This window comes from Vulpes lagopus, chromosome 9 (genome assembly GCF_018345385.1).
Source record: "Vulpes lagopus strain Blue_001 chromosome 9, ASM1834538v1, whole genome shotgun sequence".
NCBI classification, from domain to species: Eukaryota; Metazoa; Chordata; class Mammalia; order Carnivora; family Canidae; genus Vulpes; species Vulpes lagopus.
Window position 1 is genome coordinate 15,420,281 of NC_054832.1, and position 525,799 is coordinate 15,946,079.

At 42.3% G+C, this 525,799-nt stretch overlaps 6 protein-coding genes and 1 pseudogene across 30 annotated transcripts; 4 read left to right on the plus strand and 3 right to left on the minus strand.

The window, feature by feature from the left end:
• The first annotated feature begins 14,965 nt into the window (after positions 1-14,965).
• Positions 14,966-176,157, plus strand: MTSS1 (MTSS I-BAR domain containing 1). Of its 14 annotated transcripts, XM_041768930.1 has the most exons (17): positions 14,966-15,537; positions 37,624-37,685; positions 41,526-41,599; positions 139,533-139,617; positions 141,999-142,090; positions 143,455-143,529; positions 148,168-148,179; positions 159,910-160,067; positions 161,319-161,426; positions 162,900-162,997; positions 165,145-165,355; positions 169,489-169,608; positions 170,293-170,487; positions 171,401-171,574; positions 171,948-172,110; positions 173,213-173,566; positions 173,675-176,157. In XM_041768930.1, exons 1-17 carry the CDS (start codon positions 15,466-15,468, stop codon positions 173,911-173,913), a joined length of 2,292 nt encoding a protein of 763 aa, XP_041624864.1. In that variant the 5' UTR covers positions 14,966-15,465; the 3' UTR covers positions 173,914-176,157. The 14 variants fall into 14 exon arrangements, with proteins under 14 accessions (XP_041624864.1, XP_041624862.1, XP_041624868.1 ...); XM_041768928.1 differs by having other exon boundaries at positions 165,148-165,355; positions 173,213-176,157; XM_041768927.1 differs by having other exon boundaries at positions 14,967-15,537; positions 173,213-176,157.
• Positions 176,158-176,837: 680 nt separating this feature from the next.
• Positions 176,838-184,184, minus strand: NDUFB9 (NADH:ubiquinone oxidoreductase subunit B9). The gene is made up of 4 exons (XM_041768942.1): positions 184,026-184,184; positions 181,096-181,288; positions 180,383-180,496; positions 176,838-177,060 (listed from the first exon to the last, which is right to left on the minus strand). Exons 1-4 carry the CDS (start codon positions 184,124-184,126, stop codon positions 176,929-176,931), a joined length of 540 nt encoding a protein of 179 aa, XP_041624876.1. The 5' UTR covers positions 184,127-184,184; the 3' UTR covers positions 176,838-176,928.
• A 29-nt stretch (positions 184,185-184,213) lies between these two features.
• Positions 184,214-249,395, plus strand: TATDN1 (TatD DNase domain containing 1). 10 transcript variants are annotated; one of them, XM_041768949.1, is made up of 13 exons: positions 184,237-184,291; positions 191,708-191,807; positions 200,808-200,873; positions 203,135-203,184; positions 208,045-208,108; positions 209,921-210,064; positions 210,163-210,205; positions 216,265-216,350; positions 216,443-216,483; positions 219,095-219,171; positions 232,463-232,533; positions 233,744-233,870; positions 236,881-237,065. In XM_041768949.1, exons 2-13 carry the CDS (start codon positions 191,771-191,773, stop codon positions 236,975-236,977), a joined length of 903 nt encoding a protein of 300 aa, XP_041624883.1. In that variant the 5' UTR covers positions 184,237-184,291; positions 191,708-191,770; the 3' UTR covers positions 236,978-237,065. The 10 variants fall into 10 exon arrangements, with proteins under 10 accessions (XP_041624886.1, XP_041624883.1, XP_041624885.1 ...); XM_041768951.1 differs by lacking the exon at positions 184,237-184,291 and adding an exon at positions 184,870-184,888; XM_041768952.1 differs by lacking the exon at positions 191,708-191,807 and having other exon boundaries at positions 184,214-184,291.
• Positions 237,233-249,979, minus strand: RNF139 (ring finger protein 139). The gene is made up of 2 exons (XM_041768943.1): positions 249,391-249,979; positions 237,233-239,717 (listed from the first exon to the last, which is right to left on the minus strand). The coding sequence occupies exons 1-2, from the start codon at positions 249,569-249,571 to the stop codon at positions 237,904-237,906; spliced, it is 1,995 nt and encodes a 664-aa protein (XP_041624877.1). The 5' UTR covers positions 249,572-249,979; the 3' UTR covers positions 237,233-237,903.
• An 11,239-nt stretch (positions 249,980-261,218) lies between these two features.
• On the minus strand, positions 261,219-265,900 carry TRMT12 (tRNA methyltransferase 12 homolog). Of its 2 annotated transcripts, XR_005989895.1 has the most exons (3): positions 264,384-265,900; positions 262,349-262,433; positions 261,303-261,357 (listed from the first exon to the last, which is right to left on the minus strand). XR_005989895.1 is itself a non-coding variant. In XM_041768944.1 (2 exons), the coding sequence occupies exon 1, from the start codon at positions 265,734-265,736 to the stop codon at positions 264,417-264,419; it is 1,320 nt and encodes a 439-aa protein (XP_041624878.1). In that variant the 5' UTR covers positions 265,737-265,900; the 3' UTR covers positions 261,219-261,357; positions 264,384-264,416. The 2 variants fall into 2 exon arrangements, 1 of the variants encoding a protein (XP_041624878.1); XM_041768944.1 differs by lacking the exon at positions 262,349-262,433 and having other exon boundaries at positions 261,219-261,357.
• Positions 265,901-313,444: 47,544 nt separating this feature from the next.
• TMEM65 (transmembrane protein 65) lies at positions 313,445-391,128 on the plus strand. Of its 2 annotated transcripts, XM_041768956.1 has the most exons (8): positions 313,445-314,279; positions 333,802-333,882; positions 369,996-370,040; positions 372,825-372,892; positions 377,192-377,246; positions 378,107-378,149; positions 380,227-380,332; positions 386,682-391,128. In XM_041768956.1, exons 1-8 carry the CDS (start codon positions 313,967-313,969, stop codon positions 386,781-386,783), a joined length of 813 nt encoding a protein of 270 aa, XP_041624890.1. In that variant the 5' UTR covers positions 313,445-313,966; the 3' UTR covers positions 386,784-391,128. The 2 variants fall into 2 exon arrangements, with proteins under 2 accessions (XP_041624890.1, XP_041624891.1); XM_041768957.1 differs by lacking the exon at positions 333,802-333,882 and having other exon boundaries at positions 313,451-314,279.
• Positions 391,129-456,313: 65,185 nt separating this feature from the next.
• On the plus strand, positions 456,314-457,610 carry LOC121498564 (annotated as a pseudogene).
• The last annotated feature ends 68,189 nt before the right edge of the window (positions 457,611-525,799 follow it).

A 525,799-nucleotide genomic window follows, 5' to 3' on the forward strand; every position in this document is an offset into this window, starting at 1 on the left:
ATAATGCACAGGACAGTTCCTCACAGCAAAGAATTGTCCACTACAAAATGGCAATAGCCCTGAGGCTCAGAAACTCTGAACAAGCTCATGACACAATTCTTATTGCTATGGAGGAAGAGATGTACACAGCTCGCGTAGGCTCACACAAGGTAGGAAGGGGTGGGGTTGAGGTTTTAATTCAAAGAACTTGCTTCTATTTAGTGACTGCTGAACTTGGCCCTGGAACTCAGCGTCCTTCGCTCACACAGTAAATTCTGGCTCAGTGGGTCAGGGCCCCCAGGACTCAGGATAATGGGATCACAGGTGATGCTACGGTTTGAGCAGCTAACTGATGAGCATGTGCAAGACACACACAGCACTGGGAGTTGGGGAGGCAAAGATGCATGATTTCTGGAGGAAACAGACTTGTGGAAAACCAGGACATACATTTCACTCCTCCACTCTTTGCACATGCTTTTCTGTCGCTTGGAATTCCTTCTTCCCTCCCTTTTCTGGCCATTCAGCCGTTACGCTCATCTAGAAAGCTCGCCTGACCTCCCATCTCTTCAGTCCATTGTAGGTGATCTGCCTCTGGGGATCTGTAGATGGATCTGCAGCCTGAACACAATTCTGTTCCACCCATCACACTACACTGTCATTAGTGGTTTCCTTGACTGTCTCGTCCAACAGGACTGTAAGTTGCCCGAGGACAGAACCCACACCTGCGTACTGGGTGCAGAGCCCAGTACTGGGCTTTGGGCTATTTGTCCACAAATTACTATCTGTTGCCTATTCCAGGAGTCAGCAAACTTTCTCTGTAAAGTCTCAGATAGTAAATAGGGTGCATCTCATCACAACTACTTAACTCTGCTGTGGTAGCACAAAAATAGCCGTAGAAAATATGTAAACGAATGAACTTGGCTGTGTTCCAATAACACTTGGTTTGGAAATCAGGCGGTGGGCCAGACTTGGCCTGCAGGCCACAGCTTACTGATTCCTGATCTTTTACAATATCCATTCTTCCATTAGTAAGTCCTCATTTTTAGCTGGGCCTATTTGTGTCCAGCAGCCTCCCTTAGTATAAGAATAATTCTTGACCACTCCTGCAGTCAAATGTGACCATTTGAATAAATTCCAGCTGATGGGATGTAAGTGGAAGCATTAGTTGGGATTTCTTGAAAGGCTGTTTAAAAGTAGCTGATTCATTGGGGAAGGACCCCTTTCTGCTCTTCTTCTTTTCCTCCTTCTTCCGTCCTAGTGAGGGCCCTGGCAACCTTCTTGGGCCATGAGGTGGCTTTGAGGAGGAAGCCACAGCCAGGCCGAAAGAGAAGAAAGATAGAGTCTGTGCCCCTGATGGCATCAAGGAGTCGCCATACTTGTCCTGCACGGCCAACATGTAGACCTCTACATGTCAGAAAGATAAACTTCTGCCCTGCTTAAGCCACCATGTGTGTCTGTGTTCTTATGTGCAGTAGAACCTACTCTCAACTCTATGTCAACATGTGGAAATGCTCAACAAATAGTTGATAGTGAAAGGAATGCCTAGAGCGTAAGGGAGCACCCTGGGGAAACTCATTCTGCAGGGATGGGTGGGGAGTCATGGAAACAAACAAACACCAGGTCCTCCTCAGACTTTTTGTGGTTCAGTACCCATGATGACTCAGGTCTCCGGCCAGCTCCTCCTGCTAGCTTTCTTCTTCCTCATGGAGGACTTTCCTTGTTTCATGCCCACTGTCAACTCTGTCTTCTGAGGCACCCTTCCCTGCCAAGATTATCATAGAGAATCCAGTTTCCTACAAGAGAATGTGCTGTTCCTTCGTGTTTGAAAGGAGTTTTACCACCAGACACCAAGGGGATGCAGTCAGGGGCATCTCCAAAATAACAAAAAGAGCAATGTCTACTAAACTGAGGAAATGCAACAGGTCCTTATTGTCATGGTCTCTGCTTTGTTTGCCTTTCATGGACAGGGTGTGGATGACACAGAGGGAAAACTTGGCTTTGGCACCCAGCAACCTTGAATTTGATTAGTGACTCTGTCACTCAGTAGAGTGACACTGGCCATGCTGTGTAATTTCCCTGAGTGTCACTTTCCCCAAGTACAAAATAAGGCCACAGCAACTTTCTCATAGCAGCCATGTGAGAATTAAAAAGGAAATGAGCCTGGCACAGAGAAGGAGCCCAAATTAGTTCAGAAACTTCTCCCAGCCTGCCATCCTGATGATCAAGATGGAGTCACAGTGGGACAATTACCTGGGATTTGAGTGGATCCCCTGCCCTGCTTTGGAAGGGCAAAAATCTTCCAGACTTCAAGCCAAACACTTCCTTTTCTCTTAGTCTGCCCCTACCCAAAGGCACCTGCTTTTTTTTATCACCCCACCCTACTTTTTTTTTTTTTAAGATTTTATTTATTTATTCATGAGAGATACAGAGAGAGAGGTAGAGACATAGGCAGAGGGAGAAGCAGGGTCCCTGCGGGGAGCCTGATGTGGGACTTGATCCCAGGACCCTAGGATCATGACCTGAGCCAAAGGCAGACACACTCAACCACTGAGTCACTCAGGTGCCCTACCCCCTCCCTACTTTAAACAGCTGGCAGATCAATTCTTTGAATCAGTACAATTCCATTTCTTCGACATGATTTCAGCCACGCTGGAGTCGTGCGTGAACATCCAGTGCCACAAGGACATTCACAATGTCACACTTCCCACGCGATTCCACTTTCCGATGAACAAGGCCTTGACACGTCTCCGACTGAACAAGTGGTCACGGGGCACTTCAAACCTGCAGGCCCTTTCCATAAAGGTGGCTTACAAATGCAAAATAGTCCACATCCCTGGAGATGTCTGAAAAAGCTATTAGTGCCATGCAGGGGAAATGAACAACCCAAAAAAAGCTGCCAGCAGCGAACAGGATCCCACAGCATTCAGCGCTTGCGAATTGGGTTCATAGAGCCGCTGTTCATGAGGCTGTAAACTTAGCACGGCCTCCTGTAAATGGTGTCAAGGAGAAGTGGGTGAGCTCTAGAGTGAGAGTAAGGGGACCCATAGGAGATGGCTCTTTGGAAGCGATCACGGCAGAGCCACTAATTGGGCAGTAAAAACAACACACCCAGAGGGAGAGAAGAGCTATAGATCTGGGTGGGAAAGAAGCAAATAATCTCTTTTTTTTTTTCTAGCACCTATTGAGACAAATGGTCCTTTTCATCCAACAGGGCATTGAAATATAACAAAAGACATGACTAGACATCAGGTAAATAGGAACAAAAGCCTGGTGGGGGTGGGGCAAACAAACTACTGTTTGTGTTTAGTAAAGCCTTTCTCTTTGGTTGTTAACCATAAAGAGGGAGCAGCTGAACACAGGGACATCGAAGACTATTAACTTCTGATGTGTGTGAAATGTTTTGTTAGGCCCTGAAGATTAGATAGAGGCCATTCACTGGTTCCATGAGTACCTGCTAGGCATGTACAATGCACTAAGCATTGAGGTAGGTGCTGGAAATGTGGGGGAGAGCAGGCAACCGTGGCCTCTGCTCACGTACTACTGTCGTGGCAGGGGAGTAGACCTGTAGCAGTGAGGAGTCCAGATCCTGGAAGTCAAAATGCCTGTGTTAGAGTCTTGGTTCCATCACACCAGCTCCGTGATCTTGAACAAGTGACTTCACCCTGCCATACTTCAATTTCCCCATCTGCAGAAAACAGACGCAGCTAACATCCTCCTCGTGGGGTTAGCCAGAGGCTTCCCTGAGATCAGACACATGGAGTACTCAGAACACAGCCTGCCATTCTGTGTGTTTTGTTGCGACGGTCACTGTTGCTGTCATTATAACTGCAGGCCAGAGGGGCCAAGAAGGCCAGCGTTGAGCAAGTAATGACTCCAAGAGGTAGGAAGGAGAAGAGTAGAGCTGTGTGTGTTGGAATCACATCATAACAGCAGCTACAAATATTGGAAGGGAGTGGTATGTGTATGAATGAGCCATGTTACATCTCTGATTTATACCCTGCAAATAGGGAGCCCTGGTGGCTCAGTGGTTGAGCATCTGCCTTCAGCTCAGGGCCTGATCCCACGGTCCTGGGATTGAGTCCATCCCACAGGGAGCCTGCTTCTCCCTCTGCCTGTGTCTCTGCCTCTCTCTGTGTGTCTCTCATGAATGAATAAATAAAATCTAAAAAAAAAAAAAAAAAAAAAGATTATACCCTGCAAATAAACGAAGACCAACCAAATGAGAAAAGCAAAGGCTATTTCTATGCGATCGCAAGAAAGTGGGCCGCTGTCACTTGTATTTTGGGAGACTGACAGGCAGGCAGGAGAGTTGGAGGGTTCTTTTTTTTTTTTTTTTTTTTTTTTGAGTTGGAGGGTTCTTGATGTGCCCTGATTGGAGGCTGTTGGGAAGCTGGAGGCGGGCTAATTATAAGCAGGGGATCCTGCTGGTTAGGAGTGCCTTTGTAGCTTTCTCTGATTGGTCCAAGTTGGAAGCAAGGGGTAGGGGGGAAATACAGGGAAGGTACCAGTTATCAATCAATTTCTGGACATTTGGGGCTGATTTTTACAGAATTACGGGTTCGCCCACTGGATTGCCACTAGAGAGGGCAATCTGTTTTCTTGCAAATCTGACTTAGGGCAGGCTGGCTACCTGGGTTGTTTATTGATAGAGGTAGATAAAAGATGTATTCCCTTGGCAGGTTGTGGCTCAAAGGTTTTATTTTTTAAATATGATCTGGCCACTGTCTGTATATTCAGTCAGTCTCTCTGTGCATAGGCTTGTCAGTTCATGAGGACATGTGGATCCCTTGCAGTAAATTCCATGAAGATCCTACAGAAAGGAACCCATTCCTTTGAAATATCGGAAAATAATGCTGTCATGCATCGTGGGACTTAGATGCTATTTGTATGTTGCAATCTTGCTTGGACTTCTGGGCCCCCCCATTGGCCAGATACTTCCAAGGCTGTGTGCCCTTTTCTCCTGAGTGGGAGATGTCCAACGAGGCGGTTTTAGCTGCATGCTCAGGAGACTGGGAGATTAAAATTAGAGTCCTGGGTTCTGGTGCTACTTCTGTCACTTCCTAGCAGGGTGTCTTTGGGGAGTCAACAGCTCCAAGCCTGCTGCCGTTCCTGGGACACGAGTTCAGCTGAGGACTTTCAGGGCCATCTGCCTCCCAACCCCCAGCCTTGTCCACCCTCTTCTGACACTGTGAGAGCTGTGACAATATTTGTGAAAATGCTTTATAAACTGTGCAGAGTTATGCAAATCTAAGTGCATATTATCAAAATTATGGAAATGTTATTGTCTATCATGCATCCAGTATTTAAAGATACCCATTAATGTGGGGGCACCTGGGTGGCTCAGTGGTTGAGCATCTGCCTTCGGCTCAGGGCATGATCCTGGGGTCCTGGGATAGAGTCCCCCATCCTGCTCTCCATGGGGAGCCTGCTTCTTCTTCCTCTGCCTATGTCTCTGCCTCTCATTCTGTGTCTTTCATGAATAAATAAATAAAATTCTTAAAAAATAAAGAAAAAATCCATTAATGAGATTCTTCAAAAAAAAAAATTTCCCCTGGCTTTGTTCTTAGCCAGGCTACGATGTGAGTTCTTACTTGATCAGCTATTAGGTTTTTAAAGTGGCACATCATTTTCAAGTGAGTTATATAATTAATCATTTCTGTCATAACTCCAATGTCCCTTTGGACTATGTGCTTCTGGAAAGCCATTGTAGCTGGAGGGGTGGCCCTAACTCTCTGCTTATCTGGGATGGAGGGAGGGAAGCACCATTAATGACCAAATGAATTAGTAGCAAGTTGGGGAAAGAAACCAGAGAGCCAAATGGTCACCAATACAGTTTACCTTCTTTTACACAGTGAGGTGGTCCAGTAATGCAGCTAAATGGGATTGCTACAGATGGAATCAAAATGGGGAGATTGCTATTTAAAGGCCCCCCAGGGGGAAATTACTTGACAAAAGAGCTTTCCATTTTCATGAATGAGTCCCCTGAGAGAACCGCTTTTTTCTAAATTAATCCAGTTTTCAAATTATTTTTATGCAATATATATTAAACTATAAGCAGAGATTATATTATAGAATAGAATATACAAATTTAAAGAGAATATAATTTATATAATATATGTAATTTCTTATAATAATAAGTTACTGAGACTCAGTGGCTAATACGTATGTAAATTGTGTGGCTATTTACATATCTCCTCTGAGAGATGGTGTTGAGGAAAGATGGTGCCTTGATTAAAGGTCCTTAAGAAAATTCACTTCAACAAAGGGTAAAGGAATCCAACTCAGTGTAAAGATATTATTTCAAATAAATAGCTATGACCAACAAGGGGATGGTTGCCATTTGAAGTATTAAGCTCTCGATCAGAAAAATTTAAATTATGAGGAACAACTTCGTGGAAATCTGTTTTCATTTGATGATTGGATTTGAATTTGTTCCAGAAAATACATGTCTATGGAATGTGTGCGATGGGTAGGCCTCACCTTCTTCAATATATTTAGGTTAAAATAGCCTTAGAGTAAAATGTAATATGGACAACAAGTTTTGTTGGGAAAGAGGACCCCCTGTTGCAGCTGGGCAAGCTGATGGATAATGCTTACTTCCGCTTTGTTGAGTGACAGACGAAGTGATAGGGAGAGTCCAAGAATCCAAGGGGGAGGGAGGCTGAGCAGGCATTTAGCAATTAAGCATCATCTGGAAAGTGACTTTCTTTTTTCCCTGAGAATGCATCCCTGAGTCACTGCCTGGAGCAAACAGCACTCATCTCTTCCCTAATTTCTTTTTCCAGCTGTTTCCAAAACATAAATATATATGTACCCACAGAGACAGACATACACACCTACAAACGTAAAACCAGCAGAGATCAAGAGTGAGCCTGAAATCAGGCCTGAAAGTCAACCATTGTCACGTGGAAGACACTTTTAACATCACCTGGAAGGTGCCAACCTTCTCATTTTACCCAGGAAAAGTCAGGCCCAGAAAGGATCTCTGAATCCCAGGAGATCACACAGCCAGTCAAGTCCAGGTGGGCAGGTTCTTTTTTCTCCCTCTCTCTCCTGATGGGCTTCTCTGTGGAGATATTACACAATATTGTTCCTGCCTCAGGGCCAGGGGGTCAGGAGGCGTCGTGCTCATTAGTTAGGTAATGCTTGCCACCACCTTTGAAGCTGCTGGATAGGATCGCAGGTAAATATCATTACCCTCTGCAAATGAATGTTTCCCTGCACATGACCTGTTTTCACTTGTTGCCTGTGGCCGCTGGCCACTTGTGGCTGCAGAGATTGTTGCTGAGTGCCAGTTCATAAGCACCCATTTGCTACCCAGCTTCAGAAAATAGAAGGGCTAGGTCTGGGTCTTATTATTAAAAGCAAACAAACCCATTATTAAAAGTAAACAAGGCAGACTGCTTTGAAACAATTGATTAAATGTCTCTGGCTCAGTGGCCTAAATTCACCCCTGTTATGCCAAACAAAGCTTCCCATATTGAAAATCTAAGGACAGAATGCCAACAGTCTGGTTGAGAACCACACACACATGCACACACACACACACACACACACGCGCGCACACACATTTTTGAGTGCCTGTTACAGCTTATGTTCAGTAACCACCTTATCTCTAATCTTCAAGATCTAGAAGTAAGAATATTTTGCATTTTATCAATGACATGGGTAGGTCAAGTAATTTGCCCATGGACACGGCTGTAATATGGAAACATGAGCATTTGAACTTAAATCTCTGTGACTCCAAACCCATGCTTAATCTACCTTAACACATTACAGACAGGTGTCCCATGCCCGGTGTTCACTGTTGATTTAAAGAAAAGCCCAATTGGGATCCCTGGGTGGCGCAGTGGTTTGGCGCCTGCCTTTGGCCCAGGGCGCGATCCTGGAAACCCGGGATCGAATCCCACGTCAGGCTCCCGGTGCATGGAGCCTGCTTCTCCCTCTGCCTGTGTCTCTGCCTTCTCTTTCTCTCTGTATGACTATCATGGACAAATAAATTAAAAAAAAAAATAAAGAAAAGCCCAAGATCCAGGAGAAGGAAGTGTGCATCTGCCCTGGCAAAACCTCCTGAAATCTTAGGCATGCTGGGGGGTTGCTGGAGAAAGGAAGCCCCGAGCCACCTCCATCACTTAAATGTGCAAAGTGGGCAGAGCAAAAACAATAGATGCCAAATGGCTGGGGTTTAGTATCTTGCCCCAATGCAGGCCTAATTTCTGAGCCATTTTATATTCTCTGCTATCCAAACAAACCAGAATGCCAGGTTTGCGGGTGCAGAATCTTGGCCTTGTCAGTGAGTTAATGGACTCTCAGTAATAGACTCCTGCTAGCCAGATTTATGAGAGACAGATGTATAGACAGAATGTTAATTGACTACAATAGAATTTTGTTTACCTGGGAGTCTTAGTCCTAGAAACATCTAAACAATGGGATTGTTCTAAAACAAATTTTAAAGTTCCTCAAATCACATTACTGGAAGAAACAATAAACAATTTGTTATGGGTGCAATGCTAGGTAATAGATTTACCCTACGACCAGTGATGAGTTGGGGATGATACAGCAGCCAAATCTCTTGATACAGATAGATGGTATCATTGTTATGAATAGATTGACATTGACTTCATCAGAGCTACTTCGGGTTGTGAAAACCTTATGAATTATATGGAATAAAAACAAATCCAGACTATGTACTGGAAAATAGTCCGACAATTTCCCAAAAGTTTACAAGTAGATATACCATATGACCCAGCAATTCCACCAGAAGTATGTACCCAAGAGAACCGAAAACACATGTCCACACAAAAACTCATACATGAATGTTTATAGCACCTTTATTCATAATAGTCAAAGTGGAAACAATTCAAATGTTCATCATTGGATGGATGGATAATGTGGTATGCCCATACAATGGATTATTCAGCCATAAAAAGGAATGAAGTAGAGAAACATGCTACACCATGGATGAACCTTGTAAACATGATGCTAAATGAAAGGAGGCAGATAAGAAAGGCCAATATATGATTTCCTTTATATTAAATATCCGGAACAGGCAAATCTATAGGTATAGAGAGATTAATGGATGTCTAGGATTGGGGATGGAGAGGCATGGGAAAATGATTGCAAATGAGTGGGGATTGCTTTGAAGAAAATTTTGTAAAATTGATTGTGGTGATGGCCACACAACTCTGTGAATCTACTAAAAAATCACTGTAAGATGTTTACACAGGGAAATGTTGGGTTTTGGAGAATGTGTAATATTTTCCATTTTTACATCAACTCAGATGCCTCTGATTCATTAGATATAATCAGATGTTTTTCAATTGCTTCACATGGTATATTAAAAGTAAAGTGTTCTAATATGCTCTTCACTCTTTTGCTGCTGCTCTAACCAGAACTCATATCTTACTTCCTAAATGCTCCTTTTTCTCATTGTGCTTGTTTGGAACAGAAAAAGCTATGCTCAAGAAGAGGAAGAGATGAGATCTTGGACAATCTTGTTCTGTAATTTGCAATGGGGATGTCTGCTCCCCTGCAAGCCCTATTCTCAATATCAAGGTAATTCAATATCAAGGTAACTAATTTTGCCAAATTAGTAGTTAGCAGGCAGCTTGGGACGATATAAACAAGGAGAAGGAAATCAGACGCTTCTGGGAGAACAAGTGTGTCTTGGCACAGAGCAGATGCTCAAGAAATGTCTCCGGAATGGACTGAACCATCCCTACCCGAGTACAGGGCAGGCACACTTTCTTGGTGACCTAGAACCATCAGATAGGGTCTCTCCTCCTTAAACAGTCCCAGAGAAATGTAAATTCTTTACTTTGTCCCTCTTCTACATTTTCCCTGTGACCCAAACCCTACATGTGTTGCCATGATCGGGAACTACAAACTGGCTGCAAAGGAGATTTTAAAAACTGGGGAATTTAAAAATAGTTAGATTTTGGAAAACTTCACATCAAGATGCAAAGTTTCAGGCCCTTGGAAGGACTGGAACAGGCGGCAATTAAGAGCACACATTCCCACTTGGCCTGGGACGGGGGAGCAGCTGGCTCTCGGAGGGAGCACTTTGCTCTCCAGGACTCTGCCATCCACCCACCTCTTAGGAGCTTACAATTGGCCTGCCTCACACAGGTTTGCTGCCTGCCCCCCTCCTACCCCCACCACAGACATGATGGGCTTGTGATCCTGCCATTCCAGCCTTACTCTGGCCTGGCTACCAATCGGTTCCTGAGGGCAGACCTTCTTCTTTCATTAGTTTCCTGCCTCAGTGACACATTCTGCACTTTGAGGTTATTATATTATTCTTGGTTGTATCCCAGGCCACCGTCTACAAACAGACATAAAATATCTCTTAGGGTGAGTCACTGCAACAGGTATTATCTGTTGATGCTTGCTGGTTTCGTTTTTAAAAAGGCCTTCCGTTTCTAAATTTGAGACACTTCTATATACTGACAACTCCCCCGTTTTTTCTAAGGGATTTAGTGGTTTGGGGCTCATAAAACATTCTTCTAATAGGTCATGAGGGGGACTTTAAGCCAATTTTATTTCATAGATGAGCCATTGGTAACGATCAATACATATTAATAGCTAACCTTTATGGAAGACTTGCTGTGTGCCAAGTGCTGGAGTAAGTTATCCCATTTAGGCCTCACATACCCTTAGGACTTTGCACTTCCATTATCTATTTTATAGATGGAGAAACTGAGGCATGAAAAGGTGGGGAGCAAAGAAGTCAGGCATAGGCATTCGTACCGAGACAGCTTGACTCTGAGCCTACCCTCTTAAACCACCTGGCACAGCTGCCCCTGCGTGAGGATCCCCTTACAGAGGTCAGAAGCCTCACAGAGGATTGCCTGAAATTTTGTAGCATCCCTGAGGCCTCCTCTAGCAACCGGGACACACATTAGACTCTTGTGGGGAGACTTTTTTTTTTTTAAAGATTTTATTTATTTATTCAGAGAGACACAGAGAGAGAATGAGAGGCAGAGACACAGAGAAGCAGGCTCCATGCAGAGAGCCTGACGTGGTACTCGATCCAGGGTCTCCAGGATCACACCCTGGGCTGCAGGCGGCGCTAAACCGCTGCGCCACCGGGGCTGCCCGTGGGGAGACTTTAAAAGTGCAGGGAGACACAGAGAAGATACCACAATGGATTAACATTTAGGGGGTCTAATGAAAGGTGAATGTGGAAGTCTCTGCACCCTTCTTGCTCGTTTTTGTACGTCTGAAATTGTAGCAAATTAAAAAAAAATTAAATGAAAAAATGTATTGGGATAATATTAATTCACCTAGAGGGCTTTCTATAGGAATTATTTCTTCTTAAGTTTTTTTATTTACCTATTTTAGAGAGAGGGAGGCTGGAAAAGCAGAGGGAGAGAAAGAACCCAAAGCAGACTCTGAGCTGAGCATGGAACCCGATGTGGGGCTCCATTCCTGCAACTGTGAGATCGTGACCTGAACCGAAACCAAGATTCAGATACTTAACTGACTGAACCACCCAGGTGCCCCAGGAATTGTTGACTGTAAGAAGTATTAACAACAAGATCCAGAAAAGCAAGTGGGATGTGATCCTATTTGTGTAAAGCAAATAATGACAGCATATGCACACACACATACATATGCACACATTCATATATGCCTGTATGTCCTTATATGAGGATGGAATAAAGTATGTATAATATATTAAAAAAATCTGGAGCCCAGTCTCCAGAGAGGACTCTTTAACTCTTTAGGGGTAGGACCTGAGCATGGGTATCTTCTTTTAAAGTTCCTCAGATCAAAGTTCTCAAATTTGCTTTATGTTAAAATCATTTGGGAAGTTTTAAAAAGTCATGTTGCCCAGGCTACGACCCAGATGAATTAAATCAGGCTCACTGGTCATGGAGCTCAGGCACAGGTGATTTAAAATTCCCCCAGGGGATTACAATTGCCAAGTCTGAGGACCAGGCGGAGCTCCTGGTGCACCTGGGGCTGAGAATCACTTCTGAGAGGGAAGGGAAGTCCTATGGGTAGCACTACGACCTGATAGGTGTTTGCTATCTACTTCAAGCTTGGCAACAGGCCACGAGTTAGGAACCTGCAAGGAACCAAAGATCAAACAACCTGCCAGGAGTCTCGGAGTTAGGAGATGGTGGTGGGCACCCCAACCCATGGTCTACCAGGCAAAGGAGGATGATGGGAATGGCTTTGAGAAGGCTTCATTGCTTCTCAATCTCTCCAAGATCACAGGATTTGAAATTTTTTTTAGTAGAGCTTCATTCCACTGGGTTCCTCCTCCTAGGAGCTATTAAAAAAAAAAAAAGGCAAATACTCCTGAGAGGAATTGCATGTTAATCAGATTGCGATGTCTGCCCAGTGAGTGCTGGGTATTTTGAAGGGAGGAAAAAGCTTGAGGAATGCTTAAATATGGGGAAAGAATGTGATTGTAGGATGTGTAAATCTGATGTTGTCCCTTTCCTATTCAAAATCCCCCATTCACTAGACTTACCTCATCTTGTATCATTGAGATTTCATGCCCATTGGTTAGCAACTCCCCATTACCTCCTTCCCCGAATCCCAATACCTGGCAACTATTCTATGAGTTTGAGTATTTTAGCTAGTACTCAACATAAGTGGAATCACACAGTATTTGCTTGTAACTGGTTTATTTTACTTATCATAATGTCTTCAAGTCGCATTTATGCTGTTACATATTGCAGGATTTCTTTCCATCGAGGCTGAAGAATATCCCACTGTATGTACATACCACATTTTCTTTATCCATTCATCCATTATGGACATTTAGGTTTCTCCACATCTTGGTTATTATGAACAAGCTACTTCTGTAAGATTTATTGTTTATTTACTGTATGCCAGGAACTGCTTTAAATGCTTTAAAAAAATGCTTCACAGGGATGCCTGGGTGGCTTAGCAGTTGGGCGTCTGCCTTTGGCTCAGGGCGTGATCCTGGAGTTCCCGGATCGAGTCCCACATCGGGCTCCCTGCATGGAGCCTGCCTCTCCCTCTGCCTATGTCTCTGCCTCTCTCTCATGAATAAATAATAAAATCTTTTTTTTAAATGCTTTACATATATTAGTGAAGGTAAAAGTCACTACAGCCCTATGAAGTCCTTATCCCCACTTACAAATGAGGAAACTGAGGTCCAGTTAATTTGGCCCAAGGTCATACAGATAGTAGGTTGCAAACTGGACTTTAGACCTAGTACAATCAGGCTCTATAAACAATGACCTTATCACTATAATACCAATAGTGTTAAATCCATCATGATGATGATTGACAGCAAATTGTAAGTCAAATGCTATTATTGGCAAGGTGAAGCTGTGACTGCCTTACACATCCAAATAACCTTGGGGACAGGATCCATCAGGGTTGTCCAAGAGATTGGTTAATTCCAGAAGTAACACTGCTCCTTATCATTTTTGGGAGAGGGATGGAGAAGGGTCGTGATTAAGAGTTGGGCAGAAAAAAAAAAAAAAAGAGTTGGGCAGAATGGCCCAGGGTTAAAATTATCTTCTGTGGCTGTGATCTGTCCCTTCATGCATCTCTTTGATTCTTGCAGTTTTTCAAAGCCAGAACTTGACCTATTACCAAGTGAGTCTGACACAAGTCTACAGCATTTTGTATATGGTTTCTTCTGTCTCCTTCCCAGTATTTTCCTTTTGTTCTATTTTGTGCTTTGCATGGTCAGCTCAAGGGTCAAGGGAGTCAGGTGCTTATGTTTTAAGGTCTTTTAAAAGCCGCTCATTTGATTACCTTCTTCCTTGCCGATATGGCGTTAATATGTATATATATATATATATTATATATATATAGTAAGATTTTATTTATTTGTTCATGAGAGACACAGAGAGAGGCAGAGGGAGAAGCAGGCTCCACGCAGGGAGCCGGATGTGGGACTTGATCCCGGGATTCCGGAATCACTCCCTGAGCCAAAGGCAGATGCTCACCGGGGGAGCCACCCAGGCGTCCCTATTTGGCCTTAATCTAAATGAGGGATCCGACTATGTGCAATTAGGCTTCATAGTGGAGCTATGAAAATGAGCCCCCAGCCTCCACATCAACTCGGGTACATTTGCGCTTTCCTCGTTAAAGCTCCCAACAGGGCTCTCTGCAGTGATGCCAACACCCAATGCCCTCAGTGGGCATGAAAAAAAAACAAGTCACGGGCAGTCAAAAATATCCATAAGCCAAAGAACAGTATGCGAAAGCTCAATACCATTCATCTTGCAATGGCAAATTAATCTACTTTCCCAGCATCCTGCAACTTTTATTGAACTGGGCATCCCGCCATGGGATACGCCCCCAAACTCTCCTTAATTGCATATTTGTTCATTACAAATTAATGACAAATTACGATTTTGTTTGCAATCGTGACTGGCGTTGCAGTCCTGATATCACAGGACGGGCTTCTTCTCAAAAGGCTGCAGGAGCAGCAGCAGCAGGAGCAGGAGCAGCAGCAGCAGGAGCAGGAGCAGCAGCAGCAGCAGCAGCAGGAGCAGCAGCAGCAGCAGCAGCAGCAGCAGCAGCAGGAGCAGCAGCAGCAGCAGCAGCAGCAGCTTTCCCGCCCTCCTGAGCGCTCGCTGTAACACGCCGGGCGCTGCGCTAAGCTTGCCACCCTGCAAGTCCCCGGGGAGCGGCGGTGCACCCTCGGCTCCCGGCGCTCGCAGCCATTGTGGGGGGTGGGGGGTGGGGGGTGGGGGTGCGGGGCGCCCGCCAGCCGCGTGCCGACCCGCCCTCTCGGCGCCGCGACCCGCGGCCGGGGCAGGAGCGGGTGCTCGGCGCGCGCTCCGGGGAGGGGGCGGCTCCCGCGGGGGCGGAATCCTCGCCGCGCCGCCCGCGGTCCTCCTCCCGGGCACGCGCCGCTCCCTCGCCCCGCCCGCGTGCGGCGGACGCACGGCCCCGAGCGCGCGCCCTCCCCGCGCCCCCGCGGCGGACGCACGGCCCCGAGCGCGCGCGCGCCCCTCGGAACGTCCCCGGGAGCCGCGCCAGAGCGAGCGCCGGGGCCGGGCGCGCAGGAGTGAAAAGGAGGCGGCGGCCGCGGCTGCGAGCAGCAGCTCCGGACCGCGCCGGCGGACGCGTCCTGCCGCGGGGCGATTCTTTTTTTTTTTTTTTTTTAAATTAAATTTGAAGCAATATCACTGAATCAGAAAGCCTCGCGTTTTTCAGTGGCGCCGGCCCCAGGTCAGCGAGCGGTTTTCTCCGCCTCAGGATGGGCTCTGCCGTCCCCGTCGCGGGCACCCGTGGTGGCCTGGTCGTCAGCCTTCTCCGGGCATTTTCGGGGCCAGACGCCGAGCGCCGCATGTAGGCGAATCACCCTGCGGGGCGGCTCGGCTTTTAAACCATCGTTTATTATTTGGGGGCGGAGAAGAGCCGGCCTTGGGCGCTCGGTGCCTCGGCAGCCGAGGCTGTGAGTCGGAGGTGGGGTTGCTCGCCCCGGCCCCGCGCTCAGTCCAGCGGCCCCGACAGTGTCCTCCTGCCGGCGCCGGGAAAATGGAGGCCGTGATAGAGAAGGAATGCAGCGCGCTCGGAGGCCTCTTCCAGACCATCATCAGCGACATGAAGGTAGGACGCCGGGGGCGCGGCTGCGGTGGCCGCGCTGACCTCGCCGCGGCCCCCGCCTGCGCCGTGGCCGCCGCCACCTGCGGGAGCGCTCGGGCCGCGGGTCACCTGCGCCCCCGCGGCGCCGCCCCGGGCTCTGCCGGGCCGGGCCGGGCCGCTCCCCGCATCCGCGCGGGTGCCAGGTGCCCCCTGCCCTCTCCGCGCTCATTGTCCCAGGGGGCGGCACCACCTCGCCTCCCCGGGGGCGCAGGGCCCCGGCTCCAAGTTTCCCATTGTCTGTCGCTGGACCGAGTGGAGGCCGGTGCCCGGGCGGACACCTGGTTCCCCCGAGGCCGGGGTGGGGGCGCCTGGCGCGGTGGCCGGGGAGGGCCGCGGGGGCTCTGCGTGGCCGCGGGAACGGGCCCTCCGGCCGAGAGCCTGCGAGGGAGGCTCCCCCCTTCTCCCCTCCTTCTTGGCTTCTTTCAGGTCCACCTGGCGGGCGGGCGGGGGGGGGGGTAGTTGGGGTGGATCTGAGCAAATTAGGCATTAATTAGGCAGTTCCAAAGCTGCTGAGGGTGTGCAAGCCTTCCCTCAGCCCTCCCGGGGGCGCGGAGCAGAAGTTCCCAGAGCAGCCTTGCTGGGGACCCTCCTCCACCGGGCTGAGGCGCCCAGTCTGAAGGCAAGATTGGGGTCCCCTAAACCGCTGTATTCCCCACCCCCCCAACACACACAGCCTCCAGGTTTTCTCTTGGACGGATTGTGAAGATATTGTGTGTGTGTGTGTGTGCGCGTGCGCAAGCGTGCGCGCGCCTGTGTGTGTGTGTGTGTGTGTGTATTGCGGGGCGGGGAACAACACCCGGTTTTTTTTTTTTTTTTTTTCCTGCAAAGGGTGGGACTGGGGATAACCTGATCTAGGATGTGGATTTTCTGCTGCATAGAGGTAGATCAGGGCCCTGTGTTACTCACCCAAAGGAAATAGATCCAACCTCCCGAGCTGGCTGGAGGTGGGAATTGGGGGCGGTGGGGGGATTTTTTTTTTTTCATGTGTATTTAGGGAGCTTCTCTTTGGCTCTAACCCAGCCCCAGTTTGCCTCAACAGATCCGGGGAGGTGGTGTTTAATTAAAAGCTCGGCTTCCAAAACGAGTAGGCAGGTTTGGAAAGCTGTACAGCCGGTGGGTGTGGACGGCCCCTCTTCAGCCGCTGCCTGGGCGTTTGGAGGAGCTTTTGTCTGATCAAGTGTGGGGTTTAGAGAGGGTTTGGACTGGGAGATGGACTTAGCGAAGGAATGCTCAGCTGTCACGCTTGCTCCCCCCTCCCCCTTTTAGAATCAAGTGCCATCTCCCCAAGGGTGAACTTTTCCAAGGTGCCTCCATGCTGGCCTTGTCCCTCCTACAGAGCCTGTGCCCTTTTTTGGGGGGGGGGGAGGGAGGAGGTGAGAAATTGACATTCGTGGAGCGTTATCTTCAGCTAGACCCTGCTTGTCCAGGAATGCCTCTAATCCAGCCACTTGGAATTAGATGGATTATTCCCTGTTCAAAGACAGCCTCTTTCATTCCTTTGCCCTCAATCCACATTGACTTATTGAAGTGCTCTCTTGAGACAAAGATTGGTGTCCCCCGCCTTGGACTCTGGGGTATTTTTTGTTAAATTCTCTACGCCTTATAATCAAACATTTGGTTTGAGGCACACGTGCATTTTGATCATCAGGGGAAGAATTTTGAGATGGGTTGGTAAACCTGCTTGTGTGTTTTTTATTTTTGTGAAGCGAAATGGGTGTTTCCAGTCCCTGAGTAGTAACAAGGATCCAGTGACCTAAAAGTTCTTCTGCTCACTGCAGTCCCAGGGGAAAAAAAAAAAAAAATCTAGGATTTTTATTTTTCTCTCCCTCTTTGTTCCTTAATCCAGAATCCATCCAGTCTTGGTTCTTTGCATTTATGGGTTTGAACCCAAAGCCCTTCAGAAGTTTTCCACCTGCGATCCCGTGGCTGCCCTGGAGCATTCTGGTGGATGGAGGGGGGTGGGGATTGTGAGTGCTGAGGTGGCATGTTTTTCCCTCTGCAAGATTCTAGTTAAAAATAAAGATATGTTTAATGCCCTCTCAGTGCTGAATCTCTAGTTTATGGTTCCTGACACTTCTTTCCCTTTGAATTTAGTAGAGTTTGTTCAACATCCTGTGGGAAGGCATTTATTTTAAGGTTGTTTGTTTTATTTTGGCAAGGATTTGAGAAGTAAACTGGAGGGGAAGACTAAAACCTGTCTTGAGGTCTGTAGGGTTCCAGGCTTTTGGGGAGCAGAGATAAGGAAAAAGACGGGTAGATTGATTTCCAAGAATATTTATGCAGAACTCAGTTGTTGAATATTTTAATGGAGTTTTCTTTTTAAAAGACTTCTTTGTGGGTTGGATGGCCGTGATATTTTAAAAGGAAATTAAAAAAAATTGGGCATATAGAATAAGAAGTATGTAGTATGCATAATTCATGAAGTCACCACCAATAAAAGTCAGTGTTCAATATCTGAAGTCAGCTGGCTTTCTAATGACCAGTTTATCCTTTTTTTCTTCTTTGAACTGCCATGATGGGTTTCTCATGTCTTTGGTCTCCTTTCTGTTTGCTTTGAAGGACAAGTGTAAATGTTGGAAACCCATTTTGGAAGGCCATCTTGAGAAAATTTTTAGGTTATTTTCCCAGAAATAATGTTGGACTGGGGTGAGGAAAGGGTAAGGAATTTTTTTTTTTTTTTTTTTAAGTAGCATTTGATTCTCCCAAACGTACAGCAGCACAGGAAGGGAGTCAATTTCCTCTTTGGAGGAAGAAAAAAAAAAAAACAAGAAAGAAAGAAAACAAAACTAAACAAAAATGAAGTAATTTCAAAGCCTAACACCGTACATGTTCCAAAACCAAAAAACCTCAAGATGTTGAAAACCTCCACTGACACTGGAGACGAATCTTTCTGCTTTTTTCTAGTGACCCTTCATCTGGTTAAATCCTCTGCTGTATGGGTGTGGGTTTTTCCTTTGGGGGGGGAGGGGCAGGAAAGGTGCGGAAGAAACCCTAACTCTTCTTCCATTGGGATCCAGCAGCAGCTGTTAAATAACTTATTGATTCCTTGATGAGAGGAAACCTTGTGTTTTTTTTCCCCCCCATCTTCCACCCTCTTGTGGTGGTGGTCACTAATGATGGTGGTGTGCAGAATCGCTTACTGGCTGCCTTTCGGCCCATCCACATAAATCAAGTTGTCTGGTGTGCACTGGTCCCAAAGCTAAAGGGAGATGAGATTCACGTGGTTGGAGGCTAGGGCCTATTGCCCGTTTGTCTGGGGGAACGAACAGTAGCTTGGAAGTGACTGCGTGGGAAGGCCAGTTGGCCTCTGGTGTTTGACGGTGGTTAGACATTAAAGAGGCTCTAGAATCTTTTTTGGAGTTTCTATTCATGTGCCAAGAAAAACAGGCTAAATGCTGCAAACAGCAGATTTGAGCCATTACTTCTTTTTAAATTGAGATATAATGGACATATCACATTATAATTAGTTTTAGATGTACAACACAGCGATTTGGTACTTGGAGTTTTTTTTTTTTTTTATGATAGTCACAGAGAGAGAGAGAGAGAGAGAGAGAGAGAGAGAGAGAGGCAGAGACACAGGCAGAGGGAGAAACAGGCTCCATGCACCGGGAGCCCGACGTGGGACTCGATCCCGGGTCTCCAGGATCGTGCCCTGGGCCAAAGGCAGGCGCCAAACCGCTGCGCCACCCAGGGATCCCTGGTACTTGGAGTTTTAAAAAAAAGTTTATTTATTTTAATGTTTAGGTAATTGAACCAGCAAAGAATTTGTTGATGTTTGGGGGAGCTTGTAAGACCAGGCCACTGGCCAAACTCAAGGGCAAGTCACTGTGGATATCTTTCTTCTTTTAATAATTAACTTAGTTTTTTTTTTTTTTAAGTTGGATGCTAAAACCAAATATTTTCCTCAGCCTTGTTATTGCTCAAGAATCAGCATGTGAGGAGCTGAATTGGGCCTGATGCAGGGAGAACTTTGTACTAGGTTCGGGAGCGTGCTGGGGGTTATGTAATGGGGCTGGGGGGTGAGAACACCCAAGCACACCTTGAATTCCCTACCCCACCTCTCGCTGGAGAGAGGGGTGTCCTGTTACCAGCACCTGTGCCGAGCAGAATAGGAGCCTTGTTCAGTTCTGCTTGGCTCCCCACCTCCGTTTGCACCAGTATCCTCTCTCCTAAGTCCTCCCTAAAATTAGAGCTGGTCAAGGGACTTCTTGAATTCCATGGAAATCTTTTGTGGTTCGAAGGCATGACATGCTATTTTCTCTCACTTATCCTAGATCAAGAATGTGCGTATTGGGTCCAGCGCCGGATAATGATTTCAGGGTTGTTTTTCCCCCTTGCTACTGCTTTGGCTCTGGGGTTTCTGTCAGACAGACTCACTCCCTCGCTGTTTATCCAGGGCTTGTTATGTGGACGGTCTTTTGCTGGCCAGCGAGGAGCCAGAGAGCCACAAGGCCTGCCCTTGGAGAGCTGCTTGTCCGTGGGCCGCAAGTAGGTAACGTGAAGTACCATATGGTGGCCACGAAGGAAGGGCCACAGTCAGTTCTTGAAGAACTTCCCTTGGACTCTTAAAACTAAAAAAAAAAAAAAAAAAAAGTTTTCTCTAGGAAGAGAACGAAAATCCAGTGAAGGCCTCCAAAAGCGGCCCGGTGCTCTGAGGGAGGTGGGCAGCTCTGTATATGGTGACATGCAGAGGCAGGACAGACCAAGCCCTTATAAAGTACAGATGGGCCCCATGTTGGTTTTTCTCTTAGCAAATGGCTGTGTTTGCCCAGGATTTTACAGCTTCCTCAGTTTGGGCCTGTGGGAGAAGAAGGTGAAGTGAAGATGTCATGAAAATGGCGGTGGGGAACTGCTCAGAATGGGTGCCTGGTCAGAGATTGAGGGCCTATTCTAGGTCAGTCCACCTGGTTTTTTAGGTGCGGATCTTATCCAGGTCTAGAAAGAAATCATTTTTCTTTGGTCTTGGCTTGAATGTTTCTGTGGGTAAGTCCCGTACACATCATATTTAACCAAATCGGGTAGGGCTTTGTTGCTTGACAGTGTGAAGCTTTATGTTCTGAGTTTCCAGTTAGGGATGCCCCAGATGGAGGGAGAAGGTCAATCCTAAGTCATGGTTTGCGTGGAAGATGAGCTGAGTTTGAATTTTGCCTGGTTCAGCTGTCATTTCTTAGGTGAGTAACATGTACTCCTAACTCGATCTTATTTATTGAGCACCAGGGAGGTTGCAAGCACTGAGCTCAGTGCTATGATGCAGCACGTAAAGATACAGAATTTCCATTTAAATTTGAATTTCAGATAAACAGCAAACAACTTTTTAGTATAAGCATGTTCTGTGTATACAGAGGCTTCTCAGCTACTGACCTCTTGTAGTTTGTACTGTTCTTTTGCATCCAGGAAAAGAAAAAAAAGCTAAAATGATATCTGTCAATAATGGCCAGCTCATTTGAGGTGGTTAAAATGTTTGGAGGATGAAAAGGTTGAAACTATTGATCTATTAGACACCTTATCTACAATTTTCATCTAGGCTTTTCCATCTTCCTGGGGATAGGTGAAAGCTGGCAAGATTCCATCTGCAGGAGACTATTTAGGTGCTCAGACTGGGAATGGAAAAATGAGATCATTTTGAGGTCTCCATTACTTCTTGGAACTGCCTTCAGGACACTCACACCCTTAAACTCTCACCTCTGCAAAAACAAAGAAAATACCTCTCCTGGAACCAAACAAAAGCCAAAGGCAGACATAGCTGCCTAGGACATCAGACTGAGAAGTATTTGGGGCTCCTTAGAGGGAACTCATGGATGCCTTAAGCAGTTTAACTCAGATTTGTAGATCGCGCTGCTGATATGCCCTTATTAAGTAGCAAACCGGAGAGACAAATAGAGTAAATTAATTGGCTGAGCATCAAGGAAGCCCATTGTATTTGATTGCGGAGGTTCTCTTCTTGAATTAGTTGGGAGGCTGTGCAAGGTTCCCTCTGAGTATCTGACACACAGACACACACAAAACCCCCCAAACCCACGTAGCATAGGTTCCAGAGCAGCCCTTCCATTGTCAGTGTTTCTCACCTCTTAGACCAGGGAGGACCTGGTCTGTGTGTCTTGGGCTGCTTCCAGATTTAAGATACTCTTGTGGGCCCCCTGTACATAGTAGGTGCTTGGTGTTCATTGCATATGGTGAACATGGGGCAGGAAGGGACTTGATGAGAACCTGCCACGTGCTGGGCATTGTGCTAAGTGCTTGGTGCTTCTGGTTCACGTCCTCCACCTTTCTGTCCCACTTTACAGATGAGAAAACTGAGGCTCTTTGAAGAGCCTTATCCAGGGCCATGGTGAGGTGGATTGGTTCAGACCTTGGCCAATTTGATCCCAAAGCTGGAGCTCTTTGGAACATGTTGAAGGTAGAGAGAGGGGAATGGCTTTATCTCTGGAGGACAGCATACAGAATTCCACTTTCCAGAATTCTGCAGGAGGCTCAGAGAGGCAGTCAGGTTCTTATCTCTGTGCCCTGAGCCCAGAGCCAGCCTGGAGGTGTGAATTTGAACTGAGATGTGCAGTGGGCGTCTCCCATCTGGCTGTCACTTTTGTGGAAGTCATTTAATTTATGATCTATTGACATATTGTGGCTTCCTTCCCTCCCACTCACCAGACTTCTCTGACAGACAAACCTGGAGTTCTCCTTTCCTCTTCTTCTGGGTGTGCAGATAGAGCAGAGGCTTTCCGGCCAGGCTGTGGCCTGTCACCCTTGGCCTCTGTCCTTGTCCCCCTACAAAGTGCCTGCAGTCTTCTCCGTGGCTGGCCAGAGGGCCACGTTTCTATGTCTGGGGAGCCCATCAGTCCCTGAGACTGGGTGACTATGCAAGCCTGGCAACCCTCTCTAATTATATGAATTAAGTAAGTTCACCCAAAGTTCAAATGACGCCTTTAAGGGAACTCCTTACCTTGAACTCATTTTGTGTCCAGCCCTGGAACTCTCTTGTAAAAGAGCTTTCTGTATTTAATTATGTCCCGGTAGCTCTCCAGTTTGGTTGAGTCTGTAGAGCCATTTCAGGTCTATGTTTGGAGAAGTTGATGGGATCGCCAAAAAAAAACTCCTTCCTGTGCTGATTCTTGGCATATACGGCCTTTGGTCATAGTTTCTAAGTGGTTTTTCTTTTCCTGTCTAGTTTAAGTGGGTTTAAAAAAAAAATCAATCGAGTGCCTTTTGAGCTGTGTGTCTTTTCATTTGCTTTCTTCCTCTTCAAGAATCTGGGCAGAAGTAAAATATTAGCTTGCTCAGCATGAGTGGCCTCCGAAGTCCTGGAGGTGGACGGCAGGTTTTGCTTGGGATTCCCTTCCCTGCCACCTCTGGCAGGACGGGTTTCTAGGGGGCCAGAGGAGTGGTCTGGCCAGAGGAGGAGGCTCTAGGCTGGTTTGCCCCTTATAGTAGAATGCCCGTGGTTACAGGCACATAAGCATCAGATTTCCTGCGAGCCTTTAAGACACAGATACCTGGACCTATTCCCTGGAGGCTCTGATTCGGTGTTTCCGGAGCACATCCTGGGCATTCAAATTTTTTAAAGCACCCCCAGGTAATTTGAACGTGTGGCCAGAGAACCACTGAGTTATACACAATTTTAGCACCCTCAAAAGTACTTTCTCAACCTTACTGAACTCTGAGGAAGAGCATGTTTAGATGTTTGTAAGACAACGTGACTATGCTAAACACTATTGAACTGAACACTTCAGAATGGCCTAGATGATAGATTGCATGTTATATGTATTTTGCCTTGATTAAGAATAAAAATAAATTGGTAGTGAAACATTACATAAATTGGAATGTAAAAATAATAGAAAAAGCATCTTTAGAATACGTAACGATTTAAAATCTTGGACAATGACCCTGTCCAATATGATTTTCTACCATAATGGAAATTGTCAAAGATGTTAGCCACTAGTCACATGTGACTGTTGAGCACTTGAAGTGTGACGAGTGTGACCAAGGAACTGTTTTTAAGTTTTATTCACTTTTGTGTAGATAGCCGTATGTGACTAAAACTGCTGTCTTGGACAGTGTAGATTTATAACACACCATCTAAGTAAAAATAGTGAGCTTCCTGCACACCTTCTGGTTCCTTCGTTGCCTCCAAACCCCTCCTGTGGAAATTCCAGAGCTACTGCTGACCTTGGAGTCAAAGGGATCTGGTTTTCAGTCCTGTGGGCAAGTTACTTAATTGCTCAGCCTCCTTTTTCTCTTGTGTACGTGGGTCTGAGAAAGTACCCACTTTCGAGTATTCAGAAATCAGACTGTGCTTGTGAGTGCTCCACACCAGGGCCTTGCGCACCAGGGCGCTGGGATGTTTGCTGCTGTTATGGTTCCAATCAGGGTAGTCATTCTTTCCACCACTTAGGGCAAATGCTACCCCACCCTTGACCTAGCTGCGTTTAGAGTTTACAGTGAAGTTGCAGGAAATGGAGAAGTTGAGTTTTTTTTTTTTCTTGCTAAGTCAATTATTCTGGAGTTCATTATAACCTCCTCTGCCTCAGCTGGGCCTATTTGCATTTCTCTGTTTGCAAACCCACTGTATGTAAAGGGAGAGGAAGGGCTGGGTGCCGGGCTAGGTCCTCAGGGCATTTAATGCTTAATAAAGACAAAATATCTTTTCAGAGATGTTTATAACAGGTTAAGGGGAGAGGTGCTGCTTTGTAAGGGTCATCTTTTTCTGTCTATGCTTTTGAGTTCCTCCCCCTTTTTCTGGAGTGACCCCCAGGAAGAGTGGCCTCATTTGCCTACTATTGCAGCAGCTTGGCACCTGATCTCCCTTTTTTTTGTTTTTTGTTTTTGTTTTTTGTTTTTTTTTTTAAGATTTTATTTACTTATTCATGAGAGACACAGAGAGAGGCAGAGACAGGAGAAGCAGGCTCCATGCAGGGAGCCCGATATGGGACTGGATCCTGGGACTCCAGGATCATGCCCTGAGCCGAAGGCAGATGCTCAACCACTGAGCCACCCAGGTGTCCCGGCCCCAGATCTTCCTACAAGATCCCCGCGGTTGGCCCCTAGCTGAGTGTCCTGCTGATGTCTCATGCTCCCCATCCTGGAGTCCTGGGCTTCTTTGAACACATCCCATGCCTCTCATTCTTGCTGTTCTGCTTGGATGATTTTCTGCATTGTTGTCCACTGAAATCTTTCTCATCCTTCAAGGTCCCACCACGAAGTTATCTCCTTTCTGGTCTCTCCTCTTTCCACCAAGCCAGATACCCTCAGGCATTCTTCACATTCTAGGTTGAGTCCACCTAGTATTTATTACATTCTACCTTAAGCCTGGCTTTGCCACTTCCAAACTGGATTACTCTGGATGAGTAATCCAGATTTGATTTTTCTTGCTTGTAAAATGGGAGAAATAATACTTTCCTCTTAAAGTTGTAGAGGCTTCAGTGAGAAAATATATATAAAGGGCTTGGCATGAAATAAATGCTAAATAAAATGCTCTTGTGCATCTGAATGAGCTACCCTGGGAGTTTTCTAGTGAAGTACCCTGCAAAAATGGCACTCAGATGTTTCAAAAATACAAGAAACCTATAGCTCCACTTTGAAAATGCAATAGAGATAACACTGCAGTGCTTTTCAAGCTTTCAACATGAATAATTTGAGAGAACACGGTACATGTGTATTCTGCAGATATGATGTGCCTACTAGGGGCCAGGCATTGCTGGGGGTGGAATACATCTGTGAACAAGACAGATACAGCCCTCGCCCTAAAGTTTTGTCCAGAAGAGCAGAAAGGCAGCAGGATCTTGGTGAGGGCCTCTGATTCTTGTTTGGAGTGGGAGGACAGTCAGGGGAGGCTTTGGTAGAGTGAGAACCTAAACTGATAACTACATTTTAATTTTACCTGTTTAATCAGCTTTTATATGGCACACCCAGGCATTATTCTAGTTCCTTACAAATAGACTCTTATCCTCCCAACAACCCACTGAGATAGTTACTGCTATCATTCCCACTTTAGAGATTGGAAAACTGAGATTCAGAGAGGTCAAGCCATTTGCCCACGTCCTACAGCTAAAGGAGAGGGAAGGCTGGGATTTGAACCCAGGTGGTCTGGCTCCAGGGTCTTTGCTCATCTGTTGCCGTGGACTGTCTCTCACAGTGAGACCTTTTAGGATTTCCTTTTTAGATTCTGTAATGGGTGTGTCTCCTTGATCTCTCTGATTGTTCTATTTGGATCTTTAGAGTCAGGATGAACCTTAGAGCATAGCAATCGGAGGTTCTCTGAACTGGTACAAGAAGCTCAAGGGACCTCTCTCTTTTGAAAGCCATTTGACCCAGCTGAGCAGATGTTGGGTTGGGTGTTGACTCACCCTACGGGTGTCAGCAGAGGGAAGTAGGTGGGGAGCGGGCAGGGTGTGAGTCTAAGGGTCTGATGCGGTTGTTGAAGGTGACTACCGGAGCAACACATGTTTGTTTTCCTGAAGAAACCCCCTCCACCAGGGTCACCCCAGTAACAGCTCCGCACCCCACATGCCTGGGTGCAAAACAGGAAGGGGGGATATTTGCGGTAGGAGGGCTGGAAATGCTTGAGATTAGTTTCCAGGGAGACCTCAGTTTCACTTCTGAGGCCCAGTTCTCTTGCTCCCCGGCTCCTGCAGCTGAGCACAGGAGTCATTAAGGAAGTCTTTGAGTTTGGTTTAATGGTCGCTCTTTGTTTTCAAGTGATTGTTTACTGAACCTTCAAAGCCAGCTCTCCAGCAGGATGTGATCTCGGGCCTGAATAATTGGATGAGGCACCCCAATAGGAAGCAAGTAGCGGGTAGCAGAGCCAGGAGGAGCTAACTGGTGGCCAAGCCTTTGGCATCCCAGCGCTCAGAAGCTCTGCAAACTGCCGCTGGAGGGACCGAGGTCGCCCCGCAGCCAGGAGTAGGCCCGAGGCAAGGGTCCCCTGGAACCTGGCCTCTTTGATGTTGTGCTGGGCTTAATTAGGAACACCCTAATTAAGTCACGAAGGAGGAAGCTTATTCCTTAAAAAAAAAAATTAGCACGTGTTTTGAGAGCATTTCATAAGGGATTACTTGTCCGATTATGCAAGCAGTATAAAGTTAATGGAAGAAAAACCGAAATCTCTGTTAGGTAAAAAATAAAACTCCCCCATAACCTGCTTGATTACAAAGTGGGTTACACACACGCACATTTTAGACAAAGGTTCATGCGGCTTACACTGTGCCAGAAGTTTCTTTTTTCACTTAGCTTTTCACTTAACATTGCTTATCTGTGTATGTAATTATGAGCCACGTCAGTTTTAGTGTTGTGTGGTGTTCCATTGTGTAGGATATGTGCAGTTAATTTATTCAGTTGACCTGTATTTGAGGACTGGCCGTATGCCAGGTTGTATGCTAAATGCTGAGGGTACAGCAGTAAATAAAACGGACACAATCCCTGCCCTCCTTGGAGCTTATGTCCTAGGGCAGTGGGGACAAATGAAGTCAGTTCTGCTGTATATTAGAAAGATTATGTGCGGTGGGGAAACAGAGCAGGGGCAGTGCTATTGTTTTAAGTAGAGTGGCTAGGGAAGGCCTCACAGAGCAGGTGACCTTTGAGCAACACCTTAGGAAGTCTGTGGGTATCAGGGAACGAATGTTCCAGGCCAGGGAAGAGCATGCGGGCACCAGTTCCATAGGTTCTGTGCCGATTCATGTTTAGGCTGTGTCCAGTTTTTCACTAATTATAAGGAACGCTATGATGAGTGTATCCTTGTAGCTAGATGTTGATTTGCAGTGACAGTTTGGCCCGAAGGCTTTATCCTGGGTCAAAGCTACCTATTCTTCAAGGCTTTTCAAACACGTTGCTCAATGCCATTCAGAAAGCACCCATATTCTTCTTGTGAGCGGGGTTGCTCAATGCCATTCAGAAAGCACCCATATTCTTCTTGTGAGCGGGTGCTCATCACCAGGAGATTATTTCTCAAGGAGCTAGACTTGAATATGGGGTCTGGGAAATTGAGGCCATAGCTTGTCGGGCCTCAAAGGGACGAGGCAACTTATTTGGCGTGGTGATTCTCAAATCTTGCTGCGTGTGGTTTTAGCAAGAAGGTACAAGTGTCCGCTGGGGAGAGTGTTCAATGCAGGTATGTGGGCCCCCTCCCCAGAAGTTTCCATTGTGTAGCTCTGGGGTGGGGCTCTGGCATCTGCAGTTTTAGCGGACATCTTAGTGAGTCTCTAGTAGATTGCGATTATCCTGGGAACAGGTGGCAGTGGAGTGGTTGTTGGGCCTCCTTTGCAGCTCATTAGGTAAGCTGAAGGATCTCCCTGTTCCTGTCTCCTGTGCCCCCAAATAAGACCCCAGAATGACTCTCATGCAGCATGACCTTCTGTATTTCCTTTCCTTTGCTAATTACTTTTATTGCATGGAAAACTTTTTCCTTCTTTACTTACTTCCTTCCTCTTTGCCAGAGAAACCCCCCTTTGTCCTTAAAGACCTATGGGAGGGCATCACCCCCGTCTGGAAGCTTGCACCAGCCATACTGCCTAGTACTTTATATTTGGAGCGTGGTGCCCTCTGATTGGTGGCTAACACATCCGCTTTCCACTAGCCTGAGTTCCACAGTGCTTTGGCTCCTTATCTCTGTATGGCCTCCACCCCACTCCATACCTGTCCATAGTAGGTGCTCATTAAATGGCCAAGATAGGGTGGCTGGCATCGGATGTACAGTACTGAAAATAGCAGTTGCTGGGATTTAATCGTGTTCTAAGTGTCAGTCACCCTTCTGAGCACCTGCATGATTTCCTGTACCCTCATTACCATCCTTAGAGATTACCATCCATGGAGATGGGGACTAGCATGGACGTCATTTACACATGAAGACAGGGTAGTTTTGGGTGACTCCGTGACCTCGGTTGCCCAGTGTGTAGATGTGAAGTCGGGCAGTCTGACTCTAGCACTCTGCTCTTAGCCAGTACATCACATGGGTCCTTTCAGACTTGGGAGTACGGCTGTGCATCAGGGCGCTCCATCCAGGAAGACTGAAAAGAGGATGGCGACTGCAGAAATATCAAACACAGTTATTGCCTTTTTTCCGTGATGCCTGTCAGGGTGTCATTCCCAGCAGCCTGGGGTGGGGCTCAGGGCTTATGGAAGAGGCACTGTTTCCTGGAAGGTGGTGGAGCACACAAAGTGTGTCCAAGGTGGCGAGGCCATGGCTCCTCGGTGGATTTGACAAATTGCAGACTCCATTTGGGGGTTGGGTGAAGACAAGGCAGAGAGGGCATTTCCCGGGAGAAGTGGGTGAGTACAGGTGTGCAAATACGAAATAATGGTAGTAGCAATCCTAACATTTTTATAGGGTGTGCCGATTGCCACATATTCTGTTCATTATCTCCTGCGGACATTTATACACAATAATAAGCAAATGGAACTGAAGCTTTGGATTCCACATAGTGGGACAAAGATTAGAGGGCGTAGATCTGCAGTTATTACTGGGGGTGGGACCTTACATGCACCCAAACATCTGTCACTTGCACCTGGGTGAGAGCAGCCAGCCCTGTATGAGGTGGTGAGATACTGAGTTCCCAAGGGTCCAGTTGTGGAGAAGGAAATATGTTTTAGGGGAATCTATGGGACAATCTTATTTGCAACAGAACTGGGCAAACTAAGGAGCACTTCATGATATAAACCAGGTGTGAGGGCAAACCCTTCCCTGACCTGAGGCAGATTACTTCACCTTCTGTGCCTTATTTTCCCACGGAAAAAGGAAGTGTTAACTTCCTGTTCTGCTGAGTGCCCTGGCAGGGTTGTCCTGGGAGCCCCTTGTACCATGAAGTGCTACGTGAATGTGAGATGCGGTTCTTAATGATGATCGTGAAGTAGAGTTGGACTCCTACTGGATGGCCTCATGTGACCACCTGAAATAAAGGACCTATGGTAGTATGGATTTGGGCGAGGGGAGGGTGAATTTGGGGAGCAGGGAGGGGTTCCATTTTCATAGAAGTTGTAGAGCATGGTACACACACCAATTTTGCAAAAGCGAAAAAATGGAACCAGAAGCCTGGTTGAGGCTGCAGAACAACGGAGGGGTGCCCAGAGTAGCTTTGGCACCTGGTGGCCGACCCTGTCCAATAGACCCGTCTGCAGCAGAAGAGGTGTTCCGCATCTGCACGATCTGGTTCAGCAGCCACTGAACCACCACATGTGGTTCTCGAGCACTTGTGTGAGGATCTGAACTTTATGTTTTATTTAATTGTAGGTAATTTAAATTTAAGTCCATGTGGCCAGTGGCTCTTTTATTGGAAGGCTCAGGATAGACAAAGGAATGCCCCTTGGGAGAACATGTAAAAGAATTCTTTGAAGATGCAGTTGACATATTTGTTTGGTTCTTCTTTTATTTTGAGTGGAGACCTACCCATGTGTCAGAAAATGGGCATTCTGGCCACAGAACCTCATAGCCCTGGAGGAAGAAGACCCTTGATGTCCTTGACTTAATTAGGGTGTTATAGTTCAAATGGAGCAGTTTGTGAGGGGAGGTTGGGTGGAGGGAGCACCTTTTGTGGTTAAATCTTCTTTTCATAGGCGTATTTATTGCTGGTGAGCTTGGGCAAGTGGGTGAGGGTGGGCGTGTGAGGAAGCAACCATTGATTATCGTCAAGGCTGTCATCCAGTTGATGGACAGGGATAATTAGTGGATTAGGCAAGCCCCAATCAGAGAATAAAAGCCCAGGAATGGTTTTTATGATGGATGGGCTTACCCAGTGCCTTTCATCTGAGGCCCTCGGGAGCCCTTCCTCTTACAGGATAGGGTGGGGAAGGGTGGTTTTGGGGACAAAGTCAGGGGCCCTGTCTGTCCTGCACACCCACTTCCAGAAGCTGCAGATGCTTGCCTCATGCTTGTAGAAGCACGGGATCCAGAGACCACTGCTGCTCAGATCAGAAGCTTCTGGAAACTTTGCTTTTCATTTCCCTGAAGTCCACACCTCGGGGTGACCTGGAAGAGGAGGAGGAGAGATGCTGTGGGCTGCACTGCTCATGCTCACCCTGAGGAGGTTCCTGCAAACCTCCCGAGGGACCTGGTGTCTGGAGTGGTGGCAGCAGCAGCCTATGGAGATGTTCCACACTGTCTCTGTAACCTGGTAGAAGCAGATCATTTCCGATGTCCATAGAAAACCTGAAGATGTGATCTAGTTACCTGTAATCGCACCACTACTGACAGCAGCTGGGAACATTTCTGGCTCATTCCTTATCAGACCTTTTTCTCCATGAAGGGTTTTTCTTTGTTTTGTGTCTTGTGTTTTCTTTTTCACACAGGTGAGGATCATGACCATTTCTAGGGCGACATTACAGCTCTCCCAGAGCATTTGCAGTTGTAATTGGGGCAGGGGGCTACTGTGTGTTTGGGGAGCCCTTGCACCTTCCTTCATGGACCAAGCAGGACCCAACCTGCTGGCTGAGCGGCCCCCTGCAGCCCCAGGGCTGGGCTGGGTCAGTTCATCTTGTCGCTTGTCCTTCTCAGAGTCAGGGTAGCACTTGAGCCATAAAATCGGTCCTCCCATTTCTCCCTCGGCTGCAAAATAACAATGGCACCTGCCTGGTCAGGTTGTTGTGAGCATTGGACAGAGGATGAACCGGGCTGTGCTGCTTGGTGTGGTGTGTGTGGCATCAGCCTCAGCATCACTTAGGTTGAACATGCACCATCCAGGCCCCACCTCAGACCAAGGGAATCAGAACCTGCGTTTCTGCAAGATCCCCAGGGGGTGGACCTGGAAGTGGAAGTGTGAGAAATGCTGATGGATGGACCTGGCTCCAAGCAGCTGTTTAGAAACTGGTGATGCTTCAGGCTGACATTAAGCATTATGGGGACAGTGACATTCAAGTCAAGAAAGAGCACTTGGGAGGTGACCATCCCGTCGTGCCTGTCATGTGCCCAAGACTTGAGTTCTCCGCAGCATGAGCACTGGTGAGCCAGCTTCCATCTGGAACCTATGCCCTGGACAGAAGCCTTTAGGTGGAACCCCACTCTCTAGAGCCTGCCCCTCCTCACCCCCAGGCTCCGGTTTATTTTCAGCTCCACTGAATTCTTCCTCCTTGTGAGAGCCTTTCTAGCTGTGGCTCCTCTCAAGTCACCCCTTCTGTGCCTGTGACTCCTGGCTCCTCCGTGTTCCCTGTGTGGTGGCACGGGTGTCTGATTCCCTCAGCTGTCCCCTGAGGTCCCGCTGTCACGGCGGGCTGGGCTGGGAGATGCAGTTGCTGCATTATTTATGGGGCATCGTTAACCAGCCTTGCCGATGAGTTACACACAGTTTATTCTTCTACTCCGTGTGTGGGATGCCATCCTGGGTCTCTGTTTAACACAGAACAAAACAAAGCAAAACAGAACCCCAAGCCAAAACAGCCACTGGCTGAGTCCTGCGCCCTGAACTGGGCAAGGGGCCTGTCCAGCCTTCTAGCTGTGGGGGAAGTGGTGCAAGGGGAGGGAGGAGAGGAAAGAGACTGGGGGTGTTCCCAGAGCTCAACTTTGAGGTTGGGGGTGGGGAAGCCAACTCACATATTTGCTTAAGTGGCCACAAATTCTTGGGGAATTGACAGAGATTTGGTGGGTCATTTATGGGTGGCTCAGTGGTTGCGTGTCACGATCCCAGGGTCCTGGGATCAAGTCCCACATTGGGCTCCCCGCAGGGAGCCTGCTTCTCCCTCTGTCTGTGTCTCTGCCTCTCTTTATCTCTCATGAATAAATAAATAAAATCTTTAAAAAAAAATAAGAAAAAGACTTCATCTCCTCCCTGCCCTGTGCCCCTACCCCGCCCAGGGGACCAGGCTGTTGTTAGGTATGTGACTTATCACTCAGGTGGCTTGGGATTTAATATCACTCACTGTCTGCCTGGTCTTTCGCTGTCTTACTTGTGGTCACAGTGACCTTGCCCTTGAAGCTGCTCATGGTCACCTTGTCCATTCTCCCCATGTCCTGCATCTCCCCAGTGTAAGTGCCCTACCCCAGTGTCCCTTGGAGAGAGCCCACTTGTGTCCTCTGCTTCCCTGTTTTGTGCCAACTGTTGCTCTTACTAGAAATGTTTTTCCTTCCTTCCTCCATTTCTCTGTTCTCGAGCTCACAATGCATTTGGGGAGATTCAAGCTCATAGATGATGAATTGCATGATGGGAGGGAAGTAGGTGCATTTGAGAATGCTTTGAAAAGAGGTGACATTTGAGCTAGACTGGTGGTGATGGCTGAATAGTTTCTTAGATTGTTGAATGTCCCTGGAGGTTAGAAGAGAGAACAGCCATCAGTGGTGGTGTCTGTGGTGTGGGGAGCGTGGTGGGCTGCAGGGGTGTGAGCTGTAGCCTGTCTTCAGGGAAGCCCCACCCATCTTGCTGTAGGAAGGGGGGCAGTCTTGCAACTTGATTAAGGGAGTCCTTTAACTGTTTTTACACAAACTTGTTTTTGGAATGAGGACTTGACCTTTCTCTCAGAATCCAGTGTGGTGTGAGTTCTGTTTTCAACAAATTGTCTGGGATTCAAAACCTACCTTCCTTCTCCAAAGAAAGTCAAGGGCTTCCAGGGAGACGAGAGTCCTGTTGCCTGTGACTTTGGATTTGGGAGAGTCTGGGTGGCTGGCGGGAGTCTTCTTTTCTTTGATTCTGGTTTGTCTGGAAAGTTGTGAAACCTTTATGTGTTCTTGGGTGAACCCCACAGGGGTGTCTATGTGGAGACTTTCACAGCCCCAGGAATGCATTCCTTTGGGATTTCCTCAAACTGTGAACTGAGCCGGGTCAGAACCAGTGGCCTGGCGTGAGAGCTTTCTGGAACTCCTTAGTGGGCGGTGCAGATCAGAAAATTAAGGACTGTGTTGGAATTGTTTTTTGAAAGGGTTCTCAGTGGATATGGCATCTTGGTCTGCAGATCTCTTTCAAAACTTGAGTATATTCCCTTTGGCTCAGTTTTAGAGCCTAGAATAGGCCCAGGCTACCTTTGACTCTTCAGGTTCTTTTCTCTCCTTTGCCACTTCCTCCAAGCTTTTGAATTTTTATAGTAAAGCTATTTTTCAGGTGGGTAGAAACTTTTTTTTTTAACCTTGAAAGAAACTTAAAAAAAAAAAAAAAACTAGATCGATCCAACATCACCTCACCTTTAAATTTTAATAACATTTACACATTTAAAAAAAAATTCTCAACAAGGAGGTTTTGTCTTCTGTTCTTAGAAGTTCATTTTTCTTTTTTTTTTAGAATCCATTAAATTATATATTGCCTAAAACAGGTGGGCCTGACACTCTTTGATAGACTGTCAAATATCATTAAATCAAGAGAGCTGCTTTTGGCAGCCTTCTTCTGGCTGAGTGGGTGTTCGTGGGTGGAGCGCTGTGTGCTGCACCCCTTGACTGGAGAGGGGTCCCTCCTTTTGTTGCTAATTTGGCGAAGACTGAAATGAGGCTTCCGAGTGGTGGGGGCAGATAAGTAGTTTTTTAAGTGCTTTGAGCAGTTGATTTCAGGCACATTCACGTCGATTTGAGTACTCCTCCTGCGGTATACTTAGGAACAGCACAGACTAGTCTGACACTATACCCCCAACTGGTTAACTGGTGCGAGATGCAGCTGGTTCTGTACTTAGGATGCAGCATGCAGGATTCCAGCCTGCATGGACAGTGTGAATTAGAGGCTTTAATATCTCTGCCAGCATCCTGAGTGAGATTCCAGGGGCCTGCAAACCCTTGGATCAATCCTGTCAAATGTTTCTTGGACACTTGACAGAGTGCCCACCACTGCATGGAGCACTTTGGATGTCTGATCTCAGTGATTTCCTCACACCTACCCTGAGGTTGTAGTGACTTAGCCCTCGTAGAGGTTGAGCGATTGTCTGAGGTCCCATTGCAGACCGGAGAGCTAGATTCAATCCAGAAAGCCGGATTCCTGAGCTTGTGTCCCTTATTCCTTCCCTATATTCTTTCAGTGTTCTGTGATGGTGGTGGAATTGTTTGTTTTTATTATTTGTCTTTATAAGGAACAGGCCTTGAGAGGTAAAGTGATTTCCCCTAATACTTGACTGGCACACTCATGGCTAGCAATCAGGACTGTGTGCTCACTGCACAAACCTGTTGCCATTCTGGTGTGTTCTCAATGTGCCTCAGCTTTTTCCTAAATATTCTGGATCATCTCAAAGGATCTTCCCTGGGAACCCCTGCATGGGAGTTTTGGTTGGTGCTGGGAAAAGGAAGGCCCAGCGGTCATGGTCTCCTTTGTGTAGATGTGGTACCTTTTGGCTAGAAGTTGGTGGTCAGTATGTCTGAACATCTTTAAGCTTTTAAGAAAGCTTCTCCTACTTTCTTGTGGATCTGAAAGAGAAGAGAAAAGGGTAGGTGAAGCTGTAATTGGTTGGTTGAACCTTGTGCTCTTAAGGATGCTGATGTCTATCTGGACAGAGATCTCCAGTGGCCGCCAGAGGACCTTGATCTCAGCCCTGACCCCTTTAATTACTTGGATATAGGTGTAGAAGGGGTGTTCATATTTGATAAGAAAATGGTAAATAGATTTGGTGTTGTGATTGGAATTCCCCATAATGTTTTGATGGGCCTGGAATGGTAGCCTGACCCGTCAAAGGTTCATTCAGCATAAGGTAAAATAAAGTTATGCTCTTGGGCAGAAGAAGCCCTCTGGGACACAAAGATGAGCTGGAGGCTATGTGGTTTAGCAGTATGGTGATCTGTGCATGGGAATTGGCATCAGTAGCTCAGGTGTAGCTGCCAAAGGAGTTCTGCCAGGATGGGGGCAGACAGGATCCCTTGCCCCATGCAGTTTAAGTGCCCCGAGGGAGCAAATTGTCTCTTGGGGGAATAAATCCAGAGACCTGCAGTTGGGCCAAGCAGGGCTCAAATGCAGAGCTGATGGATGTGCTCTAGTGGCATCTGTGAAACAGACTTTAGGCTTTGGCAAATTCTTGGTGCTCTGGTTGCCAGAACCTCTAGTTTGATCTTAAAAAATATATATGATCACTGTTGTTTTCATAAAAATGATACGTTACCCTTATTTAAAACACACACACACACACACACAAATAAGAAACTATGATCATACAGGAAAATACAAACAAGAAAGCGACACATGGGTCCACATTTTAGCTTCTAAAAGTAGCCCATTTTAACTTTGGTAAGACAATTTTCCAGATCTTTCTCTGCCATTTTCAGACACACTTGATAGCTAGAGAAATGTAGAAGGAGACGCTTTTATGGGAAGATGTAAAACAAAAATATATTTTGCTTTCATTTAACAGGAAAATTGAAACTGAAATGAAGTAATACTGAAGAAATTACTGAACTTCAGATGACTGTTTCTTCACCAAAAGAAATTAGTTTCCAAAGCATCCCTTTAAAGCAGTGGTTCTTCTTCTTTTTTTTAAAGATTTATTTATTTATTTTAGATAGAGAGAGTGCATGCAAGTAGGGGGAGGGGTAGAGAGATGGGGAGGGCATGGGGCTCCATCCCAACACCTTGAGATACTGATCTGAGCTGAAATCAGGAGTCAGACATTTAATGGGCTGAAGCCACCCAGGCCCCCTTAAAGCAGTGGTGGTGCTGCTTTAACTGGGGATGATTTTGTCTCCTCTGGCATCTGGCAATGCCTGGAGACATTTTTGGTAGTCCCAACCAGTGACCTCTCTGAAATGTTACTGGCGTTTTGTGAACTGCGGTCAGAGATGGTGCCAAACACCCTATAATGCACCCCACAGTCCCCCCCACACACAAAAAGAACCATCTGGCCCCAAATGTCAGTAGTGGCAAGGTTGGAGAAACTGCACCCTAGGGTTAAGCAACTGAGATTATTAAAACCAGTAGGAAGACGAAATCATTGTGTTTTAGCTCAGTTTTAGACTGTTTTGATTGGGCTTCTCTAATGAAAGAGGAAATGATTAACTTCATTAGAATTTTCCTCTCCTCTCCTTAAACCACAAACTCAGGAGGTGGCTATGTTATGTCCACCATGTCAAGGTTCATAGCACTTTACATTCTGTCCTGCAACTATTGCCCCCACCCCCACCCCAGATGTTTAGTCTTAGCTTCATATTTAAATGATTCTGTGCCAAACTCCACTCTTGTAGCCATGGCTTCTCCTTTTATGGGCTTATTTTGCAATCCGTCTTGCTTAGCTACTGATCTTAATATAAATTGAATGTGTATGTGTGGGGAGGTGTCAAACCCAACTCAGGTTTGCTCCACTTGGAATTGCACGTGCAGTTTTTAGTTTGTGTCTGAGTACCACGCTTTAAAGAGTAGAGAGCTACTGGGCGGTGGCCCTAGGACTCTGCAGGGACATGCTGCAACAGGGTCCTGGATAGAACATGAACTGCACTTGGGGAGAGAAGGGAAAGCTGTGGATGAATGTGTTGGTTATCCTCCATTCTTTGAAAAGATTTTCACACGGCAGCAAGGTTGGTCATCACCATGAGGGTCCCCAGAAGGTTCAAGCTAGTGCCGCATGACATGAAGGACACGGTGGCAGGTAGAGGCTGCCAGAAGAGAGTGTTGAGCTCCCTGTGAGCTGACGTGTGCTGGCGAACCACATGTTGTCCTGGTGTGGGTAGATGCTGGGTTCAAGCCATCAGCTGGGTGGCTCCATTTAAGTAACTTCTCAATCTTGAGATTCTGATCATCTACTAATGCTTCCCACGAGCCACCCATCCTGGGGAGGAGCTCCTATCACTCTGGTTCCCTCCTCCTGGCCCTTTGGGGATAAGGGGAGGGGGGAAAGCCACGGCTGCAGTCAGGTGGTTCAGGGCAGAGCCCTAAACGTTCTGTGGATCTTCTTGAATTTCTGAGTAATAGATGGTAGGTCCCTAGTGATCTATCAATGTATGCGTTAGATTCTGGTAAAACTGTTCCAATTGGCGTTTGTAGTATTAACAAGATAACAGGGCCTGAGCATATCCTAAACCTATTTCTGAGCCAGTACATTTGTATATAACCTGGGCAGCATATCCTAGACTGCAGAGGAAGAGAGCACACACAGATTGTTTCCTGTGTAATTGGACTTGGGTGTTCTGTTATTGTCTTAATCAGATGTCTATCACAGCATGCCTTACTGATTGATGACTTTGTTTTGTTGTAGGGGAGCTATCCAGTGTGGGAAGATTTCATAAACAAAGCAGGAAAGCTACAGTCCCAGCTTCGGTAAGTAGAGAAGCATGTCATCCCCAGAAAAATGACAACATCCCTTAGACAATGGATTGAAGAGGATAGACCGAGGCTGCTGATTGAGGTTAACTTTGGAAGCGTTACAGATACAGGAGCATGTAATGGGTTCTAATTTGAGCATTGCCACTTATTAGCCTTGTGTCTTGACCCCCGATTCCCATGTGTAAAAGCGAACTCCTATCTGCTCTGCCTTCTTCCACAGGAATTTTGAGAGTCCAGTGAGGTATTGTATGTAAGGTAATAATGGGCAGCATTTATGTAATGCTCACCATGTGCCAGGCATATTTTTTTTGTGTGTGTCTGCCAGGCGTATGTTAATTAAAGCTCACAACCCCAGGGGATAAGTATAGTTATTATCCTCAATTTACTGATGAAAAAATCTGAGGCACAGATAAGCTAAGTAACTCGTCCAAACTCACACAGCTAGTAAATTGCAGAGCAGGGATTTTAATCTGAGTCTGGCTGCATAGTCTGTTCTGCTCACTGCCTATTCCTTATAAAGAGTTTACGGCTTACTGTTGTATAATTCCATGTGCGTGAAATGTCTAGAAAACACAGATCTGTAGAGACAGATGTAGATTAGTAGTTGTCTGGGACTAGGGGAGGAAAAGGAGATTGAGTACAAATGGGCAGGAGAATCTTTTTGGGGGGATGGAAATGTTCTAAAATTGGCTTGTGGTAGTGGTTGCAGAATTCTAAGTTTACTAAAAAAATTGTTGAGTCACACAACCAAAAAGGGTGGATTTTATGGTATGCAAATTATGCCTCAATAAAGCTGCTTAAAAAAGAACAGGATCTAGGGCTGAGCTGCTCTATGGGGGCTATTATTGTTGCCTTGTCTTGTGCTTGTTCATGTATCATTTGATATGAAGTAGGAAATTTGTTAGCATCTTCTTGTGACAGCTATGTGCTTTCAGTCAGTGGGGAGAAGGGCTACCCACCTAGTGGGTGCTCCATGAGGGATGGGACATTTTAAAAAGCAATTAATTTTCATGATTCCTGTTCATGGCATAAGGGGGATGACATCAGTTGGTTTGGATGTATGGTGGTGGTTTTCCAGAGGACAAAGCAGGTAGATGTTTTCTAGGATACAAAGCCACATGGACAACCTGATGCTCTTGATCCTTTGCCCATGGATGTCAGGGGTTACTGCCCAGGACTTTAGCCATAAGACTGGACATTCCATGGCACCTCTGTAGATCAGGAGAGAACTCTAGAAGTAAGGATCTTTCCTCTTCCATCCTGGTGGCTTTGTGGGTCCTGGGAATTCTATCCTGTGAACCTAGGATTTCTCAAGCCATGAGTGGTCTTCCAGATGGACAGTCAACTTGGGCATACGATCCCTTCTCTGCTTGTCAAATCCTTTACCATTTTGGTGCATAGGAACTTGTACAGACAAAAGAAGAAAACCCCAAAATCTTGTAAAGGATTTCTGCTGGGCCAGCTCCAAACTCCTTTGTCTGCAAACCCCTGGGGAGGCCTTCACTAGCCTCACGTTATCCAACTACACCTACCCTTCCGTTTCTGCTACTATTCTGATTAATTTCCAACAGTTAGTCTCCCTCCTGTAGGAGGTCCCTCCTAGAATAAACCAGAAAAACATTTAAGTATCCCTCCTCCACCACCCTGCCTTGTTTCTTATCTGGCCTCATTTAATTGTCTGGCAGCCTTTTAGGGTTGACCAAGGAGAAGATCCTCTCTTCCCCTTTTACCAAAGAGGAAGCCAAAACTTAAAGTAATTAAATGTTTATTGCAGCCTAATCAGTTACAATAAAACTTAAAGCAATCTTTTTTTTTTTTTCCAAAGGATTTATTTTAGAGAGTGGGAGAGGGGCAAAGGGGGAGAGAATCCTGAAGCAGATTCCCTGCTGAGCTCAGAGTCTGCATGGGGCTAGATCCCAGGACCCTCAGATCATCATGATCTGAGCCCAAATCAAGAGTCGGCCACTTAACTGATTGAGCCATCTAGGAGCCCCAAACTTAAAGCGATCTTATCCTCATTGGTACAAAGAACATTTTATATTCTTTGACAACATTTAGGCCTCCTGAGGACAGGGACCATTTATTTTGTCAAACTAGTAGTACCCAACTGAGAGCCTCATGCTCATGGTTTAGTTTTCTGTAGTAAAGAACGGATAAGAAGACTGTAGAAGAGATGAATAAGCTTGGAGTATATACATGAATCACTCTCTGCTGCCGGTACTTGCATGTTGGCTCTGTCCCATCAGAGAACTAAGTGTCTCATGACAACAGCAGACAATGAAAATTGTACTCATGGGAAGGTAGTATTTAAAAGTTCCTGATTCCTTACACTTGACCACTATCCTCATTTTCAGGGGAGCCCTGGTGACCATGTAGTACGCAAGGCACCTCTACAGCTGGCTCATTAAATTGGGATGATTGGCAGTGACTTGAACTAGAATAAATCAAGCCATTGTGTCAGATATTAATTGTAAATCAGAATGAGCTATTTATAAATCCCAGGATGTTTGATAAAGCTAACTTTTTCCAGGGTTTGCATTTGATGTCAGCTCTTTGAAAAATATGCTTCAAAGGGTTTTTTTTTTTTTCTTTTGGTTCTGTGAGTTTGTCATTTTTTTTTTTTAATTTGAGCAGAATATTTTCTTGCTCTACTGGAAAATATCAGGCCTCATTCTGCAGTTTGGCACTAAGGGACTGTTGCTGGATGTTTTTTGGGGGGCGAGGGGGAATCACTTCCAGCTCCTTCCAGAACCTTCTGTGTCAGAGCTATTGCTGCTAAGATACAGGGTCATTTCTTCAATTCCGTCTTAAACTCTTTTTTTTCTAGTCCTTATTCTCATGTTCTGCCTTCAACAGCTTTACATTCTTAAGAATGCAGAGTAAAGACTAGATTTATATATGAAACACTTGGTGATGAGCTTTATGCTCCATGTTGGATTGTGAAGTCCGTGTGGTGAGTCTTGGGGCTGGCTGGTATGTTCTAGCTCTCCATGGCCCTTGAATGGAGCGGAGCTTACTCTTCATTGGATGACATCTGGGGATCACAGCACTAGGAACCGGTAGACCACAGAGTGCTCAAGAGGACGTGAAGAACTCAAAATAATTTCTAGGACAGAAGATGAGTATAGTGACTTCTCCTCAATCTCAGCTTTGAGGAATTCAGAAGATGCAGTTGAGACAGCCTTCTAAGGTTGAAAAAATAGTGTCTTTGTTTCATTATAAGTACGATTTAGGGGGAAAAGTCACACGGCTCAGAGCTTGTCTTGAGGCAGGATGAGCACAGGACCATGCATCCTGCTGGGCTACCTGTTCCAGTTCTGAGACGAACTGGTGATCTTGAAAGTCACTCTGAACTTGTCTCAGTTTTCTCATCCCTAAAATGAATTATTTGAAGCAGAGGCTCTCTCTCCAAGATCCCATCTCCCAGTCCATGTATAGATGCCATTTGCCTACTCTAAAATTAATTTCACCTGTACCATTTATAGTTTTTAATGATGTTTTTCTTTGAGGTTAGAAACACCTGTCTTTCCTCCTTTGTGAAATTTGGCCCGGTAATTATGTTACGTTCTCAGGTGGAACGGGATGGGAAGAATTGCCAACATTTACCGCCCAGCACCCAATGCGCTGGTTATTTTTGGGAGAATGCGCTAATAGGAGGAGAAATGCTTCCTGAGAAAACAAGTGGGCCTTCATTCAAAGCCAGTCCTCGTCCATGTTCATTTGAGTCATTTCTCCTAGAAGGTCACATTCAGTTCCCTGCAAAGGTGTTAACCCTTTAGCTGTAATGAATTTGTGTGAGAGATTCCTCATGCTTCTGTTATGTTTGCGTTTTAGGACCACAGTAGTAGCAGCAGCTGCCTTCTTGGATGCCTTTCAGAAAGTGGCCGACATGGCGACCAACACACGTGGTAAGCAGATGGAGGGACAGCTTCTAGTGCCAACCAGATCCAGCCTGTGGGCTCTTACCCCTTGGGTGACTTCACGATGGGTTAGAGCTGAGCTGACTCATGGTTTTAACTTCCTAGAAAACTGTGGGATTCCACATATTAGAAGTTGCAGATAGTTCTCCAGATAACGAAGCATGTGAGAAGAAGAATGAAAAATAGAGAAAAGGAACCACAGTTTGTGCAGGAGGTGCCTTGATATGTTATGTAGATCGCTTTTAATGACATGCAGGTTGCAGAGCCTTGAACTGTGTGTTCGGTTGCAGTTTGTTTTTTCCTTCCTCACACTGGTTTTCCCAAGGCTTTCCTTACTTACTGCCTTATGGTGAGGGAAGCAGTGAGAATGATTGGACAGACTATTTTTCTGCAAAGAACACTTGTGTACTTCAGGTCCTGTTTTGTTGGATCTGTGTGTCTCCCACGTTTGACTGCAAACCCCTTGAGGCTATGACTATGACTTATTCATCTTGGAACTCCTCCCCCAAAATAGTGCCTAGGACATAGCAGGTATTTTAAAAGTATGTGTATTAAGTCAATGAACAAAGGGAAATCTTTGCAATTTTTAATAGTTTCAATGACTATAATAAAATATGTGAGAGGTATAAAGAAGAAAATGAAGCTCCTTTACCCGCCACCACTGTCAGAAAGACATTACCCCATCATAGAGACTTTGTCCAACGGGGGTTGCTTTCCTTTTGATTACCAGGCAGAGAAGCTCTCTTGCCTCTCTCTTTTTTTTTTTTTTTTTTGTGCCTTATTTTTCTGTTTGCTTTGTATACTGTCTGTTCATTATCTTGGTAACATTGGAAAACGTGTGTGTCAGGGGTAAGTTTTGGGAGTTTGCTCTAAGTCACACAAGGGTTTATCTTTTAACTTCTCTGAAACACATGATAGATCCCTCCTGTGGGTTTCATTTGGCACCCCTTTACCATTGGTGCTTCAATATTCCAATGAATTTGCAGTAAGGACACTTATTCATTCGAGAAACTTGAGAACTGCTATTATTTTAGATATTATTATGGGACCACAAAAAACAATATATTATTTATTCTCCTTGTTCTGGAGGGACTTGCATTTGAGTTGGGGGAAAATGGAATATGTGAATAGAGAATTTTGAGATAGAAGTAATATGTTTGGTATGGTAATAGTCATAGAACAGCGTGCTGGGGGAATATAGAAAGTGAGCAATTAGCTCAGCTCAGGGAATCGAGGTTCTCCCAGGGGAGGTAATATTTCCCCTTATTTCCAGCGTGGGCACACGATGTTCCCTCAGAGAATGTGATGGAGATACCAGAGCACTGGTTGGAAGAATTTGATCTGGCTGGTCAGCTTGATATGGGTCTTAATTCATATATTTTCTTATTCACTTAAAAAATCATTACATAGTTGACAGGTGTCCATTATACCCTTCCTGCTTGCACATTCTAAAGATTCTGTAATGTTTCACATGATCTTGGCCAAAAGGTCGAGAAGCAATATTCTGTAATGTTTAAGCCAGCAATCGTCACTATTAGTGTTTTTGAGTCTGTTTTAGAATATTCTACTTCAGTCTCTGGAACTGGACTTGTCCGTCATTTTGATGTCTTTCTAGGAAGCCATCAGAATGTGTCTTCCTGAAAAGATTTGCTCTACTATCTGAAAGAACTGAGATAGTTGGCATTGCATTTTTGAGACCCTTTGATTCTTAATAAGTTTTTATATTTTCATATTTAATTACTGATTGGATCCTAAAGGATGGAATAGAGCAATACCCCCGAGTTCCCATAATTGCCAACAGCAGGAACTGGGGTTTCTGCAGAGGCTGTTCTCCGGAGTGGCTCTCTATGGGAAACCAGAGAGCCTGCAGGTCTTGTGGTTGCAGGGAGGAAAAACAGAGCAATCGTCTGTGGGAAAAGAAACCAGAATAGCTTCTCTGTGGTGGTGATGGAGGTAGAGTCGCAGCTTGGAGGTGAAGTATTTGACAAAAGACAAATAATGTCACGGTGAACAGACCCTTGCTTTGATGTATTTTTAAACCACTTGATTTCAGGTCATTTTTAGCGATGCCAGAATAACTTTACATCTTGCCGTCTCTATAATCCATATGCACTGGGGGAAAAGAACTTTGTCTTGAGTGTAAGAACTCTCAAATGACCTCAAAAGGGTATGGCTGATAGAAAGAAGGTATATTTTGTGGAGATAAGGGGGAAACATGAAGGTACTTCTCATATGGTCAACAAGCATCAGAAGTGATTTTTATGAAGTTATTTTTAACTTAAAAATTGAAAAACGTAGACCATGTGCTTTTTGTTTAAAAAATTCCTTTAACGGATCCCTGGGTGGTGCAGCGGTTTGGCACCTGCCTTTGGCCCGGGGCGCGATCCTGGAGACCCAGGATCGAATCCCACGTTGGGCTCCCTGCGTGGAGCCTGCTTCTCCCTCTGCCTGTGTCTCTGCCTCTCTCTCTCTGTGTGACTATCATGAATAAATAAATAAAATCTTTAAATAAAATAAAGATTTATATAAAAAAATAAAAAAAAATAAAAAATTCCTTTAACAAAGTCTATAAAGTAAAATCTACCCTCCCAGTACCCCTTGCAGAGATTAGGTTGAGTGTCGTTCATAGACTGGGGGTTTTTTGTTTGTTTTGTTTTATTTATTTGCCTATATAAACATGTCTGGGAGGAAAAAAGGTAGTTGCAGAACAATGTGTAGAATGATACATGGAGTAAAGTACATCTAGATGATCTGAAGGTAGCCTGTATGGAGCACATTCCCATGCTTTTACTCCATGGTATGTTGTAATTATCTTTCTACATCCATACCTGTGGATCTGCCTCATTCCAGCGCCCAAATGGAATTTCATTATCTGGACACAGCACAATTAATATCACTCTGCTGTTGATGGAAATTTAGGATATCTCCTTATTTATTTGCTGTTATAAGCCATGCAGCAACTAATGCCCAAGTTATACATCCTTTGGGAGATCTGTGTGTAATCTGTTTTTAATAGTGTGTGCATCTCTACGGAAACAATCAGTAGAAAATGCTTCATGGTTTTCATACTGTTTTGGTCAGTGGCAAATACATTTGGACTTATGGTCATTATAGGCTGTGATTCTGTGGTTTGCAGTTTGATATCTACCCTCTACAAAAGTCCTTTGTAAAAAAAAAAAATTTATTATTTTTTTGCTTAGAGCTTTTGGATGTATTTTTGAGTTCTTCTTGCTTGAAGTGATAGAGGGGAATTTAAGTACATCTCTTTTGGGCAGGCATCCAGAATCTCAAGTTAGTATGTCTCTGGTTTCCAAAATATTAGCATTCCATATTGTCTCCCAAAGCTCTGAAATTCCTTGGTCCTTTCTAGCTAATATTTTGCACTAGCTAGTAATACAATTTATTTAGGAAAAACTTTTAAAGCTACTCATTATAGGAGCAAAATTAACGGAGTCATTATATAACTTGTTAAATAGGATGTGGAAATATGTTAGAACTCTATTTTGTTAATTATACAAGTGCATATAAGTTGCTATTATAATGCACACATTATATTATTGTATTGTTGTATTTAGATTAATAAATAATTAAGCCATAATGGAGTTTGAGAATTTATTAGCACCATTGTACAGCTTCATATTTTGTTGATTGTGTACTCTGAAATGAACATACAATTTGTAGTTAGCATGAAAGTACACCTTTTCCCATGTTACTGGCTACAAAGAATTAGTGTCTAGGCACTTGCTAGGCATGGAATGCCAGACTTTGTGGAGCAGGTCCCCATCTTCTTCGTGTCCATAATGGACCAGCAGATGGCCTGTCATTGGAGTTGTGAAATGTTTGGACTGACTGGTATGCAATTGTCTGAGTTACTTTAAAAAAAAGAGAGAGAGAGGGCAGCCCCGGTGGCGCAGCGGTTTAGCGCCGCCTGCAGCCCAGGGCATGATCCTGGAGACCCTGGATCGAGTCCCACGTCAGGCTCTCTCTCTGCATGGAGCCTGCTTCTCCCTCTGCCTGTGTCTCTGCCTCTCATTCTCTCCCTGTGTCTCTATGAATAAATAAATAAAATTTAAAAAAAAAGTAAATTCGTTTAAAAAAAAAAAGAAAGAAAAGAAAAAGACTAAGGGTTGGGGGGTTGGGGTGGAGGGCTTTCTCAGCTCTGGACAGCAGAGGCACCATCTTGGGGAATAGCATTCCACTACCTGTGAGCATGCCCTTGCACACTGGACCCTGCTCCCTGTTTCACTGGAAACTAGGAATACTAAGCTGATGGAGAACCCCCTGCCTTAGTCAGCACTGGCCTTTCACACCACTGCATTGTTTGCTTGTGTCAGCAAGGGCCTTTGAAGAGCATAATGCTGTGTGACTTTCATTTCTGACTGCCTCTATGTGCCTGTGTAATTTCTTTATAGCTTTGAAAAACCATCTCAGGGCTGTTTAGATAATGATACACCAAACCCAGAGTGAGGACTTTAAGATTTTATGAAGAAAGGAAATGGATCCCTAGCTGACTAGATCATCTTTAATGTCCAGAAGCCTTTGTATTATCACTTGAAAAAATGGGCCTGGTTTCAATACTGGAAATCATAATAGCTAACCTTTATTGAATAGTAATACGGTGGGCTCTGTTCTAAGAGCATCATGTATGATGTGTCTATTCTCACAATGTGAGATACGTTCTTGTGATCTCCATTTTAGGTGATGAAATCGGGTTGAAGAGAACTTAACCTAAACCTCGGTTACATGGCTAGTGAGTGATAAAAGGAGTCTGGCCCAGAGCCTAGATTTTAACCATTAAATTATGATTCCTTATGTAAGGAGCTCCTGGATTTAGTAAAAGCTTATATTTGTTTTTAAAGTTACTCAATCCTGAATGCATTAAAAAAAGATTTTATTTATTTATTCGTGAGAGGCAGAAAACTAGGTAGAGGGAGAATCAGGCTCCCTGAGGGGAGCCCAATGCAGGACTTGATCCCAGGACCCTGGGATCACAACCTGAGCTAAAGGCAAATGCTCAACCACTGAGCCTTTTAATACAGGTTCCCCCCATTAGAAGAATCTATGCTCAACCACTGAGCCTTTTAAACCACTGTTCCCCCCATTAGAAGAATCTATGTAGCACCTTAGAGTAACTTAGATTGGGAGCTGTGATGCCTGGGTTTGTCTTCTGGCTTTGCCAACTCTGCAGGCCTGAGTAAATTACCAACCCCCACCCCCGACCCCTTATCCACAGGGGATATGTTCCAAGACCCTCAGTGGATGTCTGAAACTAGGAATTGTCCTGAACCCTATATATACTGTTTTTTCCAATATGTATGTACCTATGAGATATTTTAATTTATAAATTAGGCTCAGTAGGAGATTAACAACAAAAACTAATAAATTTTATTAGAACAATCATAATATGCTGTAGTAAAAATTATGTGAATGTGGTCTCTCTGTCTCTCAAAATATTTTCATGTCCCCTACTTGTGATGATGTGAGATGATAAAATGCCTATGTGATGAGATGAAGTGAGGGGAATGATGTAGGCACTATGCCATAGCATTAGGTTCCTGTTGGACCTCCTGACAGTTTGTCAGAAGGAGGATCAGCTGCTTCCAGACCACAGTTGGCTGTGGCTAACTGACACTGCACAGAGCAAAAACCACGGATGGGGGCGGGGGGACTACTATATATTTCACTTTTCTGGGCTTTAATTTCCCCAACTCTAAAAGGGGTTTTCCCAGGACAGAGTCCTAGATGATCACGAGTAACCTTTCTCGGCTCTAATATTCTATGATTTGAAAAATCTCATTTGGCCCTATTAAGTCCATAAAATATGAATGAAGTTGGACATCCAAATTCTCTCCCCTAGGTTATCTTTAGAGTTTCCAATTTTTGCCCTGGAGACGAAGTGGAGGAAGCAATGTTAAGGATAGGATAATGAAAGAGAGAGGGTTAGAAGAGAAAAATAAAGGTCCTGCTCAGACCTGCAGTGTGTGCTTGAGAAGAGCAGTTGGAAGCTAGAACTTTTAGGACTGCCATGAAGGTTCAAAGGACCAGAGGTGTGCTTCATTCAGCGAGCCTGGATTGCCGAGGTTCTGTGCATTGGTGAAGAAAGTCTTCGTGGCTTACAATGGATAAAGCAGTCATGGTTCTTGCAAATAGTTACGTGTTTTTAGTATATGTTACCTATTTTTAGTATACATTTTGTTAAATGCCAGGATCTTCAGATCTTGCTGTATGGATCATAATCACTCAGGAAGTTGGTTTTTTGTTTTGTCTTGGTTTTTTTTCATAGAGATGGGGAGAGAAGAAGGGAGAGAGAATCTCAAGCAGACTCCATGCTGAGCTTAGAGCCCAACATGGGGCTTGATCCCACAACCCTGAGATCATGACCTGAGCCAAAACCAAGAGTCAGATGCCTAACCGACTAAGCCACCCAGGTGCCCAAGAAGTTGGTTTTGAAGATTTCAGGGCCCTCCCTTATATCTGTGGAATCAGATGGGTGTGGGTGGGACCTGGGAATCTCAGATTTTTTTTAAAGTTCCTCAGGAGATTTTACTCCCTGGTGAGGTTTGTGCCTCTTGCCATGAGCCACCTGTCCAGTGGCATCTCTGCCAGTGGCTGGCAGTTCCACCCACAAAGAAATGCTCATGGCTCCCTGAAACCCATAAAGCCTTTGATCCCTGTTTTCTTGTACATGTGCATTCCAGATCTGGAATGTCCTCACTCCACCCCCTGTCCGCCTCCTTTAGATGCTCAAGGATTTGCTGCTTGTTTTCCCAGAGCCAGGTTAACAGTCACATCACCCATGACACTTCTGGCCCCAAGGTAGAGGGAGACTTCAGGCCTCAGGGCTCTGTAGCGCATGCTTGTGCCAGTGTGTATGTGGCTCACCGTGTCGTCACTGGCTTCCTACTAGAATGCACGCCCCTCTAGGACAGGCCTGCAGCCTGCTCCTCTTGGAGGATCCCAGGCACCTAGATGCTCAGTGTCTGACATTTGGCAGGGTGCAGACAATGTTTGATGAACAAATGACTGAACGTGGACAACTGTTAGCATTCTTGCGTGGCCCTCGGTGAACCTGAGTGAGGAAGGCTGTCCTTATTGGGGGCACGAAGCTGGTGGGATGGAATCTTGGTTGGATAACATTTGAGGGTTCAGAATTCAGATTTTAGCTGCCCCCTCCCTGAGGTCCAGCCTGCTGTGGAATATGTGACTCCTCTATGATGTAGCTGAAGAGGGCCTGGCAATCCCATGATGCAGCCACAGGAAGGGGCAGGTGGTGGGCTGGGCCCAGGGAAGAGAGGGAACCTCCTCAGGGAGGAGGTGCTGGGCTGCTGTTTCCAAGAGGCAGCCAAACTGGTTTTGTTTGCCTCTGAGTTTTATTTTAACTAGGCGATTTGAGATTTCACTGGCCCTTAACTTCTGGATTGACTTTGGTATTTAAATGAGACTCTTTCCATATGAGAGCCTTATGATTTCTACCTAGGAAGCTACTTAGCCACACTCAGGTGGAGGGTGGGGGTGGGGTTGGGGGTGGAGGGGATGGGAGGATTAATTATTTAAAAAAAAAATCATAAAACCCTTCTCACAGGCCTGGAAGCTGAATATTCTTTGAATACGACCTTAAAGGAATATCGACAGATCCATTCACTGATTTGAAATAAAAAGGTCTAAAATTGTAATCTGATCCCTAGATAAGGTGGTAGATCATGAACTGTTATTTTTGATTACTGTCTTTGAGATTTTATTGCCTCTAGGAAAAGAGAGAACTTAAAAAGTATTTGGGAAACAAGCTCAGTTGTGATTTTTCTTTAAGAGCTTAGCTTGTTTTGAAAAGTTCAAGGATTGCATATTAATTTTTCTGATGATCTTATTCTGAGGGTTTACAGATAACAGGAGAAAAAGGAGTCTAGCATAAAGCATCTTCTGGAGCCTGGAGAGGTTTAATTTTGCTGAGAGCCTGTATAGAGCCAGAAGAGGGGCACCTTAGCTCTAATTTTCCAGAGCCTGGCACATCTTCAGTGCCCAGGAAACAGTTGCTGATGTATTAAAAATTTTTGTAGAGTCAAACGCTTCATAGCTTGCAGAGAGGGTGGATGGACCATCAGCTGTATTCTTTCATATTTTTAAACATGAGCCTAGGTATGCTGGATGGAAGATGACCTAGAAACTTGCCATTGCTTTTTGTTTCCAGAGTTTTGAACTTCTTGATTTTGATTCATATGAATTATACCGAGGAAGCCCTAAGCAAATTTTGCCCCACTCATGGTTAAGTCTTCACTGGTCTGATGTTGGTGGATGTGGGGAGTAAGAACATTTGTATTTGGTTGAAGTGGGAAATTGGCTGGGCAAAGACAAAGTCACCTTTTCTCTCCCATTTCTTTTGTTTGTTTTGTCTTTAGTTGCAGGCCCAGTGCCAGGACTGGACAGGTGCTGTGTATGCCATGGGGTCCTGGCCCTGTGTGGAGCTTTTGGGCCAGGCTGTTCTGTGAGATGCTGGAAATGTTCTGTGTTTTCACTGCCCAGTATGGTAGTTACTTGCCACATGGGGTTATTGAGCACTTGAAATGTGGCTAGCATAACTGAGGCACTGAATTTCTGATTTTTAAAAATTTGAATTAATTTAAATTATATATATAACTAACTGCATTGCTGAGGACTGTGGTGGTGGTACCAGGATCTGTGATGGTAGCTTCGGGAACTTCCATCAACTTTTCAAGCCACTCCATACTTAAATGGGTATCTGTGTAGGAGTACATATACATCTATTTTTGTATTTAATATCTGTCATCAGGGATCCCTGGGTGGCGCAGCGGTTTAGCGCCTGCCTTTGGCTCAGGGCGCGATCCTGGAGACCCGGGATCGAATCCAACGTCGGGCTCCCAGTGCATGGAGCCTGCTTCTCCCTCTGCCTGTGTCTCTGCCTCTCTCTTTCTCTGTGTGTGACTATCATAAATAAAAAAAAAGGGGGGGGGCGTGGAATCTTAAGTGAGGAGTATTGAGACAAACTAGAAACCATTAGAGCGAGAATGGCTCTACCCAGTACATGTAATAATGTTTATGACACATGGGTCAAAAGAAAATAGAACATGCAAATTATGTGTGCACTAAATGGAAAAACACAAATCATGCAGTCTTTTAAAAAAAGAAAAAAAAAGAAAAAAATGTCTATCATCATAGTCTCAATCTCTCATGAAGTCCAAATAAAAAATTTGTAAGTTGTTGCTATTTATGGTGATATTTAACCTAGCTCAAAAGTGTGTGCCTATGGGATCCCTGGGTGGCGCAGCGGTTTGGCGCCTGCCTTTGGCCCGGGGCGCGATCCTGGAGACCCGGGATCGAATCCCACGTCGGGCTCCCGGTGCATGGAGCCTGCTCCTCCCTCTGCCTATGTCTCTGCTTCTCTCTCTCTCACTGTGTGCCTATCATAAAAAAAAAAAAATTTTTTTAAGATTTTTATTTATTCATGAGAGACACAGAGAGAGAGAGAGAGGCAGAGACACAGGCAGAGGGAGAAGCAGGCTCCATGCAGGGAACCCGACGCGGGACTCGATCCCAGGACCCCGGGATCACGCCCTGGCCTGAAGGCAGGTGCCAAACCGCTGAGCCATCCAGGTGTCCCAATGCACTACTTTTAGCAACCTATCTGTGGCCTAAAGTGAGAATCACTTGGAGTTTTTTTGTTTTGTTTTGTTTTTTTAAAGATTTTATTTATTTATTCATAAGAGGCACAGAGAGAGAGAGAGAGGCAGAGACACAGGCAGAGGATGAAGCAGGCTCCATGCAGAGAGCCCGACGTGGGACTCGATCCCAGGTCTCCAGGATCACACCCTGGGCCGAAGGCGGCGCTAAACCACTGAGCCACCGGGGCTGCCCTTGTTTTGTTTTTTAACCTAACAATCTGATCTTTCAGATTTTTAAGATGGTACAGGGTTTTTCTTATAGACCACCTAATGTCTGGTTCAACCTTTTCATTTTTATGGGGCAAAATCACTTACCCAAGGCCACTCAGCTCCGAAGGGGCTCACAGGGGATTGTCCTGCTAGCACAGTGCTATCTCCTGGTTTCCTCTGAAAGCTGCATGGTGAACCACTTATTCACTTTGACCCTTGGTTTAATGTGGAGGATATTCAAGTAGGAAATAATATGAGCTGTGAAAAAAAAATTCTTCTGTGCTTTTAGTACATTATTTGTAAGGATTTTTGTTTGCTTATTTGTTTCCACAAGATCCTTAGTTAACTGGTTTTTTTTTTTAACAGAATTCTTTTTTAATTTATTTTTAATTTTATTTTTATTTTTATTTTTATTTTTATTTATGATTGTCACACACACACACACAGAGAGAGAGAGGCAGAGACATAGGCAGAGGTAGAAGCAGGCTGCATGCACCGGGAGCCCAATGTGGGATTCGATCCCGGGTCTCCAGGATCCCGCCCTGGGCCAAAGGCAGGTGCTAAACCGCTGCACCACCCAGGGATCCCGGTTAACTGGTTTTTTGAGGGCCAATTCCCACTTCTATATTTAGTCTTTCATTTTTCTATGGAAGTTGCTTTTGTTTCTTCTAGCGCTGTGTGTGTTGGGGGGACTGTTTTACGTATATTTGGAGCAAAAATATATTATTATATTTGACATGGGCATATTTATCTGTAAGAATAACAAGATTTCTTTTGTCGGCGTTGTCTTAGTTTTGCAAATATATGTCCATCTATGCATGAGTGCTCGTACACATGCGCACGCATACATGCACACACACAATATGTTTTTTGATTCCCAAATGTCTAAAATTGCTACGGGACTCTTATTTCTAGTAGAAGATACTGCTGTGGAAGTCTGCAGCATTTCCTGCTGTGTGTGCCAGGGCTCAGGGACCCTGGTTGTCATGGAAACTAATATCCAGCCGCTGTGTGGTACTTTCCTTTGGAGCTGCATTTGAGCGCATTTCACAGTTCGATACAATGCTGCTGCTTCTCCCTTTAAAATAAGAAGCAGGGGTGGGAAGGGGGGAAGCTGAGTGGCTTACACATTAAAAAAAAAATGCTGTTTCTGCTAAGGCAGAACGAGACTTTAATATGCACCCTTTTCATGTGATTGTCAGTAGTAGGATAGCACGGTTTTCCCCAATGGTGGCCAGAGGTATCTGACAAAATACAGAAGAATTTTGGAGGAGATTGTGAAAGCGGAACCTTCTTTCTGAGCTGGGGATCTGGAGGCTTCTCTTTGGGAATGACGGGCTGGCCAGGCTGACACGGGCTTTTATCCTATTGACTCTGGCTGAGTCCATTTGATTTGTCCGAAGGGCTTGGGAGCAGATAAAAGACCTTCAGCTTTCCACATGTTCCTCTACCTACCCCCGCATTTCCTGACCCCACTCTCTCTCGGAACCTGCCCAGAGAACCGGATCAGAGAGCCTGGAGAGCTCACCCCAAATATGAGCCCTTGATCTGCTGCCTGAGCACGTGGTTGCCACCTGTGCTTGTTGAACGGCGGATGCTGTTGATGAGACTGAGACTTCACTTGGATAATATGGTTTAAAGCCAAGCACGAGAAGTGTCGCTTGTACGAGAACTCGAAGAACTCATGAGCCGTGTGAACGCACCCCCTGACCTCCCAGGGGTGTTTGGTGGCCTGTCGATCACTGGCCACAGGTGGGCCTGCGGCACATCTATGCAGCAGGTGGCAGATTCCCATCCCCAGGTTCCCACAGACTCCTGTTGCATAAGATTGAGGGAGAGTAAGATTGGCCCTCACCTTGTTTAAGTGGATGCCTCGTGCTCTGACATTTGTTTTTCCAAATGTGTTTGTACAAAGCAAATGCTGGGAGTGTATGTTCCTCAGAAACGGTGGGATACCCTAGAGCCTCTGCCTATCACAGGTGGTGGGGATCTCAGTCTAGCCGGGGCCTTGGGGATTTGCTGAGGGCTCTCTACCTGTTGAAGCACCCAGCTACCCCTTCAGCTTCTCTATCTTGACGAGATAAGGGAAACCAGCTTAGTGACTTGCAGTGACTTGGTTAAAATGTCACACAACTTTGCAGCAGCAGAGCCTGGAGTGTATCTGCTCTGCGTGACCCTCAGCCCCACATTCTTTCCCGAGAGATCAGTTGTATATGTAGAACCATCTCAGGATTTAGACCAGCATTTCTTTTTTTTTTTTTTTTTAGACCAGCATTTCTTAATCTTGGCGCTGTTGGCTGACATTTTGGGCTGGATAATTCTTTGTTCTGAGGACTGTCCTGTGCATTGTGGGGTGTTCAACAGCAGCCCTGGTCTCCATCCCCCAGTTGTGAAAACTGAAAATGTCTCTAGACATTGCCCAGTGTCCTCCAGGGGGTCAAACTGCCTTAGGTTGAAGACTGCTCAACTGGACCCTTCAGGTGTTTTCCTATGGCAGTTTGATGGAATCAGGGCTGTGCCTTTTCTTGATGCAGTTGTGGAGAACTTGGTTCATTGAAGCAAGGTTTTACGTGATTTATAACCGTGTTTTGATTTTAGAAATTTGACCGTTCATGCCATTGTTTCATCTGAGAAATGACCACTGTGCTAAGTCGTGGATAAAACTTTGTGAAGAGTCCACATCTTACCAAAAGAGATTGCTCCTTTTTAGCAGAGGGTCATTTCCCAGCATGAAAATAGGCATAGTATTTTATTTTTTTTTTATTTTTTATTTTTTTTTAGGCATAGTATTTTAAAAGATTAAGTTGAATAAGAACAGTGATGGAGATGAACAGAGGGTTTTCATTCCTGCTGAGCTGGCTTCCTTCGTGGAGAGGTGGCTTGACCAAGGCAGAGCCTGGGTCGGGAGGCTGCCTCGAGGTCCCTTTGCCTGGGCACAGCCGTGTGGCCTCGGTGGGTCAGCCCGATTGGACACACCTCAGCTTTGTTGTCTGCTTGAGAATAGTTGGGTTGGCCACACCTGCCTGTCAGGGTGATCATAGAGCTCGCCTGACACCATGGCTCTGAAAGCCCCAAACAGCTGTGACACAAGGTCATGTGCTCCTGTGTCACAGAATTTCTGGGAGTCCTGCCCACGTCAGACCCATGGCTCCTCGGCTTCTTCTTAGACACCAACACTCATGTCTGATTCCACTGTTGCTTGCCCTGTCTTCTACCTCTGCCCACACCTCTAGATCTGTTTACATCACTGTTTTTCTTCCAAAAGACTTCTGACATTTTAAAATTCCTGTTTAATTCTCTGGGCTTTGTTATTATTTTATTACTATCCAGTTTATTATTTTTATAAATGAGTATTTACATAGTACAAAAATTATATGTAGCCATAACAATTATTTTATAATGCTATTAGATTTGGGATATTGTAATAGTAACTTAAATGAATTTTTATTTTTTATTTATTTTTTTAAGATTTTATTTATTTATTCATGAGAGACACAGAGAGGCAGAGACATAGGCAGAGGGATAAACAGGGTCCCAGCAGGGAGCCTGATGCAGGACTTGATCCCCAGACCTTGGGATCATGACCTGAGCCAAAGACAGATGCTCAACCACTGAGCCACACGGGTGCCCCTTTTGCAAAGATTTTTTAAAGATTTATTTTATTTGAGAGAGGGAAAGAGGGAGTACAGGAGTAGAAGGGAGGGGCAGAGGGAGAAGCAGACTCCCCACTGAGCAGGGAGCCCAAAGTGGGGCTCAATCCCAGGACCCTGGGATCACAACCTGAACCAAAGGCAGAGACTCAACCACTGAGCCATGCAGGCATCCCTATTTTATTTTATTTTAATTTTTTTAAAAGATTCTATTTATTTATTCATGAAAGACAGAGAGGCAGAGACACAGGCAGAGGGAGAAGCAGGCTCCATGCAGGGAGCCCGACGTGAGACTCGATCCTGGGACTCCAGGATTAGGCCCTGGGCTGAAAGTGGCGCTGGACTGCTGAGCCACCCGTGCTGCCCTTTTTAAATTGTAATAGTGTTTTATTTTTTCAAGCTTTATTGAAATATGATTGACAAATTATGTATTTAGGTTGTGATTTTTTTAAGGTGTATATGATGACTTCATATACTTAGATGTGTGACGTTGATGAGCACAATTAAGTTAATTAATAAACCCATCACCTGACATAGTTACCATTTTTTTTTTTTCATAGTTACCATTTTTAAGAAATGAATTGTGAGATGTTCAGTCTCCTCTCACATGCCCTGGGTCTGTGGTATCTGTTACCTTCCCCACCTTGGCATTCCCTTGGAATGTTCCTTTCCTTCCCTCACACAGACCCTGGCTGATCCTCTAAGGTTGCTCTCAAGTAGTTTCTCCTCTGGAAAGCCTCTTCTTGGTCCTTAAGTGGGTTAGAGGCTGCCCCACTTTGCTCCAGGCCCAGAACCTGGGATCCCGCCTGCCTATCACCATCCCCTTACTAACCTGTGAGCTTCTTCGAGGCAAGAACTCATTCATTGATTGTACTAGTGAGCAGTCTGGTGTGCCCTGTTTTTTCTTTTTCCTTAATTGAGATGGCATTCATATGACATAAAACAGTTTTAAAGGGGATAATTTGGTGGTGTTTCATTTATTCACAATGTTGTATGACTGCCATCCCTGTCTAGTTCCAGAGCATTTTTATCACCTCAAATTAACCCTGCCCCCAGGGTAATGCAAAAGTTGTAGAGGTGGGTGTTGGTGATGGTTGTACAACAGTGTGAATATACTATAACACCATTGAACTGTACCCTTAAAAATGGTTATAATGCACAGAGGGTTTTTAGGGCAGTAAAAATACTCTTGTGTTATTAACGTAATGATGGCTACATGACATTATATACCTGCCCAAGTTCACAGAATGTACAACACCAAGGACGAACCCTAATATAAACTGTGCACTTCGGGTGATAATGATGTACCAGGATAAATTCATCAGTTATAAACACATGTACCACTCTGGTGGGGAATATTGATAATGGGAGGTTGTGCATTTGTGGTGATAAGGGATTATGGGAAATCTATCCCTTTTCCATTTTGCTATGAACCTAAAACTTCTATAAAAAATTAAAATTGTAATTAAAGAGATGGTTATAGGGGCACCTGGTTGTCTCAGTGGTTGAGTGTCTGCCTTCAGCTCAGGTCGTGATCCCAGGGTCCTGGGATTGAGTCCCCACACCAGTCTTCCCACAGGGAGCCTGCTTCTCTCTCTGCTTATGTCTCTGCCTCTCTCTCTGTCTCTCATGAATAAATAAAATCTTAAAAAAAGAGATGGTTATGATGCTAAATTTTATGTTAGGTATATTTTACCACAAAAAATAAAAAACCCGTATACATTAAGCCCGTAATTCCTATCTTCCTCTTGTCCACTCCCACTGCTAGTGTCTCGTAACCACCTTGCCAGTGTATTGTATTTTTTTCATCATTATACCCTTAGCCTCCAACATTGTTGTTGCTGAATAAAACTTTCGTTCAGTGAATGAAGAGAGCTTTTACTTTTTTTTTTTTTTTTTAAGATTTTGTATATTTATTTGAGATAGACTGTGTGTGTGAGAGAGAGAGAGAGAGAGAGAGCATGAGTGGGCAGGTAGGGGCAGAGGGAGAGGGAGAAGCAGACTCCCTGATGAACAGGGAGCCCAATGCAGGAATCAATCCCAGGGCCCTGAGATTATGACCTGAGCCAAAGGCAGACACTCAACTGACTGAGTCACCCAGGTGCCCAGAGCTTTTCCTTTAACACTGATTTCTCGTTATGTATTTAATAGATGCATAATGAGAAAAGTTATCTTTAAGGAGATTTCTTTGAAATGTTTCACTAGTATTTATTTGTTTTCTACTTGTCTACTGATTTCTGCATTGAAGTGCCTCTGAAACCAAAGCTACTTTTGTGGTTTATCTGCCTATCTTGATTAGTTTTAGTCGATGTTTTGAGCTGATAATGGTGGTCCTGGGCCTGTACCTGGAGGCATCTGTCTGGCACACTCAGAAACATTTACTGAATCTTTCAAATACATGTAGCAATGGCCAAGTATGTGCTGCTTCTTAGGATGTTAAAATTTTCAATTTCTGTTTCTTTTATGGAAGAGAAGAAAGTGTAGCCATCCTTTCAGAAATTAATATTTTTAAGCCAATTTCTTCCTTGAAGTATGTTAGTCCTTTTCTTTATGTTCACAACTCATAAAATCTTTTTCTTCCCTGCTGCTCTATAATTTATAAAATTGTATTGCAGTTGGCTTTGGTAGAATTTACTTAAGCATAGTTGAGCCTTTAGATTTTCTTTCTGGCATGGACAAAAGCCTCATTAATTATGAATATGAATTCGTTTTGCAAAATGACAAGATTGAACATTTCCTCATGCCAATATCCCAGCTGTCTCATTCTGATGCTCAACAAAGACTTTTAGAGATTGTCTATAACGGCCGTGCTATTGGATACTTAAAAAAAAAAAAAAAAAGGAAACTAAAAAGAATGCAAAATAGCTTACAGTTTTGTTTGTCTGGAAAAAATAATGAAAGGTTTTTGTTTTACTGTGGATGTTTTCTACTCTGTGATGCATTTGTGGGCTTGAAGATTTGGCTATGGCCACAAGCCAAAGGATCATTTCTATTCTCTCAAGTGTTGCTACAAAATTCCATTTGTTTAGATGATCAGTACTTAGAGTTCTTAGGCTTAGGTCCTCTTTCGCCCTCTGACCAACCAAAGTTCACTCTTGGTTTGATGATGGAGATGGGAGTGGGTGTTGGTAACCACCAAGGGCTGAGCCCTCCTTGTGCTAGTGCTGATTTGTTATGACCTCCCCATGTTCACAGGGTAGCTTCTGTTACCACCCCTGGAGGGGTTGGTGAATTGGGGTCTCATTCCAGAGCCTTTAGGCTTAGAACCACCATGTTCTATTGCATCAGTCCTGAGTGTGTCTGTTCAGCCATCAGTGGACCAACTCAGCAAGATAATTTTTCACATTGTCACTTGCTCTGTATCCTGTAGTGGTTGCTGTCAGAGAAATTGACCCAGATATGACCACTGGTTCTTTGGAGTAGGAACCCTTGGGAGAAGTTGTTGCACCTTGGCCCCCAGCTGTGGTTTTCTCTTCTGGAGATGGACCTGTGTTGTTGCATTCCTTCCAGGCTGGCTGTCAAAGAAGCCAGCACTCTGGGAATTCCCTATGAAGTTTAGAGCCTGAGGCCCAGGGAGTATGTGCGTATGTGTGTGCATGCCAGTGTTTAATAATACACTGGCTGCTGGAAACTTCTTTTCTGCTCACAATTCCTCTTCTCTCTCTCTCTCTTTTTTAATTTATTTATTCATAGACACACACACACACACACACACACACACACAGAGAGAGAGAGAGAGAGAGAGAGAGGCAAAGACACAGGCAGAGGGAGATGCAGGCACCATGCAGAGAGCCCGACGCTGGACTCGATCCTGGGTCTCCAGGATCACGCCCTAGGCTGCAGGCAGCGCTAAACCGCTGCGCCACCGGGGCTGCCCCTCTTCTCTTTTTTAATTAAAATTTGTTGTTTATTGTTACTTTTTTTGTTTTGTTTAGTTTAACTGGAACCAAGATGGTCTGGGTATGGCCATGGGCTGAGGAAGGAAGGGTGGATGACCATTTGTCAGTGTTAGAAAAGCAAGACAAAGCAGTCAGCCATAGTTCAAACCTGTCCATTTTTGTGTTTTTTTTAAATAAAGATTTTATTTATTTTATTCATAGAGAGAGAGAGAGAGAGGCAGAGACACAGGCAGAGGGAGAAGCAGGCTCCATGCAGGGAGCCCGATGCGGGACTCGATCCTGGGTCTCCAGGATCACACCCCAGGCTGCAGGCAGTGCCAAACCGCTGTGCCACCGGGGCTGCCCCATTTTTGTGTTTTGACAAGAAGATGGTTAGGGTTGTGACTTGGCTTCAGAAGCCCTTGTGTTTTCTTTGATGGTGTTTAGTATAACTTCGGCTACACGTGCTGTTTCACATTGTTGTGTGTGTTCATGTGCTGTGTGCTATGGTGTTGCTCCTCGTTGCACTGCTCTTGGTCTCTGAAGTTGGGGCTGCTATTGCACGTGGCTGCCCGGAGCTGGCCCTGTCCTCCACCACCAGCCCAGGCAGCCAGCCCTTCACCCTCAGCTATCCATCCAGCAGCCTGGCCTCCCCCTCCCCGCCCCCAGGCTTCCTGCTGCCCTACCGAGGACCAGCCTGGCCCCTCCCATGGCCTCTTTGCTATATTCTTGCCCTGCAGGAATTGAGGCAATGGCTAGAGCTTTCTTGTTCTCTGAGCCTCAAAACCAAACACATATTGTCCTGGAATGGGGCCCCTTTTCCCTGCCCCTGAGCTGCTGCTCATACCTGTGACCTTGCAGACTGAGGGATTATTTGTCCCCAGTGAAGCGGCAGCGTGGGGGCGGGAGGCATGTTCCTTCTGGATCCTAGCTGCTTTACCACGGATGGCTGTGTCACCCCCTGGGAGCACCAGCCAGTTAGCAAATAGGGCTGAAGCCGGCATGAGGGAGGCCGCTAGAGGTGGGCACATGTTGGTGAACCCTGCTCTCATTCCACAGAACACCCAATTTACAATTCACCGAAAACATGTCAGTGTGAATTGTAAAGGAGGGTATATTTTTCTGGTGTGAATGCTGCCCAGCTATTAAGAGTTGAGAAATTACACAGCATGCTGGTTAAGATCCTTCAATTTGGATCGAACCTGGGCCTGCAATTTTTTTTTTTTTTTTTTTGCAGCTGACCTTTGGCAAATGACTCTAATCTCTGCATACCTCAGTTTTCTTGTCTGTAAATTAGGTGAGAAGGGCTGCAGGGAAGTCTGTGTATGTGTGAGAGAAGGGCCTAGTTCATTCAGTGCCTGGCCCATAGCAGCCTTTACATGTTAGCTATTATTATTTTTAAAGATTTTATTTATTTGAGAGTGAGAGAACACGGACAAGCAGAGGGAGAGGGAGAACTGAGCAAGTGAGCCCGACGTGGGGCTCAATCCCAGGACCCTGGGACCATCTGCCTGAGCCAAAGGCAGATGCTTAACTGATCCACCCAGGTGCCCCTACATGTTAGCTATTACTATGAAAAAGGTAAACTACTACTTCTTAGTACGTAAGAATGTGTCAGACAGTATACTGTGTGCTTGCTGTAGATTATGTTAATCTTTATATAATGTGGTTCTAAGATAGGTGGTTCTAAGATAGATTGATTTAAACAGTGGTCAGGTTCCCTGAAACAATTTGAAATATATTTAAGGTGGGTACATTTTCATTGTGGACATTTAAAAAAGTCATGCATACCCCCAAAACACACACATTTTCTCTTCTCTCACACACATACACCTACACATGCACACACACCCTAAAAACAAACTGGGTGTGGCATAAAAGCAGTACCTTTAATGACAAATGATCCTGGGTGGAAGATTAGTTACTTGAGTTTGTCATTTGCCTTTTTTTTTTTTTAAAAGAATGCCACAGCTTCCTGCATGTTGTTTTAGACTTGATAGACACATTTGCGTAAGGTTTCCAAAGTCTAGCTTTTCACTCAGCAGGAAGCTGAGCACAATAATCCTCCTTTTTGTTTGCAGCACTGAACCTTGGAGTCTACTCTGTGCAGGGGAAACCTTTCTACTCTGTGCTGTCACTTAATCCCCAGGTGGCCTTGAAGAGATTATTAACTTGCTGTAATGTGATTAAGGAGCTCCCCTTCTATGGCCCAAAGAAGCCACCACTCTGGTCATGAGTGTCTTTGTGGCCTGGTGTAGTCTTCCTCCCACAGGAATCAAGTCTGGGGTAGAGGTCAGTGCAGAGCAGCAATAGCCTATGGGCCTCGTGGGTGGGGGTGAGGGCTCCTCCCATTCTCTTCCGTTGTGCCAAGGGGCATGTCCTTCATTCATGCTGTAGAAGCATTGGGCCTGGCACCAGTGAAGGTTCTTTGACACACATGATGGGTTGTTGAGTTTCTCTCTTGAAAGTATATTGGTGGTCAGGTCCTGGGTGTTCTTGAAAAAGATGAGTATAAAAGAAGTGTTAAAATTATATACTATTACTGTAGTAGATCTATTATGTGCTATTAATACAATAGAAATGTTATTTTGGCTTCTAGAACCTGAGTGACTTCGTTGTACATATAAATAACCTTTGCTTTTTATTATCATCTTCCCTATCTTTTCCTTGGAGTAATCCTCCACTTCCCAGTCTCCTACCGTAACATGTTTTCCCTCGGGCTCATCTTCTAGAGGCTTCCTTCTTAACTACTTTTAGCTGAGAACAGAAGCAACAGCTGGCTGGCAGTGGCCCCCTGAGGTTTGATATCTCGAGGATTAAGGGCCTTCTTCAGGTGACATGTCCACTCCCTGTCTTGCTGCCTGACTCTTGGCCTTACCTGGTGCCCCTGAACTAGAGATGGAGCTGAACTGCTTGGGAGAACCCTGTGTTCCAGATACAGGATCTGAATCAGTGGTAAATAAGTTGCCTTTTAAGAATCTCTTCCTAGGGCACCATTCTGCCTTTTGCATTTTATGTACTGACAACTGAAACTCCAATATGACTCAATTTCCGTGTTTACCAGGGCTCAACATGTAAATACTGATTGGGAGAACTGGACTTACTATTTTTGCTAACCCTAGATACTAAAAAAGAGAAGTTTTTGAGAAGATAAAGAAGACTAAGTTTACAGAATATCTTGACAGTGGTTAGAGGCGACTTAATCAAATCCAAAATTAGTATGTATGTGAGGTGTATTCACCTTTTTTGATGGTAGCTGTTGAGGTTAGTCCTGGTCAAATCCTGTACAGAGTGTTGTATGAATTTTCCCCCATTGAGTTAAGCTCCTTTCTAAACTTTCTTGTAGGTCTTGTTGCAAAGTGTGGGGGGTTTTAAGATTCTCACAGTCTGCGAATCTTCCATTGGCATTCTCGGATGTTCACTGTGAGCTATAAGTTGACCAGTATTGTGGGTTTGTATACCAACCACATCCAGCTCTCCCGTTGTGACCAAATAGCAATTGGTTCCTTGGTTGACCCAACATACTCTTAGCACATTCCACTTCTAGAGGACTGTAGAGGTTCTCCCAGTACCTTCTGAGGTTCTCCAACTGGGGCCCCATGAATTGGACTGACAAAAGGCAGGTTAACAAGAGAAAAACATGTGCATTTATTTCATATAAGTTTTATGTCAGATAGGAGCCTTCTTAAAAAAATGAAGATTCTAAGAAATGGTTAAACCTGAGTGCTTTTATAATAAGTTTTGATGAAGAGTGGAAAGTCATGGGAAATGTGATGGGACAAAAGGGTAGGAACTAAGGGTAGTTACTGGGGGAAATGCATCAAGCCCTGTTCATTTGGATTCTTTTAGATAACTCTCTAAGGGCAAAGAGTCCTTCCTGCTCCTGTTGCTTCTTAAATCCCCTCAGCTTCAAGTATTTCTTATGTCAAAGTGGCATATTTGGGGGCAACAAATCCTGATCCTTCTCACCCCTTACGGGATTCAAACCTTGGCTTGGCAAAACCATGGGTTAACACTTGCCATGGACCATAGAATTTCTTAAGAATGGCTTCAGTCAAGAGTGCTTAAATCTTTGAATACCAACAGGCTTCTGAAGTCACACTTCTAGAGCAAGAATGACAGATGCACGACAGACGTTGTGTGTTGATTTGCCTCTGTTAGATTCCAAAGCCAGTGCCACTCCCAGGTTAACAGGTTGGAGTGGAATTAAAAATAGAGAAAGCAAAGGAGGATAGGCATTTTATAATTGAAGGAATGTTTTAGGTGCGTGTGTGTGTTCAGTGAAAATAGCCAATGAGTTGCCATTGGTCTGTAATTCCACAGTGAAAGAGACTGGGTTTGCTGCCCCTAGCGCCCTACTGCCACTTCCCCCTCCTCCTCCTCCTCCTCCTCATTTTATTTATTTGAGAAAGAAAGCATGAGCAGGGGGAAGGGTGGAGGGAGAAACAGACTCCCCACTGAGCAGGAAACCCAATATGGGGCTCCCTCCCAGGACCCTGAGATCATGACCTGAGGCCAAAGGCAGATGCTTCACCGACTGAGCTTCTCACGGGTCCCTGGATTTGTCTTCTTTTTTTGTTTTGGATTTGTCTTCTTATTTGTGTTCATCAAGTCCTGGACATTGTAGGGGCTCATTAAACCTTTGTTGAATAAGAGGGTGAATTAGTGCCAACCAGGCCTTTGCGCTAAAGTGTTGGGATTATTTGAGAAGGTCATAGAAGGTTTGGAGAGGTTAATTAGTTTTCCCAGGGTCACAGAGCTAAGTGCCAGAATTAGTATTTTAAAGTCTGGTATTGTTCCTTTAAGACCATGCTAGTTTCATTGCCATAAATACATGTACTAACAGCATATATACAGATAAACACATACATACACGCAAAAAAAAAAAGAAAAAATATGTATACTAACCTCTAGCAAAATCATTTCTAAAATGCATGCAGTGGATCAAAGGGGGATCAACTGGGATTATGGATCTAGAAGGGATCAGCCCCAATCTATCACTTCCATACCGAGGAAATAACCACTGAAAACTCTCAGGGATCAAATACCGAGGAAATACCACTGAAAACTCTCAGGGATCAAAGACCTTTAGGGGAAAAGATGTGATTTGAAATCCTTTATATTCAGCAGTGTGTCCCCTGCATCTAGGGAGCACTGACCATTCTGATTCAGAAAATCTAAGTACGTATTCCCTTACTTCTTTTTCAAGGAAGAGAGAGTGAAACCCTTAATTTTTAGAAGTGAACAGGCACATTTTAAAATTTGGGGTCATTCATTCATTTAAGAGAGAGAATGAGCAGAGGGAAGGGTCAGAGGGGGAGGAAGAAGCAGGTTTCCGTGCTGAGCAGGGCGCCCAATGTGGGGCTCAATCCCAGGACTCAAGGATCATGACCTGAGCTGAAGGCAGAAGCTTAACCAACTGAGCCAACTATGCGCCCCTAAAATTTGTGGTCTTCTGCCAAGAAGTGATTAAAGGAGATTTCTGACTTTCTTGGGATTCATGTAACAGAGGTGAGTGCTTGCTTTCTGAACCATGCTGTTGTAACATTGCCTGTGTCTGGTTCTGTTTTGGTTTATGCAGACCTCTAAACTTTTCCCCAACCCTGGCCCCCCCAACCCTCCCCTCACATATGCTGCATCTCTAAAAGCTAGCATCAACAATTTAAATCCAGATTGGGCTAACTAGAACTTGCGTGCCACAGCCACTCACTGCTGGCCCACGAGCCAAGAATGGCTTTTTAAACAGTTGAAGAATAGGAGTAATGTTTTATGACATGTAAAAATTAATGTGAAATTCAGACTTTAAGGGTTCATCCATTAAGTTTTATTAGAACACAGTAAGCCCGTTATTGTTAAGGTTTGGTCTGTGGCTGGTTTTGGAGTTGCCTCGTTGTTTGTAACAGAGACCCAATGGTCCACAAAGCCTAGCATATTTACCAAATGACCCTTTAAAGAAAGTTTATTTTGATTTAAAGCAAAGTAGGTTGGGAGGAAGCAGTAGGGATGGAAGTAGAGGTGGAAAATGATTTCCCTTACCTTTTCCCTGCTGTTGATAAAACTTAAATGTTCAAAATGAGTCTTTCTTTAAACATTTTTTTTCTCTGCCTCCTAATTTTGTGTAGTATCCCTGAACTGAAAGTTTTGACTGGGGTGGGGTGGGTGGGGAGGAGACAAAAGAAAGAAAAAAAAAAACCCATTGGTAATGATGGAGGCAGCAGGAAGGCAGGGTTTGATCTTGTTGAGCAAGAGAATCCTCTAGGCTCTCACTCTCTTCTCTTCTGTGTCCCACCCCCAAAACCTTTAAAATTTTGAATAGATTGTTTCTGTCTTTGCATCACATGGAGAACACAGTGTGAGAGTGTTCATTTGACTGTCTTTATTATGTATGCAGCGAGGAGTACTTGACATGACATAGTGAGTTGCGCCAAGTTACTTCTGCTGTGGCTGTGCCTCGTGCCTGTGTTTGGCTGACTCGTGGGGCCTGGGCCTCTTTCCTCAGGTGAGGTTGCATTTTGCCCTTTCCAGGAGCCTGTTGCACAGGGTTCACCTGTACACTGCATCTGAGGCCCTAGACCTTGGATTTAATAACTATTCAAGGGAAATGAGACTTTTGCATTGAGAGTTTCAGACTCTTAGCACCTTGGTGCCAGAGGCAGGGATGGGGGGAGGTTGGTTTTCTTGGTTCGGGGGAGGAGTGGTCTTGGAAGCCAAACAGTGACAACATTAGTGAGGACTGTATTAGCTTTCCTGAGTTTTTGTTTGTTTATTTTTTTTAAATATTTATTTATTCATGAGAGACACAGAGAGAAAGGCAGGGACATAGGCAGAGGGAGAATCAGGCTCCATGCAGGGAGCCTAATGCGGGATTAGATCCCAGGACCTTGAGATTATGACCTGAGCCAAAGGCAGACACTGAACCACTGAGCTACCCAGGCGTCCCAGCCTTCCCAAGTTTAGATTTGAGCACCTTGTTCTTCCATTTGACAAGTGCAAACACGGTGAAGACCCTGAAGGTCCCTCTGGGCCCCCCTTGCTTCAGATTTTGAGCTGAAAGTCTCTGGATGGGAGTGAGAGCATCCACAGGATGAAAGTCATTCTGGGCAACAGAAGGTCTGGGTTCCTGAAGTCACTGAACTCAGTGGTGAAGAGGCATGGGACCTGAGATGAGGAGCTTTGCTCTTTTTCTCCTCTGTGTCTAATTTCTCTCCATGTTCCTACAGTATCTTTACTTCTGAAAGAATTTAATTCTTATTATGACCTTTACATTTTTCATACGTGCTAGGGATAATGTCCATTTCTGTGAATGTCCTGTTACATGCTCAGTTATGATTGATTTTAAAAAACCAAATCATGGATAAACATCTTTCGTTCCTTTCTTCACAAAGTCTTCATGCATCTGATGTGGCCTTGGAAGTCTTTCAGCATTACTCTTGATCCAAAAAAAAAAAAAAAAAAGAAAAAAAGGAAGATTACGGAGGGGAAAGACTTGGAGTGTGATAAAAGAGTGAAGAAGGCAGGTACCCCCAAATATATTCATATGACTAGGGTCTACCTCACACAGTTGTTTGAATTGAGTGTTAAAGTGCTTTAAGAGATGGAATCTGCTACATGAATGTCCATAGCAGCTCTAATAGTAGCCAAAGTGTGGAAACAGCCCAGCCATCCATCATGGGATGAATGATAAACAAATGGTGGTATAGACACACAAAAGAATATTATTTAAGCATGAAAAGGAATAAAGTACTGGTATTTGGTACCAGTATTTGGATGAACCTTGAAAACATGCTACATGAAAATCAGACGCAAAAGGTCTCCTATGATTCTATTGATGTGAAGTTTTCAGAATCGGTAAACCCTAATAGAGACAAAGAGCAGATTCGTGGTTGCTAGGGGTGGTGTGGGTAGGGAATGAGGACTGACTGCTTCATGGGCATTGGAGTGTATTTTGGAGCGATGAAAATATTTTGGAACTAGGTTGAGGTGGTCACTGCACAATGTTGTGAATATACTAAGTGCTACTGAATTGTACACTTTAAAATAGTTAATTCTACATGATGTCAACTTTACTTCCATTTAAATATATATGTATTGGGGCACCTGGGTAGCTCAGTCAGTTGGGCAGCTGACTTTTGGCTTCAGCTCAGGTCATGGTCTTGGGACCATGGGCTGGGATTGAGCCCTGCACTGGGCTCCGTGCTCAGGTGTGGGGAGCATGGGGTCCTGCTTGAGATTCTCTCCCTCTGCCCCTACTCCTGCTCTTGTGCACCTGTGCATGTGCTCTCTAAAATAAACCTTTTAAATACACACACACACACACTCACACATATATATATACACACATGCATATATAACCTGTCACCACATATAGTACTGTTAAATTGCGAGGAATGGTCAGTCCTTGATATGCTTGGTCTACAACGTCTAACAGAGGAAAACCACACCTTTACACATGGGAACCCTGAGGCCTGGATGATAGAATTCGCTCAAAGTCTGGTCACTGGGAAGTGGCAGATGTAGGATTGGCTCTACGTTGGTTTTCCTGTACATCTTTATTATTTCCGTGTGATATCTGCTGATGGCAGGGTGATGGGAGAAGCCAGCAAAGTGGATAGGCTGATAAAAGGATCACTATTCCTCTCAAAGCCTCAAATCTACCTCTCCATAAAAGATGGTTTCTTGACAATATCTGCCATGGAGCAGAAGGGTTAGTTTTCGCTCTGATTCTTACTAGCCGTGTATTTTTGGCCTGGTTATTTCCTCAGCTTTTTGAGCTGATTTTATCTCTTTTAAAATAGAAATAATAAGAATTATAAGAGGCTCACTCAGAGTTTTTAATAAGATGTGCAGCCCCTGGGGGAGAGGTTTAGTAAATGCGGTCTGTTATGTACCTGTTCCTTCTACAATCTGGTTCGTTACTTTTCCTGGAAAGGTTTGAGAAAAAGCCTTGTGGCTTCAGTGGTATATTTGCGTAATGAGAGGTCTCATGGGAGCCCCAGTCCACCGTAAGCCCCATTTCACTTGGATGGAGGGCATTTCCTTCTGTTCTGTGATGAGGATGAGCCTTCCTGTGTCTTAGGGGGCTGAGATTGCTCTCCCTGTTGGGTGGCACTCATGAAATCGAAGGGCTTTGCTACATACCCAGCCGTTTACCTTCTGCCATTTTTCAGGTGGATTTGGTGTTTGGTTCCATGAAACATGGCAGTGCCTGTGAAATGCTTTTAGGCTTTTAAAAAAGAACGAAAGAAACAGTGCTTGCAGCTGCTTAACACGTCACGGTTCCAGCTTCGCGATGCCCTAACAGGAGGCGAGAGAAATATTGCTTCCAACCCGGGTCCCCTTATCTTCCCGTAGTAACATAAATTGAAGCAGCCCATCTGCTGCTTCAGAACAAACAACAATGAAGTCATAGTGCTTAAAATAGCCCAGGGTGGAATGGCTGAGAGCAGCCCGTTTTCCCTGACCTCCCTGGGGACTTTCACAGCATTTCAGGATCTTGGCCCTGCCTTGGGTTCCCTTGGCATGTCCGAGTCTGGGGCATACGTGTCCTTGTGACCCACTTGCGGCACTCTTGAGTGACTCTCTTCAAGAGGAACATACCCTGTGAAGGTGTGTGTGGTCTCCTCTTTGGCTTCATATTTCATTTTATGTGGCTTTCCCTCTTCATCTCTTCCATGCTGTCATTACACATTTTGGTACCACTTTAAAAGCCTGCCCACCTTACTAACATAACACACCAGTCCAGTGTGGAATGTAGAGTAACTAAATTTTCTAGCTTGGGAAGACCCTGAAGAAAACCCTGACTGCTTAGTCTGGAGTCAAGTGCATAGATTTGGTTCTTGAGGGTTAAGTCAAGTGGAAAGGACGAGAAGTAAAAGGCCGCATTTCTCCATGGTGCCCTTCTTCATATTTTTAAGTGGATGGAAATAATATTACTGGGTTAATACTATCTTTGTACCCTTCAGTGTCTGGGTGCATCTTGTTATTTCACTCCACACATGTTGGGGAAGAATAGTACATCTTTAATTAGAATTCTTTGTTACAATCATGAAGCATGTATTCCAGTTGACATTCGTAAAGCTGTATATCGTATGGGCATGACTGCCTGATTTCTTTAAAACTTCTACAGGATAGTACTTACTAAGTGTGGAGACGTATAGCCTTAGTGTGTGTTGTGATGGTCACAAATTTTTCTGTAAAGTCACTAAATACAGCAAAAATCGAGCTTTTGTCTTATTATTGTCTTATACAAATAGTGTTGATCCTGATGTGTTTATGAAGGGAGGATCTCAGTCTCCTTAAGTGATGTTTATAAAAGAAATGGACGTTGATCATGGCAGGTATTTCTTGGGGTGGGATGCTGTGTTCTTAACATAGTGGTTGTATAAGGGATTATCTGGTGTTCCTCGTCCAAGAGCTGTTATCTGAAGTCAGCTGTCTACAGTCACAAAATCTCAAACGTGAACTTGGGACATCTTTAACTAATTTGCTACTACCACGAATCCTCCTCCAGAGTTTGAGCCACCAGTGGGAATGGGAATGTCTTGGAATAATCTCTTTACTTTGGTCTTCTGAGAAGGTAGCTTTCTTCTTCTTTTTTTTAAGGATTTTATTTATTTATTTATTTGAGAGAGAGAGAGAGAGAGAGAGCGTGAGCGCAAGAGCAGTTGGGGGGGGGGAGGGGAGGAGGAGAGAGAGAATCCCATGCCAGAGGACTCTGGGCTGAACATGGGCTCGATCTCACGACGCTGAGATCATGACCTGAGCCAAAACTTAGAGTCAGATGTTTAACCAACTGAGCCACTCAGCTCCCTATGAGGAGTTATCTTTCTTTTTGGAAATTCTGGGTGTCCCTGTTCTTACGCTGTGGAGTTTTAGAAGACAAGGCAACTGGGGAAGATGAGAATAGTGAAGGAAGACTTCATGAAAGAAACGTGACTTTTCTGATCCTGCTGGACTGACTTTGGGTAGAAAGGAGGAGGACAGCCTCCACGTCTCAGGGGTAGTATCCAACTTGGCACTAATGAGGGCATGTGGAGACTCTTCTGGAGGGGAGAGTAGGTGCGTTGGAAGCAATGAGAGAAGAGAGATTGGCACAGAGAGGAGGAGCTCTGATTTTGGAGGAGGGCTCTGTGGAAGGTTCTTGAAATTAGAAATGCTGCGGGGAGAGAAGTATTTAAGGAGGGTAGCCTGACGTGATGGACCTGGAGTGATCTGGACCTGATGAATCAGCAGTGGAGATGCAGAGGCACCTCAGAAAACAAATCTGAAAAGGCAGATGTCCTCGAAGGTCTCATCTGAACTGGTCACAATGGAAAATTAAGGCTGTCTGAGTCTTGCACAGAGCATGGCAGCTGTGTGTTTTGTTTTGGTGACAGGGCCTTTCGGCATTCGTGGCTTCATATCCCAAGCCATGTTCAAGAGATGATTTGAAGTCTTTTGAGGCAGGAGAGCCCTGAAGCCACCTCTTTCATCTACGGTCTCTGGAGTTTTCTTCTTTAACCACTTTAGAGACAGGATGAATTGCTTTCTTAGTAATTAAGCACCAGCAGTTCTTTTTACTGCTTCTCCTTAACCTCTGATGCTCACTGCTCAGACATAACCTTGCAAATAAGATGATGTGGTGAATGCTCTTGGTAGCCTCTAGGGTGCTCTACAAGTGGTGTTTATCATAAGCCCACTTCCTTATTTTTATCCTCTCAAACCATCAGTTCTAAGTGTATCATGTTTGCTGAGCTCTCCTGCACGTTTGCATTTAAAGTGGTAGCTCCGAGTCGATTTATAAGATGCCTTTGCAGGTAAAACACAATTGCAAGTCCCCAGTGGCTTCACGGCTGCATGGGAGGCCCCAGGATCACTGCACTTGAGGTTCCCTCTGCCTGGAATGTATTTCTCCAGACTTTTGGACAAGTTTCAGCTCAAATGTAGTGTCAAAAAGGCCTTTGCTGAGTGCTCACCCACCCCGGGTTAAATACCCCATCCTTCTTCCTCTGCCCCCCCCCCCCATTCCCTGTTTGATAGTTGTTGGAATTATATGAAAGTCTTATTATCGGAGAACACTCTTAGATATGTTTCCTATCCACTGGCATTTAAGCTTCACAAGGACAGAACTTTACGGACCACTATATCCACAGTACCTGGCATTCAGTAAAGATTTGTTGAATGGATGAACGAAGAATTTTAAATGAATGAATTTAAAAATAGCATTGTGCTTGCAGACACATCCTTCTGTGACGATGTTATTTGGATACTATTAGTAGGGCAGGAGCGAGATGCTTGTACCATCTGCCTTTATGTAGTATAGGGAGTCTTCAGTGCTGTAGCTACCTGTTTTTCTTTTACCAGGACTAACCGAAGAAGAGCAAATATTAACTTTGCTTAGTCAAGTGGAACCAGCAGATTTAGCACATGAGCTATAAAGGTCATCACTTTGCCTTGTATCCCTGAGTGTATGTAGACAGGGATGCTGAACTTTAGTAAGAGCCAACCAAAGATATGTGGCTCATTGTCTTTGAATCATTTGTGACTGGGACCTTCTGTATTACTGTAGTAGCATCCTATAAAACAAACAAAACTAATCGCCTTGAATATATTCCCTAACTAGCTCTTTTTTCCCTACCGCGGCCCAAGAAATCTGGGCTTTATCTAAAGGCATTGTTTTTCTGTTTAAGAGTCTATCATTAAAAGGGTGTATATCAAGTTTGGAGCAAGCTATATTGCAAAAGCTGGACTGTGAGGTCTTCCCAGCCTGTGCAAACATCAGAGCTAAACACGTTTTATTTACCCCTTGGTTAGCATCCTTTGTCACAATATCTCTGTGTAGTAAGATGGTGACACCCACGCAGTTTCTCAGGCTGTGCTTTCTGCTAATTGTTTGTTTAATTAGAAAATGAGTAAGTATTTATACAGAAAATAGAATCTTAAACTGTGGGGATGAAACCTTCTCTAATTGTACTGTGCTATCACGGTGTCCTAGGGGGTCGCATTTTGGGAGTGTGTAGGTGGTTGGGGGTCTTATTTTGCTGTTTGGTGTTTACCGAGAGATTCATTTTGTGCTCCACATTTCAAGTGGAGCAAAATGAAATCCGGTGGCAGTAAACTCAGTTTGCAAAGAATTTAACAGCCAGATACAGTCTAAATGTGTGTCTATACCACAAGGCTTGTTGTGTTCACTCAGCAGTTTTGATGGGGAATGTGATATATCTGGAACATCACAGAAGGTACGTAGCTGTGTGGGAAGGGGCCCCTGTATACCAAAAGGCATTTCTTCTACATCACAGGAACAAAGTACGTCAGACCTTGATAAGTTTTGTAGAATTTGCTGGTAAAATCTTGTGTCGGGTGAGGCCCTAGCTAAGGATGGAGTTAGGGTTCTGGGTACAGGAGTTATTTTCAACATGGTGGTCAGTTTTGACTGGTTGGCCTCATACATGGAGGTCTTGGTTTCAACTTAACCTATTTAAGCATCTTTACATTTTTGTTTTTTGGTCACATTCAGAGGTATTGATTTTTTTTTTACCCCCTTCCCCCCCATAACTGAATCTGGTATGCTGCTGAAGAGCATCAGGATATGTTTAGTTGACCTTGCAGGTCTCTTTGCCATCCTGGAACAAAATGGCTATTGAGAATGGGGAAGAGATGGGATGAATTCCTGCTGTAGCTGTGAACGGGGAGGGGTGGAAGCTCAGCTTTGTGTCTTTTGGATCAAGCAGATCTGGTGACGCCTTCTGTCTACAGTGCCATTCTCCACCAAGACATTTGTAGGTTTAGGGCCAGAATAAAAAATGCTGGAAAAGATGTGGCATGTGGAACTGGTTGTGCCTATAAGAAAACCAAATGGAGAAAGTTAGAAGTCCCATCTTCCTCCAGCCCGCTCAGCAGTTTTGTGGGAACCTATTTGATGATTGCCTTGCGCCATCTTGGATCTAGAATTAACCAAACTCAAAGCCCTGGAGCCTTTGAATCTCAATTCTGTAGCCTGGCAGCTATGCATCCTTGTGCTAATTACAGAATCTTTTCAAGACTCCATTTCCTCACTTGTCTGAAATGATAATAATACCTACCTTACAGGGTTATTGTTTGTTTATTCTGGTAAAATATATACATACCATAAAATTTGCTATTTTAAAACTTTTTAAAAAATTCATTTTTTTAGACAGGGGAAGGGCAGAAGGAGAGGGTGAGAGCGAGAATCTTAAGCAGGCTCCACACCTAGTGTGGAGCCCGACATGGGGCTCGATCTCACTACCCTGTGACCATGACTTGAATTGAAATTAAGAGTTGAACACTTACTGACTGAGCCACTGTGGTGCCCCACAGTTTTAACCGTTTTTAAGTATACATGTCAGTGGCGTTCAGTACATTCACATCGTTGTGCAAACATCACAAACATTCATTTCCATAACTTCTCACTGTCCCAAACTGAAACTCCATGCCCATTATCTAATAACTCCCATTCTCCCCTAAAAAAGCTGAGATTTGTACCCAGGTTTTTGGGCTCTACTTGTCTAGTGTTCTTTCTACCACATTACAACTCAAGAGGGTTTGTGGTCTTAAATGTTTGACATCTCCTAAGAATCTGTTGTGTTAACTGGTACTATCTACAAAAATGTGTTTTCTGAGTAACCTCAGGCCCTGCCCCAATGTATCCGTGTGGGTGACGAGTCTGAACCAGTGAGGCTGGAGTTCTTCCCATCTGATCGCTACACTCCAGATCACCCTGGAAGAGCTTTCCATGGAAGGTCTGCCTACACCCCAAACTCACAATGGAACCTGACATTTTAAGAGATGAGGAAATGGGAGTCATTGCTTTCCCCTTCACCTGAATCCCAGCCTTCTCCCTGATTTGGTCTCTTTTTTTTTCCTTTCTTTTTTATAAAGATTTATTTATTTATTTATTTATTTATTTATTTATTTATTTATTTATTTATTTATGATAGATATAGAGAAAGAGAGAGAGGTAGAGACACAGGAGGAGGGAGAAGCAGGCTCCATGCCAGGAGCCCGACGTGGGACTGGATCCCGGGACTCCAGGATCGCGCCCTGGGCCAAAGGCAGGCGCCAAACCGCTGAGCCACCCAGGGATCCCCTTTTCCTTTCTTTTTATAGAGTGAGCAGGGCTAGACTTCTGTCTGGGGTTCATTTGAACTGTTCCTTCTTAAATGGAAATCTTGATTTCTGTTCGCGCTCCCACTCTCTTGCGTCTCTCCCTCTTGTACTCCTCTCCTGCTTCGCTTCCGTGCTGCTGATGGGTTTTCCTTCCAGCATTCCAGATCTGGTCACCCACTTTTCTATCTGAAACCCTCTGTGACTCCCCCTTTGCATGAAATAAAGCTCAAAGTCTGCCGAGTGGCACTTTAACCCTCTGCCAGGTGGTTCATCCTGAAATGTGTGACCTCCCCCCTCCTTTGTCCTTCTTGTCCATCCTGGGGCCCTGCATCTCCCCTCCAAGGGAGTAATGAAAGCTGTGACCTCCTACCTGGAAAGGTGTGTGTTCACCTGGCTAACTGTCCACTCAATGTCAAGGGGCCTCTGGATGCTTGATGCTGTGCAAGACCATTCCTAGGAAGACTGTACTCTATGCCCCTTTGCCTTTGCCACTTTTTCCTCCTAGCCTCCTGTCTGTCCCTCCCACTTCTATCAGTATTTTTCTTCAGTGTACCTTCCTGCCAGAATTGTTTTCCTATATTGTTCTTGCACAGCACATTATTGGAACACCTGTTTCACATTTGTATCAGAGTTCATAGTTTGCATGGCTGCCTTGCCCATGTGTTCCAGAGTGTGATGCCTTACATGTGCTGTACACACAGGCCGGCCTTCCTTCCTTCCTTCCTTCCTTCCTTCCTTCCTTCCTTCCTTCCTTCTGCATGTGTTTTTCGAGCCCTCATGAATTGGCTTATAGTGCTGGGCCCCGGGGATATGCTAAGGGATATGACCCACTGTCCACCCCCAGAGAGATCAGCTTAATGTAGAATGTATACAGATAAACAGGTCAGAGAGAAAGAGAAAGAGAGGAAAAGCCAGGAGGAAATCACTAAAGGCTTCCTGGAGGAGGGTGCAGAATGAGGATGGAGACAAAGTAAGCAAAGGTCCAAAGGTGAGACTAAGTGAATGAAGGAGCTTTGGATGAAATTTTATGAACTGAGGTCTAGAGAGATGGGAAAAGAGAAGAATTGCAGTGTTCATTGAATAGATTCAGGAAGAAAAATAGAATTCGACACTGAACATATTGTTGAATAGAGCAAAGGAATCTTTAAAGAATCCCAGAGAGAGAACCCTGGAGGACTAATTTTTGTCTTCAGGTTTGGAAGGCAGCCTTACTTCTTGGGTACACATGCATTCAAATAATTTAAGTGCTGAAAGGCACCCCATGGATTACCTGGTATGGACGTTTACCTTAGGGCAAGTTACTTACCCTCTATGTGCTGTGTCCATTATCAATGGGGGGGTGGGGTGGGGAGGGCGGAGATAAAAATAGATACTTCCTCAAACCCAGATACAAATAGTTACGCTGCACCTTTATCTTTTTTACCTCCAAGAAAAAGGCCCTGCCAGTGAAAGTCTGACGTACTATTTTTGGAGATATTAAAATATGGGGAGAAAAAGGATTGAGCACAGAATGAGTTTAGGCATGGGCCTAGAATCAGTGAAACGTGGTCATCTACTTCTCAGAGTTCAGGTGGACAGCGCTGGGCACACAGTCACCCCTCAGTGTGTGTTGCTGATGGTGGTGGTGGTGTTTATAGAAAGGGGGAGACAGGCCTGGAGGCTGTTGTGACTCATGGCTTGATGTAAGCCAAAGCGAGCTGGAAAAAGCTCTCCTTGCAGATTTTGCAGATGTCCGAGCAGCCAGGTCTCCTGATGAGCAAGAGCCCTTGTGATCGTGGGGTGTGCATGTGTGCGCTTTGAGGTATACTAGAACCCCGTGGTCATCTGCCTCTTCCAAACCCGACGGGGAAATGAAGGGCTCGGTTTTCGAGTGTGGCCTTTAATCTTGCATACCCTCTACTCTGAACTACACACTCCCAACCATTTAGAGAGACGTTTTGTAACCTTAAATGGTCAGGTTCAGAGTGGAGTGCTGGGTGCTACCAAATTAAAGGCCAGTAGGAAGCCGCTTGGAGAGCTCGGCCTCTGGGCCTTGTGGTAGAGGAGCCTTTAGGTCCTCGCCGGAAGGCAATGGCCACGCCTCTGTCTCCGGCCACTTTAATTAGGGCCATTGCCTTGGTTGTCCTCTGATGACAGGTTGAGCTAAGGCCTGTGGCCTAAGTCATGAAACCAGCCCTGGGAAAGGACCAGCAGAGCTGTGGGTGGCACCCTAAGGCCTCCAGAATGGGTGGTGGTGCAGGCGCTGGCCTCTGCCTGCCAGTCCAGCATCCTCCCCTGCTGTTCCCCACTTGTACTTCACCTCTTGTCACACTCAGGAGTCTGGGTTTCTTTCCCGTCGACCTGAGCACGGGTCTGCTCCTAAGCTTAGTTCATGGTCTGTCCTTTGTCTGCCAACACCTCTTGGCCATCCCCGATCCGTCCTTGACTTAGAGGCTGGAGCCGGGCGCTGCCTCTTGAGGAGGCTTCCCATGAGCTGTGCTTTTCCCCTGTGCTCCCCTGACACCCTGGCTGACTTCTGTCATTGCATTTTCTGTCCTAATTTTCTGTTCTGTGTATCTTTGTTCTTGAAGAATGGGACCACAACTTATTTTTCTTCATATCTATGATGCTTTGCACATGCTAGGGCATTCACAAAAGGACACTGGGATGGACAAAGACAAAATAGCAAAAGGTGATACTCTGAGGGCCCTTTGAGGGGGAGGAGGTAGAGGAAGAGGAAGAGGAAAGCAGCCTTTGTGTGGAGGTGAATAATGGATCACCTGGCAGAGGAGCCCAGAAAGGGAAAAGCATTCACAAAACCTACTGCATGAAGGAGTGTGGGATGAAGCAGAAGTGGGGACACTCCTACACTTGACCTTGGCGGGGGCATGGATGGGGCAGGTGGGTCACTTGGGGTGGATGGTGTACACGTGAGCCTGGGTTTCCTCGCAGCCTCCTGAGCCCCTGCACTTGCAGACTTCAGGGAGGAGGGGACTGCGGATGGGCCAGTAAATGCAGGGTGCTGGGGATTGTCCTCCCTTCCAGGGGACGAGTGTTCTTAGCTTCAGGTATAGCTCTTAGCCGGAGCCTTTGTGGGAAGCCTCCTTGAGCAGAAGGCACCTGAGGCTATGACTTTCTCAACAAACGTGTTGTTCACTTTAGTATGTTTCAGCAGGTGGCCTAAGAAAAACCTTAATAGCTAGTTCCCAAGAGGGAGTTTATGGCCATGCTGCAGGTGCTCCTTCTTCTCTGAAGAGACATACTTGTAGGCCACTAGTTTCTGGACCATAGGCTGTGCAGACGGCACCTGACCTCAGGACTCTGCTTGGTGGTGGTTGGGGGGGGGGGGGTTGGGGGCAGGGCCCTGACAACCAGTATCCTCATCCAGCCAAAGGTGAGCAGCTGCCCCTTGGATCAGAAATGGCTCGGGGCCACATTTCTTAGTCCCTTAGACCCTTAGGAAGTTGCCCCAGATCTCTGCCTGCTTTGTCTGACTGACTGCAGAGTGCTATCAGGCAGAGAGAAGCATTGATGCTTACAAATAAAAAATATATATATATTACCTGCTTCTCTCCTGTCCTCTGCCTGTGCCTATGTCCCAATATTTATAAAGCTAATGATGGCTTTATTTCCCTCTGTGGGGCAAGGGTTCTCAACTGCATATTAGAATCGTTTGGGTAGCTGTTTGAAAAGTAGGTGTGCCAGGCCCTGTCTTTGGAGGTGATTCAGGAGGTCTGGGCAGAACGTGGCTCCTGACTATTTTGGAAAAGCTCTCTATCTCCAGGTAGTTTTCATGGATGCCCTAGACCAAGAACCACTGCATTAAAAGGAGAAGCTTCTCGGTGGCAGAACCGGAGCCCTCTCTATCTTGGTGTCCCCTGCTGTCATTTAGTACCATTCAGAAATATGTATTGAATGCTTGCCACAGGTCAGGCCCCGGAATACAGTGGGGAGCATCACAGCAGGTGCTTCGGGAGTCCCCACTGTGAATGGATGGGGCTGCCTGTTTGTGTTAGGTGCTGAGACCATGTGGAGACCATCTCTTCATTCTCAGGCATCTTTGGGCTTCTGGTCTTCCCAAATACCATCGGGAGGCACCCTGGAATATTGTTCAGTAAATGGTTTGCTATTCAGTAGCAAATGAGGTAAATAGATCCAAAGAGCCACCCTTGCCTTTCCCATTGACTTTGAGGCTAAAGAGCAGAACCTGCACTTAAGACTGGGGTGGATCCTTTTGCTTTCTCTTTAATATAAAAAGAAGCTCATGTTGGCTTCTTCTGACATTCACTCTGCAAGAAACTCATTAATGTGAATGGTTCCGAATGGTAATCATTTCTTGAGTGCCTACTATGTGCTAGACCCCGTGGACACGAAATTAAATAAAGCACAGTCCCAGAACTTAAGGATTGCTCAGTCTAAAAGGGGGAGGCAGATACAGAAAACAGATGAATGCAAAGAAGAGTAATAGATTCTAAATGTGTGACGAGCAAACTGTGAACAGCCTCTTTGCTAACACGGCTTTGGTAGTTTGAATAAGTAAGGAAACCCCTTATGAGGCCCTGCTGTGCTGATTTAATTGCCCAGGTTCCTCCCTGGCCCCATCTTTGACGGGTGGCATTTGTAGGGAGAGGTGGGTCCAGGAGGAAGCCTTGCTGCCCCGCACCTGGGGTAGGAAGGCTCTGGCTTGTGTCTGTACCCGTGGTTTTGCTAGGATCCCACTACCTGACCATTTGGCCTGTCTAGTTTTCATGCCCGATGCTCACATGTATATTCCCAACTGCAGATGCCTTTTGAATTAGCCTGAGAAACAGAAGAACCCGTGCTTTGGTGGGCACTGGGGAATTGGGTCACGAAGCTCTTTGTCTGGATACTGTAATTATCAGTGTATGCAGGCATGGGCTGTTTACAAATATCCATCCATTTACAGGACAAAAAAACTCAGAAAGAAATAAACATGTGTAATTTTGGAGTAGTTTCTGGGTGGTGGGGTTTATGGGGGCTGTTTTCCCAGGCTCTTTACTTTTCAGGATTACCCTTTCTTTTGGAAAAGTAGGTGGACTTCATCTTTTAAAACATAGATGTGTTAGTGAGTTTTTCTTACTGAAACTTTACTCAGGGATGAAGGTTCTGAATGATAAACTTCCTAATGACCTGGCTCATTCTCCTGCCCTCGGGCATCTTGCTGTAGGGTTGGGGCTGGTTTTCACTGTTCCTGTTGCCTCCCTGTCTGTTGATTGAAAGCAGCCTTAGAGCACCAGTTCCTCATCCTTTTGCCTGGGTGGGGAAATCAGCCTTCACTGAGGGGAGAACCAGAATATCATGGGGAAGGACATCCTATCCTATCAGAGGGAAGGGTTCTGGGCTTCCTGGGCTGAACTGGTACATGCTGCCCCACAGTGAGAATTTTGGTACCATTCACATTATATGCTCTCGGAGCATCCTTCATGGAAATACTGGGGCTGCTTGAATTCCCTTGCTGAGCCACAGCCTCGTTTTTGGTGTGTAGTGGGAGGCATGACAGTCTAGGCAAGTCAGTGGGAGCAGGGGGTTAAGCTATAAGCCAGGAAGTTCCTTTTCTGTTGGAGGAGTAGGGTAGTGATCCGTGCTATTGTGGGGGAGGCCTTGCTGATTTATTGCCTCTCCCATTTCTGTGTGTATGTGTGTGTAATTCTTTTTGAATACCGTAATATACTTTCTAATTATAACCTTGAGTCATTGGTTTCTTGCCCCCTCTTCCCCTGTTGACTTTCTTTTCGTGAAAATGCCACCCCGTACTAGGGCTTGCATTCCTGTGGCACAGTTTATTCCAAATTGTTCATGTGATCGTGCATTTTTGAAACCTGACTCTAGGCTGGCTGCCCAGCGCCTTGTCATCTCGCACAGTTGACCCCAAAGCCATTGTAGGTAGGGCTTTTCAGGTTCTGTTCTTTAATGCACATGTATAGACTATCTTGGAGTCCAAATATATCACTGGGACAGTTGCTTGGTTTTGAGATCTAACTGGTTAGAATGGCCATCCCACCTGCCATATTTGTTTTTAGGCAGGGGCTACCTTTGAGTAGGTGAAGATACAGACTGCTTGTAATACTCTGTGGCTTTTGTTACTCAGCTTCCCCTGGAAATGGATCACAAAGTCTGATTTTGACAGCGAGAGTTAGGAGATGGGTCACTCCTTACAATGGTGTGTCCCTGATGGATATTGCCCAATAGTGGCGTGTCCCTGTGCTATTTCTGTTTAGTTATTTTTTGGACTCTCATATAATTCCATGTTCAGGATCACTCTCACTGTCTAAGGTTGATTTAATGTCCAGGTTGTCTTTTAAAGTCTTCACAGTACTTTAGTGCATTCTGTTTTTTCCTGTATATTTTATTAATTCCTCAGGATTATGGGTTCTCCACTCATCCATCCATCTACCTTCTGTTCACTCAGCAGGCATTTGAATGCCAGCCATGAACCAGGCGCTGTGCTAGATGCTGCTGATTTGAAGATGTGTGAATCACAATCCTTCCCTTTAAGGGCCTTGGCTGAGATGGAAATATCCCTGGAAAACCAATCCCAGGGAAAATTTGATCCAGGAGCTGGGAGAGGTTTCTGTAAGAAGGCTGGGAGGGCACCCAGGTGGGAGTGGGGTGGGCCAGGTGTTATTCCGTGTCTCTGCTTAGGGAGAGGATCCAGAAGATGACTGGGGTAGTTTTACATGGTTCCCTTTGGTGTGATGCTATGACAATTGTACTGTGTCTGTTTCCTCCAAAGTATTTCTATGGAATTTATAATTTAACCAGTGGGAACAATGTGATTTAAATGTTTGGCTCTTTGCTTCTGGAGTCAAATCATGGTTCTTAGCTTTTAATCTCCTGAGAAAGGAGCTAAGCGGCTCCATGTGACTTTTAGGTAGCTTTTCTGGAATAAGCCTAGAGTAATGATCTATGTGCTGTGATCCAACTGTTTCACCTTATTTGAGGAGAAACTTTCCTGATATTATCAGGTAAAGGCATGCATGCATATATCATTATTCCTGAGATGTGAGTCACTAAAATGGATCAAGAGTCATGGGGGAAATATAATAAACCATAGCTGGCAGATACACAGACTCTGAACTCTTAAACCACTATAGTTGTTGATACCATTTGGCTATTATTTCTTTAAAGCTACCCTAATGTGAGAAATAACTGTTCTGAGCAGGACAGAAAGGTAATTTTCATAGCAAGTTGTCCATTTCATCTCAGATCATCCACAATTCTAGTTGTATCAAGGTTTTTAACTAGTTTCAGGTTCTTGTAAAGGAACTATTTGTCAGAATTAAGCTGGTAGATTATTTTTTTAAAGTTTTTTAAAAAGGTTTTGAATTTATTTATATGACACACAGAGAGAACACAAGCGCGCACAAGTAGGCAGAGTGGCAGGCAGAGGGAGAGGGAGAAGCAGGCTCCCCAATGAGCAGGGAACCTGACGCGGGTCTTGATCCCAGGACATGAGCTGAAGGCAGATGCTCAATCAACTGAGCCACCCAGGTGCCCCAAGCTGGTAGATTATTATCATCATATATAACACATTTCAGAACTGTTGGAATTTGTTCACATTCATTTGAAATAATGCAAAGGTGATAAGGTGAGTCAGTTTGAGCTTCTATGATAAAAATACCACAGATTGGGTGGCTTTTTTTTTTTTTTAAGATTTTATTTATTTATTCATGATAGTCACACACACAGAGAGAGAGAGGCAGAGACACAGGCAGAGGGAGAAGCAGGCTCCATGCAGGGAACCTGACGTGGGACTCGATCCCAGGTCTCCAGGATTGCGCCCTGGGCCAAAGGCAGGCACTAAACCACTGTGCCACCCAGGGATCCCGATTGGGTGGCTTTAACCACAGATTTATTTCTCACAGTTCTGGAGGTTGGGACAACCTGGTGCTGGCTGGCTGGGTTCCCTGTGAGGCTCTCTTAGAGATTTGTAGTTGGATACCTCCTTACTCTGTCCTCACATGGTCAAGAAAATCCTATCCCTTGTGTCTCTTTTTATAAGGGCACTCACTAACCCCATTCATGAGGGTTCCATCTTCACAACCTTTTTTACCTCCCAAAGGCTCTAACCTCCACATACCATCACACTGGGGATTAGGGCTTCAGTATATGAAATTTGGGGGGTGGGGAGAGATAAAACATTCAGCCCATAACACATGGAGAAAGACTTCATTTCATAATGCTTATAATTTGACAACTTGAAATGGGTTAATAATGAGGTTAAGCTGGTTTCCAACCCACCTGTGCGTTGGATATGTGAGCTGAGGGTCTCATGCTTGTAAGGAGGTTACCACCCGGGGGTCCTGTGTGTCATTAGAAGGCATTTGTCTCCTGGTTAAATTTGGGCTGGGGAAGGGGCTGTGTATACTTGCCTTATGTGTGATGCATGTGCAGTGGGCTTGGGGTGACCCTGGAACGCTCTTTGGCACGGATTTGCTGCTGAGCCTTTGTGTCTTTGTTTTGGCTCAGTGCAAAGGAAACTACCCTCTGTCAACATGCAGCCCATCTGTGACTAAATGTCGTTTTGTTTTTTTTTTTAAACTTACTCTGCCTTTAAAATGACATGTGTCAAGAAGAAGGAAATATATCTTCTAATTTTTGTGACTTCGTTTAAAAAACTTTTTAGTATGAGAATTTTTTTAAAACGTTTTATTTATTTGAGAGAGCATGAAAAAGGGGGACCGGCAGAAGGAGAGGGAGAAGCAGACTCCCCACTGAGTGGGGAGCCCAATGCAGGCCTCAATCCCAGGACCCTGAGATCATGACCCGAGCCGAAGGCAGATGCTTAACTGACTCCGCCACCCAGGTGTCCCTAGTATGGGAATTTTTAAACAGGCAAAAGGAGACCAAATACTCTGACAAACCCCATTTACCCTTTACTCAGGTTGACAACCATCAGCTTGCTGCTATGCTTACTTTCAGACACGCATGACCTTCCTGTTTCGTGTGTTGCAGTATCTTCAAGCAAAATGCATCAATGATTTTACCCATCTACACTTAAACAGGAACCACTGACAGATTAGTTTAAAAAAAAAAAACAGCCTATAACCACAATACTGTTATCACTTCTAACAAAATTAACAGTCATTTCTTCACACTATTAATTTTCCTGCATTGACTCAAATATCTTTTATTTTTATTTATTTATTTTTTAAGAGTTGGGAGGGGCAGAGGTCAAGGAAGAGAGAGAGAATCTCAAGCAGACTCCATGCCCAGTGCAGAGCCCCATACAGGGCTCGATCTCACAATCCTGAGACCACGACCTGAGCTGAAATCAAGAATCAGATGCTTCACCAACTGAGCCACCTGAGCGCCCCTGACTCAAATGTTTTTTATGTCAGTTTGTTTGAATAAAAATGTAAAGTCCTGTCATTGTATTTGTTGATATATGCTTAAATATCTCTTAATTGAATCTAATCAGTAACAGCCCTTTCTCTATTTAGTTTATGTCACTCTCACAGCACCCAACACTCTCCAAGATGTACCATGGGTGGTTGTAGGAATCTCTCTTGTGCGGTTCAGTGGTAAATTATTTGAAGGCAGAAAGCTTTTATTTTATTTTTTTTTAAAGACTTTATGTATTTGTTCACAAAAGACACACACACACAGAGGCAGAGCCATAGGCAGGGGGAGAAGCAGGCTCTGTGCAGGGAACCCAATGTGGGACTTGATCCTGGGACTCTGGGATCATGCCCTGAGCTGAAGGCAGATGCTCAACCACTGAGCCACCCAGGTGTCCCTCTCTGAAGGCAGAAAGCTTTAGTCCGTGTTCTGGCACATGGTGTGAGGGGGAGTCTTTCTTGTCTTTGTCAAGGGCTCTGAGTGCTCTTACCTGTGTGAGGCCACGGTGGAGACCCCTCTCTGCTCTGCTGAGGTGAGGAAGGGCCACCTGGCTACTCTTGAGAATCCCATGGACCACCATATCTTCAAAGCGAAGTCAAAAGCCCCAGTCACTCAGAAATGCCATTCTCAGTGTCCAGCTGACTGTTGCAACAGAATGTCATTGACCATCTTGCCTTTTAGAATCATTTGCAGTGATTTGGGTAACAAACAAACATTTCCCTAGAAGGGGTGGGTGGTGGACTTGCTTTGTACACAGGCAGGGCTCCACTGGCCCTCTTGGCAAGTGTCCACGCCTGGGCTGAGCCACAGGGCGGCTGCACTTAGCATGCCTGGCTTGTAAGTGCATCATTTTCTGGTCCACGTATTGCTCTGCTCTTTATAGGCTGCAGAGCAGAAATGGGAGGGTAGTGCTTCACTTGGGAAGTTGTTTGATGATGAAGAATATGATTGATCCTTAAGCATTCTTATTAGATTCTTAGAGGTTTCAATCATAGTTGACTAGAGCCCAGCACCCTGTTCTGTTACTTTGTGACTCTGTGGCCTTGAGCAAGTTATTTGAGCTTCAGGGTGTTATTGTCAAAAATGGGCAGAAGGTGCTGCATAGGGTCCATGAGAAGTATAAGTATGCTGCGAAGAGCTGTAGACTTTGGTTATCATGTTTGCTAATACAGATCTTCCTTGACTTAAAATGGTGTTACGTCCTGATAAACTCATCACAAGTTGAAAATACCATGAACTGAGAATGCACATAATACACCTAACCTACGGAACATCCTAGCTTACTGTAGCCTGCCTTATACATACAGAACACTTATGTTAGCCTAGAGTTGGGCAGAGTCATCTAACACAAAGCCTGTTTTATAATAGGGTGTTGCATATTTCATGTAATTTATTGGATACTGTATGAAAAGTCACAAACAGAACAGCTGTACCGGTGCAGAAGGGCTGTCAGCCTATTGGTTGTTGACCATCCTGATTGCATGGCTGACCAGGAGCTCAGCATCGCTGGAGAGGATTGTTCTACATGTTTTTAGCTGGGGGAAAGATCCAAATTCAAAATTCAGAGTATGTTTTCTAATGTATGTGTATCACTTTCGCACCATTGTAAAGTTCAAAAAAAATAATAAGTTGAACCATTGTAAGTTGGGGACCATCTCTAGATAGGTCACGTTATGCTTATCACAGAATAGTCATGTGAATTAGGTCCTCCTTTTTTTTTTTTTTTTTTTTTTTTTTTAGGAAGGCAGCTGGGACATAGAAGCGTACCCAGCTGGCGAGGTCACCTTGCTAGTAGTGACTGAGCCAGGTCAGGGTAAAGTATCTCGACTCCTGGAGTTCTTGACATAAGAATATATTTCGTGGGGTTTAGTGTGAATCTTTGTTGACACTTTATGAAACTCTTGTTTTTCTCAAAATTCTTCAGAATTGTGATTTGTCATTTCTTATCAATGGGAAGGGAAGAACTTTCCTGCTATATAATTTATTAATGCGCCTTACATTTTAGACGCTATTATTCTCATCATGAAAAGTGACAGACGGTGAGAGAGTAGATGGGAACATTTGCTTCTGTAATGCTTCTCAAAACAGTGAATTTTTCCTTCCTAAGAACACAATTTTTTAAAATGAAAACTAGCTGGGACAAGAGGGTCAAACATTTAAAAATAGGTTAATAGTTCATTTGGCAAAGAGTTTCATCCTCGGGATTTTACTGGCAGCTGTCTGCAGGAATACTTCAGGCCTGTCCTTCCTCTCTTAGGACTCGAGCCTCCTCTGTTAGCTGGCAGGTCAGTGACGATGATACACCTCATTACCCTCATGTGGGGTATAAATAAGATATTTCCGGGAGCATCCGCTTGGCAGTAGAAGCTCTGGGATGTAAATAACCTGAGACTCTGCTGCTCTGCCTGAGAATCTGTGATGGGAAAGAGGCCTTTCCCTGCAGCCAAGGCTATCCAGCTGCCTTGTGATGGGCACTCGGGATCAGTGAGTTAAGATTTTCTAAGTTTTTAGCATTCTTTGAGTGTATAAGTTACTTCCAGTGGTTCTGTTGACTGCAGACCTTTCCCAACATCATCACAGAAAGTCATTGTTGTGGTATCTCCTAAGTAGAAGAAAAGGGGTATTTTTATTCAAAGTAAATGTTATGAAGGTCTTTTTTGTATTTTTTTTAAAAGCTAGCACATACATCCTTTTCCTTGATATTCTATCAACATAGTTGTAAAGAATAAAAACTTACACAAGACGTAGTATATGAAAAGTTATTCACCAACCATTTTGTTTCAAGATGGCAGACTAAGCCACATATTTTAGGCATAACTTTGAGCTGATACCTTTCTGGACTGGTCCTAATCAGCTGTCATCCCACAGAGGATTGGTTTTCCCTCTTTGGGCACAGGAATTGATCTAGGCTTTCTCATGAGATCCACTTTTCTGAATTCCTACCCCAGTTTTTTTCCCACCTGCCTCCTGCATGTGTCCCATCCAGGCATTCCAGAGGTAGGCCAGCCCCATGTGTCTGTGCACAGAACTGAGTATGTTTGAGATTTTAATCTGTGGATTTCTTTTGACAGTTGTCCCAAAATGGGTGGATAACTGATAGGAGGTCATGAGTAAAGAATTTGCTGCAGTCAAGTCACAGAAGGAATAAGATCACAGTGGTGATAGGTAACCTACCACAGGTATGGGGTGGGGGGAAGGGTGTACAAACTACAGGTTGTTTATGTGGAGATTCACTAAAACAGACTCAGATCATTCTTTAGAAGCGCTTTTCAGCAATCATTATATAAGGTTACGATCCATTTTTGTAAGATTCCCAGGGTTCACTGTTGTAAAATGTGTCCATTGGAGGTGGAAGGGAGGAGTGGATATGTCTTAAGAGCCTCTATGATAGAGGCATACTGCACCTGTTTACGTGACTTCCAATTAAGAGGCATGCTTTGGTATGGCTGTGATTATCTTCCTTGTTTTTGTTTTCTTACGCTATTCCTCACATCCCAGGTGGGAAATGGAACGCTAGACTGAATTGGTGAGATTCTGCTGCATTTCCTAGATCTCAGAAATCTGGGGCTTATTGGATGGGAGGAGAGTTGTGTTGCCTTCTACAACAGCCTTAACTTTAAATCTTGAAGTATGCGTTGACTGCAGACAGTGGTAACCAAGTAGATAGATACATGCTTGTGCCTGTGTATGTGTTGTGTGTGTATGTGTGTGTTTGATATTTAACATTTGAAGAACCCTTGACTAGACATGTAGAATTTAGGCCTCCCTCTGCTATTACTCATCTGTGTGTGACCTCAGGTTATTCATATTTGTTTTCTGGGTGTCCATCTTCTCATCTGTCATGTTGTGCCACAGGATTTCTAAAGTCCCTGTTCTAGTGAATTAACAGGGAAATGCTGGGTCTGTGTGTATGCCCTGTGTTTCTCACCTGTGGTAGCCTTTGCTAACTGATGTATGTGTGCTGTGTAGGAAGGAATTGTGTTTTTCCTGTATATTGTTAGAAGGAACACACTCCCCTGCACTGGGAATGCCCACAGACAATGGTGTAACCGCCCTGTCCATACTGTAGCCACTGGCCACTTAACGGCTGTCAAGCACTTGAAATGTGACTGGTCTGCATTGAGATGTATTTTTCAGTGGAAAATATGCACTGGATCCTAGAGGACTTGATGTGAAAAATGGAATTAAAATATCTCATAAAATGATCGGTAGGTTGGCTTCGTATTGAAATGACAATATTCTAGCTATATTGGGTTAAATAAAATATTATGAAAATTAATCCCTCATGTTTTTTATAATGGTAACATGGCCCCAGAAATTTAAAGATTACTCCTGTGGCTTACTTTGTGGGTTGCATTATATTTCTCTTGGATGGTGCTAACGTAGAGAAGAAATTCCTATACAGGGTCAGAAGTTGGAATAGATGTTTCCTGAGTCCCATCCAATTATTACAGAGTTTGTGATTCCTAGTGGACAGGGGAGTATAACAGTGATTGAAGCCTGTGGAAGCAGCCTGGAAAGGGAGGTGGCCTTAGAACTGAGTTTGGAAGCTGGGGAGTGAAAATTCTTTAAGGAAAATGAAATGGACTGAATCGGACTCTCTGACAGACCAGGAATGGGTCCCTCCCTGCCCCCCTACCACCCTGCCCCAAGGAGGAATGGGGGTCTGAGAGAACCACGGAAGAAGCTCTCCTTCTGGGACAGAGTGTGCTGCAGCCCTGAGATTGGAGAGGATGAAGCCCAGCACACAGGAAGTCCCTGGGTCCCCTAAGCGGGGGGTCAGGGTGACCCCGACTCAGTGCATTTTCCTGTCGTTGAGCGCCTCAGATGATTTAGCAACTTCTTCCTGAGCAAGGGTTTTTTTTGTTTTGTTTTGTTTTTTTCCTGCTGGGTGTGGGCTGGGGCTCTGTGACCTGGTGGGGAGTCATGTTCCAGAACAGCTGAAATAACTTCTCTTCTCATGAAGGCTTTCTTGCATTGTTCTTTATCTGGTCTGTGGTTTCAGAGAAGGACCCTTGTGTAGCTAGGAATCAGCAGCAGCCTTTATTTAGAGGGCAGAACTCTTAAAGAAATGTTTTTAATGTCACATGTTCCCAGCTGGAGTCGTCAGTGGCAAAAAAAAAAAAAAAAAAAAAAAAAAAAAAGGGCCATGGGGACGGTGTTTGGTAGCCAGGGGCAGGGAGAGCAGTTCAGTGTAATTTATGTGAGTGTGCTGAGTGTATTAAAGAAATGCTCTTTGAGTGGACATGGTAGGCTCAAGTTTTCATTTTAGACTTGCACACGTGACCAGCTGCTGCTATCGGCTTACTTTGTGGCATGTTATCAGCTTAAGCCAGATGTCTTTCTGAAAAAGGCTCTTGTTGCCTGCTGCTTTAATACTGACATCCTAGGAGGTGGCTTTTCGCAGGTCATAATTTAAAAAATTTCTGTATGTGTGTTTGAGGAATGGCTATGTGAATGAGAAGGGCAAAAAGTGATCCAGAGATGTGGCTTGATCCAAGTAGATTCAATCCAGCGAGTGATGGGAGCCAGCAGTAAATGGACACCTGCTTTGGGCCAAGCCTTGTCCTAAGCTCTTCACGTGTTCACATTAGCTCATTGAAGCCTCACCGCACCTCTGTGTGGTACATTGCCATTACATCCATTTCACATATGAACAAGCTTGGGCAGAGAGAGAGGTATATTGACATCCCCAAGGTCATCAGTTAGTTGATGGAAGAGTTGGAATTTGAATTTAGGCCCTAAATAATTGTTGACTAGCTTCCTATGTCAACTACCAATGACTTGCCAGGTCCTGGGTTGGGTATGGAGTGGTAGGTAAGTCACATGGTTATGACTTTGCTACTAGGCCACAACTCCTTCTGAGTCTGTTTCCCCAGCTGCAAAACTCACACCTGAACCCTGCCGTGCCCACCTCATGGGATTTGCATTTAAGATCAGTTGCCCTGAAGCAAGGAAATGCATGAAGGTAAGGTCTGGGGAGACCCCGGGGTGGTTGAAGGCTGTGCCTGGTTTTGGTTTGCCAGTGTCAGAGGAGATGGGTTGGAATGGGAGGGCAGGAGAGGGGGCTGAGGAAATGTGGCTGCCCCCAGCTTGGGACGTTGTCATTATGTGGCCACATTAGGCACCTTCCCCTCACCATGTCCTGATGATCTCGTTTCTTGTCATTGGCTGTGTTGCTCTTGAGTCACACCTCCTACCAGCAAGAAGCAACAAGAATGGGATCTCACAGCCCTTGGAAACGTCCTCTCTTCACAGTTCTGGCTACTCCATGGTGTGGTTTTGTTGCTGTCTGGGGATACCCTGTTCAAATTCCTTTCTATTAGTAAAGTTAAACACAGTGATCAAAGACCCACTCTAGGTGGCTACGCTCTGGGTCTTTCCCACATCCTGAGGCTGCCTGAAATTTGGTATGGAAAGATTCCATCCAGGAACAGTTCACAGTATTTTTCCCCAAACATAAGAACATAAAATCCTGAGTCTTTATAACTTTTTGTGACTCAACAAAGAGGGGGCATTGCATCTTTTGTTTGGGTTACACGGCTCTGAGTCTGTGATCCTTTTTTGCGATCAAGGCAAATAAGGATCGTAAATGACTCGAAGGTATCTCAGGGATTCACATTTAGTACTAAATTCTTACTCAGATCACCATGGTTGGTGAAGGACAGGTGGTAGGTCATTGGCATTAATAGAGTTCCTTGAGGAATACCAGGCCTGGCTCTAGGTAGGGGCTTTTTATATATGTCATCATGTCCAATCCTCATGACAGCTGTGTGAAGTAGGTATCGACACCCTAATGGGATAGCCAAAGGAGCAGAGACCTGCCAGAGTCATATGTGGTTGTCATGAAGGCTGCCAAGAAGCAGAGCCCCTGTCGCAGAGCCCCTGCCCTCTTGGTCCTCTGCAGCACATGAGGGCATTGTTACGTAAGGGCTGCTTCCTGCTGATAACGTTATGGACCTCCTAGACGGTTAAGTGCTTTGTACCATTTAGGGCACACTTTTTTTCTAAAAGGCCACAGAATAAAATATTTCAAACTTCGAGAGATCTCTATTGCAGCTTCTCAACCCTGCTTTTGTAGAGCAAAAGCAGCTGTAGAAAATAGCTAAATGGATGAACCTGTTGTGTTTCAATAAAACTTTATTTACAGCAACAGGCAGTGAGCCATATTTGGTTGATGGCTGTGGTTTGCGAGCTCCTGATTTGGGGTTCAGTCTGAATGGAAATGGCTATTTATTACTGTTCTTAAACTTTTTGAAGAATGATGGCAGGTAGCTCACAATAGATAGAAAGAGTAACTGTTTTGGGGAAGATTAAATCAGGATCCATGCTTGCTTGAGGAGCTTCTCATGGAAGTTGGATATTGTAGAAGGTCCTTGAGGGTAGGGTTGTGTCGTACCGCATATGACATGGACTGCACAGGTGTTGGATGACCAGTGGTGTTTTTCATCCTGGCAAACTCACAGCCTTGTGATGTCCATTTCATTGCAGCCCTTGGAGGGAGACTCCTTGTGTTGAAACATCCCCCAGTCAGGAGCCAGGAATGGCTGCTGTTTGAGGTCAAGGTGGCTCTTGTTTCCTGCATCCTATGTCTGAGATGAGAGTGTGGGTGGCTGTGATAATATCAGCTGTAACAATATGAAGAAATGAGAAATTGTCTTAGTACTTTTGAAATTGGCTAAAACATGATAATGGGGATAGGAAGAATGGTAGCACTTCACACACATACATATTCCTTTTTTTTTTTTTTTTTTTGTATATTAGGACCTGTTTTATTGACAGTAAAAATTGTTAAGCACAGAAACTTTGATATATAATAAAGGGCCAAAAATTCTGTTAAAAGATCTTAAATTTGAATGAATAACATAATACATACGTAAAAGAGAAATAATATGAATTTATGGTTTGAGGTAGTCTTGAGTATATAGATAAATTCCTTCTATTTAAAGAAGGTCTGTGTAATGATGCAGTGTTTTTTTTTTTTTTAAACTGTGGAAAATAGCTATTAGCTATGATCCAGTAAATTGTACAACCTATTTATGTAGTGCAAATAGGTGATACAAATTTTCCTTCAGGGTGCTGGGTGATAGCTTTCTAATGATTGCATTCTATATGGAAAGTTTAAAACTCAGGGGCATTTATTCTTTTAAAGCAGTTGAGAAACCTTGTTCCCGTCACACCCAGATACTGCATACTATTATTACCTTGGTGCTATTTTAAGTTTGGGGAATCTTGCCATTGAATTTCTTGCAGGTTGTTTAAATAATGAAAGTATGGATTTAACAGCAGAATGATTTCCTGTATCTGATCATTTATTCTGTTCATTTACACAGAAATGCTGATTAGATGTCAGCTATATTCATTGTTACACATTTTCCAGACCATCAGCTGTTTAATATGTAATGGACTAAAGCTGAGATAGCCCAGCCTTTGAGTTAATGGACTAATAAGCTTGCAAGCTTGGCCTTGACCATGTCAGAGAGGAAAGAGGGAAAGAAAACCCAGAAGGAATAGATTCCTGGATCCCTGAAAGAGCCCAGACAAATTGAGATTTCAACATGGCCCAGACTGCTTTCAAAAAACAAGTTACATAGTTTTTTAAAAAACTTCACTGTCCATTACACGTATTTTAAATACTTCATTTTTTCCTAAATAGGTAAGTGGAGAGAAGGAGAGAAATATAGCAGGAACAATTGGAATGCATTTACATTAGTAGCTCCTGACAGTACCACGGTCTTTGAAATGGGGTGAGAGTCGGTGGTGTTACTGCCCTGAAGGGGGAAGGTCTCTGCACACTTGGGCTCAGGCCAAAGAAGGAAACTGGGTGTCCGGATGCTGGGGTGAAGGTTTTTTTCTGTTTAGAAATATGAACAACAGGTTTTCATTGAAAGCGTAGAGGGTTCGGGGCACTTGGCTCAGTCAGTTAAGCATCCAACTCTTGATTTCGGCTCAGGTCATGATCTCAGGGTCCTGGGATGGACTCTGCTTGAGATTCTCTCTTCCTCTGCCCCTCTCCCCACACTCTTGCCCTTGAGTATGTGTATGCATACTCTATCTCTAAAAATAAATCTTTAAAAAAATGCTTAGAGTGCTCAAAATAGTAAGATGTACATGGTCATTTTCACTTTCTGGGCACTCATGATAAAGAGTTTAGTAAGTCAAAGGTTTGGGCTTAAAATTGAAAATCGTACTGAGTCTTAGTGGAGAAAACGAGATTTGGGGAAAATAGCTAAAACAAAATAAAACAACAACCTGACTTGGTAAATTGTTGTGCTTTCAGCTTGTGATACTACAGTGTAGCTGCTCTCTCTCAGAGGCATGGTTCCAGTAGCCATCCCGAATGTGGATGAGCCCCATGTGCTTCTGCCCTATTTGACCTGCTAACCTGAGACCTGCTAATCTCTGGGTCAGGTGTCCCTGAGGTCTATCATGGTGCCATGTTTTTCCTCCCAGAGTATAGTGTCCCCTCTCAGGTTTAAGGTACATCGTCTTATGCACATTGAGCTTTTGTAAACAAAGAATCTCCAGAGTAAGTGAAAGCTTTCTTGCTGTGATTAATTAAAAAAAAAAAATCATAAGACGTGCTATACTTAGATCCATGATAGATGGTAATGGTTGAGTGAGTCTGTGCATGACACACTTGACTTTTTTCAGTTTATCTAGGCAGACATTCTTGAAGGGAGAAGACACAAATTCCATAAAATGTTTAAACCCCCCTGATAGTTATTGAATCATAAATAGGTGACTTAAGTTACCCCATCCCTTTTGAAATGATTCACTGGTTTCTTTATAATATTCTGTCTGTAGTGTTTAGATGTCAAATCTTGTTCAATGTGTCTGGAGGGAGGTTTTCCAGTTAGATATGGTACTATTTAGCAAAGTTGGAGACTTAAACCTGATTTCCTTTTTCCTTTCACTTAGCGAGAAAGATTAATTATGTTTAGATGATGCTGAAATTCAATTTTGGTAACATGAAAATTAGTTTGGAACTCAGATGGTGAATGTGTTCATGATTCACTTCTTTAAAATGGTTGTGGAATGAAGTTGGTGTGAATAAATATGTTAATTAGGATTTCTTCGCGAGTAAGCATCCTGCCATGGTTAGCTGATCTGTAGGCAGTGATCTCAGGGACCTTTGTAGGACCAAGGCTATTTCATCTGTAGCTCAGGTAAGGGAAGACAGAGGTAAGGTTGCCAGGGAAACCACCAAAGTGATCTATAACTACGGAGCTGCTTTGCATTCAAATGTGGTTTGAGGTTTGGGAGGTTCCCCTCCCCCCACTCCACACCTGCCAACACACAAATGATGGTACATGAAAATGAACAATACCCATGTGCCCGGGTCTTAAAGGAAATGACCCCAGGCTGACTATAACTCAAGCTGTGGGCCTTAAGGGGATCATGTTCTGTTCCTTCTTTCTCTGTGTTCAGGCATTAGCTACTAATGATGTGCTTCCAGTTGGTTTTCATGGAAATGAGCTGTGAGACACGTTTAATACACTTTTTCTTTCTTCATCACACATACTTCATAAACTTTTTTTTCCTGATTTTTCAAATAAACTCTTTTTACAGAATTTCAAAGACACGGAGCACTCATATTTTTATAGCGTATAAAAATCACCTGTACTTTCACCATTTGGAAAAACCTAACACAATATCTTGTACTTCTGTGAATATTTTTCTATATTTTCATGTATACGTTTATACATACATGTAGATAATTGTGTGAACGCATAATATTTTAAATATACATATGACATATAAGATCTCCAATTTTGGCTACAGATTTTAATTTTTAAAGTTTTAAAAAATTTATTTAGAGGGAGAGAATGTGTGTGTGTACACACATGAAGGGGAGGGGCGGAGGGAATGGAAGAGAGAGACTGTGAAGCAGTCTACCTGCTAGGTGTGGAGCTGGACATGGGGCTTGATCTCACAACTTTGAGATCATGACCTGAGCCAAAACCAAGAGTCCAGTGTTTAACCAACTGAGCCACCCAGGCTCAGATTTTACATGTTTTTAGTGTTTAAACATTACAGATTTTAATGTTTAAATTTTCATGTTGTAATATTTTTTCAGATTTTAATGTTTAAATTTTCATATTGTAATAATTTTTTCATTCTTAGAATAGAAAAACTCATAGGAGCATACAGTTATTTATTTAACCATTTCTCTACTGTTGATTATACTTTGTTTCTAGCGTTCCAGTCTTACAAATGATGCTGCAGCAAGCAGCATTTCTCTGCATCATTTTATCCCTAGGTTAGGGTCCTCAGGTAGAGTCACTCACTGAGTCAAGGGCACAAGCATTTTTATGGCTTTTGCTCTATATTGCCAAATGCTCCTTTTGGAAGGATTTGGCTAGTTAATCCCTCACCAGGTGGTAAGATGTCTCATTAAGACCAGGTGTTAACCAATTTTTTTTTTCTATCTTCCAATTGTACGGTTCAGAGACCAGACCCTTGTTTTTTTTTTTTTTTTTTTTTTTTGCTTATTATCTAGAGCAGAAGAATGATAGCAGGATCGAGGAGTTACTGTACAGGATGTATCTTTGGTTCTCAAAGCAGCTAACTGAAATAGGTTCCACTGCATCCTCATTTAACAGATGGGCAAACAAGAGAGAAAACATAGACGACGGGGTGCCTGGGTGGTTCAGTCGGTGGAGCAGCTGTCTTTGGCTCAGGTCATGATGCTAGGGTCCTGGCATGGAGCCTCGCATCAGGCTCCCTGCTCAGCAGGTAGTCTTCTCCCTCTCCCTCTGCACTCCCCACCAACCCTGGCTTGTGTGTGCTTTCTCTCTCAACATATATATATGTTGAGAGAGAGAGTGTGTATACACACACACACACAGACGAGTGAGGCTGTCTTTAGAAATTCATATTCCCAAATTGGGTGAGTTAATGCTTATGTTATTAGCTGAGGAGACTCCTGTAGACTTAATAGTTTTAAAGCTTAGTTGGACCCACCAAAGATGGGTCGTCAGAAAGAAGTTGGGAATTAGCTGAAGCTGTGAAGGGTAAGTTCATTTGGGGCTCCTGTTTAAAATGGAAATGTTTTTCTCCCCAGAGTATAGTGTCCCCTCCCAGGTTTTAGGAATGTATTCTTAAGCACTTTGAGCATTTGTAAACAAACAAAAAAAAATCTCTAATGCGTGAAAGCTTAATCCTCTCTGATTCATTAAAAGAAAAAAAAAAAAAAACTCAAGACCTGCTATGCTTAGAGGCCTTTCTTTCCATTTCTGCCTCTTTTCCATTCATATCACTTCTACTACTGAAAGCGTGAATCCTGCAACTGCTGTATTTCAGGATTTAAACATCTTCCCAGTTAACTGTGCCTTTTAGCAAATGAGTAGTACTTGAAACCAAACTACATAGTGGTCCTTCTGGAACCATTTCCTTTTTAATTTTTGAGACTTGGTATTTATTGAAAACTAAGGTAAATAATTTTACCTTTATGCTGGATTTAGCCGTCTGTCCATTTCTCTATGCCTTGCAAACATGACATCCATGCTAGTGTTTCCTCATTCTCAATAACTGTATTCAGAAAGAAGGGGAGGTGGGGAGATTTACCTACCAGTGACTCAGTTGTTTTACCCAGGACTGATATTTCGCCATTCTCTTCTGCTTGTTTCTTTATCCTTCCTCTTTTTTCTCTATGCTTATTGGTAAAATTAGAATTCATTCATCCTCAGGCAGGACAAACCCTGGTTCAGGATATAGCTTCCAATATTTGGGTCATTGGAGCCAACATGTTATTAAACTGAAGGGTTTTTAGTTCTTCCACCAGACAAATTATCTGTCAGGCTGTCCATCCATCCGTCTGTCCATCCATCCATTCATCCTCATAGCTCCCCTCCCTCCCTCCCTCCCTCCCTTTCTCCCTCCCTCCCCTCCCCTCCCTCCCTCCCTCCCTTTCCTCTCCCCCTCCCTCCCTCCCTTCTCTCCCCCTCCCTCCCTCCCTCCCTCTCTTTCTTTTTTTTTTTTAAACAGACATACTGCCTGCATTTATTTATTTTTTTTTTAATTTTTATTTATTTATGATAGTCACAGAGAGATAGAGAGAGAGGCAGAGACACAGGCAGAGGGAGAAGTAGGCTCCATGCACTGGGAGCCCGATGTGGGATTCGATCCCGGGTCTCCAGGATCGCGCCCTGGGCCAAAGGCAGGCGCCAAACCGCTGCGCCACCCAGGGATCCCCCCTCACTCTCTCTCTTTCTTTCTCTTTCTCTTCTTGCTCTGTCTCTTCCTTCTTTCCTCCCTCCCTCTCTCCCTCTCTCCCTCCCTCTCTCCCTTTCTCTCTCTCTCTCTCCCTTTCTTTCTTTCTTTCTTTCTTTCTTTCTTTCTTTCTTTCTTTCTTCTTCTTTCTTTTTCTTTTACTTCTTTCTCTCTCCCTTCCTCCCTTCCTTTCCTTCCTTTCTTTTCTTTTCTTTCTTTCAGCAGAGACCTAGGCAGAGGGAGAAACAGGCTTTCTGCGGGGAACCTGATGTGGGACTTGATCCCAGGACCCCAGGATCATGACCTGAGCCAAAGGCCAGATGCTCAACCACTGAGCCACCCAGATGTCCCAGCCTTTCACTTTCAAGTATGTTGCCAGGTGCTGTGGAAGAAAGGCACATAAGACAGAGAAGGAAGTCATGTTTGTTGAGTAGTTCTGGTTTCAAGACCAGGTCTGAGAGATTTTATATGTTCTCATTTAATTTTTGCAGCAGCTGCATGAGAAACACTGTGTTAACCTCACACTATAGGAATCAAAGCTTTGAGAGATCCCGGGAATTGCCAGAGTCATGGTTATTTGAATATGTGTTGATTGGGTCTCACCTTTCATTTCACCCCAACACTGTTCTGCTTTCTGATGGAAACTTTGACCAAGCATTTGCCCCAAGGTGCTTATGGTTGTGTGTGATAGAAGCTCTCTTAACTGGCCTCTGCTGGCCGCTGCTGCTGTCTGCCCTTGAGGCTCGTGGAGGGCTGTGATCGCTTCCTCCCAAGAGTGCTGTGCTTACTGGTCAGCTGTGGTTTTTTTCCCCTCCAAACTTGTTTTTTGCCACTTGAACTTGCTTTCTGTGATTATGTAATTAAATGAAGTATTATATAAACTGATGAAATTTGAGTGTGAAGAGAAATTGTTTTTCTGAAAACTACGTTGTATGTTTTGTATGGAAAGCAATTTTATTTTTAAAAAAATTTTTTTCCTGGGACACCTGGGTGGCTCAGTCGGTGAAGGGTCTAACTCATGATTTCGGGTCAGGTCATAATCTCAAGGTTGTGAGATCGAGCCCCATGTTGGGCTCTGTACAGAATCTGCTTGTCCCTCTCCCCCTCGACTCCCCCTTCCTCCTCTCTTTATCCCTCTATCTAAAATAAATAAATGAATAGAATCTTTAAAAAAAAAAGTCCTGTTATTTTAGGTGTAGTTGAGATGCATCAGCATAAATAAAGAAGGAGCATGATGCTGGTTAAAATCTAGAAAGATTCTTCTCTCTACAAGTAATGAAACTCTCCTTGAAGGAAGTTGCACTGGACATTGCGGGTGTGGTTTTTGGTAGAAAGACTATGGAACCTGAGTCAACAGATCTATACTCAGAAGAAAAGACCTTGGCCCTTCATCACAAGATTGAGGAATGAATGTTTTAGAGTAAACTGTTTAAGGTGTGTATATTTCATTTCTGACTCCTTTCTTGCTCTTGCCTTCTTAAAATAAACAGCCATCACATCAGACGGGATAGTCTTTCTACTGAACTGGAGTGACTGCATTTCTTCACATCACCTCCCATTGCTAGGTGGGAAATTGGCCAGAAGGTGGAAGAAGGATGAGCAGGCCAGGAGTCAGGGGAGCTGGGCTGTCATCCCAGCTTGACCCACCCCCCAGCAGTGAGACCAGAGGGAAACCATGCAGTTTCCCCATCTGTAAAATGGGATGGTCCCACACTGCAGTTGGGGAGGGTCCAGCTAGTAAAGAGTGTACGTGAAAGTGCCTTTCACATAGTAGGTGCTCATTAAATATCAGCTGACTGTGCACGGCTTGTTAGACTGATCTGTCTATATTCTGTTTATCTTAGTAATATGATTATGAATTATGGGGGCAAGAAGTTTAGTAAAAATCTTACTTGCTTAGATTTTCTAGATCCCAAGTTTATAAACATTTAGGACATAACAGTCTTTTTTTTTTTTTTTTTTAAAGATTTACTCACTTTTGAGAGGGAGAAAGCATGTGCTCATAAGTGCGGAGAGGGAGAGAGAATCTCAAGCAGACTCTCCACTGAGTGTGGAGCCCAACACAGGGCTTCATCCTAGGACCCTGATATCATGACCTGAGCTGAAATCAAGAGTCGGACACTCAACCAACTGAACCACCCAGGTGCCCCTAGACCATAATGGTCTTAACGCTACATAGAAAAGAAATTCACTAAGCAAATCAGTACTATCAGAAAGATTGTCTAATAACATATGCTCTTACAGCACTGTAGAGGAGCATGTTGACACACTTTGATTAGAAATTTATGTCTTCATTAAAGCGGGTGTTGTAGGACCTCTGCTTGCCGACACCTTTTTAACCTAGATTATTACTGTATATGCATTTCAAAAATAGGAGTTCTTTTTTTTCTTATAATGTAGAGTTAATACTTGCCAGTTCAGCCTTTTGATGCATTCAAACTGGTCTTCTCAGTTAATTAAAATTCTTTCTTTGTAGGGGCTGTTTTTATATTTCCAAAATGATATTTATCATTTGTTTGCTTGTAACACTACAGCAATAATTCCTAGTGATTCAGAAAAGCATCTTCCTCCCCTTACCCATTCTTCTGTGGCCTCAGGGTCCTTGTCACCCTTGTGTGTCCTGACCAAAGTGGTAGGAAATAGGTATCTGATGGGTGTTGATCTAAAAACTCCTAGGTTATTAAAAGGGAAGCATTTGGGGGATACTTCAACTTCATGCTTGAGTGGTAGTAATTAGCTCTGTGGCTCCTTCAGTTCTCTGGGAGCTCGAGGAGAACAGAACTGCTCTAAGGGTAAGGTGTCTGATCATTTCCTGACGGTGTCCCACAGGGTGCAGATCTCCGCTAGGGAAGGAAGCTGGAAGTGGAATGTCTGCATGCGATCCCCTTTCCGGTTTCAGATGGAACTCTTCTCATTCCAGTCTTATTTTTGGGTGATTTGGGGCTTCCTTTGAAGCTCCACTCAGCAGCCTTACTAAATTCTGAGGTAGGGCCACTTAGGGGTAGTGAATATGATTATAAACACTTCTGTGTTTCCTCTTGACTCTTCTACACTGCTTGAAGAAAAAGACCCTTCTAGCTAGGCAGCAGTGTTCAAGCTTTAAATCCTTTGTAGTTCTGAAATTCGAAATTTCCTTGGCTCTCTACAAGATAAAAGAATCATGATGAACATCTTTATTATATTTACTGTCAGAGCCTACACTCTCCATATTAAATGATGATACCATGAAGGAAGTCGTTGGCATCTTCTTCCCTAAGAAGATACAAGAATCATGGAATTTTATGAGAAGGAAGAGACCTCATAGGGAAAGTTTCTCAGGTGATTCTTACTATGTACAGTCAAGTTTGGGGAAGCTCTGTCCTCTTCCCAACTGGGATTAATCTCCTGCCTCTAAACTCCCAAACCTGTTTCTTCTCCTTCATTTATCTAACTAGTGGGTAAGTCTTTGCTGAGAGCAGACTCATTTTTAGGGCAGCTTCAGCCTGATTTGGTTTCAGGTTCCCGTATCAGTTTTCCCACCTGGGTTCAGTAAACGTTAAGTAAAATGAAGGAATGAGCAAGTACATCCATCAAAAATGTACCTAGGAAAACCAGCTCTGTAACTTGTAGGGGCAGATGACCCCTTCACGGGAAAACTCCTCAGAATAATGCTGCTCTGGCCGAAGAATCTGAGGCCCAGACGTGACCCAGAAATTCCATTCCTGCCAGGATGTGAATGCACAGGACTGACCACCTGTTTCCTGCAGGCCTCAGCATGAAACAGCAGCTGGGTCACAGCTCGGGGTGTGCAAATGGCCTGACCCCCTCCCTCCTGCATTTCTGCAAGTGTTCAGGGCTTTGCATCTCATACCACGCCCACCATCAGCTGGTCTACACTGGAGCCCTGCACTTTGCTTCTTGCTTCCCGTGGAAAGACCTTCTTCCGCATGCACCCCCACTCTGGTCTACAAAGGCTCCTCACCACATAGGTCCCTTACTTGGGACTAGCTGGAGGTGACTTTAAAGTCATCACCCAAAACCTCCCTTGGTTCTATTTCCTTCCCTGGTTTGCCACCCCATTTCCCTTTTCCCTTTTACAAAATATATCCTCAGGTTGAATTTGATTAATAAGTAAGTTCATTTTAAAATCTGGCTGTCTTCATCCGAACCCTTTGTTTTGAAGGGAGCAGGACGGCTGGCTCTTTAGAGAAGCATAGAGAACTAGCTCTCTGCCCAGAGCAAATGCTGTGACCGTAGGTGCCTCTGAAGAGGCCCTAAGACTGTCTTGCAGGGTTGTGATGGGGCAGAGAGCCCTATGTGCCAGGGTGTGAGGCAGCCCCCTCTCCAGTGGGCCCTCTCCAGTAGAGGCTGGTGTCTTCAATTAGTTGTCTGGAATTCTTGGTCTGGGAGATCTGCGGCGCTTAGTGGACAGCTAGGTGCGTCTCCTCCATGAGGACCACGAGGCTCCAGTGATCATGCTAAATGAACAGGGAGGGCTCTTAGCAAATAAAGCTTAATTTGTCAAAGCTATTAGAGTGATCATATCACCACCGCTGCCCTTTGGAAAATTTTTTTGGAGGCAAGCTCCCTGACTTAATCACCTTTGTTGGGACGCCTGGGTGGCTCAGCAGTTGAGCACCTGCCTTTGGCTCAGGGCATGATCCTAGGGTCCAGGATGGAGTCCCACATTGGGCTCTTTGTGGGGAGCCTGCTTCTCCCTCTGCCTATATCTCTGGCTCGCTCTTTCTCTCTCTCTCATGAATAAATAAAATCTTTAAAAAAAAAAAAAACCTTTGTTACATTGGCCTAGCATTTGTGGAGTCCCAAAACATGTTTAGTAGAAAAGAAGGAAAGAAAGGAAGCTGGCAGTAGCTGTGATTGCACCTAGAACCTTCTCCGAGGCTGCTGTTTGCCCACGACCTGAGCAGCAAACCTGCTAACCTTTGTGTCTTTTAACCTTAGAGAGTGGAGTGTTGAAGACTTTCCATAGAGACTCCTTCAGATACTTGGTGCATTTTATTTGGCCTAGGTGAAAATATTAAGATCGGGTAACCTTTCTCCTTATTTTGTTTAGCTGCCAGATAGAAAGCATGCTAACGATCTAGTAAGATGGAAATCTGGGAGTCATAAATTCTGATTCCACCCAAAAATAGGGCAGTTGCATCAGAGACAATGACAGCTCAAGACATCCATGCAGCAGCAATGATTGAGCACCCGCTGTCTACGAGATCTTGCAGTGCCGCGGAGGGTGTAAAGATGAATAAGCCACTCTTAGCCTCAGGCAACTTAGCTTGGCAGTTTGAAGATAAGTGGAAAGCTGCTAATCAGAGTAGCCAACTGTGATAAGGATTTTCTTACGGTGTGGATGGGGGGCACAGGGGACTTTATAGGAACAGAGGTGTTTGGGCGTTTGTCTGGAATGTGTCAGGTACCCCCTGTTCTTTGTTTACATATATATTTGCAGCTGAGCTGTGCAGCAGGGAATTCTTAAGTCTTCTCAAACTTCAGGGAGCATGGCCATGCTGCTAGGACTACATGTAGCGGATGTGTAGTCTAGGGGCAGGGGTCATAGCACCTGGCAATTCTACGTGCGCCCTCCCACCTTGTACGTTTGTTTTCCAAGAGGACGAGATATCTGCATTTGTCTCTTTCCTCCTTAGTCTTCTCTTACTTTTTTTTTTAACCCCAAAGTGAGGTTTATTTATGGGAAGAAAGAGGGAGGGTAGTGGTGCCTAGAGGGAAAAGCCCCACGTATACATTCTCTCTTAGGAGATGGAGAATCCAGAGCCAGAGGAGATTTTATTATTTTGTAAAACTACAAAGTTCATTAGGACTTTAAAAAAATCATTTGCTGCCTTTTGAGGTTCTCACAGAAAACAGCACCTCCTCAGAACCTAACATGTGCAGGAATTGCCCAGAATCTTGTAAGATTCGGGTTCTGACTCTGTCAGTTTGGGGTGGGGCTGGGATGCCGCATGTCTGTGAAGCCTCCTGGGTGGGGCTGCTGCTGCAGATCCAGGGACCAAGCTCTGAAATCCAAGGGCACAGACTGTACTACCTGCTAGGTGTTGTTCCTGCTGGTTTTTCCAGCAACGGGGGATAAAAAGGATTTAGATCAAGGAAATGTAAAGGTTTGCTGCTTTCGTCAGCCGATTACGAAAATTGGGCTGGTGACTTATTTTCCAGTTGTCATGACCCCTTCGGTGTCCTTGGTGACAGATTGAGATCTCTTCATATTTGTAAATATTTATACAAGGTGGTGGGGGAGGATAGAGAAGAGAGGCATGAAGAAACATAGCGGGAGACTGGGACTTTTTCTAGCTCCCATTTTAAATAAGTCCTGGCCTATATATTAACCTTCTTCCTGGTCTGAAAGGAAGAACATTGCTCTTCTTGTCATTTTGAATAACTGATATCTTCATACATAAATTTAGATCTGGATCACACCTTCAAGTATGAGAGAAGTAATGAATTACCTTTGGAAGCTAACTTCACTTGTTTCATCAGCTCCACATGGTCACTGTTCAGATTTTTGGGGGGCTATCTCCTAGAATCACCATCAGAACTTTGCACAATGTCAAGTTAGTATCAACAAATGTTATTTTATTTTTATTTTAAAAGATTTTATTTATTTATTCATGAGAGACGCAGGGAGAGAGAGGCAGAGACAGGCAGAGGGAGAAGCAGGCTCCATGTAGGGAGCCTGGTGCAGGACTTGATCCTGGGACTCTGGGATCATGCCCCGAGCCAAAGGCAGACGCTCAACCACTGAGCCACCCAGACGCCCCAACAAATGTTATTTTAAAAACCATTTATTATGGTAAGTTGTCACCCGTGGAGAGCAGGCCTACTTTTTCCTTTTAGCATAAGAGTCAGAACTAATGCTTGGGACTGAAGTAGGTGACAAATCTTTTATACTGTTTATGGTCAGAAAAAGTGACTTTGAAGTAAAAGGACTGCTTTTCTTCACTTACTTACGAACTAATTCTGAATGCTGTTGAAAGGTTCTGCCTCACAATAGGTTTCTTAAAAGCCCTGGCTCCTAAGACAGTCATTCAGTTGGAGAAATTTTGAGTTTGTAGCAAGAGCCACCTTATTTTTACCATCTTCGGTTTGTGGTATATGTGTGCTGATAAAAAGGCAGCATGGAGAGTCCTGCCTCTTACCCTTTCTCCCCGATCTGTTTGCTTTCTGTTAAAACCAAACCAGACAAATAGCAACTATTACTGGCAAACTCCAGACCTGTCACTCCAAGGGCTGCCTCGGAAGACCAAGAGTGGGTGGATGGGCCTCTGCCTTTGCAGGACCGTGGGTTATACTCTCAAACAGTAGAGCCACCCAAGGGCATGGTGGGGTCAGATGTGTTGTATGGGGTTGACCAGGGGAGTGGTGCCGAACAAGGATTGAGCTGTGGAGAGACAGCCGGCAGACCTGGGGCTCTCATGATAAGAACCTGAGGTGTGGTTTGGGGAGTGAAGTGGACAGTACAGGGCCGGAAACCTCTTAGGACAGAGGTAGGATGCCTTGAGATGAGTAAAGGCGAGGCAAGAGTTGACCAGGACTCCAGGCCAAGTGTGCAGTGAGGTACTCAGGCCAGGATAGGATCTGATCTATGCAGAGGTGTTGGGACCCTGTTGTGGAGACCTGGCCTTTACTTTTTGTCTGTGTACGTGTCTCTAGTGTCTGGAAGGGCTCACCCATTGTGAAATTGGGTGTATTGTGTTTGCTGGCCCTGAAAGTAAAGGACATTTTGTGTTGATGGGGATATTCTTAGGTCAGGGCAGTGACCTTTGTTCTCTGCTGCCCTCAGGGCCTCCAGCTGTGGCAGCTTGTTGGAATCAGGATCCAGAATCACCGGCCTGTCCCTCCTCTACCCCTCCCCAACCATCTCCCTTGTCTTTGACCCAAGCACCTGGTATTGTGAGGTGCTTTAGGCTCAAGGGCAAAGCCTTGGGGTGCTGGCTGACAAAATGTTTAAGTGCCACCATTAGTCATCATTTCCCTTTCTCACACAAGTGTGTCTTTGGCTTCAAGCGTGGTTGGCAGCGTTCTCTCGGGATGATGCTGTGTTAAGTTGTGTATTTGAGAACACATCAGACAGGTCCTGGAGGGCCATGGCCACGGGGTTCCAGAGAGGTGAAGGTGACGAGAGGCGGGATCTGGTGATCTACTGGGTGGGCTCTTTCAAGTGTTGATGACAGTGCAGCCAACCACCTTTTTTTTTTTGGTAGTAGATTTTGCGCCAAGTGCTTTACCTATATTATTTTATTTACTTTTACTTTACCTTGTAAACAAGTACACTGCTTTACAGATGAGAGATTTCAGGCTGCAGTGCTTGCTCTAGGTCACTTACAAGTAAATAATATTGCCAGACCCGGAACCCAGATTTTTCTGACCCCAAAGTCAGTGCACTAGATGAACACTTCCACAACTGTAAAGCACCTGCGGGTCACCTGGGGTCTTGCTGAAATGCAGGGCCAGGGGTGGGTGGGCAGGAAGCCTGCAGTGGGGCTTCTAGGTCTTGCAGCTGGTCCGTGGGTCCCCCTGTGTAGCAAATGTCTGTACCACCCAGGGTGTGGCTTAATTTCTTGGAATCTCATTTGCAGTATCTGTAAACCATGGAGATCAATTACTGTTTGTCCCCCTAACGTAGAATCACCAGGAGAGGGATGCCTCGGTAGCTCAAGGGTTGAGCTTCTGCCCTTGTCTCAACCGCCTTTTCTGCCAGAATGCCTGAACTAAAAGACAGTCCCTTAGCCAAGGTAGCCCCAGTCAAAAGACCTTGGGAAGCATGAAGTCTAGAAATTAACCATTTCAACCACAGAACAAGGGAGTGGGGATGGGGGCCTAGTGAGATTCCATTCTGTAAGGCAGTTTGTTGGGAGCCACTCCACCTGCCACTGGAAAGGAGGGGATCTAAGATGCACCTGGTCATGGGATAGGATTAGAAATTACCAGAGCCCAGCAAGAACAGATCAGAGTGCCCCTGCAAGCTCCATCTGGGATATCTGGTTGCAGGTTTCTTCTTCTGCGTGTGATCCCAATCTCTGCTCCAAGAGATAGCAGAGAAGGGAAGCAAGGCTCATATCTCCATGTGACTGCTGCAGAGTCCAATGCATGCTGTCCTGGTGCTAAGAAAGGTCTCCAAGGCAGATCCGGGTCACTGTGGCTGATGAGCCAGCAGTGTGCTTGCAGCCCCTCCTCAGCCTACATGCTTGGGGCAAAAGCAAACTTGCCACGGGACACCACTTCATTCCCGCAGTACTTCACACGTTCCCATCTACTGGGAAGCACTTGCAGGGCCCAGGCCAAAGTCTGCACAGAGAACACCTCCCAAGGCCTCAAGAGGCTGCCACCCTCTTTTCTCAAAAGGCAAAGTGAGGTTGTGCTTATCTCCTCTCCCACTTCCTGGCACCTCTGACCTCCAACCTTGGTTTCTTTGCGGTACCTTTGTGCTGTGTGAAGACCTGGAGTCATCTTTATCTAAAACTAGTTCGGTTATTCTGTTGGCACTTGAAGGAGGAGGGCTGGCTATCAGGGAGAAACTGGAGCATAATCATTGCATTAGCGAACACTTATCGAGCACCACTGCATGTGTTAGGTACTTGACACTGCCTCTTCTCCATGACCCCACAAGGCAGGCACCTCTACTTCATAAAGGAAAAGACTGAGACCCACGGAGGTCAAGTCACTTATCCAAGATCACAGAATGCGAATGTGTTGGGGCCAGGATCAAAACAGAGCTATCAGATTCCAACACCCAGGGGCCTTCCTGGGTGGCTCAGTCAGGGTAATAAGCCTCTGCCTCCGGCCCAAGTCATAATCCCAGGATTCTGGGATGGAGCCCTGAGTTGGGCGGGCTCCATGCTCAGCGGGGAGCCTACCTCTCCCTCTCCCCCTGCTCCTGGTCCCTCTCTCACAAGTAGTAAAACCTTTAAAAAAATAAAATTAAAAAAAAAAAAAAAGATTCCAATCTCCATTCTCAACTCCCCGGAACATAAAGCCATGGCTGAGGAGGAGAGGTGACAGGGAACCAGGAAGACAGGAGGGTGCCAGGAAGACATCATAGAGAAGATAGAATGGGATCAGGCCCGAGGAAGCTACAAGTGCCCCCTGGAACCATCGAGTGGGTCACGTGGCAGGACCTCAGGTGCCAGCCCAGATGTCTGAACTTGCACAGGCAACCAGGAGCCAGGAAAGAAGCACAGGAAAACATGAACTGCATCAAAGAAAACTGTGACATTGCCATCTTTACCGACAGAACTCTCCTGTGGATAGAACCTGAACTAGGATGCACAGAACAGCACCGGTCACTAAAAGAGCAGAGGCTAAAAGCTCAGCAGGGGCAGAGGGGTGCTTCCCACCATGGTCAGCAAGCACGAGCACCATCAGCCTAGCTGCTCCTGGTCTTCTCACTCTCGGATCCTGTTCCCCAGAACACAGCACCAATTATCTCTTCCAATTAAACCACCGCCACAGGATACTAAACCCAATGACACAGAGCAGCAGCAGGATGCTCACTCGGCTCCGGACTGGCATTTATGACTCTGATTAGCAGGAAGGCTGGGTCTCCTGCTCCCCATGGCTCACCCGAGGAACCTAGGACGGTAGGTGAGCCCAGCAGGACACTCCAGCTCCTTCCTTTTGCCCCCCAGAGCCCCCCCCACCCCTGAGCAGGGGCTCTGGAAAGGGCAGAGGGTCACTGATGGCAAAATCCAGAGAAGCCAGGGCTCATTCACCTTCACGTCTGCTGTCCTGCATAGCAAGACGGCCAGGATGCACCAATCCCAAAGGGGGTTTTTTCCCCACCTACAGTGCAAAACTTACAAAGCAAGCTGCAGGCATTTTGTGAGCTAAGAGGTTCCTTAGCTGGTAGGAGGACCAGTTGACGGGATTTCAGACCATCCTTACAGCAGGCCTCTGCGGCAAGTGTGATGTTACCTCCCCTCCATGTTAAAGATGGGCAAACCTAGGATTCAGACGCACATGGTATCCAGCCCCAAAGTCTGTACGTCAGAGCCCCATTACACCATGGCGCACCGTGAACATAACACACATACGTTTTATGTAATCCTAGACTATCTACAGGGAAGTTTTATTCACCAAGAGGGTCCGTGGGGGCGTAAGGAGGGCAGGGAACCAGTGATAGGTGCTAACTTATACTGAGCACTCATGAGCGGGGCCTAGGCCTAAGCTTCATACACATGTTAATTTTCATGTTCATTCTTCCAATGACCCTGTTATCATCCTCATTTTGCAGGTGAGGAAATGGGAGACTCAGGGAGATTAAATCACTTACAGTTACACAGCTACAGAATGCTGGAGCCGGATATTTAGCTCTAGGGATGGCCACTCCGATGCCCAAGACCTTTACCCCCTGGACTTTGTGGAAGCCGCTCCTACGACAGACCCACCCCAGGCCCAAGTTCCTATGTTCCCAGGTGCTGAGACAGCCAGTCGGCCTCCTGGTGGAGGCAGGGCGGGCACTGCTTCCATCCCAACAGACACACGCAGCCCTCTCCTCAGCCTGCCCAGCCGGAGGGTCTGTTCTCCCAGACACCACCTGCAAGACTTCCCCTCACTCCCTCAATGAATTCATCCCAATGGCTGAAACTCCCTTTCCGAGCAAACCACAAGTTTTCATTTTCATTTTAGCTGTCATCTTTTTTTACTTTAAGATTTTATTTATTTATTCATAAGAGACACAGAGAGACAGAGACATAGGCAGAGGGAGAAGCAGGCTCCCTGTGGGACTCGATCTCAGGACCCCAGGGTCACACCCTGAGCTTTGGCTCTTGTCAGTGGGCTGAAACAGCCCTATACGGCATGTAGAAGAATGTTCCCAAGACAAAAACTTGTGAGATTTTAGGATGGCTGTGTAGTGTGAAGTTAATTCTACTTATGGGAGATCCATGCCCTGCACCTCCCTCTCTGCACCTCGCTCTCCGACAGCCCTTCAGGGTCATTGTGGTCTGTGCTTTTGTGGGGTCTCTCCATCATCATCTTCCTTCCCTGCACAGTGTCATGCATAAAAGACCTGCCCTGGAGTCCTACTGAGACACAGCCTCTCCCTTCCTGTTGCCAGCAGACTCTGCTCAGTGCTCTGCTGCACATAGTAGGTGCTGGCTATGCTTCAGCCAGAGTCACAGACCATGGAAAACGGACCCTGTAAGCCAGCTGAGACGTGCAGAGAGGCAGAGTATAATGCTATCATCTGGATTTCTTGGATGGAAAATGCTCTGTAAGAAGGTTTGCTCATCAAAACGGATGTGTGCCTTCCCCTTCGGCAGCAGTGCCTGGAAGGCTGGTCATCAAGAAATAAAGGAACTAGGTGTGTTTAAGGAAGGCAACGTAGCTGTGCTTGCAGCTGAAGCATTTAAGCCCCTTTCACCACGCTTCTCAAAGCTTCAGTTTTTGTGTGTGGGTGCCTTAACTGGCCTTCTCTCTCAGAGCCAGGACTGGGCTGCCTCTGGGCATAGAGTTGCCTCGAAAGCAGATGGTCTGTACCAGCTGAACTTTGCTGTGAAAGCCGCCTGTGTTGGAGAACTGAAAGTCAGTGTCCAAAAGTGCTGGTCTGTCTAAAGTTGCAGCTTTTGTTATCCTTAAATTCTCAACCCTGCGCTCGTTTCTCTGGATTCTGAATTCTGCCCATAAGCATGAGTCAGAATCATTGTGATAGATTCAATGCAAGGAACAGAAGGATTCTGCTATTTGGCGAGAATCCCTTGCTCTTGTGGAGGGTTTAACATTTTATAGTGTATTCTCCTGAGGTTTTGCTCACAGGTTCCTTAACTGCAGTCTTTCACAGCCTGGAGAGAGTCCCACTTTGCAGATGATCGCACTGAGGCTCAGAAAAGTCCTTTCCAGGGGCCTGTAACTAGCGGGAGGCAGAGCCTAGAGAGTCCTCAGTAGGGCTCAGCAAGGTGAGAACCACTTAGACCACGCCTTCCCGTTTACTCTCTTGCTGGCTCCCAAGCCCCGCCCACAAGGCCATTTCCCTGAAAGGGGGTGATTTGCATATTTACATCTGAAATCCACACGCCCTGGCCCTGACAGATTTGGGGCAACATGCTGTGAGGCCTGTCGCTGGGGAAATGTGGGCTTAAGTCATGATCCCCGGGGTCCTGGGATCCAGCCAGGCATTGGGCTCCGTGCTCAGTAGGGAGCCTGCTTCTCCCTCTGTGCCTGTTCTCTGCTCGTGCTTGTGTGCGCGCTCTCTCTCTCTCTCTCTCTCTTTCTCCTTCCCTCTCAAATAAATAAAATCTTTTTAAAAAAGGAAATTTCCAGGCACTTGCTAGACATCTGCCATTTGTAATGTGGAGGGCAGGAACCCGCTTTGTGTGTGGGCCACATTCATTTCCAGTGCCCACACTTGCCTCTTCTGGGCAAACCGACCTCCTTGGGTTCGCTTCCAGTTCCCCTACTCCGTCCGTCTGCTGCTTGATCCCCATCCATCCGAACAGACGTTGATTTCAGTACCATCCACATACCTGTCAGAGTACAGGGATACGGGTCCACCTGGTGGCACCAGAGGCTCTGCCAAACTACACGGCCTCCTCTTGATGTCCACGTCTGAACCTGGTCCTCACAGTTAGAGGTCCCCTGTCTCTGCATCTTGATCGCTCTTGGGCTGCCAGGCTGGGAGCCAGTGCTCCCTGCCATTCCCCTGGACCCACCCCTTCCCTTTCTGCTTCTCTAGCTCATCACCACTAGGTTGCCGTTGGCCACCTCTCTGAATGTCCTTACCTCTCACCATTTCTCCTCGTACAGCCTGGGCAGCCAGCCTTCCAATAAAAAAGCCCTGCCCTCCTAAAAAAATAAAAGGCACTCCCCTTGCCATCTACACACTGTGCCATTTGGCTTGGGGCTCTTCTGTAACTGAGAGTAAACAATATGCACACATGTTCCTCCTTTCTCTCCCACTCTGGTCCAGCCCTTGAGAGCAGAGGCTGTATTTTATGTCCTGGCAGACCGTTGCACGGTGTCACACCTTCTCGAACCCATGCACGACGGCTGGCTGGAATGTTTAAGTGGAGATTGCACGTATACCTCTCCCCTTTAAACTGGTTTAACCAGTGCCTATCTGTTCACCCACAGGAAGCAATGGTTGATGGCTTTGAGTTAATGACAACAGGAGGAGAGGTGGTTTTTCTATCTCCCTAGGGAAGAGCAAGAAGGCAGCATATTTTAGAAGATGCTTCCTTGTTTTAGATGCTCTTTATTTTTTGTGTTGTTTTAAAGTCAAATGCTTAAACTGGATAGTTAAGTTTATAAATTTCACTCTTTGGGATTGATTTCTTTTTTTGAAGATTTTATTTATTTATTTTTTTATTCTTTATGATAGTCACAGAGAGAGAGAGAGAGAGAGAGAGAGAGAGAGAGAGACGCGGAGACACAGGCAGAGGGAGAAGCAGGCTCCATGCACCGGGAGCCCGACGTGGGATTCGATCCCGGGTCTCCAGGATCGCACCCTGGGCCAAAAGCAGGCCTAAACCGCTGCACCACCCAGGGATCCTGAAGATTTTATTTATTCATGAGAGACACAAGAGAGAGGCAGAGACATAGGCAGAGGGAGGAGCAGGCTCCCTGTGGGGAGCCTGATGTGGGACTCAGCCCAGGACCCCGGGGATCACACCCTGGGCTGAAGGCAGATATATGCTCAACCACTCACTGAACCACTCCGGTGCCCTGATGGTTTGTTAACTCAACAAAAAAGTTCATTGTGCAGATGAGTTGTTTTGGGAGAGAGGGTTAGGACACCAAACTATTTCGGGTGCCAGATTGATTTATGTTTGATAAAAAGAAAATGGTGTTCACATAATTGAGCCTCTAACTACCTTTTCCAGTAATTTTAGCCTTTTATTATCAATTATCAAGTGATTGATCGATACCTTAATGGAAACTATCTGGAGAAATAGGACAAGTTTAATATATACACATGAACACAAATACATGCAGTTTAGTCCCTGTGGCCTTTGAGAGGATGATAAACATTTGTGTGAGTTCATATGATAGAAGATGGAGTTAAAGATTTTCAGTAGGGTACCCATATGCTTTGAAACAGCCACATCAACAAGTCTGGGGAACCATTCACCCAGGTGAACCGTTCACCCAGGAAGTCTGGAGGCCTTCAGTGACTGAGTCCTCTGGAATAGATGGCACTTGAACGCTCCAGCTCCGGAAGGGCTGATGAAGGCAGACAGGTCAGATCATACTCCCTGTCCTGTTCTTGGACAGGGATGGGTTGTCTGTCTTCTGACCTTGCCCTAGGCCCCTTCCCCTTATTTTCTTAGGATGCTACTCAGGGAGAGTCTTCTTGTTTTGTTTTTTAACTTATTTATTCATGGGAGACATAGAGAGAGAAGCAGAGACATAGAGGGAGAAGCAGGCTCCTCGTAGAGAGCCTGATGAGGGACTTGATCCCAGGACCCCTGGAATCAGGATCTGAGCCAAAGGCAGACGCTCAACCACTGAGCCCTTGGGGAGAGTGCCCCAAGGTGCCCCTTGGGGAGAGTCTTAACCGAGAGAGTAAAGCCAGCTCATGGGAGTGTGTCACCTGAGAGAAGCAAAACCCAACCTGCCTTAAACCTGCGGTTCAGTGCCAGGAACCCGAGAATCTCGGGCTCTCCAAGGCTTAGTAAGGATTTCTCCACGAGGGGTCGCGGCCTCTGCTTCTCTGCTATGTGAGATGGCAGGTGCCCATCCCTCTTCCTGCTCCTGATCCCACTTTCCAGGCCTGGTGTAGGACGGCCTTCTCTCGCCCTGCCCAAGGAGCTGACTCCTTCTGCACTCATGAGATCATGGCCAGGCTAATGAGGCCCCGGCATAGACAGTGCCTCAAACAAAGCCGAAGGCCACTAAATATTTAATTGAATTATTTCACTGTGGGGATATTGTGACTCATGTTGAAAACTAATCACCTGCCTTTTTATCTGGTCCTTAAAAAATAGATCCCTGGTTAAACATTTAAAGGTCAGAGTCATGGTGATTGCAGTGGTGTCATTATTTTCCTTTCTTGTGGGTTTGGGTGGGGAATGGGAAGGAAGGGGGGATATGTTGGGAAGGAAGACAGAAGCTGCCTTTATGGGTAAAGGGATTCCAGGTGATCAGGATAGCTCTGTGGGTGTGTATACAGTTTTCTTTCTTTTTGGCCTTCCCTTGTCTTGATTCTCCAGAGGGATGCCTGGAAGGGGCTGGAATGTGGGTGAGGACGGCCTTTGAACTGGACAACCCTGCTCAGTAGGAGAAACCATATTCCATGTCCAGTCATTCAAGATAGGGTTTCATTTGCACTCTCAGAGCTTGATGAGGCGCTGAAATTCCATTGTTCGGCCTTTTAGTTTAATTCTTTTATGCAGAAAGAAGGAAATACGTTTGGAAATTGCTATGGTTTTTTTCCTCCCTCGGAGTGCTATTGATGTAGGCACAAGGTAGCTATTCTTGCCACCATAACGTCTCTCCTCACACAGTGGTTGGATCCTAGCTTTATTATTTTAGTAATAAAATGGATTGGCCATAATTAACTTTATAGGTGACTCCAGAATAAGTGCTCTGCCTTGTATCATCTGACAGGAATTTCAGGAGAAGAATGGAGTGAAGTGAAATGAAATGGGGGTGGCTGACATTGGGTTGTTGCTTGTAAGAGACCAGCTCTGAAATAGTTTGAGCGTCCACTCTGTGCTAAGACCTTGTGGGGCATGCTTGGGAATTAAAAAGTAGCCAGCGCCTTCCATGAATGGCTCATCGAGAAGTGAGGGGAAAAAGCCGTCCTTTTCAGAAGACAGATACTTTCCAGTTTCCCAAGGACAACAATGCCCACGTCTGAGTATGAAGTCCTAACTCCCCTAAGTTTTTGCGGGTTTTTTTGTTTGTTTGCATCTGATGAATAGGAGAAAGTTGAGGCAGCGAAAGGAAAAAATTTCTGCTCTAATTTGTGTACTGTGATTCGGCAGAAAAACAGGCCTGCAGCTTATGGCTCTTCAGGGAGCAATGTCTGCCAGGATAACAGAGCATCAGTGCTGGGTTTGACTCGGTGCAAGGCAGACACATGTTCCCTGCATTATACGGATACTGGGCCATGTGACCCCAGGATCCCTTCCAGTTGCATGAGTCTAAATTCTCTGATACTTACATCTAGCCAGCTGGAGATTTAAAGAAAAAAACAAAACTTTTTTCCCCCCTGTCTTAAGTCTAGAAAGATAAACCAGATCTGTTTTGTGTGAATCTGTGTGAATTTCCATTGTCTTTAATGACACCCCCATAATACCTGATTTCTTCCTTCCCATTTTCCATCGTTCATTGAGTTCTGCTCGGGCCAGGCACTGTGCAATGGGCAGGACACCTGCCTGCAAGAAGCTTCGTCTTGGTGGAAGAGACAAGCAATAGACAGTGGCAGGCCAGTGTGTCGGGCTGTGACAGGCACAGGGCTCACACAGCGAGGGAGTGCCACTCAGTCTGGGGGACACCCAGGCAGGGTCACGAGGATGCATAGAAGCCAGCAGGAAGGACACCGTCCTAGCAGAGGGAACGGCATGTACAGAAGCCAAGAGACGGTGGGAGGGAGGATGGGGCATCTGGGAGCTGCCAGGATGCCTGTCATCTGGAGCACAAGAGTTGGCAGTTTGTGCCGATTTGGCTTTTCGTGAAGACTCTCAGGTGCCAGCTTAAAAGAACATTCACAGCTCTGCCTTTTTGTCTGTTAACTTTAATAGATGTCAACTCTCTGAAATTCAGGTGAAATCCTCCTCCTATGAATGCTAATTACCTCCCGTTAACACGTATGGGAAAATCTGAGATGAACTTAGCAAACATCTGTCCCAGTCATTTGGAGCAAAGCACTTCATCCTTGCATTTCCCAGCCATCATACCCCCAAATGTTATAAATCTGTTACTGTCAAATGATTTTGAGGCTGCGCAAAAGTCATTGTGAAGTCAGACTGTCTCGCGTCTGTTCCCCTTTTTCCTTTAGAACCAAATTTCAGCTTGCTTATCAGTTGCCGCTGTTTGTGTTTGTTTTCTTGTCCTTTGCTCTCCTTGCCCGATGTCTGTGGCGTGGTGTTGGGGCTGGCACGTGCGTTATGGAGAGCTGCTGGGTGCCAGGGTCACTGCAGAGCCGACTGGGGAAGCCACGTGCCCGAAACCCCTTACTGGGTGTCCCTTTAGAATGAAAGGAATGCCCCCGGCCTCCTGCCGCTCTTTGCTATCCTTCAACTTGCTCATGATGCATAAGCAGCACGTGTGGCTCTAGGAGCAGGGTCACTGGATCTGCCCTGCCAGCTGTCCAAGTATTAGTTTTGTCAACTGCAGATCAGATTTGAAAAAACTGGCACAGACTCTGCCCTGTTGACATCATCTTTGGAAATCTGTCTCTTGATAATGTGGAACGACGCAGCGGGTGGCTTGCTCTTCACATGAATGAAAGCCAGGAATGTTGTGAGACAAAAGAGGGTGTTTTAGGTACTTGTCCATTTGCCTGTGAAAACTGCTACCTGGAGAGTGGTGGCCAGTTCTCTGCAGCTTCCCTTGAGGCCTGGGCAGTGGTGTGAGGGATTTAGGTTAGAGAAGCAGTGGGGTTTGGTAGAAAGAGCATGCGCTTTGGAGGTACACATCTGGCCTAAAGCCCTCCTCCCTTATGTTTGCTGTGTGACCCATGGCAGGTTGCTCACCCTCTCTGTGCACAGGCAGCTTGAGAATATTGTTGTAAGAAGTGTTTATGTAGAAATCTGGAGGGGGTACTTTGACATAACACTTTACACAGGACTGGGGAAACATGTGTAGCCCAAATATAGAACCCCTCTTCCAAAAAACATTTGGGGTGGGGTGAAAGCTAAGGCACCAGGCCACCTCTTGGAATGAGTACCTTGGTTTCTGTGCCTCAGTTTCCTCATCCACAGTGGGAATATTAACGTCTACCATCCACAGCTGTCATGAATATTAGAAATAAAGTATATATATTGCCTAGCATAAGGTTGCCATCCCAAGCGAGCAGGGTAAAAGGTGGTGGTAAATCTTGCCAGCTGGCTTCTTTAGATGGCTGAGGTCCCTAAGATGAGGGTATGTTCCAGTTGTTGAGTGGCATTATCAGATGGGTGTGCTCTCAGGTGGTGCCCAGGGGAATGGGGTGGAGAACAGTCTGTGAGGAGCCCCTGTGCTCCCCTACCCCTCTGGCCACCACTGGACCTCTTTTTCTTTGGAAAACGTCTGAAATTAAAGTAAGTTTTTTTTTTTTTTTTGCTGCTTAAAAAATTGTTTTGCAGATCTCTGGTTTAGGTGAGATTCTTTGTGAAGTACCAGATGATTTTCCAAGGACGCTCCCAGATCCCCTGGTTCTCTCATTTGTTAAGAAGTGGAGGAACAGAATTTTTGGTCTTTCATACTTGATAGGCCTGGAAAATTAAGATAAATGGGTTAAGGGAATGAATGGCCTTTTGGAGCCTAAAAAGCCCACTACCCACCCAGATGGGAACTCTGTGACCCTGTTGGCCCTTTGGTGAGTACTTGTCCTCCTGGAAATGGAAGTGAGAGTCCTGGGGTGCCTGGAGGCAGCTTCTGGTCTCTGTGCTCGGCTGCCCAGTGGCCACATCACTGGATGCCTAGCCCTGCCTGAAAATCATCTTGTTGCCACCAGTGTTGTGGGAATGAATCCTGGGAAGAACATTAGGCACAGGCTTGAAGTCCGATGCACTGTGTGTGCCAGAGGGAGACACCCTGCCCTCGCTCTGTGCCCAGAGAGCATTTCCAGCTGTGCGTTCCTCCTTACATAATCCTGATTGGAAAAACAGTAGGATTTGTTGCAGGCTGGAGGGCAGATGAAATGCAAGTCTGTAGGTGTGGATTTCTGCTAGTTAATCTGATTGTTTGCTAATCAATCCCTGTTTTTAAAGAAGCTCAAAAACTGAAATGAAAAAGCAGTCCAGATTTCAATAGCTAAATGCCTCCTTGCTCCAAGGGAGAATGAGAAGGGCTTCTTTCTCTCTGGGATGTTATCACTCTGGAGTCTGCTTTGTAGACGCAGAAATCACTTCAGACTCAGGAAAGGAATTTGTTAGAGGATTTGGGAAGGGATGGGGCTTCCAGGACCCTGTTCTTCCTCCTTCCTTCCTACTCTGGTTGTACCTGTGACATGCAGGTGTACTTTATCTCATTCTTTCATGAGACCACAGGTGCTGACAGCAGCAGCAGCAGCAGCCGCAGCGATGGGCATATACTTGTTGTGTCTTCCATCCCTTGTGCTGGCCTGTGGGGATTGAGTCACAGCAGCTGGCTCCAGGCAGGATGTCAGATCACATGGAGGCATATTCTTAGGCCACGGAACAGGGCAGCGCCCAGGGTGTGTTCTTACTACCTGAAATAAACACATGGGCGGCAGAGGCCACACCCACAGGAAGAGAAGATGCCTTGAGCTCTTCACCCCCACCTGCTTCCCCCAGTCAACCCAAATGTAAGCAAACACATGCTCGGTTTTATAGTTCACTGTGGTGGTTTTATACTTCACTGCAGTGGCCCCTTCTCGGCTGTAGCCTCAAGCCCCAGCGAGCCAGCAGAGTTCTGACGTCAGGCAGACCGTTTGCACGGTCTGCTGAGTGTCGTCATACTAGGTCTGGTTCATCTGAACCCTGCATTTGGAAATGTGAAATTGCATTTCCCATTCGATCAGAGGCAGATATGGTCCAGAGCCATGACGATCTGTGGCATTGTCGCCTCTGACGCCAGCAACAAGAAGAATGTATGTGTGTGTGGGGGGTGGGGTGGGGGGAACAGCAGGACCCTGAAGGTCAGAGGTCATGGAGCCCAGCTGCCAGAGCAGGGAGGAGGCTGAGCAGAGAAGAGTGTACACCTTAGCAGTTTGTACTTTGATTCTTAATGACTCATTTTGGGGCCACCAGCCTGATCTAGCCTAGGAATGGGGTCACATGCCTGTTCTTGTGTTAGTTTCTCCTTTAAAACCATTTTCAGAGCAGAAGTGGAGGCTGAGATGAAATCATTGAAATCTTTTGAAAAAGTTTTTTTAAAGATTTTATTTATTTGAGAGAAAATGAGTGAGGGGGGAGGGGCAGAGGGAGAGAGGGCAGCAGACTCCCTGCTGAGCAGGGAGCCCTTGGGGAACTCCATCCCAGAATCCTGAGATCATGACCTGAGCCCAAGGCAGACATTTAACCTACTGAGCCACCCAGGCGCCCCTGAAATTTTTTTTTAATTTTTAATGTGGTAAAATACACATAAAACTTACCATCTTTTTACCATTTTAAGCCATTTTAAAGTGTATAGTTCAGGAGTAGTAAGTGTATATACTCTGTCATTATCGCCAGTCTCCAGAACCTTCTCATCTTGCAAAACTGAATTAGACAGTAGGCCCCTGTTTTCCTTGTCCCCTAGTCCCTGGCAACCACTGTTCCACTTTTCTGTGTCCATGAATTGGACAACCGTAGATACCTGTTAAAGTGGACCCAGGCAGGATTTGTCTCTTTGTGACTGGCTTATTTCACTCAACATCTTCAAGGTTCACCCAAGTCAGAGTATGTGACAGGATCTCTTCCCTTTTAATTGTTATTATTATTTTTTAAGGATTTATTTATTTGAGAGAGAGCACTTGAGCGCATGATTGGGGGGACGGGCAAAGGGAGAGAATCTCAAGCAGGCTCCTTGCTGAGCCTGGAGCCCAACACGGGGCTCAATCCCCAAGAACCATGAGCTCGTGACCTGAGCCGAAATCAAGAGTCGGACGCTTAACTGACTGAGCACCCAGGCGCCCCTGTCTTTCCTTCTTAAGGCTGAATTATATTCTGTTATATGTATGTATCACATTTTATTTATCCATTCATCCATCGATGGACCTGGGTTGTTTCGGCTTCTTGGCCAGGCCTCTTCTTTTAAACCTTTCCGTGGCTTTCTATTTGCCTCAGGGTGTAATTTTTCCCCCAAGCATCTTTGTTGCTGAGACCGTTTCAAGGCTGAGCTTCTTTCTGCCTCTGTCTTCCATCCCCAGGCTCATCCTCTGATTGATGTACCTACATTGGAGATGCTCTAGCTGCTTTGGACTCCCTAGGGGCCCCAAGGCCTGTCCCTTCTCACTGCTGTTGCTTCCCCACTCTCTGGACTCACCAGCACACTGTCCTAGCCTGGCTGGGCCCTGGCCAGTTTAGCTTGGACAAGCTCTTCTCCCCAAGTTGGGGACCTTACACAGTGTATCATCTTTTTCTGTGTACTTCTGATTTTGTACCAGGGGCCTGTGAGCTGTTTTTAGAGCAAGGACAATTTTATTGATGAACCGTAGCATCTGTGTGCAGTAGGTGTGGCATGTTTATTAAACACGTGAGGAATATTATCTTTTCAAATGCAGGAGGCTCTTCACTTCTTCCCACTGCCCATTTCTCTTTGCTACTAAAATCCATGTACCCTGTAGAAATTGACCGCTTTTTCCCATAGCCACGCTGTGGCAGGGTTGGTCAGGCTCCGTAGTAATACTCCGTAGGTTGGGCAGGTATGTAATGGGTTGAGTGTGTGGGCTAGTCTGAGAACTTAACTGCCATCGTGGCAGTGTTTCTTTGCAGGGGAAAACAAATGTCCATTTTTAAAGCAGTAAATATAAACAGTCTTCTGGAACATATACCCCTTTGGTAGGTCAAGGTTTGCTGGTGATTCTGCCCTTGGTTTGGAAATCAGATGTTTTTACTTCCCTGTAATGAGGACAAAGGTGAGTGGCCCTTTGTACATCACGTAAAGAAATCTACCCATTCACCCAGAAAAGAGAGAAAAAAGTTTTGCACCTTCATTTGTAGTCAGGTGATTCGAGAACATAATGTAGGCTTTTTCACAAATGAAGTTGGCCAGCAGCATTAGGACCTGGTCTCCATTTAAGCAAGGTTTTAGTAGCGGATAATCACCCTGTTCTTTGTTTTGAGCTGTCTGGGGGTGGGAGCTGTCCCTTTGCTGAGAGTGGGTTGGTCGGTTTTAAACTCTGCTAACAGACAAGGGGAAAAGAAAGGACAGGATAGAGGCAGCAGAGCTGGTGATGCCATGATTTTCATTCCATTTCCATCTCATTCTGGATTTGACTGGAGTCGAAACCAGACTTTCGATGTCCATGACTCACTGTCTGTGGGAATGCTGTCCCCTGGAGTCCTGCAGTGTATAACCTATGCAGCCATACACATCAGTCCCAAGAGGCTTAAAAGGCCTTTCTGTGGCTGTCTTTGAAGGCAGTGAACTCTTCCTCCTAATTGATCACTACAGACATTTCTGCTGCAGTTGAAGTATTAAACAGAAAACTGAAATGCATTTGGGAATCAGGTGGGATGTTCATCCAAAACCAGATTTAGTTGAAAGAGTCTCGTGCGAAGCTATGCACACAAAGCCTCAATTGAAGAGATCTGGAATCAGACAGCTGTGGTTTTGAATGTTGATAGCATGGTAATAGCAAGTATCTGTTGAGTCCTTGGTCTGCATGGGGCCAGCACAGCACAGGTGCCCAGCATCTTACTTGGATTATCTCATTCAGTTCTCAGTGGCCCCAAGGAGGAAGTGCTGAGCTTCAGGGTGGATGCTGCCTAAGGTTACACCATCGGTTGGAGGGAGCTTGGGCACAGTGACTAGGGATGTTCAACTCCAGAACCCAAATCTGAACCTCTCTTCCAACAGCAGCCAGCTCAGCTGGGTTACCCTGAGCTGATCTAGAGGTGGTTTTGCTGGGGGACTAGATGCAGATACATAACCAGCAGGGCCTATTATTGTTCATCCTGGGCCTTTAGGAATCATGCTGTTCTTCCAGGACCAGAGAAACACCCCCTGCTCCAAGCTCCTTTGTACTTGCATCATGCTTTGAGGAATCGGTTCATTCTGAGGCATGAACTGGGGGAGTGGCCTGAGTACAGGGTTTGCCTGCTTGTTTGGTGGGGCATTTACGGCTGGGGGTTTACTTTTTTATTTTTATTTTTAAGGATTTTATTTATTTATTCATGAGAGAACAGAGAGGCAGAAATATAAGCAGAGGGAGCCTGACCAGGACTGGATCCCAGGATCACACCCTGAGCCTAAGGCAGATGCTCAACCACTGAACCAGCCAGGTGCCCCCATCCTGGGTTTACTTAATTTACTCGATGGGTCTCCGTCTTTGAACTTAAAAAAATAAAAAAATTCGGTTGACTCAGTTTCAGTTTTCCAGCAGTTATTAATCCCATTTTGAATGCTTGTTTGTGGGTTGAATACAATTGAGTGTTAATCTGGCAGCCTAGGATTGCTGGGGGCATTGGTCCCTGCCCTTGGGCTCACTTGTGTCTATCTCCCATACACACACAGATGCACACATTACCCCTCTTGAAACTGGAAGTCATTCGAATGTCAGTGCTTTTCCTGTTTTCTTTCTGGGGACGAGAAAATCCCTGATGTCAAGATTTCTAGCGGAAAGGTCAGTCTCAGGTTTGTAATAACTGGGTAATTGTCTCTTAAAATAAACTAGCATCTCCAGGGCTGTAAGCTTGTCTTCTTGGCTATCTGGATGTGGAGCTTAATGGCTGCGGGCCTCTACCATTTCCTGTGGCCCTGTGCAGTCATCTGGAAATGTGGCGAACAGTCCCACAGTGGGGGAGGGCCAGCTGCTTTTTCTGTAACAGGAACGAGCTGGCTCCTGCCAGTCCCTCCACCCTTTATCTTCTGCCTTCTGGTCAGGATCCCCTCTCTGTGCTTCTATCCTTTCCGAGTGGTCACCACTGGTTTGGACTGGTACACTGTCATCTCTTGTAGGCTGCTCACCAAAATCAGTGCTAATTGTTCCAGGAGCTAATAATTCCTGCCTCAAAGTTGAGTCCATGTGCTTATTCAGGACTGTTAAGGTTTTTTTCCCTGAATGAGTGATGTGTTCCTGATCGAGAATATTGATGAGAAACCCTGGGGGGCTGCCTTTGCAGTGTCCTGGGGAGACAGCCACGCATTGGTGCTGTCTTTTTTTTTTTTTTTAAAGATTTATGTATTTATGATAGAGAGAGAGAGGCAGAGGGAGGGAGAAGCAGGCTCCATGCTGGGAGCCCGACGCGGGACTCAATCCCAGGGCTCCAGGATCGCACCCTGGGCCAAAGGCAGGCGCCAAACCGCTGAGCCACCCAGAGATCCCTGGTGCTGTCTTAAGAGCATATCTGGTTCCGTGAAAATAAGCCCACTTAGGTGTTTGATTTCAATGAGAGCATTCCAGATCATGCATCTTTTCAAGTTCTTCCTTAGGATGGGAGAATTTACTTATAAGGCACTAAGTCAATGGGAGTTTTAAGAACAGAATATTTAAATTGTTCTCTTTCTCCTATGAACTGAGCCTTTAAGCTTGCTTCAGGATGGCGGTCCCAGGTAGTACTGCACTGGCCTAGGGTGAAAGATGTGGATGGTGTCTAGAGGCCATCTGGGAAGTGGTGAGCTAAGGGGGCATGGTGCACTGAAGGAAACTGAGGGTTCTGGGCAATTCCCGTCCTGGTCAGGATGCAAGTAGCCACCCAGGAGAGCACCTTTTGTCTTGGAACCTCACTGTAATTGGTGGCATCAGGAGACAGTTGGAGGTCATCTGTCCCAGGATCTGTAAGGCTCCTCATAACAGCACATGTTGGTGGAAGGTGGATTTCCCCTTCAGCAGAGCTGGCATCCACTTTCATGATGCAAATCACTTACCCAGCAGTGCTCCCAGTTCAGCCCTGTCCCCTTCTCCCAATCTTGGTCCGCACAGACATATTCCTCTGACACTTACCTAAGCATCCATCTGCATTCATCTCAAAGGTGTTTCATGCCTAGGGCTCTGGGAGAAGCCGTCCTTGGTGATGTTTCACAGAGGTGACGCTACACATCATGGTGGGTTTCTCTCTCATGGGTCTGTGCACACATGTATGTGTACTCTGTATACATGCGGACATAAGGTATGTGGTTATACTATTGCCACATGCAGCCTCCCAAGGGGTTCACTGGATACCATTAGGGTCTTTGGTGTGCTGTGTCTGTTTGAGGTCACAGTAAGATAGTGACAATCATGAAATTTTCAGGTGGCATTTAATGGCTGGAATTAGAAACCCATCCTTGTACTTCAGATCTAGGGGAAGCTACCTTCCATGGCTATCTTTGTTTTGTTCAGCCTCATTGAGCTAATGGCAGGTGTTGCCGCAGAGGTCAGGGCACCTTACCCCAACCTTCTGCTTGGAAGGGGAGAGGTTCTTCAGATGAGAAGTCCTCCCCTTCCTAAAGCTACACCAGTGCTCGCTTCACTCCAGGGATTGGAGAGGAAAGCTCCTTGCCCTCTTCCTCTGAGCTTGGGACAGTGAGTTCTCTGGCCTGGGAGGTATTTCACCTGTGTCTGGGTGACTGGTTGGCAGGGGCGGGAAAGAAAAAAAATGCCAATAACAGGCCAAAACTGGGCTATCCCTAGGTCCAATTCAGCTTGTACATTCTCTAACTCCTAGATGTTGAAGCTTCTTTAGAAAGTGGCTTTAAGAAACCTCAGCGCTGTCAAGAATACCATTTGGTGGGTCCCTCGTCCTTTATAACTCAGCCAAGTGATCGTTGTCATGGCAACAGAGCTGCGCCTGCAAAGGCTTTTCTAATAGCATATAAGGGGCTCTGGAGCTTCCTGAGGTTGTTGGTAATTATCTTCTAAAAAAAATATGTTCTGAATATTGTGAACACTTTAATGGGCCCTGTTCCATCCCAATGGGGACTTCTGAGGGCCATATCAGTCCCTTATCTTAAAATAAAAAGACTACTCTTCGTTTTGCCTTCTTGTTTTGTTTTCCTCCTTTTGTGCATATTCTTCTATGGAAAAAGAATTGCTCTCCCATTTTTACATAATGCCTTGCACATAGTAGGTACACAAATAATTTTATTTACGCAGGCAAAACTGCCAAGATCAGATCCAAATACTCTTTATTAGATTATCAGTTAGGTATGCTTTTTCACTAAGTGTTCTTGAACCTCAAGCCGGGCAGGCCTCCAAGAGCTCACAAGGGTCAGAACTCTGATAAAGAACTGCTCATCACCCACTCCTGGGAGCTCAGATTTAGCCCCAGCTACCAATTTGCTAAGAGTACCTGTTCTTCAGGATGGGTTCTTGTCTGATTGAAGCAATTTTATTTCTCTCTTTGTTTATTTTATCTGCATCTATCTATGGAGCCTTTATTCTGAGCCATGCATCTTGCCAGACATTGGGAATTCAGAGAGGGCTAGGACAGTGTGGCTGTCTGAAAGGAGGTCTCTATTTAGTGGAGGACACAGGCCTGGGATGTAGGAAGCCCAGGAGAGTATTACAGATGTGGTAGCACATCAATGTGCGTGGGGAAGGGGGAGGTGAGCTAGCAGTGGTCTGGTTGCCTGCATCTCTCCTTTCACTCTATTATCCCATCCTTAACTGCTCATGCTGGAGACCCCTGAGATGCTCATTCGCCATAAGGCAGAGGAGAAAGCTTACTCCATGCCCACCTTTTTGTACTGAGTCACTCTGAAAGCTATTTAACATCCTAGGCATGGGGGGAGCTAGAGGTTAATGGGAACCAAGGACTACTTTGTGACCTGTACTTAACTTATATTGAGGCACTTGGCCCTCACATGTTGTCTGATGCTTCTGAGCTTTCTCTTTTACTCAGGACCCAGATTTACAGTTTTACTTGTTGGCAGGGGGACCTCCCAGGAGGGGTGGGGAGCTTCACCATCAGGAGCCTGTCCTGGCAGCAGGCTCCAGTGTCTTAATGGGGATAATACGCAGTGAACAGTCTCATTTGTCATGCCCCACCTCTAAGTCTGGGACATCTGGTCCACCTAGATTTTGCCTGGAAGGGTCCTTGTGGTGGTGGAGTTCCCAGGGAGTTTGGGAAAGGGATATTGGCTGATAAAGTACCCCAGTCCCTTTGACCCAAAGCATGGTTGCTGATCTGGCAGTGAGTCAGCATCACTTGGGAGCTGGTTAGAAGTGCGGATTCTCAGGTCCACTTGCAGACCTTCTGAGTCAGAATCTGATTTTAGCAAAATCCCCTAGTGATCACATTAAAGTTTGAAAACTTACTGCTCTAGTTCCTATGTGAAACCTTACGGCCAGAGTAGCAAATACAAGGCATGCATCCTTCCATTGTTCATGCATTTGTGGCAGACACTGCTAGCTGATCTAGGCACCCACTTTTCCATGAAGTCCAGATCCAGCCTCAGAATCCTTCTTAACCCAATGTTCCAAACATCATTAGACAATTAGAATTAGCCCAGAAGGTAAAACCCATTTGTCGCACTCCCATCCCACCTTTGTGAAGAACTCCTCTTAGAAAACAAGGAATGCCTAGCTCTTAAGGGTTGAGAATTATGTCCCTAATCATTCCCCAGGGAAGAAGAAAGAAACACAAGAGCCCACTGAATGAACAGCTGTTGGCAACCAGAACATACACAGCACAGTGGCAATAAATCAGACCCAGCTGGTCCTCTGGGGTCAGGCAGTGAGCTTGACAGAGCAGGGAAAGCCGCTGTGGTATCCTGGCTCCTTATTCCCCCTCAGGACATGGGACCAGTCCAGTGCTTTCTAGCAGCTTCCCGTTGGGTTTGTTTGATGACTGAGCAGCAGTTAAGTTTAAACCACTCACAGGTGGTTATTGTCCTTAGGAAGTGTTTGTGCTCTGTTAGGGGAGCTAGGGAACAGAAGGGTATAGAAGAAAAGAACAGAGGGCAGGAGGAGGAGTAGTAGATCTGATCATCGTGTAGCAAGGTCACGTCCTATCCTATGACTGGCTCTTGGAGGCATCTTACGTGGGCCAGTGAGGTTAACCTTGAAGGATCATCAGGATACTAGAATTGTGTCCTGTTTTAGTGGGAGTTGGGCAGGACCAAAAAAATGTTTTCGGGGATACACATTTATCTTCTGCTTCTATGAGCAGCAGCTTCTAACCTCTAAGGATTCCTTGCATTTTCCCAACATCTATGGACCTACCCCAAGTTTTGTAAGATCATATTTACTGAACAGATGACCTTTTGAAGTAATATTTGAGTTGTACACCTCCCCCTTTTACTTTAGAGGACTATAGTTATGAATCTGGAGTCATTTGTGCCAGATTTAATGCAGTTCCAGTACAAGACAAAGACAAAGGACTGTGGGTGGTTGAGTTGGCCAGAAGCAGTAAAGAGGTTTAGAAATAACTGAGAGCTATAGTTTTTGGTTCACTTCACTACTGCTTGACCTTGAGACTCAGCTGGGAATCAGAAAGTAAAACCAGTTTACGGCCTTGTATTAACACATGGAGGAGCAGGATTGGCCGGCCGGTAGGGTCCTGTGGATACTTGCGTTGGGGCATGGGGCTGCTTTCATGTCTGCCTGAGCCTTATACCTGCTTTCCCTGGTTGGAAAAGCCAGCTTTCTGTTGGCTGTTTCTGGGTTAGTTAGAAGAAACCTGGTCAGAAACCATCCAAAGATTCATCCAGAAACTATTTGGGGAAGGTGTGGCTCGAGATAGAAATGGAGGGGAAGACAAGAAGGAGATGGTGATGAGTCCATGTGAGTGACCTTAGACGAAGCTGGGTAGGAAATTAGCAGCAACACAGAAGCCTGACTGCATCCTGTGTGCCACTGACGGAGTCTTGGGTGATGCGGCCTGTCTTCCTGTAGAATCTTACATCTTAGGTTCCCTTGATTGGTTCCCTCTTACCGTGGTAGGTGGCATGTGCAGCAGGCATGGAGAGACAAGTGGGGAGCAGAGGGAGGTAAGGAAGAGAATTGGAAAAGAGCCAGTGTTTCAAGTCTGGAACTTGAAGCTTGACATGCTTGCCAGTTCCCACATACTGAGGTTTACTAGGCACCTACTATGTCCAAAGATGTGCACACAATCCATTATGTGCTATTTTATGAAGTGTCACTTCCTAGAAAATAAAGAGATCTCAAATTTGACTAGGCAGGGATGAGGTCCCCACAAAACTGTACTACATAGGGTCCTCCTGGATGGGTTTGGGAAAGGGTGATCTTGGGGAAGGATGCTTCTAGTGAGTAGGGAAAGGTCCTTTGTATGAATAAATAGCACCCTGCTCCAAAGGAAGCTGACAGGAGGTGACATAAGACCCTGAAGCCAGGGCCATGCAGACCTGCCAGCCTGTACATATAGTCTAGCAGGGATGTGGCCACAGTGGTTTGGATCTTGCTGATAAAGCAGATGTTTGAGTAGCAGGGTTTTTATTTTCCTTCAGTTACAGCAAGGGCAAGGGGCGAAAACCAGACTTCTCATCCATCAGATATTTTGAGATGTATTTGTAGCAGTGATAGGTCCTAAAGAATGTTTAAAAGTTTTACAGACTCAGCCCCGGATACACATCCTGAATTCTACGTGTACCTTGGGCAAAGGACTTCACTTCTCTGAGCTTCCCTGTCCTCATCTGTAAAATGAGAATAATACCTACCTTATAATGATACCTACATGAGGATTAGAATAAGGTTTTTAAAATTGAATACAGTGTGCTTGCAACTCCCTATTCGATTACAAGGACTCGTAAATGGTAGCTATTCCTAATAATTTGGAGAGCAGCAAGACTGCTTCCTGAGAGTTGATTGTCAACACATTCTGGCGTAGTGTAGGGATGTACAGAAGCCCCTTAAAGGAATAGAGTAGCTCTTAGGCCAGTAACACATGAGGGTAACCTAATTATAGATAGCAGAGGTTTTATTTTTATTTTTATTTTTTTTTAAGGATTTTATTTATTTATTCATGAGAGACACAGAGAGAGGCAGAGACACAGGTAGAGGGAGAAGCAGGCTTTCTGCAGGGAGCCCAGTGTGGGACTCAAGACCTGAGATCGTGACCTGAGCTAAAGGCAGACGCTCAACCACTGAGCCACTCAGGTGTCCCTATATAGCAGAGATTTTAAAGGTAAATTATTAGTCAGAGGGGGGAGGGTCTGGTCACCAGCAGAAGCAGAATCAAGGGACAGCTAAAGAGACAGCATCAAGGGCTCACTCTCAGGGTTTCATCCCTTTAGGGGAAGTGAATACATCAGGCTCTCTCTGATCCCAAAGATACCAGCTGCCCTGTTCTGTGTCCATATTGGTCATTAGGCCCCCTTCTAAATTATCTGGCCTTCCCTGAAGGCTGCTGGGAGGTAATGCCCAGATCAGTGGCTATAAACATCTTATCTACCCAACAGTTCCATTTCACCAGCCAAGAAAACACGGCAGCCTGCATCTGCTTTGCTGGCACAAGCTGTCTTCCTTGAGTTGTGCACCTTGGCTCCAGCGGGAGCATCTTTTTTGCGCCTGTACATCCGAGGTAGATAGACCCTTGCAGTGGGCGTTGACGGTGGCAGATGTCTGGGGGCCAGTGGCATATCCTGGTTGACACCCCCACAGCATTTTCCATCCGGGCACCGTTCCATCCGACACAGTGGCAGGGAAGGTTCCCTGTTGGAATGCATTTGCTGCTGCTCGGTCTTCCCCAGAGTGTGAGCTGGTCCGTGTGTTTGTGTTTCCATATTACCACTCTCGCTTTGCTTTTAAAACAGCAACAAAGAGAGAGGAATATTGGTCTTTGTGGCTGCCAGTACCGTGCATGCCAAAATCTCGTGCTTGCTGAAGCCGCCAGATGGTGGTAGGACTGTGTGTGGTTTTGTTTCCTCTGCTTTTTGAAAAGTCGTGAAGTGGGAGAGGCTGGGGAGTGTGAGCTTGGCTGTAAGATTGTCAGCTGATAACAGTTTGGAGCGTCTTCCACCCCGCATGTGGGCACAAGGGTGTCTTCCCAAAACGTGTTGCTGACCCTCCCCAGCATTTGCTGAGTGCACAGTATTAGCTGTCCCGTAAACACCAGCTGGATTGTCCATCGCCTCTCAGGCGCATACAGTAGCTGAATAATACAGTTTTTCAAACAGGAAACTCCATGTGTTTTTCTCTTCCGTGAAGATGGAAGCCGGTTGTTAGGATTGCCATTGTAGCAAAAGGGAAGTTATGCTTCCTTTGTGGGGGAGCATTAAGGATTTATTTTTAAAAATCTGGGTTTTTTCACTTTTGTCCTAAGGGATCCCACGAGGACAAAGAGATCCTTCCACTGCTTAAAATACTGCTCACATTGCTCATCTGTGAGTTTCCTTGAAATCAGATGGTGTATTTGTTGCAAGAACGTTTGGGTGATCTAAGGTGCACATGCAAAAGCATTGGGTCTTCTTGAAACCATCGCAGGGGTTAACTTAAGGTGTTCGGATGCTGTTCAGCGATTGAAGTCTGAACAGTGTCTCTACTGAGCAGAGCCAGCTTAAGTGGCTGATGTAGATGGTAAACGGTCTGCATGGTAACCTGCAAGACCAGGAACTGGTTGTTTCTCCCCCTCCCCTCCCCTAAACAAATGTAGGGCATCAAATGATTCCACCTTTTCCCTGTTGTCCAACTCTCTATGCCCAAGGATAAAAATAAAATGCTGATGAAGCCAAAAGAAACACAGTTAACTTGTTCTTAATATCCTGAGTGCCTTCCTTGACCTTTAATGAAAATGCTGGTGCCCCTGACAGGAACCAGCCGCCTCACAAACGCGCAGTGACAGACTTAGGTGTGTTTGGCAAACAAGAGAGAAGACAGCCAATGTGGGACTCCTGAGAGGGCGTAGGGTGCTTCTTTGCTAATTAAATAGGCAAGAATGTGATGCTGAGCAGTAAGGAACTGCTGGCTTGTTGCTTGGCGAGTTTTCTGAGGAACCTTCCGGCCTGAAGGTCAGGTCACCCTAAAGATTTCTTGCTTCTGAGTTGCAAGGAGCTGTATGTTCCACAAGGACTGGGGCTGCCTCCCTTTTCGCAGCACTTCCTTAGTATTTGCTGAGGGTGGGAATGTGGTCCTGTCTCTTCTCCAGCATCCTGGCTGCCATGAGATGCTTTTCCTTAAAGGAGGAAAGAGAACTAGTTCAGCCTGGAGGTCCCCTGGAAAATCCTCTTGCTGGAGCCTCAGGCCAGGACGCCCACCTCCAGCTGAGGTGCAGTTGGTTCCCTGCCTGGGCGCCCCAGTGCTCCCTGCAGACCCATTATTTTCTTGGCTCAGCTGTGCTGGTCCACCTACTGGCCTTTGGACTTGGCCCTTTGGACTGGATATTTGAATGTTTCATGCTCTTCGTTAGCTAGGGTGTCATGGTTGAATGTTTCCAAGGATAAGAATTGAGCTCCCCTCTTTCTTTTCTTTTTTTTTTCTTTTTGATTTTATTTATTTATTCATAAGAGACACACAGAGAGAGGTAGAGACACAGGCAGAGGGAGAAGCAGGCTCCCTATGGGGAACCCGATGCGGAACTCGATCCCAGGACCGCAGGATCATGACCTGAGCCCAAGGCAGACACTCAACCACTGAACTACCCAGGAGCCCCTCCCTCCCCTCTTTCTTATTAGAATTCAGGCTCACATTCAGGTCCCAGAGACACTTTTACTCCCCCTTTTGGAGTCCAGGTACATCACTTAGAGTTATAAGAACCCTGAAGCCCACCTGCAAGATTGCAAGAGTGGGGCGCCGGCTTCCCGGGCAGGTATGGCTCAGGCGTGTGTGCGGAGCCATGGTGGCCGCGGCGAGGGCCGGGCCCCAGGCGTCCCCCAGGGTGGCAGATGGTGTCCCTGGCCGCGCCCTGATCACTCTGGCCAGAGCGGCAGCTGACGCATGCTGAGGCAGCTTCTGTGATGCCATGCCCGGGCAGCCTGCCAGCCGGCCATCAAGGTGAAAGACACCTGACATTTCAAGACTTCTGGGCTCTTGAAGAGCAGGGAGGGGCTTGAGAGAAAGGACATACGTGCTCTTTCCTTGTACACCGAACCCCCGATATTACAACCCTGCCACAGGCCATTGGCAGGAGAGCTCCCGACTGTCCTGTGATGGTACCGAACAGCTGATTCCGTGGGACCTTTCCTTTCTATCCTTTATGGAAAGGAGGCTGGTGACACCACTGTCTTGATCTTTGCAATGTATAAATAAACAACAGAGATGGAGGGCCAGGGACACCTTCAAAAGCAGGCTAGCCAAGGACAGCTGCCTGCCTGTTTTTGAGGCCTGGGGCACCCGAAAGATTGAAGCTCACCACAGTCAGCTGGGCATGAACCTCTTGATACTACAGCTTTGAGTTCCATCAAATGACAACTTTGTTGATGCCCCACTAAGTACAAGCAGACCTTTCCAGGGCAGACCCCTTCTCAGCCTGTGGTCTCCTGAGATGTTGGGAAAGAAGGAATAATCCGGGCTTTCACAGAAACCGCCCTTTGTACAGTTAACTTGCCTTCCATGTTCTCATTAGCCAGCTCCCTGGAGAAGAGCCATATTCCAAGGGGAGCAGCGAGGGCTCGTCCTATGGTAGCTGGCCCGTTGACGTGGACAGTCACTCCAGCCGGCCTAGACTTACTCTGGCTTCTGGCTTCCCATAGGACTTGGTTGATTTATTGCCATACCGGAGCCCTATTTAATTGACCCGTTGATATAACCGGCGCTCTGTATTTCTCTAGAAACTGTACCAACCCCTGCCTTTAGCAAGCTCATAGCTGGCAGGCTTCTCTCCATATGTCTACACAGTATGGACCATCATTAAATTATTTCATTATAAAGGATGTGCATCTTCGGAATATGAGTGTAAAATCAAGATTGGTTATTTCTTTTCTTTTTTTTTTTTAAGATTGGTTATTTCTACAAAAGAAGTAAAATGCATAACCTCGAGGTTAGAAGCAAGTTGCCTTTAAAAAAGAAATAGTGCCATCAGTTGACACATGGATGATGCAGTGGTGAAATGAGATTGTAAAAAATCTGGGATAGTCAGACTGTTTCACAAGAAGCCCAAACTCTGAACCATACGTGATGCGTTTCGTGTGTGACGTGTGCAGCAGAGACCTGAGACAGGAGTCAGTGCTGGTGTTTGTTAGAATATAGTCATCCACATTTGAGTCTAAGTGATTTAGACCCTTCCTGAGGTCACACAACTAGTGAGTGGCGGAGCTGGGCTTGGAATCCACATTGTTTGACTTCAAAGCCTAGCTCTTAACCCTATGACTCTACTGCCTTTCTCCTTGATCCCCGTGTTAATTCGGGAGATGGCAGGGAGCTGGCGCCACGACTCCAGATTAGCCATGGTGAACGTGCCGCTGTGGGAGCTCCGTCACTTGTGCGGGCTAATCAGGGTCCGCATGTCACTCAAGTACGTGGCATGGGGGGGAATGCAACTGTGAAGGGGCCCCCAGGACTCTTTTGAGGTCAGTGGGGGAGGGGCCAGGTCACATACCACAACAGGTAAGATTTGTTGTGGATAAAAGGGAGGTATTTTGGAAAAAGATTGCTGATAAAAAATATGTCACAGGTCGACCTACAGCCTTATTTGATATGTTTGATATATCTGGTGTGTTTGGTGGTTGTGTGCCGGAACCACACACGGCTACCCCTGTTAGATCTTTTAAACTTTAACCAGGTGGGCGCAGGAAGCAATTTCATGCATCCATGTGCAGCAAGGATGGAGCACCTCTCTGGGCTAGGGTTGCATGGCCCCGTGGGTGTCTGCTGTCACCCATCTTCAGAGACACTTTGGGGCAGTCAGTGCATCGCTGGTCTGCATCCAGATAGAAGTCATGAGCTGTTGAGTGGCTAGAGGTCACCTTCTTACTCCACCTTGTTCCTCTGAGCCCGTGCTGGCCTCACAAAGGAGCTCTTCCTAAATACACTGAGCATGGGTCTTCTGTGCCTGGGATTGTGGGCTTTTCTGCCTCCCTTTCATGGCTGTGTGGATACTTCTGGTGTCTTACACTTGTGCATAAGCTACCTCTGGAGGAATTAATGTGTCCCTAGGGCTGTAGGGGAGAGAGTTAGTGCCTTTTGACTTTGTGGGGAATGTCAGTTGTGTATTTTGAAATTACTTTCTTTAATGGCAAGTGGAGTATTTTCTTCATTGCATGAACAGGGGGTGCCTGTTATCTCCGATGTTATCTCCGAGCTTAGGAAGCCCCGGGGGTGGGCAGCAAACTGAACAGCCTTTTGGAGCAGCTGCAGTGTGTTTGTGGGGCCGCTGCTGTCCGGATGGATGTGTCAGCTGTGGCTTCTCCAGGCCCAGCGCCAAGGTCAAGGGAGCCCTCCTGGGAGAAGGTCACTGGTCCCCCTGGCCAGTGGTTCTCAACAGGGGCGATTTTGCCCTCCGGGGGGACATTTGACAATGTCTGGAGACGTTTCTGGTCATCATGACTTGGGGTATGCTGCTGGCATCTGGAGGTTCGGGGATGCTGCGGGACAACAAAGAAAGATCTGGTCCAGGACATGAGCAGCGCTGGGGTCCAGAAACCGTGCAGTAGGTGAGCGGGCCCCTCCCTTGGAGCCCTCTCCTGCGGAGGCTTCAGAGACATTCTCCTGTGCAGGGTTCCTCTGACTGCTAATTAGGCCTCCGACAGCATGGGCCCTCAGAAGCCCTCTGGGAGGCACAGTGACTTATTGTGGTCATGCGCTTCCACCAGGCGCTTCTTAAATCTTGTTCCCCCACCCCCCACTCTGCCGCAGAAGCTGGGCCCGACAGACCGGCTTTTCAGTCCTCGCTGGCCACCTGCACGCTGCAGACCCTACCGTGGCCCATGCATTATTCCCTGCGCTGTGTGGGGAGACGGAAGCCGCCTGCAAATGAGGCGGCGTGGAGGGATGGGACGATGCTACTGGCTGCATGCCCCTGTCCTGCCTCTCCGCAAAGCTGCTGTGGCTGGTTGCAGGCTGAAGGGTATATATGGTAGCCCTGTCGGACTTTGGGTGGTGGTGGGGGACGACAGTGGCTCAGTGTCTTATTTTCTCCTGTCATCCCCAAAATGGCATGAAACAGTGTATTCTGTTTGTGACTTTAATGTGCCTCTTTGTCCTCAGTTGGAAATGTCTCCAGCTTGTCATAGCAGGTAAAGGGCCTGCGGGGATCCGTGAAAGTGAGGCTTGGATTCTGCTGTACCACTTCCCAACCGTGTAGCCCTCACACATTAGGTACCTCTACTGAGCTCCAGTTTTTCCATTTGTAAAGTGGGGACAATAATCCTAACCCCACAGCATTGCTGCAAAGATTGCGTTCCCTGCAGCATTTCTTGGCTGCCCCCCCCCCCCCCAGTGCCCCTCAAGGGTCAGGCCCTTGTCGTCATCTCTGGAGTCCCTGTGATTCTTGCTGCATGATAGATCCTTACCACGGGGTGCACTGAATCTCCCAAAGAGCTAGGTCGAAGTCTTAACCATCCCCTGGTACCTGTGAATGGGACCTCACTTGGACATGAGGTCTTTGCAGCTGTAAGCAAATTAAGGTGAGGTCATTAGGCTGAGCCCTAATCCAGGACACCAGGTGTCTCTGTAAGAAGACAGAAATTTAGACAGAGACGCCTGCAGAGAAGGAAATGCCTTCACAGGTGCCTTATGTGAGGAGGGATACACACAGCAGTTGTTGCCCCTCAGCAGTGAAGACCGAGTGTGGAGTGACGCATTGACAAGCCAAGGATTGCCTGTAACCACCAGAAGCTGGGAAGAGGTGGCGAGGATTCTCTCCTGGGGTTTCCATGGGAGCACAGCCCTGCCCACACCTTCCTGTCAGACTTCTGGCCTCTAGAAGTGTGAGACCGTACACGATGGTGGTTTTAAGCCAACTGATTTGGGGTGTTGGCTAGGACAGACCTAGGAAACTGTTGCAGTCCTCAATAAGCATTTGTGGAATTTTTAAGTGTTTTCTGGTGCATTCCGCCACAGCATTCATACTTTGATAATCTAGCCTCTGGACTTTATTCTTTTTTCTCCACCATCTGTGTCCTTTGCAATTCATCCAGTGTAGATCACCAGCTGATTTTGTGCCTATGTTATTTATAAAAACCTGTGTTTGTTAGGGGAGAAAGTTCTTACATGTACCACATTGAAAAGAATGAAGATTTTTGCCATAAAGTATTCTTGGGTCCCTCAGCAGCCACTGACAAGGCCGCTGTTTCTTTCGGTAGTAGGTTGCTTCCTGGTGCTAGCATAGGACGCCTGTGCTTCCCTTCCCTCTTCTTTCAACCTGCAAGAAACAGAACCAAATCAAAGTGGCTTTAAAAAATAAGGACACATAGGGATCCCTGGGTGGCGCAGCGGTTTGGCGCCTGCCTTTGGCCCAGGGCGCGATCCTGGAGACCCGGGATCGAATCCCACATCAGGCTCCCGGTGCATGGAGCCTGCTTCTCCCTCCGCCTGTGTCTCTGCCTCTCTCTCTCTCTCTGTGACTATCATAAATAAATAAAAAATTAAAAAAAAAATAATAAATAAATAAAATCTTTAAAAAAAAAAAAAATAAGGACACATATATGCTCTTGCAAGACAGGGGCTCCAGGTCCAGAGGTTGACCAGGCTTTGTGAGTTAGCTTGAAGGCTCAAGGAGGTCACTGGGGACTCGGGCCCCTGTGTCTTCTGTCCCAAGGACAGGTGTCCCTGTGTCCTAATGACTGGGCAGCCTGCTTTCTGGGTTCTCTTTGGTCTCCTGATGTTAAGATCGGGGATCATTTTCCCTGTAGGCCTCTGCAACAACCTTCTCTCATCTTTGTCCCATCCCTGAACCAGCCACTGCCAGAGGGGGTGGAGTTAGGTCCACTGGCCCAGACTTAACCATCTGAGGATGAGTGGGCTCTGGAGAGACACACAGTGCCCCTCTCCAGATTAGCAAGTCTCACGCAGTGTGGGTGGACAAAATAATGCCCTCCCCAAAGGTGTCAACGTCTTCATCCCCAAGACCTGTGACTGTTACCACAGTGCAAGGCAAAAGGGACCCTGCCGCTGTGATTCACTTAAGGATCTTGAGATGGGGAGATTATCCTGGGTCATCCAGCTGGGTCTGTGCAATCACAAGGGTTCTTACAAGAAGGATGTAGAGGATCAGTGTCAGAGAAGATGTGAGGACAGTGCAGAGGTCAAGAAGAGAAAAGATGCTAAGCTGCTGGCTTTGAAGGTCCTAGAAGAGGCCACAAGCCAAGGGATGCAGGCGGCCTGTAGAGGCTGGAAAAGGTAAGGAACAGATTCGCCTCCAAAAGGAACACAGCTCTCTTGACACCTTGATTTTAGCCTAGTGAAACAGATTGCTGACTTCCAAAGCTGTAAGATAATAAATACTATGTTGTTTTAAGCCAGTAAGTTTGGGGTAATTTATTTAAAAAAAAAAAGAAAAAAAGGAAAGGAAAGGAATATATACCGTTGTTTCCATAGATTGGTGTCGTATCAGTATAGACCTTTTCTAAGACTCTTGTATTTATTTTGAATATTGTATAGCGTGTATGTAGGAGACGCACAAAGATTTATGGATTAAGCAAAAGACAAACCCAGCCCCTGGTCCTGCCTCCAGGTATGGCCAGGCCAGCCTGGTGGTTTGCTCTCCGAATGGTAAATGTTGGTTCTTTCTTTCAGCGTCAGTGTGGGGTGTGGGGAATACAGAAACAAGTGAGATCTTGTCCTCACTCACAAGCTGCTGAGTGTCTCAGCCAGCCATTTGATTCCATAAATATTCTCACTGTCACATCGGAGCTCTTCCAGATGTCTGCTCGGTCTTTGTAGCTAAAGCTGGTTTCCTCTAAAGCTTTTTCAAACTTGCCGATTTTTTTTTTTTTTTGGTAAGTTTTAGCAAGGGTCAGAAAGAGCATAAGATGTTAAGCACATCCACAGATAGGGCTATTTTTAGGGTGCCCCATGTTGCTTCGATCAGCAGTCGTTCCAGCAGACGGGTGCTGGGGTCCACAGAGGAGGTCATCTCCCTGCCTCCTGCCTTGTGCCAATTGGACAGAGATGCTGCTGTTTGGAAGATTTCCTGGCGGTTTTTCTTCCTCTCCTGTCCGGGCTTTCCTGTGCTGCTGGGGCCCGGCCATGAGCACATACAGCTTCTCTAGAAACTTCTTGTTATCGTACCAAAGTTCAGCTATTTCTGGGAAGCCTTGGGCTTTCCTGGGGAATGACCCATGACCGGTGGCCATCCATGGAAGGTTACAGACATAATGCAGCAGAGAAATGGGGCGAGAGAACCAACCGTGAGTGATCTTTTGCAACCCTAGAAGTCTCTCTTGAGGAAACTGAGGCATGGGTTGTCGGTGAAGCAGCTGCCCGCTACTTCACTCCCAGTGGTAGCATAGCAAGGATTGGAGCTCAGTCTTCTGGCACCAGTTGGACATTTATGGGCTCTACAACCAGAATCTGAGAGCCAGACTTTAAAGGCCTAACGTCCCTCATAACGGGTCCATAAGTAAATTTAGCAGCATTTATTCTCGGCTCCTGCCTCTGTCCCTGCCTACCTTCCTTTGTCCCTAGTAAGAGCCATATATGCGGAGTGTGTGAAATGCTTATTACGCTCTGGAAGCTCACCCTGGGTTGGAATCCCACTTACTAGCAGCGTGACCTTGGACAAATTCCTATCTACAAAATGGGGATAGTTGTACTAGCACGACCAGGAGTGTTTCGAGGATTGAAGGAGTTCATGTGTGTCCGTCACTTATCCCAGGGCCAGGCACAGCCTGAGCTCCCTGCAGATGACTCCCCTGCCCCCGACCTGCACTGTGGATGCCCACGTGCTATTCCCAGGGCAAGTCTGCCTTCTGTGCTTTATTTACCCTGCTCCCTAGAAGGGGATTTGGCTTCCAGTTTTTACCGTTGTCAGCAACATTTCGATGACTGTCCTCGTAGGTAAGGATTTGCTCTCGTCCTTAATTGTTTTCTCTGGTTCAATTTCTTAGAAGTAGAATTGCCAGGTCAAAGAGGGCTTGTTTTTAAAGGCTTTTCTGGTTAGACGCTGCCAAATTCTCCTCCAGAAAAGTACTAGTTGACACTCCTCCCAGCAGTGAATGAATGTGCCAGTTTCCTTGCATGGCCAGGTTATTAACTTTTAATCAAATGAAGGCCCAGGAAAAATAGGAGATATTTCCCTGGGGATAAAGTGTTTCTCCTCTTTGCTTATAAGCAACAAAAGCTCCGGAGAACCTGGAGAGCGAGCCCAGGAGGCAACAGCGCGCGTGCCAACAGCGCCCTCTGCTGGTTCTCCCTGGTGGAGACTGGTGAGCGGCCGGAGATGGGGGTGCCCAGGTGCTCTAACTCCTGAGAATGGCTGCAGGTGCCAGGTGCTAAAGGGCAGCATTTTACCAAGACTCCCGGCTGCTTCTGCCCAGCTTCAGGTGGCCTTTAGCTCTTGCTCACGTTTTCTTACAGCAGTGTCTCACAGCTGGGATTTTGCTTCCCAGGGAACACTTCCTACTGTCTTAGAGACATGTCTCGATGTCATAAATCGGGGTATGTGTGTGTGTGTTTTGGGGGGTGCTACTGATTTGTGGAAAGTCAAGGCCAGGGATGCTGCTGAATACCCTACAATGCACAGGATTCCCCCCACCCCCCAACAAAGAATCATCTGGCCTGCATGTCAGTAGTATCCAGGCCGAGAAACTGTTTTTTAGAGAAGCAGGAGAGAGACACCTGGGTGACTCGGTTGGTTAAACGTCTGTCTTTGGCTCAGGTCATGATCTCAGCATCCTGAGATCGAGCCTGTTGCTCAGTGGGGAGTCTGCTTCTCCTTCTCCCTCTCAAATAAATAAATCTTAAAAAAAAAAAAAAAAAGCGCAAAACAAAAAGAGGAGCGAGAGAATTGTTCTAGAAGGCTTCTCTTGGGCAGCCCCAGTGGCTCAGTGGTTTAGCGCCACCTTCAGCTGAGGGCCTGGTCCTGGAGACCCAGGATTGAGTCCCACATTGGGCTCCCTGCATGGAGCCTGCTTCTCCCTCTGCCTGTATCTCTGCCTCTCTCTCTGTGTCTGTGTCTATCATGAATAAATAAATAAAATTTAAAAAAAAATAGAAGGCTTCTTTTTTCAGACTAAAATAGGATTAAATTTAATATTTAATTTTAGGATTATTAATATTTAAATTTAATATTTTAATAAGTTTAATATTACTATTATCACTAATTCTGTTGTTGTTCTGGAAACCTGTTTTGCCCAATGAAGTGGAAAATAAGAGGAACTGAAATAGCACATTGGCGTTTCTAGAAGAGTGGGCAGAGGGAGAGACACGAACCATGATAACATCACCAGTTAATAAGGGAGGGCATATTTTCCCCCTGTTAACTCAGCTACGGTTAAACCTGCCATAAAGGCCTTGTCTGTGAAAATTAGTGCTTTATTTAACACTCCTCCCACCCCCCCTCATTTCATGAATCCCAGTATTTTCATGTTCATAATTGCACTTTCCAGTGCTTGATGCTGAATTCCCATCTGTGGTTGTAATCTCCCCTGCGCCCAACTAAATGCTGATTCAGGCATTGTTTCTAGGAGGGGAACTTAACGAGGGTGTCTAAAGGGAGCAGTATGACAAGGATTTCGGGGAAAAATCAAACTGAATCACACCTTAAATTCTCATTGTTGAGTCTGAGGACCTCCTTCACTGGTGTGACCCGAACGCTTTAGAAATAACACTCCCTGATTTCATTCTGCTTTGGCCTTGCTTGTCTCTATTACTTGTGTTTTAGAATATGTATCTTGAAACAGCTAGAGTGGCCTTATTAGCTGTTCTAAATAACGCTAAGGGGATTATTTTGCCAGAAGTGGAAAGCAAAACGAAACAGGACAATACAACGGCTTTTTCCTTAAATATCAAATACTCTATTTGTCAGACTTCAGGTCATGATCTGTTAGTGGGTTGTGAAATCATTTTGGGGTCATAGTCGGCATTTAAAGAAAATCAGAATAAGAAATATTACTGGGTGTTGTACATAGTATAAAAGGTCCCTTTCATTGTGGTGATTGTAGAAAAACATGTCACCATAGAATTACGCGTGCACACACATGGCGAGAGGCAGTGGCTTAGGTGTCACCCCATGGTGAAATCTGGCCTGTTTGGGGATGATTTCATTTTCTTTTCAAGATTTCATTGATTCCCACTTGTCTTCTGTCCTCAGCTTTGCCTGTGTTTCTCTTGCAGGTGGAACCCGGGAGATTGGCTCTGCCCTGACCAGGATGTGCATGAGGCACAGAAGCATAGAGGCCAAGCTCAGGCAGTTTTCGAGGTGAGGAGTGCCTCCTGCCCTGATCTCACAGGCCCTCTCTGGTTTCCGGTGAAGGGGCCACTGACTTGCCCCAGGCATCAGCTGTTTCCCCGTAGCTTTGAAATGCCCACAGCCCATCACGCTGCTCACTCACTAACAGGTGTTTGTGGGTCGTCTGCTGCGTGCCAGGCTCTGGTCCATGTGCTGAGGATGCAGGGAACAACCTGATGGCCTGGGTCCCTTCCCTCGGGGAGCCTGCACCCCACTTTGAGATCTGCTTTGTGCTCCTGTGTCTTTCTCCTCACCATCTGCCAGTGTGAGAGCAATGCGTCCACCCTATGCAGAAGCCTCTGGAAGGAGAGCTGCAGGACTGGGGGGTGGGCACACCCGGACCATGTGGGTCCTCTCCACTCACCGTGGAGGATGTTGGTAGTGATGAAGCCCTCCATGCTGCCAGCCTCTTGTCTATCTTACCAGCATCCAGAATGGGCAGACCCGGCAGTGGTTGGCATGGGGATCTGGAGTCCCCAGTGTTCCAGTAAGGGGGGGACATTCTTCCCAGCAGATTGGCCTGTTCTGCTGTATGGATAGCAAGTTGTGTGGGAGGGGCTGTCCCAGTGAAATACCTCTGACTTTCATGGCCGGGCCACCATGGGAGGTGGTGGATCATGATGGAAGGTGCCTGGTGTTGGAGGCAGGCGGGCCTGGGTTTGAACCTGGGCTGGCCCCTCAGGCACTATAATCTCAGCTGCTGTAAAATGGGGTTCTTGTGAAAATTAGTGGAATGTCCATGTATCTCTAGCATAAAGCGCCTGCGTAGTGGGTGATGAAATCTGCCTTCCTTCCCTCCTGCTCGCTCTCAGGTGGTGCTCCCGGACCATGCAGCACCTCGTCTCACACTTGCCATCCGGGTTTATTTGCAAGCCGGTCTTGCAGTTACCCCACCCCATTTTAGTGATAGAGGGAGATACCAGTTCAACAGCAGTGCTTATTGAGTACCTGTTGTATGCCAGACACGGTCTTAGGGTTATGTGGGGAGTAGCAGTGATTGCGGCCGTGCCCTGCTCTCACGGGGCTTGTGCTGTAGACACTGCATACACCTCACACAGCCTCAGAGGGCGGTCAAGGCCACAGGTGGAATCCTGGGATATGAGATAGGTGCCTGCCGTTCCATCCTGGGCGGCTCGGGAGCCAGTCTGTTCAGAGGGGAGATTTGAACAGAGACCTGGAAGAAACAAGGGAGTGAGCTGTGTTGATGGCTGGAGGGAGTGTGTGTGAGGGAGGAAACTCCCAAGTAGACCCTTGATGAGGAAAGGAGGGAATTGTACCAAGAACTGAAGATTTTCCGGAGGCCCATGATCAAAAGTAGTGTGAGAAAACCTTCAGCGAGTAATTCTCACTAGTGCAATTTGAGCAACCTATGGGCACTTGCTCATTTTTCTACAACATCTCTGTAATGTAAGAATGCATCCATTTTCCTTCTATTACACAGACATAAACCCTGGTGGGGGGGGGTCCATGCCTTGCCCGGTTCCTCTGTGTGGGGAGCTGCTTGGGGATAGTGTGCAACATGAGGAGATGTACCTGGGCCGGGGGGGGGGGGGGGGGGGAGGAGTGGGTGCCTTCCCTACTCTGACCCAGAAGCTGGCTGCTTGCCTCTTCCTCCTCTGGGCTGTCCACAATTAGTCTACATTCATGACTTCTAGTCCTGAATGTGCATCAGAATCACACAGCTCATTTTTAAAAAATAGTAATGCTGAGGTCCCACCCTGCAGGTTTTTGTCAGGCATTAGGTCTGGGATGAAGCCCTGGTGTCGTTATCTTTTTAAAGCTCTTTAGGTGCTGCTGCTGTTTTTTTTTTTTTTTTTTTTTAATTTATTTATTTGAGAGAGAGAAAGCAGAGTGTGTATGCTCAAGAGAGAGCATGAGCAGGGGTGAGGGGCAGAGGGAGAGAGAAGCAGGCTCTCCGCTGAGCAAGGAGCCTGATGCAGGACTTGATGCCAGGACCCCGAGATCGTGACCTGAGCTGAAGGCAGATGCTTAACTGACCGAGCCACCCAGGCTCCCCTTTCCAGGTGCTTCTGTTGTGCAGCCAGAGGGTGACCCCACTGGACTGCGACCATGCTTGTGAACACAAGTTAGAATATAAGCAGGGGAGACGGGAAGAGGGCTCACTCCAACTTGTCAGGTTAGTGGCTCCTAAAAGTCACTGAAGAGCATCCTGAGAATGACGTTGTTACAAAATGGGGGGATTTGGATGTGAACGTGAGCTTAGTGCTCAGTCTGCTACCTTGTGTGGCATCAAGTTCTCATGACATAGGTAGTTTTGACTACCAGGTATAAACCTTGACAACAGAAAGTATCTGTTTAATTTCTCCTTTTCTTTCTTTTTCTGGTAAAAGTGCTTTAATCGATTGTCTGATAAATCCACTTCAAGAACAGATGGAAGAATGGAAGAAAGTGGCCAACCAGCTGGATAAAGACCACGCAAAAGGTACAGGGGCAAGTCGTCCGCTGCATGGTGGCGTGGTCGGAGGAGAGCTGCGGATGTTGCTGGCTGCTGCCCGGTGCCTCTGCTGGTGTCCCCCTCAGGGCCCTCTCTGTTCCCACTTCTCCTGGAGGCCTTTCGGTGTTGGAGGATAGGGAGTCCAAAGTGATCACATTGCAGGACTCAGGAAAACCTCCCACGGTGGCCGACGGCCCCATCTCTCTATGGTATTGTGATCTGGTGAATTAAACGTGAATGGTAACAACAGGCTTCAGTGCCAAACATTCATTCGTAAGGCACATTTTGAAAGCCAAACTGTTAATGACAGGAGCTAACCTTGGGTCTCCTGCCCAGAAAACTACCACCCTCTTCCGATGTGCTTCAGCAAAAGTGTGTCCGCACCTCATGGGCCAGGCAGACACAGCTCCCGGGTTGGTTCTCCTGGAACCACAGGGTGGGCTGCCGGCAGCCTGGAAGGGGCAGGAGACCTTCCTCTGGGGGCCCTGGAGTGAGTGCTGGGGAGGAGAGGCATCCGGGGAGATATGAGGGGAGGAAGCCAGGATGAGGGGTGGCTAACAGCGGATCCCCTCAGAGCATGTGACCATGTGACCGAGGGCTCTGAGTGGCGACATGGGGCTGGGGGGAAGGAAGTGTCCGGGAAGGCTGCAAGGGAACTGGCCTGAGTTGGAAATTATTTGAATAGGAGAGAAGTATCAGAAGCAGCTGTCCTTTCAGAAACTGGATGTTTCCGGGTGACGGAGATGCCAGTGACAGAAATGGGAAGTCCAGGAGCAGGTGTATGCTAGTGGGGGAAGAGGATGTAGTTGTTGGGGAGGATTGGGCCACCCCTCATGGGGTCCAGCGCCGGCCTTGACCAGGGTGTGACAGTAAGACTAAGTCAGCTGGACTTTTCCACGCCGTCCCATCTCTCACGTTGGGCTCTCGGGTGCTCTTTGCCGAACTGTAACATCTGGCCAGTGTCTTGCCACGTGGGTTCTTTTTCGAGCAAAGCACTGCTAATTTGGGCCCTCGGGAAAGCAAATCCTATTTTTCAGTTTCCTGATACATGGGCTGAGAAATTGTGGATTTTTCACTTTTTAGCAAAATATCCCCAAATGACGTCTTTCTTCACAGCTGACATAAGCAGATATAGTCAGGAGAAGACCAAGGTGGGTTTTGTGGTCTCTCCTGTTCGTAACCCCTTTGCTCTAAAATGTCAGCACAAGATTATGGTCATAGGGGATTCTGATGAAGCTATTTATCGTATGTCATAGTTTCTGCTCTCTGTGATGAGAGGAATGGTTGTTCCTGAAATGTTTTCCCATTGAGCAAGGTGGTAACATTATTCAATATTCTGTTCTCTCTCTTAGAATATAAAAAGGCTCGCCAAGAGATAAAAAAGAAGTCCTCGGATACCCTGAAGCTGCAGAAGAAAGCGAAAAAAGGTAACACTACAAATTCTGCCCTTCATAGTGTTACTTTGGGGAAAGGAGCACGTGCTATGGTTTGTCTTTGGAGCCGAAAGCATCCGATTCAGACTTCCTTGCATGTGACGGCCCTGGAGAGCAGGATCACATAGACTCCGTCTGAATTCAAGTTCTCACGTGCAGAGTATCTATTAATTTGAGGTCCTTGCAAAGTTGTGCTCGACTTGTTCCCTCCCCCAACCTTTGTCTCCAAAATTTGACAGTTTCCATGCCTATTGTGCGTTGTAATGAAACCTATAAATTTCTTGGAAGCCTTGGGGATAACGCATAAAAGCCTTCATGCAAATGTCCTCTAGTAATTACTATAGAAATTATGTCCTTTTCTCCTCCATCTTTCACAGCCTATAATCTCTGAAACCCTTTATTAAGCCTTATGAGAATGTGAGAGGTGGCTGCAGTGGGAGTGTGTGCTGTATAGAGGGATTTTTCATGGTGTTGGTGAGGGCAGGGGCTCCCTGGGGAAAAGCAGAGACTGGTGCAGTGTCGCCCTTCCCAGCTCCCAGGTTCCTGTCGTCCACAGACTGGCCCACTGTCAGATCGGCGATCCAGCTCCGCTCTTCCAGCATGGACTGGGAGTGTGCAGGGAAAAATCTAGCTACATCCACGTTGCAAGCATTTGTGACCTTTTACTAAACCCTAAAGTCTAGGGACTCGAACTCAAGGTGACATTCTTTCCAGAGTATTATTCTTGATACCGGCCTTTTGAATTTGTTGTCTCAACAACTGACAAAGTGATTTGTTTTTTCCCATGAGGCCTCTCTGTGTTGAATGTTGGTTTGGGACAATTTTTAGCTAGAAAACCCCAAAGCCAAATTTCCTCTTTTCCTAAACAGGCGGTTCTTACTGGAATTAGAGGGAAGTATAAGTATATTCAGAGAGGTGGAGTAGTTTGGTGGAAAGGGGCAAGGACAGGACAAAGTTTTGTTTTTTTTTTTTTTTTTAAATTTTTTTATTTATTTATGATAGTCACAGAGAGAGAGAGAGAGAGGGGCAGAGATACAGGCGGAGGGAGAAGCAGGCTCCATGCACCGGGAGCCTGATGTGGGATTCGATCCCGGGTCTCCAGGATCATGCCCTGGGCCAAAGGCAGGCGCCAAACCGCTGCGCCACCCAGGGATCCCAGGACAAAGTTTTTAAGCTTTGACATTTCTCAAAAATGTCCTCGCAGTTCTTGTAAAAACTGTAAAACTGTATCACAGTAAAGGCGGGAGAACTTTCACCCGTCATTGGATTTTCTGTTAGCATCAGCCTCACTTGTTCATGTTGGATGTGTTTTCTTGGTCTTGATATTTTGAGTGTGTATTCTCTCTCACTGGAGCACCTGGGAGCTAGCATTGGATGACTACCAGGGTTTATGGCCAGTGACATTTTAGTGACTCTAGAGAGAAATGCTTATGCAAATCAGATGGCCATCACTTCCATCGAATGGGGTCCCCTGGAAGAGCTGGCTGGTGAAAATTTGAAACTGATTTCCATGTCGTTGACAGCTTGGCAGCTTTGAGATGAAAGGGATTTGGAAGGAAGGTCCAGGGAAGATACTTAGAGCTTGGGAAAGGTTTGGAAGTTTGTTGAAAAGGATGAGGGAAGAAAAAAATAGCTGTTTTCCCTTAGCTGTTCCAGAGTTCTCTTTTCCAGAGATCTCAAGCTCTTGGCTACAGTGATAATTCTTTTATCTGAATTCTGCATGGAGGCTGAAACAGTCCTCATCTGTCACTCAAAGTCCCTGGCATTGTCCAATTAGCAGAATTTGGACCCACAGAGAGAGCCTGATGGGTTGATTGCAGTGCTACACAAAAGGAAGTTTCTGGCAATTAGACTTGCCCAAGCATTGGCCCAGGCTGCCTAGAGAGGATAATGAGTTCCCCATCAAGGCACCCAATAGAGTCAGGACGCCTAGCTTGCTGGACTGTGTAACATGAAGAGATGCTTCCAGTCCCAGGACTCCGTATAATTGGCGATTGGTTGTGAGGCTTTGTGGGGCACTGGGACCTGAAGGCAGAGAATGTGACCAGGGGTTTCTGCAGCATTCTCTCTCACTTCTAGGCACATAGCTCATGGTTTCAGGTGCCATGTCCTTCCAGACAAGGTGGCCATGGTGGTGTAGTTATGTCTACAGGCCAAGTCAGGTCAGTAGCTTGGAATGTTCCAGGTGATTTCCTAGTTACTCCAAACTACAACCAGAAAGCAGTTTCCTTTCCTTTACAAAAATATTTTTTCTAAAATATAGAAGTGCATTTTTTTTAACCCAAGTGTACACATTTGTGTATTTCTGGGGTGAATGGAACTTTCTAGAAGGTACCAGAGTCATCATCCTGACTGTTTATAATCGAGTGCTCTCCTAGAAGATGGATAGCCTGAGAATGGAGAAGGAATGCTACAAGTTAAGGGCCAGCAGAAATCTGGTTACTTGAGGCTTCCAGTTGTTTGGGGTCTGGTTACCTGACGTGTCCCTTTCTGCCAGAACTCTCAAGGCATCTGCGTCACCTCCCTCAAGTGGTGGCTTCCTGGACTCTTGCCTTCAAAGCATTGATAGTTCCTTCTGAGATTTACACTATGTGTTAACAATGGACACATGCTAAAACTGGAATGTTTTACTGTATTAACCCTTGATACTTTTGTTTTTGTCCTGATAGAACTGAATCTGATAACCAAATAATCACTTCCCCCTTTTTTTTAATCACTTCCCTTTTAACATGTATTCAGATCACCAAGTAGGTTTCTGTCATGCCTTTTTATTTTTTATTTTATTTTATTTTTTTTAAAGATTATTTATTTATTTATTCATAAGAGACACAGAGAGAAAGACAGAGACACAGGCAGAGGGAGAAGCAGGCTCCATGCAGGGAGCCCAACATGGGACATGGGACTCGATCCCTGGTCTCCAGGATCACACCCCGGGCTGTAGGTGGTGCTAAACCACTGAGCCACCCGGGCTGTCCTGTTGTGCCTTTTCAAAAACTGTGATCTTTGATCTAAAATCTCTTCTAGGGATCCCTGGGTGGCGCAGCGGTTTGGTGCCTGCCTTTGGCCCAGGGCGCGATCCTGGAGACCCGGGATCGAATCCCACGTCAGGCTCCCGGTGCATGGAGCCTGCTTCTCCCTCTGCCTGTGTCTCTGCCTCTCTCTCTCTGACTATCATAAATAAATAAAAATTAATAAAAATAAAAAAAAATCACTTTTAAAAAAAATAAAATCTCTTCTAACTCTCCTTTTCAAAATTTCAAATGCTGTTGTGCATTTAAGCATGGTGGTAGCACTGCCCATGACATAGGTCGACACATATGGGATGTCATTTTTGTATGTGACTCATTGACTTTAATTTTCACTCTGTAGCTATCACCGTTTGCCACATGCTTCATTTGGCTCTCTTTTTTTTCTATAATAGAGTGGTAATTTGTAATTTAAAGGTATTAAAATATTACCATTGGAAAAAAAAAACGTTTTTTGGAGGGTTTGGTTCGATTTTTATCTCCAAACCATCTAAAAACAACTTGGTATCTGCTCCGGCTATGGGTGAGTGTACCTGTTCTTGTGGAAGGCAGGTTTGCCGAACACCCACCAGGAGTAAACAGTGGGCAGATGTTGGGGGCTATCGAGATGAGAAGTTCCAGGCTGATGCCTAGGGTTAGGGACACAGGGCAGAGCCAGCCTTATTGACGGGCGATGGGGAGAAGACACAGGAGGTGGGAAGATAGTGATGTGGTTGGTGTGGAGCTGACCCAATCGCCCGAGCTCTAGAAGGCATCTGATGACGTCAGCTCATGGCCTGTGGGGTCCTGGAGCTGGCCATAACTTCACTGGGGACGTGAGCGTGGATTGGATGTGGGAAACATGTTACATTATTTGCCTGCTTTTGCCACCTTACTGTACAAAGTCAGAAGCCTTACTTCTCATTTAATTAACTCTTATATTGCTGTTCATTTAAATTTAAAAATTAATTATGGTAAAGCCTTCTGTTTCAATCTGTAACTACTAAAAGCTGATCAGGGACTTTCTTTGAGGGTGCTAAAACTGGAATGTTTTACTGTATTAATCCTTGAGCCTGACATTTCAATAACTCAGTCTATCATTTTTGACCAGAGGCTGCAAAGCGAATACTATTGACCGAATAAACAGACTCTCAGAGTTCCGGACTAACACATTCTTTGCTTTATACTAAAATTTTAACTTTTTTTTTTCTTAAAATATTCATCCCTGCTTAAATTTTGTTTCCTGGGTTTCCCTAATTACCTTTCAAGTTGTAATGAAGTATACTTGAAAGAGTTTCTTGGTAAAGCATCTTAATTGGCTTCTTTGGGGAATATATTCTTCATCTCTCTTCTTGGAAACTGTGCCGTGATCTCTAGGGGATGATGCTTTACTAACTAGGAAGGTTTCTGTTTAGATGAGAAAGGAAGTATTAGCAAGTCCGGGAAGGGAACGTGGACGTGCAGCTCTTGGTGGAGGTGGGTCTCATTGCAATGATAATAAAATGCAGTGGCAAGCCCGGACTTTTTAAGGAAGGTAAGACTGCTGCTCGAATCTCAGTTTGACTTTATTATTTTCCTTTTTGTGTCAATTGTGTGTCCTGCACTCTCACCGTGCGCCCCCCGCCAGTGGACGCTCTCGGTAAGTCTACCATCCCGACTCTCTGGTGGCTGGTCACGATGTGGTCCTTGCTGTGGGCTTTCCATGGTTGTCCAGGCCTATGCTAGTTGCCCAAGTTTTCCTGCCAGCTCAGCTCGGAACAATCAGTTGTGCCTACTTAATTTAATTTTCCATAACTTTAAAAGAAAATCATGTGTGTATGTGTGTGTTTATTAATCATTTTCTTTCTTTGGTGTTTGGCCTTTTCACGGCTTAGCCCGACATCCTGAGGGCCTTTGCATCATCATAATTCAGTATTAGACTCATGGAAAGAAGAAATACACAGTGATTTGCACAGGAAACAGCGTATTTATACATACATATATATCTGGGTATATATGTATGTGTGTATTTATATCAAATAAAATGTCTAGAACTACACTAAATAATGCCTCAAAATAATTCCCAAATCAGATTTGCTTGTATGAAGCCAGCGAAATTTTTGACTTTGTCTCCTCAGGACCCTCTAGTTCTTTTCACAATGAATAATCCGTGGGTTTTTAAAAAGAAAAAAAATCAAAAGTATTTCTTATTTCAGCGGAGTTTGTGAAATGTTTCATTTCAAAGATATCTGATCTTCAGATTCAATAATCCCAATGATTCTTCGTGATTGAATGTTGAACTGCATTCTCTGGGTGATTTGCTTCTGGAGTCTCGTGGCTATCCTTCTGTCTCGGAAAGGTCTGTCTGTGAGGTGTCCGTGTGGTTCATCTTGCCTTGAGTGTGCCTCAGTGTTCCCTGAGAACATTTTACCCGAACAGCTCCGGAGAGGTTTTTGAATTGGAATCTGTCATCTCCAACAAACCCAAACGACCTGGGGTCTCCTGTGGCAGGTGGGGGGCCGAGATGGTCCACTGTTGTTCGCACAGGACACAGCTCTGCCTCCGCTTCCCCTGCTGGTGACTTTGGACTAGTCATTCTCCAGCTTTATAAGCGATGATCTTTTCCAGTCCTCAGTGTTGTGATTATGAAACAGTTTGAACAATATTTCTTAGTGTACTTTTGGAAGGAAGGTAAGACAGCCACTTTTTTTTTTTTTGCATATTATTATGGTAACACTTATATAATAGAGAAGTCACCAGTTTAAAGGGTATGTTTCCATGGCTTGTAGCACAATCACAATGTGGTGCACCACTGTCTAATTCCAGAACATTTGTGCCGCCCCCGAAAAGACACCCCCTGCCTTTTGAGCAGCCACTCCCTATTCCCCCTGCCCTCAGCCCTGGACACCCACTCATCTGCTTTGTGTCTCTCTGGATTTGCCTCTTCCGGACATTTCATATAAAAGGAACCGTATGATTGGTGTCCTTTCGACGACACAGAGTTTTCCTAGAACCTTTGCTATGAGTCTGGTGTGAGTCAGTCTGTGGAGTAAACTGGGCATCTCACTCATTTTGAATGACCCCTAAGTGGGTCTGGGGATGAGGAAAGAAACCACACAGCCCTTTGCCTCTGTAAGGTAGATCCTTCTCACCTCAGGAGAAATCTCCACAGCTTCCTCTGTGTCTGTCTCTTGCAGGATCCACGGGGCTAAGCCACAGTAACGTAATCATAGCAGTGAATTTGGGCATAAAGATAGAAGACAGTAGTATGGCTTGAAGCCCTCATTTTTTTTTTTTTTTTTTTACAACTTTTGAACCCAGACATCTATATTTTAACATTTTCACAGTAGTTAAAAAAAACAAGACTAAAAAAAACCATGCACACATATATGCGAAACTCTGCTTTGGTCTTAGTAAATACCATGAACCCCAGGTTCCCGCCTAAGCTTGGCTGGTGGCCTCCCCGTGGGAAGAGATTTACAACCCAGAATGTATTCTGCTGGGAATATACCGCCCCCCTCGAGGAATTGAGATTCTAGGGGGAGTAACCCCACTAGTTGCATCTGGAGTGCTCAGCGCTGTGATGAGCATGAGCAACTGGGACAGCAGTGGGCGAGGAAGAAGGCACTCAGCTGGGCTTGGCCGTGGGGAGGTGATAGTGAGGAAGGTGGAAACAGGTCAGCTGGTGGGAGATAGGGCGAGGGGTCTCCAGGGAAGGGGGACAGCGTATGCCAACACGGGGCCGTCACCACGTAGATGGGAGCGCCAGAACCATGGTAGAAGGCGACCGTGTCCCGAGGGGGCAGCCTGAGGGCAGGTGTGTGTGCCACCCCGAGTGGGCTTATCGGGAGGCTGCCAGTCTCGCTGCAGGAGGACTGTACCCATATGAGAGCCGCAGGGACTCCCCCCATGCTCAGCCTCGGCTTCCTGGCTATCCTGGCCTGCCTCCAAATGGCTCCGTGGCTGGGCCTCATTTCTGTGCAGACACCAAACCGCACTGAACATCCCGCCCATCCTCTCCCCCGTTCTCCCGTGCCCGTGCAGTGGTGAGTCCCTTCCACCAGGAGCAGCGGTGGCTTATGTGCCCCATGGCCACATCAAGTGTATGCGCGCATCCCCATGCACGTTTCTCCCGTATTTAAAAACCGGCAGAAACCACTCCCAGAATGCCGCCCAGACTTGAAGTCAGTCCTTCTCCCTGCCTCAGTGGTAAACACTGGATGTGTCTGGGTCTCTTCCAGCCACCCCTGCCTTTGTCTCTGGAAAAGGATAGTTCTAGAGTCTCCTTCCCCAGAGGGAGTTCCCACCTAACAATCTAGTCTGAGCTGTTAGTGGGTCGCCTGGCTTTCTTGCCCATTATGGAGCTCAAGACCTCTTGGCTCTCCTCCTGCTGCTGAGCAGGAGAGACAACCGGCCTCTCGGAAGCTGGCCTGGCCGGCACGAGGGGACCCACGTGGCTGTCAACCAGCTGTGCCTTGGGTGTGCCTCTGAGAGTCGTCAGGAATCGCCATCCCCTTAGGACCTCCTAGGCCCCTGGAGTCAGGATGGAGCTGGGATTGGCCCACCCCGGTTGCTTCTGGCTGTCTGGGTCCTGAGACCTGGCCCTGGAACACTCTAAAGACTGTGCGGTCACCACCTCACTAACGTGTCGGTTGCCTGCAGAGCGACAGCCAAGCTCTCCGTCTTCTGTGGAGTAAACTGAGCATCTCCTTCATTTTGAACGATGGGTTAAGTAGGGTTGGGGATGGCCTGCGGTCATCTAGGTGGTGAGGGGCTGGCCTGCGGTCCACCTGCTTCCCCGGTCTGTGCTCACACCAGCTCAAATGGTAAAAGTATCCTTTGGGTCGGAACAGATGATTGTTCTCTGTGGAAACTAAAGCTGGAACAGTCAGGGGACAGGTGTTGGCTTCAGGCTTCAGAGGTGCTTTGGCCGTGTGTGCCTTTGCAACGTGTCTGGGGATTTGGATCCAACTGTAACTCAGCAGGGAAGGTTCTTGAGTCATGGCTTTATTCCAGGCTTGGGGGAAGTATCAAAGGAACACACGCATTTCATGACGCAGGAAATAATTCAATGGGTACAACGGAAAAACTAGTGTGAAATGGACAGGGAAGGACTCTGTCATAATGAGTCAGCACTAGGGAGCCACGGCCTGACATATGTTCTGGCTCTCAGAACCACGGGATGGAGGAGTCAGCAGCGCTGGAGAGGGAGGAGTGGCCAGTGGGTGACACAGCCAGTCCTGGGAGGCTAAGGCCAGTGCTAGTGGCCAATGGGGGGAAGGCCCAGCCGAGGGACAGCCTGACTCCTACCTTGATGGAAGCAGGAGTGGTGAATTTTCCTTTTTACACCTCGTGTGGCATTCAGGAAGCTGTCCCTGCCTGAAATCAGTAGAGATGTTGGAATTTAACCCAGAGAAACTCCTACAAAGGGCTGTTGCATCAGAGAAGAAATTCCTACAAAGGACTATTGCATCCCAGGCTGGGGAATTTGTTGGCCATATTTCACAGCCAGGAATTGTAAGTGAAAACAGGCCATGCAGACTGCTCCCCCAACCCTGCCCCGGAGACCCAGAGCTGCAAACCCCCTTCCTTTGCAGAGCCTCACCCCTACACAGCTCACCAGGCCTGTGACCCTGGTTGCAGATAGCTGACCCCAGGAGCTGAAATTGTGAAATGTCCCTTGAGACTGTTGTCATGGGGCAGAGCACCTGGCTTCCGTGTGGCTGCATTGAGGAGCCAAGGGAGAGGCACTTTCATGGCAGGGAGGGGGTACACAGGAGCCCAGTTACAATGACAGGAAGTTAAAGAACAGCATGCTTGAAATCCTGATTTCTTGCACAGTGTGCTTTTCACCTGCTCAGTGGCTGGTGCGGTGGATGGGGTGGGGAGGGTGGGGGGGCAGGTCTGCCTCTCTAGAGCTGCAAGCCAAACTACGGGGCTAATTGGTTCCCATCTGGTGCAGTCTCCTCATTCATAAACATCCTTGGGGAAGACTGGATAAGCCCCATGAAGCTAGCCTGGTGAGACAGGTAGGAGTGCCTCCTCTGTTAGCCCCTCTGCCCTCAGGCTGTCCCCAGGATGGCAAAGGCGTTTATGTTCTAACATCAGTTGGCTGATGCCTACAGGTGAGCCCAGTACTGACTTGAACTACCCAGAGTTAGCATAGATCCCAGAGGCTGTCCCCACTTCACTCACTAGACACAAGGGGGTTCCCCAGGCTACCCACACTTTGGCCTGGCCAACCTCAAAGTCTGGGTTTCCTCTGGACTCACCTCAGGTGTGATAATTCATTAAAATGACTCACAGAGGGATCCCTGGGTGGCGCAGTGGTTTAGCATCTGCCTTTGGCCCGGGGTGCGATCCTGGAGACCCGGGATCGAATCCCACGTCGGGCTCCCGGTGCATGGAGCCTGCTTCTCCCTCTGCCTGTGTCTCTGCCTCTCTCTCTCTCTCTCTCTCTCTCTCTCTCTCTGTGTGACTATCATAAATAAAAAAATTTAAAAAAAAATGACTCAACTCAGGGAAGCACTGTACTGTACTTAGGATTGCCGGTTTGTTATAAAGGATCAGATGAACACCCCGGTGAAGGGATACACGGGGTGGTGGGGTCAGGGTGGGTGCAGAGCTGCTGTGCCTTTCCCAGGGGCACCACCCTTCCAGCACATCGGAATATTTCCCAGCCAGAAATTCCGGCTCCTACCCCGGCTTTGTTATGTAGGCGTGATTGATTAGGTATTGGCCATTGGTGATTGAAACTGCGCTCCCTGGAGGTCAGAGGTTGGAGTTGAAAGTTTAAGCCTCTAATCCTGTGGTTGGTCTTCCTGGCAAACATCTCCCATCCTCCTGAATCTGTCTATCCTGAGACCTACCCTCACGGTTCCCTCATTAGCATGACAAAGATACTTCTGTTATTCTGGAAATTCCAAGGGTTTTTTGAAGTACTGGGCCAGGAACTGGGGCAAAGACCAAATGTATTTAGATTTTCCGTTTTAACACAACATTCTGATTTCTTGCCGGTAAATGACATAGCAACATGAGTATGGTTCATTAGGAAGAAACTGCTGGGACATAGGGAGGGGGCAGGAGCTGGATTCTTCTTGGGGGAGCTGTTTCCCACCAAGGAGGCACCACTCAAGCTGACTCCTAAAACTTGAGTTGAGTTTTTGTAGAGGAAGGGGCAGGTGGGATAAGAGAGGAGTGTACACTCCGGGAGGAGGCACATAGGCAGTCAGCTCAGCTGGAAGCTGGAGGTGGGTTTCCCTGATGTTTGATTGATTTAATTTGATTGGCACCTGCCAGGTATCCTGTCAGATTAGTGTTCACGTTCTGCCCATTCTGGGGCACGTTCTCCCCATGCCGGGGAAAGATGTTGAAGAGCGTGCCATGGATCAAGACCTTACCTGGATGGGATCGATCTCACATCTTCCCTTAGGTGCAGAACTAGGCACAAATGAGCAGGGACTGCTTCACAGCCTTTTTATCACATTAAAGACTTGCCTTTCAGGACCATGAGGCCCCTGTAGGCTCATTGGCTTCTAGAAAATTATTCTGTGACCATGTGCATTTGGATTAGGTAGAGCATCCAACTGGATACCCATTACCCAGGGCTGTGTTATCCAGGCAGGAGAGAACAGTGGCCAGGCAGCAAGGCGGGTGGGTTCAAGATCTTTTTTTTTTTTTTTTTTTTTTAAGATTTTGTTTATTCATGAGAGAGAGAGACAGACAGACACAGGCAGAGGGAGAAGGAGGCTCCATGCAGGGAGCCGGATGCGGGACTTGATCCTGGGACTCCAGGATCACTCCCTGGGCCAAAGGCAGGCGCTAAACCGCTGAGCCACCAGGGATCCCCAGTTCAAAAGCTTTTTAGGGGAAATGTGAGAAAGAAGTGTTGAAGGGGATGCAAAGTTCTAGCAAGCGGGGGTTGGATGGGAGAGTGTGTCATTGGCCTTGGAGGAGGAATCCTCTCAATGACACCTGAGACCCCATGGGTGCTGAGCCACAGGTTGGCAGGGGACTTTCCTGGTTGTGATCCGGAGCTGCCTTTGCCTTGGGGACCAGCGAATCCTGATGACAGGACTCCTTCCTTTCCTGAAAGGATTATGGGATCTTAGCATTTCTGCACATCAAAGAGGACATTGAACTGAAAAGCTCATTTATTTGAATCAACCCTGTGCGCCCTGCGTACAGTCCCCGCCCCCCCACCCCGTGTGGGGAAGAACTTCAGAGGGGCTGAGAGCACCAGGCAGTGGGCATTGTGCGGGAGGCCTCCTGGCAGAACTCCTGTGGTCTTGAAACCACCGTGCGGGCTGGGTACTATTATCTACATCTCACACACGGGTGTGCAGGGAGGCATAGCACTGCAAAAGAGTGACAAAGATGGAGTTTCAAAGATTCTAAGTCAAAAAACCCTCAAACTTGTATGATCGAATCTATCAATCTTCTGCTCTCTGGTGGTTTTCACTTTGGGGAATCATGGAGAGGCCGCTCCAGGCTGGCAAGCCTAGATTTATGCAGGGATAACCAGGAAGCTGCCTTTTGATGGGAAAGGGGGTTGCCACTCCACTTTGCATCCCCAGCCCCACCTTGCACATTCATTTCTGTATTTGTGGCCCAAATTTCAGCCACGTGATTTGTGAGCTATACAAATGTGAACAAGTGGGTGCCTCTGAATGTGTGTGTGTGTTTGTGCCTGTGTGTGTGCGTGCATGTCAGGGGCAGATGGAAGTCACTGGGTGGGATCCTTGATGGTCTCCCTGTACTTCGGTCTCAGGAAAAAGAGATGACTTCAGGTGATTTCCCGACAGTGTGGTCTTGACCCAGTGTGTCCTGGGTTGGTTCTTCCCAGTCAGAAAGCCCGTTGCTTGAGAACGCGTCCAGGTGGTTCAGCCACAGGGGTGGGCTGCGGTGTGTGTAGGGACGGCTGGGGGGTTCCAGATGATGCTAATCACAGTCAACTGGCTTTTTACTTGGGGCTGTAAAGGACAGAGAACGTGTCGCTCCTGGCAGCTGGTTCATGGGGTTCACATCTGCTGTGAGCATTGGAGTAGAGAGCCAGCTGGGCCTCTGAACAAGGAAGACCTCGGGGTGAAGTCTGGCTGTGCCCATTCCTTGCTCAGTGGCTCAGTGCAAGCCTCTTTGCTCCCCTTGGTCTCAGTTTTCCCCTCTGTTGATTGTGGGGGGGGAGGGGAATTACCTCCTGCCTTGAACATTCATATAAAAATGAAGGAAAATAAAATGTAAGTGTTTGGAAGATACAGGCTCTTTATATCGTTCCAGACGGCTTTGTAAACTCTCCCGACTTAGTTAAAATTAAAAAAAAAAAAATCCTTCCTCCTTGAGTGATGCTGCCCTGACTGTGTGCCCATTATTGGTCCTTTGTCCCAGCAGCATTTTCTGTAAAGACGATCATCCTCTGACTTCTGGGGGGAGTAAAGGACTCCATTAGAATTTGTTAGAATTCTCCAGCATGAATACAACCAAGACCTGGAAACCTAACAGTGGAGGAAAAAAAATTCTCAAGACTAAGGTACCTTCGAGTTTAGAGAAAAAAGGTCATAAGCAGCTCTGCTCAGGAATTTTGTCCGGAGAGCCCCCAGTGGCTGCCTGGCGGTCCCGGGATTTGTGAGCTTTACAGTGTCAGGCCACCCAGGGGCAGCGTGGTCGAGGGCTGTGAGCAGACTAGACTAGACTCGGGCTGCGTTATTCTCTCAGTGCTTGTCTTGCCGGCAGGTGTGCTGGGTGAGAAGGGGCGGTGCTGAGCAGAACCCTTCGTGGGGTATGGATCGGTAGGGCAGACTGGCATCAATCAAAGAACACAAAAAATAAAGATGAAATTGGTCCTGGGAAGAGCATCCTGTAGTATCCACCTGGGAGACTGATGCAGTCCAGTAAGAACAGCCCCGTCTGATGAGAGAGTTTGAGAAGGACTTGGCTGAAGGATGGAGGGTTGCCAGGTGAACAGGCACCTGGGTGGGTGCAAGGAGGAGAGCGCATATGAGGATGGGATGGAGCCGGCCCCTGGAGAAGGACCTGCGAGGCGGAAGGAAGGGAGAGTGTAGCCTGAGAAGGCTCTACGGCTGGGCTGACCAGGCAGGGGGTGCCGAGGACATCAGACTTCTCTTGAAAGCCCTGGGAGCTATTGGAAAGAAGTGGTACTTTGCATTTCGCAAGTATAATCTGGCACTGCCCTGGGCGAGCATATTAGGTGACAAGTTAGGGGACGTGGCAGCTGTCCAGGCTAGAGATGGAGGTGACCCAGTGAGGGCAGCCTCAGCAGAGGTGCAGCGAGAGGATGGAGGCCCGTCCAGTCCAGCGGGAGTGGCCAGCTCTGCCCCCCTGACATCGCCGGCTTTTGTATATGGACTCAGCACCCGTACAGCTCTGGGTTATGTCTTAAAACCAGCGCATCCAACTAGGACATGAAGAATCTCTGCCACAGTTTTGTTGTTGTTGTTGTTTTTATATATATATATAAATATAATTATATGTTGTGTTGGTGAATTTAAGAAATAAACATTGTGTTTTTAGGTTATGATATATCCTGAATGGAAATGTATTCACTGTGCCTGTAATTATAGGAGTCTTTACAGATTATACTTATTTTAGAAAACTACAGTTTGAACGTCCTTTAATTATAATATAATACATATTTAAGATAACTTTGCTGTAATTACAGAATAATTTATATTTACCAGATTCGATGACACTTGGTTCCAGTCGCTTTGCATTCCTATGGAGGGATATTTTTAAAAGTCAGTGTTAATTAATTACAGGTAGAAATGTGCCTTATACCTTGTGAAAGGAAGGGAAGAGCCACATTTTCCTAATTTCTTATAATTATAGGCTGATTTGAAAAGAAATTACTACCATAATGGAGGCACATCCAAGTGGGTTTGGTCAAGCACTGTGGGTTTTAATCTCTCTTCCCGACTCCTCTCCACCCTCCTCCACTGAAATTGAGAACATTCTAATACCATGTTTTGTTAGAACATCTTAGAAGAGAGGGAGAGACGTAAAGAGGCCTTAGACCAGCCCTAAAGCCCTCAGCCTCCCCCGGCAGGGCCGGAGATGGGCCAGGGTATTTTACAGGTTCCACAAGAGTAGAGTGTAGACAGCATCTCCGAGCTTGAGCACCAGAGGCTTGTGTCGGCTACAACTTAGTTGTGTGTGGGTTCAGCTGTGCAAACCAGCAATTTAAGAGGGGAAGAGAAAGCCCACAGTTCTCATAGGGCCGAGGACACCCCAGCCTTCCCCCCTACAGCTTGTGCCCAGGGGCATTGGGTGTCCTCAGTGGGGAGCACATGTCCCCTCCCTGGCTGATCCCCAGTGAGAATGGGTCTTGGGTCTCCTGTCTGCTGCAGATGCAGGAGACCTGTAGTCCAGGCCAGGGTCATATGTGGGGTTGATGCCCCTCATCCTTGGAGAGCCACCTGCAGCAGTGATGGGGAAACCTGACAAAGTGCTAGAATTATCCTGAGGGGTAGGCAGTGTCTAATTGGAGGAGTGGGTGGGTGGTCAGCTTCGATGTCTGCACACCCTCCCGTGCGTGGGGCTCTCGGATAGAAGCCCTGCGCAGAATTCATACCTGCCTGCTGTAGCCTTCATGCATTTGTGCTCACCTGACCCACCACAGTTGTAAGCACAGTGGTTACTGTACCAGCCATCCAGGACTTTTTCAGGGGTGACCTTTGACTACGTAGGATTTCCCCTTTGTGCGTTAACCTTCAACTTAACCCCTGCCCGGAAAGTGGCTTTTCTTTAATAAAATCCGAGGACCTTTTCTGTTGGGATGTTCCGGAAGCCTGACCACCTCTTGTTCCAAATTAGGCTTTCTTATCTGCTTCTGAGAGAAAACATGGAACATGCTCCCCCTCTTAAAGCAACTTCCCCTGACCCTTTCCTTCTTCTGAGCAAATACCATGCTGTATTTAATGTTCTCCACATCATTTTAAAGCGGAGCAACTGGTGAGTTCTCAGGCCCCTCATTAGGAGGAAGGTGGGGTACCTTCCTGCGACTGGGGCCGTGGGGCAGAGGAAGATTGTGTCCAGCATCCAAGGGGTCGGGCTGTGCGGGCTCCATCCCGGCTCTCCACCTTTCCTGTATGCTGGACAAGCCCCTCACTGTCTCTGGGCCTCTGCCTCTACCGAAACAGAAGTAGGTTGGATAACCCCAAAGGCCCCTCCATCTCTAACATTCTGTGTTTGAAATGGCCAGACATTTATTGAGCACGTGCTGGGTGGGCTGGGAGGGTTCCAAACCCCTGGCCTGAAGGAGTTTAGAATTTTGTCTCTGTTCAGGTGATGGGTGAGGACCCTGCATGGGGAGACTAGTATGGAGCTAGGCTCTCGGGTGGTTACCCCCTTGTCCCCACCTACAAATCAGATTTGCAGTAGCTTCTCCTTCTGCCTGTTGCTTATCTTCTAGCCTTGCAGACTTTTTCTCTAAAGAATCAGATTGTAAATACTCCTAGTCTAGGGGCCATATAGTGTGTGTTATAACGATTCCACTCTGTAGTTGTAGCAAGAGGAGCTGTAGACAGTATGTACGAACGAGTGGGCGAGGCTGTTTGAATAAAACTTTATTTATGAGTTATAAAGTTCCAGTTTAAAAGGCTAACACTCAAACAGGAAAAAAAAAAAAAAGAATGGTTTCCACTCGGTCTTAAACTCTAGAAATGGTTGCCTCGCCTCGTCATCACTGGGTCTGTGGACCTGGCCAGACGATTACCATACATGGGACGGGCTCAGTGCTGACGCTACTGTTGTTTTTTTCGCCAGCAGAGACCTGACTATAGGTCTTTTTGTTCCTGGGCTTGTTTGATAAGAAGAACATACAGGACTCTCCACGAGGGAGTTAAACTACCTGCCAGGGATTCCCAGAGGCCCCCAAGAGACAGGAGAACTGATGTTTGCCATCTTTGTCTTCAGGGACAGAAACTTCTGTTCAAACAGAGGCTCTTTGATCAAGGCTGACCCAACAACGCCAGCTTGTGCCCATTTTTGGAAACATCCATAGGCCCCCTCACCTTGTTCATCCCTTAGCCTCTTTGGAATGTTCTAAAAAGAAGACTGTCTGGCTGCCACATCCGGGGGTATTGTTGGCAGAAGCCCCTGTGGGGTTGCCCAAGTCAAGAAGGCAAGTCAGGAGGAGTCGCCCAGGAAATCTTCCTTGTCATGAGGGTAAACGTGCCCTTTGGGCATCAGAAACCGGAAATGGTTGGTCCTAGAGAAACAGCTACCGTAAATCCTTTCTGAGTATAACTAAATAATTGTTTTATGTCCGGGAAAAAAAATGTGGTTTCCACTCCAGCAAGGACTCGCGGGAGGAAGGGCATTTGTTCCAGGGCTGGAGTTTCAGCAAGCCACACCTGGCCCTTTGTTTTGTTTACAGGGAGAGGTGACATCCAGCCTCAGTTGGACAGCGCTCTCCAAGATGTCAACGACAAATATCTCTTGTTGGAAGAAACAGAAAAGCAGGCAGTCCGGAAGGCTTTGATCGAGGAACGTGGCCGATTCTGTACCTTCATCTCTATGCTGCGGCCAGTGATTGTAAGTTAGTGGAAAGCTCTGGAAGACTTAAACCGCCAGTCTGGAGGAGACTTTCCTCTATTTATCCATCCATCACTGAGTCATTGGGAGGTTGGAGGCCGTGTGGAGGAATCATGCTGGTGGAATTGCTTCTGTAGACCAGTTACACATTCTCTACAGGTTGTCGTCGGCCATGTGACGCACTCTTCGTTTCAGTTCTTATTAGCATTAGCTCTAGTTATTCACTTGCTCCTTCTCCCCGCGTCAAGAAGGCCTTGCCAAGTGGTTCTGAAGGTGTGATCCCCAGGCCAGCAGTGTCACCTGGGAACTGGTTAGAAATGCAGCTTCTTGAGTCCAGCCCAGATTCTACTGAATCCAAAACTCTGGGGATGGGGACCCAGTCATCTGTGTTTTAAATCAGGCCTTCAGGTGGTTTTGAGACCCAGTGGCCAAGTTCACCACCAGTGAGTGGCCATAAGATTAACATGGAAAGAGCCTTAATGAATAAGTTTAAACTTATTTTAAGTAAACCATTTGCATACCATAATTGAGAACTTCTGCTGTAGGCATTCTTGAAGCCGGTAAGAAGACACCAGCTCCTTTCCCTCAGCCCTAGCAAAATGCCCAAATGTGAGTCATTGCTCTGAGCGTAGAATTTTTCCATGGCTCATTCTTGCCTTGGCCTGCAGTCCCAGCTTGGCCCTTCGGCAAAGTGAATGACTACCTTCCATGGTCTCTTGCTCCCATCTCACTTGCCATTTAGTAAGTTGGTGGAAAACACAAGAAAAAGGGGTGGGGGGGTAGTTAACACTACTGCACACAAAGGTACTGACTGTCACAAAGATCCATTATCAGATCTGGACCAAAAATGACTCCCAAGTCGTATCGACAGTTGAAGCTGAGTGAGTTGAGAGGAGGGCTTCAGCCTGTGGAGGGGGCTGTGCTCCAGGATCCTATGACACTATGTAGGGCAGACCATCTGTGCAGATGTGCTAGCCACCCCCAGACACGGCAAGGAAGGCCAGGTGTTCTCTTTGACTTGCTCACCACTGTCCTGGGGGCACAGGTCATTCTATAATTACGGCAGATTCCCTTTTCCCTTTCTGTTTCACAAACGAAGCCGATGTGCCTTTAGCACAGATGTACTGGTCTCGGTGTGCCTTTTCTGGAAAGTTGAGAGTGTTAGACAGTAACCCTAATAAAAACAGTTGGACTAAGACAATGAAGTGAATCACTCATGATTACAATGTGTCATGAATTACTTCCTTTCAGGAAGAAGAAATCTCAATGCTAGGGGAGATAACTCATCTTCAGACCATATCAGAAGATCTGAAGAGCCTGACCATGGACCCTCACAAACTGCCCTCCTCAAGTGAACAGGTAGGAGTCATGGGTTGAGCATTGAGGAGAGCAAACCAAAAGCACAAAGGTTCAAGGTCTTGAGGGTTCCTTGAGGCCTTATCCTATTTAAAGTTTTACTAGTGTTTCACATTGTGATATATAGTAACCGTCCTTGCCAGCTGTTATAGAGCACGTGCTGCGTGCCAGGTACTGTTCTAAGCTCTTTACATAGACTGACTTCCCCAGCTAATCTTCACAATGATTCCCACTTTACAGAGCGGGACAGGGAGGCACTGAGAGATAAAAGTCCCTTAACCAGGTTCACCTAGCTAATTACTGGTAGAACTGGGATTTGAACCAAGTAGTCAAGAGCCCAGGTCCTAACCACTGTGTTTATCTGCTCTCTAGAAATAAACTCCTACGGGAACATGGCAGTGTGTGTCTTGGTCATCCTCGTGAACCAGTCTCACTGAATTTCTCCTACTCTCAATTAATTAATGCATGAGGATCTCCCTTATGAAAATGATGACATTTTCTGTGCTTATTCATTTGGTTCCAATGACAGTAACACTGATGGGAGCAGCTGATGAATCACATGCTGGCTTTTGTCCTTGGTGTAAAATTCCTGTTGAGAACCAACTCTAAGACAAATACAAGAGTTTGTATTTTCCGTTCAACGAAATTGCTTTTGTTAAACCACAGCAGGCATAAATAATAGGCATTCATTGAGCATCTCCTATAGGAAGGAAAGGTAGACCTCACATTCAGGTTGTTACTTGTCAAGTAGGGGAGCTGGATGTAGAAGTAACTGTGAAGGAACCGGCTTGCTCTTGATTGTGTCAGGTTTGAAAATACCAAGTCCCGGTCAGATAGGGCAAAAGTGACCGCTGAATATCAGGTGGCAAAATGCAAGATCAGCAAACCCTGAAACCATTATTGAATTGGTGGTTACAGGCTCTTGTGCTCTAAGACCAAAATCCTGTAGATTGTAGCCTTGAGTATAAACAGACTCTTGTAAATTCTTTTTGTTTTTTTAAAGATTTTATTCATCCATTCATGAAAGATACACAAAGAGAGAGAGAGGCAGAGACACAGGCAGAGGGAGAAGCAGGCTTCATGCAGGGAGCCTCATGTGGGACTCGATCCCGGGTCTCCAGGATCACACCCCAGGCCGAAGGCAGGTGCTAAACCGCTGAGCCACCTGGGTTGCCCGACTCTTGTAAATTCTTAATCTGAGACTGTAAGATCTCGCTTTCTCCCTATAGACTGACATTTCATGGTTCCCTCCCCCCTCTAATTTTTTTGTATTTTTGCTTGTGTCAGAAAAATGACTATGACATTGATGGATTGGTAGTGTGGTTCTTAAATTTAAAAAAAAGACATTAACAACAATTTTTTTTTTTTTTACATTAAACCCCTTGGTGGCAGATTTTTGATGTCATAGGTAAAGATTTAGTTGATAAGGTTTCCCTTCTCAGCTCCTTGCTTACCCACTTGACTCTGTCCCCTTAGGTGATTTTGGACTTGAAAGGTTCTGATTACAGCTGGTCGTACCAGACGCCACCCTCCTCCCCCAGCACCACCATGTCCCGAAAGTCTAGTGTCTGCAGGTAAGTAAAGCTGGACTCGGCTCCCGCTGACACACGGTGAGAAGCATCTGGAATAGTTTTGCCATCTGCAAAATTGTTTTTGAGCAGTTTTCTGTTTGGCCCTCCTTGGCTTGCTGATCGCAAAGTTTACTCTCCTCTTCTTAAAGGATGGAACCTTCGTCCTGCATCAGTGATCCTCCTCGGTGTACTTGACCTACTGATCTTTTTCTTTGACTTTTCAAAGCCAAATGACTTTCCACTTCTTATGAGTTAGCATTGAGCGTAAAGAGTAGGATGGATCTGCAAAATCCATGTATGGTTGTGTCTTCCTACACACTTGTGTGTGTGCCATTTCATAATTGAGCTGGTATAGTAAACACTGAACAGTACTTCCAGACTGAAGACACTACATCCTGACGGTCTGTAGCCTGGAAATGTTGGTTGGTTTTTTTGTTTTTTTGTTTTTTTGTTTTTTTTTGTTTTTTTTTTAAGATCCTATTTATTTATTCATGAGAGACACACAGAGGGGCAGGGACATAGGCAGTGGGAGAAGCAGGCTCCCTGTGGGGGGCCCAATGCAGGACTTGATCCCAGGACCCTGGGATCAAACCCTGAGCCGAAGCCAGATGCTCAACCACTGAGCCACCAAGGCGTCCCTGAGTCCTCTTCTTGTGGGATGTGTGTATGTGTGTCTTTGACAAATCTGCTGGGTTTTCATTTTGGTGACCAAGAAAACTATCTCACTGGCGTAAAACAAAGCTGCGCGAGTATCTTTTTTTTCTTATAGTGTCAGCTTCGACTGGACATCATGTACTGACGGCACAGCTAGGAACTTGGGGGAGTAGAGTTGCCGTGAGCTTCCGTCCCTAGATGCCCTCTTCTGATTGGCAGGGGGTAGAGGCAGGAGGGAAGCAAAAATTATGATAATTATCCCCAACAGCAGTGATTTCCTCTGGCACACTCCCCTGTATGTGTCAGAACATCCGCACCAAGTAATTCTAGCGTAGGATGGCCACACAGCCCTTGACTTACTACATCAGCTGTCAGCGTTTGCAAAATTTGACAATACTCTTGCCAGGAGCAGAAACCACAGGCCTTTCCAACCTCAGGCTGGGTGGCTTCTTCTATCCCTTCTGATACTTCTACAGCCGCACTTTCTATGTCAGTTCTCCTTGTTGGGGCCACAGAACTTCGTTCAGTTTTCTGGTTTTCGTAATCTGAGTTATTAGTGGAGAGTGTATTTGTTGGAACTGGAGATGGAAGCAGACAGACCACCCATCCTCTGACACATACAGGGGAGTGTGCCAGAGGAAATCACTGCTGCTGGGAGATTGTTTCTTGACATCCTAGTGACTGTTCATCTCGGAAGCAACAAGCTTAGCATCGATTGCCTGGAATTGTTGAAAGCTGCCTGCCTCTCGCCAGGTGTCCTGTTAACACCAGGCCCACAGTTATTGTCACAGGGCAGTGCCTGTGACTGGGGCAGAGCCGTTCATGGAAGCATCAGCTTTGTTCCTGGAGGTAAAACAGGTGACCTGAACAGCTGAGCTGATTGGCTGATGTTCTTTCCGATGGTCTTGAACCAGGTTCACGTAGGATGGAATCGCCTTGCAGAGTCCCTTGGCACCTGTGCCCCCGAAGTGATGGTTGTCTGGGTTGACCTTGGTTTCCTGGACCCGGATGGTCCCTCTAAGGGTGACACATGAATATTCTAACTGGGTGGCGCTGAAACCTAATGGTTTTTGCTCCAGGGTCATGGGATTGTGCAGGCAGCTAAGCAGATGGGATTAGGCCCACCTCTTTTCATGCCACAGACGTTAGGCCTCTAGTTTTGGGGGTAGATGTCACGGCAAAATTGGATTCCACTGGACTCTTTGGAATCATGGGCCTCCATGCTAAGGACGCCCCAGTGCACCGTCTGAGAGGCAAGTCCCGGCGGACTCCAGGTTTATAATAACCCTAGTTTTCTCTCCCTTACTTGCGTGAAAAACCTTTTGTTTGTAGCTTAGTGACTCGGTGTTTTGAAAGCATGTCTTGCCATTTGCCCTGCTTCCCTGGGGCAGGTGGCTAATGACACCATGTTCTCCCCCCTTCCTGTCCCCGTTTTGTGTTTCCCTCCTCCTCCTGCTCCCCCTCCACGCCTGCCTCCCCTCTGCTTGTCCCCACAGCAGCCTGAACAGTGTCAATAGCAGTGACTCGCGCTCCAGCGGCTCCCACTCCCACTCCCCCAGCTCCCACTACCGCTACCGCAGCTCCAACCTGGCCCAGCAGGCACCCGTCCGCCTGTCCAGCGTGTCCTCCCACGACTCAGGATTCATTTCCCAGGACGCTTTCCAGTCCAAGTCACCGTCCCCCATGCCGCCAGAGGCCCCTAACCAGGTAAGGGTGTCCTCGGCTCCAGAAGCAGCTGTGACTGACGTCTAGCGCCCGGACCACCATCAGTGGCTGGAACCAAAGAAGGATGTTGGCCCGGACACACTTCTGTCCTCTTCACAGGAGAAACCCGTGGTTTAATTTCTCCTCTTTAGATGTGTTGTTTCCCCAAAGGGTGAGAACTGTTAAGTTGGGTTTGAAGCCTGTCTCCACGATGGTGGTGGTCAGGTCACCACATTGGTTTGGGGAGTTCTCTCACGTAAGTAGATGGACTCAAAGAACTTTGGCCATCCTCTGGCATCCCCCTAAATGTCGGGCTTAGTGTGACAGCTGATGCTTAATTAATGACACTGATGCAAATGGTGGCACTTCCTCTATTGCTGTCCCTGCTGCTCTCTGAATGGTGGCGAGTCTGTCGTTGAATGGTGCCTGGAAGCCTTCCTCGGCTCTCCCAGTTCCCGGAGTGAGAATGAGAATGGATCCTTAGAGCCCTTGCAGGTCGATTCTGATGGCATTCCGCTCCTGGGAGAAGGGAAGGTGTTGAATCTTTCTACATGGTCGGGCTAGAGGGTGCTAGGCCCAGCCCAGTGGTTCCAGCTGGAGCAGGAGGCCGGAGCTGGATGTGGCATTGGAACGCCCTCCACCGGCTTCCCTCTCTGCCCTGTCTCCCCTAGTGCCAGGGGTCTGGCTTCCCACGTAGTAAGGAGCACAACGCACAAAGGAAACGCCAGCATCTGGGGTGCCCCGCGGTGCCATCTGCAGGGGAGCGTGGCGGCCCAGGGCCCGTGTCCACCCTAAGGCTGGCCACAGCCGTTGGTCCAAGATCCAGTGGACTCAGAAGGTCACGTGCTTGTCTTGTTCCTCCAGGTACCCAGTTTGCTAGCCAGCCCCTAATATCTCCTGTGTACCCGGCACCACCCCGGGACCCCCTGTGTGTGCTGCCTGTGTAGTCCTTCCAGCAGCCGCGTGGAGCATTGTCCCTATTCTCTTGTGGAAACGGAGGCCCAGAGATGTGACTTGCCCAAGTTGTGCTGTTACATGACCTGCAGGTTGGGGACCCGGAACGAGGGTTTTTCTGGCAACTGATCCCGAGCCCTCTCTGTTCTATCTCAGCCTTGAGGCATCCTTGGAAGAGTGTTTTGGGGAACACTTCATGGAGAGGAAGCAGCTCAAGTGTTTTGGGAACGTAAGCCAGAAGGTTCCTTGCCTGACGTGGGTGAACCCAGAGGCTCTCAGCTCAGTGGTCCCTCCGGCATTTTTAGCTGTCCCCGGAGATGTGGCCTTGCTCTGTCTTCCTGGGACACTCGATCGCAAACAAACATTCGGGACCAAGAGCCGTGGCTTTGCAATCTAATGCGCTTGTCCTCGCCAGGCTGCTTCAGCTTGGTCTGCGAGGTGTCCCCTGGCTGTCCCCTGCCACGTGCGACACTAAACCACACTTGCGTGTCCTAAAAGCAGTGTGAATGGTTGAAAGAAAAACAGGAACTTGCCCTTCTTCCGAGGCTATTCCCATGCGCAGGCTGATTCTCTGTGTGTTTTTAATCAGCTGATGAATTAACATGGTCTCGGGCGCGGACTCCTTTCTAAAAAGAGGCCTTGTGCTCCCCGCTTTCTGTCAAGCGCTGCGTGTGTGGATGAGGCTGAAGCAAGTGCTTCTGCTTCCAGGAGCGTTGAGGGAGGAGGAAGGTACCCTGTTGGGATTTACTTAAATCCGGACTCCAGTGCCCAAGATGGGTTCTGCGGGCAACTCTAGGATGTTTTTTTTTTTTTTAAAGATTTTATTTATTTATTCATGAGAGACAAACAGAGAGAGAGAGAGAGAGAGAGAGAGAGAGAGGCAGAGACACAGGCAGAGGGAGAAGCAGGCTCCATGCAGCAGGAGCCCGACGTGGGATTCGATCCCGGGTCTCCAGGATCGTGCCCTGGGCCAAAGGCAGGCGCCAAACCGCTGCGCCACCCAGGGATCCCATCTAGGGTAGTTTTAATAAGCTCGGGGAGACTTTAGAGAAGGGCGGTAGGGCTGCTTATGATAGTGAGGGAGAGGGCACGCTTGAGGAAGGTGTACAGATCCCACGGGCCAGAAGGTACAACCTCCTGTAGGCCACGGTGCTCCCTTTATGGAGGACGAGAGGGAAGGAACACCTGTCTTTAGGGGTGAGAAGACTCCTTCCTGCTCCTGTCAGGCACGTGGGTCTAAATGAATGCCGGGTGATGGGCTCTGCTAAGGGTTCTCCCAGTTTCCTCCACTGAGCTCTTTTCAAGCTGTACCTTAACCACGTCTGCCCAGGCCGGGGGCAGGTAGGGCTGGGCCGTGGTGAGGGTTAGTCCAGGGGCTGCTCATTGCATTAAGGCAAGAGGAAAAAGGAACCCACGTCAGAGGAACTAGGAACCCACAGTCCTGTGGTGCTTTACCTGCTCTTTTCCTCAGGTTGAACAGCCTTGAATTAGAGGGACCGACATAAACAGTCCTGGCAAATGACAGGGATAGCTGGCTTCTCTGTGCCCCTGGTGCAGCGCCATGCACGCAGACGCACACGTCACACGTATAGAATCTCATTTCATCCTCCTCTGCTAGATGTTGTTGATCCCTGTTCTAAAGGTGAAAGAAGTTGAGATTTGGAGAGGTTAAGCCCAAGGCTCCTCCCTTACGAAGTGACAGAAACGAAACTTAAGTCCAGATCCCTCAAGTGTTGGATCCAGGACCGCTAACCAGACCCTGAGCTTGAGGAGCCGCCAGGCATCCGCTGGGTAACCTGTCCTCGCTTTGGGGCTGCGGGGTCCCAGCAGTGGAGGGTCTGCTTGGAGCCTTGCGGCTTGCAGGCTTCGGAGCTCCCGCTCTGCCCCTTTGCAGGGACTCTTCTTTTTTTGGTGGGGAAGGAAGTGGACAGGAGTCGGGCCTCATGGGCAGCGAATGCAGGAGCCCTTTAGGGGAAGTAGTAGGAGACCCCAGTAGGGTTGGGCTCACTTAACCGAAAGGCTGAACCAGCGACTGCAGGTAGCAGTGAACAAAACTGCGTCCTCTACCTGGGTGTGCCCGAAGGACCACCCCAGGGGGGCTGGTTTATGGAAGAGATGGCCATTGGCGTGCATCCGTTCAGTAATTGTGAGGCCTGCCATGTGCCAGGACAGGCCTAGAAAGTTGAGACGGATCGGCGAGCCCCCGGCACCGGCCCTGGCTGAGCTGAACTTCAGGAGGCTGACCTGGGAGCGTGGACCTGGGCCGATACCGGGAGTGGGCAGACTGGAGGTTTTTTTTTTTGTTTTTTTTTTTTAAGATTTTATTTATTTATTCATGAGAGAGGGGGGCGGGGGCAGATACACAGGCAGAGGGAGAAGCAGGCTCCATGCAGGGAGCCTGATGTGGGACTCGATCCCGGGACTCCAGGATCACACCCTGGGCTGAAGGCAGCGCTAAACCGCTGAGCACCCCGGGCTGCCCCAGACTGGAGGTTTAATGAAGATCGGTATGAGGAGTTGTTGTCCCAAGTGAGACCTCCTTTCTGTAATGTCCCGGATCTCTGGATGTTTCCTCCCGCCCTAGATGGCCACTTGAAACGTTGCACTGACCTTAGGGCTTCACTGCCCCAAACCTCAAAATCCTTTTCTTGGCAGAGAAACCTAAAAACCTGTCCTGCAAAGATGTTGGAAGCCACCCTTCCTGGGTGCAGAGGCTGCCTGTGACCAGGAGGGAGGCCAGGAGTGGAGACATTGGAGTGGAAGCCCAAGCTGGGGGTGGTGGTGGGTGGCGGGGGTCAGTCCTCAGGCAGTAAATATGCCTGGGCACCTGGGAGACGGCAGAGGCAGGCCTGCCCATGAGGGGAGCGCCCAGGGGAGCACGGAGAGTTCCAGCACCTGACCCGGTGCCAGGCACGGACGAGGCACACAGAGCGGGCTCCTGTGGGGCTGACAGTCTGGCAGGTGTGGGCCGTGCGGCGTCTCCTGCTTCTTTCTGAGAGCTTGGAAGCCTCTGTGTGGGTGCAGCTTGGGGGGAAGAATGAACCCTAACCCTCTGCTTCTCTCATCCTTCCCTCCTCTGTGTATATGTCTCTCTCTGTCTCTCTCTGTGCGTGCCCTCCCCGCCCCATCTTCCCTTTGGATTTCCTGTCCTTTTGGTGGCATGTGGTCCCTCCCTGCTGCAGAACTCGTCCAGCTCGGCCTCCTCCGAAGCCTCGGAAACCTGCCAGTCCGTGAGCGAGTGCAGCTCCCCCACCTCAGTCAGCTCAGGCTCCACCATGGGCGCCTGGGCGTCCACAGAGAAGGTGACCGCCGCCCCCCTGCCCGCCGCCGCGGCCACGGTCACTGCCACGGCCACTGCCACCGCGACCTGAAGCTCCAAGTCGGCCAAATGCACGCCCCAGAGCGGCCCCTCTAGGGGACAGAGGGGCGAGGCTGAGGGCTCTTCTCCCAGGGGCGCCTGGCCCTCCTGAGGGAGAGGAGGGGGCGCGGGAAGGTCGGAGGTGGAGGCCCGTCCGCGCCCTGTGGCCTGCGCATCCCCCCTCCCCCGCACCTGTCACCTCCTTGTCGCCTGTCATGTCTGCGGGGCCATCTCGCCGCATCCAGGCCTTGGGCCTTTCTGCCTGAGTAGGCCCGTCCCTGCCGCCCTCGCCCCGCTCTGGAGTCCGCTCCGGAGCCGGGCGAGGACTTGGGGAACCCGGAGCAACAGAGGGAGCCGGCGCTCGAGGGTTTTTAAATTTGCCCGATGAGATGAGCCAGCGCCCCCGCCGCGGGCACCGTCCCCTCCGCGGCCGCTGCTCAGGCGCAGGTCGGTGCCCCCGGCGGGCCGTGGCCGCTGTCGCTGTCGCCGTCGCCGCCTGGGGCCTGTCGGGTCCATCACTGCCCGGGTCTCCCTCCCCCTCGAATGTCGATGCCATCTTGTGCCTCCACGCTCATCCTGTTATATTAATTTTATTTTCCTTTTCCCCCCCTTTTTTGTTTGTTTCCAGTTGTCTAACGGGTTTTCTCACTGTAGTTTGCCAAGCGAGCCCCCCGTGGGGCCCGTGGGCGCAAGCCTTTCCCCTCATTGCCCGCCTGCCTCCCGCCTGCTCCCTCGGGTCACCTCTGTCCACCTTCCAGACTTCGCTCATTATTACACCATTGGGCCTGGCATGTTCCCGTCATCTCAGATCCCTAGCTGGAAGGTTCGTGTCTCCCGCCCTCCCCTGGCTCTGTCTCCCGCCTCCGCCCCGCGTCCACTCCGCCTCCCCCCCCCTCCGCCAGCTGAGGGTGCCCCAGCCGTGCCCCAGCCGTGCCCCAGACCGTGCGTGGCCCACCCCGCCGTGGTGACCCTGGAAGGCAAGGCGGACTGTGTTCTTCAGTCTCCCTGGTCTTCTACTAAAATGTGTTTGCCTCCCTACAAAAAAAAAGTTTTAAAATTATTTAAAATTTAATTTAAAATGAAAAGTTTCAGTTGATGCCAGAAGGATGCTCTGTATTTGGAGAGGGGGCGTCCCTCACCCGGAGAGCAGACGGCCCTAGGCCGAGGCCGCGCCCGCAGGCTCCCCAGGAGGCTTCTGCTGGGCAGGCCTCGGCCCCGCCCCGCCCCGCCCCGCCCCGCCCCGCCCCGCCCCGCCCCCGCGGGCCCTCGCGGCCCAGCCTGGGCGTCCCAGGCCAGGTTCCCCAGGTGGCCTTCCCGCGGGGCGGGGCGGGGCTCCTTGGCGCCTCCTGGTGGCCACCTGGCCCCAGGGAAGCCGTCGGGCGGGAGAGCGGGCCCCTCCAGAGCTGGGAAGGCGGGGCCTGGGCCGACGTGCTCCCCGGCTGGTGCCGCCCCCACCCCGTTGGTCAGCCTTTAGGGGCCGGGCAACTGGGAGTGCCCGTAGGCACCTGCCTGGTTGAGGGTTTTCCATCTTTGGGCAGATACGAGGAAGGGGAGGTACCCAGGGGCCCCCAAGGATTTTCCACTCCCTTCCCTTAGAGCCGGCTGAGGACGTAGAAGGGCCTCCTGGCCCGTCCTGGCCTGAGCTCCCCCGGAGGGGGTCGGCAGCTGCCGGAGGGTCCTGCGGTCCTCCAAGTGGGAGCGGGGACCTGGGGCATGACCACCCTTGTTCCACTTAGGACTGGGCCAAGCCGGGACCCTATGACCAGCCTCTGGTGAACACCCTGCAGCGGCGCAAAGAGAAGCGGGAGCCAGACCCCAATGGAGGAGGACCCACTGCTGTGGGGGGCGCTCCCGCAGCTACCGAGGAAGCCCAGAGGCCACGGAGCATGACCGTGTCAGCTGCCACCAGGGTGACGCTTTTATTCTCTACAGCCGGTTGGACCCCTCTAGACGTGGCTGGTGACCATACGTGGCCAGCAACGCGGCGGGGAGGGGGGTGGCTGAGTCAGCCTGGTGTCTCTGGGGACCTGAGCGCCTTTCCCACCACTCCCTGCTCCATACTGGTTAGAAGTCCCCCACCCCAGGAAAAAGCCTTGCCCTGAAATCAGACCCTTAGAACTTTCCAGAGCCTAGGGTAGGACCCACAGTTGGGTAATGTTCACAGGAAGAGGACAGGAGTAATACTGAGTCCCCTTTGAAGAAACCTATAGAAAGGCCCTGGGGACATGGGATGGGGGATTCATGGGCCTGGTGGCTTGTCTGTGTCTCTCCTCCCACCCGCAGCCCGGCGAGGAGATGGAGGCTTGTGAGGAATTGGCACTGGCCCTGTCCCGGGGCCTCCAGCTGGACACCCAGAGGAGCAGCCGGGACTCCCTTCAGTGCTCCAGCGGCTACAGCACCCAGACCACCACCCCGTGCTGCTCTGAGGACACCATCCCCTCCCAAGGTACGAGGCAGCCTGGGGTTCCCAGAGCGCCACCAGCTGGGTCCAGGGCAGCCCCCGGCGCGAACTCCGGTGCTGGGAACGATAAGGCCGTTTGGGCCAGGTCGCTTTCCCTTTTCCCCTCCACGGCCGCTTCCGTGGCGAGCGTTCTCACCCTTGTGTTCCACGTGGGACACTGACACTTGGGAACTTGCCTGAACGGAGGAGCAGGACTTGGGTCTGAACCTCGGGTCTGTTAAGAATCTGAGGCCTCAGGCTCTGAACCTGTTGCAGCCAGATGCTTCGTTGCTGGTGGCCCCCTCACCGCCGCCCCATGGCAGTCCAGGTGGAGCACGTCCGCCGGAGTTGACCAAACCTATTTGTGGCGCATCGGTCAAAACTCCTAGGACTGAGTGGGTCTCAGTGGAAGGCTATTTTGCGGTCCAGGGGACGTCGGCAACGGTCACACATGGAGGGGTGCTACTGGCGTCTAGCAGATGGTCAGGGATGCGTCTAGACATCTGTGACACACAGCATGCCCCGGCCCGTATGCCAGTACGGCTGCTGCTCACCAACCGACTCTCAGATAGTTAAGCTGTAGGCTTCCGCCTCCCGCGTGACCCCAGTTTTTGCGAGGAAATACTCACACCTTGTGGATGTTTTCAGGGGCTCGTTGCCAGTAGCTCCATTCTTCTTTCAGCCTTGGCCCGACTTGCAGAGGAGAGGTGGTAAGGGCTGTGACAGCGTGTCTGAGGCTTCTCATGTCCACTGTGGAGCCAAGGGGGTGTGGGGTTTCTTGGCCCCTGTACCCCGCTTCGCCCTCCCAGGGATGCTCGGAGGGAGCGAGCCTGGCAGCGTGGCGAGCCCCACCGCCCTGCGGTAGTTGAGCAGGGGCCTGCGGCGTCCGGCGCTGTGCCAGGGTGCAGGGTTACACTGGGGGCCAGAGCTCCCTGCCAGCAGCTTCTCGGGTGTCCAGGGCTTCGAGGATGGTGCAGAGATGGGGGGCGGCTTGGGATGAGGTTGTGGGGAGAGCACTTGGCGTCTTGTGCCTTTTGTTCCTCCAACACAAAAGAACCGAAAAGCAAAGCTGCTGCCTTGGAGGGTCCTAATCGGATCTTCTCCTCAGTTTCAGATTATGATTACTTTTCTGTAAGCGGTGACCAGGAGGCAGATCAGCAGGAGTTTGACAAGTCCTCCACCATTCCGAGAAACAGTGACATCAGCCAGTCTTACCGGCGGATGTTCCAGGCCAAGCGCCCAGCCTCCACTGCTGGCCTCCCCACCACCCTCGGACCTGCTATGGTCACCCCAGGGGTTGCAACCATCCGACGGACCCCTTCTACCAAGCCTTCTGTCCGCCGGGGGACCATCGGAGCCGGTCCCATCCCCATCAAGACCCCCGTGATCCCTGTCAAGACCCCAACCGTCCCAGACCTCCCCGGGGTGTTGCCGGCACCTCCGGATGGGCCAGAGGAGAGGGGTGAGCACAGCCCTGAGTCGCCCTCTGTGGGAGAGGGCCCCCCGGGTGTCACCAGCATGCCCTCCTCAATGTGGAGCGGCCAAGCCTCCGTCAACCCTCCTCTTCCAGGCCCGAAGCCAAGTATCCCCGAGGAGCACAGACAGGCGATTCCAGAAAGTGAGGCCGAAGACCAGGAGAGGGATCCCTCAAGTGCCGCCGCTTCCCCAGGCCAGATTCCGGAGAGTGACGCTGCAGACCTGAGCCCGAGAGATACTCCGCAAGGGGAAGACATGCTGAACGCCATCCGAAGGGGCGTGAAACTGAAGAAAACCACCACGAACGACCGCTCCGCCCCCCGCTTCTCATAGGCTCTCTTAGGCTCCCAAGAAATGCTGCCAGTGGGGAAGAACTGTTTAATTCATAAAACCTAATTTGTCTCGATCCATTCCAATCTAGAATCAAACAAAAGATTTTGTAGGCAACTCAGAATACAGCTCTTTTGAAAGTACTCGATATCTTTAGATAAGAATTAAAAGCAACATACGTAACTGACATAACTTTGATCTTTTAATTTGTAAATATCGAGTTTTCTTTCTGCACATTTTAATCTTAGTTTCCCTTTTGATTTTTCTGAAGGTGCCAAATTCCATTTAACTTTTTTACAAGTCTTTGTAAAATTTTAAATGCATAATGGGTGGGGGGTGGTTGGGGCAGGGGAAACTCAAAAGTAGTTAATTTCAGAAAAAAAAGGATTAACTATAGTCAGCCTTTTAATTTCTCTCTCCTTTTTTTTCCTGCAAGCTTTTGTAGATGCATTGTAGTAGTCTGGCTTAGAAGCAAATTCAAGTTATTTTAATGTACAAACAAAACGGATAAAGGGGTAAAAAAATCTTCATTTAAATGTAGTATGTTCTGGCTGAGAAAAGCAGGCCTAACAACTGATGAGCAATATTCAGTGAGAAGTGAATCTGGAAATGGTAGACTGTTGGGATTGGGGGGAGGGCCGTGGGAGGGGCACACTGTCAACATAGCCGATCCTGTTAACATTTAAGAGTAGCCTTGTAGGTTGAATTTCTAGTAGCTTCATGGTAAATGCATCCGAATAAGCCATACTGGATTGCAGTGTTTGTTTCTGTAGGGTGTTTAAGGACTTCCTTTCTCCCACGATTCCTCCTGACTGCACACAAGCACCCACCTCCAATCCCGTGCATGCTGCTGCCACCGGGTAGACCTAGACCCCCCCCCCCCCACTTCAGTTACTCGTCTCTTGTACCCACTTGCATCGAATCCAGATACATCCAAAAAGGGTAAGGCAGTTTTAAAAATGTGAAAAAACATTTTAAAATGATAGCAGGGAATTCTTAGACATAGCAAATGCCTTTTACTTACCTGTGCCCAGCAGGCTGGGTGCGTTGAAAAGCCCAAATATTTTGAACAAACTCAAGCGGATTTAACAAGGGTAACCAGCTTGGAATCTAGCAACTTGCCAATGTGTTTACCGATCTGGGGGCTTGTTTTTCTTATCTTCTGTTAAATAAATGGCAGTTAATTGGCATCATACCAAACAAACATTGAAGAGCGGAGGATTTATTTATCGCCACTGGGAATCCGACCACTATATTGTCCCTTTTTTTTTGTATTCTAGGTAATGTTTTTTGGAATGGATTTATGTCTTTTCTTTTTTAAGTGAAAGTTAAATTTGTTCTAATGCCCGTTCCCTAAAGCCAACAGAGATTTGTAGATTTAAAGGGATCTTGTTTGGAGACAACAACAGTGTTTGAAAAAAACCAAGCAAGCCCCTGAGCACTCGGGTCAGTTCCTCTTGAAGGAACAGAAGGCTTGGTGGGTCCCCCAGACCCTGCAGGTTTCTGTTGGCTCTGATCTTCAATTACATAACCTTATGCTTTAATACATAACTGCATTGGATGTGAGAGTAACGTACTTGTATAGTCACTGTTCTATATATTAACATTTAACACTGCTGTGATTGCTCAAGGGCATTTTATGTTATGGCTTTAAAGCAAAGGCATGATTATTAGAAACTATTTAAGCTTTTTTTTCTTTGAAAAACAAGCTCCTTCTACAGAATATAAGCAACAGTAGTGCCTGTGGTTTAGCCCACCAATCTTGATGACTAAAAGTAGCTGATGCATTGTGCATATGATGCTTGAGATGGTTTTTGCAAAAGCAGAAATCACTGCAAGGTAATTACAATAGATAAAAGTGGTATTTTAAACCTTTGAAATAAATGGATGTAACTGTACCTTGGTACAGCTTTTCACTTGTTTAGTTTTTAAACGTTAGTAATAATCTGAATAAATTTAATATAAAATGTTGCCAAATTCAATGTAGAAAGAATGTGACAACACACCTTGGGTAGTTCTGTTTGTGTTTTTGCATATTGTAAAAGCAGTGTCACAGCTAAAAATAAAGAAATCGTTTCTAAAGGTAAATTATTGTGGTTTAGTTGCTAGTTTGTACTGAGAGTTGACCTCTCCCTGTGCAGTTTTTTTGTTCTAAACTTGTATAAATAACAATTGTGTAACGTGTCTCCCTTCTACCTTGTAACAATTGCTTCAGCCTACATTATAAATAAAGAACCACTAGAAAAAGTCCTGAATGTCAAGACTTATTAAAATTCAGTTGCAAGTCTTCGTCAGCTGTTAGATGCACTGAGATTCCGATTGGGCTTACTTAGGAAACCGACAGAATGTTCCTTCTGGAATGGCGATGAGCTGTCTCAACACGATTCTAATGAGTTATCAACTGAAAGCCAGGTGGGTTTGGCTGATGGTTTTAAAAATGGCTCCACCTTTTAAAGAAACTTCTTCCAACACGAAGGAGTTCTGCAGTCCCCTTACCTGGCAGTCCTCAGACCATCCAAGCTACAGTAGAGGCCCAGAGCTGGAAAACTGCCTCTAACAGAAGCGTCCCAGAGCAGTTTCACCCCAACCCCCAAGTCCCTGCTCCTGAGGGAAGCCCATAAACCTCATGCTTATTTTCCCGAATGTGTGCTGCTTATAGAGTTATCCTTTTAATCACACTAAAATTTCAGTCGTGGCATCTTTAGAAAACCAATAAGGTTATCTCAAGTCCTCGATATTTGCATACCTTCTCTTGACTTCATATTCCCTCCAGTCACTGAGCCTTCAACTAGAGTTTAAACAAATCTCAGAGTAAGTCTTGTATCTGGTTCTGCTGTTATCCCTGATAACACGTGCCACCAACAGGACTTACTGGGGCAGAGGACACTCGGCACCACACTAAGCCTCAGAAGGACACGTCAGTCACACCGTGTTGAGTTATTTTTATTAGGGCAAGTGTGTTACGTTCTGTAACTTATTTCACTTGCAAGCTGGCTGGTGCGGTGTCTTCCTCTTCCTCTACATGGGCCGCTCCCGGGGCCTGGTCACAATGTGCCACCACAGGGGAGGCAAATCACCTTCCTTTCGGGCTGGGGGCAAAGCTTCAGTGGTGGGACCACCAGGCGGGGTTTCTTCCTGCAGCTGCTTCACCTAGAAAGGGGTGATGGAGGAATAATTAGAGTCGAACCAACTGGAAAAATCTGCTGCACTGAGGTATCATCTTTGTGCCTGTACCACATTTACATGCTTTCTGGTCCTCACTACTGCAGTGTTTTTTATACATACTTACATTATGTTTACCCACAGTTTTACTCTAAAAAGCAATTCTTGGGGTCCCTGGGTGGCTCAGTGGTTTGGTGCCGGCCTTCGGCCCAGGGCGTGATCCTGGAGATCCGCGATCCAGCCCCACATCAGGCTCCCCTGAGGGAGCCTGCTTCTCCTTCTGCCTGTGTCTCTGCCTCTCTCTCTCTCTGTATGGGTCTCATGAATAAATAAATAAAATCTTAAAAAAAAAAAAAAAAAAACAATTCTTAAAGGTTTTCCTATTCTTAAGACAGCAAAGCTAAGATACCTTCCCACCCGGCCTCTTACCGTGTATGACTGACAATTCCCTTCATTACAGTCTCCTACCTATTCCCTCTAAAAAAAAAAAAAATACTGTCTCACTTGAGCGCTCTCTAAAAGCACCATTAGGAAACCTTAATTCATATATACTAGAGAGAGATACTCATTTTAAAGCCCCCCCCCCCCCCCCCCCCACCAAAATAGTAACCAGGACAAGAAATACCAGGAAGTCACATGTGAAAATATGCTTTGTTCTACTGGAGACTGCCCCCCACCACCGTTCCAGTGCTCTCCAAGACTGTTACTGTCATGATAGAGGAGGACACGTAAGAGACCCTCTCACCAGATCAAGGACTTTCCAAAGCTTCCTCCAGAAAATTCAATTCTGGATTGTGGGTGACCTGAGTCTCGAGTGTATGTGCTGTTGAATAGCGCTGAGATGAATAGCGCTGAGATGAAATAGGTTAAGGACTATTTTGTGGAGAGGTGGTGGTTATCAGGGACCAACTAGGGAATGAACCTGCCACTCTCCATGAATAAACACCCATCCCGTGTCCAGATGAGACATTTTTTAGCAAACACTGCCCTCCTTGGTCAAAGGTCTTTTCCTTTCACTCTACCTTGGCCAAGGACTTCCTGCAGTTAACATCCTGGATTTTACCACCAGAAACCATAAAACTTTGAAAGTCGTGAATCGGGTGTCTGGGTGGCTCAGTCAGTTAAGCGTCTGTCTTTGGCTCAGGTCATGATCTCAGGCTCCTGGGCTCGAGCCCTGTGTTAGGCTCTGCGCTGAGCAGAGACTCTGCTTGAGGATTCTCTCCCTCTGCCCCTCGAGCCCGTGCACTCACGTGCTCTCTCTCTCTCTCAAATCCCACCATCTAACCACAGAGCCCCTCTCCAGCTCATGTGCTTAAATGTCCCCTTGAAAATGCTTCTTGAAACTCAGAAACTGCCAGTTCAGATTCTTTGACCCAACTTGTCCTCTGTATCAGCTCCTGTGTCCGTGCCTGCTTTTACCCACTTAGATCCCATCATGACAATCACTCCCTTCTGAATGGCCTCTAGTCTCTCGACTCGCTCCACTGGATACGGCACCATCCACCTTCCTGTCTGCACCCAGACAGCTGGTAGCTAGAAAGACAAAAAATGCTAGAACAAACCAACGTCACAACACATTAATTATTCCCAGCTTCACGTGGGCCTTCACTGCTACCTGGCAATCCTATTATTATTCCCAGCAAGCTCATCCTCTGCCATGACTCCATCTTCTCCACATTCTCCCAACAGGCTGCACCCACTTCATGCCTCTTCCTCTTTGCTAACACAAAGATGCCATCACATAGTACTCTCACTTTTCCATCACCAAAACCTCTAGCCCAGCAGGATTTCTGTGCAACTCTGTACACTTCTAGAATACGAACCTGTTCTCCCTTCAAAGGCCTCCACATGTGCTTGGGATCCCAATGCTCATCTCAAAAGCTTTGCTCCTTGACCTGTTCCACCTTGCTTCAATACTTAGTTTCTCCCTCACCCCAAATCTCAGCACACGTCCATCGTTATTTCTTATCTTAAAAGACAATAATGCCTTGGCCTCCAGTTACTGTCCCAGAGAAACTTCTCAGGAATTCCTTCCCCTTTCCCAACAGCTATCTTCTCTCTCTTCCCTTCTGCTCACTCCTACCAGTGTGATTAAACCTTCCAGAAAGGCTCTCGTTAAGGTCACGAATGCCTTTCCTCCAGCCACAATCTGTGGGCGTTACCTCCAGTCCTCACCCTATTCCACCATTTAGCGATGACCAACACTGACCAGCCATTTCTGGAACACTTTCTCTTGGACTCGCTGTCACCCATCTCCCTTGCTGCATGCTTAGCTGCCTCCTTTCCTCACCTCCATCAGTGGGAGCGCCTGTGACTTTTCTTCTCTTTCTCTCTTACATTTCTGTGGCCTTTGAAATAATGGGTAATTCACAAATTTGTTTTGAGCTCAAATCTCTCCTTTTGAGTTCCAGATTCCTACACCCAAAGTCGCCTACTGACACCTGCACTTGGTGGCACAGGATTCTCAAATACAACAAATTTAAAACAACACTTGCCATGTCCCTCTGACACCTATTTTTTTTTTTTAAATTTGTTTATTTGAGAGAGAGGGAAGGAGGGGTAGAGAGGCAGATGCCCCACAGAGCACAGAGCCTGACATGGACTTCCATTCCATGCCCCTGAGATCATGACCTGGGCCGAAATCAAGAGTCAGATGCTTAACTGACTGAGCCACTCAGGTGCCCATTTTTTTCCTCTTCTTTATCTCAATAAACCACCAACAAACTCCAGGTATTAAAGCTGAAAATGTGGAACTCATTCTTGATTCCTCCCTGTCCCTTGTGGACCCCCATTCAGTCAGCCTTCACAGTCCCCCAAATGATACCCTGAATCCATTTCCTTCCCTATTCACTGCATCGGCCCTGGTGCTGGTTGCCACCAAACAGAACAACCCCTAATTGGCCTCTCCACTTCTCCTCTTACCCTCTCCAATATATTCTTCTCACTCCACAAAGTTGAGCTTTTAAAAATGTAAACCAGACATCACGAGTGAAAAATGTCCGTGGTGCTGCTGGAAAGGAAAGTTAAGGGACGGGAGGGTGAAGCAAGGTCAGGCAGGGGACTGAGAAGGAGGGGAAAGCAAACCCAGAGAGCAGGAAACCCAAAAAGACCAGTGACACAATGTCTCCCATTCACATGAAGGCTATAAATGTTATAGGTTTAGAAACGGAAGTATATTTGAGAGGCAAGGGGCCCCAGTGACAGTCACACCTGGAATCTGGACCTCTGCACCTGGGTAATGAAACCTGAGCCCCTTCCAGGCGCTGACCATGGGGGCCAAGCCATGTGGTGAAAGGCAGTGAAGACTCACCTCCCGCTCCCAGCTTTCCCTCTGCAGCTTCTTCCACTGCTCTCTCTTGGCAAAGTAATCAGGATACATTGCCTTCTCGGAGGGATGCCAGTCATCTAAGCACCACTCGGGAACCTGTCAGGAGAGAAAATTTCTGACATGCCACCTATGGGGCCTGATCCAGAGGCAGAAGGCAAACACGACAGTGGATTTTTATAACCGCTGCAAGCATCAGATTGTTCTGGCACTACACAACGAACAGCAGAGGATGAGCCAGCACCGACATAAAGGAGAACACCTCCAAGAGCCGAGGGGCTGAGAAGCCTCAAGGTCAGTCCCAAGAGAGCTAGCATCATTCCTTTCTGATCAGCATTCTCTCAATACCCACAGCAGCTTTATGGTGAGCACAACTGTTCCCTCTAATTGCTCTGAAATACTAAGCACCAATCTGAATTGGTTACCTTTAAGATCCCCACAGGAGTTATATACCAAGTAATTTAGCACTTTGCTTTGCCAAAAAGACACTGTAAGACCCTGGAGCTGAATTAGAAAGATAAGCCTGAGTGTCACCTGAGAGGGAAAACACAGACCCCAGAAAACAGAAATGTATTTACAACTGGCAGGCAAGAAATTTGCCCAGCTGCCCCTAAGAAGGCAAGTGGGTCTGGGGGCTGAGGTTTGGGACAGGAGAAAGTGCCTCTGGGAAGGCGATCGCCAGTGCAGTGCTCACTTACCTTGTAACACTCGTACCTCTCATAGGAGGTGCCTCCAGGAGACTCGGGGAAGATGTAAGGCTGAGGATGCTGATTGTGCCAGAATTCTTCCTCTGCCGCCCTCAGCAGTTGGGTGGCCTTCACCATGTCCTTTTCATTCTTATGTTCTTCAAACCGGGCTCTCATCAAACAAGCAAAGTACCGGTATTTGTCCCTTTAACCAGAATGGTTTTGGATATTAGAAATGTTACCTACTCAATTAAGCAGGATTACTGTCTGACAAGAGGCTGTACTTCTACTGATACCTTCTGCATGTGTAGCCTAATTACCTGGCACCTCCCCAAACCCTGCCAATGGAGCAGCCACATCATTATGACTGCTTCCTCAGCGGCCCCCACCACATGGCAGCAGTAAAAAAAAAAAAAAAAAAAATACTGTTTTAACTACAACCTAAACCACTTCCTGCACCCCCGCCCAAAAAGGAATGCTGATTCAAACAAACAAACAAACAAACAAACAAACAAAAAAAGATAATTTGCAGAAGACAAAAACTATAGCATCTGTAGGATCATTCAACACTCACTGAGTGACAACTTACTTTGTTTCCTCCTACCTTATGTTAGGCACTGTGCTAAATTCTGGAGCTACAAAGATGAGTAGGAAGGGAGGTGTTAGGCAGTGGAAACAGTACTGCTTGAATCACACAGGTTGGGGTTTGAATCCTAATTCTGACACTAACTGCACAATTGTAGGAAGGGAAGGTCAGGTTCTAGAAGAAAACAGCAGGCAGAGATCGTTTAGGCTTTGACAATAATCCAAGCCATGTATAAGAAAGGCCTGGAGCAAGCGTGATGGTAGGAAACAGGAGAGAAACATTTAGAGAATTATGAGTGTCTGCTAAAATCAGATCACTGGAGACTAAATCTCCACTCACTAGCTATGTAATCTGGGATGAATCAATGTCTTTATGTCATGGATTCCTCCTCTACAGAAATGTTAATAACAGTAACTAGATCTTAGAGTTATCCTAAAGATTTGATGAGCTAAAACACATAAACACACTTCAGACAGTGCCTGGTACCTCCTCTCAATGTCAGCTACAATATCATACACTGGAGAAAATTCACAAAAACGAGTGTCCAACTGTACATAGCATACGGATACGTGTGTCACTGGCAGAGGAATACGTAGGGAGTACTTAAGAAAAATTCTAAGACTTCAAGCTGAGTGACTGGACTACTAATAATGCTATTAGCTGGGACAGGGAATCTGGGAAGAGAAACAGAATGAGGTAATGAAAAGAGTTTGGTTTTAAACCATTAAGACAAGTTTAGTTTCAGAGAGCTGTGGGTTATCTAACAGTTGGAAAACAGCTCTTGAGACAAGTGAGCCCTGGTGGTAACTCAAGTCCCAGCCTTAGATGAGGCTGCCCAAAGTATATACATCAATGACCAAGGACTTGGGATAGAAACATGGAGAACAAACAGCACCGAAGACAAATGGAGGAAGAAAGTCCTGGGAGAGGACATTAGTGAGACTTCAGAACCACTGGGTCAGTGTTACAAGAGATGCTTTCTTTCTTTCCTCCGGAACTATGGACTTTAATATTCTCAGATGCAGTTCGTTACCTGAATTCTGGGAGCTCAATTTCCTTCATCTTTGTAAGACTGTTAATTCTGGGGGTGCTTGGGTGGCTCAGTCAGTTAAGCATCTGCCTTCACTTCAGGTCATGATCTCGGGGTCCTGGAATCAAGCCCTGTGTCAGGCTCCCTGCTCAGCAGAAAGTCTGCTTCTCCCTCCGACACTCCCCCTGCTTGTGCAACTGAATGCACTAATAAAATCTTTAAAAATTAAATAAAAGCACTAAGTTTTGGAAAAAAGATTGATAATTCTGTTATCTGTTTACATGTCCATCTTCCCCATTAATCCATGAGCTGCTACACCGGAGAAAGAGGACTTATTAATTTTGGTTTATTCAGTAGCCAGCATAGAAACTGAGTTGCAAACTCTGTCAGATGGATGAATAAGGAAAAGTCAAGGAAGAAACTAACAACCCAACTGACAATGAACCTGCCCATCTTTCTGTCTAGCAAGGAGAAGTAGGTCAATGACTTTCCAATAAGCCACAAATATGCAACTTGGGCTTTATGGATACCCTCCACAGCTTCTCCAGACGTACTTAGATTTCCATCCTTTAGAGGTTCCTCCTAGAAGCCCTTCTCCTGGGACTAGGCTTTAGGATTTCCATGAGGCAGTGGAGGCCTGGCAGCCACACATCTTGGGCTGCCACCCAAGGATGCACTGCATCCAGGTCACGAAAATGTGTTTTAAGACTATGTCCTAAGACTACTCACAGATGGAGAGAACAGAGAGAATTACGTGGCTGGCAAAGAATTTTGTGGATGTGAAAACGGTGAAAAGGGCGGCATGAAGCTAAAAAGAAGGGGACCTGTGATGCTTTGGGGTTAGCACCTTAGTCTGAATCCTGGCGCCGCCAACTCACCAGCTGTAGGGCCCTGGCGAGTTACTCTCCACGTCTGTTTCCTTACCTGTAAAATAGGGCTCAATAACCCCTAACTCTTGGAGTTGTTACGAGGATTAAAGAAAAGAATGCACAAATTCCTGCTGCTCAGATTAGCAGCAACAAGGTCAGAGAAGAAAGCTCTTTTTTAGCGAGAGCCGGATGCACGACAACTAGAGCTGGAGGCGCTTCTTTATTTCATTCTATCCTCCTGCAACCCTCCGCGCTGGTCCTGCGTGGGTCTTTCTGAACAGAAAACCACCCTTCAAGGCCCCGCAACCGGGAGCGACGAGGCCTGGATTCGAACCCCGCTCTGTGTCTCTCCCACTTCGTCCCCCATGTCCTTGAGCCGCTCGGTCTCCCGGGGCCTCTCGGCCTCGGAGAGGATCCCCGGAGTCACCTCCCCGCGCCCCGGCTCTCCCTCGCCCACCTGTGGACGCAGTACGACTCCAGGTGGCGCAGCGCCCGCTTGTAAAGCCGCAACACCTTCTGCTGGTGGGTCAGGTAGGCGCCCGGCCCGCAGAACGCCATGGCCGCCCTCTCCCTCCTGCGGCCGCGGGGGCTCCCGGGAAGCCGGAAGTCGGGCCGAGGGGCGGGGCGGGGCGGCCGGAAGGGCGGGACCACGGCGACCGCTTCCGCTTCCGCTCCGCCGGGGAGAAGCCGGCGCTGCAGACATGAGTCGCTTCAAGTTCGTGGGTAAGCAAGCGTCTTCCCGGTTCTCCAGCTTTGCCGGCCACCCACGGGCGTCGCCGACTGCGGCCAGGGGCCGGGGACTTGAGCCTCCCGGCTTTCCGAGGGTTGAGAGGGCGCGGGGAGGCTTCTGGGTGCCGCTGATGTTCCGCTTCTCGGCTTGGGGGCTGCGGTCCTGGCCTGCTCTGCTCACCTGTGAAAATTAACGAGCTGTACAAGTTACGACTTAGGCTCTTTTCAACATATGCGTTGTATTCAGTAAGGGGAAAAAAGGAAGCAAAAGTAGGCCGAAAAAAAGAGGCCACTCACTATATTGCCCTCCGTCCCACGTGCACCTCCCGCCCCTTCCTTCCCCGCTCGGTGTCGGAGAGGATGGCGGCTTCCAGCGACCCGTTCGGTCACTATTTCGTGCGTCCCTATCCCGGTTATTGAGCACGCCTGGTGGGCCAGCCGCCGGCCCAGGAAGACGGGGCGCAAAGACCCAGACCCCGAGCCGCTGGGCATCACCATCTGGGGAGAAACACAAGCTCTGTTACTTGCCAGGTACAATAATCTTCGCCGTCAGTAGAACAGGAGAAGGAGAATGCGACAAGAACCAAAGGGGTAAGAGTATTTACGACGAGGCACCTGGGAAAAGCTTGGGGACATCGTGAGAGCTAGGACTGGAAGGGAACTGGAGACTCGGAGGTCTGGCTGACTTTACTTTTACTCTGTATAGAGGGGAGCTTCGCTGAAGGCGCTCAGCCTTCGTTAAGTCATGGAGTGCCAGTTAGCTACCAGGAACCTTAGGCTCTGCATTACAGCAGTGAGTAAAGTGGGGTGTGATTCTTGTCTTTGTGGAGTTTCCAGCTCCTTGAAGCTGGAAAACAGCAGTGATCACATCTCCTCTTTAATAAGGCAATGTTGACAACTCCTGTAGGTTCTGTGGGGGGAAGAGAGAGATAGGGAAACATTTCTGAGCTTAAACTAGAGCAGAGAAAGAGGGAGAGAGAGGTAGAAGAGATGTACAGATGCAGCACTTGGCAGCTGTGTTTATGGCAGTAAGGGAGAGTGAACAGTCCGAGATGACTCAGGGTTGGGATAAATACCTAAATATGAAGTGGAAGCATGATTAGTCTGGCAGTGGGTAGGAGATGTAGTGCGATCCATGTGGATTTGGTTAAGTTTGAGAGTCTTATAGGACATCCAGCTGGAAACGTTTACTGGGCAATTGGAAATGTAGTCTGGCATTCAGAAGAAACGATAGGATTATAAACTTAGATCTGAGAATTAGTTTAAGCGGTATTTTTTTTCCAAAACTTTGTGGAACTATGGAAAATTCAGTGGTGCAGTTAATTTGCAGACCGGAGAGACAGGTACAGTCAGACTTATATAATGTAAAGTCAAAGCAAGTGCAGGGGAGAATGTGTTAAGTGCCACAAAAGTTTAAAAATGCTGTGGGAGAGCCTGGGGTGGGCTGGGGTGTAGTCCTCAGCAGTTGTAGACATTTTCCAGGTGTGGTGTCTGCTTCTCTACTCTAGTCTATGTACAGTTAATGCGGGAGATGGGCATAGGGCCATGAAACATTCCACAAGGAAAAGACAGCTTATTTTTTATTTGTGATTAAAACTAAATCCCTGCCTCCAGTCAAGTCTCCTTAAATCCATCATACATACAGCCTTCAGTGTGGTCTGTATAAGAATCAATTACATTCCTTCAGTTACTGTCTTCAGGATAGTTGAAGTCCTTGACACAACAGGTAAAACTTTCTTGTGTTCTGGTCCTGCCCATTTTTCCAGCCTCATCCCTTTTATCTTTGATAGACATTTGGTCGTGCTGTTTCTTGACTCAGACAAGGTTTTAGAGTGGCAGTTTGGGACCATAATGTCACTTTTGCCTCTAATATCCCCCTGACCACTCTCTTGCTTGCTTTTTACTTGCTCTTTCAGACCTCATAATTCTACCTTCTGACACATTATTTTGTAATTAAATATTTATGTGTCTGTCTTTCCCACTAGACCACACACTTACGGCAAATATTCCGTAGTGTTTAATTCCCAGGGACTTAATACACTGATGGTTCAATGGAAGTATGAATGAATGAATGGGTAAAACAATATATACAGTTTAAGTACTTTGGTGGTAAGAAAACTGATAAAGGGATTTGAACAAGATAAGTTCAGAAAGACTTCTGGAAGAAGGTAGGTTTAATTAGAATACATTTTTTTTTTTTCCCCTACTCTCCTGAGATAGCCAGTGTTAAAAATTTTTAAGTATAGCCTTCCCCGGTTGTTTAATAGATTTATACATAGAAGGAATTATTCTAGGGGTCGTAGGGGTGGTAGCAGTGGTGTGTAACTCTTGATGCATTTACATTTCTTTGGATGTTTTGTGTTTATCTTTGAAATAATATAGTGCTCTTTTTAAATTAAGAAGGTATTTTATCCCCTAAATCTTCTGAAGCAAAATTGATACTCCAGGAAATCTCAGTGTTACATACTCTATGGAACACCTCTAGTTATATTTTGTTTTAGAGGTTGATTTATTTTGGAGAGTGAGAGTCCATATGTTCAAGTAGGGGGAGGGGCAAAGAAAGGGGAGGAGAGAATCCTCAACCCGACTCCCTGCTGAGTGTGGAGCCCCATGTGAGGCTTAATTCATCACCCTGAGATCCTGACTGGAGCTGAAACCAAGAGTTGCACACTTAACTGACTGAGCCATCCAGGCACCCTGGAACACCCCTAGTTTGAGAAGCATGGCTTTATATGGTTCCTATTCTAGCAGTCCCTGTCCCCCTCCATGAGCCAATGAGAGAGCAGCTGGCAGTACTTAGTAGCATAATTATCTCTTTGGGCTATCCAGCTTTTAGATACCTAAGATTACTCTATAGTTTTCTTTCAGCAGGATTCTGATCCTGTCCTAGAAGCGTGGCCCTAGAAGCATGCCGTTTGGGGCTTTAGGCCACTTTTTTTTGTATAAATTCCATTTTCTTAGGGATTAGATCATATTTCCTATTCTTTGTCTTTGATTCCCTTGAGCGACCTAGTCATTCATTCATTCATTCTAAAATGCTTACTGAGTTTCTACTATATGCCACCCAGTGTATTAAATGCTGGGAATTGGTGGTGGTCAGAAACCAGGTCACAGTCTCGTGGTGGAGATAGCCTCATAAGCGCACTAATGTCTTTACCACAGTTATAGAGAAGAGGGCACCAAAGAAAGGGAACGTGGTTCTCTGGGTATTTGGTGAGGAACAAAACTTAGTCTGGCAGGTCAGAAAAGGTCTCCATGAGGAAGTGACACTTGAACAACTAAGCTCTGAAAGATTGAATTAAATAGGCAAAGAAAGGCAGAGAGAAGGTTCCAAACAGAACAGCCTATGCAAGCATCCTGTGGCAAGAGGGCACATGGTACTTTTGAGAAACTGGAAAAAAAAATCAGTGGATGTGGAGCAGAGAGAAATGGGGAAGGGGCCGAGCAGGTGGGAGGATGGCATGGAGGGAGCTAAAGAGATTAGCAGAGCCAAGATCCTACCATGGTAGGACTTCGTTTTTATATCCTAATACTGAGGAGTCCAGTTATCATGATCCTATTTATGAATGAAAGAAACGTTGGGTCAGGTAGAGAAAAGAACAGAAGGGGGCCAGAGTGGTGTTGGGGCTGGAGTTGGTTGACTGGAGTGTTACGGTAGAGGGTGAGGTGGAAAGGAATGCACAGGTTTGGTTAGGAGATAAAGCCACCTACTCGGTAAGTGCACCTTGAAAGAGAAGCTGATGTCAATGGCCTTATTAGTCCATTTGGGCTATTATAAAAAAATATTGCAGATTGAGTGGCTTATAAATAAGAAATTTCTCACAGTTCTGGAGGTTCGGAAGTCCAAGATCGGGCACTACCATGTTTGCATTCTGGTGAGGACCCTCTTCCTGGTTTCTAGCTGCTGCGTTCTCATCGTGTTCTCACGTGGTAGAAGGACCAAAGGGTCTCTCTCTTATAAAAGTGGTCACATCCAAAACAACATCCAGTCTAGAGCCATGCATTTGGGTGCCCTTAAGTTTTGTATCTTGCACAGAAGTTGGCCAGCTTTTTCCTTAAAGGGCCACATAGTGTGTATATTTTATTTCGTGTACATATGATCTCTGTTGCAAATATTCAGCTCTGATCTGGTCATTCAAAAGCAGCCATAGACACCATACACACAAATGAGTGTGGCTGTGATCCAGTAAAACTTCTTGGACACTGAAACTTGAGTTTCTAACATTTTCTATGTTTCACAAAATCCAGTTATTCTTTTGATTTTTTTTTTTTCCTCCCCAGCTATTTAAGAATGTAAAACCATTCTTAGCTCAGGGGCAAACAAAAAATAGTTGCTATTGCTATTTGTATAGCTAGAAATAGCTTGACCAACCCCTTGATCTAGCATATTTCTGTGGCATTGTCTCGGAGAAGCACTTGGCTGGTTGCCCCGCAGAGTTCTGTCTTTTGGATTTGTCTCATTGCTGTGTGCTGGTGTTCAGCTTGTCCTCTAATTTCCTGTACTTCCTGTAAAGTTGAAGTTCTATCTGAAGGCTAAGCAATTGTGAAATAACTTTAAATGCCCTATTTATTGTCCATTTGTATCCCTAGATTATAGGTAACGGTGATAGGACATGCTTCACTGAGCCCAGTGAGGCACTGGTCTGGAGATGTGGTTTTGTTTTAGCTGCAAGCAGTTTTCCACTCTTGTTTTGAGAAATAAAACTCCATACTGGAAGTAGTTTTTAGCAGTAAAGCAATTACTGCTTTTAAAGCCAGCCAGTTAAAAAAAAAAAAAAAAAATTAATGGAAAAGAAACATCACTGATCCTTACAAGATTACATACCACTAAATGTATGACTCCCTCAACACCCCCCCTTCCACAGGAGTAATTTTCTACCTTGTCTTTTTTCTTCCTATCATGCTCTCACCCATCTTTTAGTTTTTCAAGCTAGAAATTGATTCTCATATACTATTTTAGTTTTTTTGAGTTTGTTGACAACAGACATAATTGTTGACAACATAGGAACTTTTTTTAAGGTTTTATTTATTTGAGAGTGATCATGAGTGGGTGGATTGGGAGAGAGAGAGGGAAAGAGAGAATCTTAAGCTGACTCCATGCCAAGCATGGAGTCCAACATAGGACTCTATCTCACCACCATGACCTGAGCCAAAACCAAGAGTCAAATGCTTAACTGGTTGAGCCACCCAGGTGACCCTGTGATAGAAACTTGTTAATTGAAAATAGAGTATCCCTTATTATAGATTAGGACATTTTGAACAAGTTAAAGGAGTAGGATTTTTGAGTGACTTTATTTTCTTAGTTGCATCATGAGTTAAGTATAAAAAGATGGACTCACTTTGGCTATTTAATAATGAATTGAGAGTGTTAACCACTGAAGGTGTTATGGCACTGTAGCTAATGTTAACTAAAATTCCCTGCATTACTGGCCTGTTACAGGATGTATACTGTGCTCAGTAATAATAGTAAGTACATTTTATAAGGCTTTTTTTTTTTTTTTTAAGATTTTATTTATTTATTCATGAGAGACAGAGACATAGGCAGAGGAGAGGCAGGCTCCTTGGGGAGCCCAATGCGGGACTCAATCCCAGCATCAGGCCCTGAGCCAAAGGCAGACGCTCAACCCAGGCGTCCCTTTTATAAGGCTTTTAATTTGCAAAATACTTTCACATTCATTTTCCAGTTTGAGCCACATTTCATCCCTAGAAGGAGAAATGTTACGCCCTCTTTATTAGTGGGGAAACCGAGGCCCAGAAGACAGTCTACTGATTTGCCCAACATCATTTAGTTTATTCTTCTTAAGGCCAGGAATTTTCATTCCAGAGCCCATTCTCTTTCCATAATTGCATTTCCTCCATTTCATTGTATTTCCTGGAACTTGCTTACAAATTTATACTTTTTGGCAATCAAATTGAACTTTTCTTTGACCCTTCCACATTGACCTGTTAATTACCTTAACCACCCTGTATGCTGGTGAGTAGGTGTGTGGGGAGTGGGAGGCCCAGAGGCCAGCCAGTATAGGAGAGGAGAACTTAGAGAAACAGAAGTCCAGAGAAACAATGTATTTGCCTCCTTAGAGGAGGAAAAACTTCCTCTTAACCTATTAGGTACTGTGGCTGGTCTAAGAATTAAACTGACATAAGACATTACCAGGAGAAGAGCATAGACATTTTATTTTTTGTGTATATGGGGATCTTCAGAAGGAAAATAAACCCCAAAGAAGCTGTTAGGCCTAGAAGCATAAGTGGCAATGTGATAAAAGGGCTTAAATTCTCTAAGTTATGGGACAATGACTAGGAAATGTATGAGGAAACTAATGGAAGATGATGAGGGTTATTTGGGTTTGTTTGTACAGATTCATTTTGACTTTTACTCTTGCTCTAATATCTAACAGTAATACAGAGATAACAGTATTTTTCTGTTCTTGATATAGGGAGGGTATCTTTTTCATGGGAAATTTTATGACCTACTTTTATTAGAAAGGAGGGAGATCAGAGAGCCTGGCCTGCATCTGCTCTTTCTCCAGCGTATTCAGCTCAAAATAACCGATGCGCCAAAGTGACACATTATGTTCTGACCCCCCTCTCCAAACCTAAGGTGAAGCATTCTATTCAAAGGTAGAGAGCAGCTCTAACAACTGGCTGAGAAATAAACTTCAGGAGAACCATATGTTGGAAAGAAAAGGACCAATGGCTGTAAGTCACAAGAGATTCTTGCAGCAGAGGGAAGAAATTGTTGGCTGAGCCAGTGTAGGATATCCTAAAGCCCAAGGCTCACCTGGGTCCAAACCCAAATACAGGTTTTCAAACTACATTGTGACTTAGGGCCTGAAGGACTGACCTGCATCTAGAATTAGGCTCTGTGAGATAGTGGTATTACCTTGAATTGGCTTGAGCCGTATCTGCCTCAGCATGAAGTGCTGAAGAATGATTTAGCATCCATTCAGGTGAGGGTTGAGACTAGGAAAAGGCAAGGCTTCAGAAACTGAGCCTCCAAGCCAATCTTCAATTTGCCTATTTTAAAAATTACTATTTTACTTTTTAAAGATTTTGTTTCAGAGAGAGGATAAGTGCAAGTGGTGGGGGAGTGGGAGGTTATCAAGTCAGACATTTGGGGTGCCTGGGTGGCTCTGTTGGTTAAGCGTCTTCCTTCATCTCCAGGTCCTGGGATCAAGGCTGGAGTTGGGCTCCTTGCACAGCAGGGAGTCGGCTTCTCTCTGTCTGTCTGCCCCTCTGCCCATTCATGTGTTCTCTCTCTCTGTCTCAAATAAAATCTTAAAAAAAAAAAAAAAAAAAGAGTTGGATGCATAACTGACTGAGCCACCCAGGCGCCCCTCAATTTGATTTTAAGATAAGTATCATAAAGTTTACTTGCTAAATTTGCTTGCTTTTGTTTCCTTTGTTTTCTAGTAAAAGATTGCTTTGGAAAAATACTAATCTCTTCACTGCACAAAGGGGAAATCAGCAGAAGAGATGCAGACCAAGTCTGTGCTCCTAATCATCATCTGTGGTGGGTGATTGTAGACGGAGCTTTGTGAAGGATTATTCTAGGCGGAAGAGCCTCTCTTTTCCTGGGTTCCCTTTCTCAGTCTGCCCCCTGCCCATCTAGTTTCCTTTTCTTAACTGAAAAAAAAAAAAAAAAAAGTAGATGCTGAATTCTTGTCCTCTGGGCCATTCCACTGAACCCCTATATTGTATTTATTGTATTCAATGTTTATATGTTAATAGTCCTTTCAAGGGTACTGGGTGTGAATTCATCTCCTACCCTCTATTGACATATATACTGTTGCTGAAAGATCTTTCAAGTTTTCTGCATTGTGACTTTCTTTTGCTGTTTTCAAATGCCTGGAATACTCTCCCCATCATCTCTTAGATCATCCAAACTCCCATTCATCATCTAGTCTGTCTTCATGTTGAAGCAGCCCAGCTTACTGAGGCCAGCTTGGCAGAAATCAGAGTGAGACTATACCAAGAGGAAGCTGAGAGTAAGCAGAAGTAATGTAAGGGTCAGTTGGCAGGCAAGTGCCCTCCACCATCATGAACTTGGAGATTCTCCTAATGCATATTTTTTTTATGTTTTATTTTATTTTACTTTATTTGTATTTACTTATTTTTTAAGATTTTACTTATTCATGAGAGACACACACAGAGAGAGGCAGAGACACAGGCAGAGGGAGAAGCAGGCTTCATGCAGGGACCCCGACGTAGAACTCGATCGAAGTCTCCAGGATCACGCCCCAGACTGAAGGTGGTACTAAACCACTGAGCCACAAGGGCTGCCCTCCTAATGCATATTTTAAATAAAGAAGGTATTATTTATTGCCCATAGCCATCACAGTCTAACTTCACATCTTGTTATTCCCCTGGTTCCCTTGTACTCTACAACAGGATTTATCAAGAATGGCACTTTAGGGTTTTCGGGGGGGGGGGCAAGATGGAGGAAGAGTGGGGGACGTTGCTACATCTGGTCCCTTGAATTTAGCTAGATAACTATCAAACCATTCTAAACACACATGAATGCAGCCTGAGATTTAAGAAAAGAATATCTGGAACTCTACAAGTAGAAAGGTGACCACTTTTTGTAAGGTAGGAGATGTGGAGAAGTGAATCTAAGGGGAGGTATAAGAAGATAAATGGCAGGGGGAGGGAGCCTCTGTAAACCAGCTGCTAGAAAATGATAGAGCCCCAGAGAGCAAGATTAGAAATATGCTCCAGTAAGAGACATCCCTCCCTGAAAGGTGCTCAGCTGGTGAAAGAGGCAGAATTCTAGGTGGGACAGTGTGGTCTCAGGATCCCTGGAGTCACAGAATTCTCGGAGTGCCTGAACCAGTAGAGGTCCCAAGCAGTGGAGCAGGGAAACCGGTTAGGTCAGTGAGTCCAGGAATGGGCTCTCAGCTTGATTTGTCATAAACTGCAAGCTGGGCCCAATCGGGTAACCACTGTCTGCCTGGGGACCCTGAAGAGGACTAGAACTTGGGGACGTTCTGCCATCCCCTGGGAGGGGCAGAGGGGTGTGGGCGCGAACCTGTGCCTGCTCTCCGTGCCAGGTACCTACAAAGTGCAGTAACGCAGGACTCTGCAGCTTCTCTGGAAAGGTAGTTGTGGAGAGGTACTGTAGGGGTCTGCAGAGTTTGGCACACTCAAAAGTAAAAACTTTATCCCTGAGGGTTTACTGAAGAGAGGGGACTGCTATGTTTTGGCTCTGGAGCTGGAGTCCAGGGCATGGCCACCTTTATATTCATCCTAAGGAGGCAAAGCCTTCAGGGAACAAAAGCCATAGAGGAACAGCTTACACTGAGCCTGGCTCCCTGGAAGGACGCAGCACAACTCTGTCCAGGCAGAGACACCTAAAAAGCAGTGCAGCAGGCCCCTCCTCCAGAAGACCACCTGGAAGAACCGGTGCACAGCAAGTTTACAGACCTCACAAGACTAAAATTCCAGTTCTGGGGAAAACAGTATATAGAATTTGAGGGGTTTTTTTTTGTTGTTTTTTTCATGATTCATTTATCTTTCAATTTAAAATTTTCCTTTTTTTTTCCCTTTTCAACTAATTTCTTATATCAACTCTGTTTTTAAGTCTTTTTTTTTAACTTTCATTTTTTACATTTATATCTTATATTCTTCATTTTTGGCTTCCTTTCACTCTATTCAGTTTTATTTTTGTATATATATATAAATTTTACTATCTTTAAAATTTTGGGATTTAGTGTCTTTTTAACACAGAGACCAAAATACACTCTGGAACAAGTGGATCACCCACCCCTATTTTGTCCATTCTTTGACATTATATTCTCCCCCCACCCCCTTTTTTTCTTTTTTCCTTTGCCTTTTTTTTTTTTTTTCTATTTTGGTTTCTGACCTCTTCAGAGTTGTCTAATGTGCATTTTGCTTGGCTCGTGGTTGTATTTTTTATTCTGTTCACTCGTTCTCCTGTTGTTCTCTGAGCAAAATTACTACAAGGAGGAATTCACAACAAAAGAAAAGACCAGAGGTAATATTGTCACAAATCTAATCGATAGGGATATAAGTAAAATGTCAGAGATAGGATTCATTATAAAAATTATAAAGTTACTAGCTGAGCTTGAAAAAAAAAAAAAGCATAAGAGACACTAGAGAATATCTTAGTGCAGAAATGAGATCTAATCAGGCTGAACTTAATGCTCTGAGATGCAGTCTAAACTGGATGCTTTGAAAGCTAGGGTAAATGAGGCAGAAGAGAGTATAAGTGGCATAGAAAATGAGTTGATGTAAAGGAAGGAAGCTGAGGAAAAGAGATAAAAACAAGTAATAGCCCATGAGGAGCAGTTTCAAGAAATCAGTGATGCCATAAAATGAACCAACATCAGAATTATTGGGGTGGCTGAGGGTGAAGAGAGACAGGGCAGAAGTTATATTTGACCAAATCATAGCTGAGAATTTCCCGAAGAAGGGGAAGGAAACAGGCATTCATATCCAAGAGGTAAAGAGGACCCCTCCCCAAATCAATAAAAATAGATCAACGCCCTGACATATAATAGTGAAGCTTGCACATTTCAGAGATAAAGAGAAAAATCCTGAAAGCAGCTCAAGACAGAAGATTCCTAACCTAGAGGTAAGAGCATTAGACTGACATCAGACTTCTGCACATAGATTGGCACGCCAGAAAGGGCTGGTATGATGTGATATATTCAGTGTACTAAATGAGAAAAACTTGCAGCCAAGAATACTTTATCCAGCAAGGCTGTCATTCAGCATAGAAGGAGAAATAAAGAGCTTCCAGGACAGAGAGAAACTGAAAGAATATATGAGCACCAAGCCAGCCCTGAAGAAAAAAAAAAAAAAATACTAAAGGGGAATCCTATAACCCAAGAGAGAGCCCAAGAATAACATAGATCAGAAGGAAACAGACAATCTACATAAACAGACTTTTGCAGGTAGTACAATGGCACTAAATTCCCATCTTTTTTTTTAAAGTAACTTTATTTTTATTTTTTCATATTTATTCATGAGAGACACAGAGAGGCAGAGACACAGGCAGAGGGAGGAGAAGCAGGCTCCATGCAAGGAGCCTGATGCGGGACTTGATCCCGGGAATCTGGGATCACGCCCTGAGCCAAAGGCAGATGTTCAACCACTGAGCTACCCAGGCATCCCCCTATCTTTCAATAGTTACTGTGAATGTGAATGGGCTAAATGCTCCAATCAAAAGACACAGGGTATCAGATTGGATAAAAAAGCAAAACCCATCCATATTCTGTCTACAGGAAACTCCTTTTAGATCTAAAGACATCTCCAGGCTGTAAGTGAGGGAGTAAAGAACCATTTACCATGCTAATGATAGCAAAAGAAAACTGGGGTGGCAATCCTCATAGCAGACAAATTAGGTTTTAAAACAAAGACTAGTAAGATGAAGAAGGACATTACATCATACTTAAAGGGTTTATCCAACAAAAAGATAACTATAAATATTTATGCTCCTAATTTGGGAGCAGCCAATTATATCAACCAATTAATAAACACATTGATAATCATACATTAATCGTAGGGGACAGATCATCTAAGCATAAGATCAACCAAGAAACTAGAGCTTTAAATGATAACACTAGACCAGATGGCTTTCACAAATAAATACAGAACATTCCATCCTAAAGCAGCAGCATACACATTCTTCTCGAGTGCACATGGAACTTTCTCCAGAATATATCATATACTTGATGACAAGTCAGGTCTCAATCAATACCAAAATATTTGGATTATTCCCTGCATATTTCCAGACCACAGTGTTTTGAAACTTGAACTCAATCACAAGAATAAATTTGGAAAGAACTCAAACACTTGGAGGTTAGAGAGCATATTTCTAATGAATGAATGGGTCAACCAGGAAATTAAGAATTTTAAAAATTCATGCAAACTAATGAAAATGAAAACACAACTGTTCAAAACTGCTAGAATATAGCAAAGGCATTCCTAAGAAGGAAGTACATTTCAATACAAGCCTCTCAAAAAATTAGAAAAATCTCAGAATCATAAGCTAACTTTAGATCTACAGGAGCTGGAAAAAAACAGCAAATAAAGCCTAAACCAAGCAGGAGAAGAGAAACCATAAAGATTAGATCAGAAATCAATGAAATTGAAACTAAAAGAACAGACTAGATCAACAAAACTAGATTCTGGTTCTTTGAAAAAATAATGTTGATAAATCCCTAGAGAGACTTATCAAAAAGAAAAGAGAAAGGACTCAAAATCATGAATGAAAGAGGAGAGATCACAACCAACAACAAGGACATTTATAAACTGCCAAAACAAGCAGGAAGAAAGGGAAAACCGGAACAGATCATTAACAAGCAAGGATACTGAAGCATTAATCAAAGCCTCCCAAAAAATAAGAGTCTAGGGCCAGATGGCTTCCTAGGAGAATTCTACCAAACACTTAGAGAAAAAAATAATACCTACTCTACTGAAGCTGTTTTTAAAAAATAGAAATGAAGGAAAACTTCCAGACTTATTCTGTGAACCTATTCCAGCATTACCTTCATTTCAAAACCAAAGACCCCAACAAAAGAATTACAGATCAATATCCCTGATGAACATGGATATCAAAATACCAAGATACTGGCCAATAGGATCCAACAATATATTGAAAGGATTATTCACAACCAAGTGGGATTTATTCCTGGGATGCAAGGGTGGTTCAACATTCACAAATCAATCAAGGTGATAGATCACATTAATAAAACCATATGATCCTCTTAATTGATGCAGAGAAAGCATTTGACAAAATACAACATTCTTAATTAAAACTCATCAAAGTGTAGGGATAGAGGGAACATATCTCAGTATCATAAAAGCCATCTACAAAAAGCCCACAGTGAATATTCTCAATGGGGAAAAACTGAGGGTTTTTCCTTTAAGATCAGGAACAAGACAAGAATGCTCATTCTCATCACTGTTGTTCAACATAGTACTAGAAGTCCTAGCCTCGGCAGTCAGACAACAATTACAAAAAAGGCATTCAAATTGGCAAAGGAGTCTAACTCCCTCTCCACAGATGACATGATACTTTATGTGGAAAATCCAAAAGGCTCCACTCCAAAATTGCTAGAACTACAGCAATTTAGCAATGTGGCAGGATACAAAAATCAATGCACAGAAATCCGTTGCATTTCTGTACACTAAAATGAAACTGAAGAAAGTTAAGGAATCAGTCCTGTTTACAAAAACTATAAAATACCTAGAAATAAACCTAACCGAAGAAGTAAAGGATCTGTACTCTAAAAGCTACAGAACACTTATGAAAGAAATTGAGGAAGACACAAAGAGATGGGAAAACATTCCATGCTTATGGTTTGGGAGAATAAATATTGTGAAAATGTCTGTGCTACCCAGAGCAACTTAGGCATTCAGTGAAATCCTTATCACAATACCAGGGAGTTTTTTCACAGAACTGGAACAAATAATCCTAAGATTTGTTTAGAACCAGAATGTTGAAAAAGAAGACCAAAGCTGGGGGCATCAGAATGCCTGAATTCAAGCTATATTACAAAGCTGTGATCATCAAGACAGCATGGTATTGGCATAAAAACAGACACATAGATCAATGGAACAGAATAGAGGACCCAGAAATGGACCCTCAACTCTGCGGTCAACTTGGCTTCGACAAAGCAGGAAATAGAGTGTCTTCAACAAATGGTGCTGGGTGAATTGGACAGCCACATGCAGAAGAATGAAACGGGACCATTCTCTTAACACCATATACAAAGATAAACTCACAATGGATGAAAGACCTAAATGTGAGACAGGAATCCATCAAAATCCTAGAGGAGAATAGAGGTACAGCAACTGTTTGATCTTGGCCACAGCAACTTCTTACTAGACACATCTCTAAAGGCAAGGGAAACAAAAGCAACAATGAACTATTGGGACTTCATCAAGATAAAAAGTTTCTGCACAGCAAAGGAAACAGTCAACAAAACTCCCTACAGAATGGGAGAAGATATTTGCAAATGACATATCAGATAAAGGGCTAGTATCCAAGATCTATAAAGAACTTAATCAAACTCAACACCCAAAAAGCAGTCCAGTCAAGAAATGGGCAGAAGACGTGAACAGACATTTCTCCAAAGAAGACATACACGTGGGCAACAAGCACATGAAAAATGCTGCACATCATTTGTCATCAGGGAAATACAAATCCAAACCACAATGAGATACCACTTTACACCGGTTAGAATGACTAAAATTAGCAGGACAGGAAAAACAAATGTTGGTGAGGATTGTGGAGGATGGGAATGGGAGCTGATATAGCCACTCTGGAAAACAGTATAGAGGTTCCTCAAGTTTAAAACAGAGCTACTAAATAAAATAAAATAGCTACTCTACAACCTAGGAATTGCACTACTGGGTATTTACTCCAAAGATCTAAATGTAGTGAAACAAAGGGTCACCTGTACCCTAATGTTCATAGCAATGTCCAAAATAGCCAAACTGGACGGAGCCAAGATGTCCTTCAACTGATGAATGGATAAAGAAGAGTGATGTATACATACAATGGAATATTACTCAGCAATCAGAAAAGATGAATACCTACCATTTACATTGATGTGGATGGAACTGGAGGGTTCCATGTGGTTATATAACTATAACCATAGTTATATGGTTTCACTCATGTGGCATGTAAGAGATAATGCAGAGGATCATAAGGGAAGGGAGGGAAAACAATGGGAAGAAATCAGAGGGAGATAAGCCATGAGAGACTCAACACTGGGAAATAAACTCTGAGGGTTGCTGAAGGGAGGATGGGATAGTGGGATGGGGCATTAAGGAGGGCACGTGGTGTGATGAGCACTGGGTGTTATACACGACTCATGAATTATTAAACACTACATCTTAAACTGATGATGTACTATATGTTGGCTAATTGAATTAAAAAGAATGGCACTTGATTTTGGGGGTCAGATGATCCCTTCTTTTGGGAAGTTATCCTCTTTGTTGCCAGATATTTAGCAGCATCCCTGTCCTCAACCCTGAATGCCACTAGCATTCCCCTCAGTTGGGCCAAGTAGAAATGCATACAGACATTGCTAAGTGTTGTGGAAGGGTGAGGTTAGAAGAAGAGGGGCTGCAGAATTGCTTTCTACTGAGGACCACTGCTCTGTAGGCTCAGTGAATTCTGTCTTCTAGATGCAGCATGTGTCCACACATGTCCATGTTGTAGAATGCCCTTTCCATTTATCAGTTTGTAAGCTTTACCTTTGTTCAAGATCTAGCTCTGCTGTGAAGCTTCTCTCATCTTTGTGAAAATGGTTTAGCTCCCTCTTTGTGCTCCCATGCATGTAAAAGTTATTTATAGACTGAACATGTATAGAGCTCCTATTATGTGCCAACCATTATGCTAGGTTCTAGGAATATTGCAATAAAAACTTTCTTGCCTTGTGTTGCTTAGTCTAACATAACACAAAGTATATTTGTAGTTCCCATATCGACTATAAATTCCTGGAGGACAGGGACCTAGTGTTGGGTCTTATTCTGTATCCCCTAACTCCTTATGTCCACAGTAAGGACACAGAGTTGGTCTACATGGTATTTGGTGAATAAAAGAAATAATTTATTCTGCTCTCTGCATCTCTACTTATATCACCCCAATAGAGGTTCTCATTGTAAATATGAGCTCTTTCCTGTTTCCAGATGAGATATGCTGACTCCATTTGCCCCCTTCAGATCCTACCTTCTACAAAGACGCCAGAATGTGATGTCCAGAAGACAAATCTACTACTCTGCCAAAAGCCATCTGTGCTTCTTGTTGTATCTGGTATTTTAAAGACAGATGTGTAACATAGCTGAGTCTAGACTTTTGTGGCCACTCCCTGCTCTACATTTCTCTCCAGCAGCCAGAACAGCCTATGGCTCTTCACAGTCACTGCTCTCTCACATCCCAGATGCACTGCTTCTGCTTCCTCTGTTTGCAGTTTCCCCTCTTCTATGGGGAAACTCTAACTTATCCTTTCCGATTCAGTTCAGGGATCCTTTCTGGAAACTTCTAGGCCATCTATCAGGCTAGGTTGGATGTCTCTCCTCTGTGTCCCACAGTGCCAGTGTCTGCTTATTATTTTTAAATTGTTAATGTGTCTGCCTTCCCAATTCTGCGTTGAGTTTCTTGAGAATAGAATTCTATCGTTCATGTTTGTATCCCAGGTGTCTAGCTTAGTAACTGACAAGTGGTTGGCACTTAGATTTTGTTTGAATGAATGAAAAATTTAATAACAGGAGCTTGTATTTAACATAGAAATTTAAAATAGAAGCTCTTTTAATTTTTTTTTTTTTTTTTTTTTTAGATTTTCATGAGAGACACAGAGAGAGAGACAAAGGCATAGGCAGAGGGAGAAGCAGGCTCCCTGCAGAGAGCCTGATGGGAGGCTCAATCCTGGGACCCCAGAATCATGACCTGAGCCAAAGGCAGATGCTCAACCACTGAGCCACTCAGGTGCCCCTAAAATAGAAACTCTTAATAATTATTTATTTTTGCTTTCCACAGATATTGGTATCAACTTGACAGATCCTATGTTCAGAGGAATTTATAGGGGAGTTCAGAAGCATCAAGGTAAATATTTTTTTTTTTTTAAGATTTTATTTATTTGAGAAAGAGAGACAGCAGGAGTGGGGAGGAAAGGGAGAAGCAAGCCCCCTGCTGAGCAGGGATTCCTGACCTGGGGCTGGATCCCAAGACCCCAGGATCATGACCTAAGCTGAAGGCAGACACTTCACCAACTGAGCCCCCCAGGCACTCTGGTAAATGTTTTCTTTTATTAAGATAGTTTTTCTGTGAAGATAAATTTTATGCCTTAAGGTGATCATGAAAAGCATAATCTACTTTATCATTGGAATATTAAAGGATTTATTGTACATCTTGTTTAAAACTATACACAAAGTGAAACCTATGTAAGCTATATGGGTAAACCACAACCATGAGCATTTATAAAGCACCTTATTATAATGACAAAGGTTGCCTCCCCTGAGGAGGTTTATAATTTCAAATATAGAACTTTAACCAATGCATAAAAGCCAAACAACAGTTAATTGATTAGTCTTTTAAGCAGTTGAATATAATTTAAAAAATCACATGTGGTTGAACATTAGTATAATACCTTGTCTTTTGGTAACGTTTTCAGCTGAATGACAAAGCAGTAATGTGATTAAGGAGCAGGTGCACTGCTGCCCTAACTTCCCTGCCTTCCCTCTTTGCATCCAAGTCCTGCCAGATTCCAGATGCCTATGGGATAGGTGAGAATAGACAGTGGTTTCTTAAAGAGTGGTGGAAAGTATAGCCAAAAGCAAAATGGCTTATATTTATCCTATCAAGTTCATTCAAAAAGTGTGTTTTGTCAGCTGGAGTAAGCAGGAAATGATGGTGACAACACATTTTTGAAAGGAGAATTTCTCCAGTAAACCGGTTTATGAATATTGCCTCAGAAAATTCCTGTACTTGTTATTATATAAATGTGAACAGGAAAATTTGATTTTGTGGTCTGAGTGAAGTGGAACCACACATTTCAACAATTAAGTCAAAGCTAAGTTTACTGTGCTTCTAGGTGATACTAAATGAAAGCTTCTCTAAATACAGTGAATGTTAGATGCTACTTGAAAAAAAGAAAGCTAAACTTAAGCTTTTATAAGCCTTACCGCAAAACTTAAATTTTCTACTTCATTTACAAGTTTAGATAATGTTTTTATGTTAAAAAATGTTAGGTACTATAGACAACTGAAAAAATTATCTTCTGATTTTCTTGCCTTTGCAGCACTTAACAGCTTTCATGCTTTGTGACTCTGTATAATTTTGTATGCATGTATTTATGAAATAAGTTTTATTGTCATCAATATCAGTATGAGTGGTTTATAGTATTTAGCAAAACTGGTTGTCTTAGTTTAAGTTCACTAAGTTGACATTTTTTGTCTAAAAAATTTTATAACTACTCTAGAAGTAATTATAATTGAATTCTAACCAAATTTACTGTGATAATTAAATGTGAAATTAATAAGTAGATTTTTATTCTAGAATTGTTTGATTTTGCTGTCCATTACCTTATGTCTCTGAAAGCTTAGCTTTTTATTGATCTCCCCAGAAAAGCTTGTTGTTATTTAACATGAAATTTTGGGAAAAAGCAATAAACTGTCAGAAAATAAAAATTATCCTTCCCTTTCTTTGGGAATAGAAATTACAGAAATACAGCATTAACTAAAATTACAAAGATGTTTTATCATGTTTTGGAAGGCATTACAGATATATTTTGAAAAGCCCTAGTAAAAATAAGAATCTTAATGATTATTTTATTTTTATTAAAAAATTACAATACCAACAAGTTTCAAATTTAAGGCAAGTGACTTTTTTTTTTTTTTAAGATTTTATTTATTTATTCATGAGTGACACAGAGAGAGAAGAGAGAGAGAGAGAGAGAGGCAGAGACACAGGCTCCCTGCATGGAGCCTGACATGGGACTCTATCCTGGGACTCCAGGATCATGCCCTGGGCTGAAGGTGGCGCTAAACCGCTGAGCCACCCAGGCTGCCCGGCTTATTAAATTATAGTGAGCAAATTCACCTTTCTTTTGAACCTCATGATTTTTGGCACTTTTCTCCTTTTTGATCAGCAAAATAAAATACAATAAAATGGATAAAACTAGTCATCTAGTTTGCCTTTTTGGGGTTTCTTTTTTTAAGGTTACTACTGATTATTATTAGGTAAGTACTTATCAAACAGAATTGATTTGGTAAATATAATTGTTACTCTGTATTTTTCTTTCAAGAAGGGATAAGTAAGTGAAATTTTTTTACCAGGTTTTCTTAATGTGGATTTGCTTTTCACAGATGATTTACAAGATGTAATAGAGAGGGCTGTCCAGATTGGAGTTAAAAAGGTAACATTTTGTTTTCATTAAATGTTTTTCAAATAATTAAATTTGGTTAAGAGACTGTAGAATAGAAGAGAAAGAGCTAATGCCACACTTGGCATTTTGGGCTGTGCATTGTCAACAAGTAATATTAGCAAGTAAATGAAATACATAAAAATTTAAGTGACACAGACTTCATGCTTGGATAGTTCTTTCATGTGAGTAGAAATGTAAATGGCAAAGTCTCTGAAAAAAATTTTTAAAGCCTATCTGAATTATCAGGCTTCTCAAGATGCAACTCTTTTTTTTTTTTTTTCCACTTTTCAATTAAGGGTTTGTTATTTTTTTATAATACATTTATTTTTTATTGGTGTTCAGTTTACCAACATACAGAATAACACCCAGTGCTCATCCCATCAAGTGCCCCCCTCAGTGCCCGTCACCCATTCACCCCCACCCCCCGCCCTCCTCCCCTTCCATCACCCCTAGTTCGTTTCCCAGAGTTAGGAGTCTTTATGTTCTGTCTCCCTTTCTGATATTTCCCACACATTTCCTCTCCCTTCCCTTATATTCCCCTTCACTATTATTTATATTCCCCAAATGAATGAGAACATACAATGTTTGTCCTTCTCCAATTGACTTACTTCACTCAGCATAATACCCTCCAGTTCCATCCACGTTGAAGCAAATGGTGGGTATTTGTCATTTCTTTTTTTTTTTTTTTTTAATTTTTTTTTTTTTTAATTTATTTATGATAGTCACAGAGAGAGAGAGAGACAGGCAGAGACACAGGCAGAGGGAGAAGCAGGCTCCATGCACCGGGAGCCCGATGTGGGATTCGATCCCGGGTCTCCAGGATCGCGCCCTGGGCGAAAGGCAGGCGCCAAACCGCTGCGCCACCCAGGGATCCCGTATTTGTCATTTCTAATGGCTGAGTAATATTCCATTGTATACATAAACCACAGCTTCTTTATCCATTCTTCTTTTGATGGACACCGAGGCTCCTTCCACAGTTTGGCTATTGTGGACATTGCTGCTAGAAACATCGGGGTGCAGGTGTCTCGGCGTTTCATTGCATCTGAATCTTTGGAGTAAATCCCCAACAGTGCAATTGCTGGGTCATAGGGCAGGTCTATTTTTAACTCTTTGAGGAACCTCCACACAGTTTTCCAGAGTGGCTGCACCAGTTCACATTCCCACCAACAGTGTAAGAGGGTTCCCTTTTCTCCGCATCCTCTCCAACATTTGTGGTTTCTTGCCTTGTTAATTTTCCCCATTCTCACTGGTGTCAGGTGGTATCTCATTGTGGTTTGGATTTGAATTTCCCTGATGGCAGGTGATGCGGAGCATTTTCTCCTGTGCATGTTGGCCATGTCTATGTCTTCCTCTGTGAGATTTCTGTTCATGTCTTTTGCCCATTTCATGATTGGATTGTTTGTTTCTTTGATGTTGAGTTTAGTAAGTTCTTTATAGATTTTGGAAACTAGCCCTTTATCTGATAGGTCATTTGCAAATATCTTCTCCCATTTTGTAGGTTGTCTTTTAGTTTTGTTGACTGTATCCTTTGCTGTGCAAAAGCTTCTTATCTTGATGAAGTCCCAATAGTTCATTTTTGCTTTTGTTTCTTTTGCCTTCGTGGATTTATCTTGCAAGAAGTTACTGTGGCCAAGTTCAAAAAGGGTGTTGCCTGTGTTCTCCTCTAGGATTTTGATGGAATCTTGTCTCACATTTAGATCTTTCATCCATTTTGAGTTTATCTTTGTGTGTGGTGAAAGAGAGTGGTCCAGTTTCATTCTTCTGCATGTGGATGTCCAATTTTCCCAGCACATTTATTGAAGAGATTGTCTTTCTTCCAATGGATAGTCTTTCCTCCTTTATTGAATATTAGTTGACCATAAAGTTCAGGGTCCACTTCTGGGTTCTCTATTCTGTTCCATTGATCTATGTGTCTGTTTTTGTGTCAGTACCACACTGTCTTGATGACCACAGCTTTGTAGTACAACCTGAAATCTGGCATTGTGAGGCCCCCAGCTATGGTTTTCTTTTTTAAAATTCCCCTGGCTATTCGGGGTCTTTTCTGAATCCACACAGATCTTAAAATAATTTGTTCTAACTCTCTGAAGAAAGTCCATGGTATTTTGATAGGGATTGCATTAAACGTGTAAATTGCCCCGTGTAACATTGACATTTTCACAATATTAATTCTTCCAATCCATGAGCATGGAATATTTTTCCATCTCTTTGTGTCTTCCTCAATTTCTTTCAGAAATGTTCTATAGTTTTTAGGGTATAGATCCTTTACCTCTTTGGTTAGGTTTATTCCTAGGTATCTTATGCTTTTGGGTGCAATTGTAAATGGGATTGACTCCTTAATTTCTCTTTCTTCAGTCTCATTGTTAGTGTATAGAAATGCCATTGATTTCTGGGCATTGATTTTGTATCCTGCCACGCTACCAAATTGCTGTATGAGTTCTAGCAATCTTGGGGTGGAGGCTTTTGGGTTTTCAAGATGCAACTCTTAATAAATTTTATAACATAATTTATCATTTGCTAGAATTCAGTGGTTATCAGAAAGACGTGTATCTGTCACCAAGTTTAGCTTTTTATAGTATGGATACACCTTTTCAAATAACTTCAAAGACACTTTAATTTTTATAGTACTTATTTGATTATCAGGGAAATTCCACTTTTTAAAGAGTTCTAAGCAAATGAGTATTAACTCTGTGTCAAATTATTTGATGAGACACTTTTAAATTAGTATTTAAAAAAAATATCAGGCGAACCCACATATGTACACTGGAGGTTAGGACAGTGTGGCATCAGGATATGTAGTTGCGGCTTCTCAGTTGAATAACCTCAGATGTAACAGACTAATGACCCTGCTGGCTTCCGAATTCTGTAGTCCCAGCTCTGAAATGTAGAGTCACTGTTCACAAGTAATAAGAATGGATAAAAGTGACAGCATTCATTACTGATTATCCAGTTATTCTCTGCATGGTAATTCACTTTATAAAATGCTTTTCTGCAAACTCTGAAACACCAAGCTCCTAAATTTTCATGTGTCAGCCATGAGTAATTTAATCCTGACATTGGAAACATACACACTCCGATGTAAGAATGGCAGAAACAGAATTTACTTGGATGTGGTTCCAAATCAGAATCTAATGTAGTGCCTTGCAGCTACAATGTAGTGATTAAAAGCACAGCTATGGTATCACACAGCTGGGTTCCAGCCCCAGCTTCCTTCTCCAGAGCTTTGTAACATGGGTGCTTATCTCTCTAGGCATCAGTATTCGCATCTGTAATTTGAGAATAATAATGCCCAATTAAGGGAATTGTGAGAGTTAAATAAAGCTGGAGAGCAAAGCACTTGATATTGTACCTGCATAGATACCCTCTACTCTATTAGGTTGATGGTGGAAGCCACCATCGTTCTAATATCACCATTGTGACTTGGGAGAGGAAATTACGTCCTCTAACTTGTCCTTACTTTTTCACCTATTTGGGAAAGTTATAGATAAAATAAAAGATAGACATGAATAGCAACTATTTTACAGAATTGAAATACTAGACATGGGCACCTGGTCTTATATTAAAGAATTAGGTAGTGTTAGTAAACAGTCAAGTTCTCCCAGTATTTTTGTTAACATCTTATACCCTGTGTTTCATAAGGAGTTGAGGATTTAATTATAGTTGTGTGTTCCCTGAATAGATACTCAGTGCCTATTATATATGAAGTTTAGGTTGCTATATGAAAACATCTGCTCATCATTTGCACTTCCTCCCATGTTGTGTATGTTTTCTCTTTAGGCGTGGACCTAGAAGGAATTCTTCATTTTAGCTCAGTGAGGTGCTTGAAGTGAGATGCTTAAAAAAATCAGTGTGTTTTATAAGTCACTTCTTTAGAAGGTTGTATACTTCAGCAGGACTGCCTCAGTAGCCACCCCCCCCACACATTGCTCTTTGGTGATATTTTCCTTTTCATACATTGTTTCTGACTGCCGGTGGACCCTGAGGGCTGCCTCTTTAGAAGTGTGCTTTTGTGCCAGGAGCCATCCATGTCCTTACAAAGAATTCAATATACGTTAATCCAGTGATTGTCAAACTTTTGGTCTCAGAACCCATTCACATTCTTCAGTATTCTTGAGGATCCCACAGAGCTTTTGTGCGTGTGTTTTATGTTAGTATTAGAAATTAAAACTGATAAGAATGTAAAATATCTATTAACAGTAAGACATTATATAACATAAGTAGCATATTTTTTTGAAAAATAAGTATCTACCAAACCAAAAAAATGCAGTGACGTGATTGGAATTGTTTTATCTTTTTTTTAAATATCTCATGAATGTCTGGCTCTTAATAGAGACTACTGAACTTGGAGATCTGTTTTTGCAGTCAGTGTCTTGTGCTGTTACACATCATGTAGCCTCTGATATATCTCATTGCACACTTGTGGCCAAGTGAGAGAGAAAAAGGCAAATAGCGTCTTAGTATTATTACGAAAATAGTTTTGACTTCACATTCCCCTGGGGTTTCTGGGACCACACTTGGAGAACTGTTGAATTAATAAACACTACTGAATCCTTAGATGAATAGAATTCTAAATTCAGAAGTCTTTAGTTATTCAGTCTTTCATAATGTGATCTAACAAGAAAAACAGACCTGTGAATACATTTTAATAGGAAGGTGTGACAAAATCTGCATGGTATGCTTGTATGTTTGGAGAGACCACTCTACATAGGAGGTGACCTTTCAGCGAGATTTTAAAGGAAGGGTAAGTGTGACAGAGAGAGAAGCATTCTGGAAAAAAGCATTAGGAAGGCATGTTTGATAAGCTGTTGTTGATACTCTATTCAAGTGGGCTTATTTTATTTCTTTCTATTTCAGTTTATGATTACAGGTGGAAATCTGCAGGACAGTAAAGAGGCACTGCATTTGGCACAAACAAATGGTATCCTCATATTACTTTTACCTCCCAAAAATATGAATTAAGTTATTTTGGAGAAATCTTTCTAAGAACTGCCTCAGGTACAATACAATGGATTGTGATGGTAGAAACAATAGAAAAATAGACTGATTGCAATGGGACAGTGTTAAGAGGAAAGAATTCAAAGTGCTACTTGGTGTATCAGATGTTTGATTAAACCCTCTCTCTCACTGTACTTAAGGATTATTTTAAGATTTCAGTTAACGAGAATTAAGTTCACCATGGTTTAGCCTCACATATTCCTGATGTAGGGTTTTTTTTTTTTTTTTTTTGTATGTTGTAATGTATTTAAGATGTGTGTTGCCTAAAAAAAAAAAAAAAAAAAAAAAAAGATGTGAGTTGCTTTTCATTTGCACATTTTAAATTTAAACTGAAGGATCATTTATTAAATATTTATCATGCAAACCATTGTTGTAAGGCCCCAGGAATGCAAGTAATAATATATAATACTCATTTTATGTTCATACATCTTGCATTTATTTAAAATCTATAAAGTTTTGGAATTGGTTCCTAAGGGAATCCTAGTTAAAGAAAACATCTCCTTTATCTGGCATTCATTTTACCTAATTCTTTTTGGTTCTGCTTTTTGGCAAGCATGCTTCTTGTGCTAGATGTTGAAGAGTTAGGCCTTCTGTGTTACTTTTCAAATTACTGATTTACTTATTAAAAGTTATTTTTTATGGAAAGCTTTCAAAAATGCATACTTCTCTTCAGCATCCACTGACATTTTTCCTTAGTGATTAAGATAAAAGTAGTCATCTTCTCAGATGCCTTTGGGGGTATAAAAATATTGTCTTCCATATTTTTTACCCCCAAAGAGATATGCTTTTTTTTTTTTTTTAATGAGAGGAGGAGTTTTTTTTTTTTAAGATTTTATTTATTTATTCATGAGACACAGAGAGAGAAAGAGAGAGAGTCAGAGACACAGGCAGAGGGAGAAGCAGGCTCCATGCAGGGAACCCGACGTGGGACTCGATCCCGGGTCTCCAGGATCAGGCCCTGGGCTGAAGGTGGCGCTAAACTGCTGAGCCATCCAGGCTGCCCCAGAGATATGCTTTTAAAAGTTCTTGAATCTCCCTTGTCAGCCCTCATCACTCATCTTCCTGTACCTGCATCCTCACTGCTTTAAAACCTCTGCCTCCATGTATGTAAACATCTGTAGAAGAGGCTGAGGATGATCCCCACCTCTCTCATGGGTTCAGATGCAAGCCACTTCGAAGCCCTTTTTGACTTCACATTTGTGTTCCATACAATTACAGCTATCAAATAATTGCATGTCTCCAAATAAGTGAACTTTATTTTTTATTAGAAAAACAAATCCCCCTTCCATTTCTTTGAGTCACCCTTTTTAAGGGGAAGAAATATATATATATATAGAATTACCATATTGAATAGATGAAACAAGACAGTGATGTGAATAGTAAATATAAAAGATATAATTAAGTTATGACATTTCATTCTCCTAAGAGAATTCTCCATTCTACAAGACTCAGTAAATACCACGCTTTGGAAAGAGTTGAATTAATTCCTTTTACAAATATGTTAAGGCAATTTTCATATTCCTGTTCTGCTTTGTTAAGATATTCCAAAAATTGTTATAGGATTGTTATAGGATTGTTATAGGATTAAGCTTATGTAGTTATTGTAGTTCAGGTAGTTTACGACTATTGTTAAAAAGTAACCAGTTGAAATTATTTGATGTTCTATCATTTTTGTATATTAAATATAATATGGAAAATATTTTGAAAATAATCCTAAGACATTATTTTGTGCTAGATATGTTTTTCAGTACAGTTGGATGTCATCCTACCAGATGTGATGAATTTGAAAAGAATGACCCTGATCATTATTTAATGGAATTGTTAAACCTTGCTGAAAACAATAAGGGGAAAGTTGTAGCAATAGGAGAGTGTGGACTGGGTAAGTGCCAACCTACTCTGTTAAGAGTGACTTTGAAAGTGATTTGTTCTGTACTAAAGTTAATGAGTACTTATTGGTTCTTTTTTTATCTTTTAAAGATTTTGACCGACTACAGTTCTGTCCCAGAGATACTCAGCTCAAGTAAGGAAATTTATTGACTTTAGAAATTTTTGCAAAATCTTGAGTAGATTTTTTTTTTTAATAGCTTTTATCCGTTCAGAATATAGTTGGATTAAGCATCAGGATTTTTTTATTTTTTCCTTTGTATATCAGAAGTTAAGTGAAACAAATTCCATGCATACTGGAAAATAAGGGATGAGTTTTACATGATGGAGACTTTTGTTCTTTGCCTAATAAATGTATTCATGCATGAACCATTCCAATGAAATGATTTAAATTCACTCATGGGGGGCATGATTTAAGAGCAAGGAGTATTAAAGAGAGATTATAGGATCAATCACCAAAGCAGAAAGAACCTGTTTTACTCTTGCTGGGCACTGGATATTGTCAATTAAGAATGTGGGGTCTTTTCATAGGAGTCATGTGGAGAGTAGTGGCTTCCCAGAAAACCCCAAAGTTCATAAGCCTTGTAGACTTCCTATAACTCACTGTCTATACCTTTTAGTTGGAGCTCCTGTCAGCATACCAGTGAGTAGTGTTACAGGCCAAAAAGGAAAATTAGGTCATAGACTTAATTTAAGACATGAGCATTTTGTTGCATTTCAAAAACAACGTATTAATTATCCAGGAGATAAAACATTAGAATAAATCCTCTTGGAGCTGTTTGGTGACATGATACTGTGTTTTTCAGGGACATTCACATGATTACTAGCAGGTAACCTCCCTTGAATATCATTATAGATCAGCTGACTTATCTTAAAAGTTCACATACTCATATTTTTTTTTTTTTTTTTTTTTTTTTATTTTATTTATTTATGATAGTCACAGAGAGAGAGAGAGAGAGGCAGAGACACAGGCGGAGGGAGAAGCAGGCTCCATGCACCGGGAGCCTGATGTGGGATTCGATCCCGGGTCTCCAGAATCGCGCCCTGGGCCAAAGGCAGGCGCCAAACCGCTGCGCCACCCAGGGATCCCTACATACTCATATTTAAATAGAAAAATAGGGTTGCCTAGGTGGCTCACCGGTTGAGCATCTGCCCTTGGCTCAGGGGGTGATCCTGGATTCCCAGGATCAAGTCCCACGTCGGGCTCCCAGTGTGGAGCCTGCTTCTCCCTCTGCTTGTGTGTCTGCCTCTCTCACTCTCTGTGTCTCTCATGAATAAATAAATAAAATAAAATAAAAAGTTGACTGTTTATGTTTCTTAGGTTAAGCCCACATATCTTAATTCCTCCATCTTAGAGTCTGTTTTTGGCCAAGATGAACCTCTTGAAGCAAACAGGACTGTGTAGGGTACGACAATCAACGACTGGCAGAGTCCCTCAAGATTCCCTGCCCATAGACTTTTATCCAGATGCATTCAAACTGATTCTAAAATGCAACCTAAATATCTTAAACTCATTTTTTTTTTTTTTTGTATTTAATGTAAACATTGATAGTTCTGTTTTACTGCTCTGAGGATATTTCCACCATCACCTTAAGATCAGAACGTAAGGGACGCCTGGGTGGCTCAGTGGTTGAACGTCTGCCTTTGGCTCAGATCATGACTCTGGGGTCCTGGGATTGAGTCCTGCATTGCGCTCCCCACAAGGAGCCTGCTTCTCCTACTGCCTGTGTCTTTGACTCTTTCTGTGTGTCTCTCATGAATAAAGAAATAATATCTTAAAGAAAAAAAAGATCAGAACTTAAAACAATATGTATAGCAGGATATAGTTTGCTTGAACACAGATGCCAACTGCCCAGGTATTGATCTGTACTAGAGAGTTTAAACTCCATTCAGTAAATGATTATCAAGTGTCTCCTTAGTGTGATACAAAGAATAGGCTTGGTTCTGATGAGAGGACATAAAGAATTAAAATGGGTTGAAAATGCTAACAAAAAGGCATATGACAACGGGAGGGAAGGACTTTCTGGGGGGAAAAGTTAGGGAAGGCTTTGTTAATAAGGTGAAGGGGGTATGAGCTAGGCCTCTTCCAGAGTAGAAAAATTTAAGGACAAACTAAAGTATGGTATAAATTTTGAAAAGATGGGTGGCTCAACTTGAGATTTTTAAGTTAAAACATCAAATAAAATATCAAATGATTTAGTAAAAAGCACACTAGTAGAATCCCATTTGGATTGTTGTTACGGAAGCAAATACCCCTTTGCTCCCTCTTTCCCCTAGCATGTACTCAGAGTATGCAGCTCCTTTCCCGCACACATGGTGCATAGTACTTGTTGGAGCCTTTCTCACGTTGTCCTAGAAGTACAGCTATGGTACGTCTTCCCATCCCACAGCAGACTAGTGTCTGAGGTCTGCAGAGGCACATACCCAGTCTCACTCATGTTGTAGTGCCCATAGCACCATGCACAGTACTCTCAGCACATGGTGGGTACTCCATAAATATTCACTGAGTTTTAATTTTTTATTTAAAGATTTTATTTATTTACTCTAGAAATAGATGGAGAGCGAGCGAGAGTGTGAGAGAGCCAAGCAGGGGGAGGAGCAGAGAGACAAGGAAGGCAGACCCTGTGCTGAGCACAGAGCCCCACACGGGGCTAGATCCCATGACCCTGAGATCATGACCTGACCCCAAAACAGAGTCAGACACTTAACCAACTGAGCCACCCAGGCACCTCGTTCACTGAGTTTTTAATAAGGAGAAGAGGTGTTTTTGATTCCTGGAGAACAGCATGGATAAAAACCCTATAATTCAGCTTTTGCTGTTGCATCTTTTCTTGGAAGAATTTAGATTTTGAGCTGTTGTTTTATACCATCTGGGACAATTAACCAGTGTATGACTTGTTTTTGTTTTTTAAGTAAAAATGCAGTCAGGAAAAAGATGTATGAGAAGAGAAAAATAGACAGTGGTGTGATGGATTAGTAGGCAAGACAGATCTAATGTGCAGTAGACACTGGCTAGAAATACTGTCTGAGACGTAACGGTAAGTAAAGGTGGTACATAAGTGTGCAGGGTGGTTCTCTGTGGAATCAACAGCTTTGGGTTTGAATCATAACTGACATTTGGTGGCTGTATGTCTCTTCGTAGACCTCAGTTTCTTCATCGTTGAAATGGGGATAATACTGCCTTTCTTAACATTTGGTATGTAAACCCCATAGTAACATGCTTGGCACAAGTAAGTGCTCAATACACTGTGGTTGTGGTGTCATTCTTAGAAATATTTTCATTCAAAAAAAAAAAAAGAAATATTTTCATTCTAAAGAAAATACAGGATATACTTTTTCTTTGGGGCTTTTGAAAAGTATTTTTTTAAAGAGCAAAAAACCAAAAAGCATGAGAAAAAGGGAAAAGCGGATTTTGTTGTGGATAAACATACCCTGTGTTTTCAGTTTCTTTGCCTGATGCTACATTCCCTTTTCTTGTTGCAAATTTAGAACTCCGTTCACTTCCAAGTGGGAGGAATTTGCTGTGGAATTTTTCTTGGGGCTTTAAAATGTTAATACTGTGCAGGTCTCTGTTTTTGAAAAAGAAATCTGACATCAGACAAGATTTCAAACTAATCATTTGGGGACTTAGGGAACCTCAGAGATGAGAGATTGAGGCCATCCCTGTCCTAGGCCAGCCTAAAGGTAGGTTCGTTGCCAGTTAAGCTGCAAGCTGCGCTGCTGGAACACTCTGGGCATTTTGGAGTTGCCTGGATCCGAATTCCCAACAGTTACTCTGAAGCTGACCTTTTCAAGCCCTTAGTTATTGTTGACCCTAAAATGTAAGAATCAGTAATATAGTCAGAAGCAAATTGCAGCTTCACTAAAAGGAGAAATCTAACTCAAGCAAACAGTGCTTTTCATATGCGAACTAAGATAAAACACAAAAGAAACAGAGAAGTCTCTGGATAGGTGCCAGTTCCTACCCTGTAACTTAGGCTGTTTCTAGTTACCACGGTGGGGTTTTTTCTTTAAAGGCAATAGGTACTTAATGTCAAGTACCAGTTTTCCTCGATTTATGTCCTTAGGAATAATTGGCCTCCTTAAGACACCTAGCTAGCTTGAGTGCATGGACCTTTCTTTTCTCATATGCAAAATTCTGGAGGCACATTGCTTGAAACATCTGTTATTTTCATAATTTGTACTTTTGCCTGCTGTGAGGGGTAGGCTTATTCCCAAGGTGATCATTAGATTCTATAAATCTGTGGCTCGGTTGTGTGGCTTTGTACATAGAATTTTGTGTATGAAAGAAATGATCCCAGTAGAGTGGGAAGCATGAAGCAGAGTGTGTGTGTGGTGTGTAGCCAGAAGTCAGATACATGGTAAAGTTTACGTAATGACTGGAGCACACTTAATTGTTGACATTTGAATTACTTTAGAGATTATGGAAATAGTGACTTTTCTTTCACGATTTCATTTGTTTCCTACACTGTGAAAATGAAAATTATTTTTCCTTATTCTAGCCTAGCAGACTGTGAAAAGGTGATTTAAAAGCCTAAATATTGGATAATAAAGACAAAGACCACCAACATTATGAAAACTATTTAAGAAGTACACTTCGGTTTTTAATTTTAAAGATTTTATTCATTTGAGAGAGCACAAGTTGGGGGGGGTGCCGAGAGAGAGAAGTATACTCCCCACTGGGCCTGGGACCCAATGGTGGGGCTCGACGTGAGGCTTCATCACAGGACCCAGAGATCATGACCCAAGCCAAAGGCAGATGCTTAACCTTATCTGAGCCACCCAGACGCCTCTGTTTCTAATTTTAAACTTTAGCATTTTCAAGAGTACAAAAGGAAAGGGTACTCCAGGAAAATGATTGTCCTGTACTTCAAGGAGACAAGATAGAGGAATATATAGCAAAAGAATTTAAACACAGGGGATCCCTGGGTGGCTCAGCGGTTTAGCGCCTGCCTTCAGCCCAGGGCGTGATCCTGGAGTCTCGGGATCGAGTCCCACATCAGGTCCCTGCATGGAGCCTGCTTTTCCGTCTGCCTGTGTCTCTGCCTCTCTCTCTGTCTCTCATGAATAAATACATAAAATCTTAAAAAAAAGAGAATTTAAACACAAAAGTGTTCCCTAAAATTAAGGTGCCTAGAAAAGGTAAACTCCTATAGGAAAATAAGAAATTTATTATCTAACTTCTGGTTCCATCTTTACTGCATGAACATGAATGAGAATGAGTGAGCACCGCACTGAGAAGACAGGGAACCCCCACTTCCCCCCCTCCTCCCAGCGCTGTTACATCTGGTGCTTGTCATTATGCCGTGGGGCCAGAAAGGCTTCTTTGAAATATCACAACCTATAGTCATTTTGGCTGGGACCTGGAATTAGAGCACTGAATTCTGGTTGCAAGTTTGTCACGTTATAATCTTGGATGAGATCCTACATCCTCTGACACCAGCTCTTGTCCTATTCTAGGGTTATTTTGTGGGTCAGATGAGATAATGGCATGTGGCACTTGAAAAACCTTTTTATAAAGTATTCTCCAAACATTCAGGGCTGCCATTTTATCACATGATTTTTCTTTGAAAAATAGTTTTTATGCTATTTATTTAATAAATCCTTGTGTTTAGTGGTAGTAATTTCTTGTATATCAGCACATGGCAAACACTGAGTATAGAGCTTTGCCTGGCCTCTCACTAGAGCGAATTGACTGTGACTGAGGGTGCCCAGCCAGCTCTGGGCTAGAGGCCAGTGGTGTAATTCTTCCCCTCCAACACATGCTGCAGGGAGGGGATCCCACAAGTGATGGGAGGGTGTCTGCTTTTTTTTGCTGGGGTTTGGTGGGAAAGCTAGTTAAAAGCAATTATTTGAAGGAGCAGCTCCCATCACTGTGGACTTACACATTACAGCTCTTTAATTCTAGTGATCCAGTAGTAAAGTGCTACCTAATTTACCCAGCAGTTACAATGGAAAGCTAAGAAACATTTTTTTAAATAATTTTGTAATCCCAGAAAATGAAGTATCCCTTCCAAAGGAGGCTGTGTGTTAGAAAAGCCTTTGGCTAAGCCAGATGTATTTTAAATGCCTGAGTTCACTACTTCTGTCCTATAATCTCAAGATTGATAAAAGTCCCTTAGAATATTTAACATAATTATTTTTCTCATGCTAAAATAAAATTAACAAGGAAATTTTTTTTTTGGCATTATGCAGATATTTTGAAAAACAGTTTGAACTGGCAGAACAAACAAAATTACCAATGTTTCTTCACTGTCGGAACTCACATGCTGAATTTTTGGGTGAGTTAAAGCTAAAATCTCATTTAGAATTCAAGAATTTTGCAGAAATCAAGCAAGGTATTTGCCAAAAGTTGTTTGTTTTTAATTCACAGATATCATGAAAAGAAACAGAGACCGATGTGTGGGTGGAGTGGTAAGTAGAAGAGTTGTTTTTAGTAGGTGATGCACAGAAGCTTCCTTGTGACCCAGGTTGGCCTCTGAAGTAATCCATATATCAGCAGTAAATATTCTTACCCCTCTTATTGGAGGACAGACTTTTACTATAGGATCTGTGGGCCAGATGTGATACCGACGTAAATCACATTGATTTAATTACATTTATTTTGTTGAAAGTAGAAGAATGATAAAGACTTTGTTCACAAGCAAATCCCATGAATTTACTCCTACATTCTAGTAGGGTGAGTGATAACTTTTTCTCTGTCTCTTCCATCAGACATTCTTCAATGTCTTTCAGTTGAAATTCCAAGCAAAATATAAACTAATTTTAATAAAGTATTTAATATTCACTTCAGGTTTGCCTTCTTAATTTCTTGCCAACTGTATTCATTTACTATTATCACTCTGATTAGAGACATTCCTTTCTGTAATTTGCTTCTACTTCTGTGTGGTCATTTCAATCAGTTCCCATAAATAATATCTGCCTCCCACTTAGCTTAGGCATCCAAAGCAGTGTTTCTTAAATCGTTTTTGGATCATGGATTCTTTTGAAAATCTGCCTCAGAAAAATGCTCAGAGGCACAAATTTTCACCTGTAATTTTGGGAGCGACTCACTAGTCTCTAGCAGGAAAGCTATTATCCAGGCATATAAAACAGTCATGCTAAGTCCAACTAAGTTAAGTGGAAGTGCCCTGAGCACTTACTGTATACCCACATTGCTTTGCTTTTATAGCTTTTTCTCTGTTCAGTTTGTAGCCTCTGCTTCATGTCTCACAGACTGTTAGTGAAAATGTTTTCTGCATTGCAGCGCACATTTTTATCTACTGTTTACTGGCCCTGCAGTTTATCCTTTTGGAACTGTACTTGGGAACTGAGAGAGGCTTAGAGGCTTTCATTAATGCCCTTGGGATTAATGGTTCTACCTCTTAGCCCATTTGCTATATTTCTAAATTAAAATTTACTTAACAGCAAAAAATCCAACCTAAACATTTGACTTTTATCAAAAAAAGATATTGCCAAGGGGTGCCTGGCTGGCTCAGAATGTGTGACTCTTGATCTTAGGGTTCTAAGTTCAAGCCCCACACTGGGTGTAGGATTACTTTAAAAAATCTTAGAAAGAGAGAAAGAGATCACCAAATAAAATAAAACTAATTTCCTGAAATGGTTTATGAAGAGTCTTATTTAAAATTATTTTGATGGATGGTATATTTTCTAGTCAGTTGGAAATGCTAAGGGGAAGAATAAACCCTTCTGGGCAGCTGTGTAAGTTTTATTTTTGAGAAGCATGTTACTCATAGTGGATTCAGACTCTGGATGCTGTACGAATATATTAATGACATCACTTGTTAGGTGTGTGTGTTTATATATTTATTTTTAAAAAGGTTTAGGGCAGCCCGGGTGGCTCAGTGGTTTAGCGCCACCTTTGGCCTGGGGTGTGATCCTGGCGACCCGGGATCGAGTCCCACGTCGGGTTCCCTGCATGGAGCCTGCTTCTCCCTCTGCCTGTGTCTCTGCCTCTCTCTCTCTCTCTCTTTCTCTCTGTGTGTGTCTGTCATGAATAAAATATTAAAAAAAAAAAAGATTTATTTGAGAGAAAGTGCATACACACATGAGCAGGGGAAGGGCCGAGGGAGAGGAGAGAGAGAATCCCAAGCCGACTCAATACCGAGCCCCACATGGGGTTCGATCCCAGAACCCATGAGATCACAATCTGAGTTGAAACCAAGAGTTGGATGTGTAACTGACTGAACCACCCAGGTGCCCCCCTTATTAGGTGTATTTAAAGAAGTGTTGTTACTGTTTTGATTACATAAATATATCTAACGTGTGAAAAACTATGCTTTAATCCCTATATATTTGAAGGAGAACACCACCATTCCTTTTTGCCTACTGAGATAATTATTACTGTGTAATAATTTACATTTTTCAGTGAGATTCTTAGAACTCTTTATAGGTCTTAAAACTTGTCCCTTAAGTCATCTGTCTTCTAGAAAAAAGTATTCCATAACATAAAAATTGAACATTTTAAGATACATTGTACATGGGTTGTTTTTTTTAAATATTTTATTTATTTATACATGAGAGACACACAGAGGCAGAGACACAGGCAGAGGGAAAAGCAGGCTGCCTGTGGGGAGCCCGATGTGGGACCTGATCCCCACACCTGGGATCACGCCCTGAGCCAAAGGCAGACGCTTAACTGCTGAGCCATCCAGACATCTCCATTTTACAGGGTTTTATAACATTTTAAACTTTTCTTTTCCCATGCTTTTGCCTGAGAATGTGGTTCCCACCTCCAGTCCCCTTTCCTGGAGGTACTGCAGTAATGCTGGTGCAGAGCCATCAGCACAGCCAGAGAGAGAAAGTCTAGGCAGCCATCTCCCCTCTTGCCTAATACCATTGGAGATGCCCTATTTTAATTGTGAGATTGGATTTGAAAATAAAGATTGTAGGGGCCACCACATTTAAAGCCCTCTGGTCCAAAAACCCTACTGCATCTATACTTTTCCTTAGAAAGTCTTATTAGTGTTATTTAGGATTTTGAAGAAAGTAATTACTAAATAAAATTATACCTGTATGTCCTTAGGTGCATTCATTTGATGGTACGAAGGAAGCAGCAGCTGCCTTGATTGACTTGGATCTCTATATAGGATTTAATGGTTGGTAGGTCCTTAAGTTTGTTTTATATTAAGTAGATTCCTTGTTTTACAGTTAATTGCAGATAAAGATTTAAATGTATTTATTTATCATATTGATCTTGGCCTGCAAATTTCAATAAGTATGTAAGAAATTATACAATATTACTCTTGCAAGTTAAAACTTGAAAGTTACAGAGCTCGGTAGATCATGTGACTCTTAATCTTGGTTGGGGTGGTGAGTTCAAGCCTCGCTGTGGGCATAGAGCGTACTTAACCAAAAAAACAAAAAAAAAAAACTTGCAAGTTATAAGCTATTAACCCTGTATCGCAGTTATGGAAAACAATTTTGTATTGAGATCAGGAGCTAGCTTTCTCTAGCAATGCAAATTATTCTCAGGTCATTTTATCCCTTTAAAACATACATGTTCTTAGCATTGTGTACACATATACACAAGTGATATCCGACTAGGGGGCAAGTCCTACTATGACATAATCATTTTATAGATCTCTCTAGGCCAAGAAACTGAGGCTCACAGAGGTTAAGAAACAGGTATAAAGTAACTCACAGTGTGAGAACCAGTGTCTTCTGGCTCCACGCTCCTTGACCTTTCTGCTGTTACACCACACCAAACCTTGTAAACCCAGTAATAGTTAGCTAGCACAGCTGGGTCCCTGGGCTTTCCCTCTGCAGTGTTTTATTCCTTTAAAAACTACTGCTTAGCTGACTATATTATTTTTTAGTAAAATATCACCTCAGGAAAATAGAACCATGAAATTATTTGTTACAGAGTTCAGACTTATTTATATGTCCTAAATGCTGCTTCTATATCTTAATAATTTATAAACCACTATGGATACATGAATAATAGATTAAAAAGTAGTTCTAAAAAACCTGTAACCACAGTCTCCTCACCATGCCCTCTACCTCTAAGTCAGCTTTTCCAGAGACCCCCCCCACTTGCTTTTTATCGTCATATAATCTAAGTATTACATCTGTGCAGTTCTCTTAATTCACCCTGTTTCCGTTCAGGTGTGCAAGCATCTTACTTCTCACAAGCAGCACTGCCCTGCCACCTGCAGCCTTTCCTCCACAGGCTTGTCCGTGTACGGAGTTCAGAATTTTAGGTTGTATGCATCTTTATTGTGTCCATTATTATGTCTGAAAATATTGTTTACCTCTGAACTGTCAGATACACCACTTTATTTCCCTACAGCAACTTTCCTCATGTTTATTTACTTGGTTTTCTTCAAAGCTTGAAGCCTTCTCACACTTTCCAACCATTGTGAAAAACGCCTTTCTCTGTTTTTCCGTGTGAGGAAAACTGTCTAGATAATCTGGTTGTCTAGATTACCTGTCCAGTTCCTAACCCTTCCATCTTCATTTTGGATCAGTGTCTACTCAGCGATGGAACTCTTATTTAGATCCCGTGTAGTCAGTTTTGTTTTGCTAGAACATGTTTCAAATGAATTTATTCTGCTCCTGAAAGCTTGCCTGCATAGTTAATGAAAGAAAAACAGAAACCTTTCCACTTGTATTTTTCCTGGGCATAAAATTCTAGACTAGAATTAATTTTCGTGAGACTTTATAGGGCTCCATTTCTAGGCTAAATGTCAGTAAGTCAGTGGCTATTCTGATTCCTAGTCTTTATCCTCTGACCTACTGTTTTCTCCCGGTGGAATATTTTAGTTCTTTACCTCTGGTATTATCAGACTTCACAAAGGCATTTTGATGCCTTTGTCATTCAGAGTTTGTGTACTCTATACTGGCCCATTCCAGCTAGAAGTTCATCTCTGTCAGTCCTGGGATTTTTTTTTTTTTTTTCTCTGTTCTTCCTTTGGACCTCCCAGGCTTGTACTGTGATCTCATTTTTTTTTTTCCTCCTGTAATTTCTCTCTCTCTTTTCCCCCCTCCTTTCAAAAATATTTTTCAGCTTTTTAATAAAACTTCCAGCTTCTGGTTTTAATCTCTGAAAGTTCTTTTTTCCCCGATGGTTATCTGGTTTGACAGATACAGATAGATCTTCTTCTCTCTCTAAAGATATGAATTATAAAGTTATTTTTTGTTTGCCATATAATGCTTTTATTTCCTCTGAGTTTCTTTTTCTTCTTTATTTTAGTCTCTGTCATGACTTTCTTTAAATGTCAGGCAATTCTTATTGCCTTCAGGATCCTTCAGAGAGGGAAAAACAGGGTGGAGATTCATAAATGTACCTGTGTTCTGGAGCAGAATAAGTTTGGAGAGGACCTCACCGACCAGTCAGCATTTGGGCTGTTTGCAGCCCCGTGCTTCACCCCTGCACTCCTCTGCACTCCTCGTTCTCCTGTCCAGTCTTTGATTTAGCTTCTCCAGAGACCGTACACACACCCCTATCCCCCCTTCTCTCTCTCAGTCCAGGGTTAGGAAGCAGAAATAGTCATTTCTGCACCAGTTCCCTGAAAAGTAATCTGAGTGTTCTGTCTTTTCTGTTCCCCACTTTTTATTTTTATTTATATTTATTTATTTATTTATTTATTTATTTATTTATTTATTTATTTATTTTTTGTTCCCCACTTTTTAAAGCAGCCCTCACTCAGTCCCTTGCCTTATTACAACCTAAGTACCTAGATCTTCCATTTCCCAGAACTTCTTGGGTGAATTGGTTTGCTTGTCTTCAGTCTTTCCTTGCAGGCACATGGCACATAAGTCACTTAGCACATAAACAGGGATCATTTATCATTTTACTGTCTATTTTCTGCTTTATAGTTTTGTTACTAAGAGAAATATCTCCTAGTTTCACCAAAAAATGTGTTTCTGGTTTTGTTTTATTTTGTTTTTTTTAATTTTGAAATGATTTTTAAGACAAGATGATAGTAGCGGTGCCTGGGTGGCTCAGTCAGTTGAGCGTCTGTTGATTCAGCCCAGATCATGGTCTCAGGGTTGTGGGATTGGACACTGTTGGGCTCCATGCTCACAGCAGAGTCTGCCTGAGATTCTCTCTCTCCTTCTGTCCCTCTCCTGGCTTGCACTTTAAATAAAATATTAAAAAAAAAAAAAAAAGAGGGTAGAAGGTCTGCATTTCATCAACTTGAAATATACATCTTAAAAAATTTCTGTATGACCTTGAATTTATAAGGATATGGCTTTAAGTTAATGACATGAGGGTTTTTTTTTTTCTATATTAACTCAGTTAATGTTTAATCAGTTAATATCTCTATTCTTATTCTGACATTCAATGTATTATAGTCTTAATCTGACTCTCAGTTATAGTAATTGAGTCTATACTGTGACGTAAAGTCTGGTTTCTAAGGATTGAATTATAACATTTTCCTCCAAGAAAATGGGACAGTTTCAGATTTGACTACAGAATCCTGTAGCTGCTTGCCCTTAAATGGGAAACCTTATTAAAGATATAATTGGCTTTGATTTAAAAATATTTCTTCTGGTAGTGTATATTTCTGTATTTAGATCACTTTTTACAATCATGGAATATAGGTAGTAAAAGACTAAGTCAGGCATGATTTCTTTTCAAGAGATTAAAATATGCAATTAATAATAATTTATTAATTTAATTTACAAATTAATAATTTATAACTGGAAGTTATAAATTTAGTACATATATCAAGCCCATCATTTTGAAAATACTCGTATTGATCAACTGTTAAGCTGGCTGAAAATAAGTTTTGTTTTTTTCTAGAGAACACTAATAAAAAGGCTGGTATTTATGGCAAACTAGACACACATTTCCCTTTCAAACCTGTCCTAAAATCATTCTAAAGTAAAATCCTACATATTAAAAATGGAAAACCAGTAAGAACGAAGAAACAAGACTGGACTTTCTGTAATAGACAACTTAGACTAAAGGGCCCCAGAGGAGACGGTAGCAAAATTTAGCAGGCAAAATCTCAGAGAGGCTTTGGGTTTTAGAATTAGTGATAAATAGGACCAAATTGTGACTGAAGGCCTTCTAGAGAAAGATATATATCACTCCTTATAGTGGTTGCCTTGCAGCAAGCATTTCTATTCAAAGAGAAAAATCCTTTCTCAAGAAAATGGAATAAACCTAACTGTAAGAGCCAAGACCTGGAATTCTTATGCTGATCCCAGAGGAAAGCCTTTAGAGAAGCAAAAGCCTCGCAGCTCCCTCCCTTTTCATTCTTAAATGAAATTACAGATCTGTATGCCCATTCCTGGCCTATCCCACAAGGAACTTACCCACTCAGAGAACTGGCAGTAAAACAGTCTTCTGTTTTCACAGAAGCAGAGGGAACACAACCCTGGCAACTCAAGTTTTCTTACACTGGCAACTCAAGTCTTCTTAAGTATAAATTGGTAATTAAGGACCACCAGATAAATGAGATGAACCAACAGAAGGAAAAAGACCAAGATAAGCAGAAAAGTTAACACCAGAGGAAACAATTTAGGGAAAAGAACATTAAAAGAGACCTGATATAGTAAAGGTTAATAAGATGTTAAGTTCATAAAATATGAACAGACTATTACAAGAAAAAGAACATAAAACTAACAGAGTTCCTTAATGATTAGAAATGAATGTCTGTATTAATACCACCATTGGAGAAAGTGAGGGAATCAACACATTCAACAAGATACATATTTTTGCCCTCTACCAACTACCATTGGGTACCTAATAGTAGACATAGGAACTTTTTATACGAGTATTCTAGCTGATAGAATTCTATCAGCATTCTGCAGATTCTGGTGAATTAAGAGGCCTAAGCACTGGGCATCCATGGCTGCCTCCTATCAGAAAATTAAAGTCTTGCCAAAGAAGGAAAAAATCCAACCTGAATCTGGTCAGGATTCTAGATGGTACTCTAGATACCCTGTGAGAAATAGAGGACAGAATTTTTCTTCATGTTGATAAGACCAGGGAATATAGTGGAGTAGGAGGATCCGACTTCCTCCCACAGACACAGTCAGATAACAATTGCAAGTAACGCAACTCATTTCAGAAAATGACCTGAGTAGCAGAACAGCTCTTCCACACTACAAAGTAAAAGCCACACTGAGAAGGGTGAGGAGGAGCAGAGACATGGTGGGGAGCCACAAGTGTGGAGTGGTAACTCACAACCAGGAGCGATATCACAGGTGTAGAGGTCCTCCATGAGGAGCAAGGGGATCAAGCCCCCGCATCAGGTGTCTCCTGCACCTCAATGGCCCTGGGGATCTGCACCAGGAAGACAAGTCCCTGTAACAGCTGGCTCTGATAACCAGCAGGGCTTTACTCCAGCAGAGCCAGGGTGCTTGAAGAAACTGTGACTCTACTCTTAAAGGGCCAGCACACTATATCACTCCAACGTCCTGCAGAGAGGCAGCAGTTTGAAAAGTGTCAGGGGTATACAGGAAGGAGATTTATTGGCTAATTTTAGAGTGTGTGCTGGAGGGGCAGGGATTTGTTGAAAATTTCTCCAGGACTAGGAGTGCTAGCAGGTGCCATCTTTTGCTTTCTCAAGCCTCACTGGCCTGGTGCTCACAAGGGCCAATTCTGACACTGTCCAACCATCTTGATAGCACAGCTCACTCTGCCCTGGCATTCCCTGTTGGACCCACCTCACCCAACCTGCCAGATCAGGCAGGTGTCCTTCCAAAATGGCTCCTGCCCAGCACACCCAGTAGTCACCTTGTGTGGGACTGGTGAACCCACAAAGCAGCTACTTCTCTACCAGATCTCCTGGGCAGCTCCAGCTAGGAACATGTCCTAGTCCCACCCCGCATCCCTGCAGTGACTTCAAGAAGGCTTTGCAGCCAACTGGGCTTGGGACCATGCTCATGGATTGGAAGTCCTGCCTACCAGCACACCCACGGCAGTTGCAACACAGTTACAACAGGAGGGCATAGACAGTCCACATTGGACACATCCCTGGTGACCATGGGGTATTATGCTACTTAGCCCCACAGAACACCTTTTACACAAGGCCACCACATACAAGGCCAGGAGATGTAAGTGATGTAATACAAAGAAAAAAATACAGACAAAATGAAAAGACAGAGGAATTTATTCCATGTGAAAGAACAGGACAAAATCCCACAAAAGAACTAAACAAAACCAAGACAATCTAAATTATGAGTCCAAAGTAACAATCATAAAGATGCTCAGTGAACTTGAAAGGAGTAGATGAAATCAGTAAAAGAAAATATAAAAAGAACCAATTAGAGATAAAGAATACAATAACTGAAGTGAAAAATAACGGAGGATACAGCAGAACAGATCAGTGACCTGGGTGATGGTGTAGTAGAAACCATCTAAGCTGAAAAGGAATTTTTTAAAATGAAGTTAAGAAACCTCTAGGACAGCATCAGTTGCACTAATACATTATAGGAGTCGCAGAAGGAGAAGCGAGGGGCAGAAAATCTGAAGAAACAGCTGAAAATTTTCCTAACCTGGGGAAAAATATGTGTCCAGGAAACACACACAGCCCCAAACAAGATGAAGTCCACACCAAAGCATGTAATCACAAAAAGGTTAAAAATTAAAGAGTCTTTAAAGCAGTAAGAGAAAAGCAACTAATTACATACTAGGGAAACCCCTTTAATGCTATCAGCTGATTTTTTTAGCTAAAACTTTGCAGCCAGAAGGCAGTAGTGTGATACATTCAAAGTGCTGGAAGGAAAAAGCCTATAACCAAGAATACTATGCCTTGCAAGGTTATCGTTTAGAATTCACAGAGAGAGAGGGTTTCTCAGACATAACTTCAGAGTTCATCACCACTAAAGTGTTTTTTACAAGAAATGTTACATGTACTTTTTTAAAAAAATATTTTATTTATTCATGAGAGAGACAGAGGTAGAGACATAGGCAGAGGGAGAAGCAGGCTCCCTGAGGGGAGCCCGATGTGGGACCCTATCCCTTAACTCCAGGATCAAGCCCTAATCTGAAAGCAGAGCTCAACCACTGAGCCATTCAGGAATCCCCTTAAACATACTTCTTTAAGCAGATTTAAAAAAAAAAAAAAAAGGCTAACTAGGGGTGCCTGGGTGACTCAGTTGGCTAGATGTCTGCCTTCAGCTCAGGTAATGGTCCCACGGTCCTGGGATTGAGCCCCACGTTGGGCAGGAGCCTGCTTCTCCCATCTCCCTGCTCGTGCTCACTGTCATTCTCTTTCTCTCTCAAATAAGTAAATAAAAATGTTTTAAAAAAGGAAAGGTTGATTAGAAGAAATTCATAAAATATTTCTCTGGTAAAAGCAAACATAGTAAAGATAGAACAATCACTGGTAAAACTAGTATGAAGGTCAAAAAACAGTAAAATCAATTATCTCTAACAATTACACAAAAAGATATAAAATATGACACTATATACATAAACTTGAAAAGGAGGGAATAAAAAGGTAGTCCTTTCAGAATATGTTCAAACAGGGATCCCTGGGTGGCGCAGCGGTTTGGCGCCTGCCTTTGGCCCAGGGCGCGATCCTGGAGACCCGGGATCGAATCCCGCATCGGGCTCCCGGTGCATGGAGCCTGCTTCTCCCTCTGCCTATGTCTCTGCCTCTCTCTGTTTCTCTCTCTGTGACTATCATAAATAAATAAAATTAAAAAAAAAAAAGAATATGTTCAAACATTAACATCAACTGAAAATAGATTGCTATATACGTAGAATGTTGTAGATGTACCTCATGGTAACCACAAACTGAAAACCTGTAATAGATACACAAAAACTAAAGAGAAAGAAATCTAAGCATGACACTAAAGAAAGCCATCAAACCAGAGGGAGGAGAACAAGAGAAAAAAGAACTACAAAAACAACTAGAAAACAATTAACAAAATGGTAATAAGCATATACCTACCAATAATTACATTAAACCTTAATAGATTAAATACTCCAGTCAAAAAGCATAAGATGATTGGATTAAAAAAAAACAAAACTTTTATATGCTGGTACAAGAGACTTATTTCAGGCCTAAAGACACACAGACTGAAAGTGAAAGGAGGAAAATGATATTCCATGTAAACAGAAGCAGCAGCAACCACAAAAAGCTACAGTAACAATACTTAAATGATACAGTCTTTGTTTTAAAGTATATTGGAGGGGATCCCTGCGTGGCTCGGAGGTTGGGTAGATGTCTGCCTTGGGCCCAGGGCGTCATCTTGGAAACCCGGGATTGAGTCCCACGTTGGGCTCCCTGCTTGGAGCCTGCTTCTCCCTCCGCCTGTGTCTCTGCCTCTCTGCGTGTCTCTCATGAATAGATAAATAGAATATTTTAAAAAAATAAATAAAAAAATATTGTAATAAGACAAGGGCATTGCATAATGATAAAGGGGTCCAACAAGAGGATATAACAGTTGTAAATATCTACACCCAACATAACATCTAAATAAAGCAATTTATTAACAGACATTAAAGGGAGATATTGATAGTTGAATCAATTATATATTATATATATATCAAATATAGTGGAGGATTTTAACACCCCACTTGCATCAATGAATAGACTATTCAAACAGAAATGCAATAAGGAAATGGATTTTGTTTTTTTTTTTTGTTTTTTTTTTTTGTTTTTTTTAGGAAATGGATTTTGAATGACATATTAGACCAGATGCACTTGATATACAGAACACTACATCTAAAAACAATAGATTCAATGGCACATGAAACATTCTGTTCTCCAGGACAGCTCACATGTGAGGCCACCAAACAAGTCTCTGTAAACATAAGAAAACTGAAATCCGATCAAGCATCTTTTTTTTTTTTTTTAAGATTTTATTTATTTATGATAGACAGAGAGAGAGAGAGAGAGACAGAGACACAGGCAGAGGGAGAGGCAGGCTCCATGCCAGGAGCCTGATGTGGGACTCGATCCCGGGGATCCAGGATCGCACCCTGGGCCAAAGACAGGCACCAAACCGCTGAACCACCCAGGGATCCCCTCTTTTCTGACTATAACAGTATGAAACTAGCAATCAATTACAGAGAGATGCCTGGCTGGCTTAGTCAGTGGAGCATGTGACTCGATCTCAGAATTGTGAGTTCAAGTGTAGAGATTACTTAAAAAAATAAAATCTTTTTAAAAAATCAATTACAGTAAAAACACTGAAAAAAACAACATGGAGGCTAAACACTGAAGAACCAGTGGATTGAGGAAATAAAAAAAAAAAAACCTTGAGACAAATGAAAACACAACAGTTCAAAATATTTAGAATGTAGCAAAAGCAGTTCTAAAAGGAAAGTTTGGAGCAATACAGGCCTACCTCAAGAAACAAAAATATTAATCTAACCTTACACCTAAAGAAGCCAGAAAAAGAACAAAGTCAAGAATTAGAAGGCAGATAATAAAGAACAGAACAGAAATAAGTGAAATACAGACATGAGAAATGAGAAAAAACAAATAACTAATGAAACTAGAGCTGGTTCTTTAAAAAAATAAGCAAAATAGATAAACCTATATAGCCACTTACTAAAAAAAACAAAAGACTCAAAATCAGAAATGAAGAGAAATAACACCACAAAATACCACGGACTATAAGAGACTACTATGAAAAATTATACACCAATAAATTGAACAACCTAGAAGAAATGGATAAATTCCTAGGAAAACACAATCTTCCAAGAAAGAATCAGGAAGAAACAAAATATTTGAACAGACTGATCACTAGTAATGAAATTGAACTGGTGATTAAAAAAAAAAAAAAGTCTGGAAGCAGATGGCTTTATAGGTGAATTCTACCAAATATTTAAAGAAGTGTTAATACCTCTTCTCCCCAAGCTACTCAAAAAAATTGAAGAGGAAGGAATGCTTCCAAAATTCTATGAAACCAGAACCAGGCAAAGGCACTACAAAATAGAAAATTTACAGGGAAGTATCCCGCATAAACATATAAAGCATTTCTCAACAAAGTATCCTCAAACTGAATTCAACAATCCATTAAAATAAGGATCATTCACTATGACCAAATGGGACTTGTTCCAGGCATGCAAAAATGGTTATGTCTGCAAATTGAACCAGCACACTAACAAAATGAAAGATAAAAATCTCTCAGTAGATGCAGAAAAAGCATTCAACATCAACTCATGATAGAAACTCTCAACATGGGATCCCTGGGTGGTGCAGCGGTTTGGCGCCTGCCTTTGGCCCAGGGCACGATCCTGGAGACCCGGGATCGAATCCCACATCGGGCTCCCGGTGCGTGGAGCCTGCTTCTCCCTCTGCCTATGTCTCTGCCTCTCTCTCTTTCTCTCTCTGTGACTATCATAAATAAATAAATATTAAAAAAAAAAAAAAAAGAAACTCTCAACATATTAAGTGGGTATTGAGGGAACATACCTCAATATAATAAAGACTATATATGACAAACCCACAGCTAACATCATCATCAGTGGTGAAAAGCTGAAAGAGATGTCCACTCTTGCCACTTATATTCAACATAGTACTGGAAATCCTAGCCACAGCAATCAGATAAGAAAAAAGGCACCCAGATTGGCATGGAAGAAGTAAAACTGTCGTCATTTGCAGGTGACATTGTATTTTTAGAAAGCCCTAAAGACTCCATCATAAAACTGTTAGAATAAACGTATTCAGTAAAGCTGCGGAAAGTTAATATACAAAAATCAGGTAGGTCTCTAGTAAAATGAGCCAGCAGAAATTAAGAAAACAATCCCATTGACAACTGTGTCAAAAAGATAAAAATATCTAGTAATAAATGTAACCAAAGAAATTAAAGACCTATACTCTGAAAACTGTAAGATACTGATGAAAGAAACTCAACATGACACAAATAAATGTAAAGATATACCATGCTCATGGATTGGAAGAATATTGTTAAAATGTCCATTCATCCTAAAGCAATCCACAGATTCAATGCAATCCCTATCAAAACACCAATAGTATTTTCACAGAACTAAAATTCTAAAATGTGCATGGGACCACAGAACACCCTGAAGAGCAAGAGCAATCTTGAAAAACAAAGCTATAGTACTCAAAACAGTGTGGTACTGGCACAAGTATTTATGCAATCAAACCTTTCAATTTTAGAAGCTTGATTAAGCCTAAGCACTTAAAAATGGAATGTCAGAGTATGTGTTAACTAAGGAGGTCTAATTATAAATATTTTATTAAGTAGTCTTTAATGAAGTATCTCGTAGTTTCAAAAACCTCAGAATTTTTTTTACACAGTATCATCTGTATAATGGCTTAATTCTACAATACTTTTCAAATAAAGTAGACTCAGTGTGGAGCCTACTTATAAATGAGCAAAAAACAAACAAACAACAAAACAATGAACTCAGAATTATGGAGAACAAACTGGTGGCTCTTTTAAGGAAATTTAAGAGGTACAAACTCCAGTTACAAATTAGTCACGTGGCTGCAAAGTACAATATAGAGAATATAGTCAATAATACTGTAAGTTTGGTGACAGATGGTTACACTTATTGATGACCATTTTGTAATGTAAACTAATATCAAATCTCTGGTTTACACCTATAACTAATAGAATATTGTATGTCCACTATACTTCTATTAAAAAAACATCTGGGAACCTACCAAACTGTATGGTACTGACACAAAAACATACACAAAGATCAGTGGAACAGAATACAGAGCCCAGATACAAATCCAGGTGAACACAGGTGAACACAGATGAAATCAAGACTGGAAAACTCTTCAGGGCAAACAACTGGGTTTCTTCAACAAATTTGAAGTAGAAAAGAGATGCATAAAACCTTAATAGGTTAAGAGATTTAGAACACTGACCAGTTGCAAGGTGCACCCTTCATTTGGATCCTGAGTCAAACAAACTTAAGAATGTATGACATTGAGACAATTTGAATAGTGGATATATTATGATAAAAGAGTTGGGTTTTCTTAGACGTGATAATAGTATTGTGGTTCCATTTTAAAAAAAAAAAAACAACTCATGCTTAGAGATACATGCTGACATATTTTCTGAAATAAATGCTAAAGTGTTGAAACTATACATTTTAAATTTCCTTCAAAATAATATGGAAAGATTTGGGGTGAGTGGATAGGATAGTATAGGCCAGGAGTTGATAATAGATGGGGGCCAGGTAATGAATACATGGGGGTTCTGTATTCCAGTCTTACATACATTTTAATCTTTCCACAGTAAAAAGTTATATATATGCTAAAAATAAAGATGTAGCATAAAGACAGTATTTAATCATCACATTATATAGCAAGCCATCCTAAAACTCACTGGCATATTATAGGAAGCATTTTTTTCATACTCCTGGGTCTTTGGATCAGCTGGGGTTGACTGATAGAGGCAGATCTCTCTGCCACAGGCACATGTTGAATACAAATCTGAGCTGTGTTTTCATTCTGGGTGCCCAGGCTGAAATGGCAGTGGCTATTTAGAGCGTGCTACTCTCAGATCACAAAAGTGCCATCAAAAAAAAAAAAAAAAAAGTGCATTTCAAACCTTTGGCCATGTCATCTGGTCAAAGCAAGTCTTGAGGCCATGGCCAGAGTCAACCTTCTCCTCCTCCTTACTAAGAAACAATGGCAACGGTGCAGATACATTTCTATTAAAGGAAAGTGAAGAATTGGGACCAGTAATCCATCTAGTCTGTCTCAGGATCTGAAAATGAAAGTTAAGGAAATGAAAGTTAATTTCCCAGTAAAGGATGAAAGAAACAGGAGCTTAACAGACCATTTCAGGATTTATAAAACTAATACAAGTCCCAGAAAGAGAGGAGAGAAAAGGAGGAAATTTCTTTTTCCCAGAGTTGGGGGGAGGGGTCTAAACTGGAAGACCTCCTAAACGCACAAACACACACATCTATAAACTGGAAGGCTTCTAACTCCCCTAAATGAATGAAAAAAGCCTCTTGCCCAGACACATCAAGTTTCAGAATGTCAAGAGTAATGAAAGATCCTGTTTCCAGATGTGGGGAATAGGACATCTCCTAACTAGGTTTTCATTTTCATTCCTTGTTACATACTCATAGTTCTGTGATTGTGATTTTTATTCTTTGTGAAGGTTCTCTTGGCGATTAGTGAACATTACTTTCATTCCTTCCTGGCAGTATTTGGCCCATGAAAGAACTGGCCATACCTTTAAACTCAGCATTTTGAGCCTAGGTATGCAAATTACCCAGGGAAGCAAATTCTTTAAAAAGTTGTTTTACACAGAGTGAATCCAAAACTTTTGAGACAGCTGATAAACACAAAAAATTGTTTCCCCTTAAAGGTTGGGTATGGTTGGCATAGATTTTAATCTGGATTCTGTAAGGATAGAAATGTGTATACTGCTGTTATAGCCAACCAGTTTTGTTTGGAGATTTTAGGTTTTTAATCTGTTGTAGATAAATCTGTTAACATGAAAAAAACTTCATTAAATATATCTGTAAATTTTTTTTAAGCTCACTGAAAACTGAGGCCAATTTGGAAGTTCTGAAATCAATACCTAGTGAAAAATTAATGATTGAAACTGGTAAGTTTATGCTTTTAGAACTTTCATTTTCATATTAAACCATATCAAAAAAGAGCTAGACAAAGTAAAATTTTTAAAAATAGCTCACTCACCTTCAACAATTACGCTTTTCAGAAAACCTTTGGGGTTTTTTTTTATCAATTGATAGAAAGTATCTATGCAATCAGAGTTTTCAATTGTAGAAGTTAGATTAAGCCTAAGCACTTAAAAATGGGGGATATCTGAAAATGTGGTAACTAAGGAGGTTATAATCGTAAATATTTTATTAAACAAGTAGCCCTAACAAAGGAATCTGGGACCTTGGGGTTTCAGAAACTTCAGATTTTTTTTTATATAGTGTTGTCTTTGTAAGTTTAATTCTATAGTACTTTTCAAATAAAGTACAAGAATTTAAATCAAACTGGTTTAGTCAAGGAATTTTAGAAATTAACCAACTGCCTCTTAAAACAGGGTTAGAAACTTAAACATTTTACCTAACCCTGAAGTCAAGGCTTTACCTACATATATGGGCTTTTTTTAGTAAAGACTAAGTAAGCCATTCTGAACAAATCAGGTTTATTTCCTTGGAGAGTCATGAAAATGAAATTGATCTTATTAAAAGTACAATGCTTGTAAAATGTGTAAATTCTTATTAAAGAAAGAGGTAAGTGGGATCCCTGGGTGGCGCAGCGGTTTGGCGCCTGCCTTTGGCCCAGGGCGCGATACTGGAGACCTGGGATCGAATCCCACGTCGGGCTCCTGGTGCATGGAGCCTGCTTCTCCCTCTGCCTGTGTCTCTGCCTCTCTCTCTATCTCTCTGTGACTATCATAAATAAATAAAAATTAAAAAAAAATTAAAAAAAAAAAAAGAGGTAAGTGAATAACCCCAGTATTTAAAGCTACTGTTTCACATTTAGTAGAGGCAAATAGAGGCTTAATTGTTTTCAGGTTACAATCTGTATTTATTTTGGCTTTAAGGTGCCATACACCAATAGTAATTAGCAAAAAATATAATGAAAGTGAGTCTTAAAAAGCATTCACATTTTTTTAAATGCATTTAAAAATGTGTATAGTTCAAGATTTAATCTTATGCTTAAGATTTTGCTTTTTACCATTTTTAAAGCTGAATCATGACTTATACTTTATAATTTATATATTTTTGTTTGATAATGTTAAGAAAACAGTGATTTGAAAAGTAAACCTCTTAAGAAACTTCTTTGCTTAACTGTAGATGCACCTTGGTGTGGAGTGAAAAGTACACATGCTGGATCAAAATATATAAAAACTTCATTTCCTACCAAAAAGAAGTGGGAAAATGGGCACTGCGTAAAAGACAGGAATGAACCCTGCCATATAATGTAAGTATTTTGTTTTCATGGTCTTCAGAACATTAAAGTCAACCACCAAATGCCATTTAGAAAATGAACTTTAGGAACAAAATTGAAGTTGGGTGACATTCCAATGACGTTCCAGTCAAAAGCCACCATTTTAATGTAGTGATTTGAGAGGATCTGCACCGGGATTGCTCTAGGTCAGCTCCTCTTTTCCCATCATCTCAACCCCTCAACTCATAAGTGGTTTTATTACAGGAGTGAGAATGACCAAAATCAACTTCATGTGATTTTGGTCATTTGTCATTTTATAGGAAAGGGAGAAAAGATTCTCACGCAGCTCATGGTTGTCAGAATGCACTCTTAGCAGGATACCTTTTAGTGTTTTTAAATGATTTGACAACCTGAATAAACCTAAGAAGTAACACATTTCTTTCAGCTTCTGAACAAAATGGTCAAGTTTATAGAAAGAGTTTCTTTTTCTAACCCAAAAGGGGGTGGGGAACCAAGCAGTAATTCAGCATCATTTTTGGTTTATAGTATATAGCATGTGAAAGGAGGGGTTGTTTCCCCATCCAACTGTTAAGGAGCTATAGAGCTTATAATTTACAGGATAAGTTTGTATCATTTTAATAGGTACATCATCCAGTTTTTGTTTGCGTACGCAGATAATTTAAATCTAGGCTGTTAACAGTCAACTATGGCTTACCAGTTCAGGCAACTGAACTGTTACTTTTAGGTTGTAATAATTCCTTCCACGTGTATTTTTTAGTAGTTTTTAACAGATAACAGTATTAGGTAAACCAGATCTAAAATTCAGCAGGCAGAAAACTGAAGACTTATTCTATTAAAAAAAAAAATACTGGAAAGATTTTCCTTTACTAACATGCTGGTGTTGGCAAAGATTTTAAAACTGAATGTTTAAAGTCTCATAGGCTGAGGAAATTAAAATCTGGTTAGTAAAGAATCACAACTTTTATGAAATGTAGGTACTTGTAAATTCAGACAGAAGACAGAATCATTCTTTAGAGATTTAAAAGGACACTGGAGACAAGAAACTAGTATTTTTCTAGCAGCCAGCTTGGGGAAAATACTTGCCCACGGTGTATCCAAGTCAGCTTTCTATACTGCCTAGATGTTAAGTATGACGTAGCTGTTGACTTTAGTGACATATTTGCAAAACAAAATTCTAAGGTCTTCCGAATGCGGATTATTAAGAAGCAAGAAAACCTGAATCTCAACCGCAATCATGAACACCAGTTGGAAGGAGCTTGGAAAGCCAGCATTTACAAACTGAAAATTTTTAAACCACGCTTCAGAAACACACATGCCTCTAGTCTAATGCTAATTACTGATTCGTTCCCTACTTAGTCATTTTTATCAAACCCATCTATTTACAGTTTTATTTTTGTAGAGATCTTTCCTCCTTTTAGATTATAAATTTCTCGAAACACATTTTGAAGCTCCCGCATGTTAGGAAAGGTACAAGTTACCGGGGCTCCCGAGAAGAATCCAGCCAGTCTCTGCCCTGCACCCACCAGGCACTTTGGAGAAGACACCGGAGTCCGACCGGGACCCCTGCCCTCCCAGAGCAAACCAGCAGAGAGGATCATAGCACATAGCAGCCACCTCCCTTGAGGACAAATAGCTTAACGAAGGGGACACTTCAGCTGCTTATGGGGTACGGCTGGGCCTTATGCCAGACCAAGACAAACCTTGGGAGCAAAGGCAGACTGCGGAAGGGCTGACTGCTCTGGGCGCGGAACAGTGAGTTTACTGTGGCAGAAAGTAGGCTGCTCGGCTAAGTGAGAAGTCTAGGAAGGCCAGAGTGGTGAGGGCTCTTGTTTGCCAACCTTAGTGTTCAGATTTCATCAGACCCAAAGAATTTAAAGCAGGGAAGGGACAGTTTTGTTTTTTTTTAAAGTTGTATCAGTACAGAGAAAGGACTGAAAGGAAGATGAGTGGCAGGAATCATACTGATTGCACGCAGTATTATGCGGGTGAGTTCCAACTTAGTAGTAGTTAAGAGGAAAATTCTGTAGTTTACTAAGAAAATTGGGTCTTTAATGTCAATTTAAATGTTAATACATTTGCTTTTAGCACATTTTGAATCAGTTAACAAAAATTTAGTCTATATTAAGAAAGGCTTTTGCATTACAATTATGTAATTGTAAAAAAAAAGTTCCAGTTAATCTCTAATTTCTTGAGGTGTTCATATTTAAGAAACCTATACCAGGGACAAAAAACTTGAACCTTTCTATGTTTAAATTGGATTTTAGAACTTTCTAACTCATATATAAACACATTATATATAGTATTGCTAGAGAACACTACTGCTAATTATTATTCTGCACAGAAACTGAAAGATCTGACACCTGGGCTAGTCTGGCTCTTATAAGGAAAAAGTACAGGAAAAGAAAGCATCTGCCTCCCCCCGAAGACCATACATTGTTCCAGTAACTTCTAAGTTCCTTTGCTTTCATTGTGCTGGTGATGATGCAGCAATTTCTTGCAGCTTCTGGGACTAATTCTCTTAGCAGTGGCTTTCAAACTTCGCTATACCCATAATACCACATACCTTGTGACTCAGCACACATGTACACATATAAAAGCCAACCAGAAATGAAACCTTAGTTCCCTTTACTAAGTGCAATGTACTTTTTTCCTTTTCTTACAATTTTTGAAAGCTCATCATGACCCACTAATGAATGCATAATGACCCACAGTTTAAAAGAACTCTTCATTTTCATTGAATTAGTTCCATTAGTTGTGGTTGACATAATATGGACTGGTTTTTTAATTATTTGAACCTTGACCTTGGCTCTAGTTATATGCAAGACTGCCCCAGAAATTTGTGTCAAATTACTCTACTTTAAATATAATAAACTTTTCTGTTGAGAGTGCTGAAAACTTTATACCTGTTAAGCTTATTATGTTAAAAGTGCTAGTAACAATAGTTTCCTTTATATGGAACCTTTAAAACAGAGCATGTACTTGGAAATTTAACCTGGATCCATTTTGTTTTGTTTCCTTTTAGTCAAATACTGGAGATAATGTCAGCAGTAAGAGAGCAGGATCCACTGGAATTAGCCAATACACTATATAACAACACCATTAAAATATTTTTTTCCTGACATGTAATTGATATGTTCTTTCCATTTCCCATCATGTATGTAAAATTTCATAGTAAAACATAAAGAATAAATAAAGGAATTCTCTGGACGTTGTCTGAAGAGGTATTATTCCATATTACTGCACACCATCCCCCTCAGTTTTAATCCATAGACCAGAATTTTGGTATCAATTAACAATGAAAACACCCAAATATTTTGTAATCTCTTCCCAAAAGTCTGAAAGGACAATTTTATGTCAACACTGCAAATAGAATGGCCAACAAATATACTGGTTTTATTTACATCAAAATTAAACAATTAGCACATTCTGGCTTTTATACCAAAGTTTAGTTGATAAAAGCCTGTTTTTCAGCTCTTACACAATCTCTGAACCATGACTTTCAAACCCAGCTCAACCACATGCTACACTCAAATTTCAAAAAAGTCTCTTCTGGCAGCCTATTTCCTCCTTCATTTTAAAATATTCTACATATAGCCTCATCCTGTGGTCCAAATTATTTTATTTCCTTAATATGGTTTCCTCTGATTCATATTTTCATTCTTCCACCCATTTTAAAGAAAAACTAGGGTCCAGGGTTAGATACTTTTATATGCTTTCATTGAGGAATCTTTGGCACACTTGACGCACTGTATTATCATTACATCTATTAAAAAGCTATTTGTTCAAATTTTGTCATAAAAACGTGAAAACATTTTATTCTATGTACAATAATGTACACAAATTTAAATAGGTCACCAAAGAGACCAGAAGTAATTAAAGAGGTATATTTACAGTAGCACATCACAGTAAACGGAAAACCATTCACAGATTCAACATGGATACTGTTTTTGTGCTTGGTTACACACTGAAGTGAAGCATATTACTCCATTTTGGATGAACTGAATTTTAAACAAATAACCTCAATGATTAGTAAATGCTATTTTAATCAGTCAGTATCATCATTAAGTTCTTCAGCTGCTGGGCCTGTGTGTTGAATCACTCCATTTCTTTCTCTTTGAACATCATCATCACAATCTGTACTGTCTTCTTCGTTCAATTCCCTGTCAGATTCAGCAGCAGCTTCTCTTACAGCTTCCTCTGGATTTTCATTGGGTGCAATAAACCCATTGTTGTTGGATATATTTGAATTATCCTTAATATCATCTTCAATGTACACTTTCTGATGGCACATTGGACAAGTATCTTGGATGTACAGCCATTTCCGAAGGCAAAGTGCATGGAAATAATGATTACATGGTGTGATGCGAGCAGATGTTGTAAACTCATGATAGCAGATTGCACATACATCATCTATTTCTTGTAAGCGGCTCCCTTTTATTTCAGGAAGTGAATTAATTTTCTTAACAGCAGTCCTACGATTCATGAATGTCTTCCAGCCATTTTTTGCTTGTAAGTAGATGTTAAAATATGCATGTAGACACATCATACAAGCTCGAATTTTACTTCCTGACTCAAACATCATAGTGTAAGCCCCATTTCCAAACATTACTACTCCAAATATAAATTCAATAATATTGCCTGTTGAACGAACATAGTAAACATAATCATCAAGCTTTTCCCAAAGGACATTATAATAGCCATCAATCATGAATAACGTATACACAGTGAGAGAAACAATTACTTTTAAGCAGAGTTCCACACAAAAGGCCGTAACTGCAAACAACCATGTATTTAGTGCATAGTGATGCCAAAGAACATAGCTGAGTAAAACAGGAAGAATAAACAGGCAAGCAGAGACAAAGAGCACAGGAAAATGTCTACGGAAAGACGACACATGAGAGGCACTGAGAGACATTAATACAGGGTCTGTCATTCCGTGGATGAAATGCAGGACTGCAGTTAATAAAAGGCACATGTTTCTACTTAAACGAATAAGTCTCTCTTCTGGTCTTAGCCCACTTAAGCCGGTCTGAAGAGCCAAAATAAAAAATAAAACAGGTGCTACGAAGCCAAGCCTCCTGTCGTCTTCTTCAGTTGATCCAATAAAGGCCAATATTCCAAGGCCCAAATAATGGGCTACTGAGGAAATTACAGCACTCATGCCCAGTACAGTTAGTGTAGAATCACAGCCACTAATTATAAGGTTGCAAATGAGGTCCCAGAAATCATCCCAAGAAATAAAGAAGGAATCAGTTTCATTTGCCATCCTTAAAATGTACATCAACACTGTAGCCTGAGCTGTAATTCTTGTTAGCCAAAAGACTCTTAGTATATCTGGAAAACGAATCCTCTTCCATGTGTCCTCCATTAATAACTGTAATCCATAAATTCGATACATGTGCCTCACTAAAAGATAAACATATCGTGTGGAGTAATAAAACCACTTAAGTTTCACTGCCAAGACAAGCACTGTGTTTAATGTAAGAATCAAGGAAGAAGTAAAAACTAAAGTCTCTCGGATGTGTAATGGCAGCTCTGTGATTAAACCTATCACAGGAATCAAGAGATCCAAAATAATTAATTGTGAATAGATGGAATGAATTTGTAGTAGTGTAATGTATCCAATTCCTAAGGTTAGCTGCAGAACGATGAGTGCCATCCATAGCGAGGGCCCTTTTCGAGGAAGCAGCTCAATTCCGAAAGCTGATGTGTTGTAGGCACCATAGAAGTCAATGTGCAAAGAAGCATAATAATTTACCAACACTGAAGTTGCAGCTAATAGAAAGGCTGAACTGTACATGTAAAACTTGAAAAGTGATCGTTGTGACAAGATCAGAACAATACTGGATACAAATATACCTAAAAAAAAAAAAAAAAAGAAAAGTCATTTGAATGTAACATTTTAAAAAAGATTTTATTTATTTAAGAGAGACAGCATGAACACAAGCAGAGAGAGAGGGAGAAGCAGACTCTCCATTGAGCAGGGAGCCCCCATGCAGGGCTCAATCCCAGGAGGACCCCAAGATCGACTTGAGCCAAAGACAGACACAAACAGGTCTGCCTTAACCAATGCACCTTGAATGCAACAGGTGCTCCTTGAATGCAACATTTAAAAAAATATTTCTGTACTAATAGTTATGCCATTCTTCCCCTAATTAGGAAATACAAATATTTTCTTTAAAAAAAAAAAAAAAATCTTTGAGAGAGAAGGGGGAGAGGGAGAAGCAGACTCCCACTGAGCCGGGAAGCCCTATGCAGGGCTTGATCCAGGCCACAATTCCAGGATCATGACCTGAGCCAAAGGCAGACTTAACTGACTGAGCCACTCAGACACCCCAGAAATACAAATATTTTCAAAGTTATGAACATTAAGCCTCAAGACAATTTAGGCTTAAAGGCCAAGAAACGTTCTGTAAAGAAAGTTCAACAGATCAAACATACTGTTTTAAAAAATCTTATTCCTTATCTTTTAAGTTCAAAATTCAAGTAGTACAATATATGTCGACTCCAAATTACTAAATTATTTTCATTAGTGATACATATATTTAACAAGTTTTTAAATCTTGAAAGAACATGTCCTTTATAATTCCATAACCATTAAAAATATTTAAAACAATTCCATTACTTGAAAAAACATTAAGAACCAAAAATAACCAAAATGCAAATATTTGTCCCTATTAAATCTTAAATTTTTTTTCCTTGAAAGTGTTCTTTAGGAAATCAAGTTTAATTTTTATACTTAATGCCTCCTTTTTCTCTGTGAACTCCTATTGACTTTTATTGTCCTGCTCCTTAAATATGTGCATTCTCCCATGGGTCCCAATTCAGGTTTTTTGTTCCCTCTATATACTTTCCTGCAGATTTCAGAAATATCCTCCATGTTCTTTTTCCTGTACATTACTGTATCTTTTACTACAAATAGTCAACCCTTTTTATTGTTCCTCAAATTACAAAAAATAACATTCAGAAAACCAACATGTTTTAAAAAATGGTAATACCCCGCACACACACTCCATATGTAACCAAGTATAGTGAGATGTGTGTGATGTGCATCCAGCATCATCTTTCTCTGGGATCTGACAAATTTTTTCAGTGAGATCACAATAAACATTATTACCCAAGGTTCAACTATGGAAAGGATATCCAAATATTCACCTAGTTCCACTTCTACGTTACAATTGCAACACTCAGAATTTCTAAAACCTAACTCACTTCAAATAGCTCTTAAGATTTCCAATTTCAGTTAAAGGTGCCATTATTCACTTAATGGCACCTCTAGCTCCACATTCCTAAAATTTGACCGTTATTTGCCAATTCTACTAACACCTATTACACCTCCCTTTTCTCAGTGACACCAACCTGTTAGCCGTTCTCTAAAAACTCTTGTCCGAATCTATCCACAATCCATCTATCCACAAATCAGCTTTCTTCATTTCCTTGCTCAGAAGCAGCAGACCCTGAAATTACTATCAACAAAAAAATCTACATTCCTTGTCCAACACTCAAGGATCCGATGTGCTTTAGAGTAGTATTCCTCCCAACATATACACCACCACTCCAGACTTCTTCCAAAATACCCCTTTTCTCTGCCATAACTGAAGCTATGTTTACATTCTTCTCTTTGCTTGGTATGATGAGCTTCCCACATCCTGACTGTTCAAATCCTATCCACCCAGTAGACCAATTTTTTCTGTTACTGATCTTTCAAATTACCAACAGAATTCAGTGAAATGTCCAATATTCATATACTACCTGATATTGTAGTTTGTAGTTATCTGAGTAGGTCATCTACCCTGTTATAAAATGTATCCTTGTGATAGGGAGCAAGGTTTCCTACCTTGCACATTAAGAATCCCAAAATATTCTGAGGAAAATACAATTATTTCACTGTTCATTGAAATAACACTGGGGAAATGTTAATGTAGAATTATGGATTATATTTTTAAAGGCAACTACAAAATACAGCCTACCTGGAAACTGAAACCTATGAAAAACTAAGACAAAGCTGAGAAACCAGAGCTTGGAGCACAGCAAAAGTGGCAAACCCCAAATTAAATATCATCCATCTACTTTATTTCAGCACGTAATCAAGAAAGATACTGCATATTACAATGGAGGCATTTACAACCTACTGCATATAAAAGCAAGGGCTAGTTCTAAATGATGGCTTTACCCGCAATCTTAAAATCTATCCTGTGCCAACGTATCAGATCATTTGTGAAAAGGAGAACCAAAGGACACAATCACCTTAAAGACACAAAGGTCTCTCTCTCCCTAGAACCACCCGATTCCTGGAGCAAATGGGCCACTAATAATCTGCCGAAGAACTGACAGCTGGAAATAGGCCCTTTCAAGAGCAAATAGACCTTTTGGTTTTTTTTTTTTTTGGAAGTTTAGAAACCTTTTCAAGTAAGGTAACAAGAAATGGAATTAAGCCAGCCACTGTATGTAATCTTGCTTTTCTCTACATAGAAGAATAAGTCAGTATTTTTCCTGAGACAAAACTCTAATCTCCGAAGACAAGTAAAAATAAAACCCAAATAACTTGTTCTATTTTATGCCACTTAAAAAGGAGAAAGCCAAACAGGGACTGTAAAGTATTTTTGTCAACTTGTCAAATTTTGTCAAAGGAGTAAATTAATCTTTACCTGTGAATATTCATGAACTCTGCTGAAATGTATAAACCAGTCCTTTTTATTCTAATAGTTTTTTTCTTGAAGCTTATTTTTACACACAAATGAAAGAATGATTTGGTTTTTAGAAATATTTCTGTAGAAAAAGTGCTATTTTGCTTTATCCAACCATATCAAAGGGAAAAAAGGGGAGGAGATGTGAGACTACACTCAAAGTCTGGATGTGTCCTATCAAGTAACACTAAGATACTACTCTTCTCTTGATTAAAATTATACCCCAAGACATAATAATGATGAAATATTTCAAGAGTAGCACAAAATTATTTGATTCCTACCCAAAGGTTGCATGTATGTAAGGTGCTTACATTTTTATTTTATACTTGCGTTCCTATGTATGGAATGTGGGGAAAAATCAGCTCTCATTTCACAGAAAAAAGCCAACTTGCCAAGTAACAAGTCTCTCAAGTAACATTCCCCTTTATAGCCTTTAGGGAGTATTGTCAATAATGTCAAAGTTTGTTGCATTTTCACAACTTCAGATATAAAACTCTTGGTATTTATCATAGAGGCCTAAGAAAATTAGGTCCAGAAGTAGAGTTTCTCATTAGGATATCAGAGTGATCTGAAGAAGCAATCAAGACTAAATATAAATGCAGCTTTATGAAGAAAAAAATCACTGTGGGACACTGGAGAAGAGAAATAACTGAAAGCTCATCTTGGGATCCAATTCTCCAGCGATCAGAGCTTCACTCAGGTTCTCAGGGTAGAAAAACAGGCAAGTACCAAAATCAACTCAGGAGCTTTGAAGATATAGAGAACTCAATTCATGAAGAGTTCAGCGCCTTTACAATTTGACCACCAAAAATAAGCAAACAAAAATACTACTATGCATGGTGTACAACAAAGCATTTAACACTTTTATGTATAAAATACATTCATACCTTCTTTAACCTTGTCTGGAAACTTAGGACTAAAACTTAGAAGGAAATAAGACGTAACATTTATTACTCTCCAGGTATCTTTAAATACTTTTTAAACATAATCAAAAAACTGTGGAAAAACATTTAAATGCATAACAGTAAAGATGGAATTGCACAGGAATGTTATGATTACCTTAATCCAAAAGGACACTCAGCAATAAAATATAGCCAAAATAAATAAAATATCTTAAAACATTTATCTATAGGTATACTTGATAAATAAACCAGAGCATAAAGAAATATTTTCTATCAAACTCTCATCTTGGGCTAAAAAGGGTGTTTTACCTCCTTTGTTAATAAGAACACTAAGTTTTTGCTTCTAAGATTTTAACATGTTTTTATTAAAAAGAAATCTGAATATAATTTTTTTTTAAAGTCAAACCCTATAGTTGTTAGAGGAAGAATAAAGTTTTACATAAATATACATTCATAAACATTCTTTTTCTCTTTTTACCTGAAGAGGATCTCATTGAAAAGTGGAGTATTTTTTTTAACTTTAAAAACAATTTGCATTTCTGATTAGTTATCAGCCAGGGGATCCTCCAATTTTTCTTTTTCCATTTTTTTAATTAAAATTCAATTTGCCAACAAATAGTATAACACCAAGTGCTCACCCCATCAAGTGTCCTCCTCATAGCATGTCACCCAGTTACCCCATCCCCCAACCCTTTGTTTCCTAGAATTAGGAGTCTCTAATGATTTGTCTCCCTCTAATTTTTCCCACTCAGTTCCTCCAATTTATTGACCACTCATGTTTCTTCCTCTGTGAATTGCCAATTTATCTTGAATTTTAGACATCTAAAAATATTCTGACTACAAATTCTTTGTCAGTTACCTATAGTGCAAATATCTTCACCAGGTATATGGCTGGTCTTTTCACATTTCTGATACTGCCTTTTGATTAACAAAGGTTTTTAATTTTAATACTAGTAGATTTATCAATCTTTATATTACTTTTACATACATGTATTTTTAGAGGGGGTGAGGAGCAGTGGGAAAGGAAGAGAGAATTTTAAGCAGGCTCCACACCCAGCACAGAGCCCGATTTGGGGCTCAACATCACAACCCTGAGATCATGACCTGAACCAAAATCAAGAGTCAGAGGCTTAAGCAACCGAGCCACCCAGGCACCCTAACTTCCATATATGTTTAAATAATTTCTCACTTATTCCAGGGTAAAAAAAAAAAAAAAAAAAAAAAAACCCTCTATAATACTTCTATATTTTCTTCTAGAAATTTTAAAGTTCTGCTTTTCACATTTAGGTATTAACCCACTCAGAATTGTCTATATATTGATGTGAGGTAGGGAATCCAGCATAATTTTTTCCATATACTGAACGACCAATACCTGAATAATCTGTATTTACCTCAATGTATGTACTTCAATTCCACCTCTGAAACAAAGTAAGTTTCTCTATATACATGGGTGCTCTGTTTGTGGGCTTTCCATTCTGTGCTATTAGTCTATTTGTCCATCTCAGTGATTCCTAACCAGGATCAGATTTTTTACCAACCCCACCTCCCCACCCCCACACCAGGGATTTGGCACTATCTAAATACCTAGAGACAGGGGCAGCCCGGGTGGCTCAGCGGTTTGGCGCCACCTTCGGCCCAGGATGTGATCCTGGGAACCCGCGATCCCGCGTCAGGCTCCCTGCGTGGAGCCTGCTTTTCCCTCTGCCCATGTCTCTGCCTCTCTCTCTCTCTCTCTGTGTCTCTCACGAATGAATAAATAAAACCTTTTTTTAAAAAAAATAAATACCTAGAGACATTTTTAGCAATCACAAAAAGGGGAAGAGGGTATGTAACGGGTAGAAGGACACTGCTAAAATTCCTACAATTCACAGAACAGCACCCCCCACCTCCTCCAAGAATTACCCAGTCTAAAATGTCAATAGTGTTGCTGTCGAGAAATTCCTAATCTATCCCTATCATGTCAAAATTACTACTGCTGCAATGTTTTTTCACTTCAAAGGTTTTCTGAGTTCTTTCTACAGCACCAAAAATCACTCTCATTCTTTTCAAAAACTTTATTGTATGTCTAAACCTAACACAAAGAACAGATTCCCTTTTAATAAATATTTAGATTAACAATTTGTTATTACCAACAATGCTGCAACAAAAATCCTTTCCCATAGTCTTTGAACAAGTACAACCATGTCTTTAGGTCAAATTCTCAGAATTGGAATTGTGAGTCAAAAGGTGTATGCTGAGTTTTAGTTAGGCAGTACCAAATGCCTTTACAAAGAAGTGACAGCATACCAAAACTGTCTAACTTTACTCATTTCCCCACACCTTTGACAAACAAGTTTTTATTTGATCTAACTCTTTACTAATCTGATAACTGAAATTTTGTTCTTACTACATTTTTTAAATTATAAATGAGTATTTTTCTTTTGCTTATTGACCATCTGCATTCATTTATTGGGAACTACTTATCCTGGGCCCATTTTTCTCTGGGAGTATAAGCTTTTCTTAATGACAGAGTAAAACTTATTCAATCTCATACAATGCGAATAGTATCCTCAGTTTGTCATTTTTAGAATTGTTTTAATGAATTACCATTACACGTAAAACAAACTCCTATGCTTGCATTTTCTGCCTTAGACTTAGATTTGTTAATTCAGCATTATGCTGCACTGGGTTGCATTTCATTTAGCACTTAACACCTCCTAAGAGTAGCTTAATATGCTTAAATACTCTATATATTGTGATTGGATTTTATTTAGATCTCCAAATGAGATGCTTTATATTCTCTCATCTGCTGAAATTCTCCTAGTATTTTGATACCAAAGGTGCTGTGGTAGTTCTTTTTTGTAGGGGAAGGGAAATTCTTCGGAGACTAGATATAAAATTGGTAATGCTTCCATTTTTACAATTTCATTTTACAGAAAAAGGTGAGACTGACAAGTTTTGAGATTTATATATAGTAATACTGAAAGGTCTACAATTATTTAAAAAAACCTAATCAGGTGTAGAATAATTTTAACTATCCTTTGGCACCTATTGCACACAAATCCATCACTTTCAGTAACATAAGCTGCCTCATTGACTGGACCTCAAATACTGAAGATGTGTTTTTATTCAGGGTGAATTTTAGCAAAAAACTAGTTTTTAAGAATTTTGTCATTCTTGGGGTGCCCAGGTGACATAGTCAGTTAAGCGTCTGACTCTTAGTTTCAGCTCAGGTCATGATCTCAGGGTCCTGAAACAGAGCCCCATGGGAGGGTCTGCCCTCAGTGGGGAGTCTACTTGGGATTCTCTACCTCTCCTGCTTATGCTCTTTCTCTAAAATACATAAATCTTTTTTTTTTTAATTTTATTCTCACAAATGTGAAAAATTAGCAAACTATAGTGGCATAAGGTAAGGAGCGATCTGGAAAATATTTTGTATTTCTCACAAAGCGTAAACAGAAAATTCTGGGAACAAAGCACCAAAATTATACTGATGCCTTCAAAAGACCAAAATATCTGTAAACAGTATGGTCTTAATTGAAGTACAGGAATATTTCTTTAAAAGTTATCAGGCTTATTAATAGCTAATACTTTGTAGCCTATACTAGGTCCCAAATACTGCTCTATAAGCTTACATCCTAACTCACGTATTATCCATAACATCCTATGACAGACCATTATTGCCCACCTTTAAAAATGTAAAGGTAAGAAACAGGAGGTACAGAGCAGTTAACTTGCCTGAGGTCACATTCTACTTTAACTTGTCGAATACGAACTTCCATGATTTACTACAAATACCAAAATTACTGTTCAGTGTTCTTAAATACCTATGATTTAATTGACTACTCCCTTTTCCTTAAAGCTCAACTCTAAGAGCCCTGCATTAAAGACCTGGTCACAAAGAGACTGTCACAGGCCAAAAGGATATTCAAGGCAGTAGCTACACATTTGCCAATGAATACATGAATCCTCTCAAACACAGCAGTTTTGTTTTTCGGGTTGCTTTTGTTGCTGTATCATGACCTCCTCTCAAAACAGAAGTGAGGAAAGTCATCCTCCGACCCTTTTGTCTTTGTTATACTTGATTAGTTTCCAAAGCAGCACTTGGGTTATCCCAAAATGACAAAGTTCCCTAGAAGTCTGTTAGCTTCTGTTCTCTCTCTAGCAAGCTCTCTCTCATCCCGTGGGGTTGAGGAATAAAAGTAATTTTTTTCTTCATTTCTCTCCATACCAAGAATTGGCATAGATCTAGCTTGCATGCAGATCATCTCCTAATGTGGGTAGGTATGGCGGGGAAAGAGGGCTGGCAGTTCATCGGCCTCAGCTGGAATACTTAAGCAACTATACTGAGATTAGCCTGTTAATTTATGATCATGATGAGTGGTTTCTAATTGGCAAAAATAAAATGCCTTCCCAACAGGTCCCCTTTATTAATTTCACTTTAATGTTATTTGACTGAAATCACTTTTACCCATGACTGTCAGAGTTAACCAAAATATATTGAGTATGAAATATTAAAACTAGTGAATGCGTTAAGCTGAGGTATAACTGACATAACATTCGTTTCAGGTGTAGAACATGATTTCGTATTTGTATATACTGTGAAATCACACAGGCCCACTTTTGCCACAAATAATGAGGGCATTACACTTTTGCAGCGGTAAGTGGGAATGACTGGGATTAAGCAGCTAGTGGTTCCTGAGAAGTCTGGTGCTAAGATCATCACTTTCACATCTGTTAGTTTTAAGATCTAGTATAGGATCATTACTATACCATTCTGTATCTGGATAGCAGCTGTATGGAGGAGGAAAGTGAACCATCCCTGATGTCAGATTTGTAAGCCCAGGCTCTGACAACCACTTAATTGCTGTATATTAAAGCAAAACACACCTGACCTCTATAGCTCTCAGTTTCCTCATTTAAAAAACGAGAACAACACAATCCACCTCTGAGGGATGGATGTTTAAAGTTTAGGTTAGTGAAATTGCTTTACAAAAGTAAAGTACCAAGCAAACTGCCAATAACAATTTTTTTTTTTTTTTTTTGAGGAATAAAGAAGCAACAGATGGCTCCTAATTCAGAAAGGCCTGGTAAGGATCTCATCATCAGCCCTTCCTCAGCAACGCTTCAAAATCACAAGCCTCCTAAACACCGATCACAAGAATTCCCTCATCAACAAAATTTGCCAAGTTTCAATTACTTTAAAAAAATCCTTGTATGCATAAATGCTTCTCATTCTGGTAATGCAAGGGAAGATGGGGAGTGAAACAGAAGAGATTTTTAACACTCCATTCATGTGCAACAAAGACACTGATTTTCAGAACTCTTCCTTTGGAAAAGTCTCATCACTTTCTAGCCCCGTTTTTGTAACCACTTTTCGGTACCTCTCTACTCATGGAAAATTTCAGGACTCGTTACAGGCATCGCCTCCTTCACGAGCGTTTCTAGTAATGGTTTCAAGGTCTGACATTCAAAACCCGGACTCCTTCGCGTGGATGTCATTTACCACGGACACGCCACGATCACGTGGACCTCGTGGATACAGAAGGGACAACACACCAGTACTCCGCATCTGGGGAAAGGGGGAAACTGAGGCCCAGGCCCTGGCACTACAAGCCCAAGGTCACAGGCGCGAGACCGGGGCAAACGGCTGCTGTTTCCCAGGCTGCCGGCGCTCGTTCCCCAGGACAAACAGCAGGCGACGCGCCGCAGGCTCCCTCCTCACCCTCGGGCGCAACCACCAACAGGGGCTGACTCTAGCAGGACCGCTCGGCTGTCAACTCTGAGACAAGTGTCATCTCCTCCCTCCTCCCAACCTGCAAAGACGCCCCTATTGGCGAGAAGACCGCTGGCCCTCGAACACCCGTACACACGCTCCCCACAGGCTGCGCGCGGGAGCCCGCTCCCCGCCGCACGCCTCGGCCCTCAGCCGTCCCGGGACGCGAGCTACGCCGCCGCCCTCACCGAGGAGCCGGAGGACGATCTGGAGCCCGATGCAGAACCGGCTTTGGCTGGAATCGTAGTAGGAGTTGAAGATGGCGTCGATGATGTAGAGGCACGGCACCCGGAGCGCCACCTCGAGCGCCGCCCAGACCTGCTGATGGGCCATCCGCACCTGCTGCTGCGGGGGCCCCACCGCCGCCATGAGCCGCTGCCACACCGGGGCTGGGCGAGCCGGGCAGGGCCGCGCGGGGCAGGGCCCGGGGCCGCGGCCGGGGGCGGGGGCTACGGCGGGTGACTCCGCCCCCGCCCTCCCTCCTCTCGGCTCTCGCTCGAGGCCCGCCCCGCCGCCCGCTCGCGTCCCTCGAGCTGGAGCAGGCGGCGGAGGCGGCAGCGGCTGAGGTAGCGGCGGCGGCTCCCGGGAGGCCTCTGGGTGTCGGTGTTTCCGGCTGGCTAAGGTCTGGCTCCTCCTCCCTCCAACACCTCCCCCGCCCGCGGAGCCACCATCTTGACCTCGCCCGCCTGCCTCTGCCGTTGCTGCTGTTTGGAGGCCTGGAGGCTGCGCCCGCGGTCACGCGAGACCGCGGAGCCCGCGCCACTGATTGCATCATAATCCCGCGCTGGGGGCGCTCCCCACACCGTCATCACGCACGGCGTAGCGATCGTCTCGCGCGTTGCCATGGTTTCCGCCCGCCTTCGGGGCTTTGGCGCCACCTCACGGCGCAGGCGCTCTCCGGCCGCCGCGCCCTCTTGACAGTGGCTTCCTTCCTGGAGGCGGTGGCGGCGCTGGCTCTGCGAGGGACTCCCTGCTTGCGTGGGCGGGAATCATTAGCTGTTTTATTGTGGTCCACTAAACGTCGCGGAAGCATTCAGAGCTGCTTGGGAGGAGGGAAGCGAAGGGCGCCGCCCGCCAGACCTGCCGCACCTCGCGCGGGGGCGGGCGCGGGGGCGGGGGCGGGGGCTGGGAGGTGGCCCTCGTGCCAGGGGAAGCCTCGGGAGGCCGCCCCGGGTCCTGCAGGAGCGTCTCGGGGCGCGCGGGAGGCGGCGGCCGCGCCACGTGGCGCCGGGTGGGTGCGGCCGCGCTGCCGGAAGAGCCGCCCAGTCAGCCCTGCGCCGCCGCCGCCGGGCAGAACGGGGGGTGCTGACGTCGGGCCTCTGAGCGCCTCCGTCCCTGGTCTAGTGGAGGTAAGCGCACCCAGGCCGTCCCTCTCCTGCGCAGGTACTGTCAGGGGATCAGCATCTGCCACCCCGAAACGTGCCACTTTGACGTAAGGGTTACTTCGAACTGAAGGTAGTTGAGAAACAGCAGCAGCTTTAAAAAAAAAATAAAAATAATTTTTTTTTTTTTAAGATCCCGGCCTGCTCTCCTCTCTGACGGCTTGTCTGAAAAGTAGGCCGTAAATTTCCGTTTGTAAAGGTGTCTCCTCCTCCCTTTCGAAGAACAAGGCACCTCTTAGACTGTCTCCACGAGCCTTCTCTTCCATCAGTCTCCCCCATATGTTTAAACTTACCGTGAGTTTGCGACCCCTGAAAGCCTAGACCCTTTTCTTTTGTCACTACTCTACACAATTATTATTTTTTTAAAAGATCTTATTTAGGGAGTGGGGAGAGAGTGAGCAGGGGAAGGGGGACGGTGAGAATTCACGCTGACTCTGCACTGAGCAAGGGGCTTGACCTCATGACCCTTGAGATCAGGACTTGAGCTGAAATCAAGTCAGATGCTTAATGTCTAGACTGACCCACACAGGCGCCCCCCAAATTATTTATTTACTTTTTGAGAGAGCACATACAGGAGCAGGGGTGAGAGGCAGAGGGAGAATCAGGAACACCCCACGCTCGGACTCCATCCCAGGACCCTGGGACCATGACCTCAGCCGAAGGCAGATGCTTAAGGACTGAGCCACCCAGGCGCCCCACACACCATATTATTCTTTTGTTAAGATAATATATAAGCCCCCCCTTTGAGTCATCTTCACTGTCTCCCGTGGGCATGTGCACTCAGGAGTTAATAAACTGTTTTTCTCTTGTTAATTTCTTGTTTGTGAGTTTAATTTCCAGGGCCCCAGCCACAAGACTTAAGACTTGGAAAAGGAAAGAAAGGGTCTTTTTTTCTCCTCTATACTTTCTTGCCTACCCATGTAACTAACATAATTTGGCCATCCTTACTTTTCTTTCCTTCAGCAGCAAATGAGTGTAAATTAGGTCAGAGTCTGCTTTACTAACCTGGCCATCTTAAGGAGGTAAAACAGGAAGAAGGATCCTGACTCAGGGTCCTAGCCCAAACTGCACTCTGCTGTCCTTTTCATGTCAGGGACCTATATGGGTGATCATGCTATACTAGTTAAAAACCCTCCAGAGGGGAGGATTATGAAACTCCCAACTGTCTCTGGGTGGAGTTATGTGTGGTAGGATGATTGACTCACAAACTTCTTGCTCAGTGTCATGTTTTTAACCTTTTGTTGTTATACCCCACTAATAATGACTGCCATCTATCTGGTGCTTACTTTGTGCCAGGCACCATACATTATGCTTCACTCTCTGCCATCAGAGAGGGTAGGTATTATCTGTTTCAGAGAGAAGGAAGCTGAGGCTTACATAGGTCATCAAAATTACAAAGTACATATATAAGTAGTAAGCTAGTGTGACCATAGCTAGTAAGAGCAGAACCCAGGGCTGGGATCCCTGGGTGGCTCAGCGGTTAAGTGTCTGCCTTTGGCTCCGGGCGTGATCCTGGAGTCTCGGGATCGAGTCCCACGTCGGGCTCCCTGCATGGAGCCTGCTTCTCCCTCTGCCTGTGTCTCTGCCTCTGTGTGTCTCTCATGAATAAACTTTAAAAAAAAAAAAAGAACCCAGGGCTATCTGAAGCTTAGAACTTCAAGCATCTTCCTCTTCTCACCCACAGCCAGTCTGCTACCACATTGCACCCATTCTTTCCTCAGTCTTTTGTAGCTCTCGGCTTTCTATTGTCACTGCCACTATCAACCCAAGATCCAACTGTAGCTTGCCTGACTAACTGCAATATCCTCATTGTGCTTATTATGATCACCGTTTTTCCTAATTTAGTCTGTTTACCTCTGCCAGGTTAATTTTCCCAAATTACACATCTGGGGAATAAACTCATGGTGCTGACAAAATTCCCAAAGGAGAGCAAACTTGGTAAGATGAGAGGACTATTAAGGTTTATATAGAAAACCTCAGAGACGTAAATTAGCTTCTCAACTCACCTGTTTTTCTGCCCTGATGGCAATTTAAAGCAAAAAGAAGCTGTTACAGAGAAGAGTCCACAAGGATTAATCTAAAACAGGAATGTGGTAGAGAAGGCTAGGCGAGTACCATTATGTTAGGATTATGTAAAATGGAGAATAAAATAGTTCATGGGTTTTCCTCAAATTTTTATTTTAAAAGTTAAATGTAGTAAATAGTAAATAAAAATCTTGTAAAAATGCTTCAGCCCTTATTGTTTTAATGGTTTCTTATCTTAAATGGCACAAATTTTATTAGTATAGAATTTTTTTTTAAGATTTTATTTATTTATTCATGAAGGACACCGAGAGAGAGGCAGAGATACAGTCAGAGGGAGAAGCAGGCTCCATGCAGGGAGCCGGATGTGGGACTTGATCCTGGGACTCTGGGATCATGCCCTGAGCTAAAGGCAGACGCTCAACCGCTGAGCCACCCAGGGATCCCAGTATAGAATTTTTTAAAAAAATATTTTATCTACTTGAGAAAGCAAGGGGTGGAGGGGAACAGAGAGAGAGGAAGCAGACTCCCCAGCTGAGCAGGGAGCCTGACTTGGGGCTCGATCCCAGGCCCCTGGGACCATGAACCCAGCCAAAGGCAAACACTTAAACCAACTGAGCCACTCAGGTGCCCCCTTAGTGTAAGAATTTGTAATTCAAACTAAATACCATTTGGGCCAAGAACTTTCAGGAGTGGTAGTAATAGTCATCTTTATCTCACATGATAAAGCACTCTAGAGCTGACTTTCCCCATCTATAAAATGAAGGTTTAGTAAGACCCTGGCAAAGTACTTCAAAATACTACCTTAAAACTAAATGTATATTACTGAGATGGATTTTAGAAAGCTTAGGAATGTTAAAAATAAAACATAAGCTTTCAAAAGATTTTACCTACTCCCCGGGTGCTTTTACATTTGGCATCTCAAAGCCTATATTTCTAAGTTCAGTTTCATCATGTCTGAGTTTCTCCAGTTGCCTGCTTACATGTTTTTGTTTTGTTTTCTTTTTAGAGAGGGAGAGAAAAAGAGAGGGGCGGAGGCAGAGAATCTTAAGCAGGCTACATGCCCAGCAAGGAGGCCCAACACGGGGCTTGATCCCATGCCCCTGAAATCATGACCTGAGCCAAAGAGTTGGATGTGTAACCAACTGAGCCACCCAGGCGCCCCTGCCTGCTTATATTTTATGGGTCCAGTTAAGTTAGGAGAAATAATCACCTGCAAGTAAAGATGAAGGGATGCCCTTCCTGTACTAAAAATCCTGTACTACCAAAAAGTTGGTGATTACCATACCACTCGATAGATGGCTATGATTGGAACAGGGCAACAATGAGGAAAAACTCAAAGGAATCGTTTTTTACAAAAGGAACTTACTAGCTATGGGTTGCTTAGCTTTGCAAGAGGTTTTCTCAATTTTATATCAGGAAATGTCTGTGTTAGTCATCTCAACAGAAGCTAAATTCCTAAAAAGCATAATCGCTCCATAGCACCCACCACAATGAAAAAAAAATTAAATAAGCCTTCAGAAACAGCTGCAATTCACTGAATTTAATCTTTGCTTGGCTTCTACATTGATGAGTGTGGCACAACTCAGGTACATATTCATATTGAATCTATACAGAGCAGTGTGAACGGTGTGTGTGTATTCATACAGATACACTCTATATACATAAATTACCTATGTTTAAGAATAACAATCTGTTCATTTGGTTTTAATGGCTGAATGCCTTTTAGTAGTTCTAAAAAGCCTTTGGAAGTAAGATGTGTGAAAACTTATCTGAATTTTCTATTGATCTTTGCTTTTACCAAGTCTTTGTTCCACACAGCAGCAAATGATTCTGAGCTATCTTAAGCAAAAAAGGTATTAGAGAATTATTTTCATTATTTTTCAAGTTTCAAGAGTGATATGCAATTGGTGAAGCTTATTGTACCATGTATCTTCCATAGCTGTACCAGAAGGCAGGTGCAGGCAGCTTCCTTACTGGGAGAAAGCAATAGGAAACAAGGACTTAGAACCACCCACCCCACCCTCTTCCCCACCAATGAATTATGTATTTACTTCAAATGGAAGAAGAGAATGCTAGTAAGAAGGACTGGAACTGATAGCCCAAAAAGAAATAAATATGTTCATAACTTTTTCTCACACCTTGGAAATTACTTAAAAAAATAATTTCTGGCCTGAAATTACCTGATGGTTTTTCTCACTTCATTAAATTTCAGATATGCCCATCAAAATTCAGCTTCTACTTGAGTTTTCTGGTTTTGTAAATGCAATATGAATTGGAAGAGTCTGTTGTTCAGTTAACAAAAGAAACAACAGAGAACACTGTGACATTTGGAATCCATGTTAAGTATATACTGAGTACTTTGGTTCATTCATTCATGTAACAGACATTTACCGAGCACTTTCTATGTGCTTGGCAGTATGCTTGCCCACTTCTGCTTCTTGCTAGTTCTCTGTCTCTAGACAGAGTACTTAAACTCTCTAATCATCAGAATCCTCACCTGGGAAAAAGAAAAAAAAAGGTTAATATTGCCAGATAAGATATGAAATCTATAGCATGCATTATCCAGTTTAATCTCAACAAACCTGTTGAAAGTAACAGTAACAGTGGCAGAGCCAAGTTTCTAATTGGTATTTTTCTGATTCCAGAGCCTCTCTGGTCCTCTGCAAGTGATTTTTCATGTTGGTTACACAAATTAAAACAATATATTTTAAGTACTTAGTATAATATACGGTATGTTATACGGTATGTAATAGTAATTAGTATGGTGAACAAATTTTAGGAGAAATACTCACTGGAACCCTTACAATACTACATACAACACTTTGCAATGGTTCCATGTATGGCTCAGGACTACTGTTAAGATATTATTTGTTAGTTTGGGTTGTTTTATGTGAAAGTCACATTTGTAGTACTTAATTTATATTAGAATGTAAATAGGTGATAGATTCAAATATGTTAATCATGTAAAGAGATGGTCAAGTATAATCTGAGGGCCAAGATACTGCTGACAGGCAGAGTATAAGCAATACTAAGTTAGAAACATCTGCTGAGGCAGGGAGCCCAAAGAAGATGGATAAGACCCTTCTCCCTAGATGGAATCCTGTAGTCTGGGCTTCTAATAATCACTTCTTATTCCAGAGCTGCTCCCAACTGAGTAGAGTAAGAGCTTCAAGACCCAATATTGTAAAGATTTCAATTTTACCCTATAGATTCAATGTAATCCCAGTAAAAAATATCAACAGGTTCTTTTCCCCCAAAAAATGACAAGCTGATTTTAAAAGTTCTAAGAAAATGCAAAAGGTCAAGAATAACTAAAGTAATCTTAAAGAACAAAGTTGAAGGACATACAGTCTCAGATATCAAGACCTGTTGTAAAGCTATAGTAATTTAGACAAGACGGTATAATTGGTGCTTGGAGAGAATAGCTGACTATGGAACAAGAAAGTCTAGAAACAGCCCCACGTATATGGTCACCTGATTTATGATAAAAGTGACACTACAGTGCAGTGGAAAAGGATAAAAATGAAGCAATATAATGGGTCTAATAAAGGCTGCCCATCATTTAGTGGTGAATCACGCTGGAAGCATTCTCCCTATAGTTAAGAACAATTTAACTTGTATTAGAGTGGAGGGCAGGAGTAGGGCATGTCATAATGCCAGAAGCTTCCCTTTTTAATCAAGATTTAGCAGGTTGTTGTTTTGTTTTTTTTTTTAAGATTTTATTTATTTATTCATGAGAGGTAGAGACACAGGCAGAGGGAGAAGCAGGCTCTCCATGGGGACCCTGATGCAGGACTTGATACACGTGAGCCAAAGGTAGATGCTCAACCACTGAGCCACTCAGGTGCCCCAGGATTTAGCAGTTCTTAAGTGCTTTTCAGATTTTTGCAAGCCTTTTAGTTTCTAGAGTGCTTAAAAAAAAAAAAAAAAAAAGGTTGATTTTGACCATTTTTGCCAGTGCTCTCTTTGCCTTCACGGAGAGGCCAGTTTTCAGGGGTCCTTATTCTATCATTCTAGAAGTCACCATTTTACTCTTGATATTGGGTAGGGGAGTATTAAGAGACGTCCTAGTGGATGTGGAGTAAGCGTGAAATGACACTCCTTCCTGTCCTTACTGTGTGACAATAACCCTACTTCCTCCTGATGATGAGATTCACTTGTCCCCAGCCAGAATGGTGACTACTCCTTGCCTGCTGGTCTCTTAGCACCAGGAGCCTGACATGACAGGAACCTCAGTAGGTTAAAGTTTAAAGGGTCTAGTACTGTAACTCCTGATGAACCAGCCCCCTAGTCTCACAAAGTTGTGGAGATGGGAGGCACAAACTCCCCAGGGAGGGCCAGGGGGAACCGGTAAGTGGGTATGTTAACTTCCTGCTGTTGCTGTAACAAATTACCGCAAACTTAGTGGCTTAAAACAACATGAATTTCTTCTCTCAGAGTTATGGAAGTCAGAAGTCGAGAAAGTGTCAACAATTCTGTTCCTCCTGAAGTCCTCTGGGAACCCATTTCCCTGCCTCTTCCAGTTTACAGAGGCTGCCTGCATTCCTTGGCTCGTGGCCCCTTCCTTACATTATTCCATCCTGCCACACACATCACACCCTACTACTTGTACTGCCTCCTTCTTATAAGGACCTCTGAGATTATGTTGGGCCAATCTGGAAAATCCAGGATATTCTCTCCATTTTAAGATTCTTAATCATATCTGCAAAGTCCTTTTTACTGTGTAAGTACAGGTTCTGGGTAACAGGACATGGACGACGTATTTGGGGGGCATTATTTAGCCCACCACAGGAGGAATTCTATTCCTACCCTTTCATTCCTAGCTGTGCATTTTCTATCTACATGAGATATGGCACTATGTAATTAGACGTTGATTTACAGTGTATACTGCATCCTGGTGAATAGCATCTCATTCACCAGGTATTATCTCCAAGCTCTGGTTTGGATTCAAAAGGTTTTTCCACCACTCCACCAGGCCAGCATTTTCTAGGGTGTGATAAGATCGGTGAATCACATGGTCATGTGCCCACTGAAACACCTCTTTTGCTGTAAAGTGGATCCCTAGGTCAGAGGCAACATTATGTGGGTTGCATGCTGACGGATCAAACGCTTGTAAACCCTTGGGTAGTAATGCTGGCCAACATCTCGTGGGCAGGAAAGGCAAACTCATACATACAGATGGGAAGATTCTAGTCAAGGAGAATCACTGCCCTTCCATAGCAGAAGTCCAGTGAAATCCATTTGCTACCAATTAGTTGTTTGGTTTCCTTGAAGGATAGTGTTGTATCAAGGGCTCAGTGCTGAATACTAGGGAGTGGCTCCTTCGTGACTAGGGACTAGAGGCCACGCTGTTGCTGTTGGCATCTTACTAACCTGCATCCCTCAATATGACTTTATTCATGAGCTCATTACGCTACTGGGGAAGCTCATGACTACAACTGCTGGAATTAACTGGCCAAGTCTTTTTGTTTACTTGTTTAGTTCCTCTTCCATGGTGCATGTCTCTGGTAGGCACTGTTCTGCACTACAAAGATCTTTACCCATGTATCCAATCCCACAGATTTCTCCACTGCCTCTTCTCCTGGCTTCCTTGTCCCTGATCTAATCTTTCCCACTCCAGGTGCCTATCAGCTCATCAGCCTATTTGCCACTTGCCATGCAGGTACTCTCACTTCAGGCCACTTCTCCTTCTTTTTTTTTTTCTTTTAATTGCTCTTTTTCTAATACACACATTTTAATTTTTAACTTTTTTTTTTTTTTTTTTTTTTTTTAAGATTTTATCTATTCATGAGAGACACAGAGGGAGAAGCAGGCTCCATGCAAGGAGCCTGATGCAGGACTCAATCCCGGGACTCCAGGACCATGAGCTGAAGGCAGATGCTCAACCACTGAGCCACCCAGGCGTCCTGGGCCATTTCTCTTTCCATACAAAGTGGAGGACCAGGAATACTCCCAATTCTGCCTTTTGGGACGACTCCCCTCACTTCTGAGTAGGGCTGTAGGGGTAGCAGCAGTCTCTCAAAGAACCCATCAAAGAACTTAGCTGTGCATTTTTGTCCTTCATCAAGACAGAAGAGCCTCTCAAGTGGCCGTAATTGTGACCTGAGGGAAGAGCACTGATGCAAGAGTTATAAATCTGACATAGGAGTCTGGGCCACCTGTCTGTGCAACTTTTTACTTTCTTCGGGCCTTGTCATCCATCCCAGATATGATGCTTCCATCTTAAGGAGGGATTGACTTGAAGGGTCTGACAAAACTCAGCTTGTGATGGGCAACACTGGCTACAGGGTTACCTGATGTCCCAGGAGATACTCAGATTTTACCAACGCCCATTTGTATTTGAGAACCATTTCTGGATGATACATGGTTCTTTACTACATAATCACCTGACCTTGCTACAGATGTCTGCCTATGACTACCTTGTGATTTTTTTTCCCATTGGAGCTTGCCGTAAACTCCCATGGCTCACATGTATTGTGCCACAGAATCTCCTGGATTCAATGGCCTGTGGAACAAAGCTAATTCCACTGCAGCCTGTACCTGCTATAGAGCCTTAATGTGTTACGGATCTCACTGAAAACTGGCAGCCTTCTATTTCACCCAGCATGAGCCAGAGTATTCCTAAATTCTGAATTCCCAGAGAACCATACAGAGGTTGGTGTGTTCCTTGGTAGAAGACTACTAATGAGTGGGTAAGAGGCAAAAACTTGTTCTTTACTATGAAGGAGATGTCTTAGCATTCAGGCAGACCAGCAGTCCTAAAAATGTCACTACTGTAACAGGTTCCTGGATTGTATTAGTGATTATTTTCCATCTCTGGATGGCAGTACACTAGCTTATTGTTTATCTGACCTAATTAGTAATGATGCTATAAATATAGTAGGTTATTGTGATGTTCTTTGTGATATTCAGATTGTCTAGGTCTCCTCGGAACATATTATAATGGGAGTGGAGTCCTACAGGAATGCAAACTATTTCATATCCAGAACTCTCAGGGCCTAGTTCCATTCTCTCATGGCTCCTGTTGGTACATGTTGGTTAGATCCTGCATCTCCTTTGACACATGGGCCCAGTTGAAATCATTAAAGTGAACACAGAAATGAGGAAAGGAGCTGTGGGATATAGCCACTTCACTGTGGTATTGTGGAACTGCAGTCTTATTCATAGTTTTGTTACCTTTACTTGAGTTATGAAACTATGCATACAGTTTTGATTTAAAAAAAAAATTCAGTTACTAATAGAGAAACTAAGATAGTCTATCCATCTGCCATCCATCTACCTAATAGTGTACCTACAGCTTTACTGCATGGGCCATTCAATACAGGTGACAAGATGATGTATGTGTGTATGCAATGTGCTGTGGTAATGGTGTATGTGGTATGTACCAAAACATAGTCTTAACCTCATATTCACTATTTTCCATTTGCCTTTGATTCAACCTTGATCTTTAAAAAGCCAAAGCGGGCACCTGGGTGACTTAGTGGTTGAGCATCTGCCTTTGGCTCAGGTCATGATCCCAGGGTTCTGGGATCCAGTGCTACTTCAGGTTCCCCATAAGGAGCCTGCTGCTCCGTCTGCCTATGTCTCTGCCTTTCTCTGGGTCTTTCATGAATAAATAAATAAAATATTTTTTAAAAATAAATAAATAAAAATGAAAAGCCAAAGAGACAAATAGCTATTCTGACAGTTTTTGGCCTCTCTCAAGTTGTGTGGTTGTTGATCAAGTAACCTTGCAGGTATTATCATAGCTAATCAGAAAGATGTATTTATTGTTATTATTTTTATATTCAGTTTATAATAAAGGTAGGGATTCTAAGCACAATAGTGGTAAGAAATTTTTATGTGGTTTATGTGTTGAAATTCTGTGTCAGGTTAAGTTCTTGTATATATTTATTATTAGAATGAACTTCTTCAATGATTGTGAAACCTAGTAAATTTATACACTTACTACAAACTTCTAAATAGTTTAAAAAACAAAAAAGCTACACAAAACACATGAACCATCACCCTCAGGGCACTCGACACAGGCAATGAAAAACAGTGATCCATGGGAGCCACAAACAAGGCGAGCCATTGAATTGCTGCCTAGAGAAAGTTTCTGGGCTATGGCTTGAGAAGGGGTAAGCCAGGTAGAGGCCAGCAATGAGTCCAGAGTGGAATACCAGAGTAGAGACAGCTACAAAGAACCCAAACACCTTGCTAACCATGTCCCCAAAGTATCAGCTGAGTAATGATCAGTATACACAAGAGGAAACTACCAAAGGCCAAGAAAATGATATGGCTTGCCCAACGTAAAGTGGCAGCACGCTGAGGCTGTTAGAAATAGTCTATTGGGTTTCTCCTCACATGTGTGTCCATGGTGGGAGAAAGTGAATTAAAAATGCTATTTGTTTCTCGTCATTTTAAATCTCTATGTATTTATGTTTAAAATGTATACACTATACTCCTGTATCAATATATGCACATATTTTATTCATATTATGAAGTTAATGAAAAAAGGTAACTCACGGTTTAGAGAGTTTAATAAAATTATCATTACTGACTTTTAATCACAACCTCTCCAGCAAGTGGGTGCATTAACCAGCAACTAATACTGACGCTCACAAAAGAAGCCTTCAGCACTTGTGCACATTCCTGGGCTGAGGTGACAAACACTCCAGGAGCCTCCTGATCCTTTCAGTCTTTTTTCCTTGGTTCCATTAGATGCCTCTTCCTGACCAGGCCAATCCAGCAAGTGCTCGGAGAAAACTGTAATGTAAATGGACATACTGAAGGTGGAGAAAAAGGCTTACAGGCCCCTTATTCCTTCCCATTCACACATAACTCCAGCTCAGTCTTTAACTCTCAGTTGAAGCATCCCCTGCTCTCGCCTTCCTAGGCACACTCTCCACTTCTCCCAACCCCCATCTCCAAACCTGGATGGCTGCCTCCCCTGTGCCTGTAAAAACCCTTTTGTCTCCGCATTTAGTGCACTGTATTAACATTGTTTCCTCTGTGTCCATGTCACCAGGAATGACCCCACTGTGGACAAGACTCAGCTTGTTTTTAGTTTTTAAGATTTTATTTTTAAAAGTCATCTCCACACCCAACATGGGACTCAAACTTAGAACCCTGAGATCAAGAATTGTGTGCCCTACCTACTGAGCCAGCCAGGTGCCCCTCAGGACTGGGCTTTACTCACCTCTGTGTCTCTGGCCCTCATCACAGTGCTTAACGGAAAGAGGACACAGTACATCCCAACTAATCAATGAGTGGCTTTTCAAAATCAGGACATTCTACTTTAACTAAAGCAAATGTACAGCAGTTCCTTACACCCCAACTAGGAAGTGGTAGTTCACCTTCTGCAAGGACTACTGAATGAAGTATCCACTATGTGCCAAGCATTGTGATGATAGTTCAAGTACATCAACTCATTTAAACCTAACAAGTATCCTTCAGGATACATATGGATTGTTAACCCGTATGTATGGCCTGAGGAAACTGAATCTTGAGAGACTGCCTCAGGTCACAGACAAAGGAGAAGCCGGGAGGTGTATGAGTGGAACCTCAATTCATGAAGATAGAATTCATGTCAATCTTCTTGCACCCCTGAACCCTCAACCCTCATCCACCCTGCTATATGTGGATATATAGCAGAGTGAACTGATTCATTCAGGTGAATCTGACTTCAGCTGCCTTACCATAGCTTATGGATGAAAGGTAATTCCTTAGCCCCTGGGCAGGTGGCTTCCTGACTCACCTTCCCCATTGTTTCCTCCCTGCCTTCCTTCTCCTCTTATTGGCTCAAGCTCCAGCATGGCATTTTTTGGGTTGAGGCTTGAAAGCTGCAGGAATACATGTGAGAAGAAACCCAATATGTAAAAAAGGAGATGATTAAGCCAAAAAGACAGGTTAATCTGTGGGATGGGTAAAGAACAATCAACAATCAGGCCCCCTTCTGTGGTGGGATCAACGAGAGCTAACATTTCCTGGAGGCTTTACTGAGTACTAGACACTATTCTTTTTAATCCTTCAACACCTCCATCTTCAACACATCTCTCACTACTTCTTTTGATCTACTGATGCAAATTTTCCGCACTTGTTTTTTTCTCCCACTAACATGTTTCCACCCTGACTCTACTTACCAAAATCTTACCCAGTTTTTAAGAGCCAGTTCAAATACTACCTCTGAAGACCTCCCCCTTCTCAGCACTTCTCTTCTCCACCTTTGCACCTCTATATCACGCTTTCACTCATATGGTCCTTACTGTATTCCAATTCTTTCTGCTTTTGTGTTATTTCTGCTGCTAGGTTGTGAGTCAGAAACTGAGGCTATATCTATGTAATGCACCTGCAGCTCATATATATAGAAGGCTCTTAATATGCATCGAATAAGAAACAGAACCTATCCTGTCCTTACTGACACTATTACAAGAAAAGGACAAGCAGCCCCAGCCCAACCCGAGCCAACCAAATGCCAGATACGATCATAATCCTGATAAAGCCACACTTTTCATGTTTCCTTCTTCAGGCAAACAAACCCAGATGGTTTCAAAGGGCACCAAAACAAAGCTCTGAAGTGATTCGCAAAATTAGTCATCCCAAAGGTAAACAGTGATTCTCTGCAATTAGTCATTCCAGTGGTAAACACTGGGGCTGGCAGACAGCCATAACATAAGGTGAGGCTTGAGAAACTCTGCAGATTGGCGCACATTCCCTAGAGAATCTTATTTTGGCCCTGATGTCCACCAGAAAAGAAATAGGAAAAGGGAATCTGAGGCCTGTTAAAATCTAAGATTTGAACTTTAAAAATAGCTGGTTTAGGGGCACGTAGGTGGCTCAATTAAGCGTCTCAGTCATGATCTCAGGGTCCTGGGAGGGAGCCTCCCATTGGGCTCCGTGCTCAGCAGGGAGTCCGCTTCTCTCTCTCCCTCTGCCTTCCTCCCACCCTCAATCATGCTCATGCACTCTTGCTCTCTCTCAAATAAAATATCTTAAAAAATAAAAATAGAATAGGTAGCGTATTGCACAAACTTAAGGCCGGAAATGTAGTTTCCCCATAATTTGAAACAGTCCTTCTTAATCTCTTTTCTACAACAAACCTAATATATAAGACATCTTCCCCAACACTCATTTAGGAATGATAAAGGGCATGAAGTTAATAGAGTAATTCTTAACCACTTCCTTCCTAGTTTAGTCAGTCTTAATAACAAAGCACCCTTTGAATGCTTTGATTTAGACTCTGTTGCTTAGTCCCATCAATTTCGCATCTCAACTCCATTCACTCCCCCTTGCCCCCTTCCCTGCCTCCCACGCCCACCACCCTAATACAAGCCGCCACCATCTCCTCCCTGGACAACCACAGAAGCCTCCTCTCAGGTCTCCCTGCTTCCATCCTGGCCCTTCTCCGGCCGGTTTCCCATATTGTAGCTAGAGTTATTTTGGAAACAACACTGTGTCTTTCACTCTAAATTAATCAAAGCCTGTGTACAACTGCTTATTAAACAGCCACGTGAGACCATTCAAAGAAACCCTCATTTTGCAAGTAAGGATGTTCCCAAGGTAAGACAGGAAGGACCGAGGTCAGAATTCACCGCACAGGCTTCACTTCAATGAGTCAGCCATACGGTTTCTCCCAGAGAGAGAGTTCATTCTCAATGTGTTAATGGAAGACAAATGAGAGGACGTGGATTGGTCTAGAGCCTGCTTTCAGAGCCACGAGATATTAAAATAGGTTGCCAGGAGAAAAGAGAGGGGAGAGCCCTGCCTAAACTTGCGTATTAAGGGTCACTCACATGCAGATCCTTGTGTCTCAGGATCCACCTTCTTTAGCCAAGTAGAGCACAGGGGCGGCATTCCAAATCCAACACGATGTGATCCACGTGGGGAGCATAGGATTTCACCGGTTGGATGTGCAGGATTTGGGTCTTCCATGGTTTCCCGTGCACCTGCTGAAGAAGGGTGGCAATACGAGTTTCTGCAGACTCTGCCCACCTCTGCCACTCTGGTTTGGTGGCTGCTGATGGCATTTTTCTCCTAGAATCCCTGGTAGCTCCATTTGTCCATTGGTTGGTGATAATTTGCTGAGGATAAGAAGAATGCTCCTTTTCCATTTCACTGCTTCCATGAGGCTGGAGAATCTTCCCTGGGTAAGATTCCACATTTTGGTGGATATGCAAAATGCCCCCCGCATCCCGTCTTAGCAGTTGGCAGGCAATGGGCCAGCCTTCTTCCGAGCTGGGAATCAGCCCCAGGTTCACCCTGTCTGCAATGTTTGAGAGCTTCAGTTTTCTGTTATCCCCAAAGTGTATCTGGCACCGATGTGCTACTCCATTGATATCAAGGTTCTTTCTCAGAGCAACTACAGCATGGGGACTCCACTCACAGGCATGGACGAAGGCAGCCCCAGCATGGACTAGGAAGGGCAATGTAAAATAACCAATCCCCGCATACAGATCCACCAGCACTTCTCCAGCACAGGGCAGCGATGCCACTCGAAGCTTCTCCGTGATGTTTCCGAAGGAGAACATGCACCGGGTCACGTCAAACTTATATCGGATCCCATTATCCACATGCTCTACCCAGCCATCGTCGCCCAGCAGCAGAGTCACTGCTGGTGTTCGAGTGCCATCGGGTGACACCCGCCCTCGTTTGGCCACACGACGGACGCCAAGTGCCGACGCAACAGTCTTCCAGAGTTCAGGTTCCAGACTTTCCCACTGCTTGGCTTGGAAACAGTCCTCGCTCAGCAACAAGAGGTTACCGTGTCGTTGCCAAGATCGGGGCAAATCGGCCTCCAAGTCAGCGGACCACGTCACTCCCCGGCCCTCTACCCAGCGACTCACTTCAAGACGCAGCCTCTGGGCGGGCGAACCACCCTGGGCCTTCTTTGAGGGAACGGGATCCAGGAGCTGCGTTACCCTACAGGTGCTGCCTGGAGCCACACGGTCCCGCAGCTCCCGCAGGTGCCGCTCAGGGACAGCCTCGCCCAGCACCGGCAGCGCCACCGTGCCATCCGGCCTCTTTTCCAGACGGTGCTGTCTATCTAGGAGCTGCTGCTTCTCGAGATACTCTCTGTATCGCTGGGTAAACCGAGGCTCAGTCACAACCGCGACCACAGCCGCGGGCTTCCCACCTTCCCCTTCCATGTTGCCGGCCCCACATTCCCTCGGATTCCCTCCGCGAGACTCACTCAGATCCCACAGCCCCGGGGCTCGGCGTGGGCACCGCGGCAGCGGGAAGAACGGCGCACACGCCGCGGAGCCGGGGTCGGAAGTGACGTTAAACAGGCAGGCCGGAAGTAAACATTGACGCGCTCGTTGGCAAATAGCGTCGCCGTTACCGTGGTGAGGCCGCTGCCGCCATCTTTGTTGTGGTCAACCGTCCCCTGGCTGCAGCCTAAGGGGAGATTAACAATAACAAGGAATTCTGTGGGCTTAAAAACGTCTAATTAGTCGGTAAACTCCAGAACCCTCGTGCACTCTCTTCAGTTCCGCTCATGCATCCAAAGAAAGAAGTGCACTTGGAATGATGGGCTGAATTTGGAGAAAGTCTTCCCATGTTCTCATGCTGCTCTCGGGTCATTGTCAGCGGCCCCAGCATTTGCTGAGAGTGAAGAGCCAACTACAGCTTCCTCATTTCCTTTCCTTGTGCACATAGTCATCACCATCTCACTGTCATGCAGTATTAAAAAAACAAAGCAAGTATTTGCAAGTTAGAAGGATCTGAGTAAATCATAGCACCTCTCAGAATCAGAATCCTCATATACAAAATGAGACTTACGTTACCTTTCTCAGATGCCTGCCATGATTAAAGATATTATATATAAAGCACTTTGAACAGTGACTAGCGAAGAGTAGATACTCAAAAGAGATATAAGTTGAAGTGGTTAGACGGTAGATACTAAATACCTGTTGAAATGCTTTGATACAGCTAATGAGAACAAAGAAGAGTTCCCTTACACCTAAACTCAAATAGTGGAAAATTAGAGTTGTAAAGAAGCCCTATTCTTTTTACTTACTTACTTTTCCCATCGTTCTACACATTAGGATATTGAGACCCAGAGAGTTAACATTCATTAAATTCCCCAATTCAGGTCTCTCTGTATGAGAGGCACAAGGCTATGGGTAAAACAATTTTTTTATTTCTTGACACCTATTCAGTATCACCCAAAGTTGTTGTTGTTGTCGTCAGTTTTGTCTCTATGTTTAAAATTCAGATTCCATGAAGAAAATACCACGTGGGAGAGTAGAAGATCCTTTTGGTGCCCCATTTACCCTTGGGCTGGCTGTCTACCATTCCTGTATATGCCAACCCAAAGCTTCTAACAAAAGCACTTAGTAGTGGGCCTGATGGCTTTCTCTGCTCACCAGAATTGGCTCAGCATATGTCCAGGGAAGGCCAGAAATGCTGGGGAATAACTGCCCACTGCCACCTCTTGGGTGGCAATCTCAACCAGTGACTGATGGAAGTTGGCGAATAAGCTTCCCAGTTCCATGTACCTTAGTTGGTATACCTTGGATGTTCCATGCTGTCTCCCAGGGTTCTCTTAGGACTTCAGTTTTTCCATAATCCTCTGTATGCTGTGCATTTTCAATTTCTCTTTTTCTTTTTCTCCTGGATTATTCCCATCAGTATATAAGCACACTGCCACTTGCCATCTTTAATAACCTCTCTTGATTCTTCACTTTTACTGATATTTTCAAGTTCGTATTTCTCACTATTCCATATTTTCTACTCCCAACTCCAATAACATTTGTCTTTATCTCAACTTGGTGTCTAATAGGCATCTCATATTTAATATGTGTAAAATAGATTTTTTCTGCAACTGCTCCCATGTATATAATAGTACTATGTTATCCAGCATCCACTCGTTTACTCAAGCACTAGATGATAGTTTAGAACTATCTCCTATCACCTCCCCACTCCCACCTTTTCCTCAACTTCCTATTGCTATTTGATAATTAACTGCCAGGTGCTATATACTCTATATACTCCATATATTCTATATACCTTGATACTCCGAAATATATGCCAAATTAGCCTACCTCTTTTGATTTCCCTAGCCACCTTCTGGGACATAGGTTACTGCAGTGTCCTTCTCACTGGTTTCTCCTTTAGGGCTCTTACCTTCTTTTTTATTCTCCAACTGCCAATCAGGATGAGAATTCTCCAAACATTATGATCCTAGCTTTCCCTACTGAAAACAGTTCCTGCCTACCCATTGTTCAAAGAGTAAGCTTCTTGCCCTGGCCCACCAAACTATGCATGATCTGGTTTCTAAGTATCAGCCTGAGATGGAACTATTCCCCAAGCTAAACACACAACAGGGACTCCAGTCTCCTTTCACTTCCTAAAATAGGACAAGTATTTTCTCACGCTTTTATCTTTGGACTCGTTATTCCCTTTGTCTGAAATGCCCTTCCCTCAGATGATGGAATGGCTGAGGATTTGTCTGAAAGTCATCTTCTGGTGGAGCTTTCATTCAACACTCTCTTTTCCCTCCACTGTTAGGTCTACTTAATACTGTTAAATTTGGGGTGCCTGTATGGCTTAATCCATTAAGTGTCTGACTTGGGCTGGGGTCATGATCTCAGGGACATGGGATCAAGCCCCACCTTGTACTCCCCACTAAGCAGGGAGTCTGCTGGAGATTCTCTTTATCTCCCTGTCCCTATCCCTCTGCCCCTTACCCGGCTCATGCTCCCCCCCCTAAATAAATAAATCTTTTCAAAAATACTGTTAATTCCTCCTTTAATACTAGATTGCTATTTATTTATTTACTTTTAAATGTCAGTTTCCCCTTATAGCAAATAATTTGCTCATAGAAAAGGAATATTCTTTTTCTGTCTACTGCTATATCCCCAGCATCTTCTATATAGTTCTTGGTCACAAGTCATTGCTTGGCAAATACCATAATAATTAAGAGAATGCTTGACCACCAAGAGACTTGAACATGTTTATACTCATTTGAGCAGTAAATCCATTCCATGAATGTAGAATGATTAGAAATTCACACAAAGATCGATAAACTAAAATACTCCTTACTGTTTTTCTTAAACCTACAGTTGAAAGGTTAAATGAATTATGGTACATCCCTTAGATGGAAATATTAAACAGTTGTTATGATTATAAGAAATTTAATGACACAGGAAGTTACTCCTTATAAAGTGTTAAATTGCAAAATATATACAATTATGCCTTAAATGATATTATTTATTTTAAAAAGTTTATTGGGGCAAGTTCTAAAAATGTGAATAGTCATTCACACTGATTCCCGATATGATGCAATTATAAGTGATTCCATTTTCTTTTGTACATTTTTCTCCAGTTACTAGTTATATGTGATGAACAAATGTTATCTTTATATCTTAGAAAAATCTTTAGAAAATCCATGAGGCAGTAAAAATGTTGTTTTCTGGGTCTCATATAAATGGAAACTCCCTTTCATTTTATTTGTAGTGGCAGGTAATAAAAATCATGTCTTACAAAGTGTTTTATCTCTAGGTTTCCTTCTGTTCCAAAGTCAGTCTGACACTTTACAACAGTAATTAAAATAACGTAGTACAGACTTTGACCCAAACAAACCCTGCTTTTAATCTGAGGTAAACAAAATGTTGGGGGAGATGAATTGAAATGTAACTTAATATTTGAGAGTTAGAAATGATCCTTTAAAAGTTGCAGATTACAAATGATCCCCACTTGTAATGGCCATCTTGATCCACCATCCCTCAAGCACCTGACTTCATTTTCCCCACCATTTCCATCATGTAAACTCATTGAAATGACAGCAAAGCAAAAGCAATCAGCAATGACAATAATAAAGAAGCTTGTAGACAACCCATGAGTTCCAACACAGAGGAGGATGATTACTTAGTAAAAAAGTAGGTCAGGGAAATTAACCAGAGAGGCAAGGAGAGCGTGGGCGACTTTATTATAAGCTGCCTCTCCCAAAGTGGCTAGAATTATTTAATTCCACATGAATTTTAGTCAGAGAACCCCCAGCTGGGGATGAGTTTGTAACCACCTCTTCTTGATGAGATGCCAAAACCCCGAAGACCAAGGGACCATCCATCAGCCTATATTATGAGAGGTGGCATTCAATTCTTTAAGGGCCATCAGCTTTCACATAGGTAGGGAGTTCTGAACGGTGTTGGGCTGGCTGTATACACAAGAGCTTTCCTGCATGGCTTGAGAGATCCTGGAGGCTAGAAATAAAGAGAAATAATTGCTTTTACTTTCTTAATCTTCTCTTCCTTCCGTTCTTCACTCCGCTTGCTGCACATGGCATGCTGTTCCCTTCCCTTTGGTACCTCTTCATTTGTTCATTCATTTTAGCATCACCGCTGCAGTTTTTGAACAACTGTTTGCTAACTTCCTTTCACGGAACTCTATTCTGAGCTGAAGATAGACTCAAGAATACTTCTGAGGCCATGAGTTAAGTGCTACTAGAGTTGCCATTTCAAGTGCTTTGTGAGCATGGAGGAGAGATCAAGCCATCTTTCTTTTGCATTTTGAAGAACACAAAATGTTCTCTTTGCTTTTCCTCCTGCCTCACTGAATGCTGCTTCTTATGGGTGTACTTGTCTACCTCCCCTCACTGCTACCAGCACCCACTACATTTGATGTTTCCCAGATGCTTCACACCCAACACTTCCAAAATTGAACTCAGCTTGTGTTCTCCTCTTTAGCTCATGAAATGCCCCTGCCAGTCTCCTAGTTGTTCATGTCACAAACCTGGGACTTTTCTTTTACTTATGCTTCTCCCTTGCCCTCAGTGCTCACAACAAAACCACTGCCATTCTGAATGGACTTTGGTGCTGCATAGTTCCCCAGAGAATCCCCTTCTCCCTGCACAGGTGACAGTGCCCTAGATCATGTCCCACAGTTTTCTGAGTGGATCGCCCACCTTTGTTTATTTCACTGATAACATACTATTACTTTACTCCTTTTATTTTATGTCAGAGTATTTGAACTGAAAACCAAGATGGTAAAGAATTTTTTCACAAGCTTTGTTTTATTATATAAAGAGCTACATTGTCACATTGCAAAGTTCATTATGCCATAATTCAACGTTCCATTATGGCACATGGGCTTTGAATAATTCATATTATAATACTCAGAGCTTGAGACTTTATAATATTTAAATTTATAAAATGCAAAAATAACAAATTTTAATAAAATTCTTTCTATAAAACGTTCTCACTTTAATTCACTAGTAATTTTATTCCATTGTGGCCAGAGAACATACTATGTATACTTTCAATCCTTTTCGATTTATCGAGGCTTCATTTTATAACCTAGCACATGGTCTGTCCTGGAGAATGTTCCACGTGCACTTGAGAAGAATGTGTGTTCTGCTGTTGGTGTGGAGTGTCCTGTAGTTGTCTGTTAGCCTGTATCCTTTTAACTTATTAGGTAAAGTAATTTTATGGTCATTACAATTAACAACCATAGTCTCAATTCAAGAACTAGAATACCTAGTATCAAGTACTGATCTGGACACATGGTCCTCTCCTATTCCCATGCACTCAACACACTCCTTCCCTTTACTACAGTTCACTTTCATGACTGGTCTCACTGCTCAGATAGTTCCCTTCCTAAGGCCAGTCAGAACATCCTCAGGAAAGCCTTTTCTAACCTCCTATCCATCACCCCAATACGGAAAATCCCTACCAGTGATTCTCATAGCACCATGTTCTTTTCATAGAGCTCTTTCCAGCTATATTTTTTCATTTTTAAATTTGATTAATTGCTATCTTCCCACAAGTGTGTAAGTTTCGGGGTGGAGGAGGTGGTAAGGAGCTGGATTTCTCTTCAATATTGTATTTCCTTATTGTATCTATTAGAACCTGCCACATATACTACATTCTAATAAAATATCTGTAGAATGAACACATGAGTGAGTGAGTGAGTGAGTGAGTGAATGAATGAATGATGGGAGAAGAAAGATCTGCAGGAATGACAGTTCATGGCCCAAGTGAGAGTATTTAGTTCCAAGATGGTACCACTAGATGGCAGTAATAATCAGCATCAAAGTAGTTGCAGCCTCTGAGTAAAGTTCTTGGCTTTCTTTCATTCTGCTTTTTGTTGTTTTTTTAAAAAAGATTTATTTATTTATTTATTTATTCATTCATTTATTTATTTATTTATTTATTTATTTATTTATTTATTTATTTATTTATTTATTTATTTTAGAGAGAGAATGCGAGAGATAAAGCAGGAGTACGGGGAGGGACAGAGGGAGAGAATTTTCAAGCAAACTCCTTACTGAGCATGGAGCCTGATGCAGGTAGATCCCACGTTCTATTGAGACCATGACCTGAGTGGAAACCAAAGGCCAGACACCCAACTGACTGAGCCACCCAGGCACCCCAAGTTCTTGGGTTTCTAATGGTTTAAATGTCCAGGCCTCCTCAGGGGGCCTACCATGCCCCCACAGCCTTTCTTCATTCAGTTCTATTAGTCATCCCTTATTGACATGGCCAATTCAGATGCATGAATGTGTGTGACGGCAAATAATAAAACCCCCAGCAAACAGCAGCTCAACAGTGGGTAGGGAGGTTTATATTTTTTAATACAAAAAGAAGCTCAGGGCTTGTGTAGTGGTTCAGGGAACTCCCCAGTAAAGCTGGCTCATCAGCTTTAGTGTGACTCTTTTATCTTTGAGGTTTCAATATGGGCACTATACTTCTGGGTTCTGTGAGCACACTGAGGCAGAAAGAATAGGGCACAGCAAAAGAAAGAAATGCCTACCCCTCCAGTACAGAAAGGGGTGCCAAGTCCACCCCTGACTGCTGGGGAGGCTGGGGATGGACCGGCTTTACTTTTTGCTTATAGGGCAAACTGAGGACACATAGGGAGAGTGAGCAAACATCAGCCATTAAGTGCATTCCTTTAGGCAGTAAGTGAAAAAGGCCCTCAAAACAACACAGGGGCTCTGGAGAGGAGTTTGGATGAAAGATAGGAAGGAGACACAAGAATAAAGACTAACATCCATGAAGAAGTTTTAACAATATAGTTTAGTTAAGAAAGGGCTGAGCTGACTCTTGCTGCCTTCACCTTCATTCAGCAAACTCAGAATTCGAATTCAACTGGGAATCATCTTTTTCAGGAAGTCCTTCCAGACTTATCTTTCCTTTTCCTCCTATCCTGGTTTTTAAAAAAATGTTTAAAGGACAACGTTAAAAAAAAAAAAGATTTCAAATAATTTTTTTTTAAGTAAGCTCCAAGCCCAATGTGGGGCTCGATCTCACAACTCCAAGATCAAGAGTCTGCATGCAACATGGACTGACCCAGCCAGGCACCCCATATTTAAAAGTATTTTTAATAGTGGCACTGAGGAAAATAATAAGTAACATTATAAAATGCTTGCCATGTGCCAGGTACTGATTTCAATGTTTTATATTAACAAACTTTTCCAAGAATTCTGTGAGGTGTTTGCAGTTACCATTCATGTTTTTTAAAAAGGATATAACCATTGTCTCCCAGCAAGGATGTGGTGCAGCCAGCATTCACATTCAGGCCAGCTGACTCCTGAGTCTACATTTTTTAAAAAATATTTTATTTATTTATTTGACAGAGAGAGAGAGAGAGAGACCAAGCTAACACAAACAGGGGGGAAAGGCAGAGTAGAGGGTGAGGGAGAAGCAGGCTCCCCACTGAGCAGAGAGCCCGACTTGGGATTCAATCTCAGGACCCTGAGATCACAACTGGAGCCAAAATCAAGAGTTGGACACTCAACCGACCGAGACACCCAGGCACCTCTGGGCATTTTTAACCCTTGCCCCATGCTGCTGTCCAGCACAGTTGGCATATGTTTTCAGAGGTTTCCAAAATAATGCTATGTGCTCCAAGGGCATGCAGGATGGTCCCAGTGGGTAGGGAGGGGAAATACTAAATTTTTCTTATTTCAATTCATTTTTTGTGTCCATATCTTTAAATTTTTAATCTGAATATACGTAATGAAGTAGCATATTAGCACCGTAACTCTTTTCCAAGATTTATAAGTAAAATACACAGATGCATGTTTCAGAGCTCTCTGGGTCAAAGAGGTACATACAGGTTAAAGCCTGGGTTTTTTAGAAAGGCTGAGTGTATTTGTCCTACTAGGCATCTCCACCAGGGGGTGCTTTTGTGAACAGAGACTGGTGACATTTCCAAAGGGAGGGCTTAGGGGTTTCATCACTTCCTAGGGCGTCAGTGAGGACTCTGTGAACACACTCTCCATCTTCCTTCTACTCACTGGATGCTTTTTTACCCAGCTGGCTGGTCCATTCACCTTTAGGCTTTAGGAAATCACTACAGAAGATGACCTAACACAGCCCAGGGTGAAGGCAGAAGAGCATTCCTGTCCCTCATCTCCACCCAAACACTCTTTACCCTTAAACTCAGCTCAGGCATCACCCCCCTACATTCCCCCTCCCCCAAGTTGTGCCCCCCTCCCCTTACCACTCCCTCTATCCAAGGATCACATGTGCCTCTGTTAGTGTGCCATTAAAATCTGTTCATTTCTCATACATGGCACATGCCACAGGGTAGAGATCAACTTTGCCATCAGTGACCCCCTCAAGAGCAGGGGACCACATTTTCTTCTCTCTGGCCTTACAGCTCAGCACAGTGCCTAGGCAAGGAGGTGCACAGTAAGTAACTATTAGTCCAGAAATGACTTTTCAGAGTCAGGTTGTTTTGTTTTCAGACAACTAAATGTGAACTATCTGTGAGACAAGGATCAATCAAAATCCTAGAGGACAACACAGGCAACGCCCTTTTTGAACTTGGCCACAGCAACTTCTTGCAAGATACATCTATGAAGGCAAGGGAAACAAAAGCAAAAATGAACTATTGGGGCTTCATCAAGATAAAAAGCTTCTGCACACCAAAAGAAACAGTCAACAAAACCAAAAGACAACCTACAGAATGGGAGAAGATATTCGCAAATGACATATAGGATAAAGGGCTAGTGTCCAAGATCTATAAAGAATTTATTAAACTCAACAGCAAAGAAACAAACAATCCAATCATGAAATGGGCAAAAGACATGAACAGAAATTTCACCAAAGAAGACATAGACATGGCCAACAAGCGCATGAGAAAATGCTCCGCATCACTTGCCTTCTCTGAAGGGAAGTGATCAAAACTACAAATCAAAACCACAATGAGATACCACCTCACACCAGTGAGAATGGGGAAAATTAACAAGACAGGAAACAACAAATGTTGGCGAGGATGTGGAGAAAGGGGAACCCTCTTGCCCTGTTGGTGGGAATGTGAACTGGTGCAGCCACTCTGGAAAACTGTGTGGAGGTTCCTCAAAGAGTTAAAAATAGACCTGCCCTACGACCCAGCAATTGCACTGCTGGGGATTTACCCCAAAGATACAGATGCAGTGAAAAGCCAGGACACCTGCACCCCGATGTTTCTAGCAGCAATGTCCACAATAGCCAAACTGTGGAAGGAGCCTCGGTGTCCATCGAAAGATGAATGGATAAAGAAGATGTGGTCTGTGTATACAATGGAATATTCCTCAGCCATTAGAAACGACAAATACCCACCATTTGCTTCAATGTGGATGGAACTGGAGGGTATTATGCTGAGTGAAATAAGTCAGTCGGAGAAGGACAAACATTATATGGTCTCATTCATTTGGGGAATATAAATAATAGTGAAAGGGATTAAAGGGGAAAGGAGAGAAAATGAGTGGGAAATATCAGAGAGGGAGACAGAACATGAGAGACTCCTAACTCTGGGAATTGAACAAGGGGTAGTGGAAAGGGAGGTGGGTGGGGAGTTGGGTGACTAGGTGACGGGCACTGAGGGGGGCACTTGATGGGATGAACACTGGGCATTATGCTATATGTTGGGAAATTGAGCACCAATAAAAAAAATATACAAAAAAATGTGAACTATCTCACTCAGCTGAATTAAGGAATGGTGGCTCCATTTACACAAAAATTCATCTTTGGGAAGTATTAGCTTGTGAGTTACTTTGCTGTTCTGAGAAGCGGATTTATTGGGATGGCAATAAAGCTTAAGCTTCAGGTCCTGTCAGGTGCATAAGCTCCTTCCAAAGACTCTGGGTGAAGCCTTTCACAGTGGTTTCACAGGGTCCTGTGTTTTTGTAAAATTTGCAAAAGTCAGAGGACTTAACCACAAGTGGTTAGGATCACTGTGTCGCTCCATGCCACCTTCTCCTCTGGTAGGGTGTGGATATGGGCGTTTTGGGGTAGGTGAAGTTAAGATGGGATACATTTAGTCTGGCTTAGTGGGATACATTTATGTGATCACAGTCTCTTTGGTGTGTAGAGTCAGATTCTTGACCATTCAGGTTTAGGAATAGCTTCCAGAGATAATTCTATGGCTGGCCACTGGATTTACCTGGCCTCTTGACACAAAAGTATAGGACTAGGTGTCCCATGGTGATCTGAGCATGTTCTTGGATGCTGGGCACTGGAAGGATGTGAGTCATGGAGGAGAAACCAAGGTTCAAAAGTAAGGCATCAGTAGCTAATGTGCAGAAAGGTTCTTTTAACACTCAGGCATGTACACTTTTATTTTTATTTTTTAAGATTTATTTATGTATTTGAAGACAGAGGGAGCAGGGGTGAGGGGCAGAGGGAGAGACAGTGCCAAGCAGACTCCATGCTAAGCATGGAACCTAACATGGGGCTTGATCTCATGACCCTGAAATCATGACCCGAGCTGAAACCAAGAGTCAGTCACTTACTGACTGAACCACCCAGGTGCCCCTGGCATGTACACTTTTAAATACAGTACTCAGTTCTCAATAATGTCTGGGTAATATTGTTAGGAATATACTAGATAACACAGCACATCCATTATAAATGTGCCATACATTAGAAAAGAACTTAGGAGTAGGATATTTTTTTAAGTAATCTCAACACCCAACATGGGGCTTGAACTCATGACCCTGAGATCAAGAGTCACACACTCTATCAACTGAGCCAAGGAGGTGCACCAAGAGTAAGATATTTGGTGAGATACCACATTCGACACAAGTTCAACTCACTGAGACACGTGCTTCCCATTTAAAAACACACAGCACTTCTTAAACTGCTTAAATGGAATATCCAAGCAAGGATCTTGCTGCAGGTCTTGTTCTAGCCTCCATGTCTTAATCTCTATACCACTCGTTGTTCAACCTCAGGAGTACTCAACTTTCTGGGTTAGATCTCCCTTTGACAGAATACAGTGAAAGCATGAATATCCCACAAAAGGAAACTTTCTGTAGGACAAGAACAGAGAATGGAGAGCGAGAAGGAACCTGGTTCTCCGATGTTGGCAGCGGAGTCAGTACCTGACAAGGAGAGGTGGTCTTACCTGGTGCCTAGGTCTCACTTTGGCCTTTCTCTCAACTTATTAGTCTTAAAAATGATAAATGGGTAATTTGTCTGACAATATGCTTCAATTTTTTGATCAAAAATTTTTAAATTGCTGGCTGAGGATTTTTCCAAATTTTACAGTTCTTGTGTAAAACTAAATAACAACAACAACAAAAAAGCCAGAGGCACACTCCCTTATGTCAACTACATCGACGCAGTTCAGGTCAGAAAATTTTAGAGCAGTGGTAAAACATACTTTTCACATAAAAACACTTAAAAGAGGGGCACCTGGGTGGCTCAGTGGTTGAGTGTCTGCTTTTGGCTCAAGTCGTGATCCTGGGGTCCTGGGATTGAGCCCTGCATCAGGTTCCCTGCAGGGACACTGCTTCTCCTTCTGCCTGTGTCTCTGCCTCTTTCTCTGTCTCTCATGAATAAACAAAATAAATAAAATCAGACAGAGAGAGAGAGAGAGAGAGAGAGAGCATGAATGGGGGTGGGGTGGTCAGAGGAAAAAGCAAACTCCCCATTGAGCAGGGAAATAAATAAAATCTTTAAAAAATATTAGATGGCAACACATACATTTGAGTTTGTCAGAATTCTTATGCTCATAGGCCACAAACTAGTAGCAATAAGACCAGCAAGAATGTCTGTGAAGTTGCATGTTTTATACATTGCAACAGCTGATCATAAAAACACATGTCAATCAACCATGTTAGAGGAGAGACTGAATCCTATTTTTACTATGTAGAAAAGGATACTATAAAACTGTTGTCACATGTAGAAAGGATCAAAGAATATGCAGCCGAATAGAAAAAAAATATCTTGCTTAGGTGCATTAAACACTTAATACTGTTATTTTTCTATTTTGTGATGTTTGTGTAATGTTCGTCAAGTTTTTTTTTAAAGTCAGCAAAAAATGTTGGAATTTCTTTTCTTATTCTAGATACATATTTGCTTTTGTTCCTACTTTTATATTTGTGATTTTGTATTCTTTTTTTCCATTTTTTGAGGTATAATTGACATATAACATTGTATTAGTTTCAGGTGCACAACATAATGATTCCATGCTTGCATATAGTGATATCAGCACAAAAGTCAAGATAACATCCATCACCACACACAGTTACAAATTGTTTTTTCTTGTAATGAGAACTTTTCAGATCTACTCTCTTAGGAACTTTTAAATACGCAACACAGTCATGTTAGCTGTAGTCACCATGCTGTACATTACATTGCTAGGACTTATTTTATAATTGGTAGTTTATATTTTTTGGCCCCTTAAAAGTGCCACAAATTTCTAAGTCCCAGGCCCCACAGAACCTGGATCTGCTACTGGATGTTCCCAAATGCCCTGGGGTTGCTCGGAGAAAGGACCGAGCTTACCCTTCTCTTCCTTTCAGCCCTGGGCACCATTAGCATGGGCTGGGGTACCTGCAGGGTGCAAGCTGCTGGCAGAGTTCACTCTTTTTCTCCATGAGTGGTCCTGGACACTTATCCACTACATTTGGGACAAGGAGTGGTCGCTTCACTATCTATAATTCAACTTCATTTTTAACCTAAAGTTTTTCTTTCTTCTAGCTGATAGGAAATTAAACTCATCCCTGGGGTTCTCCCCACTGAGGGTTGGGCCATGGTTTTGGAGATGCTCTAAACACCGCAAATTTTGACATGATTTCAAGATGATGGTGATGCCAAGGCACAGGGAAATGGGGGTTCTGGTCAGCTCTCACTACACTTGTGTGCATCTGCATGGTTTCTTGGCATCTCTGCCATACTTCTGAGTCGAGGACTTCTTCAGGAGACTTCATATGTGCCCAGACAAAACCCAGAGGGTTTAGAAACCCATTCTAGGATGTGGGGCCTGCTTCCTTCTTCACTTGGGAGCCACAGAACTCTCGTTTTCCCCATCCTGCATTTTTTGCAGAATGTCCCTTTTCAATTTCGCTCGGGCTGTACCTGGGAATCCTCTCTGATCTTGGGGATTGGGGTTTGGGGAAGAATTTCAGGAAGCCATTTCCTGTTACATCCCTCCCAAAGTCACAGGCAATAAGCCTTGTAAATGTGCATGAGAACAAAGGGAAACAGAGGTACCTGAGAAAAGCCAAAGCTTGTAAATGAATACTTTGAAATATGGCCTAATGCATATATTTATTATGAATTATTTATTCTGATATAATTATTATATTTATTATAAAATAAATAATTATTTATTATTTATTATTATGTCTGTCAGGCCTTGTCCTTTGAAAGCCTTACCATTTCATATAACCTGCATGATGGATGGACCTGAGTCTTGTCTTACATCTGCTTTACTGATGGTGAAGTTGAGCCCCAGAGAGACTCACTAAGTGATGCAAGATGATGCAAGCTATGTGTAGTGTGAGCCCAGGCGAGGCAATCCTCACATGCACTGTATCATGAGGGCAGGCATGTGGGGTGTCGCTGTGGAATCCAGGACAGATCTGGTGTCAGGGAGAGACAGAGCTGGGCCCATGGACGCAGCAGCTCAACTTGTTAATGCTTGTGCAATCCAGGGCATGTCACTTAAATTATCTGGCCCTCAATTTCCACACCAATGAATTCACCATGTAGACCTAAATTCTCTGTGCCCCAATTTTCTCACAAGAAAATTAATAATGCCCAGCTGGATGGCATCAAATGCTCTTTCTAGTCCAGACATCCTGTGGCTCCAAACCATCTTTTAAATTCCAGCCACCAGAGTGCCTTCTCTCAAAGTGACCTCACATGCCCCCCAACACAAACACATACACACACCATCTGAATGATCTGATGGAGCACGTTTAAAAAGCACACTGAAGCTCTCCACACTGAGCACTTGTGCTTTACCCGGCGCTGTGCGAGATGAGGAGGGGACAGAGGTTAAAAGGTCAGACATGGATTTAGGTTTTCAGGAGGTTCTTTTAGGGAGATTTCCACTTCTGGTTTCATCATTTCTACCATGTTACCCAAGGCAAGTCACTTAAGCTCTCTGAGCTTCAGTTTGTCCTTACATGGGTGACAATAATTGTACCCTTACAGAATTGCTGGAGAGTTCCAGAAGATTATGCATATGAAGTCCTCAATAAACTGCCTGGCACACAGTGAAGGTTTAAAGCTTTCTGGCTGTTGCTTCATCATCATCGTCATCATCATCACCCTAGAACAATGCTTCATCATGGAAGATGCTCAGAGAGGTGTTTTCATTCATTGCATACATAAACAAAAATTACTTCCGTAGCCAAATAAAATAAAATCCATGCTGGTACCTTGTTGGTGTTGCTTACTTTCTTACCTGTTTTCTGTCTCAGGGTATTATAGAAGCCACATCACAGAGTCATTAGAATTACAGGAGAGGATGAGGCCAAGTTGGCCACCGTGTTTCATAATATCACCAAAGTGAGGGAAGCACACTTGTAGGTCAGCATTCCCATCTGCACCCAATCAGCTCACAGTGAGGGCACCCTGGAGAGACCCCTGTCAGAGCCTCCCTCAATTTGCTCTGTCCAGAAAATGGCATCACTGCCTGCCCAGCTTTTCAAGAACAAGTTTCAGGAGTCACCCTGGCATTTTTCCTTTCTCACTCCTCTACAACCAATCCTTCAGCAAGTGCGGTCTGTTCAAGGTCCAAAATATATCTTGAGTATGTCCCCAGCTCTCCATCCTCATTGTCTTCACATTATCTCTTGCCCAGATTACTCTAGCTTTAAGCTGGAATCCCCAGTTGTACCTAGAATTTGTTCTTTATGCAGCAGCCAGAGCTCTCTTATTAAAACATAAATCAGATCATGTCTCTCCCCCAGCTCAAAACTGTTCAACGTCTTCCCAATGCTCTTTGGATAAAATTTAACCTACACACTCCACAAAGCCCAGTATGGTCTGGCCTGCTGACTCCCACAGAATGGTCCAAGCTCTTGGCAGTCTGCCAGCATTTACAATCAGCTTCCTCTCTAGGGGACGCTCTTCCCTAGGTCTTTGTATGGGTCCCCCTATTTCATCTTTATGTCTCAGCTCAAACGTTACTTCCTCATTCAGGGCATTCTTCACCCACCTTGTCTGAAGTGACCTTTCCTAGGTGGTTTTTCCTCAATCTCCTGCTGGTTTCCTCAGTGTGTTCGCATAACTTGTTAACTTTCCACATTTGTTCATTCCTTATATAGTGTGTAACTCCAGTTCTTTCATCCAGTTCACAAAGTTTCCTGTCGTGTTCATCACTGTATTCCTCAGTGCTTAGCAAAGTGACCAGTACACAGTAAATGTTCAATAAATGATTCTTGAATGAGTGACTATATGATTAAGGAACATGTAAGTGAGTGAATGATGAAAGAACATCTCATTGTCCTAGATTCAGTATTGGATAGAAATCTGCTCCGCTTGGCTGAATGGTGTATGTTGGGGTAGGGTGGCCTAGTGGGAGACTCAACCCATGAGAGGGGGCACTCAGAAGGAATCCAAGGACACAACCTGAAAGTGCCAGATGTGTCTCTTATGATACTCCCTAAAGAGTCCATCAAGGTCAGACAGGAGGAGTGCATTCTAGACAATATGGAGTGTTAGGAATGCTTGAGTAGCAAAGTGGTTTCACTCTATATCCCTACTCAAGGGAATGGGTCTTGAGGGAAAGAAAGAGAGTCACAAGCTCCCTACCAATAAATTGACAAGTTGCAGGAAAGGGTGGCAGTGTCTTGTGCCTGCAGCTGAAGGAGAGCATTCAGGTGTTTGGAGCCAGCCTGGGTAAACAGTGGGAAAAAGGTTCTAAGGGGAGGCCCAGGATAGTATGGTGGCCCAGAGAAGTGCTCTCTTTGGTAGCTCAAAACTTCAGATGGAAATTCTCCCCATCTCTGCTACTTATTATGTTAAAAGCAAGAGAGACCAAGTGACCTTGCCCAGTACCTACAGAGCAGGAAAAGGTCTACTGGCTCTATTTTACTATTAAATGAGCATTAAGCATGATTCTTCTTATTACCTAACCAACACTTCCTCTTTCTTTAACTGGAAATGCATTGACACAACTTGAAATCCACACACATGTGGTCAACTTATTTTCAAGGAAAGCACCAAAAATACACAGTGGGGAAAGGATAGTCTCTTTAATAAAAGGGATTGGAAAAACTTAATATCTACATGAAAAGGAATGAAATTAGATGCTTATCTTACATCACACACACAAATCAACTCAAAATGGATTAAAGACTTAAAGACCTGAAACTTCGAAACTTCTAGAAGGAAACGTAGGGGAAAAGTTCCTTGACATTGTTCTTGGTAACCCAAAGTACAGACAACAAAAGCAAAAATAAACAAGTAGTACTACAACAAACTAAAGCGCTTCTGGACAGCAAAAGAAGGGAAATGAAAAGGCAACCAATGGAATAAGAGAAAATATTTGCAAACTGTATACCTAATAAGGGATTAATATCCAAACTATATAAGGAACACTTAACAACTCAATAGCAAAAACAAAACAAAACAAAACCATGACCAAGTAGCCTGATTAAAAAATGGACAAAGTATCTGAAGAAACATGTTTTTCCAAAAAAAGACATACAAGTCTCCAATCGCTCTATGAAAAGATGCTCAACATTACCCATCATCAGGCAAATGCCAATCAGATATCATCTCACACCTGTTAAGGAGTCTGTTATTATAAAGACAAAATAATAAGTGTAGGAGAGGGTGTGGAGAAATGGGAACCATTGTGCACTGTTGGTGGGGACGTAAATTGGTGCAGCCACTATGGAAAACAATATGGGGGGGTTCTCAAAAATTAAAAATAGAACTACTATATGATCCAGCCATTCACTTCTGGGTATTTATCCTAAAGAAATGAAATTACTACTTGGAAGATATTATGTATACTTCATGTTCATTGTAGCATTATTCACAATAGCCATGATATGAAAACAATCTAAGTGTCCATCAACAACTGAATGGTAAAGAAAAAATATATTTATGTAATATTATTTAATTATTATGTCATATCAGCCATTTTATTGTTTTCATTAGTTATCTTTTGCAATTAGAATGCACTTTGGAAATCCATAGTAGCAACTTCTTTAGAGATTCACTTAAAAGCTGACTGTGGGAAGTAAATTAATGAAAAGATGTGAATAGAAAGTTTCTCTTAAATTATTTTCACACTGATTCCTCGAATTTAGAGAAATTTCCAATAGTCATAATGGCTCCAGGAAAGAAAGTCAGAAAAATACAAAGAATTGCATAGGAAATCATCTTTATTTTGGGGTTCAATTTCAGGGGAAATACAAGTAACTTAGAATATTCATTTTAGGGATGAAGTTCCTGAGCAGGTTTCTAATATTGAGAACTTTGCAGAAATTATCATAAACACCAAATTTGATCAATTGGAGTAAACTTTCTAACATGCATGTCTAGTTAGCTCATTTTCCTGCTTAGTATCCTTTAATGATTGCCCATTATTTTTAGAATAGAATTCTCTGGTATTGTGTCCAAGCCTTTTTGTTTTGCCATGGGACCAAAGTCTTTCTTCCTGGATATGTGCCCCCTCTTGAGAAGCGCATTGTGCTCCAGCAGTGGGAAATGACAACACTCTCTTCCCTGCCTCCAAGGGCAGCACACAGCCATGTTCATGCCACCCTCTAAAATGTAGCTGCAATGCCAGCACTTCTTCTTGGATACCTGCTCTTCATCTCAGTCCCAGTTCAAGTGAAGTTCAGAACTTGCTCCTATATGGGCCAGTGACCCAGACTGACCATAATTCCCAAAAGACTTACCTCACTATAAGGATTTATTTGCTTATTTGTCTTCCCCACCAAACTGAATTCTGGAGGGCCACAATCTCATTCTTTTCCTCTGAATCCCTGGCCACAGAAAGATATGGGCCACTTCAGCCTGCTCTCATCAGCTCTTCTCAACTCCTCCCTTTTTAAGCTGTGGAAGTATGAAAGAATGGATTCTGTATTTAAATATTCATGTCATTGAAGACCAGGAATAACTGGTGTTACACTGCATGCATCATTTAGGAAATTTCCAAAGTTAATTTATGTCTACACCTGATTGTTATGAGTGTACTTAAGTGCCTGGCTCCTGCATAAAGTTCCACTGTAATTATTTTATATTTGTTATATACACATCACAGAAATTTCAGTCTAAGAATTCTCATGCTATGTCTTAATAATTTTTATTAATTTTAACAATTTTTAATGCTTGAGGGGAGCTTGCTATTTTATAAAGAAAAGAAACAATATCACAAGTCTATCTTATGTTGAAGAACAGACTATTGTGTGTTGGATTTGTTTTAGCAAGGGATCTGTCATAGTTAAAAGTTAGGACTAGGGCTAATGTCTGTAAGTAAGATACCCTCAGAAAGAAAATATTATAATTTTTTTGCACTGATATTGACAATTAAAAACCATTTATTTATTTAAACAGGAGTAGCATCCATTTATCACATTTAGTGTTGTCTTTTTGAAAGGGAACTGCTTGAACTGCACTTAGGACAATTGAATAGATCTTATATTTCTGGTATAGATCACCCAAGTCAATATTCTCTGCAAGAAAATGCTCTCATTTCAGCTACTTGGTAGGATTTCATAATAAAGCTAAATGAGAACTGAAGTGACTGAATCTGCTGAAAGCAATTTCTAGTTTTAACATCAGTTTTCTTTCCTCTGTCATGTCTCGTAAGTGAGAAAATTTAAAGATCATGTTGTTGGATCATAATGTAAAGCCTAAGCAGTCATTTGTAAGCATTGTGTTTTTTTAAAAAAATTGTTATTTATTTATTTATTTATTTATTTATTTATTTATTTATTTATTTATTTATGGAGTGGGGAAGGAACATAGGGAGAGGGACAAGCAGACTCCGGACTGAGTGCGAAGCTGGAGGCAAGGCTCAATCTCACGATCCTGAGATCATGCCTTGAGCCAAAATCAAGAGCCAGGGGCTTAACCAACTAAACCACCCAGGTGCCCTGTCATTTGTAAGCTTCTGCATGCCACTGGTAATTTATTACTTGAATTGCTACCACTCCACCCCAATTATGAAATTTCCTACTTACCCATGCCAAAGAAGAGCTTCTTCAGGATGATTACTAGCATGAGAATCATTTCAAGCTCATCTTAAAGATGCAGGTTCTTGGGCCCTACCCCAAACCATGGAATTGGAAACCTTAGTGACAAGGGTACCTCTCCTTCATACAAGTTCAACTAGATGGCTTTTATTTTTCTCACAGCAAGAAATCTGGAGGTAGGAAGAGTAGGGTGGTATGGCAGCTTCATGATGCCTTCAGAGACCAGAGATCCTTCTGGCTTTCTCGTATTTCTTCATTCTCATGCTCTTAAAATGTTTGCTCCATCTGTGAGCACTGAGTTGCATTGCAGGAAGAAGAAAGAGAGAAAGTCAAAAGGCCACAGTGTTGAGTCTGCCACCCTTAATATGCTTCCTTAGGTGCTTCACCCACTGGATTTCTCACTTATTTCTCATAAATTTTTTTTCCTTCCTGAGTTTCTTCAATCGCATCTGATGGTTTAAACAAAAGTTATATGCCATCTGATATATACTGCTCAATGTATGTAGAGGAAATACTTAAGACAGCTATATTAAAAAGAGGGGAAGGAAAAGAGACCTAAATGGAATATGAATTAAAAATAATTTCTTTTTTATATATTTTTTTAATTTTTAAAAAAGATTTTATTTCTTCATTCATGAGAGACAGAGAGATAGAGAGAGAGAGGGGCAGAGACACAGGCAGAGGGAGAAGAGGGCTCCACTCAGGGAGCCCGATGTGGGACTCAATCCTGGGTCTCCAGGATCAGACCCTGGGCTGAAGGTGGCGCTAAACCGCTGAGCCACCCGTGCTGCCCTTAAAAATAATTTCTAATTGCATCAGAAATATAAAATACTTAGGGATCAATCTAATGGAAAATGTATAAGAACTGTACACTGAAAACTATAAGACCTTGCTCAGAGAAATTAAAGGCCTAGATATATTGGGAGATGTTCATGAATTAGAAGGTGCAATATTGCTAAGATGCCAGTTCTTCCAAAATTTTTCTTTGGATTCAATGCAATCAAAATCCTATGGGCTCTTTGGTAGAAATTGACAGATTGGTCCTAAAATTTATATGTAAATGCAAAGTACTGAGAATAGCCAAAGCAATATTGGACGTGGCTTGACATATTCTGTATAATGCTACAGAATAAAGACAGTTTGAAATTGGTATAAGGATGGAAAAAAGGACCATGAAACTAAATAAAGAGTCCAGAAATATACTGGCACATGTAGGGCTTAGTGATTTTTTGATAAAGACACCAAGGCTGTTCAGTGGGAAGAAGAAAGACTTTTCAATAAATCATGTTTCAACAACTGGACATTCATAAGGGAAAAAATGAATCCTGATCTCTACCTCACATAATACAGAAAAAAATTATTTAAAATGTATCATCAACCTAGATATAAAAGCTAAAACTATGAAGTTTCTAGATGAAAGCATAGCAGATTATATTTTAAATGGCATAGAAAAAGATTTCTTGGAATGCAAAAGGCACTAACCATAGGAGAAAAAAACATGGTACATTAGACATCATAGAAATAAAAACTTTCTGCTTATCAAAAAGTAAATGGGGAGAAAATATTCACAGTACCAGCAAACCAAAAACAAAAAGACAAAATACCCTACCACCCAAAAAATTAGTACACACATAAAGAGACATATCACACACATACTCAAAGACCTAAAAATGGGCAATCAACACATATAAAAGTGCTCAATAGTTCATGAAAATGCAAACTGAAATCATAATGAGACACCAATACACACCTACTAGAGTGGCTAAAATGAAAAATACTGACAACACCAAATATGGGCAAGGATATGGGAAAATTAAAATCCTCATGCATTGCTGGGTGTAAATGTAAAATGGTATAATATCTCTGGAAAACTGGCAGTTTCTTATAAAGTTAAACAGGTATTTATCCTATGCCCAACACAGCCACTTTCATGTGTTTATTCAAGAGAGTTGAAATCATCTGCCCACAAAAACTAGCATAAGATTGTTTGTAGCTGTTTTATTTATAATTTCCAGAATCTGGAAACAATCCAAATGCCCATCAACAGGAGAATGGATAAACAAACTGTGGTATATTTATACAATGACATACTACTCAAAAACTAAAAGAACAAACTACTGACACATATATAGCAACATGGACAAATATCAAAGAACAGTATCTTGAGGGGAAAAAGCCAGACAAGATAATGTCTATTCATGATGCGACTTATGAGATTCTAGAACCTAATTCATGGTGATAGAAATCAGAACACCGATTGCCTCGGGTGGGGCAGACCTTTATCAGGAGGGGGTGTAAGGAAACTCCCTGGGGTGACTGAAATGTTCTGAATTTTACAGGAGCATGGGTAACGTGGGTGGCATGTCTTCACGAAATCTTACTGAACTTTTACTGAGATACAGTGTATTTCATTGTATGTAAATCATTCCTGAAAAACACCCTGAATCTTGATGACTCTGCCTTTAAAACAAATATATACGGATGACCTCATGACCTTGCCTTTTCTGTCAATTGAGATGTGTTATGGAAGTCTGTGATTCAGTCACTGTGGCTGTTGTCAAGGAAAAGCTTGCAGCCATTCTAAACAATGTCAAGGAGTGGTTAAAAATGGTTAAAGTGATGAGTTTGCCATCCATGAATCTTAGATACGGGAAGCATGTTGTCTGTGACAGTGGAAGGTGACTATATGGTGACGCTAGTATCTCAGGCACAAGGCATCTTACAGAGCTTGGGGGAAAATCATGAGTCACATAGTTAAAGATAATTATTAATAAGACTTTCTCTAATAGGTTATTTCTCCACTCATGGACCAAGCATGTGAAATTGCTCTGTACATCCATGGACATCCAGTCAGTCAGGGCTTTATGTGCTGTGGTTGGGATGTGTCTTTGATACTCATGAATGTTTGGCTGACACCCATCATCCTTTAGATTCAGGTGGCTGCTGTCCAAGGTCTGGGCCACACTGCTGTGTGCCCTGTTTACCTTCAGTGTTTACATTAAATCCCCAGATGCCAAATTTCTCATTCTGATGCTGGGTACTTGCCAAACTATCAGATGTCTACTGATTGTAGAATGGAACTAATTCTTTCTTCATTGTGTAAACCTAGGATTAGTTTTCCTCCACTGGCCAATGCCTTCTCTAATTATACCTTGGCTTTTCAATGTCCAAACCTGTATTCCCAGCTATAATGCCCTGCTAGTCAGGCACCACCTTATCTACCTAGCCTTACTTCTCACTACTTTCCAACATAGCAGCATGGAGTAGTGGAGAAATTGTTAAGTCCTGGAGTCAAGAGAGATGTGTATAGCCCTGAACTTCTATGTAATGGGCATATCACTTCCCCTGTCACATGAGGAGTTTGGATTCAAAAGGTTTCCTTTCTGCTTTCGCTCCCTGAGTTTTAATCAGACAAATATCACTATATTCCACAATATTTTTTTATATTCCACAATATTTGTCTAAACATTCAATCAACTATATCTTTGTTTCATAAAAATATTACATATCTTTTCTGGTAGAGCCAAAGTGGTCTTGGCTCTCTGGCTTTCCTATTATTCCATGCTTTATCTAACCATGAATGACAGTGAACAGTACCACACATTGATCACTAATTCTATTTTTATCCTTATGGTGTCTAACATAAACAAAATGTTTACTGAGCCCCTATGTACATTGTGATCATTACTGTGGGATATGGACCAGATCCATAAGTTACTTTTAGTCAACTTATAGTTTTATGTTTTTGTCCCAACTTCTCTATGCCCCATCAAGGGTATGCGCTCCTTCAGGGAGTGACTATGCTTTTTACAGATATTTTCTGTGTCCCTTAGATAAAAATACAGCCTTAGTATTTTTCAGGCTTTTTTCATTCCTTTGAATCTAATCCATCTCCCCTTTCTCTTATCACTTAAGATTACCCTGTGGGAATTCCCTACACCTAACTCCTTATTCCTTCTAGTCTTTCCTTTACCAGCCACCTGTCCAGCTCACACTCCTTTGCACTTTGACCTCCACTCACCTGGGCAGCTGGCTGGTGGACTTTGTGGGGCCACTACCTGCATGCATGGCTTCTGACTGGGGGAGGATCCTGAGATAATAATGCCTCATTATTCCCCCCACCAAGTGGTAATGGGAGGGCAACCATGTCTCTTGGGCTATTAACTCTTTTGAGCCACAGAGCCCTTTGAGAATGATCCTTTCTAAAAAAAAAATGTATAGATAGTCTAGACTCTGCCTACCATTTCAGAGGAGTCACTCCTGAATTTCAAAACTCCTTCCACAGATCCACTAGAAATCCCACAAATCCCAGGTTATGAATGCCTACTGCACATGAAAATGCATTATAAATCGTAAAGACTAACTTTAGCAGTGGCTGTTATTAGTATTATTTTCTGTGAGCCAGATCAGTACAAATTAAACTTTCCTGCCACCAGAATGCTACTGGTAAGAATGCGCTAGGTCTTCTGTCTCCTATGCCCCAATCCATCCTCAGTATCTTGCTTGGGAATTAGACAGTGGCTGTGAATCAGAGTTTTGCTTTGGAGGGAAACCTGGCCTACTGGCAATCCTTAAGAGTCTTTCCATATATTAAATTACATCTAACAATATTTAAAATAAAGAAGCAGTCTGGTTACTTTATTTATTATGGGCTCTATTGGAGATTATGAGCCAGCTTGGAAACTTAATATACATGTAACCTGAGAGTTACTTATAAGTACACATTGTACTATGTTACGATTATTAATGTATTTCTATTACATTTCTATTTACATAGTTATTTCTAAAGAAACACAAACATATTTCTATAAAAAGCTATGTTGAGAAAATGGAAACCTTTGTAATATAACCTATTTGTAATCTGAGGGTTTCTTATCTTGCTTTTGAAGTTTTGATGACATGTCACTGAACTTAATATGTTCCAGATAATTTGTGATCAACAACTGGGAGGAATGAAAAATTCATGATCTCTGCCCTCTAGGATTTGACAGAAAAGCAGGAATTTGATAAGTACTTCTTGATTTATAATGCACTGACCTTTGACACCTGGATAACCTAGCTACTTAATATGTCACTCTTCCCTGATATCAATAGACACCCAAAGGATAATGATTTAATTAACAACAAGGGACCATTTATTTATTTATTTATTTTAAATAAATTAATTTTTATTGGTGTTCAATTTACCAACATACAAAATAACACCCAGTGCTCATCCTGTCAAGTGTCCCCCTTAGTGCTCGTCACCCATTCACCCCCACCCCCTGCCCTCCTCCCCTTCCACCACCCCTAGTTCATTTCCCAGAGTTAGGAGCCTTTATGTTCTGTCTCCCTTCCTGATATTTAACAAGGGACCATTTAAAACTCTAGCAGAAAATGGGTTTCAGTAAGCATAATTTAATCATTAAGATGATAACATTTATTGTGCATGCTTTCTGGAAAAATACTTTATCACTTTATTTTTGTCTTAATCACCATCTGGTGATTATATTTGAACTTATGTACCTGAATGAAGGTTACTCAAAAAGAAGGGAGCAATGTTGCAAATAGAAACAATAAATTATTTAGCCAAAGCTATTCAGAAAAAACTAGTCAAAACTGGAACTAGGATTCCAAACACACTGTCAGTACTTAAATATTTCAAGGTCAAAGTCAGATTAAGCAACTGGTGTTAGATATTTTTAGCAGTAGCTACAATTAAGATTTGACAACAAGGATCAGGTCAGGAAAATGTCATGATCTTGAAATTCATTAGTAAATCCATAAACATAAGGCTTTGGGGAGACAGGCATAGGAAAGAACATTTTGTTGGTTCCTACTATGAGCCTGGTGCTCTGCAATTCTTATATAAATTGTCTTACTTAATTCTCACAACAACCTTGAGGTGTGGATTTTTTATTCTCATTTTGTACATGAGGAAGCAGAGTAGAAATAATTTGCTGTAGGTCACATTAACTAGTAAGTAGCAGAATAGAATTTTTTTAATGCATAAAATAAACTGCAGAGAAAGTTAACAAGGAAACCAGTTATGACAATCGATGGTAAAATGTTGCATTAGATTCCTATTGCTGCTGTAACAAATAACTATAAACCACAGCTTAAAACAACACAGATTTATTATCTTACAGGTCTAGAGATGAGAAATCCAAAATGGGTCCTAAGGCACAAAAATCAAAGTTTTGACAGGGCTGCATTCTTTCTGGAGGTTTTAGGGAAGAACCTATTTCCTTGTCTTTTTCAGCTTCTAGATGCTGTCCACAGTTTTGGGCTTGTGATACCAGTTAGCTATCATATCACTGATTCTATATTCATATCTCCTTTGTTCCGACTCCCTTTTTCCCTTTGAGATATCTTTGTGATCAGATCTGGCCTACCTGGATAATCCAGGTTAATCTAACCTTGCATAGATCCTTAACTTAATTACATTGGCTAAGTTCATTTTGCCATGTAAGGTAATATATTCACATCCTACAGATTCACATGTGGACATCTTTGGGGCACCATTATTATGTCTACCATGATTACCTCTCAGTAAGCTCGCACACCTACTATTCCAAATGCCTAATATACAATCTAGGAATTGGAAATTTTTTTTTGAGGTGGGGAGTGGCAGAGGGAGAGGGAAAGAGGGAAAGAGAGAATCTTAAGCAGGCCCCATGCCCAGCACAGACCCTGAGATCATGACCTGAATGGACATCAAGAGTTGAATGCTTAACCGACTCAGCCACCCAGGACCCCGGAATTGGAATTTTATAATGAAAGGAACCTTTGGGTTCACTTAGCCTAATCTTTTTAACAACAAGGTAATTGATTTACTTGGGTTTGTTCCTCCCTGACAACTTTCACAGTGGTGTTTTCTTTTTTATAAAAGAAATATTATTATTATTAAATATTTAAATATTTAATTAAATATTAACATTGCAAATCTGTATTTGGAATGCTCAGGATATTTGTTGGTGGTAGTAGGAATGCTTTGCTTGAGCTGTTATTAAACCTGGCTGATTTGTTCATTAGGAAAATGAGCATGCAGTATGTATCTACAGCCTAAGCCTAAGGGATACAGGATGGAGGCAGATAATGTCCCTGCCATTGAGGAGCCTGTGCTCTTTTCCACTGAGTTTATTAGTTAAAGAAACCTATAGGATAAAGATAAGGGGAATATAAGTGTCAGAGTTTGCACAACCTGACAAATTAAATTAATCCACTAAATTGGATTAGTATCACACAGCCAGGAATCCAAACATGCCAGAGTTGTAAGCCACCATGATAGTTGCTATTAGATCAAAATAGATTCCTAATGTTCTAACTATGTGGCTGCAGTTAGAAAGCAAAATTTGCTATTTTTATAGTCCACTTATACTTTACAATACACACGTAGGCTTACTCTTATTTTTCATTAATTCAGTACCTTATCCTGATAGCAATGGGAAGCCAATGATGAGTTTTAAGGCAGTAAATGAGATACTTAAGTTTGCATTTTACAAAGGACTGGCTGCAGGGGAGAATGGATCTGGTGTCAGGAGACTGGTTAGGAGACTGTTGTAAGCCAGGTAACAGATGACTGTCTAGACCAGAGCAATGCCAGTGAAATGGACAGAAGGGGGCCTGAGTGAGAGTTGCTTGATTTGGGGGCAGCAGGAAGCAGATTTGGAGAAATTGTAAACAAGATCCTCCAGGTTGCTGGCTTCAGCAGGTCGGTCAATGGTAAAAATACTATTCAATTCAAAAATACTACTCAATTCAATTCAGAAAACATGGAAAGAGGAAGAGAGAAAGAGGTGCTAAAAGATGCTCTTTTTTAATATTTAAAAAAATGTTAAGTTTTAATTTAAATTCCAGTTAGTTAACACATAGTGTAATATTAGTTTTGAGTATACAGTACAGGGATTCAACACTTCCATACAAAAAGATGCTCTTTCCTTATTTACCATTTCAACTACCCTGTAAAGGTGGTTTAAAAGGGAGGAAAGCAAAACTCAGAAACATTAACTTGCTCAAGGTAAGTGGTAGGGCTGTGATCTGAACTTTTCTTTTGACACTAATCCCATGCTTTTTCTGTTCTCCTATTTGTTGATTAATCTTAATGTCAATTGCCTGAATTTCTTTGTGGTGGAGATGGGAGATTTCAGAGAAAAAGGGGTGGGCATCTGGGAAACCAGAGCTGGGGGAGGGAATTTCTTATTCTGGGATTCAAAGGACATTGAGGGTTGTGCAGAGCACTGGGCCAAGTCAGAGGAACATTTCAACACAGTAATGAAGGCCAAGACTGTTGGCCCACAGGCATGCACTAGACTTGCAGTCAGAGACTGGAATCTGGAAGCCAAAAAGGATGAGGAAGAGGAAGATATATTGTGAAGAGATGGGAACTGGTCCAGGGATGCAGCCCAAAGAAGCCACAGCTCTCTGCACCTGTTTCCGCATCCTAGAAGAGGTCATCAAAGGTCATGAGCACCCGTATCACTCATGGGCCTCCCTATGCCTTCAGTCACTGCATCTGCCCAACCAGTGAGGGTTTGGGAAGACGTGTTCCCCAGGACTTTCTCACTGTGGGATGGTCATCAGATTTTTTCTGAGTGAAGAATATTCTATTTGGTATATTTCTGATGACTCTTTTGTCAGGCACTGTGATAGGAGGGGGGATATAGCAGTGAGCTAGATAAATAAGGTTCCTATTCCCACAGAGCTTATCTTTACTAGGGGAGAAATACACTGTAAATAAATACACAACCAAATGAAGAAGGTTACTTCAGAAAACAAAAATTGCTGGGGGCACCTGGGTGACTCAGTGATTGAACATCTGCCTTTGGCTCAGATCATGATCCTGGGGTCCGGTCCTGGGACCAAGTCCCTCATTGGGCTCCTCGCAGGGAGCCTGATTCTTCCTCTGCCTGTGTCGCTGCCTCTCTTTGTGTGTCTCTCGTGAATAAATAAATAAAACATATTAAAAAAGAAAACAAATTTCTAAACAATAAAGTGACATGTTGAGAGTAAATGAGAGAAAGGCAACCCTATATAGGGTGGTCGGAAAAGGTTTTGACAGGAAGAAGACAGTCATGGGAAGTTGCACTTGCAGAAGGAACAGCAGGGGCAGAAGCCTTGAGACAGGGACATGATTGGTATGTCCCAGGATCATAAGGGATGTTTGTGTGGACAAAGCGTAGAGGAAAGGGCAGCATGTAAGGATATGAGGTTTCAGATATAAATACAGGCCACATAGTTCATATAAGGACCAATAGGACTTGGTGAGGAATTTAGATTCTGTTCTAAGTGGAAAGTAAAGCCACAGGAACAGGCAGAGAAGAGGGTAAGCAAGAGAGGGACATGGTGTGATTTGTATTCTAAGATAACCATTTTGTTTGCTTTAAGGAGCATGGATTTGGATGAGGCTCAAGTAGAAGCAGAGAAATTATTTATGCTATTGTGGTTGTACAGACCAGAGATGATGCACTAAGATGGTGGCCATGGAGATAATGAGAAGTGGTCATATTTGAGACAAATTTTGGGAGAGAGCCCAGAGATGTGCTGGTGGATTTAGATGTGAGAATAAAGAAAAAAAAAAAAAGAAAAGAAAAAAGAAAGAAGATTAAAAGGTAACTCCAAGGGGTCTTATTTTTAATTTTATTTAGATATAAGCCATATATCAATAAAAGTCCATCCATTTAAAGCCTTCAATTCAATGGTTTTTAGTGAATTTACAAACCCTTGCAATCATCACCAGAATATAATTTTAGAATGTTTTCATCACTCCAAAAAGAAACCTCACAACCATTAGCAGTCACTTCCCTTTTCTCCCAGCCCCACTGAATTAGTTTCCTAGGGCTCATGGGACAAATCACCAAGTGCTTGGTCATTTAAAACAACAGAAATTTATTCCTTCTCAGTTTTGGAGGCCAGAAGTCCAAAATAAAGTTGTCAGCAGGACTACATGACCTCTGAAGCCTCCAGAGGAAAACACTTCTTTGCCTCTTCTGGCTCCTGGCAGCTTCAGGTGTTCCTTAGCTTGTGGCTGCATTGCTCCAATCTCTATCCACACATGCCATCTCCTCTTTTCCATGTTCTCTCTTCCTGTCTATTTTAAGGACACTTGTCATGGGATTTAGGGTCCACCTGGGAAATTGGGGATGATCTCATCTCAAGATGCTTAACTTAATTACAATTGCAAAGACCCTTGTCCCAAATAACGTTACATTCATAGATTCCTGGGGTTAGGACCATATCTTTTTAGGGGCCATCATTCAGCCCAATACACCTGGATAATCACTACTAGTCTATTTTCTGCCTCTACAGATTTATCTGTGATACACATTTCACTTCTAGGATTTTGACCCAAAAATATTGGTAGATGGTAGTGTGCTTACATAAGGGCCAACCTCAGCAGGAATAAATGGTGTAGAATCATGTGTCCTTCACCTATGTCACATTTGAGATGTGTATTGTATACCCAAGTGGAAATGTCAAGTGAGCAGCTAGATGCATGAGTCTGTTAGTCTGGATATGGAGATCTGGGAGTCATAGGCACACCAAAGGCATTTATAGCTGTGGGACTAAGATCAGCTGGAGGGAAAGGTGCCTGGAGCGCAGTGCCTGGAACACAGTGAGGCAATACAGAGAAATCTTTAGGGAAGACTCAGAGGAAGGGAACCAATGAGAGGTTAGAAAAAATAGAAAATCTAGTGTTTTCCAAGATTTCAAAAAAGAGCATTTCTAGAATGAGCGAGTAGTTCGCTATTTCACATACCATTGAGTTTTAGAGGAAAATCAGAACAGATAGATAAACATTGGGTTTAGCAACACAGAGCCTATTATTTGGCAGATAAAAGCAATTTTGGTGGCCCGGGGCTTGGGGGATGGGGTGAAGACCTAACTGAGTGCATTAAAGAGTAAATGGGAAATGAGGATGTAGAGATGATGACCATGAACATCTCTTCCAGAAGTTCTGCCCTGAAATGAGACAGAAAAATGGGTTGTAGCTGTAGTGAATTCAGCTATAGCTGAATGTGTTCAAGAGAAGCTTTGTTTTGTTTTAAAGGTGGAAGATAATAAGAAGATGATTTTATGCTTGGGGCAAGTACCCAGAGAAAGAACTGGAAGGTGTAAAAAGAATTTAGCTAAATGTATTATTTCTAAGAGTGGTCTTCCTAGCAGGCAATAACCACAAAATATGCCTGATAAGAGCAGGAAACTATTGCAGCATTATTTACAATAGCTGAGATATGGAAGCAGCCCAAGTGTCCATCAGTAGATGAAGGAATAAAGACATGGTACATATGTATGTGTGTATATATATTTATATAAATGTGTGTATAAGTATATATACATAGTTATTTATATATTCACACACAATGAAATATTTCACATCCATAAAAAGGATGAGATTTTTTCCCATTTGCTATATAATGCTAAGTGAAATAAATCAGAGAAAGACAAATACCATATTATTTCACTCATATCTGGAATCTCAAAAGAAATGAATAAACAAACAGAAAGCAGAATCAGACCTATGAATTCAAAGAACTGATGGTTGCCAGATGGCAGATGGGCAAAATACATGAAGGGTAGTGGGAGATAAAGGTTTCCCGTCATGGAATGAATAAGTCAAGGGAATACAAAGTACAGGTAGGGAATACAGCCAATGGGATTGTAATAGTGTTGCATGGTGAAAGATGGTGGCTATACTTGTGGTGAGCACAGCATAATGCAGAGTTGTGAATCATTATGTTGTACACCTGAAACTAATAAATGCTGTGTGTCAACCATACTTAAATAAAAAAGAAGAAAAAGAAAGAAAAAGAGCAGAAATCTACTATCTGTTGTAAAGGGAGAGAAGCCCCAGAGGCAGGGACAGGTGAAGAAGGCTGGGATGTTTTCCAACTACATGCTGCTGTTCAGGAGCTGGTGTGGGTATCTGGCCAATATCTGAATTTAGCCAGGGTTGATATTTTCCAAGCAAGCAGGATGGAGAGATAGGGGGCAAGCAAGCCAATAGCGTTTCAAAAGGAGCAATTGTAATGCCAAGGAATTTAAACTGGGTTCAAAGGGGAGGGAGGACAGGAGAGGATTGATGGATAATGAAAAAGTGGTGGAGTCAGTGGTTAGAGGTTGTGATAAGGTCAAACAACTGTAGTAATCTGAATGGTAGAGAGTGATGATCAGAGGCAGAAGTGCTATAGTTGATTTTAGGGTGTTGACATTATTTGTGGTGACCAGGCCAGGTATAACCATGGGAGTAAGTGGCTGAAAAGAGGTCAGAGGATCACTGGAGGGAGAGAAGGTCATGGAACTGAGAGCCCAGGGTGCCTAGTATGGTGCTGCATAGAGAGATGGTTGCCAATAAACAGTCACAAGTGAAGAAGACAAAAATACATGAATCCTCCAACATTTATAGTGCTTTGGTTTGTCTTAATGGACCCAATGTTTAGTGTATTATCTTTTCTTTAATGTATTATCTTATATAATTTTTCCTCAAATGATGTATTTTCCAGTGCCTCAGGGATATTACATGAAAAAATCATTTGGGAGGTTAAAAGGGTCATGATAAAGGAAAATTCAAGCTGGAGATTAAAAAAGTCATTTGATATGAAGCTAGTCAGGCAATGGATAATTTACTAAGAGAAGTTGCTGCTGGAGCTAGCAAGAGGAAGAATAAACTTACGATTTTGAAACACTTTCAAATTCATGCAAAGAGAAGGCTCTGGTGACTCAGTATCTCTTGGCTCTCAGGTCAACTGTGTCTGAACTTGGCTGGGTCTTTGAGGGGGAAAAGCTTGAATTCTGGATTTACATAGACCATAGGTTTTAATCCTGTCCTTTATTTATTAGCTGTATGACCTTGAACAAGTTACTTAGCCAGTCTTTACCTCTAGTTTTACATCTAAAAAATGAGGACTAAAAATCGTTCCTACCTGATGGGTTTATTAAGGAAGATAAAGAGAGGTAATCTATACTAAAGGTTCAGAACAGTTCCTGGAACACAATAAACACTGAATAATGGTGAGCTATAATCTTTATTGTTATTAGAGTGTTTAAGCTGGAGCTTAAAAAAAGCTACTTTGCAAAGCCAAGAGGATTAAATGAGATGAAGTATGCAAAATACTTAGCACAGTGCCTTCCACATGGTGATACTATGAATTGATTAGCTATTACTATGAAACTGATCAACAGATCTAATCATTTAACTTTATAGCACGTGGGAAGTGATGGAGGTAGAAAGTAGAGTTATCCCTCTCCTGAACCCTGGTTAGTACTGGTTAGTATTAGTCCTTTGAAGGTCGTTACAAATGGTGGAGTAGAGACTGTCTTGGAAATAGTTTCAAGAAATAGAAGTCCTGATTGGATCTGAAGAGATGCTGAAGATCGAAACAAGCACAATTTGATTTAGCCACATTCTGTTCAAGGACTGTTTTCCTCTTGCAGAGTCATAAGCCTTTCACCAAATAGGCTTTTCACCATTTTTCCCCCTAAGCTTTATTGAGGTGTGATTTACAAATAAAAATTGTATATATTTAGGTTGTACAGCATGATTTTTAAAGATGTGCAATATAATGATAAATATATATGTGAAATGATTACTACAATCAATTATTAACACATCTATCACCTCAAATAGCTACCTTTTTGTGTGTGGTGATAATACTTAACGTCTAGTTTCTTAGCAAATTTCAAGCATACAATACAGTATCATTAACTATAACCACCACACTGTACATCCCCAGAACTTATTCATCTTATAACTGAAAGTTTATATCCTTTAACCAACACGTCCTTATCCCCTCCTTGCCTCCCAGGCCCCAGCAACTGTTCTATTCTGGTTAGGTTCTACTTTTTAAGATTCCACATATAATGGGATCACACAGCATTTGTCTTTCTGCATTTGGCTTGTTCACTTAGCATAATGTCCTCCAGATTCATCCATGTTGTTGCAAATGGCAGGATTTCCTTCTTTTTTATGGATGAATAATATTCCATTGCATATATCACCAAAAGAAAATTCAGAGAACTATGCCTGATGTGAATATTTTACTGAGCAATAGATGAACTGTAAACAGGGATACTTCAAACCCAAATTCATATGAAGTTCACAGGCATGATTTTACAGTATGGCTCATAAAGTGAAAATGAAGAAAATTATTTAACCTTTACAATAATTGGTTACTACAATGGGAGTTTCCATATGACAGGATATTGGTTAAAGGAGATTATCTTATACCATTTTAGGAAGATGATTTAAGTTTCGTTTATGATTATTAGAGGCATGCACACAAAATAATTTAAGTTTTGTTTACAGTCATGAAATGAGGTATTTTAAGTTTTACTTATGTGGCTATATGGTTTTGTCTGCCTCAGAGATTTTCAAGCAGCCTCCACTTTGACAATATACATTTTCTTTGTCCATTCATCTGTTGACAGACAGCTGGGTTGTTTCTATATCTTGGCTATTGTGCTACAATGAACATGGAGGGCACGTATTTCCTAAAGACAATAATTTCACTCCATTTGGATATACACCCAAAATTGGAATTGCTGGGTCATATGGCAGTTCTATTTTTAATTTTTTGAGTAACCTTCCATACTCTTTCCATAATAGTTGTACCAACTCCCATGAGCAGTGTATGAATTCCTGTTTCTCCATACCCTCTTGAACACTTGTTATCTTGTCTTTTTGGCACTCTCTATCTTAGCAGGTGCAAGGTGAAATCTCATTGTGGTCTTGATTTGCATTTCCCCGGTGATTAGTGATGTTGAAACAACTTTTCATATATTTGTTGGCCATTTGTATGTCTTTTTCAGAGAAATATTTGTTCATGTGTTTTGCCCACTTTTAAATTTGATTATTTATTGGCTATTACATTGTATATGTTCTTTATATATTTTGAATACTATCCCTTTATCAGATATGTCATTTGCAAATATCTTCTCCAATTCAGTAGCTTGTCTTAGTTTTATTGTTTCCTTTTTGTTGATTGTTCTTTGTTTTGCAAGTTTTATTTTGTGTAGTCCCAATAGTTCATTTTTGCTTGTTTCGCTTGCCATAGGAGACCTATCTAGGAAAATGTTGCTATGGCAATGTCAGGGAAATTACTACCTGGGCTGTCTTCCAGGTTTTTTTTTATGATTTCAGGTCTCACATTTAGGTCCTTAATCCATTTCAAGTTTCTTCTTCTTTCTTTCTTTTTTTTTAAAGATTTTTTACTCATGAGAGACACAGAGAGACAAAGAGAGAGAGGCAGAGACACAGGCAGAGGGAGAAGCAGGCTCCACACACTGAGCCCATCTCGGGACTCCAGGATCATGCCCTGGGCCAAAGGCAGGCGCTAAACCACTGAGCCATCCAGGCATCCTCATTTTTCTATATGGTGTAAGAAAGTGATCCAGTTTCATCCTTTTACATGTAGTTGTCCAGTTTTCCCAACACCATTTGTTGAAGAGACTTTTTTCTCATTTCATAGTCTTGCTTCCTTTGGAGAATATTAATTGATCATATAACCATGGATTTATTTCTGGGGTCTCTATCCTGTCACATTGATCTTTCTGGGCGCTCTAGTCCATTACATTGATCTATGTGTTTGTTTTTGTGGTAGTACCATACTGTTTTGATTACTATCAATTCATAGTATATCTTGAAATCTGGGATTGTGATACCACCAGTTTGTCTATTTGAAGTATTTTGTGGCTCCATACAAGTTTTCAGACTGTTTGTTCCAGATCATTGAAAAGTGCTGTTGGTATTTTGATAGGAATTGCATTAAATGTGAAAATTGCTTTGGGTAGAATGGATATTTTTACAATATTTGTTCTTTCAATCCTTGAGTATGGAATGCCTTTCCATTTGTTTGTGTCACCTTCAATTTCTTTCATCATGTTTTATAGTTTTCAGAGTACAGGTCTTTCACTTCCTTGGTTATGTTTATTCCTAGGTATTTTATCATTTTTGATGTAATTGTAATGGGATTGTTTTTGTTAATCTCTCTGCTACTTTATCATTAATATATAGAAATGTAATGGATTTCTGTATATCGATTTTGTAACCTGCAACCTCACTGAATTCATTTATCAGTTCTAGTAGATTTTGGTGGAGTATTTAGGGTATTATATATATAGTTTTATGCCATCTGCAAATAGTGAAAGTTTCACTTCTTCCTTACCAACCTGGATGCCTTTTACTTCTTCTTGTCTGATTGCTATGGCTAGGACCTCCAGTACTATGAAGACTAGAAGTGGTGAAAGTGGACATATTTGTCTTTTTTCTTATCTTAGTGGAAAAACTCTCAGTTTTTCACCATGAAGTATGATGTTAGCTCTGGTTGTTTCACATAAGGCCTTTATTATCTTGAGGTATGTTCCCTCCAAACCTACTTTGTTGAGGTTTTTTCATTACAAATGGATGTTGTACTTTGTCAAATACTTTTTCTGCATCCATTGAAATAATCATATGGTTTTCTCCTTTCTCTTGTTGATGCAATGATTGATTTGAACATTGAACCACCTTTGTATCCCAGGAATAAATCCTACTTGATCACGGTGAATAATTTAATTTTTAAATGTGTTGTTGGATTCAGTTTGCTAATATTTTGTTGAGGGTTTCTGCATCTAAGTATCTGGCCCCATAGAACACATTTGGAAGCTTTATTTCCTCTTCTATTTTGTGGAAAAGTTTGAAAAGAATAGGTATTAACTCTTCCTTATAGATTTGGTGGAATTCACTTGTGAAACTGTCTGGTCTTGGACTTTTGTTTGTTGGGATTTTTTTGATTACTGATTCAATTTCATTGCTGGTAATAGGTCTGTTCAAATGTTCTATTTCTTCTGGATGCACTTTTGGGAAGTTATATGAATTTTAGGATTTTTTTTTCTAATTTTGTGAAAAATGCCATTGGGGGTCAAAGGCAAGAAATTCTGGGGACAGGTCATGAAATAATATCCAGGATCCATTTTAATAATTAAGAGCACAAAAAGATATTCTGAGTCCTAAAACTGTGCATAAATGTGCAGGACATATGGTTTATACACGTGGGTCCAAAGTATTGGATGCATAGATCATTAAAACACAAATTGCATGCAGCATACCTTCCATGTATTTAAACTAACTGACTAGCTATTATAGACATTCACTAAACGGCTGATTAACACAATTTGGCTGGCTTTTAGAATTCATTTCCTGATCATCTCAGCTTCTCTTCTCAACCTACTATAATCTGACCTCTGTTCCTGTCACTTAACCGAAATTGCAGGGCAAAAGGTCATCGGTGATTTTCTCATTGCAAATACAAAGAACACTTAAATATTATTTTTACCAAAGTTTATTTAGTTATAAATGTCAAACAGTTCTAGAAAATATACTAAAAAAAAAAAAAAAAAAGCACCTCCCAATTCAGTGCCTCCCTATTTCCAATAGACAACTATTTTCAACTGTTTTAGGCTTTTTCTGAGTATGTAATAGCGTAATTACATGCCTATTATTTCTTTATTTTATTATTATTTTCTTATTGTGTTGGATATCTTCCATTTGTCCCTTGGATCTACTCTACTCTTCTTACATTCTGTTCAGAGAAACACATTTTTATGGACTACAGTAATGGGTTTTGAATAGACACTCTGGCTTCCAGCTGAGTTTTCTTTAGTTGGGAAAAGCTGGAGAGATCAGAGACAGCAAGTGATAACAGACAGTGAGAAGAGATTATTTGTCCCCCTGGTCCCCTCCTTGACCATCCACTCTACAGACTGTCCTCAACTGGAGGTCACTGCCTCTCTCAAAGAGGACTACCCTGCTTGGTTCTGATTCTAGAATGTAGTCCCCATGTATTCCACTTAGCCCTTTGGGCCTAGAGTTGACAACAATGCAATTGCTACTAAGCCCTGGGTTATTGCATTCTCTCTTGTTCCCCCCACCAACCCTCACAACTTAGTAAATAAACCTTCCTTGAATTATCTCATTTAGAATGTATGAATTGTTGTGACCCTGACTAGTATGCTTAGTATGCAAGATAAAGATTTAGCTTTCTTACTTCCAACTTTCTTGCCCTACAATGCTATAACCGCCCCCCTCCCCCACACCCCACCACACACAGACACTCTTCCTGTTAGGGACTGAATGTTTGTGTCTCCCTCACTGCCCTTCATGGCTGAAGCTTTAACTCCCAATGTGTTGGTATTTGTGGAAGGGGTCCAGGGAAGGGATTAGGGTTAAAAGAAGTCACAAGGATGGTGCCCTTGTGATTGTATTAGAACCCTGTAATAAGAGACACTAGACTTTGCTTCCCTTCTCTCTCCACACTTGCATAACGAAGACATATGAGCACACAGTGAGATGGCAGCTGCCTACAGGCCAAGACAAGAGGCTGCAGAATTAAAATTATCTGCTAATATTTTCATTTTAGACTTCTAGCTTCCAGAACCGTGAGAAATACTCTCCTGTTGATTAAGCCATGCACTCCATGGCCTTTTGTTATGGCACTCTGAGCTAATACATTTCCCCTCTCCACATCTGCCTTGCTTAGATATATCATAATTTTTGGTTAAATCAATATTCTGTATTATTATAATCTGTAAATATTTCTACCTCTGGTTTTAAAATTTATTTTAATTTCTCCCTAATCTAATTTCTTTGTACTAGATCAGTCCACAAAGAATGAAATATTGCCATTTGCAACAACATGGATGGAGCTAGAGAGTATAATGCTAAATGAAATAAGTCAGAGAAAAGGGAATACCTCACCTGTAGAATTTAAGAACAAGACAAATGAGCAAAGTAAAAAACAAAGAGAGAGAGAGAGAGATAAGAAATAGAATGTTACTATAGAGAACAAATTGATGGTTACTAGACAGGAAGTGGATGGAAGAATAGAGAAATAGGTGATGGGGATTAAGGAGTCCACTTGTCAAGATGAGCACCGAGAAATGTAAGGAATTGTTGAATCACTATGTTGTACATCTAAAACTAATATAACACTGTATGTTAACTATACTGGAATAAAATAAGAAAAAAAATTACTAGTGTTAATTGCGTCAATTTTTGTTTGCTTAATTTTCTATCACTAATCAATTCTCAAACTCTCCCCCAGAAGACTCCTTCCAATATTTCAAATATATCAGAAAAATCCATAAAGTCCATCTTTTTGTTAGAGGCACGCCTCCCAAAGCCTTCCATTGCCTTGCTCCCATGTGGACTGGTTGTTCTCTAGATCTACAGTCTTGCAATTTTCCATCTCCTGGATCTCCTGCTTTATTCCTTCCATTTGATGGAACACATCTTCCAGTTTCTTCCCGAAATGATGTACGGGACATACATATTTTGAGACTTGAATGTTTAAAAGGTTATAATCTACCTTCTAATCTAATCTAATTGGATTGCTGGATATAGAATTCTAGATTGGAAATAATTTTCTTTACAATTTTGAAGCAATTGTTCCATTTGTCTTCTGGTTTCTGACACTAGTGTTGATGTTTGAAATGGGATCCTTTTTTAAAAAAATTTTTTTAGTAGATTTGTATATGCAAATGAGTTACTCATTGTGAGTATAGGCACACAATGTTCCATTAGTTTCAGGTGTACAAAATAATGATGCTGTGTGTACCAAAAGTGTAACCATCACCTGTCACTGCACAATACTATTATAATATTATTGACTATATTTGAAATGAGATCCTTTTTATTGGAACTCCCTTGACATTCTTTCACTTTGCTGCTGGAAACTTTTAAGATCTTTTTTGGTCCCTAGTGATCTGATAACAACAATGTGTGATGAAATACTTTAAAGTGGGTCTTTTTTTCATGTAGTGTTCTGAGCCCTAAGTGAACTCTCTCAATCTGGGAACAAATGACCTTCACTTTGGAGGGTTTTCCTTCAGACATCTGACAATTTTCTCTCTTACATTTTCAAACTATGTTATCTTCCTTTCTTATACCTCCTGATCCGATTCTTTAGTCATTTATCTTCTATATGTTATATTTTCTATTGTCTGCTTTTAAAGAAATGTTTTTCAGTATTATCTTCCAATTTTTTGCTATATTTTTCATTTTGACTATCCTATTTCAAATTTTAAGAAATAGTCTCACTATTCTTACTTTTACAGATTCCTATTTTTTTCCCATAGATGCTGTATCTCCTATTTTGTAAATATAAGTATTATGTGCTTTGAAAAGTTGTATATTGCTCCCTATGTCCTCTGATATCCTTTTTTTTGTTTTTTTCCTATTTATTTATTTATTTATTTATTTATTTATTATTTATTTATGTAATTTCTATGATCCATGTGGGGCTTGAATTCACAAGATCAAGAGTTGCATGCTCTACCAACAAAGCCAGCCAGATGCCTTTTTTCTATGCTAGCTATTTTTGTTTGCTCTTGAAGGCTTTCTTCAACCAACCTGTGATTTTAAATTCCTGGCCCATATCTTGTATTTATGAAACAACAAAAGTTGTTTAGAAACTCTCTGATTGGTAGAGCTGGTTAATTTGGTAGTTTCACTGTTGGGTGGTCTGGCTGGGCTGTTTTATTGGGTACTCAGAGAGGAATCCTCCAATAGTATTGCTACCATATGGCTACCATACTCTCTTTGAAGCAGAGCAGAAGAGTGGTAAGGGACCCTTGAGTTAGAATGTGGTATTCACTTAATCTCTTGTGTTTGGTGTACTTCCCTTGTCCCCAGGTGTTTCTAGTACCCTTAGGCCCAGTGTCTCTCCACTAGTAAACTTCTGGATTCTTGCTGGAGTGAGGAAGTGGCATTCTCCCAGCTATAGATGATGCAGAGGGAGATCTGGCTTTATAAACATCCTTTAAAAATTTTCACCTAGATCTCCTGTTTTTAGCTCAATTATATCTCAACCCTCAGAGGTACCTGGTGTCTCCAATTCTGGTACTTTTTTAAGACTGTTGCTCGAATTAACCTTCTTGTGGGTTGCTCTGTTCCGGCTTAGTTTTCACCTTTCTCTGATCCATCAGGTTAATTAACACTTCTCCATTTGCTTTCCATCTTGTATTTCTGTAATGTTGTCAGCTCTTGCTCTTCTCCCATTAACTCTGTGCTTCCGAGGGTATGCATTTTTTTTTAACCCATTTACATTCAGTTTAGTGCACTTTTATTACAAAGTGGTCATAATTAAATGTGTTCAACTCACCATTTCTAATAAGTACTTCCTTGTCTTTAATTTGCTTTATTTTGCTGCTGCATTTGAAACTCCAGACCACTTATTCTAGAAATTTTATCATCCTTTGGTTTCTGTGGTAAGATTTTTTCCTTTTGCCACATCATCTCACCTTTCTTTGGTTATTTTTTCTTCCACTGCTTATCCCTTAACTGTTGTTCCCTGCATCTCTGTTCTCTTATGTTTTCATTGACACATTTGCTATAGACAACTTCATCCACTTGCATGGATTTAACTACTTCCTTGATGCTGTTGACTCCCAAATCTGTCTGTGGTTCCAGACTCAAATAAAGCTCAGAAACCAGAGAAAATGAGGACTCTGCCTCCCTACACCCTACTCGGGAAAAACAAACACATTGATGCCAAAACAGGTCCTCCCTTTAGAAAAATAGTAGGAGTGAAGGAAGGCATTCAACTTTACAAAGGTAAGAGAAAGAGCCAAGGAAGAGCTGTGTTAGTCATGATATTGGACCTTTTGCTGCAATAAAAAGGAATCCCTCGATCATGCTGACTTAGCACAAAAAAGTTTCTATCTCTGTCATGTAAAATCTGCTAGGGATTAGGGCAACTCTCCAGGGCAGCTGTTCTCCTGTATTGGCTCACTACTCCCAGCATTATCAATTTCACTGAACTTCCATTTCAGCATATGTTGTGAATCTCACATTAGGAGAGGAGAGAGTTGCCTAGTTGAGCATAGACAATTAAGTACCTGTATCTGGAGGTGAAATATGTCAGACTTCCAGTCACTGGCCAAAGCAAGTCACATAGTTGCCCCTAAATTCAAGGGTGTAGGAAAGAATAATCCTCTCCGGTCCTGAGAATTTGATATTGTTGAACAGTAGTAATTTACAGCATTGAAAATATTATAAATAGAAAATCTGGGTGTAAATAAAGTACTTTTTTATTTTCATACTTCTAGTACCTAACTTGGTGGCCAGTAGATATGAATTCAGATAGAGTTTGGAGACAATTTGATAATCTCTTGGAAAAGATTTCAAGAAAAGTCTGAATCAGTGCCTTATTTTCTTTTCAAAACAAACAGGAACATTCAAAATCCTTCCATTAATCTCCCTGCTGGGCTCACAAATAGAATCATTTTTCAAAAATAGTTCTTTCAGCATCTAAATATTTGAAGCCCCCTAAGAATTCAAATTTTAAGTTTGCAAAGAAGGCGCTTCATATCCATATTGTTTATATTTGCTTTGATCAATATTCCTCCCCGATCTCAAACCTGATGGGAAACCTAGAAAAGAAAAAATGTTATAAAATATTGTCCCAAATGTCAGGTAGGTGTGTATTAGGTGTGCAGGTATTTTTTTTATGGTGGTGTGCAACAGTCAGTCTGGTTGCCCATAGGAATGGTCAGATAAATATGAGCTTCATGGAGTATGAAATTGAGCACAGGGATTTTGTGCTCCAATTGACAGCCCTTCTCTTATATTTTCTGTCTTGCTTCCATGAGATACTATTTCTTGCCCTGTGATGGGGACTTTCCAACATGTAGATGAAATCATTAAAAATGAAGTGTCACAGAGGTGATGATGAGAGGTAGTATTAAATGACTGGTATAGAGGAATGCAGAGGATCCAAAAGAGAGATTGTCCCTTCAGGGCTTATTTTGCATTTCTCAGGGGTTCTGTAGTTTCTTTCTTTAATAAAAGATTTGTTTTTGAAAACAAATTATATACATTTATCATAAACAATTCAAGTAACAGATACAAGTGCAAAGGAGAAAGTAAAAAAAAAAATCCAATATCCCAAGAATAATAATGACCAGTATTCTACTAATGAATATTGTTCCAGGCCACTAATGATGTGAACAGAAAGGAGGATAATAAACACCACCATCCTATGATTTTCCTCCTACCTTGCTGGCTCCTCTGCCTCTTCCAGTCTCTCGGGGGTTGAAGAGTCCCAGGTAGGCCCCAGACCCTCTCCTCATCTCTATCCTTACCCCAATGGGAACTTGGCCAATTCTATAGCTTTAGAGGATACCTGGATGCTGATGGTTCTCAAATTTGTATCTCCAGCTTTGTCCTTTGGAACCTGGACAGCTTGATTGCAAGGAGGTGGAATGCTGACAAATATTGATATAGGAATGTTGAGAAAATAGAGATCTAGTTGGATTCTCTTTCTTTTAGCTTTAAAGTTACATGGGCCTCTGATAGTTCTAGATATACTGTTTATTGCTAACATTATTTTTTAAATCTTAATGCCTTTTAATACTACCTATTATTTGTTGAGTACATACTACATGTTGGATATTTTGCCATATGTCTTGCATACATTATTTCATTTTATCCTCATGATTCTTAGGGTAGATTTTAAGAAATAACAAAAAACTCAAAACAAGACGTAGAAAGATAAAAAAAAACTTGTCTTGATATAGTTAGTAGGTGTTACAGTCAGAATTTTAATTCAGCGGGACCCATGACGTTTCTGTATGCTCTATGGCCTCCATTTGCATTTCAATGTAAATTTTACTACCAGTTTGACCATGACACACATACAGAGACACAAAATCCCCAGCTGGGATTTTGATTGAGATTACACTGAATTTATAGATTAATTCAGGGAGAACAGACATCTTTTACTTTGCATTTTCCAAACTTTAATTGGTATTTCTCTCCATTTATTTAAATCTTCTTTAATTTTTCTAATCAGCCTTTGCGGTTTTTATTATGAAGCAACAATCTATGTGCCTTAATTCTGATGGTGCTGAGGAGTTCCAGGGGTCATAATACTAAGATGGCAACCTGAGGGATGAGAAGTACGAAAAGGGAACTACAAAAATGTGGGCAAGATAAATGATTAAAGGTCCCACTAAGTAAAGCAACAACTCTGGAATTTTAAAGTGGACAGTAATAGCTGGGTATGTAACATATCAGAACATGTACACAGCAAATAGCCTTGTGCCCTGCCAGCAACACAGATGCCAGGAACTCTGGAAAGTATCTGCGTGATGTAATCTACTGTGGACTGTTGATTCAGCAGCAACTTTTCATGAGGTGGAAACTGTCACTGTTAACTGAGGCATGATGTTTGTCATCTTTAAAGTGAAGGGCAGGCTAGGCTGAATCCAGGCCCTCCTGCTTTCCTTCTTCCATAACCTTCTCTAACTTGTTGGCACTAACTTCTCTAACTTGTTGGCACTACCTCCTCAGCACCCTCACAATTTCCTCAGGACCTTCCTCTTGCCACCCACATGCACCTGCATTAACCTATATTTCTCCATAGTTCTATACACAGACCCCAAGCCCTCTCGTCTCCCCACGTCTTCCATTTACTCTTCTTTGCGATATTCAAATGTTCAGAGACAGGGAATGGACAGGGGATCCAGTTAGTACACATTAAACGTGTATTAAATGACAAATGGCTAGGTAGATATTTCTCAAATTAGGGTTCAAAGACATAATCCTAGAGGTTTGAGAGGTTCTTGGGAATTTGGATAATGATAGTTAATATTTATTGAGCACTCATCATATTCCAGGTATTGTTTGAAATGCTTTACGTGTATTAACTCATTTAGTTTCACTATAACCCTATAAAGCAGATGCCTTATCTCCATTTAACAGATGAGTAAATTTAGCAATATACCTTTATCCCATCAGATGAGTGGCCATGAAATGTTGAGTTATTAGCTCAAGGTTGTAGAGCTAGTAAATGGAGGAGTGAGGGCCCAAACCCAGGAACTCTGGCTCTGGAGCAAATGATCTTAACCTCTTTGCACTGCTGTCATCCAGGTCTTGACTGGGACTAGATGGTCCAAGATGGCCCCATATGTGTACCTGGTGGTTAGCTAGGGCTATTGGCTGTTGCCTCCTTTTCCATGTGGTCTTTCCAGCAGGATACTCCAGAATTCTATGTATGGCAACTGAATTCCAAAGAGCAAATGTCACAGGGCTAATTACCTTGATACAATGGCAGGCTCCAAGTACACCACCACACAGGTTGTACCATAGATCAAAGGACAGATGGGCTTATAGACCATATGAAGACACTTGACTCACACTGTTTATATGGCAGCTTTAAAACATGTTCTCAAATTCTTTGGCATTGCTCCCATTGAGTTCTCTTGAATTTCGGCTGGCCTTAGTAGCTTGCTGGTAGCTAGTTCTGTACAGTGGAAGTGATGCTGCATGACTTTTTTTTTTAAAGATTTATTTATTTATTTGATAGAGAAAAGAGTGTGAGGGTGCAGGGCAGAGGGGAAGAAGGAGAGGGAGACAGAAATTCGAGCAGACTTCCCAGTGAGCCCGCAGCCTGACGCAGGGCTCTATCTCACCACCCTGAGATCAGACCTGAACTGAAACCGAGAGTTGGATACTTAGCCGACTATGCCCCCCAGGCACCCCTCACTTCTTAGGATATGTCATTTCTTAGGATATGTCAGAAAAGCCCATCAGCCTGGTTCTTTTCAGATACTCGCTTTGAGGGAAGCCAGCTACCATGAAAAGTTATGCCTTGCTGGAGGGGCTGGTTGAAGGTACATTGGTTCACAGCCCCAGCCGAGCATGCAGCCAGCCTACAGCCAGCATCAACACTCAGCCACATTAATGTGCCATCCTGGGTATCCAACTAACAGCTGTAGTTAGTTGACATCTGACTGACGTGTTATAAGAAACTCTAATAAAGAGGTGCCCAGCAAGCACTTCCTGAGCAGCAAAATTATGAGCAAAATCAACTGGCTATTTAAGCCACTAAGTTTGGCATGAAGTGTCCACTTAAAGAGCAATAGTAATCCAAACCATTTATCCATCCATTTAAAACAGAGTGGGAAGCAGAGGGAAAGATATGCATAGATAAACAAGCTTAGGATAGCAAGGTAGAAAGCCACAGTATCTGAATTTTGTTTTATACAATGTTCACGTGTCCTAACCTCTCTGCTGTGCCAGTCTTCTCTGCAGGTAGCGTGGTTTTGAGGACCACAGAAGAAAGTAGGAGAGGGGGAGCCTGGAATCAACATATACCTGTTCTGTCAGAGAGATGAAGGAGCAACTGTGTCTGGTCATAATTGTAGCTGGCCATTAGCTGGCTGAGTAGCTAGGGGTTTACCTGCTTTTCTTGTACAGACTACAGGAGGCCACAATGGGACTATAATGTGTGTTGCTAGTAGGTGGCCAATTTAGGGAGGACATAGTTGTCAGTCTAGAGGTAGCACAAACTCTATCTTATTGATATTTAAAGTTCACTTGGTCTATCTCTTTCTTTCTAAAGTAGCACTTTTATTTATGATCAACACATATCCATTTATCTGAGGTGTAATGTCTCATAAGCAAATTGTGTCTACATTTCAGATCTTGTTTTCTATAGCAGACTTGAATAATCATAAATCACCCAACAAACACATTACAACAAGCCCCAACCAGCAAGCACTTAGATCAGGTTTGTGATATCCCACTTACTGGCAAAAGCAAGTCACATGGCCAAGCCCACAGTCCACGTGGGACAGGTCTACACCAGGGAATGGATACCATAAGCCATGATTCATTGGGACCACTACTGTAATAATCTACCACTAACACAGCTAGAAAACGGTTGAGCCAGTTGTCAAACTTTCAGCAATCTATTTCTGGAACCCACCCACAGAACTGGTGTCCTAAAGACTGTTAGGAATGGGTTCTTAATGTGTAGCTTTTCCAAACCTCACTTCCCAGGCCCCGCTCCAAATCCAATGAGTCAGAATCCCTTGGGGGTAAGAGATAGAGAAGAGAAGGTGGTGGCAATCCCAAGAATTTGAGACTGAAGTAACTGCAGAGGATTCCAACACACAATGGGGATGTAAAGGGTTTCAAAAACAAGAAAGACACAAGTCTCTATCCCCAACTTCATTTTCCAGAGTCCCCCCCTCCCCCTTTTTAAGTAATCTCTACATCCAAGGTGGGGCTTGAACTCACTATCTCAAGATCAGGAGTCACATGCATTTCCAACTGAGCCAGCCAGGCACCCCTCACAAAGCATTCTTAACTGTAATTATGACACTAGAGAAGCTGCTTTGAATTTTTTTTTTTTAATGCTTTTCATGTTTAAGTTAGAGCAGTGCTTCTCAAACTTCTGTGTGCGTCACTATTAACTGGAGGGCTGCTTAAAACAGAGATGACTGGGCCCAACCCCTAGTTTCTTTTTATTTTATTTATTTATTTATGATAGTCACAGAGAGAGAGAGAGGCAGAGACACAGGCAGAGGGAGAAGCAGGCTCCATGCACTGGGAGCCCGATGTGGGACTCGATCCCGAGTCTCCAGGATCGCGCCCTGGGCCAAAGGCAGGCGCCAAACCGCTGCGCCACCCAGGGATCCCCCCAACCCCTAGTTTCTGATTCAGGGAGTCTACAGGAGACTACCCCAATCTGCACGCTTCACAAGTTCTGCTGTCCGGGAACCACACTTTGAGAACCTCTGGGTTAGAGCAGTAGGATGACTTGGTGGTAACATTCCTCCCTTGACTCACATTTATATATTGAACTTACACGATTCTAGCACATTTACTACATACAAGGTCTTGGGCTGGTGCAGCAGCGGCTAAGATAAGGGTTAAGATTTAGATCTTGATTGTGCTTGAGCAGATTTACTCTCTAAGTGGATCTACTCTCTAAGGCAGGAAGCCTAAGTGTAATTAGGTTCAGATAAAGGAGAGATCGCCTTCCTTAGGAGGAGATAAAGGAAAGGTTAGGGTAGGAGGAGGCCCTTTGAGCTTGGCCCTAAAAGATGTCCAGGACCTGGGCACGCTGGAAACGGTGGAGAATCACAAAAATTCTTTTCGCCTTGGCAAAGAGAAAAACAAAAACAAACCTTGGCAAGCACCCGGAAAAGATCTGTGACATCCTTGCCTCTCGCTCCAGCATTAACAATCTGCAAGCTGCTGGCATCAGGACGAGGAAGCGTATTTTCGGTGTGAAGGCCTCGGTCTCAAATCACTGTCCTTGCCTTCCCTTTGGCGCTCCCAGTGCAGGTGCCTCAAAGCCCGGACACGGTGGGCGCTTCAATCCCCAAAAGCCTGAGCAGGACGCTGCCCCCGGGGGGGCGAGGCCCGGGCCGGGCGGGGGCGGGTGGGGGGGAGCGCTGCAGGCTGGGGCACTGTGCAGAACAAGCCCCACGTTAGGCCTGGTGCTAGGGACGGAGCGGTGGCAGCGGCACTACGCCGAGCTAGAAGTCCGGAGCGTTCCTCCCTGCTCCCAGCCTTGGACTTAAAGGTGGCGCCGGCGCAGGGGGACGCGCGGCCTCGGCTCTTCCACCGTCACGCACCGGCGGGGGGGCGGGGACTCCCGTGCACGCTCCCACCCGAGCTCGGCACTGCGCCTGCGCGGCCCCGCCCCACCCCGTCGCCCCGCCCCGCTAAGCCCCGCACGGCCGCTAGGGGTAGCGGCAGAGGCTGCGGCCTGAGCGCGCGGCGGCTTTGAGGGCGCGGGAGCCCGACGGAGCGCCGCCGAGGGCAGGCGGGCGAGAGGGTGGGAAAGCCGGCGGGAGCGGAGGGCGGCGCCGAGGGAGGGCGGCGCGAGGCTGACTCATCCTCTGGAAGCTCAAACTGACGGAGACAAACCCTCGCCAAGCCCGCCCGCCCGCCCGCGCCGCCCCTCCGCAGCCGGGAGGCGCCCGCCCGCACCGCCCACCCGCCCTCTCCGGGCCCGGCCGCCTCACAGAAAGTTTTCTCGTCGGAGGGGCCGGAGCCGCCGGGAGCCTTTCGGAGGGGAAGCGCCGCGCCGGCCCGGGGAGCGCATGGTGCCCGGCGCCCCTGCCGCCAGTCAGGAGGACATCGGGGCGGGGTCGGGCTGAGCCTCGCTGCTGCTTCCGCTGCCCGGCCAGAAACCGCCGTCGCGGACTGCCGCGGGGGTCCCCGCTCCTCAGCCCGCCATGTCCCGGCTGCTGCCGCTGCTGAGGAGCCGGACCGCGCGCAGCCTGAGGCCGGGCCCGGCCGCCGCCGCCGCCGCCGCCGCCGCCGCCGCCGCGCCCCGCCCGCCCTCCTGGTGCTGCTGCGGGCGGGGGCTGCTGGCGCTCGCGGCCCCCGGCGGCTCCCGGGCGCTGGGCACCCACCCCAAGAAGGAGCCCATGGAGGCGCTGAACACGGCGCAGGGCGCGCGCGACTTCATCTACAGCCTGCACTCCACCGAGAGGAGCTGCCTGCTCAAGGAGCTGCACCGCTTCGAGTCCATTGCCATCGCCCAAGGTAGGGGCGCGAGCCGAGGGGCGAGCCCGGGGCCCGGCGTCCCCAGCCGCAGCCCGCGCGGGGGGAGCGCTCCTGGCCTGGAGCCCGGGACGTCCGGGGCGGGGGGGGCGGGGGCGGGGTCGTGCGGGCGTGGGAGGGGCGGGGTCGTGCGGGCGTGGGAGGGGCGGGGTCGTGCGGGGCGTGGGAGGGGCGGGGTCGTGCGGGGCGTGGGAGGGGGCGGCTTTCCGCCCCCTGAGCGTCCCCGGCGCAGGTAGGGCAGGCGCAGGTTGTGCCGGGCAGCCAGCCCCGACGCTCGGCTGGTTCCTCCTCAGAAGCCGAGCTTCCGCCCAGATTGTCAACCGACACTGTTTTGAAGGCGCTTTGATTTGTTGTGTGCCCTCCTGTCCCCACCCCCCCGCCCCCCAAGCCCTTGCTGCTTTCTTGTGAACGTGCAGCTACGCAGGTGGCATGCGGTGCCTGCCTGATGGAAAAGTCCTGCAGACCCCGAGAGGCAGGAAGAAACTTTCTTGAAAGGTCATCAGACCACGATGTATGGGTGTCCAAAAGAAGGGGGGGGCATGGCTTCCTAAGGCAGAGACGCTCTCCGCTGTGTGTCTGCGCACCCATCTAGTTGTATGAAACTAAGCAGCCGAATGAAGCATTGTCCTGGGAAATGGCAAGGATGGATCAAACCAACAACTGCCGGTACCTAACTTGCAAGCTCCTGTCGATAAAGTTCGGCCCTGCGCAAGTTAAACTCCAGTTTTTGTTGTTTCCCCAGAGGTTGAAAGAATGAAGTATAAATAAGAAGGTATTTTTCTGGGAATCTGTGGCTCTACAACAAAAAGCAGACTTCGGCTTTAACGTAATGTGGAACGGTGAAAGCAAGGCTATTTTTAAGTTGACATGTTAAAATAGGATATTTTTAAAACCGGTGCGGAATGCTGTAGGTCTGAACTTGACTGCAGGTGAAAAAGCTAAGAATATAGAAAATCAAAAGGATGAAAGGAGTAAGTGATTAATTCCATCTTAAGATGTTTTTGCAATTTAAATACGGTAGTACAGATGAAAACATAAGACAGACAAAATGCATTATTTTATATTACATTCTGATGTGTTTGACATTTTTAAAAAAGTTTACCTCCCTCCCCAAAGTTGATAGATACATAAACATCCCATAGAGTCCTAGGTTTAGAGTACGCCGATTGGAACATGGCATTTGATTTGCCAGAGGCACTTGAAAATGTTTCTTTGGCCTCTGCACAGTAATGAAGGAAGGTCATATAAGCCTGACTTACCTATACTGCTTCTTTGGAAACTTTTTTCTTAGTTGTGCCTTTGAACTGCTTTTTTTTTTTCCCCCTACGTTCAGGAATTGTGGATCAATTTACAGTACTGGGTATTCCAGATACGGTCTGTGCACAGTGCTTTTAGGGAAAATATGTAACACCGTAATCAGTTCAGTTATTAAGTGTGTAATCATGCCAGGATATGAAGCAATAATCGAATACTAGCATATGTGTAGAGTATGTTTGTACTCATTGTGTGGTTTTAAAATATTCAGTTCTGAAATGGTGCTCCTGAGAAAACAATATAGGCCGTCAAACATGCTGTAATGTTAATTTTAGAAATGTTTTCTCCATGGGCAACATTATTTGAACATACATTTTGGCCTTGTCTAAGTAATTTCTTGGAAATTCTTCTGTGTTAACATTGTGACAAGTTTGCAGGGCCCTATTAATATAATTTTATGACAATTCTTGAAAAGCAAGTCCTATGATACAACTGGATAAATTTTACCTTGTACCTTATTGTTTTAGCACATGGCAGTAATATTGCAGTAGAGACGTTGCATTTTCCAATGAAGATAATTTTAAATTTGACATGGTTTTAAATATTTTGTAAAGGACCTATAAACACCAGTAAGTGGAGATCAGTTAGCATCAATTAAACTTAATAAGTATATAAGTTATATGAGAGAGAAGTTAGTAATTTGTCTTTGTTCAAAATAAACTGGCAAAATTATAGGAAACAATGTGGCAACCAAATGCTTATTTCCTGTTCATAAGTTAAAGATTTTTCAAAGTTCTATCAACTATTTATGCCAGTATTGATGACTAAATTATTGCCCATTGACTCAAATGACACTTATTGATGATGCTACTTTAATTTTTAGTACAGTCTTCGTGTTCCTTATTGTGTTCAGTATCAGTACATACAGTTCCTAGGGAGATCACTGAAATCATTTTTTTCCCCAATCAGACAAATGAAAAACTCCCATTTTTTCTTTTATTGTTGCTTTTTGAGTGTTTTTAAATACCCAACTAAGTGTGTGGGTATTAAATGCATTAAATAAATAATTATGATATGATAAATAAGTTATGATAAAAGGAGTTTCTTATTATAGGAAATCTTATGTGTTCTTGGAAAGAATATGTGTGCTTGTATGATTGAAAGAAGCATTTTTGAATTTGGTGTGGATACATTACAGGAAAAAAAATCATCTATGCTTTGATATGGCTGTGAAATCTATCATTGAAATTTGGTACATTTGCCCTTTATCTTTCGTATGTGTTTATCAGTAGGCATATGATATGGTCTGTGACAGATAAAGCTTTACATGATTCTAAATAGATAAGGCAAGCTTTGTGGGATGTCTTATCGTAGTTAAATAGGATATTATGATTTTTAAATTACAAAATGATTTCCTTCCCAATTTTAAAAAAGTTGATGTTGTGTACCCAGTGTACCTGGTCATCCTGATCTCTGTTCTTCCAGAAGCAGTCCATATTTTCCTGATAGTACTTTGTTGGTTCATTGTTTTTATAAGCAGGATTGGCAAACTGACATTACAGTTGCCTTTCAATTTTAGCTAAGATTTTAAAAATGAATTTGTCTCCCAATTTTTGCAATTACTATTTCTACTTATATATATATATTTTAACTATTAAAACATGAATTTGGTTTTTGAGATTAAGCAGTGCTCATTGTATTAATTATACATTGCTGTATAACGAATTACACTGAAACATAGTGGTTTAAAACATGTTTAATCTCAGTTTCTGGGGATCAGGAATCTTGAATCAGCTGAGTAGGATGTTTCTGACTCAGGATATCTCAAAATGTTGTTTGAATCAAGCTTTTAGCTGGAGCTGCATTGGCTGAGGTCTTTCCTGGGGCTGGAGGATCCATTTTCAAGAAGGCTCGCTCACATGTCCGTTGGCTGGACATCTCATTTCTTGCCATGTTGACCTCTCTACATGGCTTCCTAAGTGTTTTCACGACATGGCAACTGGCCTCCCCCGGAATGAGTGATAGGAGAGAGCAAGAGCCTAAGCTGGATGCCACAATCTTTCATAACCCAATCTTAGAAGAGATACTTCATTTCTTTTGTCCTGGTACATGGCTGGAGGGTACCATACAAGGTGCAAATACCAGGAGGTAGAAATCATTGGGGGCTATCTTGGAGGCTGCCTTCCACACTTACTTAAAAGTGTTAAAATTAATGTTTATTGGAGAATCATACAGAGAGATAATAGCTGGCTTTGAGGGAGGCACAGTGAAAGATATGATTGGAAAAAAGGAGCTTCTTAGGGAGTATTTTTGTTAAATGTGTGCTCTAGGTATTTTTAAAATGGGATTTCTTTTACACACAGTAGATAAGAAATGTATGGAAGTGAACAGCAGTTTTTCTATTACTGTTAGATCTTAAACAGCTTGCATTTTTTCCGTTTCTTTGTATAAGTGGTAATTGTGACATTTTCAATTAGGTTTTTTTTTTTTTTTGCCATTTATCTACACTTCTATAGATACATCATACAATTCTAAACTTTAATCTTGTAGTTCTCACCTATTGTGATTTTTTAAGGTGGGATGTTTCATTTTGAGAACTCAGTGCAACAAGAGGCCATAGTACAAAAGGCCTTTGGCAAAATGAAAGGCTGGAAGATTAAAATTTGATATTAAAGTGGATACTTAGAATACTTAAAAACAAGATTTTTTATAGATCTCTGAGTCATGGGGATCTTGGACTCTTTAACAAGAGTATTCTCATCTTTCTCAGCCCATGGTTATGTGAGAAGGTAGCAACTCAGTTAAGCTATTGGTTTCTGGGATAATTGGGGATAATCGTGGCTTTTGCTCAAGGAGAATACAAAGAGAGCAAGAAAAACATTTCATATTCCAGATTAAGATATGTGAATAAAGATATTTATTTAGGGCCTTGGTTGAAATAGTAAAAGAGGAATAATGGAGGTGTAGCTCACACTGGACCGAGCAAGAGAGAAAGAACCAGAATGAGGATATGCAGTATGAATTGAGTCAGGAAGAATGGAAGATCTCTAATAAGCTGAATCCTTTTTTTTTTTTTTCCCCTCCTTAAGCTGAGAGCTTCTGTATCATGGGCCCAGATAAGTTAAATGACGCTTTGCTACAATCAGTTATTTTACCAATATGGAAAGAACCTAATTATAGCAGTAGATTCCAACAAACTTAATTCAGAATACTTCAGAGTTACTGGCATAGTAGAGTAGTCTTATTACTATGGATTTTTGCCAGCAGAAGAGAGCTAACACAAATAGGATTTTTTCCCTATTATAAAATGGTTATGTCCTATTTGATAATCTCTAATCATCACATATAGCTTGATGTTCAGAGTCTGTGTGACTTGAAACAGCAACTGTTCTATTACATTTCATGATTTTTTGGATCAGTAGTATAGGCAGGGCTTGGCTAGATTTGTTTGATGTGATATCTGTGGAGGTCACTTCATAAATTTTAGGTGGCAGATGTGCTGATCACAGGATCCAAGATGGTTTTACTTACATGTCTGGTACTTTGGTGGAAGTGGCTCATCTGGAATGGTTAACCAGAGTCAGTGCAGATGATCTCACTAGCACAACATTCTTGAGATGACTGTTAATACTTAGATGATTGGTCAGGACTCACAGAGAAAATGTTCCAAGAGGGCTATATAGAAGCTGTAAGATTTTGTATTAGTTTTCTGTTGCTGCTGTAACAAGTTACCACAAATTTGGTGGCTTAAAACAACATAGATAAGATAGTAAGATTCTCTTACTATTCTAGAGGTCTGAAGTCCAAAATGAGACTTAAGAGCCAAAATAAAAGTGTCAGGAAGGCTCAATCCTGGAGGCTCCAGGGGAGAATCTGTCCCTTGTTTCTTCCAGCTTGCAGCAGTCCTTGGTTCCTAGCCACATCATTCTGATTTCTGCCTTGGTTGTCACATCGTATTCTCCTTCATTTACCTTTTTGCTTCCACTTTATAGGAACCATATAATTACATTTAGGGTCCACCTGAATAATCCAGCATAATCTCTTTCAAAATCCTTAATTTAGTGACACCTGCAAAATCTCTTCTGCTGTATAACTTAAGGTTTTCACGGGTTAGAGGATTAGGATGTGGGCATATTTGGGGGCCATTCTTCAGCCTGCTACAAACTTGTTTTGACTTAGCCTTGTAAGTCCCAGAATGTCATTTCTGCTGCATGCTGTTGGTTAAGCAAATCACTAAGACCAGTGTAAATTCAGGGAAGGGAAATTAGTAGAAGTATTCCCTGTAGGTAACCATGCCTAATAATTGTAGTTTGTTCCTTTATATCAGTATGTCAAAAAATTAATCATTTCTCTTAGAATCTTTTATCTTTATTAATGCATACCATTAACATACTAGGTGTTCAAGACTTTTGAACACTCATTCTTGTACTGAGTACTAGTACAGTGATTCCTTTTTATATTTGAGATGTATAGGGCTCCTTTTTCTGTATCAAAGTTTCTTAACCTTGGCAATATGGACATTTCGGGCTGGATAATTCTTTGTTGCGGGGTTAGTCCTCCACAGAGGATATTTAGCAACATCCCTGTCCTCTCTCCACTAGATGCCAATAGTGCCCTTCCACCTTCCTCATCCCCAGCCTTATCTCCAGACATTGCCACATGTTCCTTGGAGGAGACTCTGGGCAGGAAGAAAGGGAGGAGTATAGCAAAATTGGCCTGGTGGAATACCATTGGTTATATGAAAGGCTGTAAGGCTATCTATCTCTTTTTTAGTCCTCTGCCTTCTCTTTCCTTCTCTTCTCTCATCCATTGATATTTGCTATTATCAGTATATTTTCTTCGCTTCAAGCTTACTGCTTTATTTTACTTTTATTTGTCTCTGGATAAAGACTGAGAAGTAACTCCTTATCTCCCCATCAGGCTTCTCACCTCTCTATCAAATACATGAGTGTTATGGTAACTGTTTTCCTTGGTTGTGAAGCTTCTTCATTCCTAAATTTTTTGATGAAATTCTAAATATTGGACACCTAATATGGCTTCAGAAAAGTTCAGCACTGCTTCAGTTTAATTCATCAGTAATTATTTTTTTTTAAATTTTTATTTATTTATGATACTCACAGAGAGAGAGAGAGAGAGGCAGAGACACAGGCAGAGGGAGAAGCAGGCTCCATGCACCGGGAGCCCGACGTGGGACTCGATCCCGGGTCTCCAGGATCGCTGCGCCACCCAGGGATCCCTAATTCATCAGTAATTAATTTGGTATTGTCCATCTTATTAGTCATTTATTGCTTACTTTTTGTAGAAGTTATGACAAGCAGGTTTTCAGAAACATATGTATAGAAAAATTGAATTCATAGGTCTGCAATTCATAGAGTCATCCAGAAATTTAGGTAGAACTAAAAATAATGGATGATCTTGTGTTTTGGAGTGACCCGATATTGAACCATTATTAGTGAGGATTGTTTCAGTTTTCCTAAAAATAGTGATGAGTTTGCATAACCACATTCTTGTCTGGTTTTCTTTGGCATGTCATAGTATAAAGCTAACTGGAAGAAATAGGGACTAAATCCCTGAGTGCAGATTTTATTAGCATCTTGCTCAATTCAGCTGAATTAATTAGTATGTAGATTTATAGGACTCTAGCCTTGTTTTTGACTCATAGGTTTATGTCTGTTTTAAGTTAATGAAAACAACCACAGAAAGACAAGTAGTTACATGTTAAAATATAACAATTTAGTTATCCCAAATCATCTGGTAAATGAGAGATTCTTTAGGTAAAGGACATTGCAGGTAAGAAAACGTCATTCCCGTTAAGTTCTACTTTGATGGCTTTTGGTAGTGGCATATTTGAATGTGTTGCATTTTTCTCTACCTTAGTAAAAGTATAATGAGCACAATTTAGCTTCTACCAGATGCCAGTGTCTTTATATACTATATTTTAATACTTTTCTTTGGGGCTACTTCTATTTGTAGACATACTCGTCATCACACCAAATGCCTCCAGCACACTGTGCCATTTCAGTTGGCATGTTTTTTAGACTCTGTCATAGTGGTAGTGAAATGTGTGGGGCTTATTTTGCCCCTCCTCCCACTCCCTGGTGCCCTCAGACAATTCTGTTCTCATTCATCCCTTGTGGTTGTGTTAAATTCTTTTCTACTATGTAAAGGAGGTCTGTGTTTTGACATCTCTATTACCGTTCCTAATGTCTACTTTCTGTCACTCTTCCATAGTGTTTTTTAATTTTTTTTTCTTTCTCTTTCATTCTCTCTCTCTTTTGATCCCCCTATGTTTCCCAAGGGTTTACTCCTGATAAACACTTGAAGGTCATCAGACCACTGCTCTCTTGCTAACCAGTTGTATCTATCATGTTGTTATTGATCTTTTGACTCCTCAGTTTTTGCGCTGAAGATCTTGTATTTTTGCTAATATCTGGATATGACTGCTCAAAGGGTTGTTGTTTTAAGCATTTAAAGGTAGTTAACTGAGACATTAACTATTTTTAAAGTTTCAGGGAAATTTAAATGAGAATGTGCCCTTACTTGGCTTACATTTTCTGTCTTCTTTCTGAGTTTTAGGGTAGGTTATTTATTATGCTGTGTTATTAGAAACATTTATAATTTTAAAAACAGTCTAGTATTTTGTAACACAACTTCAGAATTTCTATTGTATAATGGTTCTTATATTTTATAGAAGATATCCTATTACTACCATTATCGCTGTTGCTAAGGTCATCTTTACTACCATTAGTTAGCAGTTATGGAGTGTTTGCTATGTGCCAGATGAACTGAGCTAAGTAAATTTTCATGTTATTATTTTATTTATTTCTCTCAGAGAAGGAATTATTTTTTTCCTAGTGACTAAGAAACTGAGGCTAAGAGTAGCTTTCCCAAGATCCTGCAACCTGTATGGCAGAGTAGTTTTTAACTTAGTTTTTTACTGCACCTTTGTGGTTACTCAGACTTGAGATTTTTAGGACACATACATTGGGGAAAAAAAGTAGCACCTCAAATTCTCAAAAGAAGTCTCATGTGCTGGCAACATACCTTAGTCTATCTTTTGCATATATGTACAATATACAGCATTCAGCACAAAAGCAAATATGGCATAGTTACTTTGAAAATAAGGGAAGTCAAAGTAAAATCAATGTGCAAAAAAGTTTATAAACCTTTTTATAAAAAGTTTATATGTGAGCATTTTGGAAGAGTCAGAAAGCTAGTATTTGGGACTTCTGACACAAATTTCTAATTTTAATTTTAGATTTAAAAATTTTTTTTGAGTGAGTTATTGGATTTTTACTTTAAAATATGTAACATGCTATTCATAGGAACGCTTTCCAACTTTGACAGTTAATTTATTTAGCAAATATTTGCTACTCTACCTGCCATATAATAGACATTGTGCCAGGTGTTGTGGGTACATTAGAGAATTAATTTGGCAAAATACTCTCATAAAGGTTGCAATTTTAAGAAAGGAAAGATACAATAAAGTAAATAATTGTTGATAATTGTTGATAATGTGTGCTATTAGATGAATAAACAGAATGACACTTCCTTTAGATGAGGTGGTCTGGGAAGGCCTTTTCGTAGATGATATTTAAGCTGAATATATGCTGGAGGAAGAGCATTCTGAGAAGGAAAAGCATATATCAAGACCCTGAGATAAGAAGAGACTTAGCACAGTGTAGGAATTGACAGAAGGCAAACATGAGTGCTACTTCAAGAACGAAGGACAGCATGGAATGAGATGAGATAGGCAGGTAGGCAGAAAGCAAGATTAGTTAGGGTCTTTCCAGGTAAACTATATGAAGGCCATTCCTGAGTTTAAACATGAGAGTGAAGTAATGGAATTTAAAGAGCACTTGGCTGCTTTTAGAGAACAAACTGGTGGTGCAAATGCATAAACTGGGAGGCCACTTAGGAAACTGTTAGAGTAGATTAGGTTAGAGATGTTGGAGGCTTAGACTAGGCAGCCATGGAGATGAAGAGAAGTAGATAGATTCAAGATGGGTATTTGAGAGTGAACTGATAAGACTGCTGGTGAGTTAGAAAAGGACAGGTAATTAAGGGAAAGGAAATAGTAAGTGATGACTCTTAGGTTTTTGACTATAGTAATAGAGTAAAAGGTGGTACTATTAACTGCCCGGGAGAAGATGGGGAAAAACAGATTAGGACTGTGTGTGTGTTTGTGTGTGTGGTGTGTTCATATAAATCTGGTACTCACAGGAGAGGTTGAGGCTGCAGTATGGATGTCAACAGTTGTATGTAGATGCTACTTAGCCATGGGGGAAAGGTGAGAGTCTAGATCATGGGTGGGAAAACTATGGGCCACAGGCAAATCTAGCTTGCCACTTCTGCTTGTAAATAAAGTTTATTACAGTAGAGCCACACTCATTCATTTATGTGTTATCTATGGCTGCTTTTGTGATAGAATGCCAGAGTTGAGTAGTTGTGACAGAGACCATAATGGCTCCTAAAGCCTAAAATATTTAGAATCTGTCCCTTTATAGAAACTGTTTGTTGACCTTTGGAGAGGAGGAAAAAGCCCATGATTGAGACTGTGAAGCCAGAGTTTCAAAGTCAGAAGAGTAGGAGCCAGCAAAGAAGACTGTGAAGAGGGGCATCCATAAAATAGGAAAAGCAGAGTTTTGAAGCCAAGAGAGAAACTGTTTCAAGAATGAGGAAATGACCTGTGATGATGTATGTTGCTAAGAGGGCAAGTAAGATGCAATTTGTTTACAAGGAGGTTACTGGTGACCTTGGAAACATCTCTTTGGTCAGGGGACATATTTGAATAGGTTGAATGGAGAATTAGTAAAAACACTACTTAATCTTAATTTCAGTGTTAGTCTTTTAGAAATTAAAATATTCAACTTCTTTATAGGCAGACTTTTTTTTAGGGTCAGATCATAAATATTTTAGGCATTGTAGACCGAAAGGCAAAATTGAGGATGTTATATAGTATTTATATAAGAGAGAAAACAAATTTCCACAGATTTTTTTAATTGGCAAAATTATAAAGTATTTGAGTACATTTTTTTTTAATACCGGCCTTCTAATGAGGAAGATGGAATTCTTTAGGGGGGATAACATTTAGCTTAATTGGGGCTTAATATTAATGTTTCTTATTGTCAAAACTGATTGTAGATATTATGTGTTAATGCCAGTGTATAATGAGATTTTATATATTTCATCTTTGAAAATGTCTTTTTCATATGGATAGGTACCTCCAAACACTGGCATCAGTCTGTAAGACTGTGATTTTAAATGAAAATATTTATTGCTTAGAAGACATTTATGGAATTCTATTAGATTCTTCTCCTGATATTTGTCTTTTTGTGTATTACATTGTAGATTAATCCCTTCCAATTTGTGGTAGGTAGAATCTCCTCAGTTGCACAGTTAAGTGGATTTTGAAATACAGATCTTGCCTTGAGGTTTGAGGAATGCTGTTAGAATTGTCGTTTGAACTAGGAAAATGAAGCTGCTACATATTTTCATGGAAATGAAGATCTTGCCTCTTGTTTTAACTTTAACACTAAGGGAAGTATGTAAAGCAGTTTACCGTTACTTGTGATTCAAACAACGTTAGTTGTCTTCCAATGACTACTGTTTAATATTTCATATTTAAATACGGTTTTGAGTTGAATTCATTAAGAAATACTATGATGGCAACAGCTAATTTCCATGGCCATTCAATGTTTGATAATAGTAGTTGAGGGCTGTTCTTCCAATAATTTAAAAGTGTAAGATAATTTTTCCCTCACTGGCTGTAAAAAAAAACTGGATTTGACTTGTGGGCCATAGTTTGTTGACCCCTATACTTATTTGTAACTTATTTATTGAAAACTTTGGATACTAATTATAATATGTGTATAAAGGAAAGGAATTGTTTTTAAAACATTAGGAGAGTGTATGTGTATTATAGGGGTCAAGGGCAGGCTGTCCCATGATGGGCCACTTTGGCATCAAGATTATTTTTGAGTTAAAACCAATTAAAACCCAGCAGATTCAGGGAAGGCTCTTTACCTCCTCCACAACTCCCTAAAAAAATTTAGATAGAGGACCTGCTCCAGGAAAAGAGCTATCACTGAAAAAAGAGAAGTATATTATGATATAAGCTAATATGGGAGAGAGGGAGGAATCTGGTAAGGCTTGTTAGCAATTAGTCTTGTGTCCCATTGTTTCTGAGTGGCCCAGCAAACATTTACTCTTTTTTATCTTTCTGTAAATTGCATTCCTTCCCTTTGAAGTCCCAGATCCCTTCCCTTTTTTTTCTTAGTTTAGAATGACATGTATACAAAATTTTGCCTGTCTTTGGAATTTCCATATCTGTGTGGATTTCTCAAACATAATGAAATTAAATTTTATTTTCTTTTGTTAATCTCATGTCAATTTGATTCTTAGTCCAGCTAAAAGGACCCAGGAAGGGACAGGAAATTTTGTTTCACTATGCTGTATTTTTTTTTAAGATTTTAATTAATTAATTCATGAGAGATGCACAGAGAGATAGAGAGAGAGAGAGAAAGGCAGAGACACAGGCAGAGGGAGAAGCAAGCTCCATGCAGGGAGCCTGATGCAGGACTCGATCCCGGGACCCCAGGATCACGCCCTGGGCTGAAGGCAGGCGCTAAACAGCTAAGCCAACCGGGCTGCCCACTACACTATATTTTATATATACCTCAGTTCTACCAGTCTGTTATACATAATGGAAAGAAAACCTTGGGCTTATAAGTCACTTTTCTTTAGGCTTGTTCTCTCATAACTATAACATGGGTTTAATTATATGATCTCTAAGATCTTTACCAGCTTTGTAGTGCATTTTAAAATATATACTAAGTCTCCTCTTTTAAAAAATCCTATGAAATCAGTATAACTACCTTAAATGTTAGAGTGATATCTTCCCCCTTGCTTTGTAACTCCCTGTGGAACCTGGTTATACATTTTTGTAATCATTTAGTTATTTTTGATTGAGTAACTAGTACTAGTTACAAAGCCTTCACGTAACATTTTAGAGAAATTCATGTCAGTTTTCACCATTTTAGTGATTGATATTTAAAAAAAAATTTTTTTTACTTAACCATTTGAGGTCCTATGTGTATGTGCCAGGCACTATTTTTTGTGTGTGTGTGTGTGCGCCAGGCACTATTGAGGCACTTGATAGGATTCTTAAAATTATGAAGTTTATGTTTTAGAGAGGTTAGAGACAGTTTAGCTTGAAATTATAATGCAGTATGTTTTGTGCTGTGATAGTGTTTAGAATACATTGAAGTGCATCGGATGGGTAACTGGGGTGCAGGGAAATGCAGAGAGAATGATGCTACCTTACAGAAAGTAACATTCAAGTTGAAATCTGAACTCAGTAGGAGGTAGTAGATCAGGTTTGTGTGCACAGAGTTGTGGAGGTAAACTACCATGAATGATGCCATTATATTTGCAGTTTGGAAAGATCACTGTGTATAGCATAAAGAAAGGAAGTAGGGGGTTTAGACCAGAGGCAGAAACAAAGAGATTAGTTAACAGAACTTTGCAGAGATCAAAGAAAGATGATAGAGACCGAACTAGGCTAGTGGAAATGAGGTGGGAAAGAGGTAGACATATTCAAGAGAGTTTATTTAGGAGTTAAGTAATAAAAGATTTAACTGAACAATAGAATATGTTTTTGTTAACAGGGATATGAAATAAAAAGGTTAAACTAAGGATGATCCTCAGATTTCTGATTTGAGCCATTGACAAGATAGTGAAATTCTTTACAATGGAAGGGACCATTCAGGGGAGAAGCAGATTTTGGAATGGAGAAGGTACATTCATTTTTAGCTTCTTTGGTATTGGGTATTTGTGAGATAACCATATACAGAGATATCCAATAGTTAACTGGCTGTCAGAACCCTACAGCTCAGGGTAAGATGCAAATTTGGGAATCCTACCCATATAGTTAGCAACTAAGGCCAGGGAGAGAAAGTAGAGTGAAAAGAGAAGATCCAGGAGAGAAAGATGAAAAAACCCCACCAAAGTTTATTGGAAGGGAAGAAGAAAGGCAGAACTAGGAGTAGACCAAGAAAGAAATGTTCACAAAGACAGGAAAAGTATTAAGTATAGTGTATCTCAGAAGCAAAGTGAAGAAGAGAGTATTTCAAGAAAGAGGGAATGATTTGATACTTTAGGTCATGTAAGAGGATATCTATGGGAAAAAGAGGAAGTCTGTTGGATTTAAAAACACGAGAGAGAGATGCCTGGGTGGCTCAAAGATTGAGTGTCTGCCTTTGGCTCAGGGAGTGATCCTGGGGTCCTGGGATTGAGTCTCACGTTGGGTTCCCCACACACACAGCCTGTTTCTCTCTCTGCCTGTGTCTCTGCCTCTCTCTCTCTGTGTCTTTCATGAATAAATAAATAAAATCTTAAAAAAAAAAAAAAAGGAAAACACAAAAGAGCTTGAGGTCTTTGTCAGAAGCAGTCTTATAAGAACTTTGTGAGGAAAAGCCAAATTTGAGTTGGCTGAAGAAGGAATATCAATAAGGAATGATTCAACTCTTTTTTTTTTTAGATAGATAGATAGATAGATAGATAGATAGATAGATTTATTTATTTGTTTAGGACGGGGAGGGTATGTGGGAGGAAGCAGAGGGCAAGAGAAACTCAAGCCAACTTGACACTGAATGCAGAGCCCCGGGTGGGTGGATCCTGAGATCAGACCTGAGCTGAAACCAAGAGTCTGACACTTGAACTGACTGTGTCACCCAGGTGCCCCAGGAAGGATTCACCTCTTACAAGAAATCTTGGATATGGAGGGCAGGACATGTTGCATAGTAGCTTAAGTTTATCAGAGATTATCACTTATATGTCAGAAATCTGAAATTATTTTAAATATTTGTTACTAGTACACTCATTTTTTTTCAGACAGTCCTGTAGAATTCTAGTCTATCAAAGACCTTATTCTCATGCTATATGAATTCAAATTTCCAAAAGCCAATTTCAGATGGTACCAAAAGAATTGACTCCCATATATCAAGATAAGATTAAATTAATAAGCAGTTGTTTGAAAACTGTATTGTATATTATGCCTTTAAGCTTTACTAATGGAAACTTTTTAATAGATTTGTTTAATTTTTATATTATCTGTATTTTTTTAGAACAAGTACCTGCAAGGTATCAGCCTTTGCAATTATAACACATTACAATTGTAATATTATCTTAATTGAAATTCTGTTTTATTATATTTACATAAAGCTTTAGTTATTTCATTTTTTCAGAAATTCTTTCAAGTTACAGATTCTTACAAGTTATCAATAATTTTTTGTTTTATTTTTCTGAAGTTTCATTAAAATTCTCATAGAAATAAAAAAGATGATTGGGAACTATTTTTCAAATTAAAATGCCTAAGAGATAGGGGGAACATTTTTTCCTGGGGAGTAGAATTTCAGTGCTTTGCCCTTCTTACAATTTAAGGCTTTTTGACTCATAGGACATATTGAAAAAGGATCTAGGTAGAGTTTTGTGTTCCTCCTGCACAACTGCTTTTCCCCTTGTCTATACCGCAACGAACACTCTAGTAGGGCTCTCTCTCAACATTTTTTTTTTTTAATCTTGGTGGAAATTCTGGTCAAAGAACCTGCAAGAAGGTGCAAATTCTTCCAGTTTATGCATACCCTATTCCCTTCACATTGACCCTCCAGCCCTTACTCTGCCATCACCTGTTACCTTCCTGTTCTAGCTATAGTCTTCTTATGGTATCTGGTTGCATCTGTCGCAACTAAGCAAGTGCTAATGTCCCCTCTGTCCTTGCAGGTGCCTGCCTGTTTGCTCTGTGACTTGAGTTCTCTTACAGGTTCAAAATAAGTCATGCATTTGAATTTAGTGTGACTTTGTTTCACCCTAACGGTCACAGTAAAGCTCTTTGTAACTTTCTACATCCCACAGTGGAAACTAGAGCCCTGCTTCACAAAGCTTATTGTATATATAAAATTATCTGGAAATCTTATTGAAATGTAGATTCTGTTTTAGTAGGTTTGAAGTGGGACCTAAAATTCTGCATTTCTAACAAATTTGCAGTGATTTCAATGCTACAGGTCCATTGAGTAGCAAGGTTATAGAAGGTGTTTTTGTTCTTAAGGTTAGAAAGAGTTGAGGTCATGTAGCTAAACTCAGGCATGTTTGAATGATGAAAGAAAAGAGGCAAACAGATGTAAGAGTGATAATGTAAGATGTGACACATTTTGTGAATTGGTGGAATTTTGTATTTGTTTGTGACTAAGATCTTACGGTTTAAAAAACATTATCCTAGCTTATTTTCCTGCTTAAAGGGGCTTCTTACAGACATTAGCAAAGATGTAAATCATTAGCACTGATTTTACAGTTCCACAATGATCACTTTGTGTTATAAGTGCTATGTGATAGATGTGTTCTTTTTGATCTATTTCATTTTCCATTAATACCTTGAATATACTGTCCATTGATTAGTCTTATTTCTTCAGTGAACCATGCCCCCAGTGTAATTTTTTTCTTTTGCTTTTCGTTCTGTTCTTTCTCCTGTGTTTTTCCTACTTAACTTTGTATTGATTTTAAAATTTTGAAATGTGGAGCCCTGGTCGGCTCAGTTGAGTGATTCTTGATTTCCATTCAGGTCATGATCTCAGAGTCATGAGATAGAGCCCCACATTGGGCTCCACACTCAGCAGGAGTCTACTTCTCTCCCTCTCTCTCTGTCCCTACCCCTGCTCATACACACACACTCTCTCTCAAATAAATAAATCTTAAATATTTTGGAACAATCTCAAATTTATAACTCTCCATATATTTATATAACAAATCTCAGTTTCAAGTATAGTATAGTTTTTCCTTTCCCCTGAGTCATTTGAGAATAAGTTGTAGACATGATGCCCTGTCATCCCTGTCATAGGTTGAGTTCTGTGGGAAGCAGTCTCTGAGACAAAGATTAGCATGCAGAAAGTTTATTGGGGAATGCTGTTGAAATCCTCCCCTTTGGGGAACAGGAGGAAGTAGGTTTGGGCAGAGGTACAAGTAAAGTGATGTAGCCTCATTGGAAGCCTCAGTTTATCTTGTGGAGAGTTCTACATATGGGATGACCTTTCAGTTTTGTTCTGAGTTGGGTAAGAGGTCTGGGCCTCTACCTCCATAAAAATGAGCTATTGGATGTGGTCTGCCTTGGGCAGGGTATAGAGCCTTGGATGAGGCAACCATTCTTCAGCTGAGGCAATCTTCCATGATGACTGACTGCTGAGAGGTATCTCTTGGCAGGATTTCTAGCAGTTAAGGACAATGTATTGCAATTTCCACTACAGCTGGAATACTTTGGCTTATGTTTCCTACAAATGAGAACATTGCCTTATATAGCCACAGAGTATCATGTACTACCATCTAAATATTCTGAAGCCGTTTACTTTCATCAGTTGCCCCAGTAGTGTTCTTTTACAACAAAAAATCCCAGTCCAAAGTCACATGTTGCATTTAGTTGTTACATACCTTTAACTTCCTTCCATCTGGAACAGTTCCTCAGTCTTAGGCTTTGTCTTCATGACCTTGGCACTTTTGAGATTACAGACCAGTTATTTTGTAGCATGTACTTCAATTTCGTTTTGTCTCTTTCCTCATGAATAGATTCTAATTATGCATCTTTGATAGGAATATCATAAAAGTAGTGTTATGTTCTTTTTCATTCTGTCAGTTGCCTATGATTTTAATTTGTCCCTGGTCATGTTAACCATTTCCAGGGTAACTTTTCTTTGAACATTTGACAAATAAGGTATCTACCATGAAGTTATTATTTTACTTTTTTTAATTAGTAACTATTTTGTGGAGCGGTACTTTGAGTCTTTGAAATATTCCATTCCTCATCAATTTATTAACTTGTATCAATATATATTCATGGATTATTTTTCTATTTAATGGGTTATAATTAATTACTATTTTTTTATTACTATCATTTTTGATCCTCTAATTGTTCATCTTTTATCATTGGGAACCCCTTTAAACTGGCTTCTTTGTCTTTTTGACATAGCTCCATTACTCAGAACATTTCCTTACTTTCTGGCATCATAAGATGTTCCAGGTTCCTCTTGGACTTTTTCTACCCTAGCCCTGGAATCAGCCAGTTAGTAGAAGCCCTGGTTTCTTCAGGTAGAGTGTTATTTAGAAACTAATCTGGTCATGAGATTTGCTCATAGCTATTGGGGTGTTGCTATTCCTGCCTCTGTCTGGATAGGCCTAGTGAATATATGAATGTATGTATTTATATATATAATAAATATGATTTCTAACTCTGTTTCTCTGTCTGTATTATAATATGAAAGTTCATAGCAATTTCTTCAATTCTGATCCAACACTACAGGGTACATTCTAGTTTTCATTCTGTATTTCTGACTCTATTTCTATGATGGAAAAAAAACCTGGCTCCTATTACCTTTACTATATTTATTATTTAGATCGCTCTTCGTACATGTCACTGATATCCTAGCACTACCACTGCCAACATACTCTTATATAGATGCCCTTGTCACCCCAGCCCTAGAACTGACATCCTGAGCCACATCCCCTCTCTTCTACCATGGGGAATGGGGAAGCCTTACTCACCCTATTTGGGCTCTGACAGCTTGTGCCATACTGACCCCCCCTGTGTGGACACTCTCTCCCTCCCCTCTGAGCTCTCAAACTCTGTTCTGGGCCAATTTGGATTCTCCTGCCTCCCACACAGATGCCTACCTCACTCAGTCCCAACTTAAGGCTTTTAGACTGAATTATATGGGAAGAAAAGGAAAACCTCCCTTCCCTGACTTATTTAAATCCTTGCAGTGCTTTAAGGCCAGACTCAAATCCTACCTCTTCCTAGAGGCTATATCCCACTTCTTAAGGCTATAATTTTTCCCTTCTGTAAACTTAAATGTATTTTTTTCTTCTCTTATCATTTCATATATGTTTGTATATCCTTGAGATTAGGGACTATTTTCTGCAAGTTTTGTTTTTTATAGTTGTTATTTTTGTATTTGTTTTTTAGTAAGCTTTACGAGCTTTTTCAGCAATGTATGCACATTTAAAAAAACTTTGCCAGCTGATTTATGATAAAACTATTTTACTTTTAAACATAAGATTCAATCACTGAACTTTGAATTTTAGGTTATAACCTTTAATTATAACCTATAACATATAACCTTCAATTATAGGTTAGGTATTCTTTCACTGATGGTTGAATGATAGTAAATTAAGTAATTTAAGTTGGAAACATTTAACTTGTAAGGAAAAGAATCTTGTTCTGTTTTATTTTCCATTAGTTTATATAAGTAGAAAAAATATGTATAAAATTCTAATGCCCTATTTTTTCCCTGGACTTATGCCCACTTCATTAAATAATTCATTTTTTATTATAATAGGCATTCTGTGCTTTGCATGGTTCCCAAATACACAAATTTCAGTGACTATGTTTTAGTTACATAACAATAGTTCCCAACAGCACAGTTCAAATTTTATATACTGCGAGCAATTGTATAAAGTACAGTTCTGCTGTCTGTGAACTGCTGTGTAACAACAGATGTGCATCATGATCATAACCAATCATATCAGTCTTTCAGTCTGTCAGTGATTGGTCTCTACTTAATCTGTTGTTCAGTTCGCGTACAGATAGCAATATGTGTAGTTTGTGTTGAAATCTTGTCTGATAGTGATAAACCCATGAGATATTAAAAAAAAAACCCATGAGATATTTTTTAAAAGTGGATAATCAAAAGAGAATTGAACAAAAAAGGTGAAAGTGCAGCAAAGAAATGAAAAGAGATCATACATTAGTTTTACTATTTTAAATTTCTCTTTATAGGGCAGCCAGGGTGGCTCAGCGGTTTAGCGCTGCCCATAGCCCAGGACATGATTCTGGAGACCTGGGATTGAGTCCCACATCAGGTTCTCTGCATGGAGCCTGCTTCTCCGTCTGCTTATGTCTCTGCCTCTCTCTGTGTTTCTCATGAAAAAATAAAATCTTAAAAAAAATAAATTTCTCTTTATGTTCATAACTGTTGGCAAGAGAATTTTTATTGTTCTGAAAAAAATTTTAAAGGTCATAGAATAATTGTAATTTTCCCCATTGATACTAAGACCATATGGTTTCATCTTGCATTGTCATTTTTATGACCCTATATTACTGTACAAGGACTGCCTATTCTAGCACGTTTCACTTCAAAACTTGATATGTTTTTATTTATACATATTTTATTTATCACTTGAATATATTTTGATTTTACAATATTTTTAGCATGCAGATATCCCAAACCTGAGATTGCCATTGTGAAGCAAGCAAAGAAGGTGGTATCAGCAGAGACCCCTGATAGTTTTGGTATAGTACAATCTTAACAGTATTGATTGGTTGTCAGATGTTATTGCAAATAGCAAAGCATCTATTTGACGTAACTCCTTGCCTGTTTGAAATAGAATGTTTTGGTAATGATAACCCTCCCTTTTTATTGCACCCGCGTTATAGACTGTCTGCAGAGTATTTATTATCTAATCCTAGACTTTGTGAATATGATGGAATAATAATTGCATGTTTAATTAGCTGAAGGATTGGGCAGCCCCGGTGGCTCAGCAGTATAGCGCTGCCTTCAGCCCAGAGCGTGATCTTGGAGATCCAGGATCGAGTCCCGCGTCGGGCTCCCTGCATGGAGCCTGCTTCTCCCTCTGCCTGTGTCTCTGCCTCTCTGTCTCTCTCTCCGTCTATCATGAATAAATAAATAATAATAAAAAATTAGCTGAAAGATTAAATTTATAACCTTCACAAGACACAAAACCACTTATATTTAATTGTATTTAAATAACATATTTTAAAAATTGTTGATGGGACTCCTGGATGGCTCAGTGGTTAAGCTCTGCTTTCGGTTCAGGGCGTGATCCTAGAGTTCAGGGATCGAGTCCCACATTGGGCTCCCTGAGGGGAGCCTGCTTCTCCTTCTGCCTATGTCTCTGCTTCTCTCTGTGTCTCTCATGAATAAATAAATAAAATCTTTAAAAATAAATAAATAAAAATTGTTGAAATGGGGTACCTGGGTGGCTCAGTCAGGTAAGTGTCCAACTCTGCATGAATAGGAAAAAAGGACCACACATTGGGAAAATTTCAGAATATCGTAAGAAGAAACTGTATTTAAGTAACTGAACCTCAGGGAAATATATTTTTAAAATATATTCTTGAATAGTTTGAAAGCCTTATTTTAAGGTCATTCATGAATTTTTTTTAGATTCAGTTCCATATAGCTTGATATCTAACTTGTGTTGCATGTTCTGGTTGGTGGAATTATGTTGTGTGCATGTGCATGTGTGTGTGTGTGTGTGTGTGTGTGTATGAGAGAAAGATAAGGAGAGGGAAGGAAAAATAAAAATAACAATCTCTCTGTCCCTATGTCATTTATTTTGATTACTATTTAATATAGATATATTGCCTCGGAAGTATAATACATGTATGGAAAGGAATCAATATTTTATGGAGCAATTGAAATTTTGTAAGAATAAAGGTTAAATGCAACTTAGTTTTCTTAGGGCGTATATATGTGTCAAGAGCAAAAACCAGTCTGTAACAACTTAAAAATGTAGAGGCACACAAACAGTAACAGATTAGTACACTTGCTGTAAAAAATCCCCAATATATTCTATTTGGCCAGTTCTGATGTAATTTTAAAATTAAAAAGTTTTCATTTCCGTGTATATGTAGAAGTGAAATGTTTAATGCTATTTTTTTTTAAGAGAAAGAGAGAGAGAGAGAGAGAGACAGACAGACAGACCATGGGGGTTGGAAGACAGAGGGAAAGAGAGAGAATCTTAGTCCAAAGCAGGGCTCGACCTCACTACCCTGAGATCATGACCTGAGCTGAAATCAAGAATCAGATGCTTAACTAACTGAGCCCTCCTAGGCACCTCAGTGTAAATATCTTTTTAAGAATAAAGCTTTAATTTTGAATTATTCTGAAAATTGTTTACTTAGCCTTCATTTTTAGGACAACGTAGGGAAAACGGAATGACAATGATTCTATAGATGATGGCAGATATCAGTAGGAGATAAGGTGCTGCTGAAGAATAACTAAATTAATAGTAGAACTTAATCTGTCAGTGATCACCTTTTGAGATTCAGTCTTTAGTTGTATCCCTGATCACTGTAGGGTGCTTCTTCATGAATATTTAGGTGGTAGCCCTCTATTTTTTAAAATCCTACTTGTTATGCAATAAGGAAGAAATATAGAGTAAAAATCTTAGATCTAGAAACTATCACAGACACCTAAGCTCATTTTATGTAACATGAAATAGATCTAGAGGGTTTGCGACTTATTCAAGATTTGGCAACTAGTTACATACACATCAGAATGAGGATTAGTGTTGAGTCCTTTGGATTTTTAGTTCAGTGTTCTTTTTGCTACTATAAATTTCTTCAGGGTTAGAAGGGAAATTTGGTGCTAGACTATAGGGTATTAAGTTCTGAAACCATCAGAAATTATGTAATTTCCCATTCAAAAAATGTTTTATTTGGTAACCATAATAAGTCAGTTGATTTCTTCTTCTTTCTTTTAAATGTGATGGATTTTTGAAAAATGATTTATCTGAAAGAAAATTATTTCCTTAGGACAAAAAACAATTTGAAAAGGATATTAATATTTTAGTTAATTGCAGCTTTACTTCCATTTCAAATATTAATGCATGACCAATGTTTTGACAGTGTTTTATGTATTAATATATAATTGATTCTTGGTTTTTTGTGTTTTTCTATTGGGATTTTATTCATTGAAAGAAGAGTAGAACAAGAGAATGAGAATCTGGGTTCTAGATCCAGCAGTGTAGTTTCCAGTAGGTCATTTAACATCTCTAGGCCTTAATGGCTTCATCTTCAAAGTAGAAAATTACATCAGTATTTCTCAGTGCGTATACTACTGGCATTTGGGCTGGATAATTCTTCATTCTGAAGGACTCTTGTGCATTACTGGGTGTTTAGCATCCCTAATGCCAGTAGCATTTCCTAGTCACTAACACATCCAGAAGCAACCCTGCATTTCTGAGCAAGGGTTGAGGTATAGTTCATGTTGAAAACTATTGGCAGATAGTTTCTAAGGATCATTTCAGCTCTAACATTCTGTGAAAGAATTCTTATTTGAGGGATGACTGGAAAGGGGAAAGATAATGCATTGATTGAAAAATTTCTTCTTCTTAGTATTAAGTAATTTTATTTTAAAATGAATGTCAGAGTGGAGTGGCAAGGTGGTGGAAGAGTAGGTGTCCTCGTTTCATCTGGTCCCCTAAATTTATCTAGATAACTATCAAACCATCCTGAAAACCTATGAATTCAACCTAAGATGTAAAGAAAGAACAGCTAGAACTCTACAAATAGAAAAATGACCACTTTTTGCAAGAGGCGCAAAATGCCTTCAGGGAACAAACACCTCACACAGCAAACAGCTTACACTGAGCCTGGCCACTTGGCAAGGGGTGGTATAACTCTGCCCAGGCACAGACACCCGAGAATCAGCACAGCAGGCCCCTTCCCCAGAAGATCAGCTGGGAGGGAGAACAGAGAACAGGTTCACTGACCCACCACCTTTTTCTGTTTCTCTTTTTATAAATTTGTTTTCCTTTGTTTTTGTCTTTTCTTTTATTTTCTGGTTCCTGACCTCTTCAGAATTGTCTAGTGTGTATTAGCTTGGGTCATAGTTGATATTTTTGATTCTGCTCACTTGTACAGCCATTCTGCAATGGACAAAATAACTAGAAGGAAGAATTCACCACAAAAGAAAGAACCAGAGGTAGAACTCTCTTCCACAGATCTAATGGAGATAGATTTAAGTAAAACATCAGAGATAGAGTTCAGGATTACAATTATAAAGTTACTAGTTGGGCTTGGAAAAAAGCGTACAAGACTAGAGAATCTCTTTGGGCAGAAATGAGATCTAATCAGGCCAAAATTAAAAATACTCTGAGATTTTAGTCTAAACTCGATGTCCTAACAGTTGGGGTAAATGAGGCAGAAGAGAGAGTAAGTGACATAGAAGACAAGGTGATGAAAAGGAAGTAGCTGAGGAAAAAAGAAAAACAACTAAGGAAGTAGCTGAGGAAAAAAGAAAAACAACTAAGAGCCCATGAGGAACGGTCTGAGAAGTAAGTGATAGTTTGAAAAAAAAAAAATCTGTATTATTGGAATTTCTGAGGGCATGGAGAGAGAGGACCAGAAGGTACATTTGAGCAAATCATAGCTGAGAACTTCCTTAATCTGGGGGAAAGAAGCAGGCATTCATATCCAAGAGATAGAGAGGACTCATCCCCAAATCAACAAAAGCCGATCAACACTCTGATTTATAATAGTGAAGCTTGCAAATTTCAGAGATAAAAAGAAAATCCTGAAAGCAGCTCGAGACAAGAGATTCCTAACATACAAAAGTTGGAGAAATATTAGATTAACAACAGATCTATCCACAGAGAACCTGGCAGGCCAGAAAGGGCTGGCATGAGATACTCAGGGTACTAAATGAGAAAAACATGCGGCCAAGAATATCCAGCAAGGTTATTCAGAATGAAAGGAGAGATAAAGAGCTTCCAGGATAGACAGAAAGAATATGAGACCACCAAGCCAGTCTTGCAAGAAATATTAAGGGTGTATCCTATAAGCAAAGAGGGAGCCCAAGAATAACATATATCAGAAAGAAACAGAGACAATCTACAGAAACAGGGACTAGAATGGCACTGAATCCATATCTTTCAATATGGGTTGAATGGGCTGAATGTGAAGAGCTAAATGCTCCAATCAAAAGACACAGGGTATCAGACTGGATAAAAAAGCAAAACCCATCCATATGCTTTAGGTCTTCAAGAGACTCCTTTTAGACCTAAAGACACCTTCAGACTGAAAATGAGAGGGTGGAGAACCATTTGCCATGCAAATGGACCTGAAAAGATAGCTGGGGTACCAATCCTCATTTCAGATAAATTAGATTTTAAATCAAAGACTGTAGTAAGCGATGAAGAGGGACATTACATCATACTTAAAGAGTCTATCCAACAAGAAGATATGACAATTATACATATTTATGCTCCTAATGTGGGAGCAAACAATTATATCAACCAATTGATAACCAAAGTAGAAACACATAGATAATAAATACATTAATAAAAGACTTCAACACCCTATTCTCAGCCAAGGACAGATCTTCTAAGCAGAAGATCAATAACCAAGAGCTTTGAATGACACACTGGACCAGATGGACTTCAGAGAAGTCCATATAGACATAGAAGTCCATACAGAACATTCCATCCTAATGCAACAGAATACACATTCTTTTTTTTTTTTTTTTAAATTTTTATTTATTTATGATAGTCACAGAGAGAGAGAGAGAGGCAGAGATACAGGCAGAGGGAGAAGCAGGCTCCATGCACCGGGAGCCCGACGTGGGATTCGATCCCGGGTCTCCAGGATCGCGCCCTGGGCCAAAGGCAGGCGCCAAACCGCTGCGCCACCCAGGGATCCCCAGAATACACATTCTTAACTGTACATGGAACTTTCTTCAGAATAGACCACATACTGGTCACAAGTCAAGTCTCAACTGATAAAAAATATTGAGATTATTTCCTACATATTTTCAGACCACAGTGCTTTGAAACTAGAACTTAATCACCAGAACAAATTTGGAAGGAACTTAAGCATTTGGAGGTTAAAGAGCGTCCTACTGGGATGCCTGGGTGGCTCAGCAGTTGAGCATCTGCCTTCAGCTCAAGGCGTAATCCCAGTCCTGGGATCGAGTCCTGCATTGGGCTCCCTGAAAGGAGCCTGCTTCTCCCTCTGCCTGTGTCTCTGCCTCTCTCTGTGTCTCTCATGAATAAATAAATAATATCTTTAAAAAAAGAGCATCCTACTAAAAAATGAATGGGTCAACCAGGAAATTAGAGAAGAATTAAAAAGATTCATGCAAAAAAAAAAAAAATTGAAAGCACAACTGTTCAAAACCTTTGGAATACAGCAGAGGAGGTCCTAAGAGGGAAGTACATTTCAATACAAGCCTCTCTCAAAAAATTAGAAAAATCTCAAATACACAGGCTAACCTTACACCTAAAGGAGCTAGAAAAAGAACAGCAAATAAAGCCTAAATCAAGCAGGGGGAGAGAAATAATTAAGATTAGAGCAGAACTCCATGAAATAGAGACCAGAAGAACAGTAGAACAGGTGGACAAAACTAGGATCTGATTCTTTGAATTAATAAGACAGATTAATAAGAATTAATAAGACCCCTAGCCAGACTAAAAAAAAAGACTCAAAATAATAAAATAATGAATGAAAGAGGAGAAATCACAACAGTACTAAGGAAATACAAACAATTTTAAGAATGTATTATGAGTATATGCTGACACATTGGGCAATCTGGAAGAAATAGATGCATTCCTCAAAAACTTATAAATGATCAAAACTGAAACAGAAAGAAATAGAAAACCTGAACAGACCAATAACCAGCAAAGAAATTGAAGCAATAATCAAAAAAATCTCCCAGGAAACAAGGGTCCAGGGCCAGATGGCTTCCCAGGGGAATTCTACCAAACATTTAAAGAAGAAATATAATACCTATTCTACTGAAGTTGTTTCAGAAGATAGAAATGGAAAGAAAACTTCCAAACTCGTTATGAGGCCAGCATTACCTTGATCCCAAAACCAGACAAAGACCTCATCAAAAAGGAGAATTAGGGATCCTTGGGTGGCTCAGTGGTTTGGCGCCTGCCTTTGGTCCAGGGCGTGATCCTGGAGTCCACAGATTGAGTCCCGCGTCGGGCTCCCAGCATGGAGCCTGCTTCTTCCTCTGCCTGTGTTTATGTCTCTGCCTCGCTCTCTCTCTGTGTGTCTATTGTGAATAAATAAATAAAATAAAAAAAAAGAATTACAAACTAATATCCCTGATGAACATGGATGTCAAAATATTCACCAAGGGGGGAGGGGCAAGATGGCGGAAGAGCAGGGTCTCCAAGTCACCTGTCCTCAACAAATTACCTAGAAAACCATCCAATCATCCTGAAAATCTACGAATTCGGCCTGAGATTCAAAGAAAGACCAGCTGGAACGCTACAGAGAGAAGAGTTCGCGCTTCTATCAAGGTAGGAAGACGGGGAAAAAGAAATAAAGACACAAAAGGCCTCCAAGGGGGAGGGGCCCGCGAGGAGCCGGGCTGAGGCCGGGGCGAGTGTCCCCAGGACAGGAGAGCCCCGTCCCGGAGGAGCAGGAGCTGCACCAACCTTCCCGGGGGAAAGGCCTCCCGGGGAATTGGAGCAGGATCCCCAGAAAGGCGGGGATGCCCTCGGGCTCCCTGGGACAGTAACAGAGGAACTGCGCCCCGGAGAGTGCGCCGAGCTCCCTAAGGGCTGCAGCGCTCGGCGGGACCCGGAGCAGCTCCGAGGGCCTCGGGCGGCGGCTCCGCGGAGGGGGCTGCAGGGCTCCGGGAACAGCTCAGCGGGGGCGGCTCGGGCGGAGGAAGAAGCTCCGTGGAGGGGGCGGCGCGGCTCCGGGAGCAGCTCGGAGGGGCTCGGGCGGCGGCTCCGCGGAGGGAGCTGCGGGGCTCCGGGAGCAGCTCAGCGGCAGCGGCTCGGGCGGAGGAAGAAGCTCCGCGCGGAGGGGGCTGCGCGGCTCCGGGAACAGCTCGGAGGGGCTCAGGCGGCGGCTCCGCGGAGGGGGCTGCGGGGCGGGAGCGCGGATCCAACAGCGCAGGCCCCGGAGCACAAGGCGCCGGGACACAGCCCAGGATCCGGCCTCCCCCGGGGACAGGCAGAGGCCGGGAGGGCCCAGGACAGCAAGGACGCTCCTGCCTGGAGCTGAGCAGATCAGCGGCCCCGCCCGGGAGCCCCCAGGCCCTGCAGACGGAGAGCCCCGGAGCTACTGGGGGAGCTGACTCCAGGGTCCCAGAGCTGCCCCCGCCACTGTGGCTTCCTCCCGGGGCCTCACGGGGTGAACAACCCCCACTGAGCCCTGCACCAGGCAGGGGCAGAGCAGCTCCCCCAAGTGCTAACACCTGAGAATCAGCACAGCAGGCCCCTCCCCCAGAAGACCAAGGAGCGGACCAGTTCCAAGGGAAGTCAAGGGACTTAAAGTATACAGAATCGGAAGATACTCCCCCGTGTTTTTTTGTTTGTTTGTTTGTTTGTTTTTGTTTGTTTGTTTTTTGTTTTGTTTTGTGCTTTTTTTTTCTTTCTTCTTGATTTCAGATTGCTTCCCCCACCCCACCCACCCTTTTTTTTTCTTTTTTCTCCTTTCTTTTTCTTCTCTTTTTCCCCTTTTTTTTCTTCTTCTTTCTCTTTTTTCTTTTTCTCTTTTCTTTCCTTCTCTCTCTTTTTCTCCTTTTCCCAATACAACTTGTTTTTGGCCACTCTGCACTGAGCAAAATGACTAGAAGGAAAACCTCACCTCAAGAAAAAGAATCAGGAACAGCCCTCTCTCCCACAGGGTTACAAAATCTGGATTACAATTCAATGTCAGAAAGCCAATTCAGAAGCACTATTATAAAGCTACTGGTGGCTCTAGAAAAAAACCATAAAGGGCTCAAGAGACTTCATGACTGCAGAATTTAGATCCAATCAGGCAGAAATTAAAAATCAATTAAATGAGATGCAATCCAAGCTAGAAGTCCTATCGACGAGGGTTAACGAGGTGGAAGAACGAGTGAGTGACATAGAAGACAAGTTGATGGCAAAGAGGGAAACTGAGGAAAAAAGAGACAAGCAATTAAAAGATCATGAGGATAGATTAAGGGAAATAAATGACAGCCTGAGGAAGAAAAACCTACGTTTAATTGGGGTTCCTGAGGGCGCGGAAAGGGCCAGAGGGCCAGAATATGTATTTGAACAAATCCTAGCTGAAAACTTTCCTAATCTGGGAAGGGAAACAGGCATTCAGATCCAGGAAATAGAGAGATCCCCCCCCCTAAAATCAACAAAAACCGTTCAACACCTCGACATTTAATAGTGAAGCTTGCAAATTCCAAAGATAAGGAGAAGATCCTTAAAGCAGCAAGAGAAAAAAAGTCCCTGACTTTTATGGGGAGGAATATTAGGATAACAGCAGACCTCTCCACAGAGACCTGGCAGGCCAGAAAGGGCTGGCAGGATATATTCAGGGTCCTAAATGAGAAGAACATGCAACCAAGAATACTATATCCAGCAAGGCTTTCATTCAAAATGGAAGGAGAGATAAAGAGCTTCCAAGACAGGCAGGAACTGAAAGAATATGTGACCTCCAAACCAGCTCTGCAAGAAATTTTAAGGGGGACTCTTAAAATTCCCCTTTAAGAAGAAGTTCAGTGGAACAATCCACAAAAACAAGGACTGAATAGATATGATGACACTAAACTCATATCTATCAATAGTAACTCTGAACGTGAACGGACTTAATGACCCCATCAAAAGGCGCAGGGTTTCAGACTGGATAAAAAAGCAGGACCCATCTATTTGCTGTCTACAAGAGACTCATTTTAGACAGAAGGACACCTACAACCTGAAAATAAAAGGTTGGAGAACCATTTACCATTCAAATGGTCCTCAAAAGAAAGCAGGGGTTGCCATCCTTAGATAAATTAAAATTTACCCCAAAGACTATAGTGAGAGATGAAGAGGGACACTATCTCATACTCAAAGGATCTATCCAGCAAGAGGACTTAACAATCCTCAATATATATGCCCCGAATGTGGGAGCTGCCAAATATTTAAACCAATTAATAACCAAACTGAAGAAATACTTTGATAATAATACACTTATACTTGGTGACTTCAATCTAGCTCTCTCTATACTAGATAGGTCTTCTAAGCACAACATATCCAAAGAAACGAGAGCTTTAAATGATACACTGAACCAGTTGGATTTCACAGATATCTACAGAACTTTACATCCAAACTCAACTGAATACACATTCTTCTCAAGTGCACATGGAACTTTCTCCAGAATAGACCACATACTGGGTCACAAATCGGGTCTGAACCGATACCAAAAGATCGGGATAGTCCCCTGTATATTCTCAGACCATAATGCCTTGAAATTAGAACTTAATCACAACAAGAAGTTTGGAAGGACCACAAACACGTGGAGGTTAGGACCATCCTGCTAAAAGATGAAAAGGTCAACCAGGAAATTAAGGAAGAATTAAAAAGATTCATGGAAACTAATGAGAATGAAGATACAACCGTTCAAAATCTTTGGGATGCAGCAAAAGCAGTCCCGAGGGGGAAATACATCGCAATACAAGCATCCATTCAAAAACTGGAAAGATCTCAAATTCAAAAGCTCACCTTACACATAAAGGAACTAGAGAAAAAGCAACAAATAGACCCCACCCCCAGCAGAAGAAGACAATTAAAATTCGAGCAGAACTCAATGATATCGAGACCAAAAGAACTGTGGAACACATCAACAGAACCAGGAGTTGGTTCTTTGAAAGAATTAATAAGATAGACAAACCATTAGCCAACCTTATTAAAAAGAAGAGAGAGAAGACTCAAATTAATAAAATCATGAATGAGAAAGGAGAGATCACTACCAACACCAAGGAAATACAAACGATTTTAAAAACATATTATGAACAGCTGTACGCCAATAAATTAGGAAATCTAGAAGAAATGGACGCATTCCTGGAAAGCCACAAACTACCAAAACTGGAGCAGGAAGAAATAGAAAACCTGAACAGGCCAATAACCAGGGAGGAAATTGAAGCAGTCATCAAAAACCTCCCAAGACACAAGAGTCCAGGGCCAGATGGCTTCCCAGGGGAATTCTATCAAACGTTTAAAGAAGAAATCATACCTATTCTACTAAAGCTGTTTGGAAAGATAGAAAGAGATGGAGTACTTCCAAATTCATTCTATGAGGCCAGCATCACCTTAATTCCGAAACCAGACAAAGACCCCACCAAAAAGGAGAATTACAGATCAATATCCCTAATGAACATGGATGCAAAAATTCTCAACAAGATACTAGCCAATAGGATCCAACAACACATTAAGAAAATTATTCACCATGACCAAGTAAGATTTATCCCTGGGACACAAGGCTGGTTCAACACTCGTAAAACCATCAATGTGATTCATCATATCAGCAAGAGAAAAACCAAGAACCATATGATATTTTCATTAGATGCAGAGAAAGCATTTGACAAAATACAGCATCCATTCCTGATCAAAACCCTTCAGAGTGCTGGGATAGAGGGAACTTTCCTCGACATCTTAAAGGCCATTTACGAAAAGCCCACAGCAAATATCATTCTCAATGGGGAAGCACTGGGAGCCTTTCCCCTAAGACCAGGAACAAGACAGGGATGTCCACTCTCACCACTGCTGTTCAACATAGTTCTGGAAGTCCTCGCCTCAGCAATCAGACAACAAAAAGACATTAAAGGCATTCAAATTGGCAAAGAAGAAGTCAAACTCTCCCTCTTCGCCGATGACATGATACTCTACATAGAAAACCCAAAAGCCTCCACCCCAAGATTGCTAGAACTCATACAGCAATTTGGTAGTGTGGCAGGATACAAAATCAATGCCCAGAAATCAATGGCATTTCTATACACTAACAATGAGACTCAAGAAAGAGAAATTAAGGAGTCAATCCCATTTACAATTGCACCCAAAAGCATAAGATACCTAGGAATAAACCTAACCAAAGAGGTAAAGGATCTATACCCTAAAAACTACAGAACACTTCTGAAAGAAATTGAGGAAGACACAAAGAGATGGAAAAATATTCCATGCTCATGGATTGGCAGAATTAATATTGTAAAAATGTCAATGTTACCCAGGGCAATTTATACGTTTAATGCAATCCCTATCAAAATACCATGGGCTTTCTTCAGAGAGTTAGAACAAATTATTTTAAGATTTGTGTGGAATCAGAAAAGACCCCGAATAGCCAGGGGAATTTTAAAAAAGAAAACCATATCTGGGGGCATCACAATGCCAGATTTCAGGTTGTACACAAAGCTGTGGTCATCAAGACAGTGTGGTACTGGCACAAAAACAGACACATAGATCAATGGAACAGAATAGAGAACCCAGAAGTGGACCCTGAAATGTATGGTCATCTAATATTCGATAAAGGAGGAAAGACTATCAATTGGAAGAAAGACAGTCTCTTCAATAAATGGTGTTGGGAAAATTGGACATCCACATGCAGAAGAATGAAACTGGACCACTCTCTTTCACCATACACAAAGATAAACTCAAAATGGATGAGAGATTCTAATGTGAGACAAGATTCCATCAAAATCATAGAAGACAACACAGGCAACACCCTCTTTGAACTCGGCCACAGTAACTTCTTGCAAGATACTTCCACGAAGGCAAAAGAAACAAAAGCAAAAATGAACTATTGGGACTTCATCAAGATAAGAAGCTTTTGCACAGCAAAGGATACAGTCAACAAAACTAAAAGACAACCTACAGAATGGGAGAAGATATTTGCAAATGACATATCAGATAAAGGGCTAGTTTCCAAAATCTATAAAGAACTTATTAAACTCAACACCAAAGAAACAAACAATCCAATCATGAAATGGGCAAAAGACATGAAGAGAAATCTCACAGAGGAAGACATGGACATGGCCAACATGCACATGAGAAAATGCTCTGCATCACTTGCCATCAGGGAAATACAAATCAAAACCACCATGAGATACCACCTCACACCAGTGAGAATGGGGAAAATTAACAAGGCAGGAAACAACAAATGTTGGAGAGGATGCGGAGAAAAGGGAACCCTCTTACACTGTTGGTGGGAATGTGAACTGGTGCAGCCACTCTGGAAAACTGTGTGGAGGTTCCTCAAAGAGTTAAAAATAGACCTGCCCTATGACCCAGCAATTGCACTGTTGGGGATTTACCCCAAAGATTCAGATGCAATGAAACGCCGGGACACCTGCACCCCGATGTTTCTATCAGCAATGGACACAATAGCCAAACTGTGGAAGGAGCCTCGGTGTCCATCGAAAGATGAATGGATAAAGAAGATGTGGTTTATGTATACAATGGAATATTACTCAGCAATTAGAAACGACAAATACCCACCATTTGCTTCAATGTGGATGGAACTGGAGGGTATTATGCTGAGTGAAGTAAGTCAATCGGAGAAGGACAAACAGTGTATGTTCTCCTTCATTTGGGGAATATGAATAATAGTGAAAGGGAATATAAAGGAAGGGAAAAGAAATGTTGGGAAATATCAGGAAGGGAGACAGAACATAAAGACTCCTACCTCGGGGAAACGAACTAGGGGTGGTGGAAGGGGAGGAGGGCGGGTGTTGGAGGGGAATGGGTGACGGGCACTGAGGTGGACACTTGACGGGATGAGCACTGGGTGTTTTTCTGTATGTTGGTAAATGAACACCAATAAAAATTAATTTAAAAAAAAAACAAAAAACAAAATATTCACCAAGATATAGGTCAATAGGATCCAACAGTACGTTAAAAGGATTATTCAGTAGGATCCAACAGTACGTTAAAAGGATTATTCACCATGACCGGGTGGGATTCATTCCTGGGATGCAAGGGTAGTTCAACATTCATAAATCAGTCAATGTGATAGATCACATTAATAAAAGAAAAGACGAGAACCATATGATCCTCTCAGTTGATGCAGAAAAAGCATTTGACAAAATACAGCATCCTTTCTTGGTTGTAGCTTTTCAAAGTGTAGAAATAGAGGGAACATACTTCAATATCATAACAGCTATCTGTGAAAAGCCCACAGTGAGTATCATTCTCAGTGGAAAAAACTGAGAGCCTTTCCCTTAAGATCAGGAACATGACAGGGATGCCTACTCTCACCACCCTTGTTCAATATAGTACTATAAGTCCTAGCTTCAGCAGACAACAAAAAGAAATAAAAGACATTCAAATTGGCAAAGAGGTCAAACTCTCACTCTTCACAGATGTCATGATATATTATATGGAGGACCCAAAGCTCCCTCCCAAAGTTGCTAGAATTCATACAGCAGTTCAGCAGTGTGGCAGGATACAAAATCAATGCACAGAAATCAGTTGCATTTCTAGACACTAACAATGAGACTGAAGAAAGAGAAATTAAGGAATCAATTCCATTTGCAATTGCACCCAAAACTGTAAGACATCTAGGAATAAACTTAACTAAAGAGGTAAAGGATCTGTACGCTTAAAAACTACAGAACACTTATGAAAGTAATCGAGGAAGTTGCAAAGAGATAGATGGAAAAACATTCCATACTTTTGGATTAAAAGAATAAATATTGTGAAAATGCTTAGGCTGCCCAGAGTAATTTACACATTCAATGCAATCCCTATCAAAATACCATGGACTTTTTTTTTTCACAGAACTGGAACAAATAATCCTAAGATTTGTATGGAACCAGAAGAGACCCTGAATAGCCAGAGGAATGTTGAAAAAGAAGACAAAGCAGGGGGCAACACAGTACCGGACTTCAAGCTATATTACAAAGCTGTGATCCCAAGACAGCATGGTACTGGCATAAAAACAGACACATAGATCAGTGGAACAGAATAGAGAACCCCAAACAAAGCAGGAAAGACTATCCAATGGAAAAAAGACAGTGTCTTTTTTTTTTTTTTAAGATTTTATTTATTTATTCATGAGAGACACACAGAGAGAGAAAGAGACAGAGAAGTAGGCAGAGGAAGAAGCAGGCTCCATGCAGGGAGCCCGATGTGGGACTCGATCCCAGGACTGCGGGATCACAACCTGAGTCAAAGGCAGATAGACACTCAACTGCTGAGCCACCCAGGCATCCCAACAGTGTCTTCAGTAAATGGTGCTGGGAGAATTGGATAGCCACATGAAGAAGAATGAAACTGGACCATTCTCTTACACCATACACAAAGATAAACTCACAGTGGATGAAAGACCTAAATGTGAGACAGGAATCCATCAGAATCCTAGAGGATAATACAGGCAGCAACATATTTGCCCTTGGCCTCAGCAACTCCTTGCAAGACACATCTCTAAAGGCAAGTGAAACAAAAGCAAAAATGTACTATGGGGACTTCATTAAGATAAAAAGCTTCTGCACAGCAAAGGAAACAGTCAACAAAACCAAAGGCAACCTACAGAATGGGAGAAGATATTTGCAAATAACATATCAGATAAAGGGCTAGTATCCAAGATCTATAAAGAACTTACCAAACTCAACACTCAATAAAAAATCCAGTCAAGAAATGGGCAGAAGACATGAACAGACATTTCTCCAAAAGAAGATACACATGTGGCCAAAAAGTGCATGAAAAATGCTCCACATCACTTGTCATTAGGGAGATACAAATCAAAGACTGCAGTGAGCTGCCACTTTACACTGGTTACAATAGCTAAAATTAACAAAATGGGAAACAACAAATGTTGGCGAGGATGTGGAGAATGGGGAACCCTCTTACACTGTTGGTGGGATTGTGAACTGGGGGAGCCACTCTAGAAAAGAGTTATGGAGGTTTCTCAAGAAGTTAAAAATGGAGCCTACCCTGTGACCCAGCAATTGCACTACTTAGTATTTGCCCCAAAGATCCAGAGGTAGTTAAACGAAGGGGTACTTGCACCCCAATGTTCATTGCAGCAATGTCCACAATACCCAAACTGGAAGTAGCTGAGATGTCCTTCAACAGATGAATGGATAAAGAAAATGTGGTGTATATATACAATGGAATATTACTCAGCCATCAGAAAGGATGAATACCTACCATTTACATGGATATGGATGGAACTGGAAGAGGGTATTAGGCTGAGTGAAGTAAGTCAATCAGAGGAAGACAATCATCGTGGGGTTTCACTCACATGGAATATAAGAAATAGTGAAAAGGATCATAAAAGATGGAGGGGAAACTGAGAAGGGAAAGGAAGACAAACCATGAGAGTCTCTTGACTGAGAAATGGGATTGCTGAAGGGAAGTGAGTAGGGGATGAGGTAACTGGGTGACAGGCATTAAAAAGGACACATGATGTGATGAGCACTGGGTGTTATACTGTATGTTGGCAAGTTGGTCTTAAATAAAAAAAAACAGATTTATGTATTTGTGAACAACAACAACAAAATAAAATATACATAGTCTGGAGATCTATGTAACTATACATATAGATATATCTACCATTTATTGTGTTCCAAGATGAATTATTATATTTTCTAGCTCTCTTTAAGCTTTCCATTTATAATATACTATGTATAATATATCTAGTTATATGATTTTCCTGAAGTTTCTTAAAGTTATGTAGCATTGTCTCTAATGTAGTACAGTAAAGTAAGAAGATCTTGTTATTTTTAAAAAGTTGTACTCTTAGGTCACCTGGGTGGCTCAATCTCTTAAGCGTCTGTCTTTGGCTCAGGTCATAATCTCATGGTCCTGGGATGGAGCCCCACATTGGGGGGTCTCTGCTCAGTGGGGAGCCTGCTTTTCTCTCTCCCTCTGCCACCCCCTCTGCTTGTACTCCTGCTCTTGCTGTCTCTCTGTCAAATACATAAATGAATAAAATCTTTTTAAAAAATTGTACAGTTTTAATCTTACTCTTTTTTAAAAAGGTATATCATTATATATAGTAATTATTTCCTTTTTCTGTCTTCCTTTGACATGAAGAAAAGGAAAGAATATAGTACACAAGTTATGTAAAAACTTGTAAAACATGTAAAAGCAACCACAAATCAATAGTATGTTGAACATTTTAAAAGCTCTAGGAAATGACAGATAAAAGAGAAATAAATTATTATACTTCTAGTATTTACTGTTTTTTAAGCCAGAGTTAAATAATTCACAAGTAAACACATTAGTTAGGTTAGTAAATCTGATGATTAATTAGGCACTATTACCTACCTCATCATTACTGCTGGCCAGCTTCTGTACTCAGCTGTTATGTGACTGGCTGGCCTCAACCCAGGAATGTTGCACTGAAGTAAGCTAGATATTAATCTAGTTTGCATTGAAGCCCTAGGTCCCATGTTATGTTCCCCCGAAGTTAATGAGGTAATAGTATTATATGATCCACTTAGAAATTTCTTTTCTACATAATGTGCGTTTTGCAGTATACTTTTAAATGTTAAATAAAATTACAAAATCACACTCAAATGCTTTTTTATGTTTGTGTGTGGGGGAGCTTAGGTAAGACATGCAAGCCTGGAAATTATTAAAAAGGATTTTTACAATTACAGTTTTTATTCTAAAAGACTTTTTAATTGAAACTTACTGGGTTACTGCAAAAAAAAAAAAAAAGAAATTTACTGGGTTAAAAAATTAAGTTCCTTGATATTTCTAGAGTGTTTTCACTTCTCAAATTTGAGTATCAGTTTTTATAAGTGTATTACTTAGTCATGTTAATTTGTTTCTTTTAAAAATATTGCTTGGCAGCTTTTTTTCTTTTGTTTTGTAACTTTTTTTTTTTTTTTAAAAACCTTTTTAAAACTTTTTCTTGTTTGCTGCACGTTTGATCATTTAATAGAATTTGTTTAAATTATTTTGCATATGGCATGGTTTGCATTGTTTGTATTCTTTAATGTGTTATATATTTATTGTAAATTTCACCTTACCCTTTGGAACTTTTGATTTTATTAAAAGTCCATCAGTTATTCATAATGTTCATAGATTGGATAACTGAAACCCGAGTCTCCAAATTGTTGCTTAAAGTTAGTTAAAGTTAGATGAAACAGTAGTTTCATCTCTGTTCTTTTCATAAATCTTTTATTAGGCCAAAGTGTGATTTGTGTTGCCAAGTCTATTTTCTATACTTCTTTGGAGAAAATGCTGGAGTGGGGCCTGGAACAAATAGTAGGTAGTCAAAAGATCAGATACTGGATTATTGGACACTTATAGTATTGAGTTATTTGTAATTAAAGGAATAATGTGTGCATTAAACTGTTACTTTTATGTCATCTCAGAATGCAGTTGCGTTGGTACTTTTCTTATTAAGTACATATAAGTGATTTTAAATTGTTCCCTTGATTTGTGATCTTATATTGATGTTTATGTCCATGTAACAGACGAAAATAAGTTACCACATTTAGAATTATCATTGCCGGGCAGCACCCGTGGCGCAGCGGTTTAGTGCCACCTGCAGCCTGGGGTGTGATCCTGAAGACCCAGGATCGAGTCCCACATCAGGCTCCCTGCATGGAGCCTGCTTCTCCCTCTGTGTCTCTGCCTCTCTCTCTGTCTCTCTCTCAGTGTCCCTATGAATAAATAAGTAAAATCTTAAAAAAAAAAAAAAGAATTATCATTGCCTTGAAAGCATAATAGAAAACAAAACTCTTCTTTTTATTTTTCAGATTTTTTTTTCAAGTTTGGACTTATACTTTGTAATCTATGGTTAAGTTTAATGGATAGAATATTTATAAATGACAAATTATGGTTTCTATTAAATAATATAATGGCACTCATTCTGTATTCCAGGGGCCTAGTTTTGTTTCCCAGCATCACCATTATAAACGTTTTATAATTTTATAATAGAGACCAAAATGTAGAAATTAAGGTGTTCTACTTATATTTCTTCTACCAAAGTATTTTGATTTCAATTTAAGATGTATCTCTAAGCAGAGTAACTTATTTAAAAAAGAAATGTGGGGCACCTGGGTGGCTTTGTCAGGCGGCCAACTCTTGGTTTCTGCTCAGTGCATGGTCTCATGATCCGGGAATCAAGCCCTGGGTTGGGCTTTTCACACTCAGCGGAGATCTGCTTGAGGAGTCTCTCTCCCTCTCCCTCTACCCCTACCCCTGCACTCTTTCTCTCTCTCTCTCTAAAATAAATAAGTATTTTAAATAAATAATAAATACACCAGCACCCCTTATCCTAAAAAGTATCCTGGAAATACTAATATTAAACTGAAAGTTTTTTATTTTTTTAATTTTTTAAAAAATTTATTTATTAATGAGAGACACAGAGCGCGAGAGAGCAGCAGGGACACAGGCAGAGGGAGAAGCAGGCTCCATGCAGGCAGCCTGGCATGGGACTTGATACCGGGTCTCCAGGATCACGCCCTGGGTTGAAGGCAGCGCTAAACCGCTGAGCCACCCAGGGTACCCTGAAAGTTTTTTTTTTATAAAAGAGTTATGTTTTAAAGGGAAATATAATTAAGGGGAAATATACTTGTTAAATCATATAATAAACTTCTCAGACCTATCCTACGTAATTGTTTTATTAGAATATTTTACCAATTAAAATAATTTGACAATTGATTAGGACTCAGAAATTTCAAGGATTTATTTTATTTTATTTTTTTTATTTTTTTTTTCAAGGATTTATTTTAATGACAACTTACATTCTGAAAACATGAAAATATTTTTAGTAGAGTGTAACATTGAAAAAATAAAAATGCAGCAATGTGGGAATAATTTGGCATACTCTGAGAGAAATTTTGCAAAATTTAAAAAATCTTTTAACTTCCTTCCTTCCTTCCAACCTAGTATTGCCTTTTAGGAATCTACCCTAAGTAACTTTCAGAGGAACATAAAAAGATTTAGGCACAAGTTTATGTTAGTGTTATTTGCAAATATGAAAAGAATAAATAAGTAATAATAGGGGGTTAGTTAAACTATTGGAATCATATGATGAAAAAAGTGCCACCAATAAAATCATTACCTTAAAACATTTGAAGATGAGAGAAAATGTTCACGATATAATGCCTTGTGAAAAATGGCAGACTACAATTTTATGTTTACATCTCTACAGAAAAAAGATGGAAGGATAATACATCAAAATGTTAATTTCTGATAAGTCAATTTAGTTTAATTTTTCTTTTTATGAATCTCATGGACTTTCCACAACAAACATAAATGCTCTTCATAGTTGAAGAGTGTAACTAACTTCTTCCTTTAGAGAAGTCAAAGGAATTTAGTATTTTGTTATTTTCTAATTTTGCTTAAAAATTCTTCCGTTAAAAAACCCAACTCAGTATCCTTATCTTTTTAATATATGTAAATGTGAATGAATAAATATTTGTGTGTGAATTATGTAAATATCTGCCTTTGGCTCAGGTCATGATCCCAGTGTCCTGGGATGGAGCCCCATGTCAGGTTCGCTGCTCAGTGGAGAGTCCGCTTCTCCCTCTGCTCTTCCCGCCCCCCCCCCCCACTTGTGCACTCTCTCTCACACACATAAATAAATAAATAAATAAATAAATAAATAAATAAATAAATAAATAAATAAAACATTTAAAAAAGATAAAATAGGAATAGTTGCGCCTTTATGGTTAGAGGTCATATCACTGCAGTAATATAGGCTTCATTATAGGATTACTGTCCCAAATATAGGTCCTAGGGGAAAGCTTCATGTGAATCTTACTAATAAAAAATTACTGGTTACCTTCCAATATAGGAGAAAGCAAAAGAAAAAAAAAGTGGGAATTAGTTTATTAGAGCCTACAGTTAGCCAATTTTATCTACTAGATGCAATTTTAGGTTAAAAAAAAAAAAAGACAATGATAAATGATTGGTCAGGAATTTATTTTGTAACAAATTGAAAACGTGGCCTAGGCAGGATACAGAAACTTTTAGACCTGTGTCCTACAGCAAAATCTGTAAACCTCTGGCACAGCTGAGATGCTTTCTATTCATCTGTTTTTCCCATAGTGCTTAGCATTGTGCTGTGTATTAGGAGTATCTGTGTGCACAATAGAGTCTGATCTAAAAATATCAAGTTTAGACCACTAGATGGTTGATCAACAAAGAATCACAGTAAAGGGATTGAAAAAGCCATGTCTCAGCAACTCATTTGCCCAGATCTAGGGAGTGTCTGTCTTATGTGTCCTTCTCTGAAGCCCCCTTTAAAATAATCTCTCTCTCTTTAAAAAAAAAAAAAAATCTCTGCATTTGAAATCTCTCATTTCTCCCTATACTGTTCTCTTCCTACTCTAACATTTCTCTAAGTGAATACACTGAATATATCTTAAATATTTATACTTCTATTTATGTAGCAAATTATAAAAAACAGCCATATTAAATACTTGTTTATTCCTGAAATAGGAAAAAAAAACCCTTAATTTCTGTTTTCTTTTGACTATTCTGACTTTTTTAATGTGACAGTGCCCTCATTTTTGTATTTCCCAAATAGGTAATATTTGAGCATTAAAATGATGATTGTGGTACATTTTAATATTCTAATTCATCAAAGAAATATTCATTTTTTAAAAAATTTTAATATTATTTACAATCTACAACAGGTCTTTGATTGCTTCAGTTAATTAGAAAACTAACTGCTTTGTACAGTCTAAAAAGCTAGTTTCATTTAATTAAAAAAAAAGTAAAACCGCTTTTGATGTTTTATTTATTTATTTTTAAAATTTTAATTTATTTATTCATGAGAGAGAGAGAGAGAGAGAAGCAGAGACACAGGCAGAGGGAGAAGCAGGCTTCACGTAGGGAGCCCGACATGGGACTCGATCCCGGGTCTCCTGCCCTGGGTTGAAGGCAGCGCTAAACCATCGAGCCACCCGGGCTGCCCTATTTATTTATTTTTTAAAGATTTTATTTATTTATTCATGAGAGACACACACACAGAGGCAGAGACATAGGCAGAAGGAGAAACAGGCTCCATGCAGGGAGCCGGATTTGGGACTCAATTCCGGGACTCCAGGATCACGCCCTGAGCCGAAGGCAGGTGCTCAACTGCTGAGCTACCCAGGTGTCCCCGCTTTATATGTTTTATTTATTTTTTTTTTAAATTTTTTTTTTAATTTTTATTTATTTATGATAGTCACAGAGAGATAGAGAGAGAGGCAGAGACACAGGCAGAGGGAGAAGCAGGCTCCATGCACCGGGAGCCCGACGTGGGATTCGATCCCGGGTCTCCAGGATCGCGCCCTGGGCCAAAGGCAGGCGCCAAACTGCTGTGCCAACCAGGGATCCCGCTTTATATGTTTTAAATTGTTTTCTAGAATCTTCCTGGGTTACTGAAGCAGGCAAAACAAAATGTTGAAAGTGTTGAAAAATTCTATGTTTAAACATACAAGGTGTTTTTCTTATATTTTCAAGATTTATAATGAATATTTAGGATATTTTTGTATTAGAAAAAGATTTATGTATTGTAATCTTTGAATGTATTTAAATTCTCAAGGATGGATTGGAGGAAGAGTTAGTCCCATTTCAAATAATTTTCATTTTGATTTGATAGTCTAAATTACCAGTTTACAACAACTGTTTTCTTTTATTTACCCTTCCTCTGACGGACTTTTAATTGTGAAATGAAAAGTCCTATGCATAAATATTATCTCAGAAATGCTTGCTGGTGATTTTCCTAATCTGTGTTTTTTTTTTTAAATTTTCTTTTCTCTTCTCTTTTCCTTTCCTTTCCTTTCCTTTCCTTTCCTTTCCTTTCCTTTCCTTTCCTTTCCTTTCCTTTCCTTTCCTTTCCTTTCCTTTCCTTTCCTTTCCTTTCCTTTCCTTTCCTTTCCTTTCCTTTCCTTTCCTTTCCTTTCCTTTCCTTTCCTTTCCTTTCCTTTCCTTTCCTTTCCTTTCCTTTCCTTTCCTTTCCTTTCCTTTCCTTTCCTTTCCTTTCCTTTCCTTTCCTTTCCTTTCCTTTCCTTTCCTTTCCTTTCCTTTCCTTTCCTTTCCTTTCCTTTCCTTTCCTTTCCTTTCCTTTCCTTTCCTTTCCTTTCCTTTCCTTTCCTTTCCTTTCCTTTCCTTTCCTTTCCTTTCCTTTCCTTTCCTTTCCTTTCCTTTCCTTTCCTTTCCTTTCCTTTCCTTTCCTTTCTTTCTTCTTTTCTTTCTCTTTCTTTTCTTTCTCTTTCTTTTCTTTCTCTTTCTTTTCTTTCTTCTTTCTTTTCTTTTCTTTTCTTTTCTTTTCTTTTCTTTTCTTTTCTTTTCTTTTCTTTTCTTTTCTTTTCTTTTCTTTCTTTCAAGGGAGGGGAGGAGCAGAGGGAGGAGAGAGATAATCTCAAGCCCCCAAATGGGGCTTAATTTCATGACCCTGATGTCATGACTTAAGCTGAAATAAAGAGTCAAATGCTTAACTGAGCCACCCAGATGCCCCCTAACATGTGTATTTCTAAACATGGATCTGTACTAAGAGCAACTTTTCCCTCAAACAATGACGAATAATCTAAGAAAGGGAAAAATGTAAGGAAGTCTGAATGTTAGTTGTTTTTTGCCACTATTTGCCACTTTGCACTATTTTGCAACTAACAACTATGTTAGTTGTTTTTGCCACTTATACTTTAGGAAAGCTAGTTATTTCACTTAATGATTTTTGTGTCTGTGTTCATGAAGGATATTGGTATGCAGTTATTTTCTTTTTCTTTTGTACTTTCTTGGTTAGATTTTAGTTTTAGGATTATTCTGGCCTCATAAAACAACTTGGGAAGCATTTCCTTATCTTCTGTTTTTTGAAAGGTTGTGAATTTGTGTAAGGTTGGTGTTTTTTGTTTTCTTTAATCATTTGATAAAATTCAGCAATGAAACCATCTGGGCCTGGAGGATTTTTGTGTGTTTATATAACACAAAAGTGTTTGATGACAAATTCAATTTTATTAATAGAGCTATTCAGATTTTTCTTTTATTTTATGTCAGTTTGGTAAATTGTGTTTTTTCAAACAATTTGTCCATTTCATCAAAGTTGTTGAATTTGTTGGCCTAAAGTTATTCATAATACACTCTTTTTAATTTCTGTAGGATCTGTAGTGATGCCCCCTCTTTCATTCCTGATACTAGTAATTTGTGTTTTTTCTCTTTCTTGATCAGTGTACCTAGAGGTTTATTAATTTTGTTGATCTTTACAAAGAACTAACTTTTGCCTTTGTTTTTTATTGTTTTCTATTTATTAATTTCAGCTCTTTTGTTATTTCCTTCTTTTATTTACTTACTCTTGATTTAACTTGCTCTTATTCTTTTTTTCATAGCTTCTTAAGATAGAACCATAGACCATTTATCTTAGATCTTTCTTCTTTTTAATGTATTTCAAACTATAAGCTTCCCTTCAAGCATTCATTTAGATGCATCCCATAAATGTGATGCATCCCATAAATGTTGATACATTATATTTTCTCATTTTCAGTTTGAAGTATTTTCTAATTTCCCTTTTGATTTATTCTTTGGCTCATATATTTAGAAGATGTTATTTAATTTTCAGATTTTTTTTCTAGCTCTTTTATTGTTATTGATTTCATTTTGGTCAGAGAACATATTCTTTATGATTTTTTAAAAAGATTTTAGATTTTATTTATTTGTTTATGAGAGACACAGAGAGAGGCAGAGACATAGGCAGAAGGAGAAGCAGACTCCCTGTGGGGGGCCCCATGCAGGACTTGATCCCAGGACCCCAGGACCATGCCCTAAGCTAGAGGCATACACTCAACCACTGAGCCACCCAGGCATCCCTATTTTTTATGATTTTAATAATAAATGTATTAACATGTTTTGTGGATCAGCTTATGATCTATCTCGATGAATGTACCATATCCACTTGAAAACAATATGTATTCTATAGTTGTTGGGTGTAGTTTAGATATTAATTGGATTAGGATTATAGTAGTGTTCAAATAATCTATATTTTACTGATATTTTTGCCTAGTTTGCTGTCAGTTGCTGAGAAAGAGGCTTTTATAGCTCTAAGTATGATTGTAGAATTTTTCATTTTGCCCTTTAATTCTGCCAGATTTTGCATCAAGCATTTTGAAGATGTGTTATTAGGCATAATCAAATTGTTATGTCTTTTGATTAATTAACTCTTTTATCATTTGTAAATGTCCCTAATTATGATCATATACTTTATATGATATTAATATAGCCATTCCACCCTTTATAAGCTAGTGTTTGCATAATATATCTTTTACTATTCGTTTACTTTCAACCTAATAAAGTGTAATTCTTATGGATATCTAATAGTTGGGTCTTCCTTTTTTTTCTATTTTGACAATCTCTGCGTTTTATTTAATATTTAATGTAATTACTGATGTGGTAGGATATAGGTTTGCTATTTTACTATTGGCTCGTTGTCCCTCTCTTCTTATTTGCTGCATTGTTTTGACTTAATTTAATATTTAAAAAAAATTCCCTTCAAATTATTTATTAGCTTTTTAACTATCTCATTGCATTTTGTCCATACGTGTGATTGCTTAATGGATTACAAATATGCATTCCTCTTCATAGACTACTTAGAGTTAATACTGTATCACATTATAGACATTGGAGAAATATTACAACCGAATTACCAAATTGGTCCATTTGTAACTTCTTCCATTCTTTATCTTTCGATGTTATGTGTATTACATCTACATATGTTGTATACTCCATAAGTCAGAGCTATACTTTTTTCTTTTAGACAGTCAGGTCTACCTAAATTTTTTTTTATTCAACTTTTTATTTATTTATTTTTTAAATAAATTATTTTTTTATTGGTGTTCAATTTACCAACATACAGAATAACACCCAGTGCTCATCCCGTCAAGTGTCCCCCTCAGTGCCCGTCACCCATTCACCCCCACCCCCCGCCCTCCTCCCCTTCCACCACCCCTAGTTCATTTCCCAGAGTTAGGGGTTTTTATGTTCTGTCTCCCTTTCTGATATTTCCCACACATTTCTTCTCCCTTCCCTTATATTCCCTTTCACTATTATTTATATTCCCCAAATGAATGAGAACATATAATGTTTGTCCTTCTCCGATTGACTTACTTCACTCAGCATAATACCCTCCATTTCCATCCACGTTGAAGCAAATGGTGGGTATTTGTCGTTTCTAATGGCTGAGTAATATTCCATTGTATACATAAACCACATCTTCTTTATCCATTCATCTTTCGATGGACACTGAGGCTCCTTCCACAGTTTGGCTGTTGTGGACACTGCTGCTAGAAACATCGGGGTGCAGGTGTCCCGGCGTTTCATTGCATCTGAATCTTTGGGGTAAATCCCCAACAGTGCAATTGCTGGGTCATAGGGCAGGTCTATTTTTAACTCTTTGAGGAACCTCCACACAGTTTTCCAGAGTGGCTGCATCAGTTCACATTCCCACCAACAGTGTAAGAGGGTTCCCTTTTCTCCACATCCTCTCCAACATTTGTTGTTTCCTGCCTTGTTAATTTTCCCCATTCTCACTGGTGTGAGGTGGTATCTCATTGTGGATTTGATTTGTATTTCCCTGATGGCAAGTGATGCAGAGCATTTTCTCATGTGCATGTTGGCCATGTCTGTGTCTTCCTCTGTGAGATTTCTCTTCATGTCTTTTGCCCATTTCATGATTGGATTGTTTGTTTCTTTGGTGTTGAGTTTAATAAGTTCTTTATAGATTTTGGAAACTAGCCCTTTATCTGATATGTCATTTGCAAATATCTTCTCCCATTTTGTAGGTTGTCTTTTAGTTTTGTTGACTGTATCCTTTGCTGTGCAAAAGCTTCTTATCTTGATGAAGTCCCAATAGTTCATTTTTGCTTTTGTTTCTTTTACCTTCATGGATGTATCTTGCAAGAAGTTACTGTGGCCAAGTTCAAAAAGGGTGTTGCCTGTGTTCTCCTCTAGGATTTTGATGGAATCTTGTCTCACATTTAGATCTTTCATCCATTTTGAGTTTATCTTTGTGTATGGTGCAAGAGAGTGGTCTAGTTTCATTCTTCTGCATGTGGATGTCCAATTTTCCCAACACCATTTATTGAAGAGACTGTCTTTCTTCCAATGGACAGTCTTTCCTCCTTTATCGGATATTAGTTGACCATAAAGATCAGGGTCCACTTCTGGGTTCTCTATTCTGTTCCATTGATCTATGTGTCTGTTTTTGTGCCAGGACCACACTGTCTTGATGACCACAGCTTTGTGTACAACCTGAAATCTGGCATTGTGATGCCCCCAGCTATGGTTTTCTTTTTTAAAATTCCCCTGGCTATTCGGGGTCTTTTCTGATTCCACACAAATCTTAAAATAATTTGTTCTAACTCTCTGAAGAAAGTCCATGGTATTTTGATAGGGATTGCATTAAACGTGTAAATTGCCCTGGGTAACATTGACATTTTCACAATATGCTGCCAATCCATGAGCATGGAATATTTTTCCATCTCTTTGTGTCTTCCTCAGTTTCTTTCAGAAGTGTTCTATAGTTTTTAGGGTATAGATCCTTTACCTCTTTGGTTAGGTTTATTCCTAGGTATCTTATGCTTTTGGGTGCAATTGTAAATGGGATTGACTCCTTAATTTCTCTTTCTTCAGTCTCATTGTTAGTGTATAGAAATGCCATTGATTTCTGGGCATTGATTTTGTATCCTTCCACGCTACCAAATTGCTGTATGAGTTCTAGCAATCTTGGGGTGGAGGCTTTTGGGTTTTCTATGTAGAGTATCATGTCATTGGCGAAGAGGGAGAGTTTGACTTCTTCTTTGCCAATTTGAATGCCTTTAATGTCTTTTTGTTGTCTGATTGCTGAGGCTAGGACTTCCAATACTATGTTGAATAGCAGTGGTGAGAGTGGACATCCCTGTCTTGTTCCTGATCTTAGGGGAAAGGCTCCCAGTGCTTCCCCAATGAGAATGATATTTGCTGTGGGCTTTTCGTAGATGGCTTTTAAGATGTCGAGGAAAGTTCCCTCTATCCCTACACTCTGAAAAGTTTTGATCAGGAATGGATGCTGTATTTTGTCAAATGCTTTCTCTGCATCTAATGAGAGTATCATATGGTTCTTGGTTTTTCTCTTGCTGATATGATGAATCACATTGATGGTTTTACGAGTGTTGAACCAGCCTTGTGTCCCGGGGATAAATCCTACTTGGTCATGGTGAATAATTTTTTTAATGTGTTGTTGGATCCTATTGGCTAGTATCTTGTTGAGAATTTTTGCATCCATGTTCATTAGGGATATTGGTCTGTAATTCTCCTTTTTGGTGGGGTCTTTGTCTGGTTTCGGAATTAAGGTGATGCTGGCCTCATAGAACGAATTTGGAAGTACTCCATCTCTTTCTATCTTTCCAAACAGCTTTAGTAGAATAGGTATGATTTCTTCTTTAAACGTTTGATAGAATTCCCCTGGGAAGCCATCTGGCCCTGGACTCTTGTGTCTTGGGAGGTTTTTGATGACTGCTTCAATTTCCTCCCTGGTTATTGGCCTGTTCAGGTTTTCTATTTCTTCCTGCTCCAGTTTTGGTAGTTTGTGGCTTTCCAGGAATGCGTCCATTTCTTCTAGATTGCCTTATTTATTGGCATAGAGCTGTTCATAATATGTTTTTAAAATCGTTTGTATTTCCTTGGTGTTGGTTGTGATCTCTCCTTTCTCATTCATGATTTTATTAATTTGAGTCTTCTCTCTCTTCTTTTTAATAAGGTTGGCTAATGGTTTATCTATCTTATTAATTCTTTCAAAGAACCAACTCCTGGTTCTGTTGATGTGTTCCACAGTTCTTTTGGTCTCGATTTCGTTGAGTTCTGCTTGAATTTTAATTAACTCTCTTCTTCTGCTGGGCGTAGGGTCCATTTGCTGTTTTTTCACTAGCTCCTTTATGTGTAAGGTTAGCTTTTGTATTTGAGTTCTTTCCAGTTTTTGAATGGATGCTTGTATTGTGATGTATTTCCCCCTCAGGACTGCTTTTGCTGCATCCCAAAGATTTTGAATGGTTGTATCTTCATTCTCATTAGTTTCCATGAATCTTTTTAATTCTTCCTTAATTTCCTGGTTGACCCTTTTATCTTTTAGCAGGATGGTCCTTAACCTCCACCTGTTTGAGGTCCTTCCAAACAAAATTCTTGTTGTGATTTAGTTCTAATTTCAAGGCATTATGGTCTGAGAATATGCAGGGGACGATCCCAATCTTTTGGTATCGGTTCAGACCCAATTTGTGACCCAGTATGTGGTCTATTCTGGAAAAAGTTCCATGTGCACTTGAGAAGAATGTGTATTCAGTTGAGTTTGGATGTAAAGTTCTGTAGATATCTGTGAAATCCATCTGGTCCAGTGTATCATTTAAAGCTCTCGTTTCTTTGGAGATGTTGAGCTTAGAAGACCTATCGAGGGTAGAAAGAGCTAGATTGAAGTCACCAAGTATAAGTGTATTATTATTTAAGTATTTCTTCACTTTGGTTATTAATTGGTTTAAATATTTGGCAGCTCCCACATTCGGGGCATATATATTGATGATTGTCAAGTCCTCTTGTTGGATAGATCCTTTAAGTATGATATAGTGTCCCTCTTCATCTCTCACTGTAGTCTTCGGGGTAAGTTTTAGTTTATCTGATATAAGGATGGCTACCCCTGCTTTCTTTTGAGGACCATTTGAATGGTAAATGGTTCTCCAACCTTTTGTTTTCAGGTTGTAGGTGTCCTTCTGTCTAAAATGAGTCTCTTGTAGACAGCAAATAGATGGGTCCTGCTTTTTTATCCAGTCTGAAACCCTGCGCCTTTTGATGGGGTCCTTAAGCCCGTTCACGTTCAGAGTTACTATTGACAGATATGAGTTTAGTGTCATCATGATATCTATTCAGTCCTTGTTTTTGTGGATTGTTCCACTGAACTTCTTCTTAAAGGGGAATTTTGAGAGTCCCCCTTAAAATTTCTTGCAGAGCTGGTTTGGAGGTCACATATTCTTTCAGTTCCTGCCTGTCTTGGAAGCTCTTTATCTCTCCTTCCATTCTGAATGAGAGCCTTGCTGGATAAAGTATTCTTGGTTGCATGTTCTTCTCATTTAGGACCCTGAATATATCCTGCCAGCCCTTTCCTGCCTGCCAGGTCTCTGTGGAGAGGTCTGCTGTTACCCTAATACTCCTCCCCATAAAAGTCAGGGATTTCTTGTCTCTTGCTGCTTTAAGGATCTTCTCTTTATCTTTGGAATTTGCAGGCTTCACTGTTAAATGTCGAGGTGTTGAATGGTTTTTATTGATTTTAGGGGGGGATCTCTCTATTTCCTGGGTCTGAATGCCTGTTTCCCTCCCCAGATTAGGAAAGTTTTCAGCTAGGATTTGTTCAAATACATATTCTGGCCCTCTGTCCCTTTCGGCGCCCTCGGGAACCCCAATTAAAGGTCGGTTTTTCTTTCTCAGGCTGTCGTTTATTTCCCTTAATCTGTCTTCATGATCTTTTAATTGTCTATCTCTTTTTTCCTCAGTTTCCCTCTTTGCCATCAACTTGCCTTCTATGTCACTCACTCGTTCTTCCACCTTGTTAACCCTCGTTGTTAGGACTTCTAGTTTGGATTGCATCTCATTCAATTGATTTTTAATTTCTGCCTGATTGGATCTAAATTCTGCAGTCATGAAGTCTCTTGAGTGTTTTCTAGAGCCACCAGTAGCTGTAAAATAGTGCTTCTGAATTGGCTTTCTGACATTGAATTGTAATCCAGATTTTGTAACTCTGTGGGAGAGAGGACTGTTTCTGATTCTTTCTTTTGAGGTGAGGTTTTCCTTCTAGTCATTTTGCTCAGTGCAGAGTGGCCAAAAACAAGTTGTATTGGGAAAAGGAGAAAAAGAGAGAGAGAGAGGAAAGAAAAGAGGGAAAAAAAAGAAAAAGAAGAGAAAAAGGAAAAAAGAGAAGAAAAAGAGAAAAAGAAAGAAAGGTGAAAAAAAGGGGGTGGGGAAAGCAATCAGAAATCAAAAAGAAAAAAACAAAAACAAAAAACACGTGGGAGTATCTTCTATTCTGTATACTTTAAGTCCCTTGACTTCCCCTGGAACTGGTCCGTTTAGCTGGTCTTCTGGGGGAGGGGCCTGCTGTGCTGATTTTCAGGTGTTAGCACTTGGGGGAGCTGCTCTGCCCCCTGCCTGGTGCAGGGCTCAGTGGGGGTTGTTTACCCCGTGAGGCCCGAGGAGGAACAGCCACAGTAGCTATGGCAGCTCTGGAAACCTGGATTCAGCTCCCACAGTAACTACAGAGCTCTCCGTCTGCAGGGCCTGGAGGCTCCGGGGCGGGGCTGCTGATCTGCTCAGCTCCGGGCAGGAGTGTCCTTGCTGTCCTGGGCCCTCCCGGTCTCTGCCTATCCCTGGGGGAGGCCGGATCCTGGGCTGTGTCCCGGTGCCCTGTGCTCCGGGGCCTGCGCTGTTGGATTCGCGCTCCCGGCCGCGCAGCCGCCTCTCTGCGGATCCGCCGCCCGAGCCCCTCCGAGCTGCTTCCGTAGCCGTGCAGCCCCCTCCGCATGGAGCCTCTTCCTCTGCCCGAGCCGCCGCCACCGCCTAGTTGCTCCCGGAGCCGCGCAGCCCCCTCCGCGGAGCCGCCGCCCGAGCCCCTCCGAGCTGCTCCAGGTCCCGCCGAGCGCGCTGCAGCCCTTAGGGAGCTCCGCGTCTCCCCGGGGCGCAGGTGCCTGTTAGTGTCCCAGGGAGCCCGAGGGCATCCCCGCCCTCCTGGGTCCTGCTCTAACTCCCTGCGAGCCCCTTTCCGCCCGGGAAGGTTGGTGCAGCTCCTGCTCCTCCGGGACGGGGCTCTCCTGTCCTGGGGACACTCGCCCCGGCCTCAGCCCGGCTCCTCGCGGGGCCCCTCCCCCTTAGAGGCCTTTGTTTCTTTATTTCTTTTTCCCCCGTCTTCCTACCTTGATAGAAGCACGAACTCTTCTCACTGTAGCGTTTCAGCTGGTCTCTCTTTAAATCTCAGGCCGAATTCGTAGATTTTCAGGATGATTTGAAGGTTATCTAGGTAATTTGCTGGGGACAGGTGACTTGGGGACCCTACTCCTCCGCCATCTTGCCCCTCCTCTCCCAGGTCTACCTAAATTAAATTACTTAGGGAAAATTTGTTTTTTTTATATTTACCCATTACTTACCATTTCACATACTTTTTGTTCTTTCCTGAAGACCCAACTGGTATTTCCCTTCAGTCTAAAGAATTTGCTTTCACATTTATATTGCAGGTTGGCTGACAACATATTCTCATAGTTTCAGTTTATCTAGGTTAGTTTGCCTTCATTCTTGAAGGATATAATCTCTGGATATAGAATACTGGGCTGACAGCTTTTTTTGTTGTTGTTGAAATATATTTAAATCATTATTTTCCTTTAATGTGTCTTGTGTGTGTGTGTGTGTGTCACTGCTTTCAGGATTCCTTTTTCTTTATCATTGATTTTCTTCATGTTTATTCTATTAAGGATTCACTGAACTTTCTTGAATCTTTTGAAATTTTATCTTCCACCACGTTTGGGAAATTATTACCTGTTATTTATTCAAATATTTTTTGGTCCTTTTTTCTTCTCACTTTCTGGAACGCCAGTTATACATGTATTGATTTTCTGATTTAGCCAGAGGTCTCTGAGACTGATTCATTATTTCTTTTTTTAAATAAATTTATTTTTTATTGGTGTTCAATTTGTCAACATACAGAATAACACCCAGTGCCCACCTCAAGTGCCCGCCACCCAGTCACTCCCACCCCCCACCCGCCTCCCCTTCCACCACCCCTAGTTCGTTTCCCAGAGTTAGGAGTCTCTCATGTTCTGTCTCCCTTTCTGATATTTCCCACTTATTTTTTCTCCTTTCCCCTTTATTCCCTTTCATTATTTTTTATATTCCCCAGAATGAATGAGACCATATAATGTTTGTCCTTCTCCAATTGATTTATTTCACTCAGCATAATACCCTCCAGTTCCATCCATGTTGAAGCAAATGGTGGGTATTTGTCGTTCCTAATGGCTGAGTAATATTCTATTGTATACATAAACCACATCTTCTTTATACATTCATCTTTCAATGGACACCGAGGCTCCTTCCACAGTTTGGCTATTGTGGATATTGCTGCTAGAAACATCGGGGTGCAGGTGTCCCGGCGTTTCATTGCATCTGTATCTTTGGGGTAAATCCCCCACAGTGCAATTGCTGGGTCGTAGGGCAGGTCTATTTTTAACTCTTTGAGGAACCTCCACACAGTTTTCCAGAGTGGCTGCACCAGTTCACATTCCCACCAACAGTGTAAGAGGGTTCCCTTTTCTCCACATCCTCTCCAACATTTGTCTTTTGCCCATTTCATGATTGGATTGTTTGTTTCTTTGGTGTTGAGTTTAATAAGTTCTTTATAGATTTTGGAAACTAGCCCTTTATCTGAAACGTCATTTGCAAATATCTTCTCCCATTCTGTAGGTTGTCTTTTAGTTTTGTTGACTGTATCCTTTGCTGTGCAGAAGCTTCTTATCTTGATGAAGTACCAATAGTTCATTTTTGCTTTTGTTTCTTTTGCCTTCGTGGATGTATCTTGCAAGAAGTTACTGTGGTGGTTCATTATCTCTTAGTCCTTTTATTTTCTCTTCTTCAGATTGGGTTTTTATTAATCTATCATCAGGTTTACTCTTTGTTTTATAACTTCCATTCTGCTTTTAACATCCAATTAATTAAAAAATTTCAGATATTTATTTTCTAGTTCTAGGACTTGAGTTTGGTTCTTTTTTTATAGTTTTTATTTGACTATGTTTTCATTTATGTTTTTGAATATAATTTTAATCGCTACTTTAAAGTCCTTGTCTGCTCCTTGTAACATTTGAGTCACTTCAGAATTAATCTCTGTTGTTTTTTCTCCTGAAAATGGATTGGTCATGTTTTCTTGTTTCTTTGTGAAATAATTTTGGATTATATCTTAGTCACTGCTGCAGTTATGTTATAGAGACTCGGGATTGTGTTTTATTCTTCTAAAAAATATCAGTTTTTTGTTTTTATTTGTTTGAGCAGGCAGTTGATGGTTAGGCTTATACTGCAAACTCTCTTGGTGTGTAACTCAAATCTTCAATTATTTTATTCTTAGTTGGCATTTTGTTTTGTTTTTTACTCAAATTTTGTTTTGTTTTACTCATTTTGTTTTGTTTTTGTTGTGTGGTTCACAGGTTAGCCATATATTTGAACTGACTGTATATACAGAATTTAGGGCTCGTCCTTTCTAACTCTATCCTTTCCAGGACTCCCCTTTCACTTTCCAGTGGCTTTGCTTATTTTGTACCCTGTCCACTGCTTCTTCAGCCCAGAAAGACTGAAGATTTTTTTGTCTGAGTTTTAGTTGCCCTATATATTGTGGGTTGAGGTCTGCCCTCAGGCCAAAAGCTACAGTAAGCTGGTATCTCACTTAGTTCCATTCCTTTTTCTAAGTGTTAATTCCTTTCCAGAATCAACCTGTTTTCAGTCACTTTCTAGTGCATTTAGGTAGTTACTTATTTGTTATATATTTGTATATTGTTTATAGTTCCCCTATGCAGGAGAACTGGTGTTGTAGGAGGTCTCTAAGCCAATAGTAGAAGTAGAACCAGAATTTTTAAAGTTAAAATCATTGGAAAATGTGTGAAGTACAATCTTCTTAATGGTTTTATTATTTTTTTAAGGTAGAAAAAGAAGTGTGATGTACACACACACACACACACACACACAGAGAAATTGAAAAGAACTAGCTTTTCTAACTCCAAAGTCTTCTTAATGAAACATTTCCAGTGTAAGTATAGATAGTTTACCATATTCAAAAGAAAACTTTGCATAGATTTTTAAAACCTGCATAGATTGTGGGGGTTTATTTCCAAGATTGAGTTCTGTTGTATATAGTACATCCAGTGTTTTTCACTTCTGATATAGTTTTGATTCAGTTAACAAAGTAAAGAAAGTAATTTACAGTGTCAAAGTCCTCAAACTTATCAATTTATGATTTAAAAAATTTTAATGGATAATTTCCAGTATAATTTCCACTTTCTAGGAAATGTTCATGTTTCCTCTTGCTACTCAATAGGCTCTTTGTGAAGCAGGAGGCAGAATCTCTGCTTTGATTTTACTTTAGTCTCTGTGCCAATGGTTTTCCTCCCTGCTCTATTTCCTTTATATTTCTTTCTCAGTCTTTAAAAATTCATTTTTTCATTAGTTTTAATTTTTTAATCCTTATGGATAACATGAAAGGAAGATTAGGAATGTTAATTATATATTTGGTTGTTTTTGCTGCACCTTATACATTTGCCTACCTCTTATCCTTTCTTCATAAGAGTTGTAAAATATTTAAAGTATTTTGCTCATTATGAATATGTAGGGAATTTGAAGTCGTAAAAGCAAGGACTCTCTATATTCTCATTCTATTGGGAAGGTCCTGCTTGTTGAATTTTTAGGTATTTCAAGATGTTCCAGTCAACTGACAAGGACTTCTCCTCACAGTGTCAGAACTGTAGTGATGATGAGAGTAATGCAACTAGCAAATAGTTCTGGTATGTAACCACTTTTGCATGTTTACTTCACCAGAAAACTCTGTGGACTACAGTGGTATCCTATATTCCTTGTTAAAATTTGGAAAACCATTTGCATGCTTTCAAAATAGATTTTGAGGTAATGATGTTAGTCAATAAATAGACAATATATTTTAATAAGATGTGAAATTCTGCCAAGATTAATATATCTTCATTTCACAACTCTTCTAAAAAAAAAAGGGGAAAACATAACAAACTTGAATTCTTAGAACTTTCTGAATAATATGAAAATTGAACTTAGGGTATTAGTGTACTTGTTATTGTAAAATCATTTTGGTACTATATGTGTTTTCAGTAAAATGCCATTCACAAATATGGATGTTACCTCTTTCTTATATAGCTTATCAGTGGAGATTTGGTTTTTACTTTTCTGAAACTAAATCCTTCAGTTTTTATGTTGTCATAGATTATAAAATAAGTATTTTAGAAAGTATATATCCAGTTTGTACGTGTTTCCTTGGACAGTCTGGTTGTACTAAGTCTTTAGAATAATGTGATCTGTGGTGTGGGTTCTTTTCCATAGACTGTCAGTTAATTCTTTTGGACTGGATGAGGATAAAGAAAGTGCGTTCTCTGCCATTTTACCATCGCTTACTGTTGTGCTTATACAAATGGTGAGATGGTTATTGTTATGAGATTAGATACATTGCTTCTTTATAATGATTGTTAATTTTTAGATTTAATGATGGCACTTAAAGACACTTTGATTTATACTTGGGAAGACTTTGTGTGTTTATTATGCTATATATTATAATTTATTGTTATTTGTGATTTTAAATAGCATCCTACTTTTTTTGGTCATGTTATTGCATAGAATATGTTATATTATCCAATAGTATATAGGTTTCAAGACTCAAAATATTCAGTATATTATCAGGGGAGTCTCAGGGGAGACTTCACCATCCAGTGAAGTCACTGTTGTAATACATTGCTTTGAAAATGTTATTTTCTATTTTTTTAAAGGATATTTAGGTCTATCTGAATATTCTTTTTTCAGCTTTTTTCTGTTTGTATATATATTACTTAAGTCATCTATCACTGCATCTTAAATAAGGGTAGCTATATTTCAAAGGTTATGTTTTACTGTAATTAAACAGGCTCATTACATAGATGCAAGGGCTTAAAAAACACAAAAATGAAAAACTAATGATTACTCAGGGTTATAGGTTATAGGTTCCATGTAACTAAAGTTCAGTTTTATTTTCTAGCCTTGTAATTTAACCCATACCAAGTATTATTTTGATCTATTAACCTACAAAAATTTGTGAATAAACTTTGATATTCTCCCACTTTGTAAATCTGCTGGTATTTTCTTTATTGTAATGAAAAAGAAATCATGCTATAGTAACTAATTCTTGACCTAAACCCTTTTTTTCCCCTTTAGAAAAATTGGAAGCTCCACCACCCACCCCAGGACAGCTGAGATATGGTAATGGTTCTATAATTGTTAAATATTTGTGCATCTATCTTTTAGATTTGAAATAACTATATCATTTATTGTTAGTATAGAAGAGTCAGTAAATTTAATTTTTTCAGGTATAATGGGTTATCTCATGCTGAAACAAAGTTTATAAACTTGATTTAAGATACATTACAATATTTTTTCAGTAAATTACCTGCTTTATTATTTTTTTTGAAGTTTGATTTGCCAACATATAGTATAACACCCAGTGCTCATCCCATCAAGTGCCCTCCTCAGTGCCCGTCACCCAGTTACCCCATTCTACCCTAATGGAATTTCTAGTATTGTTAGCAGTATCAATAATTCTTAAACTGTTGTTATCATCCAGAAATAAAATTATATTAATGGTAGGATTTTCTAAATTCCCAGAAAAAAAGGATATGTTTAGTTTGGATTTAATTGGGTAATTTCAGAACTAGAAAGTCTGGGCTCAGGGCTACGTAAGAACTGTTCTCTGATGGAGAAAATACTTACAGCTTGCTGTTTATGATGATGGAGAAAGTTAAGTTCATTTAAGACCACCAGGAAGAAGAAGCTTATAATGGTACTGATGTACTTTCTTTACTCGATTATGATGGGAATAAATAGTCAAGGCTAATACTGGCATAATGTAAAGCAGTTTGGGATCTTACAAAGACAGTAAAAGAAGAGAATATTTTAACGTTACAGTGAATTTGAGTAGGTTGTAAGTGAATGCTAAATATTAGATGTGATTTGCTTTTACAGAGTAGTATTTCCCAAAGGAAATTGGAGAAATCACAAATTTAATAGGAGGTCATTACATACTGGAGAGCAAGCTATATAATTTTTAAAAGCTTATTAATTAGCCATTCTTTTTTCTCTCAGAGGTAGAATATAATTTATATTAGGAAGAAGTTACTTTCCTAAATACGAAAACATTTAAGAATTCTTTTACAGCTTTTCTTCCCCTGGTAATTTTTCCTGATCCACCTAGCCTAGGTTCATGCAAATTCATGTCCTTAGCACTGTATAATACTATTATCAGTTTTTTTTGTTATATTGAAATTAATTATTGATATAATATGTTATCATACCCAAACTTCTTGAGCGTTGGTAACCCAACTCTTACATATCTTTGTATCTCATGCCCACTGGAGTGTCTAGTACATGTTTATGTAACAATTCGAAAATTATACTTTTTCCTTTGTATTGACAATACATTTTTATTTATATGACACACTTATTTTGGTCTAAGCATAAAAACATGATATATTTTATCTTCAAGGTTGCTTATAATAAAATTTTGAATGTCTAGTAGTTAACCAGCTAGACTTAGCTAAAATCAAAGAACTAAGGCTGGATTCTTTAATTGAAAAATCCCATTTCATTAATGTACTATTTGGTTTTTACCATCTTTAATAGCTTTTAAAATAACACTGTTAAAAATAATATTCTTTATAATTAAAAAGGTGCTACTTTTTATCTTGAACATTCTCTCTTGATAGCAAGAAGACATCTGAAATGATCTAAGATATATATATACCTTTTTCCTGTGATCTTAGTCTTCAATAGTGGTTTTGGGTAGAAGCGTTTTTCATTTTGTTTTGTTTACTACTTATTAGCCTTCCCTCGATTAGTGCAGAACTCATGATAGTAATGTCACACTTCCATAACTTCTGGATTATATTTTAATTATACTTTCTGTGGACTTAATGCATTAAAAGGAAAGACACTCTAATGTCACTGAATACATACAGCTAATTCGTTTAAGGGACTAGTTTTTGGATATGTTATAAAACTCACAACTTTCATGTTTATTTTAAAAAGTCATCAGTTGAATTGATGTTGGCTCTATCTTGGCAATTTTATAGATGAATTAGAATAAAGTCTTTTAACTATCCCAGCTTTTAATCTGTTTCACAGTCTGCCTTCAGTTCTCTTAATATGGAATTCTCTTCCTTTCCAGGTTAGTGGTCCTCAACTTAATTAACTAATGTTCATTGAGTATCTGCTATGCACTAGGCATTCTGCAATGTGCTGAAGATGCAAATATGAAAAAGATGAGACTGAATGTATAAAAAGCATATAGGTATTAGTTCTTCCTAGTTACACTTCTGTTATGTCAGGTCATTCAGATTCTGTATTAGATAGATAAGGTAAGATGTGCCTTTGTTAGTAAGAGGCCAAATTCCATTTTTATTTAAATCAAATAGTTTGTGAAAGCTTTCAGGAATACTGATGTTATGAGGGGAGGAAAAGCTGCATATATATGGCTAATATAGATGAGTAATTATATTTTTCTCACATTTGTCCAGAAATTGGTTAGTGAGTAAAAGTGACCAGATAGCTTCCCTGAAATTTGATTCAGGGTATTTTAAAATTATTTCTAATATGGAGATTAATTTTATGACATTAGTCTTTAGGTATAAGAAACAGTTTGATATCAATAGCAATAAACAGGAAAAACATGGTACTTGTAATATGTATTTACTTATTTGTTCTCCTGTTAACTGTATGTACTTTGTATGTGTAGCTAGTAAGAAAACAAGTCAGAAGTCTAACACAGTTATTTTTACATGTTACATGTTTTTTAATTTTGTTTTGTGTCCCCAGTGTAGCTTCTAGGAAGTAGTTTAACTTACAGCAGGAGCAGAATCGTTTGGCTATGGGAAATGGAAAGCAAATTTCAAAAGTTGTCAGATCTGTTTAGGAGACTAATCATATGGTCTATTTTCTTATTTGAAGTTACAGAAATCTTAAAATATATTTTCTGTTTTTGATGTTTTTCAGTATTCATCCACAATGCGATACCTTTCATAGGGTTTGGCTTTTTGGATAATGCAATTATGATTGTTGCAGTAAGTTCTTTCTTTCACCCCTTCTATTTTGGGTTAATAAAGAAAGTAATGTGGTCTAAATTTTCCTAATAATTTATATATCCTAGCTATAAAATTTTAATTAACATCATAATGAACAAGGCTATTTTTTATTATATTTCATGTTAATTAGACTATCATTCAGTTTTAAGGCATTGTATATATTAATCATTAAGACTTTTGGTAAAGCATTGACAGTAATAAACACATATTTATTAGGTCTATATTATTCTCTAGTTTCAACATTCTTATTAAAGGAAAAAGTATATAAGTTTTCTGATCTTTAATTTTATTGACAGTTCTCATCACATATATGTTATTTGGTTAGCTCCTTGTTTAGTTTTTCCATGCAGAAATGTTTTAAAGGGTGTTTTGATATAGTCTATCCATTTAATCGAAAGATATTTTAAGTTATATTTGAGAACACTGAGTGTATCTCCTTTCTGTCGTTGTTCCATTGTAGTGTTAAAAAAAAAAATCCCCTTTGCTGTAGTCATTTTAATGTAAGTGTGTTCCTTAAAAGTGTTTAGTCTCAGAGAAGGCTTATTTACCTTTCCTACCATTGAGTGGCACCTTTTGTTAATGAATACCAATATTGGTTCAATTTCTAAAGCCAGAGATGAGTCCATGGATTAAAATGCAAGTCTTCTAAAACTGCCCAGTGCTTTATCCACTTCTTTTCACTGACTCTAACTTGAAAAAATTATGTAAATGGTAGCTGTTGTGTAAGAGACTGTTAAAAAATGATTTTAGGATTATTGAATGTGAGAAAAATACATATGAGAGCTGCAAGGTTTGGGTAGGTTTTTTTTTTTTTTTTTGGTGTTTTGGAGGTCACATGTACTACAGATGGACATAAATAGAGTATTTGGTTTCAAAACAGGGATTAAAGGTATGATTTACATTGTGTAGATTATAAAATTTGCTTAAAGAATATCTAAAATTCTTAAAAGAATATCTAAAATGAATTTTTTTTGCTATTATATAGTCACATCTTATGTCCAGATTAATGGTGCTCAGATATCCAGAAAGTCTGGCTATTCACCTATGTTCACACAATAAGAAGGTATCCTGCTGCCTAAATAGTCACAGAAGGTGCCCTAGCATGCACACAACTTGAAAGTGAGAGCACCCACTGCATAGTTCTTTAGCAAAGCATCCTGGCAAGAGCCTCTAAGATATAATTTCAGAACGCTAGTTTTTTGACTGATTATGACATTTTCCTAATATATATATATATAAGTATTAAATTGGCAAATTTATATATCTGTGAATTTGAGGAAATATATTTGAATATTCAGCAACTTAGAACCACACTGCTTTCAGTGAAATTACTAAAATTTGAGTTGGTTAGATTATTTAATAAATAATAAGTCATATCTAATTATAATGAAAACGTCACTATCATGGATTTATAAGCTATAGTTCTTGATATGTTCTTAGTTTCTCTGTGACAAATCTATCTTTCGGTTTTACACAACTCAATATTTCGTTCTCTTAATTGAGAGCTAGTATCCACACTACTACCTTCATATTTATTTTTTTCCACCTCAGTAGGGCAGACCTTGGATAGTCAAATACTGAAAGACTATCCTTTCTACAAGGAAGTATTGAGATGATATATTTTGTATAAAGAAAGGTGCATAGATGGGACACCTGGGTGGCTTGGTGTTTGAGCATCTGTCTTTGGCTCAGGGCGTGATCTCGGGATCCAGGATCGAGTCCCACATTGGGCTCCCTGTGATGAGCCTACTTCTCTCTCTACCTCTCTCTCTCTGTATCTCTCATAAATAAAATAGGGTCTTTAAAAAAAAAGTGAACAGAGATTTTGAAGAGAGTTCAGAATAGGGAAACTGGGTAGCTTCATAGACCCTGAATAAAATGTTCACAGTGTGTTATTTCTTTGAAATAAATATCTAAAGTAACAGATAATCTGCATCTAAATACAGCTACCAACACAGTGAAACACCCACACTCTAGAGTCAAATTATTGTTATGTTGTTTACTGTTTTCTGTTACTTGGGCCTGTGTCTCATTGTTAGTATAACTGAGAGTGAGCTATTTTTCCAGGTCTGAGGTGCTTGACTCCAAGTTATTAATTAATACGTGTTCTTGAAGTTTATACTGAAATTCAGTTTCAGGGACATATACTAGTTTCTACTCATATACTATTGAAAGAAATGTTTAAACCACTGGCTTCAGTACCTGATGAAGAGCAGTTTGTGTGGGAAATTTGTTATTCAGTGATAATTGCAAACTAGTTCAGGAACAGTGAAATTTCCCAAAGAGTTTTATAATAAATAGGCTGCTGAAACTAAAATACCTAAATAATTCTAGAATCTGTGAATAGGGAAATAGTCATCATTATCTTAAGAATGTTTTTCACCTTTTAATTTTTTAAAAACACTGATTGCCTTCTAACATTGTGGGACAGATTGACTTTTAAGATAGTAGGTTAAGGAAATACTTGATTCTTCTTTTCTATCATGTCATTGACATTTGATGTTTTCCTCTTTCCTGTTGTACTCTTTTGGTTGCCATCCTAGTTGTAGTCATCAAAACAAATTACTATGTAACTTCCTGTAATAGATTGACCTTTATTGTTGGCTGCTGTTCATACTCAGCCTTTGGTTTCATAGCTTTATATTCTCTTTTTGCATTACTGGTATTGCTTTTTATAACATATTTTGGTGGTTTTTTTTTTTGGATTACGTTTCTTACAATTTAATTAGAATAGAATTTATTAGAATTCTAGAGTAGTTTAATTGTATTCAGATGATGAACCAGATGTAATTTTAAGATAACTAGTATTGGATGTATAACAGAATTTGATGTAACTATGGGGAAAAGTAAAGACTAGTAGTCTATTGTCCTCAGTCTGCCTTTGACTTTGAAGCTTTTTTTGTTGTTAGAAGGTCCTTCAGGTTTCTTAAATACAACTAAGTGATTAAGCACTTAAACACTTTTTAAATACATGTATTGCAAACAGATTTTTCTTGGGGCATGCCTAATGATTCATTGCTGCTAAAGAAGCTATATTTATTTTTTATGTACTGTACCTGTCAGGTGCCTTTTTTCTATATTAGTGCTCCAGTTTTTTGTGAATTTTTTTTCCCATCTGTATATAAAGATACACATCTTTATTCTTTACGTGTGTTCTGTTCATTTTCTTTCAGAAATCTGTTTTTTGGGGGTTCCTTTAAAACCTTCCTTGTGATTTTAAATACTTAGGAGACTTATGCATCAGGCTGTTCTCTCCATATCCAACAAGAATTGTGTTTTAAAGGGATGGAGCCAAAAGGCCTAGGCAAGAGAAAAATGAGGAAAATTCAACTCAGCCTCTCTTCAGATTTATAAATAATTAAGTAATGCAATATTTCTACAATCCAGATAGTTTTCTTTTTTTTTCTCTCTGTAAGTATCATTGATATTTAAAAATTTACTTTAAAATTTTCAAGCATCACTCTTCAGGAGGAAAATTAAATCTACTTATGGCAACATTGCCCAAGCGTTAGAACTCAGCACAGTAGATCATAGGATTTCTTCTTTATTCTATGTAATAACCCATTAGAATAGTTTAACCTTCTTCATTTCAGTTCCTTCTTTAAAATGGAAGTACAAATATGAATCTCTCTTGTCTATAAAAGAACGGGATGGATGTGGAAAGTATGAAGCTCTCTCAGTAAATTCAGTGGAAATGCAGTAGAGTCTTGTTTTTTACTGAGGTCCTATCTGTTGTTGCTTATAAATGAATCATATGGTCTTACTACCTAATGGTTAAAGGACTCATTGATATAAAGATAATTTTTGACGTTTGATCTCTTGGGTCCTTAGAAATTAGTTGAGTCTGTTTTTTTTAAAAACTCTTTTGGTAGAGTAAATAACAATAATATATATATGTATCATTCAGAATTTAAAACTAGGTGAGTTATTTTTGTGTTCCAAGAGGTTTAAAGAATCTTTCTTTGTGGCTGGAAAATACAAATTTTAGATTTTTAATGATGGGTTATATTGCTATTTGTATTGTAATTATGTTTTTGCTATTTTTATGAAAGTAATTTTAATGAATCAAGTGATATTGATGTTTCCTCATAAATGCATACATTTAATAGATAAGTACATTACTGCATTATATGAATATTTCTGCATATTTTATATATATAATTTTGCTGCAATAACCTATGGGTTTAACCAGTCTCTCTGTTTTTTAATACTTTGCTATTTTTTATAGTCACTTCAACATCAGTTTTTAAGATTAATTTCTTTATAATCATTTTACAGGGAACCCATATTGAGATGTCTATTGGAATTATTTTGGGAATTTCAACTATGGCAGGTATTTAATAATAGTCATTTTATTAACCATTTTCTGTATATTTATAAAACATTTTAGCAGCTTAGATTTACTAGAGGATAATTTATTTGAATAAGTTTACTCATTGAAATGTCTATTAGTTTGTCTCCTTAATCCTGTTCTTCTAATTCTTAATTTTGTATATGTAGCACTTTTTTCTTGAGAAATTTTAGGTACTTTATGTTAGTTAACAAGTAACAATGCTGTACTATGTTAAAATCAGTTTTTCTCTTAATTCAGTGTTACCTCAAAACTTTTTTACTTTTGTTTCTACTAATTTATTTTCAAGTTGGGTAGAAAAACCAAAGAAGAAAATATAAGATTGAAATCTAACTTGATTCTGTTACTGTCTTTCCCCTAGTTACCATCTGTTTTTCATGATGGTGAAATTTAGGAATGGTTCAGTGTTGTGTTTGTTGTTTGGAAAGCATTGTGAGTAGATGAGTTCATGAAAGAGATATTTCTTCTCTATGATTTTCCTGAATTTCAGAGCTATTCATAAAGCTTTACTTTAACTTCCAAATATCCAAATTTCCCTAAATATAAAAGATAAAACTCAAAATATTGTATAGATATTGAAACCAAAATGGAAACTGGCTACCACAACAGAAGAAAACCTATTATTTGATAGAAGTAGAACAGTATAATCCCAAAGGACTTGTGTTCTATTTTAAAATCTTGAGATTCAGAGCTATCCAGTGAATTACTTTGGATATAGTTGTAGTTTCAGAAACTGTGATTACTCTTCCAGATCAGTGCTTTGTTGATGTTATAGCGATATATTATGATGACTTTTCTGACTTTCATGTAACAAGTCACTTACTCATTTCTCAATTTTTTAGCTGCTGCTTTGGGAAATCTTGTGTCAGATTTAGCTGGACTTGGGTAGGTACATTCATCTGTTCACTTGTGCATGTGTGTACTGACTTACTCTTTCTCTTCTCCATTCTTTAATTGAGAAACATAAAAAATATGGGACATTTATTGTGTATGTTTTCAAACTAAATTTTTAAATTTAATATTTGTAAATCAGTAGTACTAGATCTTTGGTGTGCATCAAATATAAATGCCTGGGTTATACCTCTGGGTATAAGGACCTGGAGTTTGTGTTTAAAATCTTCTCAGGAGATTGATAGATGCACAAAGTTTTTCTACGATGACTGTAATTTAAGCAGAGTTTAATTTTCATTTATTGAAGTATTTATATGTATTTTACAGACATTTCTAAGGTAAGACAGGATTAAAAACAAGAACTTCATCATTGTTTCACCCTACCCTTCTCTCACTAAGCTCAAAGATAAGAGATATGGCTCAAATGTGAGGTTCCCGACTGGGCATGTTTTCTTGAAAAAAGGAACTTTCAAAAGTAGTAATGGCCAGATCATACATGGGTTTGGCCAGTTTTTGCTGTCTTTATTCCATGTGACAGGAATGATGAAACAAAGCAAGGACGCCCACTAGAAAAGGCCAGCTTTCTCTCCTACTCACTTTACATTCTCTCTTCCACGCAGCACATGGTCTGGGCTGCCTCCTGAGCTTGAGGAAGCTTGGAAAGTATAAATTAGACTAAGTTGGCATTAATTATTGTGATAAACATACTCTCTTTTGCTCAGTCTTTGGCTCTATTTCTTCCTTCCTTGGTTCATGAGAGTGGTAATTTTTGAGATTTGGATTTGAGTCTAGTAGTTTACTTAGCCCTATAATCTAGGAAGAAGCAGCTTTATAAGTGATCTAACCCTGTGTATGAGACTTCTGTACTGGAGTTTGAGGCTAAAGCTACTCTTAAAACACAAAATTTCTTTGCATCTGGGCCAGGGTAGAAAATTTATATTTCTCAGATTCCTGACATGAATCTATAATGATATCACCCCTTACACATTCTGTTTCCCCATTTCCAACATTAAGGTTAATATTGGTAATATTATAGCTGCTGTGATAGCTTTTTATAATTAATAGAACTAAGTGATTTAATAGCTTTTAAAGCCATTTAATTTTAGCTTGTATCATTAGTTATTTTTGATTAGAGATAAAGATTTTGTTGGGAGTCTTTGTATTTAGAACTATTTCTTCTCTGCCTTTAAAAATATCATTAAATAACAAATACTACATTTTATTGATTCTTAGGTACATAGGGTTTTTTTTTGTAGAACTTAACATATCTGATATTGGGATCCATCTTATAACTGATATATGCATAGTTTAATTGGCAAATTTTTTCCCTTGTAGTTCACAAAGTAAGTTTGTATCCAATAAATGATGGGAAGTTAAACTTGATAATGCTTGAGATTGCCTTCAAAATTCTAGGCTGTTTTTCTTAATATATCAATCTAATAAATTTTGGAAATTTTTGCTTTTGGTGACAGTTATTAATTTATATCATATGAAATGAAAATGTGCTTTGCTTTGAATTTGGAATAAGTACATAATTGCAATTTTATTGCAAAAATTCTGTATATACCTTGAAATAATCTTTTAAATAAAAGAGCGGGGTGCCTGAGTGGCTCAGTTGGTTAAGCATCTGACACTTGAGTTCTGCTCAAGTCATGATCTCAGGTTGTGAGATTGAGCCCCATGTCCAGCTCTGCACTGGGTGTGGAGCTTCCTTGAGATTCTCTCTCTCTCTCTCTCTCTCCTCCTTGGCCTCTCACCTCCCCCCACTCTCCTATCCCCACTTACTCACTCTCTCTCTAAATAAATAAATACATACATAAAAGAGAATAATTACTCTAAGCCAATTAGTTTATGTATTGAATACATTAATGATAACGTACTTTTAAACTATATATATTTATGCACAATAAAAATGAAAATTCTAAAAACATTTACTCCATTTCTAGAGTGCCAGTTACAGGTGTAAAATTATCTAGTTTCTTTTTGTACTAATTAGTTTATTATCTAATGACATTTGTGTGTCTCTTTAAAAACTTACATTCTGTCCTTATGTTTTTTTTTTTTTTTTAAGACTTGCAGGCTATGTTGAAGCTTTGGCTTCCAGATTAGGTCTGTCAATTCCTGATCTTACACCGAAACAAGTGGACATGTGGCAAACACGTGTTAGTACACATTTTGTAAGTACTTTATATGGTTTATGATAATGAATTCAGGTAGCCAGAGCAAGATACTATATATATATAGTATATATATACTTTGAGAAATTTGAGACTAACTTGATTTGAGTGGAGTGTTTAACAAAATTGTCTAAGCTTTGGCAGTTTTCAGAAGAAGGATAATTTTTTATTGTTTATTTTGTGTAGGTGTATTTGATTTTTAGAATATTCTTTATATGATTCAGTTAAGAATATATGCCATGTATTAGAGACTGAAGGACATAAAATGAATATGAATTATAGTTACTTTTGAGAACTGTTTAGGTGAAGAACAAGGCATATAAACAAATTATAATTTTGTAGGACATATGCAGTTATAGAATCATGCACTAGATACAGCAGTAGCACAAGTTAGAGAATTCATACTTGTGGGGAGAAATGTCTTTTGGTGGGAACATTTCTTGGAGCTTATTGGATCTAAGCATATTTGTGTATTATTGATAAGATGTTTACTGGTGAACAAGAGAATTCTGAGTACATTAACTAGCATGTAGAAAGACATGATAAAAACAGGATATGTTCAGAGAAATACAAGAAATTAAGTATTGCTGGAGTATAATACTTACTAGTTGAAGATGAAGCAGCAGTAGGAAACAGCATTGGAGAAGTAAGGATAGATCAGACAGGAAAGACCATATAAGCTATGTTAAAGAGCTTGAACCTCATAACTAGGTGATGGAGTGCTAAGTGAAGAATTTTAAGTAGGAAGGAAAGTAGATATATTACAGTGCCACCAATTAAGTCAAGAAAAAGGGAGGAAGGACAAGTTAAGGAAGGCTATGAGATCTTTGATTCAGTAAGTTGAATTTGAGATGCTTATAGGACATTGAAGTAGTAATACCTAGTAGGCATTTGGATTAAAAGTTAGAGAGGTCTGAATTAGAGATGATGAGTATTATCAATTATTCTTCCAACAAATATTCATTATTTTCTACTAAATGCATAGTACACATGTAGGAGTTTTGAATACATTGGTTAACAAAACAAGATCTTTTTTTCTATGGATCTTACATTCTAGCAGTGGAGAGAAGACAATAAAAATTGGATAAATAAAATGTTTAATGTACTAGAAGTTTGCAAATGTTAAAGGAATTAAAGAAAAAAGAAAGAGCAGGGTAAAAGAGGTTGAGAGTGCTGGGATAAAGACAGCTTACAGGATTAAATAGGAGAGTCACTGCAGGCCGCACTGAAAAGGTGATAGTTAAAATCATGGGAGAAAGTGAGATTATACAGGACCGTGATTCTCAAAGTGTAGTGCCATGGCCAGAATGATCAGCCCTACCTGGAAACTTGTTACAAATGCAAATCTCAGGCTCCACCTTAGACTCACCTATTTCTGTGTAGAAAATCATGTATATGTATCCATATCCTGCAATTTATAGATTAGTTGTCTGATTTCTGCTAGAAATGTTGAGGAATCAGGATATTCTAACATTCTAGCAATTTGGCTTGACATTTTAGCACTACAATTGGGATCAAGAGAAGATTTTCCTTGGCTTTCTTCTCATGTAAAATTGATCATTGTTTTTTCGTTCTGTATTATAAGCAGGTCCATTCCCTTCTCCTATTATAAAAGTACTTCAGTTACTAAGCTAGTGTATAGATAGATAGATAATAGATGGATAGATAATGTGTGTATCTGTGTGTATGTTGATAGATTTTCTACTAGCATATGAAGTGATTCTATTTCTTGGTTGTTGACTCTTCTTTTATGTTAGGATTGAATGTACTCTTGTAACATAACATTCAATTAATGAATAGCCTGAAGTAATTTAAGCTACTGATCAGTAATCTATTCATGGCATAAGCTAACTCTGAAATTTACCCATAATGGAATATATGCAAATGAATATGCAGGTTCCTGTTGATATGGGTTATATTTTAAAACCTCATTTATAATTCAGCTGATTGAAATTCAGAAAATGTTTTCTTGCCAAACTGTGTTACAGATGTACTCAAGTTCTTGGGTTAGCCCTAGTGTAGTTACTTGTAAGGCCTAGACTATCATAAGACCTGATAATAATATATAGGTAACTGATATTTCAGTGGAAAGATGTTTCAGGTTCTGAATCACAGAGCTGGAAAAGGATATCCCACTTCTTTCCTCCCTCTCTGCCCTATTGACTTTATGCCTCATTGAGATAATTGGATTGGAACTCATTAACTGGCAGTCCTAGAGTGAGTGCAGGAGGAAAGCCTTGCTTTCCATGGAAAATAGTAATAAGCATTCTAACAGAATGGGTGAGAAGTAGAAGAAGCAATGAACATTTCATGTATATGGGAAAGTCATAAATCTGAATAAAATAGTCTCTCTCTGTGTATATAAATAAATATAAATGAATATAAAGTTTAAGGTCAAGATAAGGATCTAGCATTAAATTTTAGCATCTGGAATGAAGAAAATTTCTGCTTATTAAAGCTCTGTAAGAGTGATACTTTTTGAAGCTTGATGAAAAATGAGATGATGAAATGACATGACATGATGAAAATGACAAATCTGATTATTAACATAAAGCATGGGCATACCACCACCACCATCACTATCACTACCACCAAAAACCCAAAAATAACAGAGTTGAAAATTTTTATGCAAGCTGTTGTCAAAACACTAATGTCTAATCTTGAAGTTTATTAGAAAACCTGAAGGATCTGATAGATAAATATGGATGATATATAAGAAAAAACATTGTATTCAAGATTGTTGATTATGTAGCTATCATAGCACCTGTAATGTCTGATAGAATTTGTTTTATTTATTTGTTTTTCTCCTTATAACTAATTGGAAGTTCCTGAAAGAGAGAGACACTGCATCTAATTAGTTTTTGTTTCTCTGGTACCTAGCACAGACTTTGGCACATAGTAGATTCTCAGTAAAGTTTGTATGAAGAAATAAAACTTACCTGAAAAGATTTAACCCTGATGGTCATCATAGAAATTCAAATTTTAAAAATTATTTACAAAGATAAACATTTAAAACTGTTCATAGTGTAGGTATGGTTGTAAAAAAATTGGTGTGTATATATACATATACATATACTACATATATTTATACATATACAGTTGACTCTTGAACAACCTGGGGGTTGAGGCACCATCAACCCCCATGAGTTGAAAATCCATGTATAACTTTGACTTCTCAAACACTTAACTACTAATAGCTAACTGGAAGCCTTACCAGTAACATACATAGTTGATTAACACATATTTTGTATGCTATATAGATTACATATTGTATTCTTAGAATAAAGTAAGCTAGAGAAAGGAAAATGTTGCTAGGAAAATCACGAGGAAGAGAAAAAACATTTATAGTACTGAACTGTAAAAACCCACATAAGTAGATCCATACCTGTGTTGTTAAAACCTTTGTTGTCTGAGGATCAACTGTATTTCAATTGGTATATATGTAGTTGCTGTCAGTTTTGCTTAGAATAGATAGCATGGTATTCATTATACTATGAATATGCACAAATGTTCATGTTATGTGATTTTTAAGCAAATCATTGGGAAGAACTATACACAGAAATATTTATTGTAATATCACACTGGCGAAAAAGTAGCAATGATTTTTAATGATATAAGGAGAGCTTTAAACATTAAAGGCCATCAATTCAGTGGAATTTAAGGAGTTTGATAATAAGTTTATGAAACAGTTTGCAAAGGGCTTATTAGAACATGTGGCTATGGGGGAAGAATTGAGACAGAATACAAAGCTATGTTTACATAATTATTAGACCTACATATAATTAGCTGTATCTGGGGATAAATATTGAAAAAGGAATATATACAGATAGGAGCAAATCCAAATATATTGAGAGTATTTGGTGAGTTTTTTTCCTCTATCTTCCTATCTTCAGATGTTAAAATGTATGTACAATTTCTAAGAAGTGTTTTTCTACTTGAATATTTCTTTGGTGTTATTCCATGGCAATTTGAGAAAACTTTTCCTAGTTGCATTGAGCTTTAAATATTACTTGTTCTAGAACCCTATTGTAACTTATTTTTTTATTGAAGCGTAGTTGACATACAATATTATATTAGTTTCAGGTATACAACCTAGTGATTCAACAGTTATATATATATTAACAAAATAGCACAATAGGTATAGTCATCATTTATCAGCATACAAAATTGTTACATTTTTTACTATATTTCCTATGCTATACTATATTTCCTATGCTATACTTTACTTTCTCATGACTTACTTATTTTACAGTTGGAAATTTGTACCTCTTACTGCCCTTCACCTATTTCACCCATCCCCTCCATCTCCTCCTGTCTGGCAACCACCACTTTGTTTTCTATATCTATGAGTCTATTTCTGTTTTTTTATTTGTTTTGTTTTTTAGATTCCACATGTAAGTGAAATCATGTTATTTGTCTTTTTCTGTCTGACTTATTTCACTTACCATAATACCCTTGAGGTCCATCTACGTTGTCACAAATGTCAAGATTTCATTCTCTTTCATGGCTAAGTAGTAGACTCCATTGTCTCTCTGTGTGTTTGTGTGTGTGCATGTATACATGTGTATACATATACAAATGTATGTATACATTTATACTTGCATACATGTATGTGTGTGTGCACATACATATATATACTATATCTTCTTCATCTGTTGATGGACATTTAGATTGCTTCTGTATCTTGGCTATTATAAATAATGCTACACTAAAAATATGGGTTCATATATCTTTTCAAATTAGTGTTTTTTTTTCCCTTGGGTAAATACCCAGAAATGGAATTAGTGGATCATATAGTATTTTCATTTTTAATGTTTTGAGGAACCTTCATTCTATTTCCCATAGTGGCTACACCAATTTACTTCCCCACCAGCAGTGTACAAGGATTCCCTTTTCTCCATAACCTCACCAATGCTTGTTTTTTTCTTGTCTTTTTAAAGACAAGTTAAATTAGTTTCAAGTGTACAATACAGTGATGTAACAATTCTGTATATTATTACTCAGTGCTCATCAAGATAAGTGTACTTTTAATCCTCTTCACCTATTCACCCACCTCCACTCTGGTAATCATCTGTTTATTCTCTATAGTTAAGAATCTGTTTTTGGTTTGTTTCTCTCCTTTCCCTTTGTTGATTTTTTTTCTTAAATTCCACATATGAGTGAAATCATATGGTATTTGTCTTTCTCTAATTGACTTACTTCACTTAGCATGATACCCTCTAGATCTATTGATGTTGTTACATTCTTTTTTGTGGCTGAATAATATTCCTGTGTGTGTGTGTGTGTGTGTGTGTGTGTGTATACACCACAACTTTATCTGTTTCATTTATCAGTGGACACTTAAGGCTGTTTCCATAGTTTGGTTATTGTACGTAATGCTGCAATAAACACAGGGGTACATACATCCTTTTGAATTAGTGTTTTTGTATTCTTTGTAATCACATGGTAGTGTGGTTACTGGATCATGTGGTAGTTATATTTTTAATTGTTGAGGAACCTCCATACTGTTTTCCACAGTGGCTATACCAGTTTGCATTCCTGCCAGCAGTGCAAGAGGGTTCCTTTTTCTCCATTTCTTGTTTCTTGTGTTTTTTATTTGAGTCATTCTTACAGGTGTAAGGTGATATCTCCTTGTAGTTTTGTTTTGCATTTCCCTGATTAGTAGTATTGAGCAGCTTTTCGTATTAGCCATCTGTATGTCTTCTTTGGAGAAATGTCTGTCTCTGCCCCTTTTTTAATCAAATTCTTTTTTCAGTGCTAAGTTGTATGAGTTTTTTATGTATTTCGGATATTAACCCCTTATTGGTTATATCATTTGTAGATATTTTCTCCCATTGAGTAGATTGCTTTGTCATTTTGTTGATATTTTTTGCTTTACAAAAAACTTTTTAGTTGAAGTAGTCCCAGTTCTGTATTTTTGCTTTTGTTTTTTCTTGCCTTAGGAGACAGATCCTGAAAAATGTTGCTATAAGGCTGATGTCTGAGAGATTACTGCCTATGTTTTCTTTTAGGGTTTTTATGGTTTCGGGTCTTATTACATTTAGGTCTTTCATCCATTTTGAGTTTATTATTGTATATGGTATAAGAAAGCGGTCCAGTTTCATTCTTTTGCATGTAGCTGTCCAGTTTTCCCAACAGCAGTTATGAGACTGTCTTTTCCCCATTGCATATTCTTGCCTCCTTTGTCATATGTGGCTTATTTTTATGTTTAAGTTACTATGATCAAAAGAAATGCAGTTACAGTTGAATTTTATAACACATAGAAATTGTTTATTGTAGAGACTTAGGCAAGGATTCTTCTATCAGGGATAAAATAACTTTCAAAAAATGTTTTCTTTTGTTTCCTTAGGGCAAAGCTGTTGGGGTGACTATTGGCTGCATTCTAGGAATGTTTCCTTTGCTTTTCTTTGGAGGAGGTGAAGAAGATGAAAAACTGGAAACGAAAAATTAACCCTCTTAGAATATTTATAAAAAGATGTAAACTGATGTACCTCAATTACTAAATATGCTGTCACAACATTTAGGAATTAAGACAATAACAGTGTATAGATATGGGATCAAATAATTCAGCATGTATTATGGAAAACACTAACTTATTGTGGCTTGGTTTTCTTAGGACATCTTTTTAACAAAATGTTTAGTATCCATTTTGTGTAAATTGTTGAAATGCTTTTTCACCAATTGCAGTCAACATTTTACCTTTTTCTTTATATCAAAATATCATTTAAGTATCAGCCATTGATGTACTGTACTGAGTTGGGTTTTGCATACTTGTTACTTCATGCGTATGCATGCATGAAAGGATCTTCTGTTGTCACTGTTCTCTAATTACAACTCAGCTTTGAAATTTTTGCCACATTACTTAAGATGTTTCATATAAGTTAAAGTTTTTTTTTTTTACTCTATTTGGCAACATCAATTTTGTACTATTTTACACTGAACATATACAATCATATAATTTCAGTCATTTTAAAATTCTTATTCTATTCAAAATAGACACACACTTTACGTATTTTAAGTATCTATTACTCATTTGAATTTTCTGACCTCGCTGTCTCAAGAGCCAGAGGTTAATCAGAATAAGTATTATGTGGTGTCCCTACTACATAAAACCATGTATGTTAGTAAATGTATTATTTTCATTGATTTTTTTAAATCTCCAATTTCTCAATTTTGAATCATTACATCATAGCTTCTGCTCCTTAGGGGAAGAAAATGATTATCTTAGGGTCTTTTATAAATGTGGATTGTGGAGTTAGAGTAAAATAAGGGGTTTTACCTGACAGTTGGAAATTAAGAGGCTAAAAATTTTTTTAGAGGAAAAGAAAATGGGAACTGTCGAGAAGGTTTATGATATAAGTGGTGAAGTTGAAGTGACATTTGGAAGGTTAATGAGATATAGATTCTATTGTTTAGGATGGATTTCTTTTTCCCCATTCTCATCTCAGATGAGATGAGCGTCGTCTCATCTGAATTGACTGAATCAGAGTACTCCATACTCATAATCCTTATGTCTCATCTTGTTTAGTGAGTTTTATTTCTGGATAACTTACTCTGAGGTGAAGACTAAATATTTTAGATATTGCTTTTTTGCTATGAATAGTCTAGTAGTCAAAAGCTATGTGAGGAGAAATCTTTTTTGTTCTTTTTTTTTCTTGTGATGTTTAAATAATATTCTAGGTTGAAATTATTTATTTTCAGCCTTGCATATTTGACATGTATAGTACAACTATATATGAGTCATAAATTTTAATTTTATGAGCCCTTAAAATTTGTTAGCATGTGGCCTGTTACATATGCTAAAAAATTACTCTTACATGTAAGAGTAAACACATCATGGAGGAGAAAAACTGAAAATAAAATTACTGTTTGGGCCACTGAAATTATTTATGTTGCTTGATAGATGCAAAAGAAGGGAAACTTCTAAGATGGCTGTATTTACAGTTACCTTAAAATTTTATTTGCACATACTTACTTTGACCTCTTATTTTCAGAGGGGCTGTTTTTTCCCACAATGCAATTTGTTGTAAATTATCCTCTCTACACTTAAAAATAATTTAGGGCCATCCTTTAATCATAGATTTTTGAAGGAAAAGAAGAAAATAAATCATATATTATAAAAATAAGTATACAACATTCTTATTATGTACAAATAATACAACACTCTCATTTGATCAAATTAGGATTATAGAACTTGACTTCTTAAACAGAATTGTGGTTTTTATCTTCCACATAGTACCATGTATACACCAAAAAGAATTTTTTAATTATTTTAGCTGGTAGGAATAGAGTGCTTATTTAAACAGGGTTTTGTTTTGTTTTTTTTTTTGGGGGGGGGTGTAAATGTCTAAGTGCATTTGTTCCTAACTTGTATATTGCCAGTCTTTTTTGTTTTCTAAAAAGTATTTTATTGTGGTGCTTAAATTTTCTTCTTGTTAATTAAATCCCATATCCAGAAACCTTGCCTGTGAGCTTAGAAAGGGCTTTATACGTTTTCACGTTTTGCTCTTGAAAGTAATTCAGTCCTACAGAACCTTTCAGTTTAGCTGAATGTCTGCAGAATTATTTAAGGTGTCAAAACATGGCATATATAACCTTCATGTTGAAAGATATATAAATTTGGGGGCATAATAAAAATTTGAATCATTCAGATAATTAATTTTTAAGAAATGGAGCCCTTTTGTCTTTAACATAAGGTACACGTCTTTTCAAGATCTTATCCTATGTGAGTATTGGTGCTTTGCACAAAGTGATTTCTGAAAAGTGGTTCCCTTTAAGATAATGACTTCATAAAATCATTGTTTCATGGCACCTGTCACAAATAACCTTATTTCAGATTAAAACTGGAATCTTTTTTCTCATATTTCTTTATTGGAAGCACCATAACTATAGTTAAATACAACATGAGCTATTTAGTACTGTTCATTTGAAATTCATGTTGTCTGTGTATTATGATTTATTGACTTGTTGATGCATGTAAATTGGGTGCATTTTGTTGCCACTGTATGTTAAATGGTGACCAATGTTTTTACAAAGGAATTGAACAAAAAAAAATATCTTTTAAGAAATTTGGAATGTGGTTTTGCTTTTAAAATTTGATTTTCTTCCTAATCTCTGAGGGAGGGCCCTGGTTATTATTACGTCACTAAGGGAAATGGAATAAATAAATGTAGTTTTTTTTTTTTTTACAGGGTTGAGGCAATGTCACTGATACAGTAAAATGAAGTATTTATTACCTCCCTGAAGTCCACACTGGAGATCTGTTTCAGATTATGAGAGAAGAATGATCCTATATTGAGACAATTTGATCTTTATTAGGGTGTCAAAAATAACATTAGAGAGATTGGCATAAATCACACTGATGGGTTTTTACAGCAGAGATATCCAGGCCTTCTGTAGAATAATGCCTCATTGACTCCTTTTTTGTAGGAGGTGAATTTTGAAGGTAATGGAAGTTTATCTTTCACACAGAAAGTGTGTGAATCATTTTGAAATAAATCGTCATAATTTGAGAATTATATTTTCTTCCCATCTTGAATGTATTAAATATAATGTCATTATTTTCTTAGTGGTGAAGCACCATCCCCAGGACATTATTATTGTGCTGTGATGCCTCAGGAAAACTTTCATTTTCCTCCCATCTTTTTTTACTACTCTCACTTTTGGCAACTGCCTTCTCTCTCTAAATTGCCACTTCTCAGCTGTATGGATTTAGCAACTAGGTGGCCAGTCTCACCAGGAATTCTTTGGGAAATATTAGGCTACGGAACCTGAGTGAGATGATGGTAATAATGATGATAATGTTATTAGCTCCCTTTAAAAAAATGTTAGCTCCCTTTTATCAAGCATTTATTTGCTGCTGTAAATATTTTACACACTTTGTCACATGTATTCAGTTTAATAACAACGTTAAGTTGGTGCTCTTATTATCCCTATTTTATATTGGAAAAATCTTATATAGAGATTTAGTAGTAGACCCATGAGGTCAGTACTAATAAGTGGACTGGAATTCAACTTTGTCCAAGTTTAAAGCCTGTGTTCTTAGTTACTTTACAATAGAGCATCATCAGTTGTACAGACTTTGTAACATCTCTTCTCTGCTTAGGTTTCTTTTTACCTCTAGACTCATGGAGTTGTTTTCTTGCCTATATTCTAAGGGAATTGTGCTTATAATCCCATCGTTAGTTTAAGAAATTCTGTGCATACTCTGTGCTCAGAACTGTTTAAGGAACTGAGTGAACAGCTAAAACATCCTCATTCTCATGAAGTTTATTCTGGGGTTTGGGGGGATGTCGATGGGGCAAATACACACTTAAATACTTCTTATTTGCAGACAGTGATAAATTCTAGAGAGAAATGGAGTAAAGTGAGGGGCATGGAAAGTACTGGTGGTCATATGTGGGGCATTATTTTTATAGAGTGGCCAGGGAAGAGCTGAAAGAAATGAGAACATTAACCGTACATGTTAAGAAAATCTTAGACATGTGAGATATATTTCATTTTAGAATGTATTATAAGATGTTTTGTTTGTTTTGCATTATTAATGCTTTCTGGATTGAATCTAAATACTAATATTTAAATATTAGAATTAACACTCCCTGCATATCTACTGACAGCAGTAGAGGGAAATGACCCAGAAGCCTGGGGAAGCTACCTGGGAATTCAGAAAGTCTGTGGATAACCCATCTGCAAATTATTTAGGGTTTGTTGTGTGCTCATAATGAAATCTTACTAACAGATCATTTGTTTTTACCAAAGCAATAAATGCTATTGGTATATGAGTTGTAACACTAAAATTGGTTTTTCTTCTTTAACTTTTAGAAATGGAGTACTACTTAAAATAAGAACATATAACATTTTAATTTTGAAGCTTCAGGACTTTAAGGGCCTACCAATCTTATGCTGACAGCAATGTGAAGTACATGGTGTTATGTGTTGGGTTTTTTATTAAACTTTATAACATCAAACATGTTAATGCCATTGACAGGTTTATGAATGAAAAAAAATTGAGCAAATATTTTTATTAAGACCAATTAAAAAGAATAGGCACCTTAGAGATTGTGTGATTTCCCCACAACTACAAGTTAAATTTTTTGTTTACAGGAATAGAATGTGAGAATGATGACTGAAGAATTAAACTCAAAGGAACTATTTTTGGGGAGAGATGGAGTGAACCTTCAAACACTGTTGGGTAAAGGGATTTTCTGTAAGAATTGTAGAATTCAGTAAAGATTTGACATTTGCTAATAATATGAAAGCTATACATTTGTATAGTGCTTTCCCATTTATAAAATAGTTACACAGATGCTAGATATACATGAAATTTAAGAGTTAGTTTGAAAAAAAAATGGGCATACCTTAATTAGAATTATAGTTTTTCTCTGCTATATATCAACCCCACCATCACCATTTGTGCACAACGGTGATTATTCTGTATCTCTTTACCATATGTCTCAAGTGTATTCTCTTCCTTATTTTCTTTTTTTTTTTCTCTCAACCTCGGCCTGATGGAAATGCAGTTTTTAGAATGTATATTATGTCCCATGCTGTTATTTTTAAAGTATATAGGTCAAACATTTTCTCTTTTCCTCCTTTATTCCCATTTGGGAGGAGAGCAAATCTAAATTAATTTTAGTTCATTTTATATTTAACAGTTTTGACTCTTCTTTCTTCCATATTAATTCATACCTGCATTTCATAAGAAGGAAAGGATCTGACTATGCTTCAGATGTCAGTGCCACAGAGAATGGGATCTCATCTAACTTGTTCACTTCTCTATCTATAATGCTTTGTGCAGTGCCTGAAACACGGTGTACAGTAGATATTTGTTTAATGAGTCGATCTTTTCCACCCACATCACTGTGCACTTCTCTCTAGGAACTTGAATTCTGGCTTGACTCCCAGCCCATTCTGTATCAGTACTAAACACTTCTAAGTCACATTCGTATCATTTTTGAATTTATCACATTTTGCTTCAGGTAGATTGATTCATGGTTCATCTACTGGCAGTTCTCTAGTCCATTGTTTTGTAACAGATAGTCAGATGTTTAATGGGAAATACAGTATGTATATATCTCCTGTTCTACTGGTTATCAAGGAAACAAACATTCTTTGATTTGGCATGATTTATTCTTAGTGAACTTGTGTTGGGAGCCAGTGGTTACCACTTTATTTTCTGTTTAAGCTGTTCTAATTCTTCCCCTGAATATTAATATCAAGTATATTAGTCTACAGTTTCTAGAACCTATCTGCAGTACTTTTTTTTTCTGAATAAGGCATTGTTTATCCAACTCTGAATTTAATAGTACTTTTCCTGATCTTATTATTCAAAGAACAGCTTTGTAATTGTATCTCAAATTTTTTCAGTATCACAAACCAAAGAAGTTAAAACTTCTTGGCCTCCAGACTCCTTTACACTCTGAAAAAAATATTGAAGTCCTCAAAGAGCTTTTGTTTATGAAGGCCATAAAAATATTAATGTATTAGAAATTAAAACTGACAAATTATAAAAATATTTACTAATTTATTTTATTTATTTATTTACTAATTTATTTTAAAATGACAAAGCAATTCATGTTAACATACATAAATGATACACATTTTATGAAGATTATTTTCTAAAAGTAAAGTTTAGTGAGAAGAATAGCATTGTTTTACATTTTTTATAGATCAATGTCTGGCTTACTAGAAGACAGCTGGATTCTTGTATCTGTTTCTGCATTCAATCTGTTTGATAATTATTTTGTTTGAAATATATGAAGAAAATTTTGCCTCACACAGATACATAGTTGGAAAAAGGAAGAATATTTTAATGACCTTTTTATATGACTGTAGATTTATTCTTCGACACTACTAAAACTGTACAAGAGATAATTTCTAAACAGTTCATTGCATTATAGAATTCAAAACCGTATCAATAAAATTTTGCACTGGGTTTCATTAAAACCTGTTGGTCTACCTTGCACTCTGACTGAACATTTTTCCCATGCATAATTTTATAATACCACGTATTCAGCATTTGGAAATTACTGGTTCGCTGAATTACGCACATCTTCTCAATGTTAATACATTGCCCACATAAAATTTAAAAATCATGTTTAATATGACCAGTGATATTATTTAAAAAAAGCCTCAAGAATTGAGAAGCCTTTCAAATTCAGATGGCAGATACATGTTTCCCAAATTCTGATTTTTACTTGATAGCTTAAATTTTGTTACTGGGAACATATACCATTAGTTTTCCTTGAAGTGACAGTTCACTTCATGTTTGAGAAAATACCTGCCAAATATTCACGTCTGAATAACCAAATTTATCTCACAAAACAAACTTATAATTGCTTCTCTTCAAGACAACTATTATATTTTGGTATCCCCAGAAGTACTTTGTGCATATTTGCCATTTCATACAGAATATTAAAAAGACATTTACTCAACAGTCAAGGTTTAAATAGATGGTTTTTACTGCTTTTTGAAGGACACTGAGTGGAGCTTTTCTTCTCCCTCTCTCCCAACTGCAAGTCCATGGCAGTGTAGAATACAATGACTACTAGTGCCTTTATTTGTTCTGATATTGGTGCTTTTACCTACCATGGCTTTTGTACCATCAGTGAACATGTCACCACAGTAAAAGAGGTTTATAAGGTCTTAGTATATTACAAAAATGGTTTTGACTTTACAGATTCCCTAGGAATCTTAAGACCACACTTTCACATTTTGAGAACTGCTGTCCTAAACTTTCCTAATTAGTTTAGATTAGGTTTGACTGTAAGTAACAAAACCCCAAAATAACAGTAACTGAAACAGGATGGAGGTTTATTTCTTTTTCATATAAAATTGTAGTGGTATGTTGTCCAGGGCTAGTATAAAAGTTATGCTCCATAAAGTAGTGAAGCCCAAATTCCCATCTTTCTGCTTAATCATGTAATTTGTTTTCTCAGTCATCGCTTCATGTTCTAAAATGGCTGCTTCAGCTCCAGCTATCACATCTGCAGCCTATGGAGGAGGAAGGAAGCTTGAAAAAACTTGTAAGTTGCCACATGACACATCTGCTTATGTATCAGACCCTCATCATATGAACACTGAACTAAGATGCTTGTGAATTTCCCCATCTGTATGGCTGAATATATAGCCAAAAATTGGAAAAGGGAAGGACATTTTGGGAAAAAATTAGCTGTGTATCACAGTCTCCCATTTTGGCTGTCAAGTATTCATGCCTCCCCTTTTTCTCTATATAGAAAACACCCATCTACAGAGGAGTTGGCTCAAGTTTCTATGCAGTGACTGCATTCAACTCTGGGACTATATACTATTCTCTATAAAGTTTTAAACTGACCCACTGGTATCAGATATCCTATAAATGAAAAAAAGCATCTGCCTCTACACACTAAGTATGCAAAAATCACTTCTATTCAGAAAAGGAAAGAATAAACAATACAACTGTCACTAGTTGCTAGAAATTATGAAGTCCACCACCACTGTTATCCTCTCTTCTACTTGAAACCAGTGGAAACCTGCCTAGGCAGGACTCCATAGAGGAGTGAACATTTTAGAAGTGAGTTCACTTCCAAAGCTGCTTTTAGCTTGGGGTTTTTTGTCCATTTTGGTCGCAGTCAGGAGGCTGATAATTTTGGTTTTGTATATTTTAAGTCTTGCTTCTAGGGGACAGAAACCAAGAGAACTTTTGGTAGAGATATACAGAAGCCTCAAGCATATGCAGTTTCCTCTCAGAAAATTTGCAAAATTGTAGAGCTCTTTGGGAGAAGACAAAATTAAGCAGAGACCTTATGAAACAAAGATTAAATTCAGAACCTGCTAGAAGAAGGGGATCTGGGGAACAGCCTAGATTATCATTTGAAAATTCTGAAGGCCAGGGCAAATCAAAGGTGGAATGAGCCTTATAGCAAGGTTTGCAACTCTTCCTTGATTTATCATGATTTCTAGTTGGATTAGGGTGAATACTATATTGTCCTAGCAAAAAGAAGGATGAACTCTCTGGAGAAAGGTATCACCAGAAGCCTGTAAAAGTTTTCTGTATAACACCTGAAAATTAAGATTATGAGACATGCCAAAAGATAGGACCACATGACTAAAAACTAAGGAGAAAAGAGATACAAGAAACAGACCCACAGATAATCCAAATAATGGAGTTAGATGACAATTCTAAAAAATAGTTTTTCTTTTTTTTTAAATCTTTTAAAAAGATTTATTTATTTTAGAGAGAGAGACTGCACGTGCAAGGAGGAGTAGACGGAGAGAGAACGAGAAACTTTAGCAGACTCCACACTGAGCTCAGAGCCGGATGCTGGGCTTGATCTCAAGACCTTGAGATCATGACCTGCACTGAAATCAAGAGTAAGATGCGTAACTAACTGTGCCACACAGGCGCCCCTCTTTTTTTTTAAATTCTAATTTCAGTATAGTTAACATACACTATATTAATTTCAGGTATACCGTATAGTGAGAACTTGTTTTTGTTTGAGACAAGTTATGGGGAAAAATGAAAAGGTAGAGGCTTTCGTCAGAAAGTTATAATGTAAAATTAATAAAAAATAGACATTCTGGAATTAAGAACACATTAGGTAAGACAGTGGATTTGCACACAAAAGAGAATTAGTGACCTGCAAGATAGGTTGATAGGAAACAACACACACTGAAGTATAGGAAGAAGAAAGTAATGGAACAGAAAATATTTGGAGGCATGTTGGCACAATAAAAAGCCTTTAAAATGTGTGGTTGAGAGTCTTAGGGTATACAGAAGAGGAGGAAGAAGGAGAACTATGAATATTTAAGGATCAAATTCTCTGTGATCATCTCAATAGAGACAGAAATAAAAGGACAAAATCTAGTAAAACAAACACCCATACATGATATACGGATGGCATATTACCACATGAAAATACGCTCAACGTCATTAGTCATGAAAATATAAATTAAAACCACACTCACAAGAATGTGTGCTGGCTGGGCAATTCCTCTGCTGGTTTTGCCTCAGTGCAGTTATGTGACTGCAGTCAGCTGATCAGTTGGCAGAAACTAGAGGGTTTAAGAGGGTTTGGGCACAGATGGATGGAAGACTAGGACTCTCACCACATGGTTTCTCGTCAGTTCTTAGTCTAACCAAATCTTTACATGACAGTGGGCTCCCAAGAGTAGAAGTAGAAACCATGAGGTCTCCTAATGCCTACATTCTAGACTTAATGCCATGCAACTCCTGCCACCTTCCCTTAGTCAAGGCGAATTACAAAACTAGCCCAAATTCAAGGGAATGGAGAAGTTGATTCTGTCCTTTTAGTGCAAGAAATGGTCATGTCATACTGCAAAGGGGCCTGGACATGGGAAGGCATTATTCACTAGAGACCATTATTATAATGATCTAATTTTCCAGATAATGCCTTATCACAGGCATGTTTTTCGTACCTGTATCCTTTCTGCTATATTGTTAAGTTCCTTGAAAGTTAGGAATCAGATCTTATTTATATTCATGGTTTTTGTTTTGTTTTGTTTTGTTTTGTTTACAACTATTGAAGACCTTTGCACAGTGTGTAGTAAGTGTTGACTTTTTCCTGGCTGCTAAGAGAAATAAAAGGTCAGTGGGAAAAAACAAAACAAAACAAAACAAAAAAAACCTTAAATTGAAAACCCATCATTGCAGTAGTAGGGTAGAAAAAATACATTGCAAGGCATTTAAAATCATAATCTCCAGAGCAGGCAAAAGCAAATAGCAACCATTGATGAGTCTGCAGAATATCTTAATAATCATAAGTTTGTATATTATTTTGGTTTTTTTGGCAAAGAAGGGTAATACAATCCCTGATTTTATATAGATGAGAACAGTTGCAAAGCTCTTTAAGCATCTAGACCTTTATTTAAATACAAACTTCTGATTCCATATTCCAGGCTCTTTTAGGATTGCTTTATCCTACAGGCAATGGAGAGAGTGGTAGATAGCTTAGGTGCTTTAATTTACAAAGTAAATACACTGTGCTTAGTATTCTCCTTTTTGTATTTATTTTTCTGTGTGTAGAACATGAAAGATTTAAAAAGAACAATGCTTAAGGTGCTTAAAATAAACTTTCCTCATTTATTTCAAGTCTTTCCTATTTCTAAGCAGTTGGATTTGAAGAGAAAAAGTATGTTGTTGAGCAGTTCTGCCAAAAGCTTAGTCCAAAATCTTTAGTTTTTCCTGGAAATTGTAGCCAGTGTTTTGTCTATCTGCTATTAACACATTACCCTCTACATGCCATCTGATATTTGGCATATTTTATAAACAGGCTGAACACTCTAAGCTGGATCCCAGCTACATTCAGGTTTTATAATTATATCTTCCTGCAATATTCTTCCCACTCAGACGGCTAATAAATAGTTTCGCTTACTAATTTAAGATTCAGCTTTTCTCTTTGTCTCTACAAAATTTAGAAGTTCAAAATGCAATTCAGAAAAAAAAAATATTTTCTACACTCACTCCTACCATTATGTGTTTGGTGTCCAGTAATGGACCAGATTATGAGGGAAGTGGATCAAGAGAATCATGAAGTCCAAGTCCTTTTGAGGATCTGCTGTCAGGGAGATGGACAACCTCTGGAAGTTCTAGAATTCTGTAAATCTGAAAGAGTGACACACTTGGGTCACAATGTTGCTGGTACGTTCTTGTAATACATTTTATTATAGTTTTTTGGTTTTGTATAATTCAACATTGGGGAATAAAGTCAGTTTGACACTTCATACTGGTTAATCTTTATTCTGCAGTAAGACTTCATGTCAGTAACTTTTTAAATAAAAATATTGCATTATTCAGGAAAAATAGAAATGAAATATAAAGGGCCCTTGCCCTTAAAGGGCAAGACATTAATTCAGTTTAAATTAGTTAAATCTTTCATGATTCCATAGCTCCCTCTGAATACCATTAGCACATTGTTTCACATTAATTGTGCTGAAAGACCTGGCAATGGTCATATGGGAAGGTTTGCTTTTATGGTTGAGAAGTCCTTACTTTTCTGAAACCACGCTAAGAGTCTTTATTATTCAGAAACCAACAGTTCTACGCCAATCAGTTCCACCTGTGGGAGCTCACACATGAAGACTAGCCTCTCTGAAGTCTCAGAGTGTCCTCATTTGTAAAATTGAGACAATAATATCTCTTTTTCAGGTTGTAAGGATTGAAATTATATATTTATAATGCCTGGCAAAATGCTTGGCATACAGAAGGTGCCCAGTAAATGGTTGTTGTGAAGATAGCAGTTTTCAGACTCTCTCTGGTCTTCAATTTGTTGGTTAAATATTAAAAAAAGAAAAAGGAATTTGTTGAATATATTTGAGGCAAGGAATAATGGAAAGTGAAAACATTCCACTTTCTCTTCTTTGGGCCTTTGTAATGTGACTTTAAGTATTGAAATCTCAGTCCATCAGAGACAATTTTGGTGAAGTTAAGCAACCAAAAGATATCCCAGATCAAACACATGGCTTTGATGTTATTTGTGGCACTACTACCCCTAAAATAACTGTGCCAAAGTACAATGATTTGGAGCTTTCCAATATTTTTCTTGCATGTTGTTTAAAGCTGAAGAGGTCCTATGAAACTCCTCTAGTTTTTTGAAATAATGTTTAAATCTAAGTCCCAGGTCTTCTGTTTACTAGTTGTTTGATCTTGGTCATTTAGCTCATCAGCAAATTGAGTACTAGACACTATTACAGTCTTCTTTTAAGATTGAGTGAGATTTTGCATGGGAAATAGCTTTGTCATTCAGTTAGCTGTTGTCTTAAGTTATACTGAACATCTGTGGGGGTGAAATGGGACTTCCATTTCAAAACTTCAGACACACCTCCTTTCTCATGTGTAGTAAGAATGACTATACTTCACTGTATTCTTCAAAATGAGTTAAGAGGAGATACTTCATCTCATGGCATTTATTTATTTATTTTTTAAATTGTTATTTATTTATGATAGTCACAGAGAGAGAGAGAGAGGCAGAGACATAGGCAGAGGGAGAAGCAGGCTCCATGCACCGGGAGCCGGACGTGGGATTCGATCCCAGGTCTCCAGGATCGCGCCCTGGGCCAAAGGCAGGCGCCAAACCGCTGCGCCACCCAGGGATCCCTCATGGCATTTATTTCTTAATGAGCTATCTATTTTAATAGTTGTAGCCTTTATCAATTACTAGCTTGACTCCTCCCCTCCCTTGGGTTGTGTGTATCTACCATATTTTGCTTATGATGGTTGGATTGGGGGGAATTAGTCATCACTTACTGGGTTTCCTTTGGGATTTGCTTCGCTGCAGAGAAATTGATCACTTGGTAATTTTATTAGAAAACATTTTGCTCCTGCCAGGAAAGACCCATGGTTTACAAAAGATGCCTGTGACTTGATAGCTGGTCTGCCTAATTCTGGGGTGCAGAACTACCAAACTCATTGTTGCTGTACACCTCACACATATTTACAGCCTACCCTTTATTACCAGTAAGCCTGTTATTTTTATCTTCAGCTCAAGTTTCATCTAAACTCAAAAAGTTTAGAACTCAAATGGGTGTGTGTAGGGGAGAGTATTTTTATTAATCTGCTGAAAGGCAAAGAATGACTTATTCCAGATTGATTCCTCACAGGCTGCCCTCTGAAAAACTCCCTAGAAACCAGTTACAGTTGAAAGTTTAAGAGATACAAAGCAACGTATCGTAGAACCCTGAAGTGGTGGTTTAGCTGGGATAGTTTGATTTCTTCAACTGATGAATGCTGAAGCAATGACATAGGACAGTGCCAAGGTTCTGCCCCCTGCTGGCTGGGACCACAGGTTTGTACTCTAGCTATTGATCACACCATGTGAGGGGCTTGAATTCTCTCAGTCATGCAATTTAAAAGCCCCACAATCTAAAGACTGAGGTGTCTCTTCCAGTGCCTGAAGTTTGGCCCTGCTAGATACTTGTATGCTATTAAAATGCAATGGGAAACAGGTTCACACACATGCTATGGCTTTTGTCTCTGAATTTCCCCCACCCTGAACATGTTACAGAAAGCCTGGTGTGTCACACCTCTAAACTTCAGCATTATTTGCCCTAGGGGTGATCAGAATTAATCTAGAGCTCTCTAGTTGACAAAAAAATTTTATACAGATTATCTCATTTGGCTAACAACAACCTTGAAGACACAGGTATTCCTTACCCCCATTTCATAGGCAAGGAACTTGAGTGACAATGAATGACAGAGGTGGTTCTCTGTTTTCCAGTTCCTTGGCCTCTAATTCCTATGGTCTTTGCTTTATAATCCTTTTGTAGATGTTGGCATTTCTATAAACATCTATTGAGCCACACAGCAATGCCTAATTCCCTTGTTGCTATGGGAATAGTTGAATGCCTTATTTTCCAAAAGTCTTTTTCTTTACCTCAGATAACAGTTTCCAGTGATGGATTTTGCTTTAAATAAAAATAGCCCATCTCTCTCTGCTCTTGAGAATTTATTTCTCAAAATTACACCAAAGCTGAAGAAAAAGAATAGATATTGAAACTGGGTACCATCCAGATGCCACAGAAGTGGTACTGCCAGTGAAAGATGAAAGAAGAAAGAATATTAGGTCAGGATGGATCTGGAAAAATGGGAATTTTGTTTTTGGACTCCAAAGGGAAGATTGGGTGGTAGAAAAGAAAGGTGGAAATGTCAGAAAGAAGGTAGTGTTAGAAGAAAGAGAAGTATATATACACTGCTTTAATACTGTGGTTCTGCTCATTGTTAGAGTACAAGTAGGAATGAAATCTGGATTACAACTTCTCAGGCCCAGGGGAAGTTCTGGGTGTGCTGGGCAGTCAGGCCATTTTCAGCACTCCTGGGACCATCAAGGACCAAGCGGAATTATGACCATGGTAGTGCCCATTGAGTATTGAGTCTGATACAGTTCATAAAGCACCTTTACTCGAATTAATTTTAGTTTCACAACCCACTAGCTGGACCAGAAGCTGTCCTATTTTAAAAGCAAATAAGGGGAGAAAATAATGACATCTAGGTCCATGCAGCAATGAATTCTTGTCTTCCAAAAATCATTCATAGGTGATTCAAAATAGTTTTGTTAGGGATGAGGGCATAGGTACACAATATAAAATGTGAATGTAGTATTTTGAAATTTTTTACTGTTTTAATAAAGACAGCATATATGACCTTCCAGAGTAAGATCATGGTTGCATTTTTCATGCTGATGTTGAGTGTAACTTTGAAAGGAGAGGAAACTTCTAGATGGACTCAAATTGGAGATAAATGATGGCAGAGCGTAGAGGTATAAAGAGTGAAATCTGAGGGCTTTTTAGGGATACCAGGATGAGAGAGAGGATAGGTAAATGGATCCAGTGGATGAGGCTGCAGAGTCTGTACAAAGCAGATATTCTAAAGCTGAGAATGTAGAATGGAAAGAGCATTCAGTTTGGAGCCAAAAGACGAGCTTGAGTCTTGGTTCTATCGCTTAGGTAACTTTGAGCAAGTTACTTAGCCTCTCTGAGCTTTGGCTTCTAATCTGTAATAGAAAAGGCATAATAACAGGAATAATAATCCCTACCTCACAAGGTTGGTAACAATTAAGAGAACCACAGTGCCTGGTTGATTATGAGTCTGCCTTCAGCTCAGGTCATGATCCCAGGATCTTGGGATCAGGTCCCAAATTGGGCTCCCTGCTCAGCAGGAAATTGGCTTCTCCCTCTTACCCCTACCCTTTCTCATGCTCTCTTCTCATATGTGTTCAAGAGTATCTTCAATTTTTAAAAAAAAGCAAATCAAGGAAAGTTATCTTGAATGGCTTAAAAATTCCTTCCAGCCCTAAAATTCAGTGACTCTCCAAACCAGGAAAACCCAGCAATGGTGAGGACAATCAAGATGTGATGACAGACTGAGCAAAGCACCTAATGCCAGATGCCTAGTGGCCTGAGTTGACCAATGTGCAAACCAAATGCTTGTGTTTGGACCTGAAACTAAAGTGGAGTGTGGGTGAATTCAGGGCCCAAGAAAGAAAGGATCCTTTTTTTCCCTGCAGACTAAAGAAATGAATTTAGGTTTGGGTGGACGTGGGGTCAAACAGGGAGAGTGATCTATTGGGTTGGGGCTAAATTAGGAGAGGGCCTTAGAGCCCTAAAGGACAGTGAAGATAGAGGGCTGTTCAGTGAGGATCCCAAACAGGGTAAGATACGATATCTTTTCTCTCTAGGAGCTTACAGCCAAATGTGGCACACAATGAGGCCAAAGTAGCTACAGCAGAGAGTTTAAGTAAGACAAGCAGAGCAACTTATGGTAGAGCTGACTATATTTAGCATTTACTTGGGATTTGGTGTAGGATGCCGGTGTATTTTAAGATTAGGAAAAGGAAGGAACAAAACACCAAGTCAGAATAGAGCCTAGAGATTTGTTTATGCTTTTTAATGCCAGAAACTTCAAATGGCTTTTCTTCTTTGCAGAAGGCAAGCATGTCTGTAATTTTGCACAGTTGAGAAGACATGTTTCCGCTATCCCTCGAAATCTCACTCCCTGCCTTCTAGCCACAAGAAGAATCACTGTGGCTCCTCACAGGTGCCAGAGGCTCCCTCACATCTCTCTGCTTTACCATGTTATTTGTTCTGCTTGTGCATCTTTTCCGCAGCTATACATTAACCTTTATACTTCACCCACTTTGTCTACCTGGAAAATGTGCAGGGGGAGCTTCCCCTTGGGGAAGACCTTGACAACTGACCCTATGTGTCACCAAGCAGGCTGTGTCACCCACATACCTTGGGATACAATTATACTTTGTTTTCACCTCTATTATATGGCCGTACAATTCCTGGGATAGTTTGTGTGATCTATCTATCTCCTCTAGATGATGAATTTCTACTGGAGACAGAGAAATCCTACTGAGATGACATGAATGATATGTGGCATTTATTGCATGATTATAATATGGCCTAAGATCAGTGATTCTCAAAGTTATGGTTGCATCAACAGATGCTTGTTAAAGATACATATTTCCTCTCCTCAGTCTCAGAGAATTTATTCATTTGGGGTTGGGGTATCTGCATTTTGACACCTAGGTCATGCTGATGCAGTTGGCCATCTGACTCCATTTCACAAAATACTAGCATGGGTTCCTTATGTCTTCTCTGGCCTCTTGCTCTTTATGTTTGGACTGTTTCCCTCCAGGAAAGGAGGAGCCAGGGACAAGTAATTTAGTGAAACTCAAATCAGGGGAACATACTTGGGTATAATGTTCTGTCTTGAAAGCCAAAGGCACAGATTAAAATAATAGTTATTTGTTGATGATATTAATTCCCATTTTCCCTGACTTCCTTTTCCACTGACAGTCAATGACTGGCCATATTTAAAGCTGTGTTGGTTGATTTTTTGTTACTTTCGAGGCACTGTGAATAGCTCCTCAAAACCAGAACAATTCATGCATTTGAAAATTGAATTGTGATGAGCTTATCTATCAACTGCATAAGGCTTCCTCAGTCATTCTGTTCTGAGCAATAAATCTATAATCATTGAAAGCAAGAGCCTTTCATTATACATATAATTCAGTTGGAAGGTGCAGATTATCCAAATTGACACTAACAACAACAGCTACCATATATTTACCTTTTACTTTGTACCAGGGCTGTGCTCAGTGTTTCACATCCAATTTGTTTTTTAATCCTCATTAACACCTTTGAGGTCAGTTTTACAGAAGAGGAAAGAAGGGGCTCAGGGAAATTTAAAGAACTTAGCCAAGGGTTAGAGCTAGGACAAAAACACATGTCTGTCTGACCTTAGCACCTAGATTTCCAGATTACACTAGAGGCCAATTCCTTTGAGTGTGCTTCTGTGGTCTTTGGATGGCAGACTGGTCCTCGGGCATAGGCAGAACTTAGGACCCAGGCTTCCTGAACCCCAATTTATTTTTTATGATCTTACACATGGGAGAAAAGAAAAAAAAAAACAGAGGAAGGTTGGGACCATAAGTGATTAATTCTGGTGAAATAAAAAGAGAGAGAGACCTCTGACTTTACTTGTTTAGCTAATTTGGGAAATTCCTGATTCTTCTAGAAATTGTGGTTTCTAGAAAACACTTGCCAAAGGGCTAAATCATACTGTTATAGATGACCTTGAAACAGATTATCTGGACACCGCCCCATTTCCACCAACTTTTGTTCCTCCAGTTTTGTAGAAAAGGCTAAGATAGTCACATAATTCTTGGTTCATTCCGAAGATTCTCAAAACCCCATAAAAGCCTAGTTAGACCTGTTCAACCATTGCAGAGCCTTTTTACAAACCGGCAAAGATATTAGGTTGAGAGTAGGCTGGTTTTATGACGGTCCAGCGGCCTTTGTGGATATTAACTAGAGGCAGAAAGTCATCCAAGCAGCACCACGAGCAGGGTGAGAGGCCCTGCAACATGGCACAGAAAACCCTAGGTTGGCGGCGGGCCCATGAATTTACTCCCAGCTCTACCTGTGGCTGTGAGATCTTAGAGGAAGCTCTCGATCCTATGAGCCTGGCTTTTGTTTTATTTTTTTAATATTATTTTTTAATTTAAATTCAATTTCCCGGGATCCCTGGGTGGCACAGCGGTTTAGCGCCTGCCTTTGGCCCAGGGCGCGATCCTGGAGACCCGGGATCGAATCCCACATCGGGCTCCCGGTGCGTGGAGCCTGCTTCTCCCTCTGCCTGTGTCTCTGCCTCTCTCTCTCTCTCTGTGTGTGACTAATAAATAAATAAAAATAAAAAAAATAAAAAAAATTCAATTTCCCAATATATAGTACATCATTTGTTGCAGATGTAGTTTTCAATAATTCATCAGTTGCGTACAACACCCAGTGCTCATCACATCACGTGCCCTCCTGAGTGCCTGTCACCCAGTTATCCCATCCTCCCACCCACCTCCCCTCAGCAACCCTCAGTTTGTTTCCCAGAGTTAAGAGTCTCTCATGGTTTGTGGGTTTTGTTTTAAATGACACTATTGGTGTAGGTGAGAATCAGTGAGAGTATCAGCAAAGGAACTTCCCACACCTCAACTCTCAGGAGATTTACCTGTCATCTATTTCTGCCAGCTGTTTCATTATTTTTTTCTCAATAGACCTTCAGTAGCTGACGTGACTGAGATCACTGCCCACAGCAGGAGCGCAGCTGGCCATTGGTGGAATTGAACTGCTGAATATTTATCATAATTGAGAACCTCAAAGAGGAGTCTGGACTTGGTGATGCACTTATCACTCATGTTCTATTTAGAAGCTAACATAGTTGTCCTGATTGAAGATCAGTGTTGCCTGAAGGGTGGGGTGTGTTCACTGTGACATGCAGGGTGAATCAGAGTATTGCCTAGACAAATATTTTTATTTATTTATTTTTATTTAAATTCAATTTGCCAGCATATAGTACATCATTAGTTTCAGATGGGGTTTTCAATAATTCATCAGTTGTGTATAACACCCAGTGCTAGACAACTATTTTTAATGTATAACTAAATATTTATTTTACTGTATTTTTTAAAAAGATTCATTTGAAAAATAAGTTAAAAATAAATCAATTAGAATATATAAAACAAATAAGAATATGGGTGGTAAAAGCATATGACAAAAGTCATGAAACCAGAATGACAACAGCTTAAGATCTATTCATAGGATAGAAATCCATTATTCCTCAAGCAAAATTCTTGGGGCCAGATGTGTTTCAGAATATCTCATGCATTCTTGTCACAGCCAGGGGTAACTGGAATGGCACTTTCAAATACATTATTTCTGAGGTGAAGCATGAATATTCACCATAACAAGGATAAGTTAGGTCTATAAATAATATCACATCAGTTGAGGCCAAGTATTGCAGCAAAATGAGTTACAAAAGGCATCATTTTTTTCAGATGCTTTTGCATTTTTGGAATTGTAGGTAAGACATTTTTGACCTATAGTGAAATTAGGCCAAGAGAAAAAGAAACAAATCCAAGAACATCAGACCTGAACATATTTTGTAGTTTATAAAACACTTTCTCTCACATTATCTGATTTGTGAGGTATACACTCTTGTATTATAGATGAGGAATCTAAAGCTTAGAGAGGCTAAGTGACTTAGCCAAAATCACACAGCTCAACTGGTAACAGCTGGGCCGGGACTAGAACATAATCCATGTCCTGTCTCCAGGTTCTTGGATCTTTTCACACCACAATCTACACATCACATAATAAATTCTGAAGAATCAAAATTGCAGATATTGACTGCTTGAACATTTTTCCTGAAACACAGAGATTCTTCCTTCCAGAGACCTTCTTAACAGACACTTTAATTTCCACAGGGAAATTTCCACAGTGAGGCTTCTGGAGGGAAAGGATGAGAGTGGAGGACATAACTTTGACCTTTTAATGTTTTTTAAAGAAGATTTTATATATTTATTCATGAGACACACACACAGAGGCAGGGGCACAGGCAGAGGTAGAAGCAGGCACCACACAAGGAACCCGATGTGGGACTCGATCCCAGATCCCGGGATCACGCCCTAAGCCAAAGGCAGAAGCTGAGCCACCCAGGCGTCCCAACCTTTTAACGTTTGACCTAAAGATATATCCAAGGTGGTTGGACCACTCTCTTCAAGCAGTACATAAAACCCAGTCCCCAAATGCTTGCTATGGTTCAGGGGCACTTCAGAGGAAATGTTGCCCTCTATTTCCAGAAATTCTAATAGTGGTAACATTTATTGAACACCTGCTGTAGACCAGGCACTCCTCCCCATAACATTTGGAGTGTTATTACCACTCCCCTCCTCCAGATGAGGAAATGGAAGTTCAGAGACATAGCCAACATCCCAAAGCTGGTAAGTGACAAGTCAGGTTTGGGCCAGATGTGGTTCTGCCTGGGAGCCACACTCTTGCCCAATATTCTAGCAGTGAAAGGGCCCTGGATTTCTGATCCATCGTGAGAGGGATGCCTTTTCCCCTGACCCCAGGCTGCTAACAGTTAGACAGGCTAGGTGGATTGGTTTGGGAGGTGGAGACCCAAGCACATCTTCCATGGTCATCACGAGGGTGGCTTCAGATGAACTCAAGAGTGCTGTATTTGCAAGATGCAGATGCAAAGACCCTGTAGGACCTTGGCCATGATTCTTGATGACCAAGAATCATAGAGTCCTTTTACAACTGGACTCCACATCTTTCATGCCTTGTGTCCCATAAATCTAAGTGTAGGTTGATTCAGCCACCTAAATTGATGGTGCACCCCCTAGCAGTAGGGAAATAAGAGGGAATTTGCTGTATTCAGGAAACCACAGTAGGTGTGCATGACCGGGATGTGAAACAAGGGTGGAGTTTGGGGAAGGACTGGGAACAAAGGTGCAATCACAAAGGGCCTTGTTGTTCTCACTAGAGATGGTTAGATTTTTTCCTAGAGGCAATGGAGAACCACCATTTTGACCAGAGAACCAACATGATCCCATATTTCCCTGTGTGATATCTTATTTGACTTGGAAATCAGGGACCGCTTCCTGGAAGAGGTATCAGTTAACCTAGGACTGAAAGGATGGTAAGATGTCGGGCAGCAGAGGTGTTCATCCAGGGCAGAAGCAGCTGTGACAACCAGGTGTGTTCAGGGTTCGTGATGATATGAACCAAAACAAACCAATTCCATGTATTGAGCATCTGTTGTGTGCACTGGCAATATACATTTATTAAGTCCCTTAATCATGGCAGAAGCCCTGCAAGGAAAGTCTTAATTCCTAGGACATAGAAGTGGGATTCAGATCCATTCCCATCAGACCCTAAAGCCCATTGTCTTCCCATCCCACAGGCTGCCTCTCCTGTGGGGAGAGATAATCTTGACTCAGGGCAGAGGGAGTGGCAAGAACAGTGGAGGTTCAGACAGAAATGAAAGTTGAAAACATATTTCAGAGAGCGTTGACAGTTTAGTGGCTGTTCCAAATGTGATCTCTTCATTATTGTGCTCAAACTGTACCAGCTCCCTAATGGGGCAATGTTAATCAAAATGAGATTATTATGTGCAGGAGAGGAGTGCTCCCAAGGAACCGGTTTTAATTCCAGGATTAATTCTCCTAACTTAGTTACTGTTCCTTTGTCTTTGTCTTTCTCTCTCTCTTCATTTTTATGAGTCCATATACAATAAGTGAAAACCAGAAGTCATGAAAAAGAATCCCAGGAGCAGACCGCACTGCATCTAGGACTGTTAAGAAAACAGTTTTGAGGACACAGAGAAATTCCGGAGAGTTGGCCAAGATGTGGTGAATGTGAGCTGGATCCTGGGGTTGGCCAGTGGGAGATGGAACCATCCAAAAGACAGCCCCCTACTCCCACCCACCTTCAAACTCAAAGGATTTACAGTAGAAGCCAAGCATATACCTCTGGAGCAGTCAGATACACTTGTAAGCTTAACTGTTAGATACTAAGTGAAAGAGAAGAGGGCAGAGGGGGAAGGATGGGTCCATTATGGATGACAACAGGCAGAGAAGGCTCTATGCACTTGCAGGAAAGGCCCAACATCTTGAATGAGGTGCCTTCCTGGAGTGTAGGTGCTGCCTGCCCTGACTAATGGGCCAAGTTTGGGGGCAGCATGGACAGGGGCTCTTCCCTGCTGTGAACACATCCCATTAAAGCAGACCCAATGATAGCATCAGGTTGTCCATACACTGATAGTAGCAAGAGTAACCTGAGGGGGCAGTTACAGCTAATTATCCTGTAGGGTTATATATTATTAGGAGCCAGAGCTGCCTCCCCAAACCTTCTGGGCTCATACAAGCTAAAGTGACTGAGTGAGGTGGACAAATGAGCACCTGAAGGACCAGAGGTCACCTGACTGTGGTTTCCACTGGCCCAGCCTCAGATCAATTGTTTCTTGGATAAAAACAACAAGAGACTTTTAAATAAATAAATGATATTGTCAAAATTGAAAGAGTACGATTTTTTTCTGAAAAAGGATAATGACTCTACATGAGTGTCATGCTGAAGTACCAAGAAATGGCCAGGGCCCTCAATTTTCAGTGTAATTATGACCCTCTTTTCTCCACATTAAGATTTCTTTATGTCTTTCAGAGCTTGGTGTGAGCCAGCTCAGTCTTTCTACCATTGAGCCCCTAGGGTGCAGCTTCTTCTGGCCTGATTCCCAGACTCCCCCATTCTGTCTTCCAAAGGCTCTAGAATCATACCCCTTAGATGTTGCTTTTCCTCACTCTGACTCCATTAATCATGAGAGGTTTCTCATTGCCTCTAAAGACAAGCAGATGGGCTTCTCTTGTTTGAAGGTTTTTTTTTTTTTTTCTCTCAACTAATCACAGTAGGGGCAGAGATAGCAGAGAGATGACAATAACAAGCGCAGGTTACAAAGTTTAGGAAATCTTACATGATTTATGCCGCCACAGTCTTTTCCTACGCGTGCAGCAGTTTGGCCAAGTGGAAAGTGGTCGTTGGATCTGAGTTCAGATCCTGGTCTGTCACTTACCAGTTGTCCTTAAGCAGATCAGCTACTTACCCCCACGTCCCTCCTGGCATTGTTGCAAAGACAGATGAGATTACACATATACAGCATGGCCCAGTGTGTGCCTAGCGTGTAACAGGTGATCCACATAGGACTGTGTTTACTGAGATAGTTGCTGGGAAGGCCCTCCTAAAGGCGAGGGTCATCGCTTTCTCCATGAAGATCACTTTTCAAGCTTACAGGCTGCTGATGGAATATATAGAACCATGTCTCTCCAGCTGCCCTATATGTCTCTGGTAAGTGATTACAGTTTTGAGGATGAAGGATGGGGCTGGTGCCCTCCTCATCGGACCCCAGACACATGTGGGTGAAATGTCCCCTGAGAAGAGTATCTTGTAATTCTTTCTCACTGAAAACTCAAAGCCAGCTATTCTATTTCTTTTTTTGTATTATCTTCTCATCTCAGGATAGTGAGCAATAGGCCTTATCATTGCTCCTGAGGTAGGGAGACAAAGATATTCAACCACCATCTTGGAACATGTTTCACATCAAAACTGACTATCTTGGGCCCTTGACTATCCCTGAACTCTGAGGCAAAGGTTTTGCGTAGAGATGAATCTGGTCAGAACTTCACTGTCAGTTGGGAGAGTCAGATCACTGTCCCCATCTGGTTGGACACTGGTCAGGCCACAAAGTGCCAGTGCTGCCCCTCACCTCCCACCAAGGATCCATATCCATGGCATGCCTGTGCTCCTACAGTCTCCGTTGAGGTGTTTCCACACTTAGATCCCACTTGGGGTTTGAGATTGGGTTAGAATTTGGATCCCCACAGTCACTCAACAGAAGTTCTCTTGGGGGCATCTACATCTGCCCACTTCCCCTCTCATGGTATGACTGGGTATGCAGAGCTCCGATACACGCTTTGCTACCCATGAGAAAGAAAACCAATGTTTGCTGAACACTTGTCGTGCTGAGCACCAGTTGCAGAATGTCATGCATGGTCTCACTCTGTCTCTCAACAGTCCTTTAAAAGCAGAAAGGAGAGCTGAAAGTGGGCATTGAGTTTGATGTTTGCCTGTGAACTCAGGTGATAAGTTCTTGTGTGGGAGTTAATCAGGAAAACCCAATCATGGAAGTGGGGAGTAAACCAAGCAAGTATCCACTGATGAGAAACCCAGGAGTCTAAAACTATAAGAAGATGTAATCAGGTGACCTTATCCTAAGGAGACCGAGCAGGAGTCTTTGGAACCCAATTAGCAGATACCTATTCACTTGTAATTTATGGTTTAATGAAAGATTGTAGGAACCAAGGGGAAGAGTAAGGCTGAAGAATAGAGCAAAGAAAATCCTCAAAGAGCCAGGAGTGGCTGTGCCTTTCAAACACTGTCTGGTAGAGAGTATCTGCTGCCCAAAGGGCAGCATCATTCCTATTTCTGGGTGGATGTATTCTCTCATGAATCAGTCTACACAACTCAGCATCCCCACCAATCTAGCAAACCTCTGATTGCAGTTTTGATGTCTAGGTTTCTGGTGTATAGAGAAAGACAGTTGAGAGGTGCCGACATGGGGAACTGGGCTTGGTTGACAGGTGCATCCCATCTTAAACCCACAAGCAGACAGTCTAACCTGTGTCTCAATCTCCAGGTGGTACATGCCCGGTAAGCCTGAGGCACGTGCGTCCCTCTGAGACCTCATCTGCTCATAGTCCTTGCAACACATTCTTACCGACTCATCTGCACAAGCTCTAAGGAACAAGATTACCATTATTCAACCAATAAATGAATGTGGATGTACTTAGAGGTTCCTAATGAAAATAGAAATTGGAGTAGAACGAAGTCATTATTAAGTGTAAAAATGAAAGGCTGAAGGCTATTGTAGGGTGATGCTCAAACATGTAGACTGAAGAAGGAGCATCAGAATCTTACATCTACCGAGTCATCTCTCTTCTCAGAGATAACTGTATATCAGGTCGTTTGATTTCTACTGGGTAATTCTCATTGTCCAGAGAGGACACAATGTGATCCAAGGAGCTGTGGTATTTATCTAATATTCACCAGAGCCTTTTCCTTGCCTTGGTGAACTTTTCTTTTTGGAGAAGACTACTCCACTTAGAAATGTCAGCAAATTGATAATATTTATAAAGGGCATTTTAGTCACATAGCATGAAGCTGGAAAGGAGATGAATTATATGAGACATAGTTTCTGCCAGGGCCACTTTGTACAGCAGTATAGGTTGTGCAGTGAACAACCCTAGAGTATGCTATTAGCACTATAGTCTATGCAACTGTCCTCTCTCCCCAGATTGTTCAGTGCAATGTGTGGTATATGGGAGGCTCTGACACATCTAAGCAGCTTATAAAATAGTTTGGATATGAAGGCTACAGCTACATTGTGGAGCTCCCCAAAGTGTGTCAGATGTGAAACATTTTGCTCAGTGTAGGAACTGGGACTGGAAACTGAATTCCTTTTGTGAGTGGGTTATTGCATGTTCATGAGAAGAACATTCCAGTGATGTGAATAAAAATGAATGTATAGAAGAATTCTAGCATGTGAAGAATCTGAAATGTGAACAACAAGCAACCTTTGGGAGCCACAATGTCTCTTCAGGAAGAATGATAGACTGTAAGAAAAGTATGTTTCAAGTGCTGTGGCTCTTCCCTCTTTGCCATTGTCAAGTGACAGCTTAAATATAATTGACTGGAAACAATTTCCCAAAGCCACCATAAAAATGAGTAAGTATGGTTTATTAACTTGTGATTTGATGTAGAAACATCTGCTTATTGAGAAATATAAATGGTCTGTATCAGTCAGGTCTAGCTGCCATAACAAAGTACCAGAGGCCAGGGGGTGGGGACGGGACTTGAGCAAGAGGAGTTAGTTTTCTCACAGTTCTAGAGGCTAGAAGTCTGACCTCAAGGTGTCTAGAGGGTTGATTTATTCTGAAGCCTCTCTCTTGGCTTGCAGATGGTCACCTTCTCACATGTCCCCACACGTGGCTTTTTCTCTGTGTGCATGGCTTTTCTCCGGTGTCTCCCGGTGTCCAAATTTCCTCTTCTTATATGGAAATCAGGCAGAATTGGATTAGGACCCATCTTCATAGCCTCATTTTAATTTAATCACCTCTCTAAAGGCCCTATATCTAAGTACAGTCACATTTTGAGCTACTGAGGTTTAAGGCTTCAATATATGCATTTGAGGGGGAGCACAGTTTAGCCAGTAGAGCACCTGAAGCATTGTAGGAAGGATTGAATGGGGGCCAGAGGGGGGACTGCAATATGCCAGGCAGAAATCTAACCAGAGACACAGCAGCAGCTCACCAAGGTATATTAAACCTCATCCTCTAGTCTGGGCCCTTGGAGCTAAGTCAGACCTGTCTGGAGGAATGTGATGGGACAGAGTCTGAGGACTTTGCAATTCCTGTAGCAAGGCATCTGCACCTTGTGGCCATCAGACCAAGGTGAACAAATGGAAGAGGGCAGAGGGACAGACTATCCCTGAATTAGAGACTCCATATTGAATTCACAGGGCTGATGGCCCCAGAGGTCTGCCATCTAAGACCATACCCATCACAGAGGACACATGCAGCAATATCTGAATACAAGTGCCCTCCATGGCTAGTGTGGAAAGTTCAACTGAGTTGATATATGTTTAACTAGTCACATACGATTAAACGGTCTTTGTTGGATTGATCCTTCTTTTTTATGGTCAGTGTAAAAGCAATAATACTAAATAACTATAAATTATTGAATGCTAGAACTATGCTAAGGGTTTATACATCACATATTACCTTGAATCTGCACAACCCTTTGAGATGTGTTTTAGTTGAGACCCAGGATCCAAAGTCAAACCCAAAGTAGATGACAGCTCCGGGATTTGGCCTGTAGCTTAGCCCAATCCATAGCCACACAGTTAATGACTGGGCTATGGGCTGGTGCAGAAAGTTCTGGAAGGCAGGGTCTGGAGGCTGGAATCTCAGCTTTGCCAGTGGCCAGGTAGGCCATCCTTATCTCTGGTTGTTCCCTTCCGTGTCAGAAAAGGGACCTTGGTGGGGGTGGGTGGTAAAGAAAGCTATGAAGCTCCCTGGACTCAGTAAGCAAGGATTGCATTTGAAACAGTTTATCTCTGCTTGCAGACAGTGTCATGGTGACAGTGGTAGTGGACAGAAGGAGCAATTGGTGTCTCGTCTCTGATTCTACATTCAATTTCTTTGGTTGGAGAAATTAGATTACTCAAGAGGTGGAGAAAAAAGAACATTGGTAATAAAGTGCAAATAGATGGATTACACTCAGATCCTTAACCTTTTCAATGCTAGGCAATTGATTTAAATCCTGCCTGTTTGACAGTGATGGATGGCTGAGGACCTAACAATTTTAGTCCCATTTCTAAGGGATAACTTGTGTTGTATCTAAACAAACCCCAAAATGATCACTATTTAACCTCTTTATTTGGAGTCTCTGTTAAGAGGCCAATTTTGATGAGTTTCTAGTGCCTAAAAAGCATAGCATGGACATGGTCTTGGTGGTTGTCCATGAGAAAAGTTGTCAGTCTCGTTTTCTTTTTCATTTTATTTTTAAAAATTTATTATTTTTATTGAAGAATAATTGACATACAATATTATATTAGTTTCAGGTGTACAATATGGTGATTTAATATTTATGTACATTATGAAATGGTCACCATGGTATCTAGTTATCATTTGTCACCATACAAAGTTGTTACAATATTGTTGACTATATTCTTTTTTGTACATTACATTCCTCTGTCTTATTTACTTCATAACTGGAGAATTATACCTCTTAATCTCCTTCAACTAGCTTATCCACCCCCTGACTTCTCTCTTCTCTGGCAACTATCAGTTTGTCTTCTATATCGATGAATCTGTTTCTGTTTTATTTTGTTTGTTTGTTTTCAGATTTCATTTATTAAGTGAAATCATACAGTATTTGTCTCTAATTTATTTCACTTAGCATAATATCTGCTAGGTCCATCTATTTGTCGTAAGTGGCAAGATGTCATTCATTTTTATGCCAGAATAATATTCCATTGTAAATTTATATACTACATCTTCTTTATTCAACCATCTATCCATGGATATTTAGATTGCTTCCATATCTTGGCTGTTATAAATAATCCTGCAATTAATATAGAGGTGCATATGTCTTTTCAAATAAGTGTTTTCATTTTTCTTGGGTAAGTACCTAGAGGTGGGATTGCCAAATTGTGTGGTAGTTCTTTGAGGGCTTAAGGAGTTGAGTTGTCTTGATGATTTGTGACTTACACATTTAGTCGTGAAAATAAGTTTAAACATTTTCAGAACTTTTCCTAATAGACTGGAAAGAGTATAGATCTGTTAACTGGGAGACTTGGCTCCTAGGTCCACTCTTTAGAGACCTCTTTGTCCTCCCAGTATACAACAGGCTCTCAACTGATGTGTGTGGCATGAATGGATAAACCAATGAATTGGATGTGAGATGATGAATACAAGTGCCCTCCATGGCTAGTGTGGAAAGTTACTTACCTTGAGTAAGACCACATTTTTATCTGCCTCAGTTTTCTCACATCAAACTTAAATAAAGCTTGACCTCTGGACCTCTGAGGTATGTGGTGAGGGTCAGATGAGAAAACAGAGAGCCATAATCCTGGCTACCATATTTCAGCATTCCATCATGACAGGCACTCTTTGAAGTATTTACGTAGCTCATCTTTTTTACTGCTAGCAATCATTTTCTAGATTGACAGCAAAATTCCTCGAAAGTGTGTCTATCTTTAATTCCTTTCCTTCCAAACTTCTTTCATTCAAGCTTTTATCCTCACCCCTTCACCAAAAAGGTTCGTGTCCAGGTCACCAGTGACTGCATATTACTAAATCCATTGCCTATCTGTACTCATCTTATTTGATCTCTGCCTTCAGCATTGGCCCCAGGTGATCACTCCCTCAAAGCCATTTGCTGTCACTACAACCCCATATCTCCCCCATGCCCCACACACTACCAGCCCTACCCTGGGGTCTCTTTCTTCCTTCTGTAGGGGGACTTAGCCTCCATGCCTTCCACCTCACTTACTCAAGGACGTCATTGTTAGTAATAACATCCCTTCATCCAACCATGTCAGTGTTTTGGGAAAATGGAAGCCACACACTTACAATCTAGCCCAATCCTCCTATTTGACAGGTGAGAAACCAGGGCCCCAATGTCATACAGCTGGCTAATGGTAAGCCCCCAGTCTCTTGCCTCTTAGCTCTGCACTTCAGAAAGTAACATTTCCTACAAGGAAAAATATAAAGAATACAACAATCTACAAATCAAGGCTACAGAACTTTTCTTCCACCTTTGCACTGCTTTCAAATATATTACATTATTTTTGAGCCTCTTCTATCTGCCTACCATCAACTGGTTATTTTCATACATTATGATACTGAACACCTACAAAACAAAGTAATAACAATTTATTGATAGCCTACTATGTGCCAAGAACCTGACATTCATTATTTCCAATCCCCACAAGTCCCCTTCCTTCCTCACAGGGCCAAAAACCCAAGTCAGAGTTTATTATCTACCGCTGGTCCTTGCAGTAAACATGACTGTTTATACACAAGTTAACGAGGCCTGGGGAAATTCGGTGACATGTCCAACAACACACAGCAGTAGTCAGTGAACCCCAGAGCAGGCCAGCCTGTTCACTTTCTACTTCACTAATTGCTATGGCCTTGTTAAATTTGTCTGCTTGGGTCAAACAGGGAGCATGTGGATATCCAAGTAGAATGACTTAGATATGACCCACATGGCAGACTGCAGGTCAGAAGAATCCCAACAGGATTGTCGAGATAGCTCCATGTACTTCTGAGAAGAGGCCACCACACTTTTGAGGGCTATCCCAGGCTGGTAGTCAAACTTGGGAAGCTGGGAACACATCATTTACTTTTCCTTGGAGTCCAGTTCCAGTTCATTAGTTTTGGGAAAATCACATTCTGAACAGTGGAAAGAGTGTTTTTCTCTAAGTACGGGAACCCTTTTGAAAGCCCCACAAGAGACTGTAAAAAGCTCTGAGTGCTGTTTGTAAAGCAATCAGATTAGGAAAAGAAAAACTAAGTTGGCCCTGCTCTGGAGAAGGAAGGTATAATTAACAACAACAGCAAACATAGGGAAAAGAGAACAATGCTGACTTTTTACTTTTGTTTTTTGCTGTTATGTTTAACTAAATGAATCTTTTGAGTCAGTCCTTTGCTATAAATATGGGCTAATCTGTTTCTTCCCCTGAGCATTGGATAGATTTTACCCATGTCTCCTTGTGTGTCAGAAAGGAAGTATATTTATTATGTACTGACCATGTGGCCATAGAGAAGTCAACTGGGTTCATCTGTTCCGGTCATTCTCACAGAATCCAATGAGCTTAGCTTCATTTTCAGGCTCTCCTCTGGTCATCTGATCGATCTCCTGCTGGTGCCACCCATTGGCTGAGTTGATTTAGAAGCTACAGGAGCCTGGGTGACTCAGTGCTTGAAAGTCAGCATCCCTGGACACTGGGGAGATATCGAGGACAAAGAGAGTCTGAAGAGACAAATGAGGACTGATCACCATGGTGCCAGTACTGATTGCTTGAAGTAGGCATGATGATCTGATGAGGACCTTAAACTGGCCTTGAGCTTGGCTTTCCAATCCTCCAGATGACTGGGGCTCATTAGCAAGCCTAGATTCTCCCATAGAATGTCTTCAGGATCTTTCAAGGTCTGGAAAACTATAGGTGCTAGCAAGAAGCCATTTGACAGGGTGGAAAGAGGACTGACTAGGATCAGAAGACCTGCCATGTACAGTATTTAACCTTGGGCAGGTTTCCATCCTGAGACTGATTCCTAATCTGTGAAATTAGTGGAGTTGACCTGATCTGGGACCTCAGTCTTCTCTGTATGTCAGAATTTCCCAAGAAATTTTAAAAACCACCACCTGCCTGAGCCTTACCTCCAGAGCTTTCATTTCATTTGACTTGAAGTGGGGCCTGGGCATTGGTGTTCAGAAACATGATCTAGATCATTCTCATGTTCAGGCAGGATTGATAAACACTGGATGAGATTCTCACCTTCAATTCTGGAATTCCACTTACAGGGACTAAGTTCTCTTTGGTTCTACAGCTTAACTTTTCTATGAAAATAGCACACAAGGAAGTGTTTTATTGAGACTCTGATGGCATGTTTGTGATATAATTTACTCCTCACCCCAGTCTCGAGGTTGTCATAGTTATCACACCCATTTTCATAGTTGAAGTAGTTGAGATCAGAAAGTTTTGACATTCATTTGGCAGTATTTTCTGAGCATCTATTATGTGCCAGTCCTGTGGTAGGTGCTCGGCACAGATGATGAACAAAACAGAAGTTCTCATGGAACTATTCTCATGGAGATCACATCCTAGTCTAGAAGATAGATAATTAGGACTACCATAACTCCCTGCTTTGTCTGAGATCATGACACCTGTTAATTATTTTTAGCTTGCGCTTTCACTCTCAAAATGTCCTGTTTTGGTTGATAGATTATGTTTTTATTCTACAGAGAATAAACAAAAAATTAACAAAATGGCTTTGGATGGTGATAAAGGCAGTGAGGGAAACAACTACAACATTGTCTAAAAAAAATGCCATAACTTATAGACACATATTTCCCAGAGTCTTAAGCCTTAAAATGCTGTGGTTGAGTTATTCCAAAGAGTGGCTGCTTGGACTGGGTGGTCAAGGAACACTTCCCTGAGGAAGTGAGATTTGAACAATAGAGGTCTGGGGAAAACAGGTGATGGGACCAGTAAGTGCAAAGGCCCTGAGGCAGGAATAAACCTGTTGTGTTCAAGGGACCAAGGATAGACAACGTGGTGAGGCCCATTAAGCACCTGGGAGATGGGAGGAGATGAGGTTGTAGAAGTGGACAGGGCAGATCTTTAGGGCTTTGTTGGTCGTGGGAGGATTTGGGATTTTATCCTAAGTGTGATGGGAAGACTTTAGAGGGCTATAAGCTAGGGAGAGCCATGATCTAATCCAAAAGGTCCTCAACCAGGGGTGATTTTTGTCCTTTCAGAAACATTTGGCAATGTCTGGAGATATTTTTGATTGTCACATTAGGGGAGCAGGTGCAATTGATATCTAGTGGGTAGAGGCCAGACATACATCTAAGCATTCTACATCTCAAAAGGCAGCCCTCTCCTCACATATACACACAACAAACAGATAACCAGACCAAAGTGTCAATAGTGCTGAGGTCTTAAAAGATTACTCTCCACTATTGGTCTGAATGTAATATGCCACAACCTCTATGATAGTTCCTTAAAAATTTAAAAATAGAATTACCACATGATTGGGGTGCCTGGGTGTCTCAGTCAGGCACCCAACTCTTGATTTCAGGCCTGGCCACGGTTTTGGCATCTTGGGATCTGGTCCTGCATTGGGCTCTGCACTAGGAGAGGAGTCTGCTTGGGATTCTCTCTCTTCTCTCCCTCTGCCCCTCCCACTGCTTGTGCACATGCATTCTCTCTCTCTCTCTCTCTCAATAAGTAAAGAAAATCTTTAAAAAATTACTATATGATCTAGCCATACCACTTTTGGGTGCAAGATGAAAAAGTTGTGGCGATTTGTTGTACAACAATGTAAATATTCTTAACACAACTTAAAAATGGTTCAGATGGAAAATCTTATGTTATGCATGTTTCATTGGAATTAAATTTTAAAAATTATTCTTGCTGTTGAATGGAAAATGAACCATTGGTTGGCAACCGTGGAAACAGGGAGACTGGTTAGCAGGTTATTGTAGTCATCCAGACTAGAGGTAATGGTGGCTTGCATGTGGTGGGCAGCAGTGGAGATGACAGAAACAAATTTGGAACATTTTTTGGTGGTAGAGCCAAAGGGACTTGCTGATGGTTTGTATGTGGGAATTAGGTGACATGCCCAAGGTCATTGTGCTGATAAATGGCAGATCTGGGACTTGAACTCAGGGCTGACTCTAAGACCCACACTTGCCTTCTCTTTATCACCTGTTGGACTAGAAATCTTACTGGGATAGATAGCATTTCTTGCCATTTTGGTTAGTTCATGCTATCGGGTAGGTGGCAATCACTTCACAATATTGTTTTCTAAGAAATGCCATGACATGTATTTCCTCAAAGCCTTAAACTTTAAAACGTTGGTTTTATTTCAGGTTGCTGAACGCTGTCTTCCTGCCAGCAGCTCACAGTTTTGCTGCAATGCTGAAAGCTGTGCTTTTGTCTGGCTTTAATTGTGATGGACTCTGGTAATTAGTCTCTGGTCTTATGTTCAGCCTGTGGGTCGGGATCACAGACCTTATTCAAGCTGGCAGAAAAAACTTTTCTAATTCTGCAGAAATCTCTTCCAATACCTGGTGGGGGAAGCCCGCAAGGGATGACCTCTAGAACCTTTTGTTTTTATGTCTCTTCCTTAATGTTTGGGTTGCTAAGAAACCAGACAAACATCAGCCAAAGTGCTGAGTTCACCTGGGGCCCAGCTTGTGTTAATGGCCACAAATTGCAATCAAGCTTAAGTGGTTACTAAGCTATCTTGCAGAGGTTGAGAGTGTCCTGGTTGTACTCTGGGCTGGTTTATTCTCCTTTTCTTGGGCTTTTCCTTACCTGGTCCAGGGAAAGGCCTTAGAGAACCAAGTTGCCCACTCTGGGGGGCTTAGCTGCTCTGAAGGATGTGATTAGATTTGGACCAGGCAGGAACTTGTCTCTGAAGAATACATGTGTTTAAGTGATGGTGTTGACAAGGGTGTGTATGAGTGAGTAGGAAAACCCAACAATCTTTTAAAGAGTTGATCTTAAGGACTCCTTTCTTTTCTTCATAGCTGAGGTTTAAGTAATTGACACAGTTGCCATAACGTGAGTGTTCTCAAACTGTAGTTCCCAGGACCAGTAGCATTGGCATCCCCTGCATTTCTAAACTTGTTAGAAATGCACATTCTTGGGCCTTATCTGAAACTTCCTGAATCAGAAAGTCTGCATATGAGGCCTATCAATCTGTTTAATAGGCTCTCTGGGCAATCTTGATGTGTGCTCAGATTTGGGAGTCCATGGGAAACCCTAGTCTTTGCAATGCAGCATTTGTCAGCTGAGTGACCCTGGCAGGTTATTTCTCTTCCATGAACCTCAGTCTGGCATGATGAAATAATGCACATCAAGCATCTGGCATACCAAACTGATCCCCTTCCAATAAAGAGTGGCCTACAATGTGTTAGCTAGTAGCTGGAATTAAAGTGTGTTCAAATATAAGGGGCTTCTGTTAAAACTTAAAGATTACTATTTTACTGTGAACTTTCTTATCTCAGTGTAAAATCTGAATCATAGAGCTTTACTGTGATTCAGAATCTATGGTTCTCAGAAAGAAGGAAGCTGGAGTCATGAGAATCTGTCCTTCCTGTTTCTGAACTCTGCCTTTGGTGACTTTCTGCACATAAAAGGGTGGGAAGTTGGAGGGCCCTCCCTGCCTCACAGCCTCTCGAGGTCCAGTGTCAGATACCCCCTACCACCGGACAATGACCAAAGCTCCTAACAAGTCCAGGACCCAGAGCACATCTCCCAGGGGCAGCTGCTCCTTCTCCACCATCCAGAGACGCTGCCCTTTACCCTCTGCCCCTTGAGACATTCTTTAAAGGCCAATTTGCAGCTAGGACAAGGTATATAGGCGTTTTTTGTGACCCACCCCAAACGCTGGGGTGAAGGTTATTGGAGAGAAGAGAGAAGAAAGAGAAATTATAGCTAATTCCTTCCTGATCAGTAAGCACCATTCATTTCATGGCCTCTTCCCCTCTTAACTCGGAATGGAACACTGAGATTTCAGAAATCATGATACTGATTGCACGCTGTGTGCCAGACAGTCCATTGTGTACCTTACACACATCACCTTGTTTAATTCTAGCAGTGACCCCTGAGGAAGGCTTAATCCCCATTTTATAGATGAGGAAATGAGGGCACAGAAATGGTCATCACTCTGCTCCCCACCTTTGGTTCCATAATTAGAATTGTAATGGAGATGGGATTCACATTGCAGGGAGGCCATCTGCAGAGCCTGGGATGCTGCTCCCTCTCCACCCCATACCAAGTGATGGTGTAATGCTGTTTTCTGTTGAATCTTGATGTCCCAGCACCCTGCCACAACCTGGGTATCAGAGGGACAACTGATGCTGCAGGAAGTCTCAGCCTGGGATGCACATGGCAATTCCCCAGGAGCCTTAAAATACACCTGTGCCTGGGTCCCTCCCTAGAGATTCTGATGTAATTGCACTGGGCTGTAGGCATTGGTAGCTCTGAAAGCTCTTGGGATGATGCCATAGCGGACTTGAGAGAGGCTCCAAAGGCAGAGAGGTGCCTGGGCATGGACAGATTTAGCCTTGGTTTTTAGGCCCTTCAGGATACAATCTTCTTTAAACACACACATACAAATTAGTCTCACCCAGTCCCCAAAGCTCTACACCAACATGGAAGCAGGGATTTCTATAAGCCAGAGGGAGTGAAAATCTTTGCCACGTTCAAAAAACATTTCCGAACTTTGAGCAGTACAATTTGACCGGTGTCTTACATGTGTCTTATTGGGTATCAACAGTCTAATTTTCCCCCAGATACAGAAAAAAAATTATTAACTTATATAATTATTTTAAAATTTTCAGTAGACTCCACACCCAACATGGGGCTTGAACTCACGACGCTGAGATCAGGAGTCAGCCAGCCACCCCAGAAAGAATACATTCTGAATACATGCAGCCTGTTTTCTACATATCTTCTTCTGAATTAAGCTTAAATATTACCCTGTTTCAGCAATAAAATAGCATGATTTTATTCTTTTAAACAAGCACCCCCAAGTTTACAAGTTCCAGTAGTATTTCCTTCTTCAAATAAATCTGAGAATGGAAGCCCCTGTTTTAGTTATGTGTTAAGCGCTTGAGACTCAGTGGGAAGTCTTCTTTCAGAATTGCCTCAGAACTATATTAATTTAAAAAAACCCTCCAAAGATTGTTTTATTCATTGCCTTGCTCTTTGATCAAAATTGGACTTACTCCATTTCTTTGATGACTTTATTTCCCCTATTTGGCTGTGGATAACGTCTAGCAATTTCTGATACTTAAATCTACAGTCAGTGACTGTTTTGCCAGCAATGAGGACATGCAAAGATGTGGCCTGGGCACTGAAGGCACACAGAATTTGTGATGTGGCAAATAATTAAATGCTGTTATTTTTGTCTCTTCAGCTATGCTCTTTGTACAATAATTGCCCAAGGTATCTTGTAAATACCTCTCTGTAGTACCTGTGCTTGGCATGTTGTGAAATTGAATTGTTGCTTGTTGGTGGATCAAATAATGGTGATAGGTTTTTACCCCCATGCAGAAGATCTTGCCACACAGAGGATCCTAGATAGAGAAAGATGTGTAGGACCTATTGCTCATCAAGTTGCCTCAAATGCTTTTTCTGGAATGATGATGACAGGTGGAGTGGGATACAGAAGTAGAATGGCTGTTAGCCACATTAGTGGACAGGCAGTTGGCAAGAAGGAAGGGGGCTGGTCTTTGGGATCAAGCCAAAGGTAAAGTTTCAACCCCATTAATCAGTAACTTACTGTTGAGATACTTAACCTCCCATATTCCAGTTTCATCATCTGTGAAATGGGGATGCAAACATCTACCTTTCATGGTTGTCTCCAGAAGTAATGTCTGTAAAGCACTTGGTACACAATAGATATTTTTAAGTGGTAGCTATTATGATTTAATGAAAACTTTGCCCAATTAACTCTTTCCTGAGTACCTGTTAGATATATCACAGCAAAATTGGGACCTGACAAGATTTTAGATTCATATTCATGCATTCAAAGAACCAACAAATAAATGTTTACTGAACCCTCCTACTTTTTCTATTCTGAATTCCCTTCGAGGTTCAAGTGCTAGGAGGGTTCACAGGAGAGTCCCCATTGCAGAGACTCACAAACCTGGACCTGGAGTTGGTGAAGGCCAATGGGGGCAGGAGGGAAGAAGAGCATGGTTCTAGCAGGCATGTACCTGGAGAGGGGATAAGACCCTTTTAGGTGAACGCACTGGAGGGCAAACCTGGAGGTCTTTGAAAGACCTCATCAGCCAGGTCATTCTCTGCCACTCACTTCATGCCCCAAAGTGAGGGGGAAGGAGGCTTGAAGCTACCATCTTTTGCTGGCAGGTAAACTAGACAGGTAGATGTAGACTTTTTCTTTTCTAAACTTAGATTTGGAGCGCATCAAATGGTTTGCCTTGGTAAGAGGTCTACAAGTGCAGGAGAAGGAAGTCCTGTTCTGTGCCAGCCTTTCCTTGAAACCATCAAGCTCTGTCTCTTCTAGAAGATCTCTTCTGGAAAGTCTCTGCTATCTCTCCTGATCCCTATGATGTATTGTGTCCAAGAGCAAAGGTTAAGGAGGAAAATAAACACAAACCAATAAAAAGAAACAGCCCTAGATTTGAAGATGTCTCAATTGTGTTCCATCTGGTAGCTTTACCTTGATTTTCACACACAAGAATGGCCGGGATTGGTGATCTAACTTCACAGGTATAAATACTGATCGAATCAGCAGTTGGACACTGATGACTGACCTGGAGACAAGCTCCTGGAAATCAGGTACCTAGGAGGAAGCTCTAGACTTCTGAGGTGAGTCCTTAGTTCTCTCGGTGTCCCAAACTTCTCCTTTGGAAATGTGGCAGTTGTGATACTACTTTCACTGTGGGTCACAATTCTCTGGTTACTATTTATAACCATCCAATGCAGAAATGTCAGGCTGTCTCAGCTCTGCTTTGGGGAAAGAAGAAAAGGCTTGTTGGCCAGCTTGGGCCTGAGTTTTAAGGGAAAGGAGGACAATATTGGTGGCCACAAGAAGCTGAATAGGAGAAAGGTGAGCCCAGGGGTCATCAAGGGGAGACATCCACCAGGAGAGAGCCCCATTGCCCCACTTCTCAGCGGAGATTGCGTGTATTTGTGGGTGTGTTTGCAGAGCTTCTCTTGTTGTGCTAGGGGGTACTGTACTGTCAGGTGGAGGCCCCTCTGGTCCTCTGAAGGACTACTGGCTTTGTGATACACTGTTTTCTCAGTATAGAGAAAGATTCCTAAACCAGGGAGGCAGTAGGCCTGGGTCTGAGTCCCTGATCTGCCTTAACCACTTGCCTAAATTGGGAAAGGCACTATATACCCTTCTGTGCTTCAATGTCCTCACTTTTAAATGGGCATCATAATCCCTGTCCTATGTTCCAGTTATGAGAACCCAATAAAACAATGGAAGATGAGTAAACACTGTGCAAGTCAAGTCTTTCTCATTATCCTGGGTTTCAATCTATAAACAAACAGAATAGAAGTGTGGCTCTTTCACCCCTCAATGACAATGCTGTAATTAAAAATATTTGCTCCCAGCATTGAGGCTAGTGTATCTGTTCATGGCTGGACTAAACTTTCACATGAGACTCTGGCCGTATTTGCTGCAGTATTAATCCTGCTCTCCTCACATCTCCCCTGTGCTATCCCCACCCAAAGTGTCTGTCATTGGTTTTAACTTTTGATAATGGCCACTTGATGCTTCAAGATGACATGCAGGGTGGATAGCCCTCCTCTCTCCCTGATAATTTTCCCACTCTGTTCTAGGGTGGACATTCATCAACTCTTCTTTCCTATCCATCTTGCAAAGAAGGAAGTCTTAAGCTGGGTGGGTGTGACTAATGCTTGACACTGAACTGGTGGGTGTGACTAATCCCAGAAGTGACAAGCGGTTTCCTTTCTCCTTTTCTTAAAATGACTAGTTTGGACAAAGAAGAGGAAAAAAAAATGCAAGTCTGTAAGAGTTGAGGATCTTCTCCTTGGAGGAGCCAAGGGGAGAAGAGGAGTTGCTAACCATATCCTGGGTTTAATGAGAACCTGGTGTGTTGTCAATGCTCCTGATGTGCCCTGAGCCCTGCTGACTAAACCTTGTCAGAACAAGAGTAAGGGGAGAAGGGCCCAGAACTATCTCTATATTTGCAGCCTGATAACTGGAGGAGTGACTAAGTTAATACAATCTTGTCTGTAAAATGGGGGGTGCTAAACTGAATGACGTCTGAGGTCTTTTTAGTTTGATTTTGTTTATTTCAGTTGTTTGACTTTAAGAAGAGAATAACAAAATTTACATTTTACTAAGGTATTTCTGATCCACTCAGTCTTGTGTCTTATATCCTAAGACAGACACATGAATGTTGAAGAACTTTAAAACAGCAGATCCATTCCATGACTGCAGCATCTATACAAGGCAGATTTTCCAAGGCAGCTTGGATTCCAAATTGACATTTTATTTGTCTCCATGTGTGCTTGGCACATGCCCTGATTTCAGGTTCATGAAATAAGATCCTGGAATCACAGATGGTGGGATTGCTAGTCCTGTAGATAGGTACTGATTGATGTATTTCCCAGGAAATTTGTGCCTTTAATGGGGACCACTTGGAAACAGAAACCCTCGTGCAAAAGAGGGTAACGATTTGAAGCATGGCACTGGCTATTGCAAGAGGTAGATTCTGGCTTTTGGTGCCCCTGAAATCCACAATACTGATTGCAACATATTTTGAAAACAGGTAGAGCTGCATTTCTCTCTGTGGATCAGGCCATTTTACCCTCAACCAGCCCCACCCTTTATGCTGCTGCTCATACCACCCTTTGACTCTTTTCATTTTCTGCCTTCTGCTCTAGTTGTATGTGTATTTTTCTTTGGCTTTTATCCACTGGATGTGAGTTCTTTGAAGGCTTGCTGAGACTATAGTTCATTTTGTATATTATCATCTGTTGCCCATTGATTTTTTATGGAATTAGAGACTCCCAGACTCCCAGACTTCCTCCCAGAAGGACCATAGATAATCCATTCTAATGGTGCCATTAAACATTGTAGACCGGGATCCCTGGGTGGCGCAGTGGTTTGGCGCTTGCCTTTGGCCCAGGGCACGATCCTGGAGACCCGGGATCGAATCCCACATCAGGCTCCTGGTGCATGGAGCCTGTTTCTCCCTCTGCCTATGTCTCTGCCTCTCTCTCTGTCTCTCTGTGACTATCATAAATAAATAAAAATTAAAAAAGATTATTAAACATTGTAGACCATGGCTGGATGATTTGAATGGATAGATGGATGGACAGATTGATAGTTTGTTGGAAAGGTAAGTAGATGGATGGGTGGATGAATGGATGGATGGATGGATCGGTAGATGGATGAGTGGGTAGGTGGATAGTTAGGTGGGATAGATGGATGAGTAAGTATATGGGTGGATTGATGGGTTGGAAGAAGAATGAAAGAGCATATAAGTATTATAGATGAGAACAGTGGGGCTCAGAAAGGCTATATGCCTGGCCCATAGTCAAACAGTTGTGCAGTAGAGCCAGGACTCAAATGAGCAGATGCCTAAGATCATGTTCTTAGTGATTGTTGTTAGTTATTCTTTGAAATGGGGCTCTCTAGGTAGAAGGATTTTTCAATTAATAGCTTAAGTAATCCTTTTCTTTCAACATTTAATTGGATAACCAGCCACTACCCATGTTGAAAGAAAGTCCTCTGTCTCTTCTCCACCCTTTTCCCCTTTCCTAACTGAAGAGAAAAGTATCATAAGGGATAACAAGTTCTTTTTTCTCCTAGACCCAGTTATACTGGGAACCAGCCATGAGCAGTGTAGGTAGTGAGAGTCTCTAACAGGGTCTGGTTTAAGATGGTTAGAGATTCTGAGGGAGACATCTAGATCAGAGATTCTTAAGCAATCCTGATCATCACATTCCCCTGGAGATCCCTAAAGCTACACACAGACATTTCCAAGACTCAATCTCTAGATTTCTCTGAGATATGCCTGAGAATATTTATTTTAAAAGTTCTTCAGATAATTTTAATCATCAGACAGGTTTGGTTTGGTTCTTTGGTCTGGACTATAATGCTATATGGATATGTGAACAGGATAATACTATTTGAATCCATTAATCAATGAATTCATTTTGCAAACATTTATAATTCACTTTTTCTGTCAGTTGGGTTCTTGGAAGGGAACTAATGGCACGTTCCCACTGGATATTTTAAGGAGCATTTATTTATTTATTTTAAAGATTTTATTTATTCATGAGAGACACACAGAGAGAGAAAGAGGCAGAGACACAGGCAGAGGGAGAAGCAGGCTCCATGCAGTGAGTCTGATTCGGGACTTGATCCCAGGACTCCAGGATCACAGCAGCCAAAGGCAGGTGCTAAACTGCTAAGCCATCCAGGGATCCCCTATTTTAAGGAGCATTTAATAAATGAGTTGGTTTTGTAATTTAGAATAGTGTTTAAGAAAATTGATGGAGGGATAGTGCAAGCAGCTCCAGCTGAATACCAGTAGGGAGCTGTTACTCCTCCTAGGCCTGAAGTGCAAGGCAAAGGAGCTGTTACTGGACGAGAGAGAGAGAGAGAGAGAGAGAGAGAGAGATGTGGATAAGTTGCCCTGACAGGAGAAATGGCCTCCACTGGGACACCATTAACGCACAGTCACCTCACAAGGAGAGAGGTAGGGAATAAACACCCCAGCATTACTACTGATCAAACTCAATCAGAAGTCAGACAGTAAGAGAGCACTTTGATCAGGAACATGAAGGTCAGTCTCTCAAGACCCAAAGCTGGGTGGGGCAGGGTGGGGCAAGGTGGAGCAGGGTGGAAGTCTGATCAGGAGATGCAAATGAATGGTGGCCGGCACATCTATAATGCAGCTGACACTCTGGTAGGCGTTAGGGCTCCAAAGAACATTAAGAAATGGTCTCAGTCCTAGAGAACTCAGAGATTTGCTGCATTGTTGCCCAAAGGTACCACCCGCCACAGTCTCTGGGATGCTCATGATTGGGAGTAGAGGTAGAAAGCCTACAGTCTCTGGGATGCTCATGATTGGGAGTAGAGGTAGAAAGCCTGTTCACTTCATGCTTTTCATCTGATGATTGGAGCTCATGGTCAAGCAGCCTTATTTTCCTTGGCAAGACTTTTTCATTGGAAGTGTTTATGCCAAATCTTGGCTTTTTCAGATGCCAAATTAAAGTCGGTTGCCTTGTTCCAGGGGTAGATACTTCTGATTTTGGTTAGCTGCCTCTGAGCATTTACAGAGTCTTGTCCCAAGGACAAGGACCAACACCTAAGTTGAGTCATTTATTTCTGCATCAGGAAACAAAAGGCCACAGAATATGTACATTTTGCCAACACAATTTCATTTTTCATACAAGAAAGTCTTGAAGATATTTGGACCACTGAGTGAAATAAGGAAGTAAATTGGAAACAGGAATGACTGAGCATGAAAATCATTTCCATTGCTCTTCTCTAGTGTACAGGAAAAACACTGTTGACTCTTCCAAGTACTGATATCCCCAGGGAAGTTTTCTTTGAATGGATGATGCAGTGTTAAGTAATTGTGGGAACTAAGATCCTCCTCTACTGCTCACCCACAACGTGTCTTTTAGCCTGACCTTGAAGAAGCTGACTTTTTTTGGGGGTAAATTACTCTTGGTGCTGATCATTCTTTTCATCCCCACCATAACCTGAGCATTCGTTATAAGTCATGCTTTGTTTCAAGTGCTTTGCATTCATTTAACCACCTGACATATTGTATAATTTATGTCAATATTTGTTCCCTTGCCTTGCCCACTAGAGGGACATAGATTTTTTGAAAATCTGTTCTGTTCACTGCTGTGACTCCAGAAGCTAGAACAGTACTGGCATGTCACAGGCATTCAATAAACATTTATGGAACAGATATATATGAGTTATCTCATTTTTTCTCATCAGGACCCTGCAAGGTAGATGTTATGCCTTCCACTTTAGAGGTGAAGAATTTAAGACGTGGATGTTAGATACTTTTGAAGATAACTTAATTTGGGGGTGGGTACCACCTGAGGCTCAAGGGAAATGATGCATTTCACTAGGAAAATGTGAAGAAAATAAAATTCATTTAGCTCAGTTTTTCTTATGGAAGGCAGTTATATAAGATCTCCATCATGGACTTGTTTCCCTTAACTGTATATATAATCCTCTATTCACCAATAGCATTTGTGTTGAGGGAGGGTTTATACCCCTGGCTCAGCTCCCAAGAAAGAGGTGGAAGGGAGTGACCGATCATGAAGCACATAGCACGAGCCAGGCCTTTTTGTCAATGCCATCTCACTTCCTCCTCCCCAACCTGGCATCAGCCCATCTCACAGAAGACACTGAGGCTGAAAGCAATGACAGGATCTCTCTGGGCCACATGAGCAAGATGAAGCTGCCAGTCTTTGCTCTTCTCATCTGTTTATGAGCCTACTCACTTGTTCAGACAGAACAGAAAATGTCAGAAATCTTTGTCGCCATTATATCTCTAGTGCCTAATAGAGTGTCACATATGTAGTAGGTGCCTAATAAACACCAGCTGGGTCAATGGAATTTTCCCCAAAGTAAATTCAGGGGCACATCCTATCTCCAGAACACTCTCAGTTCCTTACTTATGGCTTTCAGCTGAGACTTCATTGTACAATCTGAGCAGGCAGGGAGTGAGAGGAAGACTAGGCTCTGTTTGTTGACAACAAGACACAGATGGTGACTAATTTGGCAATTATTTATTTTGATCTTATCCAGCATTTTCATTTTTCGCTAGCCCTTTGATTAATGGGGTGGCTCCAGCAGCATGTGAGTCCATTTCATGCTTCATTGATGAATCCCACAAAGTCCCATTAAATCAATTAAAGAGGAGTAGGGGGGTGCATGAGAGAAGCCCGGAAGGGAATCTGTGTGATTTCGCTCATACAAATTACCGTCATGGGGCCGCAATGGGAGGGGCTTCCACGAACAATCTCCTGAACTGGATGTTGTGAGGATCCAGGTCTGGATCCAAGGTAGACTGGAGTAGAAAGAGTTGGGACCTCTTCACACAAAGCCGAAATACCAGGGATAAGGTGCAAGGCGCTCATAGGGAGTGCCGAGAAAATGCTCTGGCAGTTCAGAAAAGGGAGGGAAGATTCCTGTTGGGGGTTTGTGTGGATGGTGGGCAGAGGGTATCAGGGAAAGTTTTCTGGAAGAGACAGGGGTTAGCCTGGGTCTTAAAGGATGGATTAGGCTGTGCAGGCATTCCAAGAAGCAGGCTCTCCTAAGCTGCGGCAGAGCTGGAGAAATGCAGAGTGGACATGTTAACTTGCTAGCTGGGTGACCTTGGGCAACATCCCCACTGGCCAGTGCATCCCATTTGCCCTCTCCTGGACCCTATAATGAAGCTACATCAAGAATTAAGATAATCTGTGTAAGATGCTTCACACAGGCACATGATAAGCATTCAATAAATGGTAACAGCTTCTTTATTGTTCTGTTTTTAATTATTAGGCAGTGAGATTCCATGAAAGGTTATATTGAAACATGTAAGAGAGATGGATGGAATACACTTCAGAAAAATCTGAGGTCTTGACTTCCCTGGTGAGCATCTTTTATTAATGAGTTGTTCATGTGAACAGATGCTTGATTTTTGGTGCATATAGGGCATAACACTGTTTATCCTGAGTCATAGTAAACCATTGTGTAGAGACTAATATTGAATTTGACCTAAAAAATAGTTTAAGTAGGAAGAACAGCTCAATTCAGAGTTAACTTAAAATATTTCCTTAGCACTGCCTATGTGCTAAATACTAACTTAAGCAGTGACTGTACAAAGGTCAGTCAGTGGTCCATAGTTCCAGCTGAGTAGGGAACATTGACTTGAAAATAATCACAAAATTTGGTAAAAGAAGTTTGTGTGAATTTCTACATTTAGGAAATTATTGAAATAGCTCTAAGTAAAGTACCTACTGCTACCTTCTGACAGCCTACCTAGGTCTGTATTTTTTTTTTAAGGTAATGAATATCCTTTTCACGGCTAAATTGGTAAATTCAAAGTGATGGAGCTATGGTCATGAAAGCAATAAGACTGTTAACCTTATAGAGCAAGACACCCCAGGGTTTTGTTTATTTTATGTTCTGAGCAACTACAGTTTCATTCTAGGAATTCTGGATACACTTGAGACTCAGTGGGTTAGACAGGTTGATAAGCAATTGAATGGTCTACCTGTGTACACCTAGACCCTAAGGGTTCACTTAGGAGAGAAGAGGGAGATATGGTCATTATTCTGTTTCCTTCCTCTGAGCCTGGTGCAGGAGGCACACAGAATTTCACATATGCCAATTCTTCTGACTCTCAGCAGTAACCCTGTGGAGTTAAATTTATTATCCCCATTTTATAGGCAAGGTAACAGAGTCAGAGAAGCTAAGCAACTTTCTCAAGGTCACAGAGCTGGTAATTGGCAGAGCCAGGGTTGGGGCACAGGTGTGTCAGACTCTAAAGTCCTTTGTGCATTTGTATTCCAGACTGCTTAATATCACACTTGTTAAGCTGACAAGGAACAATTTTTAATCAGCCTAATGCAGATGCATTGCATCCTCATAAAGAAACGTTTCCTTTGCGATGAGTCATTGATCATCCGCTGTACACGGGACTGGAAGATGGAGGTGGCAATTGCTTCTCTCTTGCTGTGCGGGGTGGCGATGACTTTCTCAGAGAGCCTGTCTCCATCCCTGCACTGTTTTTGACCGCCTGGCAATCCAACCAAAGCCCTTCTCCGATGCTGGCTGCTTCTCGGGCAGCCTCCCTTGGGCAGCACTGTGACTTGGGGGTTTCAGCTCCTCGCCCCCAGATAGGTGAGCATCCTCCCGGCTGCTCTGGGGCACGTCTGACCCTCTGATCCAACACAGTGCAGACACTGACCCTCACAGAGCTGAACAGTCCAGTGGTTGTGTCTCTTAAAATCCACACAAGTAAGGGTTAACTACAATGGCACTACCAACCAGTAAGAGCAATAAAGGTAATCACATCACCCTGCGCGTGTACATTGTGTTTTATGATTTATGATGAGTTTTCTCCTGCTGTCATGGGGTAGCCAGGTACTGTGTTATCCTCACACCAGCTCTACGAGGGAAGTGTTTTGTCATCCCTATTTTTCCTAAAAAGGAACTGAAACAGAGACGCATGGTTTACTCAAGGTCACGAGGGAAGGGACGGCTGGGTAGCTCAGTGGTTTGGCACCTGCCTTCAGCCTAGGGCATGATCCTGGAAACCCAGGATCAAGTCCCATGTTGGGCTCCCTGCATGAAGCCTGCTTCTCTCCCTCTGCCTGTGTCTCTGCCTCTCTCTGTATCTCTCATGAATAAATAAATAAAATCTTTAAAAAAAAAAAAGCTTATGAGGGTAAAAAGTGGCAAAGCTAGGATTTGAACATCAGCATCCAGCTCTGGTGGCTAAAGCGCTTAACTAGTAAACCACTGCTACTCTGTTGTGTCCGGTGGTCCCACGTGGACTCTTCTAGCTCTACTTGTCTGTGACTCTGTTGGTCAGTGAAGCACTATTGGGTTAGGTTATTGTGTGGACTTGTCTATACAGGCTACAAGCTGACTGGGTGTTTATGAGAAGGGAGAGGGCCTGGTGACAATGGGTAAGGTGAGATGGCAGGGGAGGGGGGTGGAGGGGACTCTTTCCTCTCTGGCAGAGAAACCACCAGAAGCTGAGCCTGCAACACTTGGAATTTCCAGCTGTCAGACTGGTCCGTGTGAACTTACTGCTATTCTTTTCACTCAATGCAAAGGGGAAAATGTCTGATAGATGAAGCAGAGGAAACAACATTTCTTCTAGACACAGAGGCAGGTCACTTGGATTCTGTGCTCACAGGCCTCTGTTTAACTGTTTAATAGCCACACAGGCTGTTATTTGTATAGTGATCAAGAGGGTGAGAGAGAAAGCACAGGCCAGACTTCTTTTTCCACATGTGAGCTGGGATCCTTGAAATGAAATTTATTTCCTCTCTTCCCGAGTCATGAACTGAATGCCACGCACCTGGCACAGTTGCTGGTGGGTATAAATAGTCTGGCAGGGGGGCCTCTGCTAAATTTGTACCTCCCAGCCCTTCAGCAAAGGACACTCTGAACCAGACCTCTCTATCAGCTTTACACCAGCCTCTCTCAAACACAGACCTTTCAAACACTCAAAAATTTTCCTTATCGTATTATTTGTGAACAGCTATGTGCTGAATGTTCAGAACTGCTCGGTGAAAATTCAAATTGTAAAACTCATTGCCTACCCCGAAAAGCTTACTGTTTGATGAATATAAACAACCAGTAAATACTATACCCATGACTTTCTGCTCCTTGTCAAGGACAACATCCTTATTTTAGCCTTCTTTCCATGCTGTTTTTTTTTCCCCCTTTGTGATAATGCTAGACTCTACGGCACCTTTCTCTTTTGGCCTTCATAAGATTGTATACTCTGGGTTTCCTCTTCACCCTGGTCCCCTTCTATCTGACTGACTGCTCCCCTCCCGGCTCCCAAAAATAGGCCTCCAAGGACCAGTCCTTATTTATCTTTTTATTTTCTTAATGAATATTGCTAATTTTGTGGAGTGGCATGTGGCATTAATGGACTCACCAAAACTGTTATGCAGTCTGGGCAAAATATTTAAAATACTTTTGAAAGCTTTGGGGGCAACCCAGAAGTGGAGGTGCCAAGATCCTTGAGAGAAAGCAGCAAGTCAGATGAGTTCCCCATTCACCTCACATTATTACCTGAGGCTACTTGTCATTCCCAGCAAGGGGGATAGAGCCTGAGCAGAAAGCATCACCTCTCTGTGCAAAGTGGACACAGCATTTGCAGCTGCTGGAGAGGAAGGAAACTCAGAGAAGCGAACCCCCAAATATGCAGGCAAATACCCTGAAGTCCTCAAATGACTGCTAAGTTGCACCAGCGAGGAGTGAGATTTCAGGATGCCCAGAGGAATAGAACAGCAGGGACACTCAAGTGCTGGGCAGAGGTTTTAATAAATGAAGGGTATTGGCAGATAGATGATGAGATTAAGTCTTGCCAAAGCTGAGGGGCCTTGGTAAAACTCCCTAAGATCTCATTTAGGACCCCAAGATGCCTGAATCAGAGGAATAAGGACTTACACCTTAAAGCAATTCCCTCAGAGTCATGACTGTACCCGCAGAGTAAGGGAAAGATCACAACAGATCAGCAGTAACGAAGCCTAAAACCAAACCTTGGATGGGCTCAAGGTGAATACTGGTCCTCTATCTGGTGGAAGAGGAGTAAACCTTAACCCTACTGGAGAAAGACCATGTTAACTAGGTCAACTGTACCTAAAGAATTCATAGGTTGACGAGGATTGGAGCCCACCAATTTACAGAAATACTAATATCGGAGATATAAAAACTCTGCTCTTTTTTCTTTTTCTTTTTTTAAAAATAAATTTATTTTTTATTGGTGTTCAATTTACCAACATACAGAATAACACCCAGTGCTCATCCCGTCAAGTGCCCCCCTCAGTGCCCGTCAGCCATTCACCCCCACCCCCACCCTCCTCCCCTTCCACCACCCCTAGTTCCTTTCCCTGAGTTAGGAGTCTTTTTCTTCTCCCTTCCCTTATATTCCCTTTCACTATTATTTATATTCCCCAAATGAATGAGAACATACACTGTTTGTTCTTCTCTGATTGACTTACTTCACTCAGCATAATACCCTCCAGTTCCATCCACGTTGAAGCAAATGGTGGGTATTTGTTGTTTCTAATGGCTGAGGAATATTCCATTGTATACGTAGACCACAGCTTCTTTATCCATTCGTCTTTCGATGGACACCGAGGCTCCTTCCACAGTTTGGCTATTGTGGACATTGCTGCTATAAACATCGGGGTGCAGGTGTCCCAGCGTTTCATTGCATCTGAATCTTTGGGGTAAATCCCCAACAGTGCAATTGCTGGGTCGTAGGGCAGGTCTATTTTTAACTCTTTGAGGAACCTCCACACAGTTTTCCAGAGTGGCTGCACCAGTTCACATTCCCACCAACAGTGTAAGAGGGTTCCCTTTTCTCCGCATCCTCTCCAACATTTGGGGTTTCCTGCCTTGTTAATTTTGCCCATTCTCACTGGTGTGAGGTGGTATCTCATGGTGGTTTTGATTTGTATTTCCCTGATGGCAAGTGATGCAGAGCATTTTCTCATGTGCATGTTGGCCATGTCTATGTCTTCCTCTGTGAGATTTCTGTTCATGTCTTTTGCCCATTTCATGATTGGATTGTTTGTTTCTTTGGTGTTGAGTTTAAGAAGTTCTTTATAGATCTTGGAAACTAGCCCTTTATCTGATACGTCATTTGCAAATATCTTCTCCCATTCTGTAGGTTGTCTTTTAGTTTTGTTGACTGTATCCTTTGCTGTGTAAAAGCTTCTTATCTTGATGAAGTCCCAATAGTTCATTTTTGCTTTTGTTTCTTTTGCCTTTGTGGATGTATCTTGCAAGAAGTTGCTGTGGCCAAGTTCAAAAAGGGTGTTGCCTGTGTTCTCCTCTAGGATTTTGATGGAATCTTGTCTCACATTTAGATCTTTCATCCATTTTGAGTTTATCTTTGTGTATGGTGAAAGAGAGTGGTCCAGTTTCATTCTTCTGCATGTGGATGTCCAATTTTCCCAGCACCATTTATTGAAGAGATTGTCTTTCTTCCAATGGATAGTCTTTCCTCCTTTATCGAATATTAGATGACCGTACATTTCAGGGTCCACTTCTGGGTTCTCTATTCTGTTCCATTGATCTATGTGTCTGTTTTTGTGCCAGGACCACACTGTCTTGATGACCACAGCTTTGTAGTACAACCTGAAATCTGGCATTGTGATGCCCCCAGCTATGGTTTTCTTTTTTAAAATTCCCCTGGCTATTCGGGGTCTTTTCTGATTCCACACAGATCTTAAAATAATTTGTTCTAACTCTCTGAAGAAAGTCCATGGTATTTTGATAGGGATTGCATTAAACGTGTAAATTGCCCTGGGTAACATTGACATTTTCACAATATTAATTCTTCCAATCCATGAGCATGGAATATTTTTCCATCTCTTTGTGTCTTCCTCAATTTCTTTCAGAAGTGTTCTATAGTTTTTAGGGTATAGATCCTTTACCTCTTTGGTTAGGTTTATTCCTAGGTATCTTATGCTTTTGGGTGCAATTGTAAATGGGATTGACTCCTTAATTTCTCTTTCTTCAGTCTCATTGTTAGTGTATAGAAATGCCATTGATTTCTGGGCATTGATTTTGTATCCTACCACGCTACCAAATTGCTGTATGAGTTCTAGCAATCTTGGGGTGGAGGCTTTTGGGTTTTCTATGTAGAGTATCATGTCATTGGTGAAGACTAACTCTTTTTTCTTTTCATAAATCTTGATGGAGTGCATCCAATCTTGTCATTAACCCTCAGTGTTTATGGATTTCCCCAGTCCTCACCAGTCCCAGAAATCCAGGCCAGAGTTTCTGGCTTTCGGATGCCCAGGGTACACTTGTGTGTCCCACTGAACTCTCAAATTCCATACACTATACACTGAGTTGGTTATGGTCTCTCCCAGATGCTTGCCCTTCTTTTGGTTAAAGGTGCCATTGTCTTCCCTCATTTTCAGTCCTAAAATTGTAATCATATCTGGCTTCTTCCTCTTCCTCAAAATCTACAATTAATTTGTCTTCTCATGTTACCATTGCTACAGTCTCAGGTAGGCCCTTGTGCTTATTACAAGGGCTAGCAATTGTATCTTTTCATTTTTAAAAAATGAGCTATAATCCATATATCATATATAAAGATTAAAATTTAGCAGTTTTTAGTAAATTTATGAAGTTTCTACCACCACTATCTAATCCTAGATCTGGGCTCTGATGGGAGGGTCAGATCTGGGAAATGGGTTTAAGATGGAAATAAGGCAGGGTAGAGGAGGTGGTTAGGGCGTCTCCAAGATCAGCTCTCAGAGCAGCAGGGGCCAGGACAGGAGGACATGAGAGCCCTGGCACACTTTGTAATGTTGAGCTTACATGTCTAGGGCACTTTTCTTCTCTTTTTCTGTTAGAGCCTCATAGCACACCGTGAGGCAGACAAGTCAGGTATTATTCCATCCACTTGAGAGAAGAAGAAATGGAGGCCTGCTGAGAGGTGCCAGCACTTGTCTAGGGTTATATAACTGGTTCCTACAGCTGGACTCCAGCCCAACCCATTTTTACTGGGACACACTTCTTTCCAGAACAAAGAGATTACGTCGGACCCTATCTTAGGAGATGCAGATACATAAATTAGAAAAGGATTTAGTTAGAAGTAAGAGCCTTTCTTTTAAAGTGCTCTTCAAGCACAGAATAGACATTGGACTTGAACCTACCTATTTGAGTTCTAGTTCTGCTACTTATCAGTTGTATGATCTTAAGGATATTGCTGAATGTTTATGAGGCTATTTTCTCACCTGTAAAGCTGAAATGATAGTAGTTATCTCACAGATTTGCTGAGGATCAGATCAGATCAGGGACTGAATCCTTAGTGCTTTGAAAACTGGAAAGGTAAGGTTAAGGTAATGGAGGTTAAGGTTTTTCTTTGACTAATACTAGACTCTGGATGGGGTTCCAGGACTGGACCCATGGACGGGCTGTCTCAAGCTGATGAAATACTTACTCAGAAAAAAATTTCCAAAAAAAAAAAAAAAAAGAAAGAAAGAAAAAGAAAAGAAATAAATTTCCGTGTTTTGTAAGCCATTTTGTCTGTAGTGTTGTGTTATCACAACCTGAATGGATTTAGACACAGGCTGATGTAACAATGAGTGCAGGGCATGACAGGGGGTGGGGAGATGGGGGAGGGAGGCTCCTTTTAACAGAAGGGTGAGAACAGTGAAACTCACTAAGATCTTGATTTTTTTCTCCATCTTCCTGCAATTTCTCCCCTGGACTAAGTCCTGCAAAATTCTGCAGAATGAGTTCCCCACTGAGCTGGTGTCTCACAAGGAATAGTTGGAATGATCATAAAGATTACATGATACATTGTTTGGATGACTCTAGCATGTGGCAGGGGGTATTGGAGCTTGGGCAGAGCCAAGGGGTTCAGTCCATGGGAGAGTGATCTCCCCCTCACTATGCGCTCCTGCCCTCTGCTCTTGCACATCAGATCTGACATGCTGGGCCTGGTCCCTAAATCATCACTTTATGCCTTTTTTGAGTTCTGTGAGCCTGTCTTTGCCAGGCCTTTGGACTGAAATCCAGGGCAGCCCTTCTGAAAACTGGGAGGATGGTGGATGGGCCTTCAGAAACCTCTTTTATTTTGAGGTCACTTGATATATGAAAAATCCGTGACATAATAGAAGTAAAGGGACATTTCCATTCTCACTGCTTTATCCAGCACACAGGTTTCTTTCCTGCAGCTCTTAGCTCCAGCCAAGGAAACCTTGGGTTCATGGGCATGGCTGTCAGGATTGCCCACTGAGCTCTCCACGATAAAACTGCAGCTGGCCAATGCCACCCCATGCATGTCTGATGAGTGTAGGCTATAGGACCTCACTCGTCTGTCCTCAGTGGTGCAATAGGACCTGGCACTTGGCTTGAGCTCAGATCCAAAGGTCTTTTTAGGTTTTTGTTTTATTTCAATCTAATCAGTCCAGTTTTTTTTTTAAGATTTATTTATTTATTTATTTATTTATTTATTTATTTATTTGAGAGAGAGAAAATGAGTGGTGGGGGAGGGGCGGAGGGAGAAGCAGATTCCCTGGCTGAGCAGGGAGCCCAATGGAGGACTTGATCCCAGGTCCCTAGGGTCATGACCTAAGCCAAAAGCAGATACTTAACCAACTGGGCCACCCAGGTGCCCAATTGGTCTGTTTTTTGTTTTTGTTTTTTTTTTAATCCCACTTCTACCAGAAGCCTGAGATGGTCCTAAGCATTAGGGAAGGAAATGGAATATACAGCTATTTTTCTCTGCTTCTCCCCTGGGTGAAGCCATTGCCATCTGTCTCTTGTGGTACCACAACAGCCTCCTGAATGTGAGTTATACCGTGTTCCTTTCAACACAGAATCTCCCAGTGCCTCCCTGCTTCACCCAGAGCAAAGCTCATGTCTCTCATGGCCCCCTGGTTTGTCTTAGTCCTCTCATCTTCTGCTCTCCCATGCTCACTGGCTCCAGACACTGTCGTCTCCCCAGAGGCCCAGGGAGGGACACATTCACCTCAGGGCCTTTGTGCTAAATTGCTCTTGCAAGCACATACTACAAACTGTATTAATCCACAGGGTCGTTTCCTTACCTCTTTCCTGCCTTCGTGAAAATATCCCCTTACTGATGGATTTTTTTTGTCTGTTTTGTTCACAAAAGTATTTTAATCACCTGGAATAGCGCCCTTGGTACGTAATTCTTCAATGAACAAGTGAATGAATGAAGAACGTTGCCCTGTAGTGTGAGAAGATAGGAGACATGGCAAGTATGAAATCTTTTCTTTTGCCATGGTCCTGTTCCCTTTATTGGCATCTCTTTCGGTGCTGACTCAAACCTACACCGTGTGGAAGGACAGTGTCCACCTGTATCCCCTGGCACCTGTATAGTACACCGTAGGAGTTCTACCTCCAGCACCTAGCACCGAGTTCTGTGTGCAGCAAGGGCTTATGGTCTGATTGAAGAATGATCTGAGTCCTGCAGGCACAGGTCGTAATGGATTGTGGAGGGGGTAGTGGTGCTGGCTGTGGGCTGTAACATTCAGGGAAGCAGAACCAAACTCTGGAGCAGCACAGATAATATGAAGTAGGGAACAAACTGGGAATTCCAGGCAGGGATGGAAAGCAGTGGAGGGTTGGAGGCTGGAATGCATTTGGTGCCTCGAGGTTGAGGCTGCCTCCTAGGCAGGGCAAGAGTGGTGGCAGTTTTGATACCCCTCCTTCTACACCGTTGCCCTAGAGCCTGTGGCATGGCCATTACCCATCTGGAGCATCTGGACCCCTCTTCCTTTCAGCTCATATCCCTGCCCTGGGGGGGCCTGCCCCAGGGCCTTGTGTCATGAGCCAGGCTGGTATTATATTCATTAATCCAGCATGCTGGCAAAATGAAAGCTCACTTTAAAAAAAAAAAAATTTAATTAATTATTATTTTTTTTTTTGAAAGCTCACTTGATGGCTAGAGATCCCCTCCCAGGTAGCCAGGCTTTCCTGACCCTATGCTCCATTTCTTCTCTGGTGAGGATCTGTGGGAGATACTCCATCCTTTGCTCTGCAGCAGAAAGGGTGTTACCCTCTCTAGTCCCAGGCGCCCCCTTTAGGGGTTTGTAGGTATCTACTTCCTCCTTCAGTCTGTTAAGTCCCTGGAGAGAAGGCTTAGGGTTGGATTTGTATGTTTTATCATATCTGTACCTTTAATTTGGCTCATAAATAATTCACTTAGTAATGGTGTGTTGATTTGAGGGAATTTTTGAATTGATTCCTGAATGGATGCTGCTCTAGGAGGCAGAGACAAAGCCAGAAGAGCACTCCATTTGCCTACGCAGAATCCATGGGTGCTCCTCTGAAGTGATGCACTTTCCAGGGAGATGGTAACAATGTGCAGCGTTTACTATGGACCAGGCCGTGTGCCAGGTGTTTCTCAGACCTCATTATATTTATTCCTTAGAACAATCCTGTGAGGTAGATCCATTAGAATATTTATGCTCATGCCAAGTGCTCCCAAACCCCTAGATTGGATTGATTTAAACTCTATGAGCAGAACCTTCACAGTCCTTTGGTCTCAGCTTACCCACCACCTTCTTGGAGAAGCCTTCCCTGACTCCCCTCTGTCTGGGCACCACCTTCCTGCCATTGTCCTCGATCACAGTACACAGCTATCTTTCCTTCAAGGACTTATTATAACCTGTAATTATCTTATTGATTTCCCCCCCTAAGTTTTCCTCCACCCTTCCCTCTGAATGGTAGCTCAACAAAGGCTGTGGGCCTGGTTGTGTTGTCCACCATCATATCTCCAGGGCTTAGCAAAGTGCCTGGTGATGAGTTTTTTTTTTTTTTTAATTTAAAGAAGAAAACATATGTAAGCACCTACTGTATGCTACTCAGTATTCTAAGTGCTTTACATATATTAACTAGTTTAATCTTCATAAGAACCTTATGAGGTAGGCACTATTACTGTCTTCCTTTTGCAAAAGAGCAAAATGAAGCACAGAGAAGTTAAGTAATTTTCCCAAGGTCACATAGTCAATAGATGGCAGGGCTAGAATTGAGAGTCAGACAGATTGGCTCCATAGTTCATGCTCTTAACTGTTCTGCTGTTTTTCTCTATTCCACTGAGGTGGACATGGATAGAGAAGGGATAATAGAGGATTATCATTGATTGAACCTTGGCTAGATTCTAGCTACTTTGCTAGGTTATCTCAATTAAGCCTCAAGACTGGATATTATCTCAGTTTTGTAGATTGAAAAATTGTGACTCACAGAGAGTAACTTGCCCCAGGTTTTACAGACAGCGGCAGAGCTAGGATTCAAGCTCCGATCTACTTGATGGTGAGGTCCAAGTTTTTTCCCTTCACCATGTCAAATGACAGCTAGTAAAAGCAGGCCCAGAATTAGAGCCCTGGCTCCTCTGCAGAGACATCACATTTGTTAGACGAGACCAAGATGCACTCCCCATAATTTTGCTGCAATGGAAAAGCAGCTTTTCTCATGGCAACTGTGGTTCTTCTTCGTAGCCCTGATTAGCGACCTTGGTCCAGCTGTGGATCATGATGGAAGCAGCCCAGGGTTAGATATTAGAACAGGTGGCTCAGCCTCTCTAAAACTCTTTTCCTTGGTGGTAAGATGGGGATACTAATATTCATGTTTTCTGCCTTAGTGGGCTATTGCAAACTTCTAATGACATTATGTTCATGAAAGGGATTTGAAGACTCTAAAAAACTGTGAGAGAAACATGGAGCAGTGTGGTGCTTGAAGAACAAACCCTGGGGAAGCAAGGACAAAAACCTGGCAGAGTCTGATGCTGCAGCAATTTTGAGCGATTTCTCTGTAGGTATGTCCTTGACTTAACATCTGTTTCAAAGTCATGATGTTCAGGTCCATTCCTTTCCTATTGGCCCTTCTCCTCGGAGATCTTCAGCAAAGCAAAAATCACCATCCATCAACCCACCCATCCACCCATCATCCATTTATTCATTATAGATAAGCATCCCAGTTATTGGAGATAAGACACAATGACCAAATAATGGAATCCCTCAGACCTGATAGTGAGTTTGTGTGTGTGCATGTGCACGTGTATACACGTACACATATTTAGTATACTACTAAGCACTTAAACACTATCATATTTTATTCACTTTAGAATGTTATCTTCATAGGAAACTGAAAGTGAAGGAGTTATTCTCCTATTTTACAGATGAGAAAACTGAGGCTCAGAAAAGTTAAGCAACTTGGCAAAAGCCCAGTGTTTAAAAAGTATGGAGCCAGGATTCATTGTTAGTTATAACTCCAAAGCCCAAATATCATTCTGATGTTTTTCCTAAACCCTATGAATGTAACTGCTTCAAACGTTCCCCTGTTTTTCTCTTGGGTTTTATAGACTTTGCTGGTGTTTATTCACTATAAAGCTATGGGCAGCAGGCAGACTGAAAAAGAGATTACCTAGGTCTGGCTCAGAAATATATTTTAGGGGTTGGTATGTACTGAGCTGGAAATAACACTGGCTTATGATGGAACAAAGTCCATCTTAAGGCATGGATGAGTAATGTTTGGAAAGTAACATTAGAAAGTGGCTGGTATGTTAATGATTTAAAAATTTAAGGTTTTAAGGCTGAACTCACATATACCTTCTTTGTCTGACTATACTGTCCCATGGTCTTTCCTTTAAAAAAATATTTCATTTTTTTTTATTTCAGAGAGAGAGAGAGAGAGAGAGAGAGAAAGTGCACGAGCAGGGCAGAGGGAGAAGCAGGATTTTGCTGAGCAGGGAGCCCAATGTGGGGCTCGATCCCAGGACACTGGGATCATGACCTGAGCTGAAGGCAGACGCTGAAGTGACTAAGCCACCCAGGCACCCCTGTCCCATGGTCTTATTAGCGATGGTTCTATCAGGGCATCAGAGCCATGGCTAATGTGGAGCAAAAGATTCACCAGAGTCATTAGACCTTAGGCAGTTCTTGGAGGTGCTCAAGAAATCTATGTAAGACTTAATTCTACTTTTGGTGCTGGGCTTGAAGTTTCTCTAGGTCAGCAAGGCCAGCAGTTGGAAAGAAAAGATGGATGTGAAATGGAGAACAGCAAGGACAATTTGGGGCGCACAGAAACAAATTGGATCCCATAAAGGCAAATTGGAACTCATAAGGACAGGTTGGAACCCACATTTTTCTCTTGCTGCCTCTAATTTTGATGATGGGGGTGACCTCCAGAAGCTGGTCTCTTTGTTACAGACTTACATGTGCACCTGTTCCAGACTCAGAGGATGAGGAGATCCAGTGGGGCCCAAGGAGCTGCGGGCTGGCTGCCATCCTCACCGACAATGAGAGCCAGCAGGTCAGCCACATTCGTTAGAGGCACCAGCATTTGGTGCTGGTCCACCAGGACCTTCAGAGCATAATGGCTGCTTTCAGTTATTGCAGCTTCTTCCTGTGACCAATGCTAGCTCAGAACCATCCAGGGAAAGGAATTCTGGGACACATAGTTCCAGTCTAGTCAAGTTGGCACAATATAAAAGCGCCACAGATCCTAATCTCATGGAAGTCCACACAACTGAGCACTGTCATGTTTTCTGACTTGTTGGTAGCTCCTTCGGTAGAGAACACTACCTTATAATTTTTGTTTTCCAGCAGTGCCCAGTTCAGTGTTAGCCACGCAGAGACCTTCAGTGAACAACAGATTGCAGTTGACCCCTTCCTGTCTGCCTCCTCTGTTCAGCAAGCTTAGATTTCCATAATGGGTACTCCCTTAGAAATCACTCCATCTATACTATTGTTGGCAACTGATTATCTTGCTTCTTTTCTAGCCCCCAGTGACAGGTGTTATAATTCCTGGAGCCCATCCCCCAATAACTATGGCTCTTAGCATTGAAAGAAATGAAGCTTGAGGGATTTAGATTTCATTGATCTCTTAGCATCTAGCAGGCTGTTTGACTCATGCGCCATCCATTCCAAGCATGACTCAGAACTAACTCACCAATATTTTATGTTCCATTATTATTATACTGCCCTTAGTCTCCTCCAAATTTCATATTCTCTTTCTTTGAAAAATATTTTCACTGTGTTAGCATATACATAACATAAAATTTAACATTTAAACTATCTTGAAGTGGGGGCGCCTAGGTGTCTCAGTCAGTTAAGCATCCGACTCTTGATTTCGGTTCAGGTCATGATCTCAGCAGGGATCCTATTTGAGATTCTCTCTCTCCCCTCCCTCACCCTCTGTCCTTCCCTTCCACATGTGCACATGCTCTCTCTCTCAAATAAATAATCTAAAAAAACTGTCTTGAAATGGCATTAAGTACATTCACCACTGTCCATTCCCATAACTCTTCATCTTGCTCACTGAGAGTGTATACCCATTAAACACTAACTTCCTGTGCTCGCCTGCCCTCAGTCCCTGGCCCCCACCATTCTATTGTCTCCCTCTCTCTATGAGTTTGATTACTCTAATTACCTCATTAAGTGGAATCCTACATTTGTCCTTTTGTGACTGGTTTATTTCACTTAGCATAATGTCTTCAGGGTTCATCCATGTTATAACATGTGCCAGAATTTCCTTCCTTTTTAAGATTTAATAGTCCATAGTATACATATCCACATTTTACTTATCCATTCATCCATTTAATGTCTTTCTATCTCTTTGATAACCTATGTTACACGAAGAGCCCAAAGAGAGACTTACAATCTTATATGAGTCCTGTTTTGCTTTGATACTCTTCAATTTACATAGAAAATAAAATATATATTATACTTTGAAGATCCTTAATTACCTAAATTTCACATAATGGAATGAGATTCTATCACAGAGGGAGTCTCAATGAGCAAGGACGACAAAAAATGAGAGGGAGCGGGGAGCCTAAGAAAGCCATTCAGCGAACGTCTGGTCATTCCTGGCTATGCTGCCTCAAGGGGATCGTGGCAAGTGAGGGAGGTCTGTCTGATTTCATACTAGTTCTGTTTAACTTAGGTTATTTAAATTTATTAATATTTCACAAAAACAATGTTCATAACCACAAATATTTCTTTGGAAAGAATGCAACTTTGGAGTCAGACTCTTTCTCATTGTGTGGTTTGGGTAAAGTAACTTATAATGACAAGTCATGTTCATTAAGGGCTTACTGTATGCTAGGCACATTGCCTCATGTCTTACTCTTACTCTCTCATTTGTTAAAAGTACCATTATTATCCCCATTTCATAGAAGGAATGACTGAGGCACAGAGACCCGTCCACAGTCACATGGTCAGTCAGTAGCAGAGCTGGGAACCAAGCCCACGTAGTCTGACTGCACAGCCTATGGAATAATCACTACTCTGTACTCGACCTTGGCTTTCCCATGTGCAAAATGGCACAGTAACATCTAACTTTTAGTTTTGTATGAATTGGAGATAAAGAACATTTAAAAATGTGCAAAGTTCCTGGTACATAATAGATTCTTTATAGATGATATTTTGCAAAACAAAACAAAACAAAACATTTTTACTTCTCTCAGGGCTTTGGTGTCCAGTTTCTTTGGGTCACTTAGAGATTCATTAAGACAATTTATTGCCTCTGCATCATTTAACCTGTCAAGTCATTTGGTATCAGTGGTCATTTTACTGGTAAAGTGGTTCTGTCACTTTGCCTGGCTCTTCCTCACCACAGTGTTTGCAAATGAGTGTGTGTGCATGTAGTGGTGGGAAGGAGTATGGTAAGGGTGTCTGTATTAGTTTTCTGAACCTTGGAAAAGGAGGCACAAAAGCACAGGGGAGATGTGTGATTTGTGTAAAGCTGTGCACATTAATCAATGAACAGGAGAGGCAGGAAGTGTTCAGAACCTTTGCTGTCTGCCAGCTGTGGAGCGTGTCAAAGCCACTGCCCATCCTTGAGTGCCCTGGCCTCCCTGTCTCGGTGGCCTTCCTGCTCCATGCACTTTGAGAAGTGCCCAGTGTCATCATTGCGATGTCTGCCACAGGCAGCCAGCAGCCTCAACCAGATAGGTGCCAAAATGTGGGGAACTTCCCAAGGTCACTGAGCTGCGATCAGCATCTGTCTACAAAACAGGTCATCTGCTTCCCCGTCCAAGTCCCTTTAAAATTTAAAATAGTTTGAGCATATAGTGAATGACAAGTGGGTCCCTACCTGCCATCTGCCATTATGGAGGTCTCCTCTAACTCCTACGCTCTGCCACAAGTGCAACAGTTCACAGGTCTCATCTCTTCTTGGAGGGGCTTGATGACCTTTTGATTTGAGTTAACCTAGTTGTTTTGTGACTTTAGCTTTCTGACATGCTTCAGAAAAGTTATGATTGTTTAGATCATCTAGTTACTTCTTATTCTTAAGTTGAGAGAAAGATTCCCTTGTATCTTTCCACATTTTAGGTGAAATGGGACCCGATCTCGTCTGGGCAGTTCTCACTTGGATTTCCCAAAAGCAGTTGTAGTCGAATATCATCTTGAGGCTTGGCTTTGGATAAAGTCCAAAGTGGTACATGCACAGAACTATCATCTTGGTGCTCGTTGTTGGCTGTGAGCTTAGCTGAGGTAGCGGCTTAGGTTTAGGCACCTCACAGCATGGTTGCTGAGCTCCAAGGTGGAGCATCTAAAGAGCAAGCATCCCAAAGGAGCCGAGTGGAAGCTGCTAGACTCCTTTAAGCCACATCTGACATCATGTAGCATTACTGATGCCACATTTATTGCAGGGCCAACCTGCAATACTGAGTGAGGGGGCTATACAAGGATACAAATATGATGGTTCCCCAGAACACCATCTTGGAGACAGGATACCACAACTATTAATGACCCTTATCTTTTCAATGCCTGTCCCTTTCTCTGCTCTTTTGCAATGATTTTCATCCAAAGGGTATCATGGAATAGTGAATTATTTTATTTTCCTAAGCCTCGGATTCCATCACTTGTAAAGGGATTAATGCTCCCTAGTTATTGTTAGGAGGGAAAGTCACTCAAAAATGATAGTTACAATGGACTCAGATATATGGAATGCTAAGTTCAGGCTCTGTAGAAGGCTCTTTACACATGTTTTTTCATTTAATGTCCAAAATAACCCCACAAGGGATGTACTAGGGTTAACCCTATGTTATAGACAAGAAATCTGAAGTTCAGAAAGCCTATATAACTTGTCTATACAGTTAAACAGTTAGGAAGTGGAAGACCCATGCTTTTCATTTGCTTTTTTTAGATTTTTGTGCATAATTCTTATTTCCTTCAAAAAATTAGAGATAAAGGATTTTACATTAATAATTTTTATATTCTTTCCAATGCCTTTCTCAGAGTTAGGCACAAGGTAGATGTCAAAACAGTAATGTTTGTTAAACAGAAAAGACACTAATTGTCAGGGAGCATGGAGACATAGAAATTCTCAGCCAGCACAGTGACTTGTTATACAGTTCCCTTTGATAGAACATCTTACCTCATTTTTACCAATTTGACAAAATCCTCAAGGTCACAGAGGATGCCCCCTGACGGCTCCAGAGGAGGAGGGCTGAGATCAATTGTATTTACTGTGGTGAAATCTCATCAATTTCAACCTGATATGAAACCCAAAGAGTCTCTACCCTAGCATTTATTTCAGAGATTCTTTGCAGACTTCTAAATATCCCCCAGTGCTCTGCAGCCATATTGCCTGTCCTCATAGGACACATTTAGATTTTTTAATACCCTAAAAACCTTGTGCCTTGATGCAAACCTCATCTCTATCCCACTTCCCCAATTCTCTGAATCCCAGCTAGTTCTTAAAAGCCGCTCATCAGGAAGACAGTGATAAAGTCTTTGTGTGGTTAGGGAGCTAGGTACAAGAGAAAATAATTATTTACCAGGTCACTCTGTCCCCAAAGCACCCTTTGAAATTTGTTTTCATGACCTGCCATAATTAGTTTTTTTTAATCAGTTAATCTTGAAATGAAAAGAGTAATGATTTCCTGCAGGATTATAAATAGTTATGGAGTGGCTGACCTAGACCAGAAATCATTGCTTACACATCTAATGTTAGATGTCAGGAAGAATTAATTGGGGAAAGAGACAAACAGCCCTGCAGAAAGGAGGTTGTTTCCTTAACACTCTGCCCAGAAAGGACTTGGAAGCATCTAGGGCCTTAGATACCCTGTGGGAACCCTGACATAGGTCACTTCCTTCATTATCTACCACTCAGCATGACACAAGATGCTGTCCAGTGGACTCAACTGGATGCTCACATGCCCTCCTGCTCACCCCTAGCCATACTTCACATCTCTTGATTCAGAATCTAAGTGGACTGAAGCACGACAGGGATATTGGGGCTACTCTTCTCTCTTGTGTGGCACCAGTTTGAGGATAGCTTTAGAAAAAGTCATCTAGGAGATCTGGTGTTAGGGAAGAGTCATGGATTCTCAGAACTAGAAGGTATCATAGGATGGAGGTTCTCAAAGTATGGTCCATGGATCTGTGAGGAATCTGAAACCCTTTCAGGCATATATGATGTCAAACCTTTTTTCACAAGAACACCAAGATATCATTTGTCTTTCTGCCATTTTTATTTATTTATATTTATGGTGTGAGCATGTGCACTGATGAAGCAAAAGCAATGTGGGTGGAAATGTGGCACCTTGGTGCAAACTACTCTGGTGGTCAGTGCATTCTTTACCTCATGTACTGGCTGCCAAAAAAGCACCTGTTTCACTTAAGTATGTCCTTGATGAAGCAGTAAAAAGTATTAAATGTCTTAAATCTTGACTTTGAGTACACCTCTTTTTAATATTCCATGCAGTGAAATGGAAAGTGCAGAGAACATAAAATGCTCCTGCTGCATACCAAAGTGTGTTGGTTATCCAGGAGAAAAGCAGTGGAGCTGTCATTGGAGTTAGGAGCAGAACTTGCCACTTTTTTCAAGGAACATTTTTGCTAACAAAAAAAAAAAAAAACCTGACTGACAAGCTATGATTATTCAGCCTTGGGTACTTGACAAATAGTTTCTCAAAAGTGAATGAAGCAAACCTGGCACTTTAGAAAAATGCAGTGACTGAATTAGTGGCAGTACAAGATTCACATTCTCAAGTGAAAATTAGAATTTTGAAACTCTTTTCTCTGGAACCATGACCAGATTAACATTGGGAATGTTGGCACAACTCAGTGAACCAGTGCACGATAACAAAAAATCCACATGTGGATTAAACATTTAAAGTGTGAGATAGCTCAATGGACATTAGTGGAATAGAGTTCAGAAAGTTCATCGATATCTCAGGTTCCATATTGTCATTAATCTTTAAGAAACTATCACTAGCCAAGTTGGGTGCAGTATCAGAGGAGAATATCCATAGTTATCTGGAAAGGCCATTAAATTCCATCTCTCTCCTGCTTCCCCTTTTCAAATTGTGTATCTCAGTGAGACAGAATTATTTTCCTAGGCTCCAGCCAAACCAGCTTATTATACCAGACTGAATGCAGAAGCATATATGAGAAGCCAGAGGTCTTCTTTAAGCCAGACATTAAAGGAATTTGGAAAAATACAAACTCTTTTCACTAAATTATTTGGTTTTGGGAAACATATATGTTTTTTTTTTTTTCATAAAAATGTGACTTGTATTCATATGGGATGAGTTTATTATTATTTAAATGAACTAATAAACATTTTGAATTTAAAAATTTTTAATCTCTAAGATGGTAAAGATCAGTAAGTATAACCCACATAGGAAAAGGTCTTCAATACTTTTTAATAGTTAATACTTTAATACTTTTAATAGTTAAAGGAATCCTGAGACCAAAACGTTTGAGAGAGCCACTAGCCAAAAGAATGAAACCCTCCTTAGGTGAGCCAGTCCAACAGTGCTGCAGTAAGACATTATAAAGACATACTGTATTTTCAAGATCAATATTATTTGATCAATTTGTATTTTCAAGTTTGAGATAATTTTTATTAATGTATTTTTTAAAAGATTTTATTTATTTATTCATGAGAGACAGAAAGAGAGAGAGAGAGGCAGAGACATAGGCAGAGGGAGAAGCAGGCTCCATGCAGGGAGCCCGAAGTGCGACTCAATCCCAGGTCTCCAGGATCAGGCCCTGGGCTGAAGGCAGCGCTAAACCGCTGCGCCACCCGGGCTGCCCTAACATATTTTATCTAATCTAAGGACTAGAAATTCGTTTCCCATTGAGTGAGTTCTTATGTTACTGAAACTGGATTTCATGAAATTGCTAAAGGCAATTTTAACATAATCTAAGAAATGGAAATGTGAGAAAAAGATCTCACTTTGTACATACACACACTGATATTTAGAGTTCCACTGGGAAGTAGAAATTGAATGGCTTATGTAAGTCATGAATTTTTTTCTTAAATGTATAATATAGTAAAAACTGTCAAGAAATTGTTTATATAAAAGCAAGCAGTGTATCATGGATCCTTAGGAAGCAGCTGGACCTGGGGTTAGATCCCGGCTCTCCATTTACTTGTTTAATTTTAGCAAAGTTAATGAACCTCTCTAAATCTCGGTTCCCTGAGATTAATAATACTTACCTCTCAGGGATGAAGATGGGAGTAAATTAGGAATACAACTTGTTACAGAATGCCTGGCCCAAGCTGAGCCCTTGAACATTCTTGTATAATTATCATTATTGCAGGGATATGGTCTAACTCCTTGCATTCCTTTCCTATTGCTACTACAACAAATTGCCATAAACTTAATGGTTGAAAACAACAGAAATTTATTTTCTTATGGTTCTGGAAATCAGAAGTCTGAAATGGGTCTTCCAGCACTAAAATCAAGATGTTGGCACAACTGGTTCCTTCTGGAGGAAGGATTCTTGCCTCTCCTGGCTTCTAATGGTGGCTGGTGTTCCTTGGATTGTGGATATACTTCTCCAATCTCTGTTTCAGTTATCACATGATTTCTCTTCTGTAGTCAGATCTCCCTCTTGCCTTCCTCTTAGTAGGACACTTACAATTACATTAAGAGCCACCTAGAGAATCCAGGATAATTACCCATCTCAAGATCCTCGATTTAATCACATCTACAAGGTCCCTTTTGCCAAATAAAGTGAAATTCCCAGGTTGTGGGGATTAGGACATGAATGTCTTGGCGGGGGGAACTTTATTTAGCCCATTATACCCTCTCATTTTACAGTGAGAGCACTGAGCCCCATGAGAGGCAAGAATATGTAGAGGTCATGGGACTGGTCTAGGGTAAGGAAAGTTGAGGCTTTCTACCTCCACTTCCACCAACTCATGGTTTGGAAACTCTGCCTGAGACCTCTAACTTCACATTTCTCCCCTCCATCTCCCCCAGAACTGCCACTGTACATTCAAATCCAAGTTATTGGGTGACATTATATTCTACAAATCCATAGAATACAATATGCATGGTGTCTTTTGAACATGGTGCTTCCTCAGCGATCAGGGATTGAGAGTAATATATTTTTTTAAAAGATTTATTTATCTATTTGAGGGAGAGAGGGAGTGAGCAGGGGGAGGGGCACAGAGAGAGAGAGAGAGAGAGAGAGAGAGAGAAAGAAAGAAAGAAAGAAAGAAAGAAAGAAAGAAAGAAAATCCACAAGCAGACTTCCCACCGAGCACAGAGCCTGGGATGGGGCTTAATTCCATGACCCTGAGATCATGACCTGAGTTGAAACCAAGAGTTGGACATTTAACAGACTGAGCCACCCAGGCGCCCTGAGAGAAATACTTTATTTGAACAGTTTTGAGGGCATCAAAGCCACTTAACATCAAGAGTAAAGATTAATAATGGTTTAATTCATATCCAGGGACATAAGGTAAAAGCAGATAACCCTAGGCCTGGCTGTCTACAGTATCCCCACTGTTAATGTATAATGTGAGCCAAAATTTGATGTTCTTTCTTAAGAGTTCCTTTGTTCCAGTGACATATCTCTAATCACTATAGGCAATTCTGTCTCACCCCCTTCATCCCACAAACTCACCTCAGACTGTATATATCATGGCTCCAGGGTCCTAGTAACCATGTTAGAATCTGGCATGGTCATGAATGGGTTCCTAGAGAGACAGCAAAGAGGGTTTTGCAGGTGATAATCAAATGCTATCAGGATTTGAGACACTTGAACGAGAAGCAAGCAGAAGCCCTCCTTCCCAAACCCATGTTCCTGGGGAATATCTTCTATGGTGGGTTTAACAGGATAGCTTCCAGTAAGCTATGCTCATGCCCTAATCCCCAGAACTTATGAATATTACCTGTAGGGCAAAAGAGTGAGTATTACCTTATGTGGTAACAGATGAGATGAAGTTAAGGATCTGGAGTTGAGGAGATTATTTTGGATTATCTGGGTAAGTCCTAAATATCTTCACAAGTGCCCTTAGAAGAAAGTGGCAAAAGGGAATAAGGCAGAGAAGAAGATAGGGACACAGAGGAGGTAATGTGAAGACAGATTGGAATGATGTGGCTAGAAGCCAGGGAACACCAAGGAATGCCAACAGCCATGAGAAGCTAGAAGAGGCAAGGAAGAGAGTCTTCCCTGGAGCCTTCAGTGGGAGTGAGGCCCTGCTAAGGCCTTGATTTCAGATTTCTTGTCTGTAGAATACATTTTTGTAGTATTAAGCCATCCAGTTTATGGTATTTTGTTCCAGCAGCCCTATGAAACTAATATATCTTTGATGATCTGGGAATAGGCATGCCAGCTGCTCATTAATAATAAAAATAACAACCAATAATAAGGGTATTTGATGACTATCTACTGTATGTCAGGCACTGTGCTAAGCACTTTAGTACATTGTCGATTCATTGCACAACTTCATGACATAGGTGTCATTGTCACCTACAATTTACAGGTGAGAAAGATGAGATTTGGGGTTACAGGGCTAGCAAGAGGGGGAGCTGAGATTAGACCCAGGATCTGTCTGACCCTTTCTTGTTGACAGTCACCAGTACCTCCAGAATTCTTCCAAGGACAGCCCATTTCATTGGGAAAGACAATCAGGGAAAAGAGAACAGAGCAGAAGGGTGCCAGCCCTGAGCAGAGAGAGGCCCAGCATTCCCAGGGGCACTTGAGCAGCTGCCAGGGAGTGCATGGGCCACCCTCCAACCTGCCAGGGCAGAGCAGAGCAGGGCAGGGCTTGGCAGGACTGTGTGGAGAAGGGGAGGGAATGCTGGGATTCAGAGGTTCTCTTGGTCACTGTTCAGAGCCAAAGACTGTTTTCATGGTGGTTCTTACTTCCCATAACTTCTGCCTAGACTGTTCAGGAAGGAACAGGAAGCATATATTTCACACAGTGTGGATGTTATCAGCCGGTGTTAGTCTGGGGAGCCCTCTGTCCTCTAGGCAATCTAAAGAGAGTCTGCCCAGAGCCTGGGGAAGCCACCTGTGAGGGCCTGATTGTCGAATCATTGCCATTCCTGTTGCCTGAAGGCATTTTGAAGTGATTTCCAGTTCCTTCCCTGAGGCTCAGTTTCCCTTTGATCTTACACATCTAGCTCTGGTCTATAAACTCAGCTCAAGGAGTAATTAAATGCAAGCTTCCTGGAAGGGTGAAAGCCAACAGAGCTGTCTTCTACAGCAAGCTCAATCCAATGTGCTTAGGGACAGCCTGAGCATGATGAGCTTTATGAGGTTCCAGAGCTTGCTATCATTACACCAACTGTGCTGGGAGCAGTTAGGGCTGGGATCCACTGGTAACTATGCATTTGCTTGTAATTACTCAGGATGAAGGATTTATTGCATTGGGTGAACAGAAACTGTCTAAGGACAGACTCCGCAATTGTTATAACTAAAGGCAATTAAGAGAGCCTCAATCTTTTCCTCCAGCCCATGGCTAACAGTACTGCAGGGAACAAAATAAATAAGGTAAAGGGTCCCACATTTACTGAGCACCTACTGTATGCCAAGTGTTTCACATATGGTATTTAATCTTCAAAACGACTCTGAGATGAAAGTTATTTCTCACATTTTTTTCAGATGAAGATGCTGAAGCTCATAGGATTTCTTTCACTTTATTTGCCAAATAGAACCAGTAAAATGTCAACTGGAATTCCAACATGTATCCACAGCTTGTGCTATTTTCACCATACCATGCAAAATAAACAGTAAGATCAAACCATAATGTGACCCTTGCACGTACAACAAAGATGGATCAGGGGTGCTAGAACATATCTGAATGAAACACATTCATAAAGTTGGATATATAAATTCAAAACATTATTTTTGTTATTTTTGGTAGGTCAGAAGGTACATGCTGAATTCTAAGACAAAATGTCCCCAAAGTAACATCCTTCAACCTATGTAAGAGTTAACTGGCAGTGACCATTGAAGCAGGATACCATCTCCAAGCCTTGGAAAGGGGTCCCTTCTTCAGTCAAACAATATTTATGAGTTTGTGGAGGACCCCAACTGTCAGTGACATGGAAAAGCAAATATCAATAAGGAACACAAAAGTATAACACAGGATTCTGAATAACAGATGATTTGTTTGTCCACCTGCCCAAAGAGCAAGGGTCTGGACCAGAGGATGTCCTAAGACCATCTTCTCCTTGGACCTTTCTAGATGGTCTCCACTGCCTCCTTGCCAGTTGGTACTCTAGTGCAGTGTAGTTCAAAGTGTGGTCCATGGGTCAGAGCTGGTCTACCAGGTGCTTATTACCAGGCCAGGAGGAAATAAATACAGAAACAGAGTAAGTATTAGGGAACATTTATTATAATTTGGTGTTCATGCCATTTTTGTTGTATTTTACAAAAGTATTGAGTACGATAGATTGGAAATTTATTTATTTATTTATTTATTTTAGATAGATTGGAAATTTAAATATGTGGTCCTTCACCACAGTTAGAGAAGCCCATCTGAGCATTCAAATCTGATTGTGCATCAAGCCCTTTGACCAAACAAAAATAACAAAAAAATGTTTTGGACATATGTATATAATTATTTGACCATGTGTGCTTAAAATTAGATCTATAGAAACCTTCCCTGACTCATCCTTGTTGTTTCTGCCAGAGTCCCATTGCTTATTGTTAAGTAATCGTGTCTTCTGTTTACTTTCTGTGGTGTGGTGAAAACAGTGTTCTATTTTTTTATGTTTTTCTAAAAAAAAAAAAAAAAATCCCAGATCCTTAGTAGGCATGCCCTCTTTTCACCATCCTCTTCCATACTGTCTGTCTGGTCCCAGGACACTTACGTTGCCTGAAATGCCTCTTCTTCATCTTTGTCTGTGAGCTGTCTTCAGTTCTCAAGGCTCAGATCAGATATTGTATCCTTGCTGAAGCCTCCTGCCAACCCTCTGCCCTGCTTGAGTCACTTCCTTTTGCATGCTCTCAGAGCATGCTGCACAGGCCTGGCTCATGTAGCCCAGTGGCATATATTACATATTTGTTCCCTGCTCCACATCCTCTCTTGCCCTGCACACCTGACCTGAGACTCCATATGCTTTGAGAATCAGACCAGAGGTCATCTCCTCCAGGAAAACTTTCCACACTACAAATAGATTTAACAACTTCTTATTATACATTGTACACAGTCCATTCATTTATTCAATCCAAATTTATTGAGCACCTAGTAGTGCAAGATCCTATGTTAGGTTCTGGGGAAAAGTCCATCATTGGAAAGAACAACACCCCACATTCTAGAGGGAAGAGATGTTTGTAAATGATACAAACAGTAGACATAATCATTTCAGGTGGTGATGCCACCTGTGAAGGAAATAAGCCAGTGTGCTGTGATGGAGGGTGATGGTGAGGACTTCTTGGGGTGAAATGGTCAGGGCAGTCACAGGGAGGGTGACACGTGGGCCTGAAGGGTGAGAAGAAGCTAGCTATTGTAAGAACAGGGATAAGTGTGTTCCAGGCAGAGGGGAAAGCAAGGGCAAACACCATTGGTGGGGAACACATTTGCTGTTTTCTAGGAACAGCCGGAGGCCTGTGAATCTGGGGCAGAGAGCGAGGAAGAGAGTGGAAAGAGATGAAGTCAGAGAGGGAGGCAGGGGCCAGACCTCTAGGGCTTGGTTGGCCATGGGAAGATTAGAGTTAATTTTAAATACAGTGGGAATTCCTTTCTGCGCTATCCAGGGAGGGGTCCATATGTTGTTCTGCATTCCCATTGTAGCTTAAAGGGGAACTTTCACAATCTCTGGAGCTCTTGAGGTCCTGCAAATAAAAGAGGTTGTCCTCAGATTCCTTAGGACAGTAGGAACCCACTTGGGTGGCACCACCTTAACTTCCAAATGGAACAGTACAGCTACAGAAGAAGAGTGAAGGCGTCTACATCATGAATGTGAAGGGGACCCAGGAGAAGCTTCTGTTGGCAGCTCATGCTATTGTTGCCACTGAAAACCCAGCTGGTGTCAGTGTCATATCATCCAGGAATACTGGCCAGTGGGCTGGGCTGAAGTTTGCAGCACTCCTATTGCTGGCCGCTTCATTCTTAGAACGTCTGCTAGCCAGATCCAGGAAGCTCCCTGGGAGCCGAGACTCCTGCTAGTTAGCGATCCCAGGGCTGACCACCACCCTCTCACAGAGGCACCCTACGTTAACCTGCCTACCGTCATTCTGTGTAACACAGACTCTCCTCTGAACTATGTGGACATCACCATTCCTTGCAAGAAGGGAGCTCACTCGGGGATCTGATGTGGTGGATGCTGGCCCAGGAAGTTCTGTGTGTGCGTGGCACCATTTCCTGTGCCCACCTGTGCGAGGTCGTGCCTCATTTCCACTTCTACAGAGATCCTGAAAAGGAAGGGCAGGCCACTGCTCCAAAGGCTGTGACCCAGGAAGAATTTCAGGGTGAATGGACTGCTCCAGCTCTTGAGTTTGCTGCTACTCAACCTGAAGTCATATGCTGGTCTGATGGTGTACAGGTGCCCCCTGTGTTTAGTCATTAGTTCCATACTGAAGAGTGAAACACTCAGGTCTGCAGCTGCCACCACTCAGGTCACTGAGTGGGTAGGAACAACCCCTGAGTGGTCCTAAACTGCTCTTCCACAAAGGCGAACAAAATGGAAATAAGGTTGATGGAAAATAAACAGTTTCTAAAAAATACTTAAAAAAAAAATAAATGTAGTGGGAATTCACTAGAAGGCTTAAACAAAGGAATGATTACAACCTAGTTTATCTCTTTCAAAGAACATTCTGGCTGGTACATCGGGGGCAATGCTGAAATACCACTTAGGAGGCAATGGCAGTGGTCCAGGTGAAGGATGACAGTGGCTTGGACCAGGATGGGAGTGCTGAAAATGAGGACAGAGGAAGGATTTAGGTTATGTTCTGGAATCTGGGCTGACTGCTGGAACGGGTGATGCTTTGGGAGTTCTACTGCCTGTAATACTATAGAGCTTAATTATAGGAATTTTGGAGCTCTCTTCAGCTCTGAATCTGGGATTTACTGAATGCCTCAAACAGAAAATACCCTAACTACAAAAATTTCTACTAGGGAAGCAATGTAAATTTGATAATGTGCCAGCCAGAGTGTAGGTGTTGGTACGTGAGTCTACAGGCATCTTCTAATCCAACTCTCCCCTTATGTCAGAGGAAAAAACATTGGCAGAGAACTATTCAAGTTTTAAGTCCAAGAAGCAGCCCTGAACATCACTCCAGACTGCCCTCTTGGCTAATGGTGAATCAATAAGATGCCTTGTTTGAGCCCCATAATTCTATTCTAATATTAACCAAGGAAAGGTGTCCCAATGACAAAGTGACGGGTCTCTGGGCAAGGAAATATATGTGATAGCCAAGGATTCACTTTGATGTTGAGTTCTTTGTTTTTCTCAGTTTTTCAGAACTCCCCAGGAATCTGGGGAAATCAAGATTCGATTCAGCAGGAGGCTAGAGTCGGTACAATGAAACTCAGGGACTGAATCAGTCATGATTATGCTCATTAGCACGATGGATCCAGACACTGACAGGGGGTGGATGGCAGGAGAATCTGGGTACTAATCACATTTCTCCTTCCTGTGCTTGAGTGTATGCCCAGGGAGCAATCTGATCACAGGTCTAGCAATGGTAATAGCTTCAAACTATATAGGCCATTCCAATGGATCAAACATAACTTTTAAAATTGAGGCAGAAAAAAAAAGAGGCTTTGCTGAGGATGTTTATAGTGGATAGTATGACAAATGCCTATTTTTCTATCTTAAAATAATGTTTTAAAAAGGCTCCTTTCATCAAAACTCGTCAGCATGGTATTCATTGCAGAGGATGTTTTTGGAATATTGATGCATGCTAGTTGGCGAGCGTATATTGTATACCTGTTGGGAGCTAGGTCTAGGTCTGGGCAAGGGAATAGAGAGATGAGTAAGATGTAGTGAGTGTCCTGGTAAAGGTCAGTTGTTTGATTGATGGACCAATGAGTGAGGCAGATCTGGAAAAAATGGATTTAATATGGGGTGAGTGTGGTCAGACCTTGAATAATTGGTATAAACAAAGGGCTCTGGAAATGAAGAAGGAAGCCAGCACTCTGTCTGATACATAGTGCAGTATAAATAACATTAGATTTGGGACCATATGGACTATGTCCTATCCCACCCACCCATGTTTTCACCTTGGGCAAATCAACCTAACTTCTCTAAGCCTCAGTCTTCCCATCCCTAAAATGGAGGAAATAATTATCTCCAGAGTCTTAGTGAGAAATGGATGACGTATATACAGTGTCTACCGATCTTGCCCATTGTTGGTGCTCAGCAAATGCCAGAAAATGTTAATACAGTAGCTACTCTTACCTACAGGGGATATGTTCCAAGAACCCCGGGGGATGCCTGAAACCATGAATAGTAGTGAACCCTATATATACCCTGTTTTTTTTCCTATACAGACATACCTATGATAAAGTTTATTTTTTTTAAAAAGTTTAATTTATAAATTAGACACAGTAAGAGATTAACAACAATAAAATGGGACAATTACAACAATATACTATAATGAAAGTTATGTGAATGTTGTCTTTCTTTGTCAAAATATCTTATTATACTCACCCTTCCTCTTGTGATAATGTGAGATGATAAAATGGCTGTGTGATGAGATGAGGTGAGGTGAATGACGTAGGTGTTGTGACATAGCGTTAGGCCACTATTGACTTCTTGGTGGCATATCAGAAGGAGCATCTTCTGCCTCCAGACCATGGCTGACTGGGTAACTATAAATAAAACCATGGATAAGGAGGACTACTGTATAGATTCTTAGTGAGTGTTTTGCTCTACTAAAATTTCTTTACTCTTCCTGATGAAAAGTCACTATATTTTAGGGGTGTCTTAGACTCTTCAGGGATAAAAAGAGGTTTGATGTGAGTGTCTGTAAATATACTAGACAATTATACTCATCTCCCCACGCAATGTGATAGATGGTGGCTCATTAGCTAAGCTACTGGGCCTGGAAAATCACAAGATTCTAAAGAAATAGTAGATAGAAGAAGCACAAATTAGGTATCAGGGCTTGATACCCAGGAGGATTAGGGTAGGCCTCATATGGGCTGCAGGGGACCTTAGGGACGATTTAACTAAGGCTCCTAATAGCGGATTACAAGAGACTGAAACCAAAGACATTGAGTAACTGTTCTGAGACCCTTGACAGCAGAGCATGGGTCCCATTTTTCTTCCCTTTCCTTTTTCTTGTCTCCTAGAAGTTCTGAAGGCAGATGGCAATGAATATTTCAGAAACACTGAGCTTCAGAAGTCAGAAGACTTGAATTTCTGAGCTCAGCTCCTCTCCCTAACTGTAGGAAATCACTACTCATGTTCCAACCGAGAATGATTCTGTAGCACCAAGACTCCAGTTCAGGATCTGAGGTGGAAAGAAGGAAGGGTGGGCAACAATCTTTGTGCAAGTTTGTGCAACAGATTTTAATTGGTTGTTTAGTGATCAACTGAACTCTGTCACAAAGGTGGCCCATACGAAATGAGATTCAGAAGCCAGATGTCTCCTGGTATAATTTAGAGAAAGAAATTAGAGTTATGGACATAGAGAAATGTTGGAGTACAATTAGTATGTAGAGAACACCTAACCATTCCCTAAACACATCTGAGAGAACCAAAAATAAACACCTCTCACCAAGCCTTGAGTAGTGAAGAAGGAATCAGTATCTTTGAAAAATGCTCAAGTTTCAATTTGTGAAGACCACAGATAATGACAGAAGGCCCTGTAGCTGAATGGCCTTCTTGAGTTCATGGAGAATTTGGGGGGCAGTGGTCCCATAGCTGCCCTTAGCCCCCTCACAGGCAGTGAGTGTGCATTCAGAATTAGCAGCCTTGCAGGGTGCTGCCCTAGGGGTCTGACCTTTGATCCACAGGGTGTCTACCCTTCCTGTCCCTCAGTTTCTTCTTTTGTAAAATAAAGCCACATTTCTGGGGCATCTGGGTGGCTCAGTGGTTGAGCATCTGCTGTCAGCTCAGGTGGTGATCCCAAGGTCCTGGGATCAAGTCCCACATTGTACTCCTTGCAGGGAGCCTGCTTCTCCCACTGCCTCTTTCTCTGTGTCTCTCATGAATAAATAAATAAAATCTTAAAAAAATAAAGCCATGTCTCTCATGGAAAATTTTGCAGAGAAATAATATGTGTGTAGTGCTCACTATGGTGCCTGGCTCATAACTTCTAGATAAATGGTAGCTATTATTAGCTGTAATTATGGAATTCTAGTGGCAGAACACTTAGGTAGGAGAGAAGAGGAGGCTCACTTTTAATTCCCTAAGGCCCCTCGCATGCCCCCTCTCTACCTCTCTTCTTTGCCTCCCTTTCCACTTTTAAGGACCCTTGTGATTACATTGGGCCCACCCAGATTACTACGATAATCTGATTTTAAAGTCAGCTGGTCTTGCGGTGCCAGGGTGGCTCAGTCGGTTATGCATCTGACTTTTAATTTTGGCTCAGGTCATGATCTCAGGATTGGGGGATTGAGTCCCACGGCAGGCTCCACACTTAACACAGAGTCTGCTTGAGATCCTCTCTCTCCCTCTGCCCCTCCCTCTGCGTGCACACATATTCTCTCTTTCAAATCAATCAATCAATCAATCTTTAAAGTAAGCTGATCTTACTTTAATCGCATCAATAATCTGAATTCCCTTTGCCATGGAACCTAACATTATCATAGATTCTGGGGTCCAGGGACATGGAGGGGGGCATTATTTTGTTTATCACATCTAACAATTAGGTGTACCACTTTAGGCAATCACTTAACTCTATATTTCTCAGTTTCCTCATGTGTGTGGCTGACTTGCTGCAATGATTAAATGAGACAAATGCACGCAGGCCCTTAGCACAGTCGCTAGTGCACAATAAGCACTCAGTCTGTAGTGTTCTCTTTCCTTCCTCAAAAATAAACATATATACGATGTAGAACTCCAAAGCATGTATCGTATCCTGAACCACAGCGCCCTAAAATGCTGCTTACGGCTACATCTTGGCATTCTTTTTTTAAATTTAACTTTATTTATTTATTTATTTAATTTATTTTTTTTAGTGGGCTCTACCCCCATCATAAAGCTTGAACTCACAACGTCTAGATCTAGATCTAGATCAAGGACTGTATGCTCTACCAACTGAGCCAACCAGGCACCCCCAATCCTGGCATTCCTAACGGAGGGGCAGCAAAGACTGAGAGCCTGCCTTGTGCCCAGGTCACATGCTCCTTCCCTGCACTCTGGGCAGCCCATGCACAACAGGGTTTTTGGCACTTGGCAGTGATTGTCCTGGAAAGGAAGTACTCTCGTGGTATCCTCAGGGGGACAAATGAATCACTGAGTGTGGGCCTGGCAAATAGTTGATCCTTCTATGAATGGTGACAGATATTCAAAGAGAAACAGTGCTCAGGGCCCAGTGACTTGCCTCGGACACAAAGGAAATACCAGTGATACTTACTGTTCTGAGCGCCCTCACATTCCCAATGTCCCTTGAGCCTCCAATTCTGGGAAGTGAGCAGGGAGGCCACAATCGGGGGCTGCTGGGGAAATTGAGGAACATAGGGTAGAGGACTTGACCACGGTGACACAGCCTACCAGGTTTGGCATCCCGACCTCCACCCCTGGAGCTCTCCACCTCTGCTGGGCCTGCCCTAGCCTTCTCCTAGCCACTGAACAGCAAAGGGGGTGAGTTGGCCTCTCCTAGGTTATATCCCCTTCTCCACTTGGCCTCCTCCTCTGCCCCAACCTCCAGCCAGGAGAGTTGCCACAGAACCATTTCTGACCACGTACCTGGGTAGCATCTCTTCCTCCTTCACCAGGGTTCTTCTGCCCGTCGCCCCCCAGCACTCCACTGGGTATGTAGTTACACTCAGTCTCCTACAGGTGGCTGGTCCTGGTTTGATTCTGCTCTGTCCTAATTCCTTGGGTTGAACTAAATTAGTGAAAAGAGGAGAGAGAAGTAGGTAATCCTCCATTTTAGGGGTTTTCACCTTGGGTGTAATCCTCCCCAGCACCCAGAAAACCTGTGAAAGTTGTGTGTGGGGGGGTGCATTTCGAGGTATTACAATGGGTTGAGGGAGTCCCTGCATTCCACAGGTGGAGTGGGGTGCTGATCATCCTGCAAGGTGAGGGACAGGTCCCTCCCCACGTGACAGCAAAGAACTGTCCCATACACAATGCCAGGAGCGCCCCACTGAGAACCTGGGCTCTGATCGGACAATCAGCTCTCATTCAGACTGTTAGAACCACTTCTATTCGGTGATGATGATTGTGACTTATAACTCTTCCTCAGGCGACCAAAGCTGTTAAAGGTTAAGAAGAGCTTGTTGTTGTTGTTGTTTTTCATGAAATGGCTGATTCCGCAGCTCATCACTAGGTAGCATGGTGTAGCAGACAGAGATCTCGGGTGAAAACAGCCACCAGGAGCACAGATTCTGAAGCCACGCTGCCGGGGTGATGTTGTGGCTTTGCCATTTACAAGCTTTAGGGTCTTGGCAGGTTAGTCTTTCTGTGTCTCAGCTCTTACTACTTTTTATAAATTAGGGACAACTTAGCTACCTGGTTTTGTTAGGCTTGGCACATAGTAAGAGTTACTGAACGTTAGATATCATTATTAAAATCACTGCCATCTATGGGACCTGGGGCAAGATATTTCTCAGCTCTGTGTCTGTTTCTTCTCATGAGAATAGAGATAATAATACCTACTTCAAAGTGTTTTTATAGGATCTAATGAGAAAACATGTGTAAAGAGCAAGTATAGCACAGATGATGCTTGTCACAACTTCATGAAGGTGTTACCCCCATTTTACAGGTAAGGAAACTGAGGCTTACAGAGGTTAGGTAACTTGGCCACAGATACACCACTATCTGGGATTTGAACCAAGGCTATCTGGGTCTAGATCTACTGTGTCCAACCACCATACCCTATAGCTGCTTTTCCCAAGAAGCAGCTTAGAACAACACTTGGTAACTTATGAGTATCCCTGGATGGCAAAGAGACAGTTTTGACCCTTAGCTGGGCCCTCGACCAGGTAGCCGGTGGCAGGATGCCCATCTCTCTTCCCCAAGTGACAGTGTTGTGTGAGGGAGTGGCTAGGAATCCAGAATCCAGAAACCTGGAATCTGGTTCTTGCTCTCTTGTTTCCATGGCATCCATGCGCAGGTCCGGCAACTATCCAGGGCCTTGGTTTCCTTCAGGAGAAGGAGGTTAAGGGCCCAGAGATGTTACAGTGATGAGAAGCTGGAGAAAGGGCATACCTTGGTGTCCCACTATCTCTGCTAGCGGGAGCATCCTCCTGGGATGTGACTTTCAACAGAGCCAGTTTGAGGCAAAACCTCTGGTTTCTCCTTGGACTATGCACAAAAGCGAGGGGGCTCCTGCAACATCAAAGGGAATCAATCAACAAAGTGATACAGGGGCGTCCTCTCGAGGACCAGGCAACAGAGGATGAATGTTCTAAAAGGCAAGGGGTGAGCACTCCCGTGGATTAAGCACCTAGTGTGTACAAAGAAGCTCACACTCCTTGTCTTGCTCTGGCCCCACATCAACCACAATGAAGAGTGTTGGGGTTGGAGTGGAGGCAGTGAGGGACAGTGGTTATCAGATTAAGGCAATATGCCCAAGACTTATTACAGTCAGACAGACATGGGGCCAGGTCACAACTTTGACACTTAGGAAGAGCTGAATGCCCTCCAACGAGATGTCTAACCTCACTGTGCCTCAGTTTCTTCTTTTGTAAAATAAAGCCACATCCCTCAAAATTTACTGGAAGATGATACATGTAGAGTGCTCACCACAACAGCTGGCTCATGACCACATCTAGATAAATGGTAGTTATTATTGGCTACAATTATGGGATTGTAATGGCTGAACACTAAGGAGATGGGGGGGGGGGGCTTATTTTTCCTTCCACTTCCGTCTCTCCCAAATACTAATTTTATTTATCATTTTAAGCCCACAGTGCATTTGTAACAAGTGCCAGGGCTTTTGGTCTTCTCACTAAGCTATATTGACTCTTGCGAGAAGGGAAGTATATTAAATTAACATTATTGATGTGTTGTGATGGTAAAAAGATATTGATGCTCCTGGCCAGAGGGCCACACTTGGAGAATCGCTGAGCTAGACCAACAAAAGGACAGATCTGGATCCTTCCTGTGGATTTCTTTTTCTTGGAGAAAGTGGTTTATTTGTTTTCACTGAGTCACCTAATGAGGCTGCATGGGTTGTGCTACTAACTATCTCTGGTCGAATAGCCTGAGAATAGGGTTAGAGACAGCACCTGAAATAGAGCCCAGTCTGGGGTGCAGAGGGTAGGGGACCTGGGGCCCATTTAGGAAGTAGGTTCCTCGTCTACACGGTGTCAGGGCTGTCCCTGTCCACTTGCCTCACCCGTACAATACTCTCCAACCAGGGCCTGCAGGGCTTTCTTCAGAGTTGGGCTGACTCACCTCCCAGGGCAGAGCCAGGGCCATGGGCACTCGCTGGCAACCTGGGATAATTTGACACTGTGCTCAAATAGACACTTGGAAGAATAGACCCCTCTTTTTTCATAGTAGCTCTTGGCAGGTGGGGGTGACCTGCACGCTGCAGACACTGCTGAGGTCTGGACAGCCTGGTGATTTGGCCAGGTACTCTGCTCCCTCGGGTCTGACACTGCCTGTTGCCTCTGCACATGGCATTTGATGACACTTGTTAACTTCGCATCAGATGTCAATGTTGTTTTGATGTTCCATTCCTCTGTCACCTCCTGTCCCAGGCTCAACCACCTGATATAGCTTGGCACTTCTGGATATCTTCCCTAGAGATAACTCTGACTATCTCCCCATCACCCCCACCCCCACACACCCTCACCCCATCCCTCTGGCCAGTGTGTCAGTGAGCATGTGAGGACTGTGATGTTTTTCGTATACCTCCCTGGGGCCTTGGTGGTGGCAGTAAACCATTTCAGCAATAGAGATTCGTTTTGCTGGAGAACGATGTGACATCCCAGTGAATGCCAGTCACAAGGGAAGATTTCCATTGTGTGGGGCAGAGTTGTAACCCTTCACGTTTATGGCAGGTCCTCCCCTCTGGAGTCCTGGGCACAGCTCTGCCATCAGCCAGAACAGTAGGGCTCTGCATCTGGCAGGATTCTTTCTGCAGAATCATAGATAAGCTGTTCCCTTTTTTCTTCCAGTACTGCAGAGAAATGACAAAATCCAGGGCCAGAGTTTGCACAGACTAAATAGAGCTGGCAAAGATCTGAGAGCTCATAGAGCCAAAGGGTGGCAAATAAGTTTTATTCTGTACCAATTGCTACGGGTTGTACGACGCTCTGCATTAGAAGCCCAATGTGAGCTCAGGGGGGAAACAGTGTCCTGATTTTATTTTATTTATTTATTTTTTTAGTGCCCTGACTTTATAGTCATGTCTGTCTTGCGCATAGGATGGGAGGGTAGCCCTTCGTGGGTCATAGAGTGTATTGCTATCGCTAACCCCGCTCAATTTATGGAACAGGAAGCTCAGTCCCAATAGGATGAAAAGAGCTTTCCCAGTTCACATAACTTGTTAGTGGTAGATTTAAGACAAGGACCCAGGTTTTTTAACAGGAATTCAGTACATTTCCATTCTCATAGGAATAGCGTCCCTGGACATAAGTAAGCCTGAGTTCAAATACTGAGCCATCATTTATCAGCTTTGTGACCTTGGGCTATCATTTAACATCTCTGTGCTTCAATTTCCTCCTTTATAAATGGAATAAAAACATCCACATCCTTATTGGGAAAATTTAGTGTGACAATGGTATGTGTAGCTCAAAGCCTTATGCTTCAATGTTTAATTTCTTTATTTTTTTCCAACAGAAAATGATATGCGTTATTAAGATGACATCCTTAGGGGTAGTTTGCACACCATGGCAGTGATTTAATTGTGTAATTGTAGATCTGGTGTGTTCCCTTGTGAACTCAGGGTTTGGGATTAGATTATCTTCAAGTTTCTTCCATCTTAAGAATTGCTATCATTGTAAATAAATAACTTTGAAGGATTTTTCTTGAGTTATTTCTGTAAGCAGGTATTTGGTAAATGAGCCCTAGAAGATTTTCTGGAGTCAAACCAAGGTCTTTGCAGGTGCAGAAGCCATTTGCAGCATTCTAATGTTTTCTGTGTTGTGCAGCTCATGGCCTGAAACCTTGGTACATCACACTCCATTGTACTAATGGCTTTCCTTCCCGGCTGCCTGCCGGGGATGGGAGCCTTGCAAGGACAGGAACTGGTGTGCATCATTGTGGTGTCCCAGAACCCCACACAGGGCTTGGTTGCTTAGCCCAGGGTGGTTGGCTTCATCTCTGGGGTTTGAGGAAGGGTGTTCAAGGCTTAGCCATGGCTAGGGACTGGGAACTTGCAAAGCCCAGAACTGAATGAACCTGGAACTCAAGGACTTTTGTCCCATTACTTCCTTCACAGCCTCTTGACTTTTCCATACATGAAACAGGGAAGCTGCTGAGTTATCGCTCTGCCTTTGAGGCAGGAACTGAAGAGGCAATTCAAAAAATCTGCTGCTCCTGTGGCAGGGAGCTTGTTGAAGCCACAAGACATTGGTATGAGCAGCTGTACCTCCTCTGAGAGCCATTTTGGGTTAACCAAAGCATTCTGCCCATAGGAGGAAGGCAGGGAGTGAGGAGAGAATCAGGGCCAGAGGGCCTGGCTCAAGTGAGATTTATAAATAGGAACATGGAAACTCACAGAAGAAGCCAAGCAAGGCAAAGGAGAATGGGCAGGTCTCAGTGAGACCATTCTAAGACGTAAATAGCTAATGAGCAAGACGCCAAACTTCTTGGAGACTCTTTGGGGGCCAATATGTAACTGTTTCCCTAGACTGGGATCACAGAAGCACCCAGAGGGACGAAAGAAAGCTTTGATGCTTACACTGTTCATTCATTTATTCAAGCAATGTGTACTCCCGCCCCATGTACACGTGCTAGATACAGGGGGAAAGAATCATAATTAAGGCATTGTCTTAATTAACCTGTTTCCAGGTTGCCAGAAATTTAACCAGAGAGGAAGACGCATATATAGCTTACTGAGGCAGTTGCAATTACCACTACGCCCTGCACATCTTGCTTTGTATTATATTGTGTTTCTCATGGTGGAGAAACCGTGGAGAAATTTTTTCTGCCTGAACTCTTTGGCTCCTCCTTGGAAATGCATCCCCCTCTTTGTGAGGTATTGTCCCCAGCCTATCCTAACCTGAGTGAGAGCTGTATGTCTCCACCTCCCTGACCCTAGTAGTCAGGGGAATGTCACATGATTCAAGTTGGCCATCAGAGTTCTTCCCTGGGACTCTTCCAGTTGGAGCTGGGAGAATGAATAGAAGCGCCATTTCTCTCTGGAAGGAGGTTATGATGGGAGCCACAGCTGCAGAAGCAGCCTTCCCACCTGAGAAAGGTGGGCAGCTTAGAGAATAACAGTGACACACGGGGAGAAGCAAAGACATGACAGGCACACACACGTGAGCGTGCACACATACGCATGCACGTACTTGCACATACATATACACACACAGAAAGTGGGAGAATGAGAAGGAGATGTGAGTAGTTGAGGGCATTTGAGTCCATGGTTTCACCTACTTCTGCAGTGGTTTAGAACCACCCGCTAAGAGCTTCCCTTTTTTGTTTCAATCAGCTCTAGTGCAGTTTCTGTCACTTAACATAAAGGGAACTGACAGAGAGATGAGCTCTTCCAGGAAGAAGAGGAAGAAAATTAGCAGTAAATACCAAAGATGGCAAATGATCTCGATTCTCAAAAGAACCTATGAGGGAAACCCTTTTTAGGGATAAAAAGAGAGGGAGATTAAATGACTTGCTCAGGGTCACAAAGCTAATGAGTGAGCCTAAGTAGTCGGTGGTGGTAAGCACTGGGATGCGGAAACAATCAACGTGAACACTTTCTTCACGTTCAAATGGTTCACAGGATTAAGCACACGCTCACAAGTAAATATTTATACATTATTATAGCATTTTTGAAAAATAAAGGGGAAGATGGTAGCAAAAATTATTGACTTAAACTGAAGCTTAACAGATGGGAAGTTGCTGTCTGCAGAAGGGAGGTTACATGGCTCCCACTCTCTCCTTGCACGAACTGCGTGTGGTGTGCACAAACACACACAATTTCATTTTTAAATTGCATGAGAGTAAGTTGAAGACATGATGCCCCTTTACCCCTACATAGTTCAGTACGTATGTCCTAAAAATAAGAATTATTCTCTTACCGAATCACAGTAAAAATGATCAATATCTGAAAATGAAAATTGACACAATATTATCATCTAATGTATTGCTCTTATTCATCTAGTGAGCTAGTTAACTCTCTTATTTTCACCAGCTGTCCCAATAACTTCTATAGAGAAAGTTTGTCATGGGTCCTGTGTTGCCTTTAGGTATCCTATCTCCTTAGCTTCCTTTCCTCCTGAACTTTTAGTTCTTATTTTGTCATTCATGACATTGACATTTCTTCTTTTTATTCATTTATTAAATTTATTTGATAAAATTTTTTAAAAAGATTTTATTTATTTGAAAAAGAGAGACTGCACACACACAGGGGGAGTGGAGGGGCAGCAGAAGGAGGAGAGAGAATCTCAAGCAGACTCTGCACCAGGTGCAGAGTCCAATGTGAGGCTCGATCCCAGGACCCTGATATCATGACCTGAGCTGCAACCAAGAGTCAGATGGTTAACCAGTTGAGCCACCCAGGAGCCCCTATTTGATAAACATTTATAAAATAAAACTGGAAATCCTGTCATGCATAGTTAGACACTATATATGCATATCATGTAAATCCATCTCGGTGTTTTCCCCAAGCAAATATACAAACGCATGTATTTGAAAAATAGATTTACACTAATTGCTCTGCCATTTGGGTTTTGTTCTGGTTTGGTTTTCTTTTTTTCTTTCTTTTTTTGATTCCATTTTCCTTATGCAATATTACCTTGCATAGTTCTTCTCTGTCAATAAATATAGATACCTCTGTAACGACTTTACATATTTAATTTTAGGGCTGTTTTATACTATGTATGTGTCATTGATTCAGTACTAGATTTGAACAAAGTTGCAGTCATTAGTAATAATTATTGCCTAGTTTTTTGCCTAATTTGTTTTATTTATTTTTTATTTTTTTAATAAATTTATTTTTATTGGTGTTCAATTTGCCAACATATAGCATAACACCCAGTGCTCATCCCATCAAGTGCCCCCCTCAGTGCCCGTCACCCAGTCACCCCCACCCCCCGCCCACCTCCTTTTCCACCACCCCTTGTTCGTTTCCCAGAGTTAGGTGTCTCTCATGTTCTGTCTCCCTCTCTGATATTTCCCACTCATTTTCTCTTCTTTCCCCTTTATTCCCTTTCACTATTTTTTATATTCCCCAAATGAATGAGACCATATAATGAGACCATATAATGTTTGCCCTTCTCTGATTGACTTATTTCACTCAGCATAATACCCTCCAGTTCTATCCACGGACATTGACATTTTTGAATAGTACAGGCCATTTAGTATAAAGCCCCTCATGGTTGAGTAGGTTTATCTGATGTTTTCTTAAGCTTAGACACAGGCTATATAGACTTTTGATAGGAATACACAGAAGTACATTGCGCTCTGTTTACTGAATGATCTCAGGAGGCACATGATGTCTATTTCTCCCATTCCTGGTGACATTAAATTGGTGAAGGTGGTGTCATTTTATCTACTATAAAGCTACACTTTTTTCCCCTATGTAAGGAATAATTGTCTTGGAGGGAGGTTCTTCAAGGCTATTTATACATCTCCTCTCATTCACCAAAATTTCTACCCACAAGTTTCAATATCCCATATCAATAGATGCCTAAATCAATAATTATGACGATAGTAGCCAAATGGTGGTTTTCCATCTCCATCATTCCTTCTACACTCATTAGTTGGCTTTCTAGTTTAAGAAGGAGATTCACCTTCTTTCCCAATTTTTTTTTTTGTTTAAATCAGTATGGACTCATGGATCCTTATTTTATTCTATGGTTTAATAATACAATACTACCACTACTTGTGGTAATGCGCAAACTGTCTCAGATTTGGCCAGCAGCGCCCTTTCAAGCTGCCTCTATGTCATTTTGACAGATTCCCATTGTTCCTCAAATCTTTCATACTTGCTGGCCCATTGAGATGTTGTAGGCTGACAACAGCCTACAATAAGAACAATGAGAACACAGCACAATTACAATAAGAACAATGAGAACACAGCCTACAATAAGAACACAGCACAATAAGAACATCAGGCAGTAGTAGCTTTCTCACAACTTTTTGTCCCTGAGTCTCTCCCTATTCCCTCCCCCACCTGCCCTGGAGCTGGATGTTCTGGGACACTTGAACAGAGTTTATAAAATGTGGTACAAGTTTTCTGACTCTTTGGCCAGAGACCTATCAACCAGCTCTCTGTGTCTGTCATCAAAGGGCTCCTCAATCAAGGGTGAGGTCATTGTCAGGACATCAGTGAACATGTCACATACACACACACACCTCATCCTCCCCCTGCTGCCTGGATTTCCAAAGGCTTTGTCTGTGCTCTGCTTCAGACTTCTCTGTGATCATTCCCATGCCCCAGACTTAGGCTGGGTTGGGGTTTGGATGGACTTTAAAGAAGTTAATTGGCAAATTACTAGAAAGTGAATCTCTCTGTAGCCATAAATGTATTCCAAGCAACAGAATGGGGTGGGGGAAGGATGTTTGGTTTGTAGAATCCTGATTCCCACAGTTCCTAGCTACGTGTCTTTGGGCAAGATGTTTAGTATCTCTGAGCCTTGGTCTCCTCATTTGCAAAATAGGCACAGTAAACACCTATCTTGAAAAGACATTGTGAGGAAATCTCTATTATAAACTTAAAAAAGCACCTAGTACATAGTCTTGTTAACATTGGTTTCTTCTTTGCCTCCTCTTTCCCCCTCCTGCCCGTCCTTCCTTCTCCCTTTTTGTCCTTCCCTCCTCCTCCTCTCCTATCTCCCTCTGTAAGCACAGTTGCCTTTTTAGATTTTCAGGAGACATTTGCAAAGGAGGATTAAAGTATTTTTCCTTTTGTATCTCCAAATACATTCATTTTTCTAGATTAGAATGTTGGAAGGACTGAACGTCTCATACCTGACAATCCTAGGCAGTCGTTCAGAGGAATTTGGGACAGGGAGGGGGCAATGTCCACTAAGCCTTCTTCCACTGAAGCTAAGGAGATGAGAGCCCCTTGGGACATATGTTCTGTTCTCTGATATCTTTTCTCCTTCAGGCTGATGCTGTACCCTTGAAACCAGTAGTTCTCAGCTGGGGGAGATTTTGCCCCTGTGGGGGTATCTGGCAATGTCTGGAGACATTTTTTGTTGTCATGAATGTTCGGTGTTACTGGCATCTAGTGGGTAGAGGCTGGGGATACTGTTAACCATCCTACAACATGCAGAACAGCTTCCTACAACAAAGAATTAATTATCCAGCCCCAAAGGTCAATAGTGCCACTGTTGAGAAATCCTACTTTAAACTGATTTTTACTCCAATCCCACCTTCATCCATCAAAATGTGGAGTGGGAGAATGAGAAACAAACATCAATTTAGCACCTACTGTATGTCAGGGTATCATACCGGTCCATACAGATATTATCTCATTTAACCCCTACAACAAAGTGAGGAGATAGAATTTACGAACTCTATTTCACTGTAACATACCCAACATCATCCATTTGCAAGAGGAAGGGAAGATCTGAATTTGAACTCAAGACTCTTAAAAAGCTTTTCACAGTAAGGGGGTCATACAATGTGACTGTCTCTGTCCCACGTCCTTAGGGACAATCCCAGACCTTAAGCATATATTCAGAGGGCAGCATCCTCTGCCTGGATGTCCTTCACTGTTTGGAGTCTCCATTTGCCCTCGGAGAAAGCCTCACCTTCATTTTCAATCACTACAGGCTCAGAGAACTTGGGGTTTCTCCAGAAGTTCGGGTTTTCTGGTGACATCCATGTTGGGTGCCTTTCCAAGATCCCTTAAGACTGTCTTACTTGAGAAAAGTATAAATCAACTCCATAGTACATTGGACTGGCCATAAACCAGGCCCCATGTGGCCATGGTAGGGTGGGCATGAGGTGAAATCCATGAGGCTGGAAGATGAAACACTCTGAAAGTCCTGGCAGTTCCAGCTCAGGTGGAACTGATGACAGGGCTGTATCACTTCTTAGGGACTATTCTGCTGTGCCAGTGCCATGTCACAGCCCTTTGGGCAACTCTGAAGTGTGGAGGACATTGAGCCCTAAGCCTGAGCTTGGTCAGGTTCTTTGGGGTTTAATCCAAAAAAGTTTGGCTTTTAGGAAGCCAGGAGTGGTAAGAAGAGACTGTTATCTCCACAAAGAATCAGATCTAGGAGCCAGGAGGTCAGGTCCAGTGGGTGTGGAAGAGATAAGACATTGGAAGGTGCCTTGGCCTGGGAGGCTGAAGGCCCAGATATTAGCACCGCTCTGCCAACTGTGTGACCTAGAGCATGCAGTTGCTCCCTGGGCCTCAGTTTTCTTAACTATAAAATGAGAGGGATGGACCATGTGGTTAGTGTGGTCCTTCCAGCCCTAATGATTTACAGTGAGAGGAAGATTTAGGAGGCCTGAAGGTCAAGGAGAGCAGAAGCTGGAGAGCAAGGAAAAAGCTAGCTTCAGGGGAGAATCTGATCTGAGGATGAGATCTGAGACCCTGAGATCTTTGTAGCAGCCTGATTAATGGACTCCTAAAAGATATCCATGTCCTGGGGCTCCTAGGTGGCTCAGTCAGCTAAGTGTCCGGCTCTTGATTTTGGCTCAGGTCATGATCTCAGGGTCCTGGGATCAAGCGCCATGTCAGGCTCTGCACTCAGTGGGGAGTCTGCTTAGGGATTCTCTCTTTCCCTCTCCCTCTGCCTCTCCCCCCACTCAATGTGAGCTCTCATTCTCTCTCTCTTTCTCAAATAAATAAATAAATCTTAAAAAAAAAAAAGAAGATATCCATGTTATAATGCCTGGAATCCGTGCTTGTCACCTTACATGGCAGAAAAGGACTTTGTAGATGTGATAAATGATTTTGAGATGGGGAGACGATTTTGGATACCTCAGTGGGTCCTAAATCATATGGGTTCCTATCACCAGGAACCAGAGAGATTTGACTACAGAAGAGGGGAAGGCAATGTGATGACTGTAGCAGAGAATGGGAAAGTGCCAGCACAAGCCATAGGTTGCAGCTGCTAGAAGCTAGAAGAGGCAAAGAGCAGATTCTCCCCTGGCATATCAAGAAGGAACCAACCCTAACAACATCTTGATTTTATCCTTAAAGGCCTCATTTTGGAATTCTTCAACTCTTGTAGACTTCAGAACAATTAAAGGATAAATTTCTGTTGTCTTAAACCACAGAGTTTGTGGTAATTCGTGATAGTGGCAACAGGAACGTAGTAGAATGTTCCAGCTGAACTGGGCAGCCTGGGCTTCAAAATGTGGGAAGGTGTGGAGGGAATCAAGAAATAATGGGATAACATGAAACCCTAACAATGGTAAGATTGAAAAAACAATCATGGCAGCTCCCTGGGTTGGAGTTTAATCCAAAAGAGTTGGACTTTTGTCTATTTGTTTTGTAAATGACGACATTGTGGCTCAAAATGGGAAGGTGACTTGCCTGAGGTCACAGAGTATGTGACAAAGTAGAGGGTAGAGCTCAGGCCCTTTGAGCTCCAGTCTTATGTGATGCAGTAAAGAAGATGCTCTTTTGTTTTGATTGCCAAGGCAACCCTAGCAAGGGCAAGAAGTCTGCCTTCCCTCTTTTCCTGTTTTCTAGGCCCTTTCTCTATTTCAGAGACCACTCTCCACTGCTGTCAAGGATCTCTCTGGTTGTCTTTGTGTAAAACACCTCATGATATAAAGGTTAGAAATCCTAGCTCAAGCAATAAAGGAGACATTATTGGATCATAATTGGAGTCCAAGGAATGCTCTGGGTTTAGGTATGGCTGGATCCAGGTGTTCCACAATTCCATCTCTCTCTTTCCGTCATCACTCTCTCCCGTTCTCAGCTTCCTCTCATTCTCAGACAAGCTCTCATTCCATGGAGAAAACTTAGACTCTATAAATTCAGGGTTTAATTGGTCATTACTACTCTGAGTGATCTCAGAGAAAGAGGGATGCCTTTAGCAAATCAAATAGTAGGAGGGCACTATTTGGTCTTGCATGGGTCACAGTGCAAACTACCTCTCAGTGGTTTGGAGAGTGTGGTCTTCTGATTAGATGAGCCCAGGTCACCCATCTATCCCTTTCAGGATTGCATGGAAATGGGGTTCAGCGTTCACAGAATTTATTCAAATAGGAAAGGAGGATATAACCAGAAGAAGGAAAGGGATGAATGGTAGATAAACAACAGCTATTCATGCACCCACTGTTTTTTTGTTGTTTTGTTTTTGTTTTTGTTTTTGATGACATTGTGACCCTGACTTATTCCTGCCCTGGCTTTCCACCATCAAAGCTTCCAAGTCCAGTGTTCATTCCAACAGGTCTGATTTCTGACATGTTGGCAGGGCTGACACCTGGTAGCTGATATGCAATACCTATGCATTATTGAGTAAATAAGTAATGGTTTTCTTTCTTATTCAATCTGAAGGAATTCTTATTTTATGAAGGATGTTCTGTTACTTCTAGTCAGTCCTTGTAGGCAGGGACAAGGCCTTGTTTATCTTGGGGTTCACCCAGCATGTAGCTTTGTGCTTCTCACAATGTGGGTGCCCAGTGAGTGCCTTGCTGAGAACCCTTCTCTGCCTCTTCTGCTGCTATTCTCACCCCCATACCCTGTGCTGTCCGCACTGGAGGTCCCACCATTCTCAAAACCCCAGAGACTCTTAATCTATGCCAAGCTGCATTGCCTCTATCCAAAATATCTCCCATCTTCTTCAACATACCTAAGCTCCCTGAAAGTGGGGACCAAGTCTTTCTTGTTTATCCTACATGTTGCTCAGTGTTCTGGCAGGAATGGATGGCACAGTCAAATAAAATGGCTTGGGGTGAGTTTAATAAAGAGACTATTTGCCAGGCATGGGCGGGATTTAGGGGAGCTAGCGAGGAATAGTGCCGTGCCCGGGAAGCCTTTCTACCCAACTGGGCCTGAAAGGACAACTGAAGGTATCTGGAACTCAAAGGGAGAGCCATGTGGAGGGAGCCACCTGCAGGAACCATGATCTTTGGTGGAGGGATGAAATCAATCAGAGGCAACCTCACAGGGACATTGTATGGGCTGGTGTTTGTGTCCCCCCACCTTGGCCAAATTCATACATTGAAATCCTGACCTCTAATGCAGTGGTGTTAGGAGGTGGGCCTTTGGGAGGTGATTGGGGATAGATGAGGTCATTGTGAGTGGGACCTCACAATGGGGTTAGTGCCCTTGTAAGAGTCAGGAGAGAGCTTGCTTCCATTCTGTTATTCCACCATATGAGGACAATGACAGGTGGTAACTTGCAACCTGGATTAGGGCTCTCAGCAGAAGCTGACCATGCTGTCACCCTGCTCTCAAGACTTCCAGCCTCCAGAGCTGCATTACATTTCTATGGTTTATAAGCCACTCAGTTTATGGTATGTTGTTATAGAAGCCAGAACTGACTTAAATAGCCATTGCTGTGGCAAAAAAAAAAAATCTGACCTCATTCCGCATCTACCTGCTAATCTCCCCTTGGTGCTTCTCACTGGCCAAACCCAACCAGGCACCAGAGGGCAAAGCAGCCTGTTGATGCAATCAATATGGGTCCACCTCCTGGGGTACAGAGCAGGCAGAGAGAAGGTGGCCAGGGGATCTGTAGGAGGAAATGGAAATTATCCAGTACACTCTTACATCTTTAGCACTCAGCACAGTGTTGTCAGCGAAATGATTAATTCATTAATCCACCGGATTCATTTCTGAGCTGAATACCATCTCCTCTTAGAAGCTTTCCTTGGTGTCCCCAGTAAGAGCTTTCCTCTCTTTGCTCATTCCTCTTTTTGAGCACTTCCTGCAAGTTATCACAAATCATCTCTCACAGGTCTGTCTCCTCCATGTGGCCCCTTGTGAGCTCTTGTAGAGCAGAGCTGGCTTTTATCTTTTTACAAAGCTCCAGAGCCTAACACAGGAGGTAGATTCAGAGCTCAGAAGGTGCTCCAGAAGTGAAGGACTGTGTGTGCATGATTTGCTGAATTGATCAATGCAGAAAATCTTGCTTGCAGTATTCTGGTTGCCAGCCTCAAGATAGAATGGTTTTGGCACACTGGGCACATAGGCATCAGGGCTTCAGTTGCACAAGAGGCTGCAGAGGGACTGAGGGGCTGAGAGCTTGTGGCTGACCGTGGCAAACAATGGCAGCATGGCTCTACCCCAGAGCCATGACTGGGGTCAACATGCCTCCATCCTCTGTTAGACTTCTAGCACATGCAAGTGAGAGGTAGTTTACTATGGTGGTCAAGACAATGACCATTGGAGCCAGTCTACCTGTGTTCACATCTTGCCCCTGACACTAACTACTAGCTGTGTGACCTCAACCCAACCACAAAATGGGATGATACAGGAGGCTGGCTCATTATAGGGACTAAAGGTAAATTCATATAAGGTTCTAACAACAGGAGTAAGCCATTATTTGTAGATATTTTTTATAATTGCCAACTTATAGGTGGGAGAGCTGAGGCACAGAGTGGCTAAATAAATTGTCCAAGGTCACACAGCCACTAGGTGGTAGAGCCAGAATACAAATCCAGGCATATCGGCTCTGAACAAACAGCTGCACCATCTGCCTCATCCTGTGTGCGCATGTCCCTAAAGAAAATTGCTAGAACTGAGAGTTTGAGGGAGAGAGAGACCCTGTGTGGCTATTCAAAACTGAAAGTCCCATGGCAGGAAGAGTGAAGATGACCACATTGCCTTGGTCAGAAAGATCTGACCGCAAGAATGTTTTAAATTCCCATTTTTCTAAGCATGTTCTCCTTAAACAAGATAATGTAGGTGAATCAATAATAGTTAGTTCCCTTTCCTCAGACCAGCTTCCAGAAGTAAATAAACTAGCTAGAAGAAAGCCTGCATTTCTGGTGTTTCAACCTTGAGGAAAAGAGATCGGTGAGGGTCAGGCACTGATTTTGATGGGCAAGAGGGATGGGAGGAGGAACAGCCTAAGACTCTGCTACCCCAATTCTGGTTCTTCATCCAGAAGTGCAGGCATGACCTACACTACTAAGTTTGTTAGCAATGCAAAATCTCAGGCTTCACTCCAGACCCATGTTTTAATAAGTTTCCAGGTAATTCAAATGCACTTTTAACATTTGAGAAGCATTGCCATAATGTTGGTGCCTGAGTCTTACTCCTGAAGGTTTAAAGTAATTGGTCTGGAAGGTGGTCTGACATTAGGATTTTTTGAAGCTTCCCAGATGCTTCTAAAGAGACAAGTCCAGGAGAAGAGGCCCAGCATATTGTTGGCTTATCAGTCATTACGGCATATTGTGAACCGGCTGAGAACTTCAGACGTCTCATTGGAGACACTCGGCACATTCTTGCACTGTCCAGCTGGACCACTAAAGTGCCTTTTGCCACTAGCCACCACCATTTTGCAGAACGCCTGGACCACCTTACCCTAAAGCACAGGCAGAGACTTGGAACGAAGGAATGTTCCTTCTACTTCTGCCATTGTCCACTATACCCAGCCAGTAGGTCCATTTTCCAATGTTTAAAAGCTTCCTATTGAGGTCTTGAGTTGGCTGACCCATGGGGGTATGTCAGGCAGGATTTAGGTAAGTTTTAGGCACAGAGCTACTAATCTTTCTTGAAGTTTCCAGAAACTACAAATCCTTCCAGAAGAAGTCAGAGGAAAAGCTACTTTCTGTCAACTAGACAAAGGATACATTTTCTCTTCTCTTTCTGCTGTAGGTTATCAATCGAATAAGGAAATACTGGACCCAGGAGAGAGAGATAGACCTCACTGAGTGGACTTAGAAAGTGTGTAAGACTAAAAAGCAGAGTATCAGGTGCCAGCCAAATATTTGCTGCTGGAAACATTTGAGAGCAGCCAACCCACATGTTGACCCAGGACTGATCATTGCTCTAAAGGGTTTGTAAGAATTAATCCTCACAATAGTCTCCAACGTAGGAACCACTATCATACCCACTTTATGGAGGTTATCACTGAGGCTCTGAAGAGTTCAGGTTGCTCAACTGGAAAGGGCTGGAGCTGGCCTTCCAACCCAGGCCTCCTGCTGACTCCCAAGCCCACTGCCACAGAGAAATAGCACTTAAGATTCTGAGAAGCAATCATTTTCATTCTGGAAAAATGGAGTGATGGTTCTTCAAAGAGGCCAAATGGGAAGACACACATTGAATAAGAAATAATGTAGAAGCTACTCTTCTTATTCAGGCAAAGAATAAGGTGCCACTTGATTTAGATGAGTCTTCTTATGGGAACAGGGAAATGTCCTTGTTGTCATCAATTTATCACAGTTTCATTTTTATCAGAGCCAGTGGAGTCGTAGGTTTCTGAGAACAAACACTCCATTGCTTTTTGCTATTAGCGGGTAGCTGCAGTTAACGTCAAAGGGGCATTCAGTGACTATGAAATAGCAAGATTTTGAGAGGCTTGCATGTTGCATGCAAATTTTGCAAGTTTATTCAACCAGCATTCATGGAGTGAGTGCCTTTGTCACACTCCATATTTGTGTGTTATAGACACCATCTCCCTCATCCCTGAGGAGTAAACAGGTAGAGAAAAGAACACTATTCTATTCTATTCTATTGTAGAGAAAAGAACACTGAGTTTCAATGAAGACCTGAATTAGGTCTCAGACTTCTGACTCTAGAGATTGTCTTCTTGACTATATCTCAACTTTATAGTCCAAGGGTTCTTACACTTCAGTGGACATTGGATACATTTAAGTTGATTGAAAGGCGGATACCCCGGTTCTGCCTCCAAGAGGTTATGGATTCTGGAAGTCTGGAGTTGGGTCCCAGAATTTGTCTGTTCAATGATAAGCCCCCAGTGCTTCTAATTCCAGTGGTCTCAAGACCATGGTTAGTGATTACTGGAATAGCACTTCCCCCAGGCCACATCCCTGCCTTGAGAAACCCACAGCCCAACTGGAGGAACTAGATGCACAACGAAATATTAGCACACAGCATCGTAATTGCTTAATGGGGGATGAAAGTTTAAGCATCAGTGGCTCAGGGAGAAAGAAACAGCAGAGGTGCAGTTACAAGGCACAGTTGGGGATGCTGCACAAAAAACAGGGTAAGAAAATGCCTTTCCAGCACTATGTTAAAAGCACAAACTCCCTTTCTGAGCACAGGCTTCCCACCCTTGCCTCTAGCACTGCTCCACCCAGACACTCCCACCCACCCACCACATCCCACTCAACGATTAAGTCCATTGGCAGGAGCTTGCACAGGCCTCTGAAGTCCATCCATTCTTCATCCCATGGTGTTCTATTACCTTAATGCAGTCTACCATCTCCCCCACCGTGCATGTACATTAACCCTCTCAAGCACCCATCCTTGCTCCCCTCTGATTCATTGTCTACATAGTCTAGAGAGAATTTTTTAAAGTGCAAATCAAATCACATAACCTTGTTCCCATTTTAAGCAGGGCTTCTCTACAAATTAGAGCCCTCAGTCTTTAACTATCTTGGTCTGCAAGGCCCTTCACAATCTGGCCCAGTTATTTGGTAGCTGTGTTGTTTACTCCCTTCTACCCACCCCAGCACACTATAAGCCCCACCAAAGCCCCATGCAAGTCCTGACACCTTTCTGCCTGACCTTTTGAAATATTGTTGAATACATTGTTCCCTCTGTTAGGAATGCCCTTTCCCCTTTCCATCCTGGTAATGAGCATCCTTCAGGACTCTACCTGGATGCCACTTCCTCCGGGAGGCCTTATGATCCACCAGTGAGTTGGGTGCCCATCCTCTGTCTCCTATAGTCCCTGCATGTTTCTTCTTACACTCAGGACCCAGCATCCTGCAATTTAACTGCTCACTGTTCTCTGTTATTCATAGGACTATAAACCCCATAAGGACAAGGGCCTCATGACTTCTCCATGTGCTAAGCTTTGCCTGGCACAGTGCTCAGCCTGTGCTTATTTCATGCTATTTGAGAGAAAAAGGGACATGTGGGGTTAAGAAGATGGGGCAATACCAGAGCTGCCTCAGTGCTTCAGAACAGTGCTACCGCCACTTACACACCATGAGCCTCACTTTCCACAGGTGTAAAGTGAGGGTAATATTTCCAACCTCAATGACTAGTGTGAGAATTAAGAACAAAAATAAGTCTAAAACATCCAATACAGCATCTGGCAGGGAAAAATGCAAAATGAATAGTGACTGAAGACACAAGGATTGAGTCCAGATTTGGAGAAGAGGAAGCTGGATAGTCAAGCAGCTCATCCAGTTGTTTCTTCATTCAATTTATAGTACCTGCTATGAGCCAGACATCATTCCAGGTACTCAGAATACAGATAGGAGTAAGTCCTCCAGGGCTTCATGGTCAATTGGAGGAGAAAATGAGGCAGGTTTTTGAGACACCGATAATGCAGGCTGAATCAGGAACTTCTCATGATATGGCTCCAGGGCACCAGAAAGGTTCTCTGAATCCTCAGCTTGCAGCAGGCAGGTGAATTCCAGCCCCCACCACGTGTTTTCATTCTTCCCTGCCTCATTCCTTCTCATTAGTTTGGTTCAAAAAAGAAAAAATATGGAGGGCTTGAGCCCATAGCTGCCATCTTGAGAGTCTAGTCAATTAACAAGAAGGAGGAGAAGGAGGGAGGTAGGAGGATGGGGGAGAAGAAGAGGAAAAAGAAAAAGAAGAAGGAAAGCTTCCACAGAATGAAATAGGTCTTAACCATTTATCAGATATTATGTCAAACACAATATATGGATCATCTTATTCAATTTTTAAAAAAGATTTATTCCCTTTTAGGTATAGGTACTGTGGGGTTGTACAGGATACAGAGATTTGAAATGAGGATTTGTGATTTTTTAAAAAATAAATCTACCCCCAACATGGGGCTCGAACTCACAACTCGAAAATCGAGGCATATTGTCTCCTGACTGAGCCAGCCAGGTACTCATGGATCAACTCATTTAACTTTTGAGGTAAACCTTTGGGGAACATCAGCAAACCTAGATCTGAATTCAGGGTGACTTTGATAAGTTACCTAACCTCTCTGAGCCTGGGTTTCTCCCCTATATTTTATTTTATTTTATTTTTTAAAGATTTATTTATCCATTCATGAGAGACACAGACTGAGAGAGAGAGAAAGAGACACAGGCAGAGGGAGAAGCAGGCCAGGCTCCTCGCCGGGGGCCCATCCGATGCAGGACTCGATCCCAGATCCCAGGATCAATGATCTGAGCCCAAGGCAGGTGCCCAACTGCTGAGCCACCCAGGTGTCCCTTCTTCCCTGTATTTTAAACAGGATAATGATGGTACCTACCACAGGACATGAAACATGTCAATAACAGTATTTTTTTTTTGAACTGAACGGAATATTTTAAGTGTCAAGGTCAAGGAGACTTCTAACCACCTTTCTCTTTGAGAGGCATTTGGTATTACTCTAGCTCTGAAAGAGGCACCCCCAGTTCTCAGAAGTCAGCTGGCTGTGTGGGGGCTCTGCAATGCTTTAGTGTAGGCCTTAGTGGATTGCAAGAAAAAAGAAGGAATCAGACTTTTTATTTTAGAGTAATGGCAAGTTGACATTTCTCAGAATTATTTCTAAGCCTTTATGAGGAATTCAATGTCCTGTGCTCATGAAGAGAAGTGAACATACACAGGAAGGACTTTGGGCAGAAGCTTCGAGCTCATTCAGAATTTGGGCTCTGGGAGTAATTGAGTTGCCTGACACATTTTGCTTCCTTTTTCTTCCTATCTTCTCCCTGCTTTCCAGTGGAGGGACTAAGAAAAATCTCCAAGGGGACAAAGGAGGTTGAGGCTGAGATACAAGCCATTGAAAGACTTGTTTTCATCATGGAATGTCTCATTTTCTGATAATTACAGATAATTCTGATAATTTCTGTCTTTCTCCAATATTATTATTTAAGCTCCACAAGAGTAATGACTTTGGTTCACGGCTGTCCCTGGGCACCAAGCATAGTGTGACAAAAAAAAGCATGCTCAATAAATGTGTTCAATGAATGAACAAATGACATATTAATGTAGTGGTTTTCTTTATTTATTTTTTAAAGATTTTTTATTTTATTTATTCATAGAGACACAGAAAGAGAGAGGCAGAGACACAGGCAGAGGGAGAAGCAGGCTCCATGCAGGGAGCCTGATGTGGGACTCGATCCCGGGTCCAGGATCATGCCCCGGGCTGTAGGTGGCACTAAACCGCTGCGCCACCAGGGCTGCCCAAGGTAGTGGTTTTAAATGCTGACTATAACCCAACAATATTGCGGGGTTTAAAGAGAGAATTTTAAGTTTTCAGAGTCTCCATCCTGGAAATTCTGATAAAGAATGTCTTGCATGGGGACCCAGAAGGGGTGCTTCTAAAAATCTACTCATATCTCTGGAAGCATCCACAAAAATCTCGTGACATGGGTTGCACCTGGGGAAGATAACAGAGTGTCTCGGACTACAGAGGAAGACTTAACTGAATACCCCTTTGAATTTTTTTTGTTGTGAGTCATATGTTACCTACTTATGAAGGAAAATAAAATGTATATTAAAGTAAAAAAAGAAAAAAGAAAAACAAAAAACACCTGCCTAGATAATTCTGATGTGCAGCCAGGGTTGAAATTAGCCAATGGAGGACAAGTTGCTATGTTCAAAAAGAGGCCGGGGTGGGGCCACGCTATTGCTTGAATAATGGGCTGTCACCAAGGGAGACTAGGAGAGGAATTTCCTCCACCAGACATACGGAGTCCTGTAATCAACTGAGGAGAGTGAGTGAGGGCTGCTGGCTGTCATGGCAGGTGCTCAGGGGCCTCTTGAGCCTGTGTTTGACTAAAATAGAAAGAAATTTCCTTTGCTGTGAGATAGCCAAGCATTCAACAAGAAGCCAAAATGTCCACCTTTATTTGGCAATCAAAAGCCTACCAAAAAATCAGATAAATTTTCTTTTTCGGTTTATCAGATTGGCAGTACTTCAAAGGATAGCATCCCACATTGGAGAAGGTGTCTTATTTTGTGAGAGAAGACAGTGCTACAGCCTTCCTGGAGAGCAATTTTATCATTCAGACCCAAATCCTTAAAGGTATTATACGGTACCTTTTGATTCAGGTAGCATTTTCTGAATTTATCCTATGAAAGTACTCAGTCAAATGAGCAAATTTATATACATAAGACATTTATCATAATATTTATAGTAGCAGTTATATTGATTAAAAACTATAAATGATGTCCTTGTAAGATCACTTAAATTATGGTACATACATGCAATGCTTTGCCACCATCAAAAATGTGAAAAGAACATCATCATATACTATTAGGCACAGACACAAAACAGATTATGAAACAAGGAGCAGAATATGATGCCATTTTTGTAGAATAAGTATATGTATATATGCCTGGAAAAAGGATATAAACTAGAACATAAACCGGGATTATTAAAAATAATTATATTGAGTACAATCTTCTAAGATTGATTTCTGTATACAGTTTTATCTCTGCTTATGGTTTTTGTCATAAACGCAATATATGCTAATTTTCAAATAACTATTATCACTTTAAAACATAAAGTCTGGAGTCCTTTTCCTTGTATCAGATAAGAGAGTTTGCTTACAAGTAACAGAAACGCTACTAAAAGATGTTCAGCAACTAGACTATTCACTGCTTCACCTGGTAAGTCTGGAGGTGGGTGGTTCCAGTGTTGGTTCACGGGTGAGGGCTCCGGGTCAGCCTCTTAAGGGCACTTCTTCCTGAGGTCACAGATGGCAGCCATAGTGCCATGCATTGCATCTACAGATAATCATGTCCTAGGCAGGCAGCATGGGGCTTCTATTTAATATTCTGTGTTAACCAGAGGAAGATTCTTTTCCAGAAACCAGCTAACACATTTCTCTTTGGTTCCTGTTGACCAGAATTCAGCCTTTTGCCCAGATCCCAACTACACAAGAGGCCTCTTGCCTTTGTAGTTCTGGCAACCTCTGTCAGGAAGGAAGAGTTGAAATCTCATTGGGGTACAAAAATAGCATCGTCTGCCATGCAGGCTAATCCAAATTGCATCTGACTTGCCACCCATTCACACCTTCTAGCATTGGAAGTCGATTTTCCTACTCTTTCTTACTCGATTTTCCTACTGTGTTTTACCCAGTTGGGGATGAGGAAGGCAGGGTGGAGGTTGTCAGGGCCAAAAAAAAAAAAAAAAAAATCTCTTACCAGCTGCCCCTAGAACTCACACTAGTTGGCCAAAGTATGTTCACAGCTTCAGATGCTGTTCCAAACCAGTGGCAGTGATGGAATTAACAGGGTCTCTCCTTGTACCTGGCTCATACCTGTTTCTCACAGGTGTGATTTTGCTTTACTTCTAAAGGCCCCCAGAAAAGAAGATTTTACAGTTTTCCTCCATTACCATTTTCTGTACCTAGTAAGGTGTTATGGGATGAATTGTTTCCCCCTAAACTTGTATGTTGAAGTCCGAACTCCCAGGACCTCAGAATGTGAGTATATTTAGAGATGGGGACTTTAAGAAGTCATGAAGTTAAAAATAGGCCTTTGGGGTGGGCTCTAATCCAATCAGTCTGGTGTCCTCATAAGAAGAGGAAATTTGGACACAGAGAGACACCAGGGATGCTGATGCACAGAGGAAAAGCCACGTAAGGACATGGTGAGAAGGCCATCTGCAAGCCAAGAAGAGAGGTCTCAGAAGACTCAACCCTGCCAACACCTTGATCTTGGACTTCCAGCATCGGAAACTGAGAAAATAAACCTCTGTTGTTGAAGCCAACCAGTCTGTAGTATCTTGTTATGGCAGCCCCCACAAACTAATCTATAAGGTAAAAGGAGAGTCTCTCGCAAAACACAGCCCTCCAACCATCAGCAATGGAATCACCTGGGGGATCTCAGTTAAAATGGACTTTTGGGACCACTCGAGACTCACTGAGTAAGGGTCTATATGGTCAGGCCCTGCTTCATGGAAATGTGTCCTGTGTCGACCTGTAGAGCCCCGTGACCACGAGCCATGGTCAGTCTGACCTGGGTTCACTGCAGTGTTGCCACTACTGACCTTACAAATTGTCACATAAAAGGGGAGACTTATGAGAACGAAGGGAGGCACTTTAATTAGTTACTCTGCAATAACAAGTATAAACTGAGCCCATCTTTAGGGCTGGGACCTATGGTCTCCTCACTAAAACCAAAAGTTGAGTGAGTGAGCTGATCACTTAGACATCTGCAGCCCCAGTGAATCATTTATAAGCTGTGACTAACGGTATTCACCTCTTAGGGGTGTGGCCAGGGTAAAAGCAAGGCTCTGTGATGCTCTTACACAGTGCAAAGCGATTAGTTTCTCCCAGGCCTGGTACTAGCACATTAGATGAAAATTATGACACAATGGTGACTTTCCTGCCGTGTCGTCAATTTGTGGTCTGTATGGATATAAACAAGCATGTGGTAATTGCATTTAAACTTTTAAAAAGTGCATACTAACTGAATTATCTTCAGAAATGAGTTGTATTCCTAGCAGACCAAGGGGGTATAGCATACCTGTTTTATCCTTGCTATTTATTTATTTATTTATAAGATTTATTTATTTATATATGATAGACATAGAGAGAGAGAGAGGGGCAGAGACACAGGAGGAGGGAGAAGCGGGCTCCATGCCGTGAGCCTGACGTGGGACTCAATCCCGGGACTCCAGGATCACGCCCTGGGCCAAAGGCAGGCGCCAAACCGCTGAGCCACCCAGGGATCCCCATATCCTTGCTATTTAATTAATTTCTATTTTCTGAATAATTTAGGCTTGTCCTTAGGCTGTGGGAATAGTTGTTGTGTAGGACTTCATAGTTTTTTGGGTTTATTTAAAGTTATGGATCTAAGTAATTGGCAGACCCCTGTATTAGTGCAGGAATTCCCAAATCCATGTGACCAGCCCCAGCAAGCAAATGGACGGATTGTGATGTCAACATATTGTCACTTCCACCTTCCTCTCTGCAAGAGTATTGGAATCCTTTTGGTCTGGATTCAAATCCCAGTCTTACCACTTAGAGAGCTGTGTGACTCTGAATAAGCCATACAACCTCTCTGATCTTCAGGTTCTGGAGCTGAGAAATAAAATAATAATAGTGTTCCTCTCACAGGCTATTAATGAAGGTCAAACGAGATAATGCATCTGTTACTTCTTAAGACTGGTCCCAAAATAGTAATGCTTCCAAAAGAGTAGCAAATGCATACTAAAACTCTTGAAGAGGGGGATCCCTGGGTGGCGCAGCGGTTTGGCGCCTGCCTTTGGCCCAGGGCGCGATCCTGGAGACCCGGGATCGAATCCCACGTCAGGCTCCCGGTGCATGGAGCCTGCTTCTCCCTCTGTCTGTGTCTCTGCCTCTCTCTCTCTCTCTGTGACTATCATAAAAAAAAAAAAAAAAAAAAAAAAAAAAAAAAAACTCTTGAAGAGTAGTGGGAGACTTTCTGAAGGCTCTTGAAAGAAAGAGCAAGGGGAGGGGTTTTATATCAGACAGGGGGAGCAAATCTGCCCTAACCTTCCTAAAATGTCACCTTCCCCCAGCGTCTCCCTCGTCATGGTACTTCTCTCTTTAACTTCTCACTTCTGTTGCCCTCCCTCCTACTACCAGCCTGTAATCTGCTCCTTTCCCTTTCTGTACCTCTTCTTTCTTCCACGCATAACTCTGAGGCATTTCTTTGGCTTTTTCATTAGACCTGTTCCCACAAAAAGAACTTAGGAGCTGAAGAACTCAAAGAACCCTCCTTAGAAAGCAGGAGATAAGAAATGGTGTGAATACCTATCTTAGATACTTGTTTTTGATTTTGCTGTTGTTGATAATGTGTCCTGGCACGAAGTTGTTGCTCAGTAAATGTGTGTTCTTGTCTGTTGCCCCTCCCGATTCTGTTTGGGTTTCCACCTCTCCTGCTTCCCCATTGTGGGATGCAGTCCCCTGGACTTTTCTGTCACCCACCTGCCGCTATCCATTCTGACAGTCCCAGGATCCAAGCTTCTCTTTCCAGGTGCCCTCAGTTCTTTACTTTTGGTTATGTATGGAAAAAGGGAGAGGGTTAATAAGCTGTGACTTTAAAGTTAATACCTGATTATGCATCAAGAAAAAAAGCTCTGACTTTGGGAATCATTAATCTTGGGTTTCAGTTAACATTGGTCAGGTTTTTTGTTGCAAACAACGAAGTAAACTCTTGCTATTTTAAGCAAGAAAGGAATTTATTTAAAGGTATTAGGTGGGTTCCAGAATCTGGAAAGTCTCAGCAAGCTCTGAGGCTGCACAGTCCAGATCAGCTCCAAGGAGCTGCCACAGTGAAAGCACCACAACCACGGCTATCCTCGCTCAGGACGAGACCCCAGAATGTCCACCATTGCAGTGCCCACACATTGGCTTGAGGACTTCTTAGTGCATGCACTTCTGAATCTAGGCTTGTGCGCATCCAGGTGGTGGGATCTGAGTCCCATGTGTGCCATTAGCTGGAAAGGAATGTAGTAATGTGAGAAGTTTGGGAATGGCAGGGGCTGGTAACCTGAAAAATTGTCAAGGTGCAGACAAGGGAGTTGGGGAGACCACAGTGGCAAATGCCTATACCTAGTTCCCTCCCCTGACATTCACTGGCTGTGCCACTGTGAGCTAGATGCCGCTGAACTTAGTGTCCATAGCTGTTAAATGATCAATACCTGGTAGAGGTGGAGGTCATGGGATAAAGAATCTATTTCCCCCTCATCTGGGTTCTGGGGTTCCAGTGCCAGCTTTAGAAATGACAGCTGAGCAGTGATCAGCAACCCCAAGTGCAAATCTCTGGTAACTTCTAGAATGACGAATGGGGTGGGGCTGCATACCTCAGTGTCCTGCATACTTTGCTTGCAGAATGAATATTCTGGGTCCCATGGCTGGCCTTATTTGGGCAGGAATCAGGAAACATGAGCTCCCACTGCACCTAGGTGCCAGCCTTGAAAAGCAGGTCACAATGCCTTCAGGAATCCTTCAGCTGGCCCTGTGCCAGCTCAGCTGCAGAGACACAGAGAGGCAGAGCTAGAGGTTGTATCATTATAGGAACATGCATTCCTGTGCTTGGCACTGGCAGTGTGTGAGTGGTAAAGAGCTTTGAAACCAAGCCAGAAGCTACCAGAAACTACTCTGTGTACAATTACTCCAAAGGTGTCATCAAAGGTGTAATTGTACCTGTCATATTCTGTTTTCATTATTGCCTCATCAAAATGGAAGTATTTTCCTGTCAGGAATAAACTATATGATGCAATGCATACAACTATAAAGGCACCTTTCCCTTTTATTGATGGGAGTTGGACAAAATGGAATTAATGAAAATGTCTGTGTGTGCGGGATCCAATTCTGTGGCAGTAAGTTGAGGAGTGAGTGCATCTTTGTGTGAAGTCTCATGTTCTGTACTCCTAAGTATCAGATTGCCCCTCAGCACGCCAGACCTAATCTGTTTGATGAAATCCTATGGCTCCAGATGAAACAGCCTGAAGAAGCAAGTGTGCTTTTAAGGCACTGGGTACTAGTTATCCTGGAATGCCTTCCATCACCAGCACAGGGGGGTCTCCTTTCTGCCAGATTCTAGACAAATCAACTTAATGAAATACAATTCAGTGTATACCAATTTAGCAAATTGAAATGGAGCAGTGACTTGAGGTGGTCATTAGTTCAGATTTTGGCGAGTAGGGTATCTGCAGAGTTCCTGCCTTTTAGGACGTACAGTTAGAAATACCTTGCAAACAGGGGTGCCTGGGCAGCACAGTTGGTTGAGTGGCCTACTCTTGGTTTCGGCTCAGGTGGTGATCTCAGAATCATTGGATCCAGCCCCAAGTCAGGCTCTGCACTGGACAAGGAGTCTGCTTGGGATTCTCTCTCCCTCTCCTACCCCTTCATTAGAGAATAAATTATCAGGCGTAAAAGGCCATAATTACCTACAGAAATAAAAGAATAATTAAATATAAGGGATCAGAGTGCTAAATCTGCCAGTTTGGACTCCTCATCAACTCTGAACTGAAACAGAAGGCTCTGGCAGTCAACTGACCATCCCCCAGCTCTTTCTTTCTCTCTCAAATAATAATAAAAAAAATCCCTTGCAAACAAATGCAAATCATTATTGTTCACATTCAGTTATTGAGCAGCAGAATGATCAGTGGTGAAATCTAAGCAGTTTTTGAGACCTGCTAAGAAGAAAACTCTCCCTCTTTCTATTAGGCTCAAACCCTATCATCTTGCACTCATACTATGTGACTGTCATTACAGCCCAACTGTAACATAAGCTAATTATAGTCTGATAGAGACTAAATGTGGCATGGATCAGAAGACCAGGATTAAAACAGGCCAGGGCTGTGTGTGTGTGCGTGTGTGCTTGTACTCATTTATAGATTATAAGGCCAGTAGTTACAGAGCAACAATTACATCGGGCTTTCAATCCATTCACTGTGATAACAACTACCCATTTCTGATAGATGGCAGGTCATTAGGAAACAGGCCCAAGAATTCCTGAGAAATTAAATGACCTCTTGAATTACAGAGAAAATCTGCTCTGTTGCCCTATCAAATGAGAGCTGTCTTCCTACTTCCCTATCCTCTGCCCCTCTCAATTTGGCCTGGTCACTGGTCCTGCCCACTGGCTGCTACACTGCAGTGGTGTTCACAAGCTGCCCTAACTTGACTCTACCCTTTTAAGGAACCCTTTTAAGCTTTCAATCTTTCCTCATACTGCCTAGAGATGTACCAATAGACACCTTTATTGCTCTCAAGTCTCACAAGTAACTAAATAAAGGTAATTTTTGAAATGTGATACACCATTTATAACTTACTAGATTGCCAATTAAAAAAATAATACTCAGTGATATTGAAGGTATGGAGGGCTACATATACAAACCAGGTACAAACAGTTGCATAATCTGCTGTAAACTTTCTGCTCTCTGGAGAGAATCAGTTGCACTTTTTAGAAGCGTTAACATGTATGTACACTTTAGGTTACAATGCCACTGCTCAGAAATTTAGCCAATAGGAATAGTTAAGAATAAGGACAAATGTGGGATCCCTGGGTGGCTCAGCGGTTTGGCGCCTGCCTTTGGCCCAGGGCGTGATCCTGGAGACCTGGAATCGAGTCCCACATCGGGCTCCCCGTGCATGGAGCCTGCTTCTCCCTCTGCCTGTGTCTCTGCCTCTCTCTCTCTCTCTCTCTCTGTGACTATCATAAGTAAATAAAAATTAAAAAAAAAAGAATAAGGACAAATGTTTAGCTACTTGGTGCTATTCATATAGAAGAAATGTGTTAGGGGAGCAGAAACTCTGCAAGTCCAACCACAGATAGTTGACTTAATTAAAACAATATATATCGGTGCCATGGAATAAGACACCACCATCAAAATGATAATATGAAATATATTTATTTGCATGAAAAGATGTTGCATTGAAAGCAGGTGACAAAACAAAGAGGGCAGAGTTCTGCTTCTGAGAGGATGGAATAGATACATTTTGCTTATTTCTCCCACAAAATACAATTAAAACCCCTAGATATGGTATATAAAACAAGCCTAGAAAGACTTCTAAAAAACTCCTAAAAAATGGAGAGAAGAAGGCAGACTGGCAAGGAACCTCAGGACCCAAGGAATAGCCTGGGTAGAGAGTCCCCTAGGGTTTTGTTTTGTTTGCCTCATACATCCCAGACTTGAGCTGATGAGATCAGCAATTTGGAAACATCACTGAGCATAGACATCAAAAGCCCCAAGGAAGCCTAGGCACCAGAGGAGTGGGAACCTAGCAAGACAGAAAACTTAGACAGCAGCTTCTCTATTCCAGCTAAACACGACAGAGAAAACTGCAGACCCACTGCCAATAGCAAGGTCAAGTGAGATGCTTAGACTTCCACACTCATCCAGTTGTATAGAGGCACCCCGTACCCCCACCAGGATGCCCATACCCAGCAGCACCAAGGAGTTTCCCAAGCGTCACAGCTGTTACAGTACCCTAGTGCTATATGACTGTTCTCAGTGTACTGTCATGTAATCTGTACTATTTTGCTGGCCTTGGCCAAGTTTAGCTCAGGGAGAGGGAAGAGTGGAGTCCTCAGAGCTAGCAGTAGGATGGGGTGAGGGAAGGTGCTGTGGCTTTCTCCCTCTCCTGTCCTCCACGTGACTGCATCACCCCTCTTTATGCAAGCCCTCCATGGGCTTCTTCCATCTTAGAAGAGACTGCTTTTAGGAAGATATCGACTATCAATCATTTATACCTCAGTGTAGACTTGTCACTGAGCTCTCTCATCCATGGGCCTTTGGAAATGAAATCATAGCTGTCCTTCTATTAGGAAGGACCATGTTCCCCATTATAGGGATTGGGATCTATGGGGAGAAGGGAAGATTGGGAGACAATTCTTGAATTTCTATAATCTCTTGCCTTTGTGTTGGCTTGCCAACTGTATGCAACTGTATGCAGGAAGCTAAGGCTAGATTTGGCTGCCCAAGGGCTTTAGCAAGGAGGATAGTCTTTACTCCTATGTGAGACAATGATTTTATTGGTAATTTCTATTAGGATTAAAAAGGTTTAAAAAAATAAAATAAAAAGATTTGCAGATATAACTCCTTGTTAAACTAAGAAGAAAATTACTCAAGGCCAAAGATAGAGCCCTAAAAAAGGATGTCTTATTTTTCAAGTTTTTCTTTAATTACAACAATGAAACTCTTTGTTAAAAATTATATAATAGATTTCCAGCTTCAGCTCCAACATGTAAAGAACTGAGAGGTTGTTGTTCCCATCTTTATGATAGGATAAAAGCTACACAAACTGAAATCAATGATTTTTCCTGGCCCCACTAGAATATTGAGGTCACAAGGCAAACTGCTGCCCTGAAGTGTAGAGAGACAGATAAATTCAGAGTCAGAGCCAAGATCTATTTACCTGAAGCAGGAAACCCCCTGCGGCTAAAAACTAATGAGAACATTAAATCGTAATTTTGATTTATTTCTGACGGCTGAATGTGGGGTAGTTTGAGAGTGAGAAACTCTGGGATCCCTGGGTGGCTCAGCAGTTTAGCGCCTGCCTTCAGCCCAGGGCATGATCTTGGAGACCTGGGATTGAGTCCCACATCGGGCTCCCTGCATGGAGCCTGCTTCTTCTCCCTCTGCCTCTGTCTCTGTCTCACTCTCTATCTGTGTCTCTTATGAGTAAATGAATAAAATCTTTAAAAAGAGAGAGAGAGCGAGTGAGAAACTCCTGGTGTCCAGAGTTTTGGTGGAGTGTCACATTTTCATGGGTCTTACCTCTAGTAACTCCAGCAGCTTCTCTCAGTGAAAATCCAAGAATTATCTCCTTGTAGCTCTGGCAGGGGAAGGAGAAAAGTAACCATTTAGAAATATGCCAGAGTATCCTGCATCATAAAGGCCTACCCAAAAAGGAAATAGACTTTACCAGGCCCTTATTCCACCTGAGGGAAGGTCATTTTTAGCCTCCAGCTTGCTGTAGCCTTCCTATGTTACTCAGGGTGGTGGGGGGATGGAAAGAGACTAAGAAGCACTTGTGAAGGTCACAGTCCAGGGATAAGGGCTTGCTAAATGACTGAAATTTAATTATAAGATTAGAATGCTTCCCTTCTTTACCACATCCTTACCACATCTTACTGCCTCATTAACACGATACCAGTGTAATGACAGTGAAATACATCTGAAAGAATGGCAATATACGGATTCGATTGAAGGAGGAGTTTTTAGGGAAACCTAAAGACAAGCACAGGGACCCTAGAGGGTTTGAAGGTGCTGGCACTTATTGCTACAACAAATATTAAACGGAGGCCAATTCCTAGACAGATTAATGTAAAACATCACACTAAAACCCTATTTTCCTTCCGTTCCTATTACTCAATACATCATGTCCAGCCTTTGACAAAAAAAAAAAAAATAGTCAGGCATGACAAAAGTCAAGAAAAAAACAGTCTGCAGAGCCAAAGTAATCATCAAAACCAGATTCAGATATGTTACAGATGTTGGAATTATCAAAGCACCAATTTAAAATAACTATGATTAATATGTTAGAGGTTGTAATGGAAAAAGTAGACAACGTACAAGAACAGATGGGTAAGGTAAGCAGAGAGATGGAAATCCTAAGAAATAATCAAATGAAACATAAGAAAAAAACCAACCATAATAGTACTGAAGAATGCTTCTAATAACTTTAACCAATTAGATATGGTTGAGAAAAGAATCAGTGAACTCAAAGATAGGTTAATAAAAATTTCCCAAACTGAAATGCAAGGAGAAAAATAGCAGAAAGAGGGAAAAAATAACCCTCACAGACACCTTAAAATTGCAGGATATCAAAAGACATGACCTAATTGGATATGCCGGATAACACATAACTGGAATACCTGGAGAAGAGATAAATAATATAGCAGAAGAAATAATTGAACAATGACCAACACTTTCCAATGTTAATAACACACCCGAAACACAGATACAGGAAGCTGAGAGAATACCAGGTGGAATAATACTTAAAAATATACATTATTAATGCTATCATATTCAAACTTCAAATGACCAAGGACAAAAAGAATTTTTTTTTCAGTAAGAAATTCTTGAAGCAAGCCAGGAGAGGGACACCTCTTACTTATAAAGGGACAAGAATAAAAATTACAGTAGACTTCTCATCAGAAACGATGCAACCATGCAAGAGAAAAGAGAATGTATTGAAATATCTAAAGTCTTGAGAAAAAAAATCCCACCAACCTGGAATTCTATACCCAGCAAGATTATCCTTCAAAAACGAAAGAGAAATAAAGGCTTACAGACAAACAAAAATACTGGGGAATTAATCACCAGCGGAACAGTCCTGTAAGAAATGTTAAAAGAAATCCTTCAGGGAGAAAGAAAATTATTCAGGTCATAAATTTGGGTCTACATAAAGAAAAGTAGAGCATCAGAGAAAGAATAAAGATTAAAATAAAATATTTTATTATCCTTAATTGAGCTAGAGATAACCGCTTAATGTAATAGTAGCAAAAATGTATTGGATGATTATAGCATGTGGATAAGTGAAATGAATAACAGCAGTATTATGAGGGATCAGAGGAGGGTATTGGCAATATTTTGTTATACGGTATTGATAGCAATATTGTGTTATTTGAAGATGGACTGAGATTGGTTATAAATGCATATTGTAAAGTCTAGAGTAACCACTAAATTAAAAAAAATTAAATAATGGAATTGCAAAAAGTAAGAGTTAAACACGCCTTCCTCTACATATCATAGCACTATTTCTGAAGAGTACCTGCTACTAGTAATCTGATGTGCATTCTCTGGGATGCACTGGAGTAGGATCAGCCTCTGTGTATTTTTTGGCACCCTCCTTATATTTCTTCACCCAGCATTACTAGGTTTCTTCCATGAGGGTCTACTTCAGAGTGAGTTCTGATGGAAGGATGTGAGGGCACCCAGTCTAGTCTAGAAGGTCCCCTTGAGAACAGTAGTGATAGATGCGTGTAAAAACTGCTTAGGGGAGAAATGACCCATGTGAAGGAGACCCTCTTGACTCCTAGGCTGGTGATACACAGAATGAAGAGCACTTGCCCAAGGCAGGAAAGCTGGGTCAGAGGGCTTTGTCCTAGCCATGTTCATTGAGGCAAATTAATCCATCTCTTTGAGCCTCATGGTGCAGGCATTCATCACTCAATACACAGATTCTCCATGAGGCTTTAAGCAACCTCCTTTCTGTGTGACAATCCCTTTAAGTAGTCACCTAGTCTCTGCTTGAATCCTGCAGTGGTGGGAAGTTGGTGGGGGTAAGGAGGGGAATGAGGGCTTCAATAGTTTAGAAAATAGCTAGTTCACATTCCCACCAACAGTGTAAGAGGGTTCCCTTTTCTCCACATCCTCTCCAACATTTGTGGTTTCCTGCCTTGTTAATTTTCCCCATTCTCACTGGTGTGAGGTGGTATCTCATTGTGGTTTTGATTTGTATTTCCCTGATGGCAAGTGATGCAGAGCATTTTCTCATGTGCATGTTGGCCATGTCCATGTCTTCCTCTGTGAGATTTCTCTTCATGTCTTTTGCCCATTTCATGATTGGATTGTTTGTTTCTTTGGTGTTGAGTTTAATAAGTTCTTTATAGATTTTGGAAACTAGCCCTTTATCTGATATGTCATTTGCAAATATCTTCTCCCATTCTGTAGGTTGTCTTTTAGTTTTGTTGACTGTATTGCGGTGTTTTTCTGTATGTTGGTAAATTGAACACCAATAAAAATTAATAAAAAAAAAATAGCTAGTATTGGTGGTGGAGTGGGGTGGTGCTGGCAAGATCAGTGAGAACAGGCAGAGGCCAAGTAGGCTGCCAAGTGTGTCAGACAAGGAGCAAAGAGCACCACTGGAGATGGGGGTCAGGAAGCAGGGAGAGGGGGCAGGGGCGGAGGAGGGGGCTGAAGTTGCAGTTGACCTGACATAGGAAAGTGAATTTCAGAGCCAAATAACCTAAGGGAATTATCCAAGTCCTCAGAGGGTTAACAAAAGGGTCCTGCTCAGCTGAGAAGAAGGTATTTGCATCACAGTTCCCTTTGACTACTGGAGCAGCCTCCAGCTTTGGAAGAGGTGCTGTTTTCTGTGGGAGTCAGCCAGATTGCAATGGGTTTTGCATGAAGTTGCCAGGAGAAAAACAAAACATCCAGCTTTCTCAGCAGGGGAACCTCAATGCCCACAGCTCACAGAGGGCAGGATGCAAACAAACCACGCACACATGGTATATGCACAAACACGGGGTCTGGGTAATTAGAAGTCTCAGGTTTCCTGGAAGGTTCATGTTTTTTGATTGATTTGGTTGCCTGGAAAAATAGTCCAGCTTGTTTTTCTGCCAAGCTCAAAGGTGATAAAACCAGAATTATATCTATATTTTTCCAAAGAGCTGATGGAGGTAGATTTCCAGTGAGATTTCTGAACCATTATTTAAATCTGCAGAATAAATATTTTCAAGCTTGAGAAAGAGACACTTTTTTTTTTTTTAAAGGAACCTCAAACCCACAGTGGAGTGTTTTGTTTTAATTCTGGTTCTGGAACATTACCAACAACCATTGGATGTGCCAACCCCAGGATGTTTTTGAACAGAGTTTTTAATTCTAAAGCGTGTGGTTTTACTTGTGGCATATATTAAAACGTTGAATAATTAACAAGAATTTGGCTTTGGGAAATGTAAATTGGTTGATACAGAGCATTTTTAGAGAAGCATTCCGATACATTGAAAATAAGCACCTGTTGAGATTTTCCCAGAAAGTCCCTTCTCATCTGCCAGATGGGAGAAACAATTTATTAATAAGGATTCTACATTGTCAATAATTTATTGAGCACCTACTATAAGCCATACATGTGAGACATATTATTTTTATCTTTACTTGACAAGATGTTAAAAGGAGACTCTTTTGGCGCAGTTTTCAAAGGTATCCATATGCTGGTTATGAGCCAGTGTGAGAGAGATTTCTGGACATCCAGGATGTAAAAAGGAATGAAGGAGAACCTATTCTATGTCTACCAGCCCCCTTATCTGGTTTGAAATTATGAAAAATTAATAGAAGATTCATAAAGAGAGTGGGGTGTCACCTTCTAGCCTCAAGCCTAATGAGGAGGGTGTAGAGGGACTCTTAGACCTTCAGGATATTTTTCCTGATGTCTTACCCACCTCCAGGGCTGGAGTGCAAAGTCATGTGTTAAGTGAGAACTGTCCTCTTCTCTTACCTAGGTCCCACTTGTCCTTCTCTGAACCTGCCCAGCAGATCCCAAAAAGCAGCTCCTGAGTAGGTGAACTGGGAGAGAAGAAAGAGCAGAAAGACAGCCTTTCCCTCCCCACTGTTCATGGAAGTAGGCCTGAGCTTGGAAAGGGAAGATGCAAAGCTAAGTCACATTCAGAGTTCTGGATCATTAAAAAGAACTGCACTGTGTCATTGCTGAATTGCAGCTCTATTCATAGCCTTTAGATTGTCAACTGAGTGTGAGCAAAGTAGGCCTGGGCCTGTGGGATTTGTCAGTCACATGTGGGGGACAGCACCGTCTCTCCCCCTCACCCCACCCCTAGCCCTGGGAATCAAGTTTAAAGGGTATATGAATAACCAAGTGCCTTTTGATCACAGTGCACCATCATGCTTGCTTGGCACACCAGTTACACCAACAGCACCACCAACTATGTGGGATTAGGTCCCCCATTCTGTAGATAGGAAAATAAAGGCCAGAGAAGTTAAATAGTGGAGCTGGGAATCAGATTCAGATTTCCCCATCTTTTGAGTTTCCATTATATCATACGTTTGGTTATTAGACCCAGAGAGGAAAAATGTTATGCTAAAGATTAGAAATAAGGAAGAAATAAATTTTGAAGGAGGAAAACTTTCCCCTAATAATTGATTTTTGGTGTTGTGCATAGTTTTAAATCACTTTGACAAAGTTCACTATTAAAAAGGTAGAAGGGACTAATAAAAACTAGGGGTAAAAAAATGAGGGGTATTTATTTGTTTCATTTCAGTCTATGTGAAACCACATAACGGGTATATTTTTTCCTCTGCATCCACAGCCTCTCAGGAGAACAGAGCACTGAGTTCCTTTCCATCTTGAGGGCCTTTTATTCTGTGTGAAAGCCTGCTTATAAATCAGAGATTTGAAGACCCAAGTCTTTGCTTTATGGTTTTCTTTATGTATCCTTTTACAAATAGCAAGAGTACCAGGTGCATCTTGCATTTCCCTTGATTTGCACAACTTGGGAGTAAGAAAGACTTTCCAGGAACCCATCAACTTCTAGAACTTCAGGTTATACCTGTCATCTGTTTCAAACCACTTCCCATTGACAATATCTCTGGATGGATGGATGGATGGATGGATGGATGGATAATGGGATGATGAGTAGGGCTCAGCTATAGTCAGAACTACCTGTATAGGGGAAAACCTACAGTTTCCTCCTGTGAGTTTTTCTTTACTACTCACAGAAAACACTTAACATCTGACATTTCTGCTCACCAAGTATGAGGAATTTTTCCTGCACCAAGCAATCCTTCATGCTGCCAACTTGGTGTCCTATAATTTAACTCAATTCAGATACTATTTACCTGGAAATAACATCAAATCCTACAGGCTAAGGGTTCAGTTCCAAAAGACTGCTCCCACCCCACCTCAGATGTCAATTGCAAGTAGTGGGTCCCTAGGCTACCTACAGCTTCTTTTTATTTTATTTTATTTTATTTTATTTTATTTTATTTTATTTTATTTATTATTTATTTATTCATGAGAGACACAGGGAGAGCGAGAGAGGCAGAGACATAGGCAGAGGGAGAAACAGGCTCCTTGCAGGGAGACCGACGTGGGACTCGATCCTGAACACCAGGATTACCACCTGAGCCAAAGGCAGGCATTCAACCGCTGAGCCACCCGGGTCACAGTTACTGACAGCTTCTGTGTGAACAGCCAGATAAAAAGATATATAGGGTGAGGCCTGGGAGGGTCCTGAGCACAGGTGCCTTGTCCCTGTGCAGTGGGGGTGCATCATCTCCCAGTATGTGAATGTGTTCACCAACCTGGAGGCTCTCGGTACACCATACTTTTAGGATTTTATTTTATTTTTTAAAGATTTTATTTATTTATTCATGAGAGACACAGAGAGAGGCAGAGACATAGGCAGAGGGAGATGCAGGCTCTCTGCAGGGAGCTAGATGTGGGACTCCATTAGGACCCCAGGATCATGCCCTGAGCCAAAGGCAGATGCTCAACCACAGAACCACCCAGGCACCCCACTTTCAGGATTTTAAGGGAGGCTTCATCACATAGGTATGATAGATCATTATTTCCATTTTCAGCCCTTCTCCCTACTAAGAGAATGAGAGGCAGGGCTGAAAATTCCAAACCTATAATCATGGCTTTGTCTTCCTGCTGATCAGCCCCATCCAAGAGTCCACCTAGAGTCACTTCATAGAACAAAAGACACTCCTATTACCCAGAATATGGTGAGGGTTTTAAGAGCCCTGTGTCAGGAAGCTGAGTCAAAGATCAAATATTAGGACAAAAGATTTTTCTTGTGCTTCTATCACTTAGGAAATGACAAGGGTTTCCAGAGCTCTGTGAATGCAGGGATCAGTATGTATCTTCTATGATCTCATACTACCTTTCTTGAAAGTCTACTTGTGCCAGGTGCTTTGCATACATGATTACCCAGAATCTCCTCAAGAACCACCAGTTGTTTCCATTTCACAGAAAAGAATAGGAAGCGACGAGGCTGTGACTTGCCCAAGGCAAGGAATAGTACCTCACTCTGTCCACCGAATCATGCTGCTCAAGTGAGTCTTCATGACATTCAAGTTGAAGGTTGGCTGACTCCAGAGTTGAGGGGTGAAGAGGAGGGAGGAATGTCACCTGTCTGCAAGCTGTGCACCAGAAGCATACCTGTCTGGCCTGAGTAAGCATCTGCAGGCATAGCTCTGTCTGGCCTGCCCCTCTTAAGATGCATAATTGGGTCAGCCTCTCTCCTCCCCTCCACACAACTGAAGTTGTTAATGTACTAGAAATGCAAATTGAGCTAAAATTAGTTTAGCTTCATTCTCCAAAGGCCGTCTTTCCCCCTCCTTGCAGAGAATGATTTTACATAATTTTATTCTGAGAGGAAATAATCACTCAACTTTTAAAAAAAGGAGCCTCTTTAAATATGTATTTTTGCCCTTTTCTGTCACCTTTTGCAAACTGAACAGCGATTCTACTTTATGATCTTTGTTCTTGTTTCAACATTAGTAAATGCAACAAATCTCAACAAAATGGTGAGGCAGGCAAAGCAGGAAAATCTGGGGGATCCAGGAACGAAAGAACACAGGAAAAGCAGGAACCTCTTGGTCTTTGGCTACACCCCATTGCTTTCTCATCCAGATGGCACCCAGATTAGACAAACATAAATCACAGGGGGCTCAAAATTATCTTTTAAGGAGTAAAACTATGCAGGCAGAAATCATACGGTACAATATACCAGAATGTTATAGCAAGACAGGTCAGGCCTCTGCCCCTTTCTGTGACCTTTCCCATCTGGAAAGTGGGGATTATAATATAGATACTGCTGTAGTGATCCCAAAGGATCATTGGGGTTTTTTGCGGGGGAGTGGTTTTGTTGTTAATTTTTTTTGGTTGCAGTAGGGGTTGGGAGGAAGTTGTTTGCTTGTTTTAGGATTGTATAAGCTTAGGGACTGGTTAAGAAAACCTGGCACAACCTTATGTGTTGTACTCCTTGGGCTTGTTTCACTACTTGATCTTCTCATGTGTTACTAGATCAATACTATCTTTTTTGTTGTGCCTGAAGCCTCACGGTGACTGGGACTGGTTTTTCAGATGACAATACAATGAATGTATGGAGTTTGGATACTAGTTGTTTTTTCCAATACTATGTTTGTCCAGTTGCAGGAGTTGGGTATTTCTCACCCTGGGCTGCAGTGGGGCAGTAGGTGCTCTGAGGTGATTGACTGGGGAAGACCCTCTCTTTTTGAAGAGCATGATCAGAACTGAGTCAGTCCCTGTGCCCTGGTCAGTACTATATAAGTACCCCTGATCCCCACCCGTACTGGCCATCAACAATTTGGTTTTTCTAGTCGTGTCTACCTGCCCATGCCAAACTAATTAAATTTATTCCCTGGAATTTGAAATTCAGAAGAAAAGGACAGAGATTGGGACTCACGTGCATGGTAGCACCAGCAACCAAGGTCGGTGACCTGCTGCTGAGATGCTGACCCTTCATCTGTTGACATACTCTGCTGTTGTTTCTTACTTAAGTCCTTGATGGAATTTACCAGTGACCCCATCTGACTTTGTGAAGACATTTCTTTTGATTATGAATTCAATTTTAAAAATAGATGTAGCAGTATTTGAGTCATTCCTCTCTTGTTCATTTCTGGCAGTCGTGTTGCCCAAAGAATTTGTCTAGGTGCCAAAATTACTGGCCAAGTTGTTTATGATATTGACTTATTATCCTCCTAATATCTGTAGGATATGTAGTTATGGTGCTCTTTTATTCCTAATATTAGCAACTTTGTTTTCCTGGCTTTTTCTTTACTATTTTTGGTTTTGTTAATTTTTCTATCATTTATTTTCCTTGTTGTTAACTATTTCATTGATTTCTGGCCTTTTATTTCCCTTCCTTGTACATTGAGTTTAATTGCTTTTACATCTTTTTACTTTTTAAGGTAGAATTGGGATGATTTATTTTAAACCCATCTCCTTTTTTTAAATCGAAATATAATTGATATATAACATTATGTAAATTTAAGGAGTACAACATTTTGATACATTTATATGTTGCAATATAATTAAGACCATAGCATTAGCTACCAACACTTCTTTCACATTACATAATTGTTATTTCTTTTTTTATGTGCACAATTAAGTTCTAGTCTCTTAGCAACTTTATAGTTATTATAATATGATTATTGTTATTGTGGATTAGGTCTCCCAAGACTTACTTATCTACTAGTTGCCAGTTTATACTACCCTTAAACAACATCTCCCAATTCTCTCATCCCTCCAGCCCCAGTAACCACCATCATGGGGTTTTTTACAAATTTGGCTTTTTTATATTCCACCAAAAGTGGTATCGTACAGTATTTGTCTTTCTCTGTCTGACTTAGCTCACCTAGTATAAAGCACTCAAGGGCCATCCATGTTGTTGCCAAGTGCAGGATTTCCTTTATTCTCATAGTTAAATAATACCCTCTGATATGTGTACATATCTCCATTCATCATTGATGGACACTTAAGTCATGTCAATATCTTGGTTATTACCAATAATGCTGCAGTAAACATGAAAATGCAATATCTTTTTAATACCCTGTTTTTTTATCCTATATATATCCTCTGGATCTGTACCTAGAAGTGAGATTGCTAGATCACATGGTAGCTCTATTTTTAATTTTTTAATTTAATTTTTTAAAGATTTTATTTATTTATTCATGAGACACAGAGAGAGAGAGAGGCAGAGACACAGGCAGAGGGAGAAGCAGGCTCCATGCAGGGAGCCCGACGTGGGACTCGATCCTGGGTCTCCAGGATCACGGCCTGGGCTGAAGGCAGGTGCTAAACCACTGAGCAACCCGGGCTGCCCTTATTTTTTATTTTTTGAGGTAATTTCATACCATTTCCCATGGTGGCTGCACCAGTTTGCATTCCCACGAGCAGTGTATTGGGGTTCTCTCTTCTCCACATCCTAGCCAACACTTGTCTCTTGGCTCTTGGCTTTTTCATGGTAGTCATTCTAACAGGTGTGAGCTGATACCTCATTGCAGGTTAGACTTGCATTTTCCTGATGATTAGTGATGGTGAGCATCTTTCTGTGAACCTGCTGGCCATTTGGATGTCTTTTTTGGAAAAAGGTATTTAGTTCCTTTGCCCATTGTTTAATCAGAATCTTTTTATTTTTTTTTTAATTAAGGTATTTTATTTTATTATTTTTTTTAAAGATTTGTTTATTTATTTGAGAAAGAGTGTGTGAGTGGGGACCTGGGGGGAGGGGCAGAGGGAAAGAGAGAGAGAGAGAGAGAGAGAGAGAGAGACTCCCTGCTGAGTGCAGAGCCTATGCAGGGCTGAATCTCAGGATCCTGAGATGACCTGAGCTGAAGTCAGACACTTAACCCACTGAGCCACCCAGGTGCCCCAAATTAAAATTTATCTTAGATACTAGTAGATTTACTTAGAGTTGTGTGTTGTTGTTTTTGTTTATTGAGGTGGATGAGGTCTTTAGGTATTAACCACATATCCAGTTTATGTAGATTGCCTTTTTATTTTGTACATCTTTTCTTTTGCTGTGCAGAGGCTTTTTAGTTTGATGTCCCACTTGTTGATTTTTGCTTCTATTGTTTCTACTTTTGGTGTCATATCCAAAATAGCATTGCCAAGACTAATGTCAAGGAGCTTCTTCTCTGTGTTTTCTTCTAGGATTTTTATGTATCATGTCTTAGGCTTACATCTCTAATCCCCTTTGAGTTAATTTCCTTCTCCTTTTTCTTAATACAAGTAATTAAAGCTGTATATATTTTTCCCTACACACTGTTTTAGCTGAATCTCACACATTTTGATATGTAGTGTTTTTTATCATTTACAAGTGTGTTCGTTTTGTACTGAATAACATATAAGATTGTTGAATCATTATAATATAGGTTTGAAATATAACACTGTATGTTAATTATACTTGAATTTAAAAAATAAAATAGAAAAATTTGCATGTCAGTTGAAATTTTATGTATACACATACATATATAATTTATTTATACATAAATATACATTACACATATATAATTTATATATATAAAATTTCAACTTTGACATATGCTTTTTAAAAAAAATTTTATTTATTCATTCATGAAAGATGCAGAGAGAGAGGCAGAGACATAGGTAGAGGGAGAAGCAGGCTCCCTGCCGGGAGCCTGATGCAGGACTCAATCCCAGGACCCTAGATCACGACTTGAGCCAAAGGCAGATGTTTAACCACTGAGCCACCCCAGTGTCCTGACATATATGTTTTAAGAGTAAAAAATATCCTGGGGCTCCTGGGTACTCAGTGCAGAGTCAACTCTCAATCTCAATCTCCCTCTGCCCCTCCCCCTGCTCGAATTTGTGCATGCGTGCTCTCTCTCTCAAATAAAATAAATAAATCTTAAAAAAAAGATCCTAATATAATCTATCTAATCATAGATATCATATAGTATCTATATATCATATATCTATCTATCTATCATCTATATCTATATCTATAATATAAATATAATATGCTATATATAAAATCCAAAGCTAAAATGTAAATGCCAGAGCTCCTAGTTCTGGGATGTTATGATTCCTCTTCTCTGAGAAGCCTGCCTATTGTTACACTTTGAAAACATTAATGTTAACTTCACTTTTGAGAAAGATATAAACTGGTCAATTGAAGTGTCAATAATTACTAACTTGTAGAGGTATCTGCAAACTTGTGATTCTATCACACATTCACATTTTTCAAAAATGTAGCTTAGTTTTTTCATAGTGTATTTCTTCTATTCTTTTGCTTATTTATCTGTGCCTTTGTATTAAAATACATCTCTATAGACAGCACATAGGATATTGCTTTTAAGACATTCTTTTAAAGTAAGCTCTACACCCAGTGTGGAGCCCACCACAGGGCTTGAACTCCTGACTCTGAGATCAAGACCTGAACTGACATCAAGAGTTGGAGGCTTAACCATCTAAGCCACTCAGGCACCCTGTGGATCTTGCTTTGTAATCCAGTTTGACTATACCTGCTTTTTAATTGCAGTGTTCAATCCATTTTTATTGAATATAATTATTTATATGACTGTGTTAAAGTCTGACATTTTGCTATTTGTTTTCTCTGTCATATTTTTGTTGTTGTTGTTCCTCAGAACTTTCCTAAACTGACCTAAATAAACTAAGGGCAGATCACCTTATCAAATCAGGGATTGAGATTATTAGAAGCCTCCAACCTTGGGAGGGATATTCTATTTCTCACTTATTTTTTTAATAATAAATTTATTTTTTATTGGTGTTCAATTTGCCAACATACAGAATAACACCCAGTGCTCATCCCGTCAAGTGCTCCCCTCAGCGCCTGCCACCCAGTCACCCCCACCCCCCACCCCTCCTCCCCTTCCACCACCCCTAGTTCGTTTCCCAGAGTTAGGAGTCTTCCATGTTCTGTCTCCCTTTCTGATATTTCCTACCCATTTCTTCTCTCTTCCCCTCTATTCCCTTTCACTATTATTTATTACTCCTAGGAGGTACCCTTCCTACTGTCCATTGAAAAGCCTTGCATATTTTTTAAAACCCCTCCTTTTTGAAGCACTGAGAATGCCATTTTGTTTCCCTCTAGTCTTATGAGAATCTCAAAAGCTCCGCTCAGCCTCTTAAGTGCAGCTTTTATTTTTGGAACAATTGAACTGAGTAGTAAAGGACCTCTATTTCCTCACTTCACTTCCCTTGACTTGGCCAGACTTTGGCCCTAAATTCTCTGACGTGGTAGCTTCCTGATGCTGTCAAATAGGCATTCTTTATATTTTGTCTGGGTTTTCTTATGGTCCTCAGCAGGATGGTTGGTCCAACACAACCTAGTCAGTTATTGCTGAAAACAAAACTTACCATTAATATTTATTTTTAAAAACCCAGTTCAGAGACATCATACATTATCTGGAAATCTAGCCTGTATGACTTACTGCTGGTATAATTTGGTAATTTACTGCCCTGCCCTGAGATCTAGGTTCCACTGGTGGCCAAACACTCAGAAATATGTTTTTTGTATGTTCTGGAGGGCCTTGCAGGGGTTAACCCTGATAAGAGTTTGTTTTTGTCATTTGATTTTTTTCAATTCTGTGCAATGAATCTGTTTCATCAGTCATTATGTAATTAAATTTCTAAAGCAGTTAACAATTTTTATTATCTAGAAGGGTCAATTCATTTGGTTTCATCACAGTGTGGTATCAACAACAAAACTCAGTTCTGCTCAGGTCCCATCTCTCTCCACAGATCTCATTTATTTTTTTATTTATTTTTTTTAGTATAATAAAGATTTACTCAAGCTTCTCATGACATTTCAGTACACAATTTTATGTCACCTTTTATCTTGCCCTATCCACTTGTTATATTTATGATGCTGTTTCCCCAGGGTTGGAAGGAGTGAGATTCATGTTTGATTAATTGTTTGATATTTAAAGAGTTTGGTTGGAGAACCTCACATTGTACATACACAAGTAATTTTTGGTTTCGATCATCCTAATGTAACTATCACTTTATAGGCTGAAATTTTTAGTTAAAAAAAGAAGGATGTGGGGTGCCTGGGTGGCTCAGTGGTTGAGCATCTTCCTTTGGCTCAGGTCATGATCCCGGGGTCCTGGGATGCAGTCCCACCTTGGGCTCCCCATGGGGAGCCTGCTTCTCCCTCTGCCTATGTCTCTGCCTCTCTCTCTGTGTCTCTCATGAATAAATAAATAAAACCTAAGAAGAAGAAGAAGAAGAAGAAGAAGAAGAAGAAGAAGAAGAAGAAGAAGAAGAAGAAGAAGAATGTAATACAAGAAAGCAGTCAATGAGAACAGAGCCCAGAGGGAAGGATGGGAGGAGAACAGGTGGCTGGGAAGGTAGAGGAAAAGGTTGGACGGGACTCTGCTGTTGCTAAGAGAACACATCTTAAAAGTTCTCATCTCAACGAAAGAAAAATCTCTGTAACTAGATATGGTGACAGATGTTAACTAGACTTCATGGTGATCACTTTGCAATATGTACAAATATGGAATCATTCTATTATACTCCTGAAACGAATATAATGTGGTATGTCAACTAGACTTCAATTAAAAGAAAAAGAAGAGGAGGGGCACCTGAGTAGCTCAGTCCTTTGAACATCCTTCTTGGTTTCAGCTCAGGTCATGATCTCAGAGTCCTGGGATTGAGCCTTGCACTCAGCAGGGAGTCTACTTGAGATTCTCTCTCTCTCTCCCCTTCTCCCTCTGCCATCTGCCCCTTCCCACCAACCCTGCTCAGTCTCTCTCTCCCTCTAAAATAAATAAATAAATAAATAAATAAATAAATAAATAAATAATAATACTTTTTTTTTTTTAGAAAAAGAAAATGAAAACACAGCAAGAGACTTTGTGGGGGCAGCACTAGTCATAGAAAGGGCAATGGGAGGGAAATTCTGGTCTCAGGGCTTTTCCTAACTGGCTATGAAGCTTAAAGTAAGTCACTTCTGCCTCCAGGAAGCTCAGGGAGGTAAGGGAGGTGGTATTTGTCTTTCCCCAGCTAGCTCCTAGGGGGACTTCTGCATAGGAGACACCCCATGCCTTCCCTTAAGGCACTCTGAAGTCAATCTACCAAAAATTCCCTGTCTCTAGTCTTCAGTTCTGTGTTTGTAAAGTGAGGGCATTGAAATCAATCATCTGTAAGCCCCTTCTAAGCCCTAATATTTCAAGATTTTGAAAGGGACTTTTAATGTTTAACTCAGCCTTAGGAGCTCTGGGAATCTTTTGAAATTGGTGCAAAATTTCACGTGTTTGTGTGCTTGTGTACAGGTGTGCATTTTTCCAGATAGAGGTTTTGTAATGCTTTTATTCAATTCTAGGATGTTCCATGAGTGCAAAAGTATTAAGAAACAAATGAATACTTAATTATACTAATTCATTTCATCATGATAATCTAACAAGCATCTTACTGAGTATCTTTTATGTGTTTATATGAGCGCATATGAACAAGACACATTTTGGAGAAATGTTTAGTCAGTAAATCATCAACAAAGTTGTGTTGTTTCTCCTGGGATGTGCTGAATAGGGTTAATGTCAGAAATTCAAGGTTCTTGTCCTAACTCTGGTGCCTGGCTGTGACTCTGACTCCCAGTTTTCCAAGCGAGATATAGTTTTTATCACATACATCCTACTTACTCCTTATGGTTATTCATTCAGTTAATAAACAGATCGCATATGGCCCTCTATATCAGGCACTGTGCTAGGTACAAAGGATACAGCTACAAATGACATGACAACCTGCTCCTATGAAACAACAGACTAGTTGGTAAGCTACGGATTTGATTTTCCTGGGACACATATGCTACAGTAGGGTTGGTAAGTGGGAAATGTATACATTATTCCCCTCAGATCAGAGCCTAAGCAGGTGGCTTTGTTTCCCCTTCTTTTCTTTTTTAAATATTAAGTTGAGCCAAGTGAATCAGGAAGCATCTAGACAAACCACATATATATGATGCTTCCTGAATACAGAGAGATACCAGAAATGGTAACTATTTCTCTAAGATTGAGCAATGTGAGTTTTACTAATTGATCTCTGGGCTTTTGGAGATGTTCTGGGGCTGGTTTCCTGGAATTGAAAAGGATTGAAAACACGTGCTCAGACTTCTCACTCAAGATAATAGATTGAGCATGGAAAAAAATGGCCCTCATTTCAAAAGACATAGAAATAATTAAAAAAATACTTTATTATTTTTTAAAAGATTTTATTCATCTATTCATGAGAGACACAGATTGAGAGAGAGAGAGAGAGAGAGAGAGAGAGAGAGAGAGAGAGGGAGAGGCAGGCTCTGTGTAAGGAGCCTGATGTGGGATTCAATCCAGGGACTCCAGGATCACGCCCTGGGCCGAAGGCAGGTGCCATACTGCTGAGCCACCCAGGGATCCCCTAAAAAATACTTTAAAAATAGTCAAAATCACATAGAATTAATAAAAATAAAAATAAAATTATGTAACAGCATACTAGAATAAAAGAAATCTCAGCCACATCAGATACCAGCAGATGATAGAGGGTCAGCCTCAAAGTGTCAAGGATATGTGCCTTTGAACCTGGAGTTCTTTTTTTTTTTAAGATTTTATTTATTTGAGAGAGAGAAAAAGAGGGTGTGTGTGTGTGTGTGTGTATGTGCGCGCATGCTCAAGAGTGGGCAAAGGGAAAAGCAGACTCCCCACTGAGCAGGGAGCCCCATGAGGTGCTGGATCCCAGGACCTTGGATCATGAACCGAGCCAAAGGCAGATGCTTAACCGACTGAGCCACCCAGGCACCCTGAATCTGTAATTCTTTATCTAGCCAAGTATATGTGGGGCATGGGGTAAATGGGGTAACAGTCTGTTTTACAAGCCTTTCAGGTGGTTCTGAGGCACACTAAAGTTTGAGAACCTACAAGCTTGAGCATTTTCTTTATAGGCATCCTGGAGAAACCTTCTCCATTTCGAACAACTTCCAGCTACCTCCTTTCTTCCTGCAAATATCTAGAACTCGACTTGCCTGATTTTGCCCACTTTAACCAACACCTGGTATTGGTTGTATAACAGGGACACTATTGGACACTATTTTAACCTAAAAGGATGCAATTACAGTGGGGTGGGGTTTTAGATACCCGTAAGGCAAGTTGGAGTGGGATGTGGTATTTGGGGAGCTGGGTGGCTTCCAATAGCCACCTTATTACATAGAGTGTTGCCTAATGGTGAAGCAGATCTGGTCCAGGGAAAGCAAGCCATCCTTGTCTGCCCTCGGCCTAGTACTCTGGGAGTGGGCGTTCCTCCGTCTGAGTGAGTCTACTTTTGTGTGTTTAATTACTTCTTTGCTCCAAGATAGAGCTTGAAATAGAGTTTGCAATAAACTGTTATGAAGGGGCTGAGACCCACCTGTTCTGTTTTTCAAAGGGTTTATTTTCAACTTCTCCAGTGCATGCCCCATGGAAGCTTTTTAGGAAAGATCTTTTCTCTCTGCTAATTCAAGTGTTAATTGTCTGGTTTTTCTAGGTCTGAGTCCAGGCTACTGATTAAAGGGCTTTCATCATTTTCTTTTTTTTGGCTTTCATCATTTTTAAAGTGTTTATTTTTCCCTTTGGGTAAAAGGAAAGAAAAACACGAGTTTCTATCAGTCACCAGTGGAGATGTGGTTGGAAGCTTTGCTTTTCAATGAGATTTGTCTCCTTATGGTCCCATTATGGCCTCATTATGGCTCCAGGGCCGAAATAAGATGAGTGGGTAGAAGGTGGTGTGGAATCCTACAGCACCACTGAATAGTATACCTCTCAGACTTGGTCCCTGGCTAGAGATGACCTATTCATCTTTGGGTATCTAAAGCACAGAGGTGATTAGGAACTGCTTTTCGGATGGATGGATGGATGGGTGGATGGATGATGAATGAATTAATGGTTTTCTTTTCCATTTGAATTGGTTTCTATCTTTCCTGGCCCCTAAGGCAAAAAGGACCAATCTCTTGATATGTAGTTGCAAATCTTTGGACACTATTCTGCAGTGTATAGAGCAATTCTGTGCTCATAGATTTTGATGGAGATCCCCAGAGGCATGCAAGCTTGGGAGAAAAGTGCCTTCCAGCTACGCTCTTTGGATGAAGAACCCGAGTCTTGGGGACACATAAGGCCATACATTCAGGAAGTAATTGAATTGAGACCAAAAATCATCTAGTTAAGCAGGTAATAGAGCAAATTTGTATCTTCAGCCATACTTGCTTAAAAGGCGAAATGCAAAAAAAAAAAAAAAAGGCGAAATGCTATTTAAACAAAGCATAAGGTTAAATCACAATTTCAGTTTAGAGAAGGTATTTGGGGAGGAATAGGGAAATATAGTTTGTGTTTTGGGAGAATCCAGTACTTACAGTTGATTATGATTGAGAAGGGAAGAATAGGGAAACAGAAACTTCCTAAAAATTGCAACATGACCACTGGATAATCTAAGGTCATCCAGAGTAAACTTGGAACACATTTCTCATTTTCCTCATTGTTCTGCTCCAGTTGATCAGTGTATCTTTGCTTCTCAGAACATACCCCATCTGGGTGGAGGAGAAAATGATCAAAAGATCACACTTTAAAAACGGGTTTATTATTTACATTACTGGTTTTCTCTTTTTATTCCTATTGCTTTATTATAATTTAATTCTTTTTGTTTTCCTGATTCCCATGCTACTGATGGTTATTGCAGAAAGTTTGGAACAAATAGAAAACCATAAAGAACATAAAAATCACCCGTAGTCTCACCACACAGAGAGCAGTGTTGGTAAGGGGGTGTTGTATTTACATCCCAAATTTCACCCCTACTCCCATAGTAGTCCACTAATGACACCAGTTCTTATCAGCCTGGGGGTTCTGCTAGAGCCACTGTAGGGAAAAACCCTCCTCTTCCTCTCTCCGCATGGTTGTTCCATTGTTGTTCCTCGTTAAGAGAGAACACATATGCTAAGGCTTGAGGAGGATATAACGTGACCAACTGTCCTGATTTGCCAGGGACTTCCAGGTTTTAGCATTAAAAATCCCACACGATGGCAATGCTTCAGTCCCAGTAGCAGAAAGGAAGATTACTGACTCATCCACCGGAGGGCTGGTGAGAGGCTGACACTCAGCCATTGCTCTTTTGGGCAAAGTTAATGTGTTCAAGTCACTGCTCATTCATGGCAGGGCTCTTGTGTCTTCTTGGATTTGTGCCCAGACACAGTAAGCCTCATGAGCTCATCATTCTCTGTCTTCCTTAGCAGAAGCCAAAGCAAAAAAGCAAAGTGGTGGATTGGTTAATAAGTTAGTCCTGTTCTGCTGGTCCATAGACCTTCCATGCAGGACAAGGGCAGGGCATGGTATACTAGAAGACTGAGTTAAGGGGACATTGCTGCCATTGATAAAGCTGATTCTCTGGTCTATGAATCCTTGCATCTACTGTCAACTGGTTATAGCCCGGAAGGGAGGCAAATGAGTAATTTTTTTTAAAAGATTTTATTTGTTATTGGGGGGGGGATGAGTTGTGGGGAGGAGCAGAGGGAGAGGGAGAAGCATACTCCTCACTCAGCAGGGAGCTTGCCATGGGGCTTGATCTCAGGACCCTTAACTGACTGAGCCACCCAGGTGCCCCCACAAATGAGTAATTTATAGTCCCAATCTCCAACATACCAGTGCTTTGGCAGATGGATCCCTTTAAAGTAAGGAAAAGTCCAGGGTTTGGGTGTGAATGCGAGGATGGCCTTTAGCATAATTTGGTTCATTGTATTATTACCCACAGCTGGTATTCCTGAGTATGAACAGGGTGTGTTGGTCACTGTGAAATAGGAAATACAAGAAACATTTTTCTTTGTTGAGGAGGCCGAATGGAAAAGCAGTGAATTAGAATAATGATTTGTGATTCTTACAACCCGTTGGTGAATTTCCTAAGGGCAGGTGTGACTCAAGTTGGCAGCTCTGGCTCAGTGAAGGCTGAATCAAGGTCAGGCAAAGAAGAGGTCTCTAACTACACCCAGCCTTGGCAATTGTGAAGCAGGTTTATCAATCTTTACTGTCTTCATGTTCTACTTGCCCTTCTTTTGCATCTCTGATTCCACCATCCTTTCTTTACCCTACCATTTATCTAGACACCAGGCACCATCTTTTGAGGAGCTCCCTCATGTCTACTCCTACCATCAAAATTGACTCATTTCTGGCAGTTTCTTACAAAACTAAACATATCCTTACCATATGATTCAGCTATTGTGTCCTTTGGTATTTGCTCCTATCTGCACAAAAACCTACACGCGGAGGTTTACAGCATCTTTATTTGTAATGGCCAAAGCTTGGAGGCAACCAAGATGTCCTTCAGTTAGTGAACAGATAAATAAATTGTGGTACATCCAGATAATGGAATATATTTGGTGCTAAAAGGAAATGAGCTATTAAGCCATGAAAAGACAAGGAGGAGCCTTAAAAACATGTTACTATATGAATGGAAAGGCTGAAAAGGCTATATACTTTATAATTGCAGCCATATGATATTCTGGAAGAGGCAAAACCATGGAGACAGTAAAAAAAAAAAATCAGTGGTTCTATGGGATGACTAGTAGAGCACAGAGGGTTTTTAGGGCAGTGAAGCTATTCCATATGATACTATAATGATGGAGACATGTCACTATATATTTGTCTAAACCTGTAGAACGTACAACACCAAGAACAATCCCTAATATAAACTATGGGTTCTGAGTGATAATGATATGTCAGCAAAAGTTCATTGGTTGTAATAAATGTGGTGGGAGTGTTGATAGGAGGGGTGGCTGTTCCTGTGTGAAGTCAGGGGTACATGAGAATTCCGTATTTCCCACTTGATTCTACTATGAACACAAAATTTCTCTTAAAAAAAATAAAGTCTATAAAAAACAAGGAAAACTGACCTATCCTGCAGTTCCTTCCCTCAGGGTTGTGAGACAAAAGGCAAGGACAGATTGAACCTGCCCATCTGGGGAGGCTCAGGATCCTGACAGCTCCTTCTGCTTCTACCCATGGTTCCTACCCTCCTCGAAGAATAGTGGTGATTTCCCTGGATTCTGACTCCCACTCTAAACTTCTTCGACCCTCCTTCCTCTTTCTGGTCTCCCTATATTCCATATTCTCATCTCCTTTTCTCCCTGGGTACCCTTCAGATTCAGGATTCAGTTGGATGGTCTTCCTGACTTCAGTTTTGGTCCCTACCCGAGTTTCTACAAGTCTTTTTTTCCACCCCACACCTCCTGGCTTCTGCCCAAGCAGCAGGTGTCTTAGACCAGCAAAGTCAATAGCCCCTGCACCAGATAATCCGACAGAAGCCCATCTTTGGCAGCTTTCTCAGTAAGTCTGTCTTCAGAGCAGACAGCAAGAAAATTGCTTGGTTCCCAAGGCAACCATCCCTGGGTTCAGAGGAGGAAGCTGTTTAGGGACAGTGCAGTAGGCTTTGCAGGCAATTTCCTCCCACTGAAGATGTTGTGGGTTCAGAGACAGGTCCCGAAGGGATGTGAAGCCAGCCTCTGAGATGGAATAACAACTGGCATTTTCTTTGCCTTTCTACGATGCAGAAAGCAGTATCACCTCCCCTGTCTCTGTGTTCACACCAGAGCCATGTGGGAGGGACAGCATGGTCAGCCTCCTGGGGAAGAGGGGGAGACAGGCAAAAGAGCAGCACTTTTGAAGCCTGGAAGTTCAGGATTCAAATCCTGACTGAGCTCTTCTACACTAGTGGAGTAACCTCCGGCTCTGAGCCTCTCATCTCTAAATCAGGGAAAAACATCTTCATCTCAATTGGGTTAAGAAGATCAAATTACATACTGAGTCAATGCCTGCCCCCTCCAGCAGAGTGTGTGGCTCATTAAATAATAGCTCTTACTTCTATTTTTCAGAAAAATAAATTGAATCTTTAAGAGGTAAAGTCACTGTCCAAGGTCACATAAGGCAGTTGGCAGTTAAACTGGAATTCAAACCCTTGTCTACAAATGTCTTATATTCTTAAAAAAAGAAAGAAGGGAGGGAGGGAAGGAAGGAAGGAAGGAAGGACGGAAGGAAGGAAGGAAGGAAAGAAGGAAGGAAGGAAGGAAGGAAGGAAGGAAGGAAGGAAGGAAGGAAGGAAGGAAGACATGTGAGTATTAAACTCCTGAAAGTAGCTATCAATATCCAAGAGATCATTATACAATACGCAAACCACAAGTCTAGGTTTTAATATTCTTTATTGAGCGCTCACCGTGTACCAAGAATTTGACTTTATTTTTTAAAAGGATTTTTATTTACTTATTCATGAGAGACACAGTGAAAGAGGTAGAGACACAGACAAAGGAGAAGCAGGCTCCCTGCGGGAGCCCGATACAGGACTCAATCCTGGGACCCTGGTCATGCCCTGAGCCAAAGGTAGATTCTCAACCACTGAGCTACCCAGGTGCCCAAGAATTTGACTTTCTGATCACATTTGACTTCATAGCTGGCCTACACTACTGACCCCATCTTAGATCTCACCAGGAAGGCAAGTGCTTGAATCTGGATTTCGGTCAGATTTCTGTGATGTCAATGCCTAGGCTTCTTCTTAATCATGGGGCTGTATGGTACCCCCCTCATGGGCCCAGGGTCTGGTCCTGGCAGGGCTTATGAGGCAAAGCAACAAAATGAGACTAAACATGGGAGGAGATAGAAACCTGGTCCAACGGTGGAGCCGAAGGCCAGGGGAAGTGGCAAGAGCTACTTCGGAAGGATCTGGAATCTCTGGTTGACAAGATCCAGGTCTGGGGAGAGTGCCAAAGTATGGCTGTCAAGATTGGGGTCCTGTGGCTCAGGCCCCAGATGTGAGGAGGGTGGCTGGAGTTGAAGCCCCACCAGACACTGCTCCATGGTGCCATCTGCTCCTTGCTTCTGTCGGGCTGTTCAGGTTTCACTGTTGCCATCCTCCCTCTCTTGTTTTCAAGGAAGCAAGTGTTTCCCCACCCGGGGAACTGGGTGATCGGTAGCCACCTGTGTTTGCATATTCATTTGCAGAAGGAAGAACCTTGACAACACACAAGCTTTGGGGACAGAGAAGACCAGAAGGGAGCTCTGATTCTATCACCACTGTCTAGCTGGGCCACTCTGTATAGTTTACCTAACATCTCTGAACATCTGTAAAATAGGATTAATGAGGGAAGGGGGGGTGGATGAAGACCGCACCAGTGGTACCACCATCATCCACTGCATCCCAGGACTTGAGTGTTGGTTTTGAAGGCTGAGGATGGAGTCATTGGTGCCAGGGTAAAGAGGCCTTGGAGACTGCCTGACACTGATTAAAGTACACAGTAGACAGAGCCAAACACCAGAATTCTGATGTATTAGTTTACAATGAAAAATAGATTTGTCACATGGACTGGAAGGCTCACATTTGATAGGATCAACAAGTCACTCGGAAGGCCAGATCTCCAAGAGATTACTGGAGGGAGTGCGAAGCAGAGAAAACAGACTTTGCACTAATGTAATAAATACATAATAAATAAATACTGTATGCCTGCTATGGGCTGAATCGTTTCCCCTAAAATTCGTATGTTGAAGTCCTAACCCCCAGGAACTGAGAGTGGGACTCTATTTGGAGACAGAGCCTTTAAAGAGGTAAGTAATTAAATTAACATGAGGCCATTTGGGTGGCCCTCATCCAGTGTGACTTGTGTCCTTATAAGGAGATTTAGACACAGATGGACATAGAGGGAAGACCACATGAGGACACAGGGAGAAGATGGCCATCTGCAAGCCAAGGGGAGAGGCCTCAGAGGAAAACAGCCCCGCCAGCCTGCTGACATCTCGCTTTCAGAAGTCCAGCCTCTAGAACTGTGAGAAAACTACTTCCTGTTGTTCAGCCCCCCAGTCCGTGGTATTTGTGGTAGAGCTGGAGCTGACTCATGCAATGCCAGACACTGGTGTAGAGACTGTGGGGGTGGGGTAGCATTTACCCTCCTGGAGCTGCCATTCCCAGGAGGGAAACGAGCCCAAATCAAGTAAGCCAGAGAGTCCCTCTGAGGAGAGACATGACTGAAGAGCTGAGACCAGAGAAATGAGAATGAACCAGGCATGGGGGAAGCCAGGAGACAAATATTCTAGGAAGACAGAGCTGCAAGGGCAAAGGCTGCGGGACCCTGGGCAAGGTCAAGGAACAGGAAATAAGCAGGGGAGCCCAAGCAGATGAGCAGGGGCATGAGGGGCCAGGGGAAGGTCTCCCAGGCTGCAGGGCCAGAGCATGCAGAGAGGGTTTTGCAGCAGTCAGGCCAGCCATGACAGTGGTAGAAGAATCAGAGAGGAGTAGAAGGGTGTGGAGTATTTTGGTGTCTACCCCATATTGACAGTCACTGATAAATGGAACTAGGTGGATATGGGAAAGAGTAGAATCAGTGACAGCTCTCAGGATTTTGGCAAATGTGTACATGGATTTATCTAGTTGAGGAACCTGGGAGATGGATGGATCTGAGGTTGGAAAACCAGGAAATCAGAGGTTCTGTGTGATATCTGTTAAGCACAGAAGTGACTGTGCTAGTGGGATCAGAGTCTGTGAAGTCCATGAACAAGGCTTCTCCCTGAAGTATTCTCTGGGTCCTCATATCCAGTTCAAACTAGCTTAATATAAAATATATTGGCTAAAATAACTGGGAAGCTCAGGGTTAGGTGTGTGCTTCAGGCATGGCTGGATCCAGCTTGCTTTTTTTTCTCCCTCTTTCTGTCTCTTCTCTGAGATGCCTTCTTCTAGAGCTGATTTTATCCTCAGGCAGGCACTTACCATAAATTTTCCTCCCTGTTACACAAATATAGTGAGGGGCTGTGATATTCCTAGGAATGACTCTTCTTCACTTGACATGGGTTCCATGAGCAACCCTGAATGACCCACTGAATCTCTGCACCCTTGGGCTTGAACACTTACGGGCTGAATCTGGGATACATATCTGAGGAAGGGAGGTAGCTATACCCACCTAAAAACACCTGGACTGAAAGTGGGAAAGACATTGTCCCCTAAAGCAAGTGATCCTGAGTGGATAAAAACAGCAATAGGTGACTATGACCATGTTACACCATGCCTTGGGTAAAGATTGACATTATTTTGTTTCATCCCAGGGATTCCCCCCCTATTTCTAAGCTTTAGCTGAAGCTGACCTGCTTCTCACACTGACCCGTTTCCTCCAGAGGATGATCTCATAGTATAGTTCTTGAAGGTCAGTTTTATTTCCCTTATTCCTGCTTTTTCTAGAAAGAGGGCTCGCTGTAGCTTCAGGGAACTGAGGTATATATAAATGAAGAATCTGGCTCAGTGCCAAGGCACACAGTAGGCTCTCCATAGAGGGCAATAATTATTATAATCATTTATTGGACAAGTGTCTACTGACCTCCTGTCACATGCAAGACAAGCCCTGGAAACCTGGGACCTCAGCTCGGGCCTCAGCTAGGGGTCAGTCATATGAGGCCTGTCTGGAAAATTGTGGCTCATACCTGCACAGGGTTCTTCCTAAGAGGACTTTGGAACGGAGCCTTCTGGGAGAGAATTAATACTGGATGAGGAGAAACAGGCACCCTGAGCTTGGCCAGCATCAAAACTCCAGTCCTCCGAGGAGAGGCTGGGTATGAGCGAAACCCACATGGGTTTGCATCTGTGCCCCACCCTCGGGAGGTAAAGTTGCTGCAGGGCTGAGACACCCGGAAGGCCTCTGGGACAGAGCAGCCCTCGGCCAGACCCTTCCTGAGCATCAGTCAGTGGGGGAGGGCACTGTGCCTCTTAGCTCTGGCTATCGTGAAAGGCATGGCAGCCCTGGGAATGGCAGTGGTTCCAGCTGAAAACACAGGTTGTAAGTCACTTTGATGAAAATCCATTCTCTGAAAGCTAATTTACTAAAAGCCAATTTGCCAAATGACCAAGTCACTGAATTCCTGAGTTTTTATGAAGTTTTAGTTTCTCTCTTATTCCTGCCCCGGCCCTGTCCTCTGCTTATATGTGAGTGGTACTGGTGGTGGGGACGGGGAGAGGGGTTGTTCATGAACGTGGGCCACCACAGTCTATATTTTTGTGGATTTCTGTGCCGACTCTTGCACCTGAATCTGACCTGTCCCTGCCTCTTGCCCTGCCCTTCCTCCACCATTTTGAATCAGATGGGTGTGTTTTCCCCTGTAGTTTTGGAGACATGTACCTTGCCAATCTCTACTAGTTAGGATTGCTACTGATTGCCAAGCAACAGAAAACCTAACAGGTTGGGGGTTGTTTTCTCCCATGTAGCAGGAAGTCTGAAGGGGAGCAGTGAGGCACTAAGGCTTCTTGATGCACTATCATTGCATTGGCCTTGGCTTCAGTCCTTATGTCTAGAGATGAGTGCCGTACCTCCAAGCATCACATCTATATTCCAAGAAGGAATCAGGGGATAGGATAAAGGGAAAAAGCTGTGCCACAGCTTTTGTCATGTAAAGCACAGCATTTCAAAAAGACCAGCCAGCAGACTCCTGGCTGTACTGGGAACAGAAAGAGAAGATGGTTTTAAAGCCAGATAGAATTTCTATGACACCTCAATTTCTGATCTGTGATTTGGGAATAATCATAGCCACATGTAGAATTACTACACATGGTGCTGGGAAAACTGGATATCCACATGCAAAGGAATGATGGTTAATCCCTTACCTAACACCATATACAAAAGTTAACTGCACATGTAGCAGAGCCCTAAATATAACAGCTGCAACTATAAAACTCCCAGGAGAAAATTCAGTGGAAATCTTCAGGGCACTGGATATGATTGATTTCTTGGATATGACACCAAAGGCATGGGCAACAAAAGAAAAGCAAAGCAGGTTGGACTTCATCAAATGTTAAAAATTGTTTAGCAAAGGATCCCATCAACAGAGTGAAAAGGCAAGCCACAGAATGAAAGAAACTATTGCAAGTCACATATCTGATAAAGGATTCACACCGAGAATGTATAGAGGATGTCTAAAACCCAACAACAACAAAAACCAAACAACCCAGCTTAAAAGCGAGCACAGAATGTGAACAGACATTTCTCCAAAGAAAATACGCAAAGGACCAATAAGCATGTGAAATGAGGTAGAAAAGCCAGAGGCACTCCAGTTTAGAAAGGCTCCATCTCTGCTGTTTCTCTGCTAGCCCCCATTTACTCATGTCCTGTATTTTACATCAGAGTAAACTCTAAGGGGGAGGCAAGAGAGTTAATCATTCTCTGAGTTTCTCCTAGATCCCCAAATACCTGATAACGTCTAAGAACCGGATCCCAAACATGTTCTGGGACATTTAGCTTTGAACAAACCTCGGTTGACACTGGCATCAACACCCACTACTTCAGTGATTTATAAAATAACACCTATTACTCACCCATCTCTCCCCTTTGATTGGGCCCTATCCTGGCTTCCGGGAAGAACACGTTCCCTGGACCCCTTTCCAACATAAACTCCTAAACCCAAGCAATGACGAGACTTGTTCTCTTTTCCTTTCTGAGTCTCCCAGACATTCTGTCTACTATTTGCTGTTATGCATGCTACTCTATAAACTCTGCTTTCACTTTCTCTGGCTTGTGTTTGCTTTCTACCTCACACAAAGCCACAGACCCTGTTGGCGGTCCCGCAGGACCCCACTCTGGGTCCTCACACTGGCCTCCCTGCATCAAAAAGATACTCAACATCACTAATCATTAAGGAAATGCAAATCAAAACTGTGAGATACCACTTCACACCCACTAGGTTGGCTTTTAGGAAGAAAAAAAGAAACAGAAAAGTAACAAGTACTGTTGAGGATATGGAGAAAGTAGAGCCTTTGCCCACAGCTGGTGGGAAGATAAAATGGTGCAGTCCTTATGGAAAGTGGTATGATAATTCCTCAAAAAAATTAAACATTGCATTACTATATGATCCAGCAATTCCATCACTGTGTCTATCTCTTAAAAAAAAAAATTGAAAGTAGGGTCTCAAAGAGGTCTCAAAGAGATATTTGTACACTCATTTATAGCAGCGATTGTTTGCAATAGTCAACAGGTGAAAGCAACCCGAGTGTCCATGAATGGGTAAACAAAAGGTGGTGCACACATCCAATGGGGTGTTATTCAGCCTCACAGAGGAAGGGAATCCTGGCACATGCTACAACACGGATGAGCCTTGCAGACGTTACTCTAAGTGAAACAAAAGGCACATACTGTATGATTCCACCCACATGAGGTACTTAGAGTTGTCAGATTCATAGAAAGTAGAATGGTGGTTGCTGGGGGTAGCAGAAGGGCATGGGAAGTTATCTGGTAAAGGGGACAGAGTTTTAGTTTTGCAAGATGAAAAATGTTCTGAAGATAGAGGATGGTGATTATTGTAGAACAAGGTGAATGTACTTAATGCCACAAAACTGTCCACTTAAAAATGGTTAAAATGGTAAATTTTAGGTTATGTGTGTTTCACTGATATTAAAAATAAGAAAAAGTTTTTTTAAAAGTGAAATTTAAGAGACCTGAGGAAGGAAAATAGAGAACTTGCACCTGGAGATGCTCACTGCTTGATTTGGTTCTCAAATGCAGAGGCCTTGTCAAGGCATGAAATTCTCCCTGGGTTTCAGGTCCAACCTGAAGGAAGATACATCTTCACAAAGGGACTTGTGATGCCTGGTCCTTCACTGGCCAGAGGTAGAGAGATTCAGATAAGGGACTGGAAAAAACAAAAAAAAAAACAAAAACATTGCCAATTCTGTAAGGTCCAGAAAAGCATCTCTGTCTCGATCAGGATTCGGTTCAGTGGCATAGAACGGTGATAATATATATATATATATATATATATATATATATATATATATATATATATATATAATATAATAAATAACAACAACTACCACCCCCAAATAACTGTGGCTTTAAAAAGATAGAGGTTAGTTTTGCTTCATGTAGAAAATTCTGGAGATAGTCCCTGTGGGAATGGTTTGGTGACTCCACAATCAGCAGGGATCTGTACCCCTTCTATCTTTCTGCCCTACTACCTATGGCAGCTTCCACTGTCAAGGTTGCCTCAAGATCCTAGATAACTGGTGGAGCCCCAGCCATCACATCTACAGTTCAGGTGGGATGAAGGAGGAAGAAAAGGCACAATGGGTTTGTCAGCTGAGTCAACTCCCTTTAGTGAGATTTCCTGTATGCTCTTCCCACCGAGCTATGCTCACACAGCCGAGGCTACTGCTAAGAGCAAGGCATGACATGCTGCTTGAGCTTAGCACATTGCTGCCCTCATACAGCTGGCCTTCGGTTACCAAAAAGGAAGCAGAAAATGGATATTTGGTATGCAGCTAGAAGTTTCTACCATGCTTGTTTCTTCACATCCCTAACCTCCAAATAAGTTCTATGCCTGACTTAGAAAGAGCTCAGTTAAATGTCTGCATCGTTTTCTGCATTGGGGGTGTGGGGATTCCCACCACAAGAAGCAGCAAGATGAGACAAGAACATGGAAAAGATCTGGGGTAGCACGAAGGAGAGCTGCCTTTATATTCTCTCACCATCAAACTCTGTGCTTTGAGTAAGCAGAAAAAGAGACTCCAACCTGCATCCATGATGTTATGCAAAACACACTAGAAATATTTCAGGGGTTGTGGCTGAACCCCCGGGGCATGTTTGACCCTTCAAAAAATTATCAAAAATTTTTCTGACTAGGGTCAGGCTCACTCGCCTTGAGTCAATCATTAGGCAGCCTCTGTAGGAGAGCACAGTGCAGAGGGACAGGAGGGAGGTGGGGAGGCTTCGGAGTTTAGATCTGCTACAAAGGAGCTTGGTCATCTCTGAAGCCCCCGGAGCTGTTTCCTTGTCTGCCCAGTGGGACCTTTGGGAGAGTGAGTGGGAAAGCAGATGTATTACTTTGTAATCTGTAAGAGCGCTCAGGGAACATTCGGTGTTTGTTACTCATGTAGTAAGTGATGATTCATTTGGATACTATGATATAGAAGAAAATACTGGACTTAAAAAAATGTTCCGCTCGTTTCATCTCCATTAGAGACCCACCAGCCACCACTCTGCACGCCCAAACTCCCACAATCTTACAAGATGAACATCATCTTCATCTTATACATAGGAGATTCAGAGTTGAGCAACTCGGCCAAGGTCACACAGCTAATGTCTGTGCTCTGGCTTCTATGTCACTATCTCAGCCTCCAAAGCCCATTTTCTTTCTCCTGGTGAGATTCAGAGAAAAATAGGATGCTCTTTTCTCAAATGGCCCTTCATAAATGAGGAAGAGCAGAGACACGTGTTATCTCTTGATTTGGGAGGAGCTAGTGCTGCCTTCAAGGAAAGCTGAACTTCAGAGGCCGGTCTAGAAACTCCTAGGGCAGACGTGGAGGAGGAACTGGGAGTCTTTCCCCTACCAGCTCTGAAGCCCTTCATCCATCCACCATGCTTGAGAGGATTTTAATGAGTCAGGGAGGGATGGAGCACAGCCCTTCCTTTTCCCTGAGACACTTGTCACTTGAGAGGCTAAACAACAAATGGAAACATCTTGTTCCAGAGAGAATAGTGTCTGCGGAGCCTCCTTCTTTCATGTACCATAATTAGTAATCATCCCAGCTTTCAAAGCTCTGCTGAAATGGCTTCCAAATTGGGCCGAATCACAATGCCTGGGTGATGCTCATGTGGTAGCCAAAATAAGGCCTCCCACTCCCAAAACAAAGTTCACGTCCTCATCCCCAGAGCCTGGGAATATGTTACTTTACAAGGCGAAACCACTTTGCATATGTGGTTAAGGACCTTGAGATGGGGGGAGATTTTCCTGGATTGCCTGGGTGAGTCCAGTGTAATCTCATGCATCTTTAAAAGCTAGAACCTTGGGCCGCCTGGATGGTGCAGTGGTTGAGCACATGTGCCTTTCGCTCAGGACGTGATCCTGGAGTGCTGGGATCGAGTCCCATATCCGGCTCCCTGTAGGGAGCCTGCTTCTCCCTCTGCCTGTGCCTCTGCCTCTCTCTTTCTGTGTCTCTCATGAATAAATAAATAAAATCTAAAAAAAACCCAAAACAAAACAAAAGCAAGCTATAGTCAGAGGGGCCTGGGACTACAGGAGAGAGACTGATCTAACAGAGATGTAACATTGAAGGTGGAAGAAGGAGCCATGAGCCAAGGAGTGCAGACAGCCTCTAGAAGCGGGAGGAGGCGAGGAAACAGATGCAACCCCCCAACCCCCGCAAAGCCTCCAGGAGGGAAGGCAGCTCTGATTTTTTTGTTCAGCGATCCGTTCTGAACTTCTGACTGATAGAACTGTATGATACATTCAATCCATGGAGTTTGTTATAATTGGTTACAGCAGCAATAGGAAACAAGGACACTCAGGAGTATTCCTGGCTGAGAAGGGTCTTAGCCTATGTGCGAGAACATTCCTAAAGCATAGGTCTGATCCTCTTCCCTCACTTCCCATATCCAATTAGACTCCACATTCTGTTGATTCTACCCATAGAAATGATGCCTGTACCCCTAGGGGCAATCCTTTTGAGAACTGGCTTCATGCCAGGCACATGTGAGACAGTCTTCACATACCTTTCCTGCAAACTTCATGGTTCTTGTCAAATAGTGGTGATTCCTTTGTATTAGGTGAGAAATTAGGACTCAGAGTGAACTGCCCAGATAGAAATGGTGCATCTAGTATTCAAACTTCCTTGTCCTCTCTGGCAGGCACCTGGGTGGTAGACAGATTCTCACCAACATACTAGAGAATCTGGCTTTTCCTCTCTGGCCCCTTGGACTTATCTCTGGCACGGGTTCTTGCCTTCCTCCAGGGTTTTGGCCACTGCTTCCTAAGACATCCCCCTCACCCCTGGATCTCATCCTCATGAATCCATCCAATGCATCATATATGGAATAACTTCTCTAATATGCAGACCTGTTCTTAAGACTTCTCTGCCCAAACCCTCCTTGGGGACCCCACTTTGTGCTACATAAAGTTCAGCTTCTTAGCACGGCATTCAAAGTCCCTCACAATCTGGCTCTGAGGTCAACCCATCCCTTCAAACTCTCTACAGAACAGATCCACCAAATTAACATGTTAATTTTGCACCAGAATATGCCATGGACTTTTCATCACTGTGTATATAAATGCCATCATGACAGACAAGGATGTGAAGTTATCTGCCTCAGGTCACACAGCTTGTATGAAGCTGAGTCAATACTAGACTTCAAATTCCCTAGTAGACCACCTTAGAGCTTTAAAGAGGTAATCTTCGATCCCTCCACTTCCCTCCTCTGACCTCATTACTGAGTGAAAACAGCTATCCTGTCTTGTAGGAAAGACTAGAGTACCTCCAATCTGCACTTCATATGAAAAAAAAATCCAATCATGTCTCTCCACTGCTTAAAAATCCTTTGCCACCCATTGCTTTTAAAACAAAGACCCAGACTCTTAAGGATGTGACCTTACATGACTTTACAGCTCCACCACTGCACCCTCTGTCTCTTACTATAAGACCCACCCTCTTTCAGACTCCTTCCTGTGCCTCACTGTCTGACACCTCGGGGCCTTTGCATGTGCTATCTTCTCTGTCAGGACTGCTCTTCTTCTCCATCTTCCTTATCCTTCTCCCTCCAGCCATTCCTTCCCCAGGAAGTCCCCCTGACTGCCAAACTGAATGTGGGCCCTCCATGAGATGCTCTTTCTATTCCTAACACTTTCCTCAGTCAGTAATTATCTATGTATGTGATTATTTGATCAATGTCTTCTCTCCACGAAACTCTACGCTCCACTACAGCAGGGATTTACTTTATATGATTGTGTACTTTTGTGTAGCCAGTGTTGATCACAGCACCAGGAATGAGGATAATTCCTCATAATTATCAATAATTATCCTTTGGATATCCTTTGGAGCTCAATAATTATCCTTTGGATGAATAAATACCAATGACCCCAGCTGTGAAGTCAATCCCTTGATTTCCAGTTATGTGTGTTTTAAGGGAAAGAGCAAGGAAGTTACCAAATG

What these genes read in the sequence shown, in the direction of transcription:
- MTSS1 (XM_041768927.1), top strand. Translation starts at nt 15,466, where the DNA reads ATGGAGGCCGTGATAGAGAAGGAATGCAGCGCGCTCGGAGGCCTCTTC. An exon ending in CCATCATCAGCGACATGAAG is followed by an intron (nt 15,538 to 37,623) that starts GTAGGACGCCGG and finishes GTTTTGTTGTAG; the next exon opens with GGGAGCTATCCAGTGTGGGA. An exon ending in CGAAAGTCTAGTGTCTGCAG is followed by an intron (nt 162,998 to 165,144) that starts GTAAGTAAAGCT and finishes TTGTCCCCACAG; the next exon opens with CAGCCTGAACAGTGTCAATA.
- NDUFB9 (XM_041768942.1), bottom strand. Translation starts at nt 184,126, where the DNA reads ATGGCGTTCTGCGGGCCGGGCGCCTACCTGACCCACCAGCAGAAGGTG. An exon ending in AGAGGTACGAGTGTTACAAG is followed by an intron (nt 180,497 to 181,095) that starts GTAAGTGAGCAC and finishes CTCTCCTGACAG; the next exon opens with GTTCCCGAGTGGTGCTTAGA. An exon ending in GGGAAAGCTGGGAGCGGGAG is followed by an intron (nt 177,061 to 180,382) that starts GTGAGTCTTCAC and finishes ACCCCTTTCTAG; the next exon opens with GTGAAGCAGCTGCAGGAAGA.
- TATDN1 (XM_041768946.1), top strand. Translation starts at nt 199,961, where the DNA reads ATGAGATATGCTGACTCCATTTGCCCCCTTCAGATCCTACCTTCTACA. An exon ending in TCCAGATTGGAGTTAAAAAG is followed by an intron (nt 203,185 to 208,044) that starts GTAACATTTTGT and finishes TTTCTATTTCAG; the next exon opens with TTTATGATTACAGGTGGAAA. An exon ending in AATGAACCCTGCCATATAAT is followed by an intron (nt 233,871 to 235,384) that starts GTAAGTATTTTG and finishes TGCACCCACCAG; the next exon opens with GCACTTTGGAGAAGACACCG.
- RNF139 (XM_041768943.1), bottom strand. Translation starts at nt 249,571, where the DNA reads ATGGCGGCGGTGGGGCCCCCGCAGCAGCAGGTGCGGATGGCCCATCAG. An exon ending in GATCGTCCTCCGGCTCCTCG is followed by an intron (nt 239,718 to 249,390) that starts GTGAGGGCGGCG and finishes TTTTTTTTTTAG; the next exon opens with GTATATTTGTATCCAGTATT.
- TRMT12 (XM_041768944.1), bottom strand. Translation starts at nt 265,736, where the DNA reads ATGGAAGGGGAAGGTGGGAAGCCCGCGGCTGTGGTCGCGGTTGTGACT.
- TMEM65 (XM_041768956.1), top strand. Translation starts at nt 313,967, where the DNA reads ATGTCCCGGCTGCTGCCGCTGCTGAGGAGCCGGACCGCGCGCAGCCTG. An exon ending in ATGCAATTATGATTGTTGCA is followed by an intron (nt 372,893 to 377,191) that starts GTAAGTTCTTTC and finishes ATCATTTTACAG; the next exon opens with GGAACCCATATTGAGATGTC. An exon ending in TCAGATTTAGCTGGACTTGG is followed by an intron (nt 378,150 to 380,226) that starts GTAGGTACATTC and finishes TTTTTTTTTAAG; the next exon opens with ACTTGCAGGCTATGTTGAAG.